This window comes from Narcine bancroftii, chromosome 4 (assembly GCF_036971445.1).
Source record: "Narcine bancroftii isolate sNarBan1 chromosome 4, sNarBan1.hap1, whole genome shotgun sequence".
Classification (NCBI taxonomy): Eukaryota; Metazoa; Chordata; class Chondrichthyes; order Torpediniformes; family Narcinidae; genus Narcine; species Narcine bancroftii.
The window spans coordinates 15,695,372-16,272,087 of NC_091472.1; the positions used below are offsets into that span (position 1 = coordinate 15,695,372).

Below are 576,716 nucleotides of genomic sequence, written 5' to 3' on the forward strand. Positions count from 1 at the left end.
CGCTATAATTAGGATTAATTGCAACTTTGGTGTTTGTGGGAGATTGCACTGTACAAACTCCTGTCAGCTCTGTGTTTTGGTGAATGTCATGAAATGAAAGCCAGACAGCAATACTTGTCTTTTTTCCTTTGCGGTCATAAGAGATAGGAGCAGAAATAGGCTATTCAGCCCATTCAGTCGGCCCTGCCATTTAATGATGAGCTGATCCATGTTCCCATTCAGAACACTGCCTGAACTTCTCCCCTTAACCATAAATGGTCATTGGTGACCTTGACTCTAAAGGTGACTGGACTTGCAGGAACTTCCCATCACCAACTTCCTAGCCCCTACAGTGATCCAAAAACTTCCATCACGCTTGCATTGGTCTTTTGTTCATTCGGATTTCCTGTTCTCTGCCAGTAGTAGCCTTGCCATCGGCCGCTGGGGATTCCCTCTCTGACTTTTACTTCTCCATGCTTTGTTAAAACTGATTTCATTGGGCCAAGCTTTCAGTCAGTTGCCCTAATAGCTTTTATTTTGCCTCAGTGATCATTCTTCAGTTTGTTTATCTTCTGTGAAGCATCTCGGGATATTTGACATTGTGAAACTGTTGTACAAGCATTGGATGCCCCATTCATTCTCCATGTATGGGGCAGAGGCCCGAGAGTGATGCAAATGGCCTTTACGACCATCCGACAAAAGATGCTGACAGTTACACAAAGACTGGGTCAGAGCACTGGTTCCAGAAAAATTAATTCGATTTGCATCCTACATAAGGTCTATTCTGTCTCCTGGGATGAACTCAATCCACAGAGATGGTTGGAAGATTCTTTTTCAGTTATTACCCTTATTGTAAATGGAGACTTTTCCCTGTCAGAAGTTACATTGGAAGTTCGCTATGCCGGGAGTTATAGAACATGGAACACTACAGCACAGTACAGGCCCTTTGGCCCTTGATGTTGTGCCAACCCATATATTCCTTAAGCCCTCCCAACCCCTTAACTGATTTTTCTTCCATCCATGTGTCTGTCTAAGAGTCTCTTAAATGTACCTGATGTTTCAGCCATCCCTGGTTATGTTGGAAGTTCCCTGTGCTGGGGGTTATGTTGGAAGTTCTCTCAACCAAGAGTTTATTTTTTTTTAAGTTTACTTATAATATTAGCACTGGTGTTGATGAGAAAGATTCTTCTGTGAGCAGTTGAACAGGATAACCCTGAATTTACAGTATATAAGATGGGGCAGGAGTCTAACTATGGAGCATAGAATTACAATGGACCAAAAGATTAATCGGCATCAAGCAAGGGCACTACTGTGGGGTTCATTCTGGACCCTGCTGCCTGTATTTCTACTCCTGTAGGTGTACAATTTCACTCTCATGAGCCTTCTTCCTGATGGCCCAAGAGAGAGGAGAGTGTATCTGAGGTGTGATGGGCCTTCCAGAATGCTGGCTTCCTTTCCTAGGCAGGAGATGTAGAGGGCATCCATGGAGGAGAAGCTCGTTGTGACAAACTGAACTGTACTCACCCCCTGTGGTGATACACCACTCGCCGACTGCAGGGGGAGACCACTGTACCTGCAGGAAGAGCAGGACAAGGCAACAGTTGGCTGGCTGTCAATCAACAGACCTGAATGGACCAAGCCCCACCCAGTCGGCTGCCAATCACCCTCTGGAATATAAGCCACACCCGGCCCCTTGAGGTCAGTCACACGGAGCCAGCACAGCGAACCACAACTAACTGCAGCAGGGACTTTAAGTGGAATAAAGCCTGTTGATCAGTCTTTAAGTTTTGTGTCTGATTTCTGTACGACAGCACACCACACCCCCTTCTGAAATTTCTTCCATTCTTGAGCACCGTCCCACATGGTGATGCATCCAGCAAGTTCTTGAGGGAGACGGGGCACATGCTAAACTTCCTTTGTCTTCCAAGGAAGTAAAGGCATTGGTGCACTTTATGGTACTGCAGGGGCAGAGGTGTCACGGGGGAAAACCCCAGAGAGCGGAGACAACAGGACTGCTCCAAAAGGTTCAACTGCCTGGTCCTTTTGCCGGCAGCTTGGTGCAAGTGTTAAACAGAGGAGCCATTGTTTTTAAACTAAAATCTGGCAACCATGAATTTGTTCCCAAGATGGTAGTGCCGACGCAGGGCACTAGAAGTGGGAAGAACCCCCCGCCCAGTTGAGAAGTAGAAGCAGAGGAGACAATCCTACAAGACAGTCCAGCAGTGGACCAGCAAGGGACTCAGCGGCTGAAGGATCTACACAGGCTGCAGGTGATCTGTGGTTAATGGGGCCAACACAGGCTGCTGGAGACTGGCTCATGGGAAGCAGGCATCAGAGCCAGGATTCAAGAGGGTGCTGAGGGCAAGAAGGGCTCCTGCAGGAGATTGAAGAGCGAAGAGTTCCTGACGGTAGCGCAATCAATGACAGGTCACAAACTCGAAGCAAGTAGTCAAAGGCTTTGTTAAACAGAAAACCCAGACATACCTCTACACACTGTTGGGTCACATCTAAGGCAGGTAGGAGGGAGGTCACCAAGGCTCTCAGCTTTTATTAGGGATCTTATGGAGAGGGGCTACAGGGACAGAAGACGGGCCAGCCTGCCCAGCCCAGTGAGGACATGCCCGCAGTACCATGTTCCACCACATGGATCATGTCGGAGGTTTGGATCTGGCGGGTGGCCAATGGGTTGAACAGGACTTTGTGCAGCTGCAGAGCCTGTGGGACCACTGGCAATGAATCTATGGACACTCAGTGTGTCTGAAAGGACTCTCTTTTACTTCTCTTTCTCTCTTACTGTAAGGGCCACCAGGCAACACTAATGGTGACCCTTTGTCTGCCTTACGGCAGGCAGAAGGCAGTTTTGTGTCATATTACATGTTCTGTACTATTACATGACAATAAAGGAAATGTGATCTCTTCTTTGGCTTGGCTTCGCAGACGAAGATTTATGGAGGGGTAAAGTCAACGTCAGCTGCAGGCTCGTTGGTGGCTGACAAGTCCGATGCGGGACAGGCAGGCACGGTTGCAGCGGTTGAAAGGGAAAATTGGCGGGTTGGGGTTGGGTGTTGGGTTTTTCCTCCTTTGTCTTTTGTCAGTGAGGTGGGCTCTGCAGTCTTCTTCCAAGGAGGTTGCTGCCCGCCGAACTGTGAGGCGCCAAGATGCATGGTTGGAGGCGATATCAGCCCACTGGCGGTGGTCAATGGGGCAGGAACCAAGAGATTTCTTTAGGCAGTCCTTGTACCTTTTCTTTGGTGCACCTCTGTCACAGTGGCCAGTGGAGAGCTCGCCATATAACACGATCTTGGGAAGGCGATGGTCCTCCATTCTGGAGACGTTTCTGGAGACTTATAAAGCCTCAACCATCAGATCCATACAAATACCAGCGAGGAGGAATGACATCATCAGATGGGCTTCAGAATCAGAATTTATTGTCATGAACATGTCACGAAATTCATTGTTTTGCAGCAGCGTCACTGGGCAAACTTTTATATAGACCACAATAATGCAAGAAAAAAATCAAAATAAGGCAGTGTTTGTGGTTCAGTCTGTATGGGTCAGTAACAGAACATCGAGTACCGTTACACTGAGCACTGCTGCAACTCAAGGTTGTGAGCTCAATCTGCTCCTGTTTACATTAATGATCCACGACTGCATGGCCAGATCCAGCTCCCACAGTGTCATCAAGTATGCAGATGACATTCTATATAAACTCAATTATTATCCACTAATGAAAAAATTACAGGACGATTTAGGGCATTGGAAAGATTTACCACTAACACTAATAGGAAGGATAAACTGTATTAAAATGAACATTTTCCCAAGGATACAATACCTATTTCAGGCATTGCCAATACACTTGACAGAGAAATTCTTCAAGGAGTTAAAGAAAATAATAAGGAAATTTTTATGGAAAGGGGAAACTGAGGATAGCACTAGATAAATTAACAGAATGGTATAAACAAGGAAGTTTACAACTGCCAAACTTTAAAAATTATTATAGAGCCGCACAATTAAGATACCTATCAGATTTTTATCAAACAAGGGAAAAGCCAGATTGGACTAGATTAGAACTAGATAAAATAGGGGAGAAGATACCTGAACATATATAAATGGGATGAAAAATTGGTACAACGTAGGAATTCTCCAGTATTACATCATCTGCTCAATATTTGGAAGAAGATTCATGTAGAAAGGAATAAAACAAATTACCAATTACCAAAACTAATACTGATGCAAAATCAGCTAATCCCTTTTACAATAGATAACCTTTCCTTTAGAGAATGGGAGAAAAAAGGGATCAAAAGAATAGAAAATTGCTTTTCGGGAAATAAGTTATTATCCTTTGAACAGATGAAGGATAAATATAATATAACTCATGATACAGTGTTGGCTTACTACCAACTGAGATCCTACTTGAAGGACAAATTAGGAAGCAGTCTGAATTTACCAGAGGGAAGTAACTTTGAATATGTGATTACAGATACAATGATAATCAAAAGATTTATAACAAATATGTATATTAAACTGCAAGAAAAGGAGAACGAGGAAACAAATGGTAAAACTAAACAAAAATGGGAACAAGATCTAAACATAAAGATAAAGAAGGAAACATGGGAGAAGTTATGCTCAGGAACTATGAGAAATACAATAAATACGAGGTTACGTATGATACAATATAACCGGATACACAGGCTATATATTACACCTCAAAAGTTAAATAAATGGGACCCAACAGTATCTGACAGATGTTTTCGCTGTAAAAAGGAAATGGGAACAACAATTCATGCAATCTGGACATGTGAGAAAGTGAAAAAATTTTGGGAAGATCTAAACCAGATATTAAATAAAATTACAGAAAACAATATACCAAAAAACCGAGAGATCTTCCTCCTAAGTAACATAAAAAACAAAGAATTTGGACTTGATTTGGATGGTGCACAAAAAAGATTTGTTATGATAGCCCTAGCTGTAGCAAAAAAATGTATTATGTCAGCCTGGAAATTAGAAGATAACTTGAGAATACAACAATGGTATATAGAAATGAATAAATGTATTCCATTAGAAAAAATAACATATAATTTAAGAAATAACATTACAATATTTGAACAAATATGGGAGCCATACATGAAACATAATAGAGAAAACCTACCGGGGACATCTACCACCTAAAATGACAGAAGGAGAAGAGAATGAAAAGAACTGACTCAGTGGAATTTCTTGTTTGTTTTTATTGAGTGACAACATTGTTTGACGGGTTTAATGTATCTTATTTTCTGAACTTTAAATGAATGGGAGGGGAAGTAGGGAGGGCAGGAGGGGAGGAGGGATGGGGGGGAGAAAACGACACTGTATATTTTCAAGAGGGAAAATGTATGTATCTTGATCAATGTAGTTTATAGTGTGAAAAAAAAGTTTGCAGATGACACGACAGTCGCCAGCCCCATCAGCAACACCACAGAGAAGAGGTGGAAAATCTCGTGACGTGGTACAAGAGTTGACAACGTGAGTCGCAACATTGACAAGATGAAGGAGATAATCGTGGTCTTCAAGAGGACGAGGACCCTCCACTGCACATCAACAACTCTGTAGTGGGGAGAGTGGAGAGCACCAAGTTCCTTGAAGTTCACTTAACTAGTGACCGATCCTGGACACTCAACATCTCCTCACTGGTCAGGAAGGCGCAACAGCGACTGCACTTCCTGAGAAGTCTGAAGCAAACAAGCCCACTGACCACTACTTTGTCATCCTTCCACAGGAGCTCTATCGAGAGTGTCCTGGCCGGCTGCAACACAGAGTAGTACGGTTGCTACAGAGAAGTGGATCGGAGGTCAATCCACAGGATCTTAAGAGTGGAAGAGAGCATCGCTGGAATTCCTAATGTGCTGCTGTGTGCTTGTCTTTAGGCTCCTGTATCTTTTTCCTGTTGGTAGCAGAGTGAAGAGGGCATGGCCTGGGTGACGGGGGAACCTCAAAGGTAGAGGCCATTTTCTTAAGACATCATCTCTCATAGATGTCCTCGAAGGAGTGAAGTCTGGTGTCTGTGATGTTGCAGGGTGAGTTAAGAACCCTCTGGAGTTTTTTTTGTCATGAGCATTGGCACTGCCGCACCAGATGGGCATCTGGCTCAGGCATCTGCTCAGAAAAAGAGAATGGGGACGGATCCCCTTCCAGCTGGAAAGAATTGAACTCAGGACCAAGGAGCAAGGTTGTGTTGCTTTCTCAGATTAAACCTGTAAATTGTTGATTTGGTGGTAAAAGGTCCCCACTGCATAAATGCAAACAGGGCCCTGGCCAATATTTATCTCTCACAAGCATTGTGGGCTTGTGTGTGCGTGGCAGTCTCCAACAGCACACCAACGGTCAATGATGGCGTGAGAGACAGCGTAAAAATTCTTCCTCATCAAAACTCACAGAAAGAGAAATGACCCTGAGAGGAGAATCGTTCTCAAGCTCTGGTAATGCTCCCATCTCTGCTTCCTGTGTGCAATTATTAACTCTGACTGTGAGAAGCAAATGTTTGACATTATTGTCACCCGCTGCTTTCAGTGATCAAGTTAAAGCATGACAATGTGCTCGGGCACTGAGGCAGTGGTCTACCAGCCATTCACTCTCTGCCACCCTGCCCATTCAACACCACATCACCATGAAATGCATTTAAGAGCTTTACTTGCCCAGTGAAACCGCTTCCCTCTCCCCTGCCCACAGAACTGATCAAATCAAACTTACTGCCTCCCTTTCTTCTCTCTAATCTGTGGATCTTCTGAATGGGCCTTTAGTTCTTCATGTCATGACGTTCCTTTCTTTCCTCGACCATAGCAAACTTAAAATTGTCAGCCTGATGCCCTCTAATTGATTTAGACCGATCTCTGCAACTGCTTCTCACAGACTGAGTTTGTTTGTTCAATCCTCCGAACTACTGACTCACTAAACTCAAACAGAAATACACAAAAGTCTGCAGATACCATGGCCAAAGTAGAAGCACAATGCTGGAGAAACACAGCAGGTCTGAGAAACTTGGGTGCCTGGCTCTATTTAGTCAAGCTTTGATGAAGGCCTCAAGCCCAAAACGTTGGTTATCTATCTTTATCTTTGCGATTTAAGGTGCGTTCTTTGCCCAGCTGAGTTTCTCCAGCATTCGACGAACGCCCCTCTTACTTCCATAGCAGCTTGGAGGCAAACCTCCATCCCCCTCTGACCTCAAAGAGAAATTACTGACAACACATACTCACACATAAAATTAGGGATCATTCCCATTTCTGTGTGAGGTGGTGGGGAATCTATGGAATTCTCTGCCCATAGAAGTAGCAGAGGTGACCTCAGCAAAAATATTTAAGACGTTTGGATAGATTTCTACATTGTCAGGGAATTAAGGGATATGGGGGAAAGGCAGGTGGGTGGAGATGAGCCCATCATCAGATCATCAATGATCATTGAATGGCAGAACAGGCTCGATGGGCTGAATGACCTCCTCCTGCTCCTCTTTCTTATGTTCTTATGCAAATGATCTGCTTTGAACAGAGGTGGACACTTTGCACTCCAAGCAGCCCAGTCTCCGCCTGATCACCCCTGGGATTTGTGCAGTAGTAGATTTTAGCTAAAAATATATGCAGGAATTATTTTTTTACGTCAGTGTTTCGTTTGGCAAATCAGTCTCTGACTGCAGATAAGGAGGAATTGTAAACAAAACAAATTCTTCCAACTTGTTATCAGCTGGATATACTTAGACCTTCAGAAAGTCCCTGCACCACTGCCCCTTTGCCTTTGGAATATCCTGACTGCGTTACAAATGGCAAGTCAAGATTCAAGACTCCTTTGTTGTCATGTAATAGTACAGAACACGTAATATCACATGAAATTGCCTGCCGTATAGCAGACAAAGAGTCACCCGGTGCCTCATACAGTAGGATAGAAAGAGAAGCAAAAGAGAATCGCAAAGTGTCCATGAATTCGCCTCCAGCACATCCGGAGCCCTGCAGTCGTGCAAACTCCAGTTTGATTCATCAGCCACCTAAGCTCCAGATCCAAACCCCTGACATGATCAGGAAGCCTTCAGCCCCCAAGGCCTGTGTGGGTCTTTCAGCCACGGAGCCCCTCATCGTAGCCGTAGTCGTCATCCTGTAGGGTCGTCTCCTTCTCCACTGGGGAGGCGGGGGAGATGTCCTCCCCATTTCTGGAGTCCACAATCTCTCATGGATGCTGGGTCCTTGCCCCTTTTAAAACATTTGAAACAACAGCACCAAATGCCAGTGCAGATTGTCCTTCTGGAGATTCCAGTTCCCTCCTGGCTTCTAATTCCAGTTTTATTTGACTAATCTCAAGTTCAAAACATTACTGTTCCCACGGCAACTTAAATAATCATTTGGCCATTCTACCAACTGCCATTTCTGAAGCTCCTATCACATTTTAAAGCCTTTAAGTGACTTTCGATGCCTACACGTTTCTGCCTCCCACTATTCCCCCCCCCCCCCACCCCTCTTTACGTCCCCTGGCTGGGTTACAGTTCCACAGATACTGGCTGAGCTCCACCAACCTGGATCTTGCTGGACCTTAACCAAGTCTTTCTTCACGAGCTTAAATGGTGCACGCTGACAAGTGACTTAACCTGGTTGGGGGACGCCAGGCAGTCTGTTATTTTAACCCATGGGCCAAGCAAACATTCCACTGGCATCCGACATAATTCTAGCATTTGCACTTGGTCGCTGTCCAAATCAACCCCCCACCACCCCAGCAACTTCAGATCTTATACAGCTCTTCCTGTTTGCAGCTGGTGCTTAACCACCTCTTGTCAGATGGTGCTGGAAGACGACGGGCTGGCAGGATTGGCTTGTTGGTCGACCAATGACATGGTAGGGTCAACATCATTGCTTCTCACAGCAAACACCATCCTCCTCCCCGCCACCCCCCCCCCACCCCCTTCCCCACCCTTCTCAAGGACCGGAGCTCGAACAGCTGGGAAAACGGACAACGGAAAAGCAGATGAATTTCACTTGGACTGTGTGAAGTGATGCATTTTGGGGGGAGTTAAATTTAACATTTTAAATTTAGACATGCAACATGGTAACAGGCCATTTCAGGCCACGAGCCCGCGCCATCCAATTTACACCCAATTAATGCACATCCCCGGTAAGTTTTGAAGGGTGGGAGGAAACTGGAGCACCCAAAGGAAAGCAATGGAAACATGGGGAGAATGTACAACTCCTTGCAGTCAGCACCAGATTCAAACCCTGTTCACTGGGACTGCAACTATGTTAACTGTGCCACCCAAACCAGGGCAGGACATAAAGTGAACGTTTCGGGCCTGAGCCCTTCATCTTTCCTGCGACCCTGTGCTCCTCTCCCTCACCATTTTGTTCAGGCCCCTGTCTGCCTGCTTTTTTTGCTGATGACTTGATGAAGTCTTCTGGTCTGAAACTTTGGTTCTGTACCTTTATCTTTGCCGAATAAGGAACACTGCATGACCTGCTGAGTTTCTCCAGCATTGTGTGAACTGCAATCACAGCGTCTGCAGATTTTCCTATTTAATTCGATTGACTGGGATCTGGGGAATGTTGAAATGAGAGAAAGAGAGGTACATAGAACACAGAACACTACAGCACAGTACAGGCCCTTCAGTCCTTGATGTTGTGCCGATCCATATATTCCTTAAAAAAATGTACTAAACCTTCCCTACCCTGTAACTCTCTATCTTTCTTCCATCCATGTATCTGTCCAAGAGTCCCTTAAATATGCCTAACGTGTCAGCCTCCACCACCACCCCTGGGCAAGGCATTCCAAGCACCCACAACTCTCCATGTAAAACACTTGGCCCTGATGTCTCCCCTTCTTCCCTTCGCTCTGTACACATATCCTCTGGTGTTTGCTGATCCTGTCCTGGGAAACAGGCCCTGGCTGCCCAACCTATCTATGCCTCTCACCCAGGTCTTAGGTGGGGGTGGGGGGTGCATTCACAGGCCAACCCCCTCAAGTAAGTTATTATGCCCCCCCCACCACTCGCCTGCAGCACTAGTGTCTCCAGAAGGGGTGTCACCAAATGAATCACGAGGTTTTGTCTGCACGTGCGTATGTCTGGTACGCTGGAGGGAGGGGGAAGCATGGTGGCAGACGGAGGAGATTCATGGCAGGTATGGTACCCATTCCCCCTCCCCCGATTGAGTTCTCAAACGGCAATTTGTGCTGCCCCCCCACCCCACAGTTACCATAATTCCCACCCAGTAGATCTGTTCTGATGCCAAGTCTGTGTTCCATCCATAACTCTTCCAACATTCATACCATCTGCATACTTACTGACCCGTCCTTCTGCCTTTTCATCCAGGTCATTTATAAAAATCACAAGGACCAGGTGTCCCAGAACAGATCCCTGTGGCTCTCCGCCAGCCACTGACCTCCAGGCAGTACAGTGGCAACTCAGGTCGACTGGCTGGGAAAGGAGGTGCGAGGAATAGTATGCTTGTCTTCATTGACTGAGGCAGTGTTTCTCAACCCTTTTACCCTTGTGGAACCCTTGAAATAGTTTTCATGTCTCACGGAACCCCTGCATAAAAATTATTATATACCATTATTAATATCTATCTCTTTTATATTTTTATCGTAGTTCACGTGGTAAACATTATATATTTTTTTCAGATAACTTGTTTAAGGAAACAATTTGTCAAATTTATTGGCAATGCAAAAAAAATCATGCTGCTCGCTTATGAGACCTCACACCGAGGTTTTCATTTTAAATAATATAAGAGGTTGAAATCTTTATTATAATAACCAAGAATTTTCCAACATGCCGTCCATGTACAGTAAAATGATGAAAATAAAATTAAACAAACATTACTCAAAAATGCATTAGCATTTTCTCGCGGAACTCCTACCGACTTCTTGTGGAACCCTAGGTTTCAGGGAACCCTGGTTGAGAAACACTGGCCTAATAATAGCAGCTGTATAATATAACTGAAGTATTGCGGGCATTTCTGGTCGTCACACTGCAGGGAGGATGTGATTAAGCTCGAGACGGAGCAGAAAAGATATACAAGGATGTTTGCTGGACTGGAGGGCTCGAGTAATCAGGAGACAATGGGTTGGCTGTGTCCATTTTCCCTGAAGCAAAGGGGGCTGAGGCATGGAAAGGCAAGCTGGCCAGAATCTGCTGTACAGGTTTGGCTGCCTAAAACCAGAAGGGAGAGGTTTAAAGTGAGAGGGAGGAGATTTAAAGGGGATCTGAGGGGGAAATGTTCCACACAAAGAGTAGTTGGTATCTGCCAAGGGCAGAGGAGGTGGGAGCAACATCCACATCTAGGGGATCTGGTCAGGACATGGAGGAAAATAGTAAGGATAATGGTCGGTATACGTGTGATGGGTGGAAGGGCCTGTTTCTATGGTGGTAAAATCCAGGTCTAACGAAACCTCGATTTTGTGTAAGTGCTGCGTCCCACCCAGTGAAGCCAAAGGCGGGTAACCAGAGCTGGGGCAGCGGGCGGGAGAGGACACAGACATTTGCTCACGTCCTTGGAGCTTGGAGCAGAGACGCTGAAGGAAGTGCCTCTCCTGCACCCCGAGGTGGCTTGTCAAGGACTCAGAAACATTCAGGGGCACACACTGTCAATGAGCGAGAAGAGTAGCTTTGGTGGCAGGGAATAGGGAGAGAGGGGACCAGAGAGGAGATATAACCCCATCATAGTTCATGAGTGTCCTGACAGGCAGGAGTGTCATGGACCATGGCGGGGTAATGTCCGTGCCAGATTCCCATCAGGAATCCACCAGTATTTTTTATTTTATGTTAACTTTAGTTTACCACTTGTTAATGATCATGTTAAATCTAAATGTTACCATTGTCAAAATTAATGTCACTGTTTTCTGTGAACGACATGTTTTCGGACGGAAGGTGGCGTCAGAGAGGGTGATTTTTGTGAGCTGCCTGTATCTCTCACAAGTCCTGGCGTTTCACTGTATTGATATACCTGTGATGTGAATCAATTTGATTCAGATTCACGAGCAGATATACTCAACATGCACACGCACACTCACGCACCTGTACACACACACACACACACACACATACACACATACAAATACAGACACAAGTTCCCACAGATGGCAGAGAGACATTTCCCACAGGCATATTCACAAACATACCCATACAGTGAACGACTGGGATCTGGGAGACACACTTGGGGTTGTTATCTCCGAAGCATCAGAGGCTCAGGGGAGACCTGCGCAAGGTTGGAAACATTGTGAGAGGCTTTGGACAGTGAGGATCTTTTCCCCAGGGTAAAAGTGTCACACCGCAGAGGACTTGTGTTTAAGCTGAGGGAGTTCGAGTTGAAGGGAGATGTGTGGGGGCTTTCCTTTTCTAGAGGGTGGGTGCATGGAATGGGCTGCAGGGAGCAGTGGTGGAGGCCGCTTGACCATCCGTTCTCAGTGGGGGCCACAGCACATCATACCTCACTTAACATATATTTTTTGTTATTTCTGTAGTCAGTAGGAAAGAAAAAAAACGGAAGAAACCAAAACTTGACTGCTTCACAGGGAAGGAGGCCAAAAGCTTTGTGCTGAGTCCTGAGGGTGGGGTGGCAGAGGGGGGTGGGGAGATGGGGTGGGGGGAGAAAGACAAACAAAAGGTTGAGAATGGCTGCTGTTGACACGTTAATATGCTGGCTGAATTTTCGGACAAACTGAGCTTTGTGTGGTGCAGACGCGGAACACTTCAGCACAGAAACACCATTCAGCCCATCTAGTCTGTGCTGAACTATTATTCTGCCTTGTCCCACTGACGCACCTGGACCATATCTATCCCACCCACGTACTTGTCCAAAGTTCAAGTGTCAAAAACGTCCCACATTCACCACTTCAGCTGGCAGCTCACTCCACACTCTCAGCACTCTCTGCGTGAAGAAATTTTCCCTCGTGTTTCCCCTAAACATTTCATCCTTAACCCTTGTCTCACCCAACCTCAGTGGAAAAAGTCTGCTTCCCTCATCATTTTGTACACCGCCATTAAACCTCCTCTCCTTCTCCGAAGTTCCAGACAAAAAAGTCCTCTCCTGTTTAAACATGGGTAAAGAAGGACCTGTCCCTGTGTGGCCATGTTCTGAGCCCTAAAGCAAGTAGCTCCGGTCTTGGTAGATGTGATGGGATCAGATCTGGAGCCCAAAAAGCAACCTGGTGCGAGGAAGCCTGATCCCTCCTTTTACCTCAGGTCCAATCAACAAGGCCATTTCAGGTGTGAAGCACAATGAGGGATGAGGGGTTCAAATGACCAAGCTGCTTGAGACAGAGTTGCAGGTGAAGATACCTTCATGTGAGTGTATGTTGATTACAGTGCAAAGCAGCTGGTCGAAGGTGAACCTAATGCACCATTCATCTATTCCCGGTATTCACGAGCACCAGAGCTCATCTTTGGAGCTACAGACTACACCTCAAATATTGGTGAGTGTTCAGTGGACACCGGAAAGGCAGAAAGGCAGCCACATCCCCAGAGTCATCAAAGCAGATCTGTCCAGCACAGAGAGAGAGGGTGATGTCCCAGATAGAGGGGGGGGGGGGGTAAACAGAGAGAGAGAGAGAGAGAGAGAGAGAGAGAGAAGGGCAAAAAGAGAGTTGTCATGTAAAAGTGAGAAATCTTAGTAGTCCAAGGTGGGATTCACTGCCAAGGTGAGTGACCCGGAGTTCTGGGGGGTGTTCTCCATCCACTGGATCAGTCCTCAATTCCATCCCCCACCATGTCCATCCCCAATCCCATCCCTCGCTGGGTCCTCCCACAAACCCCATCCCACACCGGGATCACCCACAAATCCTATCATCTGCTGGGCCCACCCCAAAGCCCCTGTCCCCTGCCAGGCCCATCCTCAAAGCTCCTGTCCCATGCCTCCCACTGGACCAGTACCCTCACTGGGTCCATCTCCAATTGGTCACCCATCAGGACTGCCCCACTCCGTTCCACAACCTCCCCTTTCTCCCACCGATAGGCCTTGGAACCTGAGCTGCTCCTGGCCCCCCCCAGATGGTGGAGGTGTGGGGAGTGCAGTGGTCCAGTCTCCTTCGCAGTGGCCGTGTCCCAGTCCTTCACTAAGGTGCGGAGTCCCCTGCCATTTGGCGCAGAGAAATCTGCCCATGATCTCCCCGTCCCATCTGAGCCAGTCCTCTCTCTTCCCGCTTCAGGTCTTGAAAAGCCAGAACCTCCCTTCCCCCCCCCCCTCCCACACACAGGGAGGCTGTGGTCCTGTGCAGTATACACCTACCTTCCACTTCTTGTCACAGGACTCCTGATCCCACTCATTTTTTGACCAACTGCGTGACCCCAGCAGTAGGCCTCCCAATGCCGGGAGCTTTCCCCTCGTCAACCTTGGCCCTGCAGGTGAGTGGATGAGACAGGACGGGGGAGGTTTGTGGGTGGTGGAGTTGGCATAGGAAATTTGGGCAAGAGCCGGGAAAGGAAGTGGTGATCATCTGACCAGGGAGAGGTATTGGGTACTGAGTCACTGGACAGGGGTCAGTGACAGGGCACTAGTATGGGAAGTAATTGCAGCTCATGGAAAGTAGGAGGAAGAATCCTGGGAATAATTGAGGGTGGTTCGGTTCGCATTGAGGTTATGACAACCCTGTTAAGGTGCCAGCGACTTGGGTTTGAATTTGGCGCTGTAGGGAGTTTGTTCATTCTCCCAGTGTCTGCGTAGGTTTCCTCCAGGTGCTTTGGGTCCTCCCACCCTTCAAAACATACCAGGAGTTTTAAGTCACTGGTGTAATTGAGTGGTCCGGACTTGTGGACTGAAGGGCCTGTTACCATGCTGTATGTCTAAATCTAAAATGATAATCCAGCCTGTCGTGCATCAGCAGTGGGAAAACGATTGGAGAGGATACTTTGGGGACAGGACTTACAAACATTCAGAGATGCATTGTGAGGGGCAGGACATGCCTCACGAATCAAATTGAGTTTTTCTAGGAGGTGAGAATGGAAATTGATGAAGGTGAAGGGGTGTATGTGCTGCATGTGGAGTTTAGTGAGATGTTTGACATGGTCCCCACGGTGGCCTCATTCAGAACATCGTGAGGCATGGGATCCATGGAACCTTGTCTGTGTGGATTCAGACTTGACTTGCCTACAGAAAGCAGAGGGTAGTAGTTGATGGAACATATGCTGCTTGGAGGTCAATGACTAGTGGCGCTCCACAGGGATCTGCTCTGGGACCCCTGCTCTTTCTGATTTTTATGAATGATGGTGGGAGTGGAAGGGTGGGTATGACAGCAGATGACTCAAAGGTAGAGGTGTTGTGGACAGTGTAGAAGGTTGTCAAGGTGATCCAGTTTGCAGAGAAGTGGCAGATGGAGTTCAATCCGGAGAAGCGTGAAGTGACGCACTTTGGAAGGTTGAATGTGAGGGCAGAGAACATGGTTAATGGCAGGATATATAAACAGTGTGGCAGGTCCGAGAAATGTTCAGATCCAGCTCCATCAATCTCTCAAGGTTGCTGTGCACATTGACAGGGTGGTGAAGATGCCGAATTGTGTGCCAGCCTTCATGAGTTGGGGGATTGAGTTCAGAACCGAGAGGTAATCTTGGAGATCTATAAAATTCTAGTCAGACTACATGTGGAATATTGTGTGGATTCCTGGTCACCTCATTATATGAAGGACCTGGAAGCTTTGAAGAGGGTCCAGAGTAGATTTGCCAGGATGTTGCCTGGTTGGAAAATGTCTTATGAGGGAAGGTTAGCAGAGTTAGGGCTTTTCTCTGTAGAGCAAAGAAGGATGAGAGGTGACTTAATAGAGGTCGACAAGATGGTGAGAGGCACAGAGAGGGTGGAGAGGCAGCAGGTGTTTCCTGGGGCAAGAATACCAGAGGTCTTCTAAATAAGGTAAGAGGAGGAAATTGGTAAAAATACAGAGGAGGAGGAATTCCTTGAATGTTTACGGGACGGTTATCTAGACCAATATGTCGAGGAACCAACTCGGGAGCAGGCCATTTTAGATTGGGTATTATGCAATGATAAGGGGCTAATCAACAATCTTGTTGTACGAGGTCCTTTGGGTAGGAGCGATCACAATATGATCGAATTCTCACTCGACATGGAGAGTGATGAAATTAAAACCGAGACTAAGGTCCTGAATTTAAATAAAGGGAATTATGATGGTATGAGACGGGAGTTGAGTAAGATTGATTGGGTGGTGTTTATGGGGGAGTTGACTGTGGATAGACAATGGAAAGCATTCACAGATCTAATGGAGAAATTGCAAAAATCGTTTATACCGGTTTGGCATAAAAATAAACCAAAAAAGGTGACTCAACCGTGGATAACAAGGGAAATTAGAGACAGCATTGGGTCCAAACAGAGAGCATATCAATTGGCCAAAAAAAGTACCGCAACCAAAGACTGGGAGCAGTTCAAGATGCACCAAAGGAGGACAAAGGGATTAATCAAGAGAGCAAAAATAAATTACGAAAGTAAGCTTGCGGCAAATATAAAAACCGACTGCAAAAGCTTTTATAAATATGTCAAGAGGAAAAGATTAGTGAAATCCAGAGTAGGTCTTTTGCAGTCGGAATCAGGGGAATATATAATGGGGAATAAGGAAATGGCAGACCAATTAAATTCTTACTTTAGTTCTGTTTTCACAAGAGAGGATACAAATAACCTCCCAAGGATGTTGGGAAACATAGAGACTAATGCAAGGGAGGAACTGAAAGAAATCAGTATCTCTAAGGACATGGTCTTGGGGAAATTGATGGGATTAAAGGCAGATAAATCCCAAGGACCTGATAATCTTCATCCTAGGGTACTCAAGGAAGTGGCCATTCAGATAGCAGATGCTTTAAGAATTATTGTACAGAACTCGATAGACTCAGGATCAGTACCCATGGATTGGAGGGTAGCTAATGTTACCCCACTATTTAAAAAGGAGGGTAGAGAAAAAGCGGGGAATTATCGGCCGGTGAGCCTTACATCAGTAGTGGGCAAAATGATGGAATCCATTACTAAGGATGTAATAGCGGAGCATTAAGACCGCAGAGCCCACCTCACTGACAAAAGGCAAAGGAGGAAAAACACCCAACCCCAACCAACCAATTTTCCCCTGCAACCGCTGCAACCGTGTCTGCCTGTCCCGCATCGGACTTGTCAGCCACAAACGAGCCTGCAGCTGACGTGGACATTTACCCCCTCCATAAATCTTCGTCCGCGAAGCCAAGCCAAAAAAGAAATAGCAGAGCATATGACTAGCAGAGAAGGGATCAGACGAAGTCACCATGGATTTACAAAAGGTAAATCGTGCTTGACAAATCTATTGGAAATCTTTGAGATGGTGACAGGTAAAATAGATGGGGGAGAGCCAGTGGATGTGGTGTACCTGGACTTCCAAAAGGCCTTCGATAAGGTCCCGCATAAACGACTGGCTTCCAAAATCAAGGCTCATGGGATTGGGGGCAAAGTATTGATGTGGATTGAGAACTGGCTGGCAGGTAGAAGACAGAGAGTTGGGATAAATGGCTCATTTTCTGAGTGGCAGGCGGTGACCAGTGGGGTACCACAGGGATCTGTACTGGGACCCCAGCTGTTCACAATTTACATTAATGATCTGGATGAGGGGATTGGTTGTAATATCTCCAAATTTGCAGATGACACTAAGCTAGGAGGGGTTGTGTGCATGGAAGAGGGGGTCAGGAAGCTCCAGTGTGATTTGGATAAATTGAGGGACTGGGCAGATACATGGCAAATGCACTACAATGTGGATAAATGTGAGGTTATCCACTTTGGTAATACAAACCGGAGGGCAGATTACTATTTGAATGGCAATAGATTAAGAGATGGGGAAGTGCAGAGAGACCAAGGGGTACTTGTACATCAGACTCTGAAGGCGAGCATGCAGGTACAGCGGGTGGTTAAAAAGGCAAATGGTATGTTGGCCTTCATATCAAGAGGGTTTGAGTATAGGAACAAGGATACCTTACTGCAGCTGTACAGGGCCTTGGTGAGACCACACCTGGAGTATTGTGTGCAGTTTTGGTCACCTTATCTAAAGAAGGATGTTCTTGCAATGGAGGGAGCACAGAGGCGATTCACTAGGCTGATACCTGGAATGGCAGGAATGACTTATGAGGAAAGATTGCGCAAATTGGGATTGTACTCACTGGAGTTTAGAAGATTGAGAGGGGATCTCATAGAGACATATAAAATTCTGGCAGGACTGGACAGAGTGGATGCAGATGGGATGTTTCCAAGGATGGGAAAATCCAGAACCCGGGGCCATGGTTTGAGGATAATAGGCAAACCATTTAGGACCGAGATGAGGAGGAATCTCTTTACCCAGAGGGTGGTGAATCTGTGGAATTCATTGCCACAGAGGGCAGTAGAGGCAGGTGCATTAAATATATTTAAGAGGGAATTAGATATATTTCTTCAGTATAAGGGTATTAAAGGTTATGGAGAGAAGGCGGGGACGGGGTACTGAACTTTAAGATCAGCCATGATGTCGTTGAATGGCGGAGCAGGCTCAAAGGGTCGAATGACCTACTCCTGCTCCTATCTTCTATGTTCTTCTTTGTTTCTATGATTAGGCAAGACGTGAGGAGTACGTTTTATTCACACAGAATGTAGTGGGTGTCTAGAATGCATTGCCAGGGGGAGTGGTGGAGGCTGGTCCAATAGGGACATTAAAAGATTTTAAGATAGGTACATGAATATAAGAACAGAGGGTAATGGATGTGAGGGAAGGAAGGGGACTAATCACCACGATCAGCCCCAGAAATTTCTCCTCCATCACTCACTCTTCTCTTCCCAGGAGAAGGAGCAACCTCGGAGAAAAGCATCTCGTATTCCATCTGAACAGGGGATGACAACCCCGTAATGGTCTTAATCCCTCTCCTTCCCCTCCCTCCTTCCCTTACCCACAACACCAACCCCCTACCCCTCTCCTTCCTCTCCCCCTTCTACTCCTCCACCACTTCCCTCTTCCCCTCCCCACTTCCACCCACTCCCCCTTCCCTTTCCCTTCCCTACCCCTAACCTAGGGGAAGGAGGGGAAGGAGGGGTAGGAGAAGGGGGATAGTGGAAGGGGGTAAGTGTAGGGGGTAGGGTTAGGCTTAGGGTTAGGGTTAGAAACATAGGAAATAGTTGCAGGAGTAGGTCATTTGGCCCTTCAATCTGACACCACCATTCATATTGATCATGGCTAATCATGTACTCAGTATCTGCCTTCTCCCCAGACCCCCTGATCCCCTTCACCACCATGGCCAAATCTAACTCCCACTTAAATATAGATAAGGAACGGTTTCAACTACCTCCTGTGGCAAAGAATTCCACAGATTCACCCCTCTCTGAGAGAACAATTTTTTTCTCATCTCAGTCCTAAATGACTTCCTCCTTATCCTTAAACTGTGACCCCCTGGTTCTGGTTTTCCCCAACATTGGGAACAACCTTCCTGCATCTAGCCTGACCAAACCCTTAAGAATTTTATACATTTCTATTAGATCCCCCCCTCACATTTCTCCACATTATATTGCATCTGCCATGCATTGGCCCACTCATCTCACTTGTCCAAGTCACCCTGCATCCTCTACACAGCTAACCCTGCCACCCAGCTTGGTGTCGTCTGAAAACTTGGAGATGCTGCTTTCTATTCCCTCATCAAAGTAATTTAGAATTATTGAAAATAACTGTGGTCCCAGCACTGAGCCTTGCACCCCCTCCCCCCCCCCCCCCCCCACTAGTCACTGCCTGCCATTTGGAAAAGAACCTCTTTATTCCTACTCTTTGCTTCCTGTCTATCAACCAATTCTCTATCCACCTCAATCCCATCCCTCCTATACAGTGTGGTTTAAATTTGTACACTAATCTCCTGTGCGGAACCTTATCAAAAGCCTTCTGAAAGTCCAGATATCACACATCCACTGATTTTCCCATACCCTCTCTACAAGTTACATTCTCACAGAAATCTATAAGATTCATCAGACATGATTTTCCCTTCATAAAACCATGCTGAATCTGTCCGACAATATCACTAATTTCCAAATGCTGCAATCGCATTTTTAATATCTGACTTTAACATTTTCCCCACAACCGATGTCAGGCCAACTGGTCTGTAGTTTCCTGTTTTCTCTCTCCCTCCCTTCTTAACAAGTGGGATTACTTTAGCCACCCTCCAATCCTCAGGAACGAATCCAGGATCTAAAGAGTTTTGAAAAATTATCACTGATGCATCCATTATTTATTGGGCTACTTCTTTAAGCACTCTGGGATGCAGACTATCCAGCCCTAGGGATTTATCTGCCTTTAATCCCTTCAATTTACCTCTCGACTTACATTTATTTCCTTTAGTTCTTCCCTCACATTAGATCCTCAGTCCACTATTTCCTAAAGATTATTTATGTTTTCCTTAGTGAAGACAGAACTAAAGTAGTTATTCAATGGTTTGCCATGCCCTTGTTCCCCATGATCATTTCACCTGTTTCTGACTGTAATGGAACCACATTTCTCTTTACATATCTATAAAAGCTTTCACAGTCATGTTTTATGTTCCCTGCCAGCTCTCTCTCATAACCACTTTTCCCTTTCCTAATTAATCGTTTTGCCTTCCTCTGTTGAACCCTGAATTTCTCCCAGTCCTCAGGAATACTGTTTTTTCCAGCTAATTTATATGCTGCTTCTTTGGATTTGATCCTCTCCCTGACCTGCCTTCTTAGCCACGGATGCATGACCCTTCTTGATTTATTCTTTTTCCAAACAGGGATGTACAATTGTTTATTTCATCCAAGCGATCTTTAAATGATTGCCACTACATTTCCACCGTTAGTCCTTGAAGTATCATTTGCCAATCTATCTTAGCCAATTCACATCTCCTATCATCAAAGTTACCCTTCTTTAAGTTCAGAACATTTGTATTTGAATTAACTCTGTCACTCTCCATTTGAATAAAGAATTCCACCATATTGTGGTCATTCTTGAGCAAGCGGCTTCGCACAACAAGATTGCTAACTAACCCTTCCCCATTACTCAATCCCCAGTCTAGAATGGCCTGTTCCCTCGTTGGTTCCTCGACATGCTGGTTTAGAAAACAACCCCACATACATTTGAAGAAATCCTCTTCCTCATCTCCCTGACCAATTTGGTTCACGTAATTTACATGTAGATTAAAATCACCCATTCTAACTGCTGTCCCTTTGTTCCACGCATTTCCAATTTCCTGCTTAATGCCCTTCCTAACCTCACTGCTGCTGTTAGGTGGCCTGTACACAATGGCCACGAGCGTCTTCTGCCCCTTCGTGTTTCACAGCTCTACCCATATTGATTCCCCATCGTCTAAGCTAATGTCCTTCCTTTCTATTGCATTTACCTCCTCTCTAACCAACAACGCTATCTCCTTTTTGTCTATCCCTCCTGAATGTAAAATATCCCTGGATGATGAGCTCCCAGTCTCGGTCTCCCTGAAGCCATATCTCTGTGATCCCGACTAGACCATATTCATTAATAGCAATCTGCACATTCAATTCCTCCACCTTATTATGACGGCTCCTTGCATTGAGATACAAAGCCTTCAGGCTGGCTTTTGCAACACTCTTATCCTTTTTAACCATTATGTTGAAAAGTGGTCCTTTTTGATTTTTGCCCTGGGTTCGGATTAGGGTTAGGGGAATGGGGGTAGGGGTGGGGTTAAGGTTATTGTTAGGGTTAGGGGAAGGTGGGTAGAAGTAGGGGGTAAGGTTAGGGGAAGGGGGTAGAAGTAGCGGTAGGGTTAGGGGAAGGGGGTAGTGGTAGGAAGTAGGGGATAGGATTAGGGTTAGGGGACGGGGACTAGGGTAAGGGGTAGGGGGTAGGGTTAGGGTTCAGGGAAGTAGGTTTGGGTTAATGGATAGGATTAGTTGAAGGGGGTAGTTGTAGTGGGTATGGGTAGGGGATAGATTAGGGTTAGGATTAGGGTTAGGGGATGGGGTTGGGTTGAGTTATGGTTCAGTTTAGGGGAAGGATGTTAAGGATCTGGTTAGGGTTAGGGGAAATGGGGTAGTGGTAGGAGGTAGGTTTAGGGTTAGGTTTAGGGATAGGGTTCGGGTTAGTGGAAGTGTTAGGGGAAGGGGGTTAGTGTTAGTTTGTTAGTTTAGGGTTAGGGTTCGGGTTAGTGGAAGAGTTAAGGGAAGGTGTTTAGGGTTTGGGGGTAGGGGCAGGGATTAGGCTTAGGGTTAGTGTTAGGGGTAGGGGTTAGAGTTAAGAATAGGGGAGGGGAAGGGGGTATGGGAAGTGTGAGGAGAACAGCGGAGGGGAATTGGGGAGGGGGACTGGGGAGAGGGCTGGGGAGGGGAATTGTGGAAGGGGAATTGGAGTGAAAGGGGAAGGGGAAGGGGAACGGAGGAAGATGCCCCTACCCCCTCCCCTCCCCATCCCTTCCCCTGCATTTCCCCTGCCTCACGCCTCCTCCTTCCAGATGAAGCCGGTCCTCATTCCAGCCAAAATCTCCCTGTGGTTTCAGTGCCTCTGTTTCAGGAAGTCCCTTCGCCACTCACTGCTGGACAGACACCTTGCCTCGTTTCATCTGTACCGTTGTCTGTAAATAAAAAATGGTTTGGTTTTTTTAAAGCTTGAACTCAAAAGACTGGCCCAGGTAGTCAACACTCTCCTCTGCTGGCTGAGCTTCTTGCAATCAGTCCATATCCCTCTCAACCCTTAATTCCTTTACTCTGTCTTGAATATATTACTGGGGTCACCTCCACTGCTTCAATGGGCAGCCAATTCCACAGATTCTCCACCATCTGTGAAAAGAAGTTCCTCCTCATCTCTGTCTGAAAAATGTACTACCCTGAACCTCTACGACGCCTCGCTCAACACCAATTGCCAACCAGAAAAACACCCCTGCACTCCAACGCTCTGCTTTCTATTGGTTCCCCAATCCTCTATTCATCCTCATACATCATCCTAGTTCCATGCATCCTTATGGATAAGTCTTTCGCAAGACTTTATTGAACTCCTTCTGAAAGTCCAGTAAACAACATCCACCTGCTCCTCTCTGTCGACCACACTCATTATATCCTCAAAGAACTCCAGTAAATTTGTCAAACAGCACCTTCCTTTGCTGAGATTAAGGGATATGGAGAAAAGACAGGTAGGTCATCAGATCAGCCATGATCATAGTGAATGACAGAGCAGGCTGGATGGGCTGGATGGCCGACTCCTGCTCCTATTTCTTATGTTCTTATGTAACTCCAATTGTCTGCCATAAAGATCTCAGAGTACATACACTTTTGAAATTCTTCAGTCTCCAGACTCGACCCATCCCCATCTCCCTGACTACACATGTTTGCAAAACTATTAACAATAACAGTCCAATTACTACTCCTATAGACCACCAAATGGGCTGAGGGAATTAGAGGAGCACATTTGTAAAGAGTTTGCATATATGTGTAATAAACATAAGGTGGTAGTTTCCAAACATTAACTGCGACACCCATACAGTAAGAGGCCTGGATGGGGTAGAGTTTGTTAAGTGTGTTCAGCAAAGTTTTCTGAATCAATACATTGAAGAACCAACTTGAGAAGGGGCAGTATTGGATCTCCTATTACGGAATGAGGTAGGTCAGGTGACAGAGGTTTGTGTTGGGGAACACTTTGGGTCTAGTGATCACAATACTATTAGTTTTAAGCTAGTAATGGGCCAAAGGTTGAGATTCTTGATTGGAAGAAAGCAAATTTCGAGGGGATGAGAAAAGATTTGGAGGGTGTGGATGGGGATAAGTTTCTATTGGCCATCCACAATACACCCCTATTGGTGTTGTGACAGAGTATATAGAAATATTTTTGGGAGATACATTGGGAAAGGTTTGTTAGAGTAGGTCACATGCAAACACTTCATAACAGATCTTATTTGAAATATTGGAGAAGTAGTGGCTTTTCATAGCTTTGTGCAAGAGATTTGAAGAGTGCTGAAGATGGATTATTATTTATCAAGGCAACAGATGAAAGAACAGGTTGGAGCCACTGGTGTCTGAAAGGAGAGTCTGCTGTTGTAAGAGGGTCATGTGGTTTTGTCAGCAGAGAGAGTCAAACAGGCTATCTCTCAGTCTCAGATTGTGTGTGTGTGAGAGAGAGAGAGAGAGAGAGAGAGAGAGAGAAGCAGAGATCATCTGACAATGTCAGCCAGCAGAAGTTGCTGCTGGGACTGAAACAGGACAAGCTGACTAGCTTTTGGAAGACAGCCTGGTCAAAGCTCTTGTGATTCATGTAAGAGGAGAGGACTGGCTGACTAATGTTTCACTTGGAATAAGAGAAACAAAAAGGATCTCTGTTATGACCTGAAAGAAAGAGGTTATCATCTGGAGAACCCTGATGGGGCAAGTTTTGTCAGCAAGACACTGAGGTGACTTGTTCATTACAAAAAATTCTGATTCTGATTCTGCTAACATGTCTATCCACGGTACAATGCACCGTGCCAGACTGAGACCTCACGCAAATTGGAGGAACCATACCTCATCTTCTGATTGGGTGCCATTAGTATCAACATCTCTGGCTTTTGTTAAAACCCCTTTCCCTCAGGTCTTCCCCCACGCCCACCCCTCTCCCCCCCCCCACCCGTTGCCTACCCCCAGCTCTGTTTCTCTCCTTTTTCCCTGTCTCCTTTTACACAAATGTAATAAATGTTCTCCTCATCAACAGCTTGTTGAGAAGCCCACCAGGCGATCCAGAGTTCTCAATTGGGACATGTGCAATGAACCTGAGGTCATTAGGGAGCTAAAGGTCATAGAACCTCTTGGAAGCAGTGACCATAACATAGTTGAATTCAATTTCAAATTTGAAAAGGAAAAAAATGTTTGCGGATATATTAATTTTTCAGTGGAATAAAGGAAATTACGGTGGTACGAAGAAAGAACTGGCTCAGGCCAACTGGAAAAATAAACTAGTTGGAGGAACAGAGCAGGATTGGAAGATACTTGGAAGAGAGACACATGTAGACATAGGACCGATAGAAAATGATGCTGGGGAAATTATAATGGGTTACAAAGATATGGCAGAAGAATTAAATCAATATTTTACGTCTGTATTCACTGTGGAAGACATTAGTAATATCCCTGACAGACAGAGGCTTCAGGGAGTAGAGTTGGATACAGTTAAGATTACTAGAGAAATTGTACTAGGTAAATTGAATGGATTAAAGAATGATAAATCTCCTGGACCGGACATGGTACACCCGTGGGTTTTGAAAGAGGTGGCTTTGGAGATTGTAGATCTATTCGTGGCAATCTTCCAGAAATCAATAGTCTCTAGTGTGGTTCCAGGGGATTGGAAGGTTGCAAATGTGGTTCCGCTGTACAAGAAAGGTGGGAAACAGAAAAAAAGAAACTGTAGACCTATAAGTCTGATGTCGGCGGTTGGGAAGATATTAGAGTCAGTCCTCATATGAAATACCTGGAAATGCATGACAGGATTGGTCCTAGTCGGCATGGTTTTTTAAAGGGTAAATCATGCCTGACTAACCTATTAGAGTTTTTTGAAGAAATCTCAGGTGGGATAGTCAAAGGGGAGATTGTGGATATTATATATTTGGATTTTCAAAAGGCTTTCGATAAGGTGCCGCATGCTAGGCTGATAAATAAGATGAAGGCCCATGTATTTCAGGGATGCTATAGACTGGATAGAAAATTGGCTGATAGGCAGAAAGCAAAGGGTTGAAATTAAGGGATCCTGTTCAGAACGGCTGCCTGTAACAAGTGGTGTTCCTCAGGGGTCGGTCTTGGGACCGCTGCTGTTTATAATTTATATTAACGATTTGGATTGTGGAATGAATAGTTTTGTGACCAAATTTGTGGATGACACCAAGATAGGTGGCAGAAAATTGTAGAGGGATATAGACCGATTGGGAGACTGGGAAAAAATATGGCAGATGAAGTACAATGTTGAGACGTGTTCGGTTCTACATTTTGGCAGTGGAAATAAACAGGCAGAGAACTATCTGGATGGGGAGAAAATATGATCCTTGGAGGTGCAAAGAGACCCGGGCGTCCTTGTGCAGAGTAATCTAACGGTTAATGCCCAGGTGGGATTTGTAGTGAAGAAGGCGAATGCTATGCTAGTATTCATTTCAAGACGAATAGTGTATAAAAGTAGAGAGGTGTTAATGTGACCCTATGGGGCACTGGTGAGACCCCACTTGAAGTACTGTGTACAGTTTTGTGTCCCCTATTGTAGAAAAGATGTGATGTTGTTGGAGAAGGTGCAGAGAAGATTTACTAGGATGATTCCTGGAATGCGAGGACATATGAGGAGCGTTTGGCAGCTCATGGGTTGTATTTGTTGGAGTGTAGGAGAATGTGGGGGGATCTCATAGAGACATTTTGAACATTGAAAGGTTTTGATAGAGTGGATGTGGATGAGATGTTTCCCTTGATAGGGGTCATAGTCCTAAAATTAGATTATCCAATTAAAACAGAGAGGAGGAGTAACTTCTTTAGTCAGAGGGTCTTGGATCTGTGGAACTCACTGCCACACAAAGCAGTGGAGGCCAGATCACTGGGAATATTTAAACAGGAAATGGACAAGTATCTCATTAGTGAGGGTATCAAGGGGGATGGGAAAAGTCTGGAAATTGGAACTAGGCGTGAGCATAGTTCAGTTTAGTATAGAGTCATGGAACAGACTCGATGGGCCTAGTGGCCTGCTTCTCTTTCTTTATCCAATCACTATCTTTTGTTGGTCTGGATTCCTCCCCAGCCGCACTGCCTCTGGCTCAAGCCTAGAACGCCAGCAATATATCTTTGTTTATTATGGGCACAGTAAAGCCCAGATGAGTTCCTCTAGTATTTCAATGTGTTTTTACTGCAATCACAGCATCTGCAGACATGTTTCACTCATTGTCATGAACTTGTGTCAGGAGCTTCGTTGTTTTGTGTATTACAGGTGGAAAATTAGGAATAAATTATGTTTCTGTTCAAGTCACCTTCATTTATCATCATACCACATTCACACAGTAAAGACAAGATAGCGTTTCTCCAGAACCATGGAGCAGATTTACATCAATATGTTAGATTAGATGTTAAACACATTAAAATATTAAGATGTGTGCAGTAAAGGCCCATGGTATCCACAAATGTTCTGGGAATTCAGGAGTCTGATGGAATGGGGGTCCAATCTGGACCTAAGGGACCTCCTACCAGATGGCAGAAGGGGCAAGTTTAGGTGAGGGGTGTGTGGAGTCCTTCAGTGTGTCTTTTGCCTTCATCGAGTGTTGTAGATGTCCATCATGGTAGGAAGAGAGACCCCATTATCGTTTCCACTCACTTCACTCTCCTCTGCAGGGTCTTGCGGCCCGGGGTGGTGCAGCTTCCAAACCGGGCGGTGATGCATTTGCACAAGGATGCTCTCAATACATCCTCTGTAGAATGTAGCAAGGATGGAGGGTGGGAGTTGAACTTCCCTCAACCTTCGCAGGAAGTAGAGGCGCCGCTGGGCTTTCTCGGCTATGGAGCTGGTGTTAAGGGACCAGCTGAGATTCTCTGTCATGTGTCCTCCAAGGCTCTCATGAAGACGACAGCCTCCTCTTTTGTTTTATTAATGTTCAGATACAGATTTCTGGCTCTGTTCTGGATATTGCAAGATATAAATTAATTTTATTCAATATACGGCACAGTTCAGCCCCTTGCAGCCCCCCGGGCCCAAGCCCCCATATCCCAATGAACATACAACCCTTTGGGATGATTTTCTTCATTCTAGGTTCACCGATCTCACAGCCTGCAGGAAGAAGCGATGTCCCAGCCTGGTGGCCCTGACTCGGATTCTCCATGGTAGTGGGTCAAAGATCCTGTGAGCTGGATGGAAAGTGTCCTCAATAATTCTTTAAGCCTGATGTTGGCATCCCGCCTAGTAATTGTAATGAAGTGAAAAACCTTTTCCTTCCTGTGGACGCCGAGTGACCAGCTGAGTTTCTCCAGCGCTGTGTGTATTGCAGGTTTTGAAAACCACGGAAAGAGCCATAAAATTTGGAAAACAGCCGATGCTACTTTCTTGCTTGAAAAGGAACTGAGGAGATCGGCCACTTAGTGTGACATCTACGACTGGCAAGTTGCTTGAGTCAATGATCAGAGAAAATAACCATTCAGGAAAGCTGAATATTATCAAACCTGGTTGATATGATTCTCTGAGATCTCAAGTTTGAAACATTTATTTGAATTTTTTGAGGATGTGACACGAGGGATTGACAGAGGAGAATGTACAGACTATTTAGATTTTTTAAAAAGCATTTGCCACACAAGAAGCTGGTGCACAAATTAAGAGCCCGAAGCATTGTGTGAGCATGCATTGGAAACGGATGTCAGAGCCAGAACAAATGGGTTATTTTCCAGCTAGATGCTTATAACTAATGGAATACCCCTGTAAAAAAGTGTTTATAAGATAGCTACAAAAATTGTTAATAAGAATTCCAGCATTTAACTCAGTCAAGACGCTTAAGAACAGGTTAAAAACTTTAAAGAACAAATTTCCCAGTCAGGAATCAATTCTCACCCCCTCTCAAACCCCAGGCTCCAGATATCCTGAATCTTTAACACAATTGAGCTAACTGACTACTGATAAAAGGCAGTCCATTCACAAATCAGTTTCCCACCCAAATGCAGCTGATCGAGTTACCTGTGAAACACAACATATATTCTCAAAGGCCGCAATAAGCATCTAGCAGGTACTGACCATTGTCAATGTGAATAATTTAAGATCAGAGAGAAACTATCTATTTATAGGTGATAATTGGAAACCAGGGAGACAGAGAACGGATACTGATGTGTCCAGAACAAAGAGCAAACCTTCCAGCTTCTGCAGATATTTTGTATACAGAAAGGATATCTCTTAATTATAACTCGTGCCTGAGATTAAATGACTGACAAGTCATTTCCCTGTCGCTAGGAAGAGAACAGGCAAACACCCCACACCTCACTACGCCACATCTCACCTCGCCATGCCTCAGCTGGCCGCACCTCGCCACACCACAACTCACCTCACCACACTTCACCTCGTCACACCTCACCTCGCTAAACCTCACTTCACCTACCTCACCACACCCACCTCACCTCACCTACCTCATCACACCTCACCACAATGCACCTCACCTCAATACACCTACCTCACTACACCACATCTCACCTCACCACACCTACTTCAACTCACCACACCTACATCACCACACCTCAACACACCTACCTCACCTAACCTCACCACACCTACCTCATCACACCTACCTCACCAGACCACAACATCCTCACCACACACCTACCTCACCTTACCACATCTACCTCACCTCAACACACCTACCTCACTACACCACATCTCACCTCACCACACCTACTTCAACTCACCACACCTACATCACCACACCTCAACACATCTACCTCACCTAACCTCATCACACCTACCTCACCAGACCACAACATCCTCACCACACACCTACCTCACCTTACCACATCTACCTCACCTCACATCACCACACCTACCTCACCTCAACACACCTACGTCACTTCACCACACCTATCTCACCACACCTACCTCACCACACCACAATATCCTTACCACACCACACGTACCTCACCTCACCTACCTCACCTCACTACACCTACCTCACCTCATCTCACCACACCTACCTCATCACACCTACCACACCTCACCTCACCACACCTCCCCTCTTTCCTACCTCACACCTCCCTCACCTCATCACACCTACCTCACCTCAACACAGCTACGTCACCTCACTACACCTACCTCACCACACTTCCCCTCTCTCACCTCACCTCCCTCTCATCATCACACCTACCTCACCTCACCACACTTCACCTACCTCACCTCTCCACACCTACCTCACCTCCCTAACCTCATCTCACCACACCTACCTCACCTTACCACACCTACCTCACCTCCCTAACCTCATCTCACCACACCTACCTCACCTTACCACACCTACCTCACCTCACACCAAACTTCACCTCAACCCACCTCACCATACCTACTTCACCTCTTACCTCACCTCTCCTCTTCACCTCATGTCACTTCACCTCACATCACTTCAGCTCACCTCATCTCTTTATCTCGCCTTTCACTTACCTTCCCTCACCTCACCTCCCCCCTCACCTCACCTCTACCCCTCACCTCTTCACCTCACCTCACCTCTTCCCCTCACCTCACTTCAACTCACCACTTCACCTCTTCTCCTCATCTCCCCTAACCTCACCTCTTCCCCTCACCTCAATTCAACTCAATTCAACTCACCTCTTCACCTCCCCTCATCCCTCTATCACTGTCCCCTACATCACTGACCCTCATGTCATTGACACCCTCTGACTCTGTCCTCCCCATCACTGACCCCTCCATGGTCACTGATTCCTCTCATCCCTCCATCACAGTCTTCCTCCATCACTAACCCTCCAGCCCAGTCACTGACTCCTCTCACCCCTCCCTAACTGTCCCCCTCCATCACTGACCCCCCCCCCATCACTGACCCGCTCTCCATCACTGTTCCGCTCCATCACTATCCCCTGTCACTGGGCACCACTGATTCCTCCAGCAGGATGAGACCATTTTGCCCCTCTCTCCTGTTCAACATTCAATGGCTGACCTCAACTTCAATTAGAACCTTAGAACACAGGCACAGGCCCCTTCAGTCTTCCAGTCCATGCCAAACCTTTTTTTTTGCCTAGTTCCACGACCTGCACCCAGTCCATAGCCCTCCACATCTCTCCCATCCATGTACCTGTCCAAATTCTTCTTAAATGTTAAAATTTACCACTTCATCTGCCAGCTTGTTCCACATTCTCCCCATTCCTTTTCACCCTTAATCCATCTCCTCTGGTTTGTATCTCAACTACCCTCAGAGGAAAAAGCCTACCTACATTTAACCTGTCACTCCCCCTCATAATTTTAAATACCTCTATCAAATCTCCCCTCATTCTTCTACTCTCCAGAGAATAACCTGTTTCACCTTTCCCTGTTACTCAGTTCCTGAAGGCTGGGCAACATCCTAATAAATCTTCTCTGCACTCTTTCAATCTTATTGATATATTTCCTGTAGTTAGGTGACCAAAAATGCACACAATACTCCAAATTTGCCCTCGACAATGTCTTATACAACTTTACCATCACATCCCAACTCCTGTACTCAGTATTTTGATTTATGAAGGCCAATGTGCCAAATGCCCTCTTTACAACCCTGTCCATCTGTGACGCCACTTTCAGGGAATGTATTCCCATACCCCTCTGTTCTACCGCACTCCTCCGTGCCCTACCTTTTATTGTGTTTGTCCTTCCAAAATGCAACATCTCACACTTGCCTGCATTAAACTCCATCTGCCATTTTTCAGCCCATTTTTTCTGCTGGTCCAAATCCCTCTGCAAGCTTTGAAATTCTCCAGAACATTCCAAACCTCCATGGCAGAGTGGAGCCAGCGGTCGCAGAAACACTGGACTACCTCTCAAATTGTCCGGTTGATGACTCTTCCCCTGACCTGCTGTTCACTATTTACTTTCTCCCAAGCATTCCCCCGAGGTACAACATCACGCCTCAAATGCCTCCAGTCTTTCTTCGTAACCCAGCATGGAAGAATTTGATCCCTGTGTTCCTAATTTAAAATGAAGAGAGTCTTGTGGGGATTTTAATTTCATTTTAATTTTAATTTACAGTAACAGGCCCTTCTGGCTCACGAGACTGGGCCGCCCAATTACACCCCATTACATCCCTGGTATGTTTTGAAGGGAGGGAGGAAACCGGAGCACCCAGAGGAAAGCCACACAGACACAGGGAAGAATGTACAAACTCCTTACGGAGAGCGTGGGATTCGTGTCCCAGTTCGAATTCTGGCCTGTTGCTTTGCCACAGGTTCAGTCTGAGTATTTGTTACTGGGGGTAAGTTTGAACTTCATTTCAGAGCCATGAGCCTGTGTAATGATATGGATTCTACATAGTCAATGGCTGGTAAAGGCACATGCTGGCCCGCCCCCTGATGACACTCTCCCCTGGACTCCTCCCCTGTGGCCTAGGCCATAAAGGTCGAGCCACCTCTCCCTTCCCTGCACTTCCCTAGCTTGGATCCGGGCCAGTTCAAGTCTTATGTACAATAAAGCCTATCGTTCCCCTCAGTCTTTGTCCTTGTGGTTAATGGGGAACTGGTTGTTCATCCCTTGTTGGTGATGAGGGCAGATCACACTGAGCCAGAGGAATCACTCAGTGAATGGGCCAAGAGTAAATGTTATGTCCATGGAAGGGGGTCAGGTGGGGAGGACTAAAATTAGGGACAAAGTTATGTTTTACAAAAGGTTTTCATGGACTCCAGAAGATTTGGACTGTTTGGAAAAGTGAGCTAAAAGGTGGCAGATGGAGTTTAATGTAGATAAGTGTGAGATACTTCATTTTGGGAAAAATAACCAAATTAGGATGTATGCAGTGAAGGGGAGGGCATTGAGGAATGCAGAGGAACAGAGGGATCTTGGAATAATGGTTCAGCCTTCCTTGAAGGTGGATTCCCATGTAGATGGGTGGTGAAGGAAGTTTTTAGTATGCTGGCCTTTCTAAATCATAGCATAGAATATAGGAGCTGGGAGGTGATGTTGAGACTGTTTAAGGCTTTGGCAAGGCCAGGTTTGGAGTATTGTGTGCAGTTCTGGTCTCCAAATTATAGGAAGAACATAAATAAGGTAGAGAGGGTGCAAAGAAGGTTTATGAAAATGTTGCCTGGATTGGAGTATCTTGAATATGGAGAAAGACTGAGTAGACTGGGACTTTATTCGTTGGAGTGTAGAAGGTTGAGAGTGGATTTGATAGAGGTTTTTAAAATTTATGAAGGGAGTAGATATAGTAGATTTGAATGGCTCTTTCCCCTGAGGGTAGGGGAGATTGGAACACGAGGTCATAAGTTAAGTGTTAGGGGGAAAAACCTTAGGAGTAATATAAGAGGATATTTCTTCACTCAGAGAGTGGTGGCTGAGTGGAATGATCTACCGGAAGAGGTCAATTCTGTCATAAGAGGAGGTTAGATGGATACATGGATGTGAGGGGGTTGGAGGGTTATGGGTGTGGGAGTGGGTAGGTGGAACTAGTGATGTTAACGTAAATTGGTGCGGGTTAGAAGGGCTGATATGGGCTGTTTCCGTACTGTAAATTGTTATATGGTTATAATTGTGAGTGAAAGTGCATTGATGAAGCTTTTGGGGAGGAGGTTCTGGAAAGAACAATTCAGTAAAGACCCTAGCAGAAATGTAGGGGGAAACAGAAAGGACAAATTCCAAGCACAGTTGAAGGGGGCCACAAGGAGGCAGAAGGAGGGATGGAGAGGTAAAGAAAATGGGAATGACAGGCCGAGGGAATTCAGAAACAGGCGGAGATGGAAGCAGGATAGAGGAATAATGCAGGAGAGATAGGAGGGTTGTGAAAATGAGGCTTTAATATAGAGGCCTTGAAGTTGGATCATGAAGCACCCATTTTGTTGGCATTTAACAAGTTATTTAAACCTGGAATGGATTGTGTCAATAATGAGTTCTGGGAGAAATCCCACAAATCCTACATGTCATCCTTGTGTATCTGCTTGGCCTTCTCAAGGCATTGGTGCACCAATATTGTTCAGTAACCATTGTGAATTCAGGTCTCCACCAACATAAACTGGAGTTGGAAGTTCCACACAACAGTCTTATGGAAATTGGAGCTCATCTCACTATTTTGTTGTAAACATAGAAAATGCTTTAAACAAGGCAGGTCAGACAAGTGTGTGGAATGAGAAACAGAGTTAATATTTTGGGTCAAAGACCCTTTTGTCAGATTTACTACCCAAACATTCACTCTCCTGAGGGGCTAAATCTGAAGGCTGAGTACAGGACACTTAACAGAGTGGAAGAACAGGGGGTCCAAATCCATACACCCCTCAAGGTCGCCGCGCAGGTTGATAGGATAGGTAAGAAGGCCTATAGGATGCTGGGCTTCATTAGTAGGGGATTGAGTTCAAGAGTAGAGAGATCATGTTGCAACATCTACAAACCTGTGGTGAGACCACCTTTCTGGTCATATTACAGGGTGGATGTGGAAGCTGTGGAGAGGGTGCCGAAGAGGATTACCAAGTTTTAAAAATGTTTTACAAGACAAGGTTAGCAGAGCTGGGTCTTTTCTCCTGGAGTTTGGAAGGATGAGAGGTGACGAGATAGAGGTCTGCAAGATTCTGAGACATAGATAGAGAGGGCAGCCAGTGTCTTTTTCCCAGGGCAGGATCAGCAAACACCAGGGGATACCTGAACAAAGTGAAGGGAGGAACTTTGAGGGGAGACGTTAGGGGTAAGTTTTTTTTTAAAAACAGAGAGTTGTGGGTGCCTGGAATGCCTTGTTGGTGGTGGAGGCTGACATTTTAGGGACATTTAAAAGACTCTTAGACAGGCACATGCATGAAAGAAAAATAGAGGGTTACAAGATAGGGTTTAATTTTTTTATGGTTGGAATATAGGTCAGCATGACATTGAGGGCTGAAGGGCCTGTACTGTTCTGTATCATTCTATGTTCTATGCAGCCAATCAATCGGGTGGGACGGTTTGGTTAATTGAGTCTGTGGCTTCGATTGCTGCTTGCCTGGGTGTTGTGAGTTGAGCTGCCTTGAATAAAGTTCCACTGGGAGATCCTCTCTTATCAACAACTTGAGGGTGTAATTAGTTTTCTCTTCCTTTGATATTTATTTATTTTCTCTCATGTGTGTAGCGGCATGTAAGACTTTATTCCATCTATACATAATGGATACGTTTATTGTCATATACATTGTGCATATACACCAACATTCTTGTTGCAGCTGAACAGGTATTAAAAGTACTTCAATGGTGTAGATTGAATTAAAAAGAGATAATAAATAAAAAGATAAATCAATTCACTTGTACGTCAATAAAGAGAAGGGTGGAAAATCTCGTGAAATGGTGCAAGAGTAACAACCTGAGTCTCAATGTGGACAAGACGAAGGAGATGATCGAGGACTTCAGCAGGACCAGGATCGATGATCCCCACTGCACATCAACAACTCGGTAGTGGAGAGCACCGAGTTCCTTGGTGTTCACTTAACTAGTGACCTATCATGGACGCTCAACATCTCCTCACTGGTCAGGAAGGCGCATCAGCGACTGCACTTGCTGAGAAGAGTGAGGGCGACAAGGCTTTCAGCCACCATCATGTCAGCCTTCTATAGGAGGTCTATCAAGAGCGCCCTGGCCGGCGGCATCACAGTGTGGTATGGATGCTGCAGAGAAATGGATCAGATGTCAATCCACAGGACCATGAGAGTGGTAGATAGGATCACTGGGGTCTCCCTGCCTCTCATCGACGTGATCTACTGGGATCGTTGCCTGAAGAGAGTGTACTAAATCATTGAGGACCCCTTCCTCCCTGCACACAGTATCCATCAGCTGCTCCCATCGGGGAAGAGATACAGGAGGATCAGAGCCAGCACCACCAGGCTGAGGAACAGCTTCTTCCCACGGGCAGTGAGAATGCTGAACGACCAAAGGAACTGCTCACACTGACCATCTGAGACTTCCACATGTACAAAACAATGTTTATTTATTAGCATAGATGAAATCCTTGTCCTGCATGTGTATCATCTGTCTGGTTGTGTGTCTGCATGTTTACCACCGAGGACTGGAGAATGCTATTTTGTCGGGTTAAACTTGTACAATCAGATGACAATAAACTTGATTTGAGTTAAAGTTAATTCATTTGTACTGGTGTTTTTATTTTGCACAGATTCATTCAAAATCATGGGTTTTTTTTTGAAGGGGGAGGAATCCATTTTGGTGTCAGAGCAAAAGGCAATGCTATTTTGTCAGAAAAGAGTAAGTGAGATTCAACTTCAAGGAAATTGTGAGAATGAGAGAAAAGCAGACAACAAAAGAGGAGGAAGACAGGGATGGGGGGGTGGGGGGGGGACGGTGGGGGGGGGGGGTAGAAGGAGAGAAAGAGAATAGGCAAGACAATAGAAGCACAGTGTCAAAGGTACGATTCCAGCTCCAAATGGAATCCATTTGTCTGAACTGGGTTAGATCATCTGTTGTGCCACCGTGTCCACGATGGGTCATGCCAGGTGCCTCTGCCCTGACTCGCTCTCTGATGAAACGAGCTATGCTCCAAAAGGACTCACACCAGGCTCAGGACTAGCTGAAGGGGGTACCAGGCAACGGATCTGGAATGCGAGAGCGGGAAGGGCTCCCAAGGGGCCTCAGGTGTTGAAGGCCTCCTGATCGTGTTGGAGGTTGGGGTCTGGAGCTCAGGTTGCCGATGATTTGGGCTGAAGTCTATGTGGCCTCAGAGGCTGTGGGGCACTCAGTGACTGTAGGGAGACTCGCTTTGACTTCTCTTTATCCTACTGTAAGGGGCGCTGGGCAATTTCTGCTGATGGCGAATCTTTGTCCATCTTACAACACACTAAAGTCAGTTTCATGTAATATTGCACCTGTTTTAAATTTTAAAATGTTTTAAAAAATTTAAATTTAGAGGGAGAATAGAGCATGGTAACAGGCCCTTTCGGCCCAGAAGTCAGTGCCACACAATCATACCCAATTAATCTACACCCCCGGCACATTTTGAAGGTTGAGAGGAAAACAGTGCCCCCAGGAAAACCCATGCAGACACAGGGAGAATGTACAAACATCTCACAGTCTGGGCTGGAATCAAACCCAGGCCCAGTCCTGCAACTGACACTGTAACAGTGTTGCACTAACTGCTATGGCAATAGTACTGCCCATTTTATTACATGACATAAAGGAATCTTGAATCTTGAGTAGCAGCCACAAATTTTGGATAAGAGCCAACCACAAAGGAGAAGGACGTTACAAAAGTTGACCTGGGAGTGTGTGGAAGACATTCTATTTATAGCATTTTAAGAGCTCATGAAATGTGGTCTAAGTTGTGGCTACTTGTGGAGTGAGTTCGCCACCTGGTGTCTTCCCTTATAATAAATACATCAAAGTCACAAATTGGAGCAGGAAGAGTTGACTGAAAAATCGCAAAAACACAACTTCCAGTGTAATTGGTGTCCAAACCAATGCCTTCCAGCCCTTTAAATCTATCCCACTGTTTCCTGTGATCATGACTGACCCGGAACCCAGCCCCATTATCTAGTATTGCGGGGCCTGTAGCATTTAAAGGGCCCTAAACTGTGTTGCCTGGCGCATGTGCGGTGAGGGGAAAGTGTGACTTCGGTGCCCCCCACCCCACCCCGAGAGAATTTGTGACGCTGACCCTCCATGTCCGTTTGGTAATTTTGAAATAGTCTTAATTTATTCTTAACAAAATGATGCTAGCTTTCTCCGATCACTATATATTCAGTGATTACCAGTGGGGTATCCAGGGAACACAGCACCTATGGCAACCTCTGAAATTGTACTCCCCCACCCCTTCCCTCCCCTCTTAAAATTTACTTACACATTTTGTTAAAACTCACTTGCAGTGGCTGGCTCACTGTGGGATCAGTGGCCGCCTTCGTTACCCATAATCCCCAACATGGGTGGAACCATTCTGTTTCCCATTGCTTTCTGCAGCAAGCAAGCTCCCCCAACATGTTAGCCAACAAAACCAACCGGCTGACTGAGGGGCTGAGGTGAGGATTCTTTTTTGTTCTGCTAAGGCGCATTTCCGTTTACATTTAAATTTATGGTTAGTGATTTTAGCCAAATGATCACGTTTAATCAGGGTCATTAACACGGACTGAGAGTGTGGTCTCTCATTGTCGCTGCACAAAGATGAAAACAAGAAAGTTTCTGATAATTCATAAAGTACATAAACACGGGGGCCCTTGAAAATCCAGGGCTCTTAGCAGATATTACTTTTAATACTACGTTAATCCGGCCCTGCTTTCATCCCCATTCCCCAATGCCTTTAGTTAGCAGAAATGTTTCATCTCAGGTTGAAAACTAATGACTAACCCGACGTCAATTTTTCTATTTGGGAAGCGAGATGCCACTTTCAGAGAAGCTCCCTCTTGTGGGGACCCTGGGAATAAAGAGGCATTGTTTCCAAATTAGAGGTAGCCCTCCTTTCATAAGAGGATTTCACACTCCCCCCCACCACCCCCTCACCATCCTCAACTCGAAGGAGGAGTGACTGATTCATTGAATGTAATATGTAAGGTGGAGTCGGCAGATATCTAAACTGCAGGGAGTCATTGGGTTTGGGCCAGTTCCAAAGGGGTGATAAAGCCAAGCTTGGATCAGGTATGGAGTGAAGCATGAGAGACTGTAGGCGCTGTGATTGGAGTTAGGTAGTCCTTCTCCTTGACCTTTCTTTTCTTCTCCCCAGCCTTTTAATTCTGGCAAGAGTGAATTCAGAAAGACTGGGCACAGACTGGGAGATCGCTTGGTTGAGCACCTTCACTCCGTTGGCTCCAGTAACAGACCTCCTAGTAGCCAACCATGTCAGTTTCTGTGTCACACTCCCACACTCACATGTCTGTCCATGGACATGTGTACTATCCTACCCACACCACATGCAAATTGGAGGAATACCTAATTTTCCATCTGGGCCCTCTCCAGCCGTATGGCATTAACATGGACTTTTCCAGTTTCTGCTAACCTGATCTCCCCTCCCCCTTCCAGTTCTGCCTCCCTTCACCCAGCCATCCCTCTCCCCTTGATCACTGCGCGCCCCTCCCTCCCTCCTCCACCTATTACCTTCTGCCTCTGTGACCACCACTCTCCCCACCCCCCCCCACCTACTCTTTTGTTTAGATGCCTGCCATACGTTGAAGGAGGGATCAGGCCCAAAAGGTCAGTTATATATCTACCTTCTATGGATTCTGCATTTCCAGCTGAGTTCCTCTAGCATTTCTGTGTTTTTATGACTTGGATCAAGGATGATTGTGCCTGCAGGGGTGGGGGTGCGTCATGAACCTATCCTCCCTGTGTTTCTTGCGTATTCTGTGCCCTCCCTCCAGGGCCAATGCACCTTGCCTGCAGTGTTATGGCCTAAGTTCTCTATATTGAACTATCCAGGATGGTTGCAGGGCATCTCTCCACAATATATGACATCACATACAACCCTGAGATTTTTTTCCCCTGCGGGCCAGGCAGAATCGGAAGTGCAAAACAAAATGTACTCAGGAAAGGATATGTCTACAAAAGAGAGAATTGTAAATAAAGAAGTGGAAACAAACTGTGCAATACAGAAAATAAGTAAATGTAGGTACTTTTCACAGATCAGGAGAGATAAATACAAGAGGACTTGGCTTTAGGGTGAAGGGGAAAGGTTTAGAGGGAACATTAGGGGGAGCTTCTTCACTCAGAGGGTGGTGGGAGTGGAATGAGCTGCCATCTGATGTGGTAAATATGGGCTTAATCTTAAGTTTTAAGAATTAATTGGATGGATACATGATGGGAGAGGTCTGGAGGGTTATGGAGTGGGACCAGCAGAATATTTCAGCACAGACTCGAAGGGCCAAATGGCCTATTTTCTGTGCTGTAGCGTTCTCTGGTTCTAATAAATAATGGGCAAAGTAAATAGGTCTCTGAGTTTGTCATTGAGGAGTCTGATGGTGGAGGAGTAGCAACTATTCCTGAACCTGGAGGTGCAAATATTGTGGCACCTAGACCTTTCCTGGTGGCAGCAGTGAGAACAGAGTGTGTGCTGGGTGGTGGGGATGATTGATGATGGCCTCTGCTCTCCCACGGCAGCATTTGATATTAATGCTGGGAAGAGTTTTGCCTCTGGTGACCTGGGTTGCGTCCACTATCTTTTGCAGGGCTTTCCCCACATTCCTTCTCCCACATTAAGCAGAATAGCCAAACATAGTGGTGCCCTCACCTGCCACTCTCAGTACCAGCTCATTCCAGAGGGAGGGACTGAACACAGGATACCACACAGGGGTTTACTCCACCCCAACCCAGAGATGGTAAAACTCTCGGCCCTGGTCTCAGGCAACACAGGATTAATCCCCACCGCTTTTCTCATCTTTTATGGAGTGCACAATCTAAAATGAACATTTATGGTATGTGTAACATCAAACAGAAAGGATTTTGCTCAATAACCTATTTTTATCACAGTTCTGGGATTTAACAATGCACAACAGGGGAACAGGTGGAGAAATTAAAACAACATTAAGCCATGCAGCCAGCAGTAATCTAGCGTCTCTTTAAAATCTTCTCACCAGTGTGAGGGCTTCATGCTCTGGGCCACATACTGTAATTGCCTGAATAGGTGCAGCTCCAACAACACAAACTCAACACCACCAGAACTCGACGGATTGCCGGACTGACATCCCTGCCATCACAAAGTGGATGTCGGAAATCTGCCAGGACTTTGTCAAAGATCTCCCATTTCATACAACTGTGCCACTAATTAAAACAAAGCATATTTTTGTGCAGGAGGGGGATAGATCAGCTAGTTGAGTGGAGTCACAACCACCTTGCATTCAATGTGAGCGAAACCAAGGAGACGATGTAAGCCAGTGGTTTTCAACCTTTTTCTTTCCACTCACATACCACCTTAAGTAATCCCCATGCCATCAGTGCTCTTTAATTAGTGATTTAAGGTGGGACGTGAGTGGGGCAAAAAGGTTGAAAATCACTGCTCAATTGTTACGGAAACAATTTGCCTGAAAAAACTTGTCTTTGGTCCATTTCCTTTGGTGTTATGAAACCGTGCACATAACGGGTCAATTAGGTACAATTAAAAGAGTGATTTTCAAACTTTTTCTGTCCATCCACATCCCTTACTAATCAGAGCACTGATAGCATAGGGAATACTTATGGTGATATGTGAGCAGAAAGAAAAAGTTTGAAAGCCACTGACACAAGTGATGTGAGACATGGAAATAATAGTGCAGATCTGCGGGTGAGTTAAGCATCAATAATATGAGTGATTGATCTCAGGCACAGGAGAGTGCGAGTGTCAGGACCATCGTGTGGTGTTGAACCAATGAGGTCAGAGGCTGGGTGCTGTTTGGGGAGTTGAAGAATGCAATATTGTGTCGTGAATAATAAAGTCAACTTCATGGGGGTGTGAAATGAGTGAGGGTATTCTTTGTTTGTAGGCTGTGGTGAATCAGTGTTGTTACACCAGCAATGCCCTGATCCCAAGTGTAGCCTCTCCAACCTGAGGAAATAGCCTTTCAGTACTTCTCCATCCATAGAACACTACAGCACAGAAACAGGCCCTTCCAGTCCATGCCAAACTAATTTTCTGCCAAGGCCCACTGACTTGCATCCTGCCTGTCCAAATTTTTCTTAAATGTGAAAATCAAGTCTGCATTTACCAATTCATCTGGCAGCTTGTACCACTCTCCCACTACTCTCTGCATGAAGAAGTTCTCCCTAACGTTCCCTTTAAATTTTTCCCTTTTCAGACTCACAACCTAATTTTTAATCTCACTCAAAACCTGCTTGCATTTCTAAATCATAATTTTGTGTCCCTCAATCAAATCTTCCTTCGTTCTTTTGTGCTCCAGTGAATAGTCTTAACCTGCTTAACCTTTCCCTGTAACTCAGTTCTTCAAGTCCTAGTAATTCTCTTCTGCAGTCTTATCAATTTTATTGATCTTTCCTGTAGTGAGATGACCAAAAATTGCACAGTCCACCAAATTTGGTCTAAAATACATCTTGTACCACTTTACAACATCTATAGTGTTTTGATTTAATGAAGGCCAATGCGAGTCCATATTAACTCACATTCACCCAGGTTCAATCTAACAAAATGCATCCCCCTCATTCCAATGGTCAGCTAAGCACCACTACACCTCGTCCAGGAAAACAAGACCATTCCTGAGCCAAAACTGAACCAGGTCTCATAGCCTTGCCTAATTGCAGAAAGATTTATTCGTTTTGTATTTCAACATTTATTATTAGCTTGCTTACCTGCATTAATGCACTGCTTTAAACTGCAGCACCAGGCAGAATCTCTCTCACTCTTAGTTGTTTGAAATGGCAAACACAAGGAGCATAGGCAGAGCTCATTGTGTTCTGGGATACTGGACATTCAATACCTTTCAGCTGTTTTCAATTTAATCTGGGCTTCAGCCTATATTCCCATCTCTCATTCCAGTCTGTGAACAGCTCTGTCACAAATTAGCCTCAAATTTAGAGCGCAAGACAGCTTGCTGGCAATATTAATTTTAGTTAAGTGGTTCACAGGAAGGGTGACATTAAATTATTGGTAATTATCTGTTCCACTGGGTAGAAAATTTGATGCAGAGTAAACCAAAACAAGAAAATCTGCAGATGCTGTGGTCAAGTCCAGTGCAGGAAAGTTCTGGAAAGACTCAGCAGGTCACAGTGCATTCGTAGGAAGTAAAGACAATCAAGGTTTTGGGCCTGAGTGGTTCATTTGGAAAGTGCAAAAACAGATGGAAGCCTGAATAAAAATGTTGGGAGAGCAGCAACACATTGGAGGGAAGATAAAGGAACAGAGAGCTGATAGAAGGGAAGGGGATGGGGAGCCGGAGTAAAAGTGTCCGAGGGATGGGGAAAGTGGTAGACTAGGGGAGGGGTACACAGATATTGAAGTTGAACTTGACACTGTCTGGTTGCAGACTGCCGAGAGAGTAAGTGTTCCTCCAGTTTATGAGCAGCCTTGATTTGGTGGCATGAGGCTGTGGACAAACATGTCACTGTGGCAATGGCGTGTGGAATTAGAGGTGGTCACTGGGAGGCCCTTACAGTTGCAGTAGAACGAAGGAGCTCAGAGCTCAACAAAAAGAGCTCCCAGTCTGTGTAGTCTCTGTGATGTAGAGGTGGCAGCATTGGGAGCGCTGAATCCAGTAAATGACCTCTAGTTTCACAGGCTTCCCTTGGACGCACTGTTTGGGACCCCAAATAGTGGTATGGGGGGGGGGGGGGGTCCAAGTGTAGATTTAGGTACCAAGGGGGCAATTGACGGGAAAGGATGAATGGACAAGGGAGTCACAGAGGGAGTGATCCCTATGAAAAAGAGAGGCAAGGGATAAATGTGTTTGGTTGTGAGATTCCATTACAGGTGGCAGAAATTGCAGAGAATACTTTGGATGCAGGGAAATGAAAGAGCACTGTTAGAATTACATAGAAGACTAGTTAAAGCACAACTTACAGTGCCCTCCAGAATCTTTATTTGCCCCTGTACACCAATTTTAAATTTGTAATCAAACAATTCACGTGATTAAAATGCACATTCCAGATTTTATTCAAGGTTATCTGTATGTATTTTGGTTTGACCATGGAGAAATTATAGCCCATTTCAGGGCACCATGTTTGGGACATTTGGCTTCACAGGTGTTTGTGAGTACTCGGGTATATTTAATTGCTACATTGCTTCCAAGCTTAAAAACCACCTTTCAAGTCTGGAGTTGTCATTTTTCAACAAGGATTAAAGTGATGCAAAGAAGCCATTATGTGGCTGAGAAACAAGAATAAAACACTAAGAGACATCGCCCAAACCCAAGGATAACCAAAATCAATCGTTTGGAACATCATTACAAGCAAACTGGTGAGCTCAGTTATTGGCCGGCCAAGGAAGCCGTCCACTGCTGATGGACAGAATTATCGTCAATGAACAAAAATCCCCAAATGCCTGTTCAACAATCAGAAACACACTTCAAGAGACAGGTGTGGAAGCGTCAATGACTACGGACCAGAGAAGACTTCATGCACTGATATACAAAGGCTACAATGCAAGATGCAAACCACTAGTTAGCCACAGAAACAGGATGTCCAGATTAGTTTGCCAAGAAGTATTTAAAAGATCCTGCTGAATTCCAGAAAAGTTCTTGAGACCAAAATTAATCTGTATTAGTGACAGCAAGAGGAAAGTGTAGAGGTGTGAAGGAACAGTCCAAGATCCAAAGCATACTGAGAAACATGGTGGGGGAGGGGAGGTGTTATGACCTGGGCATGTATGGCTGCCACAGGTACTGGCGCACTTATCTTCATCGATGATATAACTGGTGATAGCAGTAGCAAAATTAATTCTGAGTTGTACAGAAGCATCTTATCTGCTCAAGCTCGAGCAAATGCCTACAAACTCATTGAATAGCAAGACAATGATCCTAAACGTACTGCTGAAGCAACAAAGGAGTTTTTCCAAAGGTGAAAAAACTGGAAAATTTTTGAATGGCCAAGTCAGTCAATCAATTAAAATTCAATTGAACTGAAGAGAAAACTTAAGGGGAGAACTCTCTTAAATGATCAGGAGCTAAAGATGGCAGCAGGAGAGGCCTTGCACAACATCACCAGGGAATACACTTAGCACCTGGTGAGCTCTATGAATTACAGACTTTAAGAAGTCATTGCATACAGAGGATATGAAAAAAGTATTAAACATACTAAACTTTATTATACATATCATTGCTATGTCTAAAATATTCTGGTGCCCTGAAATGAGAGGACTATGCATAAAAAGTGCTGTAATTTCTCCATGGTCAAACCAAAATGTATAAATACCTTTTAATAAAATCTGGAATGTGCACTTTTAATCACATGTGAATTGTTTCATTACTAATTTAAAACTGGGGAGCACAGGGGCAAATAAAGGAGAAAAGTATCTTTGACCTAAACATTATGGAGACCATTGCATGTCCCAAGTATAATTTTAGTCACTAAAATCAATCCCCAGGTTATAACAAGGTTCCAGTGCTGAGAATGGCTCAAAAGATGGAAATCGATAGAGGGTGGGAAAAGAGGATCAAAGAGTGGATGAGCAAGCAGGTGTGCGATGAACAGAAACATCCCTTACACACCCAGAATAGCTTTCTCCTGAATGGAACCAGACTATTTGCCCCAACCGTTGTGCAGCAAGTCGTTCTTCACTGGGCAGTGCAATGTTCTGAATTCCTGATCACATTGAGACGTGACATCAAAACTCAATTATCAGTAAAAGACCATAGGGACTTGGGGAAAGAGACCATCAAAATGGAAAGGGGGACATTTCGCCAGAAAAACTGAAACCCACATATAGCTCAAATGTTACCACAAATAATCAACCACTGAGGACTACCGTATGTACACATGTATTAGTCAAGTTTTTGGACCAATATTTTGAGGGGGGTGGGGGGTGGTGGTGGTTGAGTTTCACACAGATCATACTTCTGACCGAGGGAAGTACCGGTGTTGTTCAAGATGTCAGGAGCTTGGATAGGTGGGCAGCTGGGTGGTAAATCCACATTCGGGATGGCAGGAGTCCGGGGCCAAAAATAGTAGTGTCACTTTTACAAGGGGTCACAAGGAAAGTGCAATTTTCGGGCCAAAGAATGGAGGGGTCGACTATTTCATGGTATTCTGTATATATACGGTATTTCTCTGGGAAGGAGTTTAAAAAAAAACCAGAAAATTTATTGGGTGAAATTTTATGTTTAAGTATATTACATCAAACCATACAAAAGGAACAGCAAGTACAATCAGAAACATGAACAAAACTGACTAGGATCAGTAATGTAATTTTGCACAGCCAGTGCTCATGTGTTAATCTTTTCTAAGAGGCAACGATTCCTCTCGGATTCCGTCTTTTGTAATGGTGCAAATCTTTAGACAGTCACCAGTATAAACATCTCTCTCAGCCGCAGAAATGAAAACATCTTTAACTAGCTGCGTTGCTTTTTCCACTGTGAGGGGGAGTTGCTCTACTGACTCCATGTTCTTGTATCCAATCTGACAAAGGAAATGCGGAAAATTAGAACCCAACTCCATTTTGAAATTGTCAGATTTCATCTAGTAATTTTAAATTCACCAGTTATATTTAAAGTGTACAATTTAAAAGAAAGATTAAATGGAAATAAATTAAAATAATCCATTTTAACAGAAGAGGGTTCACACCGTTTCGCTATAGATTGTTAAATTACACTAGACAATAGGTCGTTGAAAATTCATTTTCTACATTTGCACTTGACAAGTTTCACCAGGACATTGCAATCTAGGAAAAGCAGTATCAGGGCAACTGGAATCCATCAATGCTGAGCAAATATTGTTGGATACTGACACGAGAGGCATCAGGTGCTGAGTACAAACGAAAATCAGCGGCAAAACATTTTTAGGTCAGTTGAAATGGTAAATTTAATAAAATTTAATGTTTTTCCAACTTTCTACGTAATACAGCAAATCTGAAATGATCTTTGTGTTCAGCTTGAAGTTGTCTATCATAAGCTCCAATTTTTTTCCAGAAAACAAATCTTCTGAAAAAAAAAATTGTTGTCCGGTGTTTTAATTCCATGAACCAAGACTCTTCTCTGAAATCAGGACCTGGCTCAGACAACCACATGCAGTCAGTTTCCTTGTGAAGGTTGTTAAGAAACAATTAATTTAGGTCAAAAAGGCATTACCTGGTTGTCCAGGAGCGGCTGCAGCATGGCACTGGCGGAGCCACCAGCTATGTAAGCATTTCGCTGGTAGGATCCCACAGGATCAAAGCTATACACTGCACCCTTCCCTGCATTGAAAGAATGCAAACCATAATTAACATCTAAATGAATCAATTTCTACAGTTAAAGATGAAGACCCAATGTTACAAATATACCTTCTTCCCCTCAGTCAACACATTTTTGAATGGGCAATGATCCACAGACATTGCCTCATTTTCTCTTCTTTTGCATCATTTTAAAAAAAAGTAATTTATAGCAATATTTGCACTGTAAAACAATGAATTTCATGACGTGTTCATGAAAATAAATTCTGACTTTCTAAAACCCTGGCAAATGTTCTGTGGAGTATGATGAGGACTAGGGAATTTGGGGGAAATGGTGGTGTCTTAAGAAGTGTTACAGTTGAGAAGGTCCTGATGTGCGCGATGGTAGACCAATCTCATGGCCCGATCAGATATATCCTAGGACACTGTGGATCATAGAGAGGAAATTAGCAGGTGAGAACTATGACATCATCAAGTACAGGCAAAGTGCTGGAAGACTGGAGTAGGGCAAATTAACCTCTATTCAAAAAGGGCTGCAGAGAAAAGCCACTGGGGAGTGACCCCACACATCTATGATTGGTAAATTACTAGACAATATTCTGAGAAAGTAGATATACATGCACTTGGATAGAAAAGGGGTGATTAGCACAGTTTTGTAAGTGGGAGGTCATGTCTCACAAATCTGATTGTTTTTGGAAGATGCGACGAAAAGGTTGACAAGGGCAGAACTGTGGATGTGGCATTTCTGTGTATTTACTACAATCAAAGCATCTGCAGAATTCCATGTTTCACTCCACTGTGGAATCTATGGATTTAGCATTTCAATAAAGTCCTCCTCCATAGGTTGCTCTGGAAGATTAGATTGCATGGGATCCAAGAAAAGTTATTCCAAATGAGAACAATATAGGCCTCATGGAAGAAAGCAGAGGGTGATGGTGGAAGGACTGGAGACCTGTGACTAGTGGTGTGTCTCAGAGTTTAGTGCTGGGGTGCCGTTTGTCATCTATATCAATGATTTATGAAAATGTACACGCATGATTAGTAAGTTGGCGGATGAGACTGAAGTGATCGGTAATATAGGTTGACAAAAACTGCAGCCAGGATCTTGATCAGTTGGGAAGGTGGGCAGAAGAATGGTTGATAGAATTTAATACAGAGAAATGTGAGGTGTTTTATTTTGGAAGTCCTAACATGGGCAGGATCTACACAGAAAATAGTGGGGATTTGGGGAGTGCAGTACAGCAGATGGATCCAAGAGTACAGCTACACAGTGCCTTGAAATAGGATGGGCAAAAAGACTGTCGACACATCCAAAGGGGAATGGGTAACTAGAGTCTGGGGTGGGGGGGGGGGGGGAGGGTGGGGGGGAAAGGAAGAGAATTAATAGAAAGTGGGGTGCACCTTTTTTTCAAATTGTATAAAAGGATGGTGGATGTATGGAAGAAGCTACTGGAGCAATTAGTTGAGGCAGATACCATTACAATGTTTGAGAAACATTTAGACCAAATCATAGGTTTAGAGTAATACTGGCCAAATTCAGGAACTAGTGTTGGTGGGGAATTTTGGTCAGTGTTGCTAAAGGGCCCATTTCCACACGGTACATCTCCAGCTTTAGGAACTCAGTCATTCTGACTAGCTCAGAACTCTCTAATTCTGCAGGTCATCTGTGTTGCTCAGTTTTTCTATAGTCTGGTCTGCTGAATAGGTTTCACAGCTTAACCACTGGCAACACGTTACACAGACAAAAGAGATTAAATTGTTCCCAACTGCTCCATTTGGTCATCTGGTTTCACCCCATTAGATGTATTCCATCCATTCCCCACATTTCTGCCACCAAAAACTGACACATTTTCTCTTCATAGGAAAGATCTCCTGGACCTGAAGCACAAGTCTGTGATGCCCTATTTACACCCAATTAACCTACATCCCCAGAATTGTGGGAGAAAACCGCAGCCCCTGGGGAAAACCCACACAGACACGGGGAGAACGTACAAACTCCTTAGTGTGGGATTCCAACCCCAATCGCTGGGCTACAAAGGCATAACCACCACGCCAAACGTGCCACCCTGTGACGTGAACTTTGCCAACATTATCTGCTTTTACCTCAGATTTACAGTATCTGGAGATTTTGATTTTTAAAATCACTAAGGAAATATTAGAGATCAAATATTTCTCACACAACTTCAGAAGCATCTTAAAGGAGGAAGAAAGCCAAGCGGAGAACAAGAATCTCAAGGCATGTCCAGAGTATGTACTACCCGAATAGATCTGGAATCCATGCTCTCATGTGACAGGCATGGATAACTAGAAAGTAAATGAAACTATAGGATAGTCACTGTTAAAAGCTCACCTTCTTCATCAAGGCCACCAATTATATTGTAAACGTAGTAAGGGAAAAAGCGCCGAGAATACAAAATAGTGGAAAGCATTGCCGCCACTGCTCCACTTGTCATGGTCTTATTATTTGAATGTTTGTACATCTGTAATATTAATAACATAGAAAGATTAACTAAAATACAAAAGCCCTGTTGCTCAAAATAGCTATGAAAAAAATCTCTAGTCCCATTTAAAGGCTTCACAAATTAATCCAGTTTCAAAGAACCATGAGCCCACAGCACATCTAAAACAAATAGATAACCCAAGTGATTATCAAAGTGAAGGTGTCTGAAAGAAACTGAAGAGATAGATATAGGCTCAAATGTAGTAAATTGGAAGAATAGATATTCTATGTAAGCAAACAAACTATACCCAACAGAAGGCCACTGGAGACGGCAGCAGAGTGGTTACAACAGGAGATGATCTATTGCCAATTAATGGATCATCACCTCTACGAACCATACAGTACAGAAATGTACTTCAGTTAAATTACACTGTGATCATTTCACATACCCAAGGCAGCCTGGCATTCATGAATAGATATCCATTTTACAGGAATTCAAATACCTTTAATCTTGCATCAATTATTTTTGTTAGCGTAAGACAGTCTCCATGGAATCCAGTGCACCCAATCACTGTTTGGTCCGTCCTAATTAAATTATTAGAAAGAGTTGGTAATAGTGATACCATACTGATACAATTAATTTAATAATCAATAAACACAATTCAGGGAGAGATGTTAATGTATCTATAAGAGTGAGGGATGCGCACACATGCGTAGAAGGCTTGGATCACTAGAGGCATGGAAACAGTCTACATCAGGTTCTCCACTTTAATAAAAATGTACATCAGATCCAGGAACCTTTTGCTTGTTTAATTGTTTAGTGACAGGCCTTTGCAAACAATTCAAATATTGTGGCACAACTTTACCCACTCATCAATTCAGATACAGAGCTCACCCATAATCTGTGGATTATTTGAGTGTACTAGCCAGAGTTGAATGCCTGAAAGAACCAAAATACCTAACACCACATCAGAGATCAGCTCACCGAACTTACAAGATGGCCAAACCTGGGCCATTTGCTGTCTTTCATGAGCTAATTGCATCCAAGGGAGGAGGGAGAAAGAGAGAGAAGTGCAGTATTTCAATACTTGTTCATTTAACTACAAGATCAGTTAATGGACAATAATGTTACCAGGATTGGAGAGTATGTCTTTTGTCCCAAGGTTGACTGAGTGAAGGCCTTTCTCTTAGGAGCGACGAAGGATGAGAGGAGACTTAATGGAGGTATACAAGAGGGGTAGGTAGGGTGGACAGCCAGTACCTCTGCCCTAAGGCAACAATAGCAAATACCAGAGGACATCTACTTAAGGTGAGTGGAGCAAAGTTTAGGAGAAGTCAAAGTCAAGTTTTTTTTTAAAACCCAGAGAATGGTGGGTGCCTGAAATACATTGCTGGGGGTGGTGGTGGAGGTTGTTACAATAGGGGCATTTAAAAGACTCTTAGATAGGCACATGAATCTAAGAAAGAGGATTATGTGCATGAAGTTGGGAAAGGTTAGATTGTTGCTGAGAAAGCTTATACAGGTCAGCACAACATCACGGGTCAAAGGGTCTGTCCTGTGCTGTAATGTTCTAAGTTCTAAAGAAAACTGGAGAAAATTGGCATAAGAAATAAATAATTTAGCAGTTTCAAAAATACGACAAAGCCATTGATAAAGAAACAAATTTTTAAAAACATAAAACTGTATTCAATGAAAAATATTAGGTAACACGCAAGGTTTTAAGACTCACAATTTGTACCACTTGGGTGAGTTGCGGCTGTGAATGGAATAACCTTCGCTCAGTCGTGTATCTGAAGCAACGATGGAAAAGTCTTCCCCAGCTAAGGCTAGCACAGTACTTTAAAAATGAAACAGAGGTGGCAGTGGGGGATGGCAAAGAGGAAGTGTCAGAATGATCATTCGAAACCAAAAAATAGTCATTTTTAACTGCATCTTTCAAAATAAACACATTGATGTGAAAATCACAGTCCCTATTTCAATACGGTTATTTCCAATAAACAACAAAAACTATTTACTTGATATTCATTACATCCTTAAATTAAAATATTCTTCCACATTTTCAACATACACGATTATCTCTAGAAATTAAGTGCATTTATATAGAACCAAACATTAATCCAGGGCTCTCCAGAATGTTTTGTGAAAAATGCATTAATGTGCATTATCAATTGGTCAAAAAAAACACAGCAATTTCTCAGCAGCAAAGATCTAATCCACATTTATCTATATGCTCATCTATGACTTATTACCGACACTGGACTCCAGTTGAAGGCTAACAATGAAGCTGACCCTCTTAGACGCAGATAGGAAGGGGTAAAATAAAGGAAAATGTATTTTGCGCCTTTTCCCAGAACCATGGAACACTACACCATAAAAACAGGTCCCTTTGGCCCTTCTAGTCTGTCCCAACCCATTTTTTTTTGCCTAGCCCCACTGACCTACCCTCCATACCTATCCCATCCATGTATCTGTCCAAATTCTTCTTATATGTTAAAAATGAGCCCACATTAACCACTTCAGCTGATAATCACGTTCCACATTCCCACCACATTGTGTGAAGATGGCAAGTATTTCTGAATTTGAAATACATCAATATTTGTTTAGGTGGAATATAAATTTGTTACAACAATATAATGTGCCTATTTTAAAACATTTAATGAAGTTATGGATAAAGAAAAATAAAATGACAGGTTCTAGGAGTAAATTATTGGCTTTGACTCCGTTGTATAATAAACAACTTATTTCTTTTTCAATACATAATCAAAGTTTATTGCATTGGAGATTTAAAGGTGTGAAAAATTTGGGAGATCGTTTTAAAGAGGGTAAGTTTTTGTCTTTTAATCAGATGAGGGAAGATTTTGGTATTCTTCCTCCTTTAAGATGCTTCTGAAGTTGTGTGAGAAATATTTGATCTCTAATATTTCCTTAGTGATTTTAAAAATCAAAATCTCCAGATACTGTAAATCTGAGGTAAAAGCAGATAATGTTGGCAAAGTTCACGTCACAGGGTGGCACGTTTGGCGTGGTGGTTATGTCTTTGCAGCCCAGCGATTGGGGTTGGAATCCCACACTAAGGATTCCATTTTCACTCCTAACCCATGACCTCTGCTTTGTATCTCACCCACCCTCAATGGGAAAAAAACTCTCTACACTTACTCTGTCCATCCCCCTCAATGTTAAATACCTCTATCAAATCTCCCCTCATTTTTCTATGCTCTAGTGAATAAAGTCCTAACCTGTTTAACCTTTCCCTGTAACTCAGTTCCTGAAGTCCGGGCAAAATCATAGTAAATCTTCTCTCCACTCTTTCTATCTTGATGTCTTTCCTGTAGTTTGGTGATCAAAACTGCATTCAAATTTGGCCTCACCATTATCTTATACAACTTTACAATAACATCCCAACTCCTATACTCAATACTTTAATTTATGAAGGCCACTATGCAAAAAGCTCTCTTTACAACCCTATCCACCTGTGACATTTTACAGTAGAGCAGGGCCCTCTGTTCTACTGCACTCCTCAGTGCCCGACCATTTACTGTGTATGTGCTTTCTTAGTTTGTCCTTCCAAAATGCAAAACCTCACACTCGTCTGCATAAATTCTATCTGCCATTTTCCAGCTGGTTCAGATCACTCACAAGCTTTGAAAACCTTCTTTACTGTTCACAACACTTTAAAAAAACTTTATTTATTCGTTCAAAAACCAAATATGACATATACAGCAATTAAAAATGAACATTTTTTAATATATATATATATATATATAAAAAAAAAGAAAAGAGCCCCCCTTCAGCCAACTCTCCTAAGGAGAGCCATAAAAAAAAGAAAAAAGAAATATTAAAAAGTTAAATATACATTTTAAAATCTAATCAATATAAATTGAAATGTAAATATTCTGAGTATAACAGCCACTTATTAATAAAAAAATTATAATTATCATGTGAAACGTACATAATTTTTTCCATTATTAAACAATGTTTCATCTCATTATGCCATCTATTAATATCAATCATATCTGTATCTTTCCAAGTACTAGTAATACATTTTTTCGCTACGGATAAAGCTAAATATACAAAAGCAAGCTGAAACTTATCTAATCCCAAACCTTTCAGAGGTTACAAACTACCCAATAAAAATACTGTTGGTTCTAAAACTATTTTAATCTTATACAGATATTCTAAAAATGATTGAATTTTCTTCCAAAAAGATTGTATATGTATACATAACCAAACAGCATGAAAAAAAGTTCCAACCGTATCACCACATCAAAAACACAAATCTGATTCATTAAAACCATATTTTTTAAATTTTTCAGGTGTCAAGTATAATTGATTTAAAAAATTGTAATTAATCATGCATTTATCAATCTAGTTACACTATCATAACAGATATCTAACCAATCCTCTTCAGAAAAAGTAAAACCAATATCCGCTTCCCATTTAATTTTAGATCTATCCCAACCCTTTTTATCCATACCATCCTGTAATATTTGATACATAAATGAAATATAACCCTTCTCTGGTACCTTCATAAGAGAAGTCTCAAATTTAGTCATTTTAGGTAAAATCATCTCTCTATCAAACATACATTTTACCAAAGATTGAATTTGATAATAAAGAAATAAAGAGTTCTTATCAATACCAAAATCTTCCTTCATCTGATTAAAAGACAAAAACTTACCCTCTTTAAAACAATCTCCCAAATTTTTCACACCTTTAAATCTCCAATGCAATAAACTTTGATTATGTATTGAAAAAGAAATAAGTTGATTATTATACAATGGAGTCAAAGCCAATAATTTACTCCTAGAACCTGTCATTTTATTTTTCTTTATCCATAACTTCATTAAATGTTTTAAAATAGGCACATTATATTGTTGTAACAAATTTATATTCCACCTAAACAAATATTGATGTATTTCAAATTCAGAAATACTTGCCATCTCAATTTTAGCCCAACTAGGAGGCCGTACCAAATCCATCAATGAACTAATAAATTTAAGTTGGGCTGCCTCATAATAATTTTGAAAATGTGGTAAATGTAGTCCCCCTAACTCATATTTCCAAGTTAATTTATTCAAAGCTACTCTCGAAAACTCCCTAACCATTTTATTTAAATCTCGAAAATTTATCAAGTAAATATGGAATAGATTAAAACAAATATTGAATATGCAGAAAGATATTCATCTTAATTGTATTTATCCTTCCCATTAAATTAATAGGTAAATCTTTCCATTTAATCAAATCAGTTTTAATTTTTTTCATTAACAGAACATAATTTAATTTATATAAAGATTGATAATTAACATTCAAAATTATACCCAGATATTTAATTCAATCAGTCCACTTCAAATTAATAATATTCTTATAAACTGAATAATCTCCTTCAGTTACCGATACTATTTCACTTTTTTCCCCAATTAACTTTATATCCAGAAAGACGTCCATATTGTATTAAACATTCCTTCAAATGCAAAAGTGACTGAGCTGCGTTTATTAAAAACACCAATACATCATCAGCAAATAAATTAATTTTATACTCCTCATCTAAAACTTTCGTACCTTGTATCTGTGTATTTTGTCTTATCAACTGTGCTAAAGGTTCAATCACTAACGCAAACAAAGCTGGTGATAAAGGACAACCTTGACGAGTTGATTGAGTTAACTTATAAGATTCCGAAATCAAACCATTCGTCAATACTCTAGCTACCGGTTTACTATATAGAGCCCTAAACCAACCAATAAAAGAAGGACCAAACTTAAATTTCTCCAAAACTTTAAACAAAAAAATTCCATTCAACTCTATCAAATTCTTTTTCTGCATCTAAGGATATCACAATCAGATGATCTAAAGATTGTCGAAATCTATGAATCAAACTAATCATGCGCAAAATGTTTTCTGAAGCATATCTATTCTTTATAAAACCTGTTTGATCAATATGAATCAACTTTGGTAAAAATTTAGCCAATCTATCCGCTAATATTTTAGCTATTATTTTATAATCTACATCTAACAATGAAATTGGTCTATATGAAGATACCTTCAAGGATCTCTATCTTTTTTTTTAGGAATTACTGTAATTAAAGCACTAGAACAAGACTCAGGTAAATCATAATGTTCTCCAACTTGACATAATACATCCCTAAACACTGTAGATAAATCATCATAAAAAATTTTATAAAATTCAACCGAAAATACGTCATCACCAGGCGATTTTCCGTTCGGCATTTCCAGCATAGCCATTTTAATTTCCGAGTCAGTAAATGGTTCATCTAACTCCTGTATATCTCCATCCTCTAATATCGGTAAATTCAACTGTGATTTTAAAAAAATCAATCTATCCAGTTTCCTGTTTTCCTTCAGATGTATGTAACTTTTTATAAAATTCATCATTAATCTCACAAAGTTTATAAGTAATAAGAGAATTCCGTCTAACAACATTAATAGTCCTCGATATCTGTTCTTTCTTTAATTGCCACACCAATACCTTGTGTGCTTTCTCTCCCCATTCGTAATACCGTTGTTTAGTCCTATTAATCACACATTCAAATAAGATTTCAAAGTATTATATTCCAATTTCAACCAAGATAATTCTATTTTCTGATCTTCTGTAGCATCTTTCTGAAATTCCTTTTCTAACTCATCGATCTGTTTCTCTATTTTCAAGACTCTGATTTAATCAATTCTTTTTTTATTTTAGAAGTATAACTAATTATTTGTCCTCTCAAATAGGCTTTCATAGCATCCCATAATACAAACTTACTTTGAACAGATTTAGAATTTTCTTTCAAAAAAAATTAATTTGTTTCTTCAAAAAATCAATAAATTCCATACTTTTAACAACATTGTATTAAATCTCCAATGATAAGCTATTTGAATTTTCTCAGAAGTTTCACATGTAAAATATAACAGAGCATGATCTGAAATCACCCCACTTTTATATTCCGCTTGTTGTATTTTCCCTTGTAAGTGTGCCAATACTAAATACTTGAAAACGATTCATGTCTAGATGAATAAAAGGAAAAATCTTTCTCTGTCGGATTAAGACATCTCCAAATATCTACTTAATTAAGATCTTTCATCAACGCTTGGACCTGAATTGCCACCTTGGATTTTTTTTACTTTCTTCAGAGATTTATCTAATAAAGGTTCCAAAACATAATTAAAATCACCACCAACTAAAATATTATCATTAGCTTAACCCAAACATAAAAATGCATCCGAAATAAATACTTCATTATCTGCATTTGGAGCATAAATATTAAGTAAAGTCCAAAATTCACTAAAAATCTTACAATTCAATTTAAGAATACATCCTGCCTTTTCCTCCATTGACTGTAATTCAAAAGATAAATTTTTATGTATCAAAATTGCTACACCTTTTGCTCTAGAATTAAATGAAGAAGAATATACATGCCCAACCCAATCACTTTTTAATTTCACACTTTCCTTCACATTCAAATGTATTTCTTGGAAAAAGGAAATATCAATTTTCATTTTCTTAATATATGCCAAGACTCGCTTACGTTTAATTGTACTATTTAATCCTCGAACATTAAAAGTAGTAAACCTCAACTTTGACATATCTACTATTATTACTAAATAACAATAATATCTTTATATGAAAACTCAAATCAATGTATATAGGCCCTCCAATTTAAAAAAAAATCACAAATTAAAAACTAAAAAATAAAAAAAAAAGAAAATCCCCCCCCCCACAAAAAACAAAAATTGGGTGTGGGTCACCCACCAGTGGCTGATGACTAGTAAAGAACTTAGTGCAAATCTCCCCCTCCCCAGCCAGTCAGTAACATCAAAATATCATAATAACAAAAGAAAAAATAGAATAAGAAAATTCTTCTTTTCATCCAGAAGATTCCAATCTCGAAGATCCCATTTCGGAAGGAGGTGGCCTCTTTCCATTCCCGTTTTTCCCATTTCTGCCATTTCTTTCGTTTCCAGAGCTACCAAATTTTTCTTTAGGAGATAATGGTGGACTACGTCTTTATCCTCTTATATCAGGCAATGAATCAATCTCAAAAAAACAAAATTGATAGTTTCCGTAAAATACCTTTAATACTGCAGGGTAACGAAAAGTAGACTTATAACCTTTACGCCATAAAACTTCTTTAACTGGATTAAATCGACGTCGACGTTGAATGACATCTTGACTCAGATCAGGATAAAAAAAGACACTGCTATTCTGAATCAATAATGGGGTTTGTCATTGTCTCTCATTTTGTACTGCAAGTCGAAGTATTGCTTCTCTATCCAAATAACTCAAACATCGAATTATAACCGGTCTCGGTGGTTGACCAGCTGAGGGTATTCTTCTTAAAGCTCCTTGGGCTCTTTCCAGTGCCAATCCCCCCCAGAGAAAAATTCTTGCCCTAATATTTGCGGAATCCAGTCTTTAAAAAAACGAAGAGGATCTTGTCCTTCTATCTTCTTTCTTCTTCTTTGGCTTGGCTTCGTGGACAAAGATTTATGGAGGGGTAATGTCCACGTCAGCTGCAGGCTCGTTTGTGGCTGACAAGTCCGATGCGGGACAGGCAGACACGATTGCAGCGGTTGCAAGGGAGAATTGATTGGTTGGGGTTGGGTGTTGGGTTTTTCCTCCTTTGTCTTTTGTCAGTGAGATGGACTCTGCGGTCTTCTTCCAAGGAGGTTGCTGCCCGCCGAACTGTGAGGCGCCAAGATGCACGGTTTGAGGCGATATCAGCCCACTGGCGGTGGTCAATGTGGCAGGCACCAAGAGATTTCTTTATTCAGTCCTTGTACCTCTTCTTTGGTGCACCTCTGTCTTGGTGGCCAGTGGAGAGCTCGCCATATAACATGATCTTGGGAAGGCGATGGTCCTCCATTCTGGAGACGTGACCTACCCAGCGCAGTTAGATCTTCAGCAGAGTGGATTCGATGCTGTCGGCCTCTGCCATCTCGAGTACTTCGATGTTGGTGATGAAGTTGCTCCAATGAATGTTGAGGATGGAGCGGAGACAACGCTGGTGGAAGCGTTCTAGGAGCCGTAGGTGATGCCGGTAGAGGACCCATGATTCGGAGCCGAACAGGAGTGTGGGTATGCTATACCTTCTGGCAAACCAACAATTTTCACATTATTCCTTCTACTTTGATTTTCCAAATAATCTATTTTTCTTTCTAGCTCCTTCTCACGATTTCCCAATTCTATGACTGATTTTTCCACCTTCAACACTTTTTCTGTGTTAGAAGTCACTTGTTGTTTACAGTCCAAAAAAGCAGTCTGAAGTTTTTTTAATTCTTCATAAGATGCATCCACACGTGTCTTAACCACATTTAATTCTGAACTTATACCAGCATTCATTTGAACCATTTCACTGAATTTGAGATGTCAACAAAGGTTTTATAACAGCTTGAATAATTACATTTAATTGCATACACTGTGAATCGGTAAATCTCAGCTCTTCTCTCTCTGACATAGTGGCAGAACAAGGTAACTGCAGCTCTTGCAGAAGGCATTTTAAAAGTTTTATTGTGGGTCTGGACTCCCAGTGACAGCATCCTGACTTCCTCAGGGGGTCGCCGCTGGTCTCCCCCCGTATTTCGTTGTTTTCTCATCAATTCGTGAAGAAAAGTGATGTCTTCAGATTGAAATGCTACCTGATGCATTTCCAACAATGGAGTCGTCTTCCTGCGTGCTCCCTCCATTGAAATCGAAAGGCACTTCTTGGGAAACCGCACCTTCTTCCGGAGAATGGGTAATTCCAGCGCCATCCTTCATTTGGTGAGCAAAAGGTATTTTTTTAGCCCCCACAGGTGATCTTTGGGATTTAAGCAATGAAGAGATTGAGCCTGGGGCTGTATCAAGTCATCTAGGCCCCAGATCTTCAGCACTTCGAAAATGTAACTTCTTCTGAACTTGAGGTTCAGTCTTTTTACCATTAGTGGCCATAATAATTCCTTAATACTTTAAACTAAAATTTAAAATGTTTAAACTTGAAAACAAAGGGTTAAAAAACAGGTATTTAAAAGTCTGGCCAGAGAGATCGAGATTGCACGTCTAGACTCTATGCCATCTTGCCACGCCCCCCTACACAGCCAATCTTAGTGTCATCTGCAACCTTGCTAACTCAATTTATCATGTTTTGATCCAAATCAATGATATTGATGACAAACAACAAAGGTCCCAGCAGTGATCCCTGAGGCCCACCACTAGCCATATGCCTCCAATCTTTAAAGCAATCATTCACCACTACTCTCTGGCTTCTCCCATCCAGCCAATGTCGAATCCAGTTCACTACTTCACATGACTACCTAGCGTCAGAGCCTTCCTGACTAACCACTTATGAGGGACCACGTCAAAGGCTCTACTAAAGTCCATGCAGACAACATCCACAGCCATTCCTTCGTCAAATTTCCAGGTAACCTCCAAAAAAATTCTACAGAATTGGTTAAACATGACCTACCAAGCACAAAGCCATGTTGACTATCCCCAATCAGTTTCTGGCTATCCAAATAAGTGACTTTCCAATAATTTTCCTATTACTGACTTCAGGCTCACTGGCTTATAATTTCCAGGGGTTACTCTTGGAGCCTTTTTTAAAACAACATGAGCTACCCTCCAGTCCTCTGACACCACACCTGTGGCTAAGGACATTTAAAATATTTCTGCCAGAATCCCCGCAATTGCTACACTAGCCTCCCTCAATATCCAAGGGAATATCTTATCAGGCCCTGGGGATTTATTTAAGGAAGCAAGCACTTCCTCCTCTTTAATCTGTACAGGTTTCATGACCTCACTGCTTGTTTTGCTCATTTCTAATGACTCAGTGCCTGTTTCCTGAGTGAATACTGATGAAAAACATTCAAGATCTTCCCCCATCTCTTTTGTCTCCTTACAAAGTGCCGACCACTCTGATCTTCAATGGGGCCAATTTTGCCCTTTAATAAACCTGTAGAAACCCTTAGGATTTTCCTTCACATTGTCGGCCAAAGCAACCTCATGTCTTCTTTTAGCTTCCTGATTTCTTTCTTGAGGGTTTTTTTTTGCATTTTAAAAAAAATACACCTCAAGTACCTCAATTGTTCCATGTTGCCTTTACCTCCTATACACCTTCTGAACCAGATCTCCAATATCCCTCAAAAAAACCTAAGGTTCCATAGCCTGCGAACCTCGCCTTTAATCCTGACAGGAACGTACAAACTGTACTCTCAAAATTTCACCTTTGAGGTCCTCCACTTACCTCACACATCCTTGCCAGAGAATAAATTATTCCAATCCATGCATTCTAGATCCTCTCATTTCCTAAAACTGGCCTTTCTCCAATTTAGAATCTCAACCAAAGGTCCAATCCTTTCCTTCCCCATAATTCTTTGGCTTGGCTTCGAGGATGAAGATTTATGAAGGGGGTAAATGTCCACGTCAGCTGCAGGCTCGTTTGTGGCTGACAAGTTCGATGCGGGACAGGCAGACACGGTTGCAGCGGTTGCAGGGGAAAATTGGTTGGTTGGGGTTGGGTGTTGGGTTTTTCCTCCTTTGCCTTTTGTCAGTGAGGTGTGCTCTGCGGTCTTTTTCAAAGGAGGTTGCTGCCCACCGAACTGTGAGGCGCCAAGATGCACAGTTTAAAACTAATGGCATTATGATCACTGGACCCAAAATGTTCCCCTACAAAATGTTCTGTCACCTGCCCTGCCTCATTCCCTGAAAGGAGATCTCGTATTACATCCTCTCTAGTTGGTATATATAAATATATATATATATATTTAGAAAATTTTCTTGAACACATCTGATGAACTCTAAGCCATCCAACCCTTTTACAGTATGGGAGTTCCAGTCAATGTAGAAAATTAAAATCCCCTATTAAATTCCCTGCAACAGTCTGCTATCTTTCTACAGATTTGTTCCTCCAGTCTCATTGTCTATTGGGCAGTCTATAATATGAGTGTGGTCATACCTTTCCCATTTTACCCTCAGTAGACAAGCCCTCTGGTTTGTCCTGCCTGAACACAGCTGTGATCACTAATGCTGCTCCTTCCCCTTTCTTCAGCCCCATTCTATTGCATCTAAAGCAACAGCAGCATGGAACACTAAACTGCCAGCCTTTCCCCTCCTGCAGCCAAGTTTCACTAATGGCCACAATGCCTTAATTACACGTGCTAATCCACACTCTAAGCTCATCTACCTTTCCTACAATACTCTTTGCATAGAAATGGATGTACTTTAGAAAAATTCCACCATGTATAACCCATTGACTTTAACAGTGCATGCAATTTTAACATCTTTTCCCACCTCCAGCTGCTCTTGCAATTTGGTTCCAATCCCCCTGCAAATCAAGTTTAAATTCCCCCCAGAGCAGCGCTAGCAAATCTTCCCTCAAGGATATTAGTCTCCCTCCAGTTCAAATGCAAACAGTCCCTTTGGAACAGGTCCCACCTTCCCTGGAATAGAGTCCAATGATCCAGAAACCTGATGCTCTCCCTCCTGCACCATGTCGTTAGCCACACGTTAAGCTGCATTATCCTATTTCTAATCTCACTGGCATGCGGCACGGGTAGCAATCCTGAGATCACAACCCAGGTGATCCTGACCTTCAACCTACAGCCTAAGAGAGTGTAGAAACCTGCCTTAATGACTATCAACCAGTAGCACTTACATCAACAGTGATGAAGTGTTTTGAAAAGCTAGTGATGCAGTATATCAGCTCCTATCTGAGCAGTGTCATGGATTCATTCCAGTTTGCTCATTGTAGTGACAGGTCTACAGTGGATGCCATCTCACTGGCTCTACACAAAGCCCTAGAACACCTGGACAGCAAAGATGCCTACATCAGCACGCTCTTCTTGACTACAGTTCGGCATTCAACATCATCAACCCCTCAAAACTGATCAGCAAACTCCAAGACCTGGGAGTTAACACCCAACTGTGTAATTGGATCATGGATTTCCTCATCTCCAGACCACGATCAGTGAAAATTGTAAGGATTTCTCCTTCACAATCTTTATCAGTATCGAAGCACACAGAGCTGTGTTCTCAGCCCCTGGTCTACTTACTTTACACCTCCGACTGTGTAGCTTGGTACAACAATAACATCATCTACAAATTTGTTGACGATACCATGGTAGTGGGTTGGAAAGGGGATGAGTCAGTAAACCGGAAGGAGACTGAAAACTTGGCTGAATGGTGCAACAACAACAACCTCGGATTCAATGTCACCAAAACCAAGTTGAATGTTGACTTCAGGCAAGGAAAATCAGAGGTATACATCCAATGAGCACTGGAGGATCAGGGGTGGAGAGAGTGAGCAAATTTAGGTTCTTGGGAGTCACCATCTCCGAGGATCTTTCCTGGACCCTACACACCAATGGCATCATGAAGAAAGCACGACAGCGCCTCTACTTCCTCAAGATTTTGCGGAGGTTTGGTATGACATCAGAAACCCTGGAATATTTTGGCAGAGGTGTGGTAGAAAGTGTACTGACCGGCTGCATTACGGTCTGGTATGGAAACACAAACATCCCTGAGCATAAAGCTCTCCAAAAGGTAATGGACGTAGCCCAGGATATCACAGGCAAAAGCCTCCCCACTATTAAGCACATCTACAAGGAATGCTGCCATAGGAAAGCAGCAGCAATCATCAAAGACTCTCACCACCCAGCACACACTCCTTTCTTGCTGTCATCAGGAAAGAGGCATTGCTGCTACAAGACTCACACCACCAGGTTTGGGGAAGAGCTGCTACCCCTCCACCATCAGACTTCTCAACAACAAACTCAATCAGAGACTCATTTAAGGAGACTTACTTGTGTACTTTATGGATTTTCTTTTTATTCTCTCTGCATTGCTCATTTTGTTGATAGTTCTTTGAGTGTTTACATGTTTTTGTGTAGATTATTTTTGCACTACCAATTAGCAGTAATTTTTCCACACCCACAGGAAAAAGGAATCTCAGGGTTGTAGGTGATATGTGTTCTGACAGTAGATGGACCACAACATTTGGCTGCTCACCCTCCCTCCTGAGAATGCTGTGAACTCAATCGGAGCTCTCTCGGACCCTGGATCCAGGGAGGCACATACCATCTGGAATACTCGATCTCAGGTTAGTTGTGGCACTGGATCAGTGAGTAGAATGGGTGTAAGAAATCAAGTAAAGGGGAAGAAGGCAAGTTGCTTTATTTAAAAAACTGCTTGTAACCCATTTAATATTTTTAAGCAACCTTATATAATTTTAAAATGCTTAACATTGATATCTTAAAAACCCAGGAGTTGGCAGATTTTATCTGTCAAACTGAGGATAAAGGTTGACAGTTAAAAAACGCAAGGGCAGTTTTCAGGATGGATCAATAAGAGAGGGGGAAGAGTTACTGGAGATGATGTAAAAATGAACAGGAGAGAGATGGAGAAGAGAGACCCAGCTAGCAGAATGCCCGATTCCAGTTGGTACATATCGCCAGCGCATGGAAGTACAACGCCCTCCAAACTAACAGCAGACTTTTGGCGAGCACATTGTGAACGTGGGGTAGACCCTCCAGGGGCAGAGCGGAGTGGAAACGGGATCCGAAGTGGAGCGGAGGACTGTCCCCGAATTCGACACGTCTCCCAAACCATCACACTGGGCTGTCGAGGGGGGGGGATCTGAACGGCCCCTATTGGGCTGTCGGGGGGGGGGGGTGGAATCTGACCGGCCCCCATTGGGCTGTCGAGGGGGGGGGATCTGAACGGCCCCCATTGGGCTGTCGGGGGGGGGTGGAATCTGACCGGCCCCCATTGGGCTGTCGAGGGGGGGGGGATCTGAACGGCCCCCATTGGGCTGTCGGGGGGGGGGGGTGGAATCTGACCGGCCCCCATTGGGCTGTCGAGCGGGGGGGATCTGAACGGCCCCCATTGGGCTGTCGGGGGGGGGGGTGGAATCTGACCGGCCCCCATTGGGCTGTCGAGGGGGGGGGGAATCTGAACGGCCCCCATTGGGCTGTCGGGGGGGGGGGTGGAATCTGACCGGCCCCCATTGGGCTGTCGAGGGGGGGGGGATCTGAACGGCCCCCATTGGGCTGTCGGGGGGGGGGGGTGGAATCTGACCGGCCCCCATTGGGCTGTCGGGGGGGGGGGTGGAATCTGACCGGCCCCCATTGGGCTGTCGGGGGGGGGGTGGAATCTGACCGGCCCCCATTGGGCTGTCGGGGAGGGGTGGAATCTGACCGGCCCCCATTGGGCTGTCGGGGGGGGGGTGGAATCTGACCGGCCCCCATTGGGCTGTCGGGGGGGGGCGGGAATCTGAACGGCCCCCATTGGGCTGTCGGGAGGGGGGGGTGGAATCTGAACGGCCCCCATTGGGCTGTCGGGGGGGGGGGGTGGAATCTGACCGGCCCCCATTGGGCCGCGTGGATCAGGCCGGCCGAGCCCGGACATTCCCCGCTCCGCTCGGCCTCCGGCGGCCCGCACTTACCCTCCGTTGAAGGTGTACGGCGAGAAGCGGTGCTGGATGAGCCCGTGGGTTTGAAAGTCCTCCAGGCCCGTCATGTTCCCGAACGAGTGCAGCATTTTTGTTCCTCCGCCCCCCCACCTGCAGCTGAACCGCCCCTCGTCCACTCCTGCTGTCTCACGGCTAAAATGGCGGAGGCAGCGTTACACCCAAATCATTCCCCACCACACCAGCGAAGTGCCCATGCGCCAGAACGGTGCTCCATTCTCTTCGGCCCCCCGAGAAACGTCCCGCGCCTGCGCACACGCCCCTTTCCTGCGCCTGCGCACACGTGCCCCCTCCCTGCGCCTGCGTACACGCGCCCCCTTGCTTGCGCCTGCGCACACGCGTCCCCTTGCCTGCGCCTGATCCCAGCCGGAAGAGAGTGCTCGCCTTTGGTTCTGGAGTTCCCCGTCAATCCCACCTTGTGTCTGCAAGTGATCGAGTCTAACTTGTCCAGGAATGTCACATGCGTGGAAGGCCCCCCTGTCCACACCATCACCTCGACAGGGATTTGATCAGAGCGTGGCTTGGGCGCTTCTCGGCTTCAGGTTGGAAGAAGCTGCGCTAGATGGCCAAGGAAGCCCAGAACGTCACTCAAACTTTCCTCCCCTCCATGGACGCCGTCTGTGAGCCTGAATTAGTGGTGCCAATTCTGAGAGAGGAATTGTTTGGCAAGGACAAGACGTTTAGAAGGTATTGAGCAAGGACTTTGAAAGCCTTTTAACGAACCCTGCCACGTTAAGTTGGCTCAGAAGGTGTTAAAACATGGGATCCAGAATGAGCTGTCCAAATGAATACCACATTGGCTCGGTGTTAGGGGGCAGGAGGTAGTCGTGGAGCTAAACACGATGACACGAATGCTGTGGTTAACAAGTTTGCCCAAATGGCCCATTTTAAATAAGATTATCTGGATTTGTGAGAGATTATTTCTTTTAGGAATTACACACGATTGTAGTCGTACATTAATGATACTTCCCTTGGAATTAGTGTCTCGGTTTAAGGTCAATGGTAGAAGATTGACAGAGAATTTGTTGAAGAAGAATCTTTTCACCTTGGGTCATTGGAATACACTGTGGATGTGAGCGACTGCAGCAGAAGTCAGAGTTAGATCGTTGATCAGCAAAGAAAACAAGCAAGCCAGGGAACAATGAAAGAGAGGGGGAAATGGAGATAGAGAGAAAAAGAGAGAGATAATTAATGTTTCAAATTAATGAATTCTCATAAGATTAGGATATGAACGAGGAACTGAGTTGCAGGGAAAGTGCTGTAATGTTCTATGGTTGTATATCATTGATTTGAAATATTAGCCATTATTCTCTCCACCTGATGAAGATTTCTGGTACAGGTATTTGTAATCTTTTGGTTTTTATTAACAGGGCAGCAAGATGGACACATGGAATTAGAATTTGAAGCTCAAATGCTAATTGAATGAAAGGGGGCATTTCAAACTTGCAAGTTCAGTGCAATCTCAAAAAAAGAAACAACAAAACAAAATAGTATTTGTTTTATTGGCAAAACTCATGGACAACAGATGTAATTTGACAATTTTTTTTAGAAATGATTAAAAATTCTTCAAAGCTAACATTTAAACAATTTAAAAGAACAAATGTTCATTTGCTATAAATAAATAAAATTAGGTGCCAACTTTGTTGTGCATATATATTTAAGAATACCTTTGATTTTTATTTGAATACAGGATTTCTCTGAAGATGCTTATATACTTATAGTAGCTATAGCCAAAGCTACAGAGCAGAATGAATATAAAAGTCCAAACCAAAGATACAACAACAGTGCCTTCTTTCCTGTAATGAATGAGAAACATTGACTGTTAAGAGGTTCAGTTTGAATGCTTTAGAAATTACAGATAAAAATATTACAGGTAATATATAATATATAAAAAGTTAACTGCAATATTCCCAAAGGATATTTAAGAAATATGAGAGTTAATTCAAATGTCGAGACAAAACTGATTTTGGAAATATTCTCAGATCTTTATTTGATATCTAGGATCCAAGCTAATGATACTGACAGGACTCACCCATGTTATGAGAACCCTTTGCAGTGTTAACATTCTCATCTGGTTGCTCCACAGTATTGATCTGCGCTTCAGTTTCAGGTTTCAACTGAATTTCTTTCTCAATAGTTTAACAGAAGTTCCATATATTGATTTTCTGACACATCGTCTGAGAGCAGCTTTTTCTTAGATCTGTACTTAGCTGAACTATGAACCAGAATAATCTACTTTAACTGATCCAATTACCGGAATGTATGAATCTTGCATAGTGATACCAACTACTCTTTGTCAATTCAATGCGACCAATATATTCATGTAGAACAGAGAATAAAAATGATCAGCGAACCAGCTCTAATTATGCACCCTGAGTTTTGATCAGGAAACTTAAACACAAAATAACAGGTTGGGAGTGAATTGTTTCTAAATATGTGTTTTAAGCATGTGCCGGAAGCAGAAGTCACGTGATGCTGAGAGGCTGAAAAGATGTGCCGAGAGCTCCTATCTATAAATATATAAAAGCCTCTAAAACAAGGAAAATATTGTCTATAAAAAGAAATTAAATTACCCATGCTGAAGCAAGATGGACAGGAGAAGCAAGAAGCAGGTGACAGAAGATCAAGACCAGCTAGAAGCAACAGAAACATCGAGTGAAAACTCACTCGACGCTGCCGACCCACAGGCTCCAGCACTACCAGCAGGGCATAATGCAGAAGGTGTGAGGATGAAGCCTGTGACTAAGATGTTCTGGCAGCGGTACTGTTGCTGGCAACCCAAATCGGAGGTCTGGAACAACGACTGGATGCCAGACTAAAAGAAGTCTGCGAACTTCAATTGGGACTCTGACAAATCATGTCGGAGCCCTGGAAGATGAGATGGAGGGTGTCCAGGACAGACAAGAAAGATTGGAAACTATAGCCAACGTGTGGGTCGTTGAAGAAAAACAGCTGATGGATAAGTTGGAATATATGGCAAATTACAATCAGCGCAATAACATCAGACTACTGGGCCTGAAATAGGGGGAGGAAGGGAAGGACTCAGTGGAGTTCCTTGAACACTGGATCCCTGAAGTGTGGGGAAGGGGTTTCAGAGGCCCCCTGGCCATAGAAATGGCCCATCAGACACTCAGTGCCCACCCTACCCAAAATCAATGATCGAGGCCAGTTCTGATCTGGTTTATTAGTACCCGGGACTGGGAATCAATGCTAATCATGGGAGACAAGGGAGCCAGTGGAATTTTTGTTTTGGAGTGGGGGGGAAGATTGATGTTCTCTCCTGACGTAAACGCTGCGCTGCTAAAACAAAGAAAATAATTTGACCAGGTCAAGAAAATACTGAGGGACAAAAAAAGTTGAGTATGCGATGTTGTACCCGGCTACCCTACAAATCATGCTACCTGGAGGGGAGAGGAAATATTTCAAGGAAACATGGGATGCTATGTTATGCACCGGGAGGTAACAGAAAGTGTGTAACCCTGCAAAAACTCAATCAAACCCCCTAAAGGAGCCATGGACGGAATGCCTGAGAAACTATGAGACAAAGTGGTGGGGGGTGATTACAGATCTACAATTATTGAGGATATTGTTGGACAAAGTAGCCAGGATTTTGACAACATTTTGCAATGTCTGGAGGGTTATATATTTTCCTTGTTTTTTTTCCTTTAAAAATGTGAAAATGGGGAAAATAATGGAAGCTCGAGGCTGAAGAGACTATGCAAAGCTGCAGCACAGACCAGGTGAGAGAGAGAAGATGGTACACGGGGAGACTTGAAATAGGAGGGGAAATGGCGCACGAGCAAAGAGGAGAGGTGCCAAAACAGAAGACAGGAATATTTTGAATGTTTTGCTTGTTAACTTTGAGATTTTGGGGTTTTTTTAAGATTTACTTTATTTCACCTAGGCTTGTTTATGTGGGGAATTTCATTTTTATCATGTTTATCTTTATTCTTCTTTCCCTCTTTGGCTGGTGTGGATGTCGGCATGGAGAGACCATGAACAATGGAAGGGTGTGATGAGGGCACCATTCAAGACAAACAAATATGGGTGCAGTGAATGTGAAAAGATGAGATATAAAAACGTAAATGAACAAGACTATTAAATTTATATGTATTAATGTGAATGGCTTAAACAGCACCATAAAAAGGAGGAGGATCCTGGCACACTTTAAAAAAACTGAAAGCAGATATAAAATTCTTACAGGAAATGCACTTGACGAAAAGGGAACATGATAAACTCAAAGGGGACTGGATAGGGCAGGTATTCTCCTACTCTGGTTCCAAGGCTAGGGGGCAGCCATTTTAATACATAAAAGGATCCCAGTGATGGTAAGTGGTGAAGCTACAGACCCGGCCAGGAGATTTGTAATGGTACACTGCCAACTATATTCAGAACCATGGACCCGACTAAACCTCTTTGTGCCAAACTTTTATGATGAGCAGTTCATGCAAAATGCTTTTCTAAGGACTGCAGAGGATAAACAGAACATATTAATTGGAGGAGATCTAAACTTCTGCCTGGATCCTATTTGAGATAAAACATTGACGAGGTCCAGGGCAGTGAAAACAACTCTTGCCTTTTTGAAATAATTAAATTTGATAGACATATGGTGAAAGAGGAACCTGCAGGCTAGGGAATACTCCTTTATTCAAAATTCCATGATTCTCACACCCAGAATTATTACTTTTTGATGTCTGCCCAGATATAAAGCAGGGTGCTTGAGTTTGAATATTTAGCAAGGCTCGTATCAGATCACTCACCGCTGACCTTGCAGATAACAATGCTGAAAAACAGGCAAATGCATATAGGTGGCGCCTTAATGTTACACTGTTGAGAAACCCAGACTTCTGCACCTTTGTAAGGGGTCAAATTGCTCTGTTTTGTGAAACAAATTACCCCTCGACCAATAATAAATTCTTAATCTGAGACACACTAAAGGCCTACCTAAGGGGGCAAATAATTTCGTACACCAAAAGTGTTTAAAAAAACACCTGACTGAGGTGGAGACATTGGAACAGGAGATCACAAAATTGGAAAAAGACTATCAAAATCTGGGATCAAATGAGAAATATCGGGAATTGGAAAATAAGAAACTGAAAGGCAACAGTCTGCAAACATACAGAGTTAAAAAATGCTCTTGCGATCTAAGCAAAGATATAAATTAGGCAAAAAAAACCACATAAAATACTGGCATGGCAGTTAAGAGCGGAGGAAACTTTAAGGACGATTAATGCGGTTCAGTCCAGGCCGGACACAATAACATACAATCCAAGAGAAATTAATGACACCTTTAAAACTTATGAGAAATCATAAATCTGAGAAGATTGAGGGCATCTTAATGAGATGGAGGGATCAGCCCATCACCTTAATGGGAAGGGTCATCTGCATAAAGATGAAGGTGATGCTGGGACTCCATTGACACAATCTTATTTTTAAGGCTCTGAATGGCAATATAAGGAAATTTTTTTGAAATGGGAAAGTACCCAGAATAGCCTTGAAAAAACTGACATGGGACTACAGTTTTGGGGTGGGGGGGGGGGGGGGCTAAGGTTGCCTGATTTTAAGGAATATTATCTAGCTGCTCAGTCAAGATTCCTTGCATCCTTCTTTGAGGAAGGGGAACCACCATCTTGGGTGGAAATGGGATTTCACGCAATGGAGGAAGAGGACAGTGAAGGATTTCATATACAAATGGGATGCCAAATTAATAACAAAAAATGTATCACCTCATACTGAAACATCTGATTAAAATCTGGCATGAGATCAATGAATGTATTGGAAAGAAAGTGGAAATATCGCCTAAGGCACCACTGATTCAAAATGAATTGATGCCCAACGAGAGCAATAAAATCTTGTTTGGCACCGGCAGGGAATCCGACATATTGAGGACTACTACAAGGGAAGACAGCTTATGTCTTTTGAGCAGCTAAGGGGCAAATATGATTTGTCTTATGGGACCTTTCACTGTTTCCTCCAATTAAGATCATTCCTAAGGGACAGATGGGGCCCTACAAAGACCCTACCTACACCTAGTGAGGTTGAACGGTTACTTTGCACCCAAATTTATATCAAGAATGTACTTGGTACTCCAAGGTGAAAGCCCCAAACAGGGCTACATAGATCAAAGGAAAGATGGGAGTCAGACCTGGGCATTACAATTGATGAAAGATGTTGGTTAGACTGGTGTTAAGACAGTGTGTCAACAGTTATGAATTCTAGATACTGACTGGTCCATTACAACTTTCACACCACAAAAAAATCCACAAGGCAAACCCAGAGGTACCAGAAACGTGTTTTAGGTGTGGAGTGGAGCAGGGAACATTTGTTCATACACCATTTTGGCAGGATTTGGCTGACATACTAACTAAGGTAATGAAGGTAACGTTCCCACTGGACCCAATGTTGTATCTACTAGGGAACTTCATGGACATAAGCTACAAATTAACTAAATTCCAAATTCAATTCATATTTATATTTTTGGCCATAGCAAAAAAAAAGCACAGCGATGACCTGGAAGTCTGACTCCCCTCTTAATATCAGCAAGTGGATAAACGAAATGTATAGCTGTATTCCCATGGAAAAAATACATATAATCTTAGAAACTGACACAGCACCTTTGTTTAAATATGGCAGCCATATCTGAAGTACACGGGAGCACGACTGTAGCCAAACCCCGACAAAAAGACTTACAGAAATTCAGCAATGGATGGATCAAAAAAAGTAGCTATACAAGAGGATGCTCCACAGCTTCTATAGAAGCTGAAAGTGCTGCCGCCACACCCAGCCTCTCTTTCCTTTCTTTTCTCCTTCTCTTTCTCTCTTGTTATTTCTACTTTTCCTTCTCTCTCGGGGTGGGGGGGGGGAGGGAGAAACATATGTATGTAGATTGCTGAAAGATATTGATATGCTCTGTAACAGTCAATGATGTATTCTGATTTAATAATGAAAATCAAAAATAATTTAAAAAAAAGCATGTGCCAGAAGCTATTTCTGAGATTTGTTACACCATTCAAGTTTGGCAAATGTTAAAAAAAATTCAACATACTTACAAAACCATATCACTACAGCACAAAAACTGGCCAGTTTGGCCCTTCTAGTCCATGTTGAACAATTTCTCCCATCTAGGTCCCACTGGCTCGCATATGGCCCATAACCCTCTATACCTCTCCCGTCCATATACCTATCTAACTTTTCCTTAAATATTAACAACGATCTCACTTCTACCACCTCTGCCAGAAACTCATTCCACACTCCTACCACCCTCTGTGTGAAGAAATTTCCCCTAAACTTTTCCCCTTTTACTCTCAATCCATGCCCTCTTGTTTGAATCTCCCCCATTCTCAATGGAAAAAGCCTGTCCACATTAACTCTATCTGTCCCCCCTTATAATTTTGAAAACCTCTATCAAATCACCCCTCAATTGTCTACGCTCCAAGGAAAAAGTTCCAGCCTTCTCAACCTTTCCCTGTAACTCAAACCGTGAAACCCCAGCAACATTCTCGTAAATCTCCTCTGCACTCTCTCTATTCTGTTTATATCCTTCCTGGAATTCAGCAACCAAAATTGCACACAGTATTCCAAATTTGGCCTCGCCAATGCCTTATACAACTTCAACGTAACATCCCAACTCTTGTATTCAGTACTCTGATCTATGAAAGCTAACATACTAAACGCCTTCTTCATCACCCTATCTACATGTTATTCAACTTTCAGGGAATTATGTACCATGACTCCTAAATCCTTTGTTCCACTGCAGTCCTCAATTGTCTACCATTTACCATATATGTCTTATTTTGATTAGTCTTACCAAAACGTAGCACCTCACATATATCAGTAACTCCATCTGTGTGGTGGTACACCACTGGCCTACTGCAGGGGGCAACCTCTGTACCTACAGAAGAGCATGGGGACAAGACAATAATTGGTCGGCTGACAATCAGCTGACCTGAATAGACCAAGCCCCACCCCGTCAGGTATCAATCACACTCTGGGATATAAGCCAGAACTGGCCCTTCAAAGACACTCTCAGAGCTTGTAGCGGCACTCCTCACAGCTGGCTCTGTGGAAGTTTATGTCGAATAAAGCCTGTTATAGAGACTTTGTTTTGTGTGTTCACAATCTGCCATCTTCCAGCCCATTCTTCCAGATGTCCTATATCACCCTGTAAGCTTTGATAATCTTCCTCATTGTCCACAATACTGCCAACCTTTGTATCATCTGAAAATTTACTAATCCAATTTGCCACCCTATCATCTAGATCTTTAGACCCAGTACCGATCCCCGAATCACTCCACTCATCACCAGCCTCCAATTCGACAAACAATTTTCCTCCACTACTTTCTGGCATCTCCCATCCAATCATTGTTGAATCCATTTCACTACTTCATCATTAATCCCTAATGCTTCCACCTTCCTTACTAACCTCTTATGGGGAACCTTGTCAAAAGCCTTACAGAAATCCAAATAGACAACATCCACCGCCTTCTACTCATCAACCTTTTTAGTAACCACCTCGAAAAATTCTATAAGATTTACTAAACATGATTTGCTCTGAACAAAACCATGCTGACTACTTCAAATCAATCCTTGTCCTTTCAAATAGTTGTATATACACCTTTAAGAACACTTTCCACTAATTTAACCACCACCGACATCAGACCTCCAGGCCTATAATTACCAGGCTTACTTTTGGATTCCTTTTTGAACAGCAGAACAACACGAGCCACCCTCCAGTCCTCTGGCACATCCCCTGTGGCCAGTGACATTTTAAATATTTCTGTCAACACTCCCACTATTTGTACACTAGCCTCCCTCAGGGTCCTAGGGAATATTTTGTCAGGACCCAGAGATTTTGCTGCCTTGATCTTTTTTATATCCAACACTACCTCCTCATTAATTCATATTATCCATGACCTCCCTACCATATTTCTTCACTTCATCTGGTTCAATATTCTTTTCCTTAGTGAATACTGAAGAAAAAAAATCATTTAAAATTTCTCCCATCTCCTCTGACTTCTCACGGAGCCTACCTCCCCTGATCTTCAAGGGACCCAATTTTATCCCTCACTATTCTTTTACTTTTAATGTACCTATAGAAATCCTTTGGATAAAGCAGCTTCGTATCTCCTTTTAGCCGTTCTAATTTCTTTCTTAAGGTTTTTTTTAACACTCCTTATATTCCTCAAGCAGTTCATTCATTCCCTGCTGTTTATACCTGTTGTACACATCCCTCTTCCTCCAAACCAAGTTCCCAATATCTTTTCAAAACCAAGGCTCCCTATAGTTTCTAGCCTTTCCTTTAATTCTCATGGGGACATACCGACTTTGTGCTCTCAAATTTTTCCTTGAATATCCTCCATTTATCTGCTACATCCTTCCCTGAAAATATCTTATTCCAATCCACACCCTCCAAATCTTTTCTCATCCCCTTGAAATTTGCTTTCTTCCAATCAAGAATTTCAACCTTTGGCCCATCTCTATTCTTTTCCATTACTAGCCTAGAACTAATAGTATTGTGATCACTAGACTCAAATTGTTCCCCAACACAAACCTCTATCACCTCCCTAATAGGAGATTCTATTAAGCTGGAATCACTTAGCATTTGACAAACCTACATAAGAAATGTGATCAGTAAAGTATCATGCAAATTTGTTCTTAAATTGATCACAAAACAAGAGTGGTGAAGCAAATCTGAACATCCAACAGTTGTCCTCATATTTCTAAATGAAAGTTTTTGAAAAAAAAATGTAGAAGCCATAGTGAAATAGGGATATTTTGCATGATTTTTCAAATTCTTCAGTCTTGATCAGTGGTTTTCAAATTTTTACTTTCCACTCACATACCACCCTAAATAATCGCTATGCCATAGATGCTCTGATTAGTAAGGGATTACTTCAGATAGTATGTGAGTGGGAAAAAAATGTTTAAAAACGACTGCTTGAGATAGTCAAGTAACTAATTTCTAACATGATAATTTGGTACAATTTTGATCTTAATTTCCTGATGACAAATATATTATTGAGATTATTGGAAAGAGACACAAGATACAAAGCTTTCAACAAAATTCCAATGATGCAGTAATTAATCTGTGTGGTATGACAGAGAAACTATAACATGAAATCTTTGAAGAAGTCTCATATTTTATGCACTTTTAGTCATCCACAGGATGAGCACTGGATTACTAAAGAAGATGATCATAGAAATGACAGCACAGTACAGGCCTTTCAGCCCATAGCATTGTGCAGACCTAATAACCTACTCAAACAACTGCCTCGGGTTTTCCTCCTGCAATAACCCGCTATTTTTGTTAATTCCGTGTATCTATCTAATATTCTTTTAAAAGATCCTATTGCATCTACCTCCACCACTGCTGTTGACAGCTCATTCCATGCACCTACCACATAGTGAAAAACTTACTATATAACCGTATAACCATTTCAGAATGGAAACAGGCCATCTCAGCCCCTCTAGTCTGTACCGATTTAAGTGATCTCTAGTTTCACTTACCTGCACTCTGCCCATAACCCTCCAATCGCCTCCATGCACCCATCCAATTTTTCCTTAAATGACAAAATTTACCTTATTTCAATGACCTCTTCCAGAAGGTCATTCCACTCAGCCACCACTCTCTGAGTAAAGAAGCTCCCTCTCATGTTATTTCTAAACTTTTGACCCCTAACCCTTAACTCATAACCTCTTGTTTCAATCTCTCCTACCCTCGAGGGGAAGAGCATATTCACATCTACTCTATCTATCCCCCTGATAATTTTAAACAACTCTATTAAATCCCCTCTCAACCTTCTATGGTCCGGGGGGAGTCATGTGATGGAGTAGTGGCCAGTCAGGGAACTCCAGCCCTCTCTGGAAAAGTTGAAAAAAAACACACAAAACACAAAGGTACAAGAATAAAAATTAAAACAAAGTAAAAGTAAAGGTGAGAAGAAAATGGCAGTGAAGAGAGAAAAGTCGAAAGCAACGGGAAGAAGAGAAGAAGAAAGAACATCGGAAGAAGAAGGTGAAGGCCTTACCGGTCCGAGGAGGCCCGCCGCGGAGAGAGAAGCCCGCTCCCTAAGGTCGGTGGAAGTCCCGAGCTCGGGACTACAAAAATGGCTCGCGGAGCCGAGTAAAAGTGCGCAACCGCGCATGAAAAAAACACTGACGGGAGGGGGGAACAGCTGAGGAGTCGATCTCCACAGCTGAGAGTGACAGCTGCAACACAGCAACAGGAAGAGAACACAGAAAACAACGAGAACAAGAAAGAAGAGAGCAAAAAGAAAACAAGGAAACAACAGATGGCCAACCCAGAGGAAGAAGAAGAAGAAGAACATAGAGAAATGGAAGAAGAAGGGAAAGGCAGGACAATGGATATATATATTTTTAAAGAATATATGGAATCAGTAAAAGAATGGCAATTACAAGAATTTAATGAAATAAAAAAAAGAATTAAGAGTGCAGAAGAAAAATGAATAAAATAGAATTGGTCATATCAGAGATAGGAAAAAGAGTGGACAATGTGGAAGAACGAGAAATAATCGTAGAAATGGAAGTAGAGGACTTAAAAGAGAAATTAGAAGAATCTAATAAAAAAGTTAAAGAGGCACAAGAGCTGTTAGCTCAGAAGAATGATGTAATGGAAAACTAGAATAGAAGAAATAATATAAAGATAGTGGGCCTTAAGGAAGATGAAGAAGGCAAGAATATGAGAGAATTTATAAAAGATTGGATCCCCAGGGTCCTAGGAAGACCAGAATTACAGGAATAAATGGAAATAGAGAGGGCACATAGAACACTATCCCTGAAACCACAGCCGCAGCAAAAACCAAGATCCATTTTAGTAAAATTCTTAAGATATACAACAAGAGAAAATATATTGGAGAAAGCAATGAAGAAAATAAGAGAAGACAAAAAGCCACTGGAATACAAAGGTCAAAAAATTTTTTTTCTATCCAGACATAAGTTTTGAACTCCTGAAGAAGAGGAAGGAATTCAATACAGCAAAAACAATCCTATGGAAAAAAGGATATAAATTTATGTTAAAGTACCCAGCGGTACTTAAAATAGTTATTCCAGGGCAACAAAACAGACTATTCTCGGATCCGGAGGAAGCACGAAAATTTGCAGAACAACTACAAAACAAGCAAAGAGATGAAGACATGTAATGAGAGTAAAAATGACCACGAACTATATGTATGTGCGTATATGTATATATATATATATATATATATATATATAGATGTGTATGTATATATGTGTGTACATGAGTGTATCCGTATTTAGAGGAAAATATATAGAGTAGAGTATAGAGAAGAAGTAATAAGGGAATGAAAGGAAACAGAGGAAATAAGTAGGGAATTAAAAGAGTGACCTTTGTTATATATGAAAATTGAAATCTTTTCCGGGAGGGCTGGGTGGGGAAGAGTTACGGTCACTGCAAAATCAGTTGACGCTTGCGAGTGAATTCGCAAATCCAAATGGAGAGGGGAGATGTGGTTGCCCGACAAGGGATAAAGGGCAACTCAAGAGGGGGAGGGGAGAATGGGGGTTAAAGAAATTTTAGATAGGAGAATAAGGGAAATGTTTGATGTTTTAGAAATGTTGTCTTATAAAGTGTTCAAAACAAGGAAGCAGAAATGGATAAGAAGGAAAGATGATGATGAGGAAACGGAAAGGGAAGATAAACAAAGTATGAAATGGCTACGTTGAACTATATGACTTTAAATATTAACGGAATACATAACCAAATCAAAAGGAAGAAACTGCTAAATTTACTGAAAAAAGAAAAAATTGATATAGCATTCGTGCAAGAAACACATTTAAATGAAATGGAGCATAAAAAATTAAAGAGAGATTGGGTAGGACATGTAACAGCAGCGTCATATAATTCAAAAGCTAGAGGAGTAGCTATATTAATTAGTAAAAATGTACCAATTAAAATAGAAGAGGAAATAATAGATCCAGCAGGGAGATATGTAATGATAAAATGTCAGATATATTCAGAGTTTTGGAATTTACTCAATGTATATTGAAGAATATAAAGGTGGATAAGTCTCCAGGACCAGACGGGATCTTCCCCAGGACATTGAGAGAAGTGAAGGAGGAAATAGCAGAGGCTCTGGCGGTAATTTTTCGAATGTCATTAGATATGGGGATAGTGCCGGAGGATTGGCGCATTGCGCATGTGGTTCCGTTATTTAAAAAGGGTTCAAGGAGGAAGCCTGGCAACTATCGGCCTGTAAGTTTGACGTCTGTGGTAGGTAAATTAATGGAGAAAATTCTTAGAGATAGTACTTATAAACATCTGGATAGACAGGGTCTGATCAGGAGTACTCAACATGGATTTGTGGGAGGAAGGTCATGTTTGACCAATCTGATTGAATTTTTTGAAGAGGTGACTAGGAATGTGGATGAGGGTAGCGCAGTGGATGTTGTCTATATGGACTTCAGTAAGGCCTTCGATAAGGTACCACATGGAAGGTTAGTTAGGAAGGTGCAGTCTTTAGGTATAAATTTTGAGATAGTCAAATGGATTGAACATTGGCTGAAAGGGAGAGGCCAGAGAGTGGTAGTGGATAATTGTCTGTCAGGTTGGAGGCCGGTGACCAGTGGTGTGCCTCAAGGATCTGTATTGGGCCCATTGTTGTTCGTTATATACATTAATGATCTAGATGATGGGGTGGTGAACTGGATTAGTAAATATGCAGACGATACTAAGATAGGTGGAATAGTGGATAATGAAGAAGGTTTTCTAGGATTGCAGAGGGATTTGGGCTGCTTAGAAAAGTGGGCTGAAAAATGGCAGATGGAATTTAATGCTGATAAGTGTGAGGTGCTTCATTTTGGTAAGAAGAATCAGAATAGGACATATGTGGTAAATGGGAGAGCATTGAGGAATACAGAAGAGCAGAAAGATTTAGGAGTGACGGTACATCGTTCCCTGAAGGTAGAAACTCACGTGAATAGGGTGGTGAAGAAGGCTTTTAGTATGCTGGCCTTTATCAATCATTGCATGGAATATAGGAGTTGGGAGGTGATGTTGAGATTGTATAAGACGTTGGTGCGGCCTAATTTGGAGTTCTGTGTGCAGTTCTGGTCGCCTAATTATAGGAAGGATATAAACAGAGTGGAGAGAGTGCAGAGAAGGTTTACCAGAATGTTGCCTGGGTTTAAGCATCTGGAGTATGGGGAGAGATTGGACAGATTGGGTCTTTATTCTTTGGAGCGTAGAAGGTTGAGAGGGGATTTGATAGAAGTATTTAAGATTATGAAAGGGATAGACAGAGTGGATGTGGATAGACTATTTCCGTTAAGAGGAGGAAAGATTAAAACAAGAGGACATGAGTTAAGAATTAAGGGGCAGAGGTTTAGTGGTAACATGAGGGGGAACTTCTTTACTCAGAGAGTGGTAGCTGTGTGGAATGATCTTCCGGGAGAAATAGTGGCGGCGGAGTCAATTGTATTATTTAAGAAAAGGTTGGACAGGTATATGGATGAGAGGAAGATGGAGGGTTATGGGCATTGTGCAGGGAGGTGGGATTAGAAAGGGGTGTTTGGTTCGGTGCGGACTAGAAGGGCCTAATGGCCTGTTTCCGTGCTGTAATTGTTATTATTATTATATTATTATTATTATTATTATATTCACCTAACGAAGAAGATCAAAAATTTATGCAAGATATTTTTTTGAAGATAGCAGATACGCAAGGGAACATATTAATAGGAGGGGATTTCAACCTTAATTTGGATTCAAATATGGATAAAACTGGGAAAAAAATTAACAGAAAGAACAAAGTAACCAAATTTATAATTAAATCAATGCAAGAAATGCAACTTTTGGATATATGGAGGAAACAACATCCAAAGTAAATGGATATATATCAAGGCAATTTAATTTAAGCAGATCAACAAGGCAGGGATGCCCACTATAACCCTTATTGTTCGCGTTAGCTATAGAACCACTAGCAGATTTGATAAGAACAGAAAATAAAATAAAAGGGATAAAAATAAAAGACAAGGAATATAAAATCAGTTTATTTGCCGATGATGTTATAGTATACTTAACAGAACCAGAATTATCAATAAAAGAATTACATAAGAAATTGAAGGAATATGGAGAAGTATCGGGTTACAAGATTAACGCAAATAAACGTGAAGCAATGCCAATGAATAATGCGGATTTCTCAAAATTTAAGAAAGAATCACCATTCAGATGGCAAATGCAAGCAATACGATACCTAGGTATACAAATAAATAAAATCCTCAGCCATCTATATAAACTCAATTATTATCCACTAATGAAAAAATTACAGGACGATTTAGGGCATTGGAAAGATTTACCACTAACACTAATAGGAAGGATAAACTGTATTAAAATGAACATTTTCCCAAGGATACAATACCTATTTCAGGCATTGCCAATACACTTGACAGAGAAATTCTTCAAGGAGTTAAAGAAAACAATAAGGAAATTTTTATGGAAAGGGGGGAAACCGAGGATAGCACTAGATAAATTAACAGAATGGTATAAACAAGGAGGCATACAACTGCCAAACTTTAAAAATTATTATAGAGCCGCACAATGAAGATATCTATCAGATTTTTATCAAACAAAGGAAAAGCCAGATTGGACTAGATTAGAACTAGATAAAATAGGGGAGAAGATACCCGAACATATATTATATAAATGGGATGAAAAATTGGTACAACGCAGGAGTTCTCCAGTATTACATCATCTGCTCAATATTTGGAAGAAGATTCATGTAGAAAGGAATAAAACAAATTACCAATTACCAAAACTAATACTGACGCAAAATCAGTTAATCCCTTTTACAATAGATAACCTTTCCTTTAGAGAATGGGAGAAAAAAGGGATCAAAAGAATAGAAAATTGTTTTTCAGGAAATAAATTACTATCCTTTGAACAAATGAAGGATAAGTATAATATAACTCAAGATACAGTGTTGGCATACTACCAACTGAGATCCTACTTGAAGGACAAATTGGGAAACAGTCTGAGGTTACCAGAGGGAAGTAATTTTGAATATGTGATTACAGATACAATGATAATCAAAAAATTTATAACAAATATGTATAATAAACTGCAAGAAAAGGAGAATGAGGAAACAAATGGTAAAACTAAACAAAAATGGGAACAAGATTTAAACATAAAGATAAAGAAGGAAACATGGGAGAAGTTATGCTCTGGAACGATGAGAAATACAATAAACACGAGGTTACATATGATACAATATAACTGGATACACAGGCTATACATTACACCTCAAAAGTTAAATAAATGGGACCCAACAGTATCTGACAGATGTTTTCGTTGTAAAAAAGAAATGGGAACAACAATTCATGCAATCTGGACATGTGAGAAAGTGGAAAAATTTTGGGAAGATCTAAACCAGATATTAAATAAAATTACAGAAAACAATATACCAAAAAACCCAGAGATCTTCCTCCTAAGTAACATAAAAAACAAAGAATTTGGACTTGATTTGGATGGTGCACAAAAAAGATTTGTTATGATAGCTCTAGCCGTAGCAAAAAAATGTATTATGTCAACCTGGAAATTAGAAGATAACTTGAGAATACAACAATGGTATATAGAAATGAATAAATGTATTCTATTAGAAAAAATAACATATAATTTAAGAAATAATATTGAAATATTTGAACAAATATTGGAGCCATACATGAAACACAATAGAGAAAACCTACCGGGGACATCTACCACCTAAAATAACGAAAGGAGAAGGAAATGAAAAGAATTGACTCAGTGGAATTTCTTGTTTATTTTTATTGAATGACAACATTGTTTGACTGGTTTAATGTATCTTAGATTCTGTACTTTAAATGAATGGGGGGGAGGTAGGGAGGGTGGGATGGGAGGAGGGGGGGGGTCGAGAAAATGACACTGTATATATTTGAAAAGGAAAATGTATGTATCTTGGTCAATGTGGTTTATGGTGTGAAAAATTTTAAAAATTTAAAAAAAACCTTCTTTATATTCTAGATACTGCAATCCAGCCAACTTTAGTAAATCTTCTCTGCACCCTCTCTACCTTATTGATAGCTTTCCTATAATTTGGGGACCAGAACTGCACACAGTATTCCAAATTTGGCCTCACCAATGCCTTCCTTGAACAGTTCAACATCACTTCCCAACTTCTATATTCTATGCTTTGATTTATAAAGGCCAGCATATCAAAAGCCTTCTTCACCACTCTATCCACATGATATTCCACTTTCAAAGATTGATGAACCATTATTCCTAGATCTCTCTGTTCCTCTGCATTCTTCAGTGCCCTCCCCTTCAGTGCATATGTCCCGTTTTGATTATTCTTCCCAAAATGTCACCGGCCTCCATCCTGACAGACAGGTATCCACCATGACTCTCTGGCATATTCCTTCTAGCCGCTGTTGCTCCATTTGATTATCTCAACATTAGTACCTAGCTCCTGAACCTTCTTTACCAATCTTCCATGTGGAACCTTATCGAAGGCCTTACTGAAATCCATATAAACAAAACCTACTGCTCTACCCTCATCAACTTTCCTAGTCACCTCCTCAAAAAATTCAACAAGATTTGTCAAACATGACCTTCCCCGCACAAACCCATGTTGAGTGTTCCTGATCAGTCCCTGCCTCTCTAGATACTTATACATATTATCTTCTAAGAATACTTTCCATTAGTTTACTGACCATCGACGTCAAACGTACAGGCTTGTAATTGCTAGGCCTACACCTGGAGCCCTTTTTAAACAGACGAACCACGTTTGCTATACTCCAATCCTGCGGCACCATCCCCCCTCTAGTGACTTTTGAGAAATCACTGTCAGAACCTCTGTTATTTCCTCCCTGACTTCCCTCAAGGTCCTGGGGAAAATTCCATGAGGACCCAGAGACTTATTTACCATTATATGCCTTAAAAATTCCAACACCCTCTCTTTCCTAATCCCTACATTTTGCTCCTCTTATCCAACACGATTCCATATCCTTTTCCCTACTGAATACCGAAGAGAAGAATTCGTTTAGCAACCCCATCTCATTCTCGATCACCTGTCTTTCCACCCCCAAACTTTGTCTACAAACCTTCTCTATTTTCAAACTAACCTCCTTCCTGTTCTCCTTTATTGGAACCCCTTCCCCCAACCATCCTAGTTTATATCCTCCTTAGTAGCCCTAGCAAATGCCTCCACCAGGATCCTGGTCCCTCAGGAATTCAAATGCAACCCGTCTATTTGGTACAGGTCCCACCTCCCCCAAAAATGGTCCCAGTGATCCAAGAACTCGAATTACTTTCTCTTACTCCAACCCCTTTAGCATGCATTCATCTTCCACCTGATACTATTCTTGCCCTCAATGCCACGTGGCACAGAAAGTAATCCAGAGATTACTCCTTTGTGGTTCTTTTTAGCTCCCTACCTAACTCCCTATATTCATTTTTTAGAAATACTTCACTCTTCCTCCCTATGTCATTTGTACCAACATGTACCACAACCCCTGGATCATTTCCTTCCCCCCTGTAATGGAGGATTAAAACCATGTACCCAGATGCTTTTTGCTTATGTGGAACTGACGACACTGGGTCCACACGCAGGTCACCTTACTTTCAGAACTAGCAGATGTAATTAAACTCAGCCATGGGGACTTATCTGAAGATACACTTTGAAATGGAATTCCACCGTGAGGCCCAGGGAAAGCAGTTGTCAAATACGACACTCTGAAATTGACGTATTGGTCACAACCTGTGTTGCTCAAGAAGTTTTAATGAGTCCTTGTATCTACGAGATAAACCAGGATATCATAGCATCCTGCTCCATAATAATTAATCTTCTAAATTGTAGAATAGTATGCTCAGCTTTGATTTTGACTGACAAATGTTAGAGGGAGTGGGTGCATGATTAATTGTTTTTGGGGTATAAAAGTCTGTGGTCCTGCTGCTGAAGTTTAGACTCTCCGAGGGGTGGGAACACCCCTTGTCAAGAAGGAAGAACAGCCAGAGTCCGAGCAACGTCCCGGTCGGGGGAGGTGGAGAAGCTGCTACCAGCGCCCTGACAACCTACTACAAGTGTGCAGTTGGGAAGGGCTTGCATATTGTAGTGTGAAATCAGCTTTTGAATTAGTAATAAACATTTGTATAAACTGAACTGCTCTCGGTGTGTGTGTCTATTTTCTTTCGGTAGCTCAAACACTGTGACCAATCTAAAATGAACAAAATGAGAGGTATAAGTTTACCCAAGACACCCCCTTAGGATGTCTTGGACATGAAAAGCTACATCCTGAACCCTGGCACCAGGGAGGCAAACCACCATCCAGTTTTCTTGATCATGTCCACAGAATCCCCTATCTGCCCTCCTGACCATTGAATCCCCTATAACTACTGTCCTCTTCTTCCTTTCCCTACCCTTCTGAGCTACAGAGGCCGACTTTGTGCCAGAGATACTTTCCCCAGCTTGACTGCCCCCCTCAACAGTACTCAAGGAGGAGGAGAAGGAGTACTTATTGTTGAGGGCTACAGTCTTGTACCTGTCTCTTCCCTTTCCCTCTCCTAACTGTAACCCACTGATCCTCCTCCCATGGCCCTGGTGTGACCACCTGGCTGTAACTCCTATCTATTGACTTCCTCACTATCCCTGACCAGAGTGAAGTCATCGAGCTGCAGCTCCACTTCCCTAACACTGTCCCTGAGTTGCTGCAGCTCAGCATACCTAGTGCAGACATGGACGTCCAGAAGGCTAGAAGACTCCAGAACCTTCCACATCTGACATTGAAAACAGCAAACCGCTCTCGCACTCATCCCTTCTCTCTCCCCCTCACCTTACAAAGAGAGAGAAAAAAAGATAATACGTGACAAATATACAGTCTTATCATAATCCCGATATGCTCAACCTCAGCCTCTGCTTGCCGAAGCCTCTGAGCCAAAGCCTCGAAGCCCCACTCCTTCACCAGGCCACTCACTCACTGGGCTGCTCCTCGCTGGCCGCTCCTTTGCCTTACCCGCCTTTTATTGGCCCTTGACCAATTAACCCCATCACTCTCACCTCACTCCTCCTCCTCTGAACACTGCCCGAGCTCTGGTCGCTGCCTTACCCTCCTTTTATTGGCCCTTGACCAATAACCTATGCCCACTTGTGTTAGCCATTTCAGCCTTGGGAAAAAGTCTATAGCCAGCTACACAATCAATGCCTCTCATCATCATTTTATACACCTCTATCAGGTCACCCCTCATCCTCTGATGTCCAAGGAGAAAAGACCTAGATCATTCAATCTCTCCTCATAAGGCATTCACTCCAATTCAGGCAGCATCCTTGTAAATCTCCTCTGCTCCATCTCTATAGCATCCCCATCCTTCCTGTAGTGAGGTGACCAGACTGATCACAATATTCCAAGTGAGGTCTAACCAAGGTCATTGTGGTGGAACCACTGTATTACTGTTTGTATACATATGGCTGGCCCGCCCCTTGCTGATTGTACCTGTGGCTCCTCTCCCTCGATTCCCCTAATAAAGGCGGAAATGCCATAACCCCTCCCCTAGAACAAGCTTGGGTCTCCGGTCAGCAACATGAGATGTGTCATCAGTTTATGGTAATAAAAGCTGGGTAACTTCTAGTCTTTGGAGTTATTGATTGCGCATCAATTTTATTACCATAATTTTTTTTGGAATGAACAAGTTACTGAGACCAGTGATGCACGATCAATTACACAAAGGCTGAAGTTATTGGAAGCCTTTTATTTGCAAGAGATGGACAGCATCTCTTGAGTTGCTGGCTCACACTGACCTGAGCTTGAACTGGGGGCAGGGTGGTGGCATGACAGCCTTTATGGGGGATAAAGGGGAGGAGTCTCGAGCCAGCCAGTGAGAGCAGGGACAACCAGGAAAGGGCATGTCATTTACATACACAATAGAGACGGGGTGGCTAAACCGCAGCTCGTGAGCTACATGCAGCTCTTTGACATGTAATGTGCGGCCCACGGGGAGGGTACGTGTCGGCAGCAGGGAGGGTTGGTGTGAGCAGCGGGGAGGGTAGGGGTCAGCAGCGGGAAGGGTAGGTGTCGGCAGCGGGGAGGGTGGCTGTTAGCGGGTTGTCAACTGACTATCAACAGCCTGCCCGCTGCTAGGCACCTGAAAGCTGCTAGCTGCTTTGCCCAGAGCTGCTTTCAGGTGCCTATGGGGAATGTTTGGTGCGTAGAGTTGATTAGAAAAAAATCTTTTGCAAAATTGCTCCCTTTGTAACGGTGTTTCTTCACTATCTGCAGTGCATCAGCATTTTGCAAATGGATGATTTGCAAGACAAGGATTGGAAAATACTTTCCCCAATAAAACTGTACCAGGGGTGGGCAACCTCCCGCACCGGCTGCCCCAGCCCTGATGTCCCATGCCGGGGGAATGTCAGGCAGCGGGGAGTTGGGTCACTGGCTGATTTTCATCAGCCCGCCCCCTGCTAGGCACTTGGAAGCTGCTAGCCGCTTTAATGCTGCTTCTTTCAGGTGCCTAGGGGGAGTGCTCGGAAGCGGAGAATATACCTCCCCGAGGTGGGTTGAGTAAGTACACCTCAGGGACAGGTTCTCTGCTTTCAGGTGCCCTCCCAACAGCTGCATTCGGGTATTTCAGGTGGCTTTACATGCAGGTATTCTGGCCACCTGAAAGGGGCTAACGATAGTGTTAGTGGGTGTGGCTTGCGATCGCGTGATTGCTCCGGCTCTCAAACATCTGAAGTTAATGGTATGCGCTCTTATGTGAAGCAGGTTTGGCCACCCCTGGTATAGAGGTTTCACCACAACCAGAGAGGCTGGAAATCGACCCGTGGTCACTGGAGGCATCCGACAAGTTCAATCTCTAGCTACACTGCCTCAACGTGTTTCTGTAGGTCTCCACCGAGATTGTACAATCTGTCGAAGACATTCTGCACTTACGGTTCTCATGAGTCAGGCACTGCATTTACCCGATGATCAGAGACTACGAGACATTCACCAAAGCAATGGACATTCTGAAAGGCCAGTACCTGGCCCAGGTGAATGAAATCTACACCAGGCATGTCTTAGCCACGTGTAAGCAGTAACCTGAGGAGTCGATCAAGTATTACTTTCGGGTCCTGCAAGACCTTGGATGTATCTACAGCTGTAAGGCTGTATCAGTAGAAGAATACATGCAGGAGTTGATCTGTGTAGTAGGCATCAGATCGGATTACATTCGCCAGCGACTGCTAGAACAGGGTGATCTATAACTGCAGAAAGCCATCAAACTAGCTAAAACCTCCATCATGTTGTGAGAGATGGGAAAACTGATCTAAAATTCATACATCAGTTAATGGCTGTAACCAGTACAAACAGGATGAACTTGGGGGTTAGGATGCAGGAAAGCAGAGTCAGCACGATTAACATAAGAATCTTCTAGTCTTTGTGACAAGACCATAAGACTAAGATAAGGAGTGGTAAGGAACAATAGAATGTAGGAAGTTGAGGTAGTCTGGATCAGATAAGGGTCTCCTAGCCCTGGACAGAAGTACCAAGTCCTACATATCTAATTAGCTAACCTTACACAGATTTATACATATTAAATTAGCCAACCCTAGACAGGATGAGCCAACTCTGCATATCAAGAGACTGTAGCCCTGAGAATCAGGAAGGTGTGAATAAGGACAATAACATGAAGGGACACCGACAGGATACCCCCTGGTCCTCCAAGTATAATGAAATTGCACGTAGGCAGGCAGGATTGCCTAATGCCAAACCTCTCCAGCAGGAGGCAGAAGAATGTAAGGGGGAGGGTATTCCTATACTGAAATCAACTGTATAAAAGTTGGGTGAGCCCCAGTATATGTGTGTATTCCCAGGGTAAGGGGAAGCACCCAACTTTGCATTGTTGCTGTAATAAATGTTCTTTGTTCTCAATTTTTGTCTCGAGCAATTTCTTTAAAGGTACTTCTATTTCTAACAAATGGGGGCTCGTCCGGGATCACACTCCCTCCACTGACAGAGTGCCCCGACGACGAGAGTAGGTGCACCCCGGCTGATTCAGCTGGACTCACGGACGACGGGTGGCTGGTCAGTGGAAAAAGCGAGTGATATCCGAGAAGAGGCATTGAGAACAAACGACGGAAGGAAGCGCGCTAGAGCATTGCTACTGGTAAGAGGAATTTTACTTGCCTCTCAGTATGGGAAATATGGGTAGCAAGGAAGAGAGTCCTGGTTCAGGATGTGAGGATCAGATAACTACATACAGCCCGCCCGGGTTGATGTTATCTGAGTGGGGCACGGGAAGGACCCGTGGAAAGGACAAACTGACCATGGTCAGGTATTGTTGTAGGGACTGGGTTCTTCTTCTTTGGCTTGGCTTCGCGGACGAAGATTTATGGAGGGGGTAAAAGTCCACGTCAGCTGCAGGCTTGTTTGTGGCTGACAAGTCCGATGCAGGACAGGCAGACACGGTTGCAGGGGAAAATTGGTTGGTTGGGGTTGGGTTTTTCCTCCTTTGCCTTTTGTCAGTGAGGTGGGCTCTGCGGTCTTCTTCAAAGGAGGTTGCTGCCCGCCAAACTGTGAGGCGCCAAGATGCACGGTTTGAGGCGTTATCAGCCCACTGGCGGTGGTCAATGTGGCAGGCACCAAGAGATTTCTTTAGGCAGTCCTTGTACCTTTTCTTTGGTGCACCTCTGTCACGGTGGCCAGTGGAGAGCTCGCCATATAACACGATCTTGGGAAGGCGATGGTCCTCCATTCTGGAGACGTGACCCATCCAGCGCAGCTGGATCTTCAGCAGCGTGGACTCGATGCTATCGACCTCTGCCATCTCGAGTACTTCGACGTTAGGGATGAAAGCGCTCCAATGGATGTTGAGGATGGAGCGGAGACAACGCTGGTGGAAGCGTTCTAGGAGCCGTAGGTGGTGCCGGTAGAGGACCCATGATTCGGAGCCGAACAGGAGTGTGGGTATGACAACGGCTCTGTATACGCTTATCTTTGTGAGGTTTTTCAGTTGGTTGTTTTTCCAGAGGAGCTCCGTGTACTGGCCAAAACTCGGATCCGAGATGACTGGATGTGTCAAGCATTGAACATCTGGCTCTATCAAAACCAGAGAGATAACCTAGAGAGCAGAGAATATGCAGCCTGCTGGCTTAGGGGATCGTTTGATCAATTGGTTTTGAAAGAAAAAGAGTACAAGGACAAGAGAGAGGAGGAACCTTTTGTCCCTGAACCACAAGGGTGGGATGTGTTACATTCCCTCCCTCCACCTTATGTTCCTCCTATGCCGGCTCCTATCTTTCCTCCCCCTCCTATAACCTACCCTTCTGCACCTTCCCCACCTTCCCCACCACTAGAGAAGAGAGAAGAGAGCAGGAGTGGTATGATGACTCGCTCACAAAGCACTCGATTACCACCCCTGTTGACAGGAGAGAGAGGTAACTTTCATTCAGAATAGCGTGAGACTCTTCAGGAAGAAAGGGCAGAACCCTTTGATTCATTTCCCAGGGAGCAGGAACCCAGACCTAATAAGCTAGAAACTAACTGGATGAGACCACTGCGGGAAGTTCCCATGGGAGAGGGTCTCGGTTTCGTAAATGTGCCCCTGACCAGTACTGAAGTGCGTAACTTTAAGAAAGAACTGACCTCCCTGATAGAAGATCCCCAGGGATGTGCCGAACAGTTAGACCAATTTTTGGGACCAAATATATATACAATATGGGGGTCTCGACATAGAATCCCCAGCAGGGGAACAATTGGTACTAACTGGTTTTGTTACCAACTCAGCCCCAGACATTAGAAGAAAATTATAAAAGACAGAAAATTGGCATGAGCAGGGAATAACCCAGCCTCTACAGATAGCACAAAAAAGCATTTGTCCAGACATCTGAGGATAAGCAGAAAGCAAAGGCTTAAATTTTAATGCAAGCAGTTAAAGGAATAGTAGATGAGTAACATGAAAAAAGGCAGGGACTGTGTGCCAGCTCCTGGACGTTGGGAGAAGTGCAGGGAGTGGGAGAGTAGAGACCAGAGATAATTTCATAAATCACGACTTCCCACTTCAGTCACTGACCAATATTGATTAAAATTCATGCTAAAATTTAAATGTCATAAAGGATCGTTTATCAATACTGTAGAATGAGCGAATTTAACTACCAGTTAATTCCAATTTATGAAATAAATTGTATTCAAATGTGATTTTGCACAGGGAGTACCTGAGAGTTGAGTGATGTTATAACATTTGCAGGGAGAAATGTTTGCGCAAATAGGGTGAGTTCTATACATCTTAACTTTAAGTGTATGGATCAGCCAGTTGAAGGGGGAGTGTGCATGTCCCTTTAAGTGCACTGTGGCACTTGAAATTGAGGCTTCAGGCTCTTGTCTTGCAGTTAGAGGTATGGAGTCCTATCAATACATTTAGTACATTTCTTCTACACATTCAGCAGTCAAGGTCCGTGAGTTGAAAGATCACCCACCTCTGGAGAATAAAGATACCTCTGGGGATTCCTATGGGGATTCCTATAAGTTTAATCATTCATTTCTCTGGTGCATTTTCCTCTGGAGTGAAATTAATGCCTCAGCACAATTTATCTGTATTGCCGCTGTTATTTAATTCATGATAACTTTCCCCCATTCATCAGGTTTATATTTAAATCCGGTAGTGCGGAAGTTACATTGTAAATTTGTTAATGGAGAAGGGTTCAGAGAGCTCATTGCTGTATCTGACCCGACCTTGTTGGTTTTCGTGCAGTTGGATAATCATGTTGAGGAACTTTGGGGGACATCCGATGCGCTCTAGTATTTGCCAAAGCCCTTTCCTGCTCACGGTGATGGCGTGAAGCAAGGCTGTGTTCTCGCACCAACCCTCTTTTCAATCTTCTTCAGCATGATGCTGAACCAAGCCATGAAAGACCCCAACAATGAAGACGCTGTTTACATCCGGTACTGCACGGATGGCAGTCTCTTCAATCTGAGGCGCCTGCAAGCTCACACCAAGACACAAGAGAAACTTGTCCGTGAACTACTCTTTGCAGACGATGCCGCTTTAGTTGCCCATTCAGAGCCAGCTCTTCAGCGCTTGACGTCCTGCTTTGCGGAAACTGCCAAAATGTTTGGCCTGGAAGTCAGCCTGAAGAAAACTGAGGTCCTCCATCAGCCAGCTCCCCACCATGACTACCAGCCCCCCCACATCTCCATCGGGCACACAAAACTCAAAACGGTCAACCAGTTTACCTATCTCGGCTGCACCATTTCATCAGATGCAAGGATCGACAATGAGATAGACAACAGACTCGCCAAGGCAAATAGCGCCTTTGGAAGACTACACAAAAGAGTCCGGAAAAACAACCAACTGAAAAACCTCACAAAGATAAGCGTATACAGAGCCGTTGTCATACCCACACTCCTGTTCGGCTCCGAATCATGGGTCCTCTACCGGCACCACCTACGGCTCCTAGAACGCTTCCACCAGCGTTGTCTCCGCTCCATCCTCAACATCCATTGGAGCGCTCACACCCCTAACGTCGAGGTACTCGAGATGGCAGAGGTCGACAGCATCGAGTCCACGCTGCTGAAGATCCCGCTGCGCTGGATGGGTCACGTCTCCAGAATGGAGGACCATCGCCTTCCCAAGATCGTATTATATGGCGAGCTCTCCACTGGCCACCGTGACAGAGGTGCACCAAAGAAAAGGTACAAGGACTGCCTAAAGAAATCTCTTGGTGCCTGCCACATTGACCACCGCCAGTGGGCTGATAACGCCTCAAACCGTGCATCTTGGCGCCTCACAGTTTGGCGGGCAGCAGCCTCCTTTGAAGAAGACCGCAGAGCCCACCTCACTGACAAAAGGCAAAGGAGGAAAAACCCAACACCCAACCCCAACCAACCAATTTTCCCTTGCAACCGCTGCAATCGTGTCTGCCTGTCCCGCATCGGACTGGTCAGCCACAAACGAGCCTGCAGCTGACGTGGACTTTTTACCCCCTCCATAAATCTTCGTCCGCGAAGCCAAGCCAAAGAAAAGACATTGTAAATAATCACGGAGGTAAACCCTGCGCGACTGGATTCAGCTTAATGGAGAAATAAACCTGCGAACTGGTCTATGGTGCTGTGTGAGTACTGCAATAGGTGGAATATGATTTAAATTGGTGGCATTGTTCAGAACAATTGGGTGCATAAGAATAATAATATCATTAAGAACTCACAGATCTTGTACCAGATGCTATTCAGTACATCTTGACTTAAGGACTGGAGAAATTGGCATGTTAGAATGAGATTGGCATGGCACCAATATTTCTTGATTCAATAATGACTCCACAAGCTCCAGGATTCATGCAGCAGAACTTTTAAGTGGAATATAATAGAAACTAGCCTGTACTTAAATGATTGTGTGTGCAATCTTCATAAGAACATCTTTTAACTTTTTTTGGTGCCTGTTTTACAGACTGTTTTAAATAAGGCCAGCTCCTGTGAGCTGTGGCACAAGGCATTTTACTTAAGGCAGAACTAAAGGTTGAATATGTTTCAAGTTCTCTTGCAGGGGCTCTTGTGCTGCAATGTCTGTTATGTACTCACTCTAACAAATTGGAGGGTTGTGCCCCATACAGACAAGCAGCTCCAACTGCATTTTAATAAGGTCTAACATATTCAAAACCCATGGAAATATGGTTTGTGTTTCATTTTACAATTTTTACACTAACACAAAGGAAAGTCAGATTGTTATTCATTTTATTAAAATCTAGTGATTGGTTATATGTAAAAGCATGGCAAGAGGATCAACTAAAACCTGCCTGGGATGGTCCCTACTGTGTACTTTTAATTACAGACACCGCAGTACAAACAATAGAAAAAGGCTGGACCCACATTCAAAGAATTAAACCAGCTACCGAACCACAGAATCACGACAGTCAAACTCAACCCTCCACCTGGCGTGCAGTGCCTCATCCTTCTGACCTGAAAGTGACACTACACCGTGAAAAAGTGCCGTAATGTTGTTTTTACCATTTATTGTATTGTTTAATTGTTGCTTCTCCATTTCTGGGACATCACTTAATTACTCACAATGTTTTAAGTCCTCCTGGGATAGGGGCAGCAGAGGTCACAATTATTTTCCTTTAGAATGTAGACAGGGCATAGATTTAATGTATAGTCATAGTGGGGTATGGGTTAACAAGGGATTCCAATACAGACCAGGGGAACTGAACAGCTTTAGTGGAGTACATCTAATTTGTATCTTAGCCTACACAGGTATTAAAGACAGGAGTTTTAAAGCGATAGCACAAAGGACATGGTGGGACAAAGACAGACAGAATGGTAGTCAGGATTGTACATGTCGCAGAGAGAGAGATTAATACATATGCTAATGTACACAGACAGGCTGCAACTCACAAGTTCAATGATACCCATGCTAATGTTAGCAGACAAGCTGCAACACACAGTTAAATCACAAGAAACAATCCTCCCCAGCTTGGTCTCTTCTCAAACATCCTTTGGGTCTCTCATACATTCAAAATGACAAACACCACCCTGTGAAGGGGAGCACCAGTTACAAACGTGAGCTGCTACAGTACTCTAAAGCTGCTTGGCATTTCAATATCAGACTCCAGACAGCCTTCGGAGATCCGTGGCCCTGGGGTTCAGGGCTGAAGAGGAACGGCAGATACGAGCCACAATTCAACGGAACCGCCTGACTCTCGTCTATTCGTTCGCTGCTGAAGGCAGCATTTCTCAGAGACTTCTACAGGACAATGCTTACAACAGTGGTTAAAGACACTGCTTCAGGACTTCGACAAGAATCTGCCCATGCCCATGTTCAGACTTGGCAACCTTGGACTGATGTGGGATGGACTAGACTTTTTACTGAAAACTGGAGCCTGATACTCACAACCTTTATAGCAGCTGGACTCGCTACTCTGACCTTTATGGTGCTCCCCTGCCTAAAGACTTGGCTGCAGTTTTTAATTCATCGAACCCCTCGTCAGAACACTATACCCCAAAGAAAGTATGTTTCCCTAACTCTATCCAACGACACAGAGACTGCAATTCGGTTATTGACCAGCTGGGTAAAACAACACCTTACACTTTACAGCATCAGTAATACTGATCTAAAAGAAAAGTGAGGAAGGGGGGGGATCAGTCACACTGAGACTAGTAACCAAAGATCAGTAACACTGATCATGGTGAAAGATCAGTATTACTGATCTAAAAGAAAAGTGAGGATTGTGAGAGATGGGAAAACTGATCTAAAATTATGAACATGAAGGAAACTAAAATTCATACATCAGTTAATGGCTGTAACCAGAACAAACAGGATGAACTTGGGGATTAGGATGCAGGAAAGCAGAGTCAGCACGATTAACATAAGAATCTTCTAGTCTTTGTGACAAGACCATAAGACTAAGATAAGGAGTGGTAAGGAACAATAGAATGTAGGAAGTTGAGGTAGTCTGGATCAGATAAGGGTCTCCTAGCCCTGGACAGAAGTACCAAGTCCTACATATCTAATTAGCTAACCTTACACAGATTTATACATATTAAATTAGCCAACCCTAGACAGGATGAGCCAACTCTGCATATCAAGAGACTGTAGCCCTGAGAATCAGGAAGGTGTGAATAAGGACAATAACATGAAGGGACACCGACAGGATACCCCCTGGTCCTCCAAGTATACTGAAATTGCACGTAGGCAGGCAGGATTGCCTAATGCCAAACCTCTCCAGCAGGAGGCAGAAGAATGTAAGGGGGAGGGTATTCCTATACTGAAATCAACTGTATAAAAGTTGGGTGAGCCCCAGTATATGTGTGTATTCCCAGGGTAAGGGGAAGCTCCCAACTTTGCATTGTTGCTGTAATAAATGTTCTTTGTTCTCAATTTTTGTCTCGAGCAATTTCTTTAAAGGTACTTCTGTTTCTAACAATGTGGACTCTTTCTCATCTGATAATACAGCCACCATGTGGGGAATACAGGCGCTGCCATCTTGGGATGCAGGGTCGCAGGCCGCCCCACGCCCTGACCTGACTGCCACCATTGGTGAACCTGAAGTGTAACTTCTGCAGTCAACACAAGCACTGCTCAGTGAAGGATGTGGCCTATTCCAGCTGCAGAAAGAAAAGACGCTATGCAAAGGTATGCAAATCTAAGCAACCTTCTAATCCAAGCAGCAATGTGTGCAGGCATTGGGGGCCGCTGCCATCTTGGATGATGCAACAGCACCATGTGCTCATCAAGGGAGTTGCCATCTTGGAGCCGCCATCTTACCAGACTACGAGCTAGTTCAGGGGGGTAGATAGCAATGCTACAATGCCGCCATCTTACCAGACTATGAGCTGGTACAGCGGATCAGACAGTGACGCTAGTCTGGCTTCGGACTCACTCGATCAAAGCAGCCCTCATCAGCTCGCCAGGTCGATGATGGACATAGAGGTAAATGGGCTCAAGACTGGCTGCCTGTTTGATAGTAGGAGCATAGAGAGCTTCATTAACCCCGATACAGTGCTGTGTTACTCCTTCACAGTGAGACCACTAAGTCCCACTAGGCAGAGATCCGCAGCAGCTGCATGGTGACGCTGACCGTGCGTGGTGGAGAGTACAAACATTTTAAGCTGCTTTTGATGCCACAGCCCTGTGCACCCGTACTACTAGGGCTGGACTTCAGTGCCACTTTAAGAGCATCACCCCCTTACATGCCCAACCAGCAACCTGTGATCTGCCCACCATGCGCTACCTGTGGGCTCTCCGCCCTCCAGATTGCCGCCCCCCCCCAACTCTATTCGCCAACATCATTCCCGACTGTAAGCCCATCGCCACGAAGAGCAGGTGATACAGCACGGGGGACAAGGGCTTTATCAAATCAGAGGTGAGATAGCTCCTGACCCAGGAGATTAGCGAACCCAGTACCAGCCCCTGGAGAGCCCAGGTAGTGGTGGTTAAGAGTAGGGAAAAAACACCAAATGGTTATTGACAACAGTCAAATCATTAACAGGTTTACACAACTGGACATGTACCCCCTCCCTCGCAGAGCTGACATGGTATATCAAATCACCCAATATCGGATATTTTCCACCATTGACTTAAAGTCACTATCCACTCGGAGGACTGACAGTACACCACATTCGAGGCAGATGGTTATCTCTACCACTTTCTGAGGGTCCCCTTCGGGGTCACCAATGGAGTCTCCATCTTCCAGAAGGAGATGGACTGAATGGTGGATGAGCACGGGCTGTTGGTCACATTCCCCTACCTCAACAATGTCACTATCTGTAGCAACAATCTGCAGTACCATGACACCAACCTCCAGAAATTCTTCCTTACAGCCAAAACCCTTAACTCACCTATGTTAGAAATTAAAGTACCTTTAAAGAAATTGCTCGAGACAAAAATTGAGAACAAAGAACATTTATTACAACAACAATGCAAAGTTGGGTGCTTCCCCTTACCCTGGGAATACACACACATACTGGGCTCACCCAACTTTTATACAGTCAATTTCAGTATCAGAGTGCCCTCCCCCTTACATTCTTCTGCCCCCTGGATGGGTTTGGCATAGGTAATCCTTCCTGCCTACGTGCAGTTTCAGTACACTTGGAGGACCAGGGGGTATCCTATGGGTGTCCCATCATGTCATTGTCCTTATTCACACCTTCCTGATTCTCGGGGCTACAATCTCTTGGTATGCGGAGTTGACTCATTCTATCTAGGGTTGGCTAATTTCATATGTATAAATCTGTGTATGGTTAGCTAATTAGATATGTAGGACTTGGTACTTCTGTCCAGGGCTAGGAGACCTTTATCTGATCCAGACTACCTCAACTTCCTACATTCTATTGTACCTTACCATTCCTTTTCTTAGTCTTATGGTCTTGTCACAAAGACTAGAAGAATCTTATGTTAATCGTGCTGACTCTGCTTTCCTGCATCCTAACCCCCAAGCTTATCCTGTTTGTACTGGTTACAGCCATTAACTGATGAATTTTAGTTTCTTCCATGTTCATAATTTTAGATCAATTTTCCCATCTCTCACAATCCTCACTTTTCTTTTAGATCAGTAATACTGATCTTTCACCATGATCAGTGTTACTGATCTTTGGTTACTAGTGTCAGTGTGACTGATCCCCCCCCCCCCCCCCCCCTCCTCACTTTTCTTTTAGATCAGTAATACTGATCTTTCAAGTGTAAGGTGTTGTTTTACCCAGCTGGTCAATAACCGAATTGTAATCTCTGTGTAAAGTCTTTAGGTAGGGGAGCACCATGAAGGTCAGAGTAGCGAGTCCAGCTGCTTATTAGGGTTGCGAGTATCAGGCTCCAGTTCTCAGTAAAGAGTCTAGTCCATCCCACATCAGTCCGAAGTTGCCACGTCTGAACATGGGCATGGGCAGATTCACGTTGAAACATTGAAGCAGTGTCTTTTAACCACCCGACTTTTGTAAGCATTGTCCTGACGAAGTCTGTGAGAGACGCTGCCTTCAGCAGCGAACAAGTAGCAGTCTGTGAGAAACGCTGCCTTCAGCAGCGAACGAGTAGCAGTCGTCAGGCGGTTCCGTTGAATTGTGGCTAGTATCTGATGTCCTCTTCAGCCCCGAACCCTAGGGCCACCAATCTCCGAAGGCTGTCTGGAGCCTGATATTAAAGTGTCAAGCAGCTCACGTTGTTGGTAACTGGTGCTCCCCTTCACGGGGTGATGAAAAGAGACCAAGCTGGGGGGGGATTGTTTCTTGTGATTTAACTGTGTGTTGCAGCTTGTCTGCTAACATTAGCATGGGTATCATTGAACTTGTGAGTTGCAGCCTGTCTGTGTACATTAGCATATGTATTAACTCTCTCTCTCTGCGACATGTACAATCCTGACTACCATTCTGTCTGTCTTTGTCCCACCATGTCCTTTGTGCTATCGCTTTAAAACTCCTGTCTTTAATACGTGTGTAGGCTAAGATACAATTAGATGTACTCCACTAAAGCTGTTCAGTTCCCCTGGTCCGTATTGGAATCCCTTGTTAACCCATATCCCACTAAGACTATACATTAAATCTATGCCCTGTCTACATTCTAAAGGAGCACAATTGTAACCTCTTCCGCCCCTATTCCAGGAGGACTTAAAACATAGCGAGTAATGAAGTGACATAAACAGTTAACAAACAATACCCCAATAAATGAATAAACAGTTAAAAAAATACAACAATAAATGTAACATTACGGCACTTTGTCACGGCGCAGTGTAAGTTTCAGGTCTGAAGGATGAGGAACTGCACGCCAGGTTGAGGGTTGAATCTGTGTGTCGTGATGTTGTGGTTCAGAAGCTGGTTTAATTCTTTGAATGTGGGTCCAGCCTTTCTCTCTTGTTCTTACTGCGGTGTCTGTAATTAAAAGTACACAGAAGGGACCATCCCAGGCAGGTTTTAGTTGATCCTCTTGCCATGCTTTTACATATAACCAATCACTAGATTTTAATAAAATGAATAACAATCTGACTTTCCTTTGTGTTAGTGTAAAAATTGTAAAATGAAACACAAACCATATTTGCATGGGTTTTGAATATGTTAGACCTTATTAAAATGCAGTTGGAGCTGCTTGTCTGTATGGGGCACAACCCTCCAATTTGTTAGAGTACATAACAGACATTGTAGCACAAGAGCCTCTGCAAGAGAACTTGAAACATATTCAACCTTTAGTTCTGCCTTAAGTAAAATGCCTTGTGCCACAGCTCACAACCATATTCCATATAATAACCATATAGCAATAACAGTACAGAAACAGGCCATATTGGCCCTTCTAGTCCGCACCGATTTACATGAAACTCCAACTAGTTCCACCTACCTACTCCCTGCCCATAACCCTCCAACTCCCTCACATCTATGTACTCATCAGTGCCACTGTAATATAGTTGAACTAACTGCTACACTACCCAAAGTGAGACAAGAGCCCATGCATTTTCTGACTAAAGGTCACAAGTGCAGCCAACAGACTACTTCAAGGCACTTTCAGCCTTGCTCCTCTGTGCAGCCATGTAATCTTTGAGAAGAGGCAAACATAACCAAGGGCATTAAAAGGGTAAAAATCTGGCAATTTTCTCTCCACAGAGAGCATTGGGGAGCCTGGAACCGATTGTTGATTTTGTAAAATGAAGTTGAACAGGCTTGTACACATTTTCAGACTGCTTGTGCAGTGAGTGCCATACACCATGGTCTTCTGATTCATTGGTGAGGAGGTGATCAGTAAGATGCAGCAGTGGAAGCGCTTGCTCAAAGGGTGGAGGAAAATTAGACTTAGACCTGGATTTGTCAGAATGATAAGAGTTTATCTAAAGCTGGCTTTAGATAGAAGAACATCACAGGTGCTCCTCAATTTACGATAGGGTTGCGTTCCAGCAGACCCAGCGTAAAAATCTTAATTGGAGACGTACCTTATCTAACATTAACAGCACTGTATCAGTCCTCATACTGATCTCACAACCCTGCTCTCTCCCAACAGTCCCTGTAAGCTTTCCGAAAATGTGATTAACCAACGAGGCTACAAAAAATTCACCTTAGAGAAATTATCAAAGTTTATTGGAAAAATCAATGATGCTTGTGATGACCTTTAACACATTATATGAAAGTAAATGACAGTCATGCTATTGTGTCATCGTAAAATCATAAGTAGGGGAGCACCTGTATTACCTTTCATATTTTTGCAATGTTGATTGCACACACAATCATTTAAGTACCGGCTAGTTTCTATAATATTGCACTTAAAGTTTAGCTGCATGAATCCTGGAGCTTGTGGAGTCATTAGTGAATCAAGAAATATTGGTGCCATGCCAATTTCTCTGTACCATGCCAATTTCCCAGTCCTGAAGCCGCGACATAGTGAATAGTATCAGGTACAAGATCTGTGAGTAATTAATGCTATTATTATTCCTATGCGCCCAATTGTTCTGAACGATGCCACCAATGTAAATCATATTCCACCTATTGCAGTACTCACACACCACCATAGACCAGTTCGCAGGTTTATTTCTCCATTAAGCTGAATCCAGTCGCGCAAGGTTTACCTCCGTGATTATTTACAATGTAACTTCCGCACTACCGGATTTAAATATAAACCTGATGAATGGGGGAAAGTTATCATGAATTAAATAACAGCGGCAATACAGAGAAATTGTGCTGAGGCATTAATTTCACTCCGGAGGAAAATGCACCAGAGAAATGAATGATTAAACTTATAGGAATCCCCATAGGAATCCCCAGAGGTATCTTTATTCTCCAGAGGTGGGTGATCTTTAAACTCACGGACCTTGACTGCTGAATGTGTAGAAGAAATACCTCTAGCTGCAAGACAAGAGCCTGAAGCCTCAATTTCAAGTGCCACAGTGCACTTAAAGGGACATGCACACTCCCCCTTCAACTGGCTGATCCAGCCACTTTACACATCAGATCCTTTCGTTATCTTACATACACTTAAAATAAGATGTGTCGAACTCACCCTATTTGCGCAAACATTTCTCCCTGCAAATGTTATAACATCACAACTCTCAGGTACTCCCTGTGCAAAATCACATTTGAATACAATTTATTTCATAAATTGGAATTAACTGGTAGTTAATTTGCTAATTCTACAGTATTGAAAAACAATCATTTATGACATTTAATTTTTAGCATGAATTTTAATCAATATTGGTCAGTGACTGAAGTGGGAAGTCGTGATTTATGAAATTATCTCTGGTCTCTACTCTCCCACTCCTGACACTTCTCCCAACATTCAGGAGCTGGCACACAGTCCCTGCCTTTTCCATGTTACTCATCTACTATTACTTTAACTGCTTGCATCAAAATGTTAGCCTTTGCTTTCTGCTTATCCTCAGATGTCTGGACAAATGCTTTTTGTGTGATCTGTAGAAGCTGGGTTATTCCCTGCTCATGCCAATTTTCTGTCTTTTGTAATTTTCTCCTAATGTCTGGGGCTGAGTTGGTAACAAAACCTGTTAGTACCAATTGTTCCCCTGCTGGGGATTCTATGTCGAGACCCCCATATTGTATATATATTTGGTCCCAAAAATTGGTCTAACTGTTCGGCACATCCCTGGGGATCTTCTATCAGGGAGGTCAGTTCTTTACAAAACCGAGACCCCCTCCCACGGGAACCTCCCGCAGGGGTCTCATCCAGCTAACTTCTAGCTTATTATTTCTGACCCTGCCCTTTCTTCCAGTAGGTTCTCACTCTGTTCTAAATTACAACAATCTCTCTCTCCTGTCATTCTCTTCTCTTTTCTCTAGCTGTGGGGGATGAGGGGAAGGTGCAGAAGGGTAGGTCATAGGAGGGGAAGGAAAGATAGGAGCCGGCATAGGAGGAACATAAGGTGGAGGGAGGGAATGTAACACATCCCACCCCTGTGATTCAGGGACAAAAGGTTCCTCCTCTCTCTTATCCCTGAATTCTTTCTCATTCAAAACCAGTTGTTCAATGGGTCCCTTGAGCCAGCAGGCTGCATTCCCTGCTCTCAACATTGTCTCTCTGGTTTTGATAGAGCCAGATGTTCAAAGCTTGACACATCCATTCATCCTCGAATCCGAACTTTGGCCAGTACACGGAGCTCCCTTTAACCGGGCATTTAACCCATTCAATACAACAATACCTGACCATTGTCAGTTTGTCTTTCCCACGGGTCTTTCCCGTGCCCCACTCAGATAACATCAACCCAGGCGGGCTGTACGTAGCTATCTGGTGTTCACATCCTGAACCTGGACTCTCTTCCTTGCTACTCATTATTCCCATACTTATAAACAAGTAAAATTCCTCTTACCGAGTTCCAGTAGCAATGCTCTAGCGCGCTTCCTCCCGTCGTTTGTTCTCAATGCCTCTTCTCGGATATCACTCGCTTCTTCCACTGACCAGCCACCCGTCGCACGTGAGTCCAGCTGAATCAGCCGGGGTGCACCTACTCTCGTCGTCGGGGTACTCTGTCAGTGGAGGGAGTGTGATCCCGGACGAGCCCCCATTTGTTAGAAATTAAAGTACCTTTAAAGAAATTGCTCGAGACAAAAATTGAGAACAAAGAACATTTATTACAACAACAATGCAAAGTTGGGTGCTTCCCCTTACCCTGGGAATACACACACATACTGGGGCTCACCCAACTTTTATACAGTCAATTTCAGTATCAGAGTGCCCTCCCCCTTACATTCTTCTGCCCCCTGGATGGGTTTGGCATAGGTAATCCTTCCTGCCTACGTGCAGTTTCAGTACACTTGGAGGACCAGGGGGTATCCTGTGAGTGTCCCATCATGTCATTGTCCTTATTCACACCTTCCTGATTCTCGGGGCTACAATCTCTTGGTATGCGGAGTTGACTCATTCTATCTAGGGTTGGCTAATTTCATATGTATAAATCTGTGTATGGTTAGCTAATTAGATATGTAGGACTTGGTACTTCTGTCCAGGGCTAGGAGACCTTTATCTGATCCAGACTACCTCAACTTCCTACATTCTATTGTACCTTACCATTCCTTTTCTTAGTCTTATGGTCTTGTCACAAAGACTAGAAGAATCTTATGTTAATCGTGCTGACTCTGCTTTCCTGCATCCTAACCCCCAAGCTTATTCTGTTTGTACTGGTTACAGCCATTAACTGATGAATTTTAGTTTCTTCCATGTTCATAATTTTAGATCAATTTTCCCATCTCTCACACCTACAACAAAGATAAAGGTGTATTCCACACATCACGCCTGGCTATACTCAGCTGTGTCATGGAGAATGGAGTTATTGGCCCCGATCCCGACCGCATGCACTTCCTGTTGGAGCTCCCACTTCTCTACAGCCTCAAGACCCTGAAAAGGTGCCTGGGGTTTTTCTTCTATTATGCCCAGTGGGTCCCCAACTATGTGGATAAGTTTTGCCCCCTCGTAAAAGCTACCTCCTTTCCCCTGTCAGCAGAGGCCTGGGTGGCCTTCAAACTCTTCAAGGGTGATATTGCCAAGGCCACAATGCACACTGTGGAGGATGCACCCCATTCTAGGTGGAGAGCAATGCGTCTGACTTTGCCCTGGCCACCACACTTAACCAGGCGGGCAGACCTGTAGCATTTTTCTCCCTCACACTCCAGTGCCCCGAGATCCGGCACTCCTCCTTCTAGAAGAAGGCCCAGGCAATCGTTGAGGCGGTATGGCACTGGAGGCACTATCTTGCCGGCAAATGATTTACCCTGTTGACTGACTAACGTATAGATGCTTTCAAGTTCATTAACAAGCAGAATGGTAAAATCAAGAATGACAAGATTCTGAGATGGAGAATCAAACTCTCTACCTACAACTATGATATCTTGTACTGGCCTAGCAAGCTCAATGAGCCTTCAGGTGCCCAGTCTTGAGGGACTTGCACCAGTGCACACATTGATCGTTTACAAGCCCTCCACGCCAACCTCTGCCACCCCGGGGTCACCAGGTTCTACCACTTCATCAAAGCCCGCAACCTCCCCTATTTGGTTGAGGACATCAGGACGACGACCAGAAACTGCCAGGTCTGTACAGAATGCAAACCACACTTCTACCAGCCATACAGGTCCCACTTGATTAAGGCCACCCGACCCTTTGAGCGCATGAACATGGATTTCAAGGGGCCACTGCCCTCTTCAAACCGTACTTCCTCAACATCATTGATGAGTATTCATGTTTGCCATTCCCTGCCCGGTCATGACTGCTGCCGCCATCATTAAAGCCTTACACAACCTCTTCACACTGTTCAGATACCCCTGCTACATTCATAGCAACTGGCAGTCATCCTTTTTTTTTAAAAATTTTTTATTTTTCACACCATAAATCACATTAGCCATGATATACACTATTTCTTTTTCACACATATACAGTGACTTTTTCTCCCCCCCCCCCTTTCCTCCCAAACCACCCCCCCACCCTCATCCATTTTAGGTATACAATCTAGGTTGCATTAAGCCAGTCAGACAATGTTGTCATTCAACAAAAATACACCAGAAATTCTACTGAGTCCATTCTTTTCTTTCCTTCTCCTTCCATCAACTTAGGTAATGTTTGTCCCCGGTAGGTTTTTGCTATTGTATTTAATGTAAGGCTCCTATACTTGTTCGAATATTTCAATATTATTTCTTAACCTATATGTTATTTTTTCTAATGGAATACATTTATTCATTTAAATTTAGTAGTTTCTTCCTTTTAATTTGGTTATGTATTCCATTAATATTTAAAGACATATAGTTCAGCGTAGCCCTTTTATATTTTGTTTATCTTCTCTTTCCGTTTTTCCATCATTACCTTTCCTCCTTTTCCATTTCTGTTTTCTTATTTTCAACTCTTTATAAGACAACATTCCTACAACATCCAACATTTTCCTTATTCTCCTATTTCTATCTTATTTATCCCCAATCTCCCCTTCACCTCCTGAGTTGTCCTTTATCCCTTGTCGGACAACCACATCTCCCCTCTCCATTTGGATTTGCGAATCCACTCGCAAGCGTCAACTGATTTTGCAGTGACCGCTATTTCCCCCCACCCCGCCTCCCCCAGAAAAGATTTCACTTTTCATATGTCACAAAGGTCACTCTTTTAATTCCCTCCTTATTCTCTCTATTCCATTACCTTCCCTTATTAATTCTTGTCTATACTATCTATATTTTCCTCTAAGTACAGATACATTCATGTATGCTCATTGTCTCTATTCACTCTTATACCTCTTTACCCGCATACATATCAATCGTGATCATTTTTACTCTCATTACCCGTCTTCATCCCTCAGTCTATTTTTGTCTTTACCCACATACATATCCATCGTGATCATTTTAACTCTCATTACCCGTCTTCCTCCCTCAGTCTATTTTTGTAATTGTTCTGCAAATTTTCGTGCTTCTTCTGGATCCGAGAATAGTCTGTTTTGTTGTCCTGGAATAAATATTTTCAATACCGCTGGATGCTTTAGTATAAATTTATACCCTTTCTTCCATAAAATCGCCTTTGCTGTATTGAACTCTTTTCTCTTCTTTAGGAGTTCAAAACTTATATCTGGATAAATGAAGATTTTTTGCCCTTTATACTCCAGTGGTTTGTTGCCCTCTCTTACTTTTTCCATTGTCTTCTCCAGTACCTTTTCTCTTGTAGTATATCTTAGGAATTTTACTACAATAGATCTTGGTTTTTGTTGTGGTTGTGGTTTAGAGGACAATACTCTATGTGCCCTTTCTATTTCCATTTCTTGCTGTAGTTCTGGACATCCTAGGGTCTTAGGGATCCACTCTTTTATAAACTCCCTCATATTCTTGCCTTCTTCATCTTCCTTAAGGCCCACTATCTTTATGTTATTTCTTCTGTTATGGTTTTCCATTGTATCTATTTTTTGAGCTAGTAGTTCTTGTGTCTCTTTAGTTTTTTTATTAGATTTCTCCAATTTCTTTTTTAAGTCTTCTACCTCCATTTCTGCTGCTACTGCCCGCTCTTCCATCTTGTCCATTTTCTTTCCCATTTCTGTTAAGGTCATCTCCATTTTATTTATTTTCTCTTCTGTGTTGTTTATTTTTTTTCTTAAATCCTTAAATTCCTGTGTTTGCCATTCTTTAAATGACTCCATGTATCCTTTAATAAGAGCAAGTATATCCTTTACCTTGCCTTTCTTTTCTTCTTCTATTTCCCTGTACTCTTCCTCTTCCTCTTCTTCTTCCTCTGGGTTGACCATCTGTTGTTTCTTTGTTGCCCTTTCCTCCTCTTCTTTCTTGTTTCTATTGTCTTCTGTGGTCTCTTCTTGCTGCAGGTGTTCTGCAGCTGTCGTTGCCGGCTGTGGAGATCGACTCCCCAGCTGGTCCCCCCTCCCGTCGGTGTGTTTTTTTTCATTCGCATCGCGCATGCGCGGTTGCGCACTTTTACTCGGCTCTGCGAGCCATTTTTGTAGTCCATTATTTACCGACCTGAGGGAGCAGGTTTCTCTCTCCGCAGCGGGCCTCTTCGGACAGGTAAGGCCTTCACCTTTTTCCTCCTTTGTCTTCTCTTCCTCTCTTCTTACCGTTGCTTTCGATTTTTCTTTTTTTGTCGCCATCTTCTTTCCACCTTTATACTCACTTTTCTGTAACTTTTATTTCTGTGCCTTTGTGTTTTCCTTTGTTTTTCCCGACTTTTCTGGAGAGGGCTGGAGTTCACCGTCCGGCCACTACTCCATCACGTGACTCCTCCCGCAACTGGCAGTCATCCTTCATGAGCAATGAGCTGCACCAATATCTGCTGGCCCGAGGTATTGCCTCAAGCACGACCACTAGCTACAACCCTCGAGGGAATGGCCAGGTGAAAAGGGAGAAAGCCACCGGCTAGAAGGCCGACCTCCTCGCCCTGAGGTTGAAAGGCCTGCCTGTCACCCACTGGCAAGAGGGTCCTCCCTGAAACACTCCACACAATCAGATCTCTCCTGTGCACTGCCACTAATCCTACACCTCATGAAAGGTTGTTTCCCTTCCCCAGGGGACCATGCTGCCTTCCTGGTTGTTTCCCTTCCCCAGGGGACCATGCTGCCATCCTGGTTGTTTCCCTTCCACAGGGAACCATGCTGCCATCCTGGTTGCCATCTCCAGGGCCAGTCAAGGTTTTGAAGCATGTGAAAAGCCACAAGTCCAACTCACTGATCAAAAGGGTCCACCTCCTCTACGCCAACCCCCAATGTGGTGTACCCAGATGGGTGAGAAGACACCTTGCCTGTCCAGAACCTGGTGCATGCGGGAGATCCCAGGACTCCAGCTGACCAACTAATACATCCATCCCCTCACCCCCGATTACCCATCACATACTATGTCACCCCATCCCAGCCCCTGACCCAGCTTTCTCAGTTCAGTCACCAGATACCCCACCCACCACCAACTGTCCAGGAGTCAACAGCTGAGCCACAGCCGGCGCTATGATGGTCACAAAGGCGGGCAAGACCACCAGACAGACATGGAACCCACTTCACCCTGCCAGACTTCTTTTTAAAAGAGTGGGTGAATATGGCTGTATGGCTGGCCCACCCCTTGTTGATTGTATCTGTGGCTCCTCTCCGTTGATTCCCCAAATAAAGGTGGAAACACCAAACCCCTCCCCCAGAACAAGCTCGGGTCTCAGGTCAGCAACATGAGATGTGTCGCCAGTTTATAGTAATAAAAGCCTATCAGTCAGGTAATTTCTAGTCTTTGGAGTTATTGATAGCACATCAGGCATATAGCTACAACAGTAACTCACAGTTCTTTAACTCAATCCCACAGTTAATGACAGTCAACACACCGTATACCTTCTTAACAACACTATCAACTTGTGCAGCAGCTTTGAGAGTCCTGTGGACACGGACACCATGACCTTTCAGTTCTTCCACACTGCTCAGTTCCCCAATTAACATTGTATTCTGCTTTCAAATTTGACCGACTGAAATGAACCACTTCATACACAAACCACTTTAGTACAAATGATCATTTGTTATAGAAAATATACCTGACGAGCACTCCATATGTTTCAACAGCAAATTTAGTTGTGAGTTCACAGAAACTGCAGAAAAAAATAAATCAAGTTAAATAAAGCATATTTAGTAGCAAGATAGTAAGAAAATATATCTTTTTGAGAACTACTTCAATTTCTTCTCCAATCTGGTGGCAATAATACCAGACCTGGAGTATCTTGTTTATCAATGTGACCAGAAAATAACAAATTTTCTTTCAGAAAGCTAAAAAACCCTGCAAAAATGAAATAAAGACTGGAAATGTTGATGGGCCAGGCAGCATCCGTGGAAAGAGGAACCAAGTTAATGTTTCTTCTCAATGCCTATTTATCAGAACTAAAAAAAGTTAGAATTCTTTTTCTGCTTTGGTTGAAAGGTCATTGACCTTTAAACTTGATTCTCCTTCCACAGATGCTTTCTGGCCTGCTAAATATTCACATAATTTTCCTTTTTTTAAAGATTTCTTGCAATTAGATTTTTTATAGATTTTCATTATAATTGCCTCTCTCTTCTATGAACGTCCACCTTGAAAACTCCCTACAATTCTCTCTAAAGGAATTTCAGTTTGGTTACTTTATTTATCCTCAGAGGTTTGGCTGCCATCACCACCAATGTATCAATTAGAATACCTTGGAACCTATCACCGATTTTCCACTTGTTCTTTCCACACCTCTTCCTTTGGTGCAACTTAAAAAAAAAACATTTTTGATTTCCAACTATTACCAGTTCTGTTAAAACATGAAAGATCTGAAACATTATGCCTGTTTTGTCTCCACACATGACTTTCTAAGTATTTCACCATTCTCTGCTTTTATTTAACTTTCAGTTCAGGTCTGAAATGTTCCATTTGTTTTCCAGGAGCCATTTATAGCTGCTAACTTCTGACAGTATCCTACTCTAATATTTCTATTTATTTATTAGACAATTGGACGGATGCATGGATAGAATGGGTTTTATAGAAACATAGAAAATAGGTGTAGGAGTAGGCCTTTTGGCCCTTCAAGCCTACACTGTCATTCATTTTGATCACGGCTGATCATCGACTCAGTACCCAGTATCTGCCTTCTCCTCATATCCACTGATCCCTTAGCCACAAGGGCCAAATCTAACTCCCTCTTAAATATAGATAAGAAATCAGCTTCAACCACTCCCTGTGGCAAAGAATTCCACATATTCACCACTCTGAGAGAAAAAAATATTTTCTCATCTCAGTCCTAGAAGACATCCCCTTTATCCTTAAACCGTTGTAATGAGCCCAGTGGACCCCAAAACCCAGCAGCAATAGATATTCACCAAGACAAATGGTTACTTAAACAAAAGTTGTTTTTAATCATCTTTAAACATGAAAATAGAATCAAGTTTTAACTTATCACTAACCTACTTAACCTAACTTAACCACCTTCTAATTCTAAGCGCACATGTATGTAATTTGTGTGTAAGTTCAGAAAAGTTCTTTGGTTCACAGTCCAATTTCACTTCCCTTTCCTCCAAGTTCACTGGTTGCAGGAAATTCTTATACTGTGCACAGAATTTAACATGTATAAAGTTCACCAGGCTTTGGTGCTCATAAGGTACAGGTACACGATTCTTTATCCAGAACCTTGGGGGACAGTGTGTTCCGAATTTCGGATTTTTATGGATTTCAGAAAGCCCACCTGAATTGTGCTGCCTATCCACCCCCACCCCCTTCCAGTCGCCCGGCAGTCTCCCCCAATGGCTGTCTCTCCCGACTGAGGACCCTCGGCTGCCCAGAAGCCTTCCCTGACCGCCGGTCGCCCGGCCGCCTCCCACGATTGCCCGGTCCCTCGGCCGCCTCCCCCAACCGCCGGTCCCCATGGCGGATTTTGGAGCTTTTCGGATTTTAGGTGTCCGGATAAAGGATCATGTACCTGTAAATGGTACATTTAACATGAGATGGAATTAAGTTTAAAAGAGATATATGGGGAAAGATTCTCTTACATAGAGTGGTAGATGCCTTGAATAAGCTCTCAGTGGTAGAGGTGGAAGTAGATACAATAGCAGCATTTAAGAGGCTATTAGCACACAAATATGTAAGGAATGGAGAAATCTGCCTACACAAGAGATTTACTTTACTTTGGTGCCATGTTTTTAATTTTCAAGTCAAATCTGGTGGCAGGTAACTAATCACTGAGTGCAGTTCAATCAACTGATATTTTGTAACCCTAAACCTAACATGTTGCCATTGCAGCTCTCCAGTTTGCAATGAAGATTGCCATTAGGGTGCTGGGCTAACCAAATGACAGAAGTTCTGAGAATCTTTACATGCAGTGAATACAACAATCAATTTGGTACACTCCGAAATAGTGGATGCATTAGTGATAATTTTTCAAAACTCTTTAGATTCTGGATTAGTTCCTGAGGATTAGAGGGTGGCTAAAGTAATCCCACTTATTAAGAAGGGAGGGAGAAAGAAAACGGGAAATTATAGACCAGTTAGCCTGACATCGGTTGTGGGGAAAATGGTCGAGTCAGTTATTAAAGATGTGATTGCAGCATTTGGAAAGTTGTGATATCTACGGACATTCAGCATGGTTTTATGAGGGGAAAATCATGTTTAACAATCATAGATTTTTGTGAGGATGTAACTAGTAGAGAGGGTAAGGGAGAACCAGTGGATGTGGGATATCTGGACTTTCAGAAGGCTTTTGATAAGGTCCCGCACAGGAGATTAGTGTACAAACTTAAAGCACACTGTATAGGAGGGATGGGATTGAGGTGGATAGAGAATTGGTTGACAGACAGAAAGCAAAGAGTAGGAATAAACAAGTTCTTTTCAGAATGGCAGGCAGTGACTAGTGGGGGCACCACAAGGCTCAGTTATTTACCATATATCAATGATTTAGATGAGGGAATAGAAAGCAGCATCTCCAGGTTTGCAGATGACACAAAACTAGGTGGCAGGGTTAGCTGTGTAGAAAATGTTAAGAGGTTGTAGGGTGACTTGGATGTTAGGTGAGTGGGCTAATGCATAGCAGATGCAATATAATGTGGATAAATGTGAGGTTATCCACTTTGGAGGGAAGAACAAGAGAGATTATTACCTAAATGGTGTCCAATTAGGAGAAGGAGAGATGCAATGAGACCTGGGTGTCGCTGTGCCCTAGTCATTAAAAGTGGGCATGCAGGAACAGCAGGCAGTGAGGAAAGCGAATGGAATATTGGCATTCATAACAAGTGGATGCAAGTACAGGAGCAGAGAGGTTCTAATGCAGTTGTACAGGGCCTTGGTGAGACCACACCTAGAGTATTGTGTATAGTTTTGGTCTCTTTATCTGAGGAAAGACACCCTTGCCATGGAGGGAGTGCAAAGAAGGTTCACTAGATTGATATCAGGGATGGCAGGACTTACATTTGAAGAAAGGATGGATTGACTAGGCTGATACTCGCTGGAATTTAGAAGATAGAGAGGGAATCTTATAGAAGCGTATAAAATTCCTAAAGGATTGGACAGGCTAGATACAGGAAGATTATTCCTGATGTTGGGGAAAACCAGAACCAGGGGTCATAGTTTAAGAATAAGGGGGATGTCTTCTAGGACTGAGATGAGAGAATATTTTTTCTCTCAAAGAGTGGTGAATCTGTGGAATTTGCCACAGGAAGTGGTTGAAGCTGGATCCTTATCTATATTTAAGAGGGAGTTAGATTTGGGGGGGGGGCATTTGGGATTTGGGATGTGGCTTGGAGGCCAAGGGAGCGGCAGACGGATAAAGTTTGCGAACCACTGACTTAAATGGATAGTATGTAAAACAAGGTTCTTCATTGAATCTCGGTACATGACAATGAACCAATTCAATTCAATTTTTTTTCATAGAAAAAAGTATGTATGAAATAACCTGAAGTTAGGATCCACGACTTTCACATTGAAAATATAAAAGCCAGTATGGTCAGTTGGCCAGGTGATGAACACCTTATTTGTCGAATTAAAAATTTCATATGGCCTATCCATGTCTCTGATCAATCCGGGAGTCTCAAAGCAAGACCTATAATTCTTAATTCAAAATCAAACAAATTAATCTTTCTGTAATACTTCTCATGTTCATTAGGAAAAACTAAGTATTGATATCACTAACAGAGAATACATACTTAGCATAGCATATGACAATTTGAAAGCAGTATCTTAATCAAAGACAAAAATGAGTACAGAACAAAAATTGGAAATACAAATAGAAATTGCTTAGGGATCAGGCAGCACCTGTGGAAAAAGAAACCGTTAATGTTTCAGGTTAAAAATAAATTAGCTTTCACCTGTGTTCTCTCTTGAGGTGGGGGGGGGGTGTGTACCCAAAAATGGTCCGTGTTATGATTTTCTGTGACAAGCTGCTTCATCTGTGCATGTGTCAGGAAACGTGCATTATAAAATTTTTTCTATTTATTTATTTATTGGCATAACTACCGGGAGCCCAAATTTTATTCTTCATTTGAAATTTTTGTGAAATCTATTAGGCTGAATTTACTTTACATAAACAGCTTTAACTAAGACCTGTGGGGGGCGTGGGAAGATGGCGTAAGGAACAGACGTGCCTTCCAGTCCTCTCCTGACTCTGTTATTGTTTTGTTTATAAGTGCCCGTTAAAATTCTTTTAAAAGTTTATAAATAGTAAGTGGTGCTGAATTAATATCTAATGGTACATTTGCTAAAAAAAAGTAAAAGAAAACGCCAACAGATTGTTAAAAAATTACATTTCCCGAAATTATCTGAGCCTACCTGTTTACAAGAAGCCAGGACTCAGCGTGGAATGGATCCAGGAGAAGAAGTGCAGGATTCGGCATTGGAACTTCGTTCTGTACCGGTAGGGCTCTTTAAAGATGACGCCCGGCAGCCATTGGAACAAAGGCCTGGCCAGGCGCGTGTATTTCAAACAACACCCGCTGTGAGCGCTGTTGCTGAGAGTTTGACAGCTGAATCAGCTGGGACGCCACCAGCTGGAGAGTTAAAGAGCCGACCTCCGATTGATATAGCGGTGGCGCTGTGAAATGCACCACCAGTTATGACGGTTTCCCCAGGTTTTTAATGAGATATGGCTTAAAGATAACCCTGACTATCAGCCTCCTGATATCGCTGAGGGGGCTGTGGCAGGGGTTTCTACACGGAGCCATACTGCAAGAAAGGCTGCTAAACCAAGGGAAGGGACAGAAGATCCTTTGGTCTCTTAGAAACAGCAGGATCCTACTATGTCTGAATCTACTTTTGCTGATATGCTTATCAAGACTCTTGAATTTAAGTTATATTCTTCAATGAAACAGCTAGGTAATTCTATGACCCAGGTCTATTCCAAGCTTAATACATTGGTGGATATTAACACTCAACAGATGGCTGACTATGGAGCTTTTAAACTTGAAACTAATGAAAGACTTGATATGTGTGATCAAGGTTTAGTTGACGTACAAGATTAATTGCAAGATGTAAACAAAACAATTGAAACATTGCAGATTCAGAATAAAAATTTAGCAAAAAAGGTTGATTATTTGGAGAATCAATCTAGATGGAACAACGTAAAAATTGTTGGTATGCCACAAGACATAGAAGGGCCAGATCCAAGAAAATTTTTTACTGAATGGATTCCACGAGTGTTAGGACAAGACAAGTTCCCGAAGGTTTAATATTGGAACGTGCTCATAGAGCTTTGAGAAGGAATCCTTTTTCAGGACAGAATCCAAGACCTGTTCTGGTCCGTTGCTTAAACTACTGTGATAGAGAGACAATTTTACGTGTGGCTATTAGAAACGCACAGCAAAATAGATCTCCTTTGATGGTTCAGAACAACCGTGTCTTTTTTTATCTGGATCTGAGTCAAGAAATTATGTTTCAACGACGTGAATTTAATTCCGTGAAAGAGCTGTTGTGGAAAAAAGGATATAAGGCAACATTTAGGTATCCTGCAGTATTGAAGATTTTTCAGGATGGATATCAGCCAAAGTTTTTTGATAATCCTAAAGAAGCTATGGACTTGGCTCAATCTTTACCGATTACGCAATTTCAGGAATGGCTTAGTCCTCCACGGTCTCCAAAGAGAGTGGAGATACAAGATGGGAATCAGATTTCAAGAAGAAATGGAAGCAATGGTGGTCGAAGTGGCAAAGTTGATTAAAAAAAAACAAATCTTTTACTTTTTTTTGAGAAGATTTCATATAATGATGATAGTTTAATACGAAATGGGAGTTGGGAGAGGGAACTGGGTGGGCATTATTTTCCAGAAGTCATCAGCTACGTGTGAGTTATCTCACACCCAGTATTTTGTGGGAGTTACCGCATTGTGCGGTTTAAACAGGAGGAGGTAGTTGACCTCTTGCCAGTTTTTTTTTCTTAATTTTTGGGTTAAGGAGTGAAGTTTTTTTTTAATTACTTTTTAAAAAATAAATATATTTTTTTCTCTTTTCTTTTTTTTGTTTTTGATTGTAGTTTTAAGAGGGAATAAGGGGAGAGGTTTTTCCTTTTTTCTCTCTTTTTGGGGGTTTCTTTTTTTTCTCCTTCTCTTTTTCTTTTTTTTTCTTACTTCTTTTTTTTTGGTTGTTGAGTTGTTGTAAGGAATGTCTAAATTGAAGTTTGCTTCTTTTAATATCCAGGGTTTAAATAATCCTATTAAGCGTAAGAAAGTACTTGCTTACTTAAAAAAATTAAAAGTTGATGTGGCTTTTTTGCAGGAAACTCATTTAACAGATAAGGAACATTTGAAACTCAAATGTGAATGGGTTGGACAAGTTTTTTATTCTTCATTTAATTCAAAGGCAAAAGGAGTGGCAATTTTGGTGTACAAGAATTTACCATTTCAGTTACAGAATGAAGAGAAAAATGGTGGAAGATTATTAAAATTGAACTGTACAATTTTTAATGAAGCTTGGACTTTGCTTGATGTTTATGCTCCAAATGTTGAGGATACAGTTTTTGTTGTGGACATGTCTTTATTACTTGGACAATCAAATTCCAATGCGATGATTGGGGGAGATTTAAATGTGGTATTGGAGCCTTTATTGGACAAGTATCCAAGAGTAATTAAGAAATCTAAGATGGCAGTTCAAGTAACTAATATGATGTCAGATTTGAATTTAGTTGATATTTGGCGAAGATTTAATCCTACAGAGAAAGATTTTTCTTTTTATTCTTCGCGCCATAATTCTTTTTCTAGAATTGACTATTTTGTTAATTTCAACACATTTGCAGGATAGGGTTGTATCGGTGGATTATAAGGCAAGATTGGTTTCGGACCATTCTTTATTATTATTAGAATATCAGAGTTCACAAGATGTTCAGAGAGCTCCAAGATGGAGATTTAATACTATGTTATTACAAAAACCAGAATTTATTAGTTATTTAAAACAACAAGTTGAAGTTTTTATTAGTAACAATACTAATTCTGTTTCTAGTCATTTTGTTTTATGGGATGCAATGAAAGCTTTTTTACGAGGTCAAATGATCAGTTATGCTTCTAAAGTAAAGAGAGAGAGACTTAAAGAGATTGAAGATTTAGAGAAAAAGATAACTGCTACTGAAAAAGAATTTCAAAAAAGTGCTACTGAAATGCAAAAGAATCGGTTAACTAATTTAAAATTTAAATATAATGAATTACAAAATTATCGGTTTGAATGTTTAATGAACCGAACTAAACATAAGTTTTATGAATGGGGTGAGAAAGCTCATAAAGTTTTGTCATGGCAGTTAAAAAAGGAACAATTATCTAGGATTATACCAGCAATTAGAAAGAAATCGGGTATTACTTTTAGCCAAAAGGAAATTAATGAGGAATTTTTTAATTTCTATAAAAAATTATATACTTCGGAATGTAAAGATGTAACTGAAGATGTTATAGATTCTTTTTTGAAAAATATTAAATTGCCACAATTGAATCAAGAAGACAGACAAGAGTTAGATAAATCCTTTACAGAAAATGAAATAGAAATGGCGATAAGAGATATGCCAAATGGAAAGGCACCTTGTGAAGATGGGGTTTCTATAGAGTTTTATAAAAATTTTTATGCTGATATATCTCCTATTTATAAGGATGTATTACAACAAATTTATAATACTTTTCAATTACCTGAGTCTTGCTCTAATGCAATAATTACAGTTATACTAAAAAAAGATAAAGATCCTTTACAGGTTTCTTCTTATAGACCAATATCGCTGTTAAATGTGGATTATAAAATTGTAGCTAAAGTTATGGCTAATCGATTAGCTCAATATTTGCCTAAAATAATACATAGTGACCAAACGGAATTTATAAAAAATAGATCTGCGTCAGATAACATTTTGCATTTAATAACTTTGATAAACAAATCTAGATCTCAGATGAATTATCCAATAGTGGTTTCACTGGATGCAGAGAAGTCTTTTGATAGAGTTGAGTGGAAGTTTTTGTTTAAAATACTTGAGAAATTTGGTTTTGGTTCTTTATTTATTGGATTGATAAAGGCTTTATATAATAGTCCGAAGGCTAGAATTGCTGTCAATGGGCAGATTTCAGAATCTTTTAATTTAACAAGGTCTACTAGACAAGGATGCCCATTGTCGCCTGCTTTATTTGCTATAGTTATTGAACCTTTGGCACAATTAATACGCCAAAATGAAAATGTTAAAGGTATGAGAGTTTTGAATGAGGAATATAAGATTAATTTATTTGCTGATGATGTTTTATTATATTTGGTGGATCCGGGTATTTCTTTACCAGCAATTCAAGAATGTTTAGAAAACTATGGTCAATTATCTGGTTATAAAGTAAATTGGGCTAAAAGTGAAATTCTATCAATTTGTAAAGATGATTATTCAATATATAAAAGTATAACCAATTTGAAGTGGACTACACAAATTAAATATTTAGGAATTAATGTTAATATGGAGTTCCAAGACTTATATTCAATTAATTATCTTCCTTTAATAAAAAGGATTAAATTAGATTTGATTAGGTGGAAGGATTTACCTTTGGGTTTATTAGGGAGGATTAATACTATAAAAATGAATATCTTTCCTCGAATACAATATTAGTTTCAATCAATTCCTTATTTTTTAAACAAAAGTTTTTTTAAGGATTTATATAAAGCAATTAGAGACTTCTTATGGAAGGGAAAATTTCCGAGGGTGGCGATGAGAAAGTTGATGTGGGATTTCCAATTTGGAGGTTTAAGATTACCGAATTTTCAGCATTATTATGAAGCAGCTCATAATAATTTCTTAGTGCATTAATGAATATGGATGATCCGCCCAGTTGGGCAAAGGTAGAAATGGCGGTTATTTTAGAAAAATCTTCTCATGAGTTTTTGTTTCGATGGAATAAAAATTTATTACGAACTTATGATGTACCAATATTGAAGCATTTATTGAATTTATGGACATGTAAACTTAACAAATTGGGGCTCAAAAATAAATGGTCTGAACGATTGCCATTATATAATAATCAACTTGTTCCTTTTACAGTCTCCAATATCACCTTGAAACAATGGGAAAGGAAGGGAATAAAAAACTTATCTGATTGTTTTTCTGAGGGATGTTTTTGTTCCTTTGATGAATTACATAGAAAATTTGGTATTAGTGGAAATTCTGTATTTGTGTATTATCAATTAAGATCTTTTGTAAAACAGATATGTGGTCGTCATATGATCTTACTGCCTGATTCTAATTTTGAGGAATATGTACTTTCAATAGCAAAAAAGGGATATATATCTGATTTGTATTGTATTTTACAAGAAACCGAAAGTAAAAAAAGATTGGGATAAAGATAAATTGAAATGGGAAAAAGATTTAGGTTTTACAATAGCTGAAGAAGCCTGGATGGAAATTTGCCAGAATAGTATTCGGAAATTAATTAATGCTAGATTAGCGATGATTAATTATAATTTTATACATCAGTTATATTTAACACCGGAGAAACTAAAAAAGTTTGGCCTTAGTAAGTCGGATTGCTGTTTTCGTTGTGACCAGACGGCTAATACTTTTTTGCACACTGTCTGGTTTTGTGATCGATTGCAACAGTTTTGGAAAGGTATTCAATCTATACTTAATAGTTTATATAATATCTATCTTGTATTAGATCCTAATATATTTTTATTAGGGATTTTTAAAGGATTATCAGATTTCCTTTATTTATTTAGCTTTAGCTGTGGCCAAGAAATGTATAGCACTTATTTGGAAAGATAGAAATATATTTACTTTAGATAGGTGGCATTTGGAGATGAAATCCTGTTTGACCATGGAAAGGATATCTTTTTCAATTCAGGATAGGATGTCTTTTTATAGGTCAAAGTGGACTCCGTTTGTTAAATATATGCATTTAAGTTTGCTTTAAATATGTTTTTAAGTGTGATATTTTAGTATTGATAACTTTTTTTTGTTAGTATCTTTACTTGTTATGTTTTATCTTTTTTTTGTAAGTGGTTTTTTTTCTTATATATAATATTGTTCATTTTATTAACTCTTCACTCTTTATTTTGGGGGGGGTTAGACTAATTTTAAGTTAGGTTATTAATGTTGTGTAATAATCATTGGGGGGGGGGGTTAGTTTATTTAGTTTACCAATGTGGTACTGTAATTTTATTAACTTATTTTTATTTTTTTTTAAATGTAATCTTCTATTTTATTCATGTTATAAAATCTTAAATAAAGTTTAAAAAAAAACAAAAAAAAAACTAAGACCTGTAATTAACTCAAAACATTTATTTTTTTGTTGCTTTTCACAGATGCCACCTGACATGCTGAATGTTTCTTTCATTTTGTTAATATTGCTGGTAATTGAAATTTTCCAGCATATGCAGTATTTTAGGTTTCCCTTACAGACATTTCTAAGAACTACTGGATGACCAGCTTAACATTGATGATGGTTAAGATTTAATAATCAAGGGGAAAGAAAGACATTGAGACAATACACAAAAGTGTTGGAGAAACTCAGCAGGTCTCACAGCAACTGTAGGAAGTAAAGGGTAACCATAGTTTCTGGTCTGAGCCTTTCATCAAGGTATGGGCAAAAAGTAGACAGGCACCTGAATAAAAAGGAGGGGGAGGGAGTAGTGGAGAAGTGGGAGGAAGGGGCAGGAGGAGATGCACAGGCTATCAGGTCAGAGGTCATAGGTAGATGTGGGTAGGAGAGTAGAAGAGAAAAAAAGCTGAAGAGTGAGGGCAGAGAGAACATAAACATAAGAAATAGGAACAGGAGTTGGCCATCTGGCCTGTCGAGCCTGTTCCGCCATTCAATAAGATCATGGCTGATCTGATCATCGACTCAACTCCACCTACCTGCCTTTTCCCCATATCCCTTAATTCCACCTCAACTGCTTCCCTGGGCAGAGGATTCCATAGATTCACTACTTTCTGAGAAAAAGTTTTTCCTCATCTTTGTCTTAAATCTACTCCCCTGAATCTTGAGGCTATGTCCCCTAGTTCTGGTCTCACCTACCAGTGAAAACAATTTTTCTACCTAAAACAATCTTCCTATAAGATGTCCTCTCATTATTCTGAATTCGAGTGAGAATAATCCCAGGAGATCTAGTCTCTTCTCGTAGGTCAACCCCCTCATCTGTGGGATTAACTTGGTGAACCTCCTCTGCACTGTCTCCAAGGCCAGATATCCTTCCTCAAGTATGGAGATCAGAACTGCACATAGTGCTCCAGGTGTAGCCTCACCAGTAACTCGTATAGTTGCAGTATGACCTCCCTGCTCTTGAATTCAATTCCTCTAGCGATGAAGACCAACATTCCATTTGCCTTCTTTATAACTTGTTGTATCAAAGCGGATGACCTCGCATTTACTAACATTGTACTCCATCTTCCAGACCTTTGCCACTCACCTAACTTAACTATATCCTTCTGCAGCCTCTCCACATCCTCTGAACAATTTGCTTTTCCACTCAATTTAGTATAATCCGCAAACTTGTCTACACTACACTCTGTCCCCTCTTCCAAGTCATCAATGTAAATGGTGATCAGCTGTGGGCCCAGCACTGACCCCTGCAGCAGTCCACTTACCACTGTCTGCCAATCAGATAAACAACCATTTATCCTGACTGTCAGTTAACCAATCTTCAATCCATGCCAATATACTTCCCCCGATTCCATTCATCTGTATCTTATTAATAAGTCTTTTGTGTGGCACCTTATCAATACCTTCTGGAAATCCAAATATACAGCAACCTGTTCCCCTCTATCTACTGCACCCATTATATCCTCAATGAACTCCAGCAAGTTTATCAAACAAGACCTTCCCTTCTGAATCCATGCTGCTTCTGCCTGATGGATGGAACCCCTTTGTTCTAAATGTCTCGCTATTTCATCCTTAATGAGGCTTCAAGCATTTTCCCAACTACCGAATTTAGTTAACTTCCTTAGCTACATTGTTTTGGAAGACAGGCTTGGTATGGATTTATCAATTAAATTGATCATTCCCAGCACTCTCAATATACCCTTTTTTGTCAGTGGGTCTGGGCATCTCTAAAATTGCTTTCACCTTGCTCTTGTCTGGCACCACACCTTCCTCTAATAGTTTATCTACAAGAAAGTGATTTCATTCATACCAAACTGACATTTTTCTTTGTTTAACTTTAATCCATAATTCTGGATGCGTTGTCGCGCTTTGATGAGCCTCTCGTTGTGTGGATCCCCATATGATCATGTCATCCATGTACACACATACCCTATTTATACCTTCTATGATGTGCTCCATTGTCCTGTGGAACATGTCCAGAGTTGAGGAAGTTCCAAAAGGCATCCTCAGACAGGAGTATCAGCCAGACAGTATTAAATGTACAGAATTTTGTGCGATCCACATGCAGTTTTATTTGCCAGAAGCCCTGGGATGCATCCACCTCACTTGTAATTTCATCCCTGGTTGGAATCTGATAATGTTCCCTCTTTATTTTGGCATTCAGGTCTTTTGGATCCATGCACATGAATAGGTCATCTTTCTTCTTTTTGACAAACACCATTGAATTAACCCATTCTGTGGGCTTCTCCACTTACTTTATGACCTTTAGTGCTGTCATTCGTTCGAGTTCCTGCTTGAGCTTTTCTTTTAGTGGTGCTGGAACCCACCTCAAGGCATGCACTACGGGCTGTGCATCCCCTTTTAACTGTATCTTAGAAGTGAATGGTAGAATGCCAAATCCCTTGAAGATGTCGGGAAATTGATCCAGTATTTCCTCTATGTTCTGTGCATTCTCACTGTTAATGTGGTAGAGCATCTCGACTAAGCTTAAGTTTTCACATGCTTTGTCACTAAGCAGTGAATCATGTCCATCTGTGACTACTGTGAATCTGAGGTGGCGCTCCTTATCTTTAACTTTCAACTTGAGTTTACATGTACCTTTCATGTCAGTGCTCTGTTGATTGTAGGCTTTGAGTCGTACAGGATTTGCATTGATGTATGGCCCTGATCTCGCACTCAAAGATCAAAATGACCTTTTCCTCTGTGACCAGCTTGGAAGGAATATTTGTATGTAATGACAGAGTTCAACACTTCACTTCAGGCACTACCATGCCCACGAAAAGTGTATCAATGAGAGCAGTTTTTTCCATAGTGTGTACACTTTTACTTCTGCTTAGTTTCACTTTGGAAAAGCATTGCTCTGCATAGTGATTCTGCCCTTTGCACTTACTGCAGACTTTCCCAAAAGCTGGGTCTTGCTTTGGTGCATGTTTAGTGCCACATTCATTTACAATTGAATGTCTCTCCATCTTTTTGTTGTTTCCTTTATCTCATGTTTTGTTTATGTGTGTGTTCAGACCAGTGGTTCTCAATCTTTTTCTTTCCACCCACATATCACTTTAAGTATTCCCTATGCTATAGGTGCTCTGTGATTAGTAAGGGATTGCTTAAGGTGGTATGTGGGTGGAAAGAAAAAGTTTGAAAATCACTGATTTAATTGTACCTCATTGACTCGTTATGTGCACGGTTTCAGAACTCCAAAGGAAATGGGCCAATGACAATTTTTTCCCCAAGCAAAATATTTCGGTAACAATTAGGTCTAGAGCAGTGATTCTCAACTTCCCTTCCCACTCACATCCCACCTTAAGCAATCCCTTACTAATTACAGAGCACTGGTGGCCTAGGGATTACTTAAAGTGGGATGTGAGTGGAAAGAAAAAGGTTGAGAAGCACTGGTTCAGATACTATGCCTTCAAAATGAGATCTTTCCCTGAACCTGTGATGCTGCATAAAAACAAAACTACAAACAGGTCCTGAAGAGGCCACTGCGAGTGACTGGTGTGCCACTATCGTGGGCCCTTAGCTGCCATTATATCCCCGCAGGACAGTGAGATATTACAGAATTATACTCCAGTTACACACAACTACTTAAAATGCATATAAAAAAAATGCCACAATACATTGATTTTCAAAGGCTGGGCCATGGTTACAGAAGAAGCAGGTTAAAATATAGGTGTTTAAATGTTCACCCGTTCACCCGAATCAAAGAGGCTGCTGCATGCTACTACCACGCTGCCATCAAGGCTGGACTCTGGATGTCTTTTTTAAAGGGAAACCACCTCACAGATTGCCCTCTTTCAAGGTCAAAGCCACGGCATCTCCCGCACGAGGCCCCAGCGATCCTGTACAACCATCCTCAGGACCCCAAAACCGGGCCATGACTCTGCCACTCCGGACACCTCCTCTGGCTCCGCCGCTCCGAACACCTCGGGACATCCCCTCTGACTGCACCACGCTGCCTCCACGATCCTCAGCAACAGGCAATGTCAACTCTGGCGCTGAAAACTGAAGGCCACGTCGCCCCAGCAGAAGCCTTGATCCCTTTAGCCATCGAATCCATAATGTACGCTCTGTCTCTTGGCAGTCAAGTCTGTACACTTTGTGACCTCTTTCAGAGGTCTGCTCTTGTCCATCCTCGTCCACTCAAAGATTGAGCATGACTCCTACTTGGTGGGGGGGGGGGGAGGTTCCTTTAGCACCTGGTTCAGAGAGGCCGCTGCAGGCTACAGCCACGCCAAGTTGATTTTAATTTTAAGTCTGTTAAAAAAGTACAAAGCTCTGTCCCTGCAGCTGCATGTGCGAGTGAAACACATACTTCTCGAAAGTTTAATTTTCTTTGATAGGGTTCAACAAACATCTTGATAACGTTGAATTTGCTCTGGTCTTCCACCGAGGCAAAATTAAATATGTTGAAAACCTCTAGAGCAGCGGTTCTCAACCTTTTTCTTTCCACTCAGATACCACTTTAAGCCATAAGTGCTCTGTGATTAGTAAGGAATTGTTAGTTAAATATTTTGCTTGAGAAAAATTGTCTTTGGCCCATTTCCTTTGAAGTTATGAAACCGTGCACATAACGAGACAATTAGGTACAATTAAAACAGTGATTTTCAAACTTTTTCTTTCCACCCACATACCACCTTAAGCAATCCCTTACTAATCACAAAGCACCTATGGCATAGGAAATACTTAAAGTGGTACATGAGTGGAAAGAAAAAAGTTGAGGACCACTGCTCTAGCGCTTTAGGTTCCGCCACCATAATTAGCATTGCAATCTTCCGTGTATTCACTTCGTAATCAACTCCAATAGCTTGCAGTTACTGCAGAAATTTTTGTTTAGACAGCCTTCGCTCATGGTCGACATTTCTAGTCCATTTTACAGCGTCAGGATTCTCCATATTTTCTTTGCTACTCACTATGCACACTGTGTTGTTTCTTTCAATCCTGTGCTCACCTCTGGTGTTTCTTCCACTCCTGGAATTTTTATTAAAATAAAGAAACTTGGATTCTTTTTAAACTAGATTTATTAACTAAAGCGAACAGTCCTAAGAACAGAAAACACACAGGTCGGTCCTCATGTGGAGGCATCCATCTTGAATCTGCCCAAGATTCAACAGCAATACCAAGATGCAACATTCCCCAGATGACACAATGTCTCTGACTCCTCCTGGTGGTAGTACTCTATCACAAAAGTAACCAGTTTAACTTTTACCTGGAACTCAGTTCCTGAAGACCGGGCAACATCCTAGTAAATCTTCTCTGCTCTCTTTCAAATTTATGAATCCTGTTGTTGAGTGACCAAAACTGCACACAATACTCCAAATTTGCCACACCAATGTCTTATACAACTTTAATACTACATTCCAACTCCTATATACAATACTTTAATATATTAGGGTCAATACGCCAAAACCTCTCTTTACAACCCTATCTTCCTGTGACACCACTTTCAGGGAATTATGTATCTGTACTTCTAGATCCCTCTGTTCTACCGCACTTCTCAGTGCCCTACCATTTGCTATGTATGTCCTTTATTAGTTTGTCCTTCCAAAATGCAACAACTCACACTTGTCTGTATTAAACTCCATCTGCTATTTTTCAGTCCATTTTACCAGGGGGGTCCAGATCCCTCTGCAAGCTTTGAAAACCCTCTTCGCTGTCCACACCCCTCCATTCACTGTGTCATCTGCAAACTTGCTGATTCAACCTACCACTTTATCATCCAGATCATTGATATAGATGACAAAAAACAATGGTACCCTGAGGCATACCACTAGTCACAGGCTTCCAGTCTTTGAAGCAATTATCCACCACAACTCTGTAGCTTCTCTCGTCGGCCAATGTCGATCCAGTTCTCTACTTCACAATGAATACCTAGCACATGAACGCTCCTGGCTAACCTCCTATGTTTCTTTCTTTGGCTTGGCTTCGTGGACGAAGATTTATGGAGGGGGTAAATGTCCACGTCAGCTGCAGGCTCGTTTGTGGCTGACAAGTCCGATGCAGGACAGGCAGACACGGTTGCAGCGGTTGCAGGGGAAAATTGGTGGGTTGGGGTTGGGTGTTGGGTTTTTCCTCCTTTGTCTTTTTTCAGTGAGGTGGGCTCTGCGGTCTTCTTCAAAGGAGGTTGCTGCCCACCGAACTGTGAGGCGCCAAGATGCACGGTTTGAGGCGATATCAGCCCACTGGCGGTGGTCAATGTGGCAGGCACCAAGAGATTTCTTTAGGCAGTCCTTGTACCTCTTCTTTGGTGCACCTCTGTCACGGTGGCCAGTGGAGAGCTCGCCATATAACACGATCTTGGGAAGGCGATAGTCCTCCATTCTGGAGACGTGACCTACCCAGTGCAGTTGGATCTTCAGCAGCATGGATTCGATGCTGTCGGCCTCTGCCATCTTGCGTACTTCGATGTTAGGGATGAAGTCACTCCAATGAATGTTGAGGATGGAGCGGAGACAACGCTGGTGGAAGCGTTCTAGGAGCCGTAGGTGATGCCGGTAGAGGACCCATGATTCGGAGCCGAACAGGAATGTGGGTATGACAACGGCTCTGTATACGCTTATCTTTGTGAGGTTTTTCAGTTGGTTGTTTTTCCAGACTCTTTTGTGTAGTCTTCCAAAGGCGCTATTTGCCTTGGCGAGTCTGTTGTCCATCTCGTTGTCGATCCTTGCATCTGATGAAATGGTGCAGCCGAGATAGGTAAACTGGTTGACCGTTTTGAGTTTTGTGTGCCCGATGGAGATGTGGGGGGGCTGGTAGTCATGGTGGGGAGCTGGCTGATGGAGGACCTCAGTTTTCTTCAGGCTGACTTCCAGGCCAAACATTTTGGCAGTTTCCGCAAAACAGGACGTCAAGCGCTGAAGAGCTGGCTCTGAATGGGCAACTAAAGCGGCATCGTCTGCAAAGAGTAGTTCACGGACAGGTTGCTCTTGTGTCTTGGTGTGAGCTTGCAGGCGCCTCAGATTGAAGAAACTGCCATCCGTGCGGTACTGGATGTAAACAGCGTCTTCATTGTTGAGGTCTTTCATGGCTTGGTTCAGCATCATGCTGAAGAAGATTGAAAAGAGGGTTGGTGCAAGAATGGAGCCTTGCTTCACGCCATTGTTAATGGAGAAGGGTTCAGAGAGCTCATTGCTGTATCTGACCTGACCTTGTTGGTTTTCGTGCAGTTGGATAACCATGTTGAGGAACTTTGGGGGGCATCCGATGCGCTCTAGTATTTGCCAAAGCTCTTTCCTGCTCACGGTGTCGAAGGCTTTGGTGAGGTCAACAAAGCTGATGTAGAGTCCTTTGTTTTGTTCTCTGCACTTTTCTTGGAGCTGTCTGAGGGCAAAGACCATGTCAGTAGTTCCTCTGTTTGCGCGAAAGCCGCACTGTGATTCTGGGAGAACATTCTCGGCGACACTGGGTATTATTCTATTTAGGAGAATCCTAGCGAAGATTTTGCCTGCAATGGAGAGCAGCGTGATTCCCCTGTAGTTTGAGCAGTCTGATTTCTCGCCTTTGTTTTTGTACAGGGTGATGATGATGGCATCACGAAGGTCCTGAGGCACATGAACGCTCCTGGCTAACCTCCCATGTGGGACCTTGTTAAAGGCCTTACTAAAGCCATGTAGACAACGTCCATAGCCTTTCCTTCATCAAGTCACCTGGCAACCTTCTCTAAAAACTCGGAACAGATTGGATAAACACAACCAACCACACACAAGGCCATGTTGACTATCCCCAATCAATCTCTGGCCATCCAAATACTAATATATATCTCTGATTTCCTGGAACACTTCCCAATAATTTATCTACAACTGACATCAAACTCACTGGCCTATAATTTCCAGGTATATGTTTGGAGTCTTTTTTAAATAATGGAGCTACCCTTCAATCCTCCAGCACCTCTCCCATGGCGATGGACCTTTTAAATATTTTTGCCAGAGCTCCCGAAATTTCTGCACTAGCCTCCCTCAAGATCCAAGGGAATATCTTGTCAAGTTCTGGGGATTTATTTGCCTTAAGATCTTATTTGCTTTAAGACAGCAACACCTCATCCTCTTAAATCTGTATAGATTCCAAGACCTCACTGCTTATTTCTCGATTCTGTACCTGTTTCCTGAGTAAATACTGATGGAAAAGGAACGTATTTAAGATTTCCCCATCTCTTTTGGCTCCATACATAGCCAGCCACTCTGATCTTGTCCCTTATTATCCTTTTGCTCTTCATATATCTGTAGAAACCCTGATGATTTTCCTTCACATTGTCTGTCAAAGCAACCTCATGTCTTAGCTTCCTGATTTATTTCTTGAGGTTTTTCTTGCACTTTTTAATACTCTTCAAATCCTGCATTTTCTCCGTTGCCTATGCCTGCTATACACCTCTCTCTTCTTCCTAACCAGATCCCCACAATCCCTCAAAAACCAAGATTCCCTATGCCTGTTAACTAAAGGAGCATACAAACTCTGCACTCTCAAACTTTTACGTTTGAAGGTCTCCACCTACCTCTCACATATTGCCCAAAAACATATCCAAATCCACACATTTTACATCCTTTCTCATTTCCTCAAAATTGGCCTTTCTCTAATTAAAATCTCAACCCGAGGCACAGACCTATCCTTCCCATAATTAATTTAAAACTAATGGCATTATGATCACTGGATCCAAAATGTTACCCTACACATACTTTTGTCGCCTGTCCTGTCTCATTCTCAAATAGGAGATCCAGTATTGCACTCTCTCCAGTTGATACCTCTATATATTGATTTAGAAAACTTTCCTAAACACATTTGACAAACTCCAAGTCAGCTAGCCCTTTTACAGTATGGGAGTCCCAGTTAATTTGTGGGAAGAAAATTTCCTACTATCACAACCTTATGTTTCCTGCAGATATGTGCTCTCTCTATACAATTTGCTCCTTCATTTCTCATTGACTATTTGGCTGTCCATAGCCCCTTTCCACTGGCACCCTGTCCCAGGAATTAACTGGGAATTTACTGGGTCAGGGTCCAATGGAAAAGGAACACTGTCGAGCACCGGTGTCAAATAACCTAATTTCATGCTGGGGATTAACCGCCTCTACCCCTAATATCCATAGTGTTTGCTGAGGCTGGCATGCTAATAAAACCAGTGGAAAAGCGACAGCAGAAAGACAACCATTTTCAGTTGAAGTTGGCATGCAGTTGAAACCATGGTAAGACTTCAGTATCATCTGCAAACTTGTTTTCATCTAAATCAATGACTCACCTCTGGACCCCAAACTTTACTTCTGTCTTTCATATCACCGTGGTAATGTTCTAGCATAGCTTTCCAGGTCTGTGCTTCACGCAGACAACCAACCTAAAGATAATTCAAAAAGTATTTAAGTTTCTAAAGGTCCTCATGGATAATGGTTTGGTCTCATTATCAAAATAGGTTATTAGTAAACAGTAAATATCAGAGAAAAATTTGAGTGCATTATAAATAGGTACATTAATAGATTGGAGCTGGGCACTATCTTAGAGTCATTGAGTACTACAACATGGAAACAGGTCTTTTGGTCTAACTTGACCATGTCAACAAATTTAGCTCTATTTGCCTCCATTCATCCCATCTCCATCTAAATCCTTCCTACCTATATGCCTTTTGAATGTAACAATTGTCCTTGCTTCTACATTTCCTTTCTCTTATCTTTCCATGTACCCATCACCCAAGCTGTGAAGAAGGTGCCTCTTCAGTCCCTTTTAATTTTTTCCCCTTACATCTTAAATATTTGCATTCTGGTTTTTAGGTTCACCTATCCTGGGAAAAAGGCTGAATTGACTATTTCCCTTATGTAAGTCACATACGCTGTCGGGAGAAAAGTCCCAGCCGACTTAGCCTCTTATAACTCAAGCCGACCAGTATTAGTTACATTCTCAAGAATCTTTTATGAACCCTTTCTAATTTAATGATATCCTTTCTACAGCTGGGTGACCAAAACTGGGCACAATACTCCAAGTGCAATCTCACTAAGTCTTGTGCAGTTGCAACATGAACTCCCTGTTCCTGTACACAGTGCTCTGACTGAAGAAAGCAAGTGTGCTAAATACCCTCTTCAGCACAGTGTCTATCTGTGTTCCCATTTTCTTTGGACAATGTTCCTGTATCCAAATCTCTCTGGGCTCTACAATTTACTGTGCAAGTCCTCCTCTGGTTTAACCTACCAAAGTGCAACTAGTTACAAGTCATTTTCCATTCCACAGCTCATTTTCCCAGTTCATCTGGTTCCTTTTGTAATCTTAGATAACTTTCAATGCTTACTATGCTACCAATTTTGGCATTACCAATAAACTTACAAACCATGCTAACAACACTGCCATCCAAGTTGTTAATATACAGTGGACCCAGCACTGATCTCTGCAGTACACCACTGGTCACAGGCTTCCCATCTAAGTAAAACCCTCCACTACACCCCACTGGATCTCCTACTTTCAAGCCAATTCTGTATCCAATTAGGCAGCTCACCCTGTTGAAATCTGACCTTATTAATCTGCCTACCAAATGGGGGCCTTGAAAAAGGCCTTGCTAAAGTTCATGTTGATATCGACTACTTTCCCACCTTCATCAATGCACTTAGTCACTTCTTCATAGAAAACTCAAATTTGTGAGACAGGATTTTCCATGCACAAACTATGCCTAATCAGTCCTTGCTTTTCTAAATCCAAGAAGACCATGTCCCTCAGATTCACCTCCAGCCTGTAGTCCCCTGGCTTGTCCTTACAGTCTTTTTAAAAAAAATCAAGGCACAACATTAGTCAGCCTCTAGTCTTTCAGCACATAACCCATGCTGAATGATGATACAAAGATCTCTGCCAAGACCTTCTGCAGTTTCTTCCTTAGCTTCTTATAATGTCTTTGGATACATTTGGTCAGGCTCTTAAATTTATCGATCTTTATGGATTTTAAGACCTCCTGCATTTTCTCTTCTGTAATGTGGACTCAACTTCAAGACATTGCTATTTACTTGCCCAAGTTCTCCAGCCCTCATGACTTTCTCTTCAGTGAATACAGATGAAAAACACTACCATACATGACGGCATATAGGACCGACAACCCCCCCCCCCCCCCCCCAATTTCAGCAGAAAATATTAAGAATTTTTTTTTTAGTGTATTTACGAGTAAGTTGGCGAACAGGTTCCTCCGGCAAGGTCCTCTATAGATAATGCCCAAGCAGAATTTGTCGGTACATTGCTCACTAGAGCCCTTCACCATGTTGTGCTGAGACATATAGGCACCCATGCTTGCTTGTGGCCCCCTGCCGACCTCCTTACACACGAACAACAGCAGCAACATGTCCTCCTGCCTGCCGTATGCCGAGGCTCAGGCCACTCCCCCACTACTGTGCAAATGCTGATTGACAGGAATGCTGGGACCTGCGGGTGTGTGAGGGTGGGAGGGAGAAAAGCCGGTCACCAGGGCAACGAGCAAGGCCCGCCATTGTATGTACTACAAACACAGCTGTTGCGCTGCTGGAGGGGGCTGCCATGGTCAGCCTTTTTACCGGGGCAAGTGAGCTGTGACAGTGGCCCGGAAAGCACGGTCTCGTACTGCTGGCAGGGGCTGCCGTGGTTGGCCTTTTCACCAGGGGAAGTGAGTGACGCCGGTGGCTCTGGAAAGCACAGGCCCGCTTTCTGGACAGCCACAGCACCTCGCGGGTTTCTTGAAGATGGGCAAGTAGCCAGTGACATGCTCAATATCAACTTAGTATACAGGACCCGAGTATATTTTTGAGCCAATTTTTGGGAAAAAAGTGGGTCTTAAATGCTGTCAAATACAATAGATAAGAACCTCACCCATCTTTTGTGCCTCCACACATAAATTACTTTTTTAATCTTTAAGAGCCTCTATTCTTTCCCTGGTTATTACTTTGCCTCCTAATATGCTTGTAGAATCTCTGAGGCATCTTAGAATCTGCCAGAGCCATTTCATACCCTTGCCTTTTTTGCCTTCCCCATTTCCCTCTACATCCTCTCTACTACTCAAAGATTTGCTCAATTTCAGCAGTCTATCTCTTTTTTTTAATCTTATCAGGAGGGTAATCTACAGATTTAAAGCAGATCTTCCATTGGACTGCTCACTGCAGCTCAGAGTGATGTGACTGGTGATTTTGTTCCATGTAATGTGCACCTCTGTTTGAGGATCATCTTTCTTTGATGTAACAGAATTCTGAATTCTCTTCCATCAGATGGAACAATGCTTCCCTCACATCTCCACAAGCATTGTGGATGTTTTTCTGCTTCTGCTACAATTTCCCCTACAACATTAAGTTTCCAACCATTGTACACTGCTGTACTGTATATCACAGCCAAGGTCCATGGGCAAGATTCTCGATTTAAATAAGGTATTCATCAGACGCTCACCTGTTCCATTGTTGTATTATAATAGAAATCTGTCCTACCATTTTCTTCCCACATGATGAAATTGGCATTCATAGTTCCTTTGTACTGTAAACCCACATATCTATAATCACACAAAAATAATTCTGATAATTCCATTATTCACAAACAATTATTGATCGCTACAAACTCCTGTTGCATCTCATTAAAACAAATAAAAAGAATCATATTTTGTGACATTAAAACCACAATCAAAGACCATAATCCACATGTTCATATGAATTTAAAAATACGTCAGGTACAATTTTATTGACAGGCTGCTGGTCAAAGGAATTGGATGGCCTAGTTCTGCTCCTTAGGTTCTTTTCAAATTCAAAGTTCAGATAAACCTGAATTGTGGAGGAGGTGAGCAAATTTTAGTTCTTGGGAGTTATTTATCTTGAAGATCTTTTCTGGAGCCAACACACAAATAACATTGTGAAGAAAGCATGTCAGTGCCTCTACCTCCTCAGGCATTTGTGGAGGTTTGGTATGACATCGGAAACCCTGGCAACTTTTTGGAGGTGTGGTGAAACGTGTGCTGACTGGCTACATCACGGTCTGGTATGGAGACACCAATAATGTAAAACCCTGCAAAAGATAATGGACACACCCAGGACATCACAGGCAAACCCCTTCCCACCATTGAGGATATCTGTGGAAAAAGTTGTCATCGGAGGGCAGCAGCAATCATCGAGAATCCACACCACTCAGCATACGTTCCATTCTTGCTGCTGCCAACAGGAAAGAGATATAGATGCCACAAGACTCACACCACCAGGTTGAGGAACAGTTGCTACCTCTCCCCCATCAGACTCCTCAGCAATAAACTCAATCAGGAGCTTATTTAAGGACCCTTACTTATGCACGTTATTGTTTTTTTTCTCCTCTCTGTATTGCACAGTCAGTTTACATTTCTTTATTTGTTTACATGTGCACATTGTGTACAGTTTTTTTTTTGCATTACCAATAAGTGGTAATTCTGCCTGGCCCCCAGGAAAAAGAATCTCAGGGTTTGTATGTGATGTCATGTATGGACTCTGATGTCATGTATGTACCCTGCAATATCTAAATTTTAAATTTAGATATACAGCTCGATAACAGGCTAATTTGGTCCACATATCCATGCCGCCAAATTTATACCCAATTAACCTACACCCCCATACGTTTTGATCAATGGGAGGAATATCCCGAGCCCCCGGTAAAAACCCACGCTGTCATGGGGAGAACATACCCTACTTACCAGTAGTGCAAGAAACTGTACTCAAGAAAAGATATGTACACAAAAGGGAGAAATGTAAACAACAAGGAAATGCAAGCAAACTGTGCAATACAGAAAACAAATATTCAATAAAAATAAATAATGTGCACAAGTAAGAGTCCTTAAATGAGTCTCTGATTGAGTTTGTTGTTTTGGGAGTCTGATGTTGAAGAGGCTGCAACTGTTCTTGAATCATGTCTTGTGGCACTATACCTCTTTCCTGATGGCAGCAGTGAGAGCAGACCATGTCCTGTGCAGTGTGGATTTTGATAATTGCTGCTGTTCTCTGATGGCATTGTTCCATGTAGATTTTCTTGATGGTGGAGAGAGTTTTGCTTGTGATATACTGGGCTGTGCCCATAACCTTTTGCAGGGCCTTCTGCTCAGAGGTATTGGTACCTCCATAGTGGGCCATGATGCAGCAGGTCAGCCCACTTTAACAACACATCTGTGGACGTTTGCTAAGATTTTCAATCTCATACCAAAACTCCTCAAACTCCTGATGTAGTAGAGGTGCTGTCGTGCTCTCTTCACGATGCCATTAGTATGTTTGGCCCAGGAAAGGTCCTCCGAGATAGTGACTCCCACAAATTTAAATTTGTTCACCCTCTCTGGTTCTGATCCCCAATGATCGCTGGATTGTATACCTCTGGGTTTCCCTTCCTGAAGTCAACAATATGGCTCCTAGGTTTTGGTGATATTGAGTGTGAGGTTGTTGTCGGTACACCATTCAGCTCTCCCTCCTGTATGCTGTCTCATCACCCTTTGTTGATGGTGCCACACAATCATAGGTGTAAGATAAGCAGGAAATGGAGGAGATATGGGTGAGGGCTGAGTTAATCGTGATGGAGGGAAAGCCATGTTTGTGGAAGAAGGCAGACATTTCAGAAGATCTAGACTAGAAGGCCTCATTTTGGGAACAGATGCAGCAGATATGGAGAAATTGAGAGGAGATAGAATACTTGGAGGGGACAGGGTGTGAGCAAGTGTAGTCAAGGTAATTGTGGGAGTTAGAGTTTGTAATATATGTCGGTGGAAAGCTTGTCTACTGAGATAGAGACTGAAATGTCAAAGAAGGGTAGGGCATTGCTGGAAATGAACCAGGTGAGTTTGAGATCAGGGTGGAAGTTGGTCACGAAGTGGATGCAGTTGACAAGCTCATCGCGGGTTCATGAGGCAGCCCCGATGTAGCCGTTGATTTATCAGAGTAAGAGATGAGGTGTATTTCCTGTGTAGGCTTGCAGAATGGATTACTCCACAAAGCCCATAAACAGACAGGCATAGCTGGGCCCCATGTGGTTACCCATGGCTACTTCTTTGATTTGGAGGAAGTGATGTATGCATCTTTGCATCAGGTGTTCCAGGGCTTTGCGTAGATGCTGTGACATGGCATCTGTTACTGCAAGAATCAAATTGCAAAGGTTCTTATGCCTTTGCATCCTATTCCTCAGTTGATTACAAGGAATAATTGAAGTAGAATCAGGGAGGTGAGATTGAGAGAGAAATACTTTGGGCAAGGGGTAAAAACTAACTACTGGCAAACAGGGAAGGGGATAAAGGATGTTGGGAGGTTGCAATAGAACAATCTGCTGGGGAACTTAGTGGATTGATATGCATTAATGGGCAGAGAGAAATGGCCAGCCAAAAGGACAGCAAAAGGGTCCTTAACCCAACCGTGAGAGGCCAGCCAAAAGGACAGCAAAAGGGTCCTTAACCCAACCGTGAGAGGCGGAGTTAGGGAGGGAGGCAGGAAAGTGATAGGTGCCAAGAGAAGGAGAGAAGAGGCAAAAAAAAACTGAGCAGGCTGAGTAAATTAGGCAGAGGGTGAAGGTGAAGACTGCTGGCGGAAGGTGATCAGCAGAAAGAAAGACTATTACTACTGGAATCTGATACAAAAGGAATATGAGGGTTGAGGTGAAGGAGAAATGGAATCATTTGAGCAGATCCAGTGGGTGAATGGATGAATAGAACCAGAAGGGGGAGAGGAATGTAAATGGGTGTTAGGGCCGGAAGGGGATGGGCTCATTATTGAAAATGGGACAAAGATGGGAGGACTAAAGGTCAGGTGCCATCCCTAATGAGAGAGAAATAAATATCTGAACAAAATCTAGTATCCATTTTAGCCCACCATAAAATAGGCAAAAAAAACAATAAGTAGCAGCATGAGATAAATTTATAATCAGATGTCTGTTTTCCTGCTTTCATAATCATGAATGTATTGGTGTCACTTCCTCCACTTGTATTACTGGAATTCTTTGAAGTAACCAGCAAGCTGATGAGAATTAGTGGATGTTGTGAATTTGGATTTTCAGAAGGCTGTTGACAAGGTTCTGCACATGATGCTACTTAACAAGAGTCAAGAGCCCATGATATGACAGAAGACAGATGAGCGTGGGTTGAGCATTTGCAGATTGGCAAGAATTCAGGGATCATATTTTGGTTGGTTGCCAGTTGCTAGTGGTATTTCACAGGGGTTGGGGCTGCTTCTTTTTTTGTTGTATATATATCTTAATAATTTAGATCAGTCATTTTCAAATTTTTTCTTTCTACTCATGTTTTTCTTTTCTTTTTCTTTCTTTGGCTTGGCTTCGCGGACGAAGATTTATGGAGGGGGTAAAAAGTCCACGTCAGCTGCAGGCTCGTTTGTGGCTGACCAGTCCGATGCGGGACAGGCAGACACGATTGCAGCGGTTGCAAGGGAAAATTGGTTGGTTGGGGTTGGGTGTTGGGTTTTTCCTCCTTTGCCTTTTGTCAGTGAGGTGGGCTCTGCGGTCTTCTTCAAAGGAGGCTGCTGCCCGCCAAACTGTGAGGCGCCAAGATGCACGGTTTGAGGCGTTATCAGCCCACTGGCGGTGGTCAATGTGGCAGGCACAAAGAGATTTCTTTAGGCAGTCCTTGTACCTTTTCTTTGGTGCACCTCTGTCACGGTGGCCAGTGGAGAGCTCGCCATATAATACGATCTTGGGAAGGCGATGGTCCTCCATTCTGGAGACGTGACCCATCCAGCGCAGCTGGATCTTCAGCAGCGTGGACTCGATGCTGTCGACCTCTGCCATCTCGAGTACCTCGACGTTAGGGGTGTGAGCGCTCCAATGGATGTTGAGGATGGAGCGGAGACAACGCTGGTGGAAGCGTTCTAGGAGCCGTAGGTGGTGCCGGTAGAGGACCCATGATTCGGAGCCGAACAGGAGTGTGGGTATGACAACGGCTCTGTATACGCTTATCTTTGTGAGGTTTTTCAGTTGGTTGTTTTTCCAGACTCTTTTGTGTAGTCTTCCAAAGGCGCTATTTGCCTTGGCGAGTCTGTTGTCTATCTCATTGTCGATCCTTGCATCTGATGAAATGGTGCAGCCGAGATAGGTAAACTGGTTGACCGTTTTGAGTTTTGTGTGCCCGATGGAGATGTGGGGGGGCTGGTAGTCATGGTGGGGAGCTGGCTGATGGAGGACCTCAGTTTTCTTCAGGCTGACTTCCAGGCCAAACATTTTGGCAGTTTCCGCAAAGCAGGACGTCAAGCGCTGAAGAGCTGGCTCTGAATGGGCAACTAAAGCGGCATCATCTGCAAAGAGTAGTTCACGGACAAGTTTCTCTTGTGTCTTGGTGTGAGCTTGCAGGCGCCTCAGATTGAAGAGACTGCCATCCGTGCGGTACCGGATGTAAACAGCGTCTTCATTGTTGGGGTCTTTCATGGCTTGGTTCAGCATCATGCTGAAGAAGATTGAAAAGAGGGTTGGTGCGAGAACACAGCCTTGCTTCACGCCATTGTTAATGGAGAAGGGTTCAGAGAGCTCATTGCTGTATCTGACCCGACCTTGTTGGTTTTCGTGCAGTTGGATAATCATGTTGAGGAACTTTGGGGGACATCCGATGCGCTCTAGTATTTGCCAAAGCCCTTTCCTGCTCACGGTGTCGAAGGCTTTGGTGAGGTCAACAAAGGTGATGTAGAGTCCTTTGTTTTGTTCTCTACACTTTTCTTGGAGCTGTCTGAGGGCAAAGACCATGTCAGTGGTTCCTCTGTTAGCGCGAAAGCCGCACTGTGATTCTGGGAGAATATTCTCAGCGACACTAGGTATTATTCTATTTAGTAGAATCCTAGCGAAGATTTTGCCTGCAATGGAGAGCAACGTGATTCCCCTGTAGTTTGAGCAGTCTGATTTCTCGCCTTTGTTTTTGTACAGGGTGATGATGGTGGCATCACGAAGATCCTGAGGCAGTTTACCTTGGTCCCAACAAAGCTTGAAAAACTCATGCAGTTTGGCATGCAGAGTTTTGCCGCCAGCCTTCCAGACTTCTGGGGGGATTCCATCCATACCTGCTGCTTTGCCACTTTTCAGTTGTTCGATTGCCTTATATGTCTCATCCAGGGTGGGAACCTCATCCAGCTCTAGCCTTAGGGGCTGTTGAGGGAGCTGGAGCAGGGCGGAATCTTGGACTGAGCGGTTGGTACTGAAAAGAGATTGGAAGTGTTCTGACCATCGGTTGAGGATGGAGATCTTGTCGCTGAGGAGGACTTTGCCGTCTGAGCTGCGCAGCGGGCTTTGGACTTGGGGTGAGGGGCCGTCGAGGCTCTACTCATGTACAACCTTAAATAATCCCTATGCCATAAGTGCTCTGTGATTAGTAAGGGATTACTTATGGTGGTATGTGAGTGGAAAGTTGAGAACCACTGCTCTAGACCCAATTGTTACTGAAATATTTTGCTTGAGAAAAATTGTCATTGATCATTTCCTTTGGAGTTATGAAATCGTGCACATAATGAGTCAATTAAGTACGATTAAAACAGTCATTTTCAAACTTTTTCTCTCCACTCACATACCACCTTAACCATAACCATATAACAATTACAGTACAGAAACAGGCCATCTCATACCGATTTTTAAGTGATCTCCTCTAGTCCCACTTATCTGCATTCTGCCAATAACCCTCCAATCCCCTCACATCTATGCACCTATCCAACCTTTCCTTAAATGACAAAATTGGTCTTGCTTCAACCACCTCTTCCAGAAGGTCATTCCACTCAGCCACTACTCTCAGAGTGAAGAAGTTCCCTCTCATGTTATTTCTAAACTTTTGCCCCCTAACCCTCAACTCATGACCTCTCATTTCAATCTCACCTACCTTCAAGGGGAAGAGCTTATTCGCATCACCTTTCTCTATCCCCTCATAATTTTAAATACCTCTATCAAATCCCCCCTCAACCTTCTACACTCCAATGAATAAAGACCCAGTCTACTCAATCTTTCATTGTATTCTAGATACTGCAATCCAGGCAACATTTTAGTAAATCTCTGCATCCTCTCTACCTTATTGATATCCTTCGTATAATGTGGAGACCAGAACTGCACACAGTATTCCAAATGTGGCCTCACCAATGCCTTGAATAGTCTCAACATCACCTCCCAGCTCCTATATTCTATGCTTTGATTTATAAAGGCCAGCATACCAAAAGCCTTCTTTACCATTCTATCCACATGAGATTCCACTTTCAAAGAACGATGAACTGCTATTCCAAGATCTCTCTGTTGCTCTGCATTCCTCAATGCCCTCTGCTTCACTGCATATATCCTGTTTTGATTATTCTTCCCAAAATGAAGCACCTCATATTTATCAGTATTAAACTCCATCTGCCATCTTTCAGCTCACCCTTCTAAGCCGTCCAAATTCTTCTGCAGTCTCTGAAAACCATCTTCACTATCCACAACTCCCTCAATTTTTGTATCGCCCACATATTTACTCACCCAATTTACCATTCCAATATCCAAATCATTAATATAAATGACAAACAACAAGGGACCCAACACTGAGGCACACCGCTTGTCACGGTCTCCATCCTGACAGACGGGGATCCACCATGACTTTCTGCCATCTTCCTTCTAGCTGCTGTTGATCCATTTGACTATCTCAACATTAATACCTAGCTCCTGAACCTTCCTTACCAACCTTCCATGTGGAACCTTATCGAAGGCCTTACTGAAAACCATATAGAAAAAATCTACTGCTCTACTTTCATCAACCTTCCTAGTCACTTCCTCAAAAAATTCAACAAGATTTGTCAAACATGACCTTCCCCACACAAACCCATGTTGAGTGTTCCTGATCAGTCCCTGCCTCTCTAGATACTTATACATATTATCTCTAACAATACTTTCCATTAGTTTACAGACCACCAATGTCAAACTTACAGGCCTGTAATTGCTAGGCCTACATTTGGAGCCCTTTATAAACAGACAAACCACATCTGGCTCTACACCAATCCTGCGGCACCATGCCCCCTCTAGTGACTTTTGAAAAATTACTGTTATTTCCTCCCTGACTTCCCTCAAGGTCCTGGGTAAAATCTTGTCGGGTCCATGAGACTTATCCACCTTTATATGCCTCAAAGGTACCAACACCTCCTCTTTCCTAATCCCTACATTTTCCATTATTACTCCTTTTGCTTCTCGTATCCTATGTGATTCCATATCCTTTTCCCTAGTGAATACTGAAGAGAAGAACTTATTCAATATCTCCCCCATCTCATTTGGTTCCGCACACAGTTTCTGCTCTAATTCTCTAAGGGACCAATTTTATCCTTCACTCTCCTTTTGTGATTTACATATTTGTAAAAACCCTTTGGATTTACTTTCACCCTGTTCGCTATAGCCACCTTGTACCTTCCATTCGCTTTCCTAATTTCTTTCTTAACCTTCTTTTACAATCCATGTATTTTCCAAGCATCTCATCTATTCCTTGTCTCTCATATTTAATCTAGGCCTCCCTTTTAATTTGAACCAAATTTCTAATCTCCCTTGAAAACCACAGCTCTCTCGAACTTTTGGCTCTTTTTCCTTAACAGGAACATAAAAATTCTGCATCCTCAAATTCTCATCATTAAAAGACCTCTAATGCTCCTCAACCTCCTTCCCATAAAACAAATCAGCCCATACCACTCCTTGCAAATCCCTTCTCATTTCTTCAAATCTGGCTTTCACCCACTCAAATGCCATAATCCTTGGACCAGGCCTATCCCTTTCCTTAATTATATTGAAACTAATGGTACCATGATCACTGATCCCAAGTGTGCCCCATCACCTACCTCAGTTACCTGCCCAACAGTAGATCCAACACTGCCGCTTCGCTAGTCGGCACCTCAACGTATTGCTGCAAAAAACTACTCTGCACACATTTTACAAATTCTAATCCATCCATTCCTTTCACAGAATGTGTTTCCCAATCTATATTAGGAAACTTAAAATCCCCCACTAACACACCCCTGTGCTTATTCCAAATCTCTGCTATTTCCTTACATATTTGCTCCTCTATTACTCACTCCCCACTAGGTGGTCTATAATACATCCCTATAATTGTAACTTCTCCTTTTCCATTTTTTAATTCCACCCATACTGCCTCCCAGGACGAGCCCTCCAATCTATCTCGCATCAGAACCGCTGTAATAATTTCCCTGACAAGCAATGCTACACCACCCCCTCTTTCTCTATGACACAAAAAGCAGCAAAATCCAGGAATATTTAGCTGCCAGTCACAATTCTCCACCAACCACGTCACTAATAGCTACCACGTCATTCTGCCAAGTGTCCATCCACACCTTCAGCTCATCCACCTTCCTTACAAGACTCCTACACTTCAGAGATTTCCCACACCTTTCTCTCTGTTTGTCCCTATCTTTACTCACAACTCTACTATTTATTATCATCAATCCCCCCACCCCCCCATCTCTGTACTGATCATTTTCCTTCTTGATCATCTGTCTTTTCACCCCCAAACTTGGACTAAAAGTCTTCTCTATTTGCAGACTAACCTCCTTCCTGTTCTCCTTTATTTGGACCCCTTCCCCTAACCATACTAGTTTAAATCCTCCTTAGCAGCCCTAGCAAATGCTGCCCGCCAGGTTCCTGGTCCATTCAGTAGATGTCCTACCTCCCCCAAAAATGGTCCCAGTGATCCAAGAACTCAAATCCCTGCCTCTTACTCCACCCCTTAAGCCTGGCATTCATTCTCTACCTGATACTATTCTTGTCTTCACTGCCACGTGGCACAGGAAGTAATCCAGAGATTACTCCCTTTGCAGTCCTTCCTTTTAGCTCCCTATATTCATTTTTTAGGACCACTACACTCTTCCTCCCTATGTCATTGGTACCAAGATGTACCATGTCCTCTGTCTCATTTTCTTCCCCCCCCCCCACCATGATGTGTTGGACATGAGAAGTTACATCCTGGACCTTGGCAACAGGGAGGCAAACCACCATCCATTTTTCTTTATTGAGTCCCCAGAATCCCCTATCTGTCCTCCTAACCATTGAATCCCCTATAACTATTGTCCTCCTCTTCCCTCCCCTATCCTTCTGAGCTACAGAGGCCAACTTTGTGCCAGAGGTACAGCCACTGATTCTTTCCCCAGCATGACTGCCCCCCTCAACAGTACTCAAGGAGGAGGAGGAGTACCTATTGTTGAAGGCTATTCCCTTTCTCTCTCCTAATTGTAACCCACTGATCCTCCTCCCATGATCCCGATGTGACCACCTGGCTATAACTCTTATCTATGACACTCTCCCAGACCAGAGCAAGGTCATCAAGCTGCAGATGCACTTCCCTAACATGGTCCCTGAGATGCTGCAGTTCAGCACACCTAGTGCAGACATGGACGTCCAGAAGACTCCAAGACCTCCCACACCTGGCACTGAGAACAGTAAACTGCTCTCACACACACCCCTTCTCTCTCCCCCTCATCTTACAAAGAGAAAAAAAAACCCATAAAGATAATATGTGACAAATATACAGTCTTACCTTAATCCAGGTATGCTTGACCTCAGCCTCTGCTCGCCAAAGCTTGTTGAGCCAAAGCCTCGAAGCCCCACTCTTTCACCAGGCCACTCACACACTGGGCTGCTCCTCGCTGGCCATTCCTTTGCCTTACCCTCCTTTTATTGGGCCTTGACCAATTAACCCCATCACTCTCACCTCACTCCTCCTCCTCTGAACACTGACCGAGCTCTGGTTGCTGACTCCTCCAACTCGCTGCTCAAACCAACTAGGTCTGAACCCCGTTAAGGACCTGAATTTATGGCCTTATCTTTCTCCTCACTCCTCCTCGCTTCTCCTCCTCCTAACACTGCCTGAGCTCTGGTTGCCACCACCTCCGACTCGCTGCTCGAACCGTAATCCTTTACTAATCACAGAGCACTTATGGCATAGGTATTACTTAACATGGTATGCGAGTGGAAAGAAAAAAGTTGAGAACCTCTAATTTAGATTATGGAATGAATAGCTTTGTTGCCAAGTTTCAATCCAAGTCATGTTTATTGAGATCTGATTGTACAAGTACAACCTAATGAAACAGCATTCTCTGATCCTCGGTGCAAAACCTGCAGACACACAACCAGAAATAGCACATATATAACAAGTATTTTATATATATAAATAAATAAATAAATATTGTTTTGTACAAATGAGAGTCTCGGGTGGTTAGTGTGGGCAGTTCCTTTGGTTGTTCAGTTTCTGATACGAAGGTAGGTGGAGGATCAGGTAGTGTGGAGGAAACGGAGGCTGCATAAGGACAGACAGATAAGGAAAATGGACAGAGAAGTGGAGAGTGTACTGTCATGCACTTTGGTTGAAAAAAATAAATGGGCAGACTATTTTTTAAATGGGGAGAAAATTAAAAATACCCAAATGCAAAGAGACTTTGGAATCCTCATGCAGGTAGTCCAAAGGTAAACTTGCAGGTTGAGTAGGTGGTGATTCATTTCATGCGGAATATATATAAGGGCAGGGATGTTATGTTTAGGCTTTTTAAAGACACTGGTGAGACTTCTCATGGAATATAGTAAGCAGTTTTGGGCTCCTCATTTAAGAAAAGATGTGCTGGTGTGGAGAATGTTCAGAGGAGATTCACAAGGATGAGTCAGGAAATGAAAGGGTTATCAATGAGGAGTTTTCAACATTAGACTGAATGAGGGAAGATTGAATGTTGAAAGGCATGGACAGAGTAGATGTAGAAAAGATGTTTCCCATATTGGGAGAGCCTAGGACAAGAGAGCACTACTTCAGGATTGAAGGGCATCCACTTAGAAGAGAGATGCGGAGGAATTTCTTCAGCAAGAGGGTGGTAAATCTGTGGAATTTGTTGTCACAGGTGGTTGTGGAGGCCAGGTCATTGAGTTTATTTAAGGTAGAGATTGATAGTTTCTTGATTAGCCAAGGCCTCAAAGATCATGGAGAGAAGACAGGGCAGTGGGGCTGAGTAGCTTTGCTGCTAATTTTCACGTTTCTCTCAATTTCATGTGGCTTGTCTCTGATTCTTTCTACTATTTTAATTTAATTGGATAAGCTGGTGATCAATATTAACTCAAGCTAAAGTGATCCTGATGATACATCCTGCAATCGTGATTCCAGGAAATATTGCTTATTATTTTCCATTAGTTTCTCCTTCTCTGTAACAGTGATTTTGTTAATATCTCACATCAAACTAATACTTCCAATATGTTCTGCTTTTTACTCAACACCACTTCAACATGGTTGATTCAGCCCTTAACAGTATTTTTTTTAGACATACAGCTCGGTATCAGGCCATTTCAGCCCACGTGTCCGTGCTGTTCAATTTATACCCAATTAACCTACACCACTGGTATGTTTCGAATGGTAGGAGGAAATCGGAGCCTCCAGGAAAACCCATGCAGACAAGAGGAGAACATACAAATTCCTTACAGACAGCGATTCGAACCCCTGTGCTGATAGCTTGCACTATCAAGGCACTGTGCCATATTTGTTACCTTTCCTACTCTCAATCTTTTTCATGAATACAAGAAAAAGATGAAGGAGACCAACTAATCCTTCAAGCCTGCTTTGCTGTTAACCATCATTCTGATTTGATCTCCATTTTCCATAATTCCCTGATATCCATAAATCTTTATTTTGAATTAACATCACAACTGAGCTGAGTGACAGACTTCCAAGGTATAAAATTCCAAAGGTTCACTATCCTCTGAGTGAGGAAATGCTTGCAATAACTAGATTCATTACTCTGTATGAAATGCAGATGCAATACATAAAAGTGCTAGAGAAATTCAACAGTTCACGCAGCATCCTTAGGAAGTATAAGGTAACCAATATTTTGGGCCTGAGCCCTTTGTCTGAAATCTGGAAAAACAGGAGACACCAAAATAAAAAGGTGAGGAGAGGACAAGGTTGGAAAAAGACAGTGGAGGAACAGAAAAGAGGTAATGGGTGAAGACAGGTGGCAGAATAGAAGAAAAAAAATTGAGCAGCGACGTGGAGAGGACAGAAGGCTAAGTAATGTAGCTCTCTGATAGGAGAAGGAAAGGAACCAGGTGGGGAGCTGGAGAAAGGGGAGGGGTAGGGAAAGAGATAGTCTGGGGGAGAGTGGTAATGGAAATTGGAGAAGTTGATGTTAATGCCTTTTGCTTGGAGACGGCCAAGACTGAATACAAGGTGTTAAATTCAAATTTTTTTATTTTTTAATATTTAGGCATTCAGCACAGTAACAGGCCCTTCTGGTCCACAAACCCATGCTGCCCAATTACCCCAATTAACCTTCAACCCCTATACATTTTTTTTAAAGGAAGGAGGAAACTGGAACACCCGGAGGAAATCCACGCAGACATGGGGAGAACGTATAAACTCCACACAAACAGCGTCGAGTTCAAACCAGAGTGACTGGCGCTATAATAGCATTGCACTAACCAATACGCTAAGTGTGCCGCTCCAATTGTGTGTTGTTCCTCCAATTTGCAGGTGCCCTTGATTTGGCAGAACAGTGCATGAGACCATGGACAGATATGGTGTGTGGAATTAAAATGGTTGGCCATTGGGAGGTCCTTGCTTGTTGCAGCAGACAGAGCAAAGGTGCTCAATGAAATGATCTCCCAATCAGTGTTCAGTCTCCCCAATGTAGAGGAGGCCTCATCGGGAGAATGGATGCAGTAAATGAATCCTACGTATTCACAAGTGAGGTGTTGTTTCATTTGGAAGAACTGCTTGAGGCCCCGAATACTGATGAGGGAGGGGAGAGGTGTAAGAGCAAATGTAACACTTATTGTACACAATATGCCGAATTACTCCAGCATTTTTATGTTTTGCACTCAATCCCAGCATTTGCAGATTTCATTGTTCATGAAATATAGGTGTGCCCTACAACTGGTGTAGAAAATCTCATTAATTCAGGGTGTTAACTTCAAACAATGCCTTGGTACTCAAAGTTTAGAGAAATTTTATTTGAAATAAGTAACAAATACTTACATATCTAAAGTTGGTTTGAAAGGAGATAGATAATGAACCCTAATTGGACAACCAAATATCTTGTTGTGGTAAGTGAACTCCTAAAAATAAAGTAATCCTTTGTTTAAAAATTTGGTATTTTTTAAAACAATGCAAAATATTTAACTTTAGCTTTGTTCATTAACTTTGTGAAGAACTCACCAGGTCTTTTTCTGAGGGCCGACTTAAAACCAACCTAATAAAAAAAAATCACTGTGATATACAGAAATATATTTACATTTTCGAAATAAGGTTAGATTTTCAAGTGTATGGACATTGTTATCCCAATAAATGCAGTGCAAAGAACTCTAAACTTCAGTACAGTAAAACCCCTGTTATCCAGAATTGAAGCAACCAGGAGCCTCAAGCAACCAGCAAAAATTAGCAGAAAATAAATAGGTGAAAATTTATGGAAGTTTAAAATTGGCACACCTCACCGTTAGTTCGCCAATCGCACAACATGCAATCTCAAGCAGCTGGAAAATTCAATTCTCTGGATCTACCAATCTCCATAGGTGCCAAATACCAGGGGTTTTACTGTATAATGCAGTGTTGCATCCTGTGACACACAGTTAATATACCTTCAAGGAAAAAATAATCTGCTGGAGGCTCCAGAATCCAGTGTCTGCCATCTCTTGTGTCTCCAGTAAACCTGGAAGCCTTTGTTTAATCCGACACTCTCAAGAGTTCTAATCATTTGCAAAATTTGTAATGTCTCTGGACATTCAAAAGAGATGAGGCACCTTTAAATTTTTGATTAAAAATTTTTTTAGATATATAGCACAGTAACAGGCTCTTTTAGCTCATAGGCTCGTGCTGCTCAATTACATCCAATTGACCTACAACACCTGGTATGTTTTTGAACGGTGGGAGGAAACCAGAGCCCCCATGAAAAACCCACCCAGACACAGGGAGAATGTACAAACTCCTTACAGACAGCGTGGTCCCAATCGATGGGGTTGTAAAGTTGTTGCGCTACCTGATACGCTAACTGTGCTGCCCCAATGCTAACCGTGCTGCCCCATAGGTGATAGTCAATTTAAACAACTAGTAATATTGTCCAAACAATCTGCTGCAATCTACAGCAGGTTCTGTTTAGTTCCAGATTCTAGCAGTCTCTCATGCACCTCCAGTAATATTGTCCATGAGAATCAAAACCAGGCACTTTAGAAAGTGGGGAGAAAACTCAACAAAGGCGGGTGGAGTATGTGAGATGAGGCAAATGGAAGGGTCAGAGAGAAATAAAAAAAAGGAAAGAGGATAAAATGGAGTGCACCATTTTGTAGAATGGGGAAGCTGGGTGGAATGAGGAGAGGTCACTGGATAGATGAGAAAAACAGATAATCATCTCACTGACAATCTACATAAATTTAGATCTGGTACTGTGGTGGCCCACGAACAGAGACGTGAACTGGCCCACAAAGTGGCTGATGAACACGGCGACTGTGTATACCTGGGGATGACCCCAGCCTTTGTCCCAGGTGACCTCCTGCACGGCGGGAAGATGGTTAACTATGGCAAGAATGCTGGCCAATCCCAGGTTGATGCTTCAATGATGCGGGGCCATAACATCAGCGCCTGGGGCCCATATAAACACAACAGCCAGTACAATAAATAAGTCTTGACTTCAAGGCTTTGGTATGCATGTCATTCTTCTCCACGCTCAGCAGTTGGACCCGAAGATAATGACCAGACAGAGCCAGTGACCATCCACATGGTGTCACTCAGTCTCCCAACATTTTGGGTGTCGGAGCCACAAGTGTGGTTTGAGCAGGCCGAGGCTCAATTCCAGCTTCGACAGATCACTGCCACCAACACCCACTACTTCTACATGGTGAATGCACTTGATCAAGACACAGTGGCAAGGGTCATAGACTTCCTTTGGCAGCCTCCAGAGAAAGGCAAATACGTGGCCATTAAAGAGCTGTTAACCCACACTTTTGGGCTCTCCTGGTGTGAGCGCACCACCCAATTGCTGCATATAAATGGATTGGGGGACAGGGCCCCGTCTGCTCTAATGAGTGAGATGCTCACTTTGACTGAGGGCCATAAGTCTTGCCTGCTTTTCAAGCAGAACTTTCTGGAGCAGCTGCCCGAGGATATCCAACTCTTGCTCACAGACGAGTACTTCAGCAACCCCCGGAGGGTTGCAACCCGGTGGACATGCTCTGGAGAGCGAAGAAAGATACCAGTGCTGTCGTAGACCACATCAGCAAGTCCTGTGAACAACCAACTGCGAGTCCAAGACCAGCAGAGAGGCAAGTTAATACCCTGGGAAAATTCTGCTACTACAATCAACAACAGGGTGTGGAGGCCTTGGCCAAACGTCGTTGATGGCTGCAGCAGTTGGCCCATGTGATAGCCTCCTCCATGTTTGGAACTCCTTGTCAGGCAGGTGTTTCCTGGTTGACAATGGCGGCGAGATAAGCGTCCTGCTCCCCACAGGCCTCAATGCCCGCAACAGCAAGCAGGGCCCAGCACTGAGGGCAGTTAACAGCTCCTCCATCCGGACTTTTGGTACCTGCACCATACCCCTTCAGCTGGTTTACATGGACCTTTACCCTCGCAGCAGTGGTGCAATTGCTCCTAGGGGCCGACTTCCTTCGTGCCCACTGCCTGCTTGTAGACCTCAAGGGACAGCACTTGGTGCATGCCAGAATTTTTCAGACTCTTCCTTTGGCAGAAGCCAAACTACCTTCCCCCCACTTGACTCTTGTAACGCGACTGATTGCATTCAGAGACAAGTAAGGAGTACAAACACACTTTTAATAGCTTACAATCAATGGCTGGTAGACACAATAGTCCTCAGGTGAATCTGAGGTAAGGCGGGAAAACCAGGGTTTATATTGGTGAGGGTGGAGGCAAGGAGCCAGCCATCTGAACAATACATAGACAGTGAATTCCAATACACTGCAACTCTATAATGCTTTCAGATAACAAGTTCGCCCGCATCCTGGTGTAGTTCCCCTCAATAGCGGCACCAAAGTTTGCTGCAACCGAGCTTAAGCATGGGGTAAAGCACCATATTCTAATGAAGGGCCCCCTGATCTACACCAGAGCACACTGGTACACTCCTGAATAGCTAAGCCTAGCGAAGGAGGAGTTCAAGAAAATGGAGGAGCTATGGATTGAGCGGCACTCCGACAGTCCCTTGGCCTCCCCACTCCACATAATGCCAAAAACGGAGGTGGGGTAAGTGGAGGCCATGTGACGAGTACCGCCACCTCAATGAGGCCACCATGTCCAACAGATATCCTGGGCCCCACATCCAAGACTTCACCGCCAATCTCACGGGGCACGGGTGTTTTCCAAGGCGGACCTCATCCAGGGTACTACCAAATCCCAGTTCAATTATAACCCCCTTTGGCCTGTGTAATGCGCATCGAAAGAACCAAAGACGTGTTAATCCAAACCAAGGGTTTTATTAACTAAAAGACTGGAGCATATCACAAGTAGGTCGACCAGTCCAGAATGATCTGAGTCTGGCTAGGAGCAATCCTTTATGACCTGCCAGTAGGTGTGGCTACACTCTCAGCCAATCACAGTCATCCTACACTAACCTCTGTACATATGTGCATATACACATTGGTGATAGAATTTGTACTATCACAGCCTGTTTGAATTCCTATGCATGCCCCTCGGTCTGAGAAACATGACACAAGCTTTCCAGCAGCTGATGGGATGCAGTGGGCCGGGACCTCACATTTGCATTCATCTATTTGGATGATATCCTCATCACTACCTGCAGCCACGAAGACCACATCACCCACCTGAGATGACTGTGTACCCGGTTGAGTGAATTCGGTTTGACAATTAACCCCGTGAAGTGCCAATTCAGCCTGGACACTATTGATTTCCTGGGGCACAGAATAAACAAACACGGGGCAAAACCCCTCCCTGAAAAGATCAAGGCAGCCCAGCATTTCACCAAGCCATGGACTGTAAACAACATTTTACCACAGATCCATACTGGCGGTGGCCCGCATCATGCGCTCCCTCTTCGAGCTTCAAAGAACATTACCTGGGACGACGAGTCTTCAAAGGCATTCCAGAATGCCAAAGACGTGGTGGCCAACGACACCCTCCTGGTACACCCCAGACCAGAGGCGCGTACCATTCTGACAGTCGACGCCTCCAGCATGATGGTAGGAGCCCTACTGGAACTGCTCATTGAAGATCAGTGGTAACCCCTGGCCTTTTTCAGCAAACACCTCCGCCACCAGAGCTCAAATACAGCATTTTCGACTGAGAGCTATTAGTGCTATCCCTGGCGGTAAGACATTTCTGTTACTTTTTGGAAGGTCAGTAATTCAAGGTCTTCACCAATCACAAGCGGTTAACCTTCACCTTCTATAAGGTATCGGACTTGTGGTCGACCCCACAACAGAGATACTTGTTCTACGTGTCCGGATTTACCACGAACATACAGCACATCATGGGGAAAAGCAATATGGTAGCAGCCCTGTTCCGGGGGTCAACTACGTGGCCCACACCAAAGCGCAGCAGCAGGACCCTGAGAACCCTGCGTATAGGACCACCTTCTCCAGTTGGCCCAGGTAACCTGACACTGCTGTGTGACATCTCCACTGGCAGACCTTGCACCATCGTCCCAGCCACATGGAGGTGCCAGGTTTTTGACGCCATACATAACCTGGCGCATCCTGCAATCCAAGCCACAGTCAAGATGGTGGCTCGCAGGTTTGTCTGGCATGGCCTACGTAAGCAGGTCAGCCAGTGGGTCAAGATCTGCATGAACTGCCAGTCCTCAAAAGTGCAGACACACACGAAGGAGCCCACACAGACATTTGAACCAGCGTGGTGCAGATTCAGCCACGTACATATTGATATAGTGGGGCCGCTTGTGGCATAAACTGGGTCCCTGGTCTCGCAACAACCATCACCACATAGCCAGCCCAAACATAATATCCCTAGGGACTTAAAAACTTGTTAGAATGTGTTCGTGTGAAGGGGCGCACACCAGCCGACCCTACAACAACCCTACGAAGAGTCCTACAGGGTAATCAGGGACAACAGCTCCACTTTCGTCCTCGACCTCGGCAGTAAGGAGGAGACCTTTACCATCGACCCCCTGAAGCCGGTATATCTGGACTGTAACCAGCCAGTCTCCCCTCCTCCCCTGTGACACAGAAGCAGACTGCCCAAATCAATGAACAATGGCCCAGTTGCCGGTTCTGGAGGGGATCGTGTCGCAGCACACGCAAGGAGACACGGACCGGCCTGCAAAATAGCCAATGAATGTGGCAAACCCGTGGACCTGGGGGTGACACCAGCTGTCGTCCCAGATGACCTTCTGCAAGGCAGGAAGACAGTGAACTATGGTGGGAGCACCGGCCAAACCCAGGCCGGTGCTCCGATAACCTAGGGCTCTGATGTCAGTGCCTGGGGCCCATATATACGGGAATGCCAGTGCAATAAAACAGTCTGGACTTCAAGGCTTTGGTGTGCGTATTGTTCTTCTCCGCACCTGTGTAACGTGAACGTTACAGTACTATATAATGTTTAAAAGAAAATTCTTTGTATTTTTTATTTTAAAAAAAACCATGCAATTTGGATTACAAGATCAATGAATGCAATCAGTATCCTTAATAATGATAATACTGCTTAATCTAGAATTACCATTAAAGGATCTTGTGAAAATTTTAAGAAGGTATAGTTAAATTAACCATAAAATAATTAATGTAATTTCCCTTGTGCATTACGTAATAATTAATCAAATATTGTAAAATATTACTTCTCACCTAGGAATTGTGATTTTTGTCTTATTTTTGAATGTGCATTCACTTAATTTGGGTCTGAAATAAATAGACAGGTAATTAACACTTAAAGACAAATAAAGCAAAGAAGTATATTAAAAGTACCACATCATGGTTCAAATTAATCAACTGACTGCCGGTTGAAAATGAACATACCAATAAAATAAAATGTAGCTATGATCACAAGTATTTAATTATTTTATGCATCACTACTCCTACACACCTGCTGACTTTCTCATTTTCAGTTCTATCTCCCTCATCTTTTACTGATTTATTGCCCCATTGTTGTCTTCCTTTGCAATGGACGATCTACCGTTGCTTTTGTCACTTAATGTCTCCTCTCCTCCACTCGATCACAAATCTTACTTCTTTATATTCCATAACTTACTGCTGAATTAATTTAAAGCCTGTTAATCTTGCAAGAATGATTCAATGTTGTTGAAAAATGATCGGCCCAAAAATCCTCTGATAGCTGGAATGTTAATTGTCCACTGACAGCACTTCAATAATTGTTTCTTTCGTGGGTCCATTGCTGCAAAGATTTATTTTGCAAAGATCCTAGGTCATGTACTGCAGGTTTACCACTGAGGAATCAAGAAAACAGGAAGGCCAGGCATCATTAAGCAGGACAGAGAGGCCTGGGAGTGAAGTGGGTAAGGAACCCAAGTTTAAGGTCAAGGCATCAGGGTGGTGTCATAGCCATTATCTTCTTGGGGTGAATACTGGAGTTTGGCGTCACGACCAGGATCCATGGCAGGAATGTATGCGGCCAACCGTGATGTTTGGAACCTGTGAGAGAATCATCGCAAAGGATGTAATTTTCAATTAGTGGATGTACCTGAAGCCCATTACTAGCAGCAGACTCCACAGCTGAACCTGATCAAATCCCATTTAAAATGAAATCTTCACATCTGGCAAGGTTTACTTCTGTTTGAGTGGCCTACAGGTATCCAGACTGAGAATAATAGCCGAGTAATGCCAATGTACACAGTTTTAGTCACTGAAGGTGATATCAAATAGCCTTTATGCATCACTGCAGCAGGACACTCCAAGAATCAAGAAGCAAAATCACATGAAGCACATCTTTAATTTCACTTAAAAATTACTTCACGTAAGTGATAGGAGCAGGACTAGGCCATCCAGCCCATCAAGCCTGCTCCGCCATTCAATTAGATCATGGCCAATCTGATGATAGGCTTATCTCCACTTACCTGCCTTTTCCTCATATCCCTTAATTCCTTTACTTTGTAAAAATCTATCCCAACCTTGTCTTAAATATATTTACTGAGGTAGCCTCCACTCTTTCAATGGGCAGTGAATTCCAAAAATTTGCCATCCTTTGAGAAAAGCAGATCTTCCTCATTCTCTGTCCTAAATCTACTACCCTGGATCTTTACGCTATGATCCCAGTTCCCGTTTCCCCCACCGATGGGAACAATTTACCTACCTCTATCTTATTTATGCCTTTCATAATTTTATACGTTTCTATAAGATCCTTTCGCAATACACCTGAAAGAACAGTATTTCTGAAGCCATCAATATGAAATGTAACTCTGTTTATCTCTACAGATGCATCCTGACCTCTTGAGCAGTTAAAAATGTTTTCTTTTTCATTTTGGATTTTCATCACCTGCAGTGTTTCACTTTTACTGCAATGTCCTATGGGATCATTTTGTAAAAGTGATTTAAAATCTGCCCAAGAAATTAGCCTTAAAATCTCCCACTCTTAATAGATACTTCTACTTCTCTTTGTAGATGGGGATTTTATTTAAATACACAGTTTGAACTCTATCACATTATGCCCATCTATAAGGAAGAGAACTTAGTACCTGTACCAGAACGGGCACTAATAGTTTAATTTTTTTTTGTTGACCTTGTATCTAAGTGCTGCTCCACACAAGGTCCCATCAGGAAAGTACAGGTATAGACCTTCCCTACAGTGGCTGGATTTCCTAATTGCCAAGGACTATTCCTTTAAACTATCAAATGAGATAGAGTCTGTTTGTTTTCCAATCAGTACAGGAAGTGAATGTCCGATGATGGGGTACAGGAGAAAGAGGTCATATGACAGGATTTCCAGGAATAAATGTAAGCAGAGACAGAAACTGAGCTATCAGCACAAGTATTTTTTCCAAGGTGGGAAGGCAAAGGTGGAACTATTTAAATTGTCAAATGTAAAGAAAGGTCATACCTGACAACACATATGTGCTTATTCAGAGGACAGCCAACTGAAACATGCGCAACCTGTGAAGTAAATGTTTACAAATTGATTCGCTACACTCTTCCTCCTCTTATACAAGCTATACAAACTTTCAGGGGAGAAAGAGGTGGTGATGAGAGATGATGAGAAAGAGAACATTGTAGGCTTGAAAATGGCTGTTGGATTTCACTCCAAGAGGACAGTAGACGAAAGAATGAGAAAATGATATCTCATCTGGAAACTCCATATTTCCCAATTTCTGTCCTGCACCACCCTCATCCCACGAGATGGAGAGCACTCCTTACATCACCATAAATATCACAGTCATAAAATTTTACAGTACTGGATGCTATTGTCCTCATTATCACTGCAATGGCTTTTTGAAAGCATTATTCAATCATCCTACTTGGCCAAGATAAAACTCGCAAATTTAGAAGGAAAAGGCATGGCTTTTAAATTCAGTTCATCCTTTATTGTGCACTCTGTGAAATGCATTCCTCATCTAGCAGTTCTACCTAGGAGTTTCCTTTGGCTAGGCAATTTCCTCAGTGCCTAGAACATGGAACAATACAGCACAGTACAGAACAGTATAGGCCCTTCGCTCCTCGATGTTGTGCTGATCTGTATATTCCTTCCAAAAAAAGTTATAAACCCTACCTACCCCATAACACTCTATTTTCCTTTCATCCATGTTTCTGCCTGGTCTCTTAAATGCCCCCAATGTTTCAGCCTCCATCCCCAGGCACCCACAACATTGCCCTTGGTTTATTATCCCTCCATCAATGAAGAGCAGCAGGACACTTGTTTATTATGCAAAATAATGCAATGTATACTTTCTGTAGGTGCATATGTTAACATATTAAGATACTATTCTAAAGGCTGATCAATAAGAAAATATTCAATGTTAAAATCTCCATCCAACCAATATTTCTCCAGGAAAAAACAAGAGATTTTATTTCAAAGAGTACCAAATAATATTCAGCCACAAAGAAAGGAAATGAACCCACAACACATTGTGGTGGAACACTGTATTGCAGTCATTGTACTGGTTGGCTCACCCCCAATACTATAACTCCTCCCCCTCCAGGATTCCTAATAAAGGCAGTATTGCCCAATCCCCTCCCTCAGTAGTGCCTTGAAATCAGGCCAAGATATGGCTGTATGTTTATAGTCATTAAAGCCTATTCATCTCGAATTCTGGTCTGTCAGTCTAGTTGATAGCGCTACACACATGTCCTGGGGTTTTAAATAGGATAGGAATGTGGAAACCAGAGTTCACAAAGTGTACTGCCCACTGACAATGTTATTATAATATCTTTTGGTCAGTTTTATATTTTAAATATAAAATTAGGCTGAACTATTTATTTAGTACAGTGATCACTGAATTGCAAAAGAGAGATTATATTAAAACAGGTTGACAGAGATGTTACTCTGTGTGGTGAAGCCCGTGGCAGTGGCCTATGCATTTATGTCAACACAGAATGGTGTACAGATTCTGCAAGTCCGATGCAGGACAGGCAGACACGGTTGCAGCGGTTGCAGGGGAAAATTGGTGGGTTGGGGTTGGGTGTTGGGTTTTTCCTCCTTTGTCTTTTGTCAGTGAGGTGGGCTCTGCGGTCTTCTTCAAAGGCGGTTGCTGCCCGCCGAACGGTGAGGCGCCAAGATGTGCGGTTTGAGGCGATATCAGCCCACTGGCAGTGGTCAATGTGGCAGGCACCAAGAGATTTCTTTAGGCAGTCCTTGTACCTCCTCTTTGGTGCACCTCTGACACGATGGCCAGTGGAGAGCTCGCCATATAACACGATCTTGGGAAGGCGATGGTCCTCCATTCTGGAGATGTGACCTACCCAGCGCAGTTGGATCTTCAGCAGCGTGGATTTGATGCTGTCGGCCTCTGCCATCTCGAGTACTTCGATGTTAGGGATGAAGTCGCTCCAATGAATGTTGAGGATGGAGCGGAGACAACGCTGGTGGAAGCGTTCTAGGAGCCGTAGGTGATGCCGGTAGAGGACCCATGATTTGGAGCCGAGCAGGAGTGTGGGTATGACAACGGCTCTGTATACGCTTATCTTTGTGCGGTTTTTCAGTTGGTTGTTTTTCCAGACTCTTTTGTGTAGTCTTCCAAAGGCTCTATTTGCCTTGGCGAGTCTGTTGTCTATCTCGTTGTCGATCCTTGCATCTGATGAAATGGTGCAGCCGAGATAGGTAAACTGGTTGACCGTTTTGAGTTTTGTGTGCCCGATGGAGATGTGGGGGGGGCTGGTAGTCATGGTGGGGGGCTGGCTGATGGAGGACCTCAGTTTTCTTCAGGCTGACTTCCAGGCCAAACATTTTGGCAGTTTCCGCAAAACAGGACGTCAAGCGCAGAAGAGCTGGCTCTGAATGGGCAACTAAAGCGGCATCGTCTGCAAAGAGTAGTTCACTGACAAGTTGCTCTTGTGTCTTGGTGTGAGCTTGCAGGCGCCTCAGATTGAAGAGACTGCCATCCGTGCGGTACCGGATGTACCGTCTTCATTGTTGAGGTCTTTCATGGCTTGGTTCAGCATCATGCTGAATAAGATTGAAAAGAGGGTTGGTGCGAGAACGCAGCCTTGCTTCACGCCATTGTTAATGGAGAAGGGTTCAGAGAGCTCATTGCTGTATCCGACCCGACCTTGTTGGTTTTCGTGCAGTTGGATAACCATGTTGAGGAACTTTGGGGGGCATCCGATGCGCTCTAGTATTTGCCAAAGCCCTTTCCTGCTCACGGTGTCAAAGGCTTTGGTGAGGTCAACAAAGGTGATGTAGAGTCCTTTGTTTTGTTCTCTGCACTTTTCTTGGAGCTGTCTGAGGGCAAAGACCATGTCAGTAGTTCCTCTGTTTGCGCGAAAGCTGCACTGTGATTGTGGGAGAATATTCTCGGCGACACTAGGTATTATTCTATATAGGAGAATCCTAGCGAAGATTTTGCCTGCAATGGAGAGCAGCGTGATTCCCCTGTAGTTTGAGCAGTCTGATTTCTCGCCTTTGTTTTTGTACAGCTGCTCTCAGTGAAGTCCGCCTGGCAGATGTAGGCAGCCTCCAAGAACGCGGCGCGGGCTACACACTCTACTGGTCTGGCAAGCCTTTGGATGAACGACGCCTATCTGGTGTAGGCTTCATGGTCAAGAACTCCATTGCCTCCAAACTCGAAAACCTCCCAACAGGCCACTCGGACCGGATCACTCCCCCTTCAAAACAAGCGTCGCATCACCCTCATTAGTGTCTATGCTCCAACCCTCCAGGCGGAACCAGCAGAAAAGGACAAGTTCTACACTGACCTGCGCAACCTCATTCAACGCACCCCTACAGCTGACAAGGTTGTCATCCTTGGCGACTTCAACGCTCGCGTCGGCAAAGACTCAGAAACCTGGCCAGGAATCCTGGGCAAGCATGGTGTCGGCAAGTGCAACGACAATGGGCGCCTCCTGTTGGAGCTCTGTGCAGAACAGTGGCATGTCATTACAAACACCCTTTTTCAGCAGAGGGACAGCCTGAAGACTACCTGGATGCATCCCCGATCCAAACACTGGCACCTCCTGGACTACGTACTGGTGCGAGAAAGAGACAAACGAGATGTGCTCCACACCAGGGTCATGCCCAGCGCGGAATGCACTGACCACCGGCTGGTTAGCTGCAAGCTCAATCTTCACTTCAAGCCAAAGCCCAGGAACAGTAAAGCCCCCAGAAAGAGGTTCAATGTTGGAAACCTGCAGTCAGATGAAGTGAGAGGAAACTTCCAGGCAAATCTCAAAGCAAAGCTCGAGGATGCAATCCGCCTCACGGACTCGTCCCCTGTAACCCTCTGGGATCAGCTGAAGACTACCATATTGCAATCCACTGAAGAGGTACTGGGCTTCTCCTCCAGGAAAAACAAGGACTGGTTCGACGATAACAGCCAGGAAATCCAGGAGCTGCTGGCAAAGAAGCGAGCTGCCCACCAGGCTCACCTTACAAAGCCGTCCTGTCCAGAGAAGAAACAAGCCTTCCATCGCGCATGCAGCCGTCTTCAGCGCAAAGTCCGGGAGATCCAAAATGAGTGGTGGACTAGCCTCGCCAAGCGAACCCAGCTCAGCGCTGACATTGGCGACTTCAGGGGTTTTTACGAGGCTCTAAAGGCTGTGTACAGCCCCTCACCCCAAGTCCAAAGCCCGCTGTGCAGCTCAGACGGCAAAGTCCTCCTCAGTGACAAGATCTCCATCCTCAACCGATGGTCAGAACACTTCCAATCTCTTTTCAGTGCCAACCGCTCAGTCCAAGATTCCGCCCTGCTCCAGCTCCCTCAACAGCCTCTAAGGCTAGAGCTGGATGAGGTCTTCACCCGGGATGAGACATCTAAGGCAATTGAACAACTGAAAAGTGGCAAAGCAGCAGGTATGGATGGAATCCCCCCAGAGGTCTGGAAGGCTGGCGGCAAATCTCTGCATGTCAAACTGCAAGAGTTTTTCAAGCTTTGTTGGGACCAAGGAAAACTGCCTCAGGACCTTCGTGGTGGACTAATATATGTATATACATACACAAAAAGTTGATACCAAACTACAAAAAGAGATAGTGGGAAGGGGTGCAAAAAAAATCTCATCTATTATGTAAGAATTATGACGTTCAAATAAAAAAAAGGAGAGAATTTCTAAGCAGGCCATTAGGGCCCAGGGAATGGATTTCTTTGATAAGGATTGATGAAGATGACTTCAATATTTAGTTGGAGCAATAAAGGTGAGGGGCAGGAGACACAACAGAGTACAGACACTTGAATCTGGAGCAAGAATCTATCTGCTGAAGAAAATCAATGACCTCAGAAAGTGAAAAATAATGGTCTATATTTTGGGTCAGAACCCTTCATCAAGACTGAGTGCGGAAGAGATATAACCAGTATACTAAGGATAGGGTGGGAGGGGTTGGATATGAGCTACTAGGACACTGTTTAACCAAGAATAATGGACAGATGGGAAGTATGAGGGGTGGAATGAGGAGACAGAGGTAGTTGATTGCCAAAGGGAGAGGCAACAAAACAAAACGGAGTCAGGAGTTGGAAGATGAGTCATACAGGGTAATACTGCAGATGGGTAGATGGAGGGTGATGTGGAAACAAAGGCTGCCAGTACTGTGATGATGATATAATGGGTGAAGGATGGATGGCACCAGGTAGAACCAAAGGTAGAGGTTGATGTGGATTGAAAATGATGGTATGAGAAGGGCAACAGGGTTGAGAATAAGTGTGGAGGTGAAGGGAACTACATTATTTTAAAAATTATTTAAATTGGACATAAAGCATTATAGCAGGCCAATTCAGCCCTATAAGTTCATGTCGCCTGAATTACACCCCATTACCTACACCCAGTATAATTTTAAAGGGTGGGAGAAAACCAGAGCTCCTGGAGAAAACACAAGCAGACATGGGGAGAATGTACAAACTCCTTACAGACAGCGTGGGATTCGAACCAAGTACAGTTCCGATCGCTGGCACTGTAAAGGCGTTGTGCTACCCTCTATGCCAACCTTGTAGAGGGGACTTAGCTGAAATTGGAAGAGGCAATCTTTGTGCAATTGGGCTGTAGATGTCCCAGGCAGAATACAAAGTGCTGTTGTGTTGTGCTTTACTTTGACAGTGGATGGGAATAATACCTAGTGTCGCCGAGAATGTTCTCCCAGAATCACAGTGCGGCTTTCGCGCAAACAGAGGAACTACTGACATGGTCTTTGCCCTCAGACAGCTCCAAGAAAAGTGCAGAGAACAAAACAAAGGACTCTACATCACCTTTGTTGACCTCACCAAAGCCTTTGACATCGTGAGCAGGAAAGGGCTTTGGCAAATACTAGAGCGCATCGGATGCCCCCCAAAGTTCCTCCACATGGTTATCCAACTGCATGAAAACCAACAAGGTCGGGTCAGATACAGCAATGAGCTCTCTGAACCCTTCTCCATAAACAATAACGTGAAGCAAGGCTGCGTTCTCGCACCAACGCTCTTTTCAATCTTCTTCAGCATGATGCTGAACCAAGCCATGAAAGACCTCAACAATGAAGACGCTGTTTACATCCGGTACCGCACGGATGGCAGTCTCTTCAATCTGAGGCGCCTGAAAGCTCACACCAATACACAAGTGCAACTTGTCCGTGAACTACTCTTTGCAGACGATGCCGCTTTAGTTGCCCATTCAGAGCCAGCTCTTCAACGCTTGACGTCCTGCTTTGCGGAAACTGCCAAAATGTTTGGCCTGGAAGTCAGCCTGAAGAAAACTGAGGTCCTCCATCAGCCAGCTCCCCACCATGACTACCAGCCCCCCCCCCAACATCTCCATCGGGCACACAAAACTCAAAACGGTCAACCAGTTTACCTATCTCGGATGCACCATTTCATCGGATGCAAGGATCGACAATGAGATAGACAACAGACTCGCCAAGGCAAATAGCGCCTTTGGAAGACTACACAAAAGAGTCTGGAAAAACAACCAACTGAAAAACCGCACAAAGATAAGCGTTTACAGAGCCGTTGTCATACCCACACTCCTGCTCAGCTCCGAATCATGGGTCCTCTACCGGCATCACCTACGGCTCCTAGAACACTTCCACCAGCATTGTCACCGCTCCATCCTCAACATTCATTGGAGCGACTTCATCCCTAACATCGAAGTACTCGAGATGGCAGAGGCCGACAGCATCGAATCCATGCTGTTGAAGATCCAACTGCGCTGGGTAGGTCACATCTCCAGAATGGAGGACCATCGCCTTCCCAAGATCGTGTTATATGGCGAGCTCTCCACTGGCCATCGTGTCAGAGGTGCACCAAAGAAGAGGTACAAGGACTGCCTAAAGAAATCTCTTGGTGCCTGCCACCCAGTTGGCTGATATCGCCTCAAACCATGCATCTTGGCGCCTCACAGTTCGGCGGGCAGCAACCTCCTTTGAAGAAGACCGCAGAGCCCACCTCACTGACAAAAGACAAAGGAGGAAAAACCCAACACCCAACCCCAACTAACCAATTTTCCCCTGCAACCGTGTCTGTCTGTCCCGCATTGGACTTGTCAGCCATAAACGAGCCTGCAGCTGACGTGGACATTTTACCCCTCCATAAATCTTCGTCCGCGAAGCCAAGCCAAAGAAGAAGAAGAAGGATGGGAAGGGAAGCTGAAATGGCATACAATCAGGAGTTCCAGATGGCCATTGCAGATAAGAGCACAGCTACTCCACGAAACAGTCTCTAAATCTGCATGGTCCCTGTGGTGCACTGTGGTGCAGCAAGCAGACACAAAACACAGAAAAAGACACTACTACAGGCTTTAATCCACTTAAACTCTGTTGTACATCAGTCGTAGTCTCAATGGCTCCACATGTGACTGGCCCAGGAGGGGCTGACTCAAGTCTATAAACAGGTCAGTGATTGACAGCCGATCAGTTGGAGTCAAGCCTCTCAGGTGGTCTTAAAATGAGTGGGGGGGGGAGGAGGTATTTTGTTGCCAGGTCAGGGCCTCGGGGGAGTCGTTGAACTTCTCCGGTCTGTACTGGATGTCGTAGCTGAAAGTGGCCAGCTCGATACTCCAGTGCAAGATCTTGTCATTTTTGATCTTGCCCTTATGGGTGGTGCTGAACATGAAAGCCACTGCGCGTTGGTCAGTGAGAAGGGTAAACCTCCTACCTGCCAGGTAGCGGCACCAGTGACGGACCGCTTCCATGATTGCCTGGGCCTCCTTTTCAATGGCAGAGTGCCCGAGCTCTGAACTTTGGAGGGTCCTGGAAAAGAAGGACACAGATCTGCCCCCTTGGTTGAGGGTGGTCACGAGGACAACATCAGAGGCATCGCACTCTCCTTGAAATGGGGTGTCCTCATCTACAGCATTCATCGTGGCATTGGCAATGTCTTGTCTGATGTGGGTGAACACTGCTTGTGCTTCGGTGGAGATGGAAAAGGTAGTGGCTTGGGCTAATGGCTGGATCTTGTCTGAGAAGCAGGGGATCCAATGGGAGTAGTGAGAGAATAGAGAGAAGAGCCCTAGGCACCTGCGGAAGGCCTTGAGCATGTGAGGGAGGGCCGTTCTATTAGGGGGCAAAAGTGTTTGGGGTTGGGACCAATGACCCCATGCTCCTCGATGCACCCCAGGTTGGCGAGGCGGGTAGTGCTGAGCACATACTTTTTCTTGTTGTAAGTGAGATTCAGTTCCTCAGCCATCTGGAGAAATCTCTCCAGGACGGTATCGTGGTCCTGCTGGCCATGGCCGCAGATGGTGACTTTGTTCAAGTACGGGAAGGTAGCTCTTAGATTATGGCAGTTTACCATGCAGTCCATCTCTGCTGGAACATGGAGACCCCATTTGTGACCCCAAAGGGAACCTGGTGGAACTGGTGGAGGCACCCATTTGCCTCAAAGGCAGTATAAGGTTTATCCCGGGCATGGATGGGGAGCCGGTGGTAGGCCAACTTCAGGTCAGTCATGGAGAAGACCTTATAGTGCGCTATCTCATTGACCACTTTGGCTATTCGGGGTATAGGGTGAGCATCCATCTGGGTGTACCGGTTGATGGTCTGGCTATAGTCAATGACCATCCTCAGTTTGCTGCCCCCATTTAAAACCAGGACCTGGGGTTTCCAGGGGCTGGTGCTGGGCTCTACGATACCTTCTGCCAGAAGCCGCCTCAACTCTGCCTTGATAAAGGTCCTGTCAGCTGTACAATAGCACCTGCTCTTGGCAGCTATGGGCTTGCAGTCTGGCATTAGGTAGTTGAAGAGGGATGGAGGGGGGACCTGCAGTGTGGATAGGCTGCAGGTGGACTTGGGGTGGTCACTGCGCTTTGTACTGTGGACAGTGAGCGGGGGAAGTGGGCCACTGAAGACAAGGGTGAGGCTTTGGAGGTGGCACTGGAAGTCCAGCCCTAAAATGACAGGGGCACAGAGCTTGGGCATGATCAGGAGTCTGAACCCTTGATATGTTTCCCCACCCAATGTCAGATCTGCTGAGCAGTGCCCAGGTTCCATAATAGAGTGGTTCTGGGCACCAAAGGCAATAGAGAAGTTCATGGGGTATACCTTCAATTTCAGCATCCGGGCCATATTCGTGTGGACAAAGCTTTCAGTACTGCCGCTATCAAACAGCCATTTTGTTACCTTTCCATTGACAGCGATGTCCATTATCGAGTGCCCAAGTCCATGGGGAATGCCTTTCTTTAGCGGAAGTGAGGCCAGAGGTGACGTCATCGGTGCGGCGGAAGTCAGGTGGAGGAAGATGGCAGGTGCCCATGGTGAGCTCACAGCGGTGGTGCGGGTGCGTGGCCTGACCAGAAGTGACATTGGTGTTGCAGACAGAAGTGGCCGGCTGAGTAATGGCACTGCCTGGTCTTCGCATGTGGTGGTAGCTGGGGAGCTCCCGGCTGATCATGGAGGGCCGCAGTACTTCTGACGGGTCTAGAGAAGCACACCTTAGCGAAGTGGCCTTTCTTACCACATCAGGAGCATTGCAAGTTCCTTGCTGGGCAGCTCTTTTGGGAGTGTCTATCCGACCCACACTGAGACCCTCAGTATTTACAGCAACGGGCTGCGTCAGCGGCGGTGATGGTCTCTTCCCCATAGAGCCCCTCAACGACCGCAGACATTGGCTTCGGCTAGGCTGGAGGTTGGGGGAGTTGAAGAGTGAAAATTTCTACATGGTGGGTTGCAGCTTCCAGAGAGCGAACTACCTCAATGATTCTGGTAAGGATGGCAGTATTTTCTTCCAGCAGTCTCTGCCAGGTGGCCTTGATTGCAACCCTTGCACGCAGGCATCTCAGATTAGTCACTGCAACTCCCCTTCGGTCACCCCGTCTTGGTCAGACATGGGTGAGCTAGCTCACGCAGAGCCCCCAGATAGGCGTCTGCCATCTCACCTGGCTGCTGCACCCTGATGCTGAGCAGGTACCGGGCATAGAGCACATTCATCAGGAGCCTGTACATGCTTTCTAGGATGGCCATCGCAGGTTTGTAGTCCGAGCAGTCTCTGACGATCTGGAAAGCATGGGGGCCCAGTTTAGTGCAAAGTACCATGAGTCTCTTTTGGTTCGTGTTAATCACCTGAGGCTGTATCTGGATGATCGCCTCAATCGTGTGCTTCCAGATCTTGAAGCGCGCCGGGGCATTTGGGTGTTGGGGGTCAATTTCCAGACTCCCGATGGTGAGAAACTTCTCCATGGTCTTTAAATTTTAAGTGGATTAAATTGTGGTTCACTGTGGTGCAGCAAGCAGACACAAAACACAGAAAAGACTACTACAAGCTTTAATCCACTTAAACTCAGATGTACACCAGTCGGTGGCTCCACGTGTGACTAGCCCGAGAGGTGCTGGCTCAAGTCTATATACAGGTCGGTGATTGACAGCTGGCCAGGTGGAGTCAGCCTCCCAGGTGGTCTTCCTGCAGTTACAGAGGTCGTCCTCAGCATTGGGCCGTGTGTGGTTGTATCACCACAGTCACAGAACACTGAGGAGGCCACATTTAACCATATAACCATTTACAGCACAGAAACAGGCTAGTTTGGCTCTACTAGTCCGTGCTGAATATCTTCTCCCACCTAGCCCACTGACCCGCATTTGGCTCATAACCCTCCACACGTCTCCCGTTCATAATCCTATTCAACCTTTACTTGAATATTAACATCAATCTCGCTTCTACCACCACTGCGGAGTTCATTCCATACCCCCACCACCCTCTGCATGAAGAAATTCCCTCTTATCTTTTCCCTTAAGCTTTTCCCCTTTGACTCTCAATTTATGCCCTCCCCCACTCTCAGTAGAAAAAGGCTATCCACATTGACAATATCTGTCCCCCTTATAATTTTGAACACCTCTATCAAATCACCCCTCAACCTTCTAGCTCCAAGGAATAAAGTCCCAGCCTTCTCAACCTTTCCATGTAACTCAAACCCTGAAAACCCAGAAACATTCTCGTAAATCTCCTCTGCACTCTCTCTATACTGATTATATCCTTCCTGGAATCTAGCAACCAAAACTGCACACAGTATTCCAAATTTGGCCTCACCAATGCCTTACACAATTTCAACATAACATCCCAACTGCTGTATTCTATACTCTGATTTATGATGCCTTCTTCACCACCCTATCTGTCATGATAATGAATATGTATGATATGTATTAACCTGACCGGAAGTCAGATGGTATGCACTGGAGGTGGAAGGTGCAGGATGATGAAATAAGGGAAGCAGGAAAATAAAGACAATGAGATGTTCAACTGGTAAAGCATGTGGTGATGGTGTTATTAATTTCGCATTTCGGGCCACAAATGTGACATTGGCGACGAGGATAAACATTTTGGATTTTAAATGTGATAAACATTTTGGATTTTGAATCGGTGGTTTTGAGCTGGAAGGTTTTCTTCATGGCAGTCACAGGAGCTGAATTTCTAGCACTTCGAGGTGTTCCTCATTTTGACCCAACAGGTGATGCAAGCACTGTGAGTGTGAAGTGGAAGGCATGGCTGGAAGAATTTGAAGCCTACGCCGACAGTCGTGGCCTATTTCTCGATAGCAGTACGGCGGAACAGAAAGCGCAGCGGAGGGCGTTACTTCTCTTCACCGCAGGACCCGCAGTTCGGGAAACTTTTAGACGCTTTCGAATACTGGAAGGAAGGAGGAATACCAGAAAGCCGTAGATGCATTGAATGCCCACTATGTGGTGACACCGAATGCTACATTTCAATGCCATTTGTTTCGCAAGACAAAACAAGGAGATGGAGAAACGGTTGCCCAGTATGTGACGAGATTGCGACAACTGGCCATGGGATGCAATTACGTGGTAGCTGATTTGGACAACCAGTTATTGGATCAAGTTGTGCAGCACTGCAGATCAGACAAACTCAGAAGGCGACTGCTGGAAAAAGGGGGTGAGTTGAAACTTACCAATGCTTTAACAATGGCTGTTGCATTAGAGGCTGTTGAGGGGCAATTTCATACCATGAAACTGAAAGACAACTCAAGCCAGCCCAGTAAAGACAAAGATGGTCAACAAGTAAATAGGCTCTCGCATAGTCATAGCCAGCCAAGAAATATGCCGACACATGACTTGGAGTGTTACAGATGTGGAAACAGAGGTCATTTTGGAAAAGACCCATGCTGCCCAGCGAAAGGCAAAGTTTGTAGAAAGTGTGGAGGTAAGGACCACTTTGCAAAGAAGTGCAAAAGCAAGTCAAATGCAAACCAGAATGGGAAGAGTACAGCTTCTAAAGGCAAACCTTGGGGGAAAGGAAAGTATCCTGGAAAGAAAGGCACTATTCGCCATATAGAAGGTGACCCAGAAAGTGACGATGATGATGACAACCAGGATGGGCAGAAATACTATCATTTTACATTGAATGATGTACATCATGAGAAGGTCCCAGTGATAATTGGTGGTGTGATAGTACCGGTCATTGTAGACTCAGGCAGTGACGGTAATATAATTGACCGACACTTATGGGAGAAATTGAAAAGAAAAAAGATCATTTGTACATCAAAGAGGTGTTCAAAGAAACTATATCCATACACAGCAACCAAGCAATTGCAGACCATTGGATGTTTCACTGCGACTGTTGAAGCTGGTGACAAGTACACCGAAACAGAGTTTGTTGTCATAGACGAGAGGGGAGAACCATTGCTGAGTAGACGCATGGCGCAAGACCTGGCAATACTTCATATTGGAGCTTGTGTCAATTCAGTTCAGTCATACGAAGATATGAAGCAAGAATTCCCCGCAGTTTTCCAGGGAGTATGAAAGCTGAAAGGTCGACAACTAAAGCTAGCAGTGGGCAAAACGGTCAAACCCAAGGCGCAACCAGTGCGCAGAACTCCATTTGGACTTCGTGGGAAAGTCGAGGCCAAAATCAGAGTTGATCGAGCAAGACATTATTGAACCTGTAGAACATTCAACACAATGGGTCAGCCCAGTAGTGATCGTGCCCAAACCAAATGGTGACATAAGACTGTGTGTTGATATGAGGATGGCCAATTAAGCTATAATTCGAGAACGACACCCCATACTAACAGTGGAGGAAGTACTTCAGGAGTTAACTACCAGTCAGGTGTTCTCAAAAATTGATTTAAAATGGGGCTATCATCAATTAGAGCTGGACCCAGAATCCAGGGACGTGACAACATTTGTGACTCACTGTGGATTGTACCGGTACAAGAGACTATCGTTCGGCATCAATGCAGCTCCTGAGATCTACCAGTACGAAATCCATCGAGTGATTCAAGGCATTTCTGGAGTTGCCAACATTTCTGATGACATCATAGTCCATGCAGCTACAAAGGAAGAGCATGACAGACGGTTGAGGCGTGTGCTATCCAGACTACAGGGGGCAGGCCTTACCGTGAATGGAGACAAGTGCCAGTTTGGTGTCTCAGAGATGGACTTCATGGGACACAGGCTTACGCGGGAAGGACTGAACCCAGCTGATGCCAAGGTGAAAGCTGTTGCAGATGCACGTGAACCCCAGAATGCAACGGAGATGAGGAGCTTCTTGGGATTGGTTAATTATTGCGCAAAGTTCATCCCTAACTTTGCTACACTGGCAAAGTTTCCATTGAGGAAACTAACCAGGAAAGGTGTACCATTCCATTTTGGCTCTGAGCAGAAGGAAGCATTCACAGCTCTGAAACAAAGTCTGATGAATGCCGATACTCTTGGGTATTATGATCCGGCTGCACCAACCAAAGTCATAGTGGATGCTAGTCCTGTTGGTTTAGGAGCCGTGTTGGTCCAGATGCGTGATGTGGGACCGAGAATCATTGCCTATGCCAGCAGATCTTTGACAGATGTGGAATGGAGATATTCTCAGACAGAGAAAGAAGCACTCAGACTTGTATGGGCCTGCGAGAGATTCCATGCATATTTGTATGGCATTGAATTTGAACTCATCACGGACCATAAACCATTGGAGGTGATCTATGCTGCCAGGTCCAAGCTGTGTGCCAGGATAGAACGATGGGTGCTCAGACACCAACCGTACAAGTACAGAGTAGTTCACATTGCCGGGAAAGCAAACATCGCTGATCCGCTGTCCAGATTGTTGAAAGTCGGAGGATTGGCGCATTGTGCATGTGGTTCCGTTATTTAAAAAGGGTTCAAGGAGGAAGCCTGGCAACTATCGGCCTGTAAGTTTGACGTCTGTGGTAGGTAAATTAATGGAGAAAATTCTTAGAGATAGTACTTATAAACATCTGGATAGACAGGGTCTGATCAGGAGCACTCAACATGGATTTGTGGGAGGAAGGTCATGTTTGACCAATCTGATTGAATTTTTTGAAGAGGTGACTAGGAATGTGGATGAGGGTAGCGCAGTGGATGTTGTCTATATGGACTTCAGTAAGGCCTTCGATAAGGTACCACATGGAAGGTTAGTTAAGAAGGTGCAGTCTTTAGGTATAAATTTTGAGATAGTCAAATGGATTGAACATTGGCTGAAAGGGAGAGGCCAGAGAGTGGTAGTGGATAATTGTCTGTCAGGTTGGAGGCCGGTGACCAGTGGTGTGCCTCAAGGATCTGTATTGGGCCCATTGTTGTTCGTTATATACATTAATGATCTAGATGATGGGGTGGTGAATTGGATTAGTAAATATGCAGACGATACTAAGACAGGTGGAATAGTGGATAATGAAGAAGGTTTTCAAGGATTGCAGAGGGATTTGGGCTGCTTAGAAAAGTGGGCTGAAAAATGGCAGATGGAATTTAATGCTGATAAGTGTGAGGTGCTTCATTTTGGTAAGAAGAATCAGAACAGGACATACGTGGTAAATGGGAGAGCATTGATGAATACAGAAGAGCAGAAAGATTTAGGAGTAACGGTACATCGTTCCCTGAAGGTAGAAACTCACGTGAATAGGGTGGTGAAGAAGGCTTTTAGTATGCTGGCCTTTATCAATCATTGCATGGAATATAGGAGTTGAGAGGTGATGTTGAGACTGTATAAGACGTTGGTGCGGCCTAATTTGGAGTTCTGTGTGCAGTTCTGGTCGCCTAATTATAGGAAGGATATAAACAGAGTGGAGAGAGTGCAGAGAAGGTTTACCAGAATGTTATCTGGGTTTAAGCATCTAGAGTATAGGGAGAGATTGGACAGATTAGGTCTTTATTCTTTGGAGCGTAGAAAGTTGAGAGGGGATTTGATAGAAGTATTGAAGATTATGAAAGGGATAGACAGAGTGGATGTGGATAGACTATTTCCGTTAAGAGGAGGAAAGATTAAAACAAGAGGACATGAGTTAAGAATTAAGGGGCAGAGGTTTAGAGGTAACATGATGGGGAACTTCTTTACTCAAAGAGTGGTAGACGTGTGGAATGAGCTTCTGGGAGAAATAGTGGCAGCGGAGTCAATTGTATTATTTAAGAAAAGGTTGGACAGGTACATGGATGAGAAGAAGATGGAGGGTTATTGGCATTGTGCAGGGAGGTGGGACTAGAGAGGGGTGTTTGGTTCGGTGCGGACTAGAAGGGCCTAATGGCCTGTTTCCATGCTGTAAATTGTTATGTTATGTTATGTTATGTTATTTCTAATCGTGCCCCCATTATCACTAAAGTGAAAGTTTGTGATAGTTGGAATGAGTTTCAATGAAGCGCAGTAATGTTACTCACCAAGGAAGAGAAATGATAATGGGAACATTTGGACAGTGATTTGATCAATACATCATAAAGTACATGTATGAGTACTGTATGAATTGCATTTTTGTTTAGTCGACTATTTGGTATTACATGAAAAAAAAACAAAAGTATTGGAATTTAAACATGTGAGGTGTATAAATTTAAATGTTTACATTTTGCATATGAGGTGAGCATTGTATTAGTATAATTACAGAAGAACAGTTGAGCTATTATATTACATTGGGTTATAACATGTTTATGTTACATTTTGTGAAGAGGGAATTTGAAGTTTTTGTTTTGAATTTGAAGTTGTTTTGTTGGTTCAGAAGGCAGAAAAATGCTATTGATAGTGTTAAAGGTTACATTTAAACATAAAGATATAAAGTTTATTTCTGGTGAAAGGAGGGATGTCATGATAATGAATATGTATGATATGTATTAACCTGACCGGAAGTCAGATGGTATGCACTGGAGGTGGAAGGTGCAGGATGATGAAATAAGGGAAGCAGGAAAATAAAGACACTGAGATGTTCAACTGGTAAAGCATGTGGTGATGGTGTTATTAATTTCACATTTCGGGCCACAAATGTGACACTATCCACATGTGATTCAACATGTGAGAATTATGTACCATGACTCCTAAGTCCCTTTGTTCCACTGCACTCCTCAATTGTCTACCATTTAATGTGTATGTCCTACCAAAATATAACACCTCACATTTATCAGTATTAAACTCTACCTGCCATCTTTCAGCCCACTCTGCTATAACATATCACCCTGTAAGCTTTGATGATCTTCCTCACTGTCCTCAACACCATCTGAAAATTTACTAATCCAATTTGCCACCCTATCATCTAGATCCTTAATATATATATGTCAAACAGCAGTGGACCCAGTACTGATCCCTGATGCACTCCACTCATCACCGGCCTCCAATTTGACAAACAATTTTCCACCACTACTCTCTGGCATCTCCCATTCAACCATTGTTGAATCCATTTCACTACTTCATCATTAATAATGCTTCGAACTTCTTTACTAAATTCTTATGAGGAACCTTGTCAAAAGCCTTACTAAAGTCCAAATAGACAACATCTACTGCCTTCCCCTCATCAACCTTTTTAGTAACCTCCTCGAAAAACTCTATAAGATTTGTTAAACATGATCTGCCCTGTATAAAACCATGCTGACTACAAATCAATCCCTGTCCTTCCAAATAGTTATACCATCTCTAAGAACACTTTCCATTAATTTACCCACCACTGACATCAGAGTTACAGGCCTATAATTACCACATTTACTTTTGGATCCTTTTTTGAACAGTGGAACAATATGAGCCACCCTCCAGTCCTCTGGCACTTCCCCTGTGGCCAGTGACATTATAAATATTTCTGTCAACGCCACCATTATTTGTTCACTAATATCTCTCAGGGTCCAAGGGAATATTTTGTCAGGACCTGGAGATTTATTCACCTTGATCTTTTTCATTATAGCCAATCCTACCTTCTCATTAATTCTTATATTATCCATATTTCTTCACTTCATCTGGCTCAATATTCTTTTCATTAGTGAATACTGAAGAAAAAAAATCATTTAAAATTTCACCCATCTCCTCTGGCTTCTCACAGAGCCTACCCCCCTCATCTTCAAGGGGTCCAATTTTATCCCTCACCATTCTTTTACTTTTAATGTACCTATAGAAACCATTTAGATTTATTTTTACTTTTCCTGTCGAAGCAGCTTCATATCTCCTTGCAGCCTTTCAAATTTCTTTCTTAAGATTATTTTTACACTCCTTATATTCCTCAAGCAGTTCATCCATTCCCCTGCTGTTTTAATACCTGTTGTACACATCCCTTTTACTTCGAACCAAGTTCCTAATATCTTTTGAAAACCAAGGCTCCCTACAGTTTCTAACCTTTTCTTTAATCCTCACAGGGCCATACCAACTCTGCACCCCATTTATCTGCTACATTCTTCCCTGAAAATATCTTATCCCAATCCACACCCTCCAAATCTTTTCCAATCCCCTTGAAATTTGCTTTCTTCCAATAAAGAATCTCAACCTTTAGCCCACCTCTATTCTCTTCCATTACTAGCCTAAAACTAGACCCAAAGAGTTCCCAACACAAACCTCTGTCACCTGACCTATCTCGTTCCCCAATAGGCGATCCAATACTGCCCTGTACGGTTCTTCCATGTATTGATTAAAAAATATTTCCTGAATACACTTAACAAACTCTACCCCATCCAGTTCTCTTATTGTATGTGTGTCCCAGTTAATGTTCGGAAAGTTGAAATCCCGAGATTGCCACCCTTGAGGTCCTGCTTTTCAACTTCTTCCCTAACTCTACGTAATCCCTTTTCAGCACCTCATCCCCACTTCTAACTATGTCATTGGTCCCCACATGGACTACAACTTCTGGCTGCTCGCGCTCCCCCTCCAGAATGCCGTGGACTCGATCAGAGACATTTCTGACCCTGACATCTGGGAGGCAACATGCCAACTGGGATCCCTGATCTCATCCAGCAAAATTCCTATCTACTCCCCTAACCGGTGAGTTCCCAACTACAAGAGACCTACTCTTTTCCCCCCTTCCCTTCTGAGCCAAGAGTCCAGCCTCTGTGCCAGATACCCGACCTCCATGACTTGCCCCTGTGCATTGTTTGCAGTAGTTCAGATTAAAGGAAGTTCACATGAATCTTTATCCCACCTGGAGGTTAGGGTTAGGGCTTGGAGACAGCTTTGAGATCAAAAGAGTGGTAGTGGGCTGAGATGACAACTAGGAGAGTACAAAGAATTGATCCTTGTCAGACACTAAAGTAATGTTGGGGAGCAGAAAATGAATCCATTCTTAAAAATTCACTGGCTACGACAGAAAAGATAAGGATAGAGATTGCAGACCCAAGCTGGAAAAATTTTGGTGTAGTCAATGGCTGTAGAGATTTTAATAAGGACAATGAGTGATAGATTAATCTGAATAATGAAGAAGGCAGGCCACATCTGTGACTTTGATCAGAGCCAGGGAGTGAAACCTGAGTAGAGGAATTCAAACAAAGAGATTCAAGTAAGATGGTATGCATTTAATTGGCTACAACACATTTCAGGTCTTCAAAAGAAAGGAAAATTGGCGATGGGTGTGGCAGTTTGCTTGAATGAAAAAGACATGTAAGTAGAGGAGTAATGAAATCAAATGTGAAGAAGGACAAGAGACAGTAATTGTGAGAGAACCACTCGCATTATCAAATAACAATTCAATTTGTTTACATAAACCTTACCCTCTTTGTTGAAAATGCACAAGTATTCTCCACATAATTGACCTGGAATTCCAGAGATAAAACTCCACTTGTTGCTTCCCTGAAAGGTGAGAATTCATTTCAGTTCGGCAATCGACTTATTACTGCAATCCTCATCACAAGCATTTAGAAATTCATGTTTTGTTGTTAATTCTCAATATAGTATAATGGCAGCTGAATATTGAAGTCAATGGAAAATGAGGTGCTCCCAGCCAACTTCAACTGATCTTTTAGGGATATCCAGCTTCAGGGAGCATGGAACTCAATACCATCATGCATAATTTTAGTATTAGTATTGCAATGAAGTAAAGAGGGTGCATCATTTTCCTCTCAGTTCCTCCTGAACTGTAGCTCCACCCCCCCCCCCCCCCCCCCCCAACCATGGTCCTATGCTCTTCCTAGTTATCCTCTTGTTTACTAACAATCAAGGGAGAAGTGTCAGACCATGAAAAGAAATTAGGGAATTTATGCTTGGAGTTGAGGAAGAAGGCGAGTACTTTGCTTTGGTTTTCAAAGGGGAAGGATATGGGAGGACAGTGAGACCAGTGTGGGGAATGCTAATGTAAGATCAAGAAAGTGGTGCTGAGTCTTCTGAAGAGCATTTAGATCTGATTGGATATATGCCAAGCTATTGAAAGAAACAAGAGAGCAAATTGTTGTGGTCTCAATGAAGATCTTTGTATCCTCATCAGCAACAAGGAAGGTTCTGAAGCAGTGTTTCTCAACCTTTTTTTCCCACTCATATACTACTGAAAGTAATCCCTTACAAACCACAGAGGACCTATGGCAGGAACTCTTAACAGCATTTATGTACAGAGAGGTCTGGGCCGCCAACTCCATAACTTCCCGAAAGTGTCTATGCAAGCAGAGAGAATGGCAAAAAAAAAGCGTATAGCATGCTTGCCTTCATTGCTGAGCAAAATAGTAATGAAGTCACATTGCAGCTACTTTGGTTGGTCTCTGCTTGAAGTGGTATATGTATTTCTAGGCACCCCATTATAGGAAGGATGTGGAGGCTTTAGAAAAGGGAATAGAAGAGGTGTACCAGGATGTTGCTTGGGTTAGAGAATATGAGCAATGAGGAGAGGTCAGACAAATTTGGGTTGCTTCCTTTGGGGTGCAGAGGCTGAGCGAGACCTGATGGAGGTTTTTAAAATTATTAGTTATTGATTACAATCGGCACTTTCCTTATTCTAATATACCCTCATTTCAAAGTATCATCTTCTAAAAGTATGAGCTACAATATTCCAAATTTCGATCTCTTTAATCCAATAAATCAAACTCTGTAGCGGTTATTTTACGTAGCTATAATCTGTTGATAAAAACGGATAAACATTTTGCATAGCTTCACATTAAGATTTTAATAATGATGAATAACAAAGCATTTACTGATGATATAAAAGCATAGAGATACTAGCTTAAAGAAATACACAAACTTTAAAGAGATTCAAAAAAGTATATAAAAAGAGACAAAAATTCAAAGAAAGCTTTCTCGTGCTCACACTTCCTTCACATGTTGAATAATGAACAAATCGTTAGTCTGGGTGGATATTACAACATATTACATCATAGTCACTATGGTAACACTACAAACAATAGTCTCTTAAAGAGACAGGACAAAATTAACTAAGAATTAAATCACAAGGTTTTACATTCCAGCCCCTAAGTATTATAATAAACATTAATGGCTAATATATAATAATAATTATTACAGAGAGACAAAGTAAATATAGTAAGTATAAGATTAGAAATCAAAACTTTCAGCTTCTTGTAAAAGACAGATTTTAGTAATAGGTCTATTTAAGTAACCAGTCTTGGTTTTAATCCGCACTTGGCGAATGAAACCTTTCTTGTCTGAAACTATATCCATGATTTTCCAAGAATTTCTTGGTGCAGAATTGCCCTGATAATTAATATCTCCAGATACAAAATTGCATTTAGCTTTAGAGCATTTTTGTCATTCTTGTAATAACGAAAGATACTCTTTAATCCATCTTTTCCAAAATAAATCTGCAAATGGGGATTGGTCAGGTGAAACTGTCCTGTGGCAAGCCTGCCATTTCTTGTTCAGGTTTTGCATGTTGACAATCAAGACATTTTGATATAATTCTTTTGATCAATGTTGAAGCACCAAGTATCCAATATTTCTGGCGTAGTTCAGATACCATGTGATTACCACCACCATGACCTGCTTTCTCATGTATATGTCGAACAATCAAATCAGAAATATGAAATTCCTTAGCTAATATAATTGGATATTTCACTTCTGGAATTATTGCTTTTTCCAATCTTCCTCCTACTTTCAACACATTATTTACAAGAATAGGATTTAGCTTGTAAACACGACTTATTTTTGTAACATTCAAATTTTTCTTCAATTTTGATATCTCGTCACCAAAAGTCTTTTTCTGACAAAAAGGAATTATCTCCGATTCAGCATTTGTAAACTCATCAACTGTTAGGTCTTTCAAGTCTTCAGATTCTTTCTTGATACAATTTAAAAGCATAATTTTTAACCTAAGAATCCATGCTACAGCCTTTTGCAAACAAAACCATGAAGAGTGTTAGCAAATTAATTGAGTGATTGGATCATCTTCATTAGATATTTGAATAGTTTTTATTGTTTTGGATTTCTGGATCCTCCATTGAAATTTCTTGTAACTCTTCAGGATTTTGAGGCTACTCTTGAGATTGCAAAATTGAGGACTGAACACCCATGTGTTGACTCTTTTCAGAAAAGATTGAACATTTGATCCTCGTTAAGCCATATCAGATGGATTATCCACTGCTTTAACATATCTTCATTGATTAGCTTGCAAAACCTTTTTGATTTCATTAACACTGTTAGTCACAAAGGTATGAAGCCATGTGGTTTTGTTATTAATGTATTTAATCTTCTTTCTTCTTCTTTGGCTTGGCTTCGCAGACGAAGATTTATGGAGGGGTATGTCCACGTCTGCTGCAGGCTCGTTGGTGACTGACAAGTCTGATGCGGGACAGGCAGGCACGGTTGTAGCGGTTGCAAGGGAAAATTGGTTGGTTGGGGTCGGGTGTTGGGCTTTTCCTCCTTTGTCTTTTGTCAGTGAGGTGGGCTTTGCGGTCTTCTTCAAAGGAGATTGCTTCCCGCCAAACTGTGAGGCGCCAAGATGCACGGTTGGAGGTGATATCAGCCCACTGGCGGTGGTCAATGTGGCAGGCACAAAGAGATTTCTTTAAGCAGTACTTGTACCTCTTCTTTGGTGCACCTCTGTCTTGGTGGCCAGTGGAGAGCTCGCCATATAACACAATCTTGGGAAGGTGATGGTCCTCCATTCTGGAGACATGACCTACCCAGCGCAGTTGGGTCTTCAGCAGCATGGATTTGATGCTTGCGGACTCTGCCAGCTCGAGTACTTCGATGTTGGTGATGAAGTCATTCCAATGAATGTAGAGAATGGAGCGGAGTCAGAGCTGATGGAAGTGTTCTTGGAGCCGTAGGTGATGCCGGTAGAGGACCCATGATTCGGAGCCGAACAGGAGTGTGGGTATGACAATGGCTATCAATCCAAAGCATAGAGTCTGCTAACTCCATTGGTAATTCTCTTCTTAACATAGTGTCTATTTTGTTCACCACAGTAGTGGCAGTCAATTCCATTCGAGGTATGGTGACTGGCTTTAAGGGAGCCACTCTGGTTTTTCCCATTACAAATCCACAATGTATTCACTCTTGGTTATTTCATAGTACTAAACAACTGACCTTCACTTAATTCAGAAAAGTGGTTTAATTGAACAAATATGGCAATTCCAAAGTCTGTTGATTTAAAACATCTGTTGCTTTCAAAATTTTCTATCGTTTTAAGACTCTAAATCTAATTTTGGCTATTAATACTACTGGTGCCAATATTCCCAAAGGATTATATATTGAGCATATGATCAAAAGATACCTCTCCTTGTTAAAGGCTCTTCCTTCAAAACGATCATAATTTGGAAACATCAGATTGAACACACCATTACACTCCTAGAATTCTTTCAACAGGTAGAACATCACAATCCAAATAAAAATGTTTTATCTCCTGTGCTTTTTCTGCCCCAAGAATAAAAGCCAACACATCTTGACTTGCTAATCCATTTTGTAAGGAAGAAACCTCCTTTATTACAGATCTCATTTAACTCCTGATACATAATAATTGCTTCTTTTTCTGAAGCCACAGAACTAAGACAATCATCAACATATAAATTATTGCAGATGAAGTTTATAGTTTGAGAACTAAATTGCTCTTCATCATCTTCAGCACATTCCTTGAGAGCAAAATTTGCACAACTTGGTGATGAAGTTGCTCCAAATAGATGAACTGTCATTCTGTATTCAATCATATATTTACTGTAATCTCCATTAGGCCACCATAACAATCATAAAAAATCATGATCTTCTGATGGTATTTTTACTTGATGAAACATCGCTACAATATCTGCAACAATTACCATAGGCTTTTTACAAAATCTTATCAGAACACCCATTAAAGTACTGGTTAAGACTGGACCTTGTAGAAGTTGAGAATTCAATGAAACTCTTTGAAATGATGCTCCACAATCAGATACTACATGTAGTTTCTCCCTTTGTACATGTATAACTTTTCTTGGAACTGTCTGAGGGCAAAGACCATGTCAGTAGTTCCTCTGTTTGCGCGAAAGCCGCACTGTGATTCTGGGAGAATATTCTCGGCGACACTAGGTATTATTCTATTTAGTAGAATCCTAGCGAAGATTTTGCCTGCAATGGAGAGCAACGTGATTCCCCTGTAGTTTGAGCAGTCTGATTTCTCGCCTTTGTTTTTGTACAGGGTGATGATGGTGGCATCACGAAGATCCTGAGGCAGTTTTCCTTGGTCCCAACAAAGCTTGAAAAACTCATGCAGTTTGGCATGCAGAGTTTTGCCGCCAGCCTTCCAGACCTCTGGGGGGATTCCATCCATACCTGCTGCTTTGCCACTTTTCAGTTGTTCGATTGCCTTATATGTCTCATCCAGGGTGAGAACCTCATCCAGCTCTAGCCTTAGGGGCTGTTGAGGGAGCTGGAGCAGGACGGAATCTTGGACTGAGCGGTTGGCACTGAAAAGAGATTGGAAGTTTTCTGACTATCAGTTGAGGACTCTACATCACCTTTGTTGACCTCACCAAAGCCTTCGACACCGTGAGCAGGAAAGGGCTTTGGCAAATACTAGAGTGCATCGGATGTCCCCCAAAGTTCCTCAACATGATTATCCAACTGCACGAAAACCAACAAGGTTGGGTCAGATACAGCAATGAGCTCTCTGAACCCTTCTCCATTAACAATGGCGTGAAGCAAGGCTGTGTTCTCGCACCAACCCTCTTTTCAATCTTCTTCAGCATGATGCTGAACCAAGCCATGAAAGACCCCAACAATGAAGACGCTGTTTACATCCGGTACCGCACGGATGGCAGTCTATTCAATCTGAGGCGCCTGCAAGCTCACACCAAGACACAAGAGCAACTTGTCCGTGAACTACTCTTTGCAGACGATGCCGCTTTAGTTGCCCATTCAGAGCCAGCTCTTCAGCGCTTGACGTCCTGCTTTGCGGAAACTGCCAAAATGTTTGGCCAGGAAGTCAGCCTGAAGAAAACTGAGGTCCTCCATCAGCCAGCTCCCCACCATGACTACCAGCCCCCCCACATCTCCATCGGGCACACAAAACTCAAAACGGTCAACCAGTTTACCTATCTCGGCTGCACCATTTCATCAGATGCAAGGATCGACAATGAGATAGACAACAGACTCGCCAAGGCAAATAGCGCCTTTGGAAGACTACACAGAGTCTGGAAAAACAACCAACTGAAAAACCTCACAAAGATAAGCGTATACAGAGCCGTTGTCATACCCACACTCCTGTTCAGCTCCGAATCATGGGTCCTCTACCGGCACCACCTACGGCTCCTAGAACGCTTCCACCAGCGTTGTCTCCACTCCATCCTCAACATCCATTGGAGCGCTTTCATCCCTAACGTCGAAGTACTCGAGATGGCAGAGGTCGACAGCATCGAGTCCACGCTGCTGAAGATCCAGCTGCGCTGGATGGGTCACGTCTCCAGAATGGAGGACCATCGCCTTCCCAAGATCGTGTTATATGGCAAGCTCTCCACTGGCCACCGTGACAGAGGTGCACCAAAGAAAAGGTACAAGGACTGCCTAAAGAAATCTCTTGGTGCCTGCCACATTGACCACCGCCAGTGGGCTGATAACGCCTCAAACCGTGCATCTTGGCGCCTCACAGTTTGGCGGGCAGCAACCTCCTTTGAAGAAGACCGCAGAGCCCACCTCACTGACAAAAGGCAAAGGAGGAAAAACCCAACACCCAACCCCAACCAACCAATTTTCCCCTGAAACCGCTGCAACCATGTCTGCCTGTCCCGCATCGGACTTGTCAGCCACAAACAAGCCTGCAGCTGACATGGACTTTTTACCCCCTCCATAAATCTTCGTCCGCGAAGCCAAGCCAAAGAAAGAAGAGAAACATGTATAACTCCATGTTGAAGTAAATACCATTTTTTACCATCTTTACGTTCCATGATATCTTCTGATACATTTTCTACGTAACCCTTGGCTCTCATGTCCAACATGACATTTGTACATTCCAATTAAAAGAAAGAATTCCTCTTGAATTTTGTCTTTAAATTCAGCATATGCTGTTCTGCAATTATACAAATCTCTCTTCTTCTAAGGTAATGCTATACAGTAATGACCATCAACAGGTTTAACAGAATTTGAAACTAAATCGAGAAACTGCTTATCCTCCTTTGAAGGCTTTTGAATATCTGTGAGACATTCAGGAAAATCAATTTTAAACTGTTGTTCCCACAGATCATTAAGTTTCACAACTGAAATTCTGTTGACATTCACGTTCAATGTCTCCTGATCATTATTCACTTTTCCTCATAATGGTCCATTAATTGTCTATCCAAGCAACGCTCTCACAGCATAAGGTCCGTCATTTTGACTCCTTATTACTTCTATAGATTCGAGAGAGCTTTTGGTCCATCTAATCCAATTAACATCTTGGCATCAATTATGGGAAGCAAACATCTTTTAGATGAGCCGACTGGCTAATATCATCCTGATATGAAATATTCTCCTTATTCACAGGCATAGTCTTCTGATTAGTACACTTGGAAGATTGCAATATTCATTGCTATTCAATCCAGCAATATCTGAACCTGAAACAATATTAGTTTCAATGTTCTTTACATCATTCATTGTCTTCAATAAGATCTGTAATCTTTTTCCCTGAAGATTTATTTTATTCATTATTTTATTCATTAATTGAATCAAATGATGTGGTACTTCCTGGATCAAGAAATGCGTAGGTCTTCAGTATGAAGCCCCCCTTTTATCTTTAACCTGCACAGGAACTATTGAGAGGGCTTTGTCACTAGCCACAGTAAGACAGTTTGTCTGAACTGAAGCTGAAGCATCCTCTCCGACTGTGTCTTTAGTCTTGGATTCAGAATGTTTGACTTCCTTCTCAACTGTACTTAATTGAGTATACAGTAACTTGGGATGCTTTAAACTGCATATATCACAACTGAGTCACTTTTACAAGGTTTGCTGGTGTGTCCTTTACACAAGTGGCCAAAACATATTTTTCTTTTTCTTTTAAAAAGTTAATTTCTTGTCATGTGACTTTTTCTCCAATCAAGAACATTTTTCTAAAGCATGTTTGCCTTTGCAATACAAACAGCTTTCCTGAATAGTCTGAACTTCTTTCTCCTTTGTTTCCTTGTTTTTTCTTGTGCTTGTATCTGACACAACAGTAACAAAGGTACTTCCCTTTGTTTTCTGTTGCGACAATGACTTAGACTTTTTTACATCTTTAAGAACCATTGAAGTATTCTTAATATTTCCAAATACTGGTACAGTGTTAACATGCACATGCCATTCCAAAAATTGTACAACATCCTCAAAAATGCTGTCCATTCCCAGGAGAATCTTAAGCTCTGCAACTTTGGTTCTCCATAAATCTTTCAGCTTATAAGGAAATTTGTTTTTAATAATCTACAAATTAGCAAGCAAATTCAGCTCTTGCAAATGTACACTTCTTCCCATTGTGTTACAACATCCTCTCAGAAAGAGTGCATATGCTTGTAAAGCCTTTACATCCTCTGATTTTATTGCTGCCCAAGAAAGAATCTTGTCTCTTTGGGCCCTTATGATTTTATGTTCATTGCCATAATGATGATAAAATATTCTTTTGCCCTTTTAAAACCTTGTTCTGGATTCATACATTGGTAACTTTTGACTAACTCTTTTGGCTGTCCTCCAGTATACTGTTCCATGTAATAAAGACAATCTTTAGTGTTCTTAGTATTACTCTCGATGTGATGTTCAAAAGGTTTCGTGTATGTCAGATATTGTAATGGATTATGTAAAAACTGGAATTTCTTTCTTGGGTAAACCGTACAAATTTTGTTGCTGCACTAACTTAACAGAGATTTTGTTTTGTTTTGCTATTTGTGATGTTATATTGTCTTGTCCACCATGGTTTGCAACTGGTTGCCTTGAGGTGAATGGAGAATACGGATCTTGAACTTGTGCCAAAGGTGTTAGGACCCTGAGTTGTAAGTGATGGCATTGATGGGAATCCTTGGGTTGTAAGTGATGGCATTGGTGGAGATCTTTGACTTGTAGTTGGTTCTCCAGCAACACGAAAAGACATCAGTGGTTGAGTATGATCAATTCGCATGGTTGATTTTTTTTTTTAAATACCCTCCTTTCAGGAATATCCTTATATTGTACACTCTAGAGAGATTGAATGCCATTGAATCTCTTTTCATAGATTGGTCATTATCATTTGAGCACCAGCAGTGAGACCTGTGTCTTCTTGCTTGAGTAAATATTTTTTTGTGGCTGCATTACCATGGCTCTACTGGAACGATAGGTGTTAGCCCTTTGGGTATGTCACTTTGAGTGACAAATCTTGCAGAAGCCTGAGCTAATGCTTTCACTTTGGCAATATTCATAGCACATTGTTCCTCAAGCTCTAGTCTTTTCTCTATTCAATAATCTATTTTGTTCTTAACTAGTCATTTGTAACTTTTTACGTGCTCTTCTTGCTCCATTTGCTGTTTTGTAGTAGTCTGCTGCCCACTCCTCGGGCCAACACTGGAAATGGACGTCGAATGTGGCGACCGGCAAAACATCATGCAGGCTGAAATGCCTGTTTCCATAGGCCACCGGCAGAGCAGTGAAACTGGCTAATCACCGCTAGTGGATCACAGGGGATCCAATTGGGGGATCGGACATCTGAGGTAAGCAGTAGGCAGCTGTACCGCTCAAGCCATGCCCTGGTGGTGATGCGGCTGCGCTGACTATAAAAGGCAGAGCTGCCACTGAATAAGTTCAATGTCAAATACACTCTACTAGTGTGTGTGTGTGTCTTCTCCTGTGGATTTGAGCTACAGCCTTAGGGCTATAACCAAGAACTATAACTTAGCTGTAGCCTTAATGACCTCACTACAATGGTGACCCTGACTGGTCCAAATGGCGCTTTGGACCCAAAGATGGAAGAGCACCCTGCAATCAATGCTATAGCGTTGAAGCTGCCCGGCTTCTGGACATTGCAACCATGGGGTCAGCGTCCCAATCAGGAAACCGCATCCTGCATTATTGACTTCCTCCTGCAGCCCCCTGAACAAGGAAGGTATGTGGCCATCAAAGAACTATTAACCTGCATTTTCGGGCTCTCAAAGTGCGAGTGTGTTGCCCGACTGTTGCATATCGACGGTTTGGGGGACAGGCCCCCTTCCGCCCTCATGAGCGACATGCTCGCTCTCAACGATGGCCACACCACCTGCCTGCTGTTCCAGCTGATCTTCCTGGAGAGGCTGCACGAGGACATCTGGCTGCTCATCATGGAGGAAGACTTCGATGGCCCAAGGAAGGTAGCTGCCCAAGCAGACCTGCTATGAGTGGCGAATAGAGACACATGCGCTTTCCTCTAGCATGTGACAGCATCCGGCCAGGAAGTCCTCCGACCGACCGACCACCCGAATGCCACGCTCCACCAGTGAGCAGTAATGTTTCTATCACCGACGGTGGGGTTCTGAGGTCCGTTGATGCTGCTCCACCTGCGCGTTTCAGGGAAACGCTCAGGCTGACCAACGTTAATGGCTGCGATGACTGACAAACTGCATAGCCTGCTACACATTCAAGACTCCCTGTTGGGCCGACATTTCTTGGTGGACATTGGGGCACAATACAGCATCATTCCCCCAACCAGCCTGGAAGCCCGCTGCGGCAAACAGCTCTAACATTCAAACATTCGGCACCCGCACCATTCCCCTATGCTTCCAGGACAGACAATTTATTTGGAAATTTACGGTGGCAGCTGTGCAACAACCATTACTGGGTTTCTTGTAGGCCAACTGGTGGATATCAAGGGATTCCAGCTGGTGATGCCCAGACATTTCAGTCACTCTCGCTCAAGGGCACTGAACTCACCAGCCCCCACCTGCACTCACTGAGTACTGCTGGCAATGAATTCGCTAGGGTCCTAGCAGAATTCCCCTCCATCACCACGCCTCACTTCCATTCGGCAGAACCCAAATATGGGGTGATCAAATCCTTACAGAGGGCCCTCCCCTCCACGCTAGGGCATGCCATCTCTCCCCTGAGAAACTCAACCTAGCCAGGGACAAGTTTAAAAAAATGGAAGAACTCAGCATTGTGTGGCGCTCTGATAGTTCTGGGGCCTCCCCTCTCCACACGGTCCCCAAAGCAGAGGGTAGTTGGAGGCCGTGCAGAGACTACTGCCACCTTAACGAGGCCACCATACTGGACAGATATCCCGTGCCCCATATCCAAGACTTCACCGCTGACCTGCAAGGGGCACAGATATTCTCAAAGGTAGACCTCATCAGGGCTATCACTAGATCCCGAAGACACCCCAAAGACATCCCAAAAACCACCATTGTAACCCCCTTTGGATGATTTGAATTTCTCCGCATGCCCTTCGGGTTAAAAAATGCAGCTTATGCTCTCCAGAGACTGATGGATGCAATTGGCCGGGATCTGCAGTTTGCCTTCGTCTATCTCGACGACATTTTAATCGCTAGCCACACCCACACCAAGCACGCTGCCCATTTAAAACAATTATTCTCCAGGCTGAGCAATTTCAGTCGAACCATCCACCCGGCAAGTGCCTGTTTGTCCAAGAGACTATTGACTTCCTGGGCCATTGTATCGACCAGCTTGGAGCCAAATCATTACTCGCTCTTTCCCTATGTCATCGAAGGTGAAGGGACTACAAGAGTTTGCAGGTATGGTCAACTTTTATCGCCGCTTCATATCTGCAGCAGCTTGCATCGTGAGCCCACTCTTTCCCCTCATGGCAGGACCCAGTAAAAACATACACTGGACATAGAAGGCTACCGAGGACTTCCAGGTCTCCAAAAATTACCTTGCCAACGCCACTCTCCTCATGCACCCGTGGACAGATGCCCCGACCATCCTCACGACAGACGCCTCCAGCACAATGGTCGGGGGTGCACTTGAGCAACTGGTGAATGGACAATGGCAACTGCTGGCCTTTTTCAGTAAATACCTCAGGTCACCAGAACTCAAGAACAGTGCCTTTGATACAGAACTGTTAGCCTAATAACTGGCAATTCGGCACTTTGGTTACTTCCTGGAGGGCATGAAGTTCAAAATTTACACAGATCACAAACCCCTTACCTTCCCCTTCAGTGAGGCATCAGATCCGTGGTCACCTGTCCTACATTTCTGAATTTACAACTAACATTGAACATATAGTCGGCCAATCCAACGTGGTGGCCGATAACCTATCCCATCTGGCTATCTCGCTGGTGCATGACCATTACTGTTGATGGTCATTACTGTATAGCATTACCTCCGAAGAAGAGAGATTTGTATGCCAGATAATAAGATAGTTGACTACTCTGTCTGCAGACTGCGGATTCAGGGCACATGGTAGTACCGGGTGGTCTCTGCTGTGATGCCCCGAATCTGGAACTGAGCCTCCGCCTGGTCGAACCACACGCTGGGTTGAACTGTCCAGAAAGTTGGGAGCTTCAGGCCAACTGCTGCTTCGTTCTCCATCACACACACACACACACACACACACACACACACACACACACACACACACACACACACACACACACACACACACACACACACACACACACACGGTGTGGCAGGTTAAGCTCTCTACTTTATTAGGGCTGGAAAGGCTGCTTTTATACTGTTATAAGTTCCCGCCGTTTTTGCTGATTGACTGAGTCATCCAGATGAATAACAATAGCAGGCAGGAACATCCATGCATATGAATGCCCTTCTTCCCCAGGCTGTTTCTGCTGAGTTAGCTGGGCAGCTTGACCAACACCATTTTAGGGCTGTTGGTCTGATGCTGCCCCAGCTTCTACCCCCACTGGTTCGTTGTCCTGGGAGTTGCTTTAGCAATCTCTGTCCGCGTCTGCTGCCGCGCAATGTGCTGGCCCGATCTCCGCAATTGCAAGCTGCCACAACTGTATCTTTAGTTAACTACTTTCAGGAGGGAGGTATAGGAGCATTAAAATCAGGACTGCCAGGCTTGGAAATAGCTTCTTCCTGCAGGCTGTGAGATTGATGAACAGGATCCTGTAACTGAGTAAATCATTCCAAAATATTTATATAATTATTATGTGTATAATATTGTGTGTACGTATTTGTCTGCAACATGATCCGGAGCAAAGCTGTTTCATCCGATTGTATATGTACTGACAGACAATAATAAACTTATCTCACTCTCTCTCCCCACAGTTGTAGCAGCATATCTCTGTTTTACTTTGTTATTTATTATTAAAATTAATTATCACCAATGACAACTTTGGTTTGCACTCTATGCAGGATTTTTTGATGCTAGTACTTGCAGTTATTACCTTCTAAAGCTGAGTTGTTGGATATACTTACAGCTAGAGGAGATATATTGAAATACCATTTGTCCTCTCAGGTAGCACATTTCAGAGAACAGCATTATCTGGCATAACGGTAAGCAGAACACTATTACAGAGCCAGTGACCCAGATTCGAACCTGCCACTGTCTGTAATGAGTTTGTGGATTGGCTCATTACCATGCTGTATCTCTAATTTAAATTTATATTCCTTAACTAACCCATTCATATCTCATTATATGATTCCTGTTTGAGATGCCTTTAAGAGTCTTCCAAAAGCATTTCATTGGACATATAATCCTCTGGATGACCATAAAATGAAATTTATAAATGCTAATATTTCTATTTCATTCCACAAGTGTGCCTCATATGTCAGGCTGCTGTTCATTGACTTCAGCCTGGCGTTTAATACAATCATACCCCAGAGACAGGTGGAGAAGCTGCCCTCACTGGGACTCAACACAACTGTAACCGGATTCTGGACTTTCTAATGAAAAGACTACAGTCTGTGCAGGTTGGCAGCAGAACATTGAGCACCATCGCCCTGAGCTCAGGCGCACCTCAAGGCTGTGCGCTCAGCCCGCTCCTGTTCAAGCTACTGACCCAGTACCTCAAAGCCATCGATTGCAGATGACATGAGAGTAGTTGGCCTCATTAGCAAAAATGATGAGTCACACTACACAGAAGAGGTGGAAAATCTCATGAGAATAACAACCTAAGTTTCAGGAAGATGATTGTGGACTTCAGGAGGATGAAGGAAGACATTAATAGCTCGGTAGTGGAGAGCACCAAGTTCCTCAGAGTCCACTTAAGAAGTGACCTATCCAAGACACACATCTCTTCATTTGTCAGGAATGTGCCACAGCAACTCCACTTCATTAGAAGGCTGATTCGGGCAAGGCTACCAGTCAACATTCTGCCAAATTTCTACATGAGCTCTTTGGTATGGTTGTTGAACAGCATCAGATCAGAGGTTAATCCACAGAACCATAAAAGCAGCAGAATCATTGGGGTTGCCCTCCTCACATTGATGGAATTTACTGGAAATGTTGTTTAAAGAGGGCTCGCAAAATCTGTCAGTGCACCTACCATCCCACAACCAGCATCAACCAGCTATTCCCATTTGGAAAAAGATACAGAAGTATCAAAGCCAGAACCATCAGGCCAAGGAACTCCTGAAAAACTGCTAAAAAAAAGTTATGCTCGCCTCTATTTATTAATAACAATAATTTATATGTTCTGCACTGTGGACTGGAGAACGCTGATTTGATGGGTTGTACTGATATAATCAGATAACAAATACAATTGAACTTGAACTTTCTATTCAGCCTTGATTGGGTAAAAAGATACAAACTTCAGCTTTAGGACAGAGGAGAGAAAGTTTAAACAATTGTAAGGTAAAATAAATACTGCAACATTAAAACAAGGATACTTACAGGTCTGCAGAATAATTCATTGAATATTTGTAGTCCTTCTGGTGAGAAAGCCCAATTTTCTAAAAAAACAAGAAGCTAATTAAGCATTCTTTGAATTTGTGGGACAATTAAATCTTAAATTTAAATATAATTTACAGGATTACTACATATTTCCAGCATCTGTTATGGAGGGTAAATATATTGGTATTGCTGGAAAGAGCCATCTATGATGAAACATCAGACAACTCCACCTGATCCCAAACAGCAACACTGTAAGACAGCTAGCAAGCCATCACCACCAATTTGGTGTACTGTATATTTAGTGCATACTGAAGAATGTTGATGGTTGTTAGAAGAACAAGATAGGGCTGCTTAATTTTTGGGTTTCCCTCTTTTATTGGGAGTAAACACTTTTGATTCCTTAAAATGATCATATTTAATTGGTCAATAACTAGAGTAATGAATACATGGAGATTTTTCATTTGTTGCTTTGGAAGGTCCATGATAGGAAAACATAGATTAGAGTCAGTGCAAGTGATGAAAGCATTTTTGAACTTAATACAGGTATTGAAGTTTAGAAGACTCAATGGTGCTTTTCTGAAGGATAAGATGTCATCTTGGAGTTTTAATGGAAGAGAACATGAATGCAGGAGGTCAGAATGAGAGTGAGGAAGGAAGTTCAAAGTCATGATAAATGGAGATTTAATCCATAGCACCACAGTCTGCATATAGTCAAATGGTTCCTGTCTGCCTCTGACAGGTGCTTTGACCATCACAATGCCAGCCAAAAGGAACACAGTGGATTATTTATGGCCAATAACCCAGTCTACCCAAGAGTTAAAATTGTCTTTATTAGTTGTGATCAGAAAACATTTTAAAATTTGTAAGTGGATATCCAGTATTAAAAACAGGTTAAAAAAAATACATGAAATTGTTCACATTACATACCAGTGACTTTGTGTGAAAGCTTGCATTTATTTTGTAACTACTTTTAATTGTTGAACGTAGTAGATCCATGTTAAATTCTACCAAGTCTATGTGTAATCCACTTTCCTCCAGATAGATGATTTCTGCTACAAAAAAAACAGTTTCTCCCATATCTACATAGTACAACGGATGGTTCAAATTGTGGTAAAATCTCTGAAAAGGACATGCTGGTGCTTCCATCATTGATAAGGAACTGAAAGCCTCCATCTGCAGAGGGTAAATTCTTTCTTGAACTGCAGGATTTACTAATTTAATAATAAATATTTTACTTAGAAGGTTGGAGTGAAGGACTATATTTGAATCTTTTCGTTCCCATACGTGCAGCTTTATCAGTTTGCTTGAGCCAACCACACCAAAAAGCATTAAATTGTTGACCATCTTAATTAGAATATTCAATTTATGATCTGAAATAAATGGAAAATTAAAATATTGAATAAATCTAAAACTCAGCTTCATTACACAAACCGTTGTGATCTATCATTACATTTATATCTTCATATTAAATATATAAATGTGTCAAAGTGCAATGCAAAATCCAACCAGAGATGAGAAACTATTATTTAAACCAATAGCTTGCATTATAAATATGACAATATGAATTTGGCAGAGAAGATACAATCTTGGTCTCTTTATTTAAGGGAACATTTATCAGCAAGAGGATCGAGCATGTCACCGTGATCAAATACTTCACAACCAGAGCTAACTAGAAACCATGGTTTGATGCAGAAGTTTGAGCCCTTCTCAGAGCTCATGACAGGGATTAGGATGGCAATAAGATCAACTAGGGATGAACTCTCCCAAGTAATCCGGAAAGCAAAGTGGGGGTATGCACAGAGGATCCACAGAAAGCAATGCGACACCAATGACATGAGACGTATGTGGCAAGGGATCAAGAATATGATGGATCACAAGTCAACTGTGAAAATTAAGGAGAATGATGCCTTCCTTACAGACAGACTGAACAACTTCTATGCACAGTTTGATTAGAAGAACAGGATGATACTGAAGCTCCGTGTCTCCCTGAAGAACAGGCTTCCTGAATAGATGCCTAAGAGGGTGACAATAACAGCCCTCAATATGGCACTGACCTCTACCTCATGAAATGTTTCGAGCATCTGGTGATGGAACACATCAAAGCACACCTCCTAGATCGCTGAAACCATTTCAATTTGCCTATGGAAGGAGTTCCACAGACGACGCTATAGCCTTGCCCTTTACTCCATCCTGATGCAATTGAAGAATGATACCTCATACTGTCATTGACTTCAGCTCAGATTTAAACTGGGGGAGCAGTCGTCCTCGCTGGGACTTAATATCCCTCTCTGTAACTGGATTCTGGACTTCCTAACGGAAAGGCCACAATCTGTTAGGCTTGGTAGCAGAACGTCAAGCATCGTTACATTGAGCACTAGTGCACCTCAGGGTTATGTGCTCAACACACTCCTGTTCATGCTACCGAACCACAACTGACCCAGCTCCAAAAGTGGTATTGTTTGCAGAAGTGAAACTTTGAAAATATAGAGTTTGTATGTTCCTGTCAGGATTAAAAATAAGGTTAGCAGACGTAAGGAACCTTGGTTTTCAAGGGATATTGGGGATCTGGTTCTGTAGAAGAGAGATGTATGGCAGGTATAGGCTACAAGGAGCAAATTAGGTACTTGAGAAGTATAAAAATGCAAGAAAAACTTTTCAAAAAAGAAATCAAGGAGGCTAAAAGAAGACATGAGTTTGCTTTGGCAGACAATGTGAAGGATAATCCTAAAGGTTTCTACAGGTATATTAAGAGCAATAGGATGGTAAGGGGAAAAATTGGTCCCCTTAAAGATCAGAGTGGTTAACTTTGTAAGGAGCCAAAAGAGATGGGAGATATCTTAAATGTTTTGTTTTTCATCCGTATTCTCTCAGGGAATGGGCAGAGTCATGAGAAGTAAGGAAAACAAGCAGTGAGGTCATGGAACCTATAAGAGCTTGCTGTCTTAAAGCAAATAAGGGTGGATAAATCCCCAGGGTGTGACCTTGAGGGAGCTAGTGTACAAATTTCAGGGGCTCTGGCAGAAATATTTTAAATGTCCTTAGCCATGGGTGTGGTGCCAGAGGTTTGGAGAGTAGCTCAAGTTGTGCTGAGGTTTAAAAAAGGCTCCAAAAGTATCCCTGGAAATTACAGGCTGGTGAGCTTGATGCGAGTAGTTGGTAAATTAATGGAAACTGCTCTAAGAAATCAGATAGACGTTTATTTGGATAGCCAGAAATTGATTAGGGATAGTCAATGTGGCTTTGTACATGGTAGGTAGTGTATAACGAATCATAGAAAGTTTTTCGAGGAGGTTGCCATGAAAGTTGATGAAGGAAAAGCTGTGGATGTTGTCTACATAGACTTTAGTAAGGCCTTTGACACAGTCCCATATGGGATGTCAGGAAGGTCAGAAGCTAGGTATTCATGGTGAAGTAATGAACAGGATTGGACAATGGCTGAGTGGGTAATGGAAACAGTGGCTAGGGAAATCCAGTGTGCTCTGGCTGTAGGATGTGGGAAGTCAGGGTCAACAAATTTGTTCCTGATGACTAGGTGCATCCAGCTGCAGCTCCTGACAACTGAGATGAACTGTGGATCTTAAGAGAGGTAGAGGTAGTGAAAGACAGGAGCTTTAGAGAGGCAGTCACCCCTAAAGGTCATTAGACAGGTAAATGGATGACTGTCAGGAGAGGGAAGGAGAAGAGGCAGACAGCACAGAGCACCCCTGTGGCCATTCTCCTCAATGAGTATATTGTTTTAGATATTGATGGGTGACAACCTTCCAGGGACAAGTCAAGGTGGTCACATCTCTGGCACAGAAGCTGCCCCCCCAGCTCAGAAGGGAAGGGGGGGAAAAGATGGGAACAATGGTGAGCGGGGACTTGTTGGTTAGAAAAGTGGATGGGAGGTTCTGTGATCAAGATCAAGGTTCCCAGATGGCAAGTTGCCTCCAAGGTGCCAGGGTCAGGGACATTTCTGATTAAGTTCATAGCATTCTGGAGGAGGGAGGGTGAGCACCGGGGATGTCATGGTCCATGTGGGGACCAATGACATCGATAGGAGTATGGATGAGGTCCTGAAGAGGGAATATAGAGAGTTAGAAAAGAAGTTAAAAAGGACTTCAGGGGTGGTAATCTCAGGATTGCTGTCTCTATCACATGCCAGAGAGAGTAGGAACAGCAAGTTGTGGCAGATGAATGCGTGGATGAAGAGTTAGTGCCAGGGGCAGGGGTTCAGATTTGTGGATCATTGGGATCTCTCCTGGAGAAAGTCTGACCTGTAAAAAAAGGTCGGGCTGCACCTGAACTGGAGGCAGACCAATTTCCTGGAAGGCACGTTTGCTAGAGCTGTTGGGGAAGGTTTAAACTAGTTTGGCAGAGGAGTGGGAATCAGAATGTGAGGACAGAGGTTAGGATAGGAGGACAAAAGCATGATGCCATATGCTCTGAATGGTGAGGAAGGACAGGCAGGGGGAAAAATATAAAGGTAGCCAGTTAGGGAGTTTGAAATGTGTCTATTTCAACCTAGGAGTATTAGGATTAAAGGGGATGACTTAGAGCATGGATCAATATGTAGAACTATGATGTTGTGGCCGTTATTGAAAATTGGCAGGAGGAAGGGGTAGATTGGCTGATACAGGTACTTGGGTTTAAGTGTTTTAAAAAGAATAAGATGGAAGGTAGAAAAGTATTACTGGTCAAGGATAGTATCACAGCTAGGAAAGGGAGGACACTGTAGAGGGAGCGTCCACTGAGTCCGCGTGGGTGGAAGTCAGAAATAGGAAAGGAGCTATCTCTGTTGGGAGTGGTCTAAATGCCCCCAAATAGCCCTTGCATCACCAAGGAGGCGATAAGTAGCCAGATTTTGGAAAGGTGCAGGAAATACAGGGTTGTAGTTATGGGTGATTTCAACTTCCCTAATATTGACTGGCACCTACTGACTGCAAGAGGGATAGATGGGGCTGAATTTGTCAGGTGTGCACAAGTTTCTTGATACTATGTGGACCGGCTGACGAGAGGAGAGGCCACACTGGATCTGGTTCTGGGGAATGAATCTGGTCAGGTGGCTGAGCTCTCAGTTTGGGAGCATTTTTTTTTCCCCAAATTTGTTTATTTTCCTTTAATGAGCTGTTTGTTAACATTTCTATGCATTTTACCTTTAAACAATAAATACAAGATGGTTTAGCAAAAATTTAAAAAAAAACAACTTTTACTACTTTTACTTAGTTCCATTATAAATATTTTCACAATCTTCTCCATTGGCAACATTATTTTTTTTTACCATCTTCATAGAAAGTCTTAGTGGGGGAGCATTTTGATGAGATTGATCACAACTCTCTGAGCTACAATATAGCTATGGAAAAGGATATAAACGCTCAAACTGGGAAAGTGCTGAACTGGGGGAGGGCTAATTATGAAGGAATGAGGCAGGAATTAGCGAGAATAAATTGGAAACAGATGTTTAAGGGTGAAATCACAGAAGTAATGTGGAGGAAGTTTAGGGACCACTTGAGCAGGGTTCAAGATAGGTTTACCTCACTGGGACAAGAAGATGGCAGGAAATGAGAACCGTGGCTGACAAAACTGGTCAAAAAACAAGTCAAAAGGCAGGAAGCATACATTAGATATAGGAAGCAGGTAGCTTTCCTGGTAGCCAGGAAAGGACTATTGAGAGCTCGAAGGGGGCATGAGAAGGCCTTGGCATGTAGAATTAAGGAGAACCCCAAGATGTTCTATGCATATGTGAAGATCAGAAAGCTGACAAGAATGAAGGTGGGGCCATTAAAGGATAAGGAAGGCAACATGCACCTGGAGGCGTAGGAGGTTAGGGTGGTCCTAAATTAATACTTTGCGTCAGTATTCACAAGAGAAAAGGACTTTGATCATGGTGAGGTAGAAATTGAACAGGCCTGTGTGCTGGACAATGCGGAGATTAAGGAGTGTTGGATCTTCTTAAACACTTTAAGATTGATAAGTCCCTGGGGCTGGATACAATATACCCCAGGCTGTTGTGGGAAGTGAGAGAAGCGATAGCTGGGGCAGTAGCTATGACCTTTGAATCCTTTTTGGCTGCAGAGAAGGTGCTGGAGGATTGGAGAATGGCAAATGTAGTCCCCTTGTTTAAAAAAGGTAATAGGGAGAATCCTGGGAATTATAGATGGTGAGTCTTAAGTCAGTAGTCTGTAAACTAATGGAGAGAATTCTTAAGAGCATTTGGAGAAGTACAGTCTACATAAGGATAAATGATAGTCAGCATGGCTTTATGAAGGGAAGGTCATGCCTCCCAAGTTTAATTGAGTTTTTTGAGGAAATAACAAAAGAAATTGATGAGGGTAGGGTGGTAGATGTGATCTACATAGATTTTAGCAAGGCATTTGACAAGGTCCCCCATGAGAAACTCATCTAGAAAGTCATGAGTCATGGGATCAGTGGAAAATAAGCTGTATGTATAAAAAATTGGCTTGTGGGAAGAAAACAGAGAATAGTCATGGAAGGAAAGTATTCTGCCTGGAGGTTGGTGACTAGTGGGAGTGCCACAGGGATTTTTTCTGGGACCCTTGCTCTTTGTGATTTTTATAAATGACCTGGATGAAGAGGGGAATGGATGGGTCAGTAAGTTTGCAGATGACTTGAAGGTTGAAGGAGTTGTGGATGGAGCTGAAGGTTGTCGAAGGTTACAAGAGGATATACACAGGATGCAGAGTTGGGCAGGGAAGTGGCAGATGGATTTCAATCCTGATAAATGTGAAGTGATGCATTTTGAAAGGACAAACCAGAAGGTTGAGTCCAGGGTTACTGGTCCATTAGTTAAGAGAATGAATGAACAGAGGGACCTTGAGGTTCAAATCTATACATTCCTCAAGGTCGCCACACAGGTTGTAGGTTTTTTTTTCACTGAGGGTAGGTGAGTTACAGAGGACATGGGTTAAGAGTAAAAGGGGAAAAGTTTAGGGGGAACATCTTCACACAGAGATTGGTGGGGTGTAGATAAAGCTTCTGGCTGAAGTGGTGAATGTGGACTCAATTTTAACATTTGAGAGGAATTTGGACAGGTACATGGATGGGAAAGGCATAGAGAGCTTTGGACTGGGTGCAGATTAGTGTGACTAAGCAAAATAAATTGGCTTGGGACAGACTAGAAGGGCCAAAGGGGCCTGTTTCTGACCTGCAGTGTTCTATGGTTCTATGACAAAACAAGTTGGCTTCATCAGCAACAACGATGATTCGCACTACAGACAGAGGTAGAAAATTTTGCGATGTGGTGCAAGAGTAACGACCTGTGACTCAACGTGGACAAATCAAAGGAAATGATCGTGGACCAGGAGGATCAGGAACAACCAACCTCCACTACTCATCAGAGAGAATAGAGAGCACCAAGTTCCTTGGAGTTCACTTAACTTGTGACTTATCATGGACACTCAACATCTCCTCACTTGTTAGGAAGGCCGTACAGTGACTGCTACTGGTCACCATTACAGGAGCTTTATCGAGAGTGTCCTGGCTGGTTGCATTACAGTGCGGTAAGGTTGCTGTAGAAAAATGGATCGGAGGTCAATCCACAGGAATGAAAGAGTGGCAGAGAGGATCACTGGAGTTTCCCTCCCAACGTGGTCTAATGGGATCATAATCTGAAGAGGGTGCATAAATTAACTGAGGACCCTTCCACCTGCATACAGCATCTTTCAGCTGCTCCTGTCAGGAAAGAAATACAGGAGTATCAGAGCTATTACGACCAGGCTGAGGAACAGCCTTTTTCCACGGGAAAGAAGAATGCCGGACGACCAAAGGAACTGCATGCATTAACCATCTGAGACTCTCATCTTCATTTCTCTATACTTGTTCTTCATATATATTGTTTGTTTGTCTGTGTGTATGTATGTGGTCTACATGTTTTGCACCAACGACCGGAGAACACTGTTTCGTCGGGTTGTATTGTGCAATCAGAAGACAATAAACTTGATAACTTGACTTGATAAGGCTGCTAAACAAGGTGAGAGCCCATGGAATTTAAAGTTAGATGGGTAAGATTATTGGAAGGATACTAGCATTGGCTGATCGGCAGGAAATGGAGAGTAGAAATAAAGAGATCCTCTTCTGGTTGGATACCGGTTACCAGCAGTTTTCTGCAGGGGTCAGTGTTGGGGCCACTTCGTTTTATGTTGTATATAAATTAGAAATTCCCAAAGTAGGCGTTGCTGCTCTCCTGTGGGTGATGGAAAGATCCAAGGGGGGAGTGAGGAAAAAGGGGGCAGTCAGGGGGCGGTGAGGAAATAGGAGGTGTTCCGAACCTTCAGTCTTTTTATTATTCAGTTTGCTGCAAAGTTTAATGAAGAAGCCAGTGCAGTAATTTTCTGGCCGGACTCGGGGTGGCGGTAATGAGTAGAATAAATGAAACAAAGTATTCACGTGAGAGCTAGTCTACGAGGCCACCATGTTGTACTGGCATCACTACCACCCCCCTCAGCACAACAATCCCCCTCTCAGCGCCACCGCTAACCCCTCTCAGCGCCACCACCAACCCCCTCGCAGCGCTACCACTAACTCCCCCACCCCGCTCAGTGCCGTCACTGACACCCTCCACCCTATTCAGCAGCACCATCTTCCCACCCCACTCAGCAGAACCACGAACCCTTCCATCCAACTCAGCAATCCACTAAACCCCCCCACCCTGCTTAGCGCAAACACTAACCCACCCACCCCGCTCAGCACTGCTACTAACCCCCCTCACCTCACTCAGCGATCCACTAAACCTCCCCCATCCTGCTCAGCACCAACACTATCCCCCCACCCTGTTCAGCACTGCCACTACCCCCCCACCCGCTCAGTGCCACCAATACTTCCCCCCCTTGTTGAGCTGTTGTATGTGGGTGGGGGGCACTCGGGATGTGGCCTGGAAGCCAAGGGGGTGGCAGACTGAAAAAGTTTGGGAACCACTGATGTAAATGATGGCTTAGTGGCTAAATATAGGTGGTAGGATGGCTGATACTGAAGATATGGCAAGGCTGCAGAGAGACGGATTGATTAGGAGGTGGCAGATGAAATACAATGTTGGAAAGAGTATGGTCATGCACTTTGCTAGAAGTAGACGGGGTAGACTATTATTTAGATGAAGAGTAAATTCAAATTTCTGAGAGGCAAAGGGACTTGGGAGTCCTTGTGCAGGATACCCCAAAGATTGAGTCAGTGGTGAAGGCAGAAGCAATGTCAGTACAGCATTAATTTCTAGATGAATAGCATATAAGAGCAGGGATGTAATATTTAGACTCTACAAAGACCTCACTTGGAGTACTATGTACAGTTTTGTATGCCTCATTTGAGAAATGACATGCTGGCATTAGAGAAGAGTTGAAGAAGATTTACTAGAATTATACCAATAATGAAAGGGCTAGCATATGCAGAACGATTGTCATCTCTTACACTGTCCTTGTTGGAGTACAGAAAGATGAGTGGTGACCTCACAGAGCCATTTTGAATAATGAAAGGCCTGGACAGAGTAGATATGGCAAGGATGTTTCCCATGGTTGGGGAGTCCAAGACAAGAGGGAACAACTTCAGGATGGAAAGACATCAATTTAAAATAGAGATGCAGAGAAATTTATTTTGTCAGAGGATCGTGAATCTGTGGAACTTGTTGCCACAGGTGGCTGTGGAAGTGAGGTCATTGGGTGCATTTAAGGCAGATATTGACAGGTATTTGATTAGTCAGGGCATGAAGGGTTATGGGGAGAAAGCCGGGGAGTGCGAGAATGGATCAGCTCTTGATTAGAATGGCGGAGCAGACTTGATGGGCCAATGGGACTACTTCTGCTCCTATAACTTCTGAAGAAAATTAAATACTTAACCAAAAACAGTTTGATGGATAGAGCTGCCTTCCATTTCTTTGGAAAGGTCTTCATTTCCATTCACATGCAATTTTCCATAAAGAGTGTTGTTCCTTAGGCTATAGTGCACTGAATTATTGTTCCAGATAAACACTGCTGGCAAAGCTGAATTAATGAATTGCATATGAAGAGGGCCGGCAGGCAAATCATTTGAAGACACGTGAAAGAAAAGGGAAGAAAGTACCCACGTTCCTGTTTCTTCATTGTAAATACTTAGGAATAATTTTCTTTTATCATGGACATCCATTCCTTCCAACAGAACTCCAATTTCAGGTGGTCGAGAACCATAAGACACAGTACTAATCCTTACACTGTCACGTTTTAAATTCAGAATGGCAGATGGCCAGTTGGGAATTCTTATGTGTATTGCATTTTTGCTTTCCTGAGAACTTAAAAGATACAAGCTGCTGTTAGTCCATGTAGCAGCTGAACTTAAGGTACGTCCACCCTGCAAAATAAATTGAAATATAAAAAACATAATAAAGGTAGTTTTGTGAATAGTAACAAATTATATGCAGAAATCCAAATTTCCCTTGTACTTTGTGACATAGTACAAAATTAAATATTCTGAAATGCAATATAGTCAACACTTCAAATGTTCAATGTCAATATACCAGAACACAGCATCAAGAATCAGAGGTTTAATGGGCTTGCACATCATCATACATTATCAACTTTGGCATGATGTCTCCGACAATCGTAGAACATTAACTTTGTGTCTCAAGAAGAGCAGAGCGAGCCGCCTGAATGACTATCACCCAGTAGCCTTCACATCTACTACAATGAAATGCTTTGAGAGGTTGGTCATGGCCAGAATTAACATACCTAAGTAAAGATCTGGACTCACTGCAATTCGCCTACTTTCACAATCGCTCCATAGCAGATGCAATCTCACTGGCTCTCCAACTCAGCTCTGGATCACCAAGACAACATGTACACCCGACTACACTTCATCAACTAGAGCTCAGCCTTCAACACTTATGCTGGTCAATAAGCTTGAAAACTTGGGCCTCTCATTCACCTCTGCAACTGGATCCTTAACTTCCTCATCGGAAGATCACAGTTAGTAGGAATCGGAAATGTTTCCTCCTCACTGACAATCAACGCAGATGCACCTCAAGGATGTGGGCTTAGCCCACTGCTCTACTTGCTTTACACTTATGATTGTGTGGCAAATCACAATTCAAATGCCATCTACAAATTTGCTGATGACATTACGATCATCACCAGAATCACAGACAACAATGAGAAAGCGTACATGAGGGAAACCGATCAGCTATTTGGGTGGTGACACACCAACAACCTTGTGGACTTCAAGAGGAAATCAGAACTCAAACCAGTTGTCATAGAGAGATCAGCTGTGGAGAGGGTCAAGAACTTCAAATTCCTGGGTGTCAACATCTCTGAAGATTTGTCCTGGGCCTCCATTTCGATGTAATCATGAAGAATGTTTGCCAACAGCTATACTTTGTGAGGAGTTTGAAGAAATTTGGAATGTTACAAGACTCGAAAATTTCTACAGGTACACTGTCCAGTATGGAGGTGCCAATGCAGGGGACAGGAAAAAAAAATTATACAATAGAGTTGTTAACTTGGCCAGCAACAACACAGGCATCACCCTTCACCTCACTGAGGGCATCTATAAGAAGCAGTGTCTTAAAAAAGTAGCATCTATCCTCAAGGACCTCCACCATCCAGGCCATGCCCTCTTTACACTTTTACCATCAGGGAGGAGGTACAGGAGCCTGAAGACAAGAGCCCAGTGGCACAAGGACAGCTTCTTCCCTTCTGCAGTCAGATCTCTTAATGGACAATGAATCACATACATTACCTCACTTTCTCCGATGTACTTGAGCTATTTATTTATTTTGAAATGTTATTGATGGCAATATTTGCACCGTAATGCTGCCACAAAACAACAAATTTTGCGACATGTTTATGGCAATAAATTCTGATTCTGTTGCCTTAAATGAGCATGAACTATGTTGTTCAAAGCTTATTGTCTCTGTTGAGGTTTAATTATAGAGTTCTACAGCACAGAAACAGCCCCTTTAGCCCAACTTGTTCATGCCATCCAAGCTAGTCCTATTTGTCTATAATCAATCCATATCCCTATTAAACATTTTTAATCCACGTGCTTGTCTAAATGTTTTTGGAATATTTCATTGTCTCTGCTTTTACCACATCCTCTAACTGCTCCTTCCACATAATCTCCACCTTCAGTGAAGAAGGTGTCCCTCAAGTTCTTATTAAATCTTCCCCATCTAACTTTAAATCTATGCCCTCTTGTTTTAGATTCCCCTACTCTGAATAAAGATGACGACTTTTACTTTATTTAAGCCTCTCTTGATTTTATAAAGCTTTATAAGGTTCCTCCTAGCCTCTTGTGTCCAGGGAGAAAAGTCTCCGCTGATTGAACTCTTTCATAGACGAATGGCAAATTTTTTGTTGACTCAGATTGTGATTATTGGGGTTTAAGCATTTATCCCTGCTGCAATTGTCAAGTCCAAATATACAAACATCAACAGGTTGCTGGAAGGATTGAATTTAGGAGCAGGGAGATTATGCTACAACTATACAAGGTACTGGTGATGTCGCATATGGAGTACTGCATGCATTCTGTTCTCAATTGAGGAAGGATGGCTTTGGAGACAGTCCAGAGGAGGTTCACCAGGTTGATTCCAGAGATGACAGGGTTGGCCTATGAGGAAATATTGAGTCGCCTGGGATTGTACTCACAGTAATTTAAAAGAATGAGAGGGGATTTTTTAGAAATGCAAAAAATTATGAAAGGCATAGGTAAGATAGAGGTAGGTAAGTTGTTCCCATTGGTGGGGGAGATTAGAACTAGAAGACAAAGCCTCAAGATTCATGCTAGTAGATTTAGGATGGAGATGAGGGGGAACTGCTTTCCCAGAGGATGTTGGATCTATGGAATTTGTTGTCCATTGAAGTGGTGGAGGCTACCTAAGTAAAAATATTTAAGATGTTTGGATTGATTTTTACAAAGTAGGGGGATTAAGCAATATGGGAAAAGGTACGCAGGTGGAGATGAGTCTATCATGAGATCATTCTCATTGGATGGTGACCCAAATAAATCTATCGTACTATCAATCTAACCCTTCTTTCTTTCACAGTACATAACCTTACATTTTTCTTCCATACACATGCCTATCTAAGGGTCTTTTAAATATCCCAATTGTACCTACCCAACCACTAAGTTAGTGGACTGCAGTGCACCCACCAATCCGTGTAGGAAAAAGAAACTTCTGACATCTCTCCTGAACTTACCTCCACTAATCATAAATAGATGTCCTCTGGTATTTGCTATTGCTGCTCTGGAAAAAAAGTGCTTGTTTCCCACTCTATCTCTCATAATCATATAGATGTAGCAGTCCACGAACCAAGTCGCGACCTGGCTCACAAAATAGCCGGTGAACGCAGTGATCACGAGGGCTCCACAGGGACCAGGTGCCATTGTCCCACGTGACCTCCTGCATGGAAGGAAACAGCAGGAAATGGCAGGAACGATGGCCTGTCAGAGGCCAGCGCTGCGATGACATCACTCCTGTGATCAGAGGCAGTATGTATGTGTGTACGTCGTTCTTACTCCACATTTCGCGGAGTGCACACGCTACACTGGTGACCCTGGCAGATCCAACCACCAGTTGGACCTGAAGATGACGGACCAAGCAGCTCTACACACAATCTCGCTAAAAGCTCCCAACGTTCTGGGCGTCACAGCCACACGTATTTTGAACAGGCCGAGGCCCAGTTCTATCTTTGAAAGATTGTTGCCGCTGACACATGCTACTACTACATAGTACTACATACTCGCTCGACCAGGACACAGCAGTGAGGGTCAACGATTTCTTACGGCAGCCTCCGGAGCAAGGCAAATACGGTGCTGTAGCAGTTGCTCATGGCAGCACTACTGAAATGAAGCACATCCATACAGCATGAGGGTGAACAGTAACTGAACGTTATTTGAATCCCTCGTGCTGCTTTAAGGAGGCGACCCACTTCCTGTCGGGGGAACATTGGTCAAAGGGAGTGACATCAGCGTGTTGTGGAATCACTGCCTGCCCAGCGACGCACAACCAGGAAGTGGTGATGTCTCCCGGGCAATGTGTGTCGCCAAACGCAGGCTTCTCCTGAGAAGGGAAGGAGGGCCTGCATCATCTTGTCTCAACCGACTGGGGTTGCTATTCACCCTGTCTAACCGTGTGGTTGCTCGGCCCACTACACCACCCCCCACCCCACCCAGAATTGCTGCCACCCTTTGAACAAGTCACAGTACTGTCTTTAGGAGGGAGTCCTCTGTGTCTGATCTGGGGATCCAGGGCAAAATGCGCAGCCTTGACGCGGTCAATGGTAAACATGTCCTGCCGCCCACCAATGTCCAGGGTGAAAACAACACTGTCGCGCTGCAACACCTTAAATGGGCCTTCGTAGGGGCATTGCAGAGGTGTTCCTTGCTGTCCTCTGTGAACAAAAACAAAGTCAGTGGACTGCAGATTCAAAGGGATGTGGCAGGGTGAAGAGCCATGTTGCGAAGGTGGTGGAGGTTTTGGCTTACCCATTTGTTTCCTCAAGCGCTGGAGGTCTTCTAAGGTACTGGGTTGTGGACTAGGAGGGTTGAAGTGAATGTCCCCTGGGATGGTATTGCACTCTCTCGGTGGATGACACTGCAGGTCTTCTTTTGGTGCTGTGCAAATTCCTAACAGCACCCATGGGAGATTGTCCATCCATTTCAAGCCTTGTAGTCAGGCTTTCAGGTGGTAGTGAAAACTTTCAACAAGTCTGCCTGAAGATGGTAGGCTATGGTGTGGTGTAACTTGCTGCTGCAGAACTTGGATAGGTTGGAACAGAGCGAGGACATGAACTTGGCCCCTCAGTCAGAGCTAATGTAGGTCGGGATGCCAAGGCGTGCGACACAGGTGGACAAGAAAGCTCTGAGACGAGCGAGTGGCTTGTGGTCTGTGTAGATGACATATACTGGAAATGTCATATTGCCAGGTACAGGGCCAACAGCTCATGGTCAAACGCACTGTTTTTGAGTTCTGGTGTCTGGAGATGTTTGCTGGAGAAGGCTGGGGGCACTACTGTTCATTGACTGCTCTGTCCACTGGAGGGAGAAAGAGTCTGGATGGGCCAAAGATGTGGTTTCTACTAGTGCTGCTTTAGTTGACTGGAATGCTTCAATGGTTTTGTGTGTCCAATGGAGGGCATTGTCGCTGAGTTTGATGAGATCAAATAAGGATTGCATGAGGGTGGATGCTCCCAGGAGGAAACGATGATAAAAGTTCACCATTCCTAGGAACTCCTGTTGGCCTGTGATCGTACTCAGCCTGGGGAAATCACTGGAGGGCTTCTACTTTATCCAGCAGCGGGTGATATGGTGTCAAAGGAAATCAATTGTTTTATAGGCCAAATTGGCACTTAGCTGGATTCACCGTGAGTCTGAAATCCTGCAACCTGTCAAAAAGACGAGTCAGGTGCATCCTGTGTGTGCTGGCATCAGGGCTGGTGATGAGAATGTCATCCAAATAGATGAAGATGAAATCGAGGTCCCTGTCAACCACATCCATGAAACGTTGAAACGTCTAGGCTGAGTTCTTTAGTTCGAAAGGCATCCAGAGGAACTCGAAAAGGCCAGAAAGTGTAATAAGACCAGTATTTGGAAATATTAAGGATACTTCAATAGTTCTTAAAGATGTAAAAAAGTCTAAGTCATTGTCTCAACAGAAAACAAAGGGAAGTACCTTTGTTACTGCTGTGTCAGATCTTCTTTGGCTTGGCTTCGTGGACGTAGATTAATGGAGGGGTAATGTCCACGTCAGCTGCAGGCTCGTTTGTGGCTGACAAGTCCGATGTGGGACAGGCAGACACGGTTGCAACGGTTGCAAGGGAAAATTGGTTGGTTGGGGTTGGGTGTTGGGTTTTTACACACACAAGAAAGAACAAGGAAACAAAGGAGAAAGAAGTTCAGACTATTCAGGAAAGCTGTTTGAATTGCAAAGGTAAACATGCTTTAGAAAAATGTTCATGATTGGAGAAAAAGTCACATGACAAGAAATTAACTTTTTAAAAGAAAAAGAAAAATATGTTTTGGCCGCTTGTGTAAAGGACACACCAGCAAACCTTGTAAAAAGTGACTCAGTTGTGATATATGCAGTTTAAAGCATCCCAAGTTACTGTATACTCAATGAAGTAAAGTTGAGAAGGAAGTCAAACATTCTGAATCCAAGACTAAAGACACAGTCAGAGAGGATGCTTCAGCTTCGGTTCAGACAAACTATCTTACTGTGACTAGTGACAAAGCCCTCTCAATAATTCCTGTGCAGGTTAAAGCTAAAAAGGGTGGGGGGGGGGGGCGGGGGGTGGGTGGGGGGGCTTCATACTGAAGACCTATGCATTTCTTGATCCAGGAAGTACTGCATCATTTTGTACTGTTGAATTAATAAATAAACTTAATCTTCATTGAAAAAGATCACAGATCTTATTGAAGACTATGAATGATGTAAAGAACATTGAAACTAATATAGTTTCAGGTTCAGATATTGCTGGATTGAATAGCAATGAATTTTGCATTCTTCCAAGTGTACATAATCAGAAGACCATGCCTGTGCATAAGGGGAATATTTCATATCAGGATGATTTAGCCAGTGGGCTCATCTAAAAGATGTTTGCTTCCTATAATTGATGCCAAGATGTTAATTGGATTAGATGGACCAAAAGCTCTCTCGAATCTATAGAAGTAATAAGGAGTCAAAATGACAGATCTTATGCTGTGAGAACGTTGCTTGGATAGATAATTAATGGACTATTAGGAGGAAAAGTGAATAATGATCAGGAGACATTGAATGTGAATGTCAACAGAATTTCAGTTGTGAAACTTAATGATCTGTGGGAACAACAGTTTAAAATTGATTTTCCTGTATGTCTCACAGATATTCAAAAACCTTCAAAGGAGGACAAGCAGTTTCTCGATTTAGTTTCAAATTCTGTTAAACCTGTTGATGGTCATTACTGTATAGCATTACCTTCGAAGAAGAGAGATTTGTATGCCAGATAATAAAATAATTGCAGAACAGCATATGCTGAACTTAAAGACAAAATTCAAGAGGAATTCTTTCTTTCAATTGGAATGTACAAATGTCATGTTGGACATGAGAGCCAAGGGTTACGTAGAAAATGTATCAGAAGATATCTTGGAATCTAAAGATGGTAAAAAAAATAGTATTTACTTCAACATGGGATGGAAAATTAGCAACATTTGGATGGGATGAAACTATATTAGAATCCATCACACAAGATTGAATAAATTGTACTGACTACCTTAAAATTTGAGAAAATTTCAAAGTTAACAGATGTTTGAAACCAACAGACTTTGAAATTGCCATATTTGCTCAGTTACACCACTTTGCTGATACAAGCAAAGGTGGTTTTGGAAATGTCAGTTATTTGGTACTATGAAATAATCAAAAACGAGTACATTGTGGATTTGTAATGGGAAAAGCTAAAATGGTTCCATTAAAGCCAGTCACCATACCTCAAAAGGAAATGACTGTCACTACGATGGCGAGTAAAATGGACACTATGTTAAGAAGAGAATTGCAGGTGGAAATAGCAGACTCTATGTTTTGGACTGATAGTACATCAGTGCTTAAATACATTAATAACAAAACCTCAAGGTTTCATACCATTGTGGCTAAAAGAGTTAAAGAAATTGAAAAAAATTTGCATGCTAATCAATGGAGATATGTTAAAACACTGGATATGGCTGATATGGATATGGCTTGAGGATCAAAAGTTTGATCTTTTCTAAAGAAGAGCCAACAAATGAGTATCCAGTCCTCAATTTCTTTTACAATCTCAAGAAGAGTGGCCTCAAAATCCAGAATAGTTCAAAGAAATTTCAGTAGAGGATCCTGAAATCCAAAACACCAATGTAAATACTATTCAAAAATCCAATCACTCAATTAATTTGCTAACATGGTTTCATTTGAAAAAGGCGCTTGATAACAAGATATCAAAATTGAAGAAAAATCTGAATGTTACAAAAACAGGTCAATTTCAAAAAGAAGATGCATATGTAAACAAGCCCAATTTCTAGCAGATTTATTTTGGAAAAGATGGATTAAAGAATATTTTTTGTTATTACAAGAACATCAAAAATGTTCTAAAGCTAAAAGCAATTTTGTATGTAGAGATATTGTAATTATCATGGATGGTTCTTCACCAAGAAATTCTTGGTTGCTGGGGAAAATTGAGGATACCATTCTAGACAAGAAAAGGTTCATTCAGGAAATGTGGATTAAAATCAAGACTGGTTACTTAAATAGACCTATTACTAAAATCTATCTTTTACAGGAAGATAAAAGTTTTGATTTCTAATCTTATACTTACTATATATAACATTTATATCTATAATAGAGTAAATATTTTGTTATTCATTATTATGAAAGTCTTATTACAAAGTTATACAAAATGTTTGTTTTATCAATGAATAAAACTACATAAAGTAACAGCCACAAAGTTTGATTTGTTGAATTAAAGAGATCTAAATTTGGAATATTGCTTTGGAAGATGATACTTTGAAATTAGATATTAGAATAAGGAATAAGGAAAGTGTCGTCGATAATCTCTTCCCTCGTTTCCTGCAATAACCTTGGGTATATCCTGTCCAGTCCCATCTCAATAATTTTAAGAAGATCCAGTATTTCCTCTTTCTTCACCTCAGCATGCTCCAGCACATTAGCCTGTCTAAACTGACCCAAGTCCCTCTCCCTGGTGAGCAGTGAAACAAAGTATTCAAAGATTTGCTGACATCTGACATAATGAAACATAATATTGTCTATAGGGTTCACACTATGTTCATACTAACACAATGACTGCTATATAATGAATCAACATGGATCTAACAAAATGGCAAGCAAATTTCACAATATTTTACTGAATTGATTGAATCATTTTTGTTCATATTTATTCATGTCCAAAGCCTGTCTTGCCATTATGACACAGGCTTTATCCATTATTTGTGCTATCAATCTCACTATTCATTTGAATATTCAGAGATGGCATGCTGAGTTGCGATCATGTATTCCACTGGAAAAGAAAACTTACAATTTATATGATAATTATTCTTTTTTTATGAAGGTATGGGATCCATATATGAAACATATGGACTTAGTAATGTAATAAGGTTTTTTTTGCTTCCCAGAAAGAGAGGGCACCCAACATAGCAATAAGTAAATAAGTTAACTCCATTTTTTAAAATTTGGGGTAGTTTTTAGGGGGGGGAAGGTATGAGGGAGGGGGAGGGGGAATAAAAGGGAGAAAAAGTTTTGCATATCTGTATACTTTATCTTTAATAAATAAAATATATAAAAATCAATTCATTATTCAGGAATCTGCCTATATTTTGTTCATACCTTGACAAAAGGCTCAGGGTCAAAACTTTGTTATCTTTATCTTTGCTATATAAAATACGCTGAGCTGCAACATTACCATGTAGCCTATTGAACTCAATTCCCTGACCATTGCACCATATGTCTTCGTAACTATATTATCAACCTGCATGGTTGGGATTCTCTCTCATTGCTCCCCATTGTATTTTTACTTCAATCATGGCATCTGAAGACTTCCATGTTTTACTCCTGTCTACTGCAAAACTCTGCAAAATCTGTTCGAGGAATGCATACACTGAAGAAGTTCTCCTCCTCTTTCTGAAGGGAGTTTTGTGGGATTCTGTCTCATTGTTCCCCATCTATAATCTAAGCTGCCTCTCTCTGCCTTCACCGCCCACCCCCCACCATTTTATTCAGGGGCCTGGCTACATTTTGCTCATACGCTAATAAAGGAATCAGGCCTGAAACTTTGGCAATGTTAGATCTACTGTTGGTGAATGAGATAGAGCAGGTATGGAAAGGGATAGGTTTGGTCCAAAGATTAAGGCTTGTGAGTGGGGGAAAGCCAGATTTGAAGAAATGAGAAGAGATTTGCAAAGAGTGGTTTGGGCTGATTTGTTTTATGGGAAGGAGGTAGAGGAGAATTAGAGGTAATTTAATGATGAGAATTTGAGGATGCAGAATTTTTATGTTCCTGTTAAGGAAAAAGAGCCAAAAGTTCGAGAGAGCTGTGGTTTTCAAGGGAGATTAGAAATTTGGTCAGAAATTTGGTTCGAATTAAAAGGGAGGTCGACATTAAATATAAAAAACAAGGTATAAATGAGATGCTTGAAAAATACATGGATTATAAAAAGAAGCTTAAGAAAGAAATTAGGAAAGCAAAAAGAAGGTACGAAGTGGCTATAGCAAACAGGGTGAAAGTAAATTCAAAAGGTTTTTACAAATATGTAAAAAACTCTTCAGTGCTTGACGTCCTGTTTTGCGGAAACTGCCAAAATGTTTGGCCTGGAAGTCAGCCTGAAGAAAACTGAGGTCCTCCATCAGCCAGCTCCCCACCATGACTACCAGCCCCCCCACATCTCCATCGGGAACACAAAACTCAAAACGGTCAACCAGTTTACCTATCTCGGCTGCATCATTTCATTGGATGCAAGGATCGACAACGAGATAGACAATAGACTCGGCAAGGCAAATAGCGCCTTTAGAAGACTACACAAAAGAGTCTGGAAAAACAACCAACTGAAAAATCTCACAAAGATTAGCGTATACAGAGCCGCTGTCATACCCACACTCCTGTTCGGCTCCAAATCATGGGTCCTCTACCGGCATCACCTACGACACCTAGAACGCTTCCACCAGCGTTGTCTCCGCTCCATCCTCAACATTCATTGGAGCGACTTCATCTCCAACATCGAAGTACTCGATGGCAGAGGCCGAAAGCATCAAATCTACGCTGTTGAAGATCCAACTGTGCTGGGTAGGTCACGTCTCCAGAATGGAGGACCATCGACTTCCCAAGATCATGTTATATGGCGAGCTCTCCACTGGCCACCGAGACAGGGGTGCACCAAAGAGGTACAAGGACTGCCTAAAGAAATCTCTTGGTGCCTGCCACATTGACCACCGCCAGTGGGCTGATATCGCATCAAACCGTGCATCTTGGCGCCTCACAGTTTGGCGGGCAGCAACATCCTTTGAAGAAGACCGCAGAGCCCACCTCACTGACAAAAGACAAAGGAGGAAAAACCCAACACCCAACCCCAACCAACCAATTTTCCCTTGCAACCGCTGCAACCGTGTCTGCCTGTCCCGCATCGGACTTGTCAGCCACAAACAAGCCTGCAGCTGACGTGGACATTACCCCTCCATAAATCTTCATCCGCGAAGCCAAGCCAAAGAAGAAATAGCAAAAGGAGAGAGATGGGTAAAATTGGTCCCTTAGAGAATCAGAGTGGACAATTGTGTGCAGAGCCGAATGAAATGGGAGAGATATTGAATGAGTTCCTCTCTTCAGTATTCACTATGGAAGAGTGTAGGATAAGAGAAGCAAAAGGGTGATTATGGAAAATGTAGGGATTAGGAAGGAGGGGGTGTTGGAACTTTTGAGGCATATAAAGGTGGATAAGTCTACAGGTCCCAATGGAAATTTCCCCAGGATCTTGAGGGAAGTCAGGGAGGAAATACCAGAGGCTCTGACAGTGATTTTTCAAAAGTCACTAGAGGGGGCATGGCGCTGCAGGATTGGTGTATCACAAACACGGTTCCTCTGTTTAAAAAGGGCTCCTGGTGTAGGCCCAGCAATTATAGGCCAGAGTGATGGTGGATAACTGTCTGTGAGGATGGAGGCCAGTGACGAATAGTGGCCCTCAGGGATCGGTGTTGTCATTTACATTAATGATTTGGATGATGGAGTGATAAATTGAGTTCGTAAATATGTGGACGATACAAAAATATGGGGAGTTGTGTATAGTGAAGATGGTTTTCAGAGACTGCAGAAGAATTTGGACGGCTTAGAAGAGTGGGCTGAAAGATGGCAGATGGGGTTTAATACTGATAAGTGTGAGTGCTTCATTTTCGGAAGAATAATCAAAACAGGACATATGCAGTGAAGGGGAGAGCTTTGAGGAATGCAGAGGAACAGAGAGATCTTAGAATAACGGTTCATCGTTCTTTGAAAGTGGAATCTCATGTGGATAGAATGGTAAAGAAGGCTTTTGATATGCTGGCCTTTATAAATCAAAGCATAGAATATAGGAGTTAGAAAGTGATGTTGAGACTATTCAAGGCATTGGTGAGGCCAAATTTGGAATACTGTGTGCAGTTCTGGTCCCCAATTTATAGGAAGGATATCAATAAGGTAGCGAGGGTGCAGAGAAGATTTACTAAAGTTGTCTGGATTGCATTATCTAGAATACAAAGAAAGATTGATTAGACTGGGTCTTTATTCATTGGAGCATAGAAGGTTGAGGGTGGGGGATTGAGTAGATGTGAATAGGCTCTTCCCCTTGAGGGTAGGTGAGATTGGAACAAGGGGTCATGAGTTAAGGGTTGGGGGAAAAAGTTCAGAAGTAACATGAGAGGGAGCTTCTTCACTCAGAGCGTGGTGGCTGAGTGGAATGACCTTCCGGAAGAGGTGGTTGCAGCAAGGTCAATTTTGTCATTTAAGAAAAAGTTGGATAGGTGCATGGAAGGGTGCAGGTAAGTTGGACTAGAGAAGATCACTTAAATCAGTGCGGACGAGAGGGGCCGAGTTGGCCTGTTTCCATACTAAAATAATTAGAAAAATTTAAAATCACTACATTGCCAAACTCCAACCAGCCTATTGCAGGTAGCAAAACTGGAAGGCTAGCCCCACCTGCCAGCTGTCAATCACCAGCCTGTAGAAAGACTCAAGCTGACCTCTTTGGGGGTCATGTGGAGCCAGCAAAGATACTAAGACAGGTGTACAAGTTTAACCTAATTAATGCCTGTTGTACAGTCAGCAGACTTTGCGTCAGAATCATTCACACAACAGCGCTCACAGGTATTTGCTATATAAAATATGCTGTTTGACCTGCTGAGTTTCTCCAGCATTGTGTTTTTATTTTCCTTCATTTTAACACCCACCTAAGCCTTGGGCAATCTGCAATTGATGATTACCTAACAATTAACAATTTGGGTCCATGGGAGGAAACCTGAGCACTTAGTAAAACTAAAACTTACACAACTGGAGGGAAAATGTGCAAACCATATAAACACCACAGGAAGGTTACTGAAACTGTGAGACAGTTATGCAACCAGCAGTGCCACCATGCTGAGCTCGTAATTTTAGTCCAGGATGATCAACATGTATAAAAGCACTAAAGAGAAAAGGTTTTTAAACTTAGTTTTACTTAAACAGTCTTACCTTTAATGGATATGAAGATGCACATGATATTCTGCTCACTAGGCCATTTATGTTATCTTCGGGTAAATGATCTTCAGCCCCAAGTTTTGCATAAAATCCTTTTGTATTTCTTATGTATAGTGATTTCCCAATAAGAAACAAGATACTTCTGTCCAGAAACGCAGCTATCTGTGCTTTGCTCTGTTCTTTATGATACATTTCAGTGGGCACAATTTTTAGCTCCTCCACTGTAATAAAACCATCATGACTTATGAAGGTACCAAAATCAGTCATAAGTAAACCACTGCTGGAAGAACATGCATGGTAGACAATCAATGGATTGCTGTATTGAGCCAGCTTCAGTGAATGGAACCCCAGTGCTTTAATGACAGACAGATCTAGACGTTTTTCAATTGTGTATAATGTATCCTTGACAAATAAATTTTGGAAAGTTATTGGTTTTCCATAAATTTTTAGAATTACCTCAGTAGTCACATTGTAGATGATAGCAGTCCAGTATCTACAAAAAGAATCAGAATTAGCTAAATCTTTTAAGATTTTGGGAATCCAATGACTTAAAGCACAAGTAAAAACCTTAAGGTCCGGCGCACTGACCTCTTCCTTGCTAAGACCGGCTGACAACTCTCTGACACCTTCTCCTATCTACCCCTCCCACAGGAACCCACCATTACACATCAAGCTACTGTCTTCAACACCATCCCCAACCTCATCACCTATGGTCACCTCCCTCCCACAGCTGTCAACTTCATTTTCTCCCATCCCCGCACTGCTCATTTCTACCTTCTACCCAAGATATACAAACCCAACCATCTGGGTAGACCCATTATTTCTGCCTACTTTTGCGCCACCAAATTAGTTCTAATCTTATCTTGACTCTATCTTTTCTCCCCTGGTACAATCCTTCCCCACCTACATCTGTGACACCTCATGTCCTCCATCTCCTCAATGATTTCAGATTCCCTGAACTGGACCACCTCATTTTCACAATGGATGTCTAATCCCTTTATACCTCCATCTCTCATACAAAAGGTCTGAAAGCACTTCGCTTCTTTTTGGACCAAAGACCTGACCAGTCACCCTCTTCCACCACCCTCCTCTGCCTGACAGAACTTGTCCTCACTTTAAATAAATTCTCCTTTAATGCATCTCACTCCCTCTAAACCAAAGGAGTAGCCATGGTTACCCACATGGGTTCCAGCTATGCTTGCCTGTTTATGGGCTTTGTGGACCAAACTATGCTGCAAGCCTACACCGGAAAGACCCCTCATCTCTTCCTCCAGTATATCAATGACTACATCGGGGCTGCCTCATGCACCCATGATGAGCTTGTCAACTTCATCCACTTCACAGCCAACCTCCACCCCAATCGCAAACTCACCTGACCCATCTCCAACAAAATGCCCACAGATGCCTCACCCCTGGTGTCGACCCTGGTCTTCACCGCATCTATGCATCTGTTCCTAAGTTGAGGCCTTCTAGTTCAAATCTTCTGAAATGTCTGCCTTCTTCCACAAACATGGCTTCCCTTCCACCACTATTAACTCAGCCCACACCCACTCCATTTCCCGCCTATCTATCCTGGCCCCCTCTGCCCCCAGACACAACAAACATAGATAGAATCCCCGTCATCCTCACCAATCACCCCAGCAATCCCGGAATTTCTTGCACTTATAACAGGATCCCACTACTAGACAATTTTTCCCTTCTCCGCCTTCCATAGAGACACTCGTGCACTTATCCCTCCCCACTCCCTGGCACCTTCCCCTGTGCCATAGGAGGAGGCATACTTGATTCCCACTCCTCCTCCCTCACCACAGTCCAGAGCCAACAACAGGCCTTTCAAGTGAATCAGCACTGCACATATATCCACAGGATTTAATTACTGCATCCAGTGCTCCCTGTATGGTCTTCTCTACATTGGAGAGACTAGTTACAGATTGGTAGATCACTTTGCTGAGCAGCTCTACTCCATCTGCTACAATAACATAGACATCCCAGTAACCATTTCAATTTTGAGTCACACTCTCATACTCACATGTCTGTCCATGGCCTTATGTACCATACCACCCAGACAACACGAAAATTGGGGGAACAACACCTGATTTTCCGCCTGGGCACTCTCCAGCCAGATGGCATTAACATCGACTTTTTGGGTTTCTGCTAACCTGCTCACCCTTCTTATCACCCCACCCCCATCCTTCCCCTTTCCAGTTCTCCTCCATTCCTTCCTCCACAACTCACCCAGCCATCCCTCCTCCCTTTAATCACTACTCTCCCCTCCATCCCTTCGCCACCTATTCACCCTCTGCCTTTGCCCACCTCCCCCTTACTCTTTTGTTCTTCCATACCTTGATGAAGGGCTCAAGCTCAAATCATTGGTTTATGTATTTTTACCTTCTCCATTAACAATGGCGTGAAGCAAGGCTGTGTTCTCGCACCAACCCTCTTTTCAATCTTCTTCAGCATGATGCTGAACCAAGCCATGAAAGACCCCAACAATGAAGACACTGTTTACATCCGGTACCGCACGGATGGCAGTCTCTTCAATCTGAGGCGCCTGCAAGCTCACACCAAGACACAAGAGAAACTTGTCCGTGAACTACTCTTTGCAGACGATGCCACTTTAGTTGCCCATTCAGAGCTAGCTCTTCAGCGCTTGACGTCCTGCTTTGCAGAAACTGCCAAAATGTTTGGCCTGGAAGTCAGCCTGAAGAAAACTGAGGTCCTCCATCAGCCAGCTCCCCACCATGACTACCAGCCCCCCCACATCTCCATCGGGCACACAAAACTCAAAACGGTCAACCAGTTTACCTATCTCGGCTGCACCATTTCATCAGATGCAAGGATCGATAATGAGATAGACAACAGACTCGTCAAGGCAAATAGCGCCTTTGGAAGACTACACAAAAGAGTCTGGAAAAACAACCAACTGAAAAACCTCACAAAGATAAGCGTATACAGAGCCGTTGTCATACCCACACTCCTGTTCGGCTCTGAATCATGGGTCCTCTACCGGCATCACCTACGGCTCCTAGAACGCTTCCACCAGCGTTGTCTCCGCTCCATCCTCAACATCCATTGGAGCACTTTCATCCCTAACGTCGAAGTACTCGAGATGGCAGAGGTCGACAGCATCGAGTCCACGCTGCTGAAGATCCAGCTGCGCTGGATGGGTCACGTCTCCAGAATGGAGGACCATCGCCTTCCCAAGATTGTGTTATATGGCGAGCTCTCCACTGGCCACCATGACAGAGGTGCACCAAAGAAAAGGTACAAGGACTGCCTAAAGAAATCTCTTGGTGCCTGCCACATTCACCACCGCCAGTGGGCTGATATCGCCTCAAACCGTGCATCTTGGCGCCTCACAGTTTGGCGGGCAGCAACCTCCTTTGAAGAAGACCGCAGAGCCCACCTCACTGACAAAAGGCAAAGGAGGAAAAACCCAACACCCAACCCCAACCAACCAATTTTCCCTTGCAGCCGCTGCATCCATGTCTGCCTGTCCCGCATCGGACTTGTCAGCCACAAACGAGCCTGCAGCTGACGTGGACTTTTACCCCCTCCATAAATCTTCGTCCGCGAAGCCAAGCCAAAGAAGATATAAAGGCAGACCCCTCCAGCCCGGGTAAGAAACCTACATAGGAGAAGGCCACTCTAATATAAAACCTACGACCCAAGGACCTCGCTGCCACGTCCCAGCTTGCTTGGCCACGGCACACGAACCATGGGTGTAAAGGGTGGGGCCAGTACTGCGCGCACTGCACTCCACCTAAAAGCTCCTTTGCGCAGGCCCGAGGACAGGTCCACGTCCTCCCCCTCCACGTCCTCCCCTTCCACGTCCTACCCCTCAAAAGATGCTCACAAACTCAAGCTAGCATGCTGGAACATCAGAACCATGCTAGACAAGGCTGACAGCCACCGACCTGAACGTCGGTCTGCCCTCATTGCACATGAACTCCTCAGACTTGACATTGACATAGCCGCTCTCAGTGAAGTCCGCCTGGCAGATGTAGGCAGCCTCCAAGAACGCGGTGCGGGCTACACACTCTACTGGTCTGGCAAGCCTTTGGATGAACAACGCCTATCTGGTGTAGGCTTCATGGTCAAGAACTTCATTGCCTCCAAACTCGAAAACCTTCCGACAGGCCACTCGGACCAAATCATGTCCATGCGACTCCCCCTTCAAAACAAGCGTTGCATCACTCTCATCAGTGTCTATGCTCCAACCCTCCAGGCGGAACCAGCAGAAAAGGCAAAGTTCTACACTGACCTGCGCAACCTCATCCAACGCACCCCTACAGCCGACAAGGTTGTCACCCTTGGCGACTTCAACACTCACGTCGGCAAAGACTTAGAAACCTGGCCAGGAATTCTGGGCAAGCATGGCGTTGGCAAGTGCAACGACAATGGGCGCCTCCTGTTGGAGCTCTGCGCAGAACAGCGGCTTGTCATTACAAACACCCTTTTTCAGCAGAGGGACAGCCTGAAGACTACCTGGATGCATCCCCGATCCAAACACTGGCACCTCCTGGACTACATCCTGGTGCGAGAAAGTGACAAACGAGATGTGCTCCACACCAGGGTCATGCCCAGCGCGGAATGCCACACTGACCACTGGCTGGTTCGCTGAAAGCTCAACCTTCACTTCAAGCCAAGGCCCAGGAATAGTAAAGCCCCCAGAAAGAGGTTCAATGTTGGAAACCTGCAGTCAGACGAAGCGAGAGGAAACTTCCAGGCAAACCTCAAAGCAAAGCTCGACGATGCAACCCGCCTCACGGACCCGTCCCCTGAAACCCTCTGGGATCAGTTGAAGACTACCATACTGCAATCCACTGAAGAGGTACTGGGCTTCTCCTCCAGGAAAAACAAGGACTGGTTCGACGAAAACAGCCAGGAAATCCAGGAGCTGCTGGCAAAGAAGCAAGCTGCCCACCAGGCTCACCTTACAAAGCCGTCCTGTCCAGAGAAGAAACAAGCCTTCCGTTGCGCATGCAGCCATCTTCAGCGCAAACTCCCGGAGATCCAAAATGAGTGGTGGACTAGCCTCGCCAAGCGAATCCAGCGAATCCACGGATATTGGCAACTTCAGGGGTTTCTACGAGGCTCTAAAGGCTGTGTACGGCCCCTCACCCCAAGTCCAAAGCCCGCTGCGCAGCTCAGACGGCAAAGTCCTCCTCAGCGACAAGATCTCCATCCTCAACTGATGGTCAGAACACTTCCAATCTCTTTTCAGTGCCAACCGCTCAGTCCAAGATTCCGCCCTGCTCCAGCTCCCTCAACAGCCCCTAAGGCTAGAGCTGGATGAGGTCCTCACCCAGGATGAGACATATAAGGCAATCGAACAACTGAAAAGTGGCAAAGCAGCAGGTATGGATGGAATCCCCCCCAGAGGTCTGGAAGGCTGGCAGCAAAACTCTGCATGTCAAACTGCATGAGTTTTTCAAGCTTTGTTGGGACCAAGGAAAACTGCCTCAGGACCTTCGTGATGCCACCATCATCACCCTGTACAAAAACAAAGGTGAGAAATCAGACTGCTCAAACTACAGGGGAATCACGCTGCTCTCCATTGCAGGCAAAATCTTCGCTAGGATTCTCCTATATAGAATAATACCTAGTGTCGCCTAGAATATTCTCCCAGAATCACAGTGCGGCTTTCGCGCAAACAGAGGAGCTACTGACATGGTCTTTGCCCTCAGACAGCTCCAAGAAAAGTGCAGAGGACAAAACAAAGGACTCTACATCACCTTTGTTGACCTCACCAAAGCCTTCAACACCATGAGCAGGAAAGGGCTTTGGCAAATACTAGAGCGCATCGGATGCCCCCCAAAGTTCCTCAACATGATTATCCAACTGCACGAAAACCAACAAGGTCGGGTCAGATACAGCAATGAGCTCTCTGAACCCTTCTCCATTAACAATGGCGTGAAGCAAGGCTGTGTTCTTGCACCAACCCTCTTTTCAATCTTCTTCAGCATGATGCTGAACCAAGCCATGAAAGACCTCAACAATGAAGACGCTGTTTACATCCGGTACCGCACGGATGGCAGTCTCTTCAATCTGAGGCGCCTGCAAGCTCACACCAAGACACAAGAGAAACTTGTCCGTGAACTACTCTTTGCAGACGATGCCGCTTTAGTTGCTCATTCAGAGCCAGCTCTTCAGCGCTTGACGTCCTGTTTTGCGGAAACTGCCAAAATGTTTGGCCTGGAAGTCAGCCTGAAGAATACTGAGGTCCTCCATCAGCCAGCTCCCCACCATGACTACCAGCCCCCCCACATCTCCATCGGGCACACAAAACTCAAAACGGTCAACCAGTTTACCTATCTCGGCTGCACCATTTCATCAGATGCAAGGATCGACAACGAGATAGACAACAGACTCGCCAAGGCAAATAGCGCCTTTGGAAGACTACACAAAAGAGTCTGGAAAAACAACCAACTGAAAAACCTCACAAAGATAAGCGTATACAGAGCCGTTGTCATACCCACACTCCTGTTCGGCTCCGAATCATGGGTCCTCTACCGGCATCACCTACGGCTCCTAGAACGCTTCCACCAGCGTTGTCTCCACTCCATTCTCAATATTCATTGGAGCGCTTTCATCCCTAACGTCGAAGTACTCGAGATGGCAGAGGTCGACAGCATCGAGTCCACGCTGCTGAAGATCCAGCTGCGCTGGGTGGGTCACGTCTCCAGAATGGAGGACTATCGCCTTCCCAAGATCGTGTTATGGCGAGCTCTCCACTGGCCACCGTGACAGAGGTGCACCAAAGAAAAGGTACAAGGATTGCCTAAAGAAATCTCTTGGTGCCTGCCACATTGACCACCGCCAGTGGGCTGATATCGCCTCAAACCGTGCATCTTGGCGCCTCACAGTTTGGCGGGCAGCAACCTCCTTTGAAGAAGACCGCAAAGCCCACCTCACTGTCAAAAGGCAAAGGAGGAAAAACCCAACACCCAACCCCAACCAACCAATTTTCCCCTGCAACCGCTGCAACCGTGTCTGCCTGTCCCGCATCGGACTTGTCAGCCACAAACGAGCCTGCAGCTGACGTGGACTTTTACCCCCTCCATAAATCTTTGTCCGCGAAGTCAAGCCAATCAGAATCTGGGAAGGCATGCCTAGGACTCCATGCAAGTTGGGAACAAGGGCTCACATCCACAGTAGCGTTCCCATCTTGACTGCTCTAGAGAAAAATTATTCCAGAAGCTCAAGTTTTCTGTGCCTGGACGACAGGTACTGTGCCAAGTTGGTACAAAGTCATTATCAGCCTGAAAATCTTATTTTTCAGGTCAGCACAAGCAATAGTGCCTTCTGCCCCAGGACGGACATTTAACTATGCCACACCACTATTACCACAGGCTGTCACAACACAATGTGGTATGATGTAGGCAAACACCCTGACTCGGGCCAGCAGCCATCTCCCTAGCCTTTCTTTGGTGTGAATTCACGCATGAAGTGCATTTTTCTAATACATTAGCGTGTCAATCAGGTTTCTGCATTACACACAGCATTCTTTTATGTAGCAAAGAAAAAGATACAATACCAATGTGTGGTCTTAAAGCCCTTCATTGAGGTATGAGCAAAAGGTATGGAGGCACCTGAATAAAATTGTTGGGGGAGGGGGAAGGCAGGAGTACAGGGCCATAGGAAGGAGGTAATAGATGGACAAGGGAGGGAGGCCACAAGAGAAAACAAGGTGAGTGGATAGTTCCCCGGACAGGGCTCTTTATCAATAGTCTCATTAATTTTTTTTTACACAGTAATTCCACGATATTTCCATAAGAAAGACCTGCCATTGAGCCAGCTTTGGTCATTTACATTGGAACAAACAGAACTGCCATTTTTTCGGGTCAGTGTGTATTTTTACACAGAAAGCCAGAATTCCAGGAGCAAAAAAGCGGGACGCATAACTTAATAGCATTGGCATCTAGTGTCATGCATTTGACAGCATGTTAGACCCACTTTTTTTCCCCCCAAAAATGGTTCAAAAATATTCCCCTGGTCTGATATGTGAGGCTGAAATTTGGGTGATAATGGTGAGTAGAGCCGACAGGTCCCTGAACTGGTCATTGTTATGTTGAGAATGTGTCAGGTACGTGAGAGACGAGTCGAGACACGAGGGTTTGGAATCAATTAACACGCAATTAATAGGAGAGTGTGGGAAAATTGTAGCAGGAATAAAACACACATGCACAATTATAAAAGAACATGGGGAAAAAACGTCCACAATTTAATAAAACATATACGCACAATCTATAAAACAATTATAAAAGAGCTTGGGAAAATATGAGCACAATTTAATAAAACATACTGTTGTAAATGTGCTGAATGTTTGTACTATGCATGAGTTGTGTGAAATACATGCTTTCACCTCGTTAGACCCAAAGAGAAGTGACAGACTCCAGTGTTTCCCAAATCCAAAGAACAAACTCTTTTATTTACAATTAGAGAACTGTTTATAGTATTTACAGTGCCCTTGGTCCCGCGGGAACTCTCATGAGCTCTCTCACACACATGTGACTGGATTAGTTGATTGATGATTCAAGTCCCAAGAACTGGTAACACCCACTCCTGGTGATGGTGGGGTCGCTCTGTTTAGGGCATCCTAGCACTTCCCCCTTTGAGTTGGTTACTCATATGGGTGGAGTTTGGGATCCACTTGGAAGGGTTTCACTGGTCACTGAACTCTTTGAGACTTCCTTACGGGTTGCGGTGATGTCGAGTGTATAGGCTTGTTTCCGTGTGATGGCAATGACTGGTGGCTCAATGGTTTCTGAAGTTCAAATGTGTCCAACAGGGCATCCAGGTTGAGTTGCGCAGGTGTTGTTTCAGCGAGGTTGCATTCTGTTGGTTGCAAATGGTTGGCATGTCTGGTCCAACTTGTACATGCTCCCCAGCTGCCATACATCTGACCAATCTTGGTATTTCCACACCAACACATGTTGACCATCATGAAATGTGCTTTCTTGCCAGTGATGGTACTGTTGTTCCAGGTCAATTTCTCGGTCCAGATTCTGGTCTTTGAAGAAGTATGATGTCATATGGTGCTTGTATTTTCATACCAAAGAGGTTGTCAGCAGACAAAGTGCCACCTGGAGTTCGTGGGTTTGGGGCGATCCCATAATTTAACAAGAATGTATGCAGGATCTCCTCCATTGGACCCTCCTCCTTGGCCTGTTCAGAGCTTGTTTGAACATATCCAGAAAACGTCTGTTTGACCATTGGACTGAGGATGATATGGAGGTGAGTGAATATGCATAATGCCATATTGCTTGCAAAAAAAATCGAAGCAGTGAAACGTGTCCCATTGTCTGAAACTTATGTTACAGGAGAACCAAAGCAATTGTAGCCGATGCAGTTGGTTGGACTACTTTGATGATCTCAGGCCATTTGGAGTATGTATCCACTATAATTAGGAAGTACCCCCCATTAATTGGTCCTGTATAGTCAATATGAAGACAATTCCACGGCCGCTTGGTTGAGCCAGGAATGTAGATTCGCCTTAACAGGAAATTTCATAGCCGAGGCACATTGGATACATGATTGTGTCAGTTGTTCAATCTGATCATCCATCAGAGACCAATAAACAAGTGCTTTCCCTCGATTCATGTCCACTGAGAAACTGTTTGTGGAGTGAAGATTGCAGAACTTTGGGAATTACAATCCTTTCTGTAAACAAAAGACAGCCATTAGTGATTCGTCTTTTGAAGAATGGCTGGATTTCCATTTGTGGACAATTTATGGCCACCCTGAATGATGATAACGCATTATCTCTTATAGGAGGTCGTCTTTGCTCATTGCTTGTCTGACTATTTCTGCTGTGACTGGCAGTGAGTTAATAACATCTTTGAATACCTGGTTGGCCTCTGCCTCTTCAGAGTTCTGCGACAACAATATCTTCCAGCTCTGTTTCCTGCTCACTAATGAGTCATGTCAATGCATCAGCTTGCCTGATACTTGTGGTCAGCAGGTATTTAATTTTGAAGTTATACCCAAGTAGTATGGATGCCCATCTTTGCAGAAGGTTTACCATGTAAATTGAAATTCCTTTCTTTGAACCAAATACTGCTTGGAGCAGCTTTTCATCTGTAAGAAGAGTGAATTGCTGTCCATAAGGGATTTTATGGAATATCTTCACCACAAAAAATTGCTAGAGCTTCCTTTTTCATTTATCCATAGTTACACTCTGCTGCTATTAAAGACCGTGCTTTGTGTGCTATGGCCTTTTGATTCCCATCTGGGAGTATGTGAGAAATGACTGTGATGCATCTGAAGCTATGATAATCTCCATGTTTGGATCATATGCGCCAAAAGAAGGTTCAGGTTTAGCATTGACTTAACTCGATTGAACAACTCTTGACATTTTGATGTCCATTTCCTTTTGCTACCCATGGTAAGGAACTTGTTGAGTGGATCACGGAGTTTATGCAACTCCAGCAGAAATGAACTATAGTGACTGATAAGGCCCAGGAATGAACGTAACATGGTCACATCTGTGGGCGTAGGCATGCGCATGATAGCGTCAGTGCTTTGTGGATCTGTCCGTCATCCATTTTCATCAATAATGAAACCAAGATATTTCACTGACTTCCTGAAAAATGTGCATTTTTCTGGACACACTCGAAAACCATACCCTTTCAATCAAGACGATCAAATAATTCTCAAGGGTGTGGTCCTTTTACCAGGATGTCACCTAGTACACTGCAACCCCCAGAACATCATTCAGCATTGTGTCTATGATCTGTTGAAAGATGGCTGGAGCAGTCTTGACTCTGAATGGTAGATGTGTGCCTCTGAACAGTCCATGGTGCATGTTGAAGTTTAGTAATTCCTTGGATTTGTCATCAACCTCCTCCTGTAGATAAGCCTCTGCTAAGTTGATCTTCGCAAAGCTTTTGCCACCATTCAGCTTAGCGAAGAGGTCATCAGGCAGTGGGTGTTGATGGGTTCATTCAGACCAGTTGAGAGATCAGCACACAGACGTATGGAGCCATTTGATTTTTTTCTCCACCATGATAGGTGCAGCCCATGATGAGTAGTTGACCTGTTCAATTACTCCTTCATGTTGCAGCCGTTCCAACTCTTGCTTCACTTCTTGCAGTGCTGTGTATGGGACAGGGCGTTTTGGCTTAAAAGTCAGTTTCACGTTTGGCAGAAGACAGAATTTCGCCTTCATTTTAGTGCACCATCCAAGGCCTTCAGAGAACACCATTGCACAGCGTTGCTTTAGTTCTACTAGGAATTTTTGTGGGGTATTTGCCGCTTGTGAGGTATATTCCACTTGCAACTTGAGGCAAGTATCGTTGAGTGGTTGGTCCTGAAGTTTTAATCTTTTGATCCCGTTGAGACCCATGAGATCAAGGTTATGACATTTTACCAGATAACATGTTCTGTTTTCTTCTGTGTCATTTAAGCTGATGGAACAGTCACCTGAACCTAACCACTCCAGGATCCCTCCGGAAGCATTCTGTGCCGTGCTTTTGGTTGGAGTCACCTCTGGCTGACCAATCTGTTTCCATGTTTTCTTTAATATTAGGGTAATATCAGACCCTGTATCAATTTGAAGCCTCACTGGGATGCCGTTAATATGCACTTTCACATATTTCCCACATTTGGCGTTAGACACCTTGAAAGTGTCTGTGATAGGTTTTACTTTTGAGGGTGAAGCGAACTTATCAGGTGTTTTCTTTCTTCCAGCTCAACAGCATTCTGCTTTATGCCTAAGGCGCTTGCATTTACTGTAGTGGTGATGTCTGTACGGGCAGTCATTGCAGTTCCAACAGGCGCTGGGCAGTTTGACTGGGCGGGTCACCTTTTTATTTTGCCTAGTGGGATCTGCTGACTTGACTGTCTGGACACAACCGCTTGAAGATGGGTGTGCCACTTCCATCATTTTGCTGTCGTGCTTCAGATTAATTAAGTGTTTCCCAGAAACTGAGTTCATGGGGAAGTTTTGGCAGAATGAAGTTTGTGTAGCACTCATGTACTCTCGAGTGCTTAACTTCTGCAACAACAGCCTAATTTTCCACTTATCATTCAACTTGGTGAAGTTGAACATCTTCATGCTTTTTAAACCAAGTTTCAAATCTGCTTGACTCTGGGTCAAATGAGAACTCAGTGATAGAACTCATTAAAGCATCTTCCAAATTTGAATCAATTTCAGGCTCACCTTCTACAACAGCAGGAGTCCCAATGGACTGATGTCTGTACGGGCACTGCCAGCTGATCAATTAGTCTCACAAGTATTTCCTCAAAGATTTTTTGCTGTTGATTGAGGACAGCCTGCAGTTGTTCTGTTGTGACAGGTATTGTCACCTCATTGCCAGAATGTTGTAAATGGTGCACATATTGTGTGGAATACAAACTTTCACCTCATTAGACAGAGATTAGGACAAACTTCTTTAGCCAGAGGGCCATGGATCTATGGAACTCACTGCCGCATACAGCAGTGGAAGCCAGATCACTGGGAGTATTTAAACAAGAAATAGACAAGAATCTCATTAGTGAGGGGATCAAGGGATATGGGGAAAAGGCTGGAAATTGGAACTAGTGTAGAGTAGCTTAGTGTAGTTTTACGGAACAGACTCGATGGGCCTAGTGGGCACTTCTGTTCCTTTGTCTTGTGATCTAGACCCAGAGAGAAACAATCAACTCCAGTGTTTCAGAAATCTAAAGAATTAATTATTTTATTTACAATTAGAGAACTATTTATAGTATTTACAATGCCCTTGGTCCCAAGAGAACTCTTGTGAGCCCTCTCACACACATGACTAGATTAGTTGATTGATAGCTCAAGTCCCAAGAACGGTTAACACCCACTCTTGGCTCTTATATACTTTGTCCTAGCATATGCACACAATGTGTAAAAGAACGTAGGAAAATATGTGCACAATTTAATAAAACATATGCACACAATTTATAAAAGAGTGGAAAAATCAACTGCAAGTATTGATCTATAGCTGTGAATTTCAAACTTTTTATTTCCACTCATATACCACTTTAAGTAATCCCTTACTAATCACCGCTATCTATTGTGGGCGGTTGTCGGAGAAGGGAGGAGCAGGGCTGTTCAAACTGTAGACAAACCCACAGACCATCTTGCTCACAGCACAAGGTGACTAGAGACACCTGGGGACATCTGAGAGCAGGGCAGTGGGATCAGTGTGGGGGATGGTCTTTTATCTCAATGCCACTCCCTAACATTAATCTCCTCTCCCTTAATATCTGAAGGTCTGTCCCAGTGACTGTCTTGAATACATTCAGTAACTGAGCGTTCACAACCTCCTTTGTTAGAGTTCCAGATTCAGTACCATTTGATACATACTTATCTTACTCATGAATGATCAAGCCCTAGTTTGGTAGACCAACAATCACCCCACTTCTGTCCTGTCAAAATCATGAATTATGTACTTATGAATTAAATTGTCTCTCATTCTCCTCCCAGCAGCACATCAATGCTTCATCCACCTAATGAAACAGTGAGTCTAGTAGGAGTGGCATCACTATTTCACCACCACCTCATTTCATCTCTAGCTCCAGCCATTTCATCTACAGCTCATAGGTCTGCCAGATTGAGCTGCAGTTATCCAGTATATTCAGTACTCACACTGTGAAGACTTCTGGAGTTTGATGTCGTCCATTTTGTTCTCCAGGGATCAGACGTTGGCGAGCAGAATGGACATGAGAGCCGGGCAACAGGGCTTCGCCTTCAGCCTGGAATATATCCCTGCTCATTTACTGCACTTCCACCACCTCACATACCACTTCCTTCTTCTCCATAATCCTGAGGTTAGTCAAGGAAGTGATACAGAGGTCACTACTCCTACTGAATGGATTAGTAGTGTTTGCTGTGAGGAAACCAGGAAAGCTTAGGGTATGCCTAGACCTTAAAGACCTCAATCAGGCACTCAGGAGGTCTCACTACCCACTAAAGAAGAAATTCTACCCCAGCTTACCAAAGCAAAGGTGTTCAGAATCCTTGATGCTAAGGATGAATACTGGCAGATAAAGTTGGATGAGAGCAGTAGCTACTTGACCACTTTTTATACACTATTTGGACACTACAGAGGACTGTACATGCCATTTGGCATCTCCACTGCTTCTGAGGAGTATCAATGGAGACAACATGAAGTAGACCACGACTTGCCAGGTGTTGAGGCAATAGTTGATGATCTCTTGGTGTATGGATGTGGAGATACATTGGATGAAGCCATTGCTGATCATGACAAGAACCTCATTGGACTGCTAGAGAGAGTACATCAGGTGACATGCCACTTACCACAATTGTGGGGGTGGGATCCCCCTTAAATCACCGGTTTGGCGATGTACTTATTGCTGAGGGACTTTGTCCACATCCTGAGAAGGACCGGGTTGGGGGTATGGCCATGCGATGAGACTGAGCAGTCATATTTTGTCTGAGCTCTCCATGAAGAGCTTCTAAAAGATGACTCTAAAGTATCTTTTATTGAGTTTTTCTTCTACAAAAGTTTACCAATATTGATAACAAAATCGATGACTGGAAAAAAATTGAAAGCAAAGTTAAAAGAAGCTCCGAGTTCACCTGCACATCACCTGATAATCTGAAAGGAGCTGCCTCAACTTCTTTAACTGTAGGAACTTCTGCATGAGAACTAATGACAATCCTATCAAGAATGAAAGCCTTAGGAGAGTGGTTTGCAAATGTTGAAGGAGTCACAAAAGACTTAGTGGACACAATCAAGAGCATGGGTGAGTCAATTCCACGAATCAACAGAACAAATGAAGAATGCTGAAATAAATTCAGGAAAGCACGATGAAAAATTAGAAATACTGCATGACCAAGCAAAACAGTGAGCGGCTGATAAACAAGTGTTCCTTGACAAGATTGATCATATGAATAATTTTAGCAGATGAAATAATGTACGAATAATTGGTTTAAGAGAAGGCGCAGAAGGAAAAGATGCGATTAAGTGCTTTGATTGACAAGCACTTAACCTAACGGAGAGAGACTATTCTTTCTACTCAAGGGCATATAATTCACATAAAAGAATTAATTTATTTTTAGTGTCAGCTAAAATAAAAGATAGGGTGATGAAGTCAGAATATTTATCGAGACTACTTTCTGATTACTCACTGCTTACGCTGAATATTTCAATAGTGGAGAAATAGGATGGTGCTGAACCCCATATTGTTAAAGCAGGAGGATTTTAAACAAGTTATTAGGCAATAAATAGAAATTTTTTGTGAAACCAATTTGGGATCAATGGATAATAGTTTTTTTAATATAAAGGCTTTTTTGAGAGGACAGATTATTTCATTTACAAAAAATGTAAAGAAGGAATATAAAGAAGAACTAAATAAGTTGGAAAAAGAGATACTAGAACTAGAAAAAGAATTTCAGAGAACAGATGAACAGGATAAATCTTGAGCAATGGAAAACAAAAAGATACGTTATAATACCTTACAGATATATAGAATAGAAAGAATGATATTTGATTAGGCAGAAATATTATGAACTGGGGATTGAGCTGGCATGGCAATTAAAGGCATAAGTGTCAGCGAAGGCGATAAAGACAATACAGAAGGAAGATAATGTATTTACATATATTTGTAGATTATTATAAACAAATTGCCTTATAAGCTGAAGGATTTATGGAGAGCCAAATTTGCAGAGCTTCTGGGAAGGGATGCCACTTTTGAGAAGGTTGTACAATTTTTGGAATGGCACGTGCATGTTAACACTGTACCAGTATTAAGGATACTTCAATAATTCCTCAAGATTTAAAGAATCCAAGTCATTGTCTCAACAGAAAACAAAGGGAAGTACCTTTGTTACTCCTGTGTCAGGTACAAGCACAAGAAAGAACAAGGAAACAAAGGAGAAGGAAGTTCAGACTGTTCAGGAAAGCTGTTTGTATTGTAAAAAATAAGCATGCTTTAGAAAGATGTTCACATTTGGAGAAAAAGATGCATGACAAAAAATGTACCTTTTTAAAGAAGAATAGAATATGTTTTGGCTGCTTGTGTAAAGGACACATCAACAAAACTTCTAATAAGCGACTCAGTTGTGATATATGCAGTTTAAAGCATCCCAAGTTACTGCATACTCAATGAAGTAAAGTTGAGAAGGAAGTCAAACAATCTGAATCCAAAACTAAAGACACAGCCAGAGAGGATGCTTCAGCTTCAGTTCAGAGAAATTTTTCTTTGAACTTTTGTTTCTTAAAATTTATGTCTTTAAAAACTTCTTTGTATACATTTTATATCTCTATTATACAGTAAATGCTTTGTTATTCATCGTTATGAAAGTCTTAATACAAAGCTATGCAAAATGTTTATACATTTTATCAACATAAAACTACATAAAGCAGCAGCCACAGTTTGATTTAATGGTTTAAAGAGATCAAAATTCAGAATATCGTAGCTCATGCTTTTGGAAGATGATACTTTGAACTTAGTATATATTAGAATAAGGAAAGTTTCATTTATACCTGCTTCTACCACTTCCTTTGACAGTTCGTTTCATATACCCTCCACCCTCTGGTGAAGAAGGTGCCCCTCAGTTCCCTCTTAAGCCTCAACCTGGATCCTATGTGAACTGATCTTCTGGATCAGCCTAACACATGGAACATTATCAAAGGAGTTACTAAAATTTGTGTTCATGTTCTACTGCCTTGCTCTCATCAATCTTCTTGGTCACCTCTTTGAAGAAACATTATCAAATTTGGTATGTTGGCCTTCATATCAAGAGGGTTTGAGTATAGGAACAAGGATACCTTACTGCAGCTGTACAGGGCCTTGGTGAGACCACACCTGGAGTATTGTGTGAAGTTTTGGTCACCTTATCTAAGGAAGAATGTTCTTGCAATGGAGGGAGTGCAGAGGCGATTCACCAGGCTGATACCTGGAATGGCAGGAATGACATGAGGAAAGATTGCGCAAATTGGGATTGTACTCGCTGGAGTTTAGAAGATTGAGAGGGGATTTCATAGAGACATATAAAATTCTGGCAGGACTGGACAGAATGGATGCAGATGGGATGTTTCCAATGATGGGAAAATCCAGAACCCGGGGCCATGGTTTGAGGATAATAGACAAACCATTTAGGACCGAGATGAGGAGGAATTTCTTTACCCAGAGGGTGGTGAATCTGTGGAATTCATTGCCACAGAGGGCAGTAGAGGCAGGTTCACTAAATATATTTAAGAAGGAATTAGATCTATTTCTTCAGTATAAGGGTATTAAAGGTTACGGAGAGAAGGTGGGGACGGGGTACTGAACTTTAAGATCAGCCATGATCTCGTTGAATGGCGGAGCAGGGTCGAAGGGTCGAATGACCTACTCCTGCTCCTATCTTCTATGTTTCTATGTAAATTTGCTCATACCTTAGTGAAGGACTCAGGCCAGAAATCTTGGTGTTGTATCTTTATCTTTGCTACATAAACAACACCATATAATTTTCTCCAGCATTTTTGTGTTTCTTCTGCACTACAATGTCCACGATCAATTCTGTTACCTGATTTAATTTTCAAATGGTGTTGAGTTATACAGACCTCCAAACAGTACCTGAGTTATAGACAACAAATTACAAATGCAAATGGAAAAGGCATGTCTTAAGGACAATGTTATGGTAGTGATGGGGGATTTGAACATGCAAGTAAATTGGGAAAACCAGATTGTGAATGGATCACAAGATAGAATTTGTAGAAAGGCTACAAGACGGGCTTTTTAGAGCAGCTTGTTGATCAGCTGTACTGGATTGGGTGTTGCATAATGCAAATGTCACCCTACTATTCAAGAAGGAAGGGAGGCAGCAGAAATAAATTATAGGCTAGTAAGCCTGAAGTTAATGGTTGGGAAGATGTTAGAGTCAATTGTCAAGGAGGAGGTTACGGAGCACTTGAAGATACATGAAAAGACAGGCCAAAGACAGCATGGTCTCCTTAACGGAAATACTTGCTTGACAAATCTATTGGAATTCTTTGAAGAAGTGACAAGCAGGCTAGATAAAGGAGATACAGTGGATATTGTGTATTGGGATTCTCAGAAGGCCTTTGACAAGAAGTTACACGTGAGGCTGCTTAACAAGATAAGAGCCTATGTTATAACAGGAAACATACTAGCATGGGTAGACCATTGGCTAATTGGCAGGAAGCACAGAGTTGAAATACAGAGATCATATTCTGGTTGGCTGCCATTTACTAATGGTGTTTGTTCCACAGAGTCAGTGTTGGGGTTGCTTCTTTATATGTTGTATATTAATGATTTGGATTATGGGATTAAAGGCTTTGTAACCAAGTATGCAGATGACACGAAGGTAGGTGAAGGAGCAGGTAGTGTTGAGCAAACAGGGAGGCTGCAGAAGGATTTGGACAGATTAGGAGAATGGGCAGAGAAGTGGCAAATGAAGTACAATGTTGGAAAGTGGATGGTCAAGCACTTTGGTGACCAGACTATTATTTGAATGGGAGTAAATTGAAAATATCCAAATACAAATGCACCTGCGAGTCTTCATGCAGAATAGCCTGAAAGTAAACTTGCAGGTTGAGTCGGTGGTGAATAAGGCAAATATAACACTGGCATTCATTTCAAAGGAACAGAATATAAGAGCAGGGATGTGATGTCGAGGCTTTATACGGCACTTGGAGTAGTGTGAGCAGTTTTGGCCTCCTTATTTAAGAAAGAATGTGCTGGCAGTGGAGAGGGTCCAGAGAAGGTTCACAAGGATGATTCGGGAATGAAAGGGTTATCATATGAAGTGCATTTGACAGCTTTTCCTGTACTCATTGGAATTTGGGACAATAAGGGGATTCTCACTGAAACATTTCGAATGCTGTAAAGCATATATAACCATATAACAGTTTATGGCATGGAAACAGGCCATCTCGGCCTTCAAGTTCACACCAGTTCACTCAAACAACTCCGCTAGATCTCCCCACCTATTCTCCGTCCATAACCCTCCAACTTCCTCCTATCCATGTATATATCCAACCTCCTCTTAAATGAAAGAATTGACTCTGCCTCAACTATTTCCTCCTGGGATGATGAGTCTTTGAGGGCATTCCAGAATGCTAAAGATGGGCTGGCCAATGCCACCCTCCTGGTCCACCCCAAACTGGAGGCACCTATCGCCATGTCAGTCGACACCTCCAGCACAACAGTAGGGGACGTACATCGAAGGCCAGTGTCAACCCCTAGCCTTTTTCAGCAGGCACCTCTGCAGCCCCTTCCCCACCCCCCCCCCCACCCCACCAAGCTCAAATACAGCACTTTCAATCAAGTCCCATGGCAGTAAGACATTTCCATTACTTTCTGGAAGGTCAGCAATTCAAGGTCTTCACCGTTCACAAGCTGCTAACGTTGACCTTCCATAAGATATTGGATCCGTGGTCAGCCCAACAGAGACACTTGTCCTACATGTCCTACTATGACAGAATATAGATATGTTAGATATGTGCCTACTACACATACATACTTATTTTTATTGACTGGTATACAAAGACACTGAACCATTTTCTAATCTATTGCTGTTCAGATAATAATTTGCTTCACTTGTTTTTGCCATTGAAGTGATTAATCCCCAGTGGGCTGATATCACCTCAAACCGTGCATCTTGGCACCTCACAGTTTGGCGGGCAGCAACCTCCTTTGAAGAAGACCGCAGAGCCCACCACACTGACAAAAGGCAAAGGAGGAAACACCCAACCCCAACCAACCAATTTTCCCCTGCAACCGCTGCAACCGTGTCTGCCTGTCCCGCATCGGACTTGTCAGCCACAAACGAGCCTGCAGCTGACGTGGACATTTACCCCCTCCATAAATCTTCATCCGCGAAGCCAAGCCAAAGAATCCACAAAGCATTGTATCTACAATAAATATGCCTACTCAACCAACCTTTCCAAATCACACTGAAGCCTCTCTGCAACTTTTATTTTAAATATTTTATTGGCCTTCCATCTGATCCTTTCAAAATATTCTTTACTAGAAACTGAATCTGGCCTCCTTACAAAATTCTTTGCTGAGTTTCTCCGCAAGGTGTATGGTCAAGACTTGCTGCCTACAGTATCATAGGTTGACAGAGTGCATAGATTGCTAATTCTTAAACCAGCTCCAGGTGGCAAGCCTCGCTCAATTATTCTCTGCCAACTTTGTTTTTGATTAAAGACCAACTTATATGGGAATCCTGGCATAAAGTATGTTATAGTATTGTGGACAGAACATTTGGATCATTGATGATTACCCTGTAGAGGTCATGAAGAAACGTACTAGGTACAAAGAAGTTATGTTTCAACTCTACAAAAGTGATTTTAAACCATCTCTACTTTTCCCGGCTCGACTGTGCATCACTTTGCCGGATAAGTCTGCAAAATGGCTAAATTCCCCTAAAGTTGCTTAGTGATTTCTGGAAGAATTTCCTTCTGTTTCAGCTGTTCAGTAAAAGGTTTAACTGTATCTCATTCTGACTGTTATTCCTCATTTCTTGTGTGGCTGTTTAATTATGCTAGCATACAATTCTCTTTGGAATTAAGTTTTTTTATTTTTCTTTTGATTATTTTTATAATTGGGAAAGTCCATTTTCTTTTATTCATTTTTTAAATGTTATTAATGTTTTATTTCCCTTTTTTATAAATTAACAATTATTTGTTAGTTGGGATCTATTGTAAGGTTATTATTTCAAAATATTTTAAACTTAGTTTATAATTTAAATTTTGATAACATAGTTACAAGTATACAGCTATCTTCCTTTTTGAACTTCTATTTTCTTTTTAGTCAAAACATGTCTAGTGGATTATGGAAGTATGGTTTAGCTTTCAATTTATTAGGAGTGCTGCCAACAGAGAGATGTGGGGTTATTTAGCTTTGTTTGTTAGCTTGCCATTCCCAGGGACAGCTTTGGATAGCTGGGTGCGGGGAGGGGATGGTAGTTTTAGATTGGGCTTCTCATGTAGTTATTTTGGTTCCTCAAAGATGTGGCTGTTTCGCACTTAGAGAGTGTTTATAATTTTACTACCAATTAATTATATTGATCTCAACTTTGCTTTCTTTGTAATATTGGATTCTTATTTTTCAGATGGCTAAAGTTATAAAGATAATTAGTTGGAATGTTTCTGGTTTGAATTATTCTATAAAATGATGCAAGATATTTTCACGTTAAAAATTTTAAACTAGGCATACTTCTCTTACAAAAGACTCTTTTTCAACTATCTGATACCTCTCATTTTTAAAAAAAGTTTGGAAGAGACAGCACTTTCATTTAGCATTTATGGCTAAGTTTAGAGGTATCTCAATATTGATTGATCAATCTATTCCATTTGTTAAACATTATGTTATTGCGGATTCTAATGGATGCTATCTGATACTATCTTGTAAATTTATAATAAATTGATTGCTTTTGTTAATATTTACAGCCCTAATGTAGAGATCCAAACTTTTTTGAATGGCTTTTTTTTTCTCTTACCGGATTTAAATTTGTACTCTTTGATTGTAGGAGTGACTTGTAGTTGGCTAGACCCTATACTCGATCGTTCAACTCCCAAAACTGCCACATTAAATGTCTGCTATACTCATTAAAATGTTCCTGTTACAGTAGGCCCTTTCAAGCTGCCGTGTAAAATGGGGTTAACCAGGCAATTGCCTGGTTAGCGCCCCACTCATGCAGCAGGTTGAAAGGATCTGATCCGCTCAGGGTCGTCCCAATTCAACCGGGTCCCTGCCCTACCTCAGAGGTAGTCAGGCAATCCAGTAGTACTCACATAGGTCATATCCTCCTGCAGTTTCAAACTGAAAATGGCTGACCCGGTTGTTCTGGTGGTCAGCGTGTACATGCTGGCATTCTAGGGAAACCCTTGAAGTTCCTGTCATGATCGGAAGGGGAGAGAGGTCGCTGCCATGGGACCGGGGTGGGGTGATGGCCTCTGCCATGGGGCAGGGGGATGTCACAATAAAGGGAGAGGGGTTGCTACAGCAGGGAAGGGGACAGGGGTCGGCTGGCACGGGGAAGGGATGAGGGGTCACTACTGCAGGGGAAAGTTGTCGCTGTCTTCAGAAGGGGAGAGGAGTTGCTACTACGGAGAAGAGGAGAGAGATCAGCTGCTGCATGGAAGAGGAGTTGGCTGCCGTGGGGATGGGGAGAGGGGCCAGCTGCCGTGGGGAAGGGAAGAGGGGTCGCTACCGTGGGGAAGGGGAGAGAGATTGCTACCGCGGTGGAGAGGAGTCGCTATTGTGGGGGAGTAGAGTCTCTATCGCAGGGAAGGGGAGAGGAGTTGCTACTGGGGGAAAGGGGTCTGCTGCCATGGGGGAGAGGGGTCGCTACCACAGAGAAGGAGAGAGGGGTTGGCTGCCACGGGGAAGGGGAGAGGAGTTGCTACCACAGGGAAGGGGAGTCAGCTGCCGTGTGGTGGGGGGAGCACGATTGACGGTGTGAGGGAGACTGACAGCCAGTAGAGGAGCTGGTGGGTGTGGGAGAGACTAGGTTGGGTGCCACGTCACCGCAGGGGGCGGAATCCCCTCAAATCCCTGAGTTGGCGATTACTGAGGCTATCCTCCATATTTAAAGGTGCTGGATATTAAATTATGAATAACAACCCTTAAACCCAATTTGATCCACTAATCACATGTGGGTACCAGGAAGGGTCCCCGGGTGCTGTAGCTTAATAGCACCTAGTGTGCCATTATAGATATTTGAAGATTTTTCCATCCTAATGATAAGGAATTCTCCTTTTTCTCTAAGGTGCATCATACATATTCTCGGATTGATTATTTCCTTGAAGATAAACAATTAATTCCATTTACTTATTCCTGCAAATATGAGTGTATTAATCTCTGACCACTCTCAGGTAGTATTATCAGTTAATATTCCAGATTTACCTAGAATTATTAAACAATGGCATTTGAATCCTATTTTATTGTCAGAACATGACTTTTTGGAATTCATAAAAAATCAAATTGGAAAAAAATCCTCAAGCGATTTCTGGTTTAGTAATATGGGACTCTTTTAAAGCTTATATTAGCTTCTAAGGTGTGTCATACATAAATGAAATAATTTGACCTCTAATATTTCATTTATGGCTAATGTCAAAAAGAAAGCTAATTTAGAGAGAGATGAATTTGTCAATCAATTCAAGCTTGCAGACCAGAAGTACGCTGTGACTTTGAAACCTGAGCTTTATTAAAAAAGGATTAAACTTAAAACTAAGTATGATTTACTTCTTACTTATCTTATTCAAACTCAGCTTTTACTGGGTAAATCCAAATTTAGTATGGTTATGGATAAATAAGTCATTAAAAGAGTACCACATTACTAAACCAAAAACATAAAGAATTAGGGTTGTTCTGAAGTGTTGGTGCTGTGATGTCTTTCTCCAGGTTGTTGTCATTTGATTCTTATGTGTCAGTTTTTAACTTTAATTAATGGTAGGGATTTTAAATTCTAAGGTTTTTCTGGGAAGGGGTTCTCTTGAATCTTGCAATACAATATATAATTCTACTGTTCGATTGTACATAATGTAAACATCAATAAAAATATTTTAAAAACAAAAATCAGGAAAGCTTCAAGCCAATTGAAAGATTATACTGCTAAGTGAGTTATTTCAGAAATTCGTAATGGCGGTTATTACTATTGATCATGTAAAGATAAATGAAGTTTTTCAACAGTTTTGTTCTAACCTTTATAAATCAAAATCTCTTTTTTATGGAAGAACTTTTAGATAAGTTGACTGTTCCTTTGCTTTCTTCAGAAGACCAACTACGGTTGGAAAAGCCTGTCTCCTCTGAGGAAATTATTGCAATAATTAACTCTTTACAATCTGGCAGTTACTGGCCCTGATGGTCTTCCAGCTGAGTTTCATAAAACTTTCTCACAATCACTGGCACCCCATTTAGACTCATTTCTCTCTGAAGCTTTTGCTGTTGGGAAATTACCTGCTACTTTTTACAAAGTTTCAATTTCACTCTTTACCAACTCTAAAATCTAAACTCTTTAATCTTTACCACGGAACTAGGCAAGATTGTCCTTTCACTCTGATATTATTTAGTTTGGCATTAGAACCATTAGCTATAGCCTTTGAGCAATCTAATGACATCTCTGGAATCTTAAGAGGTGGGAGTGTTCTTAAGATTTCTTGATATGCAGATGATCTTCTGCTGTACATTTCAAACCCTGATCATTCAATTCCATCCATTCTGTCACTGTTCCACAAATTTGGTCAATTTTCAGGTTATAATCTAAAGTTTCAGGAAAGTAAGTTTATTGTATTGAACTCTTCTGGATCTTTATATACCACCCTTCCTTTTAAAATAGTTAAAAATCAATTTAATTACCTAGGTGTTACTATAGTATAACTCCCATTATCTGAAATCAGATTCTCCAAAATCCTCAGATATCTGAATTTTTTTCAGAGCCGAACGGCCCAGGGACATTAAGCTCCTGGCACTGGCAGCAGTGGACCTTGGGTTCCCGGTGGCAGCGGGACCCTTGGGTTCCAGGCATGAGCGGGGCCAGGGGCCTCTGTGGGCAAGTGTCAGTGATTGGCAGTGGCCAGCATTTTTTTGGTGAAAATTAAACATTATTTTAATGCTTAAAAAGCATTACCTTGTTTGTTGTTACAAATTATTTGCTGTTGCTACTGGGCTGTTTTTAAAAACAAAAAAAAGTTTATCCAAAATAGGCCCGTCCCAACCATTTCAGATAATCGGAGTTGTATCGTATTACTAAAAATTATAATAATTTGTTTAGAGAATATTATTACTTTAATGAACTATGTTAAGAAGTCTTTAGCTCAATGGTCTTCAATCTCATTGACCTTAATCGCATCAATGAATGTTATTAAGTTGAACATCTTAGCCAAGTTTTTATATATTTCCCAAGCTGTTCCTGTTTTAGCTCCCAAAACTTTTTTTGATTCACTTAACTCAATATTTGGAAAAATAAGCATCCTCATCTTAGCAATTTTTCCTTTCAAAACCTTAAAAAGAAAGGTGGTTTGGCATTACATAATTTTAGATTTTACTATTGGGCAGCTAATATTACATGTACAAACGCTTCAAATTGAATTAATTTAGAAATGAACTCTACTAAAAATATTCTCTTATTTCGATACATGGAGCACCATTTCCTTTATCTGCTTCCAAATTATTCAATAATTTTTTTGTTAAGCATACTCTGAGAATTTGGTTTCAATTTCGAATATTATTTGGATGTCATAGATTTTCATTTACCGTAATTCTTTTTCCACCTTTTGTGCAAGACCTTATTTTTTGTGAATAGTTTAAGTTGGGTATCCAATCTTTTCAAGATTTATTTATTGATAATAACTTTGCTTCATTCTAACAATTATCTCTTAAATTTAAACTTTCCAAACATCATTTCTTTAGATTCCTACAAATTAGGAGCTTTTTGAACTCTAGGGTTGAGACATCCTCAAGACTTTGTTATAAATACAGTAGGGATGATCTATAATTTTAAACCGAATCAAAAAAAAGATATCAGCCAAATATGATTTATTATTAAAGTCTAGGGATAATTCCCAAGATAAGATTAAAAAATTATGAGATCAAGATCTTCAACTTTCATTTTCAGATATTACATGGGATTTTATCTTAAAATTGGCAAAGTCATCTTTGTGTGTCCAGCATTCATTTACAATTTAAGATAGTACATCGAGCTTACTTTTCTTAAGTTCAATTGGCTAAATTTTACACTAACATTTCCTTGAAATGTGATAGGTGGGAAAACTGAAGGAGGTACTTTGTTACATACGTTTTGGTCTTGTTCCTTTCTTTCCATCTTTTGAGAAGATATCTTTCATACCTTATCATTAGTTCTCAATGTGAATCTGATACCTAATCCTATAATTGGCCTTTTTGGATTAACTAAGACAATTGATTTGAATTTAATTATGGTTCAATCCCATGTAGTCTCTTTTGCCTCCCTTATTGCTACATATTGATGAGATATTACTTTTACTCAATGGCTATCTGACATGATGGCATGCCTAACTTTGGAAAAAAATTAGATGTTCTTCTATTCTAATGGATTTAAATTTACTCGGAGTATGGGGTCCTTTTATCAATTATTTTCATAATTTATAAGATCACTTGGATCTTGCTTTGTGAGTTTGTGGTTTCTTTTAATGGTAGTGAAATTATATGTACTTATTAGATAACTTCAGAAGGGAAGGGGTTAGAATTTGTCATACAGCTACTCCCTGACTAGCAACCTATGAAACTTACATCCATCTGCACATCAACCAATTTTTAAAAATAAATTGAATAGTAAAAAATATAAAATTTACATGCTTTATGTTGTATTTCACAAACTATAACAGAGACACTGGGTAAGTTAGAGACAAAATATGCTTACTTACCTTGATAGTCAGCATCTCGGGATTCACAGGCTGAGTATGGCCATCTTGATTCCTGTGCGTATACTCGAGTCTTCGGTTGGCACGTGCATGAGAATTAAAGGTGCAAATTCAATATTGTCAGGGCAATAACTCTCGCACATGCGCCAACTAAACTCCAATACGTGAACCCACTGAAGACTCGTGCATGCGCCAACCGAAGTCTCACACAGGAATCAAGGTGACTGCGCCCAGCCCCAGGAATGCTGACTGTGTGCATGTGCGGTGGGTTCGTGTATCAGGGTTCGGTTGGTGCATGTGCAAGTGTTAACGGTGCAAATTCACTTAAATCTCACGCATGTGCCAACCAAACTCCAATACATTTACCCACCAAAGACTCAAGCACGTGCACAGGAATCAGGATGGCCGCGCCCAGCCTATGAATCCCGGGATGCCGACTATCAAGGTAAGTAAGCATATTTTGTCTCTAACTTACCAACTAACAAGGTAAGGATAGACCAGGATGTGGAAAAATTCACCAAGGTTGATCGACAAATTCAGGAAGTTCTAAGTTGTTATCGTCAAATCTACGATGGAAAAAAAATTAGATTAAAATATTTGCTTTAGACTTCGGTACTCTATGTGTGTGGGCAAAATTTCAACTTACATCCATTCTGAGATACAACTGATTCTTCGGTCCCCATTATGGCCATAAGTCAGGAACTGTCTGTATAGTATAATAGTTACAGTTTTCTATCTTTTTCAATTGGCCATAAGTTGTAATTGTTTAAATATTAACTACTTTTTTCTGTTTGACGTTATATTATATATTTATTGTTTTATATTTCTTATATAACTGTTTTTTTCTGTAAATTCCTTTTTAGTATTACTTTGATTAATGGCTTTTACTTATGTACTATTTCTGTAAAATTCCATAAAAATATTGAAAAAGATAATATTCTTCACTCTAGTAGCCAATTGTTCAGAAATCACAATGGCTATCTTAGCAGTAGAGTCAATCTTGAGGGAAGCTATCGACAGAGTCAGATCCTCAGGGATTGCAGGCCATTATATCCTATAAGGTGAAGCAAAAAAATCATAAATGATTGTGGTACTTCACTGCCCACTGTCTAATATAGAGGTGCCAATGCACAGAACAGGAAAAGACGACAGAGAGAACTCAGTCAGTGCCATGATGGGCACCAGCCTTCTCTCAATTAAGTACATCTATAAGAGGTGGTGTCTCAAGCAGCTTTTATCCTCAAGGACCCTTACCACCTATGTCATGCCTTCTTCTCATTGCTACCATTGGGAAAGAGGTACAAGAGCCTGAAAACAAACACCCAATGGTACCGAAACACCAGAGAACGTTAAAGCACAGAACAGGTCCCTTCGGTCCTTACATTATTTTTTTGCCTAGTCCCACTGACCCAGTCCATAGCCCTCCATACTTCTCCCATCCACGTACCTGTCCAAATTCTTCTTAAATGTTAAAATTGAGCCTGCATTCGCCATTTCAGCTGGCAGCTCGTTCTCACTACTACTGTGAAAAGAAGTTCCCCTTCATGTTTGCCTAAACTTTTCTCCTTTCACTCTTAACTCATGTTCTCTGGATGGTATCTCACCCACCCTCAGTGGAAAAAAGCCTATCTACATTTACCCTGTCACTCCCCCTCATAATTTTCAATACCTCTATCAAAGCTCCTCTATGCTCCAGTAAATAAAGTCTTAACCTATAACTCAGTTCCTGAAGTCCGGTCAACATACTAGTAAATTCTCTCTGCACTCTTTCTATATTATTGATATCTTTCCTATAGTTAGGTGACCAAAACTGCACATAATAGCCAAATTTGGCCTCACCCAATGTCTTGTACATTTTAACACAGCATCCCAAATCCTATACTCAATACTTTACTTTATGAAAGCCAATATGCCAAAAGCTCTCTTTACAACCCTATCCATCTGTGACACCACTTTCAGGGAATTATGTATCTGTATTCTCAGATCCATATGTTCTACTGCCAGGGGTGCAGTGCTGCCAGAGCGAGCTCACTGGATTGCCACTCAGGCACCTCATGTGACTGCTCTGGGGCCACTCCAGGTGGTGATCCCCCTCCACACCCCCATGCTGAGTGCTATTCTGGACATACAACAAACCTGTTTCTTCCACGATTAGGCATCCTTGTTCGTTGTCAGTTAAACAATGGCAAATACAACATGGTGGCCACCAAGGCAAAGTCTCGCGAGTCCTCCTTGTCAATGTTTTGGGTGAGTTCTGGCACCTAAAAAATGGGCACTGCACGATGTCGACCTCACACCTCAGTGCCTTGCCATTCAACATATGTTGTTGGTTGGCCTTTCAAAATGTAACACCTCACATTTGTCTGCATTAAGTTCTAACTGCCATTTTTCAGCCCATTATTCCAGCTGGTCCAAATCCCTCTGGAAGCTTTGAAAACCTTCTTCACTGTCTATAATGCCTCCAATCTTAATGTGCAAACCTTCTGATCCTATTTACCACTTTATCATCCAGATCATTAATGTAGATCAGTGGTTCCCAAACTTTTTCAGGCTGCCTCCCACTTCGTTCCCATGCCACCATCCCTAGTGCCACTCCCACTATGGTGGTATGATTGTATGTACTAGTTGGCCGCCCTCCAGGGGTCTCCCAACCTTAGCTTCTCCCTTGATCTTTCCCATGTGACCCAGCCATAAAATTCGAGGCCCCTCTCCTTCCCGCTCATTTTCCTAGCCTAGACCTGGGCCGGCAGTCTCTTGCTTAATAAAGCCTATCGTTCCCCTCAGTCTTCTGTCTGCATCATTATTGGGTTATCGATAGCGCCCAACACCCACCCACACTCACAAACAACAAACACACACCACTTTCCTGCTATTAGTCTACTGAAAATTTTAAACAACCAATCTAACACTATTAACAAGAGTATGTATTTCGCATGCATCGAGTACAATGCCCAATTTCTGCCAAGAAATGGGTAAAACGTTAAGGTGCCCAAAGAGTTTTGGGAACTGGACAGAGATTAGGGTAAGTTCAGGGTAAGTTTTTATACTCCTCAAGTACCTCACTTGCTCCATGTTGCCTATTTTTTTCTTTGGCTTGGCTTCGCAGACGAAGATTTATGGAGGGGTAATGTCCACGTCAGCTGCAGGCTCGTTTGTGGCTGACAAGTCCGATGCGGGACAGGCAGACACGGTTGCAGCGGTTGCAAGGGAAAATTAGTTGGTTGGGGTTGGGTGTTGGGTTTTTCCTCCTTTGTCTTTTTTCAGTGAGGTAGGCTCTGCGGTCTTCTTCAAAGGAGGTTGCTGCCTGCTGAACTGTGAGGCGCCAAGATGCACGGTTTGAGGCGACATCAGCCCACTGGCGGTGGTCAATGTGGCAGGCACCAAGAGATTTCTTTAGGCAGTCCTTGTACCTCTTCTTTGGTGCACCTCTGTCACGGTGGCCAGTGGAGAGCTCACCATATAACACGATCTTGGGAAGGCGATGGTCCTCCATTCTGGAAATGTGACCTACCCAGTGCAGTTGGATCTTCAGCAGCGTGGATTCGATGCTGTCGGCCTTTGCCATCTCGAGTACTTCGATGTTGGAGATGAAGTCGCTCCAATGAATATTGAGGATGGAGCGGAGACAATGCTGGTGGAAGCGTTCTAGGAGCCGTAGGTGATGCCGGTAGAGGACCCATGATTCGGAGCCAAACTCTCCTTACCAGATCTCCAATATACCTTGAAAGCGAATGTTCCAAATGCCTGCTAAGCTTGCCATTAATCCTGACAGGAACATACAAACTCTGTACTCTCACAATTTCACCTCACATCCCCTGAACACAGTTGACAAACACCAAGCCATCCAGCCCTTTGACAGTACGGGAGTACCAGTCAATATGTGGAAAATTAAAATCCCTGACTATCGCAATCTTTTGTTTCCTGTAGCTGTATACTGCCATCTCTCTACAGATTTGCTCCCCCTATTCTCGCTATTGGACGGTCTATAATACAACCCCATTAGTGTGGTCACACCTTTCCTGTTCCTCAGCTCCACCTATACAGTCTCAGTAGACAAGCCCTCTGCTCTTTCCTGCCTGAGCACAGCTGATATTTTCCCTGATGAGCAATGCCACTCCTTTCATTCCCTCAGGTTTATCATGTCTAATGCAACGGAAGCCCATAAACATTGAGCTGCCAGTCCTGCCACTCCTGCAACCAAGTTGGCCACAATAGCCACAATGTCATAATTTCACATGTCAAACCATGCTCTAAACTTGTCTGCCTTTCCTGCTTGCATTGAAATAGTTGCACCTGAGAACATTTCCACCAATTACAACCCATTGACTTTTAACTGTGCATGCAATTTTCACATCATCTTTTTCCTCCTCCACTTCTCTATCTGCTCTGTCACTCTGGTTCCCACCCCTCCTCACCCCCACAACTGTAATTTAAACCCACCAGAACAGCACTAGCAAACCTTTATGACAAGGATATAAGTCACCCTCCAGTTCAAATATAAACGATCCCACGGGAATAGATCCCACCTTCCCTGGAAGAAAGCCCACTGATCCAGAAACCTGAAGACCTCCCTCCAGTACCATTTGAGTAGCCATGTGTTACGCTGCATTATCCTCCTATTTCTAACCTCACTAGCATGTGGCCTGGGTAGCAATCCTGAGATCACAACTCTGGAGGTCCTGTCCTTCAACTTAGCGCTTAACTCCCTGAACTCTCCCTTGCAGGACCTCCTCACCCTTCTTACATAGGAACATAGGAAGTAGGAACAGGAGTAGGCGAAAAATGGCCCATCGAGCCTGCTCCGCCATTCAATACGATCATGGCTGATCTAATTTATGACCTAACTCCACCTACCTGCCTTCTCCCCATATCCCCTAATTCCTCTATCATGTAAAAATTTATCTAACCAAATTTTAAATATATTTAATGAAGCAGCCTCAACCACTTCGCTGGTTAGAGAATTCCAAACATTCACTACTCTCTGGGAAAAACTATTTTTCCTCATCTCTGTCCTAAATTTACTCCCCCAAATCTTGAGACTGTGTCCTCTCATTTTAGTTTCCCCGGCCAGCTCAAAAAACCTTCCTACATCTATCCTATCCATACCCTTCATAATCCTATATGTTTCTATATGATCTCCTCTCATTCTTCTGAACTCGAGCGAGTACAATCCTAGACGATTTAATCTTTCATCATAAGTCAACCCCTTCATCCCAGGGATCAACCTTGTAAACCTCCTCTGGACCATCTCCAAAGCCAGTATATCCTTCCTCAAATATGGAGACCAGAACTGGACACAGTACTCCAGGTGCGGTCTCACCAGTACCTTATACAGTTGCAACATTACCTCCCTACTCCTGAATTCAATTCCTCTAGCGATGAAAGCCAACATTCCATTTGCCTTCTTAATAACCTGCTGCACCTGCAACCTAACCTTTTGCGATTCATGCACAAGTACTCCCAAGTCCCTCTGCACAACAGCATGTTAGAGTTTTTCACCCTTTAAATAATGTTCAGCTCTTTTATTTTTCTTGCCAAAGTGGATAACCTCACATTTACTAACATTGTACTCCATCTGCCAGACCTTTGCCCACTCATCCAGCTTAACTCTATCCCTCTGCAGACTCTCCACATCCTCATTACAATTTGCTCTTCCACTCAATTTGGTGTCATCCGCAAACTTGGCTACACCACATTTTGTCCCCTCCTCCAAGTCATCAATGTAAATGATGAACAGTTGTGGGCCTAGCACCAACCCCTGCGGCACCCCACTTACCACTCTCTGCCAACCTGAAAAACTCCCACTTATCCTGACTCTCTGCCTCCTGTCAGACAACCAATGTTCAATCCATGCCAATAGACTTCCCCGGACTCCACTTTCCTGTAACTTACTGAGAAGTCTCTTGTGCAGCACCTTATCAAATGCTTTCTGGAAAACCAAATATACAACATCAACCTGTTCCCCTCTATCCACCGCACTCATTACATCCTCAAAAAATTCTAACAAGTTTGTCAAACAAGATCTTCCCTTTCTAAAACCATGCTGTGTCTGCCTGATTGAACCCTTACTTTCCAAAAGTTTCACTATTTCATCTTTAATGACGGCTTCAAGCATTTTTCCAACTACAGACGTCAAGCTAATTGGCTGATAATTTCCAGTCTTCTGCCTACATCCTTTCTTAAAAAGTGGCGTGACATTTGCTGTCTTTCAGTCTGCCGGGACCTGCCCAGAATCCAAGGAATTTTGGTATATGACCACCAATGCACCAACTATTAACTTCTGCCATTTCCTTCAGAACCCTTGGATGCATATCATCAGGACCAGGTGATTTGTCTGGCTTTAGTCTCATTAGTTTCTCCATCACTACTTCCATTGTAACAACTATTTTATCAAGGCCCTCCCCAACATTTGCATCCTTAAATCCACACTTGGACATGCTGGACGTGTCTTCCACCATGAAGACTGACACAAAATATTTGTTCAATGCCTCAGCCATTTCCTCATTTTTTGCTACCAGTTTTCCTTTCTTATCTTCCAAGGGTCCTATGTTAACTCTGGCCACCCTCTTCCGTTTTATATATTTATAAAATTTTTTGCTTTCTGTTTTTATATTTTTTGCCAATTTACTTTCATAATCCTTTTTCCCATTTCTTATTACCCGCTTTGTAACCCCTTGTTGTCTCTTCCAGTTTCCCACTGCTCTTTGCAGCTTTGTACACCTGCGCCTTCAATTTTATACTCTCCTTTATTTCCTTTGTTAACCACGGTTGATTTTTCCCTCCCTTGCTGCCCTTTTTCCTGACCGGAATATATTTTTGTTGAGCAGTACAAAATATTTCTTTGAAAATCTTCCACTGTTCCTCAACTGTTTCATCAATTAGCCTGTGCTGCCAGTCCACTCTGTCCAATTCCTCCCTCATCCTATGGTAGTCACCCCTGTTGAAGCATAATATATTAGTTTTAGATCTAACTATTTCCCTTTCTGTCTGAATGAGAAATTCAATCATACTATGAGCGCTATTTCCCAGATGGTCTCTGACTATTACATCATTTACTCTACCTATCTCATTGCACAACACGAGATCCAGGAGAACATTTTCTCTTGTGGGTTCCTTAACATGCTGCTCAAGAAAGCTATCGCGGATGCATTCTATGAAGTCCTCTTCCAGACTCCCACAACCAACTTGATTTTCCCCATCTATGTGGAAGTTAAAGTCCCCCATGACGACTGCCGTATCATTATTACATGCCTCACTTATCTCTCTATTTATTTCCTGTGCCACTAAACTATTGTTATTTGGTGGGCGATAGAGAACACCCACCAATATTATTTTCCTTTTGTTATTCTTTATCTCTACCCAAATGGACTCAACATTATGCTCTTTAGATCTTATATCATCCCTCACTACTGCCTGGAGCTCATCTTTGATTAAGAGTGCAACTCCACCTCCCTTACCTCTTTGCACCACCTGATACCCTTGAAAGTTTAATTCCCATTTAGGGTCAACTTGTAGCCATGTTTCCGTGAAGGCTACCAAATCATAGGCATGGGTACCGATTTGCGCCTCAAGTTCACTAACCTTATTTCTAATACTACGGGCATTCAGATAAAGTGCCCTTATACTCTTTGTCCTTTTAATATCTAGTGACTTCTGTAACCTTTTTTGATTTTTCTGCCCACTATTTATCTTTGTAATTTTCTTAACACTATCATTGACCCGAAAACTCACTGCACTATCTGATTTTTTACTTTCTCCTCCCAACATTACTTTTCCTATTTTACTTTTCCTGGCCATTACTTTATCTTCCCTACCCTTTTCCCTATCACTCTGGTTCCCATACCCCTGCCAAATTAGTTTAAACTTTGCCCCATTGCTGTACCAAACATACTTGCCAAAATGTTGACACCTTTTGGAGTTAGGTGCAACCTGTCCCTCTTGTAAAGATCATGCCTTCCCCAAAAGAGATCCCAATGATCCAAGAAGCCAAATCCTTGCCTTGTACACCAGCACCACAGCCACACGTTCATTTTCCTTATCCTTACATTCTTTTCATCACTTGCATTTGGAACAGGTAGTAATCCCAAGATCACCACCCTAGCGTTCCTGTCTTTCAGCTTTCGTCCAAGCTCATTGTAATCCCTTTTCATTACCTCCTCCCTTTTCTTGTCAATGACGTTTGTACCCACATGTCCCAAGACATCAGGCTGCTCTCCCTCTCCTCTCAGAATATTTTGGACCTGATTTGTGATATCTCGCACCCTTGCACCAAGGAGGCAGCACACCATGTGGGTATACTTGTCTGGCTCACAGAATCTCTTGTCTATACCCCTGACAATGGAGTCCCCAATAACTACTGCATTTCTCCTTTTCCTTTTCTTTTGCACCACTCTGCCAGGCTCATTGCCATCGACCTGGTGCCCGTGGCCATCTTCTGTCCGGTCATCTCCCTCAACAGAATCCAACACAACATAACTGTTGCTGAGTGCGATAGTCACTGGTGGGCTCTCCATTTTTCTTGCTTTTTTCTTTCCTCCCCTGATGGTTTCCCACTTACCTGACACAGGTTCTGGAGTATTTATTGCCCTGAAAGTTGAGTCGATTAACTCCTCACTCTCCCTTAGAAGCCGCAGGTCATCGATCTGCAACTCCATATCCCTAATTCGGTCCTTTGGTAACTGCACCTGGTGCAGATGTGGCCATTTGAGAGGGTGGAGGTCACCCATTGTTCCCACATCTGACACCCAGTACAGAGCACTAACCCCATTGGCATGACTCTGAATACGAAGGCAAATAACTCAGCTTACCTCTTTTCCTTGCCTGCTTTCGCCGAAGGCGCTCCTCGCTGGCCGTTCCCTCCCCTTTCACTCCTTTTATTGGCCCCTTGACTAATTAACCCCATCACTTTCACCAAGCTCCTCCTCCTCTGACTCACAGCCGAACCAAGTAGGCCCAAGCCTCGGTAAGCCCCCGACTTTAATAGCTTACCTTCTCGTCACTTTCAACAAGCTCCTCCTCCTCCGACTCACAGCCAAACCAAGTAGGCCCAAGCCACGGTAAGCCCCCGACTTTAATATCTCGTCACTTTCAGCAAGCTCCTCCTCCTCCGACACACAGCCCGACTCTCTCCAAGCTCCTCCTCCGACTCCCAGCCGAACCAAGTACCCTCATCATTGGTCGCCGAGAACTCCTCTGAGATATCTCAGGCCCTGGCACCAGGGAGGCAAGATACCATCTAGGATACTCAATCTCTTCCACAGAACCTAATCTGATTTCTGAATGGACAATGAACTACATGCACTACCACACTTTCTCTTCTCGGCACAAATTAAAAAAAATTATACAGCAGCAATTTTGCCCCCGTAATGCTTCTGCAAAACAACAAATTTCATGACATGAGCGCAACAATTCTGATTCTAATATCTTGCTCACCTCGGCCAGGTTTCACAAGTCCCCTTTAAACTCAGTGGAACCCATTTCCCATGTTCCTTTAAATTCAATGGGGCTCCAATTCCCACATAAATAAATGGTATTAGTTTAAAAATTATTTCTAGAATACATACCCATCTTCCACATTAAAATATGTCTCATAATAGTGCTTGGTGGGATACCAGTCCAGCATTAGTTGTTGACCCAGATTATAGAATTCTTTGGTTAAAACATGAGATAACTGTTGGGCAAAAGCATACATCAGTTCAAAAAGTTTTAAACAGTGAATTAGCACAAAATTTTGTTGCCTTTATTTAAGTGATCAGGCATTCTCTTTCAGTTCCATTGAATCAAACTGTCAGAGAATGTAGGTGATCTGTTTTATGTATTCTTACTGTCATTCAGCTTGTCCATGAAAGTTACTCCTGTTATATTTAGATTCTTACAAAGCCGGAAAGTGCCCAGAGTCAATTCTCTGGCAGCTTTACTCTTACCTAGAAAAGTGCTTTATTGTTAAAGAATGACTCTTGCCATACAGGCAGTTCAAAATTATGAACAACTTAAAATAACATAATTGTACATACCTGTATTTCTTTTCCCTCACCCATTGACACCTCCCCTTGCTTTAATACTTCCTGTCTTCCCTTTCCTTTCTTGGTACTAAAGCAAGATTTCAATCTGAAACGTCAATGTTTCATTTCCCTTCAGGGATGCTAGCCGGCTTGTCAAATTCCTCTAGCATTTAAAAAAAATTTCTAGATTCCAGAATCTGCAGTCTCTTGTGTCTCCATATTTGCACTTTTCTTTCTATCAAACTTGTCTCCATTCCAAAAGGGATATATTTTACAATGTCTCTAAACAACTATCTAAGGGCTGAAAAAGGAAATTTATGAGCTCCTCAGAATCTTCGCAAAGCTTTAGAGGATGTTAGCAAATAAAAGCAGAGGTGTCTTAGAAAAATGTTGATAAACTTCCAAGTTCTTTTCAGAACTTGAGAAAGTGGATTACAGACAAAATACTTTTGAACTGTAATCACCGTTGTCATGAGCAAAACATGGCTGCTAATTTTGCCACTAGCCAAGCATCCATTTACATTAATCCTGTTATTTTCCCTATATTCCCATCAACATCCCTCAGATTCTACCTCTTACCTACAAACTCGGTATAATTTACAGTAGTCAATTAAATTAACCTCTTTGTCTCTGGGATGTAGGACAAAACCAGAGAACTGGGGGAAACCCACATGGTCACAGAGAATGCACCAGAGGTCAGGATTAAAGCCTGACAATGAACTCTAGAGGTCTCTAGAGCTCGATGAAGCAGCTCCTCTACCTGCATCACTATGCCAGACAAAATACTGGCAAGGACAGCAAGTTAACTCATCTGTCCTTTTCAAAACCATGCCATGGAACTTTTGGTCCACCTGACAAGTCATATGGGGAATTAGCTAAATTGCAAATGTCAAGGCAGCATCTCCAGCAGCATTCTTTCAGGGAAAGAATGCCAGCCAAGGTTTTTGACTGAAGTTTCTAAATTAAGATCAAGCTACAAATATCACCCCCCCCAAAAAAAAACTCTTGCCAAGCAAATGGGGCATATTGTGCAATACAAAAAGTGCTGAAGAAACTCATCAGGTCATGCAGCATCCATGGAAAGCAATAGGTAGTTGCCATTTCAGGCCTGAGCCCTTCAGGCATATTGTCGTAGTTTAAAAGTTATCTTTAATAAGAATTCCATTGCTATTGACAGAACCAGAGGTGTTCTAAGATGCATAGCATATTAAAAGGCTGATCTCTTTCCCCTGATATGGAAGAAAATTGGTACACAACCAGTTATAAACAGAAAGGGAAAATGAGTTAGTGAGGGGGAGGGGAGTAGAATCTGGAACAAAATACAATTATCCAATCAAAAGCATTAACACTTAAATGTGATACTGAGTCTGAGGGCTTTGTTCATTCAAGTTATATTCAATGTTTAACAGACAATTTTTGTTATTTTGTTTTCATCATCCACATTTAGGAATAAGAAGATATTCCAGAAGTCAGACACTAATACTTACCACCTTCAATAAAATAAATCAATTTGACTGTAGTAACAAAGAGAGATCACCCCAGTGATTGCAATAGGAAAAGTCATTGCTCGATCTTCCTCAACTGCTTCCTTGTAGTTACTGAACAGCTACTTCCCTTACTACAGTATGGGTTCCATCCAAGTAAAGGACCTGTAGGCATGATCTTCACTGCACACAGATGCAAGGGGAATGCAACTAGCAGTGCCAACCAGTTTTAGGACATAAAAGCCTTTGTCTGCTGAGGGACTGTGGAACACCCTCTTTCAAATTGACTACTCACATAAATTTAATTTCCATTTTGTTTGCTTCTTAATGTTGAGATCTGTGATCCAAACCAATGGGTCTGGAAAGTCTATTTCACACATGTGAGACTTCATCATTACCTCAATAGTTTTCTCAATCTTGCTCACTCCAGTAGTACACCTTACTTGCTGTTGAGTAAAACTAATCTGAAGGACAGATGCGAAACTGTTCCAACTATGATGTGTCTGTTACAGTCACTCTACTTCAATTGTTGAACACTAATACGCAGATCTCAATTGCATTGGGATGCATTTGGAGACTGAGCTCCAGGGCATTATCAATGAATCATACAAGAGGATGTGCCTTTCATTCAACTTCAACAAATATTTTTACAGTAGTATTTCCCTCTGCCTTCCAAAAGTAAAAGAGAGATCTGGAAAAGCTTAGGCCATTTCCTATATGTCAGGAGACACCTCTCAGTGAAGGTGGATGAGATTTCAGTGGTCTTCACTGCACCAGCAAAGCCATTGCCTGTCGAAGGACAAAGTATTTGAAGATCAAGATCTCAAACCTGGCATAAAACACGTAGTATTTTGGGCAACAGTGATCCCTGCTTTCTCATACACTTGTGATACCTGGACCACTACTAACAGGCATTGTAAAGATAACACTAAACAAACAAAATTCCTCCAGACCCACTAGCAGGATAATCATGTCAATGACAGTATCTCCTATCAGTCCAAAATCCCTAACAAAAACAAAGGAGCACTGCTGGAACTGCTGCAATATCAGGGAGAGTGGAGATACAGCATTGCTCTGATGGTTCAAATCGCCTGGTTCATATGCTGGGTGTTTTATATAGACTTTAAACATCCTGTTAGAGGAACAGATGGTGTTTGTAAGTAAAATCTTGTTACTGCAAGGTCTGTGCCCAAGATGCCAGTGCCTGTACTCAGCAGCGGCCACAAGGGTTTGCAGACTCCAGGGGAGCTTCGGACCAGTGCAGGGCACCAGAAATGGGTAGAAACATGCCAGTTGAGAAGAAATAGATTATTCTACAGGACAATGAGATGGCAGCGGACAACAAGGGGCTCAGCGGCTGAGGGAACCACACAGCCTGGGGCTGTTGGCAACTTGTGATCAGAGGTGCCACATGGGTTGTGAGCTGCTAGAGACTAGTTCATATATTGGAGACGGGATTCAAGAGGGTGCTGAGGGCAAAAAGTGCTCTCAAGGGCCTCAGGGGCAGAAGACTTCCTGATCACGTCAGAGGTTTCGATCTAGAGCTTGGGTTGCTGATGAGATGAAGCAGAATCTGTGCGATTGCAGACGCTGCAGGAAGTGAATCCAATGGTTAATCAGTGCCTCTGAAGGATCATTCTTTTGCTTTTCTTTCTCTTGTACAGAAAGGAGCTCTGGAATAATATGTGGTGATAAAAGGAACCTTGGGCAACCTAACAATGAGGCCCTAATTATACAGTTGGCTCTGCTAGACATGATACATCACTCACACACCCAACACCAAATGTCTGAAACAGACACTGTTCTGAGTTCTATCATGTGAAGAAAATACCAGGTGAACAGATTCAAGGATGTCATGAAATCTACAATACCCCCACTGATATCTGTTATGTTCTTGTCCAGGATAGCTAAGAGTAGGAATGCATGGGATGGCACGGAGAGCTTCAAGTCCATGCACCAGAAGCACACAGAGGCTCAATGTGAATGAAGAAGAGCACATCATTTCATAAACAACACACCCACTTGTTCTGTCATCCATCTTTTGCCCAATCCCTGGGTCCCATGTTGGGCTCATCAGTCTCCTCAGTACCCGAACAGACTGTCTAAGAAATAGTAGATAGAGGCCACAAATATCAATGACTAATGTATAAGTGTTATCCCCATCAATTAAATAAATCAACTTACTGTTCACACATCAATAATGTACTATATTCTTACCAAAGATGGCACTTCAGCTTTATTATTCAACTCTGCAGAAGAGGCTTTTTCAGGATCAAGTATCCAAATTCTGAGTACCTATTTAAAATATTTATGATTACCAGTAAATAGTGTCTGAATTTAAAATTTATTTTATATAGAAGCCCTGAACACAAGTGCCAAATCTTCACCTATTCATACCAATGCAGATGATGGACTTAAATTGTCCAATGACAATTAAATGTTTTTTCGCAACATGGTTGTTTCCGAAATGCCAACAATTATTGCTAATGCCCAAATGCCCTGGTGAGTTAGTGAGGAAAATGCAATTGAATTTCATGGGTAAATGACTAAGATTTTCATTATTGGAGGTGGTCACCACCTGAGACTTCTGTGACATGATTTTCTCCTCATGTGCCATGGCTGCATATTGTCCAAATCTTGCTAAATGGAGTCATTTTGCAACTTTTGTAGCATGCAGGCTACGCAAAATGTGGAGTATGATTGATACACACACAGTCAAGTCGAGCTCGAAGACTGATTTATTGCACTGCCAGCCCTGTTTATATTCACTCCCTGCATCTGACAGCAGAAGTGATGTTATTGGAGCGCTGGCCTCCAACTGGCAGGCGTTCCTGTCATTGCCCGCTATTTCCTGCGGGAGGTCATGCAGGATGGCCACTAGTCCCTACAGGGCCCTTGCTATTGCCATATTTGCCAGACACTTTGTGAGCCGGGTTGCGACTTGGTTTGTGGGCCGCTACATGACCCCTGCCCCCAGAACCGGTAATCGGATTGTCCAATGCTGCTTTGGGTGGCCTACCTCTGAGCCATGGGGCTGAATTTCGACTGGCTGGCTAATGTCTATGTGGGCTAGTTGAGGGTGGTTTCCTCTGTCGGCAATGTCCAATATACATGTTGACCCCTCGTATGGCCATTGGAAGGGGTACTCGGTGTGCTCCCCTTTACATAAAAACCTATTCACAGGTGTGAAAGTCCTTGTGGACAAAATTTGGGCTGGCTGTGCTGCGGGGGCTGTTGTGGGGGGGAGGGAGCAAGGAAACCCAGTCTTTCCCTCTGCTGTTTCAGTGCAACTGAGAGGGTTTCTGGATCCTTGGCAGCAGCCAAGAACTCCCCCAGGATTATCAAGTGTGCACTGTAGACCATTTCACTACAGAGGCATTGAAGTCCTCCTTCGGCGTGGTGAATATCCTCAGAAGGACCCAAAGCAGTTCATCCACCCAGCTGGGTCCCTTGAGCTGGCCTTCAGGGCTGTTTTTAAGTGTCTATGGAACCATTTCACCAACCTGTTGGGCTGTGGGTGATATGCAGTGGTATGGTGGAGTTGGGTTCCAACAGTTTGGCTAGAGCAGACCAGAGCCCTGAGGTAAACTGTGCTCCTATCAGAGGTGAGATGTTCCAGGTGTTGATTAGTACCCTGGCACAGGTCTCCGTGGTTGTGTTGGCCATCAGAACCACCACCGGTTACCACATGGAGTGGTACCTCACCCCACGGGAAACCAGTAGTGACCCCACGATGTTGACATGGATGTGACTGAACCTACACCACGCTGGCTCAAAAGTCTGGGGAGGTCCTTTAGTGTGAGTTTGCACCTTGGACGCTTGGCAGTGTGCAGGTTTTGGGGCACTAACTGACCTGTTTGTGGAGCCCGTGCTAGACGAACCTGATGGGCACCATCTTTAACGTAGTTCTAATAGTCAGATACATCAGGTTGCGCACCACGTCAAAGACCTGCTGTCTCCATGCTGCCATCACGATGCGACAATGGAGATGTCACAGAGGGGTGATGATGACGTCCTCAAGCCACAGTCCTGTATGCCAGGTCTCAGGGTCGTCATGTTGTACCCTTGCTGAATAGTCTATGCCCTGGGACAGAGCAAGGATGGATTCAATAGCGGTACGGGAGAGTGCATTGGCCACCACGTTGCTCTTGCCGCCGATGTTTGGTTGTCTGAAGTGAATTTGGACACATAGGAAAGATGCCTCTGCTGCCTGGCTAACCACGGGTCAGACACAGTGCAAGGTGAAGGTTGGTGGTTTGTGGTCCGTAAAGATCTTGATTATCTACCTTCCAGAAAGAATCGGAAGTGCCTGACTGCCAGGTACGGTGCCAATAACTCCTGGTCAAAGGCGCTGTATTTAAATTCATATGGCCAAAGGTGCCTGCTAAAGAAGGCCAGGGGCTGCCATTGCCCATTGATTAACTGCTTGAGGACCTCTCCAACTGCTGTGTTGAAGGTATCCACTGTGAGAGCGGGTCAGTGACACCGGCCTGGGGTGAACTAGAAGGGTGGCGTTAGCCAGGGTATCCTTAGCCTTCTGGAACACCTCTGAGGCTATTTCATCCCAGGCAACCTCTTTATACTTCCCGCCATGAGCGCAAAAATAGGGTGCATGATCTGAGCTGCTGCCAGAATGAATTGATGGTAGAAATTAATCATAACGGCAAACTAGTGCAGCCCCTTTGCAGTGTGAGGTTTCATGAACTGCTGAATGGGCTCCATCTTCTCGGGCAGTGGTTTCACCCTGTACCTGTCAATACAACGCCCCAAGTAGTCAATTGTGTCCAGCCCGAATTGACACTTGGTGGGGTTGATGGTCAGCCCGAACTTCTGCAGGCAGGTGAATAATTGTCTGAGGTGGGTCATGTGCTCTGAACAGTTACAGCTGGCAATAAGGATATCATCCAAGTAGATGAACGCGAATGTGAAGTGCCAGCCCACTGCATCCATCAGCCGCTGAAAAGTCTGAGCAGCATTCTTAAGCCCAAAGGGCTACCTCATGAATTCAAACAGGCCAAAGGGGGTAATTATATTGGTTTGGGGTATGTCCTTGGAGTGCACTGGGATTTGATGATAACCCCTGATTAAATCGACCATTGAAAACACATGTGCCCCTTGTAAGTTGGCGGTAAAGTCTTGGATGTAGGGCATAGGGTATCTGTCCAGTGTGGTGGCCTCATTAAAGCATCAGTAATCACCATGGCCTCCACCATCCTGCTGCCTTCAGAACCATGTGCAGGGGGGATGCCCAGGGGCTGTCCAACTGCCACACTATCCCCAACTCTTCCATTTTCTTAAATTCCTCTTTGGCGAGAGCAGATTTTTCAGGGGAAGGCAGCTCGCCCCGGCATGGAGTGGGGGCCCATCGGTGAGGATGAGGTGTCTTACCCTGTTCTTTGGTTCCAAGGATAATTATAGCACCATGATTGCAGGGAACTCCACCAGGATGTTTATGTAGGCGTTGCTGTGACAGTTGAGGTGGGGGGCTGGTAGTTAGGCTTCCCCTAGGGGCAATGTCTGAAAAGTTCTGTCATTCACCAAACGCTGCTCCTTTAAGTCTACAAGCAGGCAGTGGGCATGCAGGAAATCAGCTCCTAGGAGTGACTGCACCACTGCCATGACAGTGGAAGTCCACTAAAATCAGTGTGGCCAGCAAATCAAAAGGGCACGGTGCGGGTGCCTTAAGTTTGTATAAAGCTGCTGTTCACTGCCCTCAGTGTTGGGCCCAGCTTGGCATTCCAGGTGTCATAGGCCGTGGGGGTGGGGATGGGGAAGGACATTTATTTTGGCACTGGTATCCACGAGGAACCATATGGAGGAGGCTGGCATTAACAACAGTTGGCCATGCCATTTCCCGGAAATGCAGAGGGTTGGCAGAATCAATGAGCCACACACCCCATCATTGATGATAATAGCAATTTGGCTAGGTAGGGTGTGTTCCACTTGTTTCTCCATCTACTGTGGCCTTGTTGCCAGCTGGAGTTGGGGCTTGGCAATCTGTTCCACCGAGGTGCCTTTTTTGGCTCTCCAGAGCACGTCCGACCGGCCTGCGACTTTCCTCGGGTCGCTGAAGTCCTTGTCTGCAAGCAAGAGTCAGATATCCTCAGGCAGTTGCTCCAGGAAAATCTGCTCAAAGAGCAGGAGAGGCCTGTGCCCCTTAGCGTTAGGGCAGATGGGGCTCTGTTACCCCAAACCATCCATGTGCAGCAAACAAGTGGCGTGCTTCCACCGTGATACCCTAAAGTATGGATTAATAGCTTTGAGGGCACCGTATTTGCCTTGATCCAGAGGCTGCCATAGGAAATCGATAACCCTCACTGCCATGTCCTGGTCGAGCGAGCTCACTACGTGTTAGGAGTGTCTCGTCATCAACCATCAGTCGAGGGTGGAACTGAGCTTCAGCCTGTTCGAACCACATGTGAGCTCCGACATGCAGAACGTTGGCAGCAGTAGCGAGACCACGCGGAGACCTGCTTGGTCGGTCTTCTTCAAGTCCAACTGCCGGTTAGACCTGCCAGGGTCACCAATGTAGTGTGCACTCTACGTGAAATGTGGAGTAAGAACAACACACAGTCGAGTAGAGATTGAAGACTGATTTATTGCACTGCCAGCTGTTTATATTCACTCCCTGCCTCTGATGACAAGAGTAACGACATCGTAGCACTGCCTTCCAACTGGCTGGCGTTCCCATCATTGCCCACTGTGTGGGAAGTCATGTGAGATGACGGCCATTGGTCCCTGCGGGGGCCTCACGATCACTGCATTCACCAGACATTTTGTCAGCCAGGTCGCAATTCTGTTCGCGGGCCGCTACGCTCTACGCATTTCTGGTGAGACCACACTTGTGTTCTGTTCTGGTCACTTCATTACAGGAAAGTTGTGGAAGATATGGAGATGGTGCAGAGGAGATTTACCAGGATGTGGCCTGGATTGGAAAATAAGTCTTATGAGGCAAGGTTAGCAGAGCTAAGACTTATCTCTTTGGAGTGAAGAAGGATAAGAGGTGACAATAGAGGTCTACAATATTCTTAGAGGCATAGATAAGGTGGACAGCCAGCACCATTTTCCCAGGACAGGAATAGCAAACATCAGGAGACATCTCTACAAAGTGAAGGGAGGAAATATTAGGGGAGAGTTGTGGGCTCCTGAAATGCCTTGTCAGAGGTGGTGGTGGAGGCTGAAACATTAGGGGCATTTAAGAGACTCTTAGGCACATGAATGAAAGAAAACAGAGGGTTATGAGGTAGGAAGGATTTAGTACTATTTTCTCTTTTGTTAGGTATAAGTCAGCACAACATTGAGGGCTTTTATATTCTATGAGGCATACACAAGTTCATTTACTAAGAAATTATGTATTGGGGCATCATCAACAAACATCCTCATTTTAGTAGCAGCTGAAGATGACTCTCCAATATCACTTCACACTTGGATAATACACAACAGGATAGCTGATGGTTCAAGTTGAGACCCTGTATCAGGATTGTGAACATAGTGGAGGGTAAGGTAGGGGAAGGGGTTGAAAGGTGACAAGTAGGAGGTTATAATCAGTCTACCTCCACCCACCTGGTTCCAACTTATCCCATTTTTGTCTCCCTCTTTATTTGTTTCTACCCATCATCCAGGTGATTTCAACTCCACCTCATCTAGCTCCATCTTCCCATCATCCCTCTCCTCACCTACCTCTTATCTCTTTATATTAAGGGTGGCACAGTTAGCATAGCGGTTAGCACAACACTCTTACAGCACCAGAGATCGGAACTGGAACTCGAATCTCGCAGTGTCTGTAAGTTTATACATTCTCTCCGTGACTGCGTGGAATTCCTCAGGGTGCTCTAGTTTCAAAATATACTGGGGGGTTGTAAATCATATGGGTGTAATTGGATGTAAAGATTAAAACCTTGCGTTTTTTAACTCTTAGTTAATTTTGTGCCTGTCTCTTTAAATCAGAGGTCTCAAACTCAATTTACCCGGGGGCCGCTGGAGGTAGAGTCTGGGTGAGGCTGGGCCACATCAGGTTTTCCACAAGAAAAGCTCTTACAAAAACATTCCAATGTTATCAAATGTCTTTATTTTTATTTTTTAACACAAAATAAGATGAAAAAAATAAATAAATTAACAATTCATAAGAAAAAAAATAAAATCAATCAGTAATAAATAAATAAAATGAAAATAATAATAATGAAAATAATAATAATACAGCAGATATAGAAGACTGAAGAAACCACATATAGTTGCTGACTGGAGAAATGTAATTATTATTATTCAGATTCAAATGTCTGTATTAATAGTTCTTTAACCTTTAACTTTCTGGACATGAATGGAACATTGAACATTAACTGTTATGTACATGTCTTTTCTGCCTACTTCTTACTGCTAGAGATCTGGCAGCGCTTCCTCTCGCATAGCCGAGCCACATTTGGCTTAAGGAAGGAGACAGTTGAGACCCTCAGTAGGGCTTGAAGATGCTCGTCAGTAAGTCTGGACCTGTCCTTGGACTTATTGAAGTTCAAAGTAGAGAAGAGCTTTTCGCACAAGTATGTGCTCCCAAAAAGACACAGGGTCGGCTTGAACATTCTGGAAAGCTCAGGGAAGCTGGGGGGAAATTCTCTCAAAAATTGCCCAAGTTTGTCTGCTTTTTCACTTACCTCCCTGAACTTGGTTTTGAGTTCAGAGTTGCACTGCAGGTCAATGAGCTCCATTTGAAGCACAGGAGGGGCATCTTGCACATCAAAGGAGAAGGGGTCTGCAAAAATTTGAAATGTAGCTCTGTGCATCTTGAAGTCTGCAAATCTGTGATCAAATTCCTCCTGTAGCTTCAAAATGACATCCACATACTTCTCACCACTGAATGGTGTGCCTGAATCCATGAGTGCCTTGCATGCTGGGAAATGGCAAAGGTTTGTCTGAGAAAGCTGGGCTTTCCATAACATAAGTTTGGCAGAGAATGCTCTCACGTTGTCATAGGCAGCACTGACAAGTTGCCCCTGGCCTTGTAACTTCTTGTTCAGTACATTAAGCTCATGTGTAATATCAACAAGAAAAGCTAAGTCCATGAGCCATTTGGGATCACTTAGCATGGGAACAGCAACCCCATCTTTCTCCATGAAGGCTTTCACTCCGCTCTCAACTCAAAAAGCCTCTTCAATATGTTTCCCCTGCTGAGCCAACATACCTCGGTGAAGTAGAGCACATCCCCATAATCTCACTCCATTTCCTCTAAAAAAGCACAGAAAATTCTGTGCTTTAAGCTCCTGGATCTGATTTGGTTGATGCATTTCATAACGACAGACATCACATTGTCAAACTTCAGGCATTTGCTGCAAAGAGCCTGCTGATGGATAATGCAGTGGAGAGCAATGGCCTCCTCCACACTCTCCTCTTCCAGTTTTTTTTTAACAAGTGCCACCAGTCCATTTTTCCTCCCTGTCATTGATGGCGCTCCATTGGTTGTTATTCCAACAAACCTCTTCCATGGCAAACCGGCATTCTCAATGGCATCACACAGCTGGTAAAATATCTCCTGAGCGGTGGTCTGGCCATGCATTGGAATTACTGTGAGCAATTCCTCTGTGACTTCAAAATTGTCATCAACACCACGAACATAGATTGCGAGCTGGGCAGTGTCAGTGATGTCTGTGGTCTCATCAAGAGCGACTGAGTATACACTGAAACATTTTGCTTTCTCACACAGTTGATCATAAACGTCACTTGACAGGTCAGAAATGCGCTCTGCCACGGTGTTGGCAGAAAGGCTGATGTTGCTAAACTGACCTTTCTTTTCTAGACAGACAATACTTGCAGCCTGTAATATGCACTTTTTGACAAATTCACCTTCTGTGAATGGCTTTCCTGCTTTAACAATCATCTCACTAACCACGTAGCTAGCTTCGACTGCTGCATTATTCTCTTTGGTTGCTTTCTTAAAGAAATCCTGTTGCCTCACTAGACATGTTTTAAGATTAGCAACCCGGTTGGCTCTCTCATCTCCTTGGTATTTTGCATACTCCTCAGCATGTCTAGCTGTGTAATGACGTTTCAAATTGTATTCTTTGTGCACTGCACCTTTCTCTGTGCAAATAAGACATGTTGGGATACCCCTGTGCTCAACAAAGAAATATTGCACTTCCCACTTTTCCTGAAATTGTCTGTGCTCACCAACCTTTCTCTTCACTGCAGGCTTTGAAAAAGACATGTTTGGGGCTGTATAATATATATAATTCCACTTGGTGTCACTGTTGCGTTGAAGTTTCAATGTTTAGTCTTTTTCTGTCCCGCTGAGCAACAACTTCCGGGTTCAGACTGGACGCCGAAGCATGTGAAGCGGGAGCGGCCGCGGAAATTGCGCATGTACTGCGTGCATATAATGACAATTAGAAAATGCACACAAATATGCTTATATTCGCAATAAGCCCAGCCGATGTCCCGCCCCCGAGAGCAATATACCCCACCGTGATTGGTAGGTTCGTTCAGCTCTGCACACGACACTGAAAAGTGCCAATCATATCAAACTCGTGGGCCGCACTAACATTAAACTTTCATATTAAGGCGAGGCCACAAACTATTGTCCCGAGGGCCGCAGTTGGCACGCGGGCCGCAAGCTTGAGACCCCTGCTTTAAATTAACTATTGTTTGTAGTGTTACCATAGTGACTATGATGCAATATTTTCATAATGTCCACCCAGCCTAACAACTTGGTCATTATTCAACCAGATATGAGGGAAGTGTGAGTACGAGAAATCTTTGAGTTTTTTTTCTGTTATGTACCTCTTTAAAATTTGAGCTTCTCTATATACGTTTTATATTTCTATCATACTTTGTTATTTGTCGTTATGATAGTCTTAATGCGAAACTATGCAAAATGTTTATCCATTTTATCAACAAATTAAAGCCCATAAAGTAACAGCCAGAGTTTGATTTTTTGAATTAAAGAGATTGAAATTCAGAATAGCGTAATTCATGCTTTTGGAAGATGATACTTTCAAATTAGGATATATTAGAATAAGAAAAGTATCATCTATATTTTGATTCAAAGAAAAGTTTAATTGTGAACTTTGTTTAGAAGAAAGGCTCATAATATTTGTCTAAAAGAATTAGCAACTTAATTTAAAGCAAGAGAGATTAAGCTGTAATAATAGAATATACTAGAAAACCATGAGAACCTGTCTGTGAATTGCAGTTTGAAATTGAGCCAAAAGCTGGCCAGACACTTGCAACCTTGAAAAGATAAGCCAGAGCTTTGACAGCAGAATTGGCAGGAAACCCAGAAAATGTTATTATAAACATCAAATAAGAAAGGATGTGTGCAACCACTCAATGTCAACTCCATCCTGCTGTAACTCTCTTAAAGGGACAAGATACAAAATTTGTTTATAGTATTTGTTTATGTATTTGCTGTACGTTGGTTGACTGGCAATGTGTGCATGCCTTCGCCCACCTGCTGACCTGTTTCCGTAATCCATCCCACATGTATTTGCTGGCCACCAGCCGGACCGAAGTCCTAATAGATGGGTGAGCCAGTCCATGGACGGAATCAAAAACCTGCCATTTCCAAGCTACCAGGACGATGGGTCTGACCTGGCTGGTGTCCACGTCACACAGGAGGCAGGTGTTAACTGTGCCGACTGGGATGTCCTGGAGCTGCAGTCCCAATATGGCTGTCCTGGGGCATCTCCTTGTCATCTTGCTACGCCTCTGCCAACGCCACAAAATCCATTCTTCTTGAGAGCACATGGATACTCTATCTGGACAGTGTGTCGACCACCACATTGTCCTTGCTGAAGATGTGCCTTACATCTGTGATTTACTCTGAGATGTAAGACAGGTGACATTAACTGGCGGGCTGACCAGGGGTCCGAGATCTTGGCCAAAGCGAAAGTCAAGGGCTTGTGGTCAGTGAAGGCTGTAAAAGACCTGACCCTGAAGAAGTACCTGAAGTGACAGATTGTCAAGTAGAGCGCCAGTAGCTCCCTGTCAAAAAACACTGTACTTTAGGTCTAGAGGCTGCAGATGCTTGCTGAAGAAAGCGAACGGCCGCCAACTCCCTTCGATCTGCTGCTCCAGAACTCCCCGATCGTCATTCCTGAGGCATCCATCGTCAGACCGTTGGATCATCTGCCCTGGGGTGTACCAAAAGAACAGTGCCTGCCTGGGCTTCCTTGCCTTCACAAAGGCCTCTGCTGACTCGAAGTCCCATATGATGTCCTTTGCCTTGCCTACCATCCAGGCAAATAAGGACCACATGATCCGGGCGTCCAAGGGGATGAACCTGTGGTAAAGTTGATCATCCCCACAAACTCCTGTAGTGCCCTGGATGTGCTGGGCCTAGGAAACTTACAGATGGTCTCCTCCTTGCTGGGTAGTGGTCTGTCTCCTTCCTTGGTTATCCTATAGATAAATTGATGGTTTCCAACCCAAACTGGCATTTGGCTGGGTTGATCGTCAGTCCGAACTCGTTCAGCTGTGTGGAAGTGTGTCAAGTGTTCTTGCCGGTTCCTGCTCACCAAGAGGATGTCGTCTAAGTAGACAAAGGAGCTATCCAGGTCTCGGCCCGCAGTATCCATTAGCTGCATTTGTGCTGCGTTCTTCAATCCGAAAGGCATTTGCAGGAATTTGAACAGGCCGAACGGGATGATGACAGTCTTGGGGATATCCTCAGGTGAACCGGGATTTGATGATATCCCCGCACGAGGTCCACTTTGGAAAAGATCTTTGCCTTGTGAAGCTTAGCCACAAAGTCCTGGATATGCAGCACGGGGTATTGATCTGGTGTGGCCTCGTTCAGCCAATGGTAGTCGCTGTATGGTCTCCAATCCCCAGTGGCCTTGGGCACCATAGACAGGGGAGAAGCACATGGGCTGTCTGACCACTGTACGATGCCGAGCTCGTCCAGTTTCTTGAATTCCTCCTTCACCAGCTGGAGCTTTTAAGGAGGAAGGGTCCTGGGTAAAGATATGCTGCTGCACCCAGTGTTGGGGCATCACCATGGTGAATTGGGTGGGGGGGGGGGAAACACTGTCAGGAACTCGACCAGGACCTTGGCATACTCATCGGTGGATCACTGCATGGAGTCCAGGTGGAGTGCTGGAAGCTTGGCGTCTTTGAGGGGGAAGGTTTGAAAAGTCTTTGCGTGGACCAGCCTCTGGCCCTTGAGGTCCATGACGGGCAAGGGCCTGTGCCGCTGCGTGATCTGTTGGCTTTTAGGTGTGCTCGCTGCCTGGAGTGCTGGTTTGATCGCTGTGGTGGTGGGCTGCCACATTAGCTTCTTTATATACGTTTTATATCTCTATCATACAGTAAATACTTTGTTATTCATAGTTATGAAAGTCTTACTGCAAAGCTATGCAAAATGTTTATCCATTTTATTAACGAATTAAAACTACATAAAGTAACAGGCACATAGTTTGATTTGTTCGATTAAAGAGATCGAAATTCGGAATATTGTTGCTCATGCTTTTGAAATTAGGATATATTAGAATAAGGAAAGTGTTGTCTACATTGGGTGGCGCAGGCTCTTGGCCGAAAGGGCCTGTTACCATGCGGTACAGTATGTCTAGATCTAAATTTTAAAAATTGTTGGTCACTCATCTACACTCTCAGTCTTGACAGAGGGCCTTGACCTAAAATATCAAAAATCCATCTGCCTCCAGATGCTGCTTGTCCTGTTGAGTTCCATCAGTTTTGTTTTTGCTCCAGAATATAGCATCTGGTGTCTCTTATGTCTCCATGACAAGTTCTGGGCTGGGTATCAGGAATCTTGCAGAATGTCTGCCACTACTTGCACACAGAAGCAGAGCGGTTAGTGCAATGCTATTAAAGCAGCAGCAACCAGGGCTCGAATCCAGCACTATCGGAAAGGAGTTTGTACATTCTCCCAGGTGATCCAGTTTCCTCCCATCCTTCAAAATGTTCCAGGGTTGTGGGTCAATTGGGTGTAATTGGCGGCACAGGCTTGTGGGCCAAAAGGGCCTGTTACCATGCTGTATGTCCAAAAAAATTCAATTACATATTGATTTTGTCTATGTGATCCAATTTGAGGCATTAAAACTTCAGCCTAATTTCTACAAGAATTACTTACATCCTTCTGAACAAAATTTTCATACACATCAGGATGGTCCTCTTCATTATCATAAAATTCTGAACTGAACAAACAAGCAATGGAATGTGTGAGAATCATGTTTGTTAATTACTACAAACTGCTTGCAAAACAACAAAAAAATGGGGTACAAATCCACAAATACCACTAATGCCTCTGGAATTAACCACAAAACCAATTTTGTTCTTGATAGATGTAAGGCTTAGTGGATTTACAAGGCAGGAAGCCCAGAAGCAGGTAGGGCCCAGTATGTTTACAGGCAGGGAGCCCAGGTGACAAGGACCAGCATTTTTACAGGGTGCCTGGGAAATGGGGCCCCAGTTTAAAACAAAGTTCAGAAACAACCTGGTGAGCCAGATGCCAAAATACTGATATTTTCAAGCAATCAAATAGGGTATCAAAGCTCTAGAGTACTCTCAAATTGAGGCATTAATTCAAATTTTATTTTCTACCATTAACAATTACCTCTCAGGCACTCTCGCCATGTACCATATAAAGTTAAACAAGGCAGCACCCAAATTAAATATGCGGGGAGCATCTTCTATTGTCTGAGAAAGAAGAGGAATATGAACAAGACTATAAATTTAATTTATTAAACACACAATTACCATTGAAAAACTTTTGGAATATTTTAAAACAAGAAATATTGAAATATTATTAAATATATTTAATTAATTCAAACAAAAATCAGTTTAGATTAGGAAATATGATTGCTGAATCTGGGTCTGGTTTAATTTGGCACAGATCCAACAAGCATAATTCCAAGTACAACTGCAGGAAGTCAGCAATCCACTGTTTAACTCATGTCAAAATCAAAATGGCAGCAGCAGTACATCTAAAACTTTAGATCCTCTGCATTAATAAAGCCCTCAGAAAGGTTTTGAAATGTTGCTCTGACCTCTTTGTTAATTGTGCATTTCCTGTTAAGAGCATTAAAATAAACAAAGAAAATCTATTTAAAGAGCATCTAGGGGCAGTTCATTGTGATTTAATAGAATACATGAAAAATTTTGGAGGGGTTGAATGCCCAATTTCCATTCCTGGATCTCTCGCTGACTCAGAAATTAAATTACGGAGGTAGTTTGAAGTAGGAGGGGAAGCTAAAAAATGTAATCTTTAAAACAAAAAAATTCTGAGTTATTAGGTTATCAGCACATTTAAACATTGCGTCTGATTTAAAGGGACAGCACATGGATCATTTAAACACCACAGAAACTACCAGCAGCGGACCCACAGCCACGTAAAGAAGACCCAACCACGTGATCACGGGGGGGGGGGGGGGGGGGGCTATAGCCAGGACCTGAGGCTTCCGCTCCCTACCACCCTCCTGTCAACGTACAATCCTTGGAAAACAAACCTGATGGACTCTAAGCCAGACTTCAACATTAGAGTCGTCAGGGCATGCTGCGTGATGTGTATTATAGAAATGTGGCTAAACATGGACATTCTGGACTACAAGGGCTACACCCTCTATCAGGCTGATTGAACACCGGTATCTGGAAAAACCAGGTGAGGTGGTGCTTGTGTCATCATCAATTCAGCATGGTACAGTCACGTCCCAGCCCTGTTCTCCCGACTTAGAACATCTGGTGATCAAGTGTTCACCGCTGTCATCCTGGCACAGCGTACATTCCACCCTAGGCTAATGTCAGGTTGGCACTGGAGGGACTGAGCACTGTGATTCACAGCCATGAGACAGTAAATCCTGGTGCCTTCCCATTCATTGTGGGGGAATTCCATCAGGCCAACCTGAAGAAGACTCTGACAAACTACCACCAACACTTCAAATGCGAGACCAGGGGAACCAACACTTGAACACTGCTAAACCACCATGAAGAATGCATACCGAGCCATAACACAACCACACTTCAGCAAGTCTTATCCCCTGGCTGTACTTCGCTTCATGTAAATGCCCTCGATGGAATGAAGTCTGGTGCCTGTGATGTTGCAGGTCAAGTTAACAACCCTCTGGAGTTTATCCTTGTCCTGAGTGTTGGTGCCTCCATACCAGGCAGTGATGCAACCAGCCAGAATGCTCTCCACAGTACACCTGTAGAAGTTTACAGGAGTCTTTGGTGACGTACCGAATCTCCTCAGACATCTCACAAAGTATAGCCGTTGGCGAGCCTTCTTTGTGATTGCATCAACATGGTGGCTCCAGGACAGATCCTCAGAGATGTTGACACCCAGGAATTTGAAGTTCTTGATCCTCTCTCCACTACTGAGTCCTTGATGAGGACTGAGTCAGGTTCCCCTGACTTCCTTCTGAAGTCCAAAATCATCTCCTTGGGAGGTAGGCTTTTTCCACTGAGGATAGGTGAGATCAAATCAGAGAACATAGGTTAAGGATGAAAGGAGAAAAGTTTAGGGGGAATATTCAGGAAATGTCTTCACACAAAGAGTGGTGGGAGTATGGAATGAGCTGCCAGCTGAAGTGATGAATGCAAGCTCAATTTTAATATTTAAGAAGAATTTGGACAGGTACATGGATGGGAGAGGTATGGAGGGCTATGGACTGGGTGTATGTCAGTGGGACTAAGCAGAAAAATGGATGGGCATAGTCAGGTAGCACTGAAATGCCTCTTTGTGCTGAAATACGGTTCTACATCCAGAATTTTGGTCTAGACCTCTGGTTTGCTCTTCCAGTATCATAATTGCAATGTTCCTGGGTGTTTGGAGATGTAGTGCCTGCCTATTTTGTACCAAGTATTCTGGACTACAGTTTATGCTGTTTTATGTGAATAGAAATGTGATCTAAAACGTGTTTCCTATTACAGAATTAACAATAGCAGTAGCACAAAATCTTAGACATACTTTAGCCAAGTTGGGGAAAGAAATTCAGTACAGGAAACATTGCTTGAAATTTTTTTTTCTCTCAAGAGAGAAATACATGCCTGGTTTGAAACCTGTGGATAAATTTTATACTTTCCACGCATAGGGCAGTTTAATGCAACAGAAGGAGACCTGTAGAAAAACAAAGAATGGTATTAAATGAATTTAATTCTATTTTGATCTTATCATTTAAATCTGAATTCTAGGACTCCATCATTATGGCATTAAATATACTATCTATAGTCTTGTCTGCAGATCTATTTGGAATGCCCATGTATTGCTGGGCTCCATAAAACTAATACAAATAGTTTGTTTTAATATTACTTGATTTGAATGAAATCATTGCCACAACTTTACATATAATAATTAATGATTTTTATTCTTTTATATTCATAATCATTTTCTTCTTTGGCTTGGCTTCGCGGACGAAGATTTATGGAGGGGGTAAAAAGTCCACGTCAGCTGCAGACTCGTTTGTGGCTGACAAGTCCGATGCGGGACAGGCAGACACGATTGCAGCGGTTGCAGGGGAAAATTGGTTGGTTGGGGATGGGTGTTGGGTTTTTCCTCCTTTGCCTTTTGTCAGTGAGGTAGGCTCTGCGGTCTTCTTCAAAGGAGGTTGCTGCCCGCCAAACTGTGAGGCGCCAAGATGCACGGTTTGAGGCGATATCAGCCCACTGGCGGTGGTCAATGTGGCAGGCACCAAGAGATTTCTTTAGGCAGTCCTTGTACCTTTTCTTTGGTGCACCTCTGTCACGGTGGCCAGTGGAGAGCTCGCCATATAACACGATCTTGGGAAGGCGATGGTCCTCCATTCTGGAGACGTGACCCATCCAGCGCAGCTGGATCTTCAGCAGCGTGGACTCGATGCTGTCGACCTCTGCCATCTCGAGTACTTCGACGTTAGGGATGTAAGCGCTCCAATGGATGTTGAGGATGGAGCGGAGACAACGCTGGTGAAAGCGTTCTAGGAGCCTACGGCTCCATAATCATTTTAATAATTTATCAAACACATCAATTGAAGTAGCAGAGTTAAGATAAATCTACTCAATATCCACTCAAAAAAATCTCATTGTCATTCAACTTAAATTCCATTTAGACCTCTTTGAATGCAGTCCATTCCACATCCATAATATATACAAGGGATGATGAAAGTTCTTACCTATGACAGCATTTGAACAAATGCAGCAGTAAAGCTGGCAGAAACACTTCAATGAGAATCACAGTTTGGAGTTACACCTTTCACAAAGGAAGTTTGCTGTGGTTGTGAGGCCAATCATTAGGACACCAAGAAAATGCCGAGAATTATTCCAAAAGGAAGCATCCTGAGTTTCAACAACCACTTTCCCAATGCAAGGTCAGGATCAATGCTAATGGTGCTACAGAATTTAATTATAATTAACACAAATTGTTTGCAAAAAAAACTCTACAATTTACTTCTCTTTCAGGCATCCCATGCCGACACTTCAGGCTTTCTGATAACAGGAACATCTCTGAATGATGTAATACAACCCAGAAATAATTATTGGTGTGTTACCCTTCAGAACACAAAATAAATTTCACTGCATCACACAGAGAATAGCATTGCACAATGAATTTTGGGAAAGATCATTATTACAGATATTTTTCTTTTCCCTGTTTAAAATCTTTTTTTCTTCTCTAACCAGTTTGTGAAGTGTGATCTTACATTAGAGAGCTGACTGTACATGGTTTTGGAACAATCCATTGTATGAGTGAGTCTCCTTCATAATCCAGGTAGAGCTGTAAATTTTAAAAAGCTGATATTAAATGTTGAATTGAATCAAATGCTTATCTAAATTCTACAATAACTTTTGTTACTAAAGCAATAAAAATTTAGAGGAAACATCTACTATTTTCTTCCATTTTATCCTGCCCATACTGATTTATTTGATTTTAGACACTAAACTCTTTGATTTAATTTTCTCAATATATATTTTCTTTTAAAAAAATGTGCCCATCTCATTCTGCTCAGAGAAGATGTAAAGTTTTCTTTTAGAATCATATCTCTTCTCTCAGGTTACTTTTGCCCTATTCTTAGCTATTCAATTGATTTTCATTAAAAAAAACCATTTGCCTCATTACATATTTCATGTTCTAAATTTCCACTTCAATCTCATAGTGTGCGCCTCTAGGCTTCTAATAATATTCAGCTCTTAGTATTTGCTACATTTTCCTTTGCCATCCTAATGTGAACATTTATTTTTGTACAAGTGAGTCACACAGCATAGAACAGGCGCCCAAGCACAACTCATCCATGCTGAACAAGGTGGCATTCTGGGCTAGTCCCATTTGCCTGCATTTGGTCAATATCCTTGTAATCTATCTGAATAAATGTCTTTTGAATGTCATAATTGTACTCACTTCTAAAGTTTCCTCTGGCATCTTGGGTGGCACGGTTAGCGCAATGCTGTTATAGCGCCAGTGACGGGGACCGGAGTTTGAATCTGGCATTGTATGCACAGAATTTGTACATTCTCTCTGTGTCTGTGTGGGTTTCCTCTGGGTGTTCCAGTTTCCTCCCACCAAACAAAAATGTACGAGGGTTGTAGGTAATTGGGTGGCATAGGTTCGTGGGCCAAAAGGCCTATTATCATGCAATATGTCAAAAATTTGTTTTAAAATATTTAAAAAAAATCTCATTTCAGATGTGGACTACCTTCTGACAGAGGATATTGCCCCTCAGATTCCCCTTAAATCTCTGCCTTCCAACCTTATACATATGCCTTCTAGTTCTAGAATAGAAAAAGACAGTGAGCCTTCACTTTACCCTCGTCCCTCATTTTATAAACATCTATAACATGACCCCTCAGCTTCCTTATATCCAAGGAATAAAGACTAAGCCTATCCAACCTCTTCCTTGGTGCATATATAAAGGACGACCTATCCTGGACCCAGGAATGCTCAGCAGTGCATTCCTAAGGAGAATGAAGAGGGCAAGGTTACCTCCATCCATCTTGACAACATTTTACATGAGCATAATTGAGCATGTTCTGTGTGACTACATCATTGTGTGGTATGGTAGCTGCAAAGCACTAGACCAGAAATCAATAAAGATCATCAAAGCAGCCAAGAAGATCACAGGGTTCTTCCCTTTCCTCTATTGACATTTACCAAGAGCATTGGTTAAATGAGGCTCAAAGAATTATAGAAGACCTTTTCCATCTAACGCACGGCATCTTTCACTGACAACCTTTCCAAGGGAGGTACTGGAGCATCAAAATCAGAAATGCCAGGCTGGGATATAGCTTCTTCCTACAGTATACTGTTACTGAATAAACCATTCGAGAATATACAGTATATATTTATTTCAAATTATATCTTTATGTTTTGATATAATGATGTACAGTATAGAGTATGTTTGTGCACTGTGGTCTGTAGAAATAGTGTTTTGCTGGGTTATATATGTACAGTCAGCTTTACATTAACTTCAACTAAAAGTAGAATTCAAGCCCATCACTCCCAGCAACACTTGAGATTCTTCCTATAGCTGGGTGACTATAACTGGACACAGTACTCTAGGTTTGAACTTACCAATGCCTGGTACAGATATATCATGAGGTTCCAATTCAGTACCCCGACTCACCACTTTCTGGGAATTATGCAATTCAAGGTCTCTTGGTTCTACAGCACTTTCCAAGGACGTGCTATTTACTGTGCAAGTCCTGCCCTGGTTTGACTTACCAAAGTGCCGCATCTTAAATTTGTCAGAGTTAAATTCCATTTGTCATTCTTTGGTCCACTTTGCAAACTAATCAAGATACTGTTGTAAACTTAAGGCATATTTTCTTACTGTCCAGAACATTACCAATTTTGGTGACTTATGCATATTTACTAATCATGTCAACTATATCCAACTACTGTGGGAAACATATGAGGTTGTAAGCTAATTAAGTATAATTGGGTGGTCCGATGTGTGGGCCAGAAGGGCCTATTACTGTGCTGTCTGTCCCCTTTAAATGCAGTTTGAGGATGAATACCATAGGCCCATAGTGTCCTCATCTTAAATAAAGGCAATTATAATGACACTAACGTCGAAGTACTCGAGATGGCAGAGGTCGACAGCATCGAGTCCACGCTGCTGAAGATCCAGCTGCGCTGGATGGGTCACGTCTCCAGAATGGAGGACCATCGCCTTCCCAAGATCGTGTTGTATGGCGAGCTCTCCACTGGCCACCGTGACAAAGGTGCACCAAAGAAAAGGTACAAGGACTGCCTACAGAAATCTCTTGGTGCCTGCCACATTGACCACCGCCAGTGGGCTGATAACGCCTCAAACCGTGCATCTTGGCGCCTCACAGTTTGGCGGGCAGCAACCTCCTTTGAAGAAGACCGCAGAGCTCACCTCACTGACAAAAGGCATAAGAGGAAAAACCCAACACCCAACCCCAACCAACCAATATTCCCCTGCAACCGCTGCAACCGTGTCTGCCTGTCCCGCATCGGACTTGTCAGCCACAAACGAGCCTGCAGCTGATGTGGACTTTTTACCCCCTCCATAAATCTTCGTCCGCGAAGCCAAGCCAAAGAAAAAAGAAGTGAGAGGACTTGTCAGCCACAAACGAGCCTGCAGCTGACGTGGACTTTTTACCCCCTCCATAAATCTTCGTCCGCGAAGCCAAGCCAAAGAAAGAAGAGTGAGAGGAGTTATCTGAGCTGCATCAAGTAAAATAATCTAAGAGAAAGGTGTTGATAATAAAACAGATAATTTTTTTGTCACAAATAAACTTACCTAAATTAAATTTGTAAGAGCAGAGAGAATTGGCTGCTCCTGTCTCCCTAGTGGAGGTTAGGGAAGCATTGAGCTCATTACAAAGTATTAAGTTGCTGGGAGAGGATGGTTTCCCACCTGAGCTTTATAAAGAGTTTAAGGATTTATTAATGCCTCCTTTTATGGAAGTATTAGGGCAGGCAGTTGAAACATATACTTTACCAGAATCTTTTAATATGGCAATAAAAGATAGAGATCCTTTAAAACCAGCATTGTATAGACCAATTTCATCGTTAAATGCAGACTTTAAAATAGTGACAAAATTATTAGCAAATAGGTCTGCAAAATAATTGCTGAAATTGAAAAATATGGACCAAACTGATTTTGATAAAAAGAGAAAAATTTGTATCACCCAATCACCTACTCTTGGCATGTGGTTCTTTTATCAATCAGATCCCTCTGCATCTTCTTTTACATTTATTTTCTTTCCATGCCAAAATGAACAACTTCCCATTTCCTCATATTATACTGCAAATTTAATTTACCCGCTCACAACTTACTACATCTCTTTGCAGCCTTCCTGTATCCATTTCACTTTGGGTACCCTTCTTTATGACATGATCAAGTTCAGCTGTCATCTGAGTTACTCCAAAAGGTGATATCCAGAACAGCATGTGTTACATTATGATAATCAAAGGCCCAGATATGTCAATGTTTCCCATTAATCAGTCAAGTTATCCACCTAACTTTTTTTCTTGAAACGTGCATTTCCATTAGGCCTCTTGTGTCCTTTCCAGAATATTGTACCCCAAAGAGTTTGGCAGCCAATTAAATACACTTTGTAATTTTGGAGACATGGCAGCTAATTTGCAATGTAATGATGAGGAAAATTCTAAGTCACTGCTAATATGGCAAAATCACTTACAGTGCTTCGTGTATTCATTGCAATTTGACCATCGACTTTGTTAGAATATCTGAAAAAGTCACCTTAAAGTTAGTATTAATTGGTTGTGTTTAAAATTATTTAGAATTGCACACGACTCCAAATCTGTCTCACAAACATCTTGTACAGCTGTAACATGTCATCCTTGTTTCTATATTAGGAAATCATGCTATGTTATACAGGTTTTCAAGACAGAACAAATAATTCACTGTCCCAGCATATCATTACATTTGCTTATATTATACATCTATATCTACTGAAATTCATCTACAGGGTAACTATACGTTGTATAATCGTAAAATTTTTTTGGATCACTTTTTTGGGTCAAAAAAAGGGGGTATTGTCTTTTATATGGGTCAAACTTTTAACCTTGGTAAGAACCTGGGTCGTTCAAGGCATTGGGAGCTCAGATGACCAGGACCATGTGGTAAGTCCACATTCGGGGCATCGGGAACTTGGATGGCTGAGACTAGGTGTTAAGCCCGAGGTTGGGGTGTCGGGAACTCGGATGAGCAGGAGGCCAGAACGTTGAGAGTTCCGATGGGTTGAGGATTTGCAGTCAGAAGTTCGGATGAATGGGCAGCCGATATGTCAGGAGTTCAGATGGGCGGGGCTGGGTGGTAAGTCTGTGGTCAGGGTGTCGAAACATCAAATGGGCCAGTGTTCGGGGATGAGGATCTGCGGTTAGGAGCTTGAATGGGCAGGCAGCTGGATCAATGGGAGTTCTGATGGGCAGGTGGCTGGGATGTTGGGATTTTGCAAGGGTAGTCAGGAGCTTGGATGGGCTGGCGGCTGGAGTGGCAGGAGTTCAAATGTGTGGATGGCTGGGGTGAGGATGGGTGGGCGGCCAAAGGTGTTGGGAGTTCAGGTGGGCGGGCAGCCGGAGCGACAGGAAATCAGATGGGCGGAACTGGGTGGTGTCCGCAACTGGGGCATTGGGAGCTCGGGTGGGTGAATGGCCAGAGCAAAGGTCTGTGGTTGGGAGCTCGGATGGGTGGGCAGCTGGGCATCCGGTGTTCACATGAGCAGTCGGGAGTTCAGATGGGCAAGGGGCCAGTATATGGCAGATGGAATTTAATGCAGACAAATGTGAGGCGTTGCATTTTGGAAGAGCAAACCAAGGTAGGACATACACAGCAAATGGTAGGCCACTGAAGAATGCAGAGGAGCAAAGAGAACTTGAAATACAGATAATGTGGCGATGCACATAGTTGATGGGACAGGCAAACCGGCTCGTGTGTTACGCATGCATCAGCGGGCAGCAGCATCAAAGATGGTGCCAAGCAGACTTTCTTTTCCGGCAGAAACTCGGGGCCTGCTTGCATGCAGGTAGCACGCTTGCGTCACAATGACCTAGTTTCTGGTGCGTGGGGTCGTGACTTTGGTACGCCTTAAAATGGCAGCGCGCTAGCCTCAATAAAGTTTACGAATTCTGATGAGACCACTGAGTGCTGGCTTCCTTCGATCACTTAGTCAGCTCACTCACTACATTGGTGACCCCCAACGGGTCCAATCGTTTTTGGACTCCTCAGCATGGACGCTGCAGCAGTAAGTGACGTTGCGCTAAAACCACCCACCTTCTGGACACTCCAACCCCCCACATGGTTCGGTCAGGAGGAGGCACAGTTCTAGATTAAACAAATCTCTTCTGAGTCTACTAAATATTACCACATGGTCAGCTCCTTGGACCAAGAGACCGCAGCCAGAGTAGATGACCTCATCCAGGCCCCAACAGAGGAAGATAAATACAACGCACTGAAAGCGTTATTCATCAGCACGTATGGGCTCTCCAGACATGAGAGGGCAGCCAGGTTCATGCATCAGGATGGCCTGGAGGTCAGAATGCCATATACCTTCATGGATGAGATGCTCACACTGGCAGAGGGTCATAAACCCTGCCTCATGTTCCAGCAGGCATTTCTAGAACAGCTGCTTGATGACATTCAGCTGCAGCTGGCGGATGAAGACTTCAGCGATCCCTGAAAGGTCACTGCCAAAGCAGACATCACATGGTGGACCAAGCGAGAAAACGAGTCCACTGTCAGTCAGCTGGCCAGACATCAGGCAGTGCTGCAGACCAAACCCCAACTATCCTGAGACCAATAATGCCTCCGCAAGCCAACCAAAGGAGCAGGCACCAAAGGTGGGGAACAGATGAACAGATGCCCATAAATGCAGACAGCCCTGCACATTTCCAGAGAACACCACGCCCAGCCACCGCTGATTTCTTCAGTGATGGCCATCCAGACAGCCTCTTCCATGTTAGTGATAAAATCTTGGGCCACAGATTTCTCATTGACACAGGTACAAAAATTAGTGTCATCTGACCAACGGCGCTCGAAACCCATACAATACACCTTGGCCCCACCCTGCGAGCAGCCAACAACAGCTTGATAAAGACTTTTGGAAAACGACGGGTGGCAGGGCGGTTAGGAAACAAAACTTTCAACTGGGATTTCAAACATGCATCAGTGGAAAAGCCACTCCTAGGGGCAGATTTCTTGATGGTACACAACCTTCTAGTTGACCTAAAAGCCAAACGATTGGCACATGCTGAAACTTTCCAGACTTTCCCTCTCGGAGAGGCTGGAATGCCAACCCCTCAACTGGCCTTGGTCGTGTCTTCCACCGATGAATACAGCAACATCTTGGCTGAGTTTCTGTCCATCATCTGTCATTCCGAAATGTGGCATTCCACACCATATAACCACCGGGGACCATCCCTCCATGCACATGCCCAATGACTACCTCCAGATAAACTGCACCTGGCAAGAGTTTAAGTGCATGGAGAAACTGGGCATCGTCACAGATACGATAGCCCCTGGGCCTCACCATTACGTATGGTCCCAAAGGCCTCCGGTGGCTGGCAACTATGTGGAGATTACAGGCGCCTGAATGACACCATGACTCCAGACCGCTATCCTGTTCCCCACATACAGGATTTCTCTGCCAACCTACATGGAGCTTGATCTTCTCCAAGGTCGATCTGGTGCACGGTTACCATCAGATTCCCATACACCCTGACAACATAAAGAAGACAGACATAATTATTCCTTTTGGCCTCGTCGAGTTCCTATGCATGCCATTCAACCTCGAGAATGCAGCACAAACATACCAGTGCCTCATGGTTGCAGTTGATAGGGATTTGGATTTCCCGTTCATCTACCTGGATGACATCCTCATCACAAGCAAAGATCGGCAGGAACATGTTTCCCACCTGCACCAGCTGTACTCCCACTTCAGCAATTTTGGCCTCACTGTCAACCCGGCCAATTGCCAGTTTGGATTGGAGGTCATTGACTTCCTAGGCCATAGGATCACCATAGATGGCTCAGCACCCCTACCAAGTAAAGTGGAAGCCATTTGCCAATTCACCAGGCCTACTACAGTAAAAGGCCTGCAGGAATTTGTGGGTATGGTTACTTTTTACAACCGTTTCAACCCAGCAGCCTCCAGCATCACCCGCCCACTCTTCACCATGATGGCCAGAACTAACAAAGATCTGGCATGGGATTACAAGGCCGCAGCAGCTTTCCAACATACCAAAGATGCCCTAGCCAATGCCACGTTGCTTGTACACCCAAGGACAGATGTCCCCACTGCCCTAACTGTCGATGCTTTGAGCACTGCAATCAGATGAGTACTTGAACAGCTTGTTGATGGCCACTGGAGACCCCTGGCATTTTTCAGCAGACTCTTGCGACCACCAGAGCTGAAATACAATGCTTTCGACAGAAAGCTGCTAGCACTTTACCTTGCAATACAGCATTTTAGATACTTCCTGGAGGGGAGGCCATTCATGGTCTTCACGAACCATAAGCCTTTAACTTTCACGTTGCAAAGTTTCAGAACCCTGGTCAGCCCGCCAACAGCACCACCTCACCTACATCTCCGAGTTCACAACGACCTCCGACACCTCTCAGGGAGACAATGTAGTGGCATACGCCCTTTCTAGGTCTACACTTCAGACACTGTCACAGGGGTTCTATTACTCGGAGCTTGCACAGGCCCAACAGGTGGAAGCCAAGACTCGCACTTTCCACACTGCCATCATGGGCTTACAGCTGCAGGACATACCAAAATGACAGGACACTACTCTGTGATGTGTCCACGAGCCACTCCTGACCTGTTTTTCCTGCTCTGTAGAAGAGGGCATTCGACTCAATTCATGGCTTTCCCAACCCTCCATCAGAACCACAGTCCACATGGTTTCCCCTCATTTCGTATGGCATGGCTTGCGAAAACAGGTCAGTGAATGGGCACAGATGTGCACGCACCATCAGATGGCCAAGGTCAACAGGCACACTGAAGTCCCCCTCCAACATTTCAACATGCGAACCCGCAGATTCGCCCATATACACGTCGACATCGTGGGACCCCTACCAGTCTTGTGAGGTTACCATTACCTCCTTACCATCATCAACCAGTTCTCCAGATGGCCCGAGGTTGTACCTATCACCAAAACCACAGCTAACTCCTGCGCTAGAGCCCTACTGACCACGTGGGTATCCCGTTTCGGCATCCCAGCACATTTAACCACAGACTGTGGAGCCCAGTTCACTTCTGCCCTTTGGTCAGAATTAGCTAGCCTACTCAACACACAGCTACACCACACCACAGCCTACCACCCCAAATCAAACAGCCTGGTTGAACGTTTTCAAAAGCTCCTAAAATCGGCCCTCATGGCCAGGTTACCTAGACCCAGCTTGGTGGACAAGCTACACGAGTCCTCCTCGGGATCCATACAGCCCCGAAGGAAGACCTACAGGCATCATCAGCTGAGTTGGTATGGGGCACCCTTGACAGATCCTGGAGAGTTCCTGCCGATCACACGCAGTCAGGAGCCCAAAAACACCTGAGTGCTACAATGACTCTGCAAAAAAACTAGGCAACCTCGCACCAAAACCACTGGTCCATCATGGACAATCCACCTCCTCCATCCGCAAAGACGTAAAGCACTCCAAATTTGTGTTCTCCGCAGGGGCATGCACCACTTACCCCTCCAACGACCTTACGAGAGCCCTTACAAGGTAATACGCAACAACAGCTCTACTTTCACTTTGGACATTGGGGGAAAGGAGATTTTCACCGCTGACCATTTGAGACCGGCACAACTGGACTTAAACCAGCCTGTTTCACTACAGCCGGCCAAATGCAGGGGTAGACCCCCTAAAATAAGGATTTTGCAAACTTTGTACAACACAGATACTAGTGCTGGTTCTGGGGTGGGGGGGGGGGGGAGGGGGACGACAACGCACATAGTTGATGAACAGGCGAACCGGCTCAATGTGTTACGCGTGTGTCAATGGAGCAGCAGTGTAAAAGATGGCATCGCACGGTCTTTCTTTTCTGGCAGAAGCTCGGGGTCTGCATGCATGCAGGCAACATACTTGCATCACGATGACGCGGTTTCTGACATGTGGGGGCAGGAGCTTGGAATGCCTTAAAATGGCAGCGCGCTAACCATAATAAAGTTCATAATTTTTGATGAGCCAATCGACTGCTGGTCTCGCTCATTCACTTAATCAGCTCGCTCACTACAATATATTGTTTCCTGAAGGTGGCATCATAGGTGGTCAGGGTTGTAAAGAAAGCTTTTTGGCATCTTAGCCTTTATAAATCAAAGTATTGAGTATAGGAGTTGGGATGTTAAGTTGAAGTTGTTTAAGGCATTGGTGAGGCCAAATTTGGAATATTGTGTGCAGTTCTGATCAACTAAAAGAGAGCAGAGAAGATTTACTAAGATTTTGCAAGGTCTTCAGGCATTGAGTTACAGAGAAAGATTAAATAGGTTAGGACTTTATTCCTTGGAACGAAGAAGAATGAGTGAAGATTTGTTAGAGGTTTACAAGATTATGAGCAGTATAGACAGAGTGGATGCAAGTAGGCTTTTTCCACTTAGTTTGGGGGAGATAAATACAGGAGGTCATGGCTTTAGCACGAAAGGGGAAATGTTTAGGGGGAACATGAGGGGGAACTTCTTCACTCAGAGAGTGATGGTAGTGGAATGAGCTGCCATCTGACATGTTGAATGTGGGCTTGATCTTAAATTGTAAGAATAAATTGGATAGATACATGGATGGGAGAGTTCTGGAGGGTTATGGAATGGGATCAGGTCATTGGGATTAGCGGAATATTGGTGGGCACAGACTAGAAGGCTGAATGGCCTGATTCCTATGCTGTAGCATTCTAAAGTTCTATGCTATTCAGCATATGTGCCTTTACACCATTCATTAAAGAGAACTATTAATGAGTTAACAGCAAATAATGATCCAGTCAATACAAGAAATCTTAAGCAAACAATAAGAAGCGGAGGGATCCGGCGACCTACAGGATCAAGCATCCGACATGAACTTTCACCCTGAACTTGGTGACCGACAGAACCAAGCTTCAGACGCGGGTTTCCTCCTTGGCCCCTGAGACCTACAGAACCGAGCCTCCATCAGAAACTCCCACCCTGCCTCCGGGAGCGCACAGGCCTTTCTCCATCTTCTGACTTTACCAACCCTCTCTATCCTCCCTTGGATCCTTTGTACCCTCCACCTCCTGATCCAACCCATCCTCCTCTCCTCCTTGACACCCTCCATCCCATTGAACCTCCCCTAATACCAGCCTGGTCTTCACCATCCCCTCTTGGAGACTGAACGCTCTGTCATCAGTGGAAGCCTCACCTTTGTCCCCCTTCGCTCACACCTTAATGATTTCCATGAACGCCATGATGTTGAACTCTTCTTCTATCAGCTCCATCTCCATGCTTACTTCCAACACCACGATTCTCCACCCCCCCACCCCACCACAGATCTCTTTTCCTGTTTTGAAATGTCTTCCTCCTCCTAGACACCTTGTCCAGTCTTCTATCTGCTCTGGACCTTTATATTTCCAACTGACGCCATGACATCAACCATACTGACTTCACTACTACCCTCATTCATTCCAATCTCACCTCCTCGAAACGCCTGGCCCTCCTCTCTCTCTGTACAAATCTGAACCTCACCGTCAAACATGCAGACAATGGTCGTGCTGTTGTGGTCATTTGATTCTGTTTTCACGTTTAAAGATAATTAAAAGCAAGTTTTGTTTAAGTAACCATTTGTCTTGGTGAATTTCAATTGCAGCTGGATTTTGGGGTCCTCTGGGGGCTCAACTTTTCAGATTGAAAATTGGGAGTTTGGGTATCTTAAACTTTTGGAGTTTTTGTGATTTATTGGTTTTTCCAAGCTAATTTAAAAGCTTGTGTCAGTGGAAAAACTGCAGCAACCCACCTTCTCACTGAGGTCCTCCCATCACGATACCAACTTTCACCAAGGTCCTCTCTCCGCAACCCAGCCTCCCATCGCAATATCACCATCCATCCCATCGAAGTTCACCCACCGCGACCCACCCTCCCACCACAACCCACATTAAACCAAGGTCCACCCACCGCAATCCCACCTTAACATCGAGGTCCTCCCACCGCAATCCCACCCTCCCATCGAGGGCCTCCCACCAAGGTCCTCCCACCCTCCCATCGAGGTCCTCCCACCCTCCCACCGAGGTCCTCCCACCCTCCCATCGAGGTCCTCCCACCGAGGTCCTCCCATCTCCCATCGAGGTCCTCCCACCCTCCCACCGAGGTCCTCCCACCCTCCCATCGAGGTCCTCCCACCGAGGTCCTCCCATCTCCCATCGAGGTCCTCCCTCCCTCCCACCGAGGGCCTCCACCGAGGTCCTCCCACCCTCCCATCGAGGTCCTCCCACCCTCCCACCGAGGTCCTCCCACCCTCCCATCGAGGTCCTCCCACCTCGGCCATCCTCTCCTCACCTCCATAGACCCGAGGCCACTTCCACGGGGATTAGCAGCAGCGCGGGCAGGACCACCCCTGCACCGCCCCGCCGCATCCTCGCCCCCGCCGGTGGCAGTTGGCGGGCGCCGTTCGCCGCACGCGCGCCTTCCCCCTCGCCCCGCGCCCGCGCCGTGAGCCGGGGTTCTCATTGGACAACAGGTCCCGGTGAAGCGAGGTCACGTGGCCTGCCTCCGCGGAGACGGCCGCATGGTGGGCGATGCTCGAGCGTGGCTTCCCATCCGCCTCTCTCACCCATGTCAGCAGCCTGAGAGCCGACGTGGTTTTCTCACCCTCTCATTTAGGGACTGTTTCCACGTGAGATTTATTGCATTCCAGATGAGATACAATCTCTGCTCTTCCCCCCCCCCCCACCATTTCCTTCTATCCCCATCTCTCCCCCCCCCCCCCCCATTCCCCTTCCTATCTCCCATCAGCTTCCAGCACTGGCCCCCTTCATCATCTGGTCATCTACTCCACTTCATCCATTCCTCCAAAGGATTGCCCCCTCCCTTTGACATCTGTGTCCATCCATCATGTTTCACCCTTCCTTGCTTGGCCAGTCCCACTTTGGACTTGGTCCTACGCTTCCCACCTTGTTCCCTCGAGTTAACACCCCTCTGTGCAATTGGATCGTGGATTTCCTCACCTCCAGACCACGATCAGTCAAGATTCATAAGATCTTCTCCTCCACAATCTCCATCAGTACCAGAGCACTACAGGGCTGTGTTCTTCGCCCCCCCCCCCCCCCCCCCGCTCTACTCACTTTACACCTACGACGGAGTGGCTCGGTGGGACAATAACATCATCTAAAAATTTGTCGACAATACCACGGTAGGGGGATGTGTAAAGGAAGGGGATGAGTCAGCATAGAGGATGGAAATTGAAAACTTGGAAGAATGTTGCATCAATAACAACCTTGGACACAGTGTCACCAAATCTAAGGAGCTGATTATTAACCTCAGGAAAGGAATGCCAGTGATCATCAGGGATTCAGAGGTGGAGAGGGTGAGCAAATTTAAGTTCTTGGGAGTCACCATCTAGGAAGATCTTTCCTGGACCCAACACACCAATGGCATCGTGAAGTAAATATGTCACCACCTCTACTTCCTCAGGCTTTGTGGAGATTTGGCAAATTTCTACAGAGTTGTGATGGAAAGTGTGCTGACCAGTTTCAACACAGTCTGGTATGGAAACACCAATACCCCCTAAGCATAAAGCCCTCCAAAAGGGACATCCAAGGCATAACCCTCCCCACTATTGAGCACATCTACAGGGAAGCTGTCTTCGGACAGCAGCAGCAATCATCAAAGACCCACATCATCCAGCACATGCTCTGTTGTTGCTGCTGCCATCAGGAAAGGTGCCACAAGACTCGCACCACCCACATCAGGAACAGCTGCTACCCCTCCATGATCAGACTCCTCAATGACAAACTCAATCAGACTCATTTAAGGACTTTATTTTTTATTCTCTATATGGCACAGTCAGTTTGTTTATATTCTTTTTGCTGTTCTTTATTTGTTTACATGTATATGCTGTGTACTACATTTAGCATCTGCACTACATTTCCTCACTTTTGATAGTTTCAGATCGAAATGCTGATCATTATTCTCCCACTGATGTACTGGACTCGCTGAGATCCTCCAGCAGATAGGGTTAACAAAGTTGAGGTCAGTGGTCTCTTTGAAAATCACTACGAAATATATCCAGCAAGTGAGAGGTTTCAATTCTGTGCAGTCCGAATGTCTGCAATTACCTTGTTAACCCAGAATGTCCACGTTTATCAAGGCAACCCTGTGTGGTTATTTACATTTTGTAAACTGAGCTTCATGCATACCCTTGATGAAGAGCTCAAGCCTGAAAGTTAGTTAGCATCTTTATCACTGCTGTATAAAATACACCATCTGACTTGCTGTATTTCTCCAGTATTGTGTTTTTACTTCAATCACAGTGTCTGCGGACTTTCACGTTTTAATGCATGCTCATTCGATTGAATGTCGCTGAGGTCCTGATTTTCTTTTCTCAAGAGTACCACAAAATCACAGCATCATCATACTGCAATAATAATGCAGCAGTGAAATTAAGTTAGAGAAACTTAGTTCAAATTCTATCAACATTTTTTGTTCAGATTTTGACATCAACCTTTCAATGCAGCACATGAGAAAGTCTCTGAATCGATCAAGAAATTGAATAGAGAATATCAAATTTATTGCTGGTTTTCTTAAAATTCTCCACAGAGAATTCATTACAGCTGCTACCCTCTTAAGATGCTTCCAGCAGCAATTTCTGGGAAGTTCCAAAAGCCTACATGCACTGCTCTGGTCCAAAAATCAGATTAATATAATGAATAATACACCATCAGACCAGTCTCGAGAAACAAGAGAAGTAACATGTGAAGTTCTGAGAAGGTTTTCCAGAAAACATAGCCAGCTTAAGTGAAAACTCTGAACTTAATAAATATTGGGGATGGAAGACCATAAAACTATGTTGGAATTTGTGAAGATTGAGGAATTTGAGATAAAAGCTGAGAAATGGGTTGACAAAGATTGGAATGATGGCAGGTCAGTAGAAGAAAGAAGTTTAAGGAAGCAGAATTTATAGAGTGTGAACATTGTTTAGAGAGTGTGGACAGTATTAGTGAAATTGACAGAATGATGGCAGGATATGGAGATAGAAAAATTAGCACACCTTGAATATTGGCTCACCAACAAAATGAATCAATTCTGCAGTCTTTTAGTTGGTGAGAGGGGTTAAAATGACCTGGCTAAATACTGCCATGCAAGTTTATGTACAAAAACTTAATATATTAAGTAAATGATTCACTTGTGGGAATCATGAACATATTTTAAATGTACAGACATTGAATGAAATATAAATATTTTTCTTCTGCATTTGTGAAAAATTACACAGCAAGAAATTTTAAATTTTGCAACTTACTTTATCTGGATAGAGGTCCTTTCATGGAAAGGATGCCCGAGAACATAAAATATGAATCTTACATTCAAAACTCGATGTTCAACGTATACAAATAACAGTTCAACTATTCTATTTAAAATTTAAAACCCATGAGCAAATGTCATTGGGGTTTAGATAAACATTGTGAAGTTCTTCATCATCTAAATAAACATGATAATTTGCATAATTAAGAATCACAGTGCTTAGTTATAATACTGCAGCAAAATTTCATGATTGTCCTTCGGCATTTTAAAGCAATCCTTTGGAAAGTATACATAAGCAATTTTTCAACTCACTACAAAGTAAGTAAGAAAAGTTAATCTTATAAGAACAAACATTTTACATGTTTTAAAGATATAAATAATGAATAATGCAACAGCATATTGCAATTCACAATATAATGGTAGAGTCAAAAAGAAAAGCAAGTGTGTATGCATGGCCGCATGGTTTAAGAGAAAACAACATTTGGCTTACAGGAAAAAAATGTAAATAATTGTCCAAACCTGTACAGATCTGATTTGTTCAAATGTGCTGTTTCCAACAAAGCAGGCTTTGTACACAGACATTGTACATCATGGGTATAGAATGTTTCAGGGACTATAAATCAAATATTGAAATGTACAATTTGTAACCACAACAACATTCTAACAATAAGTACAATGATGTGATAATTTAAACATGGAGGATTGAACTTCCTTTGGAGATTTGTTCTTGTCTATTTCTACTAAACACAAAAGTAATAAGTGGGTAAATAATGTGTTCATTTGTCCTGACTGTAAATTTGAGCCATATTTTACTCATCTATTAAATTTGTAATCTTTATAAAACACACAAGATACATTGCCATAATGCTGCATAATGATGGCTTTAAAATTATCAGACCTGTGGATCACAGTATGCACCAACATAGTTACTTTGTCCCAGTTTTATCATACATACTATAATATCTTACATATTATCAGGTTACAGGTAACACGTTACTCTTAATAATACAGGAAGCAAACCAACACAAGAAGTGGGCATTCAATTACAGAAAAAATAGTAAAGGAAGTGTCAGGGAGAAAACAGTGAATGTTAACTAAAACATTACCCTGACTGAGAATGGTTACAGTTTTGAAGGACTCAAATAATTGAGGTGTTTCTACTTCTTCTTTCTTTTCTTTGGCTTGGCTTCGCGGACGAAGATTTATGGACGGGTAATGTCCACGTCAGCTGCAGGCTCGTTTGTGGCTGACAAGTCCGATGCGGGACAGGCAGACACGGTTGCAGCGGTTGCAAGGGTAGAATAGGGAAGATTTAACAGAGGGTTTTCAAAATTGGGAAAGATTCCCAACTCATGAGCAGGTAATGTAGCTCCAAATAAAAGAATGAAGTGCAATTTTCTACATGGGAGAGTTATTAGAATGTAATAAAAAATAACATTTGTGATAAGAGTTTATACCATTATTAAATGGCAACTAGATAAACATTTAAAAGGACAAAAGTACAGAAGAATATGGAAAAAGAGTCAGGTTGGATGCACATTTCCATTTGACAGCAGTGATTAAACGGTAAAAATGATGATCACTGCTGTTCAAGGGTACATTAAACAAGAAAAACAATGATGCAAATAATTTATTCTGCTTCTCTTCATCTCATTGCCTGAATTTACCTCAGTTCATCTAAATATTACGTGTTGTTACTTGATATGTACTGCTAACTTTCCAGAATTTTACTTTAGAGAGGACTGAATTGTAACATTAGCACTACAGTTTAATATTTCCTTGCTCCTAAGATAAGTAAAAGCACCTAGGTACTTATAGCATTAAGGCTACATTCAAAAGCAATTTCCTTTTATTGTGATAAAATGTTGCTCCAGACAATAACATTTTTTAAGTTATTCCCAAGACATTTGTATCTTTGGCAAGGCCAGCATTAATTGCCCATTTCTAGCTAATAGTAAGCTGTCTTGTTGAATGATTGTACCCAGTGTGGTGAAACTAGTAGTGATATTAGGAAGGCTGCTACAATATCTTGATCTAATGGAAACAACATAAAGACAATACCTACCTATTTATTACTTGGTAGGGAAATTGGTGGTAGTGGTGTTTCTGTGTGCTTGTTGTATGTCCTTACTTGATCTTAGAAGGTTCTGCTGTATTACCTCAAGATATCTTGTAGTTAGTGCTTCACTTTGATGCACTTGTGGTGGAATGTTCAGTGTGGTGAGTAGGGTTCTTGAGTGCTGCACTCATCTATGTAAATAAAGATTTGTTGATAGTGAATTCTACTCATTGCAGAATTCCCAGTCTCTAAACTGCTGTTGTTAAATGGCTGATTCAGATAAATTTATGGTTAATGATGACTCAATACATATTGATGGTCTAGGAATGAACAGTGGGAGTTCTATGGAATATTAAAGGAATATGACTGGATTCTTGCTAGAGATGACCATTGCCTGGCACATATGACACAAATGTTACTTATCTCTTATCAGGTCAAGCCATGCTTCATTAGGTGAAGCATTGTGAATGGAATTAAACAATCATTAACAAATAAAATGGCAGTGCTGCCGGAACCACCGCTGGTGCAGACCCAGGGAGAGTGGGGAGCAGAGGCACAGTGCTCCTCTGCAGGGCCCTAACACCCAGTCCTAATGCCAGCAACTCCATACGGGCTTTAAACAGTGTTAAAACAAACCAATGGTGTATTTTTAACATCCTGCAAATACATGGTCTGTGCCCAAGATGACAGCACCAATGCTGGAGAGCAGCCACGAGGGGGTTGCAGATTCTTCAGGAGCAGGCAGACTGGCACAGGCTACCAGAAAGCGGAAGAACACCTCCCCAACCCCCATTGAGAAGAAGCAGAAGTGATGGCCCTACAGGACGGTGACTACAGCAGTGGACCAGTGAAGGGCTCAGTGGCTGAAGGACCCACACAGGCTATGGCTGTTGGTGGCCTGAGGTAAAAGGACCCACAAAAGCTGCAGCTGATGGAGACTGGTTCAAGGGAACCAGATATGAGGAGCAGGATTCGAGAGGGTGCTGAGGGAAACAAGGGCCTTAGATGCTGAAAGCTTCCTAATCGTATCAGCAGTTTGGAGCTCGGGTTGCCAAAGTGCAGTGCAGCATCAGATGTTGCAGGGGCGCTGGAGGTGAATCCACTGGCACTGAGTGTCTCCAAAGAGACTCTCTTTTGCTTCTCTTAATGTAAGGGGCATTGGGCAGCACAAACTTTATGGCAGGCAAAGAAAATTTTGTGTAATATTACATTTTCTGTATTATATGACAATAGGCCGGCATGGTTGCCTTTACAGTGGCAGCAATCAGGATTGGACCTGGGTTTGAATCCCACGCTGACTGTAAGGAGTTTATACGCTCTTCCCGTGTCTGCGTGGGTTTTCTCCTGGGACTCTGGTGTCCTCCCACCCTTCAAAAACGTACCAGGGCGTAGGTTAATGGGATGTAAATTGAGTGGCTCAGACTCTTAGAGCCAAATTGGCCTGTTATAGTGATGTATGTCTAAATTTTTGAAATTAAAAATAAAAGAATCTTAAATCAATTATCCCCATTACTAACCATTTGATAGTGGAAAGGTTGGTGTAACAGCTACAGATGGTTGCCTCTAGGCCACTGTAGTGACAATTCCTGCAGTCATGTATTGAGTTGATAGGTCTTCAACAACCATACATCAACTTTGGTATGAGATACAATTCTACAAGTGCAGACTTTAATCCTGATTCCTATAGAATAGATCTTATTAAGACTCCTTGATGCCACAGTCAAACAATTTCTGCTTTGATGTCATTTTCACCCCATTTCTGGATGTCAACTCTTTTGTCCATGTTTAAAATCAGGTCTTCAGTGGAATCTAAAGTCAAGTGGCTTAAAAACAAACTGCACTGAGATTTGGTGAGTGAGTTATTTGAGTAGTGGGTACCATCAATTATCTTTTCATAATTTTGGTAAGGACTAAGGTTCGGCTGATTGGTCGGATTGGATCTATCTCACTTAAGTCCTTTGCTATGATGGCAGCTGATTCTGCAGGAAGAAGTTTCACTACTAATATTGAAATATTATTGGTGCTCAGATATTTTTTTGCTTTTAGGTGAATTGAATGACATGAATAATGCCTCACGTGATGGCCTTGAGAAACCTATGAGGATCATCCACCGTGTACTTATGACATAAAGTAATTGCAAACAGTCAGCTTTAAGTTTTACACGCACATTATCGTGGAATTTTGTTCAGCATTCATGTTTAGATGTACCTTTGATGCAAGATTGCAGTTTTGATTTGATCTGTTGGTTTTAGGATTGTTTAATTCTGCTCACACATGCTATCCTGTATTTTAGTTTTACAGGAATAGCTTGATGTTGCTTCTCATGTGCTTTTCCACCATGATTTGGAGTTGGGATGACGGGATAAGACCATGAGATTATAGGATGTGTTGAAGTATGATGTTGCTGACTGACCCATGGTTCCTGCATTTTGAGCCACTGAAATATCTAATGAGATCTTGGCATTGTTGTCAAGGACATATACATTTTTGATGCGTAGACTATCTATTTCACATCCTTCCAATCTACTGGGACCTGTCCAGAGAATTTTGGCAAATTGTCACCAAACTGATTCCATCTGCATTGAATTCGTCCAAGGTTATTGAATGAAGATCTACCGGGACCAATGCCTGAAGAGGGCGCACAAGATCGGTGAACCGGTGCGGACTCGAAAGGCCAACATGGCCTGTTTCCGCTCCGTAAATGGTTATATGGTTATAAATGTGGCTAACCGCATTCTTAAAGATTTGACCAACTAATCAGTAGTGTTACTGCAAACCACTTGGTAAGAGATTTGGAACTAAAGGAATGGAGAGGGATAATATGTGATCATTTACAAGAGTTTTTTTTAAACACATACAGCATTACTTAAAAATGTGTTTCTATGAACACCTCCAGAATATTCCAAAGCAATCTGGCTAATCTTATTGCAAACTATACCTGTTCTATCAATGTCCCAAACAGAAACAGAAAATGAAAGAAATGAGAACCTGCAGTCTATTCTTGCTCTCCAGATTTAGAATGATGATTTTTGCAGTGCTTTAACACAACTTTGCTTGAAATGAAATTGTTCTTGTTTTGGATGCTAGTTCTGCGGACAGCTTTAATTTTTCTCATGCACCTGGTCTGGTGGCAAAATATGATTTGGACTTCCAGTATTTCTTTCTAGGTCACTAGAGCACTGTTCTTTATCCGGTAGAATTGCAGCAACAACAGTAACTGCCAATTGGAATAATTACTTATCACTTAGGATATTCGTCTCTCTACCGCTAATAAAGATCAGAATAATTACTCATGGGTATTTTCTTGCACATTCAGTTTCAATTCCTTTTCAAAGCAGAGAGAATTCTAAAAATAAACCAGATAATAGTTTTCTGGAGAGATGTTCAAAAAACTTCTAACTTTTTTATATTCCTCGTTAAACTTAGACTTTTGTTTAGCTTATTATTGAAGTACAAATTGGGTCTTCCAGCTCAAAGAACAATGAATAAAGGCAATGATGGAAGCAATTCATTGTATAGTTCAGAGCTTCCCAACACAAAATTATTGGAATGCCTCATAAAACAATGCAATTTTCTAATTTGGACAAATATCAAGTTATTTTGCAGAAGTTTCTACTGATAAAAATATTCTGTTTCTGAAATAAGAATAGATCTCCTGAGTCGCCTGTCACTTTTTCCTCATACCTTGAAGAAGGGCTCAGGCCTGAAACATTGATTATATATCTTCAACTACTGTGAATGCTGCGAAACCTACCGAGTTCCTCCAGCACTTTTGTGTCTTTACTACAATCACAGCGTTTGCAGACTTCTGTGTTTTACAGGTATAAAATAAAACTCATTGCAGCATTACCAAAGTTCCAAAAATATTCCAATAAGTGCTGCTAACTTCTGAAAATCTGAATGTGAGTCTTCAGCTGGGCTCCAAGTAGTAGTGAGGTATAAAACAATCCATTAAGTTGTCAACCAAAATGAGTTTTAGGCTCACTTTTTTGGATGTTTGCTCAGTGTGGACTCTGATTGGAGGTCATTTTCACAAACGTTTCATAATTCTCCTTCAATAAGTCACAGTTTAACACTCAAAAGTAAATCTGTCCAAGACCTTACTAGTTAATGTATCCTCCATTATAATTATACCACAAATTCCATTAGTTGTTCTTCTCCAAGAAGGTCTAAGGATAAGCAGTTCATTGAACGTTTGCCATAGAAAGTGGACTTAGTGTTACAATCTGCTGTAGAATAAGTATAACAAAATTGGCTATCTTTGTCCTCGTAAATACAGCCAAAAGTATAGCTCTGAGAGGTATCTGAAGTCAAAGCAGAACATAAAGGTGGTTGTTGTTGGTACAGGCGTACATCATCTAAACTTTGACTGTGGCGATCAGCCGAGTTCCTTGGCTTAGACTGTGAGGCCTGAGAAAGTGAAGATAATTTTGTTCATTCAATGCAGTTTTTTTTTTAATTTTGACACCTTGTACTTCCATGAGAATCTCTCTTTCTCATTCTTTGTATATTCACTGGTAATTACCCAAAGAGTTTTAAAAGATTATTATTTTACTAAAAATAAAATAGGTATCAGATTTCAAATTTATTGTCCGAGTACATACATGACATCACATACAACCCTGAGATACCTTTTTTCCTGTGGATGCAGCAGAATGAGATAGATTTACTGTAAAATTATGAGAACAAACCATTTGTTGATCTACACTGTAAATACCTGTGCTGAGAGCACCAATTGGATGATACTTTTTTCAGCATTATACAGTGAGTTATAGATTCATAGCGTACAGCACAGAAATGGGACCTCTGACCCACTATGTGCATACTGATCTTGTGCCCATCTACAATAATTCCATTTGCCTTTATGTTTGTATGTATGTTTTGTTTATTTAAAAGCATCTATAAATATCCCTTGAACAAAGTCATTATATTTGATTCCACCTTCTTGTCTGCATTCCACTCCAGATATTAACACTTCCTGTGAAAAATCATAGCCCTCAGATCCCTTTTAAAACTCCTTCCTTTCACCCCAAATCTGTGATCACTTGTATTTTAAATTCCTGCCTTAGTAAAAATATTTTGACCATCTAACCTATCAATATCTCTCATATTCATGTATACTACTATTCAATCAACCTTAGTCTCTATTGCTCTAGGGGAAACAAGCCCAAGCTATCAAATGTTTCCCCCCCCCCCCACCCCCATAATTGAAGTCTTCCAATCATGCAATGTCCTGGTGATTCTCCTCTGCATTCTCTCCAGTACAACTACAGCCTTTCTAAAGTGTGGTGACTAAAATTGCACACAATACTCAGGGCTGATGCCAGACTATTTTGTGCACCTTCCCCCTCCAAAAGTAAATCTTACCTGCGAATGTTCAGAGGGTCACTGTGGGAATTGGAACCATCCACCTAGGGTTTAGCATTGAAGCTTGGGTGGGGGTGGGGGGGGGGTAAGTGGGTTGGGGGGAGAGGGAACCATGGTGGGGGAATGGGGGAGCAGAGTCCGGGGTGGGGGATCTGGAAGTTGTGGGGTGGAGCAAATGACGGGGAAGGAGGGAGGGGAAACAGGGTCTACAGAGAGCAGGGACTGGGAAGGAAGGGGAGAGGGGGACCAGGGAGAGAGGGAGAAATGGGGACTGGGGAGGGGGAAGCAGGGACTGGGAAGGGGGGAAGAAGAGACCGAGGAGTGTGGGGAGCAGGGAGAGAGGGAGGGATGCACTGGGCTCCAGCAACCCAGCACCTAGCCAATGTGGCCAGAGCTGAGCGAGGGCATTTGCACTCCCCGCCCCCTCTCTCAGGGAGCCGCAATACCATTACCATCCCCAAGCCCCTCACTCACTGGGCAGTGCCTCCCCCCAAATAAAGTCTTACCTAATCACCGCGTATTGGCTGGGACACTTTGCAAATGTGTAGCCTCACTTGAGCTGAACTTGTCCGACAGCTCAGTGTAAGTAAAGAGTGCAAAGGTTTTGAAAACATTCCATGCGCTCGAAAGCCCGCCATGTCAGACCCAAAACAGCTGCCTGGGCCAAGTTGCAGAACACACACGTATCCTAGTCCAAGAGGCAATTTCAAACCAGACTCAGTCTCTGGCAGTGAAACTGTAGTGAGGGTAAAACCATGTAGACAAGAGCATGGAGAGGGAGGGAGTTGCCTGGCTCAAACCACATCGAACTGCTACACTTGTGCCCTATGTGGAAACATACAGACCCTGGGATGACTCAAATTCAAAAGCCGGACTGTCCAGCCTAAAACTGGACATCTGGCCACCCTGACTGCATGCCTCTGGTCTGCCCTCTAGACAACTGCCTAGTTCACCTAATGGTAGCGCCGGGCCTGACAATACTCCAACTGCAGTCTAACCAGTGTTTTACTAAAGTTGCAACATAATGTTCCAACTCTTACATTTAATGTTGATTTATGAAGGCAAGCATTCCATATGCCTTCACCACTCTAAAGACCCATGTTGCCACTTTCAGGGAACTATGGACTTGGGTTCATAGTTTTTTAAAAATATTTTTTTATTTTTCACACTGTGAACCATATCAACCAAAATACATACAAACATTTCCCTCTTAAATATACACAGTGGCATTTTCTCCTCTTTTTTCGCCCCCCTACCTTCCCTCCCTCCTTCCCACCCCCCTCCAAAACCAATAAACATTCAACATATACAATACAATAAACCCATTAAACAATGTCATCACACAATGAAAATAAACAAGAAAAATGTGTCATCTACTTTTACACACTGGATCAAGGCATTTTGTCTTATCATTTTAGGGGGTGGAGGTCCGAGTAAAGCCCTCTCTGTTATGTTCCATGTACGGTTCCCAAATTTGTTCAAATAATGTGACTTTATTTTTTTAAATTATATGTTATTTTTTCCAATGGAATACATTTATTAATTTCCACGTACCATTGCTGTACTCTCAGGCTCTCTTCTGATTTACAAGTTGACATTATACATTTTTTTGCTACAGCTAAGGCTATCATAATAAATATTTTTTGCGCTTCAACCACTTTGAGGCCTAATTCTTTACTTCTTATATTACTTAGAAGAAAGATCTCTGGATTTTTTTGTATGTTGTTTTTTGTGATTTTATTTAATACCTGATTTAGATCTTCCCAAAACTTTTTCACTTTCTCACATGCCCAAATTGCATGTACTGTTGTTCCCGTTTCCTTCTTAAAGCAAAAACATCTATCTGATAATGTTGGATCCCATTTTTTAAAAAACTTTTGGGGCGTGATATATAACCTGTGTAACCAATTATACGGTACCATGTGTAACCTTGTGTTTATTATATTCTTCATAGTTCCAGAACATAACTTTTCCCATATTTCATTTTTTATCTTTATGTTTAAATCTTTCCCACTTTTGTTTGGGTTTATAGCTTATTTCATCATTTTCCTTCTCTTGCAGCTTGATGTACATGTTCGTTATAAATCTTTTAATTATCATTGTGTCTGTAATCACATATTCAAAGCTGCTTCCTTCTGGTAATCTCAGTCTGTTTCCCAATTTATCCTTTAAGTAGGCTTTCAGTTGATGGTATGCAAACATTGTACCATGAATTATTCGATATTTGTACTTAATTTGTTCAAATGCTTATAAATTATTTCCCAAAAAACAATTTTCTATTCTTTTAATTCCTTTCCTCACCCATTCTCTAAAGGAAAGGTTATCTATTGTAAAAGGGATTAGCTGATTTTGCGTCAATAATATTTTTGGTATTTGGTAATTTGTTTTTTTTCCTTTCTAAGTGAATCTTCTTCCATATATTGAGTAAATGATGTAATACTGGTGGGCTTTTATATCGTACCAGCTTTTCATCCCACTTATAAAGTACCTTCTCTCCTATTTTATCTAGGTCTATCTTAGTCCAGTCTGGTTTTTCCCTTGTCTGATAAAAATCTGATAAATACCTTAATTGTGCTGCTCTATAATAATTTTTAAAGTTTGGTAACTGCAAACCACCTTGGTTGTACCTCTCTGTTAATTTATCTAACGCTATCCTCAGTTTACCCGCCTTTCTATAAAAATTTCCTTATTATTCTCTTTAGTTCATTAAATGATTTCTCTGTTAAGGGAATTGGTAACGATTTAATTAAGTATTGTATCCTTGGGAAGACATTCATTTTAATGCAATTTACCCTCCCTATCAACATTAGTGGTAATTATTTCCAATGTTCTAAGTCTTCCTGTAATTTCTTTATTAGTGGCTGATAATTATTACAAGTGGCTTAAATTATTATCTAACCTAATACCTAGGTATCGGATTGCTTGTGTTTGCCATTTAAATGGTGATTCTTTTTAAAATTCTGTATAATCCGCATTACTCATTGGCATCACTTCACTTTTATTTGCATTGATCTTGTACCCTGATATTTCTCCATACTCCTTCAGTTTCTTATGTAATTCTTTTTTTGATATTTCTGGTTCTGTTAAGTATACTATGATGTCAACTGCAAATAAACTGATTTTATACTCCTTCTCCTTTATTTTTATCCCTTTTATTTTATTTTCTGTTCTTATCAGTTCGGCCAATGGTTCTATTGCTAAAGCGAACAGTGAGGGAGATCATGGACATCTCTGTCTAGTTGACCTACTTAATTTAAATTGGTTCGATATATATCCATTTACTGTTACCTTCGCCAATGGTACATTATATAATGCTTTAATCCAATTAATATATTTTTCTGGTAGATTGAACCGCTGTAATATTTTGAATAAATAGTTCCATTCTACCCTGTCAAAGGCTTTTTCAGCATCTAAAGCAACAGCCACTGTTGGCTTCTTATTTCCTTGAACTGCATGAATTAGATTAATAAATTTACAGACATTATCCGCTGTTCGTCTTTTCTTAATAAATCCAGTTTGATCTTGTTTTACTATTTTTGGTACACAGTCGGCCAATCTGTTTGCTAATAATTTTGCTATTATCTTATAATCTGAATCAAGATATTGGTCTATATGATGCTGGTGTTAGTGGATCCTTCCCCGTCTTTGATATTACTGTAATTATTGCTGTCTTACATGAATCTGGCAAGTTTTGTGTTTCTTCTATCTGGTTCATTACTTCCAGGAGAGGAGGAATTAATAACTCTTTAGATGTTTTATAGAATTCTATTGGGAATTCATCCTCTCCAGGCATTTTATTGTTCGGCAGCTTTTTTAATATATCCTGTACTTCCTCTATTTCAAATGGTTTTATTAGTTTGTTTTGTTCCTCTTCTTGAAATTTCGGCAGTTCAATTTTAGCTAAAATCTCTTCTATTTTATCATCTTTCCCCTCGTTCTCAGTTTGGTATAATTGTTCATAAAATTCCTTGAAGTTCTCATTATCTCCAATGGATTATATGTAATTTGTTTGTCCTTTTTCCTTGATACCAATACAGTTCTTTTAGCTTGTTCTGTTTTAAGTTGCCAGGCTAATATTTTGTGTGTTTTTTCTCCTAGTTCATAATACTTTTGCTTTATTTTCATTATGTTCTTCTCCACCTTATACGTTTGTAATGTTTCGTATTTTATTTTTTTGTCCGCCATTTCTCTCCTTTTTGTTATATCATCCCTTGTTGCTAGTTCCTTTTCTGTACTTACTATCTCCCTTTCCAACTGTTCTATTTCCCGATTGTCGTCCTTTTTCATCTTAGTTACATAACTTATTATCTGCCCTCTAATGAAAGCTTTCATTGCATCCCATAATATAAATTTATCTTTCACTGATTCCATATTTATTTCAAAGTACATTTTAATTTGGCATTCAATAAACTCTCTAAATTCCTGCCTTTTAAGTAGCATGGAGTTTAACCTCCATCTATATGTTCTTGGTGGGATATCCTCCAGTTCTATTGCTAATAACAGGGGTGAATGATCTAGCTTTATATTCAATTTTCCTAACTCTCCCTTGAATATGGGCCGACAACAAAAACATATCAATCCTTGAGTATGTTTTATGCTTACTTGAATAATATGAGTATTCTTTCTCCTTTGTGTGGTACCTCCTCCTTATATCCATAAGTTTCATTTCCTGCATTGATTTAACCATAAATTTGGCCACTTTATTCTTTTTGCCAGTCTTTTGTCCAGTTTTATCCAACATTGGATCCAAATTAAGGTTAAAATCCCCTCCTATCAATAGCCCTTGCAAGTGTATAATCTTCAAAAAAATATCTTGCATAAACTTTTGATCCTCTTCATTAGGTGCATATATATTGAGCAAATTCCAAAATTTTGAATATATCTGACACTTTATCATTGCATATCTCCCTGCTGGATCTATTATTTCCTCCTCTATTTTGATTGGTACATTTTTATTGATTAATATAACTACACCTCTAGCTTTTGAATTATATGATGCTGCCGCTAAGTGCCCTACTCAGTCTCTCCTTATTTTATTATGTTCCACTTCAGTTAGATGCGTTTCCTGCACAAATGCTATGTCTATTTTTTCTTTTTTCAGTAAATTTAATAGCCTCTTCCATTTAATTTGGTTATGTATTCCATTAATATTTATAGTCATATAATTCAACATGGCCATCTCATACCGCTTACACCTCATTTCCGCTTCCTCACCACCACCATCCCCCTTTTCCCCATTTTCATCTCTCAGTTTTCCCTTTTTAAACTCAATGTATGACAACACATTTAAAACATAAAATACTTCAACAACTCCCACATCCAATATTCCCTTAGCCACAAATGTGTCCCTCGCCCCTCTCTGAGTTGCCCCTTATACCTTACCGGGCAACCACAACTCCCCTCTCCATTTGGATTGCGAACCCACTCGCAAGCATCAACTGATTTTGTAGTGATGTTATTCTCTCCCACCCAACCTCCCCAGAAAAGACTTTTTTTTTTACACATATAACAAAGCTCACCCTCTCTTTCTTTCCCCCTTACTTCCTTTCTTCCCTTCTCTTCCCCTTCTATAGTTCTTACATGTACATTATTTTTACATCTTTATTTGTATTTTATCGCCGTTCTTCATTCTTGTTACATTTCTTCATCTCTCCTTCTGTCCTCCAAGCATTCTGCAAATTCTCGTGCTTCCTCCGATCCAAGAACAGTCTGTTTTGCTCCCCAGGGATAAATATTTTAAGCACAGCTGGATGTCTTAACATAAATTTATAATCTTTTTTTCCATAGGATCGATTTTGCTATATTAAACTCCTTCCTCTTTTTTAAGAGTTCAAAACTTATGTCTGGGTAAAAAAATATTTTTTGACCCTTGTATTCCAATGGTTTTTTGTCTTTTCTAATTTTATTCCTTGCCCGCTCCAGTATATTTTCTCTTGTTGTATATCTCAAAAATTTTACTGAAACAGATCTTGGTTTTTGATGTGTCTGTGGTTTCGGGGCTAGTGTTCTGTGTGCCCTTTATATTTCCATTCCTTCCTATATTTCTGTCATTCCCAGGACCTTTGGGGTCCATTCTTTTATAAATTCCTTCATATCTGTGCCTTCTTCATCTTCCTTTAGGCCCACTATTTTTATGTTGTTACGCCTACTATAATTTTCCAACATATCAATTTTCTGAGCTAACAACTCTTGTGACTAACGTTTTTGTCACTTTTTTCCAATTTTCTTCTTAAGTCATTAACTTCCATTTCTATAGCCGTTTCTCGTTCTTCCACATTTTTCTAATCTTTTCCCTATTTCTGTCATGACCAGCTCTATTCTACTCACTTTTTCTTCTGTACTTTTGATTTTTCTTTTCATTTCATGCTCCCATTTGTTATTGAAAAAAAACTATCTATATTCTGTCCATCTGTCTTACCTTCTATTTCTCTGTGCAGATCTTGGTCGTCTTCTTCCTCTTCTTCTGTGTCTGGACCTGTGTTTGTGTCTTTCCTGATGAGTTGCTTGTCTCACTTTGCTGGGCTTCTTCTTGCTTGGCTTCTGGGCTACTCATCTGTTGGGCCTTCTGCTGCTGCTCTTCTTTCCTTTCACTTGCCTCTTCTTCCAGCTGAGAGCCGTGGTGTCGGGCATCCCTCAGCTGGTCGTGCTGTGTTTGCCCGCTCCTCAGCTGAGCCCCCCTCCCGTTGGTGTTCTCCTTCTCCTTAGTATGCATCTGTCAATGCTCCACCCAATTTTCCAGCTGATATATACCCTGCTTTAGCCTGAGATAACCTTCCTCACTATCCACAATGCCACAAATATTTGTATCATCTGCAAGCTTGCTTGTCATATCTCCTGCATTCACATCCAAGTTATTAATATTTATCACAAGCTGCATTGGATCCCTGTGGTACACCATTGGCAATAGACTTTCAATTGAAAGACACCTTCTAACACTACTCTCTGCTTCCTTTCACTTGCCTTGGATCCCATGTGCTTTAACCTTCTGGACCAACCTAGAATGTGGGATCTTGCCAAATGCTTCAAGTCCATAAAGGCAACAACTACTGTTCCTCCCTTTGTGAATTTCCAATTAGCATCTCAAAAAGCTCAATTATTAGTGAAACAGGATTTTCCCACATAAACCAATACTTCCCATCACTAATCAAGCCCCGCCTTTACAAATGTACAGAGAACTCATTTTACCTGGAATTAAACTTGAAATATAGCCTTTTACGGATCACTTATTCTTTGGAGCGTAGAAGGTTGAGAGGGGATTTGATAGAAATATTTAAGATTATGAAAGGGATAGACAGAGTGGATGTGGATAGACTATTTCCGTTAAGAGGAGGAAAGATTAAAACAAGAGGACATGAGTTAAGAATTAAGGGGCAGAGGTTTAGAGGTAACATGAGGGGGAACTTCTTTACTCAGAGAGTGGTAGCCGTGTGGAATGATCTTCCGGGAGAAATAGTGGCGGCGGAGTCAATTGTATTATTTAAGAAAAGGTTGGACAGGTATATGGATGAGAAGAAGATGGAGGGTTATGGGCATTGTGCAGGGAGGTGGGACTAGAGAGGGGTGTTTGGTTCGGTGCGGACTAGAAGGGTCTAATGGCCTGTTTCCGTGCTGTAATTGTTATGTTATATTAGTATCTCTCTGAAAATTGAGCAAAATTCCTCATGAATCATCCTTGAATTACACATCCAGACTGCAGTAGATGATGCCATTTCCAGTGCTCCTTTTGGAACTGGGTGTGGGAGTGTTTGTCCAAAGAGTACTTGCTGCTGTATTCAACTGGGACTACTACAGTTGCCCTGGAATATCTGCTGGGTAAGGGAATTGGGTTTTTTTTTCCCATGGGCTTCTTGTGCAGTCCCAATCGTTCTCCTCAGTCCTACTCCCAACTCCACTTTGGTCAAATCTCAGGCCCCGATCTGTTGTGGGCTCCTTGCTTTGATTATTCTGAATCATTCTGAACCATTAGGATGACTAGAATTTCAAGGATAAACACTTTCATCAACAAACTCTCCTAGATAAACAGTTGGTGATCTGGAATGCAGAGGTACTTCAAAGAACCAGACTCCGGTTTTTCAACATAAGTGATCAAAGCAAAACTACTTCATACCTGTGAGAGAGAGTCTACACTTTGCCCTCGTAGTTTAACCAAAGGATCAGATAAAGTGGTTTCCTTGTTGATGCCTATAAAATGAAACAGACTCTCAATTCATTCCTTAAAAACTCCATAATCCATCATTTGCCAGAAGAATTCCAATTCATGATGTTACAATTCATCTTTGTTTTAGTTTAGTTTAGTTTATTTATATATCACATTTAAAACAACTCACATTGACCAAAGTGCCGTACAGATCATAAATTACATCTTAACTTAAGCAGCTATTTAAAGTGCAATATAAAATGGGTACTCGAGGTTTAGAATTGTACATACAATGTGATAACAATCAACAATCACTTCAAAACGCTTGCAAGTAAAAATACAACTTCGTCCTGGATTTGATGGATAGAGCAATATTGTTCCACAGTTTTGGGGCTGCTATTGCGATGGCATGATCTCCCAAGTTTGCAAGTTGAGCGCGGAACAATCAGGCGCCCTAGATTGGCCAATTTGAGCGGTCTTGAAGTGAGGAGGGCATTAGGAGATTGGTGATGTAGGAGGGGGCTAGTCTATTAATGGCTTTGTAAACAAACTGGAGAACTTTAAAATCTATCCTCTGTCGTACTGGCAAACAGTGAAGGGAGGTGAGAATAGGGGTGATATGGGGTCCTTTTTCTTGGCTCCTGTCAGGAGCCTTGTTTCCGCATTCTGAAGATGGGATAATGGTGACTAATTCCCATGTCAAGAGAGTTTGAGTAGTCTAAATGACAGAAAATGAGGGCGTGGATAACTTTCTCGAGGTCTTTCAGTGACAGGAATGATTTGATTTTGGCAGTAGTGTGGAGCTGAATAAAGCCAGCTTTTACTATTGTATTAACTTGTTTGTCAAACTTGAAAGTGGAATCGAATATCACATCAAGGAACTTGACGTGTGGTTTAATGAGGGTGGCTAAGTTGCCAAGGGTATTGGCTCCATCCAATTTTCCACCTGATATATACCCTGCTTTAGCCTGAGATAAGCTTCCTCACTATCCAGTTAGGAAGGCCAAGTAGGATGATCTCAGATTTGCCTTCGTTTAGCTGCAGGAAGTTTTGAGCCATTCAGCACTTTATGTCCTCCAAACAGTCGATGAGGCTGATTATCTTTGCTTGATCGTTGGGCTTCAGAGTAAGATAGAGCTGGGTGTCATCAGCATAGGAGTGGAAGGAAGATATGGCCAAGGGAAAGCATGTATAAGGAGAAGAGAATGAGGCCCAGAATAGACCCTTGTGGAACCCCACAGGAAAGGGTAGCAGACAAGGATGAAAATTTTCCCATGCCCATGTGGACCCAGAAAGTCCTATCACTGAGATAAGATTTAAACCAATTCAAGGCCGTGCTGTTGACTTCAACCCTCTGTCTGAGGTGATCTATTAAAATAGCGTGATCTACCATATCGAACGCTGTACTAAGGTCAAGGAGAATTAGAATGGTGGAGCTTCCTGAGTCAGTGGCGAGGAGCAGGTCATTATATACTCTTAGTAAGGCCAACTCTATGCTGTGGTGGGCCTTATAACCTGACTTAAATTTTTTTGGATATGTTGTTTTAATGTAGGTAGGGCAACAATTGGCTAAGAACAACTTTTTTTGAGGACCTTTGACAAGAATGGCAGTTTAAAAACAGGTCTAATTTTTGGGTGTGGAGGGGTCTAGTTTGGGTTTTTTCAGGAGGGGCTAGACCACAGCACACAAAGCAAGTTGAAACTGTCCCAGTGGTCAAGGAACTGTTAACAATAGAGAGGATTCTAAGACCCACTGCATTGAAAACATCCCTCAGGAGGGGAGTGGCGATAGTGCCAAGGGGGCAGGTTGTTGGCTTCATGGTGAACACAATCTTTCTAAGGGTGAATAGTGTGGGTAGGCTAAAACAGACCAGGTTAGATGAACAGAGCAGTGGTACAGTTAGATTCCAGGTAGAGGGGGGAATGTTGGTCCCGATGTTCTCCACTTTGTTTATGAAGAATTTTTAAAATTCTTCACATTTGGTAAGGGAAGCATCAGAGTTGGTGTTAAGTGTGGGACCCAATGATTGGGTATTGAACAAGACCTTGGGGCTTTGGGAGTTGTTGGAAATTAGATTTTAGGTTTTAAAATCTATTGTAAACATTTCCACAGTTATAATTATATGAGATGTTGACCTGTGTTGTTCAAGTCACTTCTCTGATTATCATTTGTTAGAGTGATCTATTGTATTATAAAGTTGATATGGCTGTGTTTTGTTCTGCTCTGAGATTTGTATTCTGTGATTTCATCACCTTTCGATGAAAAATATTAATCAGTGGTCTTGGTAATGGGCATTCGATATAGAATTCAGTAATGAGAGAGATTATCAGTGATATGTTCAACAATTCAATATGTATCAGATCCAGACTGGTCCAGACTGGTCAGAACAGCTGGGTGGACCTGTATTTGCCTGGTTCCATTGTAATCTGTAGCAGCTTCACTTCCCTTGTCCAACAAAGCTACAATAACTCCCAGGATAACAAAGCTACAATAACTCCCAGGATAACAATGCTACAATAACTCCCAGGATAACAAAGCTACAATAACTCCCAGGATAACAATGCTACAATAACTCCCAGGATAACAATGCTACAATAACTCCCAGGATAACAATGCTACAATAACTCCCAGGATAACAATGCTACAATAACTCCCAGGGTCTTCTCTTTGGCTTGGCTTCGCGGACGAAGATTTATGGAGGGGGTAAAAAGTCCACGTCAGCTGCAGGCTCGTTTGTGGCTGACAAGTCCGATGCGGGACAGGCAGACACGATTGCAGCGGTTGCAAGGGAAAATTGGTTGGTTGGGGTTGGGTGTTGGGTTTTTCCTCCTTTGCCTTTTGTCAGTGAGGTGGGCTCTGCGGTCTTCTTCAAAGGAGGTTGCTGCCCGCCAAACTGTGAGGCGCCAAGATGCACGGTTTGAGGCGTTATCAGCCCACTGGCGGTGGTCAATGTGGCAGGCACCAAGAGATTTCTTTAGGCAGTCCTTGTACCTTTTCTTTGGTGCACCTCTGTCACGGTGGCCAGTGGAGAGCTCGCCATATAACACGATCTTGGGAAGGCGATGGTCCTCCATTCTGGAGACGTGACCCATCCAGCGCAGCTGGATCTTCAGCAGCGTGGACTCGATGCTGTCGACCTCTGCCATCTCGAGTACTTCGACGTTAGGGGTGTAAGCGCTCCAATGGATGTTGAGGATGGAGCGGAGACAACGCTGGTGTAAGCGTTCTAGGAGCCGTAGGTGGTGCCGGTAGAGGACCCATGATTCGGAGCCGAACAGGAGTGTGGGTATGACAACGGCTCTGTATACGCTTATCTTTGTGAGGTTTTTCAGTTGGTTGTTTTTCCAGACTCTTTTGTGTAGTCTTCCAAAGGCGCTATTTGCCTTGGCGAGTCTGTTGTCTATCTCATTGTCGATCCTTGCATCTGATGAAATGGTGCAGCCGAGATAGGTAAACTGGTTGACCGTTTTGAGTTTTGTGTGCCCGATGGAGATGTGGGGGGGCTGGTAGTCATGGTGGGGAGTTGGCTGATGGAGGACCTCAGTTTTCTTCAGGCTGACTTCCAGGCCAAACATTTTGGCAGTTTCCGCAAAGCAGGACGTCAAGCGCTGAAGAGCTGGCTCTGAATGGGCAACTAAAGCGGCATCATCTGCAAAGAGTAGTTCACGGACAAGTTTCTCTTGTGTCTTGGTGTGAGCTTGCAGGCGCCTCAGTTTGAAGAGACTGCCATCCGTGCGGTACCGGATGTAAACATCATCTTCATTGTTGGGGTCTTTCATGGCTTGGTTCAGCATCATGCTGAAGAAAATTGAAAAGAGGGTTGGTGCAAGAACACAGCCTTGCTTCACGCCATTGTTAATGGAGAAGGGTTCAGAGAGCTCATTGCTGTATCTGACCCGACCTTGTTGGTTTTCGTGCAGTTGGATAATCATGTTGAGGAACTTTGGGGGAATCCGATGCGCTCTAGTATTTGCCAAAGCCCTTTCCTGCTCAGGATAACAATGCTACAATAACTCCCAGGATAACAAAGCTACAATAACTCCCAGGATAACAATGCTACAATAACTCCCAGGATAACAATGCTACAATAACTCCCAGGATAACAAAGCTACAATAACTCCCAGGATAACAATGCTGCAATAACTCCCAGGGTAACAATGCTACAATAACTCCCAGGATAACAATGCTACAATAACTCCCAGGATAACAAAGCTACAATAACTCCCAGGATAACAATGCTACAATAACTCCCAACCACAAAAGCACCATTCTTTAGACACCAACTTTATTCCCGGCGGTTTCCTGGTCCAGCGCACTGACTACATACTTTGTGGCATTGGCAGGTATCTGAGATATGTGGAATTGGGCTTCGGCTTGTTCACTTGTGGTTGTGATGTCCAGAAGGTGGGCGGTTTGAGTGTAACTGTGTTCTGTAGATCTAAATTGTTCCTTGCAGCATTTTGCAATCCAAAAGAGACCATTTTGGATCATCAGGGTCACCACTGAGGTCGTTTGTGGATTGTACAAACAATAAGTTCAATTTTTAACTATTTGGTTCAAACATTAAGTTTAATAATTCAACAGTTCAGTTTCCATGGTCGAAAATGCGAGCTGACCTGCTGACTTGGAGATAGAAAAAGAAACCACCCAGCCTCGCGCTGTCAGTCCACTGCTTGGACTCCATCACGTGCCAGACTCCCACTCTTGCAAGAGCCCAAACCTCCGAACAATGGTTTGAGAATTAATTTTCACCCACTTAATATATGAACCTTGAGACCAGTTTCTTTCCGTATCAAAGTGCAAGCACCAAAATGTAACTTTCAGCTCACCTTGCTGATAATCCTGTTCTAAGAAGGGATAATCAACAGATTCACCTTCAATCAGCTTGTTTGACTGAAATATCTCGAGTGAATCTTCTGCAGTAGGGAATAGAAATTCTATGTTATTGAATTATGTTCAGAATAAGAGATTTTGCATCTGAGTACTTTGGGAGTTAAATCATAGCTTCAAAGTTTAATATGAATATTATGATCCAGACGGAGTTGTGGGAACTTTTACACAAATTGCTATCGTAATGTTGAGTGATTAGGTGAATCGACCTGCAACTTAAAGGATTTCACCAATATCCTTACCATTATTCTCTGTCCGATCTTTGCTACTGCTTCCAATTCCTGATGTATGAGAACTTCCACGACTCATTATTGAACTACAGGATTTAACTGATTCGATGAACAATGGTTCATCCACTGCCATTTCTGCAGACATTCTATATCTTGAGTCGGCTTCAATTCCAGAGGTATGCGAACTGCCATGACTGACCGTTGACTGGCGGGAGAGCTGTTTGTTCCTTCCACTCCCTTGGCTGCTCTCACTGCCGAAAGAATGTGCATCTAGTCGCTCTAGATCCATCTCAAAGGCATCACTGATGTATGATTCTCTATAATGCTTTTTGTCTGTTGGTACATGTTGAAGAATTGTTACTATATCAATGCACAATCCATATTTCCCAAAAGAAATGTACAATAAATTAGTTATATTTTTCACTGTCCAAGATGATTAAAAATACAAGTTGACAAACTTGGGAGTTTATATGCCCCAACTCCATGTTTTGAAAGGAGGATTGCTGAATGAGGTAGTTTCCTTCTTATTCATAAACATAATCGGTGCTAGTTTCTCATGAAAACAAGGTATATAAAGCTACCATTAGCATTCATACATCAATAAATTTATTAGAGATCGAAAAATTCTGTGAATGAAAGGAATTCATGTTATAATCTGGGAAATAAATGAATTTGCTTCTTAAGTAAACAAAGAATTCCTGGAGACAGCAACCATGGGCAGAAATGGACATTCTGAGTTTCTGGTCTGGACCCTAAATCAAAACTAAAGGGCACAAGAAGATAATTACATACAAAAAGACAAAAGAAGCTGGGAGAGAGAACCAGAGGTGAAAGGACAGGACAGAAAGTGTAAGAGGCAGAGAGAGACAAAGAAAGAGACACCATGAAGTGATCTCCCTCGTGCACCCATCCCTCCCCACCAATTGCCTCTCCCCCCTCCCCCCCCCAGCACCTTCCCCTGTGGCTGCAGGAGGTGCCACACTTCCGCCCACACCTCCTCCCTCACAACAGTCCAGGGGCCCAAAAAGCCTTTCAAGTGAAGCACTTGTGTATTTGCAGGAACCGCATCTGGTGCTCCGGTTGTGTCCTTCTCTACATCGGAGAGACTGGGCGCAGATTTGGAAATTGCTTCGCTCTGTCTGCACCAGTGACAGAGACCTCCCAGTAGCCAACCATTTCAGTTCTGTGTCACACTCCCATACTCACTTGTCCATGGGCTTATGTACTAACCCACCAAGATCACCCACAAATTGGAGGAACAAAACCTGATTTTCCATCTGGGCCCTCTCCAGCCAGATGGTATTAACATTGACTTTTCTGGTTTCTGCTAACCTGCTCTCCTCTCCCCCACCTTCCTACCCTCTCCCTTTCCCTTCCCACCTCTCCTCCCTTTCCCTCTCTGTTCACCCAGCCATCCCTACTCCCCTTGATCGCTGCTGTCCCTTCCCTCCCTTCTCCACCTATGATCTGTGCCTCCCCCTCCCCACTCTTTTGTTTGGATGCCTGCTGACATTTTTCCATACCTTGATGAAGGGCTCAAGCCTGAAACATCAGTTATGCATTTTTACCTTTGCTATACAAAGGGTACTGTTTAATCTGCTGAGTTTCTCCATTTTTACCACTAGGAAATGTGCGGGGGCGGTGGGGGAGAAAAGTTAGAGAGGGGTAAAAATATGAATACAGAAATGGGTAAAGAAGAGATGGAAATTGTAGAACTAGATAGAGGTTGGAGTTAGCTACATTTAAGGCATATAATGTATTGTTCCTCAACTTTATGATTGCCCTCACTCTGACAATGGATGAGTCAAGAACAGACAAATTGTTGTAGGAATGGTTGGGGAGTTAAAATGATTGGCTACTGGAAACTCATGAACAGAGCTTATCCTAATCCATGCTCCATGTAGAGGAGGTCACATCGAATGCAGATTAGGTTGGACAATGTGCATGTAAACCTCTGCATCATCTGGAAGGTCTGTTTGTGGCCCTGGGAGATGTATTTGTGGATCTCTTCTACATTGGTGAGACCTAATGCAGATTGGGTGACCACTTCATTGAACAACCTGCACTTTTTTTAGTTCTAAACTTAAGGTGTCTACAGCTAATCATGTTAGCTCACCTAACCATTCCTACAATATGTCTGTTTTTGCTTCATCTATTGTCAGGTTGAGGCCAAACATAAACTTGAAGAACAATGCATCATATTCTTCCTGGACTGCATTAAATCTAATGGCATGAACATTGATTTTTCTAATTTTTCCATTTGGTTCCACTGTTTCCATCTCTTCTTTACCCATTCCTGAATTCACATACTCACCCCTCTAACTTTTCTCCCATCCCTTTCCTAGTGGTCTCTCCCTCTATCTGTTTTGCGCATTCTGTCCTATTTCTTTCACCTCTGGATCCCCACCCCAGCTTCTTTCCCCCTTTATGTACATAATATTACCCCTTTCCAGTTATTTTTGATAAATAGTCTAGAACTGAGATGTTGACTGGTCATTTCTACTCATGGATGGTGTTCAACATATTAAGTTCCTCCAGAAACTATTTCGTTTGCTCAAAATTGTAGCATCTGGGATTTTGCATTTCTGTATTTGCCGTTCACACAGGCAGAAACAAGCAATTCACATTCCAACCACGAGGTGGCAGCAGCCACCCAATCAATCAGGGACACTCAAAGTGGCACCATTTCCAAAGACCAAACCTGGATGAGGATGTACAACCCAAATGCATTAGAGAAGCACTAAAACCATGGACACTGGAAACTTGAGCAACTAATATGCAGCTGGAGGTCTCAGCAGGTCAGGCAGCATCCATGGGTATAAAGTCAAGGTTTTGCACTGGGACACTTTATCAAGACCTGAAATGTTGACTGACCTTTTCTACTCATGGATGCCGCCTGACTTCTGAGTTCTTATACCTTTGCAATGTTTCCAGAAAGTACATTAATATGTAGCATATCAATTTTGTTCTGAATTTATTAAAATTAATCCTGCTGTCTTTCATTCAGCAAATATTCCCATTTTCATTTTCCAAAAAACCTTGAGACCAATCCATTCCCATGAAAACCCTTTTAATTGGACCTTGCAGTGGCTCTCAGCCCTGATTATTTCCTGCTGCCCAGTCTGCCCTAAAGCTCTCTGCCATGCCATGTAATAGAATAGTTGAATAGCCCAAAAGCCTTGGCACAGTGGTGCAACTAATGGAGCTGTTGTCTCACAATGCCAGTGATCTGGGTTCAAGCTTCACTTTCAGCGCTGAATGCTCAGAGTGTGCATGTTCTCTGTGACCATTTCCTCCCTATTCCCAAAAAACATGTGAGCTGGCAGGTTAATTGGCCAATGTTAAGAAGAATTTGTTTCTGCTACTGTGGATGCAGAAATAAAAGGTAGGATCTGAGGTGAGTGAGTGCAGTGGAAATGTGTGGAGAGTAAGATAGGTTAGGGTAGGATATGTAAAAGGTTAAAATCTTGTGTTTTTGATTCTTAGTTAATTTTGTGTCTGTCTCTTTAAGAGAACTATTGTTTGTAGTGTTACTGTGATGTAATATGTCTAATATCCACCCAGGCTAATGGCTTTCTCTTCATTGTACAAGATGTGAAGGAAGCGTGAGCATGAGAAAAATTTTTCTTTGAATTTTTGTATCTCTAAGTATTTTTATCTCTATATATCTTTGTATCTTTACACAGTAAATGCTTTGTTATTTATTGTTATGAAAGTCTTGTGAAGCTATGCAAAATGTTTATTAGTTTTATCAACAAATTAAAATGACATACACTGCAACCGTGTCTGCCTGTCCCGCATCGGACTTGTCAGCCACAAACGAGCCTGCAGCTGACGTGGACATTACCCCTCCATAAATCTTCGTCACGAAGCCAAGCCAAAGAAGAAAACTACATAAAGTAACAGCCACTGTTTGATTTGTTGGATTAAAGAGATAGAAATTTGGGATATCGCAGCTCATGCTTTGGAATATGATACTCTTGAAATTAAGATATATTAGAATAAGGACAGTGTCGTCCTTAGGATTAGTGCAAAAATGGAGCACTAATGGAGCAGACTCAGTGGGCTGAAAGGCCTCTTTCTGGGCTGTATCTTTCTAAGACTCTGCACTGCAACTGCTGCATACAAAAATGTGTGCATAATACAGGAGACATAAGACAAAAGTATTATTCAGTATCCACAAATGATGGATGACAAGTGGGTAACTGCTTTATCAGGCACTCCTCCTGATGGTGGTTTACTTGACTATTGCAGAAAACAATTTATCTGTATGTAATAAAAATCTGCAGATGTTGTAAATCTGAAATAAAATTAGTGGAAACATCTCTAACTCACTGAGTGTATCCAACATTTTTTTATTTTTATCTTGAGTTTGATTGCTGTATCTCTCACAGACCCAAAGTACATGTCTGCTAATTTCCAAGTTACCACAATGAGGAAGTCAGGATAGAAGGATAGCATGGTGGAAAAGGCATTTGGTACACCTGCTTTTATAAGAACAGGAGCAGGGAAAACTCCGCAGTTACCACTGTATAAGACGTTAGTGAGACCGCAGTATTTTGGTCACACCGATATTGGAAAGACATCATTAAACTGGAAGGAGGGCAGATAAGATTCACAAGAATATTGCCACGACTGGAGGGCTTGAGTTAGAAGGAAATTGAGCATGACTTTTTTTCCTGGAGTGTAGCAGTATGAGGGATGACAATATAGAGATATATAGAATCATGAGAGAGGCATAGATAAGATAAAGAAGCCATCATTTTTCCCCCAGGATAAGGGAGTTTCAATCTAGAGACATAGATTTGTGAGAGGAAATTAAAAAGGGACCCAATGGGCACCTTTTTCACACAGAGGGTGATAGATATGTGGAATGAGATGAGGTGACAGAGGTGGGTACAATTGCAATGTTCAAAAGACATTCAGACTAGAATGTGGATAGGTAAGGTTTGGAGGGAAACAGATCAAATGCAGGCAAATGGGACAGTCTGGACACATTAGGCCGAAGAAACCGTTTCCGTGCTGAAGCGCTCTACGTCTTCGATCCGTTCAGTAATAATGTGGTGGTTGCTTCAGATCTAGCATGTGCCCAATGGTCCACAATGAATGAATAGGCAAAATGGACCAGGATTGGGGAGACAACTTGGTCGGCATAGAACTGTTGGATAAAAAGTCTGTTTCCATGCTGTAAAACTCAGTGAATCTATGACTCAATATTTGACATCTTAAATATATGCAGAATGACCTAAAATTCTTCTTGACCAGGATGTTAATTTTTTAAAATTGCAATGGATAAGAAAAGCAGAGTATTTCATTTGTGCATAAAGTTACTTCACAAATGAAAGATCTATTCCCGGAATAGATGCAAGAAGGACACAACACCTTGCCACATCCATCGAATGAAAGCAGAATAAGTTTATTCAATAAGGGAGGTCATTGAAAGCATTTACACAGAATCCAGGCTGCTTCAATTTCAATTAACAGTTTTGTAAAGGGAACTCTCGGCATTTTAAATCTTAAATGTGTCCTTCTCCACACTCCTAAATTGTTTATTTTACTGTTCTCACCTTCTGTTTCTTCCATTTTCCGGATCTGCTTGAGCATAGGTTGAATGTTCATAGAGAGTCGGTGGCTATTGCTGAGGAGTTGCAGCAAATGCTTGGAATGGAACGGACAGCTTGTATAATAGATCAGCTTCCGAGCAGAGGGTAGACCATCCGGCTGGATCTCAAATTTCTTACCCTGTAATAAATGGATGTGCAAGTGATAACTTTGAAGAAGTGACAAGCAGGCTAGATAAAGGAGATGTAGTGGATGTTGTGTACAGTGAAAACCCGTTATCTGGAATTTAAGCAAATTAAAAAATCTGATGTCATTCGATTTCCATGTAATTTTTTTTGAATAACGTTCTTTAGAGGTAGGGGGTTTAGATTTATAAGGGTTGTTTTTCTTTCTTGATATATAATTGATTTGATTAATTGAGAATTGTAAATATCGATTACGTTAAAGAAGGTGAAAAAGGGGAAATTAATTGTAAATTCCTCCCTTTTTAAGAATGGAAATTTTATAACTTCTTTGAAAAGTTATGTCCTTCCTCTGTTTCTTTTCTTCTCCCCTTGACTGAGTTTTTTTTCACAATGGTGTGTTGATACACTATTAAGAATGTGCTTTTGAGTTTTGAATATACTTTATGTTTTAAGAATATTTCTTATATATATTTGGATCGTTGTATAATCGAGATGCTTAATTTAATTGTTAATGCAAAGGGACCCAGGAGTTCTTGTGCAGAATAGCGTGAAGGTAAACTAGCAGGTTGAGTCGGTGGTGGTGAAGGCAAATGCAATGCTGCCATTCATTTCAAAAGGAATAGAATAAAATAGCAGAGATGTGATGTTGAGGCTTTATAGGGCATCGGTGAGACCTCACTTGAAGTATTGAGAGCAGTTTTGGGCACCTCATTTAAGAAAGGATGTGCTGATTGACGTTGGAGAAGATTCAGAGGAGGTTCACAAAGATGATTCCAGGAATGAAAGGGGGTTATCACATGGGGAGCGTTAGACAGATCTTGGCCTGTATCATTTGATTTTAGGAGAATGAAGGGGGATCTCATTGAAACATTTTGAATGTTGAAAGGCAAGACCAGTATAGATGTAGAATGGTTGTGTCTCAAGTTGGGAGAGTCTAGGATAAGAGGGAACAAGTTCAGGACTGAAAGGCATCCGCTTTGAACAGAGATGCAGAGAATTTGTTGCCACAGACAGTTGTGGAGGCCAGGTCAATGGGTGTATTTCAGGCAGAGATTGATACGTTTTTGATTAGCAAGGGAATCAAAGGTTTTGGGGAGAAGGCCAGGCAGTGGGTCTGAGTTGGAAAATGGACCAGCTAATGATTAAATGATGGAGTAGGCTCGATGGGCTCGAATGGCCTATTTCTGCTCCTATGTCTTGTGGTCTTAAACACAAAAACCTCTTTAACCTGTTCAGTCTCTTTTAGGTACACCCATTCAATTTCATTTATATTTACAACATAATATTTAAAGTGACAGATCTGTCCAAGTAATTGCTGTTTTAGAGAATCCTGCCAAGTTCTTCTACGAGTCAAGGAGCAAAATCTAAATTACTAAATAGTTGCCTAGCGCTTCATCAACTCCTCATCAAATACACATATTTATTTATTCTGTCTTAACCTCTTCACTCACACTACCACATCTTTATCCCCTATTTTAGGAGAACAGCAGTTAGTTGGAAACTGGTTATCCCCATAACGTTGCTGCCAGAGTACCTCAAGGCGCTGTTTCTAGCCAAAACATCTTCAGCTGTATTTCCCCCCCAACCCCTGGAATCCCTCCAGCCCAAAGAAGGACTGCTCATTGATAAATATAGTGTTTAAATTCATTCATGTCCCAGTATGTACGTGAGCAATTTATACATGCACGTAGCAAGACTTTGCAACGACCAAAGCGATGTTCGCAAGTGGCCAGTGGTATACGCAGCACACACACATAGATCATTCACACCAAGGGTCTAACCTTTGCTTTCAATAAAATCACCCACATTAACCAGGAACAAAAGGACTGTCTATTAATTCTGGAGCTACAACACAGATGGAGGAGTATACTTTGCTGTAAGACTGAACCCTGCTTTCAAAGTCTTTCCATAACCCACTGGTACTAATCACTCTTCATTTTCCTAAAAGAGTGGAGCTCACACATTCAAGAACCTCATCACTATCGTAAATATATAACTGCCAATATTTATTCCCCAGGCCTAACCATCTCCAATGTCAATGGTACATTGGATTTCAAATGATTGCGCCAGTTTCAGAGATAAAGAAATGCTGAAATTACTCTGTGCCACAGTCACATATAGACCAGGATGGGCAAGAACAGCTGATTTTCTTCCCCAAAAGATATTAATTGAATGGATGGGCCCTTCTTCCAATCTAGCCACCATGGGCATCACAAATCTCTTTATTCCAGATTTATTATATGACTGAATTTAAATTCCTTAGCTATGTCAGTTTAAGCTCATATCTCTTGATCATTAGCTTGTTTGTCTGGATTGCCAGTCCTGTGACACACTGTACCTAGTGTAACACATGCTGCACTCCACTTTGCATCATCTGTGACATTGTCGGCACCAGAACGTTTGTTAGTGGTGAGGGGGGCGGGGATGCTAGCAAGGACCACCTGTCGACAGGTTACCCCCTCCAGCGGGGGACACAAGGACACTCTTTTTATTGCGTCAGGTGTCACCAGACACTACTGATGCTTGACACATGCTAGAGACGTGGCAGGGGAGGGTGGAGAGTCGCTAGTGTGCATCCACCTAGACGCTACTGACGCAGGAGGGAATGGGGGTGGGTTTGACAGCTAGGGATGGCTGCGACTATATGGGGGGGGGCACAGCACCTTGTTTGTGGGGAGGGTAAGCCTGAAGATGCCTCCTCCCCCTCTGACGGAGACCCTTTCTCATTGAGCCAATCTGATTTGCGATTTAAGAACATTAAGAAGTAGGAGCAGGATTCGGCCATCCAGCCCGTCGAGCCAGTTCCGCCATTCAATGTGATCAGGGCTGATCTGATGATAGGCTCATCTCCACCTACCTGCCTCTTCCTTTTTTATACTTCTTTATTGTTTACATGTATACACTGGACAGTTTTTTTGCACTATCAATTCTGGCTCACCCACAGGAAAAAGAATCTCAGGGTTGTATGTGATGCATGTTTTCCCTCTTTGGCTTGGCTTCGCGGACAAAGATTTATGTAGGGGTAAAGTCCACGTCAGTTGCAGGCTCGTTTGTGGCTGATAAGTCCGATGCGGGACAGGCAGGCACGGTTGCAGCGGTTGCAAGGGAAAATTGGTGGGTTGGGGTTGGGTGTTGGGTTTTTCCTCCTTTGTCTTTTGTCAGTGAGGTGGGCTCTGCGGTCTTCTTCAAAGGAGGTTGCTGCCCGCCGAACTGTGAGATGCCAAGATGCACGGTTGGAGGCGAGATCAGCCCACTGGCGGTGGTCAATGTGGCAGGCACCAAGAGCTTTCTTTAGGCAGTCCTTGTACCTCTTCTTTGGTACACCTCTGTCTCGGTGGCCAGTGGAGAGCTCGCCATAGAACACGATCTTGGGAAGGCGATGGTCCTCCATTCTGGAGACGTGACCTACCCAGCGCAGTTGGATCTTCAGCAGCGTGGATTCGATACTATCGGCCTCTGCCATCTCGAGTACTTCGATGTTGGAGATGAAGTCGCTCCAATGAATGTTGAGGATGGAGCGGAGACAACGCTGGTAGAAGCATTCTAGGAGCCGTAGGTGATGCCGGTAAAGAACCCATGATTCGGAGCCGAACAGGAGTGTGGGTATGACAACGGCTCTGTATACGCTAATCTTTGTGAGGTTTTTCAGTTGGTTGTTTTTCCAGACTCTTTTGTGTAGTCTTCCAAAGGCGCTATTTGCCTTGGCGAGTCTGTTGTCTATCTCGTTGTCGATCCTTGCATCTGATGAAATGGTGCAGCCGAGATAGGTAAACTGGTTGACCGTTTTGAGTTTTGTGTGCCCGATGGAGATGTTGGGGGGGCTGGTAGTCATGGTGGGGAGCCGGCTGATGGAGGACCTCAGTTTTCTTTCATCAGCCAGTGATGTATGTACTGGGGCAATAAATTTTAAATCTTTTTGTTAATCCCCTTACAGTAAAAATCTATCCTACCTTGTCTTAAATATATTTACTAAGGTAGCTTCCACAGATTTGCCACCCTCTGGGTAAAGCAGTTCCTCCTCATGTCCACCCTAAATCTACTACCCTGAATCTTGAGGCAATGTCCCCTCGTTCTAGCTCCCGCACCAATGGAAACAACATACCTATTTCTATTTGATTGAACTGATTTAAGGGTGATAATAATCCAGTGCTGTGCTGTTATGGTTTAATGAAGAAAATGTATAAATGATTGGACACATTTAACTGTAAGATAATCTCAGCGACTAAAATTGGATCATTCAGAAAACAATTTTCCTTTATCTTTGTTTCTTCAGACATTTTAAGGGTGAAAGAAATACCAATACCAAAATTAAATTTAAATAAAAGGAATAAAAATATGGCATATATTATAATACACAGGATACTCTTATCACAAGGGTAAAAACACTGGCAGTTTTTTTAAAAAACAGCAATATTTTGGATCTACAGCAATAGACATTGCAAAAGCAGGGCATTCTCTCAAGGGCTGTTTGCTGATTAAACTAGCTTTACAAGATCCAACACTGGTAAGACCGCATTCCTCCACTTACCAGAAAAGTAAGCTTGCCAATATTTGACCAGGGAAAGTCGTACAATAATTGCCGGGTATTATGAAGTTCCTATAAACACAGTCCAAATGGGAAGAATACAATAATTAATAAATACAATTTCATGAACATCTATGAAATAGATTATTGGAGGAATTCTAGATGCAACTGAATGCTTAACATTAATCAGCCCCATACATTATTTTATCAACAACCTTATACGTACCTGATAGATATGCATGCCTTTCAAAGTGAGCCCAAGAACCACTGAGGGATGCTCTTCCTTCTTGTCCTGTAATACAACAGTTTGTATGAGCCAAAATAAAATGGTATTTACTTTTTAAAGATATAGAACTGATTCATTGCGAATATAATAGCTGGCCACTATTGTGTACTGTTCTGGTCACCACACTAAAGCAAGATGTGGAGACTCTGGAGGTGCAGAAGCAGTTCACCAGAATATTGCTTGGATTGGAATGTATTATCCATAAAGATAGGTTGTACAACATTTGACTGTTTTCTCTGAAGACTGAGGACGAGTTGTTAGTTATTTAGAACCAAGGGGAAAGAATCCTGACTCCAGGTACTGATTACTATTAACGAGCCAAGACTTAAGACTATTTTGGAAATGGATTTGTAGAAAGAGACATGATATGGGTATTTCATTTCAACTAGTGCTGAATTATGAAGGATTTTCTGGTGTTTTTTAGGTTTCACCCATTTTTTCATTAATGACTTACTGTAAATTAATGGATAAAATTATGAGAGGGGTATCAGCCAGAATCCCCTCTTCAATATTAAATGTCACAGACTCGTGGTCATGCATTTAAGATGGGGAGTTGAAAGGATGTGTGTGGGGCAATTTCCTTTCAACAAAAAGTGGTAGGTGCATGGAATTGGCTGCCAGGAAGCAGGTGCTTAAGTGGCATTTAAGAGGCTTCTAGATGGATTAATGACTCTGCAGGGAATACAGTATTTGTATCATGTGCAAGAAGTTTTAGTTTAACATGGGCATAATATTCGGCTCAGACACGTAGGCTGAAGCGATCTCCTCCAGCTTTCTTATCACTGCCAGATGATACTGAGAAGAGGACTACAGGGTTGACGAATAGATGTATTTTTTCTTGACAGTTATTATGACAGTGGCTTCCCAGGTAACTCCAGGCCAATTGTAATTTATTGAGCAAACCACCCAAGATTGACAGTCATCAGGCTGTTCTCATGTGCCATCCAACATTGCAGTTTTAACAATGCATGCTGTTTATAACATAACATAACATAACAATTACAGCACGGAAACAGGCCATTAGGCCCTTCTAGTCCGCACCGAACCAAACACCCCTTTCTAATCCCACCTCCCTGCACAATGCCCATAACCCTCCATCTTCTTCTCATCCATATACCTGTCCAACCTTTTCTTAAATAATACAATTGACTCCGCCGCCACTATTTCTCCCGGAAGATCATTCCACACAGCTACCACTCTCTGAGTAAAGAAGTTCCCCCTCATGTTACCTCTAAACCTCTGCCCCTTAATTCTTAACTCATGTCCTCTTGTTTTAAACTTTCCTCCTCTTAACGGAAATAGTCTATCCACATCCATTCTGTCTATCCCTTTCATAATCTTAAATACTTCTATCAAATCCCCTCTCAACCTTCTACGCTCCAAAGAATAAAGACCCAATCTGTCCAATCTCTCCCCATACTCCAGATGCTTAAACCCAGGCAACATTCTGGTAAACCTTCTCTGCACTCTCTCCACTCTGTTTATATCCTTCCTATAATTAGGCGACCAGAACTGCACACAGAACTCCAAATTAGGCCGCACCAACGTCTTATACAATCTCAACATCACCTCCCAAATCCTATATTCCATGCAATGATTGATAAAGGCCAGCATACTAAAAGCCTTCTTCACCACCCTATTCACGTGAGTTTCTACTTTCAGGGAATGATGTACCGTCACTCCTAAATCTTTCTGCTCTTCTGTATTCCTCAATGCTCTCCCATTTACCACATATGTCCTATTCTGATTCTTCTTACCAAAATGAAGCACCTCACACTTATCAGCATTAAATTCCATCTGCCATTTTTCAGCCCACTTTTCTAAGCAGCCCAAATCCCTCTGCAATCCTTGAAAACCTTCTTCATTATCCACTATTCCACCTATCTTAGTATCGTCTGCATATTTACTAATCCAATTCACCACCCCATCATCTAGATCATTAATGTATATAACGAACAACAATGGGCCCAATACAGATCCTTGAGGCACACCACTGGTCACCGGCCTCCAACCTGACAGACAATTATCCACTACCACTCTCTGGCCTCTCCCTTTCAGCCAATGTTCAATCCATTTGACTATCTCAAAATTTATACCTAAAGACTGCACCTTCCTAACTAACCTTCCATGTGGTACCTTATCAAAGGCCTTACTGAAGTCCATGTAGACAACATCCACTGCGCTACCCTCATCCACATTCCTAGTCACCTCTTCAAACATGACCTTCCTCCCACAAATCCATGTTGAGTGCTCCTGATCAGACCCTGTCTATCCAGATGTTTATAAGTACTATCTCTAAGAATTTTCTCCATTAATTTACCTACCACAGACGTCAAACTTACAGGCCGATAGTTGCCAGGCTTCCTCCTTGAACCCTTTTTAAATAACGGAACCACATGCGCAATGCGCCAATCCTCCGGCACTATCCCCATATCTAATGACATTTGAAAAATTACCGCCAGAGCCTCTGCTATTTCCTCCTTCACTTCTCTCAATGTCCTGGGGAAGATCCCGTCTGGTCCCGGAGACTTATCCACCTTTATATTCTTCAAAAGCCTTAAAACTACACCTTTTGTAATCTCTATATTCCCCATATTTACCCAATTTGCTTTTTTTATCCCACATCTCCCAATATCCTTCTCCTTAGTGAATACCGAAGAAAAGAAACTGTTCAATATCTCCCCCATTTCTCTAGGTTCCACGCACAGTTTTCCACTCTGATTTTCTAAGGGACCAATTTTGTCTCTAGCTTTCCTCTTACCATTAACATATTTGTAGAACTCTTTTGGATTAGTTTTCACCCTGCTTGCCATAGTTTTCTCGTACCTTCTTTTAGCTTTCCTAATTCCTCTCTTAAGATTCCTCTTACATTCAATGTATCTTTCAAACATCTCCTTAACTCCATGCTTCTTATATCTAATGTACGCCTCCCTTTTTCTTCGAACCAAGTTTCCAATATTCCTTGAAAACCACGGCTCTCTCAAACCTTTTGCCCCTCCTTTTAACCTAACAGGAACATAAAGCTTTTGCACTCTCAAAATCTGATCTTTAAAAGACTTCCATCTCTCTACTACATCCTGCCCATAAAACAAATTGTCCCAATGCACACCCTGCAAGTCCTTCCGCATCTCCTCAAATCTAGCTTTTCCCCAATCAAAAACCTCAATCCTTGGCCCTGATTTCTCTCTTTCCATAATGACATTGAAGCTGATGGCATTATGATCACTGGACCCGAAGTGCTCGCCAACACTAACCTCCGTCACTTGACCCATCCCATTTGCCAACAGTAGATCTAACACTGCTCCTTCTCTGGTCGGCACCTCTACATATTGTTGTAAAAAACTATCTTGCACACATTTCACAAACTCTAACCCATCCATTCCTTTCACAGAATGTGTTTCCCAATCTATATGTGGAAAATTAATTACAACCCTGTGCTTATCACAAATATCTACTATCTCCCTACAGATTTGCTCCTCTAGGTCTCGGTCCCCTCCGGGTGGTCTATAATACACCCCTACAAGTGTTACCTCTCCTTTCCTACTCCTCAGTTCCACCCAAATAGCCTCCGTGGATGTGCCCTCTAATCTATCCTTCCTAGGCACCGCTGTAATATTTTCCCTGACAAACAATGCAACCCCACCTCCTCTTGCCCCTCCGACTCTATCACACCTAAAACAACGAAACCCAGGGATATTCAGTTGCCAATCACATCCCTCCTGCAACCATGTCTCACTAATCGCTACCACATCATACTTCCAAGTATCAATCCACACCTTCAGCTCATCCACCTTTTTTACAATACTCCTGGCATTAAAATATATGAATTTCAGGGATTTCCCTGTTTTCCCTCATCTTTAAGAACAACATTATTTAAAACTCATCAAAATTAAATTTTCAAAGACAAATTTGTAATACAAAACATTATTCCATGTGAATTTTCCACTTGTGGCGTCATGCTGGCACTGCAAAATCCTGCCGGTGTTTGTTGTTGATGTTTAACTGGCTGATCCAGATATTCTGCTGTGCTGCTTAGTTCCATTTTGTTCCAAAATCTGAAAATACTGAAAAACATCTCGTCCCAAGCATTTTGGGTAAGGGGTTTGCAACCTGTATTAGACTCTATTATTTAATCAAACTCATTCCTCTATTTCTTAAATCTCAGGCTGTTTGCAAACTTTATTTTTTCAGCTCAGATTTACCAATTTCAGATCTATATACCAGACCCTAGAATACCCACCAGCACACATGTAGACACATAAACAGTACTGTGGTTAGCAAATGAGTTAGCTGTTAGCTAAGTCTGATTTTTAAAGCTTGAATACACAACATTTATTTTAATAGTAACCATTTCTCCTCCCAGTTTAACAATTTATTAGGTTACTAATAAGAGATCTTAATAATAAGATATAATAAGAATCTGTCTCCGAGCCCTTTATTTACTATTTTTGGAATGAGTGGACTATTGGACTTAATTTTGACTCCATCTCAATCCCATGTAGTTCCTTTTGCTTCCCTGATTGCTAGACGGCTCATTTTGCTGCTGTGGAAAAATTTTGTCCCTCCCACGCATTGGTTATCGGGTTTGATAGAGAAAATCTGGTGTTCAACTACTAAAACGAGTACTAATTTTTTTTTCCTCTTTGAGGTTCTTTTTTCAATTATTTCTGGTCTTTATTTTTTTTATTTTTCATTTCCTTTTTTTTCTCCTCTGAACCTATTAATTTTGAAATTAGTAGTTGACACCTGAGCTCGATAGTAATCGCTCATAAAATAGATTAGTTATAGACTTTTTTATCATTGTTTACTATCTGTAATTTTAATTTACTGCTACCCGAACATTATATCATATGCATCTATGCACCTGATATTATTTTTTTCAAAAATCAATAAAAAGATTGAAAAAGAATAAAAAGAAAGAATTGAATTTAAATAAATTCCTTACTTTCTGAAGCCGGTAGAAATGAACAGGCACATCCTCTAAAAGACAGGCTTCTTTGATAAACCTCAGTATCCCCTCTTTAGGAGTAAGTCCACGCTGCTCTCTGTGCATTTTTGGAACATGCTTCAAGATATATTCACAGCCCCTTTTGTTAATTACCTATGTACAACAGGGAATAAGTGATTTGATGTTTTCGTTAAAGCTCGAAACACCACAATGTAATCAACAATAAATTAGTAAGTGCTGGAGATATCAGTCGGGTCAGGGAACATTTGCAGTGGGAGAAATCGAATTCAGTTTTCAGGTTAGTAATCTCTCAATAGAACTGGGAGAAGTTAGAGATGAAAATGGTTGAAGTTGTTGGAAAATCAATATTTACAAACATCTATTGGATTATATTGTCCATACTTCATTGTCAACACAAGTGTAAAGTGTGAAGTGCAATACAGCTCTTTTGAAAACAAATTATATCATTGTTTATTTCCATATTTTCAAAACTTCGATCTGCTTTTGATCCATGATTCCAGTGTCCGGGGGTGATGGAGTTCCTTCTGCAATGACCGAGTTGACGAATGAAGAATAACTGAATATGTTGGTCCTATGCTCACTGGAGTTTAGAAAAATGGTAGGTGATCTTACTGATGTGTTAGATTCTGAGGGGCTTCTGAAGATATTGTGAGACTAATTTTCTCTCTCAAGGGAACCAGGAACCAAAAGGCATAAAAAGGGTTTGCTCTTGCAGGAGAGTGTGAATCTCTTCATGTTCTCTATCCCAACAAGTTGTGGAGGTAAAAAAAAAACCATTGAATATATTCAAAGGTGAGATAAATTATTGTGCTATATGAAAAACAAGAGGTTATGGTGATTAGACAGGAAGGTTGAGGCCAAGAGCAGATAAGCCTTGTGACTGAACAACACTGCAGGCTCAAGGAAGGGGTTGCTTCACTTACTTGTCAATTCTTATGTTCTTTAAAGTTATTTGCAAGTTCATTAAATGTTTACTCCTTAAATGCCTTTGATAAATTCTCATACTTTACATAACTGCTTTACTTTCAAAACCTCCCTTTGTTACATAGCTTGGGACCAACTTTAGAATCTTGTTGGTTCAGTGGTTTTTTCTCTTCAAATTATATAATTAACATCTTTCAGATTTTTTTTCCAATAAATCAGCATCTTTTTAGCTAACTAGCAATTTTAGGATGAGGGAGTAAAAAAAAGAGTTCTGTAATAATTTGTTCAAGAAAATTCCAATCAGCACATGGCTTTTCCAAGCACCAGTAGTTTGGTTCTCAAAGCCTCTTTTATTGTCAGGATAAAGAGAAAACCTCCTTTCCTAATTTTATCTCTGGCTTTTAGTGACACCCCTCACAAAAGACATTTACTAATGTTCATCAGGGAGGGAACTATGCCAACCTTTATCTTGTCTGGTCTATATGTGACTCCAGACAGATGCAAACAACTTCCTCAGTTCAGAGGAATTCAGGGAAGAGCAGCAAATGTTGGCACTGCCAGCAAAATGTTAACATTCTGGAAATTAACAAACAAAAATGAACACAACTACTTTATTGAGGTACTTCTGGCTCCACCTCAAAGCGTGTTCTCCCATTTTATGAAATGTGCATTACCTGCATATAATTATCTCAGGAAAGAAAATCAGGATAAAGCAGAACTGATATTTAATGAGGTAAAAAAAAACATTTTTGCAGCAAACCAGAAATAGCTTGAAGAGCAGCCGGGTCTATGATGTTTTCTTTCTCCTTCTCTGAACCCGGTGATGGTAACGTTTATCATCCAAACATTTGAACTAAGGAGGTAGCTGTATTAAGGGAGTGAGAGATTACTTGGATGGCTTTCAATGGTAGTTAATGGAAGATGTATTGAAAAATGGAGGAGAGTATTAATTCTTGCTGAGTTCTTCCAACAAGCTGTTTTTATTTCAGATAACAGCATCTATAAAAAGAAGTTTGGCTGTTGGCCCTTTTTCCAATGTAAACTAGGTGCTTCCAGAGTACAGTTTTATTTGCTCTCCTTGAGTGTTTACTTGGTAGCATTTCCAGGTAATTTTGAAGACTCTTGATATCAATTGTAAAACCATTTACCTCTTGGATTCACTTCTGGCCTTGCCTTCAGCTGACGGATTTCCCAAGACTTCAAAACAACATGGCTTAAAATGAAGGCAAGCAGCTTCAGTTTGGTACTGAAATGATCAATCCATTTCCCACCTATGGACTGATCATCTACCCTTCATTGCATCTCATTTTTTTTGTAATTCTTTATTTATCACACTATGAACCATATCAACCAATATATTTACAGCTGCATCTCTTTTAATATTCGCAGTGAGATTTTCTCTTTTTTCCCCATCCCTTCCCACCCCCTCCAAAAACAGTAAATATTGAACATTTAAAATACAATAAAACAATATCTTTATACAAAAGGAATACAAACAAAAAAGACATATCATCTACTTATACACATTAAATCTGATCGTGTTTATCTTCTTATCATTTTAGGTGCTGGTGGTCCGAGGCCTGCTCTTTCTGTTATGTTCCATAAATGGTTCCCAGGTTTTTTCAAACATTGTAACTTTGTCTTTTAAATTATATGTGATTTTTTTTTCCCAATGGGATACACTTAAACTTGGTTATATATTCCATTAATGTTTATAGTCATATAGTCCAATGTGGCCATCTTATATCTTTATTTTCACTTCTTTTCCGCCTCTTCACCACCTCCATCCCCTTTTATTCCATTACTGTTTTTTAAGTTTTCCTTTTTAATCTCAATATATGACAACGCACTTAAGACATGAAATACCCCAACAATCCCCACAAGCAATAACCCTTTAACCCCAAATGAACCTCCCCTCCTTGGATTGCCCCTTGTCCCTTGAGGGCAACCACAACTCCCCTTTCCATTCGGTTTGCGAATGGAATTCACAAGCATCAACCAATTTCGCAGTGACCATTATTCTCTCACCCCCACCCCCCCCCCCCCAGAGAACACTATTTTCCTATATTTACAACAAAGCTCTCTTTCTTTCTTTCCCTTCTTCCCCTTCTCTTATCCATCTTTAAATCTTTATATATACATTATCTTTACTTTATATTTTTACAAATTTTTGTATATTTTCTTGCCAGTCATCCTTCTTGTCACTCCTCCTCCTCTCTTCTCTTGTCCTGCAAATGTTTAGCAAATTCTTGGGCTTTCTTTGGGTCCGAGAACAGTCTATTCCATTCCCCAGAAATAAATACTTTGAGTACTGCTGGAAGTTTAAATATAAAGTTATAATCTTTCTTCCATAAGATTGTTTACGCCGTATTGAATTCTTTCCTCTTCTTTAAAAGTTCGAAGCTTATGTTCGGGTAAAAAAATATTTTTTGTCCCTTATATTCCAACAGCTTATTGTCTTCTCTAACCCTCTTTCTTGCCTGCTCCAGTATGTTCTCTCTTGTTCTATACGTTAGAAGCTTTACCAATATGGATCTCGGTTCTTGATGTGGTGGTGGTTTCGATACTAGTGCTCTATGCGCCCTTTCGATTTCTATTTCTTCATATGAACCTGTTGTTCCCAACACCTTCGGGATCCATCCTTTTATAAATTCCTTCATATCTGACCATTCTTTGCCTTCTTTCAGGCCCACTACTTTTATATTGTTTCGCCTACTGTAGTTTTCCAATACGTCAATTTTTTGTGACAATAAATCTTGTATCTCTTTAATTTTTTTTCGCTTCCTTCCAACTTCCCTCTTAAATCATTTATCTCCATTTCTACAGCAGCTTCTCATTTCTCCACATTTTCTACTCTCTTCCCTATTTCAGTCATGACCAACTCTAAGCTTTGCATTCTATCTTCAGCTCTTTTCATTTTTCTTTTGATTGAACTAAATTCTAACGATAGCCATTCTTTTAATGACCTCATTTGTTCTTCAAAAAAGGCTTTATCTAAATGTTGTCCTTCTATTTTACCTTCTTCTTTCCTTTGAAATTCTTGGTCTCCTTCTGTCTGTATCTATGTATGTGTGTTCTTTTCTTCTCCGTATCTGTGTCTCTTCATCCTTCTCTGGTGAGCTGCTTCTGTATCCTTGCTGGGCCTCCAGCTGCTGTGTCTCCTGCTGTTGGGCCTTCTGCTGCAGGTTGACCCGTTGTTGAGCCTCCCACTGCAGGCCGACCCACCGCTGGGCCTCCTGCTGCAGGTCGTCCCCCTGCCAGTCACCCCGTTGCCACTCATCCTCTTCCCGCCCTTCATTCTCTTTCTCACCACTCTTCGTTTCTTCTTTCTTGTTTGCTTCCCTCAGCCGAATGCCCCAATACTGGGGGTCTCTCAGCTGGCCACTCCGCAGCTGGCCGCTCCTCAGCTGAGTTCACTTCCCGCTGGCATTAATCTTTTCTTTTACTTGCGCACTGCACATGCGCAACTCTTCACACATGTGCAGTTGCACACCTCTTCTTGGCTCTGATAGCCATTTTTGAAGTCCGCTGGTCGGGAGACAATACTTCTCTGGGGACTCACCAACACCAGAGATCGGCCACTCCTCTCCACGGTGGCTCTCTGCTCTGATGTGCAGGTAGGCCTTCTTCTTTCTTTTCCAGTGATTTTCCTTCTTCTCTTTTCTCTGTTATTCTTACTTTCTCTCTTTTGGGTGCCATCTTCTGTCTCTTCTCTGTCACTTTATCTTTCTCTTCCTGTATTTTCTGTTTATTGAGCTATGTTTTTTCAAACTTTTTTTTTCTTTTCTCTGGAGAGGGCTGGTTCCACTCGACCAACCGCTACTCCATCACGTGACTCCTCCATTGCATCTCATTTAAAACGGACAAATGAACAAATTGTGAAGAGTTTTCCTATTCCAGGTTTTTTCCATTTTGGAGTAAAGATTTAGCTCATGATCTGCATACTGTAATCCCAGCAAAAAAAACTTAATTGAGGTCTTTAAAAGAAATCAGCCATGGAACATGTATAAACAAATGACACCAACTTTAATGGTATGAAGTAGTTAATACCCCAGTTTCTATCTTATAAGCTTTTAGTCTCTAAAGCACATTTTATATATAGAATTCAAGATATATTATTACTTTATGCAATGTAATCTATTAAAAACATAGGTTTCAAATACCTGCTCTGGAAGCAGACAATTTACCAGGAAGAAAAACCTCAAAAGCCAAATCTCAAACTTTTTTGTAGACAGGTTAAAAATCTGGACACACCAAGTTTCAAATCCGAAAGTTAAGCAACAATCAGGTGAATTATTCTTACCCACTGAGGGAAATAACTCCGAGGCTCAAAATAGTTTCCAGTGTGGACTTTCTTTCTGTGGTTTCCCAAGTCAGCCTGCAATGCATATGCAGTAAGCAAAAAGTAGACTTCCTCTTTGGTTGTGCAGCAGGAGTTTAAAACTTGCTCTTTTAGTTGGCAGTAGTAGAAGTGTCTTGCCTTCTTGTCACTGAAGATATATGGAATATAATCAATAGAAATAGCCACTGATGGACTAATGTTAACACAGTGTTTAGGGTGGTTAAAAAAGTATATGGTGTGTTGGCCTTCATTAGTCGGGGGATGGAGGTCAAGAGCCGTGAGGTAGTTTTGCAACTCTATAAACTAAAGGGAATATTGCCTTTAGTTCTGATCACTTCATTACAGGGAGGATGTAAGTGCTTTGGAGAGGATGCAGAGATTTACCGGGACGTTGTCTGGAATGGAGAACATGTCAAGGTTGACACAGATATGGCTTTTCCCTTTGGAATGATGAATAGTGACAATAGAGGAACACAAGATTATGGGGGGCATGGAGAGGGTGGACAGCCAGCACCATTTTCCTGGGGCAACAATAGCAAATACCAGAGGAGATCTGTTTAAGGTGAGTGAAGGAAAGTTTCGAGAAGGTTTTTATACAGAGAGTGGTGGGTGCCTGGAATGCATTGCTGGGAGTGGTGGTGAAGTATGGTACAATTTGAACATTCAAAAGGGTTACTTATGGGTGAGCGGTTAGAAAAATTTGATTGTTCTAGAGTAGGTTTACATATGCCGGAACATTATGAACTGAAGGCCTTGCACTGTGCTATAATGTTCTATGTTCTAATAATAGTTATGTGCTTGTTAAGGATTATTTTCTAATAGCATTCATGATTTAGGCTACAATTCTATGTGTAACTGAGCAAGAGAAACCAGGCCAATGCCTCAGTACATTCACCCTAATTGGACTAGTCAAATTGGTAAAAATACTGAGGAGGAGGAATTCTTTGAATGTTTACGGGACGGTTATCTAGACCAATATGTCGAGGAACCAACTCGGGAGCAGGCCATTTTAGATTGGGTATTATGCAATGATAAGGGGCTAATCAACAATCTTGTTGTACGATGCCCTTTGGGTAGGAGCGATCACAATTTGATCGAATTCTCACTCGACATGGAGAGTGATGAAATTAAAACCGAGACTAAGGTCCTGAATTTAAATAAAGGGAATTATGATGGTATGAGACCGGAGTTGAGTTAGATTGATTGGGTGATGTTTATGGGGGAGTTGACTGTGGATAGACAATGGAAAGCATTCACAGATCTAATGGAGAAATTGCAAAAATCGTTTATACCGGTTTGGCATAAAAATAAACCAAAAAAGGTGACTCAACCGTGGATAACAAGGGAAATTATAGACAGAATTAGGTCCAAAGAGAGAGCATATCAATTGGCCAAAAAAAGTACCACAACCGAAGACTGGGAGCAGTTCAAGATGCAACAAAGGAGGACAAAGGGATTAATCAAGAGAGCAAAAATAAATTACGAAAGTAAGCTTGCGGCAAATATAAAAACCGACTGCAAAAGCTTTTATAAATATGTCAAGAGGAAAAGATTGGTGAAATCCAGAGTAGGTCCTTTGCAGTCGGAATCAGGGGAATATATAATGGGGAATAAGGAAATGGCAGACAATTAAATTCTTACTTTAGTTCTGTTTTTACAAGAGAGGATACAAATAACCTCCCAAGGATGTTTGGAAACATAGAGACTAATGCAAGGGAGGAACTGAAAGAAATCAGTATCTCTAAGGACATGGTCTTGGGGAAATTGATGGGATTGAAGGCAGATAAATCCCAAGGGCCTGATAATCTACATCCTAGGGTACTCAAGGAAGTGGCCATTCAGATAGCAGATGCTTTAAGAATTATTTTCCATACCTCGATAGACTCAGGATCAGTACCCATGGATTGGAGGGTAGCTAATGTTACCCCACTATTTAAAAAGGGGGGGGTCGAGAAAAAGCGGGGAATTATAGGCCGGTGAGCCTTACATCAGTAGTGGGCAAAATGATGGAATCCATTATTAAGGATGTAATAGCGGAGCATATGACTAGCAGAGAAGGGATCAGATGGAGTTAACGTGGATTTACAAAAGGTTCATCGTGCTTTACAAATCTATTGGAATTCTTTGAGATGGTGACAGGTAAAATAGATGGGGGAGAGCCAGTGGATGTGGTGTACCTGGACTTCCAAAAGGCCTTCGATAAGGTCCCGCATAAACGACTGGCTTCCGAAATCAGGCTCATGGGATTGGGGGAAAAGTATTGATGTGGATTGAGAACTGGCTGGCAGGTAGAAGACAGAGAGTTGGGATAAATGGCTCGTTTTCTGAGTGGCAGGCGGTGACCAGTGGGGTGCCACAGGGATCTGTACTGGGACCCCAGCTGTTCACATTTACATTAATGATCTGGATGAGGGGATTGGATGTAATATCTCCAAATTTGCAGATAACACTAAGCTAAGAGGGGTTGTGTGCACGGAAGAGGGGGTCAGGAAGCTCCAGTGTGATTTGGATAAATTGAGGGACTGGGCAGATACATGGCAAATGCACTACAATGTGGATAAATGTGAGGTTATCCACTTTTGTAATACAAACCGGAGGGCAGATTACTATTTGAATGGCAATAGATTAAGAGATGGTGAAGTGCAGAGAGACCTAGGGGTACATGTACACCAGTCTCTGAAGGCGAGCATGCAGGTACAGCAGGCGGTTAAAAAGGCAAGTGGTATGTTGGCCTTCATATCAAGAGGGTTTGAGTATAGGAACAAGGATACCTTACTGCAGCTGTACAGGGTCTTGGTGAGACCCCACCTAGAGTATTGTGTGCAGTTTTGGTCACCTTATCTAAGGAAGGATGTTCTTGCCATGGAGGGAGTGCGGAGGCGATTCACCAGGCTGATACCTGGAATGGCAGGAATGACTTACGAGGAAAGATTGCGCAAATTGGGATTGTACTCACTGGAGTTTAGAAGATTGAGAGGGGATCTCATAGAAACATATAAAATTCTGGCAGGACTGGACAGAATGGATGCAGATGGGATGTTTCCAAGGATGGGAAAATCCATAACCCGGGGCCATGGTTTGAGGATAATAGGCAAACCATTTAGGACCAAGATGAGGAGGAATTTCTTGACCCAGAGGGTGGTGAATCTGTGGAATTCATTGTCACAGAGGGCAGTAGAGGCAGGTTCATTAAATATATTTAAGAGGGAATTAGATCTATTTCTTCAGAATAAGGGTATTAAAGATTACGGAGAGAAGGCGGGGACGGGGTACTGAACTTTAAGATCAGCCATGATCTCGTTGAATGGCGGAGCAGGCTCGAAGGGTCGAATGACCTAGTCCTGCTCCTATCTTCTATGTTTTTATGTTTCTATAATCCAGATAGTGTCTGTAGAACACTTTCCTTGAATATTGTCCTCAACAATCCTTGACTTTTCTGGATCATCCTTCATGAACATCAATGATCATTAAGCTCAGACATTAAGTCATCCAGTAATTGGCTTTTCTGGAGATGCTACAACTTAGCAGAAGTTAAGAGCTAAGCCATTGTGGGCAAATGAATTAAAGAGGAGAGAGAAAAGTGTTCTGAAAATTAGAAGGGGGAAGAAATGTGCTTAAAATCAACCAGCCCGTTTTTCCATCACCACCTCCACTATCCCCTGCCACACCCACCACATGCAACTGCGGCTGAAGGATATACCGTACTGTAGAGCAGGAAGAAACCTAAAAACTGTCTTCAAATCAATCAGGTATTGAGAGTTAAATCAGAAATTTGCAGAAAAAGAAACACTGTTGCTCAACGCAGAAGTACGACATTGTTGAAAGTGGATCATTTCCAGCCCGGCTGTGTCATCTTTCTTTCACAAAATAAAGTTACCTCAATCTTATTGTCTCTGAACACAGGCACGCCAGGCAATGAAAGCAGATATTTGTCCCAAGCAAGCCAGATACATAACCGATAGGTCTCATAAATTGTTTAAGTGTTTTTTTTTCAAATAGACAAAATAAGAACCAGAGGGAGTGTTTGGAAGGTCCATTTGCTTTACATCTTTAGCTTCATTAGTAAACAGGAAGTCTGTACCTTATTACTTTTCCATTTTCTACATAGTACTGCACTCTTAAAGAAACGGTGAATGGTGCACTGAGCTTCTCATCACTCTGTTTAAAAAGGAGGGGAGAGGAAAGAAAGAAGACAGCATTAGAGCATAATCAAATGTTAATGCCAAGGTTAAAATCATGTTCTATCCTAACATTTTAGAGCACCCATTTTCGAGATTTGTTCAAAACGTGTTAAATGCAGCAAAGTGTAGATTTTGAACATAATGGTGAACACTAAATGTTTCTCTAGATTTTCTTCACAAATTTACAAAGGAGGTAACAATTGCCCAGCAGCGGAATAATACAGCAAATCAGCTGTAAAAGTGCAAGTTATCACGAGTGTAAATTGTCGACTTCAGGTGTCTTGATCATTGGCACCCTACCCTGTTAAAGTTTCACAGGGAAGATTCCAAGAAGGGCTGGGCGATGCACTGGACCACTGACTTTGAATGACTCTTTTTCACACAGAGGGTACGAAGTCGCTGGAACAGGCATCCAGAGAAAGTGGTGGAGGCAGATGTAATGACCAAAAAAGTCTAAGCACAGTCAGTTTCAGGAACTCGGTGGATCAGCATTAGTGGCACAAAAAGAATGGTCAGCATTTTGGCTGAAACCCTTTGTCGAGAAGTGGGGGGTGGGGGGAGGGGAAGCTCATTTGACATTGAATTCTCTCTCCTCATCCCCAGCCTTGATAAAACGTTTTGGCCCAAAACATTGACCATACTTCTTCTCCCATTGTCTTTGAACTCGCTGAGTTCCTTCAACGGATTGTGTTTAACTTCAGATTCCAGTATCTGCAGTTTCCTGTGTGTCAACAAGAAAATAAGCATTTGAACAAGTAGTTGGAAAGGTACAGAGGGACACAGGCCTGATGCAGGAAGATGCCTCATGGTCAGTAGGGACAAGGTGGGATGGAAGGGCCAATTTATGCTAATTGGAAAGGTAAGCTGAAGGGTGTAGTTTAATTTAATAATACTGTAAGATAAAAGTCGTAAAATTATTCAAATAAAAGTTAGTTAGCAAATGTATTTTCTTTTCAAAATGTTTAATTATACAAATCCATTTAAACAATTTTTAGGTAGCTGATGGTAAGAGAATATCAGTGAATTACAGTGAGCTATCAATGGGCATTAGAGCCAATTGGTGGAAGGAGTTCAGGATCTGCCACCTGAGGTTTAGTGGACACTCACAGTTCCGCTCTGCGGGCTGAGTGTAACATCAAGGGCTCCGGCACAGGGCCAGAGGAGTTCAATCATTGAGATGGGAGTGTCAAACATTCAGCAACAACGGGAGGAACATTGCAAAAGACAATTAACAAATCAAAGTGAAAATTGTGGTTAGTAGCAGTGGATTCCAAAGGGCAGTTCAGAGCATGAGGGTCAGATTGTTGCAACCTTGGTGACAACTTCTTTAGCATCAGAACACTATTCTCATCAACCTGACCCCAAACCCACATAGCTTGCAACATTAATTTAAGTGGCCTATGCTCACTAAGAAATAGACTACTAGCTAAACTATTAAAGTTGTCCAGCTGAAGGAACCAGTGCTGGATTAATGCAAATGGAGACCTTGGGAGGCCCAAACTTAATAGCATCTGATCGTAAGAAACAAAACCTCGTTCTCTTCTTTTATCTACTCAATGAAAGTAGAACATTGCTGAAGTTTTAGCATTGATAAAAAGATTGTTTATAAATTTATAACCTCAAAATTAGCCTGAGCGTTTAATATGAGCTGTAAATGTCTGCACATGTGCTCAATGAAATTTGCAAATTTTGGAGGGCCTTGCTAAATTTATGAAATTGGTCTCGCAAATGTGTCCAAAGGTATGGCAATTGATTCCAGCAATCCAAGAAAGTTTCCATTGTTTGATGAACCAAATGTTTCAACATCTCCCCGAAATGCCAAGCCACGTTCTGCCAAAAGGGAAATCACTGCAATAACTCGCTGATGGAGGTGTCTCCAGTAATCCTGATTTGCTCTGAGGTTTGATGTGAGCGTTTGACCACGTTTTCTTGTTAAGTATGTTAGCATAGAGTTCATATGATTTTTAGAGGGTTTGAACAAGATAAGCAAGATGCCAATGATCAAATGCAGTAAAAGCTAAAGCTTTAGTTGAGGTAGTTTGGTTAGAGAAAAGCCTGTACACAAAATAGTAGACTTTTGTGGGAGAAGACACCAACCATCCTCAAGGGGAGGTTTCTCCATTATCATCGGTGGAATGGAATAAATTCTTTGAGCAGAACCGGGCTTGGTTTTTGTATGTTCATTTCAAATGAGTAAAAGGTCCATCCCAGTGCTAACATTCTGATGGATCTTTTTCAATTCAGAATATTTCCTTGACATTCAATGTGGTCCATAAACCTACGTCATTATTGCCTCTAAAATCACTAGTGGCATGAACAGTGGGTATTTTTGTATCTGCAATGCTAGGGTTTTCACTGAGCTCATTTGCTTTGTTTTCCAAGTTTTTAAGATGGTAATGACCTTTAACTATCTCGTGGCATGTTCCTTCAGTGCTTGTGTTAATTTTTTAGCTGTAGTCCTGTCACTGCATTGTCACTTTACCCAGAAGTTTCAGTACCTGTAGTTCTCGTTACTGACCACAATTCTCCTTGAAGTTCTTGGAAGGCTTTTCTGTATATTGTAAGGTAAAACATCATGAGATGGGAATGTGTAAGGAGTTACCCTGTGCAGGGCTGTAACAAGATGTGAATGCATCCTTGTACTTACAAGATAAGAGAGACATTGATGGATTGAGAGGCAGGAAGCTAGCAGGGAAAGGATAGCAACAGTTTTAGTCATTGGACAAGTAATGATATGATGATGTTCTAAGCATGTATCCAAGGGTATAAAAAATCACCATTTTGCTGATAACGGCAGAATGCATTCTCCGACTAACATGGTTAGTTGCAAGTGTTACAATCCGGTAATAAAGAACAAAGAACCCTGATTTCGACTCAGTCTGGTGTTTGTCTCACTCATTCATGAACAAAGCAGACCTAACAATATGAACTAATTGTCCTTCAGTCTGATCAGTCTGCTCAGTGCCACCTCCTTGATTTTCTCCTGTTTGTAAACATGAATGTCCTGTATCTGAGGGATACATCTAAGGCTGTTTCTACCTGCTGTACAAAGCCATATGACGTGATTGGCTTGAACCGCTTCCGTATTCCCTTCCGTTCTTTTTGTCGCTTTTGTTTACTAACACCACTTTCATATCATTTACTCATTATTATTTTCACAAAATGGCAAAATTAAATATTATTGTGATTGACAATGATATAAAAGAATCCTCACTTGTTCTCAAAACACACGCACTAATGAGAGACAGTAACCTCAGAGCTCTCACCAGCATGCGCGGTTGCGGGAATCCCGCAAAGAATTCAGAATTCCCACAAGTTGAGAATCGGCCATGCAGGAAAATCACGCGTGAAAACTTGTGTAACTGTTATACATATGTGTTTAATGTTACTAAGCAACTGGGCATGGATTATAAAATCAAGGATGAGAGTTCAGCACTCCCATTAAATGTTCCTGAATTTTGGATTTGTGTTTACACATTATTTTGGCCTTAGTTCACCCTTGATTTTTATCGTTACAAGTGAAATAAAATTAATGGTAATTTTTTTTTTTAAATAATTTGGCAGGAAGCCAAGATCCCCCCACCCCCATAGAATATGAGGCCCTGGGCTTCAGCCCAATGTAAATCCAGATCTGGAAGGAAATGATTTTTGTCTTTAAACTCATGCTGCAGTTCCATGCGGGTTCCAATGAGGACCTAAAAGTATTATATCATCTTTTATGTCAAATTGACCAATGGTCCTTAAGTGAAGGCATTTTTGTACATGCTGACTTTGTACATACTGTTCACACTTACACACAAAACACACAGATAAGGGCACACATTCATGGAGTCATACACGTGTAATGAGGCCCTTCATTCAACCCAACCCTTCCATACCAAACAAGTTCACATTCTGTACTCATTCCATTTGCCTTGCATTTGATCCATTTCCTTTAAAAGCTTCCCTCTCTATTTATCTGTCCAAATATCATCGTTGTACCCACTTCTACGGTTCCTTCAGCAGCTCATTCCAGATATGGGCTACCCTCAGAGGGCAAATGTTGCCCCTTGGATTTCTCTCAAACCTCATCCCTCTCATCTTAAGCCTGTGCCCTCTAATCCTAAAATTGTCCACCCTCATTTTATTCATACCCCTCATGATTTTATGTACCTCTATAAGGTCTCCCCTCAGCCTCCTATGTTCTAGGGCAGTGGTTCACAACCTTTTTTCCCCATTCACATAAGTAATCCCTTACTAACCACAGAGCACCTATGGCATCCTATATGGAATTCAATTCAATTCAACCCTATTCAATCTCCCAATAGATCAAGCTCTCCTAGTCCCAGCAACATTCCTAGAGATTGGCAACTAGAAATGCAAACAGTACACAAGTGTGGTCTTACCAATTACTTGTACAGCTGTAACAAAGGACTCAATGCCCCACCCAATGATGGAAAGTGTGCCATTACATACCTTCTTCACCACCTTTCCACTGGATTTGCCACTTTCAGGGAGCAATGCACCAGTTCTCTAAAGTCATTTGCTTCCACAACACTCTTTCTCTCTTTGGCTTGGCTTCGCGGACGAAGATTTATGGAGGGGTAATGTCCACGTCAGCTGCAGGCTCATTTGTGGCTGACAAGTCCGATGCGGGACAGGCAGACACGGTTGCAGCGGTTGCAAGGGAAAATTGGTGGGTTGGGGTTGGGTGTTGGGTTTTTCCTCCTTTGTCTTTTGGCAGTGAGGTGGCTCTGCGGTCTTCTTCAAAGGAGGTTGTTGCCCGCCGAACTGTAAGGCGCCAAGATGCACGGTTTGAGGCGATATCAGCCCACTGGCGGTGGTCAATGTGGCAGGCACCAAGAGCTTTCTTTAGGCAGTCCTTGTACCTCTTCTTTGGTGCACCTCTGTCTCGGTGGCCAGTGGAGAGCTCGCCGTAGAACACGATCTTGGGAAGGCAATGGTCCTTCATTCTGGAGACGTGACCTACCCAGCGCAGTTGGATCTTCAGCAGCATGGATTCGATGCTTTTGGCCTCTGCCATCTCGAGTACTTCGATGTTGGAGATGAAGTCGCCACAACACTATCCAAGACCTTACCACAGGCACAAGTCTTACTCAGGTTTGACTTTAAAAAGTGCAACACCTCACACTTGTCAGAGTTAAATTCCATTTGAAACTCTTTGGTGCATCTTCCCAATTGGTCCAGACCTGGTTGCAAACTTAGGTAATCTTGCACATTATTCACGACACCACCAATTTTGTAATTTGTAAAGTCACTCATCATATTAACTATATTGTCATCCAAATCATTTTTGCAGATAACAAACAGGTCATTTGAACAGCAGGGTCTGTTGTGAATACAACCACCTCCTGAATACACACATGCACGCGAACACTGAAGAATCTTAAGCAAAGAGATCCAAAGGCTCAAATATTTTGTTGTTAAGGATGTACCAGTAAGTAAATAAAACTTACTTTGCTAACCTCTTTCTTCCATTCCTTGGGAAAATATTTATTAAGCTTCTGCTCAAAGTCCATGAAAATGTGTTCATTGTCTGAAAAAATAATGGAATAATGCCAGTTATAATTTAGACATACAGCATGGTAACAGGCCCTTCCGTCCCACCAGCCCGTGCCCCATCTTCCTCTTAGTGTTTATACTTAATAAAGCATGAACAGGGTATCACTTTTGAATCCATTCTTGTTCATTTCTGGTCACTCTGTCCATTTGCAATGGGGAAGGATTTGAACCCCAACCCTCAGAACTGGGAGAGGAATGTGCATGAAACAGCAGGCTGTGATCACATTCATTGGGCTTTGTTAGGATTTAAAGGAATATCCACTTGCAGGAGGGGGAACCAATAAATTATAATAATACTGCAGAAATCCTGTGGTGTTGATAGTCTCAGGAAGATGACTCAATCATGATAACGGGTTCAGCAGTCAGGTTTTCCAGAGAGGCAGGAGCCTTTTCTGCTGCAACACCTGTACTTCTCCACCTAAGTCTACCACTATCTCTACCTGTGACATCACTTTCAAGTTACCATGTACTTATACTCGTAGATCCCTGTGCTCTACAAACTCTCCAGATCCCTACCATTCACTGTGTTGATACCTGAAACCACACCTTCTCTCTCCAAGTCTCAGATATAATAATTGATCTATTATATTTCTTCTGCCTCCCCACCCCACCAAATGCTCCAATACCCCCAGACTTTTGACTCCAGTAGCTGGCCATCATTTCAAGCTGGCTGGCTGGGAAAAATAATTCAACTGAATCAGAGAACCAGGAGCCGTTTTCGCTCACTCCATCCCACGAGCCAGCTCCAACACTAAAACAAACGTCAGGGAATATCTTCCAAATCGGATTCACCCTCACTATACCAATACCTCTTCACTCCCAATAACCTCTCAAACTCTGTGGTATAAACACTCAACAACTGAGCATCACAGGCCTCTGGCTTACAGTTCCAATAATTTGCTGCATTTTGAGTGAAGAAATTGCTTAATAATTTGTGATGAGACTGGTCCACATTTCTAGGTTCTTGTCAGAGGAGGCATATCAAGTCCTTACAGAATTTCACATTCAGCAGGACCTCTTCACTTCTTGAACATTTTAGATTTGTCCTTTTCCCTCCCTTTCTAGTCCAATTTTTTTTTTAAATAAAGCATCTGCAGACTTTATTCTTTAAGCACTAATGGTGAAACAATTTCAATATATCCAATATAATATCCAGATCTCTTCCTGTTCAGCACTTCTTTTGAAATATTAGTTAATTGTTTGATATTTAATCATATTGATTGCATAAGCTACTGAACACTTATCCACAAGATCAAAATTATTCCAATGTGTTCATTTGCCTTGTAACTAGGTTTTTAGCCAGAGTTAAAAATGTCAAATTCTCCCCCACTACTAGGCAGTTAGTAACCCAGGCTGTAGCCCTTCAAAATTCTTCTACTAGTGCCTCTGCCTTGGTATTTATTTCAATAAAACTCCACAGAATGTTCCTCTTTGATTATGCCTTTGTACTTTATTTAACCACCTAACCATCTGCATTCCCCATCTGGGTCCACCTGACCTTTCTCATTATAGGCCGTTTGAAGTTTTCCTTTATATGAGAAGCACTCAACAAGAACAAGTAATAACTGCTGGAAATCAGCTCTGTTTTGTTCCCAGTGATGTCTTTGAAAAGCTACTGTTAGACTACATCAGTATCGTACAGAAAGAGGCCAATCATCCATCACCTATGTAGCCATCTTTAAAGAATGCCATTTAGTCCCATTCCCCAGTTCTTTCCACACAGCCCTGCAAACTTTTTTCCCCTCAATTACCTCTCTGAAGAGTTTTAGATTCATAGTCATATAGCACAAATGTGCCCCACCCACACTTATCCCACTTGCCTGCATTTGGTCTAAATCCCTCCAAATCCATCCTATCCATATATCCGTCCAAATATTTCTTAAACATTGCAATGGTACCTGCCTCAATCCCTTCCTCCGGCAGTTTGTTCCATACATCCACCATCTTCTGTGTGAAACTGTTACCCCCTCAAGCTCCCATTAAATCTCTGCTACCCCCTCCCTCACCTTAAACCTATGTCCTCTAAGTACCAATTCCACTGAGTTCAACTGATCTTTCCACTCATGATTTTGTACACCTCTGTGAGATTATACTGCATCCTCCTATGCTCCAAGAATAAAACCTTAGCCTTCTCAACCCATCCCTCTTGCTCAGGCCTGCAGTTCCTGGCAACTCCCTCATCAATCTTCTCTGCACTGGCTCCAGCTTGACAACGCTTTTCTTGTAGCACAGTGACCAACACTGAACACAATACTCCAAACATGACCTCACCAAAATCTGATACAACTGCAACATAACCTCCCAACTTTGATTCTCAATATTCTGACTGATTAAGACCAATGTGCTAAAAGCCTTTTTGACCACTATCTCTACCTGTGACATCACTTTCAAGTTACCATGTACTTATACTCGTAGATCCCTGTGCTCTACAAACTCCCCAGATTCCTACCATTCACTGTGTTGGTCCTTCCCATGTTAGACTTCGCAAATTACATCACCTCACGTTATACTGTAATAAATTCCATCAACTATTCCTCTGCCCAACCAGTCATGACCCTGCTGTAATTTTTGGCAACCGTCTTCACTATCTACAGTAATGGACACTTGCATGTCATTCGCAAACTTGATAATCAGGGATTTTCTTCTAAAGATCCTAATTGCCTCTATTTCCTCTACCCATAAAGGCAGTAGCTTGCAGATCCTAATCCCTCTGTGTGTTGAACAAATAGTTCCTGGTTTTTGAATCATCTGCTAAAGGAAGCAATTTCTTTTGACTCATCCATTTCAATGGAGCCTTTATTTTGCTGAAGTCTGCATTATAACAAAACTGCTTTTCCAATAGATCTCTCAAAACTGTTAAAATAAATATTACACTTACTGACCCATGAAATATGGATATGATCCCCTTTGGAATGAAGAAATTACAGTAATCATTTACAAATTAATAAGAATTTTTAAAAATAAGCACTTGCTTTCAAAATATTAATCGCCTTTGTCTTGACTATGCCAGATGTCTGTGCCATCTACTATCTCTTCGAGGTTCCATTATCGTTCAACTACACACCTTTAAAGATTTACCCATTGTCTAGTGCCTCATTAACATTCCTTGAAACCTTTTATCAAGATTGGTTAAATTTCCTTCCTCTTTCTAATCACATTCCTCAATTTTTTTGAATTACTATTCCCAAAATGATTGTATTTGTGATGGAAGATAATCGGCTGTCTGTAAGGAGTTCGTACACTCTCCCCATGTCTACGTGGGTTTTCTTCAGGGGCTCCGGTTTCCTCCCACTTGTTCTTGTTGAGTGCTTCTCATATAAAGGAAAACTTCCAACGGCCTATAATGAGAAAGGTCAGGTGGACCCAGATGGGGAATGCAGATGGTTAGGTGGTTAAATAAAGTACAAAAGTATAGGTTAATTTGGTGTAAATTGGGTTGTTACTGTGCTGTATGACTAAATTTTTTAAAAATCTTCATATTTCAACTCCTTTCCATCAAAAAAAAGAGCAACTGGCTATATTTCCATGTTCAGAAGTTGTTATTTGATCTTCGTTACCACAGCAGGTAAGGTGGTCATAGTCATAGAGTTTTACAGCATGAAAACTGGGCCCTCGGACAAACATCCAAGTTGTCAGCCCAAGCCTGGTCCCCATGTGCCTGAGTTTTCCCCATATCCCTCTGAACTGTTCCTAACCATATACCTATCTAAATATCTATTGAGGATAGCAATTGTCCCTGTCTTGACCACTTCTTCTGGCAGCTCATTCCCTATATCCACCACCCTTTGTGTGAAAAAGGTGCCTCTCCGGTCCCTTTTAAATCTTTCCCCTCTCACAATAAATCTTTTAGACTCCCCTAGGCTGTGGTGGTGGGGGGGAGGGGGTTGGCGGGGGAGAACTGACTATTTACCTTACCTATGCCCATCATGATTTTATAAACCTCCATAAAATCAGCCCTCAGCTTTCTACACTCCAGGGAGAAAAGTTCTGGCCTCTCCAGTGTCTCCTTTTAGTTCAAGCATGCCAGTCCTGGTAACACGGCAAATCTAATACTGTAGTAAAACACGCAAGTCTGCAGACACCATGATTGAAGTAAAAACACAATACTGAAGGAACTCAGCAGGTCAAACAGTGCACTTTATGTAGCAAAGATAAAGTTTTGAGCTTGATCCCTTCATCAGAGTTATGAACAAAATATGGGCAGGTGCCCGAACTAATTCTGTGTCTTCGAAGGAAGTTTCAATCGACTTCTGTTCACTAGGCAATACTTTCTATTGGTAATGTTTTGATAGAATAAATCCCAGGTCACAGAGCTGAGTGCATTGTTTCTGAGCCATTAATAACAAAGTTTGCAAAAAACAAAATTGAAAAAAATGACAGAATTCAACAACAGATGACCAGAGTATTGATGAAGAAAAGGAGAGTAGAATGGGAGAATGGAATGAGAGAGTAGACTAGTCAGAAAAATTAAAGCAGACTGGATGAATTTTGATAGGAAAAACAATCCAAACTTAATATTGGTTAGCACCAAGCTCTTAAGGGGTTTGAATCTGGCACTGTCTGTTAGGAGTTGTGCGTTCTCCCCTTATCTGTGTGCTTTTCCCCAGGGGGCTCCGGTTTCCTCCTACCCTTCAAAACATCCCAGGGATTGTAGATTGGTTGATGTATTGGGGGGGGGGGGGGAGGTGAGTTAGCAGGGCCTGTTACCGTGCTGTTTGTCTAATTTCAATTTACAAATTGGAACATGAGAAAATTACTTTGGAATGACCTGGGTGTGTGACTGCAGTGCATTTGTAGCTAGATCACATTGTTTTGTGCCACACACAGCTGTAGTGGAGGATAGGGATGGTTTGGGTAGTGGAAGGGTTGTCAACCAAATAGGCTGTTTTGTCCTGGATGGCGTCGGCCTTCTTGAGTTGGAGTTGCATTCACCCAGGCAAATGGAGAGTCTTCTACCACAATCCAGAGGCATGTCTTGTAGAAGGTAGAAAGGCCCTGAGCAAACAAGTCACTCACCAAAGGACACACAGCCTCTGACCTGCTCTTGTAGCCATAAATCTTAAATGACTGTTTTGGAATAATAGTAACCTCCAAGTATAATTAGTATCTTTGGCTGCTTAGGCACAGATTGCTCCACATAGCCAACAAAAAGGCAGGCATAACTGGGGTACATGCAAGTACCCATTGCTACCCCTTTGACTTGGAGAAAGTGGGATGAGTCAAAGGAAAAGGTATTGATGATGAGAACAAGCTCTGCCACCCTGTCCATAGTCTCTTGCTCTGGCAAACTGAGACTATCTGCAAACTGAAGAACGAACACTTCATATATCATCTGGGCACCCTCCAACCAGATGGCATTAACATTAACAACTCTGGTTTCTGCTATCCCTCCCATCTCTCTCTCTTTCCCAATCCAAATGTCTCCTTTCTTCCAGCTCCTCATCCCTGTCCCACTTTCTTCTAGCTCCCCAACCCCTTCTCTCTTTCCCTATCCCCGGTCTCCTTTCCTCCAGCTCTCCATTCACAGATCTTCCCTTCTCTGCTGATCTATTCTCATCTTTTTTTTTCTGTCCTCCTATCCATGTTCATCTCTGGCTTCTTGCTTCGTGCTCCTCCCTCTGGTCCTTCTTCCCTCCTCTCACAGACTTTTTATTCAGGAACCTGCTTGCTTTCTGTTCATACCTAATGAGCAGGCCAGAAACGTTAGTTATATATCTTTGCCTCCTATGGATGCTGCATGACCATAGGAGATCCTCCAGCACTTTTGTATAATAACTTAAATATTAATTCTGTTCAACTCCCCTGATTAAGCACATGCCTTTCTGGCCTTAATGAACATATCACTTGCCTCCTTGCTTATTATTAGTTATTGCATAGTATGACAGAATTGTGTTAATATTATTATTTAGGTATATAATCTTAATATTTTTAGTAAAGTTATTTTGTGGGTTTGGTATCACACATTTGTGATGACAGATAAGAGAGGTTTTTCTAAAGACAATGCGTCTCTTCATTTAAAGTTATATTTATGAAGCGGAAGTGAATTGTGTTATTGAATGACCAGAGACAATAGATGTTTGCTCAGAAGTACCTGTGTACATACAGGCATTCTGCTGCTTGTGACCTGAGCAGACAACTTGGAAGCATTTTCTCATTAACTTTTGGAGAAGCTGGAACTTCAAACACTCAGGAAAGCACTTAATCAAACAAGCAGGCCTTTGTTTGATAATTTGTATAAACAAATTATCCATTACCATAATTCACACTTTTGGAGAATGAAACAAAATCAGCAGTGATATCATGTCATGTGATTAAAGACACATCAAGGAGACATCTTTAATAATGACACTAGTTTTCATCTGAGGTCAGAAATTCAGTAACATCCTGTGAGGAAAGACCTGCTGTGTTCTCCTTGTCAAGGAAGGAACACGGAATTGCAGTGACTTTAGAAATGATGGCCACTTAGTCAAGATAGAGAGCAGTGCTGCGGTGACATTTTAAATATCCACTTGTGAATGATCCAATTCTGGGTAAAAGAAGGCAAGATCACTCTTGTTTCTGAATCATAACCATTGTAATCGTCACTTCGTCAGTCTCATACTTGAGTTTGTGAAATCATCGTATGAAACACAGATACTGTAACCTCCATGCAAGAGAGGGAAATCATTCGTATGAAGAAACAATTCTCTGAAAACAATTCTACAAGAATTTTGTGAGTTTTGAGATCTGATGCCTCATAATTACTTTTGAGCAACAATTTAAAGAATCTGAGTTTCAAAACAAAACTGACTGAATTTTAAAAATTGATTCTTTTTATAATTGTGCCTAAACTGTAATGGTTTTGGAATCTGCCACACACATACACATCTCTACATTTGTGCATAGTGGGGTTGTTAGAGTTAAGTAAGAAGTGTTATGTTATTAATACTTAAAAATAAAAATTACTGTTTTTGAAGATACCTTTGTGTTGGTGAATTTCTATTGCTGCTCGTCTGGTACGTAACACATAGATTAAAAATTATTCTCACAAACACGTATTTCACCAAAAATTATCCGAAATAACATGTTTGACAAGAATCATCTGGCCACATCATTCACTGGAAGTGTTCTCGCAAAATAAAGATGAATACTACACAGCTCACTTTGTATAACACTTAGACCCAAGAAGCGATTATCTCGAATCTTCAGCATGTCACAGACTTGATTGTAGAGGAGCTGAACTGTAGCTTTTACCTGGATATAAAGATACAAGTCAGAAAATGGAAGGATGAGCATAACATGTCAAACCAGTAACTTGGACCAACTGCTTTGCTTCAAGTCATTATTATAGAAAGATTCTTTTCTCTCGTACTGTATGGGCACCGGGAAATACTATGGGCAAACAGAAGTGAAAGTATATCACTTATGTCACATTTTTCTTTCTTTTTAAGATATTTTTATTAAGGTTTACAAGAATACAAAAAAACCAAACAATACAATTATATAATGAAATACAAATTACAAGAAAAAGAAAGAAAATCCATAAATTCAAAGCCCCGACCCCTATACGACATTGGGAAAAAAAACTAACATGTGGGTATCAAGTGACGACAACCGGACACAGACAGCACAGCATTGAAGGGTATGGCAACCCTAAAACTTTAGATTATGGTAAAGGTCCATAAAAGGGCCCCAGGTCTTGACGAAATTAGTATTTGAATCTTTAATGGCACATCTAATTTTTTTCTAAACTTAAACAAGACATAATATCATTAAACCATTGTGTGTGTGTAGATGGAGTATTGCTTTCCATTTAATCAAAATTGCACATCTGGCTAAAAGATATAATTTGATTTTGAGTTGAAGTCAATAAAATATCATGCTGTATGTTACACGGTAAATGTATGTTACATGTATATTACACAGTAAATGTATGTTACATGTTGTATGTATGTTACATGTTGTAATTAAATGGTAAATGTATGTTACATGTTGTATAACACGGTAAATGTATGTTACATTTTTAATGTATTATTACGTGACAGTAAAAGGAATCTCGTACATTTTATAAATTTAAATTTAAAAAAAATAAGAAATTACCAGTTCTGATGAGAGGTCACCAACTTGAAATATTAATTCTGTTTCTCTCTCCACAAGATGTTGTTTGGCCGGAAGAGTTCCCAACAATTTTTTTTATTTCAGAATTCCAGCATCTGAATTTTTGTTTGTTTTTTTACCCTTAAAGATAGCTACACTCTGTGATTAGTAAGGGATTACTTAAGGTGGGATGTGAGTGGGAAGGGAACATTGATAATCACTGCTCTAGACCCAATTGTTATTGAAATATTTTGCTTGAAAATTTCATTTTGAAGTTATGAAACCGTGCACATAATGAGTCAATTAGGTACAATTAAAACAGTGGTTTTCAAACTTTTTCTTTCTACCCACATACCACCTTAAGCAATCCCTTACTAATCACAGAGCATCTATGGCATAGGGAATACTTAAAGTGGTATGTGAACGGAAACAAAATAGGTTGAGAACCACTGCTGTAGCCCAATGTAAAGAAATATGTGCAGCAGGGAGAGGGCATCGAGAGATTTTGTCAAGAACAAAGGTAGGTTTCCTCAGACATCCCCTCTGCCATCTTCATGAACTGACACTTTATCCACTTTTAAAATTTCTCAATATGAGAAATAAATTAATGAGAACATTTCAATCACGGCACCATTGCCTTTCATGGGAAATGGCTTTTTAAAACTGCCATTCTCAACCTTTTTTTGGAATTGCCTCCCCCCCCCATCCCACCCCCTTTAAGTTTATGGACACCCCTTCTCTGTGAAGAAGCCAAATTTTGGTTTCTTACGTACTTCTCTGCTACTGACTAAATATAAATTAAATTTAGACATACCACAGCACGGTAACAGGCCATTTCGGTCCATGAGCCCATGCTGCCCTAATTTACACCTAGTTAAATTACAACCCCCAGTACTTTTTGAATGGTGGGAGGAAACTGGAGCCCACGAAGAAAACCCACGTAGTCACAGGGAAAATGTACAAACCCCTTACAAGGCAGTGCAGGATTCGAACCGAGGCCGAACCTGATTGCTAGCTTTGTCCTAACCGCTATGCCAGCCATGCCACCCAAAGAACATCCCATCTGCCATCTTCATGAACTGACACTTTTCTCCAGTTTTACATAAATTTTTTTTAGAAATTATGTTAAATGAGGTTAAAAGAAAACAAGGCTTTTACTTAAATATGCCATGCCCACGGGGTTGGGGGTGGTGGGGGGGGGGGTGGGGAGTGCGTAGGGCCCCTATTGAGAATGGATGGCTTAAATAACCTTTTGAAATTAAAAATAAATATTGTTTACTCATCATTTTAAAACCAGAAAATGAACTGCCTGCACAGTTGATAATAATTGTAAGAGCCAGGTAAATTCACATTGAAATTTGGTGAATTGTTAAATGTGTGTGAAGAAACAAAACTGTCCCGGCTAGTCTGATTCAGCTCTTAAGGAGCTGAAGTGTTATATCAGTTTATTTATTCTTCTCCTTGTCACCAAGGAAATAGTGAGCAAGAGAATATAGTTCGCCCATCCAAGAGCAGAGGGTACAGAATTCTTCAATATGAAATTCACACAAGTGCTGGAGAAACTCAGCACTTAGAAAGTTTCGAGCCCGAGCCCTTCGCCACGAATCTGGAAAAACCTGAATAAAGGTATTCTTCCCTAAAAGTTTGTCACTGGAGGAGGTTATTTGGCCATGTGGCCAGAAATGCAGTTCGTCCCTCCCAGCTTATTCCAGTGCTCTGCATATACAGCTCTTCAAGCCTTCAACCAGCTTCTTTTTAAATGCCTCTACCAGCTTTTCAGGAGTTCCAAATCCCATTTTATCCTGATTACTGCTAACATTGCAAACAATGGAGGGACTCAATGGGTCAAGCAGCATCTGTGGAGAGGAATGATCGGTCAACGCTTTAGGCCAGGAACCCTTGATCGAGACTAGAGGAAAACTCCTTTTAAGTAGGCACACCTTGACAATGTGCAGTGGAGGAGAACAACAGGAAAACGCTTGAAAAGCATTGCTTTCTGTTTACTCTGTCTAGAACTCAGTCAAATGTTCTCATCGTCTTCTTTGTTCTTTATTCAGCATCAACACCAATTTCCTTTTCTTGATTCTGGCCAAAAGTTTTCTTTTTCAGACTTATGCTTTTCAACTATTTTTTTTAGACCAACCACTGTCCTATACACACATAGCCCAACAAACGTTTGCAGAGGAGTTTAAGGCAGGGGGGATGAGGCTGGTGTACAGGGGTACAAGGTCTTGATAAAATATGAGCCATTTGAGAAAAAAATAGGAGAGCTCATGCAATCTGATGCATTACAATTAAGTATCACCCAAAAGTCAAAAGGCCCGAGAATAATGGGCAGGCAAACCAAACGATTAAACATATTACATATTCAGAGAGATTTGGGATTCTTGTAAACAAAAGATACTAAGTAATAGAGAAGGTAAGTGGTAAACTGTTCTCATTTGTAAAAGGGCAGGGCACAGATGAGGGAAGTCTTTCAGGATCAGTTCAAGTTCACGTTCAAATTTATTATAATCTGACTGTACATATATAAAAAGGCAGAGCCGTGATTCTCCGCCAGAATCCAGTGCACCCACATACACACAAAGTGTATGGCACATAATAGTTATATATGTTGCAGCCATGTGATTTCATTTTCTTTTAAACATATGGCCTACCGGCACCACCTACGGCTCCTAGAACGCTTCCACCAGCGTTGTCTCCGCTCCATCCTCAACATCCATTGGAGCGCTCACACCCCTAACGTCGAGGTACTCGAGATGGCAGAGGTCGACAGCATCGAGTCCACGCTGCTGAAGATCCAGCTGCGCTGGATGGGTCACGTCTCCAGAATGGAGGACCATCGCCTTCCCAAGATCGTATTATATGGCGAGCTCTCCACTGGCCACCGTGACAGAGGTGCACCAAAGAAAAGGTACAAGGACTGCCTAAAGAAATCTCTTGGTGCCTGCCACATTGACCACCGCCAGTGGGCTGATAACGCCTCAAACCGTGCATCTTGGCGCCTCACAGTTTGGCGGGCAGCAGCCTCCTTTGAAGAAGACCGCAGAGCCCACCTCACTGACAAAAGGCAAAGGAGGAAAAACCCAACACCCAACCCCAACCAACCAATTTTCCCTTGCAACCGCTGCAATCGTGTCTGCCTGTCCCGCATCGGACTGGTCAGCCACAAACGAGCCTGCAGCTGACGTGGACTTTTTACCCCCTCCATAAATCTTCGTCCGCGAAGCCAAGCCAAAGAAGAAGAAAAGAAAGAAGATATTTTTGAACAATTAACTCAGTTACTCAGTTCAAGGCTTTAGTGATATCATAGCCAGAACACTGATTACAGCATATGTTTTCTTTGGATGATATGCTCTGAAGATTTATTAGATTGACTACTGGGAAAGAATTAAGGAGGAGAAATTAAGCAGATTGATTTTATATTCTCTGGTGTTCTCTTTATAAACAGCACAATATTCTTAAAGGAATAGCTCAGAGAGGCCGTTTCACCTGGGAACTAAGAGTTTTATTCTCAGGATAAGGAATTCACTATTTAGGATCAAGATGGGAAGTAATTTCTTCACCGACAGGATTATGAATGTTTGGAGATCTTTACCCTAGAGTCAACAGATGCCCAGTCATTGAACATATTCACCAGGTTGATTCCAGGTGAGGAGAGAGTGAGTCACCTGAGACTATACTTGCTGGAATTCAAAGGATGTTAGAGAAACATGAAATTATGAGATGGATAGATAAGAGAGAGGCAGGAAAGTTGTTTCCTCTGGTAAGTGAAACTAGAACCAGGGGACACAGCCTCAAGATTTGGGAGGTGGATTTATAACAGAGCTGAGGAGGAAGGGCTTTTCCCAGAGCAACCCTGTGAAGTTCTCTGTCCACGGAAGCAGCAGCCACCTCATTACAAATACTTTAAACTGAGTTAGATATCTCTTTGCACAGTAGGGGAATTATGGGTTATGGGGAAAAGGTAAGTTGATGGAACTGAGTCCACAGCCAGATCAGCTGTGATGGCCCAACCCTGCTCCCATTCTCTCTGTTCTTTTGCAATATAAATATATTATGTAATAATTATATTGATTGACCCACACAATGTGTCAAAACTATTCAGTTAACTATGCACATCTATATAGTTAATCCATTGATTGTGCCACGTGTCATTTCAAAGTCTCAAAGGATATGACATACAATTAAAGAAAATATCTAATTGAGATAAATAATAGCTCTGTAGCCAGAAAGGCATTTCTACTCACTCCAACGAGGACTTCAAGTTGTTCCTTGTTTGGCAGAAGCACAGAAACTGTACGTTGGTCTGGCATCATTTTATTTCCAAACAGCTGCCTGCTCATCACAGGACTGTGGGAAGATTTGGGTTTAATGAATCGCTACCCAGTCCAGAGTTGCCTTCCACAAATTATGGCGCTCTCATCACTGAACGTCGAACTGCATCCAGCCTGTTCTCATCTTGCCTGCCAAATGACATGTTTTAGAGTTAATTAACGAAAACAAGGTTTGGAACAGACCAAGCGATGGAGATGTGGGCACGTAGGACAACAAGAATCTTGGCTTCAGATGATATGCATCTTGTAAATGTTACACACATACCTAAGCTCAGCATCTTTGACCTCCAAAATATGAAGGAATGTGGGAGGCTTTATCAAAATTCTGGAGATATATTTGGCACAAGCCTTATCATAGGTACGGTACCATAGAGGCCAGATAGTTTCTATTCAAGGTCACTGAAGAAGATTATTCTTCTGAAATAAACCATGTTGATAAAATGGATTAATTTTAAATATGCAGGCCACCATTTAACAGAGAAAAGTGAATGTTTTAAATGGCTTCTAACTCACTGATCTATAGTTGTCTCATTTTACCTCAGGTGGAGGACTTCAAGCTATCGACTCTGTCCCTCGTGTAGCCTGTTCTCCAGTTTATGGCAAATAACCCCAAATCCCATTTACTCAGCTGGGTCATCATGGAACCCACAAAATGAAGGAATGTGATGGCAATTCCTCAGATCCCTCGGTATTTTCTCTTCTGATATTATTTGTAAGAATTCAAGCTCAATTTTACCTAATCTCCATTTGACTTAGACCTATAGAACACTTCAGTACATAAACAGGCCCTTTAGCTCATCTAGTCTGTGCCGAACTATTATTCTGCATTGTCCTAATCTCCTGTACCTGACTATAGCTCTCTGTGCCCCTGCCATCCATGTATCTATCCCAATTTTCCTTAAATGTCAAAATTTGAGCCTGCATTCACCACGTCCGCTGGCAGCTCGATCCACACTTTCATCACTCTCTGCATGGAGTTTCCCCTGATGTTCCCTTTAAACCTCTCACCTTTAACCCAAGTCCTCTCATTCTTGTCTCTGCCAACCTCAGTGGAAAAGTCTACTTCCTGATGAAGCCCGGGGTCAGGTCAGGACTAGAGATGTTTAGAGATTACAACCTGTACAGCAGGTAATTAAGAAGGTAAATGAGATGTTGGTCTTCATTGCTCGAGGGACTTAATTTAAGAGCAGGGAGGTTCTGCTGCAACTGTACAGATTTCTGGTCTCCTTACTTTGGAAGGGACATACTAGCTTTGCGGACGAGGTTCATCAGGTTGATTCCAAAAATGAATGGAATGTTCTGAGGAGAGACGAGTAGCCTGGGATCACACTCATTAGCCTTTAGAAGAATAAGGGAGGATCTTATATTGTAGATACATATATAATCATGAAAGAAATAGGTAAGATAGGAGGAGGGAGGCTTTTTTGAAGTTCAGTTATTGACAGAGTACCTACTACCATTAGATTCATTTTTCTGCTGGGCTTAGCAATTTCTATACCAGTAACTGTAAACAAACTGCACAAATATACAGCCATAAATAATGAGCATATGAGTTCTTAAATGATTCTCAAAATGTGCATAGTTATTAGGAGTCAGATAGTGAGGGGTGTAGACTATTCCTAAACCTGGATATACAAGTCCTATGGCACCTGTACCTCCTTCCTGGTGATAACAGCAAGAACAGAGCATGGGTGGGTGGTGTGGATCCTTGATGATTGATGCTGCAGTGTTCCATAAAGATATGTTCAATAGTGGGGAGAAGTTTGCCTGTGATGAAATGGGCTGAGTCCACTACCTTTTGGAGGATTATCTTCTCTCAGATATTGGTTAACATCTCACCCTGGCAGGGCTTGTTACCCACCTGTTTCAAACAGGTATCAATCATATTGGTGCCCAAGGAGAGTGTAGTAACCTGCCTTAATGACTATCGACCAGTAGCACTTACATCAACAGTGATGAAGTGTTTTGAAAGGATGGTGTTGAAGCAGATCAGCTCTTGTCTGAGCGCCAACATGGATACATTTTAGTTCACCTATCATAGCAACAAGTCTACGGCAGATGCCATCTCACTGGCTCTACACGAAGCCCTGGAACACCTGGTCAGTAAAGGTGCATTCATCAGGATGTTCTTTATTGACTACAGTTCTGCATTTAACATCATAATCCCCTCAAAACTGATCAGCAAACTCCAAGACCTGGGACTCAACACCCCTCTGTGTAATTATATCATGGATTTCCTCACCTCCAGATTGAAAAGATCTTCTCCTCCACAATCTCCATCAGTACCAGAGCACACAGGGCTGCGTTCTTAGCCCCCTGCTCTACTCACTTTACACCTCGGTACAAAAATAACACCATCTACAAATTTGCTGATGAACCCACAGTAGTGGGTTGTATAAAGAAGGGGGATGAGTCAGCGTACAGAATGGAGGTTGAAAACTTGGCTGAATGGTGCACTAACAACAACCCTGCCCTCAATGTCACCAAAACTAAGGAGCTGATTGTTGACTTCAGGAAGGGAAGACCAGAGATATACATTCCAGTGATCACTGAGGGAATCAGTGATAAACAGATAAACAGATTTAAGTTCTTGGACAGTCACTATCTGGGAGGATCTTTCCTGGACCCAACACACTAATGGCATCGCGAAGAAAGCATGTCAGCAGCTCTATTTGCTCAGGGGTTTGCAGAGGTTTGGTATGACACCAGAAACCCTGACAAATTTCGACAGCTGTGTGATGGAAAGTGTGTGCATCAAAGTCTAGTATGGGTGTAAAACCTTCTAAAAGGTAGTGGACACAGCACAGGACATCACAGGCAAAACCCTCCCCATTATCGAGAACATCTACAGGGAACGCTGCCATCAGAGAGCAGAAACAATCATCAACGATCCACACCACCCAGCACACGCTCTGTTTTCATTGTTGCCATCAGGAAAGAGGTGAGGGTGCCACAAGACTCGCACCACCAGATTCAGGAACAGCTGCTCCCCCTCCGCCATCAGACTCCTCCACAACAAACTCAATCAGGGACTCATTTAAGGACTCCTACTTGTGCACTTCATTGATTTTTTTAAATTATCTTTTTTATTACATTGTTTACATTTGTTTTCTGTTTACAGTTCTTTACTTGTTTACCTGATATGCTGTGTACAGTTGTTTATTGCACTACCAACAAGTGGTAATTCTGCCTCACCCGAAAAAAAAACTCAATGTTTTATGTACTCTGACAATAAATCTGAAATCTGGTGTTCCTATACCAAGCCATGATGCAGCCAGACAGCACACTTTCCACCACACATTTGTAGAGGTTTGCCAAGATTTCTAATGACATACTGAACCTCCTCCAATTCCTAAGAAGTAGTGGCTCTGACATGCATCCTTTGATATAGAATTGATATGAAGGGTCCACTGGAAGGTGAAACTGAAACTATGGAGACAGCCTCAAGATTTGGTGCTTAGCTTTAAGACAGATGAGGAGGAACTGCTTCTCCCAGAGAATAGTGAATCTCTGGAATTCTCTGCCCAAGAAACCAGTAGAGCCTGCCTCAGTGGTTCTCAACTTTTTACTTTCCACTCACATACCACTTTAAGTAATCTCTATGCCATAGGTGCTCTGTGATCAGTAAGAGATAAATTAAGATGGCATATGGTGCAAAGAAAAAGTTTGAAGAACCCTGTTTTAATTGTACCTAATTGACTCATTATGTGCTCAGTTTCATGACTCCAAAGGAAATGGGCCAATGACAATTTTACTCAAGCAAAATATTTCAGTAACAATCGAGTCTAGAGCAGTGATTCTCAACCTTCCTTTCCCACCCACGTACCACCTTAAGCAATCCCCGACTAATCACAGAGCACCGATGGCAAAGGGATTACTTAAAGTGATATGTGAGTGGAAAGAAAAAGGTTGAGAACCACTGGGCTGCCTCATTAAATGTACTTAAAGCACAGATAGATTTCTGAATAACGGAGACAGTAAGAAAAGGGGTGGTAAGTGGAGCTGATCCATTGCCAGATCAACTGTGATCCTATTGAATGGTTGAGCAGGCTCAACGGGCCAGATGGCCAACGTCTACTCCTATTTCTCAAGTTCAAATTGCAGGCTGGGGATGGGTGGGGAAAGGGAGGGAAATAATCACAGGTATTTAAATGTTGGGATGTTATCCAAATAATATATAAACACAAAATGCACAAAAAAATTAAAAAGACAACATTGGAGACTTTTCAAACCATACCAAATATATGATTACAATATTGTTTTATGATCCAATCGACCTCTGGTTTAAAGTACACATGTCACTTATGTAAACATTCCTAACTTAAGATTCACATCCACAAGTCAAATTCCATCCCAGCATTGGCCCTCTCCAGTGTTAAAACTCTCAGAGTTATCGTGTTCCTCCAATCCTGACCTCTGGTGTATCTCCAATTTCCATTGCCCCACTACCAGTTCCTCATTAATCCTCCTGTCTCTCTACCCCTTTCATCTCCTTTACGATTCTCCATAAACCACATCTCTTTGACCAAGTTTCTGGTTCTGAGACTTGGTACTTTCTACTGTAATACCTGAATGCTCCCAATGTTGAGGAGAGTGAGGATTTATAGGGATAATGAGACTGTGTAAATGAAGATCACAGGGAGCAAACAACAGTGCCACAAAAGCAATTTTTATAGAATACACACACACACTTGCAATATAGCTCGGGCACAACATTGTGGCTGAAGGGCTGTAATGTTCTATGTTCTATTTTCCCTCAGAATGCAAAACTTGAAGCATACAGTAAACTGAAAACTTCCTAACTTTACTTTCTAACTCTTTTTATTGGATGCAATTCAAGTGAGCAATTGTTTTAAGCCACAAATTTTATTTTCATTTTAAAAGTTACAATAGATTTTTAATTCCTCTCCAAAGTCCAATAATCTGCAGGCATATTTGCAAGAAGGGGAATTTAACTGCTCAAATAATGACTACATAATTTCACCCTTTTCTAAGTGTCCCCTTTGTTCCAAACCTCTCCCACCTTCTCTGCCACTAGAAAACACAAGGTCTTTCCCTCTCTACCTCAATTCTGATGAACGCTCTTTGACATAAAATGTTAACAGATTCTCTCTGCACAGATCCCAGCTGACCTGCTGAGTTTTTCCAGCACTTTCTATTTTCTGGCATCTGTAGCTTCTTTTAGATTTTAATTTAGAATTGACATTTGCATGTTTGTATCAATAACAATAAAGATTTGGTTTCCTGAACACTTTTGGGTGTATTTTATGGATTCTGGGTTGCTCGTCACAAAAATCACATTAAACACACTCTGTTCTCACTGCTGCCATCAGGAAAGACTCACACCAGCAGGTTCAGGAACAGCTGCTACCCCTCCACCATCAGACTCCTCGACAACTCAATCAGAGACTCACTGAAGGACTCTTTCTTACTTGTGCACTTTATTGAGTTTCTTGTCCTCTCTGTATTGTACAGTTTGTTTACATTCGTTATCGGTTTACAGTTATTTCTTTGTTTACATATTTACCCTGTGGACAGTTTATTTTTTGCACTATGGATTAATGGTAATTCTGCCATGCCCGTAGGAAAAAGGAATCTCAGGGTTTTATGTAAGGTCATATATGTACTCTGACAATAAATCAGAAATCTAAAATTTTCCTATTATGTACCATTTTTAAAATATAACCTATGATTTTCTGTCTATAGCATATTGCTCACAAAGCAAGCTGTTTGGTCAGTCCAAGGATGCAAGGGCATGCACTCAGTGTAGGTGCTATGCAAATATTGTCTAAGGCCTGGGCATGCTTAGTCAGGATAAATGAAGAGAGGCTATAAAAGCAGCTCACATGTACGGATGCTGTACAAAGCATTGATATAGCTTGAACGTACATTGTTGCATATGTTCTTCAGGCAATGGTATAGTGAGTATACTTAACAATAGTATTTATTGCCTTCAGGAAGATTCAATACAGCAGAAATGTCTAGTTAATGCTGCAATAACTGCAATACATTCTGCTATATTTGTGGTGAGTATACACTTGGTGCTAAATTCGCTCACCCACAGAGAGTGCATGCGTAATACATCGCCTCTCCTTTCTCGATGTAGTGATTGCTGCGTGGTGACTGTATGGTTTGCCAAGCAGGAAGTCTCTGCAAATGGCCTCTCCTACATTACTGTGTCCGTAGCAGCACCTTCTTGTTGGTCTCCCCAGTTTTCAAAATGTACGGGGTTGCAGGTTAATTTGGGAGTAAGTGGGCAGCACAGTTTTAAATGGCTGGGATCAGCTTCTACCGTGCGGTAAATAAAATGTTTTAAACATATGAAAACTCCACAGAAACCAGAGCATCTGGTTGAAGAATCAAACGTGTTCTCACCCTACTTTCCAACACAACAAATCTTGATTCAGCTTTCAGTAAGCTGCTTTCTTAGAAGTTGTTTTGTTGTTGGAGTAATTAAATTTAACAAGGATTTTTAGGAACTGGTAAAAGCGAGCATGTATAAACATTTCTTATGAGTGTAGACCCACACCTGCCCATCTACTCACTGTGACCAACATTACAGCACGTTACATAAACAGAATGGAATTCAAAAGGGGTTGTCGAGAAGTTCAGACATAATGAAATGTGTGACTGAAGAACAAAGGAATCTTTCCTCGTCACAATACTTGGTGTAAAGGTGATCCGCGTGGTTTTCAGAACCAAAAGATGTCATAGCAGGTTATCTGGATTCAGTAAGACTTCCAAGTATGATCAGGTGGTGGGTGGCACAGTGGTGCTGCAGGTACTGCAGTTCTGTCTCTGCCCCTGTTGCTCGGGCTCCATCCTAACCTCTGGTGTTGTGTGGAATTTGCTTGTTCTCCCTGTAACCGCACCCTGGGTGTTTTGGCAGTGGTGGCTGGTAGTTAATTGGCTGCTAAAAATTACCTCCAGCATAGATAGGTGTGGTAGGAGAATCACTGGGTGGATAAGGGAGTGACATGAACTTGATGGGTTAATTGGCCTCCATTTTAGTCAGAAGGAAATATGAACTAACCATATAACAATTTACAGTACGGAAACAGGCCATATCGGCCCTTCTAGTCCGCACCAATTTATGTGAAACCCCACTAGTTCCACCGACCCACTCCCACACCCATAACCCTCCAACCCCCTCACATCCATGTACTCATCTCTTTCTTTGGCTTGGCTTCGCGGACGAAGATTTATGGAGGGGGTAAAAAGTCCACGTCAGCTGCAGGCTCGTTTGTGGCTGACCAGTCCGATGCGGGACAGGCAGACACGATTGCAGCGGTTGCAAGGGAAAATTGGTTGGTTGGGGTTGGGTGTTGGGTTTTTCCTCCTTTGCCTTTTGTCAGTGAGGTGGGCTCTGCGGTCTTCTTCAAAGGAGGCTGCTGCCCGCCAAACTGTGAGGCGCCAAGATGCACGGTTTGAGGCGTTATCAGCCCACTGGCGGTGGTCAATGTGGCAGGCACCAAGAGATTTCTTTAGGCAGTCCTTGTACCTTTTCTTTGGTGCACCTCTGTCACGGTGGCCAGTGGAGAGCTCGCCATATAATACGATCTTGGGAAGGCGATGGTCCTCCATTCTGGAGACGTGACCCATCCAGCGCAGCTGGATCTTCAGCAGCGTGGACTCGATGCTGTCGACCTCTGCCATCTCGAGTACCTCGACGTTAGGGGTGTGAGCGCTCCAATGGATGTTGAGGATGGAGCGGAGACAACGCTGGTGGAAGCGTTCTAGGAGCCGTAGGTGGTGCCGGTAGAGGACCCATGATTCGGAGCCGAACAGGAGTGTGGGTATGACAACGGCTCTGTATACGCTTATCTTTGTGAGGTTTTTCAGTTGGTTGTTTTTCCAGACTCTTTTGTGTAGTCTTCCAAAGGCGCTATTTGCCTTGGCGAGTCTGTTGTCTATCTCATTGTCGATCCTTGCATCTGATGAAATGGTGCAGCCGAGATAGGTAAACTGGTTGACCGTTTTGAGTTTTGTGTGCCCGATGGAGATGTGGGGGGGCTGGTAGTCATGGTGGGGAGCTGGCTGATGGAGGACCTCAGTTTTCTTCAGGCTGACTTCCAGGCCAAACATTTTGGCAGTTTCCGCAAAGCAGGACGTCAAGCGCTGAAGAGCTGGCTCTGAATGGGCAACTAAAGCGGCATCATCTGCAAAGAGTAGTTCACGGACAAGTTTCTCTTGTGTCTTGGTGTGAGCTTGCAGGCGCCTCAGATTGAAGAGACTGCCATCCGTACTCATCTAACCTCCTCTTAAATGACAGAATTGACCCTGCCGCAACCACCTCTTCTGGAAGATCATTCCACTCAGCCATCACTCTCTGAGAGAAGAAGCTTCCTCTTATGTTACTCCTAAAGTTTTGCCCCCTAACCCTCAACTAATGACCCCTTGTTCCAATCTCCCCTACCTTCAGGGGAAAGAGCCTATTCACATCTACTCTATCTATTCCCTTCATAATTTTAAATACCTCTATCAAATCCCCTGTCAACCTTCTATGCTCCAATTAATAAAGTCCCAGTCTATTCAATCTTTCTCCATATTCAAGATACTGCAATCCAGGCCACATTTTCGTAAACCTTCTTTGCAGCCTCTCTACCTTATTGATATCCTTCCTATAATTTGGAGACCAGAACTGCACACAATACTCCAAACTTGACCTCACCAATGCCTTAAACAGTCTCAACATCACCCCCCAGCTCCTATATTCTATGCTATGATTTATAAAGGCTAGCATATTAAAAAGCCTTTTTCATAGGAATCCACCTTCCAAGATCCCTCTGTTCCTATGCATTCCTCAATGTCTTCCCTTCACTGGATTCATCGAATTTTGGATATTCTTACCAAACTGAAGCACCTCACACTTGTCTACATTAAACTCCATCTGCCACCTTTCAGCTCACCTTTCCAAACAGTCCAAATCCTTCTGAAGTCCATGAAAACCCTCCTCACTATCCACAACTCCCTCTATTTTTGTATCGTCCGCATATTTACTCACCCAATTTACCACCCCATCATCCAAATCATTAATGTAAATGACAAACAACAAAGGAACCAACACCGATCCCTGAGGCACACCGCTCGTCACTGGCCTCCATCCTGACAGACAGTTGTCCACCATGGCTCTCTGATGCCTATCTTCTAGCTACCATTGAACCCATTTATCTCTATATTAATCCCTAGAACCCCTTTGTCACTAACCTTTCATGTGAAACCTTATCATGTGTCCACTCCAGATCTATAGGTAGGTGTAGCTGTATAGCACACAAAGGTGCATGTGCAAATACACACACACACACACACATTCATAGAGACTCGTATATACATAGGCTCACAAGCACATATATAGCTCTCTTAACACACACACACACTCAAGCATGCACACATAAACACAACTATGCATATGTAAACACAGGCAACCACATATATGTGTACATATACACATAAGCAAAAACATACAAGCATATACACAGACCATACATTTTTTTGGTGCTATGCAAAGTTATTCCTCCTTGCTTGGATGATAAATGAAAGCCTTCAGGAAAACTAAACTGAAGTTTTTGCCAACAAAGAACGTTCTCAAGGCTAAAATCAAACAAATGAATCGATGAGTAGTTTAGCTTCAGTGGTTTGAGTGATCAACTTGGCATTTCTAATACGCTGAATTAATCTGCTAATCTCTGGAATTTGGTTCAGACTTTCTCTCTCCATTTTTTTCCAATGATGGCAACAGTAATTGGCACAGCAACTAACAGTGGTAAGGCAAACAAGCTTCCGTGGCTCCAGTCCAAGGATTTATGTTTCCACCTGCAAACACGAGTCATGGATCACCGAAAGATTATTCATGTGTGAAAGCAGGAATTACCGTGGCTTCTCAACCTGCAGTCCCCACGGTCACTGGTTAGTTAGTGATGGGGAGAACAAACCACGATTCCTTTGCTCTCTGGCCAGGAGCACCACAGTTAATCATAGAAGCCCATCCCCCACCACCTATTCCAAGTTTTGAGCCAATTAACCTCGTCTGAGCTGAAGAATTTCAGGAATGTCCAACTTGCTGCGACACATCTCAAATCTAAAGTATAGCTCATGTAATAAACAGTGGCGCCTGTCTTAATAAACCCTTTATTTACCTTTAACAGAAAGACAATTAGAATCAGTGAACCAAATCTGAAGGGCACATTCATTAAGAATATTAAACTGCAGAGATCATTACTCCTGAGTTGGAGGATATTACCAATTTATCTCAACGACTCCACTGAGGAATTCACTGAAACCAAACCCCATTAGATGTCTACCAGATGTTTGAGATTTCCATCCGTATTTGTACATATAATTAATTATTTGTTGCAGGCTGCTTCCAAACTGCTGGCTTCTAGAGTAGAAAGCAATTGTGCTTGTGTTGGTGAGGTTCAACGATCAGAAAATCACAAAGTGATTATCTTGGAGCATCAGAGGCTGAGGGGAAGCCTGACAGAAGTTTGTAAAACTGAGAGAGGCATGGATAGATAGGGTGGACAGAATATTTTTTCCCCGAGGGTATAAATGTCAAATAAGAGAGGCCACACATTTAAAGAACGGAGGGGGAAGTTTAAAAGGAGATGTGCCAGGCAAATGTTTTTACACAAAGAGAGGTGCCTGGAGTAATGGGGAAAGTAGATACAATAGGCGGCGCAGCTGTCGTAGCGGTTAGCGCAACGCCTTTACAGCGCCAGCAATCAGGACCAGGGTTTGAATCCTGCACTGTCTGTAAGGAGTTGGTTTTCCCCAGGGGCTCCGGTTTCCTCCCACCATTCGAAACGTACCAGGGATGTAGGTCAATTGGGCGGCACAGACTCGTGGGCCAAAATGACCTGTTACTGTGCTGCAAGTCTAAATGTTTTAAAAAGCAGCAGTGATTAAAAGGCTTTAGATAGAGACAAGAACACACAGGGAATAGGGGGCATGAATCATGTTCAAGCAGTCGTTTAGGTTTAATTTGGGCATCAAGTTCAGTGGTACACTGTTCTTTGTTCTTGAACGTGTCAACTTGTAGGCTTAAAGCTGTCTTTCAGGGCATAGCCGCACACAGATGATGGAATTACTCACCAGAAGGCTGGACAAATGATCTGGAAATACAAGTTCCCAGTATAATGACTGATTAAATAACCTTCTGAAATGAATTCATTCATACAACATGTAATCAGTAGTGGTAGTCATTAACGATGAGTTAGGCAATGCACTGGGGCAGCCAGCAGAGGGGCTGCCTCAGTGCCAGAGACCTGGGTTCAGCACTGGCTCAGGTACTGCCAGGGTGGAGTTTGCACAATCTCCCATTGAGAGCCTGGGGATTCCTCCCACATCCTAAAGACGTGCAGGCTGGGAGGTTAAAAGGCTTGGTGTGTAGGTGAGTGGTAGTGTGGGCAGAATTTGATGAGACTAAGGGGAGAACAAAAGAAAATATAATTAAGTGGGTGGTTGATGGTCAACATAGATTTGGCTGGTAGAAGGGTCCATTTCCAAACTGTGGTGAACTGCTGTATTCCTACCTGGTTCTGCCCCATCCTGTGACTGTACCCGTGGCCCATCCCTCTTTGACCTTGTGTAAAGCCTCTAACACCTTGACCCTTCCCCAGAAAGCCCAGGTCACGGCACAGGATGAGGTCCCTGACCATTGTGAATAGAAGCCTGTAAATCAGTGACTCCATCTCAGCCTCTCGAGTTATTTACTGCGCGATTTTTTTTGTTTTGCTTTTGTTGCCAATAATGGACCAACCCCTGAAACCCAACAACCTGGAGATCGACCCACAGTCGTCTGATGCCTCAGTCAGCTTCGACCTCTGGCTACATTGTTTCGAGGTCTTCCTACAAAACTCAGCTGGCATCATGGCCACTGACGCATCAGACCCCGAGTATTCCCAATGATCAGGGACGCCACCACATACGTGGAAGCAATGGATATGCTCGAGACAATACAGGGAGAAAGTTAACAAAGTATGTGCCAAGCTGGCCACCCACAGACAGCAACTGGGAAAATCAGGCAATCATTTCCTCCGGGACCTGTGGGGATTCGCGCAGGTGTGCAGCTTCGAGGCAGTATCGGCCACCCAAATCACAGAAGAAATGATCCAGGAGGCCTATGTTGCAGGCATCATGTCTATGTGCACCAGAGTTTACTTGAGCAGAGTAAGTTAGACTTAAAAGGGGCTGGAGATTGCACTCTGGAATGCAGAAGCGTACTCTGTGAATGGGCCCATGTGGGGGCTCTCCATCCTGGGACGTGGGTCTACAGGGCACCAGTCTGCTACCGCACCCGATTAATGGGCCCACCACAGATGCAGACTCCCAGGAGCACCTTAAGTGCTACTTCTACGGTCAGGCAAAACACCCCCGAAAACGCTGCCTGGCAAGAGACGTGACGTGCTCCAAGTGCAGTAAGAAGGGCCACTACGCAAGAGTATGCGGATCGCAGCCCTCCAGCTCCAGCACCGCCATCTTGCACACTGGCATCTTCTGGGGACAACCACGCCGTGACATGGGGGCTGCCATCTTGGACGCTGCTGACTTCTGGGGAGCCCCACGCCACCACATGGGTGCTGCCATCATGCCCCCAGGTGGCGAGTCAGCGCGCATTGGACCACAGACCAACCCTGGCCTCAGTGGTGCTGGACCAGAACAGCCCTCACCAACTCGCCCGCTCCATAATGGACATCTCCTGGTCGGAGATGCCCAGTCACAGGGACATGTGCCAGCGCACAGGTGGACCACCTCAAAGCCCTCCACAACGACCTCTCCCACCCAGGTGCCATGAGATTTTTTTCACTTTATCAAACCTTGGAATCTGCCATACCCCATTGGGGATGTCAGAGATATGACCGGGAGTGCAAGCCACACTTCTACCAAATGGACAGGGTGCACCTGATAAAAACCAAGCGTCCCTTTCACTGACTGAGCGTGGACTTCAAGGGCCCCCTTCCCTCCACCAACTGCAGTACCTACTTCCTCACAGTTATTGATGAGTATTTGTGGTTTCACAGTCATTGGGGCCCTGCACATCCTCTTTACCCTGTTCGGGTACCCATGGTACATCCACAGCAGCCTTGGGTCCTCGTTTATGAGCAACACGCTGTGCCAATTCCTGCTGGCCAGGGGTATTACCACCAGCATGACCACAAGTTATAACCCCTGGGGTTACATATAGAGAGAGAGAACGGCACCATGTGGAAGGCCATCCTCCTTGCCCTAGGAGGACAGAGGACTGTCCATCTCTTACTGGCAGGAGATCCTTCCAGAGGTGCTCCTTGCTACTCGATCTCTGCTATGTACTACCACGAATTCTACCCCTCACTAAAGAATTTTCTCCTTCCCCAGGAAGTCCACGTTAGGGACCACACTACTCTCCTGGCTGACACCTCCAGGTTCAGTCCTGCTATGAAAACACGTGAGGAGCCATAAAATCGACCCCTTAGACGAAAGGATTCAGCTCCTCCATGTGAACCCCCAACACGTGTACATGGCCTATCCGGAAGGGCGCAAGGAAACTGACTCTATCCAGAACCTCGCGCACACGGGGCCCCCCCGAGGAGCATACTGACCAAGCAGCACCCCCCCCCCCCCACCGTGACAGAGTATATGGAAATGTTTTGGGGAGATAAATTGAGAAAGGTTTGTTAGAGTAAGGTCACATACAAACACCAGATCTTATTTAAAATACTGGAGCCTGCCCCATGCTAGACATAGTGGGGCCAACAGTATTTGCAAGAGCTTTGGAGAGTGTCCAAGAGACTTCACTAATTATTTGTTGTTTACAAAAAGGCAACAGATGAAAGACACCTTCTGTCTGGAACTGTTCTAAGAGGGTCATGTGGTTTTGCAAGCAGAGAGAGTTCAACAGGCTTTCCCTGAGAGAGAGAGAGAGAGAGAGAGAGAGAGAGAGAGAGAGAGAGAGAGAGAGATCACTTCTACATTGTTACAGCCAGCAACAGCTGGGACTGGAACAGGACAAGCTATCAAGCTTGTGAAAAACCCCATTCGGAAGATGGGTTTTTTTTTTCAGCCTGGTCAAGGCCCTTGTGGTTCATGCAAGAGGAGAGGACTGACTGTCTAATGTTTCACTTGGAATAAGGGAAACAGAAAGGTACTCTGTGGTGACCTGAAAGAAATAGGTTATCATCTGGAGAACCCTGAGGGGGAAAGTTTAGTAAGCAAGTCACTGAAGTGGCTGATTAAAAAGGAATCAGTTGTGGATGTCCTGGAACAACAAATCTCTCTCTGAAAACTGACAAGAACTTTCCTGAGCAGAAACCATTTATCTTTCAAGCACCAAAGCCTGGTGAATTTTATCAATGTTAAATTCTGTACACAGTATAAGAATTGCCTGCAACCAATGAACTTAGAGGAATGAGAAGTGAGATTGGACTGTGAACCAAAGAACTTTTCTGAACTTACACACACATGCGCTTAGAATTAGAAGGGGGTTGTTAGGTTAAGTAAGTCAATAGTGATAAGTTAAAGTTTGATTCTATTTTCATGTTTAAAGATAATTAAAAGCAACTTTTGTTTTAATAACCATTTGTCTTAGTGAATATTTATTGCTGCTGGGTTTTGGGGTCCTCTGGGCTCGTAACACCCCCTTATCAAGGACACCCAATATGTACTGTAGCATTCTCCCCCCACCCCAGTCACTCCGGCCAAGCTATCACATCCCCAGCAGGTCGACACAGCGCTGAAGGTCCGGGACAAAACAGCGGCCCCAGCTGAAACCCAATAACCGGCGTTCCGCCGGTCAGTACAGAAGATCAAGCCGTCGGACTGGCTTAACCTGTAGGACTTTGTGCCCCACGACACCCAGGCGGACAATAAAAAAAACAAGCAATGAGTGTGGTGAACTGCCATATTCCTGATTACCTGGTTCTGCCCCGTCCTGTGATTACCTGTGGCCCCTCCCTCCTTGACCTTGTATACAGCCTATAACACCTTGACCCTTCCCCAGAAAGCCTGGGTCACAGCACAGGATGAGGTCCCTGTCGATTGTGAATAAAAGCCTGTAAATCAATGACTCAGTCTCCGCCTCTCGAGTTATTTACTGCACGTCACAAACTGCATCATTCCAGGACCCTAATTCATCAAACTGCCTCTCACTCCATGGATACTGTCTTCCACTAACTCTTTCTGAAATTTTCTGTTTTTATTTTTGAAGGAAATCTGCTGTCCTGCCCTGGTCTGGAACTATCACTAGATTTAGATTTATTGTCAGAGCAGATACATGACATCACATACAACCCTGAGATTCTTTTTCCTGCAGGCAAGGCAGAATTACCACTAATTAGTAATGCAAAAAAAAACTATACACATATACATGTAAACAAATAAAGAAATGTAAACAAACTGTGCAATACAAAGAGGAAAAAAAATCAATAGAGGGCAAACTAAGAGTCCTTAAATGATTGAGTTTGCTGTTGAGAAGTTGATGGTGGGAGGGGTAGCAGCTGTTCCTGAACCTGGTGGTGTGAGTCTTGTGGCACCTACACCTCTTTCCTGATGGCAGCAGCGAGAACAGAGCATGTGCTGGGTCTTGACCTGGTCTGGAAATATCACTGTGTGGTAGAATCATGGCTATCCCCATTCACAGTAATCAAGGACTGGCAGTAAATGCAGGTCTTTCCAGCCTTGCCCATTTTCAGTGAATGAGCATGTGCATTAGTTAAAGCAACCAAACGGAAACAACAAAGGAGTTAAAATTTGACACAATCTTGTGTTTCCTTCTGTGAATGAACACATTCCTCAGCTCATCATGGAAACAAACCTCTCCTCCATCAACCTCAGATTGTGGTTTCAGTGGGAATCACTCCTGCCTCATAGACAGTATTTTTGGGGCCGAAATCTTGTTGCAGGAACTTGAACATGCGTATAATAGTCAAATTTTGTAGATCAATTTTTCAGGTAAAATTTAGGGGGTTGAATATTACATGCATACTACTTTTGAACACAGTGTCTGCGTCGTTCAAAGCATCGGAGCTCAGATAGGCAGGCGGCCAGGATGGGTGGTAAGTCTGTGTTCAGGGCATGGGGAGCTCAGAAAGGCAAGCTGTCAGATGGGTGGTAAGTCTGTGTTCAGGGCATGGGGAAGCTCAGATAGGCAGGCTGCCAGGTGGGTGGCGTCTGTGTTCAGAGCATTGAGAGCTTGGATGGGTTGGCGCCCAGGATAGGTGGCAAGTCTGTGTTCAGGGCATGGGGAGCTCAGAAAGGTAGGCTGCCAGATGAGTGGTAAGTCTGTGTTCAGGGCATCGGGAGCTTGGATGGATTGGCGCCCAGGATGGGTGGTAAGTCTGTGTTCAGGGTATCGGGAGCTTGGATGGGCAGGTGGCCAGGATGGGTGGTAAGTCTGTGTTCAGGGCATTGGGAACTTGGATGGATGGGCAGCAGGATGGGTGGTAAGTCTGTGTTCAGGGCATTGGGAACTTGGATGGGTGGGCGGCAGGATGGGTGGTAAGTCTGTGTTTGGGGCATCAGGAGCTTGGATGGACAAGAGATGGTGGACGGGATATTGGGAGCTTGGAAAGGTGGTGGCCGGGGCCAAAAGTAGAGGGGGGTCCACCTTTTACATGTGATAAAAGAGCTGGGACTTTTCTCTTTGAAGTGTAGAAGGATGAAAGGTCTAAAAAAATTATAAGAGGCGTAGATAGGGTAGACAGCCAGCACCTGTATCCCAAGGCAGAAATAGCAAACACTAGTACAAAGTGAAGTGAGGGAAGTTTAGGAGAGATATCGGGGTAAGGGTTTTTTTTGTGTTTTTTTTAAACACACAGAGTTGTGGGTGCCTGGAATGCTTTGCCATGGATGGTGTTGGAGGCTGAAACATTGGAGGCATTTAAGAGACTCATCATTTATCAGACACATGGATGGTAGAGTGTTACGGGGTAGGGTGGGTTTAATACTTTGTTTTAAGGAATAAATGAGTCAGCACAACAGTGAGGGCCGAAGGGCCTGTACTGCACAGTAGGTAGTTCTGTGCTCTATATGGAAAATACCAGATTTTTGGGCCAAAAATGGAGAGGGGGGGTCAAATTTTACAGTAAACTCTGGTGCAGTACTGAGGGTGCCTCGTGGGCACAAGGACCACTCTCTTGTGGATGTAATGCTGCCTATGGCATTACTCTAGAGTAGGGCAGTTAACTCTTTCCCGCCCCCCTCATTCATCCCTAGTTAGTATCACTAAATCAGAACAGATCACCTCACCTCACCTTCAAAACGTAGGTGTTTATGTGTACAAATTTGCATTTGCATCTCCTGCATTACAACAATTCAAGTTACAACATTTCATTTCCTTTAAAGGCCTTTGGGATATCAAAGAAAGATACAAGTCAGTGTATAAAAAGTGAATCTCTCGTCACCAAGTCACAATGTAATATCCAGCCTGTCTCCTTCAACTTTATTGAGTTCTCTAGTTTGTTGCTGGAATAGTCATCAGTTTGTACTGAGTTTCTGAATCAAAATTGAACAACATGGCATCAGAGCAGACCCTTCAGCCCACAATGCCTGTGCTGAACATAATTCCAAATTAAACTAAATCTCTTCTGCTTGAACATGATACACATTCCTCCTCTCCCTGTAAATTCCATGAATATGATTAACTAGCTCCAAATCTCCACACTCCATCATTATCTCCATCAGTACCAGGGCACTACAGGGCTGCGTTCTTAGCCCCCCGCTCTACTCATTTTACACGCATAACTGTGTGGCAGTACGACAATAACACTCTACAGATTTTTAGACAATACCACGGTAGTGGGTTGTATAAAGGAAGGGGATGATTCAGCGTACAGGAGGGAGATTGAAAACTTGGCTGAACAGTGCACCAACAACAACCTTGTACTCAATGTCACCAAAACCAAGGAGCTGATTGTTGACTTCAGGAAGGGAAAACCAAAGATATACAACCCAGTGATCATGAGGGGATCAAAGGCGGAGAGGATGAGAAAATTTAAGTTCTTGGGAGTCACCAACTCAGAGGATCTTTCCTGGACCCAACACATTAATGGCATCGTGAAGGAAGCAGGAGAGCTGCTCTACTTCCTCAGGAGTTTGCGGAGGTTTGGTATGTCATAACAAACCCTGGCAAATTTCTACTAAGGTGTGGTGGAAAGTGTGCTGTCCGGCTACATCACGGTCTGGTATGCGGACATCAAAACCCGAGCTTAAAGCCCTGTATATTGTAGTAGACACAGTCCACAACATCACAGGTAAACCCTCCCCACCACTGTGAGCACTTACAAGAAACACTGCCATTGGAGAGCAGAAGCAATCATCAAGGATCCACAAAATTCAGCACATGCTCTGTTCTTGTTGCTACCATCAGGAAAGAGATATACTGTAGTTGCCACAAGACTTGCACCACCAGGTTCAGGAACAGCTACTACCCCTCCACCATCAGACTCCTCAACAACAAACTCAATCAGGGACTCATTTAAGGACTCATTTTATTGATTTTTTTTCCTCTCTCTATTATACAGCCAGTTTGTTTACATTCATTATCTGTTTACATGTGTATGTTGAGTCAGTTTTATTTTGCACTACCAATTAGTAGTAATTCTACCTCACCTGCAGGAAATAGAATCTCAGGGTTGTATGTGATGTCATGTATGTACTCTGACAATAAATTTGAAATCCAGAAATATTCCATTAAAAGCCTCCTTTTCCCATGTCCCTCCACAGAACACTACAGCACAGAAATAGGCTCTTTGGTCCATCAAGCCTGTGCTACACTATTATTGTACTTCCTGATCCAGCTCCACCATTCAAGGATACCATGATGTGGAGGTTGTTACTGGACAAGTAGTCTGAGGTCTCGGTTATTGCTCTAGAGCTACACTCAATTCCCACCACAGGAGTGATTGTCTACTTAGCCTGAATTTGATAGGACCTGACTGTATTTGTTGGGCTCAGTTTAAGGTAGGCGTCAGCCAGGATATACTGCATTGTGCTGGACCCAGGTCAGGATGGTTTGTTTAGTATTTATTTGTGTATGCAGTATAGGACATTTTCTCTCCATTTCTGCAAATATTTTTCAATTGAATACCTTTCCCTCTCTGGTTCGCCTGCAAAGCTGGCAGTTCTGGTGTGACTCTTCTCATCCTTCTTGTCAAACTCCGGCTACACGACAAACACTCAGCAGCATTTGTGAACACTGGTTCCATTGTATTAGGCTGACATCAGTGTGATATCTTTCATTAGATCTTTGTAGATTTTGAACTGTCTTCTCATCGTAATGCAGCTCTCAATGCAAATATTTCAGAAAAACCTCAAAAGTCTTATGGACTTTTGGCTCATGGCTCTTCCCCAGATTTTTTTTAAAATGTTTGTTTTAAATATAGACAAACAGTATGGTAACAAGCCATTTCGGCCCACAAGCCCATGCCGCTCAGTTACACCTAACTGACTTAGTATGTTTCTTTGACGGGAGGGAGAAAACTGGAGCCCTGGAGAAAACCCATGCAGACATGGGGAGAACGTATAAACTCCTTATAGACAGTGCAGGATTCAAACCCCGGTCCGGACTCAATCGCTGGCGCTATAAAGGCATTGCGCTAACTGCTATCCCAACCCTGCCGCCCACGCAGTTTCATCCTCCACAGCCCTATGGTCTGTGCCAAAATTCAAATAACATTATCTTTCAACTTTATAATCACTACTATTTGCATAGAAGCAATATTGAAAGTGATATTTTACATAAATGTGTGGACTGGGAAGTAGCCACAACAGCCAGGCAACACTGGCACACAGTGCACAATAAATTTATATCAGCATGCCTCTGTAAAGCTATTACTAAAACACTTGCCAATTGTCTGCTTCCCACTTTTGTCAAATCCTAAGATCTAAACAAGTCAACACTCTGAGGTGGAGCTCAAATATACTCGGTCTTTATTCCACCATTACTGTTTCTTACTCCCTTGTGGTCCTGTGCAACATGCCAGCCATTACAATCGATAACCAATCTATATTATCCTGCAAGGCATTAAAGTTGATAACCAAACTTTTGTCACTACTACAACTTGTGTTCTGCACCACCTTCTTTATGGCCTATACCTAATGTAGAACATAAAACATTATAGCACAGTTCTGCAAACCTATATATACTGTAACAGATTATGTTATAATTTATATTGTTCATAGACATGTTTTAAAGGAGATAAATTGTGGCAGGATTTTTAGTGTAAGTCACAAAAAGATACAAGCACTTCAACACAGATCTCATTTAAAATGCCAGCTCTGCTCAAGCCAGACAGTCCAGGCTCCGGGTGCCTTTGCAAAAACTTTGAAGAATGCCTATAAGGACTTCACAAGTAGGTGTTCATTGGACATGTTGTGGAGTAATGGATTATTGTTTTGGAAGGCAACAGATGAATGGACTCGGAAGATTTGGTCCAGTGCTGCAGTCTGAGTGCAGTTGGCTGTTCTAAGAGGGTCATGTGGTTTTCTCAGAGAGAGAGAGTGAGAGAGCAAGAGCGAGCGAATTCAATTCTACAGTTTAGCAGCAGCTGGGACTGGAACAGAACAAGCTGGCAAGCTTGTGGAAAACCCCATTTTGAAGACAGGTCATGAGTTCTTAGGTCAGCCTGGTCAAGCCTTTGTAGTCCATAAAAGGGAAGATGGCTGGCTGTATGGTGTTTCATTTGAAATAAGGGAAACAAAAAAGAAGTCTGTGGTGACCTGAAAGAAAGAGGTTATCATCTACAAAATCCTGAGGGGGCAAGTTTCTTCAGCAAGACACTGAAGTGGCTGATCTGAAGGAATCAGTTGTGTGTGTGTTCAACAAGCAACAAATCTCTCTCTGAAAACCAACAAGAACCTTTGTGAGTGGTAGCCATTTACCTTTCAACCACCAAAGCCTGGTGAAATTCATAAATGTTAAATTCTGTGAACAGTATAAGAATTGCCTGATACTGGTGAACTTGGAGGAATGAGAAGTGAGATTGGACTGTGAACCAAAGAACTTTTCTGAACTTAAACACACACACACACACACACACACACACACACACACACACACACACACACACACACACACACACACACACACACACATTACATACACGTGTGTTTAGAATTAGAAGGGGGTTAAGTTAGGTTAGTTAAGTCAATAGTAATAAGTTAAAGTTTGATCCTGTTTTCATGTTTAAAGATAATTAAAAACAACTTTTGTTTAAGTAACCATTTGTTTTGGTGAATTTCTATTGCTACTAGGTTTTGGGGTCCTCTGGGCTCATAATGTTACCAACCAAAAAATACTAAACCCTTCCTCCCTCATAACCCTCTATTTTTCTTTCATCTATGTGTCTGCCTAAGAGTCTCTTAAATGCCCCGAATGTTTCAGCCTCCACCACCATCCCTGGCAAAGGCATCCCAGACACCCACTATTCTCTGCTTAAAAAACTTAATCCCTGATGACTCCCCTAAACTTCCCTCCCTTCACTTTGTACATGTGCCCCCTGCTGTTAGCTGTCCCTGCCCTGGGAAAAAAGTGCTGCTGGCTGTCTCTTTTCATCCTTCTTCACTCCAAGGAGAAAAGTTTAAGCTTGATAATTTTCCTCAAAAGACATTTTCCAATGCAGCCAACATCAAACCTTCTCTGCACCTGCACCAAACCTTCCATGTCCTTCCTGTAATGAGGTGACCAGAACTGAGCACAATATTCAGTGAGGTCTCACCAGGGGTTTGTAGAGTTCCAACATGACCTCTTGACTCTTGAACTCAATCTCCCGATTAATGAAGATACCCTTATAATTAAAGAAACTCCACTCTTACCAGTAGATTGCTTAAAATAGTCAAATTCCAAAGATGGGGTTTTACGTAGAAATTGAGGGCAGAAGTTGGTATTTCCCCTAACCAGGTGAATACCAACTGTTTACCTTCCACATGCAGAGTGGTCAAATTCCACACCTCTGCTCATTTATCACATCCCTTTCCTTTTATTCCCCTTTCCTTAAATTATCAAATGTTGATCTAATCTTTGCTTCAATGGTTATTTCCCTAGACCTTGTAATCCTTTTATCTTTCTTCTATGGTACAGCACTCTGAACCTTTAAACCTTTCAGAAAGGGTTGTCAGAGTCTCTGCCTCAATAATTAATTCCAACAAGACATTCCACATCTTGCTCTTAAATCCCATGCACTCAAATCTTCAATCTGTGCCTCCCAACTCTGATCAATGCCCCCACTAATCACTGTAAATAGCTGGCATAAATGTGAGGTGTAGCTGCACAAGAAAATGGTCAAATTCCACATTACAACAGTCTGAGTCTGTTTCTGTTTAATCTGTTCCACTTCTTCATCATTTTAACTGAAGCTTTATCTAATCTTATATATTTATCCTAACGAAATACGAATCATGCTTTGTTTTTCAAATTTGCATTTCTTCCTATCAGGCAGAGGTTCCAGTGAACCCACACCACAGAATGAAATTTTAAATGTGATATCATCTGGCTCTATCACATCCCGTTCATTCCAGTATACAAACAGGAACTGGTCTGAAGTTAAAATAGTGCAGAAATTTAACCGGGCTCAATCATCCAGAACCAGTCACATTTCCTTCAGTCAGTTTGAGCTCAATTATATCTAATGGCAACACAGACTATGCAACTATAAGGGGAAAAAATAAAATGGCTCAAACATACTAGAAGATTTTGCTTCCTGAACTCTTTTGGGTGTATTTTATGGATTTTGTGCTGCTGATCACAAAAACCATCTTAAACTTTTTCCTATCTCGTACTGCTTTTTAGATATGTTAAGAGTACTAGTATATTGACGAGCTCTACAGCCATTAAAAAATAATTTTCTGCATTCGGACTTGGACGTCTTCCCTGCTAATTCTGGTGCAGTCAGTGACGAACATGGTGAAAGGTTTACCAGGTCATTGCAACAATGGAAAAACAGTATCAGGACAATTGGAATCCATCAATACTGGCTGACTATTGTTGGACACTGACATGAGAGGCATCAGATGCTGAGTACAAACGAAAATCAGCGGCAAAACATTTTTAGGTCAGTTGAACTAACGCAATGTGTTTGCATCTTTATGCAATTAATTCAATGAAAGTTAATTTAATTTTTCTCCAACTTCCTACATCTGAAATTATCTTTGTGTTAGGCTTGAAGTTATCTGTCATAATTCCCAGTTTAAGAAAACAAACCTTTATTTAAAATTTGTTGTCCAGTGTTATCACAGACACAATTTAACTTTTTATTTCCTGATTATTGGTATTTTTAATCAGATTGCAAACTGACTTGAAAAAAATATCCTCCTTACATATTTCCAAGGACTCTACACAATGTACATGCTGGTACCTAATACAGTACAACTCCAATTATCCAAAATCAGATTCTCCAAAATCCTCAGTTAACTAATTTTTTTTTTAAAAGTTTTGGATAAACAAAGATATCTGAAATCTTCATTTATTACCCCAACTGACCGGGGGCCTCGGGCCCCCAGTTGCAGTGGGGACCTCATGCTTCTGGGCAGGAGCAGGGACCTCATGCTCCCGGGCAAGAGCGGGGCCTCGGTGGGGAGGTATCAGTCATCTGCAGTGCCCAGCATTTTTTTGGGTGAGAATTAAACATTATTTTAATATTTAAAAAGCTTTACCTATTGTTTGTTGTTGTTTAAACACTGTTACAAATGATTTGCTTTTGTTAATGGGCTTTTTTTTAAAATGACCAGTTGTCCGAAAAAAAAAAGTTTATCTGAAATGGGCCTGGTCCCACCATTTCGGATAATCGGAATTGTACTGTATCTTAAACACATACATAAAAAAAAACAAGTTTGAGTAAACCAAGCTCAAACAATAAGCATTTCTTTTGGATACATCTGAAAGGATTGAATTTGTTACAGCTCGTGTAGCATACTTTAAAAAAGAGTATATATTCTGTCATCTAGTCATCAGTATTTTCTTCCTTGGAGCATAGGCTGAGCGAACGATAGGCTTTAACATACAGAAGAACCTTGCTGACCCAGATCCAGGTATAGGAATGGAGGGAAGAGAGAGGTGGCTCGACCTTTATGGCCCAAGACCACGGGGGAGGAGTCATAGGGTATGAGTCATCAGTGGGTGGGTCAGCTCCAATATACACAGTAGCCAACAATAACTATATTCAATGGAGGAAACCTATCACCACAGAGCACATGATGGATTGTGAAAGGGATCTGCCATCTCTATATTATGGAACATAGAACAGTACATCACACGAACAGGCCCTTCACCCCACGATGCCTGGGCCGATCACGCTGCTCAAGTTAAACTAAATCTCTGCAACTTCAACATTATACACGTCCCTTCCTTCCCTCCACCTTTGCTGCACATCTCATGCTAGCTGACGACAATCAGAGTTTATTATCAGAAACAACGTATGGATGCATTGAATGTCTTGCTGCTGCGACACAGTTACGAAAACACACCAACATACAATAAATTTAAATTTAGACGTACAGCACAGTAACAGGCACTTTTAGGCCACGAACTTGTGCCACCCAATTACACCCAACTGACCTACAACCCCCTTATGTTTTGAAGGGTGGGAGGAAAATGGACACCCCAGAAGAAACCTACACAGACATGGAGAAAACGTACAAACTCCTTACAGACAGCGCCAGATTCAAACCCAGGTCGCTGGCGCGGTAATAGCGTTGTGCTAACTGTGCAGCCCAACTAAGTATGCATTGAATTAAAATACCCAGCGTGCTAAAGGGGGATAATAATCTAAACAGAGAGGTAAATAGACACAGTAATAGAAAATCTGTTCTTCAGCTCTGGGCATTAGAGTGCTGAATGTCACATTTCGGTCGGGGGAAACAATAAGCAGGGGAACACAAGGGCCCTATCGGGATGGGGAGGGAAACTGGTGGGCTGATTGGGGTTGGGGAACAAACAGATAGGGACCCAATCAGGGAGGAACAGATATGGGGGGGAACATGAGAGCGCAATAGGTGGCTCAATCAGGGGGAGGAAATAGTTGGGCTCGATCGGGGGGGGGGAACAGGTGGGCTCGATTGGAGGGGAAACAGGTGGGCTCGATCGGGGGGGAAACAGGTGGGCTCGATCAGGGGGGGGAAACAGGTGGGCTCGATCGGGGGGGAAACAGGTGGGCTCCATCGGGAGGAAACAGGTGGGCTCCATCGGGAGGAAACAGGTGGGCTCGATCGGGAGGAAACAGGTGGGCCCGATCGGGAGGAAACAGGTGGGCTCGATCGGGGGGGGAACAGGTGGGCTCGATCGGGGGGGGGAACAGGTGGGCTCGATCGGGGGGAAACAGGTGGGCTCGATCGGGGGGGGAACAGGTGGGCTCGATCGGGGGGGGGAACAGGTGGGCTCGATCGGGGGGGGGAACAGGTGGGCTCGATCGGGGGGAAACAGGTGGGCTCGATCGGGGGGAAACAGGTGGCCTCGATCGGGGGGAAACAGGTGGCCTCGATCGGGGGGAAACAGGTGGGCTCGATCGGGAGGAAACAGGTGGGCTCGATCGGGGGAGGAAACAGGTGGGCTCGATCGGGGAGGAAACAGGTGGGCTCGATCGGGGAGGAAACAGGTGGGCTCGATCGGGGAGGAAACAGGTGGGCTCCATCGGGGGAAACAGGTGGGTTCCATCGGGGGGGAAACAGGTGGGCTCCATCGGGGGGGGAACAGGTGGGCTCCATCGGGGGGGAAACAGGTGGGCTCCATCGGGGGGGAAACAGGTGGGCTCCATCGGGGGGGAAACAGGTGGGCTCCATCGGGGGGGAAACAGGTGGGCTCCATCGGGGGGGAAACAGGTGGGCTCCATCGGGGGGGAAACAGGTGGGCTCCATCGGGGGGAAACAGGTGGGCTCCATCGGGGGGGAAACAGGTGGGCTCCATCGGGGGGGAAACGTGGGCTCGATCGGGGGGAAACGTGGGCTCGATCGGGGGGAAACGTGGGCTCGATCGGGGGGAAACGTGGGCTCGATCGGGGGGAAACGTGGGCTCGATCGGGGGGAAACGTGGGCTCGATCGGGGGGAAACGTGGGCTCGATCGGGGGGAAACGTGGGCTCGATCGGGGGGAAACGTGGGCTCGTTCGGGGGGAAACGTGGGCTCGATCGGGGGGAAACGTGGGCTCGATCGGGGGGAAACGTGGGCTCGATCGGGGGGAAACGTGGGCTCGATCGGGGGGAAACGTGGGCTCGATCGGGGGGAAACGTGGGCTCGATCGGGGGGAAACGTGGGCTCGATCGGGGGGAAACGTGGGCTCGATCGGGGGGAAACGTGGGCTCGATCGGGGGGAAACGTGGGCTCGATCGGGGGGAAACGTGGGCTCGATCGGGGGGAAACGTGGGCTCGATCGGGGGGAAACGTGGGCTCGATCGGGGGGAAACGTGGGCTCGATCGGGGGGAAACGTGGGCTCGATCGGGGGGAAACGTGGGCTCGATCGGGGGGAAACGTGGGCTCGATCGGGGGGAAACGTGGGCTCGATCGGGGGGAAACGTGGGCTCGATCGGGGGGAAACGTGGGCTCGATCGGGGGGAAACGTGGGCTCGATCGGGGGGAAACGTGGGCTCGATCGGGGGGAAACGTGGGCTCGATCGGGGGGAAACGTGGGCTCGATCGGGGGGAAACGTGGGCTCGATCGGGGGGAAACGTGGGCTCGATCGGGGGGAAACGTGGGCTCGATCGGGGGGAAACGTGGGCTCGATCGGGGGGAAACGTGGGCTCGATCGGGGGGAAACGTGGGCTCGATCGGGGGGAAACGTGGGCTCGATCGGGGGGAAACGTGGGCTCGATCGGGGGGAAACGTGGGCTCGATCGGGGGGAAACGTGGGCTCGATCGGGGGGAAACGTGGGCTCGATCGGGGGGAAACGTGGGCTCGATCGGGGGGAAACGTGGGCTCGATCGGGGGGAAACGTGGGCTCGATCGGGGGGAAACGTGGGCTCGATCGGGGGGAAACGTGGGCTCGATCGGGGGGAAACGTGGGCTCGATCGGGGGGAAACGTGGGCTCGATCGGGGGGAAACGTGGGCTCGATCGGGGGGAAACGTGGGCTCGATCGGGGGGAAACGTGGGCTCGATCGGGGGGAAACGTGGGCTCGATCGGGGGGAAACGTGGGCTCGATCGGGGGGAAACGTGGGCTCGATCGGGGGGAAACGTGGGCTCGATCGGGGGGAAACGTGGGCTCGATCGGGGGGAAACGTGGGCTCGATCGGGGGGAAACGTGGGCTCGATCGGGGGGAAACGTGGGCTCGATCGGGGGGAAACGTGGGCTCGATCGGGGGGAAACGTGGGCTCGATCGGGGGGAAACGTGGGCTCGATCGGGGGGAAACGTGGGCTCGATCGGGGGGAAACGTGGGCTCGATCGGGGGAAACGTGGGCTCGATCGGGGGAAACGTGGGCTCGATCGGGGGAAACGTGGGCTCGATCGGGGGGAAACGTGGGCTCGATCGGGGGGAAACGTGGGCTCGATCGGGGGGAAACGTGGGCTCGATCGGGGGGAAACGTGGGCTCGATCGGGGGGAAACGTGGGCTCGATCGGGGGGAAACGTGGGCTCGATCGGGGGAAACGTGGGCTCGATCGGGGGAAACGTGGGCTCGATCGGGGGAAACGTGGGCTCGATCGGGGGAAACGTGGGCTCGATCGGGGGGAAACGTGGGCTCGAACGGGGGGAAACGTGGGCTCGATAGGGGGGAAACGTGGGCTCGATCGGGGGAAACATGGGCTCGATCGGGGGAAACATGGGCTCGATCGGGGGAAACATGGGCTCGATCGGGGGAAACATGGGCTCGATCGGGGGAAACATGGGCTCGATCGGGGGAAACGTGGGCTCGATCGGGGGAAAACGTGGGCTCGATCGGGGGAAAACGTGGGCTCGATCGGGGGAAAACGTGGGCTCGATCGGGGGGGAAACGTGGGCTCGATCGGGGGAGGGAAACAGGTGGGCTCGATCAGGGAGGGAAACAGGTGGGCTCTATTGGGGAGGGAAACAGGTGGGCTCGATCGGGGGGGGAACAGGTGGGCTTGATCCGATTGGAGGAGTGAAAGGTGGGCCCCAAATGGGGGGAAATGGGTAATAGGTGGGCCCCATCAGTGTTGGTGGGGGGGGAAACAGGTGGGCACAACCGGGGGAGAAGATCATGAGGGCCCGATGGGGGAACAGGTGGGCTCAATCGGGTTGGAGCAGGTGGGCCCGATCAGAGGAAGAGTGGGAGCAAATCATTGTTTTCTGATGGTTTGACAGAGGTTATATGGTTCAGCTGGAGAAAAAGGTCGCTGCTAAATCACTGAGTGAAGGATATAGATATCCCAGGTTGTGCCAGGTAGCCTGATGGGATAAATCCCATCATTATCATAAAAACATGAAAATCAGGTGTAGCGGTAGGCCATTCAGCCCTTTGAGTCTGCTTGGCCATTCAACATGATCATGTGACTTCAGTGCTCTAATGCTGCTTTCTCCCCATTCCCCTTGATCCCATTAGCTGTAAGATCTACATACAACTCCCTTTAGAAAATACCTTACGACTGGTGTCAAACACTTTCTGTGGTGCGAAGTTCCATAAGTTCACAACTATGAGAAAACTTCCTCTCATCTCAGTCCAAAATTGGTTATTCCCTTATCTGTGTCCTGGACTTCTCCAACATTGAAACAGTAATTTCTGTGAGAATTTATGTTTCAATTAGTCTTCTCTCATCTATACACCTACGATTGTGTTCGGTACGACAATAACACTATCTACAAATTCGTTGACGATACCATGGTAGTGGGTTGTATATAAAGGGGCGATGAGTCTGCTTACAGGAGGGAGATTAAAAATTGGCCTGAACAATGCACCAACAACAACCTCACACTCAATGTTATCAAAACCAAGGTGGTGATTTTGACTTCAGGAAAGCCAGTCGTCTACAATCCAATGATCATTGGGGGATCAGAGATGGAGAGGGTGAACAGATTTAAGGTCTTTGGAGTCACTGTCTGGGAGGATCTTTCCTGGACCCAACACACTAATAGTATCGTGAAGAAAGCATGTCAGCACCTCTACTTCCTCAGGAGGTTTGGTATGACACCTGAAACCCCGACAAATTTCCATAGGTGTGTGGTGGAAAGTGCCCAGAAGAATGTAATGGACACAACCCAGGACATCACAGGCAAAACCTTCCCCACTATCGTGAACATCTACAGGGAACACTGCCGTTGGAAAGCAGCAGCAATCATCAATGATCCGCACCAACCAGCAAACGCTCTGTTCTCGCTGCTACCATCATGAAAGAGGTGTCGGTGCCACAAGACTCTCACCACCAGGTTCAGGAACAGCTGCTACCCGAGGGCATGGCAAGATGGCGTAAGGATCAGACGTGCCTTCCAGTCCTCTCCTGACTCTATCTTATTGTTTTGTCTAGAAATGCCAGTTAAAATTCTTTAAAAGTTTAGATAACTTCAGTGCTGTTAATTTAACTTCTGATGGTACAATTGGTGAAAAAGAGCAAATAAAAATGACAACAGATCATCAAAAAACTACATTTTCCAAAAGTTCAAGTTTTGGAGCCTACCTATAGAAAAGACACCGGCACTCAGCATGAAATGGATCCCAGGAGAGTGGTACAGTGTTCGGATGCAGAGCTCTATGTTACATCGGTAGAGCCCCCTAAAGAGGGCACCAAACAGCCTTTAGAACAAAGAGTTACTCAACCGGCTGGGGAAAGGCATCTGTCAACTGTAGCGGTGGTGCTGCAAACTGCACCTCTTGAGATAGAAGAACCTATACAACTTGATGTACTGGGAGAACTTAATACATTATGGACTGGGGAAAACCCCGGGCAGCGTCCTCCAGTCACTGCTGGAGAGGCTGTGGCTGGGGTTTCAACATGCAGTCATATTACAAGGAAGGCAACCAGAATGAAGGAAGGAACAGAAGATCCTTTGGTTATGCAGAAGAAGCAGGAATCTGTTGAGCCAGAATCTCTTCCAATTGAAAAGATTCTTGTGAATCTTGAATCTAAATGATCTTATGCAATGCAGGGATTATCCAAGATTATGACTGAACTTGGTACTAGGTTTAATACCCTGGTGAAAATACATTCTCAACAGATGGCTGAGTTTGGAGCTTTTAAGCTTGAAGTGAGAGATAAATTTAATTTGTGTGAAGAAAATATAGACGAAATACGGGATCAAGTTCTTGATGTGACCAAAATGGTTGAAGACTTACAAACTCAAAATAAAAATTTGGTGAAAAAGATTGATTATTTGGAAAACCAATCCAGACGGAACAATATAAAGATTATTGGTTTGCCGGAAGGTATGGAGGGACCAGACCCAAGAAAATTTTTTACTGAATGGATTCCGCAGGTGCTGGGTCAAGAACATTTCCCGGAAGGTATAATACTGGAACGTGCTCGCAGAGCTTTGCGTAGAAGACCTATTTCATGTCAAAGTCCAAGACCTGTTTTGGTTCGTTGCTTGAATTATTATGACAGAGAAATAATTTTACGAGTGGCTATTAGAAATGCACAACAAAGAAAATCACCCTTGATGATTCAAAACAATCGAGTTTTCTTCTATGCGGATTTGAGTCAAGAGGTTATGTTCCAACGACGGGAATTCAACCCTGCTAAAGAGTTGTTGTGGAAGAAAGGTTATAAGGCAACCTTTAGATATCCACCTGTTTTGAAGGTTTTTCAAGATGGTTATCAATCAAAGTTCTTTGATTCTCCAAAGGAAGCTATAGCATTTGCTCAAGAGCTGCCAATCACTTAGTTTCAACAAAGAAAAAAAAAAGCCGTGCTCCAAGAAGGAATGGTCGTAATGCTGACTCGGCAGTTGGAGCTGATTAAAAGAAGAGTTGTCCTTTTTTTTCTAATGCTTTTTTTCAAAAAAAAGGGATATTAAATAATGATGATGTTAGTTTAAGATGAAGTGAGAGTTGGGGGAGAGAACTGGATAGGCACTATTTTCTGAAAGTCATCTGCTACGTGTGAGTTATCTCACACCCATTTTTTTATTGGGAGTTACCGCATTGGGCGGTTTAGACGGGAGGGGGTATTTTTAACCTCCTACCCGTTTTTTTTTGTATTATTAGATTAAAGAGTGAAGGGGTTCTTTTTTGTTTAAATAATTAAAAAAAATTTTTTGTCCTTTTTTTTCCACTTCTTTCTTTTTTTGATCGTATTAAGAGAGGGTAAGGGGGTAACAGTTGGGCTTTTTTTTCTAATTGTTGTAATACATGTCGAAATTTAAATTTGCTTCTCTTAATGTTCAGGGTTTGAATAATCCTATAAAGCGTAAGAAACTACTTGCTTATTTAAAAAAATTTAAAGTAGATGTGGCCTTTTTACAGGAAACTCATTTGACAGATAAAGAACATTTGAAATTTAAGCGGGACTGGGTTGGACAAGTCTTCTATTCTTCATTTCTTTGGCTTGGCTTCACGGACGAAGATTTATGGAGGGGGTAAATGTCCACGTCAGCTGCAGGCTCGTTTGTGGCTGACAAGTCCGATGCAGACACGGTTGCAGCGGTTGCAGGGGAAAATTGGTTGGTTGTGGTTGGGTGTTGGGTTTTTCCTCCTTTGCCTTTTGTCAGTGAGGTGGGCTCTGCGGTCTTCTTCAAAGGAGGTTGCTGCCCGCCAAACTGTGAGGCGCCAAGATTTGAGGCGATATCAGCCCACTGGCGGTGGTCAATGTGGCAGGCATTGACCTTTGTACCTTTTCTTTGGTGCACCTCTGTCACGGTGGCCAGTGGAGAGCTCGCCATATAACACGATCTTGGGAAGGCGATGGTCCTCCATTCTGGAGACGTGACCACCCAGCGCAGCTGGATCTTCAGCAGCGTGGACTCGATGCTGTCGACCTCTGCCATCTCGAGTACTTCGACGTTAGGGATGAAAGCGCTCCAATGAAACCAACAAGGTCGGGTCAGATACAGCAATGAGCTCTCTGAACCCTTCTCCATTAACAATGGCGTGAAGCAAGGGTGTGTTCTCGCACCAACCCTCTTTTCAATCTTCTTCAGCATGATGCTGAACCAAGCCATGAAAGACCTCAACAATGAAGACGCTGTTTACATCCGGTACCACACGGATGGCAGTCTCTTCAATCTGAGGTGCCTGCAAGCTCACACCAAGACACAAGAGCAACTTGACCGTGAACTACTCTTTGCAGACGATGCCGCTTTAGTTGCCCATTCAGAGCCAGCTCTTCAGCGCTTAACGTCCTGTTTTGCGGAAACTGCCAAAATGTTTGGCCTGGAAGTCAGCCTGAAGAAAACTGAGGTCCTCCATCAGCCAGCTCCCACCATGACTACCAGCCCCCCCACATCTCCATCGGGCACACAAAACTCAAAACGGTCAACCAGTTTACCTATCTCGGCTGCACCATTTCATCAGATGCAAGGATCGACAACGAGATAGACAACAGACTCGCCAAGGCAAATAGCGCCTTTGGAAGACTACACAAAAGAGTCTGGAAAAACAACCAACTGAAAAACCTCACAAATATAAGCGTATACAGAGCTGTTGTCATACCCACACTCCTGTTCGACTCCGAATCATGGGTCCTCTACCGGCATCACCTACGGCTCCTAGAACACTTCCACCAGCGTTGTCTCCACTCCATCCTCAACATTCTTCATTTAATTCAAAGGCAAAAGGAGTTGCGGTTTTGGTACATAAGAATTTACCGTTTCAATTGCAAGACGAGGAGAAAAATGGAGGAAGACTACTTAAGTTGAATTTTATGAACTCTAATGAAGCCTGGACTTTGATTGATGTTTATGCTCCAAACGTTGAAGACACTGCTTTTATTACAGAAATAACTTTATTATTGGGACAAGCTAATTCCAATGTAATGATTGGGGGGGATTTAAATATCGTATTAGAACCGTTATTGGATAAGTATCCAAAGGTAATTAAGAAATCTAAAATGGCGATAATATGGCTAATATGATGAAAGATTTGAATTTAGTTGATATTTGGCGTAGATTTAATCCTGCAGCTGACGTGGACATTTACCCCCTCCTTAAATCTTCATCCGCGAAGCCAAGCCAAAGAAGAATCCTACACAGAAAGTTTTTCTTTTTATTCTTCTCGACATAATTCTTTTTCAAGACTTGATTATTTTTTAATTTCGGCACATTTACAGGATAAGGTTATATCTGTGGATTATAAGGCAAGGTTAGTCTCGGACCATTCATTGTTATTACTGGAATATCAAAGTTCTCAAGTTATACAACATACTTTAAGATGGAGATTTAATACTATGTTACTACAAAAGCCAGAATTTATTGTTTATTTGAGAAAATAAATTGAGGATTTCATTGCTAATAATGTTCACTCTGTTTCTGATCAGTTTGTTTTGTGGGATGCAATGAAAGCTTTTTTACGAGGTCAAATTATCAGTTATGCATCCAAACTGAAGAAAGAGAGAGTTAGAGAAACTGAGGATTTGGAGAAGAAAATAACAATCTGTGAAAAAGAATTTCAAAAGAAAGCTACTGAATTCCAAAAGATCCAATTAACTAATTTAAAGTTGAAGTATAATAAGTTACAGTCATATCGATTTGAATGTCTGTTGAATCGTTCAAAAAATAAATTTTATGAATGGGGTGAGAAAGCTCATAAAGTATTAGCTTGCCAATTAAAAAAAGAACAGTTATCGAGGATTATACCAGCTATTAGAAATAAATCGGGTATTACTTTTAGTCAAAAAGAAATTAACGATGAATTTTGTAATTTTTACAAAAAACTTTATTTGACTGAATGTAAAGAGATAAAAGAAGATGCAATAGACTCTTTTTTGAAAAATATTAATTTACCACAGTTATCACAAGAAGACAGACAAGAGTTAGATAAACCTTTTACGGATAGTGAAATTGAAATGGCTATAAAAGATATGCCAAATGGAAAAGCGCCTGGTGGAGATGGTTTTTCTATTGAGTTTTACAAGACTTTTTATGTTGATATATCTTCCTTATTTAAGAATGTAATACAACAACTTTGTGATACTTTTCAATTACCTGAGTCCTGTTCTAATGCTATAATTACAGTTATACCAAAAAAAGATAAAGTTCCCTTACAGGTAGCTTCTTACCGTCCTATATCTTTGTTAAATGTAGACTATAAAATAGTGGTTAAAGTTATGGCTAATAGGTTGGCTCAGTATTTACCAAAGATAATACATCGTGATCAAACAAGTTTTATAAAAAATAGGTATGCTTCGGATAATATTCTACGATTAATTACTTTGATAAATAGATCAAAATCTCAGAAGAATTATCCAATGGTGGTTTCATTGGATGCAGAAAAGGCATTCGATAGAGTAGAATGGAAGTTTTTATTTAAAGTACTTGAAATGTTTTCGTTTGGTCTCTCATTTATTGGTATGATTAGGGCTCTGAATAATGGTCCGAAAGCTAGAGTTGTTACTAATGGTTTGCTTTCAGAATCCTTTAATTTAACAAGATCTACTAGACAAGGATGTCCATTATCACCCGCCTTGTTTGTTTTAGTTATTGAACCTCTAGCACAATTAATACGTCAGAATGATAGTATCAAAGGTATGAGAGTCTTGAATGAAGATTATAAAATAAATTTATTTGCGGATGACGTTTTGCTGTATTTGGTGGATCCTGATGTTCTTCTGCCAGCACTTCAAGATTCCTTAGAGATTTATGGTCAATTATCTGGTTATAAGGTTAATTGGACTAAAAGTGAAATTTTATCAATTAGTAAAGATGATTATTCAATGTTTAGAAATATTACGAATTTGAAGTGGACGAAACAAATTAAATATTTGGGAATTAATGTTAATACTGACTACCAAAATTTATATTCACTTAATTATCTTCCTTTAATGAAGAAGATTAAGGCAGATTTAGTTAAATGGAAAGATTTACCTTTGGGTTTATTAGGAAGAATTAATACTATAAAAATGAATATTTTTCCTCGTATACAATATTTATTTCAATCAATTCCTTGTTGTTTACAAAAAAAGATTTTTTAAGGATTTATATAAAGTAATTAGGGATTTTTTGTGGAAAGGAAAATTTCCTAGGGTGGCTTTGAAAAAATTGATGTGGGATTTTCAATTTGGAGGGTTACGGCTACATAACTTTCAATTTTATTATGAAGCAGCTCAATTTAGATTTCTTAGTGCATTAATGGCCACACAAGATACGCCTAGTTGGGAACAGATAGAATTGGCAGTTATTTCTGAAAATTTTTCGAATGAATTTTTATTTCGATGGAATAAAAATTTGTTACGAATTTATGATGTACCAATATTGAAACATTTAATGAATTTATGGACAAGTAAATTACATAAAATGGGATTGAAAAATAAGTGGTTGGGAAGATTACCATTATATAACAATCAACTTGTTCCTTTCACGGTATCTAATACTATTTTGAAACAATGAGAGGAGAAAGGAATACATAATTTATCTGACTGTTTTTTAGAAGGTCATTTTTGTTCTTTTGTAGAATTGCAAAAGAGATTTGATATAAGTGGTTATTCTATATTTGTGTATTATCAATTAAGATCTTTTGTAAAACAGGTATGCGGTCGTCAAATGAATTTACTGTCTGAAACTGATTTTGAGAAATATGTGCTCTCATTTCCAAAAAAGGGTTATATATCAGGTTTGTATCGTATTTTGTTGGAAAGTGAAAGTAAAATAGATTGGGATAAAGATAAAATGAAATGGGAAAAAGATTTAAGTTTAACAATAACTGAAGAAAATTGGTCTGAAATCTGCCGTAATAGTGTTCGAAAATTGATTAATGCTAGATTGGCGATGATTAATTATAGTTTTATACATCAATTATATTTAACACCCGAAAATTTTAAAAAATTTGGTTTCAGTAAGTCAGATCTTTGTTTTCGTTGTGATCAGGTTTCTGGTACTTTTTTTTACATGCTGTTTGGTTGTGTGATCGGTTACAACAATTTTGGAAAGTTATTCAATCTGTATTTAATAATCTATATAATCTTCATATTGTATTAGACCCTGATATATTTTTATTAGGGAATATGTAACCGTTGATTGATTTAGAATTAGATAATTACCAGATCTCTTTTATTTATTTAGCGCTGGCAGAGGCCAAGAAATGTATAGCGATTACTTGGAAGAATAGGAATGTCTTTAGATAGGTGGTATTCAGAGATGAAGTTTTGTTTGGTTATGGAAAGAATATCTTTTTCTATACAAGATAAGATGTCTTTTTATGAGTTAAAGTCGACCCCATTTATTGATTATATACAATTTAAATAAGTTTGAATTAATCATTTTTTTTTCTTTAAAAAAACTTTTTTTATTATATTTTTTTTATATATATGTTTTCTTTTTTCTTCTTTTTTTTCTTTTTTTTAGTTTTTTATTATTAGTTGTTTTTTTTCATTTAAGTTCTTTTTGTTTTTGTGTTTTCATATATATTCTTATATAATAAAAAAATTTTGGATTCATAATTAATACTTAATATTTTTTTGTTTTTTTATATATATCTATCTTTTTTTAAGATATATATTTTTATTTTTTTTATTATTATACTAATAGTATTAATTCTTCACTCTTTATCGTGGGGGTGGGGGGGGGTTTTGGGGTTAAAAAGTTTTTTTTTTAGTCTTAGTTTTTAGTTGTTAGGGGGAGATGCCGAGATTGGTATTGTATTAACTATGTTACTTTATACTTGTATTACTTTATTTTGTATTTTTTCTGTACATGAATTACTTACTTTCTTCATATGTTAAAATAAATAAAGTTTCGAGAAAAAAAAGGAACCATCAGACTCCTCAACAACAAACTCAATCAGGGACTCATTTAAGGACTCCTACTCTTTCACATTATTGATTATTTTTCTCTCTGAATTGCACAGTTTGTTTACATGTATTCGTTGAGTACAGTTTTTTTTCACTCCCAATAAGTGATAATTCTGCCTTGCTTGCAGGAATAAGAATCTTAGGGTTGTACGTGATCTGATGTGTGTATTCCGATGTAGAAAAAGCACTAATTAGTTGTAAATTTCCTACTCACTGTTGCATGTTCTGTATGGAATTCCAGTCAATAGTACCATATCTCTAGACTGCTGAGTTGAAGTGAATTTTTACCACCCTGTGCCACAAGCTCCCTGGATCACTTGATCTCTTTTGCTCAAATAGCTTCCTGCTGATCTGAGCTTTTCAACTCCAACTGCCTGAGTCACCTGACTCCAATTGCTAGGTGCCGCCTTCAGATAAAATCCCTGTTGAAGTCTGCTACACCGACAATAAATCTGAATTGTTCTTCACAATTCCATTGAGTATAACCCTAGTCTCTCTGGTCTTTCTTCATAGATCAGTCTTGCTATCCATATCCATATCCAGTCTTGTCAATCTACACTGCTCACACTCAATATTAAGAATGCCCTTCCTCAGATTAAGAGAACAAAACGATACTCAATGCTCAAGGTGTGACCTCACCAAAGCAGTAAGACCTCCTTGCTGCTATATTCAAAACTTCTTACAACAAAGGCCAATGTGCTGCTTGTTTTCTTCACAGACTGCTGTACTTGTATTCCAACCCCAATTTTAATGTCTCCTTAATGTATAAAAATAAACAGACTAAGATGCCCACCCCATTCCTGGGACTAAAGTTTTTAATGCTTAGAGACATTTCGCCTGTCTAACACCATTTGAAGGCCTTTTGCAGGGATTGGATATCAGTCAATGCGGGAATGTATGAAAAATGGCAAAACACAGCCAACAGCATGTCATTTGCAGGAGGGAGCTCACTGCCTCTACAAACCAATTCCACAAGATCTTTGCTATCTACCTCCAATGGGGCCTCAGTTTAGCATTCTCTCAGTACTGTGAGCATTGTCCTGGAATATGGGCACAAATCTTTCTGCCCAAATGGGCAGAAAGATAGGCTTGAAGGTTTACCAGCTGCTTCAGGGCTCAGGCAGCACACATTAACACCAATGTCCTTAGTACGCCTGGTGACATCAGTGATATATTTCATATTTTACTGGCAACTCCCTTCCCCCACATCAGAACCCAGTGTCCTGCTCATCTGATCTACACACGGGAGGGTGGCTGTTAGTTCTGCTTGCCACACCAGGGATGTAACTGTAGACCCTCACCACCTCCATTAATTTCTTTCATGCTGGTCACGGTGCAGAAAACCTGCTGCTCATTCAAAGCACAATCCACAGTTAAGTTCCAAGCACAGCACAATTCTCAGCAAGGGAGGTGAGCCTTTCTTTCCAGGCAAGGCTTGGCCAAGCACTTCAAAACGTTTTAGCTTCAGTAATCCATTCTTTCAGCACTTTTCCAGTCGTTGGAAAGGCAACTTCTGTAAATGAACAAAACTTCCTGTTGTACACTTTTAAAAAAATATTTGCATGTGTTAAGCAGGGTTCTGAACCGTTTTTTCTAGAGTGAAGGGCCTGCACAGGTCTGGGGGCACACGTAGTGCAAGTCCTCAGTAACACAAAGCGACATGGACTCTTTCTTTATTCATTCACCGGATATGCTACTTTGATGTGTAAGATGCCACTTGAACATTGCATTGCTAAAATTTATTATCCATTGTGTTGTTGTGGACAGCAAAAAAGGATTTCAAAGTTTGCAGAGGGATCTGGACCAGCTGTAAAAATGGGCTGAAAAACAGCAGATGGAATTTAATGCGGACAAGTGTGAGGTGTTGCACTTTGGAAGGACCAAACAAGGAAGGGCATAAACAGTAAAAAAAAAGTAGTAACTGAGGGGAGAGGGATCTGGGAATACAGATACACAATTGCCTGAACAAAGCTTCATGGGGGGAATAGGGTCGTAAAGAGGGCTTTTGGCAGATTGGCCTTCATAAATCAAAGCATTGAGTCTAGGAGTTGGGATGTAATGGTAAAGTTGTGTAAGACCAAATTGGGAGTATTGTGTGCAGTTTTGGTCACCTAACTACAGGAAGGATATCAATAAGATTGAAAGAGTGCAGGGCAGATTTACTAGGATGTTGCCTGGACTTCAGGAACTGAGTAACAGGGAAAAGTTAAACAGGTTAGGACTTTATTCCCTAGAGTGTAGAAAAATGAGAAGAGATTTGAGAGAGGTGTACAAAATTATGAGGGGCATAGACAGAGTAAATGTCAATAGGCCTTGTCCACTGAGGGTAGGTGAGATACAAACCAGAGGACATGGGTTAAAGGTGAATGGGGTAAAGTGGAGCGTGGAATTAGCTGTCTGCTGAAGTGGCTCAATTTTCACATTTAAGAAAAATTTGGATAGGTATATGGATCAGAAACCCTGGCAAATGTCTACAGAGGTGTGGTGGAAAATGTGCTGACTGGCTGCATCATGGTCTAGTATGGATACACCAATACCCTTGAGTGTAAAGCCCTCCAAAAGGTAGTGGACACAGCCCAGGACATCACAGACAAACATCTACAGGGAATGTTGCTGTCGGAGAGCAGCAGCAATCATTCAAGACCCACGCCACTCAGCACAATCTCTGTTCTCACTGCTGCCATCAGGAAAGAGGTATAGGTGCCACAAGACTCGCACCACCAGGTTCAGGAACAACTGCTCCTCCTCCACCATCAGATTCCTCCACCATCAGATTCCTCAACCACAAACTCAATCAGGGACTCATTTAAGGGCTCTTACTTGTGCACTTAATTGCTTTCTTTTTGTTCTCTCTGTATTGCACAGTCAGTTTGTTTATATTCATTATCTGTTCACAGTTCTTTGTTTGTTTACATTTTACACTGTGTACAGTTTATATTTTGCACTACCAATTAGTGCCATATCCACAGGAAAAAGGAATCTCAGGGTTGTATGTAATGTCATGTATGTACTCCGATACTAAATCTGGGAGGGGTACGGAGGGTGTAGGTTAGTAAGAAAAGGCAGTATAATAGTTCAGAACAGACTAGAAGGGCTGAAGGGATTGATTCCGTGCTGTAACTACACTTTTACCAAGCAGATGAGAAATCAGTCAAATGTCAATCACATTGATCGGTCTAAGATCCCAGAAAGGCCTGAAGGCCGACTGGATGAGAATGACACATTGATGGGTAGGTCTGTCGACAATGCAGACGGTGACTGAAGCCAATTGTATTTTTTTTTAGTTCAGATCGATTTAATTAGCAAATTTAATTTCCTGGTCAGATTTGAACTCGTGTCTGAATCTGCGCTCCAAAACTAACTAATAATTTAATCCTGCAAAAAGCATTAAAACTAATCCAATCTATGAATTTACTGAAACATTAAATTTGCACAAAATTTTAGCACCACTTTTTTTTCTTGCACTAACTGTAAACTGATTATTTATCTATCTTTTATTGTTATTGTTTTCCATTTGGAGGCAGTTTTTAATGATTTGCTGCTGCAGTTGTTTTTTTTTTAAATAGAAGTGCCTGTTTGGCTGCAGCAAGTTAGAATTTTGGTGCATATGTACATCGTACTTGAGTGCATGTCAATGAACTCATTTTCATTACCATTAGCTCCCGCCACTCCAGGATTCCATTGTTTGCACAAGACTTCAGCATCTGCAGCTTTTGTGCTCCTCCCAGGTTGATGTACTTTAGAATAACGTTTTTCCTTCTACAAGGCACAAACTAGAAGGGCCTTGTAGAAAAATGTTTTAGACAGGCAGACCTTTCCAGCCCTCAGGCACGGGCCGCCCAATTGCACCCAGGTGACTTACAACCCTGGTTCATTTCAAAGGGTGGAAGGAAAGCAGATTCGGGGGAGAAGGTACAAACTCCTTACAGACAACGCTGGATTCAAATCTGGGTCACTGATGCCGTAGCAGCGTTAAGCTAGCCACTATTCTAACCATGCCACCACATAGAACCGTAATGTTCTCTGATTCTAAGCTGTTTGCTTCATTTTGGTGTGTTCTTTGGGCATTCCAAGATCATTCAGAATACAGTCATTTCATTCAAATCTATAAATGAATTCCTTTTCTACTTTCATTTTTTAAACGCAGGTTCTCTTCCAACAATGACCTGAAAATGAATAGCACAGGACATTGGCCCAACATTGAAGTATAAACACCTTTCCTCAATGAATAGCTTTTATTTCATGGCTTTTGTTTTAAATAGCAATGGGAACAGTTAAAAAATGTAGCAGTGACCTGACATAAATGGCATGGCATTCATCAAAGAAAAGCCCTGCAGATTTGGGGTCAGATTTCGTCGAGAACAGCAAGCCGGGATCTTGAAATGTGTGAACCACGAGATTGACAGGAACAGAGCCCAGTGCAATTTGAGCTGTGTAAGTATGTGCAGAAAGAGATGAACAGCTGCTCCCTGGGACATCTGCACTCAAGGTTTTCTCTACTGATCCCGAGGGATTGGGAACTCCTAAGGTCCGAGTGGCAAACCGGAAGCATTTCAGACGATTTAATGCTGTTTGTCGTACTGTTGGGGAAGGGAGTGTTGAGGAGAAGAGCAGCTGCCACGCAATAAAACCCTTGCCCTTGTCCTCCTTCTGCTTTCCGTGGTGTCACTTCAAGATTTCACACTTGGCAGGTGCAACAAGGAGCTACTCAACCCTTCAAACATGACTGAAGACTTTGAGGGAAAATCTCTTTCCTCCCAAGATTATCTTTGATAACCAGAGACACATTCTGAAAACGAGATGATTGCTAATCAATGTTACATGTGGTTAACTCACGTTCGTGATTGAGCATGCCGCACAGGTGGGATCTCTTGCGAACAGAGGTGACCCTGACCAGGAGGGACAGATTGCACCCGATCTGGAAGGGGGGTCCAATATCCTGGCAGCGAGACTTGCTAGTGCTGCTCAGGAGGGACTAAACTCGATTGGCTGGGGAGATGGGCCCAGAGCAGTGATGAGGCAAACACTGTAGTCAAAGAGAAAGGCAGGATCACAAGAAAGAGAGAGGAAAGACCAATAGCTTAAACAACATTTCAGTGCAAGAGGCTGAACACGTAGTTGGAGCAAGGGGGACTGGGAAAGGTGGCTGAGAGAAGGGCAAGACTGGCAATTCACTGTTCCAAACTACAGATGCTACAGGTGCGATAGAGGGGCAGGTAAGATGAGGGAAGACACAACAGTGCCGAGAGAGGATATTCTTGACAGATTGCAAATGAAGTTTATATGGGTAGAACTTAGAAACAAGAAGGGAATGATCACTTTGATGGGAATGTATAATAGGCGCCCCAACAGTCAGTGGGAATTGTTGGACCAGATATGTAGGCAGATCGGGAGATAGCTGGAAAAAATGACAGGGAGATTTTAATTTCCCTGATAATGACTGGGTTCCAGGGGCTAGTACAGGGTGGAATTTGTGAATGAGAAACTCAGCAGATCACACTGGATCCACAGGAAGTAAAAGGCAGTCAACATTTCGGGCCCGAGCCCTTCGCCAATGAATCTCAATGACCTGTGGGTCTAACTGGAATTTGTTGCAAGTGTAGCCAGGAAGGCTTCTTAAATAAACATATTGAGAGCCCTAGTGGAGAATACCTCCTCTTATGGAGTAAAATAGAGCAAGTGACTGAAATGTCAGTAGGGGAACAATTTGGGACCAGTGACCATGGAGTTTAAAAAATAGGTGTGCAGTAAGGCAGGACTGTTCCACATCTGGAAGCACTTACAGAGAGAGAGAGAGAGAGAGAGAGAGAGAGAGAGAGATAAACAGAACTCTTACCAACCTAAAACACAAAATCTGTTTCTTTCTCCATATTCTCTCCTATGCTTATCTGAAGGTCTATCATGCAATGTTCTCTTCAACCTGAGCAAAAGCATTGGCTGATCACAAAGAAAAGCTCATTATCTATTTTATCTTTTAATTTGCTTCCCTATTAAATGGATCAGCAGTGATGGTCGGTCGACAACTGATAGCAAAAGGTATAAGACACTTGAATAATATGACAAACAGGCCATATGGCCTCTTGAGCCTGTTCTGCCATTCAACAGATGGCTGATCTGGCTCCCCCTCAACTCCATTTTCCTGGCTATTTGACTCCACTCTGCTGCGGACACTCTGTCTCAGCCTTCACTGAGAGGGTGGACAAAAGTGGTTGACTTTCTTTGGGTGCTTGGAGGCTGAGGGGAGACCTGATAGAGGTTCGAATAGGGTAGACAGTCAGAATCCTTCTTTCATGGTAAAAGTGTCAAATACGAGAGGGGCAGGGGGAGGAGTGGAGGGGGGAATTTAGAGCAGATGTGCCTTTAAAGTTTTTTTTTAGGGGTCTGGAATGGAATGGAATGCTAGGGCGAGTAGGGGAAGCAGCTATGATAGCATTGTTTTAGAGGCTTCTAGACAGACACGTAAATATGAAGGGAAAGGAGGGGTATGATTCGGGTGCAGCAGTAGGGATTGAGTTTAATTTGGGCATCATGTTCGGTGCAGGTATCACAGGTCAAAGGGCTGGTTCCTGTGCTGTACAGAAATTTCATGAGTTAGGGGGAACGAAACGTAACACTTCTAAGTTTGCTGAAGACACGTTTTTATAGCATCGCAGGAGATCACATTGTGTTTATTCCAGGTCTCAGATAATTGATATTGGTCTGCGTCCTTGACATATTACATTAGTCCGTCACCTATTTTCTGTTACTTATTCATGCACACCAGGCACACACCCACACTAGAGGCAATTGTCACAGCAGCAAATTAACTGACTAGCGCGGCTTTGGGAAAATGGGAAGAAACTGGATCAACCGGGGAAATCTGCAGTTATAGGGAGTCAGCATAAAAGAGTATTGAGATAAACAAAGTTAAAAAGGAATTTGCTTATCAATTAAAAAAGCTTTAACTTGATAATAACAAAAAAGGTATTATTTCAAAATTATATTTTTCTTTCATTCGTTAAGAAGAAATAAAATAACCAGCTTCAAAACAATCTTTTATCGTTTTAATCCCCATTTGATTCTACATCTTTAAAAATTGATTATTAAGAGTAAAAGGAAAACATTTATTTTGGATATAAAGGCGTTTTACGTGAAATCTTACTTTCCCCACCTATCTCATAATCTATTTTACTCTATAATTCAATGTTTCAGTATAGCTGGATCTTTATAGTTTCAGTATAGCTTGGTATTCCATTTATAAATAAATTCTAGTGTGATTTTGCATCTATTTTAGTTAATTCTACATTATCTAAATCAAACAAGCCATTAATAAATTTAAACTGAGCAGCTTTTTAATAATTTTGAAAATGTGAAATGTGTAGCTATCGCTTGGAACTCTGATGTGGATTTGGGAAAGCAGAGATGGCACATCGAAATGAGATCTTGTGTTCCTCTTGAAAAAAAATAACAATTTGTCTGATAAATATAATTTCTTTCTGAAAATATGGAGCCCATATCTCCAACAAGTTGGTTTGAAAATGTAAGCTCTCAATAGCTTGTCCTGATGGTGGTTCTTGGTTTCACGGCGCTTGATTTGAATTTATATACTCATTGATAATCTCCTTTCTTCTTTCTTTCTTAGGGGTATTTTGGGAGGGAGTGGGGTGGTCGAGAGGGAGGGATTAGGTTGTATTCCACATGTATTGTCTTTTATATATATATATATATATATATATATATATATATAAATCTTTCTTTTTCCTTTTTCTTTGGCTTGGCTTCGCGGACGAAGATTTATGGAGGGGTAAAGTCCACGTCAGCTGCAGTCTCGTTTGTGGCTGACAAGTCCGATGTGGGACATGCAGACACGGTTGCAGCGGTTGCAAGGTAAAATTGGTTGGTTGGGGTTGGGTGTTGGGTTTTTCCTCCTTTGTCTTTTGGCAGTGAGGTGGGCTCTGCGGTCTTCTTCAAAGGAGGTTGCTGCACGCCGAACTGTGAGGCGCCAAGATGCATGGTTTGAAGCGAGATCAGCCCACTGGCGGTGGTCAATGTGGCAGGCACCAAGAGCTTTCTTTAGACAGTCCTTGTACCTCTTCTTTGGTGCACCTCTGTCTCAGTGGCCAGTGGAGAGCTCGCCAAATAACACGACCTTGGGAAGGCGATGGTCCTCCATTCTGGAGACGTGACCCACCCAGCGCAGCTGGATCTTCAGCAGCGTGGATTCGATGCTGTCGGCCTCTGCCATCTCGAGTACTTCGATGTTGGAGATGAAGTCGCTCCAATGAATGTTGAGGATGGAGCGGAGACAACGCTGGTGGAAGCGTTCTAGGAGCCGTAGGTGGTGCCGGTAGAGGACCCATGATTCGGAGCCGAACAGGAGTGTGGGTATGACAACAGCTCTGTATACGCTAATCTTTGTGAGGTTTTTCAATTGATTGTTTTTCCAGACTCTTTTGTGTAGTCTTCCAAAGGCGCTATTTGCCTTGGCGAGTCTGTTGTCTATCTCGTTGTCGATCCTTGCATCTGATGAAATGGTGCAGCCGAGATAGGTAAACTGGTTGACCGTTTTGAGTTTTGTGTGCCTGATGGAGATGTGGGGGGGCTGGTAGTCATGGTGGGGAGCTGGCTGATGGAGGACCTCAGTTTTCTTCAGGCTGACTTCTAGGCCAAATATTTTGGCAGTTTCCGCAAAACAGGATGTCAAGCGCTGAAGGGCTGGCTCTGAACACATTTATATATATATATATATATATATATTATATATATATATTTATATATATTTTATATATATATATTTATATTTTTATATATATAAATATATTAAAAAATATATATATATACACAAATATATATATATATATATATAAATATATATATAAATAAAAATATATATTTAAATATATAAATATATACACACACACATACACACATATTTTTTTAAATTTATTTATTTTTTAATTGAATGTATTGTGGTTTTAAAATTGTAAATAAAATATTTTTAAAAAGGAATTTGTTTTTACACTTTATACAGTTCAGAACTTCATTACTATCCACTATACCACCAATTTTACTGTCATCCGAAGACTTCCAACGTCAACTACATTCTCATCCAAATCATTAAACAGATGATGAGCCACAGTGGACCTAATACCGATCCCTTCAACACAGTACTGGTTACCATGTTTCCATGCTGAGAAACAACCATCTACTGCCACCCAACATCAAGCCAATCCTGTATTCATTTGGGCACCTCACAGTAGATCTCATAAGATCCAACTTTCCTGACAAGCCTATCATGTGGGACCTTGTCAGAGGCCTTTGTAAGATAATGTCCATCACCCTACCTTCTTCAGTCCTCTAGGACACTTCTTCAAAAAGCAGAGGGCTACAGATAAAGTAAATGCAAGTGGGCTTTTCCCACTGACATTAGGGGAGATACAGACCTGTAACGATTTGCCACAGCTTACAAACAAACAAAAAAGACATCACTCGTTTCTTTCAGCACATCGTGAAGTCGACTTTCTTTGGTTATTCCTTAAACCCAACATTGCATTCTTCAACTCCCCAAACACGACCCAGCCAAACCCTTGTGACCTTCTCATTGGCTCATGGGTGACCCTGACACTCTCACTCTCCTGACGAAGGTAAGTATGCAACTGTGATAATCCACAGGGCATGGGTTAAGGGGAAAAGTTGAAGGGGAACATTGGGAGGAATTTCTTCACACAGAAGTATGGAATGAGCTGCCAGCTGAAGTGGTAAATGCAGGCTCAATTTTAACATTTAAGAAAAATTTGGACAGGAACATGGATGGGAGAGGTACGAATGGGTATGGAATGGGTGCAGGTCAGTGAGACTAGGCAAAATAATAGTTTGATACAGATTAGAAGGGCCCAAGAGGCTGTTGTTGTCTTTCCAAATGAAGATAGATCCTGTCTCTCAGAGATATATCTCCCACCAAACTCACTAGCCTGTAGTTCCTTGTCCTTACAGCCCTTCTTAAAGGGCACAACATTAGCCAATCCTTCACTTGTGGCTTAACAATGATCCCAATGACTCTGCCAGAACCCTAGTTTGATAGTGCAGGATACTATCGCCAATGTATATATTTGTATATAGTAGTGATTGGCGGAGAGCCGTAGCCAGGCCTACTGGCAAGTCATAAAGGGCTACTCCTAACCAGACCCAGGTCAGTCTGGACTGGTCAACTTCGATGCACTACACTGTTAATAAAAGCCTTGGTTTGAGTCAACAAGTCTTTGAGTCATTCGACACGCTACACCCACCAATTCTTTTCCCAGCATTGCGCAATGTCCTAGGGTATTTGTGCATGCCATAATGATTTAACCATTTTTATATGCTTTAAGACCACTGGCATGTCATCTTTGGAATGAGGATAAGTTTCAAGACATCGCTATCCTCTTCCCTGAGTTGTCCATTTTCTGTGGCTCCACATATAGACACGGACAAGTTGCTCTTGTGTCTTGGTGTGCGCTTGCAGGCGCGTCAGATTGGTGTGAACTACTCTTTGCCGCTTTAGTTGCCCATTCAGAGCCAGCTCTTCAGTGCTTGACGTCCTGTTTTGCGGAAACTGCCAAAATGTTTGGCCTGGAAGTCAGCCTGAAGAAAACTGAGGTCCTCCATCAGCCAGCTCCCCACCATGACTACCAGCCCTCCCACATCTCCATCGGGCACACAAAACTCAAAACCGTCAACCAGTTTACCTATCTCGGCAAGGATCGACAACGAGATAGACAACAGACTCGCCAAGGCAAATAGCGCCTTTGGAAGACTACACAAAAGAGTCTGGAAAAACAACCAACTGAAAAACCTCACAAAGATTAGCGTATACAGAGCCGTTGTCATACCCACACTCCTGTTCGGCTCTGAATCATGGGTCCTTTACCGGCATCACCTACGGCTCCTAGAACGCTTCCACCAGCGCTGTCTCCATTCCATCCTCAACATTCATTGGAGCAACTTCATCTCCAACATCGAAGTACTCGAGATGGCAGAGGCCGACAGCATCGAATCCACACTGCTGAAGATCAAACTGCGCTGGGTAGGTCACGTCTCCAGAATGGAGGACCATCGCCTTCCCAAGATCGTGTTATATGGCGAGCTCTCCACTGGCCACCGAGACAGAGGTGCACTGAAGAAGAGGTACAAGGACTGCCTAAAGAAATCTCTTGGTGCCTGCCACATTGACCATCGCCAGTGGGCTGATATCGCCTCAAATCGTGCATCTTGGCACCTCACAGTTTGGCGGGCAGCAACCTCCTTTGAAGAAGACCACAGAGCCCACCTCTCTGTCAAAAGGCAAAGGAGGAAAAACCCAACACCCAACCCCAACCAACCAATTTTCCCTTGCAACCGCTGCAACCGTGTCTGCCTGTCCCGCATCGGACTTGTCAGCCACAAACGAGACTGCAGCTGACGTGGACATTACCCCTCCATAAATCTTCGTCCGCGAAGCCAAGCCAAAGAAGAACATATAGACAACATATCAGGGAACATTCTCTAACGTGAAGCACGAAAGTCTGCAGACGCAGCGACTGTGGTAAAATCACAATGCCAGAGAAATTCAGCACGTACTCTATGCAGCAAAGATAAAGATACAAAAACCAATGTTTTGGGCTTGATCCCTTCATCAAGAGATCAAAGGAGTATTCTCTTCCTCGTTACCCTTTTGCTCTTAATACACTCCTAGAATCTCTTTATCTTATATACAAGCCATCAGAGCAGAAATAGGTCATTCAGCCCATCGAGTCTGCCTCGCCATTTAAACATGAGCTGATCAATTTTCCCACTCAGCCCCACTGCCCGGCCTTCTCCCCAGAACCTTCGATGCCCTGGCTCATCAAGAACCTATCAATCTTTGTCTTAAATACACCTTCCACAACCACCTGTAGCACCAAATTCCACAGAAGAAATTCCTCTGCATCTCTGTTCTAAGTGGACTCCCTTCAATCCTGAAGTTGGACCCTCTTGTCCTAGACTCTTCCACCATGAGAAACCTTTCAACATTTACCTGTTCACTTTTTGTCCTCCTGTTTTCCCTCTTCAGTGTACTCTTCCATTTCTTATACTCCTCGAGGGACTCACTTGATCCAGCTGTCTATATCTGACCTCTGCTTTCCTTTTTCTTGACCAGGCCCTCAATATCTCTGTCAAGCAGTATCCCTGTATCCTGCCTGCATTTGCCTTAAGTCAAAACACAAGGCTGGAGAAACTTAGCAGGTCAAACAGCGTACCCTATATCATAAAGATAGATACATAACCAACGTTTCAGGCTTGAGCCCTTCCTTCATCATGGTATTGAAAAAAAGTCAGCAGGTGCCCAAACAAAAGGTGGGAGGGGGAGGGGCATGGTCCCAAAGGCAGGTGACCGGTGGATAAGGGAGGGAGGGCACAGCAGCAAGCTGGGTGAGGAGGGATGGCTCTGTGAATGAAGAGGGAAGGGGTGGAGAGCTGGAGGAAAGAAGACATGGGGAAACCAGAGGAAACCGGAGGAAAGAAGACATGGGGAAACCAGAGGAAACCGGAGGAAAGAAGACAAGGGGAAACCGGAGGAAAGAAGACAAGGGGAAACCGGAGGAAAGAAGACAAGGGGAAACCGGAGGAAAGAAGACAAGGGGAAACCGGAGGAAAGAAGACAAGGGGAAACCGGAGGAAAGAAGACAAGGGGAAACCGGAGGAAAGAAGACAAGGGGAAACCGGAGGAAAGAAGACAAGGGGAAACCGGAGGAAAGAAGACAAGGGGAAACCGGAGGAAAGAAGACAAGGGGAAACCGGAGGAAAGAAGACAAGGGGAAACCGGAGGAAAGAAGACAAGGGGAAACCGGAGGAAAGAAGACAAGGGGAAACCGGAGGAAAGAAGACAAGGGGAAACCGGAGGAAAGAAGACAAGGGGAAACCGGAGGAAAGAAGACAAGGGGAAACCGGAGGAAAGAAGACAAGGGGAAACCGGAGGAAAGAAGACAAGGAGAAACCGGAGGAAAGAAGACAAGGGGAAACCGGAGGAAAGAAGACAAGGGGAAACCGGAGGAAAGAAGACAAGGGGAAACTGGAGAAGTCGATGTTAATGCCACCCGGTTGGAGAATCAAGTGCTGTTCCTCCAATTGACCGGTGGTCTTGGTTTGACAGCGAATAACGCCACGGACAGACCTCGGGGAGATCCCGACACATGGTGCGTCTCTCCGCTGGAGATCACTCCCACTGATCCCCAAGTGCTTCACTTGAATGGACTTCGACCAGGGGGTCTGCAGACGGTTTTACTTCTGCCTTTGTCCTTTTCAGGGGCCAGCTGGTAAATTCTAGCAAACCGACAGAGGCAATCGCATTCTCTTCCAACAAATCAGTCTGTTTAGAGAGTTCACGGGTCCCCGCAGCGGGTCCCGACACTTGCTTAAGGCTGCAAGTCCCCTCTCACCTCGAGTGCTTGTTTTATCCACAAGTACATCATTGCATCTTGTTTGACCAAACGTTACGAATGATGGGGCGTGGAGCACAGTTTCCATTCTTATTCCCACGGACAAAATAACAAATTGCAGAGAGCAGAAAGTCTGCTTTCACCGTGGAAGAGAGGCAAAGACACAATTCTGGAGTTGCACTTGATCGAGCAAAGGTGTCCAGCCCACGCTTCAGCAAGGGGTGAATCCGATGAAGAGAGATCCAGCGGCGGTGGCTCTCGCCTGCGCGACAGTGTCCCCTCGACGGAAACCCCAAACTTCAGAAATCGGTCGCCCCTTCACTGCCCCAGGCCGAACCCTCCTGTCCGCTGGTCGGCTTGAAACGCAGGCAGACAAGCTGGAGGGTCTCAAGACGCCCGGGTCCAGCATTTCTGTGCGTCTGCAACCCCCCCCCCCACTTCCCCTCTTCCTCCTGTGTCTCCCTCCGTTGGTCTGAACCTGCACACCAGCCAAATCTTTAGACCGGACTTTCCCTCCCTCGTCTGGAAATCCCAGCACAAAGGGGGGGACCAAGTGCCCCCCCAGGACTTCGAGAAATGAAAGCAAACGGAGGCTTCCCTCTGTCTCACCTCGCATCGACTCGGCCAGGAAAAGGACGGGACCCACCCAATGTTAGCCGAGGGGAGTGGAGTCCCTCCACCCAGCACTGGGCAAGGGAGCTGCGCGACGCCCACCCCCACTCTCCAACCGGCTCGCACAGCAGGACTCTCGATCCCCACCCGTCTGGCCCGGCGCACTGAGGGTTTACCTTCTCCGCACTGCCCCGAGCTCTTCCAAGGCTTCGCCCAACTTCTCTCTGCTCAGTCTTTGCCCCGCAACTCATTTCAAGGGGGCCGCCTTCACACGGCAACGATCGGGACACGAATCCCGCTGGCTGAAGGTCGGAGGCTGGGGAACCTCCTCCCGGCAGAACGTCGTCACAGGTGGGATTCCCAGCGCCAAGGGAGCAAAGCCCCAGCAGCCGCCGGCCTTTCGCTGGGTCAACAACACCATGCCGACAGCAACGGGGAGGGGAGCGGGTGCGCGTGCACGCAGCCGCCGGCGTGCTCGCGCCCCTTCAAACGGGCGGGGGTGGGCAGCAAGATACAAGGGTGAGGTGGGCAGAAATACTCAGCCGGGCGGACAACATCCACGGAGAGAGAAGCAGATTTGGTCAGAGTCCCTTTAAGGTGGTGGGGAGGAGGGGGGAGGAGGGGGGAGGGGAGGGGGAGGGGAGGGGGGAGGAGGGGGGAGGGGAGGGGGGAGGAGGGGGGAGGAGGGGGGGGAGGGGGGAGGGGGAGGGGAGGGGGGAGGAGGGGGGAGGGGGGAGGGGGAGGGGAGAGGGGGAGGAGGGGGAAGGGGAGGAGGGGGAGGGGAGGAGAGGAACACAGAATTGGTCACTCCTGGCTGAATATTTCCAGCATTTTTTTTAATTGTATGTTGGGAACTCAAGGAGGTCAAGATATATTACCCTACATTTTGAGCCTTTCCTCAAGGAATAGCAAAGAACAGAAATGTGTCAGCATAAAAACTGAAGTTTACTGCAGTCACAGAGTCTGGACGCTTCCATGTTTCATCCTATGTTTTCCTTGCACAATATATACAGATATTATGTTTGGGACACGTTTGTCCTTTATTTGCCACATAATTTTAAATTTGCAATCAAACAATTCACATGCCAGACTTTATTCAATGTTATTTATACACACTTTGGTTTGACCACATGGAAATTACAGCATGTTTTATACATAATTGCCCCCCCCCCATTTCAGGCCACCACAATATTTGGGACATTTGGCTTCGCAGGTGATCACTCAGGTATTTTTAATGACATTTGATCATTTTTGGAGTCTGTAGTAGCCAGTTTTCAGTGAAGACTAGAGTTGTGCCAATGGTGCCAGGCAATTTCTGCTAATGGCAAATCTCTCTGCCTTTTGCCAGACCTAAGCAAATTTTGTGTAATGTTACACCTTTAATACATGACAATAAAGGAATCTTGAAACCAAAAGACAAACACCTTACAGGGACTTTGCAAGTTGTCTTGGTTCAGAGGGTTTGAATTTGGTTTGTGGTAACATTTCACGCATTCTCAATTTAATTTCAGATCCTATTGACATGAAGATTTAATTTTAGAAGTCCCCTCAAAATTCTGCAGGTGAATGCATTTCATGGAGAGTCCCATATTTTTTTAACCACATTTGGCCTCCAAGTCCACGTTGATTCTCAGAGCAATCCCATAACTTCAGGCATTTCTCATCAACTGATTCCATGCCCATCAACTCTACCCAGACTCTTCTACCACCCCAGTACACTTCAGCAGCCAATTGACCAACAGAGCAGCACACCTTTAGAACACGGGAGGAAAACCAGAGCAGTGGAAGGAAACATACATGCAAACTCCACACACACTGCACCGCCCGTCAGGAATGAACTCTGGCCGCTGGAGTTGTGAGGCAGCGGTACTACCTGCTGCACCATTGTGTCAGTAGCCATCAATTTATTGCCCCCATTTCAAGTCCATTCTTCACTGTATTAGGGGCGGCACAGTTAGTGCAACCCCGTTGCAGCACCAGCGATCAGGACCTGGGTTCGAATCCCATGCTGTCTGTAAGGAGTTTACACATTCTCTCCGTGTCTGTGTGGGGTTTCCCCCCCACCTTTCAAAACATACCAGGGGTTGTAGGTTAATTGGGCAGCATGGGATCGTGGACCAAAAGGGCCTGTTCTGTGCTGTAGGCCCAAGTTTAAACTTTATTACTAATTTCACGAACATTGAACAACCTTTTCATTTATGGAATGCGAATATCACTGACAAACACCTAATTGCCCTTGAATTGAGTCCTTGCAAGCCACTTTCATCAAGGAATCGAGAGTCAACTCTATTTCTGTGGGGCTGGAGTCACACCTAAAGCCAGATGATGTAAGGGTTGTCTGACCAACTAAATGAATGTAATTTCCAGAGCTGCTGTAATCAATAGGTTTACTCCTGAAACTATGTCTCATTGGGCCCTTCTTTGCTGAGGCAATACATATAATTTCCTGTGAATTATAGTTCAAAGACTTTTGATTACTTCCATAATTGGAATTTTTTTAAATGAAATTGGACATAGATCATGGATCTGACAGCACCTAATGGATGGGAAGTTTCTGCTCCACGGAAGCTGCCCAACAGCTGGTTGTTTGCAGAATTGTCTGGTTTTTTTTAAATCTTAGGTGTCTAGGATCTGCCATGTTTTTGTGCATTTGGGTTGGACACTCAGTCACAATTCCACCTACAGAATTCCATCAGTCACCCCTCGGTACACAGAAAGTATTGGCATGGCATGACTCTGGTTTCAGTACATTTGTAATCAATGCTGGAAAACTTATCTAAAATATGTAGCTGACAGAAATAATGTGAGACTGTGGCAGTGATAGTAAGATACCTGGGTGAAATCAAAGGGCATGCAGGAACAACTATAAATCCATTTCTACTTCAATTAAAGTACTGGTAATCAATAATGATTCAGCTATAACCACACCAGGTCGAAATATGCATGGGAATATTCTTTTTTATGATACTTAGCTATTCATTCCTTTAAGTCTGCTCCCCAGAACAAGTGGCCATGGCTAACTTATGCCTTAGCTCACAGTTGCAAGGCGGACTGTTGAAATGCACTCCCACAAGCCCATTGGAAAATCAGCCATTGCTCATGGCTAAAGACTCCCATGCCCACAAGCCCATTGGAAAATCAGCCATTGCTCATGGCTAAAGACTCCCATGTAATGAGAAGGAAATTACCAGTATGACATTTAGTGATTTTATCCCATAAATTCTTTTTATGTGACTTTTCTTTACACACTGTCTTCTTATATTGTGCTTTCATAATGTGTCACTTTAACAAAAGACTGAAATGGATTGTGCAACACCTCTGGAATGTTGGCAAGTGACATGACTAATTGTCATGACATGGTTGGTCTTGAAATCCACAGGAGGCAGTCCATATTTATTTACAGACTATTAACCCTTTCAGTTTCATTGATACCTTGACTGAGGTACACTCTAAATAAACAAAGGCAGATTAAAAGGAGAGGAGAGTTGACCAATGAACATCAGAAATGACTTGTAGTTCCAGTTACCCAGCTGGTTGCTTGATGACCTAACTGCTGGCTTCCCTGCACATCATGTTCAACTGTGGTATCCCTGGGGCAATCCTCAAGCTGATGAGCATAAGAACATAAGAAATAGGAGAAGAAGTGGGCCATACAGCCCCATCGAGGCTGCTTCACCATTCAATGAGGTTAGGACTGATCTGATGATAGGCTTCTCTCCACCTACTTGCCTTTTCCCCACATCCCTTAATTCCCCTGCAATGTAAAAATCTATCCAACCTCAGCTTAAATATATTCAATGGGCAGCAAATTCTATAGATTCACCTCTCTCTGGGAAAAACACTTCCTCTTCATCTCCTGCCCTGAAACTTGAGACTGTATCCTCTAGTTCTGGTCTCCCCTACCAATGGAAACAACTCTATCTTATCTATGCATTCATAATTGTATGTTTCTATGATATCCCCTCTTCTAAATTCCAGCAAGTACAGTCCTAGACAACTTGATCTCTCCTCAGTAACCCCCTCACTCTTAGAGGTGCGTATCAAAACTTTAATCCACTAGATTTCTGGGTATCCTTTACAGGTTCTACTTGGGAGTGATCATCTGTTGCCTTGCAGTCATCAACATTCACGTGATTCTGGAGACAGATCATGAGTTTTTGGCAGTTTGAGTGAGTACAAGTCGCAAGTAAATTTGTTACGTTACTGTAAAGAGTTTGTACCTTCTCCCCATGACTGTGTGGGTTTCCTCCGGGGTCTCCGGTTTTCTCCCACCCCGCAAAATGTACGGGGGTTGTAGGTTTATTGGGTGTGATTGGGCGGCACAAGCTTGTGGGTTGAAAGGGCCAGTTACTGTGCTGTACACCTAAATTTAAATTTAAAAAAAAATTAAATTTAAAAATATGTAAAGCAAAAGGTAAGTTGAACTCTCTAAAAGGTCCAGACAATTATTTGTATTTTTCATGCAAATACCCCAGTGTCGATGGGGAAGGGGGAGAGAATCTGGGGAACTAATGGGCATATGAGAAAAGAAAGAAGCAAAATGTGGGAATGGGGAGGGTGGGACTGATGCCATTGCTCTGAGAGCCAATGCAAATTCGATGGGCCAAATGGCCTCCTTGTACATCATCACAAATATGAAATGTCCTGGGAAAAGGAGAAAGAAGGTAAGAAGAATGAGAGAAGTCAAACTACGGAGAAACTCAGAAACAAAGAGAACGTTAGTGCAAGATTAGTAGGTTTCCCAGATTACTCAAAGTAATATTAATACCCCAACATATTTTTTAGTGTCACGGAACATTCTCCACTTTCCATGGAAGACATTCATTCATACGGTTTTGAAGTCAACACATAAGATGTTGATAGGGGAAGCGTTTGACGGCCCTTGGGATTTAGGAGAAAAAGGAAAGATCTCATTGAAACATTTCAAATGTTGAAAGGCATGGACAGAGTAGATGTAGAAAGGTTCTCATGGTGGGACAGTCTAAGACAAGCAGGCACAACTTCAGGATTGAAGGGTGTCTGCTTAGAATAGAAATGTGGAGGAATTTCTTCAGAAGGAGGGTGGTGAATCTGTGGAATTTGTTGCCACAGGTGGTTGAGGAGGCCAGGTCATTGGGTGTATACAAGGCAGAGTTTCCAGGACATCGAAGGTTATGGGAAAAAGGCAAGGCAGTGGGACTGAGAGGGAAAATGGATCAGCTCATGATTAAATGATGGGGCAGACTCGATGGGTTGAATAGTCTATTTCTGCTCCTACATCTTATAGTGGTATGAAAACTTCAGCAAACATGTACCTAATAAAGTGGGGTCAATCTCAAGTATTAAGTCTGGTTGCAATCATTTTCCTTACAAAGCAACATAGAAAGGTAGAGCACAGGGGCAGCCCCTTCAGCCCTTGATCTGTGGGCTGGACATGATGCCCAAATTAAACTAGAACTCCGCTGCTTGCACATCTCTCTATTCTCTGCATATTCGTGTCTGACGAGAAGTCTCCTAAATGCCTCAGAAGTCCAAAAATCCAGGTGCCAGAAATCAGAACCACCCAAGAACACAGACATTTTGAAAACTCTCAAACTTTTTTAAATTTAACGAGCTTTTGTGTCTGTGTGTGCATGTGTAAGTCCCACAGATGCACAGTGGCAACTAGCAGCTGTTCTTGTTGACTTTTTACTTTTCTTTAAAACTGCTCGTTTTGATCAATGAAGCTCGCTGTATTTGCTCATGAATAAACTAGCAAAATTTACCTGTTCGTCTCTTCTTCATTCCTCCTTAAATTTGAATTTTAAAAGTACTGCGCGAGAATCCGGAAGATCTGAAAATCAGGACCAACCCAATCCCCAAGCAGTCCAGATTTTAGGACTTCTGTATTATCTCCTTCCACCAGTACCACGAGCAGCCTATTCCAGGCACTTTCCGCTCTCAGAGTAAAAAATGACCCTCCAGCAATTTAATAATTAGGAAATCATTTTGCTAACTTTGCAGCCTGTCAGTCTGAATATATCACTATTTTCATGGAGTATTTTGGCTATCTGAGTGTATGCATTTACTCTCACATAACCCATGGTTTGATTAATTTTCACTATTAACTGTTAACTGAATTCCAAGGTGAAATCCACATTCAAATATTTTTTCATTCTTACACAACCTGTATATTTCAGTCAAAAAATCCTGATTCATTTCCTTTCAGTAGGTTAATGTTAGGTTTAACAACATTACCCTACTGAACAAAACACACACAAAACGTTGGCCAGTTCATTTAATATAATGGTCACTAATTAACAAAATTAACAGGTCAACGTCATAACAAACAGACTTTGCACTGAGTGTGTCAGACTAATCAGTTCTATGAGCCTGTAGCCTCTCTCTTGAGGATAAAAGCCAATTCACCGTGCAGCTCAATTCATAAAGTTTTTACAGCAACTTTCTTCTCTTCCTTTCCCGAGGGCACACTCCCTGCTGAACTATGTGCACTGACAATAACACACCAGCAGTGCGAGTATAAGACAGCTTTAATAAACTAATATGAACACTTGTCTCTCTACAAGACGAACCTGGAAGGCTAAACTGTAGCTCTGGTCTGCTTTATAGACAAGGTCACCGGGATGGCCCCTGGTGACCTAGTGGTGTAATTACATATCACCACACTGATTCTGGAAGTACCAGTTACAACTTTGTAACACTCTTTAAACCAAGTGAACTTGAACAGTGAGCTTGCACTATCTCCATATGTCACAGAGTTTTACAACAGTTCAGAGGCATATCTAAGATATGGCAGCCAGGGCACATGGAAATTATTCACCCCTCACCCCGGCCCAAGCCCGACTTTCCAAACACTCTTTTTTCAAACAGTGTACTTTTCAGACCAGTGAGAGAATAATTGGTGTTACTACTTTTACTATAACCGCCGAGGGGAGGGTTCAGAATCGGGTGTCAGGATCTTCAGTCACCAGAGCTCCCGCCACCTGACTCTGAACCCTCTCCTTGGTCAACACCAGAGCTCCCGATGCCAGACACCGAACACAACCCCCTCTCCCCCCCGTCCCCTGTTGGAGCCAGGGCTGAGGAGGGTGTACCCTGAAGGATGAGAGTTTGAGCCTGGGCTTCGGCACCTTCCTACTTCTCTCTCACCGGGTGCTCGGCGCCAAGAGTCACCTTTCCACCGAAGGTAAGAGAGGGCGCCAGCGAGGATGGTGACAGCCACTCAACACCTTTAACTGTGGCCGCTCCGCTCTGGCCCGGGAAACACTGCTCGCTGCTTTCATTCAACGAATCCTGGCCTTTGATGTAGGCAGAGGGTTGTTTTTTTTTACTGAAATAACTGTCATGTTTTTAAAGGTGTAGATAATTTTCCAATATCTCAATATACAGGTAAACAGGACCTTTAACCCAACTGGTCCAGGCTGACCTAGTTACCTACCCAAGCTTGTCCTATTTGTCGGAGTTCAACTTATATCCCTCCAAACGTTTCCTACCCATATAGGAACACTTTTAAACACTGTAATTGTAACAATCTCTACCTCTTCTTTTGGCAGCTCATTCCATATAACCCACCATCTTGTGCGAAGGTGTCCTTTGAATGTTTATCCTCTCATCTTAAATCTCTGCCCTCTAGGTTTAGACTCCCCATACCCTGCGACAGAGACTATGATTATTTACCATTTCTATGCCCCTCTTGATTTTACGAACCTCAGTAAGATCTTCCCTTATTCTGCATACCAGGGAGTAAAGTCTGAGCCCATCTCCTCATAATTCAAGCCTGCCAGTCCTGGTAATGTTCTTGTGAATCTTTTCTGCACCCTTTCCAGCTTAATGATGTCTATCCTATAGCAGGGCGACTAGAATTGCAAACAGACTCCAAATGTATCTCACCAGCTTCTTGTACAGCTGTAACACGTCATCCTTGCTTCTATATTAGGACATCATGTTATTTTAATCAGTTTTTCAAGAAAGAACATTGAATTCATTGTCCCAGTGTATCATTATGTTTGCTTATAAAATGTGTGTGTACACACACACACACGCATCCTGTATCTGGTGCTTAGGGGAATTGGTAGATGCCAGATAAGTAAATTTCCATTTGCTTGAGATTGTATGTTGTATGATTGGTGAACTCACCGCTGGGTGGGGGAGGAGGGGTCATAAACTCATTTTTTACCTATTTATTTTCCGCCATTTTTTTGCCCGTTAATTGAGGCTGCCGGTAAATGTTTCTCTTTCCTGACCTGCTGAGTTTTTCCAGAATTTTCCCTTTTCAATCAAGGTAGAAACAGTGTCCACCAACAGGAAGGTTACAGAGTCATACAGTAGGAAAATGGGCCTGTCAGCTCAACCTGCCCATGCCAACCAAAATGTTCCACCCACACTAGACCCTGTGTTTGGCCCATCTTTTAAACTCATCCAATCCATGTAACTGTCTTTTTTTTCTTAAACATTACAATAGCAACTCCCCTCCACTACCTCCATACACCCACCAACCTCTGTGTAAAAGAAAAGCTACCCCTCAGGTTCCTGATAAATCTTTTCCAGTGGTTCTCAACCTTTTTCTTTCTACTCACATCTTCTTTGGCTTGGCTTCGCGGACAAAGATTTATGGAGGGGGTAAATGTCCACGTCAGCTGCAGGCTCGTTTGTGGCTGACAAGTCTGATGCGGGACAGGCAGACACGGTTGCAGCGGTTGCAGGGGAAAATTTGTTGGTTGGGTTTGGGTGTTGGGTTTTTTCTCCTTTGTCTTTTGTCAGTGAGGTGGGCTCTGCGGTCTTCTTCAAAGGAGGTTGCTGCCCGCCGAACTGTGAGGCGCCAAGATGCATGGTTTGAGGCGATATCAGCCCACTGGCGGTGGTCAATGTGGCAGGCACCAAGAGCTTTCTTTAGGCAGTCCTTGTACCTCTTCTTTGGTGCACCTCTGACACGATGGCCAGTGGAGAGCTCGCCATATAACACGATCTTGGGAAGGCGATGGTCCTCCATTCTGGAGACGTGACCTACCCAGCGCAGTTGGATCTTCAGCAGCGTGGATTCGATGCTGTTGGCCTCTGCCATCTCGAGTACTTCAATGTTATGGATGAAGTCGCTCCAATGATGTTGAGGATGGAGCGGAGACAACGCTGGTGGAAGCGTTCTAGGAGCCGTAGGTGATGCCGGTAGAGGACCCATGATTCGGAGCCGAACAGGAGTGTGGGTATGACAACGTCTCTGTATACGCTTATCTTTGTGAGGTTTTTCAGTTGGTTGTTTTTCCAGACTCTTTTGTGTAGTCTTCCAAAGGCGCTATTTGCCTTGGCGAGTCTGTTGTCTATCTCGTTGTAGATCCTTGCATCTGATGAAATGGTGCAGCCGAGATAGGTAAACTGGTTGACCGTTTTGAGTTTTGTGTGCCCGATGGAGATGTGGGAGGGCTGGTAGTCATGGTGGGGAGCTGGCTGATGGAGGACCTCAGTTTTCTTCAGGCTGACTTCCAGGCCAAACATTTTGGCAGTTTCCGCAAAACAGGACGTCAAGCGCTGAAGAGCTGGCTCTGAATGGGCAACTAAAACTCACATACCACTTTAAGTAATCCCTGTGCCATCGTTTAGTAAGGGACTGCTTAAGGTGGGATGTGAGTGGGAAGGGAAGGTTTAGAACCACTGCTCTAGACCCAATTGTCACTGAAATCTTTTGCTTGAGAAAAATTGACATTGGCCCATCCACATCAATCTTTTCTGCACCCTCTCAAGCTTGACAACATTATTCCTGTAGAACGGTGACCAAAACTGAATACTGCAATACAATACTCCAGATAGGGTCTCACTAACATCTTATACAACTGTAACAAGCTGGTAGATTCAATCTCTCTGAATCCTCACCGGCAGCTTCCCTATCACTGACATCAGACTTACAGGTTAATAGTTACCAGATTACCCAGTTCTCTTTAAGTAATTAGAGCCCCCATCCAGTCCTCCAGAACTTCTCCCGCCTTCAGTGATAAGTTAAAAATGACTGTCTTGGTCACCACAATTTCCTTCCTGCAATGTTCTGGGATGCACTTGGTCTGGACCGTGGAAATCAATTTGGAGGATCGTCAAAATGGCTGAGAGCACTGGGACTTCCCTTTTCTCCAATGATGGCATTTACTAGGAGTGTTGATTAAACAAGGCTCAAAGAATTATAGAAGACCCTTTCCATCAACACACAAAGGATCTCTGACCCACTACCATTAGGAAGGAGATACAGGAGCATTAAAATCAGGATTGCCAGGCTAGAAAATAGCTTCGCTGCGAAAAATTGAACAGTCTCCTGTAACTGAGTAAATCAACCCAAAATATTTACATTTACAGTAAAACCCCTGGTATCCAGCACTATGGGGATTGGTAGATGCCGGATAAGTGTATTTTCTGGTAGTTTGAGACTAACTCTTACAATCACTAATTAATACACCTGCATTAAGAATAAACAGTTTAAAAGACAAAAATACTACCCTGTACGTAAACTGAACAAACTTCACTTGCATAAATATATAAATCAAAACCAGACATGTTTTTTGAAACTATTTAACCATCACTGCATCTTCAGGTTCCTCCCGCTCCACGGAGCCACCCGACAGTCGAACATTAGAGATAATTAACCCCCACCCCCCCAAATTTACAGGTAAAGCCTTTGACCGGGGTGACTCTTACTGAGCAGGGATAAGGAGACACTTTAAGAGAGTCATCCCAATGGTGAGCGGCATCAACCAGCTCTTCATCCTGGGCCACGCCATCGCTGTTTCGCACAACTTGATTCAAAGAGCTGCTATGAACAAAGCTTGACCAAGGCACTCAGCTGGCTGAATATTTGCCCCTATCTTCACCAACAGTTTATGTGTTAGTTCAGATGACATTTATTTTTACAATTTTAAACGTACATATTTTAAATGATTACTTTATTCTTTTATTTTTAAAATTTATTTTCCTAATTTTTTTTGCCGGTTGCTTGAATTCTAGATACTAAGGGTTTTACTGTATTTATTTTAACTTGTAATCTCTATGTATATATGTAATTATTATGTCCTGTGTATGTGTGTGAACTGTGGTCCGGGGTAAAACACTGTTTTGTTGGGTTGATGATAATAAACTTGAACTTGGACACAGAGACTTCTCCCAACCTGATACCATCTACAACTGCTAGCTTCACTACTGGTGTAAACATGCCCTAGGCTCTCTTTAGTTACCCCCTTCACAGTGTGAAGGTGCTCCACAGTCAAAAAATATTAATTTAACATCTTCCCCATCTCCTCTGCCTCTGCACACGATCATGATCCTTAAGGGAACCAATTCTTTCCCTCAGGACCCTTTTGTTCTTAATATAATCTTTCGAAGTTCAAAATTCAAAGATCAAAGTTCAGATTTATTGTGAGAGTATATGCATGACATTGCATACAATCCTAAGATTCTTTTTCCTGTGGGCCGGGCAAAATTTCTACTTATCGGTAGTGGACACTATACTCAAGAAAAGATACATATACAAAAGGAAGAAATGTAAACCAAGAAAGAAATGTAAACAAACTTTACAAATATAATAATGTCCAAAGTAATAATAACGTGCAGATTCCTTGAATGAGTCCCTGATTGAGTTTGTCGCTGAGGAGTCTGATGGTGGAGGGGGAGCAGCTGTTCCTGAACCTGGTGGTGCAAGTTTTGTGGCACCAATACCTCTTTTCTGCTGGCAGCAGCAAGAACAGAGGATGTCCTAGATGGTGTGGATCTTGAATGATTGCTGCTACTCTCCCAACGGCAGCGTTCCATAAAGATGTTCTGGATAGTGGGGAGAATTTTGCCTGTGATGTCCTGGGCTGTGGGCACTACCCTTTTGCAGGGCTTTACCCTCAGAGGTATTGGTGCCAGTTGATGAAGTAGATTCACCACATGCCCCCATACCAGACCATGATACAGCTGGTCAGCACACTTTCCACTACAATGTGTAGTAGTTTGCCAAAATTTCCGATGTCATATCGAAGCTCCACAAACTCCTGAGTAAGTAGAGGTGCTGACATGCTTTCTTCTTGATAACATTCGTATGTTGGTTCCAGGAAAGTTCCTCCAACATAGTGACTCCCAGTAATTTACATTTGCTCACCCTCACTGATCATTGGATTGTACACCTGTAGTTTTCCCTTCCTGAAGTCAACAATCAGCTCCATTTTTGGAACATTGGTTGTTAGTGAACCATTTAGTCAAGTGTTTTATCTCCCTCCTGTATACAACTCTCTCCAATGGCTTCATCAGCAAATTTATAAATGGTGGTGCTGTCATACTGAGCCACAGTGAGTAAAGCAAGTGGAGCAGGGGTCTACGTACACATCCCCGTGGTGCTCTGGTCCTGATGGAGACTGTAGAGGAGACGTTCTTGCCAGTTGTCGGTGAATGTGGTCCAGAGGTTACATAGTGGTGTATTGAGGACCAGGACTTGGAGTTTGCTGATCAGTTTTGAGAGGATGATGGTGTGAAATGCTAAAGTGTAGTCGATAAAGAGCGTCGTGATGAATGCATCTTTGCTGCCCAGGTGTTCCTTGGTTTGTGTAAAGCCAGTGAGATGGCAGTAGGCAAATTGGAACTGATCTATGTCACCGCTCAGAAAGGAGCTGATATGCTTCAACACCAGCCTCTCAAAACACTTCATCACTGTGGATATGAGAGCCACAGGTCAGTTGCATTAGGCAGGTCACCACATTCTTCCTATGCACAGGTACGAATGAAGTCAGGTGGGGATCTTTTTGAATTCTCATCTACAATGTCTGCCAAAGTTATCCAAAAACCTCTTTCAGCCCTCCTTAATTCCCTCTGCACTATGCTCCTCAAGAGATTCTCTCAGACCAGCCTGCCTCCCTTTTTTACCTGATCTCTGTCTCTCTTGTTAACTGGGGGTTCCTTTAATTTGCCATTCCTGCCCTTTACCCTCTCAGGAACATGTTTATCCTAGACCTTCCTTATCACCCTCTTAAACACCTCCCATTGGGCAGTCATGCCCTTACTCTACAACATTAATGTCCAGTCAACCATTGCTGATCATGTTGAAACCTGTCTGGCCTCAATTTAGAATTCTACCTTGAGGACTGGGGTTATCCTTATCCATAACTAATCCTGAACCGAATAGATCAATGTTCCCAAAGTGTTTCTCCCCTCCCCCCCCCCCCCCCCCACCATACTTCAGTTACTTAAACCGGCTTCATTCCCCAGTACAATATTTCCCCTATGCAGAAACCTCTCCTGTGCACACTTCAAGCTCACCCCACCCAACCCACTAACACTGTGGCATTCACTTTCAATGCTTCCCAAGTTGAAATCCACACAATTACGTCTCAGCAATTTTTACAGACCTCGGCAATCTCTCCATATATGTTATCCTCTGGTTCTTGATGTCTGTTTGCCGGCTAATAGCATACACCCATCAAGGCAACCACTCCTGATTTCCACCTGCTCATGGGATGTTAACAACAATTTCAGTCACTTTGCATTCCTATGTCCATAACAACTTTGAAGTGTCTGCACCTGGCTTCCCTAGGTCCTCCAGCATGGTCCTGGGCCTTCACAGCGTGCAGTCTGCAGCTTGCAGCCAGCACCTTGCACTCTGCAGCTTGCAGCCAGCACCTTGCACTGTAAGTCCAGAGGGTTTTGGGAAGACAAGAGGACATCATTCATTGAACAGACGATTCCCCAGCAGCAGTTGAGATTTGTTTGTGGCCTGCATGCCATGTACTGCCTACAGCTTGGGATGAACTTCAACCTTCAGTACCTGTGATGTGGTGAGACCACAGCAATTCTTCTGTAGATCACCTACACTCTGTCCACAACATCCATCTCAAGCTTGTAGTTGCATGCCATTTCAGCTCTCCTTTCCACACCCACACCGGCCCGTCTGTCTTCGGCTGCCACTTTTACAGAGAGCCCGTGTAAATTGGAAGAACTGCATCTTCTGTTCCACTTAAGTAGCTGATAACCTAATAGTATGTATGATCATTGAATATTTAATTTTTAGGTAGTTCATCCCCCTACCCCACACCCACATACCCATACATTTTTTTTTCCTTTTATTCATTCTTCCCATCCCCTTCCCCCATCTGGTTCTGGAGGTTCATAGATTGAGCTTCTGTAAATGTCGATCATTCTGGAGCTCCGGATCAACTGAAGGAGGTCTTAGGTGATTGGGATCTGGAGAATGGGTCACATTTGCATCAGGTTCAGCAGTACTCAATTCTTGTTCCAGGTTCTTTCCCATGATTGCCAGTATACCAGCTTAGTCTTTACCTGAGCTAATAGATTATGGATAATTGGCAAAAGTGTGGGGATGTCAAACATTTTCGTTCTTTTGCATAAGACATGGAGGATTTCCTATCTTTTTTAAATCCATTCATCGGTCTTAAGACATAGGAGCAGAAATAGAGACTGCCCCGCTATTTAATCATGAGCTGATCCATTTTCCCACTCAGCCCCACGGCCCAGCCTTCTCTCCATAACCTCTGATGCCCTGGTTAACCAAGAACCTATAAATTTCTGCCTGAAACACAAGCAATGACCTGGCCTGCACAGCCACCCGTGGCAACAAATTCCACAGATTTACCACCTTCTGGCTGAAGAAATTCTTCTGCATCTCAGTTCTAAGTCTTCTATCCTAAAGCTGAGCCCTCCTGTCCCAGACTACCACCACGGGAAACACCCTTTCTACATCTACTCTGTTCACGCCTTTCAACATTCAAAATGTTTCAATGTGATTTCCACCCCACCCCCCCCCACCCCCATTCTAAATTCCATCGAGTACAGGCCAAGAGCTGTCAAATACTCCTCAGGGTAATCCCTTCATTTCTAGAATCATCCTTGTGAACCTCCTCTGAACCCTCTCCAATGACAGCACATCCTTTCTTAAATGAGGAGCCCAAATCTGCTCACAATACTCAAAATGAGGTCTCACCAGTGCCTTATAGAGCCTCAACATCACATCCCGGCTCTTAGATTCTATTCCTCTTGAAATGAAAGCCAGCGTTGCATTGGCCTTCTTCACTCCTGACTCAACCTGCAAGTTTCCCTTCAGATTATCCTGTACGAGGACTCCCAGGTTCCTTGGCATCTGGGTATTTTCAATTTTCTCCCCATTTAGAAAATAGACTGCCCATTTTTTTTTCTAGCATGACCTAACACTTTCCAGCATTTTATTTAATTTGCCACTTCTCCTCATCCTTCTTCACCTTCCCTGTTCCCTCAGTACTATCTGCTCCTCCACCTACCTTCGTAGCATCTGCAAACTTGGATCTAAAGCCATTCATTCCATAATCTTATTCATGGTTATACAACATAAATAGAAGTGGCCCTAATATCGGCCCCTGTGGAACACCACTAGGAACAATAGCCAACCAGAATATGATCCCTGTATTCTGACTCTCTACTTCCTGCCAATCAGCCAATGCTCTACCCACTGGTATGTTTCCTGTTATACTGTGGGCTCTTACTTTGTTAAGTAGCCTCATGTGTGGCATCTTGTCGTAGGCCTTTTGAAAATCCAAATACACAATATCCACTGCATCTTCATTATCCAGCCTGCTTGTCACTCCTTCAAAGGATTCCAAATAGGTTTATCAGGCAAGATTTTCCCTTAAGAAAACCATGCTGGCTTTGGCCTATCTCGTCATGTGTCCCCAATGACTCCATAACCTTGTCAATGACAATTGACTCCAACATCTTCCCAACTACTGATGTCGGTCAGGCCACTGTGATGGCTACAATATCGTACCTGCCAATGTGTAGCTGTACTTTATTTCTTATGCTGCATGCATTTAAATACAAAACCTTTAGCTCTATATTTGATACATTTTTTTGATGCTGTGTCCTCATAACCCCTGATTCTATTTCTAATCAAAAATGTTATTTACTTCTGTCTCAAGCATGCCCAATGACCTGGTCTCCACAGCCATCTGTGGCAACAAATTCCTCACATGCCCCATCTTCTGTTCTTATGGGACGTTTTTGTATTCTGAGGCTGTGCTCCCTGGTCCCAGTCTCCCCCACTATAGGAAACATCCTCTCCATGTCCACTCTTTCCAAGCCTTTATGTATTCAATAGGTTTCAGTGAGATCTGCCCCTCGTTCTTCTAAACTCCAGCAGTACAGTCCCTGAGACATGATGCCACACATGAGGCTACTTAACAAAATAAGAGCCCACAGTATAACAGGAAACATACCAGTGGGTAGAGCATTGGCTGATTGGCAGGAAGCAGAGAGTCAGAATACAGGGATCATATTCTGGTTGGCTATTGTTCCTAGTGGTGTTCCACAGGGGCCGATATTAGGGCCGCTTCTATTTATGTTGTATAACCATGAATAAGATTATGGAATGAATGGCTTTAGGTCCAAGTTTGCAGATGACATGAAGGTAGGTGGAGGAGCAGATAGTACTGAAGGAACAGGGAAGGTGAAGAAGGATGAGGAGAATGGGCAGAGAAGTGGCAAATTTAAAAAAATGCTGAACACTCCTTACACGAGGACCATTCCATGGAATTGAAATGATCTGAAATGCACTGTTTGGAAGGATAGTGAAGCAGATTTAATATTAACTTACCAAAGGTAATTGATGGAATACTTGAAAGAAAATAATCGCAAGGTTAAAGAGGAATGGAGTGTGGTTGACCGGATAATTCTTTCAAAGAGCCAGTCTAAAAATAATGGGTCTATTTTCTGAGCTGTATGATACTCAGGTCGGAGTACCCCATTCAAAGCAGAAGCTGGATTGCTTTTGCAATGCACCATTTCCAACACCCCCCCGTGTCTCCCTTGGAACAATAAATGTTTCTGCACCGGCTGAAATGCATCACTGCTTACACTTTATGAGGCAAGGGCCTTTGAGGCAAGTCACGAGCTGCAAGTTCCAACTTCACTTGCACAAGTAAAGTAAAGATGTTGGTGCACACAGCTCCGCTGGGGGAGAAAGTTGGAACTCTTTGAAGGTTAAGTATTTCATGACTACCAGAATGTCAAAATCAAATCTCTTCATAAATTCTTCCACTGAATCTACACCCTTGATCACTTCCCTCAGTTTCCTTCTTTATATAATTTGTTTCTGGAATTTAATAACCAAACCATTATCATTAAAACGTAATTTTCTTTTCACAACTTGAGTCACTCTTCCATTCCGTGGTGTGCTTTAGATCTTGGGCAGATCTTTTATGCCTCCACATTTTGCTCTTGCCATTACTCCGATGCAGGTTCATCTTGGTTTCATCTGTCCACAAGACCTTTTACCAGAATTCTGCAGGCTTTTTTAAATACCTTTTGGCAAGTTATAATCTGATCATCCCTTCTGTGGCTGACTTGGTTTTCATCTTGCAGTGTAGCCTCTGTATTTCTGCTCATAGTCTTCTGTGGACAGTACCCATTGACACATCCTCTCCTGCTTCTGATCTGTTGGACATGCGTTTGGGGATTTTTCTTCATTACGATGAGAATTCTTCTGTCATCACCAGTGGAGGGCTTCCTTGCGATTACTGAGCTCTTTCTTCTTAATGATGTTCCAAACTGTTGATTTTGGTAATCCTAACGTTTGGCAGATGTCTCTTACAGTTTTATTCTGGGTTTTCAACCTCTTAATGGCTACTTTGACTTTCATGGCAAAACTCTGGTCCTCGTTGAAAAATGGCAACTACAGACTCCAAAGCTTAGAAGCAATCTGAGCTCTCATATACCTGCACCAATGAAGCAATTAAACATACCTGACTAATCACAAATACCTGAAGCCAAATGTTCCAAACATTATGGTGCCCTGAAATGAGGGGACTATGTATAAAAAAATGCTGCAATTTCTACACAATCAAACCAAAAGGTATATAAATAACCTTGAATAAAATCTGGAATGTGCACTTTAATTACACATGAATTGTTTGATGATACATTTAAAACTGTGGAGTACAGGAGCAAATGAAGAAAAAAATGTCTGTCTCAAACATTACAGAGGGTACTCTATATTTATGAGCAGACCTCTACTTGAACCAGCACATCGAGGCAATTGTGAAGAAGGCACACCAAAGCCTTTACTCTGTAAAAGTCACAAAGAGATTTGGCATCTCATCGAATGCTCTATCAGACATCTATAGGCGCACTGTGGAAAATGTACTGGCTGGTTGCATCACAGCCTGGTGCCCAGGAACAAGCCTCGCCGAGCCCGTCACAGGCTCAGACCACTGCAGACATATGCGCGAGGCACTGCCTCAATGAAGACAGCCAACATCAGGAAGATCCCCCATCACCCAGGTCACAACCTCTTCACCCTGCTACCCTTTAGGCAAAAGGTACAGAAGTCAGAAGAGCAGCACTTCTCGGTTCAAGAACAGTTTCCTTTCAACAGCCATCAGGCTCTTGAACCTCCCCGAACTGCACTGATCATAAACTAAACTATCACCACACCAAGTTGGTGTGCACTATTTGAATGCTACTTTTTTTCTTACACTATGGTAAAGGTGAATATTTATTAGGTAGATAAAATTTTTTACCTTGCAATAGTGCAATAAGTCGTCTTGTGCTGTCAGAGCAGCCCGTGGCTGGTGTCACAAGGGGAGGTTTAAGACCCTGATAGCTGATGGAAAAAAAAACATTTTTTTTTAACCAAAAATTAACTTTATTCACAATTATTTTAAAAAAGAAGACCTTTTAAAGTCTCTTCGCACCCTTAGTTTGTATCCTTACATTTCCATCAGTGTACATTGTTATATTCATTTCTATTTAACAGCATGGCCACCGCTGTGGCACCTTGTAGTTACACCCCTCTGTTGCTTGAGGGGATTCCCAAGGTCTCAGCCCCTCAGTGTCCCATGACGGAAGGTCTCTAGACTGTGGTCCTTCCCCGCAACGCCTTTGGGTTGGTTACGCCAAGCCTCAGCACGAAACAGTTCTTGAACCTTGAGGTGCTGGCCTTCAGGTGGTGACCAGAGTGGTGGGGTTCTATTATAAAATTGGTTGCCTTCTTAAGACAAGCCTCACGTGGATGTCTTCAAAGGATGGTGTAACACCAGCAACACATCCACCTGCTCAATGTTCTATTTATAGAACTATAGGAAAACAGCACAGAAGCAGGCTGAGGGAAGCCTTTTAAATAACACAGACAAGGTGCCACGGTGCGGCCCTTCTGGTCTATGCTGAACTGTTATTCTGCCTCGTCCCACTGACCTGCATCCAGGTATAGCCCTCTATACCCCTCCCATCCATATACCTGCCCATTATTTTTCTTAAATGTTAAAATTGAGTTCGTATTCACCACTTCAGCTGGCAGCTCATTCTACACTCCCACCACGCTCTGTGTGTAGAAATTCCCCCTCATGTTCCCATTAAACTTTTCCGATTTAACTCTTTACCCATTTCCTCTGGTTTGTATCTCACCCAGCCTACTTGAATTTACTCTATCCTTCCCCTTCATAATTTTGTATACCTCTATCAAATCTCCCCTACACTCCAGGGGATAAAGTCCTAACCTGTTTAACCTTTCCTCGCCATAACTCAGTCCCTCAAGTCCCAGCAACATTCTAGTAAATCTTCTCTGCAAGCTTTCAATTTTATTGATATCTTCTTGTAGTAGGTGACCAATAATCCCAATTTGGCTTCACCATACAACTTTACTACAACATCACAACTTCTATACCCAACATTTTGATTTATGAAGGTCAATGTGCCAGAAGTTCTCTTCACAACCCTATCCACCTGTGACACCAATTTCAAGGAATTATGCATCTGTATTCCCAGATCCCTCTGTTCTACCGCATTCGTCAGTGCCTTACCATGTACGTCAACCAACCAAGCGGCTTTCAGATAGTCTTGGTACAACATAAGGAGGTTGGCTCTTTTCGATTGTTGTCGTGGCAATGCTGCATTCCAGGATTAGCTGCAAAAGTGCAGTGCATGGCAATGGAACCTTGACAGGCAGACACCATGGGAAAATTCCATCATACTGCCACAGCCATAGGAACGAGCAATTTTAATATTTCTCCCAAAATTAGTCTTCATCTGACATTCCACTAAAATTAGCATTTTAATTTGATTCATAACATGAACAAAAATAGTTTACTTCAAAGAACAGTTATGGTTATATCAGAAGACAACACCATGTGATAGCTATTTAAGATTCATAATTTTACTACAAAATAAACACAGACGGTAATTCAAGATTCTAGGATTTCTTTATTGTCGTGTAATAGAACAGAACATGACACAAAATTGCCTTCTGCCTACTGCAAGGTAGACAAAGGGTCTTCATTAGTGCTTCCTGGCACCCCTTACAAGAGAAAGAGAAGCAAAAGAGAGTCCCTTCACAGTCACCGAGAGTCCGTGGATTTGCCTCCAGCGCTCCCGCAGCTTCGGAAGCCGCACAGAGCTCCAGACCCAAACGTCCGATACAATCAGGAAGCCTTCAACACCCAAGGCCCTTGGGGAACCCTTTTTGCCCTCTCAAATCCTGGCTCCGGTAAATGGCTCCCATGAGCCAGACTCCAGCCTCTCGCACCCCATGTGAGTACCCCAACCACAAGTTGCCCTTAGCCTCTGAGCCCATCGTTGGTCCGCTGCCTTGGCCACCATCCTGCAGGGTAATCTCTTCTGCTTCTCCTTCTCAATGGGGATGGGTTCATTTACTTTTAACACAATCCCACAAAAAAAGGGCACAGAACAAATCCAGTCAGTCTAACAAACATATTGGAATTAAGAATTTTGGAATAAATCATGGACTGTCAATGCGGGAACAAGAAATGACCTGAAATAGGTCAGGCAGCATCTACGGACCAAAGAGATAGTTGATACCACTATGCAAATCTCAAACAAGAGTCGGACTTCCAGGTAACTGCTATGCACTTCCTGGCCACCACCAATGTGATCATTACAAATTGAATTTGAAGTTTGGGGCAGCTTCATTTTAAGTCCATTATATTGCCCAACAGGAACAGCTCCGAGTCCTGTGGGAATTCCTTACCTATAAATTTCCCTTAGACTTTGCCTAGTTCCGTCCAAAAGGGCCTCACCTTGGTACATGTGCAGGTCATGTGCACAAAGGTTCCTGTTCCCATCATTCATCAATCGTTATTCCTAGGCCTGACTCCATTTTTGCCTTAACTTATGGAGACCTCGTTTAGGACCTTTTGCTTGGAAGAGGAAATACATTGCCGAAGTGAATTTCTGTGTGCTTCCCCTTCAAATCATGGTTTCTATGTCACCGCACTTTGGTAGGGCCATGGTTGGACCTAATTTGCTCTGTAGAAAAGATCTTATCTGAAGGTAGCAGTGGAATGTCCTTTTTGATAAATAATATTTCTGTCTAAGTTGTTCAAAAGACATTAGCTGCCCCTGCTCGTAACAGTCCTCTATATACCTACCGCCATCCCGGCACCAGATGTCCAGGATCTTATTACCTACCATCAAAGGTATTAATCGATTTGGAGTCAGGGATGTTTTTGGGGACAGCCCCACTTTTATTCCTAAATATTGGTTAATGTTGTTCCAAATGCAAATAATTTGTTTCATATGGGGCTGTCAGTTATTCCAGTTAGCAATTTGGCATCTCATTTATAAATGAAATCCTCTGCAACTTCATGCCCACCAAGTGCAGACCAATTTGTACCCTGGATGGAACCTCCCCTCCCTCGAAGAGTGAGGAGATGTATCTTGACTGGGCTGCCCAATAATACTTTTTGAAGTCCGGCATCCATAAACCATCCAGACTGACTGTAATCCCAGGTCAATTTCTCCATAGAGACCCTAGCTCCATAAAAATGTTCTTATCCATGAAAGCAGGTTCTGGGAAAAAATCCCAGGCAGTGCCTGGAAGAAATACTGAAGTCTTGGCAGCACATTCATTTTAATACAGTTGACCCTGCCCAGTAACATTATGGACAGGGACATCCACCTGTTCAGGACCTCCTCAATTTTTCCCATCAAGGGGGTGTAATTTAACTTGTACACATCATTTAAATTATTATCTATTCTAACTCTTAGATTTGATCCCATTTAGTGGCCACTTTAAGTAACAGTTCTCTTGACATTGATTATAGTCCCCTCCCGTGAGTGGCGTAATTTCACTCTTGTCCCTATTCATCTTATACCCAGAAACCTTCCCATAGTTCTTCAAGGTAGAGTGCATTTGGTCAGTGATTTCATTGGGTCTGTTAGATACCAAGACATAATCAGCAAATAGGTTGATCTTGTGTTTTTCCTGGCCTACTCTGTAGTCCTTAATATCTGGATCATGACGAATGGCCTCAGCCAAAGGTTCCATAGCCAGTATGAACAGAGCTGGAGATAATGGACACCCTTGTCTACTAGACCTTGTCAGTGGGAAGGCTGAGGAAATTTGTCCATTGGTCACAACTTTTGTCTTGGGCGCATGATATAGCGCCCATATCGAATTAATAAAAGTTGGCCCTTACCCCAGCACTTTAAATAAAAAGTCCAATTCCAGTCTGTCAAATGTCTTCTCTGCATCCAAGGCCATGGCCAGTCCCTTCTCATTTCTAGTTTGTGCCATGTGTAATATAGTCATCAGTCTACTAATGTCATCTGCTGCCTGTCTTTTAGGTACAAACCCCACTTGATCTTTATTTACTAGGTTTGGCAAATACTTCGCCAATCTATTTTCCAGGACTTTGGCTATTATCTTATAGTCCATGTTTAATAACAAAATTGGCCTATAAGAAGATTGCAACAATGGATCTTTGTCTTTCTTTAGGATTGTCGTAATAATTGCCGTTGAAAAAGAATCCAGGAGTGTATGGATCTCCATTGCCTGACCTTCCACTTCCATATAAAAAGGCATCAGTAAATCTTTGAATTCTTTATAGAACTCAGATGGAAACCCATCCTCCCCTGGAGACCTGTTAATTTGTAATAAGTTCAGTGCTTTCTCAATCTCATCTTCTGTGAAGGGACCATCTAAATCTTCCTTCTAAGACCCAATTTGGCAGCTCTATTTTGGACAAGAACTCGCCAATTTTGTCTGTCCTCCCCACCAATTCTGATTTATATAAACCTTCATAATATTCTCGGAAGGTGTCATTAATTTCCTTTGGTTTATAGGAGACCCTATCTTTCCCAGCTTGCACTGCACTGATTGTTCTCGGGCCTGCTCTGTCCTCAATTGCCATGCAAGAACTTTGTGGGCTTTCTCACTTAATTCATAATATTTTTGTTTTAATCATAGTATGGCCTTTCTCATACTGTATGTTTGAAGCGTGTTATATTTCAACTTCATATTTGTAATAGCTTTGTATTGGTCTTCTGAGTCTGATCTTTGGAAGTCCTTTTCCAAATGGGCAATTTCTTGCTCTAATTCATTCACCTCCTTACTGTTCTATGTATCCCATTATTTGACCCTTCAAATAAAACATGAGGATGTCCCATAGGTGGAATTTATCTGGAGTAGAGGTAGAGTTGGCCTCACAGAAGAAATCTATTTGCACTCTTATGAAATTACAAAACTCCGTTTTCCTCAACAGCAATGGATTAAGATGCCCTCTATTTCTTTTTTGTCTGGCATTTCAACCAAGGTCAAATTATCTGAGAGAAGTTTTGCCATGTAGTTAGCCTCCATGGTCCTACCCTCTACAAAATATCGATTCCAGAGTAGAAGTCATGCTGTCTTGAGTAGAAGGAATAATCCCTCTCCCTTGAATTCTTCCTCCTCCATATAGCAACCAAATTTAACTCCTTCACACCCTCAATGGTTGCTCTTGCCACTTTTGTTTTTGTTATTTTCTTTGTTGACTTATCCAAGACAGGATCCACACAAAAATGAAATTCTCCCCCTCCTAAAATGTTCTCCCTTCCCTCTGTGAATCTCAGGAAAATATCCTGCATTGAAGCTGGGCGCAGAATTCCAAGTATATCTGGCAGTGCACCAATACAAATTTACCTGCTTTATCTGTAGTCACATGCTGCATTATCAACAGAACTCTCTTCCCTACCAAGATTGCAACCCCCCCCCCCCCCACCGTCCCAATCGCCTTTGAACTGAGCAAGGATCCTATTACTTGTCCCACCCACCCTCTTTTTAACTTTTGATGCTCTTGTTCAGTCGTGAGTTTCCTGGAGGAAGGCTAGTTCTGCATCCATTTCCTTAATGTGTGCCAAGACCCTTTTTTCTCTTATTTAGACCATTAACATTAAAGCTAACACACTTTATGCTCTTAGCCATCGTCACTAGGATAGTCATATAGTAGTTCTTCTGCATCTTCACAGCCCCAAATTCCCTTCCCAACTTACTGATCATCCTCGGCCAATCACCTCCGGCCTGCAGGCCCGGAACAAACCCTGGAAGAAAAAAAACGAGGACTCAAAAATTCAACTAAAGAGAAACAAAAAGACACATCCTCAATGAAAACTATAATGAAACAACCAGTTAACCTCGAACAATTCCCCCATGCTGGCTCATATTCCATCCCTCACCCTCCTTTGGTGACCATTATCCTTTATTTTTCACCATCCCTCTCCAATATACTGAGTCCCACGCTCACACTCCTCCCCTCCCGAGCACCTCAGATCTCATTTTTTCCCTTTTTTTTCCCCTTGTCGTTTCATTAATTTACATTTTCCTTTTTTTCTTTTCCCTTTCTCTTTCCATAAACCCAATAATAACATGTAATTGCACCAAAATACTGTTATTATGTACAACTGCTTCTTAGCTTGCCATACTTTATTCCCCATTTTTACCATTACTTTTCTTTCCCCCAAGGACTGGTAACTCCTCGGCAAAGCGTTGAGCCTTTCCCAGCTCAGATAAAAACTTTCTGTCTCCCCTGGCATTACTATTTCGAAGGTGGCTGGGTTTCACAACATACATTCATAAACTTTTTGCTTTACCAGCCTTTTGACCAGTTCAAACACTTTCTTGACTTTAAGGAGTTGGACTAATATCAAAATTAAAAAAAGATTTTACTCACCTCAATCTCCATTGGGTTCCCCCTCTTTTTTGCACTGGTTGTTGCCATATTTAAAATCTTCTCTCTGTCTTGGTAATGCAGCTACTTTATCAAGATTGAGTGAGGTCTCAGCCCAGGACTTGGTTTTGGAAGGGGGAAAAAAATTTTTAAAAATCGGTGGGTCCTCTCTACTCTACTTTTTCACCCAGCACATCCCTACCCACTATTTCAGGGATCCAGGTCTGGAAAAAATTAACTGGATTTCTCCCTTTAATCTCCTCTTTCAAACCCACAATCTTTATGTTGTTTCTACAGCTAAAGTTTTCCTGAATGGCTAACTTGGTCCAGATACACTCCCTCTCTCTCATCAGGTCTTCCAATTTCTCCTCTACTCTATTTATTTTAACTTCATTAGCACCCACTCTGTCCTCATCCTCATTCATTCTCCCCATTAGACCAGAGAGGACATCTTGTATTTTATCCATCTTTTCTCCCATCGCCTGGGCTCTGTTGTCCATTGCCTTAAATAACCTATCTTCCATGAGGCCCATTGTCTCCATTACATCCCGCAGAGAGGGTCCCCCCCCTCTGCTTTGTGCCCCAGGAGAGTCTCTTCCAGGCCTCCTGACCTCATGGAGTTTTCCTCAGCTTCCCTTGCTACTACCCCCATCGCCATTGTTGCCCTTCTCAACCTTGTCACTTGAGTTTGACGTGCCGTCCAACCCGATGCCATGGTCCTCTGCTCTTGCCGGGTCCCAACCTTGCTCTTTACCCATGCATCCCAGCCCTTTTGCCTTGCCATCCGCAGCTTGAGAGTCACGCCCATCGAGAACTGTCCCTGCTCGACGATCCCATTCCTCCGTTTCCCGATTGCTGCTCTCATCATCTGTGACTTGGGAGTGTCATGTGGTGTGAACTCTCTTGGCCCAGCAATCTTGCTCCTCCACTCCACGACCACTGTTCTCGCCGCCCATGGCCTGGGAGCCACGCAAAGCATGAGCACCCCCGGCCTGGTGATCCTGCTCCTCCACCACGCATTTATCGCTCATATTGACGGGGGCCCAAGAGTCGCGCATAGCGTGGACTCTCCTGACCAGGCGTTCCCGCTGCAGGAGGGGGACCTCAAGTCTCTACCCCTCTCCAGAATCTCTCATCGAAGATGCTTCAAGGCAGCGCCGCTTCCTTGGCAATGGCTCTCCAGTTGGGCGGGCTGCTCCAGCTCAGAGATGTCTTCACTGGCGGACCTGGGACGACCCTGCCATTTTCATGACCTCGAGTTGCTCTGAGGATCTCAAGGCCGGCTCTTTACCATTTCTGCCCGTTTTTTCGCTTTTTTTTTGTCATTGTTGCTGATCCTGGTATTTTCCCACACCACTTGTGAGTATTTTGGCTATCTTTAAATTCTTTTGTTATAGTTTATCTTCATATAGATCTGGGAGCTCTGGGGGCTCACTTCTGCCTACTCTCCCCACATCACATGATCCATCGCTTCCCATGGGCGCTTGTTAAGTAGCCTCATGTGCGACAACTTGTCAAACCCTTCTGAAAATACAAATACACAACATCCACTGCATCTCCTTTAAGCCTGCTTGTCTCTTCAGATAATTCCAATTGGTTTGTCAAGGATGATTTTCCTTTAAAAGAGACCATGTCTAGTCTTGTGCCTCCAAGTACTCTGTAACTTCATCCTTGACAATCGACTGCAACATCTTCCCAACCACTGATGTCAGGATAATCGGTCTATAATTTCCTTTCTCCTGCCTCCCTCCCTTCTTGAATAGTGGGGTGACATTTGCGATTTTCCAGTCCTCCAGGACAATACCATAATCTATCGATTCCTGAAAGATCATTACCAATATCTCCACAATCTCTACTGCTACTTCTTTCAGAACCTAAGGGTGTATTCCTTCTGGTCCATTCAACATTCTGAGCACCTTCTCCCTTGAAACAGTAACTGCACTCACTTCCCTTCTCAGATATCATTCAACATCTAATGTCTTCCACAGTGAAGACTAATGCAAAATATTCATTTAGTTCCTCTGTAATCTCCTTGTTTTCCATTATTATTTCTCCAGCGTTGTTTTCTAATGGTCCCATATCTCCTCTCACCTCTCTTTCACTCTTTTTATTTTTTTTGCATGATCTTTGATACTATTTGCTAGCCTACTTTCATACTTCATCGTTTTCCCACCTTGAGATTTTTTTGCTTACCTTCCGCAAGTTTTTACACACTTCCCAATCCTCGATCTTCCCATTAATTTTTGCTTCCTTGTATGCCCTCACTTTTGTTTTTGCATTGACTTTGACTTCCCTTGTCAGCCAAAGTTGTGACATTTTTCCAATTGTGCGTTCCAGTGAATTCGTCCATCGTTATTGAATCTACCGGGACCAATGCCTGAAGAGGGCGCACAAAATCAGTGAACCGGTGCGGACTCGAAAGGCCAACATGGCCTGTTTCCGCTCCGTAAATGGTTAGATGGAATATTTTCTCTCTTTAGCTCTGTATTTATCCTGCACCTTCCTCATTTCTTGCAGAAACTCCATCCATTGCTGCTCTGCCGCCTTCCCCACTAGTGCCCCCCCCCCCACTTCCGATCTACCTTGGCCAGTTGGTCTCTCATGCCGTTGTAATTTCCTTTACTCCACTGAAACCCATGAGTTTAGTTTCTCCTTGTTAGATCTCAAATTGACCTCAATCATATTGTGAAAACTGCCCCTGAATGGTTCCCTTGCTCTCTCATCACCTCTGGTGCATCACCCAACCCCCAATCCAGTGCAGTCCATTTCTTTAGTGAGCTCATCAATGAGCCGATCTAAAAAGACACCTTATGGACAAATTCTCTCTCATGAGATCTAATTCCCCACAACTACTAATGATGTTGCCTTTTCGACACTCTTTTTCTCTTTGCTATTGCAGTGTGTTGTCCACATCCTGGCTACTGTTTGGAGGTCTGTATATAACGGCCGTGTTTTAACTCAACCCACATTGATTCTACATCCTCTAATCTTATATCACCTCTTTCTAATGATTCAGAGTTATTCCTTTCCAACAGAGCCCCGCCACCTCCTCTGCTTACCTTTCAATACTCTCTGTATCCTTGGATGTTCAGCTCCCAGTGATATTAACCCTTTAATCACCACATCATACCTGCCAATCTGTAGCTGCATTACAAAGCCGTCCACTTTTATTTATTACGCTGCATGCATTTAAGAACAAAACCTTTTGTGCTGTAGTTGTTATTTATTTGTAAAACCGCACTAAAATGCTGGAGGAACTCAGCCGGTCTTACAGTGTCCATAGGAGATAAAGATATATTGCTGACATTTCAGGCCTGAACCCTTGTTCAAGGATCCAGTTCCAAGCTACCTTTTTGACTCTGTGACCTTATGTAGCATTTCATCCCAATGGATGCAATTTTGCCCTATCTGCCTGTCCTTCAGTACAAATTCCCTACAAACTCCACTTGTTCGCCAACCTCCTCTTCCTCTTCCTCTACCTCTTGACATTCGTTCCCACCCACTGCAAATCTAGTTTAACCTCCCCCCACCCCGCACCACGCAACAGCATTAGCAAAGTTCCCTGCCAAGTTAATGGGTCCTTTAATATGTTGGTTGGTGTGTCAAGGCAGTGGGAAGGGAAGAATGAGTAGAGATAGACCATATTTGTCTCCCAAAGGGCTTGAACTGAACTCACAACTCTGCAATATCTCGTGATCTTGGCCAACGCAGTTCCCGCGCCAAATGAATGAACCCACACAAGGATGACCTCATTCTCATCATCCCACCTGCAGATAATGCATTGTTCACGGTGACATTGGTAGAAATGACCATCACAGAGTCTGTGTGGAGATGACATTCTCTCATCACACCAAAGATCTCTTCCATTGTGCTGTGGGGTACAATAATTGTTCAGGAAAGCTTTTTCAGCTTAAATGTGATGCAAAAATAAAAATGTGAGGTGCTAGCTCTGTTAACCTTGCCTCATAGGAAACATTCTCCAATTCAGGCAACATCCTGGTAAATCTCCTCTGCACCCTCTCCATAGCTTCCACATCCTTCCTGTAATATGATGATCAGACTGAACACAATATTCCAAATGTGGTCTAAGCAGAGTTTGATAGCGCTGCAACATTACCTCTTGACTCTTGAATTCATTCAGAATCAGAATCAAAATGTATTATCATGAACAAGTCACGAAATTCAGTGTTTTGCGGCAGCGTCACAGCGCAAACATTCATATCATGAACCATCTTACAACAATAAAATATATTAAAAAAATTTAATAGTCGTGCATGAAAAGTAAGGCAGTGTCTTTGGTTCATTGATTATTCAGGAATCTGATGGCAGTGGGGAAGAAGCTGTCCTTGTGCTGCTGAGTGCTCGTCTTTAAGCTCTTGTGCCTTTTTCCGGATGGTAGCAGAATGAAGAGGGCATGGCCTGGGTGGAGGGGGTCTTTGAGAATAGAGGCTGCCTTTTTAAGACACCGCCTCATGGAGATGTCCTCAATAGAGTAAAGTCTGGTGCTTGTGATGTTGCAAACTGAGTTAACAACCCTCTGGAGTTTATTCTTGTCCAGAGATTTGCCACCTCCATACCAGACAGTGATGCAACCAGCCAGAATGCTCTCCACGGTACTCCTGTAGAGGTTTTCGAGTCGGGAGGAGTCACGTGATGGAGTAGTGGCCGGTCGAGTAGAACCAGCCCTCTCCAGAGAAAAGGAAAAAAAGTCCGAAAAAAACAGAGCCCAATAAACACAAAACACAAGAAAAAGAAGATAAAGTTACGAGGAAGAGCCGGGTGATGGCACCGAAAAATGAGAAAGCAAGAATAACAGAGAAGAGAGAAGAAAGAAAATCCCCGGAAAAAAAAGAAGACAGCTTTACCTGCACACGGGAGCAGGGAGCCACCGTGAAGAGGATCAACCGACCCCCGTAGCTGGTAGATGCCCGGAGGAGCGGTGACCTCCCGACCGGAGATAAAATCAGAGAAAAGGTACTCGAGCATACACTTTATAAAAGGGATGAAAAGCTGGTGCAATATAGCAATTCACCAATACTGCATCATTTACTTAAAATATGGAAGAAGATACATGTAGAAAGAAAAAAGATAAATTACCAAATACCAAAAATGTTATTGACACAAAATCCACTAATTCCTTTTACAATAGACAACTTATTTTTTTAGAGAATGGGAGAGAAAAGGAATCAAGAGAATAGAAAATTGTTTTTTTGGAAATAATTTATTAACATTTGAACAGCTGAAGGACAAATGCAGAATAACTCACAGTATAATGATTGTATACCATCAATTGAAAGCTTATTTAAAGGACAAATTACCAAGAAGATTGAGATTACCAGAAGGAAGCAGCTTTGAATATGTAATTACAGACACAATGATAATTAAAAGATTTATAACAAACATGTACATCAAGCTCCAAGGTAAGGAAAATGGTGAAATAAGGTACAAAGCTGGGAAAAAAGGTAAACAAAGCTGGGAAAGGATTTAAACATAAAGATAAAGAACGAAACATGGGAAAAGTTATGTTCTGGAACTATGAAGAAAACAATAAACACAAGGCTACATATGATACAATATAATTGGTTACACAGGCTATATATCACCTCTCAGAAATTATAAGAGTGGGACCCAGAAATATTGATAGATGCTTTCGCTGTAAAAATGAAATTGGAACAACAATACATGCAATTTGGGCATGTGCAAAAGTGAATACTTTTTGGGAAGAGCTAAATCAGATATTAAACAAAATCACAAAAAGCAACAAACCAAAAAATCCAGAAATTTTTATTTTAAATAATATAAGAAGTAAAGAGCTAAGTTTCAAATTGGATAGAGCCCAAAAAAGATTCATTATGATAGCCTTAGCAGTAGCAAAAAAATTTATAATGTCAACTTGGAAAATAGAAGAGAGCCTGAAAATACAACAATGGTACATGGAAATGAATAAGTGTATTCCATTGGAAAAAATTACGTACAATATAAAAGTCAAAATTACATTGCTTGAACAAATTTGGGAACCATACATGAAATATAACAGAAAATGCCAGCCTCTGACCTCATATAACCATATACAGCACAGAACAGGCCCGTTTTGACCTACTAGTCCATGCAGGAACAAATCCCCACCCTCCTAGTCCCACTGACCAGCACCTGGTCCATACCCCTCCAATCCTCTCCCCTCCATGTAATTATCCAGTCTTTCCTTAAATGTAAATAACGTCCCTGCTTCAACCACCTCTGCCGGCAGCTTATTCCACATCCCAACCACCCTTTGCGTGAAGAAATTACCCCTCATATTCCCCTTATAATTTTCCCCCTTCAATCTCAAACCATGGCCTCTGGTTTGAATATCCCCCCACTCTTAATTGAAAAAGCCTATCCACGTTGACTCTCTCTGTCCCTTTTAAAATCTTGAACACCTCCATCAAATCCCCCCTCAATCTTCTACGCTCCAGAGAAAAAAGCCCCAGGCTGCTCAACCTTTCTCTGTAACTCAAACCCTGACATCATGTCAACATTCTCGTGAACCTTCTCTGCACTCTCTCTATTTTGTTTATATCCTTCCTATAATTCGGTGACCAAAACTGTACACAGTACTCCAAATTTGGCCTCACCAATGCTTTGTACAATTTCATCATAACATCCCTACTCTTGAATTCAATATTCCAATTTATGAAGGCCAACATTCCAAATGCCTTCTTCACCACACCATCTACCTGAGTATCAACTTTGAAGGTACTATTTACCATAACTCCTAAATCCCTTTGTTCTCTGCACTCCTCAATTGTCTACCATTCAATGTATATGACCTATTTAGATTTGCCTTTCCAAAATGCAACACTTCACACTTATCTGTATTAAATTCCATCAGCTATTTCTCAGTCCATTCCTTTGCTTTCCTACATCTCTTTTTAAGCTACGGTAATCTTCCTCACTGTCCACAATACCACCAATCTTTGTATCATCTGCAAACTTACTTATCCAATTCACCACCCCTTCTTCCAGATCGTTAATATATATAACAAACAATAGTGGACCCAGGACCGATCCCTGAGAAACTCCACTAGTCACAGGCCTCCAATTTGACAAACAATTTTCTACCACTACTCTCTGACACCTCCCATCCAACCATTGCTGAATCTATTTCACTACTTCCTTATTTATACCTAATGCCTCCACCTTTTGTCCTAACCTCCTGTGAGGAACTTTGTCAAAAGCTTTACTATATCTAAATAGACAACATACACAGCCTTCCCTTCATCAATCTTTTTCATAACCTCCTCGAAAAACTCTATAAGGTTTGTTAAGCATGATCTATCCCTGACAAAACCATGCTGACTACTACCTATCAATCCCTGTTCTCCCAAATATTTGTAAATGCCATCCCTCAGAACACTTTCCATCAACTTACCCACATCAGACTCACAAGTCTATAATTTCCAGGCTTACATTTAGACCCTTTCTTAAACAGTGGAACAACATGAGCCACCCTCCAATCCTCTGGTACTACCCCCGTGACCAGTGACATCCTAAATATCTCTGTTAATGGCCCCACTATCTGTACACTAGTCTCCCTGAGTGTCCTTGGGAATATTTTGTCCGGACCCGGAGATTTATCCACCTTTATCTTTTTTAACATTGCCATCACTACCTTCTCGGTTATCCTTATATGATTCATGACCTCCCCACTATTTTTCTTTACTTCAACTGGTTCAATAATTTTTTCCCTAGTGAATACCGAGGAAAATAAATCATTTAAAATTTCCCCCATCTCCTCTGACTTCTCACTCAGCCTACCCTCCCTATCTACAAGGGGTCCAATTTTATCCCTCACTAATCTTTTACTTATAATGTACCTATAGAAACCCTTTGGATTTATTCTTACTCTGCCTGCCAAAGCCTCTTCGTGCCTCTTTTTGGCCTTTCTAATTTCTTTCTTAAGATTTTTTCTATACTCCTTGTAGTCCTCTTTCAATTTCTCAGCACCCTGCTGTTTATACCTCTTGTACACCTCCCTCTTTCTCCTAACCAAATTTCTAATATTCCTTGAAAACCAAGGCTCCCTATGACTTCCAGCCTTTCCTTTGATCCTCACTGGGACATATCTACTCTGTACTCTCAAAATTTCTTCTTTGAATATTCTCCATTTTTCATTTACATCCTTTCCTGAAAAAATCATGTCCCACTCAATACTCCCCAAATCCATTCTTATTCCTTCGAAATTTGCTTTTCTCCAATCCAGGCCCTTCTTTGCTCTTCCCTAAAACTACCCTAAAACTAATAGAGTTGTGATCACTAGACCCAATTTGTTCTCTATCTTGTACACATTTGACAAACTCTAGCCCATCAAGCCCTCTTACTGTATGAGTATCCCAATCAATGTGAGGGAAGTTAAAATCTCCTATGATCACTACCTTATGTTTATTACACATATATGCTATCTCCTTACAAATTTGTTCTTCCAATTTTCTTGGCCCATTTGGTGGTCTATAATACACTCCTATTAGTGCCCTCATACCTCCTCCATCCCTCAATTCCACCCAAACAGCCTCACTGGACGATCCCTCCAAACCATACTGCCACCTTACGGCAGTAATGTCCTCCTAAACAAGCAGAGCAACTCCTCCCCCTTTTTTACCCCCTGTTCTATCACATCTAAAACATTCGTATTCTAGAATATTTAGTTGCCAATTCTGTCCCTCCTGTAACCAGGTCTCACTAATTGTCACAACATCATGATTCCAAGTGCCAATCCATGCTCTGAGCTCATCTTCCTTGTTCACTATGCTCCTTACATTAAAGTACATGCATTTCAGAGAATGACCCTCACATATATTCCCTTTTCTACCTTTTACCTTAACCTCCATCCTTCCTTTGTTATCTTTATTATTCTTAACTAGGTGGCCATGCACCCTAGACTCTGCTCACAAACTCTGCTCCCCACCGCCCTGCCAAACTAGTTTAAACCCTCCCCCACAGCTCTAGCAAATCTGCTTGCCAGGATATTGGTCCCCCCCACCACCCCCCCAGTTCAAGTGGAGTCTGTCCCTTTTGTTCAGGTCCGACCTTCCCCAGAAGAGATCCCAATGATCCAAAAATCTTATCCCCTGCCCCCTGCACCAACTCTTTAGCCATGCATTCATCCTCCACATTCTCCTATTACTATCCTCTCTAGCGCATGGCACCTGCAGCAATCCAGAGATTACTACCTTAGAGGCCCTGTTTTTTAACTTCCTGCCTAATTCTATGTATTCCTGTTTCAGGACCTCATCCCCACTTCTAACTAAGTAATTGGTCCCCACATGGGCCACGACCTCTGGCTGCTCAACTTCCCCTTGCAGAATTCTGTGAACTCGATCAGAGACTTCCCTGACCCTAGCACCAGGGAGGCAATAGACCAACCTGGATCCCCAATCTCGTCCAACAAACCTTCTATCTGTCCCTCTGACAAGTGAGTCCCCAACCACAATTACCCTGTTCTTATCTCTCCTTCTGAGCCTCAGGGGCAGCCCCTGTGCCAGAGACCTGACCCCCATGACTCATCCCTGATAGGCTGTTCCCCACAGCAGTATCCAATGTCGAATACATGTTGTTGAGGGGCACTTCCACAGGGGTACTCTGCACTGGCACTCTCCCTCCTTTCCTTACAGTCACCCAATTCCCTGACTCCTGCCTTCTAGGGGTGACTGTCTCCCTGTAACTCCTCTCTATCACTGCCTCTGCTTCCCTTATGATCCTCAGTTCATCCAATTGCAACTCAAGCTCCCTAATACGGTCGCTCATGAGTTGCAATTGGATGCACCTTTTGCAGGTGTAGTCGTGAGGAACAGCTGTGCTGTATCTGACTTCCCACATCCCACAACTGGAGCATTTGACTATCCCAGCTGACTCCATTACCTCCTTTCTCAATGTATATAGGTTATTTAAAAAGAAAAACTAAACAAATAATACTAAAAGACTAACCAAAAAGGCCACCTTACCACACAGGGAGCTCCTTCTTACCGAAGTCCCTCGAGCCAAAGTCCCAAGTCTCCACTCCTTCATTGCCCCACTCCTCACTGGCCGCTCCCTCCCCTTTCACTTCTTTTATTAGCCCCTTGACCAATTAACCCCGTCACTTTAATAGCTTACCTTCTCGTCACTTTCACCAAGCTCCTCCTCCTCCTCCGACTCACAGCCCGACTCTCTCTAAGCTCCTCCTCTGACTCCCAGCAGAACTTCCAACTCCTAAAGTGATAAGAAGATAAGCATGATCAGATTTAATGTGTAAAAGTAGATGACACGTCTTTCTTTTTTGTTTTTCTTTTGGGTGAAGATGTTGGTTTATTGTATTTTATATGTTTAATATTTAATAGTTTTGGAAGGGGTGGGAAGGGGGAGGGAGGAAAGGGGAGAAAAGGGAGAAAATGTCACTGTGTATATTTAATGAGAAACATCTGTACATATTTTGGTTGGTATGGTTCACAGTGCGATAAATAAAAAGTTGCAAAAACAACTAGAAGTTTTCGAGTCTTCGGTGACTTAAAAAACCTCAAGCACTTCACAAAGTCTCGCTGCTGGTGGGCTTTCTTCATGATCACATCAACGTGGAGGCTCAAGAACAGATTGTCAGAAACAGTTGACACCCAGGAATTTGAAGTTTTTGACCCTCTCCACTACTGAGCCCTTGGTGAGGACTGGGTCATGTTTCCCTGATTCCCCCTTGTTTCCCCGATTCCCTCTTGTTTCCCCATTCCCCTATCTAATAAAGGCCAGCATAACATAAGCCTTAAATACCCTATCAACCTTCACAGCTACCTTGAGAGATCTACGGATTTGGACCTCAAGATCCCTCTGTACTTGCACACTATTAAGAATCCTGCCATTAACCATCTACTCCGCCTTCAAGTTTGACATTCCAAAATGCATCACTTCACACTCATCTGGATGGAACTCCATCTGGCACTTCTTTTCCAATTCTGCATCCTGTCTATATCCTGTTGCAACCTAAGGCAACCTTTTCCACTCTTTTTTTTCAAACTTTATTTAAAAGATAACAAACATAACATACAATACAGAAATAGTCAAAGATAATTTTTCATTGATACCCATCCCTCCTCCACTCCTACAGCCAGCTCCCTTAAGGAGAGCAAAAAAATATATTGATTATATATATGTTAAAAAATTCTAAATGTTAACAATATTTCAAAGTGTATCTAAATGCATATATTTCAAATACGGAGACCACTTACTAACAAAAAAAAATAATTATCGTGTAAAGTATAAGTAATTTTTTCCATAACAACACATACTTTCAATTCATTATGCCAATGTGCTATATTAATTTCAGTATCATTTTTCCAAGTACTAGCAACACATTTACGCGCTACTGATAACACCAAACATACAAAATCAATTTGAATTTTATCCAATACCATTCCCCTTAACTAATATAAATTTCCCAACAAGAAAATCATTGGATCTAATGGTAATATAAAATGATATAATTTCTCCAAAACCACACCTTGCCAAAATGATTGAACTTTAACACAATTCCATACAGCATGTAAAAAAGTTCCAATACATAAACCACATCTAAAACAAGAATCCGAATTACTAAACACATTTTTTAAAAAAAAACTTTTCTGGGGTCAAATATAATTGATGTAAAAAATTATAATTAACCATTCCATATTGCATATTAGTCAATTTAATTACATTGTCTAGACACATATTTGCTCAATCTTCTTCAAGGAAAATAAATACTAACTCACTCTCCCATTTAAGTTTAGATTTCTCCCAATCTGGTTTATCCATACTACCTTGTAAAAAATTATTCTTTCTTTGGCTTGGCTTCGCGGACGAAGATTTATGGAGGGGGTAAAAAGTCCACGTCAGCTGCAGGCTCATTTGTGGCTGACAAGTCCGATGCGGGACAGGCAGACACGATTGCAGCGGTTGCAGGGGAAAATTGGTTGGTTGGGGTTGGGTGTTGGGTTTTTCCTCCTTTGCCTTTTGTCAGTGAGGTGGGCTCTGCGGTCTTCTTCAAAGGAGGTTGCTGCCCGCCAAACTGTGAGGCGCCAAGATGCACGGTTTGAGGCGTTATCAGCCCACTGGCGGTGGTCAATGTGGCAGGCACCAAGAGATTTCTTTAGGCAGTCCTTGTACCTTTTCTTTGGTGCACCTCTGTCACGGTGGCCAGTGGAGAGCTCGCCATATAACACGATCTTGGGAAGGCGATGGTCCTCCATTCTGGAGACGTGACCCATCCAGCGCAGCTGGATCTTCAGCAGCGTGGACTCGATGCTGTCGACCTCTGCCATCTCGAGTACTTCGACGTTAGGGATGTAAGCGTTCCAATGGATGTTGAGGATGGAGCGGAGACAACGCTGGTGGAAGCGTTCTAGGAGCCGTAGGTGGTGCCGGTAGAGGACCCATGATTCGGAGCCGAACAGGAGTGTGGGTATGACAACGGCTCTGTATACGCTTATCTTTGTGAGGTTTTTCAGTTGGTTCTTTTCAATCTTCTTCAGCATGATGCTGAACCAAGCCATGAAAGACCCCAACAATGAAGATGCTGTTTACATCCAGTACCGCACGGATGGCAGTCTCTTCAATCTGAGGCGCCTGCAAGCTCACACCAAGACACAAGAGAAACTTGTCCGTGAACTACTCTTTACAGACGATGCCGCTTTAGTTGCCCATTCAGAGCCAGCTCTTCAGCGCTTGACGTCCTGCTTTGCGGAAACTGCCAAAATGTTTGGCCTGGATGTCAGCCTGAAGAAAACTGAGGTCCTCCATCAGCCAGCTCCCCACCATGACTACCAGCCCCCCCACATCTCCATCGGGCACACAAAACTCAAAACGGTCAACCAGTTTACCTATCTCGGCTGCACCATTTCATCAGATGCAAGGATCGACAATGAGATAGACAACAGACTCGCCAAGGCAAATAGCGCCTTTGGAAGACTACACAAAAGAGTAACAAATTATACATAACTGAAATATAACCCTTTTTCGGTATAGAGGAAATCAAAAATTCAAATCTCGACGAAGTAGGTAAAATAATCTCTCTACCTTAATTATCTTTTATCAAAGCCCTAAATAATATGCAAACAAGGAATTTACAGGTATATCAAATCTTTCTCTCAATTGGTTAAAAGAAAGAAATTACCCCTCTACAACAATCTTGTATTGTCTTTATACCATTAGAATCCCCAATCTTTAAATGATTATTAAACATTGAAAAAGTAATAAGCTGATTGTTATACAATGGAGTTAAAATAGATCATTTATCTTTTGACTTCACAGAATTCTGCAAGGGGAAGTTTTTAACCAAATCTTTAATAAATGCTTCAATATCGGCATATCATATTGCTGTAACAAATTCAAGTTCCAACGAAATATAAATTCATGTATTTCAACCCTAAGAATACATGCCATCTCCACTTTAGCCCAGCTAGGAGGCTGATCTAAGTCCATCAATCTACTGATAAACTTCAACTGGGCCGCTTCATAATAATTTTGAAAATGTGGTAGTTGTAGCCCGCCCAATGTATACTTCCATGTAAGTCTATGCAACGACATTCGAGATGATCTACCTTTCCATAAAAACTCCCGCACTGCTTTATTCAAATCTTGAAAAAAGCCCTTAGAAAGTAAACAAGGTAGTGACTGGAATAAATATTGAATTTGAAGAAAAATATTCATTTTAATACAATTAACCTGACCAATTAAAGTTAATGGAAGATCTTTCCACTTAATCAAATCTGTTTTAATCCATCTTAATATAGGTACATAATTCAATTGATATAATGATTGATAATTTGTATCCATAAACACACCTAAATATTTAATTTTACTTGTCCATTTTAATTTTGTAATTGTTTTAAATTCAAAATAATCTCCCACTCCAAATGGTAAAATTTCACTTTTCTCTCAATTAACTTTATATCCTGATAATTCTCCAAATTTCAACAAGCCCTCTTGCAATTTCAACGACCATTCCGGTTCCGTCAAATATACCAACACATCATCCACAAACAAATTAATTTTATATTCTTCATTCTTAACCCTCATCCCTCCAAATTCATCATTTTGTCTAATAACCTGAGCCAATGGTTCAATAACCAACGCAAATAGGGCTGGTGACAATGGGCAGCCCTGTCAAGTTGAACGAGTCAATTTAAATGGTAAAGAAATCTGTCCATTTGTCACCACCCTAGCAATCGGGTTCGTATATAAAGCCTTAACCAAACCAATTAAAAAAAGGGCCGAATTTAAATTTCTCTAACACTTTAAATAAAAAATCCCACTCAACCCTATCAAAAGTTTTTTCTGCATCTAATGTAATCATGTAATGCGTTGACCAAAGTAATTAATCAAAATATATTGTCTGATGCATTCTATTCTTAATAAAACCAATATATACCAATTTAGGCAAATATTTAGCAAGTCTATTTGCTAATACTTTTGCTATAATTTTATAATCCACATTTAATAAAGAAATAGGTGTATACGAAGACACTTTTAATGGATCTCTATTTTTTTTTGGAATGACAGTTATTTAAGCACTGAAACATGATTCTGGTAACTTCTGATCTTCAGTAACTTGATCCAACACTTCTCCAAATTCATTAGAAAAATCATCATTAAAAACTTTATAAAATCCCCCAATCTACAAAAGAACCTTCCACTCTCTTGATTTTTTCTCTATTACGTTCTACCTGAGTTTGACACTCAGAAAGCTGTTTCAATTTTCTTAAAATTATCTTGCACAGTATCAACTGATTTTATACATTTATTAATGTCACTTTTAACAACAGTAATTTCCTGTTTCACAGTTGGCATTTCATCAAAGTATTCATTTCTATTTTCATCTCCATAAATCCTTGATTCATTTGAGTTATATAACCATATAACCATATAACCACTTACAGCACAGAACAAGCCAGTTCGGACCTACTAGTCCATGCCATAGCAAATCCCCACCCTCCTAGTCTCACTGACCAGCACCCGGTCCATATCCCTCCAGTCCTCTCCTATCCATGTAACTATCCAGTCTTTCCTTAAATGTAACCAATGATCCCGCCTCGACCACGTCTGTCGGAAGCTCATTCCACATCCCTACCACCCTTTGCATAAAGAAATTTCCCCTCATGTTCCCCTTATAATTTTCCCCCTTCAATCTTAAACCATGGCCTCTAGTTTGAATCTCCCCCACTCTTAATTGAAAAAGCCTATCCACGTTTACTCTGTCTGTCCCTTTTAAAATCTTAAACACCTCTATCAAGTCCCCTCTCAATCTTCTACACTCCAGAGAAAAAAGTCCCAGTCTGCACAACCTATTATGCATTTGCTGTATTTGACAAGCAATCCCTTCCAAAACAGTGAACAGTGAATCCAGTCCAGATTCCACTTCCACTTTTTGAGCTTCATCTTCTTTAACTGCAAGCTCCTCCTCCTGGACGAATTCCAATAAGGCAAGTTCTTCCTCTTCTTCCTCAGTCATCTTAGGTCCTTTCAGTAAACGGCTGCGGGTCTGGACACCCGACGCCAGCACCCTGACCTCTTCGGGACACCGGCGTTCAGCCTCCCCCGCAGCATCGACTTTTTCCAACAACTCTCGGGCCCGTGATGCCACACGCAGACCAGGCAAGGCCTTCGGGCACACAAAGGCGTCCTCTGATGCTACCCTGCGCGCCACCGAGCTGCCCAGTGAGGTCTCAGGTTCACAGGTCCCCTTATCGGCCTTGCCCCCTACGCACGTGGCTTCACGTGAACGCGGGTCGGCAATAGCTGAATTCACCGATCTGCCGGTGCCATCTTGCGGATGCAGGATCGGCGCCAGAGTCAAATTCGAATGGGCTGGAGTCCTCTGAGGCTTGGAGACTCCTAGCGATGACTCCATGGATTCAGCTATACAGGTAGGCCTCAATTCTTCGGCACTTTTATTTTGTTTTTTTTCTGAAGCTGAGGTTTAAACTTTTTCACATTGGATGCCATCATAGAGCACTGTTATTTAAATAACTGTAAATCTTATTTTTAATCACTTTTATACTATTGAAAAACCGGGTATTTAATGATCCAGCTGGGGAGAAGTGGAATACACGTCTTCTTTCTACGCCATCTTGCCACGCCCCCCACCTTTCCACCTCTAACCTTTGTGTCAGCTGCCTACTTATCTGTCCCTCAGCCTCCTGAGGGCTCTTTGGGGGCCTATCGACTACTGCCAATGGAGTAGATTTCCCCCTTCCTATTTCTGACTTTCACCCACACTGACTCAGCAGATAATCGTTCCACAATATCCTCTCTTTCTGCAACTGTGATACTATCTCTGATTAGTAATGCTACTCCCCCCCTCTTTTACCTCCCTTCATATCCCTTTTGAAACATCTAAAATGCAGTATCTGCATCAGCCAATCCTGTCAATGCCTCAGCCAAGTCTCTGTATCATAGAACCGGGCACTATAATCTTGCAAACATCTGTAGATTTAAGGCTGGGAAAATTTCAAATGTTACACCCTTGTTCAAGAGCATAGAAACAAACCCAGTTGACTAACCGTGAAAATGGAAGAAGTCCTTGAATCAATTATCAAGGACGGAATAATAGAGCAGTCATTTGAACATGGATTGATTTAGTAAAACCTGAAAAGGTTTGTTTTTAAAGCATGATCATATCGATTTCTTTTGATAAGAGCTTTTTGATTAAGTTACAGAGAAAGCCAGTGAGGCTAACAGGATACATGGACATCCAAAAGGCAAAATGGCAAGATGCTTGACAATAGGCTTGCAATCAAGATTGAAGACCATGAATTAGAGAGGCATAGTCGAAAAAATGAATAAGTGAGATGAAACAGAGTGATGGTGAAAGGCATCCACTGGAGTTTCCTTTCAGTATAGGATCATGGTCTTTGTTCTAATCTTCATTGACTTGGTACATGGGTTCAGAGGAAACAATTTGATGGAATGCATCCCAGGGTGCAGAAAAAAAAGAATGAAGTTATCGTCAAGGCTTTGGTGATAATTTACCAAAATTCTTTGGGTTCTAGGCAGGTCCTGGTTGATTGGAAACTGGCAAATGTCAGGCCATTATTCAATAAAAGGATGTAGGCAAAAGGCAGGGAACTGTAGGTCAGTTAATTTAACATCAGTCGTTGAGAAAATGCTTGAACCCATCATTAAAGATGAAATAGTGAAGCATCTGGAAAGAAATAGATCCATCAGGCAGACGCAGCGTGGATTCAGCGAAGGTAGGTCCTGTTTGACAAACATTACTGGAGTTCTTTGAGGATATAATAAGTGTGGTAATAGAGGGGAGCAGATGGACATTATTTATCTGGATTTACAGAAGGCGATCGATAAGGTGCCGCATAAAAGACATACAGAAGATAAAGATTCATGGCGTTAAGGGTGATGTATTAGCATACATAGAGGATTGGAAGCAGAGAATTGCAGTGCAGGGGTGTTTTCCTAGTTGGCGATCAGTGGTGAGCAGTCAGTGCAGGGCCCTCTGGAAGAGGGGACAGAGTGTAGTGTATTTAAGTTTGCTGATCACTCGAAATTGAGTGGAAAAGCAAGTTGTCCAGAGGATACAGAGAGTCTGCAGAGAAAATATAGATAGGTTCAATGAGTGGGCAAGGGTCCAGCACATGGAGTACAGCATTGGCAAATGTGAGGTTATCCAATTTCGAAGGAAAAAAGGAAGATAAGAATACTATTTAAATGGCAAGTGATTGCAGTACGCTGCCATGCAGAAGGACTAGGGAGAAGTTGTGTTGTGAATCTCAAAAGGTTGGTTTTTAGGTGCAGCAGGGTATCAAGAAGGCAAATGGAATGTTGACCATCATTGGTAAAGGGCGGAATTGAAGAGCAGGGAGTTTATGCTGCAGCTGTACAAGGTACTGATGAGGCCGCGTCTAGAGGACTGGAGGCAGTTCTGGTCTCCTTACTCGAGGAAGGATGTACTAGCTTTGGAGGCGGGGCAGAGGTGGTTCACCAGGTTGATTCCAGAGATGAGAGAGTTAGCCTATGAGGAGAGATTGAGTTGTGTGGACTGTACTCACTGGACTTTAGAGGAATGAGAGGGGATTTTATAAAATCATATTGATGTCTTTTCTAATTTTATAAGATTGAAGTAGGTAAGTTGTTTACATTAGTGGGGGAGACCAGAACGAGGGGACACAGCCCCAAGATTCAGGGTAGTAGATTTAGGATGGAGATGAGGAGGAACTGCTTTTCCCAGAGAGTGGTGAATCTGTGGAATTCGCTGCCCGTTGAAGCAGTGGCGGCGACTTCAGTAAATATGCTTACGAAAAGGTTGGATAGATTTTTTTTACATAGTAAGGAAATTAAGCGATATGGGGGAAAAGGCAGGGAGGTGGAGATGATCTCACTGAATGGCAGGGCAGGCTCGAGGGGCTGGATGGCAGACACCTGCTCCTATTTCCTACATTCTTATATGATTTCCAAATCTGCAGATGATAAGAAACTTTGTGTGGAACTGAAATGCATGGCAGACAGTAATAGACGGCAGGGAAGTTATGGACAGACTGGTGCAATGACAGAAAATGGAACAAATGAGATTTGATACTGAAAGATGTGAAGTTTTACATTTTGGATGGAAGGATGAGAAAAGCCAAAGAAAATAAATTGAGTCATGAATATCTGCACGGCAACAGGCCATTCAACTCCGTACCAACCGTCAACGACCCATTTAAACTAATCCTCCATCAATCCAATTTTTAATTCTCCCTACTCCCCTCTCAGATTCTCAGTGGCCTGCACACTCGGAGTAATTTGCAGCTGCTGTTGAGCCTAATAATCTTCACTTCTTTGGAGTGTTGGAGGAAACCGGAGCCCCTGAGGGAAACCCACGTAAAGACACTCAGAAATGCTGGAGAAACTCGGCCAGTCTTGCAGCGTCAAAAGAGGTAAAGATATATTAACGACGTTTCAGGCCTGAGCCCTTCTTCAAGGAATAAGCAGAGAACAGAATAGAGACAGTGCTGGCTGCGGGAAGAGTCCAGTCCAACAAAAGGTGTTAATTGTATAGATAAGAAGAGAGGTGAGAATTGCAGATAGAGTTCAGAAAGGTGATGAGGGAAGATGAAAGGGGGAGGGGGTTTAAACAAAAGCCAGAGAAGTTAATATTAAAGCCATCCAGTGGGAGGGAGTTCAGATGGAAGATGAGGTGTCCAATTTGTGGGTGGTCTCAGTCTGGCAGTGCATGAGACCATGGACAGACCTGTCAGCAAGGGAATGAGATGGAAAACTGAAATAGGTGGCTACTGGGAGATCCAAGCTATTGCAGCAGATGGGGTAGAGATCTCAACAAAATGATCTTCCACTCTGCATCCAGACTGTCTGCAGTAGAGGAACCCATGAGGTCACAGGGAGAACATGTAAACTCCAGGCGGTCAGCACCAGAGGCCAGGATTGACCCTGGAGACCTGGGGATAGTTCTCCACAGAATAGAAGAGGTTGTGAAGGAATGATAGCGATCCTTGAAATCATGAAGGAAAGGAACTGTTTCCACTGGCAGGGGCAGGGGAGGGGTTTGTGGTTCCCCCCCTAAGCGTGACTTGCTAAGTTTCTCCAGCATTTGTGAGTAAACTATAATGACAGCTGTTATGAGCTCAGAGGACCACAAAACCCAGCAGCAATAGATATTCACCAAGACAAACGATTTCTTAAAAAAAAGTTGCTTTTAATTATCTTTAAACATGAAAACAGAATCACACTTTAACTTATCATTATTGACTTAACTAACCCCTAACTTAAGCCCCTTCTAATTCTAAGTGCACGTGAATGTAATGTTTGTGCAAGTTCAGAAAAGTTCTTTGATTCACAGTCCAATCTCACTTCTCATTCCTCCAAGTTCACTGGTTGCAGGCAATCCTTATACTGTGCACAGAATTTAACATGTATAAAGTTCACCAGGCTTTGGTGCTTGAAAGGTAAATGTTTACCGCTCAGGAAGGTTCTTGTTGGTTTTTAGAGAGAGATTTGTTGTGTAATAGACACCCACAACTGATACCTTTTTAATCAGCCACTTCAGTGACTTGCCGAAGAAATTTGCCCCATCAGGGTTTTCCAGATGATAACCCCTTTCTTTCAGGTGATCACAGAGTTCCTTTTTGTTTCTCTTATTTCAAGTGAAACATTAGACAATCAGTCCTCTCCTCTTCCATTAACCACAAAGGGTTTGACCAGGCTGAACTAAGCACTCATAACTCGTCTTCCAAATGGGGTTTTCCACAAGCTTGCCAGCTTGTCCTGTTCCAATCCCAGCTGCTGCTGCTGGCTCTAAAACTATAGAACTGATCTCTCTCTCTCTCTCTCTCTCTCTCTCTCTCTCACTCTCTCTCAGAAAGCCTGATTTACTCTCTCAGTTTGCAAAACCAGATGACACTCCTGGAGTTCCACTCTAGACGGAATGTGGCTCCAATGAGTTCTCTCATCTCTTGCCTTTTTGTGAACAACAATCCATTAGTGAAGTCTCTTGGGCACTCTCCAAAGCTTTTGCAAAGGCCATAGAACCGCTATGTCTTACATGAGAGGAGCTCCAGTATTTTAAATAAGATGTTTTGAAGTGTTTGTATGTGACCTACACTAAAATAACCCACCCCAATTTATCTCCCAAAAACATATCTATATTCAAAACAAACACAACATAATCTGTCACTCAGCGTCTGCAGATTTTCTTGTTTAAAAGCTTACCCCTTAACGGACATGTTTGATAACTCTGAAGGAACAAGATTCCAAAGGAGGTTGACACTGAAACTTCACATAAGCCATTTCAAGTTAATTTTTAAAAAATAAAATCCTAACCTTATATTCTGCTTGCTTTACTCATCCTTGTACTTGAGCCGAAATTAAGAAAAATCTATTCTAGAGTAAGAATCAAATCTGAAAGAATAAAAGGAATAATACTTTTCCTTCGGATTTAACCTTCTCCAAATAGCAACTAAATTCAAATCTTTCATCAATGTTAATTCTTTTTGCAGTTTTCGTCTTAGTTAAATTTTCATTTCAAGTTCAATTTGAGCACCCTACCTAATGTGGTAATAGATAAGGAGTCTCCAGGGTGAATAACAAATGTCTCCCAAATATTAAACTAAGAGAAGAGAGGTAACAATATAATTACAGGTCACAGGAACTTTGAACAAGGGGGTTTGCTCTCAGGGAAACAGCACGGAACTCTCTACAGGCGATACTTGTGGTGGCATCACTGCAATTCAATTTCCCATCCTATCCCCTTGCTGACACATCGGTCCATGATCTCAGGCACTGCCAGAGTGAGACCACCCATAAATTGGAGGGACAACACCTCATCTTCTGACTGGGCCCCCTCCAACCGGATGGCAACAATATCGACTTCTCTGGTTCTCGTTAAACCCTCCCCCTCACTTCTTTCCCTGTCACCATACTCCAGCTGTCTCCTTTCGCTCAGACATTAATTAACACCTTTTGTTGGTCTGGATTCCTCCCCAGCCAGCATTGTCTGAATTCTGAGATTTCCTGCTTCTGGTTCATTCTGCTCAATCTTTGGGGAGGGGCTCAGGTCCAAAGCGTCAGCAATAAATCTTTGCTTTTTTATGAATGCTGTAAGAGCGGCTGAGTTTCTCCAGGATTTTGGTGTGTTTTTAACTACAATCACAGCATTTGCAGACTTTTGTGTTTTACTCACTGCTTTATTTGAGCATGTGACTAATTTACATAAGTAAATGTAAAGTTAAACTGTTTCCCCCTCTTTGAAGGAAAGACTGGATCGTTACATGGATAGGAGGGGACTAGAGGGGTATGGACCGAGTGCTGGTCAGTGGGACTAGGAGGGTGGGGATTGGCTACAGCATGGACTAGTAGGGCCGAACTGGCCTGTTCTGTGCTGTAAGTGGTTATATAGTTATATGGTTATGGAAGTGACAGACGCAGAATCAATTGAGGTTTTTAAAAAGGGAATTAGATCAGAACCAGAAAGAGGATAACATTTAAGGCTATGGGCAATGGGAATGACCAGATGGCACCATAGATTTGATGGGCCCAATGCCTCCTTTCACATCTTTATTATATTTTGAAACTACTTCTGCACAATCCTGCATTCTCCATCCATGAAGATCAGTTGCTGGAAGGTTCAAAGAGATTATGTTTTCATTATTTTGATAAGGACAGCAAGTGAGTGTAGCTCACATCTGAAGTCAACTCCAGTACGCAGAAATATTTTTTTTGTTTAGACATACAGTGCTGTAACAGGCTCTTTCAGCCCTTGAGCCCAAGCTGCCAAATTACACACAATTGACCGACAACCCTGAACATTTTTGAAGGGTGGGAGGAAACCCTTGCAGACACGGGGAGAACGTTCAAAATCCTCACAGACAGCGTCAGATTTGAACCCCGGTTGCTAGCGATGTCATGGCATTGCACGCAGGAAAAGTTTCTTATTTGCACCACAGAATTCTTTATCTCAGAATGGTTCTCCTCCGAAATGCTAACGAGACTGCTGTTCGTTCCCAGTATTTTTCCCTCCCTGTAGACTCAGCTAATTGGGGAAAAGCTTACAAGAATTATTTTATTAGAGCCATGGAACACTACAGCAGAGAAACAGGCCCTTCCATTAATCTGCATCCAGGCCATAGCCCTCCATATCCCGCCCATCCACATACCTATCCAAATTTATGTGAAATGTCAAAATTGAGCCCGCATCCACTAGTTCAGCTGGCAACACATTACGCAGTCTCACCACTCTCTGCGTGAAATATTCCCTTTAAACATTTCACCTTTCACCCTAACCCGTGTCTCACCTGGAAAAAAAAATCTGCCTGCTTTTCCTCATCTTTTTCCTTTTACCATTTTATATAACCTCATCAAATCTCCTCTCATTCTTCTACGCTCTTACGGAAGTAAAATCTTACCTTTCAGGTGCCACAAGCCAGGAGAGCTGCCATCAGCCGCTGAATGCAAGCATTGTTGCGCTTTCTGCCGGCAGATTAGGTTACATTTACTTGTTTGTTCCAACCCTCCTGTAACTGTGGGAAATCATAATAATCTAACCGAGTCTCAGCTGTCTTGGTGGTCTGGCATGGCTTGGCTCAGAGCCCCATATAACTCCCTGTTCCCCCAGCAACCCTTACAGAAGGAGAAACCAAGTCAATCACATGCCAACCCTCGTCTTTCATGGCTACTGTAAAAGTCAGTGATCTCATCATTCCTTTTCATTCACCTGTTCAATAAAGAAGCTCCTTAAAACTTGACACAAAGTCCTATAAGGTGTAACGAAGAGAGTAACGAAACCTCTTTGTCAGAGAAAGAATGCTTTGTTACAGGATGGAATGTGACACAAAGAGATCACTTTCTTTGGGCACGATTCAATGATGCTGGATTGAAATAAATACCTAAATGTAAGAGGGAGGGGGTGTGCATGGAAGACCCAATCCCCAGGTGGTTGTTCCCAGAAATGAAGGAACAAAAAAGATTTAAAAGTAGATAAGGGTGAGGTTGGGTGTGGTGGTACCTTTATGTTCTGAGGATCTCCATCGACTGTCCTGGTCGATCCAAATCGAGACGATGGACCAAAAAGGGCGCCAAAGCCTCTACTTCCTCAGAGGCCAGAGGAGGTTTGGTATGTCGCGTGCAGCACTGCAAGCATCTCGTCGGGAAGCCTCACTCCATGGTGCAAAAATGACTCCACCCAAGTCTGCAAGAAACTGCAGTCACAGCTCAGACCATTACACAACCCCTCCTCCCACCACCCTCTCATTGACTCCATCTACACTTTACACTGCCTTGGAAACACAGCCAACAAACTAAAAGATCTACCCCACCCTAACCACACTCTCCTCACCCTCCTAGCGTCAGGAAGAAGTTCCATGAGTGTGAAACCATGCATCATCAGATTCAAGGACAGTATTCTTTCCTCACCATTATCAGACTCCTAAATGAACCCCAAGCTTAGAAATTAATGTTGCCTAATCAACAGACAAAACCCTCCCCACTATCTACAGGGAACGCTGCCATCGGAGAGCAGCAGTGATCATCAAGGATCCACACCACCCAGCACATGCTCTGCTCTCAATGCTGCCATCAGGAAAGAGGTGTAGGTGCCTCAAAACTTGTACCACCAGGTTCAGAAACAGCTACTACCCCTCCACCTTCAGACTCTTCAACAACACACTCAATCCGGGGCTCATTTAAGGATTTTTCTTTCTTCCACTACCAATACGTGGTAATTCTGCCCATCCACAGGAAAAAAAGAATCTCAGGGTTATAAGTGATGTCATAGAAACAGAGAAACCGAGAAACATAGAACATGCATGTACTCTGACAATAAATCTGAAGTCTCTCTCTAACTTTGCACGATACTGAGTTTTTAAACTGCTGTACTATGGGTCAACTCACATGGACTGCTCACCATACTTGGTACACATGACAATAAACACAACATGATGATGATTGTGCTATTGGACTGATGTTGGACAGGCTGAGGTTAATGGTCTAGTGTTGTGGGTTATAAATCCAACCATGGCATCTGGAGAATTTGAAGCCTGACAATTAAATAAAATCTGAACCGAAACATTGATATTACCAATGATAATGAGTAGTTTATTCATTAAAACTCTCAATGGTTCTTTAGGGAAGGAAATATGCCATCTTAAATTCCAAAGGTAAAAAATGTATTGATGTCCAAAATGATCCCAAGGTTTAATAGGGAAGAACTTCATCTCTATTGAAAGGTGTGTTATTGTAGCTTGGCTCAGAGCCCCATATAGCTCCCTGTTCCCCCAGCAACCCTTACAGGTCAATCACATACCAAACCTCATCTTCCCTGGTTTAATACCCCACACAGATTACGCAGTTAATTTTTCTGTCAAATTGTGGCAGAACTTTATTTTGCAAGGCTTGCGGAAAATGAATAACTCAGTGACATGCCAGACAGCACCTGGCGGCATCTGGGAGCTGCACATCCCTCGGGGTCTCACTGAGACCAATGAGGAGAGTCGGATGCATATCACAGGACCAAGGCTAAACACGATTATTGGTTTAATTCTGTATTTGAAGGTTCCTGATGCTGTTTTCCCTGCACCATATTCAAGAATATGGTTCTGTGGTTGGACGAGGCTCTCCCATTTGTAACCTCAGCCAAAGTTGAGTGGAAATTTGTGAGGATTTAGTCAGGTGTGCAAGGGGCCTTCTATGGGTTAGGAAAATGTTATATTCTTGCATCAACTAATGCTGCTGCATTTGAACGCATTAATTATCATTGAGAGGTGGAACATCTCCAGCAATCAATGGAAGTGATGTTGTAAGACGTGCATCTTACGTTCACGTACCAGAATACCTATAGTAATATAGAGGCTTCGACAACAACCCAGAGAGCAAATTAAATTGCTGCAACAGGTTCACTCTACGGGACATTATCCACCTTTTTTTTCCCCAGACTAAGGGATTCAGTTGCATTACAATGTGGCTGAGTGCTAAATGACCCAAGATGTACTATAGTACAATAGTGTTCCTTGCAGATTTATTTCTTTGCTTGGTTTAAAATCTCATCTGAAAAAACATCGTCCTCTTACTTTTCAATCTTTAGTAGTTGGAGATCATTTCTGTGTAATTTTGCACCAAAACAAATCACATCTGGGCTCCCTCCAACCAAATAGAATTAACATCAACTTCTCTGCATTTTGTTAGCCCCTCCCCCCAGTCTTCCCCCCTTCCCTATCTCTCTCTCTCTCTCTCTCTCTCTCTCTCTCTTCACTCCCTTTCTCCCTGGTCTGCAATCACAGAGGCACCCCCTCCCCCAAACAATTCTCCCCTTTCCTCTCCTATGTCCAATGATGACGTTTTGCCCGTTGGCCTGTGGTCCTCTCCTTGCCCGTTGGCCTGTGCTCCTCTCCTTGCCCATTGGCCTGTGCTCCTCTCCTTGCCCGTTGGCCTGTGGTCCTCTCCTTGCCCGTTGGCCTGTGGTCCTCTCCTTGCCCGTTGGCCTGTGGTCCTCTCCTTGCCCGTTGGCCTGTGCTCCTCTCCTTGCCCGTTGGCCTGTGGTCCTCTCCTTGCCCGTTGGCCTGTGGTCCTCTCCTTGCCCGTTGGCCTGTGCTCCTCTCCTTGCCCGTTGGCCTGTGCTCCTCTCCTTGCCCGTTGGCCTGTGCTCCTCTCCTTGCCCGTTGGCCTGTGCTCCTCTCCTTGCCCTTTCTTCCCTTCTCTCTCAGCCGTTTAATTCAGGCACCTGTCTGCTTCCTCCTGATACTTTGAAGAAGGGCTCAGGCCCAAAACATCGGTCAGATATCTTTACCTCCTATGGACATTACGAGGCCTGCTGAGTTTCTCCAGCATTTCTATGTTTTCACTCCAATCAGAGCCTCTGCAGACTTCGGTGTTTCACTCAACCGACTGCGATTCTTATCCAAACCAAATGAGTTGATGGAGAGAATGCTGTCGATGTTTAGATTTCTGGAAGATTTTGACAAGGTGTCATACAAGAGGCTGACCTTCCTCTGCACTTATTTTTGGTTTGAAATTACTGCACAAAAACACAACATAGGGCTAAAAACCCACTCTCCCTGTGTAAGGAGAATCTATAGAACCACTAGCAGAATTGATAAGAACAGAAAATAAAATAAAAGGGATAAAAATAAAAGACAAAGAATATAAAATCAGTTTATTTGCAGATGATGTTATAGTATACTTAACAGAACCAGAATTATCAATAAAAGAATTACATAAGCAATTGAAGGAATATGGAGAAGTGTCGGGTTACAAAATTAACGCAAATAAAAGTAAAGCAATGCCAATGAATAATGCGGATTTCTCAAAATTTAAGAAGGAATCACCATTCAGATGGCAAATGCAAGCAATAAGATACCTAGGTATACAAATAAATAAAAACCTCGGCCATCTATATAAACTCAATTATTATCCACTAATGAAAAAAATTACAGGACGATTTAGAGCATTGGAAAGATTTACCACTAACACTAATAGGAAGGAAAAATTGTATTAAAATGAACATTTTCCCAAGGATACAATACCTATTTCAGGCATTGCCAATACATTTGACAGAGAAATTCTTCAAGGAGTTAAAGAAAATAATAAGGAAATTTTTATGGAAAGGGGGGAAACCGAGGATAGCACTAGATAAATTAACAGAATGGTATAAACAAGGAGGCTTACAACTGCCAAACTTTAAAAATTATTATAGAGCCGCACAATTAAGATACCTATCAGATTTTTATCAAACAAGGGAAAAGCCAGGTTGGACTAGATTAGAACTAGATAAAATAGGGGAGAAGATACCTGAACATATATTATATAAATGGGATGAAAAATTGGTACAATGTAGGAGTTCTCCAGTATTACTTCATCTGCTCAATATTTGGAAGAAGATTCAAATAGAAAGGAATAAAACAAATTACCAATTACCAAAACTAATACTGATGCAAAATCAGTTAATCCCTTTTACAATAGATAACCTTTCCTTTAGAGAATGGGAGAAAAAAGGGATCAAAAGAATAGAAAATTGTTTTTAAGGTAATAAATTACTATCCTTTGAACAAATGAAGGATAAATATAGTATAATTCAAGATAGAGTGTTGGCATACTACCAACTGAGATCCTACTTGAAGAACAAATTGGGAAGCAGTCGGAGGTTACCAGAGGGAAGTAACTTTGAATATGTGATTACAGATACAATGATAATCAAAAGATTTATAACAAATATGTATATTAAACTGCAAGAAAAGGAGAACGACGAAACAAATGGTAAAACTAAACAAAAATGGGAACAAGATTTAAACATAAAGATAAAGAAGGAAACATGGGAGAAGTTATGTTCTGGAACGATGAGAAATACAATAAACACGAGGTTACGTATGATACAATATAACCGGATACACAGGCTATACATTACACCTCAAAAGTTAAATAAATGGGACCCAACAGTATCTGACAGATGTTTTCGTTGTAAAAAAAGAAGTGGGAACAACAATTCATGCAATCTGGACATGTGAGAAAGTGGAAAAATTTTGGGAAGATCTAAACCAGATATTAAATAAAATTACAGAAAACAATATACCAAAAAACCCAAAGATCTTCCTCCTAAGTAACATAAAAAACAAAGAATTTGGAATTGATTTGGATGGTGCACAAAAAAGATTTGTTATGATAGCTCTAGCCGTAGCAAAAAAATATATTATGTCAACTTGGAAATTAGAAGATAACTTGAGAATACAACAATGGTATATAGAAATGAATAAATGTATTCCATTAGAAAAAATAACATATAATTTAAGAAATAATATTGAAATATTTGAACAAATATGGGAGCCATACATGAAACACAATAGAGAAAACCTACCGGGGACATCTACCACCTAAAATAATGAAAGGAGAAGGAAATGAAAAGAATTGACTCAGTGGAACTTCTTGTTTATTTTTATTTAATGACAACATTGTTTGACTGGTTTAATGTATCTTAGATTCTGTACTTTAAATGAATGGGGGGGAGGTAGGGAGGGTGGGATGGGAGGAGGGAAGGGGGGGGAGAAAATGACACTGTATATATTTGAAAAGGAAAATGTATGTATCTTGGTCAATGTGGTTTATGGTGTGAAAAATAAAAAATTTAAATTTAAAAAAAACCAGTCCTCATCGAGGGCTCAGTGGTGGAGAGGGTCAAGAACTTCAAATTCCTGGGTGTCAACATCTCCAAGATCTGACCTGGAGCCTCCACACTGATGCAATCACAAAGAAGTATGGTTAGTGGTTATACTTTGTGAGGTGTCTGAGGAGGTTCAGTACGTCACCAAAGACTCTTGTAAACTTCTACAGGTGTACCGTGAAGAGCATTCTGGCTGGTTGTATCACTGCCTGGTATGGAGGTGCCAACTCTCAGGACAAGAATAAGCCAAAAAAGGATAGAGACCCTTTAAAATCTTCTTCATATCGACCAATTTCTTTATTGAATGCAGATTATAAATTAATAAATATGGATCAATTAGATTTGTTAAACAAAGACTCTCAGTAGATAATGTAGCTAGATTAATTAGTATTATACATGCAGCACGAAAAAAGAAAAGATCTGAGTGTAGTGGTGGATTTAGATGCAGAAAAGGCTTTGGACAGATTAGAATGGGATTTGTTGTTTAAAGTTTTGTATAAATTTGGGTTCAGCCAATTTTTTTTTATAAATGGATAAGGGGGGGGGGGGGGGCGTGGCAAAATGGCATAGAGTCTGGACGTGTAATCTCGACCTCTCTGGCCAGACTTTTAAGAACCTGTTTTTAACTCTTTGTTTTCAAGTTTAAACTTTTTAAAACTTAGTTTAAAGTATTAAGGAACTGTCATGGCCATTAATGGTAAAAAGATTAAACCTCAAGTGCAGAAGAAACTACATTTTCGGAGTGCTGAAGATTTAGGGCCTAAACAGCCTGCTACAACTTCAGCTTTAATTTCTTCCATGCCTAAGCCACAACAATTGCCTGTGGGAGCTGAAAAAATGACTACTACTCACCAGGAGAAGGACATCGCTAGAATTACCCGTTCTCAGGAGGAAGGGGCGTGTGCCCCCAAAGTAGATCCCAATTGTGGCAGCTTGCCGACTTTAACGGAGGGAGCACGCAAGAAGACGACTCCATTGGTTGAAATGCCTCAGGAAGTACTCCAATCTGAATATCTTGATTTCTTCCGTGAGTTTTTGAAACAACGGGTTGCGGGGGGAGACCAGCGTCGACCCCCTGAGGAAGTTGGGGTGCCGTCGCTGGGAGTCCAGACCCACAGTAAAACTGTTAAACTGTTGAGATGTAGCAGGAGCTGCAGTTACCTGGTTCTGCCACTATGTTAGAGAAAGCAGAGTTGAGCTTTTCTGAATTACAATGTAAACAGCTAAACGCTATCATCCAGCCTATAATGAATGAAGTGACTTAAAGGATAAGTTTAGAACTGAATACAGTTAAAATACGTGTGGAAGCATCTTGTGAAGATTTTTAAAAATTTCAGGCTGCTTTTTTGAAATGTCAACAACAAGTGGCTTCTAATACAGAAAAAGTGTTGGAGGTAGAAAAATCCGTTAAAGAATTGTGAGAACATGAGAAGGAGTTAGAGAGGAAAGTAGATTATTTGGAGAATCAAAGTAGAAGGAATAATGTGAAGATTGTTGGTTTGACAGAAGGTATGGAAGAACAGATCCTCTTCGTTTTTTTAATCGAATGGATTCCACAAATACTGGGGCAGGAATTTTTCTCTGGAGGTCTGGTATTGGAAAGAGCTCATAGAGCCTTAAGAAGAAGACCTCTGCCTGGTCAACCACTGAGACCCGTGATAATTCGATGCTTGAATTATTTGGACAGAGAAACGATACTTCATCTAGCAGTGCATTAACGACAAGCTCCGTTAATGATTCAGAATAATAGAGTTTTTTTCTATCCTGATTTGAGCCAAGAGATTATTCAGCGTCGGCGTCAATTTGATCCAGTTAAAGAAGTTTTGTGGCGTAAAGGCTATAAGTCTACTTTTCGCTATCCGGCAGAGTTGAAGGTGTTTTGTGGAGACTTTCAATCTCGGTTTTTTGAGAATGAGCATGAAGCAATGATTTTTGCTGATTCGTTGCCAGATGTAAGAGGACAAAGATGTAGTCCACCATTGTCTCCTAAAGAAAAAACTTGTTGTCCTGGAAACGGAAGAAATGGGAGAAATGGGAATGGAAAGAGTCCAATTTCTCTTGAAATGGGGTCACCGAGTTTGGAATCTCTTGGATGAATAGAAGAACTTTCTTATTTTTACTTTATTTTTATGTCATTATGATATTTTGTTGTCATTCTTTGTTTGGCTGGGGAGGGAGAGAATTGTCCAGGTTGAAATTGGAATATAATACTTTGCAATCTTATCAATTTGAGTGTATGATTAATAGGACTAAACAACGATATTATGAATGGGGAGAGAAAGCACATCAGGTATTGGCATGGCAATTAAAGAAAGAACAGGTTTCGAGGACTATTAATGCTGTTAGACAGAATTCACTTATTACGTATAAACCTCGTGAGATTAATGATGAATTTTGTTCATTTTATAAAAAAATTATATACATCTGATGGAAAACAAGAAAATGGATCTATTTTCTTTTTTTTCAAAACTTTATTTATTAATTTTAACATATGAAGAAAGTAAGTAATTCACGTACAGAAAAAATACAAAATAAAGTAATACAAGTACAAAGTAACATAGTTAATACAATACCAATCTCGGCATCTCCCCTAACAACTAAAAACTAAGACTAAAAAAAAACTATTTTTAACCCCTAAACCCCCCCCCCCCCACCCCCACGATAAAGAGTGAAGAATTAATACTATTAGTATTATAAAAAAAATAAAACATATATATCTTAAAAAAAAGATCGATATATATAAAAAAAACAAAAAAAATATTAATTAAGTATTAATTATTAATCCAAAAAAATTTAATTATATAAGAATATATATGAAAAAACAAAAACAAAAAGAACTTAAACGAAAAAAAAACAACTAATAATAAAAAAACTAAAAAAAAAGAAAAAAAGAAAAAAAGAAAAAAAGAAAGAAAAAAAAGAAAATATATATAGAAAAAATATATAATAAAAAAAGTTTTTTTAAAGAAAAAAAATGATTAATTCAAACTTATTTAAATTGTATACAATCAATAAATGGGGTCGTCTTTAACTCGTAAAAAGACATCTTATCTTGTATAGAAAAAGATATTCTTTCCATAACCAAAAAAAAACTTCATCTCTGAATACCACCTATCTAAAGACATTTCTATTCTTCCAAGTAATCGCTATACATTTCTTGGCCTCTGCCAGCGCTAAATAAATAAAAGAGATCTGGTAATTATCTAATTCTAAATCAATCAACAGTTGCATATTCCCTAATAAAAATATATCAGGGTCTAATACAATATGAAGATTATATAGATTATTAAATACAGATTGAATACCTTTCCAAAATTGTTGTAACCGATCACACAACCAAACAGCATGTAAAAAAAAGTACCAGAAACCTGATCACAACGAAAACAAAGATCTGACTTACTGAAACCAAATTTTTTAAAATTTTCGGGTGTTAAATACAATTGATGTATAAAACTATAATTAATCATCGCCAATCTAGCATTAATCAATTTTCGAACACTATTACGACAGATTTCAGACCAATTTTCTTCAGTTATTGTTAAACTTAAATCTTTTTCCCATTTCATTTTATCTTTATCCCAATCTATTTTACTTTCACTTTCCAACAAAATACGATACAAACCTGATATATAACCCTTTTTTGGAAATGAGAGCACATATTTCTCAAAATCAGTTTCAGACAGTAAATTCATTTGACGACCGCATACCTGTTTTACAAAAGATCTTAATTGATAATACACAAATATAGAATAACCACTTATATCAAATCTCTTTTGCAATTCTACAAAAGAACAAAAATGACCTTCTAAAAAACAGTCAGATAAATTATGTATTCCTTTCTCCTCTCATTGTTTCAAAATAGTATTAGATACCGTGAAAGGAACAAGTTGATTGTTATATAATGGTAATCTTCCCAACCACTTATTTTTCAATCCCATTTTATGTAATTTACTTGTCCATAAATTCATTAAATGTTTCAATATTGGTACATCATAAATTCGTAACAAATTTTTATTCCATCGAAATAAAAATTCATTCGAAAAATTTTCAGAAATAACTGCCAATTCTGTCTGTTCCCAACTAGGCGTATCTTGTGTGGCCATTAATGCACTAAGAAATCTAAATTGAGCTGCTTCATAATAAAATTGAAAGTTATGTATCCGTAACCCTCCAAATTGAAAATCCCACATCAATTTTTTCAACGCCACCCTAGGAAATTTTCCTTTCCACAAAAAATCCCTAATTACTTTATATAAATCCTTAAAAAATCTTTTTTTGTAAACAACAAGGAATTGATTGAAATAAATATTGTATATGAGGAAAAATATTCATTTTTATAGTGTTAATTCTTCCTAATAAACCCAAAGGTAAATCTTTCCATTTAACTAAATCTGCCTTAATCTTCTTCATTAAAGGAAGATAATTAAGTGAATATAAATTTTGGTAGTCAGTATTAACATTAATTCCCAAATATTTAATTTGTTTCGTCCACTTCAAATTCGTAATATTTCTAAACATTGAATAATCATCTTTACTAATTGATAAAATTTCACTTTTAGTCCAATTAACCTTATAACCAGATAATTGACCATAAATCTCTAAGGAATCTTGAAGTGCTGGCAGAGAAACATCAGGATCCACCAAATACAGCAAAACGTCATCCGCAAATAAATTTATTTTATAATCTTCATTCAGGACTCTCATACCTTTGATATTATCATTCTGACGTATTAATTGTGCAAGAGGTTCAATAACTAAAGCAAACAAGGCGGGTGATAATGGACATCCTTGTCTAGTAGATCTTGTTAAATTAAAGGATTCTGAAAGCAAACCATTAGTAACAACTCTAGCTTTCGGACCATTATTCAGAGCCCTAATCATACCAATAAATGAGAGACCAAACAAAAACTTTTCAAGTACTTTAAATAAAAACTTCCATTCTACTCTATCGAATGCCTTTTCTGCATCCAATGAAACCACCATTGGATAATTCTTCTGAGATTTAGATCTATTTATCAAAGTAATTAATCGTAGAATATTATCCAAAGCATACCTATTTTTTTATAAAACCTGTTTGATCATGATCTTTGGTATATACTGAGCCAACCTATTAGCCATAACTTTAGCCACTATTTTATAGTCTACATTTAACAAAGATATAGGACGGTAAGAAGCTACCTGTAAGGGAACTTTATCTTTTTTTGGTATAACTGTAATTATTGCATTAGAACAGGACTCAGGTAATTGAAAAGTATCATAAAGTTGTTGTATTACATTCTTAAATAAGGAAGATATATCAACATAAAAAGTCTTGTAAAACTCAATAGAAAAACCATCTCCACCAGGCACTTTTCCATTTGGCATATCTTTTATAGCCATTTCAATTTCAATATCCGTAAAAGGTTTATCTAACTCTTGTCTGTCTTCTTGAGATAACTGTGGTAAATTAATATTTTTTTAAAAAGAGTCTATTGCATCTTCTTTTATCTCTTTACATTCAGTCAAATAAAGTTTTTTGTAAAAATTACAAAATTCATCATTAATTTCTTTTTGACTAAAAGTAATACCCGATTTATTTCTAATAGCTGGTATAATCCTAGATAACTGTTCTTTTTTTAATTGGCAAGCTAATACTTTATGAGCTTTCTCACCCCATTCATAAAATTTATTTTTTGAACGATTCAACAGACATTCAAATCGATATGACTGTAACTTATTATACTTCAACTTTAAATTAGTTAATTGGATCTTTTGGAATTCAGTAGCTTTCTTTTGAAATTCTTTTTCATAGATTGTTATTTTCTTCTCCAAATCCTCAGTTTCTCTAACTCTCTCTTTCTTCAGTTTGGATGCATAACTGATAATTTGACCTCGTAAAAAAGCTTTCATTGCGTCCCACAAAACAAACTGATCAGAAACAGAGTGAACATTATTAGCAATGAAATCCTCAATTTGTTTTCTCAAATAAACAATAAATTTTGGCTTTTGTAGTAACATAGTATTAAATCTCCATCTTAAAGTATGTTGTGTAACTTGAGAACTTTGATATTCCAGTAATAACAATGAATGGTCCGAGACTAACCTTGCCTTATAATCCACAGATATAACCTTATCCTGTAAATGTGCCAAATTTAAAAAATAATCAAGTCTTGAAAAAGAATTATGTCAAGAAGAATAAAAAGAAAAGTCTTTCTGTGTAGGATTAAATCTACGCCAAATATCAACTAAATTCAAATCTTTCATCATAGTAGCTATATGTATCGCCATCTTAGATTTCTTAATTACCTTTGGATACTTATCCAATAATGGTTCTAATACCATATTTATCACATTGGAATTAGCTTGTCCCAATAATAAAGATACTTCTGTAATAAAAGCAGTGTCTTCAACATTTGGAGCATAAACATCAATCAAAGTCCAGGCTTCATTAGAGATCATACAATTCAACTTAAGTACTTTCTTACGCTTTATATGATTATTCAAACCTTGAACATTAAGAGAAGCAAATTTAAATTTTGACATGTCTTACAACAGTTAGAAAAAAAAACCCCAACTCTTACCCCCTTACCCTCTCTTAATACGATCAAAAAAAAAGAAAAAAAAGGAAAAAAAGGGTAGGAGGTTAACAATACCCCCTCCCGTCTAAACCGCCCAATGCGGTAACTCCCAAAAAAAATGGATGTGAGATAACTCACACGTAGCAGATGACTTTCAGAAAATAGTGCCTATCCAGTTCTCTCCCCCAACTCTCACTTCATCTTAAACTAACATCATCATTATTTAATATCCCTTTTTTTTGAAAAAAAGCTTTAGAAAAAAAAAGGACAACTCTTCTTTTAATCAGCTCCAACTGCCGAGTCACCATTACGACCATTCCTTCTTGGAGCACGGCTCTTTTTTTCCTTTGTTGAAACTAAGTGATTGGCAGCTCTTGAGCAAATGCTATAGCTTCCTTTGGAGAATCAAAGAACTTTGATTGATAACCATCTTGAAAAACCTTCAAAACAGGTGGATATCTAAAGGTTGCCTTATAACCTTTCTTCCACAACAACTCTTTAGCAGAGTTGAATTCCCATCGTTGGAACATAACCTCTTGACTCAAATCGCATAGAAGAAAACTCGATTCTTTTGAATCATCAAGGGTGATTTTCTCTGTTGTGCATTTCTAATAGCCACTCGTAAAATTATTTCTCTGTCGTAATAATTCAAGCAATGAACCAAAACAGGTCTTGGACTTTGACCTGAAATAGGTCTTCTACGCAAAGCTCTGTGAGCACGTTCCAGTATTATACCTTCCGGGAAATGTTCTTGACCCAGCACCTGCGGAATCCAAAACGGATCGATTGATCTTTTTTTTAATCACAGTTGAACTTACCGACATTAGAGGATGTAGATATACAGGGGTTGGAAGCACCATTTACTGATTCAGAAATTAAAATGGCTATGATGGAAATGTGATGATGGATTTTCGGTCGAATTTTATAAAGTTTTTTATGATGACCTTTCTACAGTGTTGGAGATGTACTACGCCAGGTCGGAGAACATTATGAATTACCTGAGTCTTGTTCTAGGGCTTTAATTACAGTAATTCCAAAGAAAGATAGAGATCCTTTGAAAGTATTTTCATATAGACTGATTTCGTTGTTGAATGTAGATTATAAAATTATAGCTAAAATTTTGGCGAATAGATTAGCTAAGTTTTTACCTAAGTTGATTCATATGGATCAAATAGGTTTCATAAAGAATAGATATGCCTTGGATAATATTTTACTTGTGATTAGTTTGATTAATAGATTTAGACAATCTTCAGATCATCCGATGGTGATATCTTTAGATGCCGAAAAAGCGTTTGATAGAGTTGAGTGGAATTTTTTGTTCAAAGTTTTGGAGAAATTTAAGTTTGGTCCTTTTTTTACTGGTTGGGTTAAGGCTTTATATAGTAAACCGGTAGCCAGAGTACTGATGAATGGTTTGATTTTGGAACCGTTTAAACTGAACCGATCTACTCGTCAAGGTTGTCCTTTATCACCAGCTTTATTTGCGTTAGTGATCGAACCTTTGGCACAGTTGATAAGACAAAATACACAGATACAGGGTAAGAAAGTTTTGGATGAGGAATATAAAATTAATTTATTTGCTGATGATGTATTGGTGTACCTAACAAATCCAGCTCAATCACTTTTGCATTTGAAGGGGTGTTTGATGCAATATGGACGTCTTTCTGGATATAAAGTTAATTGGGAAAAAAGTGAAATATTACCGGTGAGTGAAGGAGATTATCCATCTTATAAGAACATTCTTAACTTGAAATGGATGGATCAAATTAAGTATTTGAGTATAATTATGGATGTCAATTATCAATCTTTAAGGACTGCCTAAAAAAATCTCTTGGTGCCTGCCACATTGACCACCGCCAGTGGGCTGATATCGCCTCAAACTGTGCATCTTGGCGCCTCACAGTTCGGCGGGCAGCAACCTCCTTTGAAGAAGACCGCAGAGCCCACCTCACTGACAAAAGACAAAGGAGGAAAAACCCAACACCCAACCCCAACCCACCAATTTTCCCTTGCAACCGCTGCAACCGTGCCTGCCTGTCTCGCATCGGACTTGTCAGTCACCAACGAGCCTGCAGCAGACGTGGACATACCCCTCCATAAATCTTCGTCTGCGAAGCCAAGCCAAAGATAATTAATGTGCACTGTTTGACTTGCTGAGTTTCTCCAGCAATGGAGACTTTCATGTTTTACTACAAAGACAAAGTATAGAAAAAAGTGCAGTTAAACAGTACAGGACATCAGTTTTACCAAAATTATGTTAGTGGAATTCAAGTTTATTTCATCTGACTACATTTACAACCAGATCATTGTGTTATGAGCCCAGAGGACACCAAAACCCAGCAGCAATAGATATTCACCAAGACAAATGGTTACTTAAACAAAAGTTGCTTTTAATTATCTTTAAACATGAAGACAGGATCAAACGTTAACTTATCTGTATTGGCTTTCTTAACCCCACCTTCTAATTCTAAGCGCATGTGTATGTAATGTATGTGTAAGTTCAGAAAGATTCTTTGGTTCACAGTCCAATCTCTCTTCTCATTCCTCCAAATTCACTGGTTTGCAGGCAATTCTTATACTATGCACAGAATTTAACATTTATAAAGTTCACCAGGTTTTGGTGCTTGAAAGGTAAATGGTTACTGTTCAGGAAGGTTCTTGTCAGTTTTCAGAGAGAGATTTGTTGTTCCAGGACATCCACAACTGATGTACTTCCATCAGTCACTCCAGCGTCTTGCTGACAAAACTTGCCCCTTCAGGGTTCTCCAGATGATAACCTCTTTCTTTCTGGTCACCACAGAGTTCCTTTTTGTTTCCCTTATTCCAAGTGAAACATTAGACTGCCAGTCCTCTCCTCTTGCGTGAAGCACAAGTGCTTTGACCAGATAGCATTCCAAACAGGCTTGCCATCTTGTCCTATTCCAGTCCCAGCTACTTCTGCTCGCTGTAACACTGTACAAGTGATCTCTCTGTGTGTCTCTCTCAGAGAAAAAGCCTGTTTGACTCCCTCTGCTTGCAAAGCCACATGACCCTCACAACAGCAAGCTCTCCTCCAGACAGCAGTTTGCTGTGGCTCCAACATACTCTTTCATCTGTTGCCTTTTGCAAACAACAATCCATAAGTAGTCTCTTGAGCACTCTTCAAAGCTCTTGCCAAAGGTGTTGAGGCCCCTATATGTCTAGCATTAGCAGAGCTCCAGTATTTCAAATAAGATCTGTTTTTAAAGTGTTTGTATGTGACATACTCTAACAAACCTTTCCCAATTTATCTCCCAAAAACATATATATATATATGTATACTCTGTCACAGTGGTGTACAATGCACACCACATAATTCAAAATTCAAGATTCTTTTATTGTCATGTAATAAAAACTGCACTATTACACGAAATTTTCTTTTGTTTGCCGCACGGCAGACAGGATTGTCGTCAGCAGATATTGCCTGAAGCACATCTTACAGTCAGGGAAAGAGAATCAGAATCAGGATTTATTGTCACGAACAAGTCATGAAATTCAGTGTTTTACAGCAATATCATAGTGCAAACATACATGTGTGACAGATTATATTGTGTTTGTATTGTATATAGATATGTTTTTGGGAGATAAATTGGGGCAGGTTTTTTAGTGTGGGTCACATACACACTTTAAAACAGATCTCATTTAAAATACTGGAACTCTGCTCATGCTAGACAGTCCGGCATCAAGAGCCTTTGCAAAAGCTTTGGAGCGTGCCCAAGAGACTTCACTAATGGATTGTTGTTTACAAAAAGTCAACAGATGAAAGAACTCATTGAAGCCGTATTCTGTCTGGAGTGAAACTTGCTGTTCTAAGAGGGTCATGTGGTTTTGCAAGCAGGGAGAGTAAAATGGGCTTTCTCTCTGAGTGTGAGATAGAGAGAAAGGATTGAGTTCTACAGTGCTACAGTCAACAGTAGCAGCTGGGACTGGAACAGGACAAGCTGGCAAGCTTGCAGAAAAACCCCATTTGGAAGATGGATTGTGACTGCTTAGTTCAGCTGGTCAAAGCCCTTATGGTTCATGCAAGAGGAGAGGACTGGCTGTCTAATGCTTCACTTGAAATAAGAGAATCAAAGAGGAACTCTGTGGTGACCAGAAAGAAAGAGGTTATCATCTGGAAAACTCTGGTGGGGCAAGTTTCTTCGGCAAGACACCGAAGTGGCTGATTACAATGAATCAGTTGTGGGTGTCCAGCGAACAGCAAATCTCTCTCTGAAAACTGACAAGAACCTTCCTGAGAGATAACCATTTACATCTCAAGCACCAAAGGCTGGTGAACTTCATAAATGTAAGAACTTTTCTGAACTTGCATACACATTACATACACGTACGCTTAGAATTAGAAGGGGGTTAAGTTAGTGATAAGTTAAAGTTTGATTCTGTTTTCATGTTTAAAGATAATTAAAAACAACTTTTAAGTAATAATTTGTCTTGGTGAATGTCTATTGCTGCCAGGTTTTGGGGTCCTCTGGGCTTGTAACATGTGGAAAAGGATAAAAACAGTCAAACTGGGGAAGGGATAATTATGAAGGGACGAGGCAAGAACTAGCGAGGATAAATTGGAAACAGATGTTTACGGGTGAAAGCCCAGAAGTAATGTGGAGGAAGTTTAGGGACTACTATTTTTTATATACATACAAACTTTATTCAAACTACAACACATTACAAACACAAAATACACATAGGGCTGCAATTAAAACCTAAAACCAACGTAACATGGCAACAAAACCATGAGAAGCAGTAATTACAACCACCTCTCTATTACACGGTGTACACATCAAATTAAAATACAGTTTTCATCATCATCTAAACACGCAAACCACTCAGGGGCCCACTGATCCCTGAACTTGGCCACCTTCCCCTTGGACACTGCGTGTTCCTGCTCCAACATTGCACGGGCTTGGGCGTAACCCGAAAAGGCAGGCAGGCAGTCAGCTCCCCCCACCTCCTCGACTGCCTGCCGCCTCGATCCGTGAAGGGCCAGTTTTGCCAACCTCAACAGCAACCCCACGAGGAGATCCACTGAATGCCCGGCCCCCTTCTGCACTGGGCGGCTGTAGATCAGGACCATGGTCCTGAAATGTAACCAGAATTTGAGGAACAGCCCCTTCAGGTGGGCAAAGAGCAGTTTAGGGACCACTTGTGCGGGGTCAAAGATAGGTTTGTCCCACTGCGACAAGGAAATTATGGTAGGAAAAGGGAACCGTGGCTGATGAAACAGGTCAGGCAACTAGTCAAGAGGAAGAAGAAAGTATATGTTAGATAGAGGAAGCAGGAAACCGGAAGGGCTCATGAGAAGTATATGGAAGCCAGGAAGGAGCTTAAGGAAGGATTTATGAGAGCTCGAATGGGGCATGAGAAGGCCTTGGCACGTAGAATTAATGAGAAAGCCAAGGTGTTCTATGTGTATGTGAAGAACAGAATGATGATGAGAATGAAGATGGAGCTGCTAAATGATAAAGAAGGCAATGTGCCTGGAGTTGGAGGAGGTTGTGAAGGTCCTAAATGAATATTTTGCTTCAGTATTCGCAAGAGAAAAGGACCTTGATCATGATGAGGTCGAAATTGAACAGACCTGTGTTTTGGACAATATGGAGATTAAGGAAGTGAAAGTATTGAATCTTCTTAAAAATATCAAGATTGGTTAGTCCTCAGGGCCGGATACAATATATCCCAGGCTACAGAGGGAAGTGAAAGAAGAGATAGCTGGGGCAATAGTTATGATCTTTGAATCCTCTTTGCTCACAGGGAATTTGCCAAGGATTGGAGAAAGGGAAATGTAGTCCCCTTGTTTAAAAAAAAAATGTAATGGTAAAAACCTGAGAATTAGACTGGTGAGTCTTAAGTCAGTTGTGTGTAAAAGGATTCTCAAGGATACGATCTGTGATCATTTGGAGAAGTACACTCTACTCAAGGATAGTTAGCATGGCTTTGTGAAGGGAAGTTCATGCCTCCCGTCTAATTGAGTTTTTTGAGCAGATAACAAAAGAAATTGATGAGTGTTGGGCAGTAGATGTGGGTTACATGGATTTTAGGAAGGCACTTGACAAGGTCCCCCATGAGAGGCTCATCCAGAAAGTCATGAGGCATGGGATCATTGAAACTTTGAGTGTGTGGATAAAAAATTGGCTTGTAGTAAGAAAGCAGAGAGTAGTAGTGGAAGGAAAGTATTCTCCCTGGAAGTCAGTGACAAGTGGAGTGCCGCAAGGATCTGTTCTGGAACCCCTGCTCTTTGTGATTTTTATAAATGACCTGGTTGAAGAGGTGGAAGGATGGGTCAGTAAATTTGTGGATGACATGTAGGTTGGAGGAGTTGTGAATGGAGCTGAAGGTTGTCGAAGGTTACAAGAGGATAGAGACAGGATAAAGAGTTGGGCAGAAAAGTGGCAGATGGATTTCAATCCGGATAAGTGTGAGGTGATGCATTTTGAAAGGACAAACTAGAAAGCTGAGTACAGGGTTAATTGTCGGTTACTTAAGAGTGTGGATGAACAGAGGGACCTTGGTATTCAAATCCGTGTATCCCTCAAGGTTGCTGCACAGGTTGATAGAATAGTTAAGAAGGCCTACGGGATGCTGGAATTCATTAATAAGGGATTGAATTCAGGAGTAGAGAAGTTATGTTACAACTCTACAAATCTCTGATAAGACCACACTTGTGTACAGTTCTGGTCACCTCATTATAGGAATATATGGGGAAGGTGCAGAGTAGATTTACCAGGATGGTGCCTGGTTTGAAAAGCAAGTCTTAAGAGGCAAGGTTAGTAGAGCTGGGACTTTTCTCTTTGGAGCATAGAAGAATGAGAGGAGACTTGATAGAGATCTACAAGATTATGAGAGGCATAGACAGCCAACACCTATTTCCCAGGGCAGGATCAGCAAACACCAGAGGACATGTGTACAAAGTTAAAGGAGAGAACTTTAGGGGAGACATCAGGGATAAGTATTTTTTTTTTTACACAAAGGTTGTGGGTGCCTGGAATGCCTTCCCGGGGAAGGTGGTGGAGACTGAAACATTGGGAGCATTTAAGAGACTCTTAGACAGACACATGGATGGAAACAAAATGGAGGGTTATGGGATAGGGAGGGTTTAGTACTTTTTACCCCCCCAAATTACTTGAGTCTTTTGTCCTTTAAACAGTATATTGTATGCAGGTGTACTAGTTAGGCATTGGAAGAATGAGTCTCAATCAAATGGAAAATTTGCATAGCTGGCATCCACGGTCTCTGTAGGTGCCAGATAATGGGGATTCTACTGTACTTGGATTTATGAAGACCAATGTGCCAATAGCTCATGGCTATCACATGCCAAAGGACATTTTAAATATATCTGCCATGGCCTCTAAAATTTTTACTCTAGACTCCCTCAAGGTCTGAGGGAATATCTTGTCAGGCCCTATGTATTGATCCACCTTTATTTGCCTTAAGACAGCAAATAACTCCTCCTCTTTAATCTGTGTATGACCTCGCAGCTTGTTTCCCTCACTTCCCTAGATTCTGTGCCAGTTTCATGAGTAAATACAGATGCAAAACCCCCATTTAAGATCTCTCCCATCTCTTTTGGCTCCAAATGTAGTGAATCTGGGCCTAACAAGGTATTCCCTCAGACCTCGAGGGAGGCTAAAATAAGACATGAGATTGCTTTGACCATAATTTCCTGGGTTATTTTTGAGTCTTTTTTAAACAACAGAACAATATGAGTTAGCCTCTAATCCTCCTGCACCTCACCTGTGGCTATGGACATATTAAATATATCTGCTAGGGCCCTTGCAATTTCTGTCATATCAGGATGGTAGATTTAGGAAGGAGATGAGAAGGAACTGCTTTTCCCAGAGGGTGGTGAATCTGTTGTCCTTTGAAGCAGTGGAGGTGACCTCAGTGAATATATTTAAGACAAGGTTGAATACATTTATACATAGTAAGGGCATTAAGGGATATGAGGAAAAGGTAGGTAGATGGAGATGAGCCGATCATCAGATCAGCCATGAGCTCATTGAATGGCGGAGCAATCTTGATGGGCCTAATAGCCGACTCGTGCTTCTATTTCTTATGATCTGGCTCCAGACATTAGCTGGCCACTCTGAGCTTCAAGGGGACCAATTTTGTCCCTTACTCTCCTTTTGCTCTTCATATACCCTGAGGATTTTCCCTCACCTTGTCTGCCAAAGCAACCTCGCCTTCTTTCAGTTCTCCTGATATTTTTAGATTTCTCTTACATTTTTATAAACCACAAGTACCTCATTTGCTCATTTTTGCCTCTACCTGCTATACACCTCTCTCTCTTTTTCCTAACCAGATCCACAATATCCCTTGGAAACCAATGTTCCAGAGAAAGAGAATAACATCTGACCAGTTAGCCTGACATTAATAGTAGGAGTCTTACAGTTTGTATGTAGGGAGAGCAGCGGCGGCCCCGGCCCCGGTCCGGGCAGAGGGTATGCGGCGGCGGCCCCGATCCGGGCAGGAGCAAGGGGGAGGCGGCGGCCTCGGGCTCGGTCGAGTGAGGCAGGCGGAGGCCCCGGTCCGGGCAGAGAGTTGGAGACGGCAGCCCCAGTCCGGGCACAGGGAGAGCAGCAGCGGCCTCGGCCCCGGTCCGGGCAGTATGGACTGACCTAGGAGGGGAGGCAGACCCCTCCAGCCCGGGTAAGAAACCTGCATAGGAGAAAGCCACTCCGATATAAAACCTACGACCAAAGGACCTCGCTGCCACGTCCCAGCTTGCTTGGCCACGGCACACGAACCATGGGTGTAAAGGGTGGGGCCAGTACTGCGCGCACAGCACTCCACCTAAATGCTCCTTTGCACAGGCCCGAGGAAAGGTCCACGTCCTCCCCCTCCACGTCCTCCCCCTCAAAAGATGCTCATAAACTCAAGCTAGCATGCTGGAACATCAGAACCATGCTAGACAAGGCTGACAGCCACCGACCCGAACATCGGTCTGCCCTCATTGCACATGAACTCCTCAGACTTGACATCGACATAGCCGCTCTCAGTGAAGTCTGCCTGGCAGATGTAGGCAGCCTCCAAGAACGCGGCGCGGGCTACACACTCTACTGGTCTGGCAAGCCTTTGGATGTATGACGCCTATCTGGTGTAGGCTTCATGGTCAAGAACTCCATTGCCTCCAAACTCAAAAACCTCCCGACAGGCCACTCGGACCGGATCATGTCCATGCGACTCCCCCTTCAAAACAAGCGTCACATCACCCTCATCAGTGTCTATGCTCAAACCCTCCAGGCGGAACCAGCAAAAAGGACAAGTTCTACACTGACCTGCGCAACCTCATTCAACGCACCCCTACAACCGACATGATTGTCATCCTTGGCGACTTCAACGCTCGCGTCGGCAAAGACTCGGAAACCTGGCCAGGAATCCTGGGCAAGCATGGTGTCGGCAAGTGCAACAACAATGGGCGCCTCCTGTTGGAGCTCTGCGCAGAACAGCGGCTTGTCATTACAAACACCCTTTTTCAGCAGAGGGACAGGCTTAAGACCACCTGGATGCATCCCCGATCCAAACACTAGCACCTTCTGGACTACGTCCTGGTGCGAGAAAGAGACAAATGAGATGTGCTCCACACCAGGGTCATGCCCAGCGTGGAATGCCACACTGACCACCGGCTGGTTCGCTGCAAGCTCAACCTTCACTTCAAGCCAAAGCCCAGGAACAGTAAAGACCCCAGAAAGAGGTTCAATGTTGGAAACCTGCAGTCAGACGAAGTGCGAGGAAACTTCCAGGCAAACCTCAAAGCAAAGCTCGACGATGCAATCCGCCTCACGGACTCGTCCCCTGAAACCCTCTGGGATCAGCTGAAGACTACCATACTGCAATCCACTGAAGAGGTACTGGGCTTCTCCTCCAGGAAAAACAAGGACTGGTTCGACAACCAGGAAATTCAGGAGCTGCTGGCAAAGAAGCGATCTGCCCACCAGGCTCACCTTACAAAGCCGTCCTGTCCAGAGAAGAAATAAGCCTTCCGTCGCGCATGCAGCAATCTTCAGCGCAAACTCCGGGAGATCCAAAATGAGTGGTGGACTAGCCTCGCCAAGCGAACCCAGCTCAGCGCGGACATTGCCGACTTTAGGGGTTTCTACAAGGCTCTAAAGGCTGTGTACGGCCCCTCACCCCAAGTCCAAAGCCCGCTGGGCAGCTCAGACGGCAAAGTCCTCCTCAGCGACAAGATCTCCATCCTCAACCGATGGTCAGAACACTTCCAATCTCTTTTCAGTGCCAACCGCTCAGTCCAAGATTCCGCCCTGCTCCAGCTCCCTCAACAGCCCCTAAGGCTAGAGCTGGATGAGGTACTCACCCGGGATGAGACATATAAGGCAATTGAACAATTGAAAAGTGGCAAAACAGCAGGTATGGATGGAATCCCCCCAGAGGTCTGGAAGGCTGGCAGCAAAACTCTGCATGTCAAACTGCATGAGTTTTTCAAGCTTTGTTGGGACCAAGGAAAACTGCCTCAGGACCTTCGTGATGCCATCATCATCACCCTGTACAAAAACAAAGGTGAGAAATCAGACTGCTCAAACTACAGGGGAATCACGCTGCTCTCCATTGCAGGTAAAATCTTCGCTAGGATTCTCCTAAATAGAATAATACCTAGTGTCTCCGAGAATATTCTCCCAGAATCACATGGCGGCTTTCGCGCAAACAGAGGAACTACTGACATGGTCTTTGCCCTCAGACAGCTCCAAGAAAAGTGCAGAGAACAAAACAAAGGACTCTACATCACCTTTGTTGACCTCACCAAAGCCTTCGACACCATGAGCAGGAATGGGCTTTGGCAAATACTAGAGCACATCGGATGCCCCCCAAAGTTCCTCAACATGGTTATCCAACTGCACGAAAACCAACAAGGTCGGGTCAGATACAGCAATGAGCTCTCTGAACCCTTCTCCATTAACAATGGCGTGAAGCAAGGCTGTGTTCTCGCACCAACCCTCTTTTCAATCTTCTTCAGCATGATGCTGATCCAAGCCATGAAAGACCTCAACAATGAAGACGCTGTTTACATCCGGTACCGCATGGATGGCAGTCTCTTCAATCTGAGGTGCCTGCAAGCTCACACCAAGACACAAGAGAAACTTGTCCATGAACTACTCTTTGCAGACGATGCCGCTTTAGTTGCCCATTCAGAGCCAGCTCTTCAGCGCTTGATATCCTGTTTTGCGGAAACTGCCAAAATGTTTGGCCTAGAAGTCAGCCTGAAGAAAACGGAGGTCCTCCATCAGCCAGCTCCCCACCTTGACTACCAGCCCCCCACATCTCCATCGGGCACACAAAACTCAAAACGGTCAACCAGTTTACCTATCTCGGCTGCACCATTTCATCAGATGCAAGGATCGACAACGAGATAGACAACAGACTCGCCAAGGAAAATAGTGCCTTTGGAAGACTACACAAAAGAGTCTGGAAAAAAAACCAACTGAAAAACCTCACAAAGATAAGCGTATACAGAGCCATTGTCATACCCACACTCCTGTTCAGCTCCGAATCATGGGTCCTCTACCGGCATCACCTACGGCTCCTAGAACGCTTCCACCAGCGTTGTCTCCGCTCCATCCTCAACATTCATTGGAGCGCCTTCATCCCTAACATCGAAGTACTCGAGATGGCAGAGGCCAACAGCATCGAATCCACGCTGCTGAAGATCCAACTGCGCTGGGTAGGTCACGTCTCCAGAATGGAGGACCATTGCCTTCCCAAGATCGTGTTATATGGCGAGCTCTCGACTGGCCACCAAGACAGAGGTGCACCAAAAAGAGGTACAAGGACTGCCTAAAGAAATCTCTTGGTGCCTGCCACATTGACCACCGCCAGTGGGCTGATATCGCCTCAAACCGTACATCTTGGAGCCTCACAGTTCGGCGGGCAGCAACCTCCTTTGAAGAAGACTGCAGAGCCCACCTCACTGACAAAAGACAAAGGAGGAAAAACCCAACACCCAACCCCAACCAACCAATTTTCCCCTGCAACCGCTGCAACCGTGTCTGCCTGTCCCGCATCAGACTTGTCAGCCACAAACGAGCCTGCAGCTGACGTGGACATTTACCCCCTCCATAAATCTTCGTCCGCGAAGCCAAGCCAAAGAAAGAAATACTAACAGGAACATACAAACTATGTACTCTCAAAATTTAATCACTTTTCAAGCACTTCCTTGTCAGAAAACAACCTGTCCCGATCCACGCTTTCTGGATCCTTTCTTATTTCCTCAAAATTCACCATTCTCCAATTGAGAATCTCAATCCAAGGCCCAGACCTATCCTTCTCCATAATTACCTTGAAACTAATGGCATTATGATCACTGGACCCAAAATGTTCCCCTACACATACTTCAGTCACCTGTCTTGTCTCATTCCTAATAGATCCAGTATTGCACTCTCTCTAGTTGGTACCTCTACGTATTGATTAAGGAAACTTTTCTGAACACATTTGACAAACTCTAAGCCACCTGGGAGTCCCGGTTAATATGTGGAACATTAGTCACCTACTATCACAACTTTGTTTCCTTTAGCTGTCTGCTATCTCTCTACAGATATGCTCCTCGAATTCTCAGTGACTATTGGGAGGTCAATAAATACAATCCCAATAATGTGGTCATACCTTTCCCATTCCTCAGCTCCACCCACATAGCATCAGTTGATGAGCCCTTTAGCCTGCCCTGTCTGAGCACAGCTGTGGCATTTTCCCTGATGAGCAATGCCACTCCTCCTCCTTTCATCCCTCCCCTCTATCACATCTGAAACAACAAAACCCCGGAACATTGAGCATTCACTAATGGCCACAGTGTCATAATTCCACGTGCCAATCCACACTCTAAGCTCATCTGCCTTTCCTACAATATTCCTTGCATTGAAATATACACACCTCAGAACATTATTCCCACCATGCACAACCTGAGGATTCTTAACCTTACATGCAGTCTTCACATCATCTGTTTCCTCTTCTATTCCACTATCTGCTCTGGGATTCTGGTTTCCATCCTACAAATCCCCCAGAGCAGCACTAGCAAACCTTCCCACAGGGATATTAGACCCCTTCCAGTTCAGATGCAAACCATCCCGCTGGTACAGGTCCCACCTTCCCTGGAAGAGAGCACAATGATCCAGAAACCTGAAGCCACGTGTTAAGCTACATTATCCTATTTCTAACCTCACTATGTTTCTAAAATGGAGGTACTTAAACACCTGAGAAGAATAGATTGGGTAATCTTTTGCCCAGAGTAGGAGAATTGGGAACCGGAGAACATAGGTTTAAGGTGATGGGGACCTGAGTGGTATCCTTTTGTATGCAGAGGGTGCTGGGTGTATGGATACATGGATATGGGCCAAACACAGGCAGGTGAGACTGGTGCAGGTGGGACCATTTGACAGGCATTGGCATGTTGGGCTGGAGGGCCTGTTTCCATGACTCTATGACACATGTTCTGTGGGAGGAACTCAGTGGGGTCGCACAGCATCGGTTGGAGATAAAGAAGTTTGGGCCTGAATCCTTCAGTAAGACTGATTGGATGCTGCTGCTTGCCCCTGCTGAGTTACTCAGCAGTTTGTTGGTTAAGAAAACCTGTCACAAATCATTTCACTTTCTTGGCGTAGAATATAAATGTGCATGTTCTAATTAAAATAATCTACTCTTCCAAGTAAGGTGTTAATGATTAAGTGGAACAGGATCCAGTCAAGCAGGTGTATTGCCTAACCAATCATGACTAAATCACAATATATTTGACTCATCCTTCGGAGATGATAAAAATTCACCCTCTGTGAGTTTCAGACAATAACAACAGATTCCAGAGTGAAGCAGCACAAGAATTTAAATGCCAGAACTAAGCCACATTCCAGTCGCAAATTTGTTGACTGACTTGTCTTCTCCACCCTCAATGTTATGATTATGGATCCTCTTGTAGCGTGAATAAAAGCTCTCACGACTGGAGGGAGAACAAACGCTTTTATTAGCTTATAACTATGGGTAGGGTCTCACAGAAGTCTTTGGAAGCGTTCTGGGTTTAGGTGGGAAACCAGGGTTATATATGTGGGCGGAGCTGGGAGGTGGAGCCAGCCATCGGCACAACACCCTATCAGTGAATCCCAGTTCTCTGCATTCACCCCTTCCTTCAGAATTAAGGGTCTGTGACAGAGAACATGGATTCAGAAAAAAAAAGTCAAAAAAGTTATTTACAAATATACAGATTTTAGCAGTCCAGAGGTCTGGAGATCCTGGTGGAGTGCCTTGGACTCCTTGGGTCTTCTGGTCCCCTTTTGAGGGAGGAGAGGTGGGCTGGGTCTTCGGCTCAATGGTGGAGGGGGATGCGCTTTCCTCCTGAACTGGATCCCCTGAGACCCTGACTGGGGGTAGCGAGAATGAGCTCCGTGGTTTGCAGGGCAATTGAGGCAACAGACCCTCTATGGGTAGAGTCTCACAGTAAGTCTTCAGGAGGGTTCTGGGTTTAGGCGGGAAACGGGGTTATATGTGAGCAGATGGGGCAGAGCCGGGAGGTGGGGCCAGCCATCGGCACAACACACTACCATTGAATCCCCATTCACTGCATCTCTGGATCTGACCAACCTACTTTATAGGAATGTCAGCAGAGGCGCAAGTCTGTTATTGTGTGAATAATCATTCGATAAACTCAGTCATCTTTGGCAAAATGCCTGCAGTGATCAGCAGGAACCAAAAGATCAAACAAACCAAGCTGTTCCAAAAGTGGAGGGAGATTGTATCTGTGCCTCTCTGCGCAGCAATGCCTCAGACAGAACAGAAGATCCTGGGCTGGTTCACGTTGGGATCTGGAAAGTACTTAGTGTTTCAGTCAGCAGCGTTTTCACCTCAGCGTCTGCGGGGTGAGGTAAACCCAGGCTGACAGTCCCCTGTGGTGCTGAGTAAATGCAGCTCTGTTGGACATGTTGTCTTTCACTTGAGATTTTCTACATTCATTCACAGGCCAACGATTATTGTTCATCCCTAATCACCTTTGTACTGTGAATAGCTCACTGAAGGCATGTCAGAAAGCATTTAAGGGTCAACCTCATTTCTATGTCTCTGGAGTGGAGGCAAACTTGCAGTGTTGCTTTCAACATTACAACAATGCTCGCTACTGGTCCTATTCATTCCTGAAATTTCTGGCTTTCTACTTGTAGAGCTCGTCGTAAGAATCAAAGACTTGTTGATCCAAACCAAGGCTTTTATTAGCAAAAGACAGGAGCTCTTCACAGGTGGCCGACCAGTCCGGAATGATCCGACCTGGCTAGGGACACAACCCTTTAAGGCCCAGACAGTAGGCGTGGCTTAGCTCTCAGCCAATCGCTGTAAGCACAGTCTAGATACTGTAACTATATACACTATATACATTGGTGATAGATCTGTACTATCACACTACTCCTATCAATTACTGACCATTTCTGTCTCCCCCTGAATTTTGATCCCTTACTGTGGCAGAACAACTTTTTAAAAGCCAAACTTTCACTCAAGGTTGCCAATCGTCACACTGCAGCCAGTGGTGATGATACTGATTGGATAGTTTCCTCGTTCTTAGAGGAGCTATTTGCAACAGGGGCCCCCACAGCCCCCTAGGGGCCACCACACATTTTGGTAAAAGCCTTATTTTCTTATCATCGCATCAATATTTAAATTTTTTCATGTAGTCGATGGGAGAGAAGTATGGAAGAAGCTAAATCTTGATGGCTTCTCGAGGAGCCCATAAACTTTGAGCAGAGTCCTTTGGGGGGGGGGGGGCACAACTGATAAAAGGTTGAGAATGGCTGCACTAGAGTATGTCATCAGGCATTGTTGTAAGTTCTTTATGTAACTATCTTGTATGAGCTTTTCGTCTGTGATGAATAAGAGAAATAAAATTGCTCCTTTTTTTTGGCTTTCATTGTATTTCATGATTGATCCTGCTTTTCTTGGGAGTAGCTGCTGTTGTTTGAGCGATTCATGAGAAGCTGGAGGCACTCAGTCAGTCAGGCAGCATTCACGAAGCGAAATGGACAGCCAACATTTTGTGTCGGGACTGCTGAGTCCCTCCAGCTTCTCACTGTTTGCTCAAGGTCAGGGTTCCTGTTTATTGTCAGGTGAACACATTAAAAATGTAACACAAGGCAAACAATGAGTGAGTGACCATGAGCATTGCCCAGTGCCCCTAACAATGAGAAAGAGGCGAGAGTCCCTTCCGAGTCAGAGTGTCCGTGGATTTGCTTCCAGTGCTCCTGCAGCCTCTGCAGTTGCACCCGTCCCCTGTTTGATCCATCGGCGACCCGAGCTCAAGATCCAACATTCTGATACGATCAGGAAGCCTTCAGCACCTGAGGCCCTTCAGGAGCCCTTTATTGCCCTCAATGCCCTCTCAAATCCTGGCTCTGAAACCTGGTTCCCCCGACCACGTCCCCTACAGACTGCATGCTCAAGATACCAGCTTTGGCAGTTTTCTGTGTCTCTACTCCCAATAGTTTGCTTCTTTAAGTTGGCTGTCTTCTGTGTGAATTGGCCGTGGTCTCTGCACGATGGTATGCTTGCCATGAACCATTCACCCTGAACTACATCTAGCTCATTGGCATCAATGCAGAATTCATTTTCTTTCAACTATAACCTCAATTATTATTCCAGTAGAGAGAACTATTTGATTTCCTTTCTCCGCTATCTAATTATTTGAGCTGATACGTTACCTAAGCTCCCCAGCTGTAAGATTGCAGATCATTAAATTATTTGTTCTATCTCAACATACACATATATTTTAAATATGGGACTAGATTCTTTCTCAAACTTTGTATAAAAAATATAATTTGTTTCTACTTGTTAGAATCTAAATCACTGGAAATAACTGCTGTACTCTCACACCCATGCCCAATCCATCAATGTTCCTTTTGAAATGAGGTGAATTTTTGGACTAGAGGAGCATCAAGTGTCAAAGGTTCGGGCAGGAAAATGGGATTGAGGCCAAAGATCAGATCAGCCGCGATCTTATCAAATGGCAGACCAGCCTCGAGGGAGAAATGCATCTTGGGTTCTTAAACATTCCTTTGAAGAATATGAGAAATAGAAGCAGGAATAAAAGTTAAACTCCTCTGGCATTCAATAGTTGTAAATCTCTGCTTGTGGTGATTTCGCCACTCAGTTCTTGTTATTGCTGACCCAGTTTCCAGACTACACTATTAATGTCACAAGTTTGTTACAGATAAATGCAACAGGTAAGCTCTCCTGCAATACACAAATGTGCTGGAGAAACTCAGCAGGAAGCATCCATAGGAATTAAAGAATCTCAGGGTTATATGTGATATTATGTATGTTCTCTGACAATAAATCTGAAATCGGCCCTGGGCCCTTCATCAGGAATAATATTCTTTATAAAAACAGCCAGATACCTTAATAAACAAGTGGAGGGAGGTTGGGAGGAGTGGAGGAGCACAGAATAACATGTAATACAGGTTGGAGAAGTGATGGAGGAGAGGACAAAGGTTACCCTTTAATTCCCATGGCTGCTGTGTGACCTGCTGAGTTTCTCCAGCATTTGTGCATTGCACCTGACCCTAGCAGCTGTAGATTTTCTTGTTTAACTTAGGCGAGCTCTCGTGTCAGCTCATGTTGCAACTCTACAAATCTCAGACGAGGTCGCACTTGGAATATTGTGTTCAATTCTGGTCACCTCATTAGATGAAGGATGTGGAAGCTGTGGAGAGGGTGCAGAGATTTACCAGGATGTTGCCAGGATTGGAAAATAAGTCTTATGAAGCAAGGTTAGTAGAGCTGGGACTTGTTAGGTCTGCTTTGTTCATGAATGAGTGAGACAAACACCAGGCTGAGTCGAAATCAGGGTTCTTTGTTCTTTATTACCGGATTGTAACACTTGCGACTAAACATGTTAGTCGGAGAATGCATTCTGCCGTTATCAGCAAAATGGTGATTTTTTTATACCCTTGGATATGTGCTTAGAACATCATCATATCATTACTTGTCCAATGACTAAAACTGTTGCTATCCTTTCCCTGCTAGCTTCCTGCCTCTCAATCCATCAATGTCTCTCTTATCTTGTAAGTACAAGGATGCATTCTGTTACTCCTTAGTACTGGGTGACTCCTTCTCCGGTCCCATCTCATGATGTTTTACCTAACAGACTTTGGACGGAAAAAGCATGAGAGAAGACTTAATAGAGGTCTACAAGATTCTGAGAGGCATAAATAAAGTGGACAACCTGCACCTTTCTCCCAGGGCAGAAATAGCAAACACCAGAGGACATCTGTACAAAGTGAAGGGGAGTATCAGGGGTAAGTTTTTTTTGTTTTTTTTTTTACAGAGAGTTGTGGTGTCTGGAATGCATTACCAGGTGTGGTGGTGGAGGCTGAAACATTGAAGTTACGTAAGAAACTTTTAGACAGGCACATGGCTGAAAGTAAAATAGAAGGTGATGGGGTAGGAAGGGTTTATGTTTTTTTTTGTAGGAATGTATAGGTTGGCATGAGATTGAGGGCTGTACTGTACTGTAGTGTTCTATGAATGAAAATACCTTGTCATCCAGTCCTGAGCCACGAGGACAAGAACTTTCAGACTTGGTTGCAGTTGGGTGGGCAACGAAGCAGCACCAGTTGCCTCCATTGTTCCGCAGGTTTAGGAGGTGAAACATCAGCCAGAATTAAAGCTCATCCATCTGAGAATATACAGTAACAAAATAGGCCATTTGGCTCAGCAGATCCCCATATGTTCCATTATGTCCTCTCTGTCCTAGTTCATCTCACCCCATCACAGTCGCACCTTGTGTTAGTTTTGGCCTCCTGTGATTATCCAGCTCTTCCATACATGTATCCAACCTAATTTATTTCAACGAAGTCGCATGGTAGCCAGCTCCACATGTAAGCATTTGATGTCATCCAAGTAGCGTTCATCCATACTGCTTCGAAATTGCAGCAGTAAATAGCTTTACTTTTTCACTGATAAAAGCGAATAAACATTTCCATAACTTCACACTTCATAACAATTAGTAAAACAAGCATATTATAAATGATAACAATACTCAACTTCAAGTAAATATAAACAAATTAAAATCATAATAAATGATTAATAATGAGAAACTTTTCTTTGAATTTATTGGGTGCTCACGTCTCTTCATGGTCATTCCAAGAATGAGAAGAGAGCTCCTGGTCCGCTCAGATATTATGACATAACTACAATTAATCCTTAAAGGGAAAGTCATAAAACAACCATAAATCATAAACACAAGGTTTTAACCTCTACATTCCGGCCCCTACTTATTATAATAGACATTAATGACTAATACATAATAATTACTATTACAGAAACAAAAGTAAATATGGTCAGTAACAAATTATGCACATTTTGGGGCATTAAAGTAAGGAGAAATGTTAACTCAATGCTGAACATTTTTAAAAAAATAAAAACACAATGCTGGAGAAACTCAGAGGTCAAACAGTTAATATAGCAAAGATAAAGATACATCACCAATGGTTCAGGCTTAAGCCCTTCATCAAGGTATGAGCAAAATGTAGGTAGATGCCCGACAAAATGGTGGGGAGAAAGGGGGAGAAGCACAGACCCACAGGCAGGAGGTAATAGGTGGATAAGGGAGGGAGGGCACACTAGCAGATAGGGGAAGGTGGGAATGGCTCTATGAATAGAGAGGGAAGGGAGTGGAGAGCTAGAGGAAAGAAGACAGAGGGAATGAGAAAGAGAGGGAGAGAGGGGAGTGGACTAGCAGAAATTGGGGAATCCTGTTTTGTAGAGGATGCCAAGGCAGAGGTGCAGATAAGAGCTAAGTTGATGGGGGTGGAGGGGAAGCAGACATTCGTATTTTATTGCTGATATTTCTTTTCTTTCCCTCCAGAATCACCTGTTAATGTTCACCATTGAGTCTGGAACTTGCATAGATTATTGTTTTTTTTTTAAACTTTATTTAAAATTCTATGACATGAATAAAATAAAAATTACATTTAAAGAAATAATAAAAAATAAGATAATAAAAATTAGAATACTACATCATTAAACTACACAAATTAACCCCCCCCAATAATTATAACACAACATTAATCATCTAATTTAAAATTAGTCCAACCCTCCCCCCAAATAAAGAGTGAAGAATTAATTAACAATGTTGTAAATAAAATAGAAAAAACCCCACTTACAAAAAAAGGATAAAACTTAACAACAAAAAAATTACTAACAACAAAAAAAATATCAATACTAAAATACCCTTAAACATATACTTAAATCAAACATAATACATGTATTTAACAAATGAAATCCACTTTAAAACTAAGTTCAAATATTAAAATCATATATCAACCACATATCTGTTATACAAAACATCATAATTAATAATACATAAATACAGAATTTCCATTAATACCAAGTTTCCTTTATAATTCATCGAAAGAACAAAAACATCCCTTAGAAAAACAATCAGATAAACCTTTTATTCCCTTCCCCTCCCCTTATATAAAAAAAGAAAAAAGAAAAAAGTTCAAACTCTTATAAAATTATCCATATTTTTCATTTATAACATCTTCAAAATTCTCTATCGAAATTAACTTAATTTTATTAAACTCTTCTCCCTCAATGTATTTGTACTTAATTTTCTTCTTTTTCTTCTTATCACCTTTCCCCTCATCTTCCTCTTCATCTAATTCAACATCCTCAATTTTTGACTTATTATCTTCTGTGACATCATCCTCTTAAAAAAGAAAGAAAAAAGGGGAAAAAAAACCCCCAAAAAAAGAGAAAAAAAAGAAGAGAAAAAAACCTCCTAATTCCCTCTCAATTACAATCAGAAAACAAAAAGAGTTAAAAAAAATATTTTAAAAAAATCATAAAAAACCTTCACTTCTTAACCCAAAAATTAAAAAGAAAAAAAAGCAGGTCGGAGGTCACAACTACCTCCTCCTGTTTAAACCGCCCAAAGCGGTAATTCCCCCAAAATATTGGGTGTGAGATAACTCACAGGTAGCTGATGACTTCTGGAAACTAGTGCCCACCCAGTTCCCTCTCCCAACTCCCATTTCATTAAACTATCATCATTATTTAAACTATTTAAACTCTTCTCAAAAAAAAATAAAAGATTTATTTTTTTTAAATCAATGTTACCACTTCGGTCACCATTGCTTCCATTTCTTTTAAAAAACTGGATTTCACCTTGCATCTCTACTCTCTTTGGAGACCTTGAAGGACTACATCGTTTCTGAAACTGCATGATTGGTAGAGACTGAGCAAAGTCCATAACCTCTTTAGGATTGTCAAAGTACTTTGGCTAATTTCCATCCTAAAAAATCTTCAGTACCACAGAATACCTGAATGTTGCCTTATGTCTTTTTTTCCACAACCGTTCTTTCACAGAATTAAATTTGCGTCGTTGAAACATAATTTCTTGACTCAAATCTTGATAGAAGAAAACAGGATTATTCTGAACCATCAAAGGAGATCTATTTTGCTGGGCATTTCTAATAGCCGTACGTAAAATTGTCTCTCTGTCACAATAGTTTAAACAACGGATCAAAACAGATCTTGGATTCTGTCCTGAAAAAGATTTTCTTCTTAAAACTCTATAAGCACGTTCCAATATTAAACCTTCAGGAAATTTATCCTGTCCTAACACTCGTGGAATCCATTCAGTAAAAAATTTTCTTGGATCTGGTCCTTCTATGCCTTCTGGCAAACCAACAATTTTCACGTTGTTCCATCTAGATTGATTCTCCAAATAATCAACCTTTTTTGCTAAATTTTTATTTTGGATCTGCAATGTTTTAATTATTCTATTTTCATCTGGCAGTTGATCCTGTGCATCGACTAAACCTTGATCACACATTTCAAATCTTTCAATGGTTTCAAGCTTAAAAGCTCCATTAATGACTTCCGCCATCACATTAATCTTGGAAATAAACAGGTTCACAAAATTAGCTAAGTGACTCGATACAGAATATATCTTATCTTCAAGATCCTTAACAGACATTTCAACAGAAGTAGATTCAGGAATAATGGGGTCTTGCTGTTCCTTAGAGACCACGGGATCTTCTGTCCCTTCCCTTAATTTAGTATCTTTTCTAGCAGTTTGACTTCGTATAAAAATCCCTCTCAAAGTCCTCCCAGCAATGCCAGGAGATTGAAGATCAGGGTTATCTTTAAGCCAAATCTCTTTAATCATCTTCACTGAATCGATGTCTGGAAAAACCGTTGTAATTGAAGATGCATTTTGCAGCGCCACCACTGTAGCAGTCGAATGACAGCTCTTTAACTCTCCAGCTGGTGGCGCCCCAGCTGATTCAACTGTCAAAGTCTCTGTAACAGCACTCACAGCGGCCGTTGTGTGAAATACTGGCACCCGTCCAGCCCTTTGTTCTGAAAGCTGTTTAGTGCGACCTTCAGAGAGCCTCACCGGCTTAAAACGGAGCTTCAATGCCGAACTCTGTACGTCTTCCTCTGGATCCATTCTACGCTGAGTCCTGGCTTCTTGTAAACAAGTAGGCTCAGACAATTTTGGAAAATGTAGTTTTTTAACAGTCTGTTGATGTTTTCTTTTACCTTTTTTTTTGCATATAAACCATTAGGCACTAATCCAACACCTCTTATTATTTATAAACTTTTAAAAGAAATTTAACGGGCACTTAAAGACAAAACAATAAATCAGAGTCAGGAGAGGTCTGGAAGGCACATCTGTTCCCTACGCCATCTTGCCACGCCCCCTGCATAGATTATTGTTTATTGTCATATACACAAGTACAATATGCAGATTCTCTGACATTCTTACTTCCTGCAGCCAAACAGCTACATAAGTTAGTACAAATGCAAAGGTATAATAATTGAATGCCACTGAACTGGGCTGGTGCCAAGTGGGGGCATTCATGGGTCATTGCCCCCCCATGAGGCATTGTAGCCCCCCAACTGCACCACTAGCATCACTAGTCTCCACGTGATGCAAGCAGAGCATTTGTCTGTTACGTCGGAAGGATGGGGCAAGCGTGACGTCAGTGGCACATGGAGGAGGTTCATGGTAGGCACCACCACCCTGCCCCCCTCCACTGAGCAAGTTTTCGAATGTTAGATTATGGACCCCCCCCCCCCCATTGCAGTTACCCTAATGCCAACCCTGTCACTGATAGAGCACCCAAGGAGGAGAGATGGCAGGACGTGAGGACAAGAGCCAGAGAAGGTGTGATTTCATCAGATGGAAAACATAGAACATTACAGCACAGCACAGGCCCTTCATCCCTCAATGTTGTGCCAACTTATATATTCCTACCAAAGGAAAACTGAATCCTTCCTACCCCATAATCCTCTATTTGTCTTTCATCCATGTGCCTGTCTAAGAGTCTCTTGAATGCCCTTATTGTTCCGGCCTCCACCACCACCCCTGGCAATACATTCTAGGCACACATAACTCTCTGTGTAAAAAAAAAACAAAAATCTTAACCTTAATGTCTTCCTTCCCTAAACCATCCTCCCTTCACTTTGTACAAATGTCCTCTCGTGTTTGCTACTCCCACCCTGAGAAGAAAGGTGCTGGCTGTCTGCCTTATCCATGCCTCTCAGAATCTTCCCGACCTCTAAGGAGTCACTTCTCATCTTTCTTTGTTCCAAAGACAAAATATCTAGCTCTGCTCATATTGCTTCATAAGGCATATTTTGCAATCCAATGACATCCTGTTAAATCTTGCACCCTCTCCATAGCTTCCACATCCTTCCTGTAATGAGGTGACCAGAACTGAACACAACATTCTAAGTGCAGTTTCACCAGAGATTTATTGAGCTGCAACATCACTTCACGACTCCTGAACTCAATCCCCCATCTAATGAAGCCCAGCATACTATAAGCATTCTTAATTGTCCTATCAACCTATACAGCAACCTTGAGAGATCCATGGATTTGGATCCCAAGGTCCCTTTGTTCTTCCATGCTGCTGGGAGTGGAAAGCTGCCCCCATTAATAAATCCCCATCATAAATGGTTTCTTGCAAGGCAAAAGATTGAGATATTATGAAAGGATATGGTACCATATTTGGGCAGTACCATTGCCTTCACCACCAGCTTTCAGGATTGTACATGTGAATTACAATAGCCTGGCTTTTGATGGCAAGTCAACCATCCCTACCAGAATTACCCATCTGTGAATTTGCAACATTACCAAGGGCCTCAGGAATGACAGCTTTTAAGATTCTTGGTGGCCTGTGCCCACCATGGTGGACCTGTCTAAAGCTGTCCAGGACAGAAGCTTTGGAATTCCCTCCATCTCTGATCTTTTGTATGAAGCCTGTCTCTCTATTTATCCTTCTTAATGGTTTAGTGTCAATTTTTACACTATTGCAATCCTGTGATGTTTTAATAAATGTTACACACATTCAAACCATTGCCATTTTACTTTGGCATCTGCTCCTTTTAAGCAAGTTAATTCTGACATAGTTTTTAAAAATGGTGTTCCTCCGCTATTTCTGCAGAGGGGTTTGACCTTGTCATTAGTTTAAATGTGGCCTTGGTCATGAAAGCTAATCTTGATTGATGGCTGCAAAAATGGTGATGCATGAAAGAGAAAGCGACCTTGTATTCCCCGCCACTTTGGATAATATGTTTCTGATCTCCTTCATTCCCTGACATTAAACAAACAGATCTTTTCAAGGTGCAATGCGATCTATTTCAGATCCTTCACCCAAGAATTATTGTCACTCATATTGAAATATTGAGGTCACCTGACAATTAAGATTCAGGTTTATGCTTTGTAAAGCATGTGGGATTGCAACACTTCAATGTACTTTGTTTACAGAAAGATATCAATACCTTCCATATCAGGTTAGAATGCTGCGTATTTTGGCCTCGTAGTCAGAATCAGAATCAGGATTCATCTTCATGAACAAGTCATGAAATACGGTGTTTTGCGGCCGCGTCATAGTGAAAACGCACATATTATAACCATCTTACATTACTATAAAAGTAAAACAATAATAATGCACGAAAAGTAAGGCAGCGTCTTTGGTTCACTGATTATTCAGGAATCTGATGGCAGCGGGAATGAAGTTGTCCTTGTGCCGCTGAGTGCTCGTCTTTAGGCTCCTGTACCTTTTTCCCCGATGGAGGCAGAGTGAAGAGGGCATGACCTGGGTGGTAGAGGGTCTTTGAGGATAGAGGCTGTTTTCTTAAGACACTGCCTCATGTAGATGGCCTTGATGAAGTGAAGTCTGGCACCTGCGATGTTGCAGGCTGAATTTACAACCCTCTGGAGTTTATTCTGTTTTTTGGAATATTTTATTTAACCATGTAATTATGTAAATTGTAAAAACAGTATTTAAAGTTAAAAACAATAATTACATTTTATTTAAACCCCTCCCCTAAGCTCCCCTATATCCCTCCCACTATAGAATATATAATACAATACAGAAATTATATGATGTAAATAACTAATAATACACAAAATAAAAATTGAAATAAGAAAATAAAGTATTGTTCCGGATTGCACTGAGGAAAGGTTGGTATCTTAGTGTTTCTATATTTGTCACTTTTAGGGAAGAAGATTTATAGGAGGCTGGAAGAACATTTCTTACAGATTTATTCCTAACCTTTCATATATGGACTTCAAATCTGCACAAAAAATGAATATTATTTCTTAAATTATGTTATTTTCTCCAAAGGAATACAACTCTGTTTCTCTGAATGCCATCTTTCCATACCTAAATACACATCCGATTTCCAGGTACCTGCAATACACTTTCTTGCCACTGCTAAAGCAATTTTAACAAATTTAACTTAGTGAATTAATAAATTTAATTTGGGTCTAGTTCCTTCAATGTTCCCCAATAAAAATAAATCTGGATTTTGTGGGAAAACAGTACCAGTAATTTGCTCTAAAAAATTTTACCAAATCCTTCCAGAAAGTTCTAACTTTAGAAAATTTCCAAGTAGAATGTTTAAAAAAAAGTAACAATTTCATCACCACATCCAAAACATTTATCTGATAGATCCAATTTCATTTTATGCAATTTTTGAGGAGTGCTTGTGCATGAATCACAAAAAGTTAGGTTGCAGGTGCAGCAGGTTATTAAGAAGGCAAATGGAATGTTGGCCTTCATCGCTAGAGGAATTGAATTCAGGAGTTGGCAGGTAATGTTGCATCTGTATAAGGTACTGGTGAGACCGCACCTGGAGTACTGTGTCCAGTTCTGGTCTCCATATTTGAGGAAGGATATACTGGCTTTGGAGACGGTCCAGAGGAGGTTTACTAGGTTGATCCCTGGGATGATGAAAGATTAAATCGTCTAGGATTGTATTCGCTCGAGTTCAGAAGAATGAGAGGAGATCTTATAGAAACATATAGGATTATGAAGGGTATGGATAGGATAGATGTAGGAAAGTTTTTTGAGCTGGCTGGGGAAACTAAAACGAGAGGACACAGTCTCAAGATTCGGGGGAGTAGATTTAGGACAGAGATGAGGAAAAATAGTTTTTCCCAGAGAGTAGTGAGTGTTTGGAATTCTCTAACCAGGGAAGTGGTTGAGGTTGCCTCATTAAACATATTTAAAATTCAGTTAGATAAATTTTGACATGATAGAGGAATTAGGGGATATGGGGAGAAGGCAGGTAGGTGGAGTTAGGTCATAAATTAGATCAGCCATGATCGTATTGAATGGCGGAGCAGGCTCAATGGGCCATTTTTGGCCTACTCCTGTTCCTACTTCCTATGTTCCTATGTTAAATATAATTTATGTAGGTAATTAAATTGAACTAATCTAAATCTAACATTTATAATATTGGTTGTACAGTTGTGACAAAGTTCTTCCCATATTTTCTCAGCTATCACAAAATTCAAATCAACCTCCCATTTCTGACTTGTTTTGTGAACTCTTTTTAATGATGCCTGCTTGTAATAAATGATACATTACAGAAATAAATTTCTTAGTACATTAGGGCCTCCAGCTCACTGCATTCTGGTAATAACATAGATGCACCTAATTTTTCCTGATCAACTGTAGGTAGCAAAAAAGTGTATTTCTGTGAAATTCCATCTTTCTTTCTTTTCTTTGGCTTGGCTTCGCAGACGAAGATTTATGGAGGGGGTAAAAAGTCCACGTCAGCTGCAGGCTCATTTGTGGCTGACAAGTCCGATGCGGGACAGGCAGACACGGTTGCAGCGGCTTCAGGGGAAAATTGGTTGGTTGGGGTTGGGTGTTGGGTTTTTCCTCCTTTGCCTTTTGTCAGTGAGGTGGGCTCTGCGGTCTTCTTCAAAGGAGGTTGCTGCCCGCCAAACTGTGAGGCGCCTAGATGCACGGTTTGAGGCGATATCAACCCACTGGCGGTGGTCAATGTGGCAGGCACCAAGAGATTTCTTTAGGCAGTCCTTGTACCTTTTCTTTGGTGCACCTCTGTCACTGTGGCCAGTGGAGAGCTCGCCATATAACACGATCTTGGGAAGGCGATGGTCCTCCATTCTGGAGACATGACCCACCCAGCGCAGCTGGATCTTCAGCAGCGTGGACTCGATGCTGTCGACCTCTGCCATCTCGAGTACTTCGACGTTAGGGATGAAAGCGCTCCAATGGATGTTGAGGATGGAGTGGAGACAACTCTTGGACCCATCCCCTGAAACCCTCTGGGATCAGTTGAAGACTACCATACTGCAATCCACTGAAGAGGTACTGGGCTTCTCCTCCAGGAAAAACAAGGACTGGTTCGGTGAAATTCCATACGCTTTTCTTAATTGTTGAAATGACATCAATTTGCCTTGTTCAAAACAATCCTCTATAGTTTTGATATCATTTTGGAACCAAATATGCATGAATTGATTGTCTTTAGTAAAAGGTATACTGTAGCGACGGCTACTCTGCTTAATGAATAACTCCACAACCAAACAGGTTGAGCTCAGTGAGCCAAACTGCCTGGCTGTTCTTATTTTCCCAACCCAGACCTGGCTGAGAATCACGCCGTGGGTCTGGACGTCACGTGGGCCACAGAGCGCGGGCTTCTAAGCCTGGTGCCGAGTTCGGGAAGAATCCCCCAACGGCGCCATTTTGGCCGGCTGGCCCGCCGCGTGTGTGACATGTTCGCCTGCCTAATGGTGTGCCGCCACAATACGATTATTTTGAAATTAAGGTGTTTTAGGTGAAATGCTACCTTTTGATCCAATTTTATTATTCAACTTGTTCCAAATATTAATCATATGTTTAACGAAGGGTGCGTCCCTCAGACCAGTTATTAATTTTGAATCCCATTCATAAATAAATTCTTCTGCTAAATTCTCTCCATTTTTATCCACTTCTATTTTAACCCAAGCCAGTTTTCTTGATCTCTCAAATAAGAAGATTAAAAATCTCAATTAGGCCACTTGGTAATAATTCTTAAAATGGGGAGGTTGTAAACCTCCCAATTCATAATTTTTCTAAAGAAACCCTAGAGATGTTCCCTTTACAAAGACATTTTCTAATATGTTTATATATTTCTTGAAAAAGTTTTTGTGGTAACAATATTGGCAAGGTTTGAAAAAGGTACTGTATCTGTGGAAAAATATTCATCTTGATACAATTTACTCCATCGGCAAGGTGACCTATTTTTTACAATCCTCTCCAATTTTTTAAAGCAATGGTAGGTAGTTCAATTTATACAAATTATTTAAATCATTATCTATCAGTATACCCAAATATTTAATTGCCTCTTTTTGCCATTTAAGTTGAGTATTCCTTTGGCAGAGAGTGTAATCACCTTGAGTAATAGGCATGACTTCACTTTTGTCCCAATTTACCTTATAACCTGAGATCTTACCATATTCTTCCAAGTTTAAATGCAATTTACATAAAGGGGTCTCCGGCTTAGTCAGGTCAATCAAGACATCAGCAAATAAACATACTTTGTGGTTCTCTTGACTTCTGTCCTAATAGTCTCAGCCAATGGCTAAAATAAATAAAACTGGAGATAAGGGACAACCTTGTCAACTGGACCTCTCCAGAAAAAAAGGATGAGACATTTGTCCATTAGTTACCCCTTTTGCTTTAGGATTATTTTTAATGCCCTTATCCATTTATTATTATCTTTTAAAAACTTTATTTGTTCATTCAAAATACAGATAATAAGTAACGTATATAACAATAAACAAAGCATGAATGTTATATATATATATAAATATATAAAAAAAAGAAAAAAAAAGGAATACCCCCTTTCAGCCAACTCTCCTAAGGAGAGACATCAAGAAAAAAAATAAAGAAAAGTGAAACATACATATTAAGATCTAATCCATGTAAATCAAAATGTAAATATTCTGAGTATAACAACCACTTATTAATAAAAAAATTATAATTATCATGTGAAACATATGTAATTTTTTCATTATTAAACAATATTTCATCTCATTATGCCATCTATTAATATCAATCATATTCGTATCTTTCCACGTACTAGCAATACATTTTTTTCGCTACGGATAGCGCTAAATGTACAAAAGCACGTTGAAATTTATCTAATCCCAGACCTTTCAGAGGTTGCAAACTACCCAATAAAAATACTGTCGGATCTAAAGGTATTTTAACCTTATACAGGTATTCCAGAAAAAATTGTACTTTCTTCCAAAAAGATTGTATATATATACACATGACCAAACCGCATGAAAAAAAGTTCCAACAGCATTACCACATCTAAAACACAAATCTGATTCCTGAAAATCATATTTTTTCAATTTTTCAGGTGTTAAATATAATTGATGTAAAAATTATAATTAATCATTGCATAACGTGCATTTATCAGTCTAGTTACACCATCATAACAAATATCTGACCAATTATCCTCAGAAAAAATAAAACCAATTTCCACTTCCCATTTACTTTTAAATTTATCCCAACCCTTTTTATCCATACCATCCTGCAATATTTGATACATAAATGAAATATAACCCTTCTCTGGTACCTTCATAAGGAAAGTCTCAAATTTAGTCATTTCAGGTAAAATCATATCTCTACCAAACACATGTTTTACCAAAGATCAAACTTAATAATAAAGAAACAAAGAATTCTTATCAATACCATAAATGTCTCTCATCTGATCAAAAGATAAAAATTTACCTTCTTTAAAACAATCTCCCAAATTTTTCACACCTTTAAATCTCCAATGTAATAAACTTCGATTATGTATTGAAAAAGAAATACGTTGATTATTATACAACGGAGTCAAGACCGACAATTCACCACTAGAACCTATCATTTTCTTTTTCTTTGTCCATAACTTCATTAAATGTTTTAGTATAGGCACATTATGTTGCTGTAAGAAATTTACATTCCATCTAAACAAAAATTGATGTATTTCAAATTCAAAAATATTTGCCATCTCAATTTTGGCCTAACTAGGGGGCCATTCCAAATCCATCAATGAACTAATAAATTTAAGTTGGGCCGCTTCATAATAATTTTGAAAATGTGGTAAACGTAGTCCCCCAGTTCATATTTCCAAGTTAATTTATTCAAAGCTACTCTTGAAAATTTACCTCTCCATAAAAACTCCCTAACCATTTTATTCAAATCTCGAAAAAAAATATTATCAAGTAAATACGGAATAGATTGAAATAAATATTGTATACGTGGAAAAATATTCATCTTAATTGTATTTATTCTACCCAATAAATTAATAGGTAAATCTTTCCATTTAATCAAATCAGTTTTAATTTTTTTTATTAACGGAACATAATTTAATTTATATCTTTTCTTTGGCTTGGCTTCGCGGACGAAGATTTATGGAGGGGTAATGTCCACGTCAGCTGCAGGCTCGTTTGTGGCTGACAAGTCCGATGCGGGACAGGCAGACATGGTTGCAGCGGTTGCAGGGGAAAATTGGTTGGTTGGGGTTGGATTTTTCCTCCTTTGTCTTTTGTCAGTGAGGTGGGCTCTGCGGTCTTCTTCAAAGGAGGTTGCTGCCCGCCAAACTGTGAGGCGCCAAGATGCACAGTTTGAGGTGATATCAGCCCACTGCCGATGGTCAATGTGGCAGGCACCAAGAGCTTTCTTTAGGTAGTCCTTGTACCTCTTCTTTGGTGCACCTCTGTCTCAGTGGCCAGTGGAGAGCTCGCCATATAACACGATCTTGGGAAGGCGATGCTGTCAGTATTAATATGCAATTAAACATGCTAAATTCAATAAAAGTTAATTTAATGTTTCTCCAACTTGCTACGTGATTCAGTAAATTTGAACTTATATTTGGGTACAGCTTGAAGTTGTCTATCATAATCCCCAATTTTCTTTCAAGAAAGACACCTTTTGAAAATTTTGTTGTCCAATGTTAGGGCCCAGGTCCAATGCATTGATTATTATCCTTTACTTCCCATGGATGTTTGTTGACCTGTTGAGTTACTCCAGCAGTTTTGTGTACTGTACTCAAGCCCAGTGACTGCAGACTTTCTTATTTAACCCCACTATCGAGAACATCTACATGGAACACTGCCATCAGGGAGCAGGAGCAATCATCAAGGATTCACAGCACCCAGCAAACGCTGCCATCAGGAAAGAGGTTTAGGTGCCACAAGACTCGCACCACCAGGTTCAGGAACAGCTCCTACCCCTTCACCATCAGACTCCTGAACAACAAACTCAATCAGGGACCCATTTAAGGACTCTTACTTGTGCACTTCATTGATTTTAAATTCTCTCTGTATTTCAGAGTTTATTTACATTCATTATCTGTTTAAAGTTCTTTATTTGTTTACTTGTATACGCTATGTAGTTTATTTTTCCACTGCTCATAAGTGGTAATTCTACCTGGTCCGCATAAAAAAATCTCAGGGTTTTATGTGATGTCATGTATGTACTATGACAATAAATCTGAAATCTGAATTAACCACCGTAGTAAAACACAAAAGACTGTAAACACCAAGACTGAAGTGAAAACACAATACTGGAGAAACTCAGCAGGTCAAACAGCGTCCTTTATATAGCAATGATAACGGTGCCAACATTTCAGGACCAAGTCCTTTATCAAGGTAAGTGATTACTGAGCTCTCCATGAACATTTCAATAAAATTTCCTTTACAGGATGGTTTAAAAATATAACTTTTACTTAGTCCTATTGTAACATTCTTCACAATCTTCTTCTTTGGCAACCTTATTCTTTTTATAAATCTCCAGGAAGTCTTTCACCTTGTTCTTGTCTTTAAAAATCCTGAATGCTGATTGTGGGGTGTTGGCAAAGGTGCTAGCTAATAGATTGGGACAATATCTACCAAAATTAATACATACAGATCAGGTGGGATTTGTGAAAGGAAGACATTCTTCAAATAGACTAGGTTGACTATTTAATACCTATGGCAAAATCAAAGTTGATTCCAAGTGTAACAGTCTCCTTAGATGTGGAAAAAGCATTCGACCATTTTGAATGGTCTTTTTTATTTAAAACATTGAACAAATTTGAATATAGTTAGAAAATTTATAAATTGGATTAAAAACTCTGTATCATGAACCACAAGCTAAAATCATAACTAATAATCAGATGTCAGCAGATTTTTCCTTGAGTAGATCGAGTAGACAGGGGTGTCCTCTGTCTCCAGTGCTTTTTATCCTAGCGATTGAACCACTGGCGGAGATTATAAGAAGAGTTCTAGATATTAAGGGCATCAAAGTTGGACAGGAAAAACATAAAATTAGCTTATTTGCTGATGTTGTGCTATTATATATGTCTGAATCCTTGGTAAAATTACAAACAATGTTAGAAAATTATGGAAGAGTATCAGAGGATTTAGGCACCTGGATTTTAAGAAGTATTATTTATCAACACAAGAAAGATTTTTTTATCATTCTTCTTTGAAGGAGACAGAACCCCTTCTTGGATCTGAATGGGAATGGGTTCAATAAAGAAGGGGACAGTTGGGGAGGGGTGGTGGGTCACATGATGGAGTAGTGGCTGGTTAAGGAAAAACCAGCCCTCTTCAGAGAAAGTTAAAAAAAAAGATAGAAAAACAAAACTGAGAAGTAAAATATTAAAAAGTTGCAAAAGAAACAGTATAAGAAGAAATTGAAGATGGCTCAGAAGAAAGAAAAGTCTACAAAGGAAAGAAGTGAAGAAATCACTGGAAAAAAAAAGGCCTTACCGGAGTTCGTGAGCAGGGAACTCTCCCAAAGAAGTTGGCCCAAGCTGCAGTCAGTCAGTGGGCAGCTCAGGGGCAGCATCCCACAGGGGCGACTTGGATGCTGGCTTATGAAGCCAGAAGAAATGCTAGCACGCGTGTGCAAGGAGTTGCACATGCGTGGTACGCACACTACAGAAGATGCTGAATGGAATGGACACTGACAGCAGGATGCTGATACTATATGGGAGAAGCTGTGGGGAAGGGAATGATGGAAGCAGGCTCAATCGGAGGGTTAGTGGCGATGAGCAGGAGGTTTGAGCTAGTGGAGTTGTTCTAGTGAACCGGTGCGGACTCGAAAGGCCGACATGGCCTGTTTCTGCTCCGTAAATGGTTATATGGTTATAACCTTCATACAAATTAAGGCCCCTGTAAGACCGCATTTAACCGCTTCACTTACCTGTGTGAACACGACAAAATCGGGAAGGGGGGGGGGGGGGTCCTTTTACCCTCCAAGGCAGGCAGTATCAGAGGCGACACATTTCACATTGGCTCCTGTGTAAAAGGCTCAACCGCCTTCCAGGGACGACGACGCTGTAATGCGACAGGTCCCACCTCCTTTTGCGTGGGATGCCGGGTTCTTAGGTGAAAGGTTTTCTTGGTTCAGTGTGAACACTCCGATCCGACCCGGCTTCAAACATGGGTCGTTGACACGGTTATGAGGTATTAGACCTGGATAAAGGGCTCAAGCCCAAAACATTGGTTATGTATCATTATCTTTGCTACATCACGTACAGAGTATCCCCAGCATCTTTCCCTTCGATCTATCTCACCCAGTGTGTCCTCAAACATTATTGAAGTTTGAGAGGAGTGACCTGATCCACACAACCTGCCTCACCTGAGCTTCCTCCCTCGTGCCATGCACAAAGATGGCGGCGCCCACGTGGCTCTCAAGGAGAACCGGAACTGCCGCGTGAGTTACGTAAATGCATTCCCACCAGCGCGCTCGGTCGCTCGCCGCAAGTTCCGGAGGCGCTTGGCCCGCCTCCGCCGCCATTTTGGGACAGCCGCTGACCGAGGAGCGCAGGGCGGAAGGTCGGGAAGACAGAACTTTCTCTGTTTCGCTGATGAGTTCTGGGTCTTTGGGGGAGCTCAGTATGAACCCCGTACCGATGTTGGGGGCGGGGCGGGGCGGGGGGGGGGAGGGAGGGTTGTATGGAGATGGGCAGCCTCATGCACCCCGGAGTGGCAGATGTGCCGCTGGTTAAGTGTCCGGCATCACTGGGATGGGGAGGTCCAGAGAGGTTCGGGGGGAAGGGGGGTGGGGTGGGGGGTGGGGGGAGGGGGGAGGGGGGAGGGGGGTGGGGGGAGGGGGGGAGGGTGAGGGAGGGTGGGGGGGTGGGGGGAGGGGGGAGGGGGGAGGGGGGTGGGGGGGAGGGTGAGGGAGGGTGGGGGGGTGGGGGGAGGGGGAGGGGGGGGAGGGGTGGGGGGAGGGGGAGGGGGGGGAGGGGTGGGGGGAGGGAGGGGGGGGAGGGGTGGGGGGAGGGAGGGTGGGGGGGTGGGGGGAGGGTGGGGGGGTGGGGGGAGGGTGGGGGGTGGGGGGAGGGGGGGGGGGTGGGGGGAGGGGGGGGGGTGGGGGGAGGGAGGGGGGGGTTGGGGGATGGTATTCTGAATGATGGAAGATAGTTGATGACTGGAACTGGAATGTACTCTCTTTTGAGGATAAAACTAGATCCAAGACAAGAATTAGATGACTTGCTATAGTTTCTTCTCTTCCCCCCCCCTGCTCCCCTATCTTTGTGAGCCCACCAGTCTTAACAAGCTCTTGGACCTGGCGAAGCAACCTTGTGTCTCCCTGTCTTCGCCACACTGCTGGCCGAGATGAATGGATGGGACTGGTGACCCTTCCTCCTTGGTCAGGTCTTTAGGATTGTGGATGGCCTGCGCTCTTCAGGCTTCCTTCCACTCGGGTTCTGAGATGCCCACTGAGGCCAATGTGGGGGGCTGCAGATCCCTCCCAGGCAGGGCGGTGGAAGAGGTGGGCAGGTGGTCTCAGTTTATGAGATGGTGTCTTCCCTCCTCTATTTTGTGCAAGTTCTCGAGATTGTTAATGCCTTTCAAATGCTCCTCCTCTCCTGGAACATCTACGAGACGAGAGATTCTCTGGAGTCTCGAGTCGCTGCACATCTTCAAGGAAGTTTTAAGCAGAATCTTGTTGTCTGACCACCCAGTAATCTCCTCCCATGTCAAGCTCACAAGTGGGAGTTTCAAGAGTCTTGCGTGGGTCATGTGAGCAACTGAGTGTAACCATGACAAAAAAAAGTATGTTGGAAGAACAGACTTGGAACATGTTGAAAGCTTCTGTTTGTTCCCCCCCCACCCCACTTTCTCAATAGCTTTGGCTCCTCACCCCTTTCCTCCAGTTCTGCATTCACAGAGCCACCCACCCCTTCCCCTTATCAATTCTCACCTTTTCTCCCCTGTCCTCCTATCCATGTCCAAGCCTGTGCTCCTCCTCCTCTCCCAGCCTTTTCATTCAGGTTGGCCTGCATTTTGCTCATACCTTGAAGAAGGGCTCAGGCCAGAAATATTATCTTTACATCCTAATGGATGCTGCAAGACCTGCTGAGTTCCTCCAGCAATTCTGTGTTTTTAACTGCAATCACAGCATCTGCAGAGTTTTGTGCTTCACTCTGTCTGTGCATTAAGCAGCATCTGTGAAGGCAAAGGGTGTATATTAACATCTCAGACTGTGTAGCTCCCTTGATAGTTGTGAGGGAGGAGGGGAAGAGATGTGTTACACCTCTATGATCTTATGTAGGAAAACTAACGGGTCTCTGTCCATTCTTTTAGACTCTTGCTGAGACAGCCTTTATTGAATATAAATTATAATTTCCCAGGCAAAATGACTGCTCCAACGGCAACGGAGAGAAAGGTGTGTTGGGGAGCAAGGGACAAATACTGGCAGTGCCTGGATGAGACCAATGAAGATTTTTCACTGTGTCAGAAATTCAGAACGTTGTTTGAAGGCAGCTGCCCACCGCAGTGGGTGAGTATAAAAACCACTGGGAAAGAAAAGGAAGGTTATATGACCCACCTTTGTACATCCACCCCGACAACCTCACAGTCTCTTCACTCCAACATTTCTACATCTTCGCTGCCAGCAGTCTGCTGCAAAGGCTATTCTGGACATTGGGGTCTTACTGGGGGATGAATATCAAATCAAAACACTGTGGGCTGGAATGCCTTCCCGAATTCCCGCCATCTTTCTTCCCTCATGGTCCTTTATGATGTTTGCTTGATCATCTGACCTTGTGTGACCTTATCTACATTTGGCCCCTGAATCCTGTGCCACTGTTCAATGAGATCAGAGTTGATCCCAATGACCTTGTCCATTTTATCACCCTTGTCTCCAATGTGTTTAAAAATCTATTTCAGCCATATGAATATGAGAAAAATAGAATTATGGATGTGAGAGTGAAAAATTAGATTGTTGTGGAGTCAGCCAACATTGTGGGCTGAAAGGCCTGTACTGTGTGCCATGTTTATGAATTTATGAATTTACTCAATGATTCAATTTCCCCAGCGTTCTATAGCAAGTCACTCCACCCTTTGAGAGACAGATTTCTTCCCATCTTATTCATTTTTTTCTGAGACAATATCCTTTAGTCCTGGTAACTCCCATGAAGGGAAACATTCTCCCACCATTTACTCTACCTCCTCATGAATGTTCCAGTAAGTCCAGCCTCTTCACCCTTCTAAGACAAAGCCAGCTTCACCCTAAAGAACTTGCTCTGAAGTGCTTCAAACGCAAAAACTTTTCTTTAAATAAGCTGTTACCAGCAGCCATTCACAGCACTTGGGGGGGGGGGGGGGGGGTGGATGGACTGAAATCACAAAATATTTATTTTTATATAGTTTGTAGGAGAGAAGTATGGAAGAAAATGACTGTTTCACAGGGAAGGGGGGCCATAAACTTTGAGCGGAGTCCAAGGGGGTCATTGCCAAAAAAAAGGCTGATCATATCCTTCATAATTTTGTACACCTCTCTCAAATCGCCCCTCATTCTTCTTCGCTGCAGAGAATAAAGTCCTAACCTGTTTAACCTTTCCCTATAACTCATTTCCTCAAGTCCTGGCAACATCCTAGTAAATCTTCCCTGCACTCTTTCCATTTTACTAATATCCTCCATCAGCCAGCTCCCCACCATGACTACCAGCCCCCCCCACATCTTCATCGGGCACACAAAACTCAAAACGGTCAACCAGTTTACCTATCTCGGCTGCACCATTTCATCAGATGCAAGGATCGACAATGAGATAGACAACAGACTCGCCAAGGCAAATAGCGCCTTTGGAAGACTACACAAAAGAGTCTGGAAAAACAACCAACTGAAAAACCTCACAAAGATAAGCGTATACAGAGCCGTTGTCATACCCACACTCCTGTTCGGCTCCGAATCATGGGTCCTCTACCGGCACCACCTACGGCTCCTAGAACGCTTCCACCAGCGTTGTCTCCGCTCCATCCTCAACATCCATTGGAGCGCTTACACCCCTAACGTCGAAGTACTCGAGATGGCAGAGGTCGACAGCATCGAGTCCACGCTGCTGAAGATCCAGCTGCGCTGGATGGGTCACGTCTCCAGAATGGAGGACCATCGCCTTCCCAAGATCGTATTATATGGCGAGCTCTCCACTGGCCACCGTGACAGAGGTGCACCAAAGAAAAGGTACAAGGACTGCCTAAAGAAATCTCTTGGTGCCTGCCACATTGACCACCGCCAGTGGGCTGATAACGCCTCAAACCGTGCATCTTGGCGCCTCACAGTTTGGCGGGCAGCAACCTCCTTTGAAGAAGATCGCAGAGCCCACCTCACTGACAAAAGGCAAAGGAGGAAAAACCCAACACCCAACCCCAACCAACCAATTTTCCCTTGCAACCGCTGCAATCGTGTCTGCCTGTCCCGCATCGGACTTGTCAGCCACAAACGAGCCTGCAGCTGACGTGGACTTTTTTACCCCCTCCATAAATCTTCGTCCGCGAAGCCAAGCCAAAGAAAGAATATCCTTCCTGTAGTTTGATGAGTACTGCACTCTAATACTCCAAATTTGGCCTCACCAATGTCTTATACAATGTTACTATAATATCCCAACTTCTATACTCAATACTTTGATGTACAAAGGTTAATATGCCTATCATTACAACCCCTCCCAGCTTCTTCCCTGCCCCCGTCCCCTTTCTTCTCCCTTGATATCATCCCTTTATTGGTCTTGATAAAGGGACCTGACCTATAAAGTTGACTGACCGTTTCTATCCATTTCTATCCTGTTGAGTGCCTCCAGTAGCTCATTGTTTCGTGCCAAAAAAAAATTGAGTGGAAAGAAACAAAAAAGTTGGTAATATTTTAGAAGGAGTCACTTTGTCAGAATTGCCTGCAATATTTTCTGTTTTATTTCTAGATTTTCCATTTTCTCCATTGAATATTTGCAGGTGCATGTTGTAATTTTACAACCTCCTGGCACAAGCAGATTATAGGTCTGCTGTAATCGTTTTGCTCATACCTTGATGAAGGGCTCTAACCCGAAACATTGGTTATGTATCTTTATGAAGTACACTGTTGGACCTGAGTTCCACCAGCATTGTGTTTTTTCTCACTACTGGGTTAGAGGGTTGACTTCCCCATAATAAATTCCATGCCCATTAAATGCAGGCCTTTGTTGTGACAGCTACCTCTACATCTTCCTTATTGTCATTGAATGATTTGTAACTGACTGCCCTTCACTCACCAGATCAAATATTTTGACAAAAGAAGAGACTATCTGAAATACAAAGCCAAAATGCAAAGCGGAGGATATCAGTCGCAGGAGAGCACCAGCAAGCTATAACCACCAGCCCTGGTGGCTATCAGTTGGTTGCTGCCAAGCAATCGGAATTGGCAGCTGAACTCACATCTGGAAGTTCTTTGAGGTTGGGGTTGAAGGAGTTGACTTATGATCTTTGACTTTGATAATGACGCTCCATTTTAGAAATGCACGTGGAGGAGTTTTGACCTTTTAAGAAACTCTCGTCATATGTACCTGCGCTTTGGAGAAGGATGGTTGTGTGTTACTGTTGGTATTTACAGCAAGGTCGTAACTCTTCAACTGGATCTAGTCTTGGATCTAGTTTCGCTGCAGGTGGAGATCAAAATAGACTGAGGTCCAAGAAATTCACCAGTTTGCTGCAATGGAGATGCTGAAAGGGACGGGCAGCATCTGTGAAGGCAGAGATAGTTAATGTTCTTGGTTCGATGCCATTTCAGATTTTCAGTCTCCATAACCCTTTGCTTTTGTACCTCTGCATCATAGAGAGAAAGATATTTTGAGCATTTACTACAGGAAAACCACACTGCAATGAAGATTTTTCTTCCTGAACACTTTTGTGTGTATTTAATGGATTTTGGGCTGCAGATCATGGAAATCACCTTTAAAATTTTCCTATCACTTTGTTTTTTTAGAGGTCACATAATTTTGAGATTTTTCTGTCATATATATTGTCTACTTCAAGTGTGTAAAACCATGCAACTTGTCATTGAAAATTAATTATCTGCATTTGCTCTTGGACGTCTTCCCTGCTGATCTTGGTGCGGTCAGTAAAGAACATGATGAAAGGTTTCACCAGGACATTGCGACCACGAAAAAGCCGTATCACAGGAACTGGAATCCATCAGTGCTGGGCAAATATTAAAAGAGGCATCAGATACTGAGTTCAGATGAAAATGAGTGGCAAAACATTTTTAGGTTATTTAAACTAACAAAATGTGTCGAGCATCATTTTGCGATTAAACATGATTAATTTACTGTGTGCCAATTTCCTACCAATACAGAAAATCTGAAATTACCTTTGTGTTCAGCTTCAAGTTGTCTATCATAATCCCCAATTTCTTTTTCAGGACACAAATCTTTTGAAATAATTGGTTGTCCGGATGCAGATGGGATGTTTCCACTGATGGGAAAATCCAGAACCCGGGGCCATGGTTTGAGGATAATAGGCAAACCATTTAGGACCGAGATGAGGAGGAATTTCTATACCCAGAGGGTGGTGAATCTGTGGAATTCATTGCCACAGAGGGCAGTAGAGGCAGGTTCATTAAATCTATTTAAGAGGGAATTAGATCTATTTCTTCAGTATAAGGGTATTAAAGATTACGGAGAGAAGGCGGGGACGGGATACTGAACTTTAAGATCAGCCATGATCTCGTTGAATGGCAGAGCAGGCTCGAAGGGTCGAATGACCTACTCCTGCTCCTATCTTCTATGTTTCTATGTTATTGCTCCTGTTCGATTTAACACTGTGAAGCAAGGAAAATTGCAGGACATTATAATGCTGTCTGATTCACTCATTTAATTCATATCTAAATTCCAGTGGTTGAGCTGTGACCATCCTGGGGTTATGCACTTGAGATGTGGACCAAGTTTGCAAGGGTTGTACCTTCGGCTAGCCATTTTGTAATTTGCCCACTCGCCACATTGAATTTACTGGGCTAAATTTTTTTTAAATTCAGCCTTTTGACTTGCTTTTTTTTAAATTCCCCAAATCCTAGTCACATTGTTACTATCAGTATTTTACAAATCATACTCCACACAGATTAAATTTTGTTTAAAATAGAGCAGTGCGAATGAATTGTCAATGGTAGGTGCCCCACACCATGAGAACTACGCTCCCTCTACTGGTGAGCCAGTATAATGTAAACTCGGTATCTCCAACATTTGTAGCTAAACCATTTATTAATTTTAAATGGATATTATTTCTTCTTTAGCACTGTATTGTTTGAAAACAAACCTGAACCTGAAGATTGTAACACTTTTGAGAAGCTCAATATCACAGGTTATCACTTCAAATAGATGACTGTAAATAGTAAATAAAATGTACAGCTGGTGCACACATATGGAAAAATGCATATTTATAAACATTTAACGTGTTTAACTTCATAAGTCATTTCTACATCCCCAGCAAATGGTGGTGGTGAAGAGAGTTGTGGGGCTCAAGGGCAGATTTTTAAAATATTTTCAATTTATTGTCATTATAATAAAACAGTGCCATATTACATGAATTTGCTTCTGCCTGCTGTAAGGGCAGACAGATTTGCCATTGGCAGAAATTGCCCGAAGCGCCTCTTACAGTCAGAGAAAGAGAAACAAAAGAGAATCCCCCCCCCAGAGTCATCCAGTGTCTGTAGATTTGCTTCCAGTGCTTCCACACCCACACACTGTCCAGTCCAAACCATTGGCAACCCAAGCTCCAGATCTGAATTCCTGACATGGCACCTCCTCGTATCTCAGTTCAGATACCTGGTACCCCTTTATCCAGTTTCGAACCACTCTCCAGCACACCACAGCCCGGCGCGAGTCTCCCGACAGCAGTCTCCGGGTGCCCACGGCCTTGCAGGTTCCTTGCCTCGAGTTGCCAACGGCTCGCTGCATGCATTGGTCTTTGAGCCCCCTCACTGGTCCGCTGCTGTCACCATCCCCATGGGTTGTCTCTCTTTCCCCTTCTCAGATGGGGGGGGGAATGGTCTCCCTGTTTTCTGGTGCCCTGCACCAGTCCTCCACTCCTCGTGGCTGCTGCCGATCGGTTGTTGCCATCTTGGGTGCAGACCCTGCAGTTGTGGGATTGCAAATAAAACGACTGTCAGCTCCTGTAACAGGCCATTCGAAGCCTGTGCGGAGCTGACAGCAGTTGACAGGCCGGTTGGACTCTGCGGGAGCGCTGCATCTCCGCTCCTTGCTCCCCGCGGGTCCATACCACCACTGCCATTACAGTGGCTCCGGCAGTACCGCCATTGTAAACATATGGTATCTCTAAATATATGAATAAATCATTGATGCACAAAATAATCCCTTTGGAAGAACAGAACCACAATTTTTCTGCAGAATCTTGAAAAACTTGTGAGAGAACTAAACCATAGCCATGATACAAGTTGTACTCTACTTTTATAGAGATCTAAAAATACCACTGCATAATTAAACTGAAATGTGTTTGCCTGTGCTGTACTGAAAGACTGTCAACAATGACCATATGTTGAGTGCTTATGTTTATGTTGTCCTTGAAACAATTTCTACAAGAACATTTTTACCATTTTAATGGGGTGTGTGTATGTATAAGGGTCACAAGTGCACAGTGGTCATAGGGAATGGTTTAAACACCCCTGGACTTCAGCCTCCGTGAGAATAGCGGTGCAGAGAGCTTCCACTGCAATGCATCTGATGTAGTTCAGTTGATTCACTGGTTTACTGGTAGAATTATGAGCAAAACCATACTTCCACATCTTACTTATTGCGTGAAAAAGATCCGAATAGTCACTTCATTGGATCAATTGCTGGATGAATTCTTTTAACATTATCTAAGAAAATTTAGTAGCCATGTATAAATAAATGTTGTTTTGTTCTCGGTGTTGATCTGGATTGATACTTCAGTATTTTCTTTTCAAATCTAAGGGGGAGTACTAACCTTAATTATGACCCCGATTTGCTTGTTTAAACAGAGCATTAACATGGTTCAGATGTCAAGTACCATAGTTGCTTCCACTATTCTAAATACTGAAAGTACATCCTAATTCACCCCTTAAATGCAACCATGGCATAACACTAGAACATAAGAAATAAGACCATGAGTAGGCCATCTGGCCCATCGAGCCAACTCTGCCATTCAGTGAGATCATGGCTGATCTCCACCTACCTGTCATTGGCCCATTTCCTTTGGAGTTATGAAACCGTGCACATAACGAGTCCATTAGGTACGATTAAAACTGTGGTTTCTAAACTTTTTCTTTCCACCCACATCCCAACTTAAGCAATCCCTTACTAGTCACAGAGTACCTATTGGCATAGGGAATACTTAAAGTGGTATGTGAGTGGAAAGAAAAAGGTTGACAACCACTGCTCTAAACTACCCATTCTCAACAAGGTCCATACGATCCCCCAAATCACAAAATATTTCTGAAGAGTTTTTTTAATGTCAGTAGGAGAGAAGTACAGAAGAAACCAACTAAACAACTGCTTAACAGGGAAAGGGACTATTAACTGAGCAGAGTCCTAAGGAGGCCAATAGCCAAAAAGGTTGAGAATGGCTGCTCTAAACCTCCCACACTCCAGGGAAAATGATCCACGTTTATCTAACTTCCTCCTAGTTAATATTCTCTAATCCAAGCAACATCCAGGTAGACCTCTTCTGCACTCTCTCCAAAGCCTTTACATCATTCCCTTAATGCAGCAACCAGAACTGCACACTACACTCCAAATGTAGCCTAACCAAAGTATTGTACAGCTACATGACTTCTGACTTGTACTCAACTCCCTCATTGATAAAGTCAAGCATCCTTCTTTACCACCCCCTCTACTTGTTTGCCACTTACAGAAAGCTATCTTGCATACCAAGATTCCTCAGTATGTCAATGTTCCTCAGGGTCTTGCCTGTATACTCTTAACATTTGCCCATCCAATGTACTGTACCTCACATGTGCAGATCAAATGCTATCTGCCAGTTCTCTGCCCATATTTCCAACTGATTGAAATCCTGTTGTATCCTTTGACAACTGTCTAAAGTATCTCCATCTCTGCCCATTTTGTGTCAACTGCAAATGTACTAATCAGGCCATTTATTTTCATGCATAAAACAGCAAAGATACAGGATTGAACCTTGCAGAGCACTCTGGTCACAAACATCCAGTTACAATAACACCCTTCCACCACTCTGTTTTCTATGGTCAAGACAATCTTGGACCCAATCTACCAAATCTCCATTGATTTCAAGTGTTTTAGGATTCTGGATTAACCTTTCAAGAGGAAGCTTTACAAAAATCCATGCAAACAGCATTCACTATCCCTCCTTCATCAATTATCTATCACTTCCTCAAAAAAATGCACAAAGTTGAATGACTAGTTTTCCAGATGTGAGTACATCTGATCCCCATGAATCTTTCTGAATAATTTCCAAACCACTGTCAACTGTCCTATTCTCCAGTCCTCTGGGACCTCACCCATGGTTAAAGAGGATACAGAGAACTGTCGAGACCCCAACAATCTCCTCTCTTGTCTCTCAATAATCTGGGATGGATCCCATCAGGTCCTGGAGACATCGACCTTAAAGCTCTTCAAGTGTAGAAGTAAGTGTCTGCCTTACTAAGTAAGGGTATGCCTTGTTGCTTTGCAAATGAATGCAGTGGATTGTAAATATTCAGAGAGTGACAGACAACCCCAGCCCAGCCAATAAATTTCTACCAGCATGGAGTCTCCCCAGATCAGGTGACATGCAAGGACAATGCCTGATGAAAGAGAGATCTGGTTATGCGATTGGTTCAATTTGCAGATGAACAATGTCCAGCTTGATGCTGATAAGGTAATGTTTGTCACATGGAAACTTTTTTGATTGGTCAATTCAGATTGCGGCAGGGTATACAAAGTAATGTATGCTCGGGGAGCTCCTGGATCCCCTACAGGGATGATGGACCTTCCACCATGCTTGTGTGTAAATAAAGCAGTACCGGGAAATGAAAGTGCCTAGGTCTACCATTCATTACAGTATGTTTGCTGAAGAATAGAGCATCACCCAGGACCTGGATGAAGGAGGTTGAAAAGCTACCATCCACACAAGAGATCCAATATCTTGTCCATGATATCCATTTGCCCTAGAATATCAGCATTCCCTTCCCAAATCTCACTCTCCATGTCTTTCTTGGTGAATCCCAATGTGAAGTACTAATTTTGTACCTCATCACTTTCTCTGCTCCAGGTATAAATTCCATCCTTTGCCTCTGAGAGATCCGAACCTCTGCCTGATTGCACTCTTAACGTATTTATAAAATGCCGTGGGATTCTCTTTAATCTTACTCATTTCAAGTTTATGTAGCTCAGAGGCCCTGTCCGATTAACCAAACTTTACATAAGCTTTTTTGTTCTTGTCTTGAAATTCTCATCATCTAAGATTCCCAAACCTTGCCATCCTTGTCTTTGTTCCTCGCAGGAACATGCTGGTCAACATTGCATGGTTGAATATGGTATTTGGAATACTCCAGATAAGTGGCCCAACCAGTGATATACAAGTTTTGAACAGCATTTAATGTGAGGTATGTTTATCACTGTCTATTTAATTTTTTTTTAAATATGGCGAGCTCTCCACTGGCCACCGTGACAGAGGTGCACCAAAGAAAAGGTACAAGGACTGCCTAAAGAAATCTCTTGGTGCCTGCCACATTGACCACCGCCAGTGGGCTGATAACGCCTCAAACCGTGCATCTTGGCGCCTCACAGTTCAGCGGGCAGCAACCTCCTTTGAAGAAGACCGCAGAGCCCACCTCACTGACAAAAGGCAAAGGAGGAAAAACCCAACACCCAACCCCAACCAACCAATTTTCCCCTGCAACCGCTGCAATCGTGTCTGCCTGTCCCGCATCGGACTTGTCAGCCACAAATGAGCCTGCAGCTGACGTGGACTTTTTACCCCCTCCATAAATCTTCGTCCGCGAAGCCAAGCCAAAGAAAAAAAAAATAGCAACCACAGACTCATCTATTCAAAGTGTGACACTTATTGAAGATACCGCAAAGGAGAGAAGGAAGAAAGTGGAGCCAATGACCTGCTGAACTGGGAAGAGCAACATTTTCATTCTTGGTGGTTTGTTGCTGACCTGTTAATGCCATTCCAGAAATTATTCACTTCTCTTCTTGAACTGCAGTGTTCTCTTTGATGAAAGGCATCTACTTCTTCCTGTGGTTTCCCACAGCCCATCCCAACACTGTGGCTGAGATCACAATAGATCCAACATGCATCATTTTATCTTCCCTTCTAGGGGATATGACTTTTCACTTGTACTTCCAATCGGGTGTATTCCATGTTCTTAGTGTGGCTTCCTTAACAATAGAGAAATCAAACATAGATGGCGATCACTTATGTGTTAATCTGATCTTCTGGTGGCCACTTTAATTTCCCATTCTAGAACCATAGAACAATTACAGCACAGAAATAGGCCACCTTGGTCTGTGCTGAAACTATTTTGTTTTCCTACTCCCACTGACCTGCACCCAGTTCGTTCCACAATCCCACCTCTCTCTGTGATGTTCCCCCTAAACTTTTCCCCTCTCACCCTTAACCTCTGTCCGCTGGTTTTGATCTCACCTACCCTCAGTGGAAAAAGCTTATCTCCATTTACTCTATCCAACCCCCTCATAATTTAAATACCTCGATCAAATCTCCCCTCATTCATCTATGCTCCAGGGAATAAAGTCCTAACCTGTTTAACCTTTCCCTGTAACTCAGTTCCTGAAATCCGGGCAACATCCTAGTAAATCTTCTCTGCACTTTTTCGATCTTGTTGACATCTTTCCTGTAGTTAGGTGAACAAAACTGCACACAATACTCTAAATATGGCCACACCAATGTCCTATACAACTTTAACATAACATCCCAATTCCTGAACTCAATACTTTGATTTCTGAAGGCCAATATGCCAAAACTCTCTTTACAACAGCCACACTAGTCTGGGTTCAGTCACGCTCGACCAAAGCAGCCCTCATCAGCTCACCAGGTTACTAATGAACATAGAGGTAAATGGGTGCAAGACGAGCTGCCTGTTTAATTGCGGGAGCATGGAGAGCTTTATCCACCCCAACACAGTGCAACATTACTCCCTCGCATTGAGTTAAAGTGTCTCTTTGGCCTGTAAGTCCCCCTCGGCAGAGATCTGTGGCTGCTGTGTGGTGATGCTGACCGTGCGTGGCACAGAGTAAAGAAATTTAAAACTGCTTGTGATGCCACAACACTGCGTGCCCGTACTACTGAGGTTGGACTTTCAGTGCCACCTTAAGAGCGTCCCCATGGAATATGATGGGCCTCATCCCCCCATCATGGTCTACAACCAACAATTTTAACCCGCCTGCCCTTTCCTCCAAAAGTGTCCAACCAGCAACCCATGAAACACCCACTACGTGCGACATGCAGGCTCTCCACCCTTTGGATTTCCTCCCCACCTCTGTTCGCCAACTTCGCAACTGATTGTAAGCCTGTTGCCACCAAGAGAAGGTGATACAGCACAGGGGACAGGGCCTTAATCAAATCAGAGGTGAGATAGCTCCTGACCCAGGGGATTATCGAACCCAGTACCAGCCCCTGGAGAGCCCAGGTTGTGGTGGTTAAGAGTGGGGGAAAACTCTGAATGGTTATTGAATACAGTCAAACCATCAACAGATTTACACAGCTGGACATGTACCCCCTCTCTCACTTAGCCAACAAGGTTAATCAAATCGCCCAATATCGGGTATTTTCCACTATTGACTTGTCAGCATACCACCAGCTCCCTATCCATTCGGAGGACCGTCAGTACCCCGCATTCAAGGCGGATGGCTGCCTTTACCACTTTCTGAGGGTTCCCTTCAGGGTCACCAATGGAGTCTCCATCTTCTAGAGGAAGAGCACGGGCTGCTGGTCACATTCCCACACCTCGACAATGTCTCTATATGCGGCCATGATCTGCGGCACCATGACACCAACTTCCGGAAATACCTCCTTACAGCCAAAAGCCTTAACCTTACCTACAACAAAGATAAAGGTGTATTCCGCATATCACGCCTGGCTATACTCTGCTATGTCATGGAGAATGGAGTTATTGGCCCCGATCCAGACCGCATGCAACCCCTGTTGGCGCTCCCACTTCCCACAGCCTCAAGGCCCTGAAAAGGTGCTTGGGGTTTTTCTCCTATTATGCCCAGTGGGTCCCCAACTATGTGGACAAGGCCCAACCCCCCCCCCCCCCCCCCGTAAAAGCCACCTCCTTCCCCCTGTCGGCAGAGGCCCATGAGGCCTTCAGCCACATCAAAGATGATATTGCCAAGGTTTCAATGCATACTGTGGATGAATCCACCCTGTTCCAGGTGGAGAACGATGCATCCAACTTTGCCCTGGCCACCACACTTAACCAGGCAGGCAGGCCCATAGCATTTTTCTCTCACACACTCTAAGGCCCCCCAAGATCGGGCACTCCTCCATCGAGAAAGAGGCCCAGGCCATCATTGAGGTGGTTTGACACTGGAAGTACTATCTTGGTAAATGATTTACCCTGCTGACTGACCAACGTGCAGACGCTTTCATGTTCAATAACAAGCAGCAGGGTAAAATCAAGAATGACAAGATTCTGAGGTGGAGAATCAAACTCTCCACCTACAACTATGATATTTTGTACTGGCCCAGAAAGCTCAACGAGCCTTCGCATGCCCTGTCCTGAGGGACTTGGGCCAGAACGCACATAGACCTTTTACAACCCTTCCATTTCAACTTCTGCCTCCCCGGGGTCACCAGGTTCTACTATTTTATCAAAGCTCCAACCTCCCCTATTTGGTTGAGGGCATCAGGATGATGACCAGAAACTGCCAGGTCTGTGCAGAATGCAAACCACACTTCCTCAGGAAGTCTGTATCCTGGTTGATGTCCCCAAGGTCAGTCCTGCTCCAGAAGCATGTGAGAAGCCATAAGTCCAATCCACTGGTTGAGAGGGTCCACCTCCTCCACGCCAACCCCCAATATGCCTATGTGGTGTACCCAGATGGGTACGAGGACACTTTGTGCATCCGGGATTTGGCATGTGCAGGAAACCCCAGGGGTCTGGCCTACAATCCAATACATCCAGCTCCCACGATCATCCACCACATACCATGTTACCCTACCCCAGCTCCTGCCCCAACAGTCTCAGTTCAGTCACTAGACACCTCACCCACCAACAATGATCAGACTGTCCAGGAGCCAACAGCTGACCCAACAGCTGGTGCTGCGACAGTCAGAACAGAAGACAAGACCACAGGACAGACTGAACTTGTGATTGACATGGAACTCACTTTACCCCACTGGACTTCTTTGTATTACTATTTGTATACATAAGGCTGGCCAACCCCTTGCTGATTGTACCTGTGGGTCCTCCCCCTTGATTCCCCTAATAAAGGTGGCAAAGCCATAACCCCACCCCCAGAACAAGCTCATTCAGCAACATGAGATGTGCCATCAGTTTATGGTAATAAAGGCCTATTAGTTGGGTAATAAGTTATTTGGATTATTAAGGCGCATCAGGTACCTCGATATATTGGTTTAGAAAACTTTCCTGAACACATTTGACAAAGTCCAAGCCATCCAACCCTTTTACAGTATGGGAGTCCCAGTCAATATGGGGAAAGTTAAAATCTCTCACTACCACAACTTTATGTTTCCTGCAGCTGTCTGCTATCTCTCTGCAGATCTCCTCCTCGAATTCTCTCTGACTAATAGGTGGTCTATAAATCAACCCCATTAATACCTTTCCCATTCCTTAGCTCCGCCCATTCTTTCTTCTTTCTTCTTTGGCTTGGCTTCGCGGACGAAGATTTATGGAGGGGGTAAAAAGTCCACGTCAGCTGCAGGCTCGTTTGTGGCTGACAAGTCCGATGCGGGACAGGCAGACACGGTTGCAGCGGTTGCAGGGGAAAATTGGTTGGTTGGGGTTGGGTGTTGGGTTTTTCCTCCTTTGCCTTTTGTCAGTGAGGTGGGCTCTGCGGTCTTCTTCAAAGGAGGTTGCTGCCCACCAAACTGTGAGGCGCCAAGATGCACGGTTTGAGGCGTTATCAGCCCACTGGCGGTGGTCAATGTGGCAGGCACCAAAAGATTTCTTTAGGCAGTCCTTGTACCTTTTCTTTGGTGCACCTCTGTCTTGGTGGCCAGTGGAGAGCTCGCCATATAACACGATCTTGGGAAGGCGATGGTCCTCCATTCTGGAGACGTGACCCATCCAGCGCAGCTGGATCTTCAGCAGCGTGGACTCGATGCTGTAGACCTCTGCCATCTCAAGTACTTCGACGTTAGGGATGAAAGCGGTCCAATGGATGTTGAGGATTGAGCGGAGACAACGCTGGTGGAAGCGTTCTAGGAGCCGTAGGTGGTGCCGGTAGAGGACCCATGATTCGGAGCCGAACAGGAGTGTGGGTATGACAATGGCTCTGTATACGCTTATCTTTGTGAGGTTTTTCAGTTGGTTGTTTTTCCAGACTCTTTTGTGTAGTCATCCAAAGGCGCTATTTGCCTTGGCGAGTCTTTTGTCTATCTCATTGTCGATCCTTGCATCTGATGAAATGGTGCAGCCGAGATAGGTAAACTGGTTGACCGTTTTGAGTTTTGTGTGCCCGATGGAGATGTGGGGGGGCTGGTAGTCATGGTGGGGAGCTGGCTGATGGAGGACCTCAGTTTTCTTCAGACTGACTTCCAGGCCAAACATTTTGGCAGTTTCCGCAAAGCAGGACGTCAAGCGCTGAAGAGCTGGCTCTGAATGGGCAACTAAAGCGGCATCGTCTGCAAAGAGTAGTTCACGGACAAGTTTCTCTTGTGTCTTGGTGTGAGCTTGCAGGTGCCTCAGATTCAGAAAAAACTGCCATCCGTGCGGTACCGGATGTAAACAGCATCTTCATTGTTGGGGTCTTTCATGGCTTGGTTCAGCATCATGCTGAAGAAGATTGAAAAGAGGGTTGGTGCGAGAACACAGCCTTGCTTCACGGCATTGTTAATGGGGAAGGGTTCAGAGAGCTCATTGCTGTATCTGACCCGACCTTGTTGGTTTTCGTGCAGTTGGATAATCATGTTGAGGAAATTTGGGGGACATCCGATGCGCTCTAGTATTTGCCAAAGCCCTTTCCTGCTCACGGTGTCAAAGGCTTTGGTGAGGTCAACAAAGGTGATGTAGAGTCCTTTGTTTTGTTCTCTGCACTTTTCTTGGAGCTGTCTGAGGGCAAAGACCATGTCAGTAGTTCCTCTGTTTGCGCGAAAGCCGCACTGTGATTCTGGGAGAATATTCTCGGCGACACTAGGTATTATTCTATTTAGTAGAATCCTAGCGAAGATTTTGCCTGCAATGGAGAGCAACGTGATTCCCCTGTAGTTTGAGCAGTCTGATTTCTCGCCTTTGTTTTTGTACAGGGTGATGATGGTGGCATCACGAAGATCCTGAGGCAGTTTTCCTTGGTCCCAACAAAGCTTGAAAAACTCATGCAGTTTGGCATGCAGAGTTTTGCCGCCAGCCTTCCAGACCTCTGGGGGGATTCCATCCATACCTGCTGCTTTGCCACTTTTCAGTTGTTCGATTGCCTTATATGTTTCATCCAGGGTGAGAACCTCATCCAGCTCTAGCCTTAGGGGCTGTTGAGGGAGCTGGAGCAGGGCAGAATCTTGGACTGAGCGGTTGGCACTGAAAAGAGATTGGAAGTGTTCTGACCATCGGTTGAGGATGGAGATCTTGTCGCTGAGGAGGACTTTGCCATCTGAGCTGCGCAGCGGGCTTTGGACTTGGGGTGAGGGGCCGTACACAGCCTTTAGAGCCTTGTAGAAACTCCTGAAGTCGCCAATGTCCGCGCTGAGCTGGGTTCGTTTGGCGAGGCTAGTCCACCACTCATTTTGGATCTCTCGGAGTTTGCGCTGAAGATGGCTGCATGCGCGACGGAAGGCTTGTTTCTTCTCTGGACAGGACGGCTTTGTAAGGTGAGCCTGGTGGGCAGCTCGCTTCTTTGCCAGCAGCTCCTGGATTTCCTGGCTGTTTTCGTCAAACCAGTCCTTGTTTTTCCTGGAGGAGAAGCCCAGTACCTCTTCAGTGGATTGCAGTATGGTAGTCTTCAACTGATCCCAGAGGGTTTCAGGGGACGGGTCCGTGAGGCGGGTTGCATCGTTGAGCTTTGCTTTGAGGTTTGCCTGGAAGTTTCCTCTCGCTTCGTCTGACTGCAGGTTTCCAACATTGAACCTCTTTCTGGGGGCTTTATTGTTCCTGGGCTTTGGCTTGAAGTGAAGGTTGAGCTTGCAGCGAACCAGCCGGTGGTCAGTGTGGCATTCCGCACTAGGCATGACCCTGGTGTGGAGCACATCTCGTTTGTCACTTTCTCGCACCAGGATGTAGTCCAGGAGGTGCCAGTGTTTGGATCGGGGATGCATCCAGGTGGTCTTAAGGCTGTCCCTCTGCTGAAAAAGGGTGTTTGTAATGACAAGCCGCTGTTCTGCGCAGAGCTCCAACAGGAGGCGCCCATTGTCGTTGCACTTGCCGACGCCATGCTCCGCCCATATAGCATCAGTAAATGAACCCTATAGTCTGTCCTACCTGAACACAGCTGCGACATTTTCACTGATGAGCAATGCCACTCCTCCCCCTTTCATCCTCCCACTCTAATGCTTCTGAAGCAACACTGAGTGAAAACCAAGTTTCACTCATGGTCATAATCCATATGCCAATCCACCCTCTAAACTGTCTGCCTTTCCTGCAATACTCCTTGCATTGAAATAAATGCACCTGAGAGCATTATTTCCAACGTACTTTGTATGCAGTCTTATCATCTTTTTCTCTTCCACTATCTGCTCTGGCACTCTGGTTCCCATCCTCCTGCAAATCTAGTTTAACACCCCCTCCCACCCCCCTCCCCCAGAGCAGCAGCAGCAAACCTTCCCACAAGGATATTAGTCCACCTCTAGTTCAGATGCAAATCATCCTGCTGCACAGGCCCCACCTTCCCTGGAAGAGACCCCAATGATCCAGAAACCTGAAGTCCTCCCTCCTGCACTATGTCTTTAGCCATGTGTGAAGCTGCATTCTCCTCCTCTTTCTAACCTCACTAGCACATGGCATGGGTAGCAATCCTGAGATCACAACCCTGGAAATCCTGTCCTTCCAACTTCACACCTAACTCCCTGAACTCTCTTTGCAGGACCTTATCACCCTTCCTACCCACATCAATGGTCCCTACATGGACCAAGACACCTGGCTGCTCACATCCCTCTTGAGAATCCTATGAATTTGATCGAAGATATCCCTGACCCCAGCACCTGGGAGGCAACATACCATCCAGGATTCTTGATGTCTTCCACGGAACTGCTTATCTTTTCCCCTCACTATTGAATCCCTTCTCATTGCAGTTGGCCTCTTCTCCTCCTTTCCCTTCTTAGCCAGAGGGCCAGACTCCGTGCCAGATACCTGACCGGCAAGGCTTGTCTCTGGTAGTTCATTCCCCGCAACAGTATACAAAATAAACATGTCTGAGGGGAAAGACCACAAGAACACCTTGCACTGCCTGCCTGTTCCCCCTGCACTGTCTGCCTGTTCCCCCTGCACTGCCTGCCTGTTCCCCCTCCTGTCAACCAGCTGCCTTCCTCCTAACTCCTAGAGCAATTGCATCCCTGTGACTCCTCTCCAACTCTAGCTCCAATTCCCTAATATGGTCTGCAGTTGCATGGTCACAGATGAAGTCGTCAGGGAAAGAAAAATAAGTTAGGAAAACTTATCCTTACCTGACTTCTGATCCTTGACAGGGTTTATTCCAACGCCAATGCCTCTGCTTGCCAAAGTCTCAAAATCCTACTCTTACAGTTAACACTTCAGCTTCCCTTCCCTTTATTGGCCACAGCTAATTAGCCAATGGAGAAATTTAAACAAGCACCTACCTCTCCTGGTGTTTTTTACACCCTCCTTGATCCAAGACCTGCTCTCGGTGTTCCTGATGTGAAACAAACAACCACCTTCCTTTCTCGGTGCTTTTTAAACCTTCCTCTTCTTGTTCCAAGTTTTGCTCTCACAATTCCCGACGAGAAACAAAGTCATCCCAGACTTTTCATAAGTAATTGGTTAGAATCTGGTCATGTGCATAAGTTATCAGTCGTGCAAGTTAATGCCAAACTATAAACCATTGATACTGACTGTTAAGATTAGAGTGTTATGGAGGAAAAGCAGAAATGTGGAATATATCAACTCCTTCTCGTGTTTAAGCATGTTCATCAAATGCATCATTCTGTCCAGAGATAATAACACAACCCTTTAGGCATTGTCAACACTCAGTGGAAGGATCTGAAGTTTTAAAAACAATTTTATTATCAATTGAACTGCAATCAACTAAACTGCATATGGTCTCTCCAGATAGGAAAGGCACAGTGAGTTCCTTGAGCAGAATTTGCGCTGTGGCAGACGAGTAAACTGCAAGACTCGGACTGCTCCCATTGTGTTTCATTTTGTGAGTTTACAGTTTACTGTTACCAACTGACCCAGCTGTCACTGGACAACAGGCTACTTGTGGGAATAAAAGTCATTTTCAGTCTATATATTGCAAGTTAATATTTTTGTGTTCCACAAAGGAGTGTCAGACATCACAGAAACCTGAAGCACCTGGTCAAGTATTAAGTTTAGGCAGGGCAAAAAAAAACCTATTGTGAATAAAACTATTGTTTGTAAAGTGTTTTACTTCAACAGCCTATATTTGTAACAGTGACTTAATGCCACAAGAGCTCCAAAGATCAAAATGATAGCAGAGGTAAGGAATAGGTTGGGAGGAATGATCCATTTGGGCATGGGATTGACTGGGAAGAGAGGGATGGAAGGATTCAGAGTTGGCCTTCTGATCTGTCACCCAACCAGTTAAAGTGCAGTGATTAATGGCAGAAAAGAGGAAAGTTAATCCAGGATGGGGTATCAGGTTAGGAGGAATATTTCTAAAAGGGGACACTCAAAGAGAAGTTTGGGGGTTGATAGCTTATTGAAAGTGAATGAGGTCTTACCAGAGGAGCATGTGGAGATCAAGGCAAGAGGCTTGAATTTGTAGTTCTGGAAAGCTTGATGTGGTTTTGGTAGTGACGGTCAGGTGAGCTGACTTAGGTAGCAAAACCTGAGGTTTGAAGTGCTGAGGTTCAAGGCAAGGACAGGAAAACCGACTCTGTTGCTATGGCACCTTTCACCTTCCAACCATTACAAGCAAAGTGCTTTGCGGCCAATGAATTTCATTTGAGGTTTCATGTGATGTAGGAAACAGAACTCGGACATGTCACTATTTAGATGCAATGAGGTAATGAAGTGGTCAATATGAGGCGTGGTATTCCAGTTAGAGGACAACGTAGAGTGAAGGTAGACACAATATGACAGGCAGAGGGTTGAGAGAGGTTGCATTTTGGGGGGATAAGAGTGTGAAGAGGATGTTTTCTGTTTTGTTACGTTAAGCTGGAGGAAGTTGTAACTTACTGAGACTGGCTGCCAGATTTTCTGAGAGCATTGCTAGGGTCTGGAGATGGATGAGCTGCAGAAATGGGCGGGTGCTGGATGACTTCCTGACTGCAGTTTTACAATAATCAGATTAACAATGACTGAGGGATGTTGGCCAATTAATCAGACTCTCTTCCCATGGACCCACCAACATTGACATTTAAAGTTCAGCTTCTGAAGTATTCAATGGGTTGAATAGTTCACCTCACTCAGAGCACACTAATCCAAGGCCAGTAAAGCGTAATCGCATGGCATGAAACCATTCTGCTCACTGAGTTCACACCAACTTTATGTAAAATCAAACTAACTATTCCCACTCCCTCACCCTTCTTCTGTTCATTTCAAATACTTCCCTTTTGAACGCATTTCCAACTCCATTTGGGATCTTCCTTCATCCCTACCCGTGGCTGTGTATTCCAGACCAAACCACTCACTGTGCAAATGCTTTTCCTCCTGCCATTTTTCCTGCTCGTCTTCATTCTCTGCTTCCTGGTTCTTGATCCTTAAAATTTTAAATACCTTTATCAGATTATCTCGTAAGCTCTTCTGTTCCAAGGCAAACAGTTCCAATTTCTCCTGACGATCCGTATGACTGAAGCTTATCACTCCTTGGAATTATTTTAGTACATCATCTCCAAAGCCTCTACATCTTTTTTAACTCGAGATTGTGGAGTGAGCTGCCAGTGAGAGTGTTGGATGCAGGCTCAATTTTAATTTTTAAGAAGAATCTGGACAGATTGGAAAGATATGGAGGGCTATGGTTGGGGTGCAGGTCGGTGGGACTAGGGAGAATAGTTCAGCACTGACTTGAAGGGCCAAAGGGCATTGTATAATTTGTTAAAGGCAAAAAGACCAGAGGCAAAATGTGAAAGGGGAAATTACATCCATTGTGTCCCGGTCTGTACTGAATTTGGTGAAGAGGTTAAAGGGTGTGAATCATCCATGGTTCAATGGAAAGAAATGCAAACAAGTGCTGGCTTTCCATAATGCACCCAATCATGTTCAAGTAACCACTGCCATTCTGATTGTCATGGACATACAACACAGAAACAGGCCTTTCAGCTGAACATGTCCATGCTAACCGAGCTGGTCCCATTTGTCTGCATTTGGCACAGATTCCTCAAGACCTTTTCTATCCACGCGCCTGTCTTTCAAGCATTGTAGTGCAGCCCCTTTACAGCTTCCTTTAACAGCTCGTTCCGTGCACCCACCCACCCTCTGTGTGAAAAGGGTGTCCCTCAGGTTCCCTTTAACTCTCTTCCCTCTCACCTTTCATCTATGCTCTCTAGTGAAACAAGGAAGTCTGCGGACACTGTGATTGAGGTCAATACACAAACCTGCTGGAGAAACTCAGCAGGTCCCACAGTGGCCACAGGAGGCAAAGATATATAACCAGTATTTTGGGGCTGAGCACAGGCCAACAGCCCATGGATAGGAGGCCAGGAGAGAAAAGCTGAGAATTGATCGGAGAAATGTGGGGGGGTGGGGGTATGTCCATGAATGCAGAGCTGGGGGAAAGGAAAGGACTATGGAAACCGAGAGATTTGGTGGGAAAGGGGTGGGAGGTGCTAAAGGAAACAGGAGTCGATGTTAATGCCATCTGGTTGGAGGGTGCCCAGACGGAAGATGAGGTGTTGAGGGAATAACCGGGTTACGTTATTTCAACAGAGGTATAACATTTGCAAATTTCCAGTCCTGAAGGAAACAGAGGAAAAATGAGTCCACTTAGCAAAAATGAGCATTTACCATGAAAAGTGCAAAATACTCCACGTGATGGTAATCTGAAATTAAAACAGAAAGTGTAGAAAATCTGTGATCAGCGAGGCTTCATCTTGCTGCCACGTGGTCCTCTCTCCAGAGATGCTGTCAGATTTGTGGCGTATTTCCAAGATTTTTGTTTCAATTTCAGATTTACAGCACCTGGTGATATCTTGCAATTATGTTCACGTTTTAGTGGCCCACCGTCTTCCTGTTTGTATTTAAACACATTATGTTGTCAACTTATGCATGTCAAATAAAACAAATGATTATTTTAAAGGCATATATAATATGCCTCCAGTGAAACATCATCCACTGGACGTGCGAAAACCACACCATTCACTCCATGGATGGTTCACACCCTTTGACCTCTTCACCAAATTCAGTACAGACCGGGACACAATGGATGTAATTTCCCCTTTCACATTTTTCCCCTGATCTTTTTGCCTTTAACAAATTATACAATGCGTTTGTGTATGAGTTGGGGGTGGGTGGTGGAACAGCTCAGAGAAGCTGTTTCATTGAGTTAGGGCAAACTAAGATGCCTTTTCCCATTAATAGTTCAAGAACCAGAGAGGGAGCTTAAATCCCAAGCTAGAAGGGGAAAACTGTTTGCGCAGCGGGTTACTGTGATAGAGGTCTATAGAATCATGAGGGGCACAGGTAGGGTAATCACAGGCTTTTCCCCAGATTAGGGGGGATCTAGAACTAGAGGGGGATAGGTTCAAGGTGAGAGGGGAAAGATCTAAAAAGGGTCCTGAGGGCACGTTCTTCACAGAAGGTGGTGGGTAGAATGGATCATTCTGCCAGAGGAAATGGTAGAAGCAGGGAAACACCAAAGATAAAAATCCATTTAGAAAGGTACGTAGGTAGGAAATGTTTACAAGGATTTGGGATAAATGTAGGCAAGTGGGATTAGCTTGGTAGGCACCAACAAGATGGTCTGAAGAGCATGGTTCTGTGCTGTAGGATTCCAGCAAGGGTAGGAAAAACAATCAGAGCTCTCAAGTGGGAATTTGATCAACACTTCAGACCCAGTAACTTGCAGGGATGTGGGCTCAGAGTGAAAGAATAATGGTGACCAGATTGCTTCACAAGCATTACCATTGGCTCATGGGCCAAATGGCCTTCTCCTGTGCCAAAAGTTCCAGCGTTCATGAGTGTTGGACATTATGTAAGATGGATCGACTGGAATTCAAACGGGCATGTGTGTTTTGGCTTTTTCACCTGGCTGAAATAAATCTGTGGCTATGGTTGTAAAACACAAAAGCCTGCAGACACCGTGGATGGAGTAAAAACACAATACTGGAGAAACTCAAACAGTGTAGTTTATACAGCAAAGATAAAGATGCATAACCAACATTTCGGGTTTCAGCCCTTCATCAGGGTATGAACAAAATGGTAGAGGAGGAGAGGGGCAGGGGGAGGAGCCCAGTCCCACAGGCAAGAGGTAATAGGTGAATAAGCAAGTGGGGGTGGGGGACGGCGGGACGGCTCTGTGAATGGAGAGGGACGGGGGTGGAGAGCTGGAGGAAGGGAGGCAGAGGGATGGGGAAGAGAGGGAGAAGGGGGAGCAGTCCTGTTGTAGCGTACTGTACATTTTGTTCAGGCACCTGCATTTTGTTCATACCTTGTTGAAGGGCTCAATCCTGAAATGTTGATTGTGCATCTTTACCTTTATGTAAAGTCTACTGTTTCACCAGCTGAGTTTCTCCAGGATTGTGTTTTTACTGTGGCTATGAATGTCCAGTATCTGTGCCTTGTATTCAACAGCAGGTGAGCCAACTGGGACCCATTGTTTTGGCACTTTCACACACTAATGGAGCCCCATTAGTGGCATTCAGGTTTACAATACACGCATCAATATCTACAGGTCAACTGCATCATTTTCAACCTTAACGATGATATTTCCAAAAACATAAGTGGACGATTGCTTCTCGCTAAATGTCTGCGATGGCAGCAGCATGGTGTCGGCCTCTGGGGGAAGCTGCGGGACTGTCAAGTAATGTTTGGGGAGAGGCTCATTCTGCGGGTCCCTGTGGTGCTCCGGCACCTTGCCACATGGCACAAACACCAGGGAACCAGCCGATGCCGGGCCAGACAGCAGCAGGTCGTCCAAGGGTTCATCTGGGCCACCACGGGGAAGGGAGCTGATGGAAAAGATGGAGCAAGAGCGGGCCTGGAAGGCCTGCTGGCGGGGGCTGAGCTGGCTGATGCCCGTCACGTTGGAGCTGGTCCTCCTCTGGCCGGCTGGTGGCTTGGCATGTAGTAGGTCAGCTGGGGCGCCGGCCTGCTGCTGGGCCCGCCCGAGGCCAGCCTTCACCTCCAACCGGCGCTGCCAGTGGTGTAGGGCCTTGCGAAACCTCTTGCTGAGCAGCGCATACAGCAGCGGGTTGATGTCCGAGTTGAGCAGGGCCAACCAGTAGGCAGCAGTCACTAGGCCTGGAGGCACGCTGGAAGCTTGCTGACTACCTGCCACAGCTGCTTCGACGGCTTGCACCAGGCCTACCACCTCATAGGGCACCCAGCAGCAGAAGAAGGCGAAGATGACCAAGAAGAGGCGGAAGGCCCCGTGGTGCTCCCGGCCAGGGCTGCTGTACTTGCAGAAGATGTCCGGTCCCTTGGCCTGTACACCTGGCTGACAGCAGCCGTGGCCTTCCTCACACCGATAGTCAGACAGGACAGATGAGTGGACGCTGGTGATGAGGTGCGAGAAGGTGGGGCGGTCGGCAGCGTGACCTCTGGCTGCCGGGCGGCGCTGCAGCTGGTTCTCAATGTCGTGGATCCTCTTGGCATGGCTGCGCGCCACGCCAACGATACGCACGTAGCAGAAGATCATGACGGAGGCGGGCAGCAGGAAGGAGAAGACAGCCACGAAACCTGTGTAGCTCAGGCTGTCGGCCCACGCCACTGAGCAGCTGCGGATAGCTGGAGAGTAGCCGAAGCGGCCCCAGCCCAGCAGCGGGGGGCAGCTGCTGAGCGCCGACTGCAGCCAGATCCAGGCCACAGTAGCGGCCGTGCGACGCACTGTGCTCCGTGAGTGGTACTGCAGGCAGTCAATGATGGCATGGTAGCGGTCCAGCGCGATGGCAGCCAGGGTCAGCACCGAGGCAGTGCAGTACACCGACGACGTGTAGCCCACGTAGAGGCACAGGTCCTGCATGGGGATAAGCAGAAAGAGGAATGGTCACAGGGCCAGAAACACAGGAGTGGTACCATGCATCACCATCAATGAAATACAGGTAACTGAACACAGCCATCAACGAGATACAGGCACACTCAACAGCATCAGTGAGGTACAGGCACACCCAACACCATCAGTGAGATACAAGCACACCCAACACCATCAGTGAGATACAGGCACATCCAACACCACCAGTGGGATATCGGCACACCCAACACAGCCATCAGTGAGATACAGGCACACCCAACACCATCAGTGAGATACAGGCACACCCAACACCATCAGTGAGATACAGGCACATCCAACACCACCAGTGGGATATCGGCACACCCAACACAGCCATCAGTGAGATACAGGCACACCCAACACCATCAGTGAGATACAGGCACACCCAACACCATCAGTGAGATACAAGCACACCCAACACCATCAGTGAGATACAGGCACACCCAACACCATCAGTGAGATACAGGCACACTCAACAGCATCAGTGAGATACAGGCACACTCAACAGCATCAGTGAGATACAGGCAAACTCAACACAGTCATCAGGGAGATACAGGCACACTCAACAGCATCAGTGAGATACAGGCAAACTCAACACAGTCATCAGGGAGATACAGGCACACCCACACCACCAGTGGGATACCGGCACACCCAACACCACCAGTGGGATACCGGCAGCCCCAACATTATCAGTGAGGTACAGGCACATCCAACACCACCAGTGGGATACAGGCAAACCCAACACAGTCATCAGGGAAATACAGGCACACCCAACACCACCACTGGGATACAGGCAGCCCCAACATTATCAGTGAGGAACAGGCACACCCAACACCATCAGCAAGATAGAGGACATTAACCTTGCATCAGGGAAAGGTCAGGAACAGAATGTCCCTGCGAGTACATAGACCTTTGTTAATGAGGAATATTGTGACTCTCCTCATGAGAAGAAAGGAGACATGGCATCGTCAATATTAAGTGTTCAAGCAATTCCCACAGTAAGTGTGGGTGTTTTAGTATACCCAAAAGGAAAATGAGAGGGGCAAACTAAAGACATGAGGTGGATCTGGCAGACAGGATAAAGGAAAATCCCAAATAATTCTATTCAGAGTAAAAGGGTCCCAAGGGAAAGAATTGTCCCATTAGTTTTTACAGTGGAGGAGATCACTGGCAGCAAATGAATTGAAGTAAACCAGTTGCAATGCCCTCCAGTATAAAATATGCCAAGGTGTTGGCAACCATTGAGTGCATTAAAGTGGGACAGATGCCTAAGGCATGACCAAGGGCATCTTGAGACTTTGTGGGTATCTCAGGAAGAATTTGTAGAGTCCCTTCCACAGGTAATCCCCATCTCCCAGCACAATTGCCACTGTTCGATAAAGATAGGCATCCTCCCCTCATCAACTCCCCATCCTAACATTCAGTCAAACAAAGGCCAACAGAATATTCCACCCCTTGTACTATCCAATAAGACATTGGAAAATAAGCAGGGGTCTATCAGATGCAGGGACACTAGGACATTCCAGCCCACAGCAAAACTGCCCAACAGTCATGATTTTAATGCAAAATCAACCTCTGGTGAGAGTTGGGATGTTTCAGTGATACAAGAAATAAGGAGGGGTGATTGGGCACTGATCCAGATTGCTCGAGTGGGAACCGACACGAACCTGACGGGTTGAATGGTCTATGTAAATTAAGTTCACCGTCTAAGTTCTCCAGAAAATCAGAGATCACTGTCATCGATTTCCACAACATTTTGCTGTTTTGCAGAATAATATCCTGAAGTCATAAATATATGAGATCTCCAGAAAACGATATTCCTTGAAAAGTATGCACTTTGTGGGCATGACATGCCATATTGCCTTGTTAATGATCTTTCTGGCCAGAAAGTTTTACATTTATCCCCATTTGGGGATCTCTCTTTTGCTTCTCTTTCTCTGACTGTAAGAGGTGCTTCAGGCAATTTCTGCCTTACGGCAGACAAAGATTATTTCTTTTTTGTGATATTTCACTCTCTTTATTACATGACAATAAATTGAATCTTGAACCTTGGTTGTTATCTTTAAATCTTTCATGTCCACAAATGTCTGGTGTCTGCAGAGGCTTAGTTCAGCGACCTAATCTGGAGTTTTTTTTTAATTCACTCACAGATTTCCTTCCCAGTAGGACGCCACTGAAGCAGGTGTTTTATTTTAAACAACAATCTAGTAATTTCCTGATTGCCATGAGAAATACCAGCCTTTTCTTTTATTTCAGATTCATCTAACTACTTGAATTTGTACTTCCCAGCTACTGCCACCAATTTCAGGTTTATTGTCAGAATACATACAACCCTGAGATTCTTTTCCACACAAGTGAGGCAGAATTACCTCTTACTGGTCGTGCCAAAAAACTGTACTCAATGTACACACGAGAACAAATCAATAAAGGTAAACAAACTGACTGTGCAATACAGTGAGAACAAAAAGAAAATCAATAAAGTGCACAAGTAAGAGTCCTTATGAATCCCTGATTGAGTTTGTTGTTCAGGAGTCTGATGGTGGAGGGATACCAACTGTTCCTGAACCTGGTGGTGTGAGTCTTGTGGCACCTAGACCTCTTTCCTGATGGTAGCAGAGAGAACAGAGTGTGTGCTGGGTGGTGTGGATCTTTGATGATGGCTGCTGCTCTCTGACGGCAGAGATCCCTGTAGATGTTCTCGATGGTGGGGAAGGTTTCTCCTGTGGTGTCCTGGGCTGTGTCCACTACGTTTTGCAGGGCTTTATGCTCAGGGATATTGGTGTTCCCATACCAGACCGTGATGCAGCTGGTCAGCACACTTTCCGCCACATACCTGTAGAGGTTTGCCAGTTTCTGATGTCATACCGAACCCCCGCAAGCTCCCGAGGGAGTAGACGCGCTGGCGTGGTTTCTTCACGATGCCATTGGTGTGTTTGGTCCAGGAAACATCCTCTGAGATAATGACTCACAAGAACTTAAGCCAAAAGAGTATTCGGCTTTCTGTATATAAACTTATGAGGGGTGCAGACAGAGTAAATGCAAGCAGGATTTCTCCTTTGAGGTTGGGTGAGACAAGAACTAGAAGTCAAGGGTTAAGAGTGAAAGGTGAGATGCCAAGAGAGAGAGAGAGAGAGAGAGAGAGAGAGAGAGAGAGGTGTGGAGAGAGGTGTGTGGAGAGAGGAGTGTGTAGAGAGGTGTGTGGATAGAGGAGTGTGTGGAGAGAGGTTTGTGGAGAGAGGAGTGTGTGGAGAGAGGTTTGTGGAGAGAGGAGTGTGTGGAGAGAGGTGTGTGGAGAGAGGTGTGTGGAGAGAGGTTTGTGGAGAGAGGAGTGTGTGGAGAGAGGAGTGTGTGGAGAGAGGTGTGTGGAGAGAGGAGTGTGTAGAGAGGTGTGTGGATAGAGGAGTGTGTGGAGAGAGGTTTGTGGAGAGAGGAGTGTGTGGAGAGAGGTTTGTGGAGAGAGGAGTGTGTGGAGAGAGGAGTGTGTGGAGAGAGGTGTGTGGAGAGAGGTGTGTGGAGAGAGGTTTGTGGAGAGAGGAGTGTGTGGAGAGAGGAGTGTGTGGAGAGAGGAGTGTGTGGAGAGAGGTGTGTGGAGAGAGGTGTGTGGAGAGAGGTGTGTGGAGAGAGGTTTGTGGAGAGATGAGTGTGTGGAGAGAGGAGTGTGTGGAGAGAGGAGTGTGTGGAGAGAGGTTTGTGTGCAGAGAGGTGTGTGGAGAGAGGAGTGTGTGGAGAGAGGAGTGTGTGGAGAGAGGAGTGTGTGGAGAGAGGTGTGTGGAGAGAGGAGTGTGTGGAGAGAGGTTTATGGAGAGAGGTTTGTGGAGAGAGGAGTGTGTGGAGAGAGGAGTGTGTGGAGAGAGGAGTGTATGGAGAGAGGTGTGTGGAGAGGTGTGTGGAGAGAGGAGTGTGTGGAGAGAGGTGTGTGGATAGAGGAGTGTGTGGAGAGAGGTTTGTGGAGAGAGGAGTGTGTGGAGAGAGGTTTGTGGAGAGAGGAGTGTGTGGAGAGAGGTTTGTGGAGAGAGGAGTGTGTGGAGAGAGGAGTGTGTGGAGAGAGGTGTGTGGAGAGAGGTTTGTGGAGAGGGGAGTGTGTGGAGAGAGGAGTGTGTGGAGAGAGAAGTGTGTGGAGAGAGGTGTGTGGAGAGAGTAGTGTGTGGAGAGAAGTGTGTGGGGAGAGAGGTGTGTGGATAGAGGAGTGTGTGGAGAGAGGTTTGTGGAGAGAGGAGTGTGTGGAGAGAGGAGTGTGTGGAGAGAGGTGTGTGGAGAGAGTAGTGTGTGGAGAGAAGTGTGTGGGGAGAGAGGTGTGTGGATAGAGGAGTGTGTGGAGAGAGGTTTATGGAGAGAGGTTTGTGGAGAGAGGAGTGTGTGGAGAGAGGAGTGTGTGGAGAGAGGAGTGTGTGGAGAGAGGTGTGTGGAGAGGTGTGTGGAGAGAGGAGTGTGTGGAGAGAGAAGTGTGTGGAGAGAGGTGTGTAGAGAGAGTAGTGTGTGGAGAGAAGTGTGTGGGGAGAGAGGTGTGTGGATAGAGGAGTGTGTGGAGAGAGGTGTGTGGAGAGAGGTGTGTGGAGAGAGGAGTGTGGAGAGAGGAGTGTGTGGAGAGAGGTTTGTGTGAAGAGAGGTTTGTTGAGAGAGGTGTGTGGAGAGAGGAGAGGTTTGTGTGGAGAGAGGTTTGTGGAGAGAGGTGTGTGGAGAGAGGTTTGTGGAGAGAGGAGTGTGTGGAGAGAGGAGTGTGTGGAGAGAGGTGTGTGTGGAGAGAGGTTTGTGTGGAGAGAGGTTTGTGGAGAGAGGAGAGGAGTGTGGAGAGAGGTTTGTGTGGAGAGAGGTTTGTGGAGAGAGGAGTGTGTGGAGAGAGGTTTGTGAAGAGAGGAGTGTGTGGAGAGAGGTTTGTGTGGAGAGAGGTTTGTGTGGAGAGAGGTTTGTGGAGAGAGGAGAGGAGTGTGGAGAGAGGTTTGTGGAGAGAGATGTGTGGAGAGAGGTTTGTGGAGAGAGGAGTGTGTGGAGAGAGGAGTGTGTGGAGAGAGTGTGTGGAGAGAGGTGTGTGGAGAGAGGTGTGTGGAGAGAGGTGTGTGGAGAGAGGTGTGTGGAGAGAGGTTTGTGGAGAGAGGAGTGTGTGGAGAGAGGAGTGTGTGGAGAGAGGAGTGTGTGGAGAGAGGTTTGTGTGCAGAGAGGTGTGTGGAGAGAAGAGTGTGGAGAGAGGAGTGTGTGGAGAGAGGAGTGTGTGGAGAGAGGTGTGTGGAGAGAGGAGTGTGTGGAGAGAGGTTTGTGGAGAGAGGAGTGTGTGGAGAGAGGAGTGTGTGGAGAGAGGAGTGTGTGGAGAGAGGTGTGTGGAGAGAGGTGTGTGGATAGAGGAGTGTGTGGAGAGAGGTTTGTGGAGAGAGGAGTGTGTGGAGAGAGGTTTGTGGAGAGAGGAGTGTGTGGAGAGAGGTATGTGGAGAGAGGTTTGTGGAGAGAGGAGTGTGTGGAGAGAGGAGTGTGTGGAGAGAGAAGTGTGTGGAGAGAGGTGTGTGGAGAGAGTAGTGTGTAGAGAGAAGTGTGTGGGGAGAGAGGTGTGTGGATAGAGGAGTGTGTAGAGAGGTATGTGGAGAGAGGTGTGTGGAGAGAGGTGTGTGGAGAGAGGAGTGTGTGGAGAGAGGTTTGTGTGAAGAGAGGTTTGTGGAGAGAGGAGAGGTTTGTGTGGAGAGAGGTTTGTGGATAGAGGTGTGTGGAGAGAGGTGTATGGAGAGAGGTTTGTGGAGAGAGGAGTGTGTGGAGAGAGGAGTGTGTGGAGAGAGGTGTGTGTGGAGAGAGGTTTGTGTGGAGAGAGGTTTGTGGAGAGAGGAGAGGAGTGTGGAGAGAGGTTTGTGTGGAGAGAGGTTTGTGGAGAGAGGAGTGTGTGGAGAGAGGTTTGTGAAAAGAGGAGTGTGTGGAGAGAGGTTTGTGTGGAGAGAGGTTTGTGTGGAGAGAGGTTTGTGGAGAGAGGAGAGGAGTGTGGAGAGAGGTTTGTGTGGATTGAGGTATGTGTGGAGAGAGGTTTGTGGAGAGAGGTGTGGAGAGAGGAGTGTTGTGAGAGGAGTGTGTGGAGAGAGGTTTGTGTGGAGAGAGGTTTGTGGAGAGAGGTTTGTGTGGAGAGAGGTTTGTGGAGAGAGTAGTGTGTGGAGAGAGGTTTGTGGAGAGAGGAATGTGTGGAGAGAGGAGTGTGTGGAGAGAGGTTTGTGGAGAGAGGTGTGTGGAGAGAGGAGTCTGTGGAGAGAGGAGTCTGTGGAGAGAGGAGTCTGTGGAGAGAGGAGTCTGTGGAGAGAGGAGTGTGTGGAGAGAAGTTTGTGGAGAGAGATGTGTGGAGAGAGGAGTGTGTGGAGAAAGGTGTGTGGAGAGTGTTGTGTGGAGAGAGGAGTGTGTGGAGAGAGGTGAGTGGAGAGAGTGCGTGGAGAGAGGTTTGTGTGGAGAGAGGTTTGTGGAGAGAGGAGTGTGTGGAGAGAGGTTTGTGGAGAGAGGAGTGTGTGGAGAGAGGAGTGTGTGGAGAGAGGTGTGTGTGGAGAGAGATTTGTGTGGAGAGAGGTGTGTAAAGAGAGAAGTGTGTGGAGAGAGGTGTGTGGAGAGATGATTGTGTGGAGAGAGGTTTGTGGAGAGAGGAGTGTGTGGAGAGAGGTTTGTGGAGAGAGGAGTGTGTGGAGTGAGGAGTGTGTGAGAGAGGAGTGTGTGGAGAGAGGTTTGTGGAGGGAGGAGTGTGTGGAGAGAGGTTTGTGGAGAGAGGAGTGTGTGGAGTGAGGAGTGTGTGAGAGAGGAGTGTGGAGAGAGGAATGTGTGGAGAGAGGTGTGTGGCGAGAAGTGTGTGGAGAGATGTGTGTGGGGAGAGGAGTGTGTGGAGAAAGGAGTGTGGAGAGAGGTGTGTGGAACGAGTTGCCAGCTGAAGTGGTGAATACTGCTCGATTTTGACATTTAAGAAAAATTTGGATAGGTACATGGATGGGAGGGGTATTGAGGGCTATGATCCAGGTGCAGTCATTGGGACGAGGCAGAATAATAGTTTGGCACAGTCTAGATGGGCCAAAGGGCCTGTTTCTCTGATGTTGTGTTCGCTGGTTTACAATCTTCAGTTTAAAACCATGAAATAAGTGATGTGACAAGGATTCCAGGAATGCTTTTTGTACCAAAGCCTAAAAATTGTTTTCGCAAGATCACAAGACCAAGGAACAGAACCAGGCCATTATTCCCATTGAGTCTGTTCCGTAAATCTACTCTAAGCTACTCTACCCTAGTTCTAATTTCTGGCATGAAATGAGTATTTAAACATATCTCATCTGTTTGCATATACTTGCACCTTAAAAATCTTAGTTTTGTGTGAATCGTCATTCTCTCAAAAGTTGCAACTTTTTGCATTAGAAATATTAGTCTGCTACATTTCACATTTATTCATGTTCCAGCTCCTACCTGAACGCTCTATGAAAATTTTAATTATTAATTCACACTAATGTAAAACTCTTATATGATTATTAACATTTTGCCCTTTACTTCATGGTTTGCTGAGTGTGAATATTCCGCAATCTTATTGGTTGCTCTGGTGTTTACATAGGACCACAGAAATAGGCCATTCAGGACAACCAGTTGGTGTTTAAGCTCCACTGAATCTCTCCATTTCTCTCTAGGCTCCCTTCAAAAGCAGATACAATAAAACCCCTGGTATCCAGCACCTATAGTTAAAAAGGCAAATGGTATGTTGGCCTTCATATCAAGAGGGTTTGAGTCCAGGAACAAGGATACCTTACTGCAGCTGTACAGGGCCTTGGTGAGACCCCACCTGGAGTATTGTGTGCAGTTTTGGTCACCTTATCGAAGGAAGGATGTTCTTGCAATGGAGGGAGTGCAGAGGCGATTCACCAGGCTGATACCTGGAATGGCAGGAATGACTTAGGAGGAAAGATTGCGCAAATTGGGATTGTACTCCCTGGAGTTTAGAAGATTGAGAGGGGATCTCATAGAGACCTATAAAATTCTGGCAGGACTGGACAGATTGGATGCAGTTGGGATGTTTCAAAGGATGGGAAAATCCAGAACCTGGGACCATGGTTTGAGGATAATAGGCAAACCATTTAGGACCGAGATGAGGAGGAATTTCTTGACCCAGAGGATGGTGAATCTGTGGAATTCATTGCCACAGAGGGCAGTAGAGGGAGGTTCATTAAATATATTTAAGAGGGAATTAGATCTATTTCTTCAGTATAAGGGTATTAAAGGTTATGGAGAGAAGGCAGGGACGGGGTACTGAACTTTAAGATCAGCCATGATGTCGTTGAATGGCGGAGCAGGTTCGAAGGGTCGAATGACCTACTCCTGCTCCTATCTTCTATGTTTTTCTATGTTTCTAAGCTGGATAAGTGCTGTTTGCTCGAGTCTGCGTGATTAGTGAATTCGCAGCGAGGCATGCCAATTTTAAACTTGCCTATTTTTTACCCATTTCTTTTCCACAATTTATTTTTTGCCAGTTGCTTGAGGGTGCTGGTTGCTGGAATTCTGGGCAACTGGGCTTTTACTGTATGTTTGCTTGCCTCAACCACTCTCTCCGGAAGCAAATTCCACAGTCTCACCATTTTGGCCAAAAAAAGCCTATTTGAATTTAGTATTGTATTTCTGAGAGACTATTTTATATTGTTGACTCGTAATGCTGTTTCCCATAAGTGAAAGCATTTCATATAATGATTATAACAACACTGATTCACCACAGCCAACAAACAAATAAAGAATACCCTCACTCGTTTCACACCCCCATGAAGTTGACTTTCTTTATTATTCACCAGACACAACATTGCGTTCTTTAACTCCCCAAACACCACCCAGCTAAACCCCTCTGACCTTCTCATTGGTTCACCGCTACACGGGTGAGTAATCCTGACCCTCTCACTCTCCTCCTCCTCCTGCGTCCGAGATCCATCACTCGCACAGTGGCACTTTACACGCCCACGTTTGTGCAGTATTACTCCTGTGCATTGCTTTGCTGACAGCATCAGCGGCGGCTGGCATCGCTCCCGATGAAGGTAAGTACACAACCGCAACAAAACGTCCTATTAGGTCACCTCTCAAACTCAAGAGCAAAGAGACTATTTCCTTCCAACTGGCTAAAAGGTCAGCAGACCCTGCATTGCCTGTAGGGTTGAATGGTGCAAAAACATTAAACCATGACAGGTAACCAACATCAACCTTCTGCTCCACTTACCAACATTCGCTGTTCTTTCTTACAGAAAAACTATTCACATTTTATTGAATAAGCAAGCACAGCAGTTATTTAGACATAATGGTCAAACAACAAATATTTTAAACAGTGCTTTAAGATTATTTATTAACTGATTCAGCATTGGGGGGTGGGAAATTGTTTGTAAAACAGACTGGTTGATGCCTCATAGGATATACATGCAATTAGTGCATCCATTACCCAAAGCTCTTCATAATGAACAACAACGGCAGTTAGTGCAAAGCCTTTACAGCACCAGTGATCAGGACTGGAGTTCGAATCTCTCGCTGTCTGTAACGAGTTTGTATGTTCTCCCCATGTCTGCGTGGGATTTCCCCGGGGGCTCCGGTTTCCTTCCATTGTAGGTTCATTGGATGTAATTGGGCAGCATGCACTCGTGGGTCAAAAGGGCCTGTTACTGTGTTGTATGTCTAAATTAAAAACTTGACTTTTTTATAAATTAATTAAAAATACTGGAGTATTATCAAACAAAAATGACCCCCGCAGCCACCCATAAAGCGATCCTGCAAAGATCGTGACAAGGTGCAGCACAAGAGGACATGAAACAGTGTACGTAACATGAGGCGAGAACAGACCTGAGAGGGTGTGGGCCCAGCGGACCATGTAGGGTGAACTGTAACTAGAGTGGACAGAGCACAGGGGGAACAAAATGGAGTCCGCACCGTCTCACCCTTCCAAGTCCGTTCGAGACTCATGCAACCTTTACCTTTACACGTCTGCTTACACTATATGTGGTCATGTTCCTTCCAGGTCTGGGTTAGAACCTCATGGAACTGAAAGGGCAAAGACAGTGGGAATTATTTTCAAGCGGACCTGGAAGGAACGTGGCACCTTGGTGCTCGGCCAGACCTGATCGGGTGAAGACAGCATGGGGCTCCCGTAGATGTGGTGTGGGATGAACCTGTAACATGGATGGTAGAGATAGCTAATAGAAGAATGTGTGGCAATAATAGGTCTCTGGGTGGGAAAGCTGCTTGTGAGCAACCCAGGCAGTAGGAAGACCTGCAGGGGGATGAGAGAGCACAGTTGGTATAGTTCCTCAGGAGTAAGCTGATGAGGCCTTGAATGAAAGAGCAGGCACCAGGAAGGAATTAGTTACAGGCCACCAAAGTGTGTTAAAGAATTGCTGGAGGGACTCAGCAGGTCAGACAACATCCTGCATCAGCAGCTTTTTTGATTCTGCACCAAATTGTCAAATTGGATCTAGCATAATTTAGAAAATGAAAGTTGTGGTGTGGGGGGGTGGGGTGACTGAAGTAATTTCACAAACAATCAAACTTTAATTGATAATTTTTGGTTCAAAGCTCGATGATGATTTTGTGGAATGTATACAAGAAGCTTTTCTACATGCAGATTAATAGGCTTATGGAACATGTCCTTAGTGTTTATGTAACATAAAAAGTTCATAATAAATGTCTAGTTATTTAAATAAATCCATTTTGGCATTACAGTAAATCTATGTCAAGCCAAATCAGTTTACTGTGCCTTGGGATATTGTGGTCACAGCAATAACCATTTAAGCCATTGGAGGGTGCTCATGTCATGTTTCTGCAGCCAGTCATGTCATTGAGTGATGGCTTTATTGTGGTACATAAGACTATGAGGGGGTTAGATAGGGGGACAGCAAACACCTTTTTCCTAGGGTGAGACAACTGTTTAAGATGAGTGGAGGGGAGATGTCAGAGGAAAGGTTTTTACACAGAGTGGTGGGTGCCTGGAATGCACTGCCGAGGTGGTGATGGAGGCTGGTACAAAAGCCACATTTAAAAGACTTTTAGACAGGCACATAATGCAAGGAAACTAGAGGGTGATGGGTACAAGGTTGGGAAGGAGTAGATTGTTGTGGGGTAGGTTTACATGGTTGGTGTAGTGGCAAGTACAACACTGTTACAGCACCAGCGACTGGGACTTGGATTCAAATCCCGTACTGTCTATAAGGAGTTGGTATGTTCTTCCCCTTGTCTGCGTGGGTTTTCCACAGAGGCTCTGGTTTCCTCCCACCGTTCAAAACGTACCGGGGTTGTAGGTTAATTGGGTGTAAATTGGGCAACACAGGCTCGTGGGCCGAAATGGCCTGTTACCATGCTGTATGTCTAAATTTAACGTAAAAATTCACATAAGGGGGCACAACATTTGTGGGGAGAAGGGTCTGTACTGTACTGTCATGTTCTATGAGGTTGTACTATCCATTCCTATTCCTCCACAATGCTTCTATGTCACCTCTGAGGTTCGTGTTACTGGGCTGTAAAGAACAAGGTTTAAGCCATCCATGAGGAAAGGAGCAGACATGACCCTAGGGGAACTCTCTCCTGAGGTTTGTCTATACAATTACACCGTCATCCCTGAGACAATCAATCTTGCTCAGTAGTGTGGAACTGACACGGTAAGTGTTCCTCCCTACGCTGCCATTGAGGAGGTGTTATAGTTTAGAACAACTGTTCTCCTTCCTGTCTTCCTTTGGTGGATCAATCAGTTCCCCTCCAAGCTAACCAGCACTCAGAAGGAGAATCAAGCATTGAGGGAACAAAATGAAGAAATTAACTATTCATCTCCAGGTGAGGCCTGGTGTCACTCCCATTAGGTTGGACAAGTAATGAACAAACCTGTTACTTGACCTTGGCTTCATGAACTATCCATTTGTCCATGACATTACTGCAAGGAGAAACCATGACATAATTCTCATGGATGTGAAGTCTTTAAACCGCAGGCACTCTCCACTATGTTATGTGGCACTGCTACTTGCTAAATGAGATTCTGAGTAGATCAGGCAGTTAAATCAATTAATAAGGCAGTGTTGACAAGCAGCCCAAGGACAATTATATTCTACACCAGCCATTCTCAACTTTTTTTGGCTATGGCCCCTTTAGGACTCTATTCAATGTTTATGGGCCCCCTTTCCCCATGAAGTTGTCAAATTCCGTCCTTCTCTCCCTCCAACTCAGGGTTGGCATATGGGGGGGGGACTTTCACGGGCCATTCCCCCCCCAAATGAGTCATTGACCCCCCCCCCACCTGAACACGAGCGGCACACGAAACTGCCACACGAGTGGCAGTTTGTGCCCCCCTCCTGTAGTTAATGCCCTCGATTAGATTTGATCTGTCGCCGACTCTGCTCTGACTACATAAAGAACAATAAAATATTTTATGATTTCAGTCCATGGCCCCCCGTCATGTGCTGCGGTCCCCAGAGAGGGCAGATGAGACACTCCCCCCCTTTGAGAATGGCTCTTCTACAATAATTAGTGATGACATTCCACGGAATTTCCCTCACCCCATCTCCACCCACCAGGTCATGAAGAATATGCTGATTGAAGTTCTAGGCTGATGTAAAAATAAGTAGCAGATTTCCAATGTGATTACATGCGTAATATTTTTTTAAAAATATTCGGCAAAGTGATCAGATTCATTGATCGGATCAAGGTTCTGCTGTATTCTCACAGTCACCCGTAACTGTGGGATAGCTCATAGTAGAAGGTCCACTGAACCACACCGAAGTCCCATGCACGAGTTAGTCAAGACTGAAGGGGCTGCAAACGTCCTCGAACCAAAGTGCCAAAAGGACGATTCACCACGGAGGCACCAGAGACTGGAATTTGGACCAAAGGTAAACGACCTGCTGGAGGAGCTGCAGGAACTCAGCAGGTCGGGCAGCATCAACAGAACCCTGACGAAAGGGTTTCAGCCCATTACGGTGACTACTTATTGCTATCCACGGATGCTGCCTGACCTGATGAACTCCTCCAGCAGCTCATGTTATTGGTGGATGTGATTTATCACTTCGACTTGCTCGGATCCCAGGAATGACACACCACAGTAACCAGTATTGAACACAATCAGTTAACACCATGGCATGCCAAGAACTTGCTGAGAACACTATCCATAGCTCAGGAGTTTGAACCTGACAATATCCCAGATGTAGAACTGAAGGTCTGAATTCCTGAACTAGCTGTGGCCACTAGCGAGGCTGCTCCAGTACCACACACACACTGGCACTACCTGACAATGCCCAGGCCTGTCCCATCCACACAAAACAGGTACATTCCAATTTGTTCATAGTTCGTACCTCAAGCCCTAAACATCGGTTATGTATCCTTATCTCTACTATATAAAGGACACGGTTTGACCTGGGGAGTTTCTCCAACTTTGTGTTTTTACTTCAACCGCGAGGATCCTGCAGATGTTTGAGTTTTACCACATTCCTTCTTTTTAAAATATTTTTATTGAGTTTAACATATAAGCATAAATACAGAATTCACAATTACATAAAAACCATGAATAAAACTAGATAAAACTACATCAATAATTGCTTATAAATACCTCAAAAACACTTAATTGGAATGATCTATGTCCCTTGGAAAATGAAACTGATTTGAGTTGAGATCCTGTATATCATTGGAAAAATAACGTATCATTTACGTGATAATTATCTTTTTATCAGTAAGTTTGGGGCCTTTATTTGGATTATTTGGGTTTAGAATTTTGAATTCTTTGCCCACATTGATGTTGCTCCAGTCCATGGTAATTAATTATGTTTTATTGTAGTTTATATCTCCTTTTTCCTTTATTATTTCCTCCTCATTTTTTCTTTTTTTTGGGGGTGGGGTAGATTAGATGTTTAGGCAAGGTTTGGGGGAGTGGATATGGGGAGGAAGGTGTATAGGGGAGGGTTGAATTGATAGTGGTGGGGGGGGGTTGGGTTCTATATCATGTATTCATTATTGACAATATGTATTATTGGCTTTTTTTCATGGTTTTAAAATGTTAAATAAAATATTTTTTTTAATGATTTATGTGACCATGTTAAACCCATTTGTTGAAATAACTTGTACAAAATAAGGGGGGAAAAAAACCAAAGACTAACTCTAATCTATCCCCTCCCTCTAATCAAGGTTACCTTATAAATTAATTTTAAAAATCAATAAAGTGGAACCACTGGTGACCCCTGGAAAACAGGCAATGAACCACCAGAATATACAATAATTGTTAATTCTTCCAATTAATAAAAAAATTCTAAGAATGGGCCACACAATTTCATAAATGGAAACTTTCTATCTTTAATATTATATCTAATTTTCTCTAAACTTCTTCTTCTTTGGCTTGGCTTCACGGACGAAGATTTATGGAGGGGTAAATGTCCACGTCAGCTGCAGGCTAAATAGGACATTACTTCTAACCACTGTGTATGAGTAGGGGATGAATCTCCTTTCCATTTCAATAAAATTGCTCATCTGGCTATCAACATGATAAAAGCTAAAACTTTTTCCTGAGATAATTTAAATTATCTTGTTTTTATGCAGATATTGATCCACTATGTGAGAAAAGCAAGATTTTTGAAGCTTCTCTGATCCACGATTTTGGAGTGCCCAAATTTAGAGAGATCGTGGAAAGATATTTTCAAAACTTTATCAACGATTCTTAAGATTAATTTGGAACTTTGCCCATTAATTGCTTTGTTTAGTTTTTCTCGTGATTCAGATAAGCTTATATCAGCATCACAGGAAAAATTTTTACTACATTCCAATTTGGTCAGTTACTTCCCGTCAGTCATCACAGAAGTTTTGAAAGGGCTCATTAATAAAGCTGTCAAGTGGCCCTTATTCAGATCAGATACCATTTATTGTTATGCAATAAAACAGAAATGTATGTGGCATGAAATTACCTTTAGTCTGCCATAAGACAGTCAAAGATTTGCTATTAGTATTGCCCAACGCCTCTTATAGTCATATAAGCATATAACCATATAACCACTTACAGCACAGAACAGGTCAGTTCGGCCCTACTAGTCCATGCCGTAGCAAATCCCCACCCTCCTAGTCCCACTGACCAGCACCCGGTCCATACCCCTCTAGTCCCCTCCTATCCATGTAACGATCCAGTCTTTCCTTAAATGTAACCAATGATCCTGCCTCGACCACGTCTGCCGGAAGCTCATTCCACATCCACACCACCCTCTGCGTAAAGAAATTTCCCCTCATGTTCCCCTTATAATTTTCCCCCTTCAATCTTAAACCATGTCCTCTAGTTTGAATCTCCCCCTTTCTTAATTGAAAAAGCCTATCCACATTTACTCTGTCTGTCCCTTTTAAAATCTTAAACACCTCTATCAAGTTCCCTCTCAATCTTCTACGCTCCAGGGAAAAAAGCCCCAGTCTGCACAACCTTTCCCTGTAACTCAGACCCTGAAATCCTGTCAACATTCTCGTGAAAGAGAAAGAGAAAGAGAAGCAAAAGAGAGTCGGCCAGAGTCACTAAGTGTCCATGGATTTTCCTCCAGTGCTCCCCCTAGCCTCTGCAGCCACACAAGACTCCAGTTCAGTTCAAACCATTGGCAACCTGAGCCCAGATCCAAGCCTTCAATACGACGAAGAAGCCTCTGGAGCCCTCCTTGCCCTCGAATCCCAGCCCCGACTGCTGGCTCCCACCAGCCCGCAGTCTGGCCCAAGTCCCACAACCTCAAGACGCCTGCAGCCCACAGGTGTGTCCTACAACTATAACCTATTCACCCATGCTCACTCTAGGATCTGCCAGGGGCACTCGGTTCTGGACCTCATTGAAGCCTTGATCCAAACATGTACCAATGAGCTGAATTCATTGGTAACATGGGAGTGACTCCCCTGGAGAACACGGGTGCATGGAGTCTCAAGGAGCCTTGTAAAATTGTGACCTTGCACAAAAAGGGATGCTTGTAGTTATTAGAGTTCAAGAGCACAGAAAAAGGCCCTTTGGCCCAGCATGTCCATGCCACCTGTTCTTCCTATCTACACCAATCGCATTTACCTGCATTAGGTCCATACCCTTCAAAGCTTGGCATTTCAAGTACTTTTTTAGATACTCCTTAAACATTGTACCAGCCTCCCCCACTGCTTCAGGAAGCCATTTCTAGACTCCAACCACCCTTCATGTGGAATTCCCCTCAGATCCCTTCTAAATGTTCTACTTGTCAACTAAACCTAAGCCCTCTTGTGCTAGATGCCCCCATCTTGGGGAGTTTCTTTTTACAATGTCTCCTCTCTATCCCAATTAGCTCTAGAACATCATAGCAAGTGATCCTGCAACATTCATCTTCGGCTCCTTATTGATAACCTTCCTCCCTCTGTACAGACAAAAGTCAGGATGCTTGCAAATCCACTGAAAATTAAACAGCAGATTATTGCATATATAATGAGTTCATATATGTACACGGACATGCACGTGTATCAGAATTTATATATATATATATTTATATATATATATATAAGTAGTTGCCGAGTTACGACCTATGTGACTTAGAATCATCCATACTACAACTGAAAAAAAAACTTCTGCTTGTGTATGTGCGTGTGTGATGTAAACACAGTAAACTCGTCAAAGAAGGTGACAAGCAAAAGAAAAAGCCCATCCTCTGACCATGGGTCCCCTGCTGATGCTTGATTTGGAATTGAAAATGAAGGTAGTCATCCAATTTATGACTTGTCAAAAGGACACTACAGTACAGTACAAGCCCTTTGGCCCTCATTGATGTGCCGACCTATATATTCGTCCCAAAAACAAACTCCTCCCTACCTCATAACCCTCCATTTTTCTTCCATCCATGTATCTGTCTAGGAATCTCTTAAATGCCCCTCATGTTTCAGCCTCCACCACTACCCCTGGCAAGGCATCCCAGGCACCCAAAACTGCGTGTAAAATACGTACCCCTGCTGTCTCCCCTAAACTTCCCTCCCTTCACTTTCTCTGGTGTTGCTACTCTCGCCCTGGGAAAAAGGTGCTGGCTGTCTGCCTCTCAGAATCTGATTTTGTACATCTCTACAAGATCATTCCTCTTCATTCTGGGCTCCAAGGAATAGAGCCCCAGCCTGCTCAACCTCTTCCTATAGCTCAGGACCCCGAGACCTGGCAACATCCTCATAAATCCATGTTGGGCTTTTGCCATCCTTCTCCCAGCATCTGCATTGTGTGCCTGAATAGCTTCCCATTAATTGTATCAATACTTTAACCACCTCCCATTGGTGGCAAGTGGGACATCACTACTCACTTACTTCTGAGTTTCCTCCTGGATCTCTCGTTATTGAATGGAGGAAAACAAAACTGTCAGCCAGGATATGAGGGAAAACCACATTCCTTAAAACGTGAAAGGGCAGGTAGTTCTCACCTTTCAAATCAAGTCTGATAATGTTTAAAATTGAAAATTAATGAATTGGTTGGGATGAATGGATTGACTGTATAAAACAGTGGTTCTCAACCTTTTTCTTTCCACTCACATACCACCTTAAGTAATCCCATACTAACTACAGATTATTTTATGGCCTAGGTAGCCATAGGTGCACTGTGCTTTAGTATGGGATTACTTAAGGTGGTGTGTGAGTAAAACAAATGGTTGAGAACCACTGGTATAAACAATGGAAAAAAACAAGCCGGCCCTTATGGAGTACCTGGCAAATTTCTGCAGAGGTGTGGTGGAAAGTGTGCTGACCAGTTAGATCTTAGTCTGGTATGGGGACACCAATACCCCTGAGTGTAAAGCCCTCCAAAAGATAATGGACACAGCCCAGGACATCACACCTCCCCACTATTGAGTATATTTACAGGGAACACTGCCATTGGAGAGCAGCGGCAATCATCAAAGACCTACATCACCCAGAACACGCTCTGTTCTCGCTGCTGCCATCAAGAAAGAGGTATGGGTGCCACAAGACCCACACCACCAGGTTCAGGAACAGCTGCTATCCCTCCACCATCAGACTCCTCAATGACACACTCAATCAGGGACTCATTTAAGAACTCTTACTTGTGCACTTTCTTGATTTTCTTTTGTTCTCTCTGTATTGTTCAGTCAGTTTGTTTACATTCGTCATCTGTCCACAGTTCTTAATTTGTTTACATGTGCACATTGTGTACAGTTTATTTTTTGCATTACCGATTAGTGGTAATTCTGCCGTGCCCGCAGGAAAAGGAATCTCAGGTTTGTACATGAAGTCATATATGTACTCTGACAATAAATATATCTGAATCTGAATCAGAATACAGTTTTGAATTTAACTTTTAAAATTAGACATAACAGCCCCTTCCATCCACAAGGCCATGCCTCCCAAACCAATTAACCTTTTAGCCCTGCACATTTTTGGAATAATGATTGTGGTTTTATGAACACTGCAGTCTCAACACCCTACAACTTTGCTCTCTGGGGGGCACGAAAGTGAGCTGAAGATTACAATGTTCTGTGGATCAAGATAAATCAGTTTGTGGGCTGCTCCTTGCAAATTCTCTCTTTGCATTAGTTTGGATGGTTAACCTCAGATCCATGAAGCAGTGGTTGGCAAAACCAATTCTTGGTTTGAATTGAGTGGGACTTGAGTCATGCGGTTTAATCCGTCAGGTCAGGATCTTGGCACATTTGTGGACCTCTTAAGATCTCATTTCAATGAGGTGTACTTCTAGTGAGTGAGCCGCTTCCACTGACTACGCTCCCAGTGAATGGAGGAGTTTCAGTGTGACTTTATGCACTCTGTGTGATCCTGTGTTTCTGGACAGTGGCAAGGTTCATGGACAGTGGCTTCCTGATTGCTTAGTCCTCCTGACCCTTCCCCACTCCCGCAGGCCCTCAATGGTTCATTCCTCATGCTCCCCCTTGCACATGCTGGGCTCCCAGTGACCTATTCTTCCCCCAAGCCCATCCCTAGTCCTCCATCCCTATTCCCCCTTCTCCAGTCCCGCAGTCCTCCCCTCAGTCCCCCAGTGACCCAGTCCTCCCCCTACCCTAGTCCCGCAGTCTTGTACCTGCTCCAGACCCCAGTCACACAGTTCTCCCCTCTCTGCTCCAGTCCCCAGTTCCCCCATTCTTTCCCTCCCCATTCCAGTTCTCAGTGACCTAGTCCTCCCCATCCCCCAGACCCAGTTTCCCCCCACCCTTGTCCCGTCCTCCCCTTGCTCCAGTCCCCAATATCCCCCACCCTGCTCCAGTCCCTAGTCACCCAGTCCTCCCACCTCCCTGCTCCAGTCCTCAGTCCTCCCCTCCCTGCTCCAGTCTCCAGTGCCCCCCCACCCTGCTCTAGTCCCCAGTCACCCAGTCCTCTCCTCTCTGCTCCAGTTCCCAGTGCCCCCCACCCTGCTCCAGTCCCTAGTCACCCAGTCCTTCCACTTCCCTGCTCCAGTCCTCAGTGCCCTCCCCACCCTGTTCCAATCCCCAGTGCCCTTCCCACCCCGCTCCAGTTTCCAGTCACCCAGTCCTTCTACTTCTCTGCTCCAGTCCCTAGTGCCCTCCACCCTGCTCCAGTCCCCAGTGCCCCCACCCTGTTCCAATTCCCAGACACCCATTCCTCCCACCTCCCTGCACCAGTCTCAGTCCCTAACTGACTCCTTGTGATTACTACTGTTCCCTATCCAGATGTAACCCACCTAAAATGAGATTAAGTCCTGGAGTTCCCTCTTTCAACAGCATTTTGGGTGATTCAAGAAAGCAACCATTACCATTGCATATATAATGAGTTCATATATGTACACGGACATGCACGTGTATCAGATTTTATATATATATAAGTAGTTGCCAAATTACAACCTATGCGACTTACAACCATCCGTAGATACAACTGAAAAAAAATAACCATTACCATTAACTACTAGTAATACCCATAGGTGATGAATTCATAAACATGAAGTAATATCGGTCCTTTTTTCTCCTGCCTCGAGCTCCCTGCATCCAAGCTGTCAATTTGTCCCCAACTCTTGGCCTCTCACTGTCTCGAGATTTGAGAAGAGACTTGCCTTTCAAATCTAGTTGAGAGGTGATGTCTAACTGGGTTCAGGGCACCATATAAATACAGGTTACTGTTGTTTCGACCCTGAGATCATGTAGGGAGCTATTGCTGCGGTTTTATCTGGAATAGAGAAGGGGATTTACAGTTCTGTACGACTCTGCATGTACAGGAAATCCCTATCCACCCCCGCAGGTATCTATTCATCGATCTTGGTAAATTAAAATTCCAGCTCCTCCACTTCTGATTGTGTGCAAGGTCCCTGAGAACCTAATCCTTCCTCACAGACATTCAATACATTCTCAACAACAGAGTTGCTTCATTTTCCCTAAAGGCACACAGCCACCTTACATTCCTTCAACGTGCCACAGCAATTGCGAAACAGTAAAGACTTCAGCTGGCATGATTTTTTTTAAATTATAGAGATGTCATAAAATAAAAGTTTGTATATGATATAAACATTGCATTTACATATAATCATTTATAATATATGCTGGTAGGTAGCAGAATGTCGAGCACCGTCATGCTGAACAGCGTGTGCTCAGCCCGCTCCTGTTCACGCTACTGACCCACGAATGCATTGTCAGATCCAGCTCCAACAGTGTCATCAAGCTTGCAGATGACACAACAGTCGTCGGCCCCATCAGCAACAACAACATCAAAAAGAGGTAGAAAATCTCGTGAAATGGTGTGAGAGTAGCAACCTGAGTTTCAATGTAGACAGGACAAAGGAGATGATTTTGGACTTCAGGAAGATCAGGGACGATCTCCCTCCACCACATATTAATAGCTCAGTAGTGGAGAGAGTGGAGAGCACAAGTTCCTCGGAGTCGATTAAAGTAGTGACCTATCCTGAGCACACAATTGGGGAGGGAAGGCAACAGATCAGAACCATAGAATGCTATACAGAAACAGGCCTCTGTGGCCCACCTCGTCCATGCCAAGCAAGGTGTGTCTCAATGCTAGTCCCATTTGCCTGCATTTGGCCGACATCCCTCTATACCTTTCCTATCCATGTTCACACCTAAATGTCTTTTAAATGTTGCGATTGCCGCCGGTTCTACCACTTCCAATGGCAGTTCGGTCCTCTTACCCTCCACTTACATATGTGTTCCCCCTCCCCCCCCCACCAAGGTTCCTTTAAATATTTCCCATCTCACCTCAGATCTAAACCCTCAACCTGATACGTGGATATTGAGAGGGTGTAGACCACCAAGACATCATGTTCAAAGATCCCGAGGATAGAAGAGCCTCCTGTGATACAGTTCTTTACTACCTCACAAGCAAGCAGACTGACTTTCATTGCCATTACATCTTAATTGTGACCCCTGTAATTAAGTTTGAGAAGCAGGAGGTAGATGACTGAACTCTGGCAAACATTTACCTTCTGATTTCCCCTTCACCCCCAAGCCAAACTTTAATCCATCTTTCCCTGCAGATCTCCCTAAATATTTCACCCTTCACCATTTCAAGTCTCTCTTGTTTACCCTCCAGTATTTGATAGTTTTACCCTGAGTAAAACATTCAAACTCTCCACCTTCCCCACGATTCTCATAATTTTATAAACTTCTTGAAGGCCTCTCCTCAGCCGCCAGAGAAAACAGCACGGTTGGCGTAGCGGTTAGCGCAACGCCTTTACACTGCCAACGATTGGGGCCGGGGATTGAATCTCTGCGCTGTCTGTAAGGAGTCTATATGTTCTCACTGAGTCTGTGTGGATTTTCCCCAGGGGCTCTGGTTTCCTTCCTCCATTCGAAATGTACCGGGGTCATAGATTAATTGGGTGTAAATTGGACGGCATAGGCTTGTGAGCCAAAATGCCTAAATTTTAAATTTAAAAATTAAAAAAAATTTTAAGCAAGTTTGTCGAACATCTCCCCACAGTTCGTACCCTCTAAGCCAGGCAGCATCCTGGTAAATCTCTTCTGCAGCCTTTCCAAAGCCTCCACATCCATCCTGTTAAAACATATTAGGTCATTTAGTATGATTTGAATGATGCCAGATCAAAGAATCCTTTCATTTTCTCAATACTTCAGAAAAACTTTGATTTAAGAAGGGAATAAAAAAAATCTTCAGGTTACCTTATCCTAGTGTAGTTTATATCATATAGTATATGTCAATGAAAAGAGATCTCTTTTCAGTACCAACCGCTCAGTCCAAGATTCCGCCCTGCTCCAGCTCCCTCAACAGCCCCTAAGGCTAGAGCTGGATGAGGTTCCCACCCTGGATGAGACATATAAGGCAATCGAACAACTGAAAAGTGGCAAAGCAGCAGGTATGGATGGAATCCCCCCAGAAGTCTGGAAGGCTGGCGGCAAAACTCTGCATGCCAAACTGCATGAGTTTTTCAAGCTTTGTTGGGACCAAGGTAAACTGCCTCAGGATCTTCGTGATGCCACCATCATCACCCTGTACAAAAACAAAGGCGAGAAATCAGACTGCTCAAACTACAGGGGAATCACGTTGCTCTCCATTGCAGGCAAAATCTTCGCTAGGATTCTACTAAATAGAATAATACCTAGTGTCGCTGAGAATATTCTCCCAGAATCACAGTGCGGCTTTCGCGCAAACAGAGGAACCACTGACATGGTCTTTGCCCTCAGACAGCTCCAAGAAAAGTGCAGAGAACAAAACAAAGGACTCTACATCACCTTTGTTGACCTCACCAAAGCCTTTGACACCGTGAGCAGGAAAGGGCTTTGGCAAATACTAGAGCGCATCGGATGTCCCCCAAAGTTCCTCAACATGATTATCCAACTGCACGAAAACCAACAAGGTCGGGTCAGATACAGCAATGAGCTCTCTGAACCCTTCTCCATTAACAATGGCGTGAAGCAAGGCTGTGTTCTCGCACCAACCCTCTTTTCAATCTTCTTCAGCATGATGCTGAACCAAGCCATGAAAGACCCCAACAATGAAGACGCTGTTTACATCCGGTACCGCACGGATGGCAGTCTCTTCAATCTGAGGCGCCTGCAAGCTCACACCAAGACACAAGAGAAACTTGTCCGTGAACTACTCTTTGCAGATGATGCCGCTTTAGTTGCCCATTCAGAGCCAGCTCTTCAGCGCTTGACGTCCTGCTTTGCGGAAACTGCCAAAATGTTTGGCCTGGAAGTCAGCCTGAAGAAAACTGAGGGCCTCCATCAGCCAGCTCCCCACCATGACTACCAGCCCCCCCACATCTCCATCGGGCACACAAAACTCAAAACGGTCAACCAGTTTACCTATCTCGGCTGCACCATTTCATCAGATGCAAGGATCGACAATGAGATAGACAACAGACTCGCCAAGGCAAATAGCGCCTTTGGAAGACTACACAAAAGAGTCTGGAAAAACAACCAACTGAAAAACCTCACAAAGATAAGCATATACAGAGCCGTTGTCATACCCACACTCCTGTTCGGCTCCGAATCATGGGTCCTCTACCGGCACCACCTACGGCTCCTAGAACGCTTCCACCAGCGTTGTCTCCGCTCAATCCTCAACATCCATTGGACCGCTTTCATCCCTAACGTCGAAGTACTTGAGATGGCAGAGGTCTACAGCATCGAGTCCACGCTGCTGAAGATCCAGCTGCGCTGGATGGGTCACGTCTCCAGAATGGAGGACCATCGCCTTCCCAAGATCGTGTTATATGGCGAGCTCTCCACTGGCCACCAAGACAGAGGTGCACCAAAGAAAAGGTACAAGGACTGCCTAAAGAAATCTTTTGGTGCCTGCCACATTGACCACCGCCAGTGGGCTGATAACGCCTCAAACCGTGCATCTTGGCGCCTCACAGTTTGGTGGGCAGCAACCTCCTTTGAAGAAGACCGCAGAGCCCACCTCACTGACAAAAGGCAAAGGAGGAAAAACCCAACACCCAACCCCAACCAACCAATTTTCCCCTGCAACCGCTGCAACCGTGTCTGCCTGTCCCGCATCGGACTTGTCAGCCACAAACGAGCCTGCAGCTGACGTGGACTTTTTACCCCCTCCATAAATCTTCGTCCGCGAAGCCAAGCCAAAGATATGTCAATATAGTTTATTACAAAATACGTGAATATATAGGTTGGCACAACATCAAGGGCCAAAGGGCCTTACAGTGCTGTAGTTTTCTTTGTTCTATGTGTATAGTATTACGAAAATTTATTTTCTTCTGTTTGACGAAACATTCCTGTTTTCTCACTTTTCCTCTTTCCACTGGAAGTTCAGGACAAAATAAAGTCAACCAGTGATACAGCAATGAACAAGCCCTTCCGCCCAACTTCTCCATGGCATTCTGAGCCTGACCTATTTGCCTGATTTGGTCCATATTTTTTGGAACCCTTCCTATCCATATATCTGTCCAAATGTCTTTCGAATGTTGTAACTCAAAATTGCATCTCTCTCATCTTAAATCTATGCCCTCTATTCTAGAACCATTCACCCTAGGAAAATATTAACTTTATTTCTGTCTCCACAGATCCAACCTCACCTGCTGTATGTTTCAGAGAATATAGAACATTACAGCACTGTACAGGCCCTTCACCTCACAATGTTGTGCCAACCTATAAATGCCTCCCAAGGAAACTAAACCTTTCCTACCTCATGACCCTCTATTTTTCTTTCATCCATGTGCCTTTCTAAGAGTCTCTTAAATACTCCGATTGATCCAGCCTCCACCACCACTCCTGCCAATGCATTCCAGGCACCCACACCTCTCTGTGTAAAAAAACATGTCTCTCCTAAACTTCCCTCCCTTCCCTCAGATGTCCTCTGGTGTTTGCTACTCCTGCCCTGGGATAAAGGTGTTGCCTGTCTACCTTATCTAAACCTCTAATAATCTTGCAGTCCTCTATTAAGTCACCACTCATCCTTCTTTGCTCCAAAGAGAAAAGCCCTAACTCTGTTAAACTTGCCCCATAAGACACGCTCTACAATCAGGCAACATCCTGGTGAATCTCCTCTGTACCCTCTCCATCCTTCCTGTAATGAGGTGACCAGAACTGAACACAATATTCTAAGTGTGGTCTCACCAAAGATTTATAGAGATGCACGACTCCTGAACTCAATCCCCCAACTAATGAAGCCCAGAATACTATAGGCCTTCTTAACTATTCTATCAACCCACACAGCAACCTTGAGAGATGTTTGGATTTGAACCGAAGGTTCCTCTGTTCTTCCACACTGATGAGTATCCGACCATTAACCAGGTTTGACCTTCCAAAATTTATTCCCTCACACTCATCCAGATTGAACTCCATCTGCCTCTTTTCTGCCCAACTCTGCATCCTGTCTATATCCTGTTGTAACCTACGATAACCTTCAATACTATCCACAACTCTCCAACCTTTGCATCACCTGCAAACTTACTGACCCACTCCTCTACTCCTTTGTCCAGGTCATTTATAAAAATGACAAAAAGCAGTTCTCCCAAAATAAATCCCTGTGGAACTCCATTTGTCACGAATCTCCAGGCAGAATAGTTTCCATCCACTACTACTCTCTGCTTTCAATAGGAAAACCACATCAATTTATTTTGTTAACTCCTCAAAAAACTCATTTAGGCTCATGAGGCATAACCTGCCCCTCAAATATGCTTGTGAGGCATGGTCTTCCCCTCACAAAACAATGCTGACTATCCTTGAGAAGAGTGTACTTCTCTAAAAGCTCATAAATCCTCTCCAATAGTTCACTCACCACTGATGTAAGACTCACTTGTCCAGAATTCTCTCTATCACATTTTTATACACGGACCATATTTGCCATACTCCAATGCCCCCAGTACCTCCCCTGTGGCCAAGGAGGATCCAAAGATCATTGCTAATGCCCCAGTGATCTCTTCCCTCCCTTCCCATCTTAACCTGGGATAGATCTCATCCAGACCCGGGGACTTATCAATCCTAATGTTTTTAAGAAGACCCCGCACTTCCTAATCTCAATGTGTGTGGTCCAGCACATAAGCTTGTTCTAGTCTGACCTCACCTTGACAAAGGCCCTCTTCTCTGGTGAATACTGAAGCAAGGTACAGGTGTCTGACCTTTTATATGGGATCGTTGAAACTGGATACTTGCCATTGTTCGGAATCTTCCAGATTTTGGAATCGTTTTGATTTCGGTCCCTTTATGCCCGTCCGAGTCATGCTGCCGAATCTCCAACCCTCCCAGTCTCCCCACACACGTTGCGCTGCCATCTCTCCCCACTCGCCCACCCAAGTTGCACTGCCATCTCTCCCTCCCCTCGCCCACCTGCCCAAGTTACACTGCTGTCTCTCCCTCCCCTCGCCCACCCAAGTCATGCTGCCGTCTCTCTCTCCCCCCCCCCCTCAATGATGTACCAGCACCAGAGGAACAGCTCCCTTCTCAGATCCCCTTCACTGATGCTGGTACAATGGTTTCAGCTGTGTGAGGAATTATGGGTAGCTACGATAGCCATTGAGGCACCACTGCTGGGCTGACTGAAAGCTCTGCAATGCTGGAGGCATTTATAAAGTAGCAGAACAACATGGGATATTCCAATGTGAGTTGAACAAAGATCATGTTCAACGGGTAGGGTTCTTGTCAAGTAATGATACCACTAATTAGCAATGCGAAATGTGATGGGATACACAGAATTTGAGCGAAGGATGCATCAGATCATGTTTGGCGCCAAACTTCATCTTTAAAAAGTGCCGGTTTTTGGAATCCAGGACATTCCCAGTTCCACCGCCTCTCTGCACATGTTGCCTCTTTAAGTCCTTTAGTGGTGCTACCTTCACTCTTGACATCCTTCTGTTCATGTATACATAGAATGCCTTAGGGTTTTCCTTAATCCTAATTGCCATGACCTTCCCTTACCCCCTTCTAACTCTCCTCAGTCCTTTCTTCCTGCCTACCAAATAATTCTCACAAGCCCTTCCTGGTTTTTTCCTGTGTATGCTTCCTTCTCCTTAACTTGCTACCTCAACTGTTTTATCAACCACATTCCCTTTTCCGACAATCAGTGTGGACAACTGTATTGGGAAGGGTTGTGACTGTCACGTGACAGCTCTACCCCCTACCTAGTCGGAGGACACACCAGCTGACAATCAAGGTTTGGTTCCGCCCCACCCATTAGTGCATATCATGCTGTTGGATCCATGTAAATTACCTGGACTGCACTCTCCAGCCTGCCTGTACTTGGCCTTGGGCCATTGGCTGTTTAATTGGCTTAACCCTCCTGGCACAGAGCCATTGGATTCCAGTAAATGATGGGGGATTGTCCCTCCAGCACTATAAAGGTGCCATGTGCTCTTTGTTCTTTCTCTTTCCCAGCTTGGGATCACTCTGTTTCACTCCAGGCCTAGAAATGTGGAAGGGAGCTGGAGAAACTGTTGGTAAGATGTGCACTGTTAAAAGGGTTGGGAGCATTTAATTAGTGTCCCTTGTAGAATAGACCTGTGCCTGCACGGAGTGGTGAGACATTGTAGTGATTTTTCCCTGATCATTGTATCTACCATTTCATTGTGTGTGTGTCAATTACCATTTCCCACACTTGTCTTCTGTAAATTAAATATTTCCCCTTCAAAACTGTGTTCACTGTCCTCACCTTTGAGACCAACCAAACCTTTTTTCTTGCTCACAACAACCTAGCCAGAACCCCAATGTCCCTAAATGTCCTCAACATTATTTCTGTGCTTTCTCCCGAGAACATCTGTTCCCAATTTACCCTCCCTAATTCCTACCTCATCCCATCATAATTAGCTCTTCCCCAATTAAACACTTTCCCACTTTCCCATTTATTCTGCTTTTATCCTTGTCCATAGCCATGCTAACACTCAAGGAGTTGTGGTCACTGTCACCTGACCAGGTTCATTACCCAGCAGTAGATCCAGCTAGATCCAGTGTGGCCTCTCCTCTAGTCGGCTGGTCCACATACTGTGCCAGTAATCCTTCTAGGGCACACCTGATGAATTCTGCCCCATCTAACCCTCTTGCTGTAAAGAGGTGCCAGGCAATATTTGGGAAGTTGAAATCTCCCATAACAACAACCCTGTTATTTCTGCACCATTCCAAAACCTCTCCTGAGGGCTATTTGGGGGCCTTTAGACTAATCCCAATATAGGGATTGTTCCCTTCCTTCCCATTTCTGACTTCCACCCACACCAACTCAGTGGAACCTCCCTCAGCAGTGTCCTCTCTTTCTATAGCCATAATACGATCCCTGACCAGTAATGCTATTTACACCAACTCCTCATCTCTTACCTCCCATCCTATTTCTTTTAAAACCCCAAAACCCCAGTACTTGCATCAGCCAATCCTGTCCTGTGTCAGCCAAGTCTCTGTAATGGCCACAATCCTAATTCCATGCACTGATCCATGCCCTTAAGTACATCTTTATTACTTACACACCTTGCATTGAAATAGACATGTTTCAAACCCTCAAACTGGCAACATTTATGTCCTTCCTCACAAAACTCACAAACACATTGCACCATTCTTTCCATCGTCTTCTCTATTCTCGGCCCTCTCCTTCTGGTCTCCACCCCACTGCCAAAAATAGTTTAAACTTTCCCCAACAGGTCGAGTAAACCTGCCTTCCAGGATATTGGTCCCTCTCCTGTCCAGGTGCAGCCCATCCTTTTTGTGCAGGGTCAGAGACCTTCCCCAGAAGAGATCCCAAAGATCCACAAATCAGAATCCCTGCACCAACTCTTCAGCCGCGGATCCATTTGCCGCAACTTCCTATTCCTACCCTCACTGGTGGGTGGCACCACACTCCATCACTCTGCTTACCTTTTAAATGCTCTAGACGCAAAGCCCAACTCCTGACACTCACCATTTGCCGAGTCCTGACACTTTCTGGTTTCTGCTGTCTTTTAGCAGGGTGCCGTGTTCCACTTAAGTCACATGACCATTGTTAGCAAGGCCAGAATTTACCAGGCAACTCTAATTGCTCTTGGAAAGACAATACCGGTGAGCCACCTTCTTGAACTATTGTCATTTTGTGCATTATTCATTTTCAAGATATGTGCATCACTCAGAGGCTTGTCACCCTTTATTGGTCATCCCTCACTGCCCTTCAATGGATTGGCTTGCTTGACGATTTTAGAGACAGATCATAGTGATCCACATTGGTTTGAGTCTGGAGTCACATAGAGGCCAGGGGAGGTCAAAGGAGGAGAAGTAGATATTGAGCAGTGTGGAGGGAGTTGGACTGGCATATCCATAGATTCCTGATGATTTTTAAGGCTTTAAGACCATGAAACATAAAAGAAGCTATTCAGCTCATCGAGTCTGCCTCACCATTTAATTAGGAGCTAATCCATTTCCCACCATGCCCCACTGCCCAGTCTTCTCCCCATTACCTTTATTGCCCTGGCTAATCAAGAACCTATGAATCTCTTAATAAATGCACCCGATGACCTGGCATACACAACTACCCGCGGCAACAAATTCCACACATTTACCACCCTCTGAAGAAATTCCTCCCCATCTCTGTTCTAAGCGGACGTCCTTTAATCCTGAGGCTGTGCCCTCTTGTCCTAAACTCCCCTACCATGGTAAACAACCTTGTTGCATCTAGTCTCACCATGCCTTTCAATATTCAAAACGCTTCAATGAGATCTCCCCCCATTCTCCTGAATTCCAACTAATACAGAGCAAGAGCTGTAAAATCCTCCTCAAATGATAACCCTTTTATTTCCAGAATCATCCTTGTAAACTTCCTCTGAATCATTTCCAACATCAGAACATCTTTTCTTCAATGAGGATCCCAAAACTTCTTACAAAAGTCCAGGTGAGGTCTTGCTAACGTTGTATAAAGCTTCAATATCACATCCCTTCTCTTACTTTTGCCAGAACTTGTAGCTTTGTAGTTAGAAATGTGACCATTAATGAAATTATTCCAGATTTTATTTAACACTCTAAGTTCCAGTATCTGAGCTTGGTATCAGGGCTGGCAGCATGGTACAATTGCTAGATCCCTTACCTCATAGCTACCAAAACCTAGTTCAATCTTGAGCTTCATCATTCGCCAAGTGGAGTTTGCACATTCTCTCAACCAATCACTGTGGGTAACTCCTAGTGCATAGCTGATATGTTGACGGGAATATAGGGAGAATAGACCACAGGAAACATAGAAACATAGAAAATAGATGAAGGGCCATTTGGCCTTTCAAGCCTAAGCTGCCATTCATTTTGATCATGGCTGATCATCTACTCAGTACCCAGTACCTGCCTCCTCCCCATTACACCCCGATCCCCTTAGCCATGAGGGCCAAATCCAATTTCCTCAAATATGGATAAGGAACTGGCTTCAACCACTTCCTGTGGCAAAGAATTCCACAGATTCACCACTCTTGAGAGAATTTTTTTTTTCTCATCTCAGTCCTAGAAGACATCCCCCTTATCCTTAAACTGTGACCCCTGGTTCTGATTTTCCCCAACATCAGGAATAACCTTCCTGTATCTAGCCTGTACAATCCCTTAAGAATTTTATATGCTTCTATAAGATCCCCTCTCTATCTTCTAAATTCCAGCACGTATAAGCCTAGTCGATCCAGCCTTTCTTCATATGTAAGTCCTGTCATCCCTGATAACAATCGAGTGAATCTTCTCTGCACTCCCTCCATGGCAAGGATGTCTTTCTTCAGATAATGAGACCAAAACTGTATTCAATATTCTAGGTGTGGTCTCACCAAGGCCCTGTACAACTGTAGTAGAACCTCTTTGCTCCTGTACTTGCTATGAATGCCAACATACCATTTACTTTCCTCACTGCCTGCTGTACCTGCATGCCCACTTTCAATGAATGGTGTACAGCAACACCCAGGTCTCGTTGCATCTCTCCTTTTCCTAATCAGAAACTATTTAGGTAATAATCTTATTTCCTGTTGTTGCCTCCAAAGTGGAAAACCTCACATTTATCCACATTATATTGCATCTGCCATGTATTAGCCCACTCACCTAACTTGTGTAAGTCACCCTGCACCCTCTTAGCATTCTCTACACAGCTAACCCTGCCACCCAGCTTTGTGTTGTCTGCAAACCTGGAGATGTTGTTTTCTATTCCCTCATCTAAGTCATTGATATATACTGTAAATAACTGTGGTCCCAGCACTGAGCCTTGCGGTCCCCCACTAGTCACTGCCTGCCATTTTGAAAAGAACCTGTTTATTCCTACTCTTTGCTTTCTGTCTGTCAAGTAATTCTCTATTCACCTCAATCCCATCCCTCCTATACCATGTGCTATTAAGTTTAATCTCCTGTGTGGGACCTTATCAAAAGCCTTCTGAAAGTCCAGATATCCCACATCCACTGGTTCTCCCTCACCCTCTCTACTAGTCACATCCTCACAGAAATCTATAAGATTCATCAGACATGATTTTCCCTTCATAAAACCATGCTGAATGTCCGACGATATCACAACTTTCCAAATGCTGCAATCGCATCTTTAATAACTGACTCTAGCATTTTCCCCACAACCGATGTCAGGCTAACTGGTCTATAATTTCCCGTTTTCTCTCTCTCTCTCCCTTCTTAATAAGTGGGATTACCTTAGCCACCCTCTAATCCTCTGGAACTAATCCAGAATCTAAAGAGTTTTGAAAAATTATCGCTGATGCATCCATTATTTCTTGGGCTACTTCCTTAAGGAATAGTAGCACTCTGGGATGCAGACTATCCGGCCCTTGGGATTTATCTGCCTTTAATCCCTTCAATTTACCTGACACAACCTCTTGACTTGCATTTATTTCCTTCAACTCTGCAAGTCCTGGCAGCATCCTTGTAAATCTTCTGTATACTTTTTAAATTTTATTTATATTTTTCCTGTAGTTAGGTGACCAAAACTGCACTCAATACTCCAAATTTGGCCTCACCAATGTCTTCTATAACTTTACCATAACATCCAAACTCCTGTACTCAATACTTTGATTTATGAGGGCCAATCTGCCAATCCTATTTACCTGTGACACCACTTACAGGAATTATGTATCTGTATTCCCAGATCCCTCTGTCCTACTGCACTCCTCAGTTCACTACCATTTACTGTGTATGTCCTTTCTTGGTTTGTCTTTCCAAAATGCTACACCTCACACTTGTCTGTATCAAATTCCAATCTTTATTCCCTTTAAGATAGCAGGGACTTACTCCTCTGTAGGTTCCACTGAGCAAATTCCTCAATCCTCTACTATTTTCTGAAAATTATTTACATTTTCCTTAGTGAAGACAGAACTAAAGTAGTTATTCAATTGGTTTGCCATGTCCTTGTTCCCCATGATCATTTCACCTGTTTCTGACTGTAATGAACCCACATTTGTCTTACCTAACCTCTTTCACTTTACATCGTTTCTGCTATACACTAAATCGTTTATAATCATTTTTTATGTTCCCTGCCAGCTCTCTCTCATAATCCCTTTTACCTTTCCTAATTAATCCTTTTTTCCTCCTCTGTTGAACTCTGAATTTCTTCCAATCACCAGGAATACTGTTTTTTCTGGCTAATTTATATGCTGCTTCTTTGGATTTGATCCTCTCCCTGATTTCTCTTGTTAGCCATGGATGCGTGACCCTCCTTGTTTTATTCTTTTTACAAACTGGGATGTACATTCGTTGTATTTCATCCAAGTGATCTTTAAATGATTGCCATTGCACTTCCACTGTTAGCCCTTGAAGTATCATTTGCCAATCTCTCTTAGCCAATTCACATCTTGTGTCATCAAAGTTACCCTTTAAGTTCAGAATCTTTGTATTTGAATCAACATTAGTGGTGGAATAAAATTGCTGTGCAAGCCAGTTGGGTCCAGATGGGCCAAATAGTCTCACCCTAGTTTGTACAGTTTGTCTCTGCCTGCAGGTTGTTGGTTGGGTAACTACTCTACACCAGCAAATTCCTGTCTCTAATAGTAGCATTCAAGCTTGAACCCAAAAGCTGTGTAACTGTCACTCTGTATGCATTTGTAACAGTGCATTGAAATCAATATAGATGCTATTTCTCAACTAAGGTATCTTATGTGAAGTCTTGTGAAAATCAATAAAGGGTCAGTACCATCTTTATTAAATGTCATACATTTATGACAGTGAAATTATTTACATTTTATATTTTGGAAGTTCTGCAATAGCACTGAAGGAACAATAAAGTGGGTTATTGGTACATTGGGGATCAACATAAACAATATTGGAAAAAAAATGGAAATGAGAAATGTGAAAGTTTGCTAAATTGCTTTATCTTGGTACAAACTAGAGGGAGTGCAATACTGGATCTCCTATTAAGGAATGAATCGGGTCAAGAAATATGTGTAGGGGAACATTTTAGACCCAGTGATCATAATACCATTAGTTTCAAGATACAGTAATTATGGATAAGGAGAGATCAGGTTCTCGTTGAGATTTTAAATTGGAAAAAAGGCCAATTTTGAGAAAATGAGAAAGGATCTAAGAAGCGTGGATTGGGACAGGTTGTTTTCTGACAATGACGTGCTCAGTAAATGGAAGGCCTTCGAAGGTGAAATTTTGAAAGTACAGAGTTTGCATGTTCCTGTTGGGATTAAAGGCAAAGCAACCAGGCACCAGGAACAGTGGTTTTCGAGGGATGTTGGGGATCCAGTAACAAAGATGAAGAGAGAAGTGTATAGCAGAAATAGGCAACAAGGAGCAAATGAGGTTCTTGAGGAGAATTTAAAAAATGTAGGAAAACACTTAAAGAGGGAAATCAGGAGAGGTAAGAGAAGACATGAGTTTGTTTTGGCAGGCAAGGTGAATCCAGAAGGCTTCTACAGATATTAAAACCGAAATGTTAGTAAGGGACAAAATTGGTTCACTTGAACATATATATGTATGAAGCCAGAAGACATGGGGAATATCTTAAATGGGTTTTTGCATCTGTATTTACTCAGGAAAATGGCACAGAGTTCATGGAAGTGAGGCAAACAAACAGTAAGGTCATGGAACCTACAGAGGAGTAAGTCCCTGCTATCTTAAAGGGAATAAAGATTGGAATTTGATACAGACAAGTGTGAGGTGTAGCATTTTGGAAAGACAAACCAAGAAAGGACATACACAGTAAATGGTAGTGAACTGAGGAGTGCAGTAGGACAGAGGGATCTGGGAATACAGATACATAATTCCTGTAAGTGGTGTCACAGGTAAATAGGATTGGCAGATTGGCCTTCATAAATCAAAGTATTGAGTACAGGAGTTTGGACATTATGGTAAAGTTATAGAAGACATTGGTGAGGCCAAATTTGGAGCATTGAGTGCAGTTTTGGTCACCTAACTACAGGAAAAATATAAATAACATTTAAAAAGTATACAGAAGATTTACAAGGATGCTGCCAGGACTTGCAGAACTGAGTTACAGGGAAAAGTTAAACATTATTTCCTGGAGTGTAGAAGAATGACAGGAGATATGTCAGTGGTATGCAAATTTATGATGGATTTAGATGGAGAAAATCCAAGTAGGCTTTTCCCACTGAGGTTAGATGAGATACAAACAAGAGGACATGAGTAAAGGGTGAAAGGGAGAAGTTTAGGGAGAACACTGGGGGGAATTTCTTCACAGGGAAGGTGGTTGGAGTATAAAGTGAGCTACCTGATGAAGTGGTGAATGTGGGCTCAATTTTAATGTTTAAGGAAAATTTAGACAGGTACATGGATGGAAGGGGTATGGACAGATGTTGAATAGATGTAGGTCAGTGGGACAAGGCAGAATAATAGTTCGTCACAGATGAGAAGGGCTAAAAGGGCCAGTTTTCTGTGATGTAATGTTCTAGATGTGAATGGCGGACTAAATCAAAGGCACGCATCTAACACTTAAAGTTAAAAGGATTCCAAGATGTTGCAGGAAGAGTAAGATCTTGGCTGCTCATGAGATTGATTCCTGGGATGAAGGAATTGACCTGTGAGTTGTCTGTCCTAGACTTGCCTGTGTTAAGAAGAGAAGAAGGAGCCCCAGTTATAGGACACATCCAGAAGCTGTTTCTTCAGTCTAGGACCATTGTCTTGGATTAACAGCTCACCAACAATTATAATTGAAACACAGAAAGGAACCACTTGGCCTATCGAGTCAATGGAGAAATCGAGTCAGTAAAGTTCCCTTTAGTTCTCCAGCACCTACTCAATCCCCTCTTGATAGCATCTGGATGAGCACTTCAATCACCAACGTGTAGAATATTATCAAGTGCTGGTAAATTTGGAGCAGCATGGTTAGCGTAGCTGTTCGTGCAATGCTATTACGGTGCAAATGACCCGGGTTCAAATCCAGTGCCATCTGTAAGGAATTTGTATGTACTCCCTGTGACCTGCATGGGTTTTTGTTGGGTGTACCAGTTTCCTCCCGTGTTCCAAAAATGACCAGGGTTAGTAGGTTGAAAGTAAATCACAAAAATCTGTAGACACCGTGGTTGAAGTAAAAACGCAAAATGCTCGAGAAACTCAGCAGGTCAAACCATGTCCTTTATGTAGCGAAGGTAAAAATACATCACCGACGTTTTGGGCTTGAGCCCTTCATCAAGGTATGAGAAAATGCTGGCTGGGGACTGAACAAAAGAATGGGGTGGGAAGGGAGGGGGCAAGGAAGGAGATAATAGGTGGAGAAAGGAGGGAGGGGACAGCAGCAATGAGGGGGAGAAGGGTTGGCTGGGTGGGTGGAAGATGTGGAAAGACTGGAAGGGGGAGGGGAAAGAAAGGATGAGAAGGTTTAGTGGAAAGCAGAAAAATCAATGTTAGTGCCATCTGTCTGGAGAGGGCACAGATGGAAAATCAGGTGTTGTTCCTTCGATTTGCAGGTGGTCTGGGTAGGACAGTACACAAGACCATGGACAGACATGTGAGCGCGGGAGTGTGACTCAGAATTGAAATGGTTGGCCACTGGTCGGTCACTGCGGTTGTGAACGGAGATGGGGTTCTGAGCGAAGTGATCTCCCAGTCTGCAACCGGTCTCTCTGATGTAGAGAAGGCCACAAAGGGAGTACCAGATGAAGAAAATGAGTCCTCTGGATGTACAGCTGAAGTGTTGCTTCATTTGAAAGAACTGTTTGGGGCCCAGACCATGGTGAGGGAGGAGGTGTTGCACCTCCTGCGGGCACAGGGGAAGGTGGCGGGGGTGCAATCGGTGGGGAGGGATGAATGCACAAAGGAATCACAGAGGGAGCAAACACTGAGGAAGGCAGAGAGGGGAGAAGGAGAAAGTGGTTGGATCCTGTAGTAAGTGCTGGAAATTCTGGCAGATAATTCGGAGGCTGGTGGGGTGGTAGGGGAGGATGAGGGGAATTCTATGTTTGTTGTGTCTGGGGGAAGAGTGGGCCAGGGCAGATGAGTGGAAACTGGAGGAGATGTGGGTGAGGGCTGAGTTAATAGTGGTGGAGGAGAAGCCTTGTTTGTGGAAGAAGGCAGACATTTTGGAACAGATGTGGTGTAGATGGAGAAAAATTGAGAGAAGGAGACGGAATCCTTGCAAGGGACAGGGTGTAAGGATGAGAAGTCCAAGTAGTTGTGCGGGCTGGTGGGTAGGTAGTATATGTTGGTGGAAAGGTTGTCTACTGAGATGGAGACAGAGGGATCCAGGAAGGCGAGAGGGTTAGTAGGTTAGTTGGTCACATGGCACAGGCTTGTGGACCAGAAGGGCCTGTTACCATGCTGTATCTCTCTTTTAAAAAAAATGTTAAAAATATCTGGATGGGTTCTCGATAGCTGGTATGGGCATGAAGAGTTGAAGAGTCTGTTTCTCTGTTGTGTCATTCTGTGACCAAATTGTCCCCACTGTCTCTACCTCCCTCCCTTCCTGCTCTATCAGTCTCAGTATTTATTCAATAAAACAACAGGAGGAAAAATAATAGTACAGTTATTTTGGGGCTGATATTTTCCTTCACCCAAGAAAGACCAGACTTTGAGACAAAGCAGTGAGGACAAAATTAATGGCCATGGAATTGAAGGTAAATTATTGACTGGTTAGACACTTTTTTTAGACATACAGCACAGTAACAGGCCCACGAGCCCGTGCCACCCAGTTACATCCATTTGACCTACAGCCCTGGTACATTTTTGAAGGGTGGGAGGAACCTGGAACACCCGGAGGAAACCAACGCAGACACGGGAAAACATGCAAACGTCTTACAGACAAGGCCTGACTTAAACACCAGTCGCTGGCGCTGGAGCATCATTGCACCAACCACCACACGAACTGTGCCACTCCCAATTGTAAGAATCTTTGCTGGGGCCTCAACTGTTCATTGATCAGTAATATAACAGAATCACAGATCTCACTTGTAAGTGACACTCTGCTCAATGGAATGGTGGACAGAAGTGTAAAGTTATAAAGTTGGTGAATTAAAGTGAATGGTTCAATTGAAGACAAGCACGAGATCACCTTTTTGGATAAAAGGAGGGTAAATGATGATCGTCTGGTTCACTAACATCCTTCAGGAAACATTGTGATTGCTGAATCCAGTTACCAGCCTGGAGAAACATCATCCCTCTATCTTTTTTTAACAGTATTTACAGCACAGTAGAAGCTGATTCCAGTCAGTGATACCTTGTGCTGCCCAATGGCACCCAATTTAACCTACAATGCTGTACATTTTGAAGGGTGATGGAAAACCGGAGCACCTGGGAAAACCCCATGAAGACATGGGGAGAACGTACATACAGGCAGTGCAGGATTCGAACCTGGATCATTGAAGCTGCACAGCATTGCTCTAACCATGCCAGCCAGACTGCTCTAAGTCCATGCCACCCAGTCCATGCCACCAAGTCTAACCATGCCACCCAGTCTGCTCTAAGTCCATGCCACCAAGTCCATGCCACCCAGTCTAACCATGCCACCCAGACTGCTCTGTCCATGCCTCCCAGTCCATGCCACCCAGTCTAACCATGCCACCCAGTCAGCTCTAAGCATCCCATCCAGTCCATGCCACCAGGTCTAACCATGCCACCCAGTCTGTTCTGTCCATGTCACCAAGTCCATGCCACCCGGTCTAACCATGCCACTGAGTCTGCACTGTCCATGCTACCAAGTCCATGCCACCCAGTCTAACCATGCCACCCAGACTGCTCTGTCCATGCCTCCCAGTCCATGCCACCAGGTCTAACCATGCCACCCAGTCTGTTCTGTCCATGTCACCAAGTCCATGCCACCCGGTCTAACCATGCCACTGAGTCTGCACTGTCCATGCTACCAAGTCCATGCCACCCAGTCTAACCATGCCACCCAGACTGCTCTGTCCATGCCACCATCCTTGCCACCCAGTCTAACCATGTCAACCAGTCTGCTCTGACTGCCACCCAGTCCATGCCACCCTGTATAACCATGATACCCAGCCTGCTCTGACCATGCCACCCAGTCCATGCCACCCAATCTGACCATGCCACCTAGTCTGCTCTGTCCATGCCACCTAGTCTGACCATTGCCACCCAGTCTGCTCTGTCTATGCCACGCAGTCCGTGCCACCTAGTCTGACCATTGCCACACAGTCTGCTCTGTCTATGCCACGCAGTCCGTGCCACCCAGTCTGACCATGCCACACAGTCTGCTCTAGGTCCAAGCAACCCAGTCCGTGCCACTATCTGACCATGCCACCCAGTCTGCTGTCCATGCTGCTCAGTCTATGCCACGCAGTCTAACCATACCACCCAGGCTGCTCTAAGCCCATGACATCCCATCCATGCCACCCAGTCTGCTCTGTCCATGCCACCCAGTCTAACCATGCCACCCAGTCTGCTCTGTCCATGCCATCCAGACTGCTCTGTCCATGCCACCAAGTCTGCCACCCAATCCATGCCACCCAGTCTAACCATGCTTCCCAGTCTGTTCTGTCCATGCCAACCAGTCTGCTCTAATTCATGCCATCCAGTCCATGCCACCCAGTCTAACCATGACACACAGGCCATGCCACCCAATCTGGCCATGCCACCCAGTCTGCTCTGTCCACGCCACCCAGTCCATGCCACCCAGTCTGCTCTGTCCATGCCACCCAGTCTGCTCTGTCCATGCTACCCAGTCCATGCCAACCAATCTGACCATACCACCCAGACTCCTCTAAGTCCATGCCACCCAGTCCATGCCACCCAGTCTAACCATGCCACCCAGTCTGCTCTGTCAATGCCACCCAGTCCATGCCACCCAGTCCATGCCACCCAGTCCATGCCACCCAGTCCATGCCACCCAGTCCATGCCACCCAGTCTGCTCTGTCAATGCCACCCAGTCCATGCCACCCAGTCCATGCCACCCAGTCCATGCCACCCAGTCCATGCCACCCAGTCCATGCCACCCAGTCCATGCCTCCCAGTCTTCTCTGTCCATTCCACCCAGTCTGATCACCTCTCATTCTTCAAAATAATTGGATGTTGTCGAGTGATCTGCTTAATTTCTCCTTGTTGGACAATCTGTCCAATGCTGTAATCAATCTGCTGCTAGTAAATCCTTCCTTAGAAGAGACCTGGAATGCAGAATAATTCAGATTTTGTCTTTCCAGGGCCTTGTATATAATTTTCATATAGATAGTTACATACATACACACATACTGTGTGTATACTACATATATATTTCAATCAATCACCAGTTGGCGTAGAGGTTGGCCCAATGGCTTTACAGTGTCAGCGATCAGGACTGAACGGAGGTTCAAATCCTGCATTGTATGTAAGGGGTTTGTACGTTCTCCCTGTGTCTGCATGGGTTTTCTCCAGGGGATCAAGTTTCCTCCCACCATTCAAAACTTACCAGGGTTGTAGGATAATTGGTTGTAAATTGAGTGGCACGGACTTGTGGGCTGAAATGGCCTGTTACTGTGCTGTATGTCTAAATATTCTTAATATTAAATTTAATGTACAAAGATGCTGAACTCAATCTCTGCCTTTCAATTTGTTCTGGCAAAGTGGGTGGCATTGGTCATATTTATCCCCACTCTACATTGTCTGCCATGTCCTGGCTTGGTCACTGAACTTGCCTATACAGTATTCCCTGAAGGCTCTCTGTATCTTCCTCGTAACTCACATTGACGCCTAATGTTGTGCCATCAGCAAACAGGTACATATTACACTTTATCCCTTCATCAATAATATGATAGGTGGAGAACAGATGGGGTTCAGGATCAGACCCAGCATCAACCTACTGGTCACATCCTGAAAATCAGCTGCTTATTTCTAATCTCTGTTTTGTTGTCCATTCACCAATCCTCACAGCATGTTGGCATTTTACCCCCAGTACACTTTCTCTAACTTTGATCAGTAACTGTTTACATGATAACTTACTGAAAGTCTTCTGGAGATTCAACTCCACCACCTTCACTGATTTATTGTTATTTATTCTGCTAGCTACCTTCCAAAATACAGAGGAAGTGTCTGACCGCTAGGTACAACGCCAGAAGTTCCCTATCAAATGTGCTGTACTTTGTTTCTGGAGGGCAGAGGTGCCTACTAAAATAAATCCTGGAGACTTCCATTGTCTATTGGGGTACTGTTCCAAGACACCACCCACTGCCGCGTTGGACACGTTGGCGGTTGGTGCATCGGGATCACCAATGTAGCAACTGTGTCACAGTGTGAAATGAAGAACGAGAAAATGATCAGACGTAGTTGAGTTGACGCTCAGTAAAAGTCGTTTTCTCAAACAGTCACAGGCAGCTTTTGAAAACCCCGTGTATTCCAAATGACGTCATCGCATTGCGACATCATGTCGTCTCTCGGAACCTCCCGAGGCAGTTCGATTAGGCCTCCGGTGAGCCGCTGCACCTCCGTGAATTTATAAACAAAAGCCAGAATTTATCACCTGGAGCCAGTGGCCCTCAAGATGGTGGGGGAGCAGCGTTGGGGCTACAAGATTCTGAGAGACATAGATAGAGTGGACAGTCAGCACCTGTTTCCCGGGGTGGGAGTAGCAAATATCAGAGGTGGTGGGAGTAGCAAATATCAGAGGTGTACAAAGTGAAGGGAGAGAAGTTTAGGGGAGACATCAGGGGTAAGGGTTTTTACACTGAGTAGGGAGTGGATGCCTGGAATGCCTTGCCAGGGATGGTTGTGGAGGCTGGAACATTGTGGGCATTTAAGAGTCTCTGAGACAGGCTCATGGATAGAAGAAAGATAGAGAATTACAGGGTAGGGAGGGCTTAGTACTTTTTTAAGGAATATATGGGTCAGCACTGCATTTTGGGCTGAAGGGCTTGTTCTGTCTATGTTTATGATCTATCTATCAGGTCCTTCCTTAGCCTTCTACACTCCAGGGGCAAATGTCACAGCCAAACCAGCTTCTCCTTATAATTAAAGCCTGCCACTTCCAGTAACATTCTCACAAATCTTTTCTGCACCCTTTCATAGCCTTCATATAGCCTGGGTGACCAGACCACTGCTCAATACTCCATCACTTTGTATGGTGGTATCATGATATCCGTACCTGATGAAGGCAAGTGTGTCAAATACCCTCTTCACCACCCTATCTACCTGCGCCATCAAGTCTCTACAACAGATCTGGCAAGCATAACTTCCTTCTGTGTGCTGCCCAATCCTGTAACTTCCTTAATAACCTGGTATTTTACCTGAAAATGAGGTCACTGGACCAGTAGTACATCCATGGTTGTCTTGTGGACTTTGGTAAACAATGCCACCTCAGTCATATGATTTCTTATTGCATAATGGCACACATATTGAAATATAGGTGATTGTTTGTGTATATTCTTTGCTCTGCTGCACCCACCAAATGCATTACTGTTCACCTCTCCAATTTAAGTTCAGTTTGTCATCCTTCCTGATCACCCTCCTGCAGTCTGAATACTTTCCTCCTTGCTGTCATCGCACTTGTATCAGATTTCAGATTTGTTGTTGGGGAACATGCATAACATCACATAAAACCCTGAGATTCTTTTTCCTGCGGGCCAGGCAGAATGACCACTTATTGGTAATGTAGTGAGGTGTTGCACACAGAGCTACAACTGGTGGCCCCCGTCGTGATGTATGCGTACGTTGAACTGGGCTTCAAACCAGAACCGGGGTCTGAGAGGCCAGAAGGCTGGCAATTTTAATGACGCAGCATCCATATCTGGTCCAAAGTCATTTGGACCTTCGGGGTCACCAATGTGGCGGATGATGCTTGTGCTCATGTTGAACAAGACCCCACCCAAAGTTGTCAACCAGAGAAGAGTAGAAGAGTAGAAGCATTTATTGACATGCTGCCAGGCTTAATATAGACACACAACATGTGACCTGGCGTCATGACATCTGAAGTGCGAACAACCTCATGGTGTAGCTACATTGAGTAGGGATAGGCTTCTCAGTAGACCTGCAGGATCTGCTGAGCCACGATGCCTCATGGTTTTAATGACTAATTGCCATAGATAGAAGGCTGTTGTGTCTAGCTGTCACAAGACCGGAGCTGTTAATGCTGGTTCTACGCACTCTCTCCAAGTGTACAACTTCAGTAATGCAAAAAAAACTGTACACATGTACATATGTAAACAAATAAAGAAATGTAAACAAACTAATTTTTAAAAATCAATAAAGTGCTAAATTAGAAGTTCTTAAATGAGTCCCTGATTGAGTTTGTCGTTGAGGAGTCTGATGATGGAGGGATAGCAGCTGTTCCTCAACCTGGTGGTGTGAGTCTTATGGCACCTATACCCCTTTCCTGATGGTAGCAGTGGGAACAGAGGGAGTGTGAGGTGGTGTGGATCCTTGACGGTTGCCGCTTCTCTCCTACGGCAGCGTTCCCTGTAGATGTTCTCTGCGGTGGGGTGGGTTTTGCCTGTGATGACCTCGGCTGTCTCCACTGCCTTTAGATATTCTTGACGTTGGGTCAAGGAGCACGAGTGGGAGCAAAATAACGGTCAATGTTTCAGGCCTGAACTTTTCATCAAATCTGAGTGAGCAAATAGTCTGAATGAGTTGTTCCTGCTTGTTTCCGTTTTTCTTTCACCGGTCATTCTGAAGCACTTTCATCTAGGCCTGATAATGGGTTTATTTTCAAAGATGATATTTTCTCTCTAATGATGCATATCCATTAATTCTTTACACTTATTAATTATAAAGCCAGAAAGTATTATCCCCATATTTTATCCCCAGCTTAGACCTCACCAGGGCGGCACGGTTAACCTAGCGGTTAGCGCCACACCATTACAGCATCAGTAATCCCGACCGGGGTTCAATTCCCATGCTGTCTGTAAAGAGTTTATACCTTTTCCCCGAGACTGCGTGGGTTTTCCCCAGGGCCTACGGTTTCCTCCCATTCCTCAAAATATACTGGGGCTGTTGGACAATTGAGTGCAATTGGCAGCATGTGGACAGGACAGGCCTGTACGTCTGAAGTTTTACATTTAAATTTAAAATGGAATTGGCACGGTAAAAAGAAGCTTGGGTTGGATGCAAAAATTAGCTGTGCGATGACAGCAAGGAGGAAAGCTTAAGACCGCAGGAGGGTGATCAGGAAGAATGACAAACTGACCTTAAATTGGAGAAGTGAATGGTAGTGCATTTGGAGGGTGAAGTAGAACAAGGAATGGCCTTTATATTTCTGTACATATGCCATTTTAAATTTAGACGGTAACAGGCCTTTTGGCCCTCGAGCTCGTGCTGCCCAATTAAGCTACAACTTAGTATGTTTTGAAGGTCTCTGTTATTCTGTTATCTAACAAGGATTACCCTTCTGGTCTCAAATAGGTCCTCCAATTCTATACGTGATAATTATGTACGTGTGTGCACCATGGTTCAGAGAAACACTATTGCGCCTGGCTGTATATTTGCAGTCAGACGATAACACATTTTTCTCTCTCTTCTCTTTGCCTTCCTTAGAATTACACCCTTACACTTGGTAGTTCTCTCGCCTTCCAATAATATTTGGATTTGTGTATCTGACGCAACCTCCTCCCTTGTTCCCACCGCAGCGTTCGGACTCCACGCCAACACACGCCGAAGACCCAGCCCCCTTCCCCATGGAAACACCCCACCCCCGCCACTGTCGAGAATCTCTCCCCCAAATGTCACCCGTTGCTCTGAGACCAAGTTAACTTTGGGAAAAAGTTTGCAGTTTATTTTCCCGGCTGTATCAACAGCCCCTGTCTTTGTTCTTCCCGCCACTCTATAACCTCGTTCGATGTTCCTTCCGACATTATCTCACTGCTCATAGCTCTGAACATTTATTTAGCATGTGTTATCACGTTCTCTCTCCTCTTTTCTCTTCCTTGTCTAGACACTGGGTAACCATGAAGCTGTCAGCCCTGCCCCTGAGTAAACCATTTCCCAGTAGTGGCCTAAATATCACATTTCACATGTTTATTTGTACCCAGATCTGTTGTTGATGGCTTTGAACAAGCTTTTATAAGATCCTGTAACCATGGAGATCTGTGCTCAAGATCGTGGCGGCGGCGTACCGCACCAGGAGACCAGCGCAGGGCACCATTAGCAGTGGAACATTCCGCCTTGAGACAGAGAAGCCTGGGAGATGGCCCTACAGGGCGATCACCATGGCAGAGGACTGGCGGAGGGGCTCAGCGACTGAAGGGCCCACACAGGCCACGGGGTGTTGGCGACACAATCGAAGGACTCACACCAGGCTGTTGGAGACTGGCCCATGGGGAATCAGGTGGTCTCCGCAAGAGGGTGCTGAGGGCAAGAAGGGCTCCCCAAGAGCCTCGTGTGGCTAATAATGTCCTGATGTTATCGGAGGCGCGGGCTTGGAGCTCGGGTCGTCAGTCGTTTGAACAGGAGTCTCTGCGGCTGCAGAGGCTCTGACGATGCTGGAGACGAATTCATGGACACTCAGTGTCTCTGAAGGGAATCTCTTTTGCTTCTCTTATTATTGGGGGCGCTGGACTATGCTAATGGGCAACTCTTTACTTGCCTTCACGACAGACAAAAGTTGAAATAGATCTTCTATATTTCATTGTTTGCATTTATTCTTTGGCTTGGCTTCGCGGACGAAGATTTATGGAGGGGGTAAAAAGTCCACGTCAGCTGCAGGCTCGTTTGTGGCTGACCAGTCCGATGCGGGACAGGCAGACACGATTGCAGCGGTTGCAAGGGAAAATTGGTTGGTTGGGGTTGGGAGTTGGGTTTTTCCTCCTTTGCCTTTTGTCAGTGAGGTGGGCTCTGCGGTCTTCTTCAAAGGAGGCTGCTGCCCGCCAAACTGTGAGGCGCCAAGATGCACGGTTTGAGGCGTTATCAGCCCACTGGCGGTGGTCAATGTGGCAGGCACCAAGAGATTTCTTTAGGCAGTCCTTGTACCTTTTCTTTGGTGCACCTCTGTCACGGTGGCCAGTGGAGAGCTCGCCATATAATACGATCTTGGGAAGGCGATGGTCCTCCATTCTGGAGACGTGACCCATCCAGCGCAGCTGGATTTATTACATGACAATAAAAGGAACCTTGATCATTATTGAAGCATCACTCTTTTTGCACTATTGCAATTATTTTTAATATTTATTGTATTGTTTTCTGTCTCATGGCATTTAGTGGTAATTTAATTTATACTGTCGATGTAGGAAGACCTTGTGAAGCTGTAGCAAGGAAGAACTTTGGTGTATCGAGATTATACTTGTGTATCATTTAATAAACACTCACGCGTAATTGTAATCATTTCTGGTTTCCTCTGTCAGCTCACTCATATACAAAAAGTAAGTTCCCATAGACATATTTAAATGTGTACCATTCGGCACAGCCAGGCTTATTTGTTTTCTCTGATTTTCAACCTCTTCCTTCCATTCTCCACTTCCAGTCCTGCCTTTCCCACCTTTGAATCTGTGCTCGGCTCCACTCCACGGTCGTTCACACCTCCCCCAACAACACCTGCAAACGTGCCCGCGGGCGATATTACATCCCCGCCGAGGTGGAGTCTGTCTGGCCTGTGCATGCTCCCCCTTCTTCCACAGAAATGGCCCCCGTGCCCCGTAATCGAAAGCCTCCTCCTTCCTGCACCCTCTCGCCTGCTCGCATTCATCTGCATTTTCCTATTCCTGCGTCCACTGGCAGAGGGTCCTGGGAACAATCTGGAATCACCACATTTCCAGTCTTGCTTGTTTTCTAAACAATGTTATCGGTATGATCCACAGCTTCTGGCTGTTTAGCAGAAGGGGGAAGCTATTATTAAACTGGAAGGGGAGCAGAAGATTCAGAAGAATGTTGCCGAGATAGGAGGGTTTGAATTGTAAGGAGAGGCTTGGACATTTCTCTCTGGAGTGTGGGGAGCGAGGGGGAACCATATCAAGATTTATAAAAGCATGAGGGGTATAGATAAGATACAAAGTCATAGTCCTTCTCCCTGGGTAGGGGAGATTAAAAACTGGTAGGCATCGATAAAGATGAGAGGGCAAAGATTTAAAAGGGGCCTGAGGGGCAACTTTTACCACACAGAGGGTAGTGGGTGTGTGGAAGGAGCTGTCATATGAAGTAGTGGAGGTGGGTACAGTTACAACCTTTGAAGACATTTAGATAGGTACCTAGACTCAGGAGGCCGTAGGTTCTGTCTGCAGTTCCCAATGATCACTGGCATTGCTAGGGGCATGCGGACCGCACCGGGTGACACCATCAGAGGGGGCGAAACCAAAATCATTGCCTATTAAATTTTTGTGCCATGTTTCAGCAGAAATTTATTATTTTTTATAAAAATATCCTTGTCATTAGTTATAGCATCAAAAACATTTCTCGTAAGCCCAGCTTACGTGTATCAATATACCCTATGATGCTAATTTGCTATTTGAACCTTCTAATGTGCTCTGGTCAGAGCCGTCATTATTACCCAATTGCAATGATGCATTGAATCACGTGGTTTCGTCTCCACGCGCCACGAGCACGCGCTATTCTTTTCATTGCTGCTGGTGTTTGTATAGTCACTATTTTTGTCAAATTTTCTGGTGTTTTACTACAATATTGTGGTCATTAGTATTTGTGATTTACGATTAACATTAGTACAAAAAAAATTACTAAGGATTCTGTATGGTCTGGTACGGGAGGATGCCCATGGGCTGGGGTGGAGGGGGTGACGCCAGGAGTTACTTCATCAGGTGACACCAACCCTAGTGACACCATTGTCAATGACATAGGATGTTCATTCCGTACCATACCTGAACATGGGTGTCATAAGTTCGGAATCAGCTGACCCTAACTTCCATGAGCCATTTCTAACTGGGTCATCAAACAGTTCTACTGAGGGAGCTCAGTGGGTCGAACAGCATCAGTGGTAGAAAAAGAACGGTTGATGTTTCTAGATGAAACCTTGCATTCAAGACTTTCTAACTGGAGGTCTAATTGTGAACTACATTTTATCACTTGCTATTCCAACTGAAAATGACAAAGTTAAGAAAATCTAACAATGGAACTAAATTAAACGTATATGTAACTGAGAAAATTGACAGTCAGAGAAGAAGGCCTGGTTCGCAAGGACTTCAGTCACGCTTTTGGCAACTCCTGTGTCGCTGGTCCAGAAAATAGGGCATGTGAGATCGAGGCACGTTGGCATACTGGATCCCAATATTATCTTGGAGATAGAGGGTAGTGGTGGATGGGAAGTTTCTGACTGGAAGTCTGTAAAAAGTAGTGCGATGCTGGGATCGGTGCTGGGAGCATTACTGTTTGTGGCATACGAATGCCTGGATGACAATGTAGGGTATAGGATGAGTAAGTATGAAGATGACATGAACATTGGTGGAGTCATAAGTACCAAAGAAGGTTCTCTAAGTGGTATATAGATCAACTGGAACATAGCTCACAGCAATGGTCGATGGAATTTAATCCAGACATGCAGATAATGCAGGAGAAGTCCAATTCTGGTGGGACATGGAGTAACTGTGCTGAGCAGAATGCAATCTGCCGAAGGAGCTCAACAGCAGGAGCAGCATTAGCGAGAGAAAAAGGATGGTTGACGTTTTGGGCTGGAACCCTTCATCAAGTCTCGAGGGAGGACCCCTACCCGAGACGCCGACCATTCTATTTCTCTCACTGCTGCTGTTCGACCCGCTGAGCTCCTCCTGCAGACGTGGTTTTTTGTATTGCTCCAGATTCTCCTGTTTTTCCATCTTTGCAGTGTTGTGCAGGCACGCCTTCGGCTGCAAGTAAAAAGCTCACTGAAAATGACCACACAATGGTAGTGAAGAGAACATTTGGTACGCCCGTCTTCATGGGTCAAACATCGATGACAAGTGTTGGGGTGTTGAAAGGTTGTTTCCCATGGTGGGAGAGTCTAAGACAAGAGGGCACTCTTTCAGGATTGAAGGGCTTCTAGCAAGAGGGTGGTAAATCTGTGGAATTTGTTGCGGAAGCCAAGGCATTGGGTGTATTTAAGGGAGAGATTGATGGGTTCTTAATTAACAAAGGCACAAAGGTTATGTGGAGAAGTTCGGGCAATGGGGCTGAGTGGGAAAATAGATCAGCTGATGATTGAAGGGAGGGTGGACTCGATGGGCTGAATAGTCTATTTCTGCTCCTGTCTTGTGGTCATGTTGCAGCTGCTCAAAGCCTCACCTGGAGAATTGTTCTGGTTACCACATTACAGGATGGATGTGGTTACAATAAACAAATACAGAAGAGACTTACAAGGATGTTGCCTGAATTGAGCTGTAGATATGAGGAGAGATTGAATAGGCTGGGTTTATTCTCTCTGGGATGCAGGGAGCTAAGGGGTGACGTTATTGAGGTTTATAAAATTGTGAGGGGGCCCTGATAGGACAGAGTGTGATTCTTCTTCCCAGGAAAGGGAAGGCTAGAATAAGAGTCCACAAGGGGAGAAATTTAAAGAAGATGTAAGGGGTACATTTTTCCGCACAAAGTGTGGATGTTATCTGGAACAAGCCACCAGGAGGTGGTAGAGACGGATACAATTATCATATGTAAAAGGCTCTTGGACAGGTACTTAGATAGGGAAGGAGTAGCGAGATGTGGACTAAGGCAGGTAAGTGGGATTTTATGATTAGCCTGGACAAGAAGGGCTGAAAGGGCTAATTTCTCTCAAAATGACTTGACAATGGAGACACACAGTGCTGAACAGGCCCTTCAGCTCAACTCTTCCATGCTAATCCAAGTTGCTTGCATATGGTCTGTATTCTTCCGAGCCCTTCTTATCCAAACTACATACTTGGGTCTGCACTTGGTAAGCAAAACCACCTCTTTATTCCACAAAATCCACATTCTACAGACACTGCCCCATTGGGAACAGTGTCAAATCACCGCAGATAGAGCTGCGGCTTCAGCCCTCCATTTCATAATCACAGGAGGGGGTACTGAGCAAGCGTACCTAGCTGTATTGCAAATCTTGGGGGGGGGGAGGGGGGAGGAAATTAAGCTTGCAGAGGTGGTTTCAGAAATGGTCTGCTCAGTCCTTTCCCATTAGGACTGAATATTTCACATGCAGTGGGAATGAAATAGATAACCAACAATAAGGTTGTATATCCCATTACATTGTGCCATTCACATGGCAGAGGATGCTATAGGTGCTCTGTGGTTAGTCAAGGATTTCTCATGGTGATATGTGAGTGGAAAAAAAAGGTTGAGACCTACTGCCATAGACAATGGGTTTTGGAGAAACCAAATATTTATGTGTCCTTTATAAATAACTCTGGGTGAGAAAAAAAAGTCTTTTTTTTAAACTGAAGAAAGTTGCATCTACTTCCTTCACTGACAACACCTCCAGCTGTAAAGCACTTTTACAACAGCCTGAAAGCAAGGAAAGATGCTACGTAAATGCAAGTCTTTCTTGAAACCGTCAGTGAGTTGGTAGCAGAAAAAGACCCATCCGGTCAGCACCTGCACTTCATGCTTCACTGTAGAACAGCTAGAGGGATAAAATGCTAATTCAATTCTCTCACATTCTTTATTTAGCAAACACATCGGGGAGTTTAAAATAAGTGCCTTTGGATTTGCAAATCAGGAACGATTTATTTCACAGATAAATGCAAGGTTACACTAAAAAAGGCAACCATTTAAATTCCACTGATTTAATATTTTGTGCTTGCTTGGAGAGAATAGATCAAAGGAAGACTGGCTTACGGTGATCGAAAGAGTTAATTTCCATTTTTATTATTTGGGACTACAATATTCAAGAGGTTTTTTTTTTGCTAACATTCCAGTCATGTTTAAAATCCGGTGCATTCGTTTAAGGTGATTGAGCAAAATGTTATTTTTTATTACATGGAATCTTGTATCCTCTGCATCTTAAAATCTTTCATGCCGCCCATCTTTTTGGAAGTGCAGGTTTCTATTATTACCCAGTAACCTGAATACTGCGGGCACAAAGGCATAATGTCTTGGCTAATCAGAAGGCTTTAACGACAGCCAGGTTCAAGCCCTGTTGTGGCATCTGGGGAATTTAAATTCAGTTAATTAAATAATCTGAAATTAACTCACCGCCAATAGCAATAATCGTGAAACTGACATTATTGTAAAATAAACCATCTGGTTTCCAAATGCCCTACAGGGAAAGACATCTGTTGTACTTACCTGGTTTGGCCTGCGTGAGACTCCTAATTGCCCTCTCGATTGACCTAATTAGCCTTCGGTTCAAGGACAACCAAGGACATGCCACAAACATTTGTACTTGTCCAATGATGCCCACGTCTTGTACATCACTAACAAAAGAATCCCCAATTCCTGCATTATTCTAAAAGTGCAGCTGATAAAGAGATCAAACAAACTTGTATATTTTCACAAAACAAACTTTCTTTAAAATTAAATGTTAATTTACAGGTGCATAGGAGACACAGGTGCTTCCCTGATGTTCAAGCATCAGTTGTGTTCATCTTGTTCAAAACTGTGGATAATCGGCACTTTGAATATTGACTCTCCATGAGCATATTGGGAATTTTAGCAGCTGTTTGGAAATATTCTCAGAATAAACTGAAAAAATTCACAATACAACCCTGCCTTCCAAATGATTCAGTATGTTAAGCGCTTTGAGATGTAATTCTCACTTCCAAGAGCCGGGCGCAGGTCTTTCGTTCAGAAATGATCAATTTAACCCTTTTCTCCAGGCCCACATCAGCCTGGTCCCAGAAATCCTCCCATCCTGGCGTCCTTCTGATTTCTGATTTAAGCCAGTCTTGCCAGCTCCTAAGGTCGAGCTAGAGTAAATGCAAGTAGGTGAGATACAAACCAGAGGACATGGGTTAAGGGTGAAAGGGGAGAAGTCTAAGGGGAACTTCTTCACAGAGAGTGGTGGGAGTGTAGAATGAGCTGCCAGATGAAGTAAAAACACAAAATGCTGGAGAAACTCAGCAGGTCAAACTGTCCTTTATGTAGCAAATGCAAAGATACAGAACCAACGTTTGGGCTTGAGCCCTTCATCAGAGTTATGAGAAAATGCCTCCTTCCTTTGCCACCCCACCCCCCCCTTACCCCTCTACTCTTTGTTCGGATGCCTGTCGGCATTTTCTCATACTTTGATGAAGGATCAAGCCCCGAAATGGCAGTAATGTATCTCTGCCTTTGTTACATAAAGGACACGGTTTGACCTGCTGAGTTTCTCCAGCATTTTGAGTTTTTACTTCAACCGCGGTGTCTACAGAATTTTGTGATTTACTTCTGTCAGCTGAAGTGGTGAATGCGGGCCCAATTTTAACACAAGAAAAATTTGGACGGGTGCTTGGATGGGAGGGGTATGGAGGAATATGGAATGGGTACAGGACTAGGCAGAATAGTTTGGCATGGACACCAAGAGCTGAAGGGCCTGTTTTCTGTGCTATGATGTTCTACAGTTCTCAATGCTGAAATTCTCCTCCTATCCTTTCATTCACCATCTCTGCCTTAAAATACTGCTTAAAATGTAACTTGATCAGTGGAAGCAGAGAATTCTGGAGGCTGAGATGTGTAAAATGCCACTAGAGAACAACACATGTGACTGATGAGGTTCTGGCATCTGTCTTTGATCAAGCTTTTTGCCAAATATTTCTTTGTGCAACTGGGTATTAAAACTTCTCTGATAAAACTACTAGGAATTATCTTGCGATTGTAGTTAATGAACAAAAGTGCTGGAGAAACTCAGCAGGTTCCACAGGAGGCAAAGATATAACTAATGTTTCAGGTCTGAGTCCTTTGACAAGGTATCTCCTTGGAGCAGGTTAACATTAAAGGTACCATGCAAATACTGGTTTGTGTTCTTGTTTTTGCTTGTATTTTTGTAGAAAGATTAGCTCTTTTATAATTAGCATGAATTGTCAAAAGAGGGGGTTTCCATGTAAATCCGGTCAAAGATTATTTCTGAGCTTCCACTGCCTTACGCAACCTTGGGGAACTGATGGTCTTTTAATCTCTGCAAGCCCTTTCCATTAGTTACAGACAGATTTTCTTAAAATGCAGGATGAATTATTCTGCTCAAGCATAGATTGTTTTCATTCTAGATCGTGATATCTCTATGCAATCTGGTTTTAATCAATCAGAATCAAAATATCTAGCTGAAAATTCAAAGAAACACTCACGTTGTATCTGTTCCAGTCCTGGTAAAACACCGACATGGCCACAAACGGCATGACCCCAAGTCCCACCAGACAGTCACTGACAGCCAGATTAACGAGAAACACTGAAGTCACCGAGTGAAAGTGCTTGGTCACAGCAATGATCGCAACCACCAGAACGTTACCTGAAACAAAGCAGATCAATTCAGTAACTTCTTGGCAGTGTTGGTAATGAATCTCTGTACAACTGAGGGCTAAAGATGAATTATTACTCTTCAGAGTGATAAAAGTAAAAGCGCAATTCTGGAGACACTTAGCAGGTCAAACACTATGCTTTATATAGCAAGGGCTTGAGCTTCATCAAGGTATGGACAAAATGTGGGCAGATGCCCAAACCCCTTAGAGTGGGCCATGCTGTCTTCAAAGAAAACAACACTAGGATCCCCATCTGAAGTGATAATGGGAACGGTTCAAATGAATCCTACACAAGGGTTGGCTGGTAGAATGGGTGTGGGAGACTAGATCTGTGTGTGTACGCAATGGCCTGGATAAAACATCAAGTCTCTGGTCTAGATTGGAGGGAGAGTCTATTAGAACCTACACTCTCTAACAATAGGGCATCTGTGGCAAGAGAGGATATGAATTCAGGGCTAGAGGGCAGGACATGTAGAACGGAATGGGATGTTGGATTAAACCTGCATAAATTGGGAATAGGTCTGGAGAGAGAGGTTTCTTAGAGTCTACACCTGGACTGAACAACTCAAGTGAACGTTCTGAGATGGTAAGAAAAAGATAAATGAGGACAGTATCTTTGATATAGTCTATGTGAATTTTTATGAAGGCTTTTAAGGAGGTCAAACCCATGACTTTAAGAGAAGCTAAAGCAGTCTTAGTGACAGAAAGCAAAGAAGAACGGACGATGAGTGTTCTTGCATTCGAAAGCCTGGTACACGTGGAGTTCCACAGGGCTCAGTATTCATTCTTCTGCATTTAAAATATCAATGATTTGTCCCCATAAAGAAGTTTGCAATGCACAAGTAATTGGCTGCATGATCTTGGCAGGAGGAAAGCTCTAGTACGGAAGATAAAGATGGTCTAGTCGGCTGGACAGATAAGGGCCAAACCGAATTTCACCTGGAGAAGTGCAAGGTGATTCCCTTGAGGATGTACAGAAAAGCCAGGGAACAAAAATAGAAAGATATTGAAAAGTGTGGAGAGACAGAAGGACTGGGAAATTTATATTCACGGGACATCGATTGGGTCAAAAAAAGCGGTTAAGATGTCACAGGGGCTGTTTTTCTTCATTAGAAAGTAAGAACCATGGGCTGATGCTGGAACTGCAACACTAATTAGGCCACAACTCCAGTACTGCAGGCAGCACTGGTCACAGTTTTCGGGAACGAGGTGACCACACTGAAAAGGAGTCCACGGGCGATCTACAACGTCGTCGGGAATTGAACATTTCAGCTTTGAGGAAAAGAGTAGAAATGCTGGGGTTTTTGTTTTTGCATTGCAAAGAGAAGGTTGTGGGGAGGGGTTGGATTCAAGTGTATGAGGAAGGGCCTGGACAGTTTAAAGAAGGAAACACTCCCCTTCTCAGGTAGAGAATAGGGAGCAGAGATTTGATGCAAACCTGAAAAGGGATGGGGGAGGAAAAATGAGGGAAACATTCTCCTGGCAATGAGTGGTGGGGATGTGGAAATGGCATCCTGAAGGGGGTGGGGGAGAGGGAGGGGCAGAAACTCCTGCTCTTTTTAGCCTTCTGCTGAAGAGCCATGACCCAGGAACTCGGTGCTGGAGGGCGGGACTAGATTGGAGAACCGCTTTGACAAGCAGCAGGGAAGGACGACGTTCGGCCCTTTGCGTCCTTACTGGAAATCGCCGGGGCGTTTCATCTATGAATGAGCGCGGGGGGATTCTTGCGCCAAAGGAGAGCGGCGGCAGAGGGGCTTAGCTTTGTTCCCGAAATGAAATGTAACGCACTGGTACATTTCGGGGAGGGGGGAGACGGTAAAGAAAATAACTCGTTTGAAACCTCGAGGGGGGAAACGCCACCAAGCTGCCCGCTCACCCATTCCCCAGCCCGCTCACCCATTCCCCAGCCCGCTCACCCATGAGCCCAATCCCCAGACACTTGTGTTGAAAGGATTTACAAAACGAGGCTCTTGGAGGTTCTGCGAATGAGCCCAATTCTTTGCCAAGGGCGTCTCATTTTCATCCATCCCATGCCCATTGCAGGTTGAATTTGCACTGGAAGGATGTCTTGATTTGCGCAGTTTTGGCTCCATCCTCCTGTGCCCAGAAACACCAGCGCAGAGAGAAACCTGTGCACATTAAAGGTGTTGCAGCGGGAGTTTGGGGGGGTATTTTATTGTTGCGAACCTCTCCTTCCAAACTATTGCACAAGGTTAACCTGCTGGAGTGTGAACGAACGCCAACGTGGAGCCGGGCTCGGTTTAAAGGGGGGGGGTTCAGCGAGGCTCCGACAAGCGAACCGCACACACGGCGGCGAGTGACTCGGGCCAGACCTGTGATCGCAGCCACGCACATCAGGACCATGATGGTTTCCAGCAGGATCTTGACCGGGACGGACGAGGAGAAGCGGCTGCCCGGCGTGTGCGCTGCGGTGCCGCCGGCGGACAGGTTCGTGAGCAGCGAGGAGGAGGAGGCAGCCGAATCCATCCCGCGGAATCAGCGACTGCGGCCGCCGGGGTTCGAGCCCCGCTCCGTCTCCATGACCGGACCGTCGGACCGGGTCCCGAACAGCCGAGGCAGGTGGCAGCCGGCGCCAGGAGCAAATCCACGCCGCCCAGACTCAACACCTCCAGGGTCGCGTCTCCTGGTCCAAACGCCTTGCTTTAGAACAACTGGAGGAGTTGGCAGCAGGAAATCGCCTGTGGTCCAGAACCTGCGGCTCGTCGCTTCATGCACCGCCGGGATCCCCGTAGCCCACAACTCTCTGATCCCCCCCCCCCACTCTTTTCTCTCTCTCTCTCACACACTCACTCCTTCTACATCCTCGATATTGCAGCGTCTGAGATGGAGCAAGCCCCGCCTTTCTCTCTCCCTCCTCTTTAACCCCCCCCCCTTCTCTCTACCCCACCCCTTTCCTCTCTTCCTTCCTCTCCCCTCAACTCTCTCTCCTCCCTTTCCCACCGTCTCTCCCTCCCGTCCCTCTTCCTTTTTTCCTCTCTCACCTCCTCTCTCCCCCTCCCTTTCTCTCTCTCTCCCCCCCTCCTTTTCTCTCTCTCCCCCCTCTCTCTCTCCCACTCTCTCTTTCCCCTCTCTCCTTTCCGTCCCTTTTTTCCTCTCTCACCTCCTCTCTCCCCTCCCTTTCTCTCTCTCTCTCTTCCCTCCCTTTCTCTCTCTCTCCCCCTCTCTCTCTCCCCCCTCTCTCTCTCGCACTCTCTCCCCCCCTCTCTCCCACTCTCTCTTTCCCCTCTCTCCTTTCCGTCCCCTTTTTTCCTCTCTCACCTCCTCTCTCCCCCTCCCTTTCTCTCTCTCTCTCTTCCCTCCCTTTCTCTCTCACCCCCTCTCTCTCTCCCCCGTCTCTCTCTCCCCCTCTCTCTCTCTCTCTCGCACTCTCTCCCCCCTCTCTCTCCCACTCTCTCTTTCCCCTCTCTCCTTTCCGTCCCTTTTTCTTCCTCTCTCACCTCCTCTCCCCCCTCCCTTTTTCTCTCTCTCCCCCTCCCTTTCTCTCTCTCTCTCTTCCCTCCCTTTCTCTCTCACCCCCTCTCTCTCTCCCCCGTCTCTCTCTCCCCCTCTCTCTCTCTCTCTCGCACTCTCTCCCCCCTCTCTCTCCCACTCTCTCTTTCCCCTCTCTCCTTTCCGTCCCTTTTTCTTCCTCTCTCACCTCCTCTCCCCCCTCCCTTTTTCTCTCTCTCTCCCTCCCTTTCTCTCTCTCTCTCCCCCTCCTTTTCTCTCTCTCTCTCTCTCTCCTCCCCCCTCTCCCGCTCTTCTCCCCTCTCTCAGACACACTTCCACTCAAAGCAGTTGAGCGCAGCCGGATGGATTGGACTCCCCCCCCCCCCCCCCCCCGCATCAATCTCTGCAACCGGGGCAACAATTAAACGCAGCCCTTCTGTGTGAGAGAAGGCGGGGGCGCAGTTTCAAGTCTCCCCGTTCATTCGACCCTTAAACGGCACAGAGGCAGGGAGGAAAAGACACTGCAAGATGCTGGAATCCGGAGCGAAACCAGTCCACTGGATGAACTCCGGGATGGAGCAGCATCTGTGGAGGAGAAAGGAGACGTCAAAGTTTTGGCTGGAGAAGGTTCATCAAGACTTGAGAAGTAGATCCCAACGTGCAGTATCTTTCATTGCAGGAATGGTGCCGGCAGTACAGCTCACTGACACCTTTTCCAGTCTAGTACCCCCGCACTACTGACCCTGAGTCCTGCCAGCAGATTGTGCAGCTTCAGATTCCAGGGTCTCCAGTCCCTGTGTCCTTGCTGCAGTCAGTGTTCAGGGGAGAGGTGTCCTTTACAAGTTCATTGTCATCTGACTGTACAAGTCCAACCCGAGGAAACCGCGTTCTCCGGTGCTCGGTGCAAAACATGTGGACACACAACCAGACATAACGCACAGACGTACAAACAATATTCTATATTCACATACACTTTCTTTTAGTAAATATGAGGGTCTCCACTGTGTGTGTGAGCAGCTCCTTTGGTTGTTCAGCATTCTCATGGTCTGCTCAAGGAAGGGAGAAGAGTACAGCCCAAGAACAATGGGCCCCAACGCCCACCCCGAAGGTGATGCCCGAGATAACCTCCAAGGTCTACTGCTTGGACATGATCAATTTCTATTCATTCTGTGGCTTACTTTAATTCTCAGCAGTGGCCCTAAGCTTCCAGTTGTCTGCCACTTGAATATTCCATGCCACTTCCAAACTGACCTATCACCCTGAGTCCTCCTCCACTCTTACAAGGAGGTTCAGAATGAGCTTGAGGAACATCTGACCACCTTAGAGTACTCGACATTGAATTTTCTAGCTTCTGATAACTTGCTTTCTCTGTCTATATCAGAACTGTGTGTGACATTAGCTCCGTTTCTCCCCGCACCCCCCCCCCCCAACCATTAGTACACCTTGGCTGACAATTTATACCACATCTCTCTACTTTGTCACCCTCTAACTGCCCTATTAATAACCCATCACCACAACATCCTTGACCCCATCCTATCAATCCCGCTCCCACTTTTTTTTTGCAACTTAAAGCTAACCCTTTTCTCCCTTTCCCAGTACTGACGAAGTGTCTTCAACCCATTAAAAAACACCGATTCACTCTCCATAGATGCTGCCTGAACTGTTGAGTGTTTCAGCATGTTCTGGTTTTGCCACAGAAATAGAGTTGAACTAAAATTTGTCACTGAACCACTTAAGGAGGGTCTTGGACAAGAGACCATGAGCTGGAGGAGGGTTTTAATCAGGGTTTTAAATGAGGAAAAAGAGAGATGGATTTAAGGAGGGAATTCCAGGATGTAAGGCCTTGGTGCAATCAGATTAACACAGATGTTCCTGGAAGAGAAATTTGTTCGTGAATAAAACTTGAAAGGATAATGTCACAGATATAAACACCAAATCAAACAGACAATGAATTGAGAGGCAGACTGAAAATGTTTCAGTTCATGATGGTTCATCAGATGTTATCGGTGAACTGACAGTTTCAAATGCACAACTTGTCTTAGACAAATATGAAATATAAAAGTGAACAAAACTGCATTGTTTCAAGAGTTATCTTCATGAAGGACAATTAGACCTTGTCTCTGGAGAAGGCATGTGAGCATTTACAGTAACAGTACAAGAGAGTGCCCAAATGTAGCCAATTACAACAAAGATGTCTTTCACTAAACGTAAGGAAAGAAAAAAGCCGATGCTAAAATCTTGAGTGAACAAACTGAGGTTGGAGGGACTCAGAGGCTCGGGCACCACCCGTGGAGAGAAATGGTCAGTCAACATTTTAGGCCAGCACCCTTTATCAAGACTGTCCACCTTTCCAGATGTTCAACTATCATGGCAATTCATACATGATCAAAACCAAGTTGTTGCGGGGAACTCAGCAAGACAGGCAGGATCTATGGAGGGAAGCGCAGAGTGATGTTGTGGATCAAGAACCTTCACCTGCTGAGTTCCTCCAGCAACTTGTGCTTGCATAAGATCCCAGCATCTGCAGTCTGGTGTCTCCAACTTGTTCATGTTACCTGCTGTCTTCTATTCCCTGATTGTTGGAAGATAATTATTTTCAGGGTTATATCCAGGCACAATCATCTTCAACTGCTTCATCAACGATCTACCTTTCATCATGTCAGAAGTCAGCACTTCCACTGAGAAGTTCAATTAATAAGAAAAATAGAGGGTTATAAGTGTGAGGTAGCGAAGGATTAGATTGTAAGGAATGGGTTTATATAGATGGCCACAACGTTGTGGGCTAAAGGCCTTTATTCTTTTGTAACATTCTATGATCTAATTTAATTCATAACTCCTCAGCAAGGGAAACAGCTGGTGCCTACAAGTAATGAAGTATCCTGGCATGGACTGATAGAGGACAAGGTTAGATCCTCACCCTACAAATGCCGGGCAACACCCGTGATCAGATTATTATTTAAACGGCAAGCAATTGCAGCACGCTACCACGCAGAAGGACTTGGGAGTGCTTGCGCATGAATCACGAGAGGTCAGTTTATAGGTACAACAGCAGGCTATCAGGAAGGCAAATGGAATTGTTGGCCTTTATTGCTAGAGGGATTGAATTTAAGAACAGGGAAGTTGTGCTGCAATTGCGTAAAGTACTGGTGAGGCCGCATCTGGAGCACTGCACCCAGTTCTGGCCTCCTTACTTGAGAAAGGATGTGCTGGCTTTGGAGGGGGTGCAGAGGAGGTTGACCAGGTTAATTCCAGAGCCTATGAGAAGGGATTGAGTCACCTGGGACTGTACTGACTGGAATTTAGAATAAGAGGGAATTTTATAGAAATACATAGAATTATGAAAGGCATAGATAAGATTGAGGTAGGTAAGGGAGACCAGAACTAGGGGACATAGCTTCAAGATTCAGGGTAGTAAATTTAGGTCAGAGATAAGGAGGAACTGCTTTCCCCAGAGGGTGGTGACTCTATGGAATTCGCTGCCCATTGAAGCAGTGGAGGTGACCCCTCAGTAAATATATTTAAGATAAAATTGGATAGATTTTTACATAGTAGGGGAAATTAAGGGATATGGAGAAAGTGCAGGTAGGTGGAGATGAGGCTATCACCAGATCAGCCATGATCTCATTGAACAGTGAAACCGATGGCTGACACCTGCTCCTACATCTTGTGATCAGCAACATTTCATGGGGTTAGTAGCATTGCTGTAGTGCATTTTAACTTTGAGGATGTATCGTTGTACCAGCCAGCGTTAGTTGGCAGTTGACTACCTATAATAAAGGAAATTTTGTGGGAAGCCAGACTTCTATTATTTTCTTGAGTAAATGTCAACACCAAAGGGTCTGCAGCAACATCATGTGGAAACTTACCCAATTAGGATAAGGGTTTTGGCACGTGGGAACACCGCCACTTCCTGCCTGGTCCCTTCCAAACTATATTGCTAGAGGGATTGAATCCCTCTAGAAATCCCTCTTGAAATGTACATTGCTGGTCTTCTGTTGTCACTGGCCTATATCCTGGAACTCCCCACTTGACGTCTCTGATAGTGACTTCTCCAGATGGACAACATTAGATCACTGGCACTTTCTCAATGGGCAATAAATGCCAACTTTGCCAGCAAACCCAAATAATAAAATAAAAATCATCCTCACCATCAGCATCCTGGAGGTCAAAGTTGACAAAAATAATTATTTTTAAACCGAAATTTAATGCATTAACAATCGACTATGAGTTTTCCACCATTGCCTCAAAGCTTTTCTAACACCAACAATGCAGAGTTAGGACATCTCCCACCTGTCATTAGGAATCCACCTCCAACAATTCTCAAAAATGCTCAACAATGATCAACCAGGGGTGCTTATTGACGATCACCCTGTCTACAATTCTGATTTGTCGCTCCTTCAACTCACACTTGAATCTTATAAGTTACTCTGCAAGAAATCACCTCATCACAGGAAGGATGTGGAAGCTATGGAGAGGGTGCAGAGGAGATCTACCAGGATGTTGCCTGGATTGGAATATTTGTCTTAAGAAGGAAGGTTGGCTTTTCTCTTTGGAGCAAAGAAGGATGAGAGGTGACTTAATTGAGGGCTACAAGGTTCTGAGAGGCATAGATAAGGTAGACAGGCACCAGCCTTTTTCCCAGAGTGGGAGTAGCAAACACCAGAGGACATCTGTACAAAGTGAAGGGAGGAAAGTTTTGGGGAGAAGTCAGTGGCATGTTTTCTACACAGAGAGTTATGGGGGCCTAGAATGCATTGCCTGGGGTGGTGGAGGAGGCTGGAACAATAGGGCCATTTAAGACACTCTTGGGCACATGGATGAAAGAAAAATAGAGTGTATGAGGTAGGGAGGGTTTTGTTTTTTTGGGGGTAGGTATGTATAGGTCAGCACAGAATCATGTGTTTAAGGGTCTGAACTGAGCTGTAATGTTCTATGTTCAATGCTTTCTGTGCTAAATGACCTCCACCACAGCACTTGAATGGAAATGACAACACTTGCAAGTTCCCCTCCGGAACACAAACAATTCCCCAATTCTGACATTAGTTCAATGTTTCATCTGTCCATCTTTCTTAGATACGTAATAATGCTCACTTTCCATGATTTAATTAAACCATGTTCTCCTGGAGTGCCTATTTCGAGTTCTCTGCAATCCTCAAAATCTGAAATGAAGCTTTTGCGTTGTCCCATAGCAATTGTAGAATGCTCTACACCTGGGGTATCTTCTCCAAATGTCTTTGCCCTCTCAAGATTTACCAGGATTAAACTTCATGAGATTCCGAACCATCACTGCAGGTTCATTACTTGTACTAATTAAAAGATGAAGGGTATTGTCTCTGCGATTTCACTGACAGGAGCACTTTGATGACTATTTCCAATATTCTCTTTTACTTCCGATGCATGAATGGAGAAATAGCATGGGGGGTTATATTGTACAAATGTTGCTATTGTATAGTTTATACACCCTCAACATTTTGAAATGTAGCAGAAAATGCCCAAAAATATGGATGGTTAGTAATGGAATTGATCTAAAGGCTTCAGAATTGTTGTCTAATATGGATCTGATTTTGAGAGGTGTGGAAAATGTAAACTCTTGATCAGAAGATTAACAAATGAACACGAGCAGATCATCTCGAGACACACAGGAGATGCTGGAATTTGGAGCAAAAAAACAATCTGTTGGAGAAACGCTGTGGGGAAAACAGTCGATGTTTCAGGTCAAAATCCTTCATCACAATATATATGCCTCTATAATGTCTTGGGTTAGGATTAACTGGATGAAATAAATGATTGTTTCTCATTTAATTTTTTTTTCTTCTGTTCCAATTAAAAGCACATTTAGAGTTACCAATAAAATAACTTTGTCCATTTTCCAGAGTTGATTCAAGGGCTTTTCCCTCTGCTAATCTCAGAGGAGCCAGCATTGTGAATTCTACAGTTAACCTGGGCGTCACTCTTCACTCCATCGAGGACATCTACAAGAGGCGGTGTCTTAAGAAATACACCTCTATCTTCAAGGACCCCCACCACCCGGACGACACCCTCTTCACACAGCCACCATCAGGAAGGCGAGCACCCAGTGGCACAAGGACAGCTTCTTCTCCTCTGCCATCTGAGATCTGAATGGACACAGACTCTACCTGTTATTTTGGCACTGCTTTATTTATTTTTAGATGTAATTTTAATAGCAATATTTGCACTGTTTATTCTGCTGCGTAACAGCAAATTTCATGACATGTTCATGGCAATAAATTCTGGTTATGAGCAAAAGCCACAGGAGGTCAAGAATAAGCAAAGCAAGATGTCAAGTTCTCATCCCTCACATGCATGGTGGGTGCAGGACCTGATCCAGGTGTGATGCATGCCAGGAGGATCGGCCACCTGATGGCCCGTAGGGAAAGCTTCATTTCTGCTGAAGAAAGGCATGTGAGATAGTCAAGACAAGTCAAGTTTATTGTCATCTGATGTACGTGTACAACCTGACGAAACAGCATTCTCCAGTCCTCGGTGCGAAACACGCAGACACACAGCCAGGCAGAACACACATACAGACAAACACACAATACATATGCAAGTACCCAAATATACAAATAAATATTTATTCATGAATATGAGAGACTCAGATGGCTAATTTGAGCAGTTCTTATTGTCATTCAGCGTTCTCACTGCCTGTGGGAAGAAACTGCTCCTCAGCCTGGTGGAGCTGGCTCTGATACTCTTGGATCTCTTTCCCCTGGGGAGCAGTTGAAAGATGCCGTGTGTGGGGTGTGTGTGATTTTGCGTGTCCTCTACAGATAACGATCCTGGTAGATCACGTCAATGGTGGGGGGGGGGGGGGGGCGGAAGGGGGAGGGAGAGTCCAGTGATCTCTGCCACTCATATGGTCCTTTGGATTGATCTCCGATCCATTTCTCTGCAGCAACCGTATCACACTGTGATGCAGCTGGCCAAGATGCTCTTGGTGGCACTCCTGAAGAAGGATGACATGATGGTGGCCAGTAGCTGTGCCCGCTTCAGTTTTCTCAGAAGAGCAGTTACTGTTGCGCCTTCCTGACAAGAGAGGAAATGTTGAGTGTCCACGATAGGTCACTAGTTAAGTGAACTCCAAGGAACTTGGTGATCTCCATGACAAAGTTGTTGATGTGTTTATGGGATGCAATGAAAGCTTTTTTGCGAGGCCAAATTATCATTTATGCCTCTAAAGTAAAGAAGGAGAGAATTAAAGAGATTGAAGACTTAGAGGAAAAGATAACTGCTAGAATTAGATGAGGGGAAAGGTGATAAGAAGAAAAAGAAGAAAACCAAGTACAAATACATTGAGGGAGAAGAGTTTAATAAAATTAAGTTAATTTCGATAGAAAATTTTGAAGATGTTATAAATGAAGAATATGGAGAATTTTATAAGAGTTTGAACATTTTTTTTCTTTTTTTTATATAAGGGGAGGGGAAGGGAATAAAAAGTTTACCTGATTGTTTTTCTAAGGGATTTTTTTGTTCTTTTGATGAATTATAAAGGAAACTTGGTATTAGTGGAAATTCTGTATTTA

General features: G+C 43.1%; 5 protein-coding genes and 1 long non-coding RNA gene across 12 annotated transcripts; 1 reads left to right on the plus strand and 5 right to left on the minus strand.

The window, feature by feature from the left end:
* Window positions 1-45,205: 45,205 nt before the first annotated feature.
* psmb1 (proteasome 20S subunit beta 1) lies at window positions 45,206-64,379 on the minus strand. The gene is made up of 6 exons (XM_069930816.1): window positions 64,129-64,379; window positions 50,444-50,551; window positions 49,217-49,298; window positions 48,624-48,753; window positions 46,191-46,297; window positions 45,206-45,522 (listed from the first exon to the last, which is right to left on the minus strand). The coding sequence occupies exons 1-6, from the start codon at window positions 64,221-64,223 to the stop codon at window positions 45,337-45,339; spliced, it is 708 nt and encodes a 235-aa protein (XP_069786917.1). The 5' UTR covers window positions 64,224-64,379; the 3' UTR covers window positions 45,206-45,336.
* A 1,285-nt stretch (window positions 64,380-65,664) lies between these two features.
* On the minus strand, window positions 65,665-276,081 carry LOC138762346 (cation channel sperm-associated auxiliary subunit epsilon-like). The gene is made up of 23 exons (XM_069936115.1): window positions 276,078-276,081; window positions 275,804-275,969; window positions 267,985-268,033; window positions 264,018-264,091; window positions 262,393-262,462; window positions 259,964-260,046; window positions 259,481-259,544; window positions 247,624-247,701; window positions 243,485-243,591; window positions 207,580-208,078; window positions 194,242-194,728; window positions 185,348-185,790; window positions 184,421-184,479; window positions 170,025-170,103; window positions 151,131-151,183; window positions 148,925-148,978; window positions 143,328-143,361; window positions 143,148-143,227; window positions 129,617-129,716; window positions 126,483-126,575; window positions 110,405-110,559; window positions 106,547-106,600; window positions 65,665-65,948 (listed from the first exon to the last, which is right to left on the minus strand). Exons 1-23 carry the CDS (start codon window positions 276,079-276,081, stop codon window positions 65,810-65,812), a joined length of 3,024 nt encoding a protein of 1,007 aa, XP_069792216.1. The 3' UTR covers window positions 65,665-65,809.
* Window positions 276,082-278,742: 2,661 nt separating this feature from the next.
* On the minus strand, window positions 278,743-393,631 carry LOC138760348 (FERM domain-containing protein 6-like). 4 transcript variants are annotated; one of them, XM_069930818.1, is made up of 14 exons: window positions 393,386-393,631; window positions 342,311-342,526; window positions 337,127-337,217; window positions 329,888-329,958; window positions 324,323-324,399; window positions 320,203-320,389; window positions 314,952-315,107; window positions 309,947-310,012; window positions 309,724-309,792; window positions 305,016-305,190; window positions 299,461-299,781; window positions 299,158-299,244; window positions 294,298-294,371; window positions 278,743-285,233 (listed from the first exon to the last, which is right to left on the minus strand). In XM_069930818.1, the coding sequence occupies exons 2-14, from the start codon at window positions 342,404-342,406 to the stop codon at window positions 284,952-284,954; spliced, it is 1,752 nt and encodes a 583-aa protein (XP_069786919.1). In that variant the 5' UTR covers window positions 342,407-342,526; window positions 393,386-393,631; the 3' UTR covers window positions 278,743-284,951. The 4 variants fall into 4 exon arrangements, with proteins under 4 accessions (XP_069786919.1, XP_069786921.1, XP_069786918.1 ...); XM_069930820.1 differs by having other exon boundaries at window positions 278,743-281,014; window positions 329,879-329,958; XM_069930817.1 differs by having other exon boundaries at window positions 329,879-329,958.
* A 90,294-nt stretch (window positions 393,632-483,925) lies between these two features.
* On the minus strand, window positions 483,926-487,474 carry LOC138760352 (uncharacterized). The gene is made up of 2 exons (XR_011355555.1): window positions 486,784-487,474; window positions 483,926-484,365 (listed from the first exon to the last, which is right to left on the minus strand). It is a non-coding gene; the product is annotated as an uncharacterized lncRNA (long non-coding RNA).
* coa6 (cytochrome c oxidase assembly factor 6) lies at window positions 487,337-494,249 on the plus strand. 3 transcript variants are annotated; one of them, XM_069930824.1, is made up of 3 exons: window positions 487,337-487,418; window positions 489,224-489,372; window positions 492,116-494,249. In XM_069930824.1, exons 2-3 carry the CDS (start codon window positions 489,229-489,231, stop codon window positions 492,209-492,211), a joined length of 240 nt encoding a protein of 79 aa, XP_069786925.1. In that variant the 5' UTR covers window positions 487,337-487,418; window positions 489,224-489,228; the 3' UTR covers window positions 492,212-494,249. The 3 variants fall into 3 exon arrangements, with proteins under 3 accessions (XP_069786925.1, XP_069786926.1, XP_069786924.1); XM_069930825.1 differs by having other exon boundaries at window positions 487,367-487,418; window positions 489,177-489,372; XM_069930823.1 differs by having other exon boundaries at window positions 487,413-487,478.
* Window positions 494,229-568,546, minus strand: LOC138760349 (5-hydroxytryptamine receptor 1D). 2 transcript variants are annotated; one of them, XM_069930821.1, is made up of 4 exons: window positions 568,056-568,546; window positions 565,552-565,712; window positions 512,015-513,277; window positions 494,229-494,964 (listed from the first exon to the last, which is right to left on the minus strand). In XM_069930821.1, exons 1-4 carry the CDS (start codon window positions 568,207-568,209, stop codon window positions 494,809-494,811), a joined length of 1,734 nt encoding a protein of 577 aa, XP_069786922.1. In that variant the 5' UTR covers window positions 568,210-568,546; the 3' UTR covers window positions 494,229-494,808. The 2 variants fall into 2 exon arrangements, with proteins under 2 accessions (XP_069786922.1, XP_069786923.1); XM_069930822.1 differs by lacking the exon at window positions 494,229-494,964 and having other exon boundaries at window positions 507,182-513,277.
* Between the last annotated feature and the right edge of the window lie 8,170 nt (window positions 568,547-576,716).

Bases quoted from the DNA above. Each gene is read 5' to 3' on its own strand.
- psmb1 (XM_069930816.1), bottom strand. From the start codon at position 64,223: ATGCTGCACTCGTTCGGGAACATGACGGGCCTGGAGGACTTTCAAACC. The intron at 49,299-50,443 runs GTGAGTCTTAAA...TAATTTAATTAG, and splicing joins TCACCCAAGTGGTACAAATT to GACGGACCAAACAGTGATTG. The intron at 46,298-48,623 runs GTGAGCTTTTAA...CTTTCAATGCAG, and splicing joins TGGTGGCCTTGATGAAGAAG to GGAAGGGTGCAGTGTATAGC.
- LOC138762346 (XM_069936115.1), bottom strand. The intron at 208,079-243,484 runs GTATGTATTCTA...TTCTTTTTGTAG, and splicing joins TATTTTAATGTGGAAGATGG to ATACTGGACTGCTATCATCT. The intron at 126,576-129,616 runs GTGAGCGTCTGA...AATTATCTTTAG, and splicing joins ATAATACAACAATGGAACAG to GTTGGTTGTCTGCGTGAAGC.
- LOC138760348 (XM_069930817.1), bottom strand. From the start codon at position 342,406: ATGAGCAGGCAGCTGTTTGGAAATAAAATGATGCCAGACCAACGTACA. The intron at 329,959-337,126 runs GTGAGCTGTGTA...TTATTTTTTCAG, and splicing joins GGGTCTAAGTGTTATACAAA to ACAATGAACACATTTTCATG. The intron at 285,234-294,297 runs GTATGAAGTAGT...TCACTTTCTCAG, and splicing joins GTGTAGACTCTCTCTCACAG to GCCTCACAGTCTAAGCCAAG.
- coa6 (XM_069930823.1), top strand. From the start codon at position 487,451: ATGAGTTCTGGGTCTTTGGGGGAGCTCA. The intron at 487,479-489,223 runs GTATGAACCCCG...ATAATTTCCCAG, and splicing joins TGGGTCTTTGGGGGAGCTCA to GCAAAATGACTGCTCCAACG. The intron at 489,373-492,115 runs GTGAGTATAAAA...TTCACTCACCAG, and splicing joins GCAGCTGCCCACCGCAGTGG to ATCAAATATTTTGACAAAAG.
- LOC138760349 (XM_069930821.1), bottom strand. From the start codon at position 568,209: ATGGATTCGGCTGCCTCCTCCTCCTCGCTGCTCACGAACCTGTCCGCC. The intron at 565,713-568,055 runs GTCTGGCCCGAG...GCTTTGTTTCAG, and splicing joins GTGCGTGGCTGCGATCACAG to GTAACGTTCTGGTGGTTGCG. The intron at 494,965-512,014 runs GTTGAAAATGAT...CCACAACTGCAG, and splicing joins TTGGAAATATCATCGTTAAG to GGTCTGCACCCAAGATGGCA.